Genomic DNA, 434,166 nt, shown 5'->3' with positions numbered 1-434,166 from the left:
GGACTGTATCAAAGGCCTTACAGACATCCAGGTAGATGACATCTGTAGCTCCTCCCTTGCCCACTGATGCAATCACTCCACCAGAGAATGCCGCTAGATTAGTCAGAAACATCTTTCAATTAACTAGTAAATCAGTCTAGTTAACACCTGCTTTTGGAACAGAAAACTCTCAAACTCAGGAAGCAGATGCATTTCACTGGCTGTCAAGTAAAGAGCATGCAGGTCATCTGAGGTAGTGACACAGTCAACAAAAACCAATACAGGATTTGTCCAGTACTACAAAGGTATATATCAGGTAGAATAGACAAAGGGATTGAGAACTGAATAGGGGAATTAACTAGGTTCAGCTAACACCAAACAATTCCTGAGTGCCTAAACTGTGACTATCCACCTTCAGTGCAACATTAGCTCTCAGTTTCTTAAAGGCCTCCTGTACCATATACAGTATGCGAGAAAACGACTCATTTCTGATCCTGGGTGATTAGAAAGATCCAGGCAAGGAGTCCAAGCTGAAGCCTTCTTGTGATTAAAACTTAGCAGTTCAAATTCATGGCTGTAGTAGCAGTTGTACAGTAGTTGATGGATGTTCCCTCATGTACCTTAATAGTCCCTTGAAAAAAATCTGTTACTGCTGTGCTGTCTGATAAGGTTATCCTGCTGACAAAATCTGCAAACACAGAGGAGGTGAAGAAACCAACATAAAACACAGAGTTAATAATCCTTCTTCCTTCCTGTTGACACGATGTCCATTTAAAATACTGGAGCAAAAGTATATCTTCAAAACCCAGTACCAGTTACCCATAACTCAGAGGAGATGCACAGATGGAATAAGTATGTGAGAAAAGAATATCTCATTGCACACCTGAAGGGAATCTGTTGCAGGACTTTCAACACCATATCTACACACACCATCTGAATTATCTACTGGTTATCTCTGGAGATGAGCTGAAGACTGAAATAATGTCATGTAGGTGCCAGAGGCTCTCACCAAATTCTGAAGCATACTTTCTCGCATACTGGAGACAAGTTCAAGTTAAATGTAAAAGTAACACTGCTTTCATTAATCCTACATTTGAGTCAAAGTATGGATCTTTTGCCTCATGGGCACTTTCATGATCTCCAAATATTTAGTCATTACCACTACTTTTGAAAGATCGAAGAGCAAGACTGCTGATAACAAGTTGCCCTTAACAGCAAAGGTATATTCTCAGGCTGGCTGAACATGTGCGAAGAGAAAAATCCTGACAGTTGACAACCACAAACCAAACTTGAAGATTCACCTAGGGAGCTGTGCAGACTAAAGTAATCAACTGAGACTTGAAATGATAGACCAATGCAGGGAACTATCAAAGATCTGGAATACGAGATTCTTATTTTCAGTGAAAAAATTAAGGGATAAGTACTCCCTGCTCCTGTATTCTAAAGATACCTCTCTCCATCATCTCTTATTGGAAGTATTCATGAAAAAGGATGATGAAATGCAATAGGAATTTAATAGAATACACCATTTCTTTAAAATTTCCAGAACTACTTGGTTTACATTGATTTAAATCCAAGGTTCACAGAAGTAGGAGGTAATAGCCAAGACAAAGTGAAATTAGTTTCAAATGATTTTTCAGACTCTTAAAACCAGAAGAGTTCTGATTGCACAGCAACAAAGAAGGGAAAAAAAATATAAATGAAACTAGTTACCCTCTGGTGGAAGGATCACAGCTTTTACTTTCACAGAATTCTCAAACATTAAGTCAGACTTTGTCATCACCACAGCTGTGGCTGCCAGTTGACTGGAAGTAAGTTGGTCACAAAGTTTAGTTTCTCTTGATAACCCTGTTGTAACTGTCCATTAAAGTGTGACTGTGAATAATGGAAAAATACCCTATTTAGAAAAGGAACTAATAAACAAGCAAGTATGCCTAGAGGCTGCAAGATAACTAAATGATATATCCAAATGCAATTGGACTTCTTCAGCTCTTTTTCCTTTTTTTTTTTCCTAAATATTGTATCACAAGGCCTATTTTTTTTCTTCTTGTCTGTTACACACAACCATGATACCAGGAGAATACAAATTTTCATATTCCTTGAAAGAAATAGGTATCACTTCATAGGTCGCATGTCTTTTGCAGGCTCCAATAATCTCTTATTTATCACTGCAGTGATGAAAGGATGTAAGATATCCAGGATTCATGAGATTTCTCCAGGATCTGGGAGATTTCTTCTTTACCTATTCTACTGTCATACCCTTATTCTGTCATATATTTCATTAGACCCCAAAATTGTCTGAAGTCATGAGATATGAACAGTCATTGCTTCACTGAATGAGAAAGAGCTGTGTTATTTCTGCTGGTGTTGCTCTTTCTCAGTTCTGTGCATGTTTCTGAACTAAACTGGCTTCCACCAGTGGAACCTAATGCCAGAAGAGACTTCTCATGCAAACTTGCACAAGTATACCTGTATGTCTCAGGGTTACCATTTTTTCCACTACAAGTTTTAGGTCATCTCCTGTCCCCTCATCCAAGTCATCTTCAATATACTATCCCTTGAGTTAACCAGGTAGAGGTTCCACATGACACCTAGTAGAATGCTTTAGTGAAGGCAGAAATAAAGAATACATCCCTTTTAAAGGCTGAGTCACCCTGTGTGCTGGTTTTGGCTGGGGTAGAACTAATTTTCTTCACAGTGACTGGTATGGGGCTGTGTTTTGGATTTGTGAACACAGGGTTGATAACATACAGATGTTTTTGTTATTGCTGAACAGGGCTTACACAGAGTCAAGGCCTTTTCTCCTTTTCACACTGCCACGCTGGCAAGGAATTTGGAGGTGCTGGGACAGGTGACCCAAACTGAGCAAAGTAATATTCCATACCATTTGACATCATGCTCAGTATATAAAGCTGGGGGAAAGAAGGAGGGAGAAGAGGTTTGGATTGATGGTGTTTGTCTTCCCAAGTCACTGTTAAGTCTGATGGGGCCCTGCTCTCCTGGGGATGGCTGAAGACCTGCCTGCCCATGGGAAGCAGTGAATTGATTCCTTGTCTTGCTTTGCTTGTGTGTGTGGTTTTTGCTTTCCCTATTAAACTGTCTTTATCTCAACCTGTGAGTTTTCTAGCTTTTACCCTTCCAATTCTCTCCCTGATCCTGGTGGGGCAGGAGCGAGCTGCTGTGTGGGGATTGGTTGCTGGCTGGGCTGAAACCACAACTTGTCAGGAATGCCTGTGCTTTTCCTTGTGACTGAGATGGGTGCAAAGATATCCCTTTAATATTGCAATAACTCAGCAAACGATGACTTAGTCACGATCATCACCATCTACAACTGTTTGATGAAAATATGCACCACGGCTATAATCAGATCATATCAAATGCCATCATGCACAGCTCAGATATCAATGTATCCTTCCTTTCAGTATCTGAAACAGACTACCTCAAAAGATCATTTCACAAGATACAACCATGGTCAGGCATCTCTAGCCACTAGAAGCTACTCAGAGAAAGATATGAGTGTTGCTTGGCTCATTATTCACGAGATGGGTCCCAAATAGCTCAGAACAAGACCTTTGTCATAATTAAAAAGTACCAAGGCTTCGCCTTAGGAACAGCCCTTGAACCCTGTACCACTTAGGAGAAAGTCAGAGACAAGTACTTGCCTAATCATCAAATATCTAATCAACAACAACGACCAGTACCTAGGTTAAAACCACAGTAAATATTACTAACAGCAGTGAAGAGTAAAGATGGGCAAGTATGTGCCTTCCTACATACTGCAAAATTTCATAGAATCACTTAGGTAGGAAAAGATCCTTAAGATCATTGAGTGCAACCATTAACCTAATACTGCCAAGTCCACCGGGAAACCCTGTCCCTAAGCTACTACCAGGTATGGTGACTCCACTGCTTTCCTGGGCAGCCTGTTCCAATGCTTTACAACCCTTTCCATCAAGAAATTTTTCCTAAGCCTTCCCTGGTGCAGTCTGAGAGCATTTTTCTGGTCCTGTTGCTTGTTACTTGGGAGAGAGTATTGACCCCCACCTCAATATAACCTCCTTTTAGGTAGTTACAGAAAGTGATAAGGTCTCCCTGAGCCTCCTTTTTTACAGGGGAAAAAAAGCACCCCACCTCCCTCAGCTGCTTCTCATAAGACTTGTGCTCCGTATCCTTCACCAGCCTCATTGTCCTTCTCTGGACACACTCCAGTACACTTTAATGTCTTTCTTGTAGTGAGGGGCCCAAAACTGAACACAATGCTTGAGGTGCAGCCTCACCAGTGCCAAGTATAAGGGGACAATCACTTCCCTCGTCCTGCTGCCAACATTATTTCTAATACCAGACAGGATGCCATTGGCCTTCTTAGCTACCTGGACACACTATCACCTCTGTATTATCTGAGGGACCTCAAGATGTAGCGATGTATCATTATGACATTTAATATATAGGTACCCTGGAGTAGGAATACAAGGACAGTCACAATTTAAAAAATAGTAGGCATTTTTTATATTCACATAGATACCCATATGCCAAGATAAGCAAGAAGTCTAGCTCAGAGAATTCTATATGAAAAATACTTTGAAAATAATTGCTTTCAGTTATGTATAGTCATTGGTGCATAAACAAATACCCACTTTCATTCTATCCATATCAAATACACAAGATCATGTGGTTTTATATACACAGAAGAAACATAAAGTATAGAGCCTAAGCCAAGAAATAAATGCCTTGTGTTGGCTTTCTATATTTTACTATATGAGAGATGAAAAGCACAGAACATTCCTGTAGCATTAGTACTAATACATTAATCTGAGCAAAAAAGGGGCAACATAGAACCTTAGTAGTCCAAGTAGCAGATGCAAGGAACAATATACTCATCTCTAAATTTTGAATGCAACAATATTAATTGTCTTTCAGATGCTAGTCATATAAATTAAATTATTAACCTACAAATTATTCAATTCTAATGCCTATTTTTAAATTATGACTATATGGTAGAATCAGTAATGCCAAATAGTCTTAAATGCTAGTATGCATCTATGTTTTCCCAGAGTCCTATGGAAAGATGAACTGCTAACTGTTGCATAGTATGATCTGCAAAGAAAGCATAAGAACATTATTTAAATTCACTCCATATATATTAAGACAAAATCATTGGGCTGTTTTTAATGATGGAGGCAGCACACTGGTGTACAGGATCATTCCATACAGAAAATATTTAATGATCAATGATGATGGTTATCTGTCACAATGGAAAAAAAAGTATAAACAAAGCTACAACTAGAAAAATTTTTATTAAGACCTGTTACGCACTACCTTACATTTTACATCTTAGTAAATGATGGTAGTCACAAAACATTACTAAAATGACAGTAACTATTTCAAGGTCCTTCAATGGCAGCTTCATTTGCACAGATCTGAAAGACTTCACAGTGAACAAAACAACGGACAGTCAAAGCCATTTATGTGCAGTCCAAGTCAGGAATCTGTCTTGATGAAAATCAAACCCACCAGCTTATAACACCATATCATAACAGTACTATTTTACCATGATATTACACTTTTTTATGATTCCACAGTCTCACTGAATGTTAGATGATCTAAACTGATGCTGCCTCAGTCCTCTCCTTGAATGCATGGCTGCCCCCCACCCACACTCCAGTTTTAGCACTCATGTGACTAGGTAGTCAGCCGAGTTCATGATCTGAGTTGGCCATCACAGCCCTACCACAGGTGGTTTTACATATCATGATTTCTTTTCAAAAAGGAAAGATTACAAAGTTTTTGCTGCAGACTCAGAACAGACCAAGTAGTTTTTTACTACCAAACTAACTATATAAGCAGTACTTAAATAATCAGGTACTTTATACAGAAAAAGAGGATAGTACCTCAAAATGTCTCATGAAACCAGATTGGATGTGGTTTCGGTGCTTTTATAGTAAACTCCAGTGTCTTAATTAATTACTTCAGTTGCTAAGATCAAGGCTTCATGTTAGGGGCCTTGAACTTCCAGAACATAGTGCGTCAAAGACAAAGTCTTCCAGTTACTAAATCTATGAAGGCAGTGCCTGATACAACACTTGGAGGAACAATAAAAAAACAGTGCAAGTTAAAATAATAAAGAATTCCGTGATTGTTTATTTATAATTTCACATTAAATAATGCCACTCTGTATTGTATTTCAATACAAAATTTTTTATAAATTCCTACGGCAAAGGTATTCCATGTATTTTGAATTACATATTTCAATCAGAACCAGTATTTCCAAGACATAGTGTAAATAATGTGAATACTCATATTGCCAACATTTATGCAACTTTAAAGAAATTAGAAAATGCATTCCAGTTCCAGTTCAATGGGATTACTCGCATGCTGAGAGTTAAGCCTTTTCAGGTTGAATTGGATGAGTGACAAGACACTTAAAACCCTAAAAATATTTAGCAGTATATTTCAGTTCTTATTTTCCACTCACAAAACAGCAGCAAGTTTACTTTGGTGGCTTTGTTACTGATAAAAAAAACCTCAAAGAAAGCAAAAGAAAAATGGGTCAGGATTTCAAAGGTTCTTCTGGGAGCTAGATGTCTAAGTTTCATTAAAATTTAATGGGACTTATATGCTTAAAGTTTTTAGGTTTCTTTAAAATCCAAGCCAAAACTGAATAACCTTAAAAGTTTCAGAATTATTACAAGACTAGAGTATAATGTTTGTTTCACTTAAAATGCCAGCAACCTGACAATTTCCCATAACACGAGAAGTTGCTTGACCAGACACAAATACCAGTTAAATTCAATAATCAAAGCTATCTGTATAATGGCAGAAAGGATAAAATTTAATAGTTTCATTTCTTTCCTTTAGAGGTTATTGAATAAGATTAATAATGCTCTTATTTCAAACACTAAGAGGCTGTGGGTTAAGAAATGACCCACCTGCATACTGATAAATTCTAATACAGATTCCATAGCAAAGAATGGTAGGCATTTGTTTTCCTACCCTTCTCATTTTTTTACTAGTTTACTGAAAAATAACTATTATGGGAAGGAGAAGGATGAGAAGAGACTGAAGACTGTATATTCATTATTTGATTTGTACATGCATTATTATTTGTATATGCATTATTTGATTTATTTGAAAAAACAATATATATGTGAGGAGAGGGTTGGACCCAATGACTTCCAATTATTCTGATTCCAAGACATTGCGGAAATGCTTCAAGGAGAAGGGAGATCAGCTGGGACACGTATTCTTTGGGGCGGGGGGAGGGGGTAGAATCCACTGAACTGTAAAGAAAATCTTTGAGAATTAAGATCTGATTTTATATTTTTTTTAAATCTGCGTTTGTAGGAGCTCAACATTGCTATAAAAAACATCTTAAGAAATTTTTGTTTGAAGATTACACTCAGAAGTAGCAGATATACATGTTAATAAGAGCTGCCAGAAGATGCAAGCTATACATCTTACCACATAGAGTGGTAGTCAAAGATATTACATTCATGCTAAAGACGTAGTGTTTTATCATATGCTATTACCTCAAAGCCAGCAGCAAGTGTAAAACCCTAGTTTTAAAGTACAGATAGGTAAGCATAAGAATTAAATTGTAAGTTTTTTAGCAAAGCACTGGTATTCTTTCACTCATACAGTATATGTTAAATACTAGATCTTAAAAACAGTTCATATATTGATTCTCTATAGCAGCAATTATACAATGCTTTTCTTATTTACCTACAAGTCCAATTACCTAAGTAAAGAGATTTTAGAAACATTGCACTGTAAGGAATTGTAGTGGAATGTACAACAGCTACAGATGCAGGAACAATGTTTTGTTCTTAAAAAAAAACATCCAGGAATTACACTACCTATAACCACAACAACACCTTATGAAAATTATATCATAAATGTTCTATTTCATCGTAAAGTACTGTAAAAAACAGCTTCCATTTTAAAATAATGTTTTGACCACTTTGCTTTGTTTCTTGGAACAGCTCTTTATTAAAAAAGTCCCTATAAAAAATGGCATCTTTGGGATCACTTGTTTCTAAAAGAACTCCAAATTGGGTCTGCACTGTAAGTTAAAGAGAAAAAAACAACTCTCAGTACTGATTTTTTTTTGGTAATACATGAACTTTCAGACTTTCACACTGTTGGAAGTAGAAAAATTCAGAAGACTTAATAAAACTAAAGTATGCTAATCTCCCTTAAAATATAATTATTTTGCTTAAAAACCAATAAAAGGAAACTCCATCTTCTACATTTAGGTGCCTGTGTAACAGATGACAGCACCTCTACTGCCATCAGCTGGATATGCAGATATTAGAGCAAGCAGAATTCAGTTGAGTTGTCTAACTGCATATTATCTAGCATCCCTTCATGTGACATAGGTTATCAGACACCTATAAACAACTGGCAGTTATGACTCGCCATTTACAGGAGACTTGCACAGATTTGACATCACTGGCATAAGTGGAACCTGGTGGGATGAGACCTGTGACTGGAGTGCCCTGATGGAGAGTTACAGGCTCTTCAGGAAAGACAGGTAGGGCAGAAGAGGCAGAAGGGTGGCACTGTATATAATGGAAGGGTTAGAATGTATGGAGCTCACAGCTGGCAATGGCACCGTTGAGAGCCTTGGATAAGAATCAAGGGGCAAACAAATAATGCAAGACGGCATTGTGGGAGTCTGCTACAGACCTCCTAGCCAGGACAATGATACCAACAAATTATTCTTTGAGGAACTAAGAGACACTTCCAAGTCAACTTCCCTTGTCCTTATGGGGGACTTCAACTTGCCAGAAATTAACTGGGAGCATCACACAGTTGGTACAACCCGGGCCAGAAGATTCCTAAAAAACCTGAATGACAACTTTATGGAACAGGTCCTAAGGGAGCCAACTTGGAAACATGCCCTCCTTGATCTGCTGCTTGTCAACAGAGTGGATCTTGTGAGCAAAGTGGAGATTGGTGGCTGCCTCGGCCACAGCAACCATGAAAAGATCGAGTTTAAAATCTCTGTTGACAGGAGGAAAAGTGTCAGCAAAATCTCAACTCTCACATGAGGAGAGCAGACTTCAGGCTGCTCAGGGAATTAGTAAGTAAGGTCACCTGGGAAAATGTTTTTCCAGGTGCTGGGGTCCATCAGTGCTGGTCACTTTTCAAACATTACCTCCTAAGGGCACAGGAGCAGGCAATTCCAAAATGTCAGAAGTCAAGCAGGCAAGACAGAGGGCCAGCTTGGCTGAACTGGGATCTTCTCTTGGAAATACGGCAAAAAAGGAAGGTGTATGCCCAGTGGAAGTAAGGTCAAGTGACATGGTAAGAATTCATAGACACTGCTTGCTGCTGTAGGGAAAACATTTGTGCAGCCAAAGCTCAACTGGAGTTGAAGCTGGCATCAGACAAAGCATCACCAGTTGGGGAGGGGATTGTCCCGCTCTGCTCTGCACTGAGGTAGCCTCACCTTGGATATTGTATGCAGTTTTGGCACCACAATATAAGAAAGATATTAAGCTATTAGAGTGTCCAAAGGAGGGCAACAAAGATTGGATCATACTCTAAAGCACATGATGTGACTCTTGGGGATGGTCTTGTGCAGGGCAAAGGGTTGGACTAGATGATCCTTGTGGGTCCCTTCCAACTCAGCATATTCTATGATTCTGTGATTCTGAGCTTTATGAAGCAGCTGAGGCCAAGTCAGATGCCCTGTGGCTTCTTAAGTGGCACTGGGCACTTCTATGAAGCAATTTAATTGATCACAGTGAAAAGTAGAGAGCTATTATGTCCATTGAAAAGTAGATGTCTATAACTGGTCAAGTGAATAGCTGTCTATAAAGCAGATGTCTCTATAGACGCCAATATGTTCAGGTGCTTTAATTTGCAAGCCCCAAGGTAGATGCAGTTTCATATAAATTAAGCTTCTTGGATAGATGTAAGGACAGAAATCTAGAAACAATTATAATGCAGAATATGTTAGCATGGCTTTTGCCATGGTTCAACAGATGTCATGGTAAACTTTTTGATTATACAGAGCTTATTGTACTATATTCTGAATCAATACAAGTAATGACTTTTGGTTCAAAAAAGAATTTACTACAGAAAGATCGCAAACAAATTATGCCAACTCAAAGTCTGACCCATATTAATCTTGAATTTACTTGAAAACTTGAAAAACTAGGATTACTATAACCAAGCATTTTTTTTTCACAATGCCTTTTAACATCTGTCTGCTGTAATTAATCCATACATTTAACTCACTGAAGCTTAAGAATTCTTCTAAAGCAACAGAAAATCAGAAATCAGTCACATCATTTTACCTAGACACTGCATTAAACCGAAAAGATTCACAGTCTGAAATTTTGGCCTCACTTTTTTATTTATGTTTATGGAATCTCTTTCTTTTGATACAAAATTTGGTCAAACCGGAAGACAGGACAGTTGCAGAAAAGAAAACAAGAGAACAGAAATAATTGAAATTGTTAATACTTAAGAACTAGAGTTTACTTACTATTGACATCAGTGTTAGTATGTAGTGCTGTAAATTCTGCCCGTGGTGACGAACCATTTTGACATCAGCTGTAACCATCACTTCTACATATCTTGGATAGGAGAGAAAACGTTTTTTCCTGGAATGTGGATTGCCACCATCCTCTATAGAGAGGTTATTTAAAGCATAATTTAAACCGAGAGACTTCAGTAAAACACTGCTCTCTTCATTTAAACTGCTGAAGGTTGAACGCAATAAAGTGCTCTTCTTCAACTCTTTATCTGCAAAGTAAAAAAGATTTGCTGTTAAATGCAGTTTCTAAACCTAAAGAGGCAAAGGGTTTCCCAAAATAGACAAAGCAAACTTATATTTATGATCTTATTTCCAAGAGAAACAGTGCAAGAACTAAAAAAAAAATATATGAAACACAGAAGACTGTAATAGGAACATCAAATTAGATGTCTTGTACATTTTCATACATCTCTATCATAAATGAATTCTTTGTTAAAAATTAGTTATAAGGTAAGAATATTCTGAAGTTCCTAGAATGCAGTATAATCCAAACAGGCAGGCTGGAAGGAGAAAAGCACTACAACTTAAGCAGTACAATAAAGGAAGCAAGTTGGTTAAACAAAACATATTTTTACACACAAACTTTTGGCACCAATGGAACAAATCAAAACAAACTAGGTCCAATTCCTGAATTCAAGTCCCTACTGACTTTTAAATTTATGTAACACATTTATTTAAATATGGAGTTTACTTCATAAGCAAGTACCCATCAAAAACCTTCAGTGACCTCCTTGACAACTTTGTAAATATTCTTCATGTAGGATCAGGTTCTAAAGGAAATATACAATCTCAGATATCTCCGAACTACGTACTGTAATACTTCCAATAACACTGTATAGTCCAGCCACCAGAGGCTTCTGATGCCTGACACATAAAATCCACGCATTTTTCAGAATCACCTTAGGAACAGCTCACATAAAAATACTTATCTGAGAAGCATACCTGAATTCTCACTACTCTTCAGAAATTACACAGCTAACTAGACACTTCAGCCCCCTCCAAACAAATCTCCACTGTCTTTCTGGAAGCTAGATTTCCTTCTTAAAAAGTAGCTGCCAAAGAACATGTCTCGGTGTCCTGAACAGGCCGAAGTCCTCCCTCTAGAAATCCAAGGTAGAAGTTTTGTTGACTCCATTCCTTACTTCACCAAGAATCAAAAACTCAAATCTCATGGTCGCTATGCCCAAGACAGCCTCTGACCACCACATCTCTCACCAGCCCTTCTTTGTTCATAAACAACAGGTCTAGGAGGACATCACCCCTGGTGGGCTCACTTACCTGCTGTGTCAGGAAGTTATCTTCCACACAATCCAGGAACATCCTAGACTGCCTCCTCTCCACTGTGTTGAGTTTCTCTTTCATGAAATGTCAGCCAGCAGCTTATAGAATACTTTATCTGCCTCTTCATCCTGGTTGGGTGGTCTACAACAGACTTTCACCAGGATTTCTGCCTTGTTAGTCTTCCCCCTGATTCTCTCTCAGGCACTCAACCTTATCATTATTATCCTTGAGCCCTATACAGTCAAAACACTCCCCAATGTACAGAGCCAGCCCACTGCTTCTCCTTCCTCACCTGTCCTTTCTGAACAGCTGGTAGCCATCCATGGCAACACTCCAGTCATGTAAGTCATCCCACCATGTTTCCATGATGGCGACTACATCATAGCTTTCCTGCTGCACAAAGGTCCTCCTATTGGTTTCCCATACTCTGTGCACTGGTGTAGATGCACTTCAGCTGGGCTCTTGATTTCACCCCCAGCACTTGCATGACATCCTCAGGCTAATCTCTAATGAGCCTGGTCTTACTGCCTTCCCCCTTTAGACCTAGTTTAAATCCCTCTCAATCAGGCCTGCCAACTCACAGGCTAGAATCCTTCTCCCCTTTTAGACAAGTGAACCTCATCTGTCTCCAGGCTGGTGCCAGGAAAACCACCCCATGATCAAAAAAGTCAAAATTCCAAGGATAGCACCAGTCTTTGAGCCACTTGTTCATCAGGTGGGTTCTCTCATTCCTTTCAAAGTTCTTCCCTGCCACTGAAGGGAGGGGGGAAAACACCACCTGTGATCCCGTCCCTTCAACTAGTTGTCCCAGTGTCCTGAAGTCCTTTTTGATTGCCCTAGGACTTCTCAACCTCATCACTACCAACCTGGAAACCAGAAGCAGGTAATAATCAGAGGGCCATGATTATGATTAACCTATATACTGTGAATCTGTGAAAGTACAACCATTCACTTGTCACATATCCTAATAATGTGCTTGTAAATTACTCTACTCTATTTCAAATAAAACTAAATATTATTAAAATGTAGTGTTGTAGTGGTTTGAACCAGGTTTTCCCCCTGAAACTAAGAAAGTGGTAACCCCCAGGGGGTGGTGACCCTTGGGGTTTGACCCAATCAGTGCTCCTGCAAAATATAAACATACCACAAGTAGACCAGAAAAGAAGAAGTTGTTCTTGTTGTAAGAGGAAGAGAAGCCATGTTGTGAAAGCCACAAGGAGGAAGGGGCGACAGCCCCTCTGGGGGGCCTCGGCCCCCCAGCCCCCAGCTGGGGTCATAGAAACTCAGAAACAGTGTCAGACTGGACTGAGGTCTGTGACTTGAGAAGCTAAAGGAGTTTTCTCCACCGTGAGTGGGCAGATGGAGCAGCAGCAGAGACACCAGCGTCCGAAGAGCAGTGGCAAAGAGCCAAGCAGATAAGAATAAGCAGCAGAGCTGCTGAGCAGGAAGACACAGAGATCTCTGATGGAGAGAGACAGTGAGAGAGTTTGGGTAAGAACTGGACAACCAAAACTTCCCAAACTCCCTGGAGACTCCTCTGAGAGAGAGGAGGATGATCAGACTCACTTGAAAGAGTCTTGGGGTGCAGTATGCACTGCAGAGAGGAGCAAGAAGCTCAGACCTCCTGAGAGCTAAGCCAGGACGGCCAAAGGAATGTGTGTGTGTGGGGGGTGGCCTTGGGCCCCCCCCCTTGCTGCAGCTTCAGAGAAGCTGGCAGCCATCTTGAGGCAGAGCACAGAAGCTCTGTAAAGGGGCTTGACTCCCCCTGAAGATACCAGACCGTCACAAAGGCTTCTGCACTTCATTGATATGACCATGGTGGAGCAACCTTTGTCTGGGGTAATGCAGCCCACGGAAAGACCCTTCGTTTGCATCGGGGGGCCGAGAGAGACTTGGAGACTCCCTCGTGTGTATTGGCAAGGATTCAGCCAACATCTGCTTCATGAAAGACACAGAGAGAACTGCTGCTCAGAGACTGGAAGGGGTCTTTCCTTCTTCTTCCCTCCTGGACTTTAATTTGGAGGGAGAAGAGATTTGGCCCATTGTAAATATTATTGTCATGGTAGAGAGAGAGTTAAGATTGTATGTAATGTATTATACTTATTTATTTATGCGTACAGTCTTATACTATAATTCCCTTCCCCCCATATTGAGTCTTGTGTTTTTGTCTGGAAAAACCCATCTCACACGGGGTTGAGATGTGGGAGGGGGGGCTAAGAATCAGGAATTGGCTTTTGGGATTTCAAACCATGACAAGCATGAATAAATTATTAAAATACTCATAAGGACAAAAATCTACATTAATGGGTAATATTAATTACTTCCATTATTAAGGAAGACAGATGTCCTGTACTATCTGTTAGACTTACAATAAGTTCATTATCTTCTGTGAATATAAGCAACAACTTCCATGGATCTACTCTTACACCTACATTGTCCCATATGTAAAGACTGAAAAATCAAACCCACAGAGAAGTTCTTGCAATATCATGATTTCTTTTTTTATATGCACACTCTGTCCTACTTTTGAATTAGCCACCGACACAAAACAAAAGGGAGACCTGCCAAGCCCATGTGAAAGAAATGCGCAGGTTCAAATGGAACAATCTGGAGAAATATTACTTATGACATTAAATCTTGCCACTTTTTTAAAAAAAAATCTGACATTTGAAAAAGTATGACTATACCTGAAACTTCACAAGGTTTATGGGATTTCTGGTACTTTTTTTTAAGTTCTTCATGTCTGTATATTAGATGTGGTTTGTTATGTTCATCTTCATGTTCACCTCCATCTGCTTTCATCAGAGGTTCTAAAATGTATTCGCCATCATGTGCCTTAAAGATGCCCGTCTGAAAGTAAGAGAAGTAATTGATTTATTTTCCACTAAAAATACTGATATAAAAATAAATTTCATTGAAATAAAAGTTATTTATGATAATATTTTGAAGTTAATGATAATACATTTACATGTGAGACAGAGGAAACCTTAGTGGGCACTGGAGATAGAAGCTGGAAGGTAAAGCAAGAGAATTTTGCTTTCAGAGACTTGTCCCACCAGGGTAACTCAGACTATCTTGCATATTAACAAAGGATCAAAGGTAATCACTATACAGAGTTAATGAAACAAAGGGGATAACAAAAATAAAGCGAAGCCAGGTATAACCAAGCAGGACCAGTTGGGAACGCTGCAAAGGAGAGCAGAGGCCATCAAGAACTTCAGAATTTGAGTACTGTCCAAATTCTGGACTGATTTGTTGCCTTCTGTCCTTAACATAATTTATATAATATTTTTCTTCTAAAATTGAATTTTCCTCATAGATTAGAAACAATGTTAACCTGATTCTCTTTTTAGAGACTTTGAAATAAGTACCAGGAATTTGAAGATGACAGTGACATTAAAGGGTTTTTCTCCTTGATTCCCCCAACACACATACCCCCCACTCATCTCAGACACACATTAACTATGTAATGGGAACCAAAAGAACTTGATTACTAACAAAAGCATTGGCACATACACAAAGAAAAAGAGCAAAAATTTAGCTTCTTTTCCCCAACCCCCCACCTCATAATCCTTTTAATTATGACATCCTAAAACAGAATCACTTCTTTCTCACTGCACTTCTAACCAAATTTATAGTTTCCTATGGTTTAAGAACTTCACTTCAGGAGACCATGAGGAGGAAAACACATGTAAGAATTTCATCAAATTATTTTCAGATGTTTTAGCAACTTTCTCACTTTAGTCAATTAAGCATCTCGAGTGAGTAGTTGTACTGCATTCTGGCAGATGTTTTGCCAGTTAGGCATGTTGACCAGTAAGATAATAGCAATAATCTACGTAATATGCTTTAAGAGATGAGGTGTTCATGCTAACCTTGAAACTCCAGGTTATAGAGAGAGTGTCAGAGCAGAATAAATGAGAAGAGAAGGGGTTTTTTTTAAACAATCTACTAAGTCTTTTAAAAACTGCTGCAGTCTACCTTAGTGTCCAGGGTACTGTACTGGAATTGTAATATCCCTTGAATTTGGGATCCTTCTAAGAAGTTATCAGTTTTCTTTGTTTAAGAGTCTATTAGGCTTCAGGCATGTGTCAGAATATCTGTAATCTTGCCTGATACATAACATTATTAAAGATACTGTAAACACAGCACAGATGGATCCTCTGCACTACACAGCTAAATAGTATTTTCCTTTCAAGACTTTTTAAATCTAACTCATAGAGTTAGATCTAACCTCTAAATCTAACAGTCCTTCAAGACTGTTTAAATCTAACTCATAGAAGCACTTTTTCTGTTCATCTTTATTTAAATTCTTTGCAAGTAGTCTTCATGCCAGATCCTTTTTACATTCAGTTTAGCCTTCTCACATCCAGTGTTCTCAGGACATGCAATTTGTAGAGGACAGCAGACCGAGTGTACTGAGAACACCATGTGCCTCCTTGGAAAGGGCCTCATGAAAACAGACATGATACAGCTTGTCAGTTAGTCCTAAGGTGCAACCTTTGGGGAAAAATGACAGGGGCAAACAAGAGCATGTCACTCAGGGACAAAGCATCAATTCTTGCTGCTAAGATTCATGCTAGTGTTTATTACATATACTATAAAGTCCCCTTAAACAAAACATCATAAATTTGACCCCATATTATTGGTCAACACTAACAAGCTAATTAATTCTTTTCTCCTGACGTACCATAAACCCTATTTCTAGACAACACATATTTAAAGCACGTTCTTTTAGATTTAAGTAAGAACTTTATTGCTACAGCTTTATTTCACGCATGCATTTTACTTCCATCCTATTCTTTCAAACAGGTTGAGCAGATATTCTGAATTTGTTTCTTCAGTGGCTTTTCCAATAAACAGACTTCTGGATTTTACAAAGAAGGGGTTTCAGCTACAACAAACACAAAGATTATGAGAATAGTAGCCCAGAACTAAAAAGGAAAGAGTTTGTACTACATTTTAAACTAAACTCAACTTCCAGAATAAAATATCAGACTTCCACTGGAAAAGATGAACTGCAAGAACACGGCTATATTATTTTTCTACACTTTCACTCTGGAAAAAAAAAAGGGGGGGGTAAAACCCCCAAACACTAGGACATATGTTTTTGACTGAGTCTCCTCACTTTGAAAATTCACAATAACACACCATAAATTTACAGATCAAAAAGTTAGGACAGATAGCTGGAAGGGAAGAATCCTTTATTATGCTTCATGACCTCACAATTATTCTTAGTGTTTTGTTTTAAATCAAAAGATTAATACAAGACAGGAAAAGAACGTCTTCAAGACTGGAGAGTCCACCCTTACAAATACTTGGGATAGCTATTTTAGAAAAATATAGTCAAGCTTCCTCTCACTTGCTCAGTCAGGCCCACTGATTCTCACACAGTACCCCAGGATCAACTGCCTATTTAAGTATGGAAGAAATAGCTGAGCAAACATCTATAAGGGAACAAGCTTTCATTCTTTCCTCAATGAACTCTCTCCTCTTCAACAACGTACAGGTAAAGAAGTAATTACTACTACTGAGTAGTTAGGAAGGCCTCCCACCAGTAGACCACAACAGACTTTTTGCACATCCCCTATCCAAGTTGAGAAGAACTCAATTATGTTGTATGTGAGTAAGAGCAAAGGTTAAACATAAGGTTAAACATAAGTAGTTCTCTATCTTAAGAAAGGTATTTGGTATTTGTCACTCAAAATCCAAGAAGACATTGAACTTCAAGCCACCAATTCTAATCCTTTACTTTCTCTATGAAAACTAGAAGTGGATTTTGATTAGCTATACATGGTTAGCTCCTCATTTTCCTAACACATGGGTCTACAAAATTTCAGTCACCAGCTACACTGCCTGTTTATAATCTTCCATTCATGAAAGTGATACTTCACGTGGTGACAGACTCTGCTAATACAAATAGAGCTATTACATCTTGGGTGCACAAGGAAAAGGGCTATGACATCCAAATGAAAAATACTTCTAGTAAAACAAAATAAAGAAAAGTCACTTACATGTACTCAGCAACAGAGGCAGAGTGCTGAAACAGGAGCCCAAGCATTTTCAGGAAATTAAATCAGAAATGAACTGGATTTACTTATCGTCTACAGATGTCTCTGTACTGGGTTTGCATGGCCAGGTTTTGGTAGTGGGGGCGCTACAAGGGTGGCTTCTGTGAGAAGCTGCCAGAAGCTTCCCCCATGTCTGGTATATCCAATGCCAGCTGGCTCCAGGACAGACCCACTGCTGGTCAAGGCCAAGCCAATCAGGAATGAGAGTAATGCCTCTGTGGTAACATATTTAAGAACGAGAAATAAGAGTTGTTGGGCAGATGCAAATAGCAGGCTGAGAAGAGCAGAGTGAGAGAACGTGAACAACAATGCAGACACCAAGGTCAGTGGAGAAGGAAGGGGAGGAGGTGCTCCAGCCACTAAAGCTGAGGTTCCTCTGCAGCCTGTGGTGCAGACCATGGTGAGGCAGCTGTGTCCCTGCAGTCCATGGAGGATAACCAGGGCACAGAGACCCATCTGCAGCCTGTGGAGGAGCCCACGCTGGAGGTGGTGGATGCCTGAAGGAGGTTGTGACCCCATGGGAGACCCATGATGGAGCAGGGTCCTGGCAGGGACCTGCTGACCTAGGGGGAGAGGAGCCCACGCTGGAGCAGGTTTTCCTGCTAGGACTTGTGGTCTTGTGGGGGAACCATGCTGGAGCAGCCTGTTTCTGAAGGACTGTACCCCGTGGAAAAGTGACCCACAGTGCAGCAGTTTGTGAAGAACTGTTGCCCATGGGATGGACTCACACTGGAGAAGTTCATGGAGGACTGTCTCCCATGGGAGGGACCCCACAATGGAGCAGGGGAAGGACTCCTCTCCCTGAGCAGCAGCAGGAACAATCTGTGATGAACCAACCATAACCCACATTCCTCATCTCCTTGAGCCACTAGGGGGGAGAAGGTAGAAGTTGGAAGGAGAGAGGGGTGGGGGGAAGGTGTTTTTAAGATTTATTTTACTTCTCATTCTCCTGCTCTGATTCTGTTAGTAATAAATTTAACTAATAACCCCACTTAGAGTCTGTTTTGCCCATGACAGTGATCAGCAAGTGATCTCTCCCAGCCCTTATCTCAACTCATGAACCCTTCGTTATATTTTCTCTCCTCTGTCCAGTTGCAGAGGGGAGCGAGAGTGTGGCTTAAGTGGGTACCTAGTATCTAGCCATGGTCAACCCACTACAGCCTCTCAAACTATCTAACAGGAAATCTATCTGTAACATTCTATTTCTGTTCTCAGATAAAGAGATAAAAGTAAATTTAAAAATCCTCTTCAGCAGAAGTGGAGTACAAAATTGAAAACAGTCTCTTGCACATCATAAATAAGTGGTCCAAAGAAGGAGTGCTACCCAGGACTATGAATATGCATAGATTTGAGGAAATTTATGACAAAACCCACACGAGAATGATAATTTATTTTTTGGATTTAAAATACTACAGATGAGTTAAACACTTTATATTAAATCAAGATTCAGTGGATCAACGCAGCTACTCACTATATATGGTATGACTTAGTGGTTTAAAGTGGCTTAAAACTGTATAGTCTTAATTAGTGTATTTGCTCTATTCCAAGAGCAATAGAAATAAATATTGCAGAAGTTATGGTTAAAGAATGTACGATGCCCATATACAAATTACATCTTTATGTATAATCGTAACTTCATAGAATGCATGGAAAACTAAGAGATATATAGCAGGTTTCAGAAACGAGGAATTAATATGTCCAACAGCACAACCGAAAAGATTTCATAAAAACTCTGAAAGAACAACTGAAGTTCTGGAAAACATGACTCTAAACCGGTAGACTCCCCTCCAGGTAAGCTCTATTCCCATGCTCAAGTATTTTTCACATACTCAAGGTATGGCTTCTCAACTCAACTTAAAAACCTGCAAGTATTTTACAGCAAGAGCACTTTAATGGTCAAAGTAAATTACAAAATCCCTTCTTTTTATATTATTCTCTTCCTTTCTTCCATCCCTCCCCCTTGTGTTTATTCAAAGCTCTTGAATGATGTGAGAAGCCCTTCACCTTTTTCTTCCTGCTTCGCTGTTATGTTTTCTAATTAAAGACTTAAGCAGCATAGCTTAATTAGTTCACTAAAGAAAGAATTATTAGAGGCTATCTGATCATGGTACACTGCCAACATCTGGAAGAAGTATTTCTATTAGAAGATAATTCAGCTAGAAACACAACAAGAGCTAGTGGCTGCAAGCTAATTTCTTAAGACCAGAGCTAACATAAGAGAAATAAGAAAATAGCAATACAATCATAAATAATACACCAGCTAAGCAGCAGGAAGAAATATCTAACACCTTTTCAGAAGCGATTGAAAGCAACATTATGTTTGAAGTTCTTAGAAAGAGAATAAAATGCTAAAAGTTTGTTATAGGCAAAAACACCTTTCCTCGTAAGTTTAACTATGATCTAACTATATCTCTTTACAAATTCTGTGATGTTATGATTTCATAAGCTGACAGTAATCACACCTTTAGCATGCTGAATCACACCTTGAAAAGAATTAATGGGGCATTCACCTAGGCTTGGAAGCATTCAGGTCTGCAAAGGCATCTAATCACTGCTTAAATAAAATTACCTATTTACAGATTGAAATTTAAGTTCCATGTAAATGCCTAAAGAGATCTTACCTATTTTTATGTTTACATCACAGCTTATATAACCATAGCACTGGATCCAGTGTCCTTACTGCTGAGTTACTTTCACTCAGGAACAAATAACACATAGGAGAAAAGATTATTCTTGCAGGAAGTATAAAACCTGGCAATGGGTACCCTGAACATCACTTTGTAAAGCTATTCTATGCAAGAAACTCTGGCTGAAAACTAATGAAAATGGTATTTCAGGAGTTTCTAAATACAATTTGTAACAAAAAGAGACAGGCTAAATAGCAGAGAACTTGAGAGAATGTTACAATAACAATCTCAAAGCCAGCTGGAAAGATCAGAGGTTCATGAAAATTAACAAGATTCATTGGAGTGGAAGGAAGAGAAAGAGGCCACTTATTTATTTTTACCTTTATATGCAATTCACAGTGGACAAGCTAGACAAGTCAATTAAAAATATGCATAACAGTTTTTTTCATAGTTATATGCATGGAGATTCCATTACAGAAAGGCAGCTATTCTGCAATACCTACTGAAACTGGCAAAACAAAATGTACATATACATAAAAGGATATTTTTGTTTGTTTGGGGTTTTCTGGGGAAGGGTAGTTGGCTTTGATTTTCAGTTTTTAGAGGGGTTGGTTTTAACACAAACTATCATGAAGCTAAGTATTCCAATAGACCACAGATCTAGGAAATCCGTACTCTTAATCCTGGAGGAAACTCCATCATATCATCTTGCCTTGACCATCTCAGATAATGTCAAGCAAATTTACAATTGCAACTTAACTCCATTTAAAGAGAACTTCCTAGTTTTGATGTTTTCAAGTACATGCAGAACCACCTTTTCTTCTCACTGGGAGATGAATAGTTCTATATAGTCCCTTCAATCTCACAAGCACCATCAGGCAGTTATCACTCAAGTACACACAAGGTCTGGTTAGATTTTCACCTTAGTCAGCTGCACAAGCTCAAGCTACCTTGAGTACTTCTGTCAATATGTACATTCCCAGAAGGTAAAACCTGTTCTCACAGGGTCTGGCTTTGCTACCATAACCTTGCCATTTTCTACATGAGGCTACATCTGAAACAGAATGAGAACTGAGACTACCACAGATACGTTACCTCATGTGGAAAGCCTATCTATTCCAAGAGTACAAAGTTTCCCAAGATACACGATGGCTAACTATTGACTTGTTGACTGCCACCTGGAGATGGAAGCATTAACTTCAGACAAACAAAAAACCCAAAGAAACCCCAACCAACCAAAAAGTGTTTGCACATCATTTCAGTAATTTAGCTCACCTAGTGACAGCAAAGGGCCACGTGTATTGTCCCTTTGCCCTCCCCTGACACTCCTATCACTCACACTCATGCACAGAACCTTCTGTGTACTTCCTGGAAGTTTAATGAACATGTATATATGTAAATATATATATAAAAGTAAATCAAACTTCCTGTGGATGTCCACAGCTTTCCAGCAAACTCACCTGTGTCAAATAGATCCAAACTATAAAGGCAGTAGTTAAGAACAGGTTGCAGCCATCAGAACCATTTATTTGGCAAACAAAATGTGCCCAAGTAGCCATAGGGAAGGAAGGTCACCAGACACAGGATGTGGGTAAAAGGCAGGCCAGCGATGGTTGAGCACCCTTGACATAAAACATTATATAAGCAGGTCCCAGTCCGTTTAAAGGACAATTCATGCAGAACCGTTGGTGAACAGCAAGACACATACTCAGGTCCTACTGCTTTCAATAACGATGTTTTCTGTGACAGATCTTCAGCTGCACAATCAGCAACTCCATATATTTCCTCCATTAACAATTGCAATCACCAATTGTATTTGGTGATCTGTGCTGGCCCATGTGAGAAGGTATAGCATCTGTGGAAATACTTTCTGGAAAAGTAGAGCCTGGGGAAAACATACTGGAGAGGTTTCAGGTCTTTTATAACAGCTGAAGGGGGGGACCTAAGCTGTCTCACTATTTTATAACAAGTTGTGTGATTAATAGTGATTTTGCCAAGGCAGGCAGGCAGGCAGAAATTGACTCTGGGATACAGGATCACATTCAAGTAAATTCAAGTGTTATGGTCCATTCTCAGATGTATGTGAAATATGTATAGTGTCTATATGTGGGAAAACAAAGCCAAAAAAAGATGAGATAATAGTATAAGATGTATTTCATTCATTCTGTGACCATCAGGGCAACACTGGGAAGACTTGAGACAACTGCAGTCATTAAAATGGACTTTTGTTGAAAAATGCTAGATCAAGTGTCACAGAAGTGGAAATGTTTAAAAACTGGTCCTAATTGTGAGAATACATACTAGGGAAAAAATAATAGGAACACAAACCAAAGTAAATGAGATGAAAATTGCAAAAGAAATTAAGTCAAGAGCAAAAGAATAAACAAACAGAAGAAAGCAGGAAAAAGGAAAATCAAATGAAACAATCAAGGACAAAATTCTTAATCTAGACCTTTTCCAAGTAGTAAAGACAAGAGTTCAGTCTACTTCCTGGTCACTTGTTCCATTTAGATACAAAAACAACAGCCAAAAAGAAAGAACGTTGTATTTTTAACCTGCAAAGTAAAGCCTTTTACTTGAAACCACTACATGCTGATCAGAGACAACGCACAGGATCATAATGGAAGCATGGAAATTTTTCCTGTTTTGCACAGATTCAGGGCTGGAGTCTCATCTTGTATACCTACATGACAAGAGAAACTAGAACTACTAAGTGGAAGTCCTCACATCAGCCAGTCATTAGCATTAAGACTTGGTTTGTTAAAACAAGATTGATTGTCTTGAGTTGACATTTTCATAGGATTTTTTTCCTAGCTTGATGGAATGATGGAATCAGTACTTTAAGACAAAAACCTAAAAACCTAGCTTGTGCTTTATGGATGCTCATAGGTTTATAAATGCGACCTGAATGATAAAATCCTTTTCAGATTTAGAAGGTAACTTCCTTGAACTGACAGCTTTTAAGTTAAAGCATTAAGTTAAGGTAAGCATATCTTTCAGTTACAAGTGTTAAACCTGTCTTGGAAAAAATAGTGTAGTTTGTTCCACTCACTGAAGTTATTAGTACTAAGAAGCACAAAACCAGGGAGCAAGTATCTGGAGTCCGTGACCTCCACTAGATCTTCACAAGAAAATAGATGCTGGCTACCCTAACACTAGCTTCTTGGGCTTTGTTTTTTGGGGTTTTATTTACCAAACACTTAAAAAAAGAATCACATTTCATTAAAAGAAATTCCAGGACTGCCTACTTTTCCTTAAAAGGAACCACTGTACCCATCCATAGTACCAGGCAGAATTGTTTTCAAAACCTCTCAGAAAGGTGATTCACTGACCCTTATTAACAAAAAAATAAACACAACCTCTTTTACTGAAGATTCTGAAGATCCTCACGTAGGTTCATACTCCTGCCATTCTCCAGACAAAAGTAAGTCTGATGTGCAGTAAAGGAGTGTTACACCAAGGGGCTTCCTTGAGCTGCTAAGGAACTTGTCACACAGACCTTGTTACACTTCAAAGCTACATTAGAACAAAGCAGTCCTGCCCTCCCTGACTGCAGAAAGCTGACAGCTAGCAATCCACACAAGAAGAGATTCATGTGTACTTTTCTACTCTTAACTTCCACCAGTCAGTGCGCATGTGAAGTTGCTCTACATACCACAGATGATAAACCCAAAACAATGCATTTTTCCTTCTTTCTTACCTTTCCCTCTCTCACAGTAGTCACCTTTGGCACATCCTCCCAGCTCACAATAACTGATTTTAACTATCCTCAGCAACAGTCAACATATTCCTAACCCCCAAGAAAGAATACCAAGTTACTCAAAGGACTAAACAAACTGTTTTTGTAGCATTCATTCAGGATTTAAAAACAAAAAAAAAGCTCCTTTCTTTAGATGGGGTCCTGCTAGGAATTGAAGGTGCATTCTAGTAATAAATGGTGACAGTTCCCTTATTTTAAGACATTTTATTCACTGGTATTTGCTTTTATTTGTCAACAAACTTGTAAGTCATAATGTTCCCAAAAGTTAAATGATTTTTAAGCTTTTGGGTTTTTATCTCTTTGATTTTGCTGTCTGGCTAACATTTGAGAGCTCTACATGCATCCAGGGACATCCTCAGCACATCTTGTTTCCTGTGTTTGTACAAAGCTATAACTGACTAATGCAGTAAAAGTAAAAAATATACAGAACTTAAGAAAATAAAGTGAAATAAAGCATGAAATCTCAAAAATTACTCTACAGATGCAAGAAATATGCCTGTATATGATCAGATGTTCAACTAGGCACCCAGGCCATCACTCCAAATGACCTTCTGCCTTTGATGGATCCCAAAGTTCCTTAATTACACACTCCCTCCTTGCAATTACTATAGACTCCCTGCTGACCTTCTAACGTCCCTGTGCCATTTGCACCCCTGAACCCAGGGCATGCTCCGAAATGTAACACAACAAAACTGCATACAGGGTGTCAAGAGCCATTAAGCAATGCTCCATGGGTACTCTGGTTCGTCCATGCTCTTAGCACACCAGAAAAAGGCTTTACTGAGGGCGAAAAGGCAAAGCAGAGTGGAGGGGGAGAACACACTCAACATAAGAATGCAAAAACAGAAAAGATGGAACTTGAGAAGCAGGAGTGAAGCAGTTAATGAAGTAGTGCAGAACTTGGGGATAGATGCCTACAGGATAAAATGAACACAAGTACCTGGTTTCACTTCAGATGATTAAGGTGCATCTCCAGAGCAATTTTTAAAATTCCATTGTTACATTTCTTGTATATCTTTATATTTATGTTCGGGTCATTTTTTCCTCCCTAGCTTTTACAGCATTGGTCAATTATAAGCAACTGCCTTATATATGCAAAGCTGGAAGACAAAATTATACCTAATAGTTCAAAGCAATATTTTTTTAACTTCCATTACACTAAGCTCAAGTTCAGCATCAAGGAAAACAGATCTACAAAAAGAAGGGATTTACTTAAAATAAATACAATGCTAGACTATCAAGTCACTGGTTTTCTACTGTCTCGCTCACAATAAATAGTATCTTACCTCAGCAGCAATCCGACTTCAATGTTTGGATGTATTCATGAAGCATGGCACTGTTCAGTAAAAGAGCAGTAACTGACTGGTGTATTTTTGTAGGTACATTTGTTGAATGCACCTATGAAATTTTAAAAACCTTGAGAGTAAAAACACCTTTTTGCTAATTTTTGAGAGTAGCCCCATCTGGGAGTGGGGAATGCATTCAGGGACAATGCATTCAGGGACAATGACAAGATCTCACAGGACAATTCCACTTGGCCTCTATTTCCCTCTTTTCACATCCATTCTTCTCTGAACTCCAAAAAAGTTTTCTCCGTTGGCAATCACACAAGGAGTGTCACATTTGCTTTGAATCCATGAGGATGAGGAAGAACATAAGCTTGAAGATTCTGAGTCAGGTTGGAGGACACTGTGTAGTTATAGGCAACCACCTGGCTATGACCATCTCTTTGTCCCCACACAATCCCTCCCTGCAAAACTATAGGCATGTCCCACAAAAGTGCACCAGCACCCATGCAGGGCTCGGCTTCTTCTGAAAACCTCGCCAGCTTCATTAGTGAGGAGAAAGCAGCCATAATGCTGGTATTCTGCATGCCCTCAAAGGCTGCGCTTGCCTGGGCAAAAGGTGAAACAAGAGGTAAGAGAAGGTCCTGGGAGCATCAGGACAGAAAGGCCTTTGCTGGTGGCTCAGGCTGGGCACTTTGTCAGTCAGGCAATGACTGAGGACACAAAGTCCAACTGGAAGCTGCAGTGAAAGTTCACAAGGCTCATCTAGAAGAGGCAAAGGCTCAGTTTAAAAGCATTCAGGGATTTCTGAGTGGTCACATACATGATGCAGGCTGTAATGTACCAGTGAGGGGCCAGGGAGGGAAGAGAGAGAAAAACGAGAAGTGAGACATTCAAATTGGTACAGAGAAGAAGAGGGTCTTGTGCTGAAGAGTTTGAGAATTGCTAAATAATAGGCAGTTGAGACAGCTTTTAGGTGCAGTAGGTACGTGTTTTTCAGAAAAATTGTTTTCAGTGCACATGGTCCCTTCAAGTAATGAAGAGCAATAGTTTACAGGAATAAAATTCAAACAGGCAAAAAAGGTTAAGAAAAAAGAAAGGTTTGAAACTTCTCGTATTTATTCCATATAAAGTATGATACTATTCTCAATCCAATGGTATTTGAGCAACTATTAAAACATGAAACATGGAAAAAATAAAACAAAACCAACCATATTTGTGATCCCTCATCTTTCCTACTCTGTCTCTTAGTACAACAGTGTGTGTTCAGTATAGGTTTGAACTGGGTTTTGGATAATGCAGTCAAGAACTAATGGCAGTTGTTTGTAAAGCACAATATATAGGCAAAACTCAGATGAATACAGAATTACTGTTTGCAAATGCTCCTTTTTCCAGTAATTTCCAAGGACTAGACAAAGTCTACACACCAACCCAAAGACCAGGTTGTATATACCCAAATATCCAAGAAAAAGCACAAGATAGAGGTGTCTCTCAAGTACAAGTTATGTCTGATTCTCTCTTTCATCATGTGTATCACCTTCTTTTAATACATATTAAATGCTCCTGCACGCATCCAACAAACTCCATTCTGTTTTCTGTAGGCTAGTAGAAAGTGACTAGAATACGAAGCTGGATGTTTTCAGGTTCCAAAAATACACCTTTACTTCCCTGAGTGACTGCAAAAAAATGGAACAACCTCAACTTAAATTCTCAGTAATATTTACAACATCCTATTTTTACAGTGTGCACGCGTCACACAGACTTGCCCTCAGCATTTCAATAAATAGTGACATGGTAAAGCACTAGATATGAGTCCTCATGACTTCCAGGCAAAAAATTATAAAATTCAGCAACACAATACAACTGTTTTGATAGACAGTTATGTGATATTATTTCTCCATTATCAGTTTGGAAGATATAATAAATTTTATGAAGGGATAAGTAAAGAATGTATATCATTGCAGTTTTGATTTGTTTGCTCAATTCAGTTCTTAAGAAGCATTTCATAGACATACTCCCACTGAAGTTAGCAGGAAGCTTCCCACTCCCTTTTATCAGAAACATAATCAGAAAGCACTGCTCACACTTTCTAGAATATCACATACCTCTACAGTGTTGCTGAAAGCAGAGGAAGAAAAAAGATCAACACTAGCTCCTCTCCCATCATCTCAAGCACCATTATTCCTCACTCACAATCACAGTATCTGTTAAGCTACGAACACATAACTGATGCCGACTGACAGCATCATTTTATCAAATCAATAGCTTATTGTGTTTCTAAGTTATGCTTTTTCCTCTGTTATAATGCTCTTGGTGTTAGGAGTTACATCAACCAACTACATTACTGGCCAGCAACAGATCCTTTGAAAGCAGCATTTGTATATCCCACCAAAAAAGTATCATCGTGACTGCACACTGCTGATGCCAAGACATTTCATGACCAACTATTTGGAACGATGCCCAAGAATTTCCAGCTTAGCTCTCCGGCAAAGGCATCCCACTTCATTTCTTTCAGGGAGAAGAATATGAATGGAGACAGGAAACACTGACCAACATGCTTACCAAGCCACCGCAGATGCTGAAGACAGCCATGTGCGTCTCCTGGGCATTGACATGACCGCGGTAGAAACAGTGGCGCAAATCAGGGGAGGACTGCTTCTGCGGGGCGCCGACGTGCACCACCGTGTACTCAGCAGAAACGAAGCCCGCATCAGCACTCAGGTTGAGCTGGAAGACCTGCCCGTATGCACTGAGCTGGTAATGCGTTCGGAAAGCAGCAGGCTCCAGCGGTGCCTCCAAGCTCCTCTTCCTCCTTCTGAAGTGATGCGTGTGCGGGAAAACCTCTCCAAACTCATTCACTCGGACAGGTGTGATGATTTCATAGGAGGAGAGCTGCTTCACTAAGGTCTCTGCAACAGAGCGCAGGACGCTCAGCCTGCCGCCACAGCACAGCAACCCCTCGCTGGCATCCGCACGGCTCCTGGCAGGGCACTCGTGGCGCCAGCCCGGGCTCCGGTGACAGGCGGGAGGCGGGGGGCTGCCGCCAGCACGCCCGGCGAGACCCTGCGGCGGCCGCCTGGCCCCGCCGCCCCAGGGCCGCCCTGCTGCCACCGGGAGGCAGCTCTGCCTCCTCCCGCCCGCCGGCGGCGGGGGAACGGCGGCTGCCCCGCGGGGCACGGCGCACGCCGCAAGGCCAGGACCCCCGGGACGGTCGCCGCCTTTGTTGCCGCTCGCTTACCTTGTCCCGGGTGGAAGCGGACTCCCCATGACGCGGTGAGGAGCAGGGAGAGGAAGCACAGCAGACCCGCCAGCCGCCTCGCCCCCCGCATGGCTCGCTCCGCGGCTGCCGTGCCCGCAGAGCCCCCGGGCCGCCGCTGCCTCAGTGCCTGCCGCCCGCCCGGGCCGGCCCCGCACCGCGCCGCTCCTCCATGCGCCCGCGCCCCGCCTCGTGTCCCACCGCCCCCGCGGTCCCCGCACACGCCCGCGAAAAGCCGCACCGCGCCCGCGCTCCCGTTCTCTCTCCTCCCACCCCTCGCCTCCGCTCCCCCAACTCCCTCTCCGCCGCCGAGGTGGGCGAGGACGGCCCTTCTCTTCCCGTCCGTGCCTCCGCCTCCCGTGCCGCTACCCCCGCGGCCGGCGGGGCGGCGCGGAGGTGCCCGCTACCCTCAGGCGGGGCCATCCCCGCACTCCACCGCGGGCCGGGCCAGGCCCGCCCCCGGGACACGAGCCGCCCAATGGCGGGGTAGCGCCCCCTTCCCGCCCGCCCCGGGGTGGGCAGGGCGGCCCGGGGGGCTCGGCCCCGTCCAGCCGGCTCTGCCCGGCTGGGCAGCCGGCGCTGCCACCTCAGAGAGGTGTCGCTTCAGCAAAAGTGTGGTCTTTTGAGAAGCCCGGCAACGCCGAACTCCCTCCAGGAGCGGCAGAGGCCGCGGGGTGAAATCCAGGAGTGTCAGTGTCCCACAGGATCAGTGTCACCCACGCGCACCCACCGCCCATCACCGTCCCTTGCCCCTCAGCTCTGGGGTGAAGACGTCTCCCCAGGCAGCTACGAAGCAAGGGCATCTCAAGAGAGAGCCTGACATCAGGGTGTCGACAGATGGGACTTGTTTTAACTCCGAGTCCCCCATTTAGGTTGTTTTCTCTGGGCAAAATCTTCATAAAGCTGCTTGTTCCAGCATTCAGGTAGCCTGGCATCCTTTGCATGGAGCTTGTGGATTATCTGCCTTACTGAAAGCAGGTTGTTAGGAGGCCATACTTTTCTCCTGAAGTGAGGGAATGGGCTGATCACGGAGTGAAGCTATGTAGTACTGGAAGAGCCTCCACTACTAAAGTCATACATTCCCTGTCAGAGTCCAGGACTGTAGAAGGGATATCTGGATTGTTCCAATGTATATTGGTATCCAGCATAATCTTGAGAATATTGAGTATTGTTGAGAATACCAAATTGTCTTCTTGACTACGCAGAAAATGGAAGCTCTCTGATGCATATTAAACTGTCTTCTCTGTGCGAGGTCACTGATAAGCACTGTCATATGAAAAGAAACAAATATTTGAAATCTGAAGACTTCTGCAAAGTTAGAGCAAACAGAAAGCCTGTGTGTCCAAATACCATGAATATCAAAGTAATCCAACAGGAGGCTAGCATTCCAAACTATTTATTTTAAACTGTACACACTGGAGAAGACTGATCATGATATGTAAACAAAACTCCAGTTCTGAGAATTGGGTGAGAAAAAGAATAGGAGGTAGGAGGAAAGAGCTCCATCCTTCCCACCACAGAAGCACGAAGATATAAGCCGCATTTTGGTACCTGGAGATGTTGCAGAAAACTAATATATGGGCAGAGTAGAGCAAAAGTAGAGCAAAGTTTAAGGATGAATGCTTTGATTTTACTGACATAAAATATATGAACAATAGGAAGGCATTAAATTGAGAGTAGCAATAGTTGCACATGCCTCAGATTTCTCCAGCAAATGAGAATTTTCCCCTTTCTTGTATCTTACTTGTTGAAGCAGTAATCAGAGTGCAGCAAGTTTTCTCCTTCGTAGTCAACTTGAACGGTTGTCAGTGATGAAGTAAATGAGTTAATTAAACGTAAGCAAATATCCACTCACTGAGATGTGATGTTTCACTTGTTTGTGATTTGCAAAATTACTTGTTCTAAAAATAAACAGAAGCACTAAGCATCAGGAAAGTTAAAACTGTAATGTTCTCGCTTCAAGAACAAAGCTTTGTTGTAGATCACTTCAAAGCAAGTATAAGAACATGACTCAATTTTTTAACAAGGTATTCTTAACAATATATTTTCATTATTTTAGAAAAGGCAATGCTTATTTCAAATGTGACCATTTAAAAAACAATAAAATTACTTTTCTTAAATCTCATTTTAATGTGCTTAATTTTCCCTGTATTTTTCATGAAAATGGAACACCAACTCTTCTATAGTAAACACTGAAGGTCTATTTCTGCCTAAAGATTGACTGTTTAGAGCAAATTAAAACTGACAAAATTTATTTAGATTGCCAGTTGTTCCAGTAGCTCCTGTTAGTGCCATGGACAAAATCCAGTGCCAACTAAGCCATTTTTTTCCCTAACTTTCAACTGAAACAAAAAGTAAACTTCCAAACGTGAATCTTGTGATTCAGGCAATGTCAGGCCAGACAACTGAACACCTTTTTGTACTTAGCACCTTTTTATACTTATGCTTTCAGAAACTACTGAAACTCTACAAATATTAGGCACACATCTGATTTTCAAATACAAGATGGGTCAGCTGTGCAGGAGCAAAGGACGATAAATGGGTTTTTTAAGGCAGTCAGTTCTAGTATTTATGTTACCTGAATGGCTTTGGGCAATAGGCTGTGGTCATTCAACATGACCTCTACCCATATGGCATTAGTTTGAATCCTCTGAGGAGCAAATATAATGCTGCATATCAAAGCGAGGGGTATATTTCTAATACAAAGAAGTATATCAGAAAATTCAGAAACCATGAAAATAATATGTTTGCTACAACTTTAAGAGGTGGAGACAGGCACAAGGATAAAACAAAGATGAAGAATAATGGAAGCTGTTTAAAGGAGCAGAACTGCAAAAAAACCCATAATGTAATATTAAAAATAAAAATTTTTTTAAAAAGGGGTTGAGGACTGGAACAAGGGCACAGAGAGGTTATGCAGCCTCCATCCTTGTAGATACTCAAAACTCAATTGGTTAGGAAGCCCTGAGCAATCTGAACTAACTTTGAAATTAGTCCTGCTTTGGGCAGGAGGTTGACATAGGTGACCTCCAGAGATTCCTTCCAGTCCAGATTATTATGTTTCTACAAAATAAAGAAAAAAGGGTTCCTGGAGAAAGCTGAGAAGACTGAAGTGGAGATGAAGAAGAAAATCATTAGACCTATTAAAAGAACAGAGATGTAGGGGAAAAAAATCAGAAGAAAATAGGTTACAAAGAAACAGAAGAGGAAGAAAGGAGATGAAACTGAAAATGTTTGAAAAGATTTTTCAGAGCTAGAAGTAATAGACTGGTAAAGCTCCACCTAAGGCAGTGGAGCTATACTGGTTTGCATCTACAAATGCAGTCCTCAGCAATGTAATATATTCTGACTTCATTAAATCTGCATTGACATTATTGCTTCCTACTGAATAGTTGCCTTTAAAATGCCTCCTACATTAGTGAAATACATCCATCTATTTACAGTATTTATTCTTTTCACTTACTTCTCTCAGTGGATATGTTTGGAATGAAGTATGTTGCACCAATTACTTTGCAAGTGAATAAAATAGAAGGATATTCTGTGCTCACTGAAACCACTTACCCTCCTTGGGGTTTTGGTAGGATTACAATTATGTCATGATTATTCAAATATTTGTATTGTGCACTTAACATGCTGCAGTAGATAAGACAGTATGATTTTTAAAATGCATACTGAATAGCTAATGAATTTCTTCCTTAGGTCCAGAACAGCCTACCACAGATTAGCTATTAAATCTTTTCACTTGTGTTTGCTTCCGTTTTTTTAAGTGGTCTTTTGTAAGTGATTTTGACTGAAAATCACAAAGTGCAAAGTAGTAGAGTTATAAAAGTCAATTGTTCAGAGAGGCAAAGGCAGCATTTAAATAAGTGAAATTGTTATAAAAAGTAAGACTTATTACAAATTTTATTTCAAAAAGGAGACTATATGAAGTATATCTTTTACTTCCTTATTGTTATATCTTGGCACTTTTCTATCTCTAGGAATACAATTTAAATCAGACCTTCAGGCTCTTATTTTATGTTCTTGTCAAGACACTAAACACATTGCACAAATCTTCCCAGTTTGCAGTCAGTTCTCTTATTCATCAACTTGTCCGATGCTTATCCTGAGGTATTTATACCATAAGTATATACACCATGAAGCCACCTGACCTCTGGCACTGGGTCAAGAGGGGCCTGAGCTCCCATTGCTCAAAGCTGCTGTCTGGAGCAGGCTGGCCTTGTCTAGGTGCTGAGCCTTGCAGTGACCCTGATGCCTGTTGCATGGCCCTTCCCATCTGTGCTCCACCATACCTCCTGCACAACTCCATCTGCCGTCATGACCAGCCACTGTCACTGCGGGTAGCTTTGGCTTTTCTCATGAAATTCAGGGCAAGCAGCAGCATCCTCAAGCCACTATTGGAGACTGCCTTTCTGCAAGGGCTCTGGGCATACTCCAAATAACTTAAAACTGATGTAGGTTTGGTGCTGTTTGCCCTATCCTGAACCCTGGTCTCTCTTCCTTTGACTTACACCACACTATCCTTCTTGGTTCTCAGCTTCCCTCCCAGAGTGCCTGTCCACCCACCAGCCCAGCTACAGCTCCAGGGTTTGGGCAGGAAGGGGAAGATCTAGCCATGAAACCCCCACAGTACTCAAGGACAGCATATACGTTGCAATGAAATACAAATGTATTGTTACTGATGTGAGTAAAATAGAAGTTAAATGACCATAGGGTCCAAATAAAGGGTATTTAAAATAAATTATCACTGGTCAAACATGAAGCAAAAAAACCCAACCCACACTGGATAGCACAGTTCTAAGGTCTTCTCTAGTCCTGAGAGCAGGATGGGAAGGTCTGCAAGCATTGTAGTGCATAAAGAAGGGTGTGAGGACAGGAGGGATACTATGTAAGACACTCTCAGGTGAGCCTGGAAGTTAACCGTGGTAGAGTCTCATCCACCTTCACTGGCTGGAGCTGGAGTGGACTGTCCCTTCAGCCAGTCTGGTCACTCCAGAAAGAGCCCAGGAGCACATCTGTGTGCACAGTGTGGATACTCAGGAGACTAGGGCACAGGGGAGAAATTTAGGGGGACCTTGTAGGTGCACTCATGAACCCACAGCATTTAAAGGCAGTGAAACTAATGAAATTTTACAGAAATCAGTAGAAATCTTTAGGCATTTTTAACCACATTGTAAATTGATTCAACCATTTGATATTGTAATCTTTTTCATTCTTATGTTCACTCGAAAACTCTTCTAGGGAAAAAAAGTGATTTTGATACATACTGTAGAGGGGGAAAAAAAGGGATTTATTTTCCCCTACAGTATGTATACATTTCCACTACTACCTACATTCACACTATAGTAGCTTTTCAACAATGCTGACTTACTCTAAAGTTAATGTCTGCACATTTACTCTTTCCTTAATCAAAGGTAACTGAAGCTTTATTACTTTTATATTATTTAACACAAAGTGGTTAGTTAAGTTTTATCCTGTGAAATACAGGCTTACATAGAGACTGAAAAGCACTGAAAACCATACCATGTAATTACAACTTGCTTCACTTAGTTTTTATTGGGATCCTGAATTATTTTTATATGAATAATTTTGCAGCATTGTCTATGAAATACTAACTTAATGGTAAAAGGTATTATTTGCATGCAAATACATACCAAGCAGGCATAACTACTAACTTAAGAAGCTTATTATTGATTAAAACTATTTCTGTGTATTATAAGTGAAGACAGACACTTTGATGTCATTACAAATCCCCTGGAAATGAAAGTGACGAGGCATATGCCAGCTACAAGGTATGATACCCAACATTGTGCAAGCAAGCACCATGGATGTACTGAGGCTCTGTACATGGATGTACAGAAGCAGACTGATCTGTGCATTCTGCTAACCCTGGGGGAGGAATCCTGCTCTGACCTTCACCCCCCCTTGTGCTCCATCTGCACAGAGCACCTGTTGTATTGGATGAAGGAATTTCAAGGGGAGGCAAATGTAGGTCACCACATACTCTTAGAGAAGTGTGCATCAGAAAAAAATACCTCTAACCTGAGATGTGCAAGTGATCCTGTATAAATAATTCAGAAAAATTAGAAATACCGAAGTGTGAAGACAAAGACATGAGCACTCTGTGAAAAAAGCATGCTTTTTTAATTTTTTTAAATTCAGAAGCAGACTGCAGCTGTTACTCTGGCTGGAGAGAAAGTATTCCTACAGTAAAGAGACATAGGGGCCAATTCATCTCTCATATCAACATTGTTAGTTATGCCAGGGATAGTTTGGCTCACATAGCACTCTCCTAGCTACAAGCCTTTTCCAGAGTCCACTCTGGGTAGTATCCTAAAATTAGACCACAAGAGAACATAAATTTAACATTCCAAGACACAAACAGCAGTCATGAAATTGAGCATCAAATTGTTAATAGCAAGTGAAATGGTTCCTAACTGTGCTAACTCAAATCAGTGTTGGCCCAGTGGTACCCTGTGCCATTTAGAAATGCTGGCATTACCAGAAATTAAAATCCTCAAAACCAGAGATTTGTAATAAAGTACTTCTGTGTGAGTGAACTGCACAAAAACTAGAAGGATCCAGAGGCATCTGAACTTCATTCACTCTGCTATGTGTGGTTCTGTAGCATGATAAAAAGGATTACTTAGGGCACAACATTAGCATCATGGGACATCCTCAAATCCCGGTGTTGTGTTTCAGAGGAGGTGTGAGCTTGTTTTGCACTAATTTCACATTATAGTCATATCATACAAATGTGGGACCATCACAAATTCGTGGATCTTTGTAGTATCTCACTGGGCAAGATAGATTCATTGTTAGAATACCATTCATATGTGAGAATTTGTAACTGACTATGCCATTGCTGAAGACAAAAAGAAAGAGAAATCATGTATAGCATTGACAGGCTATTCCTGGAGAGTCTGTGCTTCATGTCTTGCAAGAATCTTATAGGAAAAGAGTTGTCAGCTCTCTGCCAGCTGATAGTCACTGAATTAGCAAACCAGAATCTAGTCTACTTTCTGGTTTGTTTGTTTGTTTGTTTCAGATACAGGATTTTTAAATCTTCCTTCATACACTTCTTTTCGCAGCCATGAGACTCACAGGAAAAATACCAAACTGACCACCAAGGCAAAGGATGGATGAGGGTTCCCATAGCAAAGTAATACAAAGCTGTCTGTAAAGAATTATTTTGTGTCTCCATCTTTACTCATTCTGAAAGATTGCCTCCTGATAGCCAAATTGAACATGCTGACTTTGCAGAAAGTAGTGGTGCCCTAACTAGGCAAGGAAATTATAGAGAAATTGTTATTCTGATAAATAAATCCACATTCAGGAGATGATTTTGGCTGAATTTGGTTTTAGATTTACAAAACTAATTAAGAAAGAGAAATGTTTTATACTATCCAGCAGTTACAGAATTCATCCAGTAGAAAATCTATGTTTAATTCTGTTTCTTCCAAAGGAAATTTGATCTTGTGTTTCCATTAACTGTTCAATAGAGTAAACTGGGCATGCTTGTTCCTCATTTTCTTGATGATGTTCCTCTGTATATTACACACTTGTTGCATGGTTTCATATTTAATTAAGGCACCAAGAGAAAATGAACACAAGGATCCCACGTCATTCTTGTTGAAGTCTCTAAGTCAGAGTTATTGGGCAAAATTTCTTTCTCACCAGCTTGAAAGAAATGGCATCAATCTGGAAGCTTTTCCAGTTCTTTTACAGTCTCTAGTCCAAAATTTTGAGGAAAAAATATTTAGATGAGGTTTGAACAAAGGAACTAAAACAAAAAATTGGTTCAACCACTGAACAAAAAGGTAATAACTTTATATAGTGACAAGTAGGACCCAAAATATATGCCTTGAGTATTTGTGATCCTGAACAGATTTGAAGTTCAGACTGCTGAATGGATAGGTCACCAAGTGTACCACATTTATAAGTTGTCGGAATTGGGTATAGAAGTACAAGGATACCTCCCTCAGTCCTTCAAAAACTGATTTAATAAGAATTTGCAATATTTTCTTGAGATGCCACTGTTTCACTTCATGTAACTTATAAAGCAACTTCAAGCAAGTGAGAGGTACAAAACTGAGGCATTTGTCTAAAGCCGCATTGAGAGACCATATGTGTGCTTTGTGTAACCTAGGGCACAAACATTAATGTTACTAGCAAAATCCAAATAACTATTATTGACAATCCTAAGACTTTCTTGCCAAGCAAAGGGTGTTGTGTTGTAGACTCTGTTTGTTAAGCACTGAGGCAAAATCATCAAGTCATTGGATTTCAGACCTTGCAGAGTCACAAAATGGACAATATTTGAATAATAGTAATTTGAATAAAATTACTTTGAATTTGAGCAAACTTTCATTCCCTTTTTATCTTCCTAAGACTAATTCCCTCTTCTTTTAAACATTTTCATCTATAAAACTGGGGAAATATTAAGCTTCTGTACTCAATGAATCATTTCCTACCAAAGAATGAGAAATCCTTAGTTCTACTGTAATTTTAACATTACTCTCCCACACATACATAAAGATAAGCTTTCTCATCACACTTTGAGACAAAAATGAGCTCTTTTATTTGATACTTAATAAAATTGTAAGACTGTTCCCTAGGCACAGAATTACTTAGAGGCCTGAAAGGGACTTAAGTGGCTGTCAGCAAAAGTACTTTACTCACATGTACATTTCCTCCTGAAAACTGCTGCTATAAAACATGGAACTGCAGATAAGTGCATACAGTGAGTTACCTGGAAATTGGCCATTCTTTCAAACTGGCTGCATCAAATCAGAGCTCACAGGGAGAAATTACACATGACACTGTCATATTTGCACTCCTGTGAAACTGTTCAGGCAAAAATAGTAGTTACGGTAATTTCTGAATGGCTGCCTCTTTGTAGAAGACATGGACAATCTATATCCTGATTTATACATAATGAGATGTTATTATTACAGATACTATGCCATGCTCCATGGTTTGGCATCTTATTGGCAATTAACCCTATAAAAAACAAATACAAAGTGAGTAAAAAAAAGGTAAAAGATCTAAAGTAAATTCAGTATTTAGATTTAATATGGAACCAAACTAAATTATAAGCAAGAAAAGCATAATTCTTAAAACCCAAGTAATCAGATTTTGAATTTTTTAATTCAAAAATGCAGCAATTTTAACTAACTAAAATTAGCAGAATATTCCAGGGAAAACGCCCAGATTAAAACACAGGCTACAGAAACAGTTACAGTCTTGTCACTAGTATGTCAAAATATCAGCTGAAGTCCATCTCTGTTCTGTACAGCAGGTGGTAGAAGAAAATCATCTGATACAATGACCCCAAGTTAGCAGGTGGTGGCATCAGTCAGGCTTTACATAAAAAGCAAATTGGTTTCATCAGAAAGTTTAACACTAACATAGAAAAACACCATTCCTCCTTAACACGTGTTTTAGTGAGTCATTTCACAAATAATTGAACTAGTTATAGTGGCTCAAAAATATTTAAGTCAGAATTCATAAGGTTCTCACTATGCGTGTCAGTGTTGATTACTTACCTTCCTTAGGCTTTTTATCTAGTACTTAATCTATAATTTGGTCTGTAAAATAAGTGTAAAAACTGTCTAATGTCCATTACCCTGTGTTTGTTATCTCATTGGACTCAGTGTATCTGTGTATGCACACTGTCTGTGTGCAAATTTCTCTGCTCTCAGATTGCCATAAGGGACCATGCTGGCAACTCTCCTCTTCCTACGAGGTAAGTGCATTGCATCGCAACAAGATAATTTTACTTTAAAATATCCAATCATATTTCTTCAATTAAGTAATGTCATATGCTCTGTTATCTTGTTTTTCTAAACAATATTTTTGTATTATTTATTTTCATTATATTTTAGTATTTATATTGATATTATTTATTAATTTGTATTATATTTATATTTATTCATATTTTTTCTGCTTTCTTGCAGTTCATTTACTAAGATATATATTCAGTACATATTCCTACAAATAAACAGATTTTTAAAATGCACTAGATATACCTCTACGAGTTCTTTACTTGTAATGCATTTTCCAAAATATGTAACTTTGTTTTCAATAATGACGTTCCTTTAAACTTCTGTTTCTAAAGCGTTTTGCTGATAAATGTGCTCTTTGTGTGTTTTTTTTTAACAAACACACACACACATTGCTCTCACAGCTGACTCAAGGCTGCACATTATGTTTAGTGTTAGATTTTTTTTTTACTCATAAATTGTGGCTATCAGATATGGTCCTTCTGATCTTGAACATTTTGCATCCAACTTTCTCAAAAGCATGCTATGGAGGACTATCTTCTCTAGTTGCTAAAAGATAATTTTTGATAATATATGGAAACTTTTCCTACAGATTTTAGCAGTCTGCTTGGACACAGGAAGATTGAATTAGTGAATGCACTAACAATATTCTCTTGCCTTCACTCAATAATGCATTATATAATACTTCAGGAGTAGTAAAAGACTCTCAGAAATATGGCAAGCACATTATCTATCTAGAAGTAGAAACTAACCCATGTTGCTTGTATAATACTACTATTATTACTGTATCTTATTCCTTTTTGGAAAATAATTATCTCCTTCCACATTTAGAGGATGCCGAGGACTAAACTGTTCTGGGAATTGCACCATACCTGCCTAGTGAGCTCAGCCACCTTTGTCTGATACCATTGTCATTTACAGACAGATACCTAATACCTTGCAGAGGCACACTTAAAATAATTATCTGTAACTTTATTACAGTGTCTTAGAGGTGAAAACTATTAGCTGCCAAGACTGACTGTGACGGACCATTAGACAATCAGAAATCTACCTTACTTGGGTCATTCCTTCTAGTAAGTGATAAAATAGCTAGAACATGATCTCTGTAACCACAGGAAAAAGCCTACACGGCAGCAAATACATTCTTGCCTGAACCACTGAATCTGGATATATTAGGAAGATCTCTTATGGTATAGCAATTAACAATAAGAACTGTTTATCACACACATAGGAGACAGTCCTATCAGTATAGTATTATGGATCATGTTGCTTCAGCTTATTCCCTGTAGTTCTCCATTTTCTGTTATAAAATCTTCCACTTTCTGAAAATGCCTCTGCCTATACATTGTCCAGTTACATTCACCACAAATAACCATTTATTGTATCTTAATGTTTTTAGATTTGTGTACTGCATCAAAATAAAAAATAAAACACGAAACTTTATGAAATAAAATTAAATTATGTGAAATTTCTTTTTAAACTAGAGCATGTGCTAGGTAACATTATTGTATTAAGTACTCTGGACCTCGTACTTGTTATATAAGTGAATGTCATAAGAATGGAGGTAGCATCAGAAAGCTTCAAATTTTTGAAACAGAAAGGTTCTGAAGTTAGAGAATTAGATAGTGGTATCCTCTTACAAGAGGTTTAAAAGTAAAAGTAGACCAAATGTCATGTATCCTGCATGGGTTCTTGCCAAGAAAATAGCCTGGCAGAAGATTAGAGGGATCAGCAGTTACCCCAGTGACCTGACAAAAGGCTAGTAACGTGGATTCACATCAGGGTGGAGGTGAAAAGCAGGAACAGAGTCACTGATCATCCATGTCAGAGACAAGAGGGCAGGAGATTGGGCAGGATCACAGAATATTCTTCTCATCCTTATTACAAGGCAGAGCAGGCTGAATGCAGCAAACATTTCTTTGCAAATTCTCAGGTATTAGAAATCAATACATGCATTTTTTTCTCATCTGCAACTTACTTGCTGCTGGGAAATATGCAGAAAGGTAAGCTTCTTGTGGTGAAATCCATCATGAAAAGTGAAGGAACAATAAGCATGCATCAAAGAAAATACTCAGAGTTATTTTTGCCCTGAAAAAATCCTGCTGGGCAATTTGAGAGCTCTATCTTTAGACATCAAAATAAGAGTAGTGAAATGTGACTGTTTTCCTCTCAAACATCCTCCTGTATGCACAAAAATGGAGGGGCAAAACATTCATGCTGGGGGACCTCCAGTTTGTTGCCAGAATGATTGCAGTATGGCATATTCTTCTCAAATGGAAAGGCATGATGGACATTAAGGGCCAACTAAAAGCAGCAACAGTGAGCAATAGCCATGAGATCCCTCCAGAAGGGGATATGTTGTTTAATCAGGTCTGTTTTAGGTGGCTCATTGAGTCATGACTCACAGCATGACTAAAAAACATGCCTTACAATTCCCTCAGATACTCTGCAGGCCTTGTACAGTAATGACAGCAGACTTGTCCCAGCATCCTATAGAAGAAATATTGATGAGATGATCTTCATGTAGTGTGAATAAGTAGATTTTCCGACATCATTGCTAGGTTTTTTTAAATTTTAGATTTTCAATTGCTGAAGAGCGCTACACTATGATGCCTTAAACCCTAATGGTTTTTTATTTTTCTAAATTTGTAAGCCTTATAAGTCTTATAGGTAATAGAAATAGATTTTAGAAACAACCCTTTCTCCCTTCTCCCCTAGCACCCCTTAGTTTATACATTCCTTAAGCCTCTTACCCCATTCCATACTCCCCATATCATCCCTACCCCCGTATCCAGTAGAAGATGTTTTGTCTCTTAGTCAAGGCAAGCCTGTCTTGTTTGGGGAACGCTTGTATCTTGGCCTAAACCGCAGGACAGAGTCAAGGAACTGGGTGACTCTGCTTTCTGTACCCCGAAGATGATGAAGGATGATGAAGAGGGGGTCCCAAAAAGCCCCCCGACCCAATTCCGGAGGTGGGCCAGGGGGTGGACCAGAGCAAAAGTCAGAGGGTGGACACACTTGGGATTGGCCAGATATTATTATAAATGTAACATCTTGGGCACAGCCCGGGGCGCTCGCGTCGTTTACCATCTATTGCCTTGGCACAATTAAACCCTTTCTTATCTCACCCCAACTAACGGCTCCTGGATTTTTTTCTAAGCACCAGCTGAGCAGGCATCACTATATAAAATAGAAATGCTGTGGAAACATCTAATTATTTCTGAATGTTGATATTAAACAGCTGCTTTATTAATATCTGCTTTTATCTAGCCTTTTTAGTGCAGGGAGGGAGATTATCTTGATTGCCATAACTTTGGTAGTGGGTTGGCTGTATCAAAGTCTGACCTGCAGGTCAAGACTGCTCCTTTTGGGATATGCCAAAAAGCACTTCAATAAGAGGAAATGAAAGAAATTGAGCATTTTATTGAAAACTGCCATACACTAAGCAATCCAAACGCAAGACTGATTAAATGTGAAACAGCAAGTTACAGTGGGCAGTGGGGGTGGACTTCAAGGAGTCCCCGCCTCATTTCGGGTGGCCTGCTGGATAGAGACTCAGGCCCTTTGTCCCTCTCTCAATAGTCCAGGAGGTCCTCACTTTTTCGTCTCCTCAGAAGGGTTCCTCACCACCAAACCGGACAGATGTATCCCATTTCACTCTCTCCTTGTGCCTCACAGAGCAAGCAGGAGCTATAAATAGGTATTACTGTAAACCTCACCCCTTGCTCTGGGCTTTGAGTAATGGGACAGATTCACACAAGAAGCCAAACTTTATGGGCTTAGTGCTGCTCCTGGCACAGGAGTGGCAGTTCTACAGCTAACACCAAGGACTATGGGATTGAATTAAGTGGGAAAGAATCCTAAAAGTGCTCACATGTTTTTCAGAGTAATAATGTATTTTTGCTTGAACAGAAATAGCATTAAGTTTACCAGTTAACATAAGTAGCTATAGTTTCACTGAAGCAGTAGATTTTGATAATTGTTTAAAAATTAACTCTATTCTTGCTAACTACCCTAAGCTTACTTCTACTATAAGTTTTTTAAATAGAAGTGTTTCAAGCTCTTAAGGTGTTAAGTTGGTTATCAGGATGTAAATGTAATTCTCAAAATTGTACATCAAGAACTCTTTAAAGTTGTATTACTGGTTTAAATATTAAATAGAAAAGAATAGTTTTATTACTTCAAGATTTTTTTTAAGGAACAGAAATTTATATGAATTTCTAAAAATTGGTGTTTTAATATATTTTTAAAATAATACATTTTTAAAAAATTTAAACTTCTTTGAAATAGATACATGGCCTCCTTGAATGCCATTAAACTGACTACAAAGTTAAAAATATTACTGATGAATGTGATTAATTTTAGCCTTATGTAGTTATCTGTGTTGACTGAAATGTAAATTACTTTGTACACATGAAAATATATAAACAATACACAATACATTTCAACTGCAATGATGTGTATAATGTTCTCAGTGACAAAGTTTAGGGTTTTTTTAATGAAAAATATGTCCAGAGGAGAAGTATCTGTGATAAAGTGCATGTTGTGGTAATGAAGAATGTATTTTTGGGAACAAGATCCTACACAGTTATGTTTTTCTATTCTCTTGATCTTGAATATCATTGAAGTGTAAGCTAAGTATTTGAGCACTGTGACTCAAAAGTTCACCAAGTGCACCAGAGTGCATGAGAGAATTACCACAGATTTCCAAGTTCCCAGATATTCCCAGTGCAATTGACCACATCTTCTGAGATGCTGCTTACCTTGAAAGCCACCAATTTCAGCGGGATTTGGGGATGCAACATTTTTCCATGAAAGCTATAGCATCTTTCAGTTCTGAGTGGGAACATTTGTGATGCTGCTCATACATGTCAAAGTCATACAAGAGCTTAAGCTTTTCAGATCTAATTAAACTTTTTTGGGAGGGAGAGCCACCACTATAGCTATTTGTTAAAATGGTGTACAGATGTTGCACAGGGCTTGTACAAACCTGTGCCTATGAACAATGAAAAGCTTTTAAGATCATAGAGGAGTTTTTGAAGTTAAAAATTACCCATGATTACTACACAATAACCTGTCACTTCTTTTACACTTCTGTAAAATAAAACACAGTCAAGAAGAAAGTGTCCTGAAGAAATGCCAGAATATAACTTTACACTTGCTTAAAATGTGCTTCTAAAGCTGCTAGAGCTTGGTTATTGAAGCATATTATTTAAAAAGAGCTATTTGTTGTCATTTTGATTGATTTTTTATGTGTAACATACAAAATTACTTGCAGCACTGTAATAAAGATTAAATTATACAACCTATTTTTTTTAATTGACTGACAAATATACTAAAGCTAGTTTTCATGAACAACTAGTAGTGTTAAAATATATTAAGATAAATGCACAATAGTATTCATTACAACTATTCTGCTTTTTTAAATGTGATTAAGTATTTAATTAGTGGAATATGCTTTATTCTAATACTATTTGTTTATTTATTTTCCTGTTCTGGAACAAAGTCAAAGACAGCTGAAAGCTTTTTATATTTGTGAAGTAAAATTAAATTTTGCTGCCTGAAAAACCAGGAGAAAATTCCCTTGTGTCTTGGGAAATGGCGAAAGAAGAAAAGGAAAGGAGGAAGAACCTCAGAGCAGAGCCAGAGGAAGAGCTACAGAGGGCCAGGACTCCTGCATCAGGCACTGCCAACAGCAAACAGGGACCCCTTCCACGAGGGGATTGCTCCTCTAGCTCCTCAGACCCACTGTCTCCTATGCTCCAATGCCTGGTTTCAGACTCCCTAACACAGTCAGGGTGTATTAGGTTGCTTTTATAATCCCTGGCAGTGCACAGCCTTAGGCACCATTGTTGGTACCTTCAGCTGAGCCTGTAGGAGCTCAGCACTGGATGCTGATGTTTGTGAAGGGCTGTCAAAAACTGCTGTTGGCTTATAAGGCCTCTGAATCATAAGAGAGAGGTGGTAGAAACAGGGATCAGGCAGCATTCCCCATCTGTGTGCCCATGCAAGAGGACTCAATGCTAGGAGAAGCTGTTGATCTCTGTGACAGAGGACAACACTATTTAGCTTGATTGAATCCAGTTTTCTGGATAAATACTTGCTTGATGCAAGGAGAAGATCCAAATGGCCTCACCTCACACGAGCCTGTCTGGAATTTGCACAGCCAAGTGGACCAGAAACCAGGACTAGTGTGGAGAGAATTCCTTACAGCCATTCCAATTCAAAATGATAACTTCTAATAGACCTGGGTTTTTTTCTGCTAAAAAAGAAAAAACAAAAAAACCCTACTTTTTTTGCACTGTTAACAAACCAAGTGCCAGAATGAGTCACCTGGTATCCTTTTAGGAAAAGTGAGGGTGATGTACATGCAATTTGATCAGCATAGAAGCTGCAAAAGTATAAAGCAAATTCTATTTCGTGAAAGTTTATAGAGGATCTAACTTGTATATTGTGGAAGTCTAGTGCAGTCTGAATTTTCAGAGGTTTATAATTTGCCAAAACCTGAGGGAATGCAAAGGCCAATCCACTATGATATAACCCTTTTCTTTCCTCCAAGAAACTTTCTTTTAGGTGAGCAGTACTGTTTCATCAAGTACAGAACAACTTAATGTAATCAAATTATCAGAGATGGCTACAATGTTTCATTTGATTTTTTTAAAATATAATCAGCCCAAAATCTGGTAAAGTTATGAACAATGTGTAGTGGTTTGAACCAGTTTTTCCCCCTGAAACTAGGAAAGTGGTAACCCCCAGGGGGTGGTGACCCTTGGGGTTTGACCCAATCAGTGCTCCTGCAAAATATAAACATATCTCTCCACCGGAAAAGAAGCAGTGGTACTTGTTAGTGAGAAGAAGAGGTGGCCATGTTGTAGAGGCCACGAGGAGAAGGGGCTCGGAGCCCCTTGGGGCTTTGCCCCCCCAGCCCCCGACTGGGGGGCTATGTGGACTTGGAATGGTGTTGAACTGAACTAAGTGCCTGTGGCTGAGAAGTTGGAGGAGTTTTCTCCACTGCGAATGGGCGATGGAGCAGCAGGGACAGCAGCGTCCGAGAGCAGTGGCAAAGAGCCAACTGATAAGAACCAGAAGAAGCAGCAGAAGCCGGTATGCTGCATGGAAGACACAGAGGTGTCTGAGGAAAAGGAAAAGCAGCAGCAGGAAGAGAACCGAGCCAGCAGCAGAGACAGAGTTTGTTGGGGTAAGAACTAAATAACCAAAACCCCCAAACTCCCCTGGAGACTCCTCTGAGAGAGAGGAGGATGATTGGACTCACTTGAAGAGTCTTGGGGTGCAGTATGCACTACAGAGAAGAGCTAAGAAGCTCATGGCCTCCTGAGAGCTAAAGCCAGGACGGCCAAAGGAATGTGTGTGTGGGGTGACCTTGGCCCCCCCTGCCAGGCTTCAGAGAAGCTGGCAGCCATCTTTGAGTCAGAGCATGGGAGCTCTGCACAGGGGCTTGATTTCCCCTGAGGATACCAGACCGTCACGAAGACCCCTGTGTTTCGTGATATGACCGCGGTGATGCAACCTTGTCTGGTGTGAAGCAGCCCACGGAAAGACCCCCTTGTTTGGCGTCGAGGGGCCAAGAGGGGCTTGGAGACCTCCCTCGTGTGTGCTGGCAGGGAGCCAGCAACTGCTTCTGCCTGGAAGAGAAGAAGAGAGCCTGCTGCCTAGAGAGACCTGCTGCTGACAGACTGGAAGGGGTCTTTTCTTCTTCTTCTCTCCTGGACTTTTATTTGGAGGGAGAAGAGATTTGGCCCACTGTAAATATTATTGTCATGGTAGAGATAGAAATAGAGTTAAGATTATATGTAATGTATTATAGTATAAGTATTTATTTATTTGTACAGTCCTGTAATATATTCCTTTCCCCCCATATTGAGTCTTGTGTTTTTGTCTGGAAAACCCATCTCACATGGGGTTGAGATGTGGGAGGGGGGCTAGGAATCAGAATTGGATTTTGGGCCTTCTCAAACCATGACAAATGACAACAGAATCCTGCAGTGGTTGCCTTGTGCAATTTCAATCCTGAGCAACCATAGAAGACCTACCTTCCATAGCTACAAACACTACTAGGAAACAAGTGAATAAGTATTTGATACTCTGAAACTTTAGACTGACAGATACTTTAGGGACAAAAGAAAAAAACCATGGTTGTCAAGTATTCTTTCCTTAAACTTGCGCTAGTTGGTTTTTTTCCACTTCTTATCAGAGGACATAAAAGTCAGACCTATCTCTTTTTTTATCTTCACAAACTAAAGGACTGATATGAACTGTCAAGAGCAAGACACTGAAAAGCTGTATACATCAGCTCAGTGCTCAGTCTGACTGCTGGGACTGACCCTCCTCTGCTAAGGCCTCACCGGAGTAGATGTAGGATGTATGAAAAAAAGACCATGCTAGTGAGCAAACAAATATTTTTATAGCTTGTGATGTGGAGCAACTTGTGAGTACAAGCAAAAAAAAACCCCAAAGAACTCTTGTTTTCTTTTTTTTTTCTTTTCTTTTTCCCCCCCATGGTAAAAATACCCTTATTTGAAAATAACCATACCTTTTGGGTAGAGTTGTCAGTGCCTGCAAAGGCATCATTTAAGGAGGCCAAATCACAGACCTGCTCTAACTGTGCTTCCTTTCCACTTCTAGAAAGTTGAAGCAAAAACAGTATACTGCCAAGACATCCATAGGTTGAGAGATACTCACCCTCTTAGGAAAATCTTAAGGGAGGCAGACAGAGGATGAAGATTTAGAACTTCTGGCTCTTGCAATGTCTGCCATTTGAAAGCCACTGTATAAAAGATTTAACGTCTTATTTGTACCTGACTTACTTCACTATTACCTCTGAGTTTTTAATATACTCCCATAGCAGGTGCCCATGTATTTTTAGTTATTCAAATGTATGTGTGAATTATATTTTCTGCCCTCTTAAGTAAGAAGAATATGCTTCTTCCTTATGAAAAACATTACTGAATTTGGATCCTAAACTATTTTTAACAAAGCAGTAGTTCATGGTGGAAATTACTGCATATGCATACTAGAAGCCAGATGCCAAATACTCCTGCTCAGTTTCTCCAACAGCTGAAAGAATTTTTTTTCTCAAAAAAATATCCTGATAACAGCTGAATGGCTTTCCTTCAAACTTTTATGTTTAGGTAGATAAAGTTTGTAGTCCAAGATAGTCAAGAAAAGCCACTGCAAACAAAGACTTAAGGTATAAAGCAGTATCTAAACTATAACTGTAGTAATCCCCTGAGAATAAATAAATTACCCAGTTACAACAGTAATAATACTGCATATTTATATATCAAGTTCCATCCAGAGGTTCCAAGATGCTTCAGTGAAATTAATCAGCCTGATGAACAGTTGTCATTATCCTCCTTTCTGAGATCAAAACACTGTGACACGTTATGATTTAAATGACTCGCTTAACTTCACTCAAGAAACCCGTAGCAGAGCCATGAAACATGTCCAGATATGAGGACTTCACATCTTAAACTGTCAGTTTAAAGTCTTACACTTTAAATGCAACATGCTTTTGTATTTGATCTTTGTCCAGAACTTCAAACAATTTAAACTCTCAGTTTGAAGCTTTACAATTTGTATCCTATGTGGCCCGTAAGAAAATGCTGTTCACATAGTTGGAGACTTTGTTTGAACATAAGATGAACATACCTTTCCCACAAATGTCTTTAGCTAAATCATCAACACCTTGTTATTATATCACTTACCACAATGTGCACAGATCTCAGAAATGGTGTTAAAGTGAAGAGAGAGTGAAGTATGTGACTTTACATTCTTTAGAGAGCTATACTAGTTTGTACTTCCAGCCTGAGCAAGACCACTTTCACACCCCTCTTTGAATGCGCCAGAGGTTATGTGAGGCATGTGCTATGGAGAGGAATGTGCTTGAGAGAGATCCAAAGCCCTGATTTTAATGATTGTAATTCTGTGCTCCAGTATGATGGGCACAAAGTTAGTTGCATTTTCCATTTTTCTTCCAAATGTGGAAGATAAAAACTGTAGCAAGACAGCTTTTTTAATCCTGAAGTGTTTCTGTTGAAAAATACCCATTACTAGTTTAATTGTCATGCTTGCTAGACACACAGAGGGATCATAGTGTGATTTTTTTTTTTCTTTCCGGAATAACAGTGCACTTCTGTTTGCCTAGAAATAGGCATACGTAAAAGAAGTGTTCTTCAGTTATCAGGCCCTGGGATGTTGTTCTTTATTTAGTGACTTTCAGAATAAATATGGGTTTCCAGTCCTGGAAGATCATTGAATTATGTAATCATAGAATCATAGAATCATAGAAGGCCTTGGGTTGAAAGGGGCCTTGAAGATCATCTTTAAGGTCCCCCTGCCATGGGCAGGAACACCTTTCACTAGTCCAGGTTCCTCAGAGCCCCATCTAACCTGGCCTTGACCACTTCCAGGGATGTGGCACCATAACTTCTCTGGGCAACTTGTTCCACTGCCTCACCACCCTCACAGTAAAGAATTTTCTCCTCATATCTAATCTAAACCTACTCTCAGTTTGAAGCCATTCCCCTTTGTCCTGTCACTGCATGCTCCTGTAAATAGTCTCTCTCCCTCTTTCTTGTAGGCTCCCTTCAGGTACTGGAAGGCTGCAATTACGTGACCCTGAAGCCTCTCTTTCCTGAGTAGCTGTTACTTTACCCAAGTACCCGCTTCCATAAGGAAAGGGAAAACCTTAAGAGGCTCTGAAAAGCTGAGGTCTGAAATGCAGTAGGCTAAAACATTGGGAAAATAGACAAATACTTGGAGTTCTGGTAGAACTTCCACCTTTTTAACAGCAATAGTAAAAACAAACTCATCTCTATAAACATGAGATATCTTGTCCCACCTTTCCTATACCATTATTTTAACTGACTAACAAGACGACACTGGCAGATGCTTATTTTTCCCCTTCTTGTCATGAGGCATCAATATAAAAGACAACTTGACATTGTGGCAGCAGAAAAATCAAATGGAATAGCCACAGAATATTACACTGAATGGAAGTTAATGATCCCACTCCAACAGCACTTAGGAGATATCTTGGCAATATTTGCAGAAGGAACCAGTAACAGCAAATAAAGTCAGGAAGTTGCAATACTGAAAACATTTGCATGCATTTGAGTCACTCGCAATTTTTACGTAAAAAAGTAATTTTTATGTAAAAAAGTCAGCACACGCTGACAACTAATGAGCAATTTTTCTCAGGTGACTATAGAAAACCTGCTTACTATATCCCATTAAAAATATCCCAACTGGAAAAACAGTTTTATGTGTGACTACATACACATGTATATCACAGTTGAAACCAGCCCAGACCCAAAGAATATGGGGACAATAGCCTTCTTCCATAGGACCTTCTTACCAAGATTCTGAAGAATGGCTGCTGGGGATTACACAGTAACATAAACAGATTTGCAAAAATGATTGTCAGAGAATTTCTTTAGTTTACAAGTATTCCTCCCTAGTCTGATTTTGTTTTTTATTAAAAGGCAAGCTCTCTCAAAGTCAACTGACAGAAGAAATGAAGGATTGCCTAGCTGTAATTCTTAGTAGAAGACGGGCCTAGTTCTGCATATGAATTGTACCAAATTTGAGAGTTTTCTGAGATGTGCTCTTTGGATGAATTCCAGCTCTCCAGGAAGGTGACAAACACTTCTGGTTAGAAGTAGCTTCAATACTGACACTAAGCAAGATTGTAAACTGCCTTTGGGATCCCTACACTGTGCAGTACAGTGGAGGCATGGATGGCTGATGCCATCGGATGATTACTCACTGGTAGTAACTGACACATCACCTCTTCCTTTGGGAAGGGAGATTTGCTGTTAGAGATGTATAACACAGAAATATAACACGCCTGCCTGCTACAACTCTCTCTTTAAGCTCAACAGGGTGCTCAGGAGGCCTTTGACACTGTCTCTTGAGGGCATCTCTAAAGAAGTAGCACATATCACTCATTCTAGGCTCAAAACAACAGCCCTGCCACTCTCTGGGGGTCTCCTTAGTTGCATTGATAACATTTGACAATCACTGAACTTCCTTCTTCCCCCTATATGCAAGGAAGGGGAAATCCCAACATCCTGCAACTGAAAGAAAATAGCAAACTAATTCTGATATGCTCATGGGAACCAAAAGGCTCCTTGTCTGCCTGACTCACAGTTCTTGTTATCACCCTTTATGTGGTGGAACTATGGGCTCTCTGTGGGCCCTACTACTTTGAATGAAATTTGTCTACAAGCATAACGCTTTATTGTTATGCACAAAAAATTTCACTATGGCCATACAGAACAGCAGCCCATAACACTGCATGCCCTTTCTGGCTGGCAGTTACTGGCAGAACAAAACTATTTGCAATCTTTTCCACAGCTGCAAAGTAGCCTTTGTGTATTCATTTCTCCAGGATGTAATGCTACTCAAAATGCAGAATTCACTTTTAACTTAAGTGATTGTATCTTTTGGACCATTAATTTGATGGTTCAACTACCCCTTAAGTTACCTAAGCAATAAGTTGTAGCAGGCATAACTGCCATTTCAGGGGCTAATTTTCAGACTGTGTCAATTTATTCTGTATGTGTACTGCTGTAGAAAGCATGCATGACATTTAAGTGATTTCAAGTGGCATTACATTATTTGGCCATAACCTATGGAATTGTGTGCAAGCCAGAAAGGTTGTGATTTATTGAGAGAAAATTGAGGTCAGAAATGTTTCTTGAAGACTGGAACATTTAAGTTTCAGACTAAGATTCTCTGCCTTCCTATTATGCCAGAACTTCAGCATTTGGGAATTCAAAGTGCTTGACGTAGTGTTCAGCACAATGTGGCATACAAATATCCCATGTGAAAAAATCCCTCTAACATCAGCCTCTTTACTGCCATCCAGAGGCATTATAGAACCAATATTACTATTAATATTAATTACTTGTAAACACCATTTTAGAGACAGAAAAATTTTGAAGAATAAATTCAGCCAAGGCTTTTCAGCCAATCAGAAAGCAAATAGAAACGATGGAATATGTTGGACATAGAGAATTTGCATTCCAACAGAAAATGGCTAAAAGGGCAACGATACATTTGAAATAAGATTAAGGTTGGGTGACATTAAGATTTTACCAGTGTAAGCTGGGATTTATACCAGCTCCCATAACTGAAGTAAAAAAGGGCTTCTGAAAGGTATTTCAATCCTGTGCTAATAAGAGCTTCAGGTCATACATACCACATGTATCTTTTTATACCTTTATGTTTAAGTATTGGCATCAGTAATAGCTGCATACTACCCTACGTGTGTTGTTCAGCATCCCTGTCAAAACCTTACCTTGGGGAGAAAGATTCACTGAGTTGAATTCCTGACAAAACTGAAGAAAGTTTTACAAAGTAGTAAGAAAGCAAAAATACAGCTTTGCCTTGGACAGATACTGGAAACCCATGCATTTGCAAGGAACTCAGCTACCACGGCTTGACAAATGTCCATGTCGTCTGAGCAACAACAATACACTGTGTGTGCTCTCTTGGACCATGGCAGATAAAACAGTTATTTTATCAGCTCCTTCACATTGTACTTTTAACCATCTGTTCTGAGAAACAGCAGATTTTCAATTCTCCATACTTACTGTCTCTTCTCACTTAGACTGGAAGTTTGTTTGCACTTTCCAATCATCAATTTTTCCAAGCAAACAAAAGGATAGTAATAGATAGCTTATAATATTTTTGTCTTTCTACTTGTGAAACGAGACTCCCCTTCTGCTATTTAGTAATGTATTTACAGAAACTGCTTCTTCAGCCCCACAATGCACCACTGGCCTCTCCTTGTGCAGTCCAGCCAGCTGTGACACTGGCTTTTTAAATCTTTTCACTCTAAAAGACTGGCCAGCAATTTCTCTGTTCTTCCAGAAGCAGCCCCAACACAGACATAAGTGGAGCTGAAAAGATGAATTTAGCCTTCCACAGGCTTTTTCTACTGGGTCAATTCAGCAATTATTGATTTCACTGGCCTTTCCAAGAATTCAATAAACTTTGCTTCTGCTTCCTAACCTGCAATATAATGTGGCATTAGAGTAGCTTTCTTTGAATAAGTATTTCAAATGCGCTAAACTGACAATAAAAACAAGCAATGATATCATAAACATGGGTTGGGATTAAAGCTAAAACATTCTACATAGAATCATAGAATCAGCCGGGTTGGAAGGGACCTCTGAGATCAAGTCCAACCTTGATCCACTACCGTTGTGGTTACTAAACCATGGCACTAAGTGCCACATCCAGTCTTATTAAATAACTGCTGCTGTTAGCAAGAATGTCAGCCTTTTTATTTGATATTTCTAAGTTATAGGTTAATAATTTGGGTAAAAAATGTACCTTAAAGTTGAAATTATGCTCCATTTTGGTACGATATTTGGCATATTGCCATATCTCAATCCTAGAAGAGCAAAATGCAATTCCAATCAGGGTCATCTAAACCTCAGTTTAAGAGTTCCAGGTCAGATGGGGATTCAGACACCCTGTGAGCATGAACCAGGGGCATGAGGGTTCCTGGGAATGGGCAGATGTGGGGGCCTTTACTCATGCCATCAATGCTCAACAGGTGTGGCACAGTAGTGCTCAGTAGCACTGAGGAGTTGAGGACTGGACTGACATCCCATGCTGGAGGATGCTGGGGACCTTGTAAGCAAAACAAATCTGGAAAGAACATAACCAAACTCCCCAGGGAAATCCACAATGACAGAGGTGTCACACAGTGCCAGGCTCAGTTTTGGCTACTGAGATGAATCTCAGCTGAAGCTGCATTGCTCATAGCACCTAGGACCACAAATTTAAAACTATCATATTCTGTCTAAAAATGTCTCTCCTGCAAGTGCCAAGGAGGTACCCCTTATGTTGTGTAAGGGGCTAATTAAATCACTGAATTTACATGCACTCTTACCTGCTTCGGGGATTGTCGTGCATGATAGTATCTCACTTTTAAAGATGTTGGCATAAGGCATAAGAGCCAGTTGTAAAGTAGTTTGCAAATAAATAGGTAACGAAAATCATATGTACAAAATAAGCATGTAAGAACCTGTTCTGCAAAGCTTCTATGAACATTAGTTTTTCTAGTAGGTTAAAGAAAATATTATGGGCAAATTGAGAATTCCCAACTTAAATGGTTGACAAAATGTTCAATACATATAGTAACACTTTATTTTAAACTACTGATGGTAAAAATGTGAGGGGAAGAGTTTTCCATATTCCTTGTAATAACAACATATAGGAATAGTAAATGCCCACAGCTATGAAAATGACATGGTGTAAACCTCTGAAAACAAAGAAACTAATATTACTGAAAAACTCTTTCAGCACACTCTGTGGAGCCTTAATAGTGGCAAAGACTCTTAAACAAGGGCAATCTTTCTTGTCTGATTACTACAATGCTTAGTCTTTAGGAGATGAGTTAAGGGGTCTTTTATCATGTTAGCCTTCATAATATCTACCTCTCCGAGGTTGAGTAAAACCTTTCTAATTTTCTGAAGACAGTTTTGATGCCTTAATTGCTATCCTTTTTTTCTGGGCTAATTAACATCAGTTTGATAAAAAACTCCTGCAAGACATTGTATAACATCAGTTGTTAAAGAGATTGTGGGGCTTGCTCTTGACAAATCTGAAGTGACATTCTGCCTGTGTCTTTTGTGAGATCATATAAAGGAGCTGGTTCATCTACCAGAAAAAGAAAAAAATCTCACCAGGAACCAGTGAAAAACACAATACTCATCATACAGAGTTGCAGGGCTAAGTAAATGGTTCACACGTCTTGCTCACATGAGATGAAAGGGAATGAAACTAAATTCATTTTACATTTGATCACAGACAAGGAATTCTCCAGATCAAAGTGTGCCATAATAATGAAGACTAACTGAATGCAACTAGATCCAAAAACATCTGTCAGGGGTCTGATGTCTAAAAATGGAAATCCTTTATATTAATGTATTATTACGTAACCACATGAGAACCAAAAGACTCTTGAAGTCTTATTTTTTTTTTGTGTATTGTGGTTAAGAAAATTCAACTACCATAACCCCTCAAACAAATCTAACACATTGAGAGAAAAGAGAGTTAGATAAAACGATTAGTTTTCGACCTCTGTTCTCTTTGTGTCTGATCAGGCACGACTTTTAAAAAGGCTAACTGCAGAAATGCTGGTGACCTGAATAAAATATATCGGCAGCATAGAAAATGAGTTTGATGGTTGTAATCCAATTTTCAGTGAAGAAGGGTGCACATCACACATCACAAAAACCTCCTCCACAATTAACACTAATTGGCAACTTTTTTGGCAGTCTCTTTACAGAGGCCAAAAACTGAATGAACATGGAGATTAAACTGTCCTTTTGCTCCTATAAGTACTCTGTTTCAGCAGTAGATGAAATTTATTGCTACAGCAATGCGGAAAAAAAAATGTAGCATTTCTGATTGTGCTGTACCTGTTCTAAGGATAATCAGAATTCATTCTTCATGGCTGTCAAGGCAACATGTACATGCTAATTAAGTTACAGCAGAAAAGTGAAAATATTTTTTAACCCTTTAGGTGAAAGTGCTTGAAAGGCATAGAATATTTAAAGGTGTAGTGAAAAAAGTATGGAAACAAGCTCTGCAGAAATAAACAAAAATGGGTTTGTCTTTTTTGATAGAAGATGTACGTATGTGTAGAAGGCAGTCCTGTTTCCTTCCCTTTTTCTTCTGTGATCACTCATTCTCTAATGCAATACTTTAATGTAGTAGAGCTGTCTGGATGCTCTGAAACATCGATGCCCTTTCTGAACTGTATCTAGGTTACCAAATCTCAGTCACATAGCTGGACCCACATTGTTCCACAGAGACGGAGGCCTGTTTTTCTGCAGCCAGCCTTGCTCCTGAAAAGCTTTTGGAAGTTGTCAGGCTATAGAGCAGCTCTTGGCTCTGCAGTGGTTGGGACTTGTACTGGCATAAAAGTGACCCTCATGTTTCTGGTTGAGTGAAGCTACAGTGCAGCAGAGACTTTGATCCATTGCAGTTTGCAAAGAAAATCAGGGGACGGAGCAGAGTCCCGTTTCTGATAGGTTACAAAATCTATCCACCCTTGGCTGTAGCTCTCTTTACTGTTGCCATTTCCAAGAAATTGTCCTTCTTATCGCCAGCCTTCACACATCTCTGCAGTTTCTAGGAAGTGCAGGCAGCTCTACTTCTGGTGACATCAGTTTCAGTTCCGCTAGTATTATTTTGATTTATTCTAGAGTCTGGTCTCTTTTTATTGCTGGTCTAAAGTAAGTTAGCTTATTATGTAGTCTAACAGTCCTAATTTATGGAAAGAGCACTTAGTACTTCCTGAGACCAGTTTATTTTCATGGTGCTTACTGAAACACAGTTACTTCACAACTGTCGTGTCATTCAGTTTTGCCAGCTCAATCTTTCACTCCTATGACAGAATTAGATTCTCTTCTGCTCTTATCTGAAATTATTAATCTTTAACAGCATATTTAAAGAAGGCCACGAACACCATTTATGCTTCTTCTGCAAGAGTTTATTGTCTTCAGAAGATACAGAAAAGGTGAGCCAAAAGGATATCACTAGCATTTCTGTTTCTTGCTGTCAATGTTAACATGGCATTTTTGTGGAAGAAACAACCCTTCTGAAATGGATTTTAAAGCACAGGATGTGATGGCATGGCAGAAGCAATTGATTGTCTCTTGCAAGTCAGACGTGCAGCTCTTCTTGAGGTTTTCACTAGTTTCAGTGGTTTGATATTCATGTACATACTGCAAAGAAATACATGTAATATATGTATCATTTGCTAGCAAGTGCTATTGATAACAAGAGATTATATATTGTTAATGTTTGCCAGTGTCCTAAGAGTTTGGTTATGAACCAAAACCTGCATGAGGGATAGGATAACAGAGGGCTTTAACTTGAAAGACAGGAGCTCTCACTGAACAGGACACAGATCTTTTACACGAAGCAAGATGCAACAATGTTTGACCTACCCTGCCAACTTTCCTTTTAACTTTTTTATGCTCTCAGGTTTCTTTTAATTATTGTGTTCTAAGGCCTTATTGTTTTAATGGGAGATAGTCTTCTCTATTTGTATTTTTTACCAAATTTTTCATAGAAAAATAAAAAAGGATATACAGCTGACTACAATAAAATGGCAAAATATGCTGCACACAGTAATAAAAGTTTCCTTACATTTCACCCTAGTCTGCTTTCAGATACTAACTTGATTCTGCTCAAAGCTGTTCACATTCAGCACTCCCTTGCTTCATGTATACTACAGGTAATGTAAATCAGTGCAAATCAGTTTTTCACCCTGAGCAGATCTACTACAGCAAACCAGAGCCAAACTATTAGCAAAGAATGGCATTGCAGATAAAATGCCTGGAACAGTTTTCAAGCTTTAAACTCCAAGTATAACTGAAACGCCGGTTTCTAAAAGTGGTTGCTTGTAGTTACTAGTGACTGAGTGAGCAAGTTTTTTGTATGTACACTGTTCCAATTTGACACAAATTGTTAACTAAATTCTTCATTGTTCCACAGATGAGTATTACATATTCTTAAATTCTAGGCAAATATGAAAAAATACTTTTATAAAGACAACTTTGCATGCTAACAGTTTCTAGACTTCGGATGTTCGTGTCATTCTATGTGACAGTATAGTTTTAGTGTCTTCAGATGGTAAATTATACTATTTATTATTAAAAATTACATGAGTTGTTATTCAAAACAGATTATTTTCTTAAATCAAAATTATCTGGTTTATTAAATTGCCAGATCAGTTAAAAAATGGAAGAACGAAGAAAAAAAAAAAAGAAGAATTTCTATCCCTTTCTTTTATTAATTTTAAATTGTATCACTCTAAGACCTACTCTGAACTTTATGGTAGTAAATTAATTGTCCTTACATAATTCACCCATAAGAGAACATAAGGATGAAAAATTCTGGCTCCATGAATTTACCAGGGATTTTGTCTTTTCAGCAAGGCCAGGATTTGACCTTTACTGGTACACAGATTATTACTTTTTTTTTTTTTAGGGAGGTTACACAGAGGAATGACATGGCTATGCATGTGTTTTGCTCTATGTGCCATTGGTCACCATACTCCACAAGTTCTCCCCTCCTAGATGGGCAATCAAGGCCAGCTGTGAAGAGAAGGCTGAGGAGGACCCAAGGGAGCAGCTCTGACAAGATCACAAAACAAAATATTCTCCTTTTGGATATCTCTGTGCCTAACAGGGCCAGAGGAAACAAATCGAAAGCAATTGCTGTTTTTACCCAGTGTTTTCAAAACCCAAAGGCAGAAATGTCCCAGTGAATTCAAAGGGAACAGACTGGATTTTGACACAAAATGAACAAGAAGGACTCATCCTGAAGATCACTCTGGAACATACCTGTGACCTACAGTCACCTTTCAGGTCAACAATTTGAGGGAGACTTGGTTTGGCTGGAAATCTCCTGGGCCTACCTACTCGTGACCTTCAGGAGGGGCTTTATTGGGACCATCTTATTGAAGGGCTGACTGAAGAACAGTGCCTAGTCTCCCAGTCATTTTCTACTATTCCAACCATCTTACTTCTGGCTTTGCTCTGAGAAATTCCTTCTCCAGTCCTTCTCTCTCTCCTCCATCTCCTTTATTTCGTCCACAGCTGCTGGGTCTGTTTCCCACAGTTTCTTCCCAAACTCCATTACTCCAACACACAAGACTCTGGACCCTTTCTTCTACCATTCAGGTTCAGAAAATCCCTGTTTCCAATTATTTCTGTGTTAATGTTTCTATAAATAGGTGATTAGTGGATATTTTGCCTCCACATTGCTGTAATTTGGCATTTTGAAAACATTGGCTTGGTGAATGAGATGCCAGAATACACAATGTTGCAATTACCAGCGAGCATCCTTGGAAAATTTGGTGGTTACTGCCAGCAAAACACAACATTAGTTCAATATCTGCAGTATTGATGAAGTACATCCTTTCCAAAGACACATAAATAATAACTATTTCAAATATTGAAACAACATGACATTGGGAAATAATTAGGAAGTGTGCTATTAGTGTCACATCACTCACTAATATTCAATTTCCTTTTTTTGCATTAGCAAGCATACAGTTAACCTTTCAAAAAAGCTATACTAACAATAACAATAATAAAGTTCAAATAAATCAAGGAAATTATATATGCTATACTGAACTTGATTTTAATTCAGGGCTTCAAGTTTCTAGATAGCTCCTATGCTTGTTCAATTCATGCAGGTTTTGCCCTCAATATGTTTCATATTACTGTCTGAGCTTGCACTGAAAGTAAAAAATGAGAACAAATTCATGGTGAACTGAAAGAGATATCACACAATATAAACATCAGAATCTACTTTTTTCTGGTTAAGCTTCTGTAGTCAGATGGCAAGTCAGATCTTTATACAAGAGAATTTCAATTTACAGAAATTGCTTAGGCCAGCTCTTTATTCTGGGGTCTTTGAAGGGCTTTGATAGATACTCAGATAGATACTCACCTATTTATCTGCTACAGCACACTTCACAGAGAAAAAGTTCTACTATTTTGTGGCCTTTTTCTTGACTTTCATAATGCAGTTCTCTATGTTTAACTTTTTTTAAAGGTGAACTAAAATTTTTCTATGAGAAAATCTCAACTGGCATCTGTTAATGGCTGAAAATATAAAATGTGATTTCTGCTGTTGACTCAGGCCAAGCAAAGGAGCAATTTGGGTCATGCACTCACAGTTCTTACCAGTCTCCTTAAGCCTCCATTGTATTTTAACTAATTCTCCTATTTTTTTTCCCAGTATGGTCCACAATTGTTGAATACATCATACTGGTTTACATCATACTCCCTGCCATCCTGGACCTCCCTACCTACAGTGTGTCTAGGTTAACCACAAGACTGGGAGCCTTAGAGTGAATTGAAGAGAAGGGAGTGCAGAAGCCTGCAGTTTTAAGCTCTTTCTTTTGCTAAAGCAGAAGAAAAATAAAGATGATCACTTCCCTTTGAAAAGTGTCTCCAGATCTCCTTCAGCGTTTTTTTTTTGGCATTCTGGTGGTTCAGTATTCTGTAGGTGTTACCCTGATGTTCTTTGGCTTTTCTGTGAATAGCAATCTGCATTTCTTTCATCACCTTGGAAGCTACTCTAGAAACCTCTCTAGGAAGCAAAAGAAGAAAATCCACTTTCACTTCAACCACAAAAAAAAAGATGCTGCTAGGTGTGAGGAGAAGGGTCACATTACACTTTGAATCTATGTTATTGTAACTAAGGAGAACAAAGTAAAGCCCATAGAGTTTTCCTTCTTGAGTAGGATCCTCTGCTACTGTGTGAAAATAAGGGATTCAGGTCTAGCTTCTTCAGGCACGTTTTCAGTCAGACTCTAGACCCCCATTACCTTGTATTATAAAAGGAAACACTGGAGCACATTTTAGCTTTATCTTGACATCTCTCTACCCCACAGGCTCTTCTAGCCCTTTCTTAAATCTTTTTAATCGCAGCAGCTACACTTTTTCTTGGCCTCTTTCCTTCTATTGCCAGTGTTAAGAACCTCCCTGTAGCCTAGCAGCTCCATGAGAGACAACGATTTCCTTTATCTGCAGGTCAGATTCTGATCTCAGTCACGACTCTATAAAGGACAACACTAGTTTAATGAAGGTTAAAGTCCACCCCATCATCTTCTCAGACTGTCCTTCCAGAGTTTATGTTCAGTTATTCTGACTCCACTCCTTCAAAGTGAGACTTCCCTCAACTCCAGAGAGAGTTGAAGCCTACCACTACATTGTGGGCATGGGCTCTCAAAATAATTTTTATTTAAATGAAAAAGAGAAACACTCATAAAATTTGACCATATTTTAGCTGTGACAGAATTTAAAAGTGAATATTTTGTAAAAGTTTGTACAGCAAGAAGTTCTATGTATCCTCAGTATAAACAGGATTCAGGAAAAAATCCAGAAGGATTAAGCCTGTTCAGTATTTACCCACTTAGGTATTTTCTTATGGAACATTTGTAGGGATACAGTTGAGTTCTATGGGATGTCAAAAAATAGATCTGACATACTAATATTGCAGAAATATTTGCCAGGGTCAAATGCTTGCTCATGACACTGAAATTTTTGCCGAGTCAAATTGATTCAATCACTGGGAGTGTTCAGAAGTTATTTTTAACATCAAATTATAATTTTTATTACAGCATTATATTTTAATTTAGGCTTTTCACCTTAAAATCTGACTTTGTACACCTTCAGCCTCTATTCAGGTTTGCAGTCTGTCTTTAGTAGCTGTTTCTTCCAGACAGAGTGAAACTGAGGAGAAATGCTGAATGCAATTGCCTGACTGCGTTACAGCCTCCTCATGAGTAGATTTCATGCCTACAGGAAATTGAATTTACTCAGGTAGAATGAGAACAAGAGTGAAAAGATTTAAGGACACAGTAAGGATTAGAAAGTCTTTAATTTAGCTAAAAATTACTTTATCAAAAATCCTCTTTCAGTATAACAAAGCTGCAAACAAGTTTATTTTTAATCTTAAGAAAGATTAGATTCCTAATAACTGTTCAGAGGAAAATAGAGAATTCCCATCATACATGAAATTGCTTCTGACACAAAGTATCTTGTTCTCTAGATAACAATAGAATAAATAAGAATCTACCCATGCCCACAGATGGATTTGTCTACCAACCTCATTTAAAGTATAAATACACAGTCTTTCAGAAAAGGATTTATACACCCTGGTGCCCTGAGATTTTTAAGTACTTCTATTACTAAACATAAGAATAGTTTTTGCCATTTTCCTAATGCTTTCCTTTGTGGTTTTTTTAATAGATGTACTGTAAGATTGAAGATCCTTCACTCAAAGATTTTAGAGTTAATGGATATGATTTGTCATTTTGCTGCAAATAGTCAAATCATCCCTTCAAGCAGGGTCTGGAGAGCAGCTGATTTCATCTTCTCTTACAATAATAGAATCTGACATATTCTAAACAGAATTTTAAATCATCACATTGGAGGTATTAAAGGTGCTTGCCATTGGCAAAGCACTACAGCCCACTAATAAGTGAAATCTGCAACCCCACTTGAAAACTCCACTTTTGAAGTGGAAGAAAAAAGTCTGCTGTGCTTGTTGCCTTTTTTAGTTCCTTTCTTTATAAAATCTTACCTTGTTGTCCAATAAAGTTGCTCTGACAGCTGGCCTTCAAGCCGATGCTGTCCTTCAGAGCTCCAGCTGCAGTTTTGTGGCAATGCTTCAGCATTGTATAAGATAAAAAGAGTCCTCTAGTTCAAGCATGTGGAAAGGACATACACAATGTAAACCCACAACGTATCTACTGTGCACCAAAGGGGGTTGCCACATGATAGCATCAGTCTGCCAAATCCTCTGAACTTTTGGCATCTAATAGTAAACCAAGGAAGGAAATTATTAGGGAGCTGGGAAAAGTGACTTATGTCACTTTTTTTCAGGGTAGTCTCTATCTGACTTAATTAATGCAATGATGATTGGATTGATAAAGGCTTAGCTCAGAGTACATCTGTGGGACAATAGCTGCTCTTTATCCATCTCAGTTCTGTGTATCAAAGAGTATAAAAAGAAGTTTACACTCTTCCTACACTCCAGCCTCTCACTCCAGTCCAAGAGCCTGGAATTTTCTTTCCCACTGTTTTCTTTCAAGGATATGCTCAAGCGTTGCCTTTGTTCCCACTTCAGAGGGATGGTCTCCAGGACCTGCAGCAACCTCCATCAAGAATAACAAATTGAGCACAGGAACCCTCAGGGCACTGTTGATCCCAAAAGAAAAATATGGGAAAAGTACACATGAAAACCTTTTATGAGTAGTATTTTTAAAAAATGTGAAGAAAAAAGTAGCTTATATCTTAAAAGATGAGTGTATGTAACTAGTTGAGTAAGAATTGATTCATAAATGTTTATCTATTAAATGCATATTATATTGCTTTCCCAACATAATTAACAGAAATTGTCAGACTTAGGTTTATTTTTTGTATTTTTATGAGGTTTTTTTAAAATATACCTCTTAGGGTGATGAAAGTAACATCACAAAGTAAGGTTTGAACAAACGTCATGTCTTTATGGGACTAATCCCAAAATAACGTAGCACAGAAAATTATTACTACTGGCATTGACTCAACTTACTTCACTTAATTCTGCTCTCAGTTTATATCGCAGCATACACCATGAATTTCAGGGGAGTCATCTAACTTTTCTGACTTTTTTTAATTTGAAAATTTTTACATGGAAAGCTAATGATGTCAGTGGAATCAGCTCAGACTTAATTAAGTGATGGCAGACTGCATTTTTATAAATAAAAGGTTTCATCATGTTGCATGAAACTATGATCTCTACCTCAGAACATACGATTCACTCTCATTTACTCATTTGTATTTTTATTTTCTATGTCTTCCCTCTGAGAAGCTTTTCAAATATTTGCACAGCAATTTTCATGTCCTGCTCTCTCTTTAGCTCATTCTCTTTGCTCCTTTCCTTTCTATGCCCTGTACTTCTGAACATGAGTGTTAATTTCCCTCCCAGGCTCTTTTTCTCCTAGTCCAATCTCTTGGGTTTGTGTTTTGCTTTTTAAAAAAGCTTATTTCACCTTAACAGGTGGAATGATTTTCTCAGACCTCTTCTTTTGTCAGAATGACTGTTTCTGCATCAGCTGCAACATCAGAAGTAAGCATTTCCTCCCATGGAATTATCATTCCACAGTATTGTATTTTTCGAGAGTGAAGTTTTAGGAGACAAAGGACAGTGTCTGTTGTTGAGAGGAAGGTATATTATCTATCAAACCACACTATCCAACTCAGCATGTTCTCATGCACTAGTACTGCTAAGTACTGGTCTGGACCAGTTAAACTCAGTTCTATAATGGAGGCAAACAGCAGAAGCATGTGAACTTCAGTAGCTTCACTCTTTTAATTGTCTAGAAATACTTCACATAATGCCTTATGTTCTCGCTTAGATGAGAGGAGTCAGATGGAATTAATTTATATAATTTATCCATTTAGGAATAATGTCAAAGAAAACTCATTAACTGTAGTAGTCCACTATCTGTAAGAGAAAATCTAGATAGTAACAGACATATCACTTGGCAGTTGTGAACTATTTAGAAACCACCACGGAGGAAACAAAATAAAACCATTTTGACAAAACTTGTGAAAAATTAAATTTGTTCCAACACTGGAGATTGGAAGCAAAAGTTACACAGATTTATAGGAAGAATTATTAACTAACAGTTGTACAAAACAACCAGAAAGGGATTCAATACATGTGTCATCTTATGGCACATGAGCAAGACCTTAGAAAAGCAAAGTAGCTATTTGTAAATATTTTGCCATGAACAAAGCTCTACCAAAAGGAAAATAATTACTAAATAACTTCACTTACCTATCAGAGGGGGTAGTGTATTTTCAGAGAGCTGGACATGGATTACCTATGGCAAGAGGTAAGCTCATTCCAGGTAATTCGTTCCCATATTTTCAATAATTGCATACTGGAAATCAAAAACCTAATTTCAACAACCACTCTCCAGTGATGCAATCGGTGTTAGGTCAACCTTCTGAGCTCAGTAAACCAAAGTGACAAAGATTTTACTGATGAACTTTTAAGGTTTACAAAGGTTCTTCTCAGCCATCAGGAATGTTTTCTGGAGCATTGTGATCTTTCCTGGTACCCTTTAACAATACTGTGAGTGTCTTTATCGTGCATCATATTTGAGAATGTTATTTCCACTAAAGTTTGAGGCCATGGCTTATTATTTGTATTTTTCAGTAAACAAGAGCCCTGTCTGAATCTGTGTCTCCCCTCCACTCTCCAGCCATGGCAGACACCACAAGTTCACATGAAAAAACATTAATTTTCCCCCCAGAAATATCATATTTGAAAAGAAAAAGCAAAGAAAGAATAGAGAGGTACTATCATAATTTTTACAGATAGAACCAGAGAGATTTTAAGTAGAAGTCTTCACCAAAAGGTTTATTTTTAAAAGCCCAATGCTAAGTAGGGCCCTGTCACCTTGGAGTCCTTCCATGGTTAATGTGAATAAATAAGCACTGTCACAAGGCAACTCAACTGGTCTATTCTAACTGTCTATGTTATGAAAAAATGAATCTATACCTATAAAGAGCACCCAGTTCAGATTAGCAGTCTGACAGTGACTCACTCAGATTTAAAAGTCTATCTTTTGATGCATGTTAGAGCTGATTACTCGTCACCAGTCACTTGACAGGCTGTATAGCACATCTAAGTCAGAGTCACAAACTGAAAACAAATTTCTGTTGTGTCATGCTCAAGGCTCAGCTGTGTGGCAAACTCTGAAAGGTAATTTCTAAAGATAAATATATTCCCTGGGCTAGAGAAAGAAACAGTGAATATCTAAGTAGGCAAGGGTAAGGAATTGCTTCCTGATTTATATCTTTCCATTTCAAAAAGCTCTTTTCCTTTTGTCAGGTTGGCATGTGCATTTCTTCTTTTGTGCCAAGTAAGAATTTTCAGAGAGTTCAGAACATAAATGAAAGGTCACAGAAGTATAGTTTCCTTGCACTAAATCTTCAAAGGAAAGAGGCTGCTAATCACCACAGATGAAGTCTAGCAAGCAGAAAAGCTTGAAACAGCTTCTTCAGAGGATGTTTTAACAATCAGACCCTTTTGTGGAGGGGGAAGGGAAGCAAGCACACAATTGCAACCTTTATCTAATAATTACTAACAGCGGCTGCAACATCACCTTTTCCTCAGAGGCATGATATATCAACAGTTAAAAGCAATATCAGAGGAAAAGAACATTAACATTATTCAAAACCAAATCTATTCTTTGATTTTCAACATTTATAATTTTTTGAAACAATAAATTTTAATTTTTTTATCCTTTCTCTTAAGATAATACAGTTCTTTGTATTTTTTTGTGATGCTTCATATCTGGAACATTTACCAAAAAAGTGAGTTAAACATGGAGATAGTTCAAAAAACTTTAAGGCCAGGCAGCTTCCCCCTCCTCCTCCTTTGCTAAGCAGGATGCAAGAGATACATCAAAGCTTCTGTGGATGAATGTGGTAACTGTTACCCTGCACTCTACATGCTAAGAGAGAGTTAGATCCAAAAAGGAACTCAGGCACTGAACTATGTTCAAACTTCTCTGTTGCTAACTTCACCATCGCTAGGTTTCAGCATCTCTTTCCCAGAGTGTAGACTGGGGGGTGAGTTAGGCCCTTGGCCCTCTCAGAGGCAGTGCAGAGGAGCATCAAAAACCCCAACATGATCCCACATCCCACCACCACTCGCTTTCATGGCCCTTAGCTCTGGCTGCATGATGGACACTCCAGAGCCACCATCCCAGTGCTCCTGATATATTCCTAAAGTACGGGAGGAGAGTTAGTATGTTTTTAAGAATTAAAAAAAAAAAAGCCATAGGGAGGATGTTCATGGCCTTTTGTATGGTATCCTGATGCAAAATCTTTAAAATGATGGTTACAGCCTTTCAAGAAGGACATCAGAAAAGTTAATTTCATTATTGCTGAACTACAGAAAAAAAGTATTCAGGATTTAAAAATTTTTCTTTTATTGTGCATTGTTTTACTGTATTCATTTTTTTTACTTTATGGTGATTATGAAATTTTATTGCAATAAAGTAAAATACATAATTTGAAACAAAGCAAAAGTAAATTATGATATTTTACTGTTGGCAACAGCTGCCTTCCTCTGGAATGGGTGACTGAGATGTAGTTGTAAGTAACAGCTTACTTTCTTTTTTTACTGGTTAGAAAGCAACTAATTATTTCTTACAACAATGATGAATGCCTATGTGAAAAGGCAGGAAAAGGGAGTAGAACTCCTTTCTTCTTAGATATTTAGATGTGCAGCAAATAATAACAGCTAATTTTTGTTTTCCCGATGAATCAAAGTCAATCAAAGACAACTAGCTCTGCTCAGATTAGACTGAAATGAAAAAGGGTCATAGAAGAAAAAAAAAGATCTTCAAAGTTGTTGAACAACTTTCCTATGGGAAACAACCAGGCAGACAAAAACTTTCAGACTGGACATGACCAAGGAGTGATATGGAAGTGGACTACAAAACCTCAAGAGTGAATAGAGAATGACTGTTTACTGCTTTTTCTAGTACAGAACTATGAGGTTTCAAATGAGGGAGAGAGGCTCACAGCAAACAAGAAGGTCACACTGCTCACAGCTCTGTGAAGTTGTAGGACTTGAAGTGACAAGATAAAAGTCTCCAACTGCTCCAGGAAAAGTGAGCAAACAAAACACATCTCGATTGAGACAAATGAAGAAAAAGGTATCTTTCACAAGGGATGTCCTGACCCACAAATTGTTGGTGGGTAGGAAAATATTCTGGGGAGTTATTACAGCATTCTTAGCTTGTTTCTAATCTCCTTGGGCACCTGCTACTGTTGGAGGTAGGCTTTAAGTTTACATGAGAACACAATTTACTAATCTTTAACCTATGTCTACTCCCTCCACTAAATAATGGGTTCACATTAAGTAAATGCCAAAGTGACTTCTAACATCTTTCTGACCAGACAATGATTTATTTTTTAAGTTTATGTTATAAGTTTCCTTTTGCCTTATTTTGTCTCTTTTTAATCATCTTGGATGATAAAACACTCCATTCCCATCATTACTGCTAACCAAGTCATCAAAACAGTGATCTGCCCTTAGTCTGATAGTCCCCATCCCCTTACTTTGTTTCCTACACTGTCCATAAGATAATAAATTCTGCTTGTTATCAAATAATCCCTGAGTGATATCCATAAGCAATCTTTTCAGCAGGTATCCTGTCTTCCAGAGGAATATCTTGTCATTAATCTACAGAACTATGCTCGCTCTTGCTGCCATCTATTACTACAATGAATCATGAATTCTTTATTAGCAGATTGGCCTTGCTTCACAAAGATATAGAAGATAAATCCACCCCAGAGTTACTAACAGATAGGAATTCTGGAATTGAATGTTTTCAAGTTGAGAAGGACAAATATGTCAGGTCATTTGTTGGTCTTCTGCATGTTAAGGAAAGGAATGGCCAATCCATGAGTTTTAAAGAAACCATGTAGGCAGCTGATGGAGGGAGTTACACAGAGTATAGACAATAAATTTCAGCTCAGAATGCCTCTTTACAGCCCCAAATCAGGGATCAAAGTACCAAAGGACATGGATCTTCAAAACACCTCAAGGTTTTGCTTTGCATGGACCTCCCTTTGAGGTAGTTGATTTTCTTTGGGCAGGGCATATGGTGCTCAAGGACTCATTCAGGCACATGGGCTGCATGCTGAGAGCCATGTGTCCTAGCATTCAGATAATCCTAGGTAGACATTACATTGGCTATGCCAGTTATGAAGCCAGGCCTCATTTCTTTGGATTTGCCCTAGATTAATCACATAGACGTGTCTTTTATTGAAACACATTCAAATGTCAGAATAGTCATGTTGTGCAGTCTGACACTTCTCATTATCATCTCTATTACTCTTAATAATTAAAAAATAGAAAATAGGATCAATTTATTATCAAATGAATGCAAGGCTATCCAACACATAAGAAATACTTTGCATTAACAAACTGATTTGTCAAGCACCAGTCAATTCTGATCCTTATCTTCTGAAGTACATACATTAAGATATGCAGCTTATGGTACCATTCACTTTTGAATCAGTTAGCCACCATTTCCTCCTCCTTCAAAAAGTTGAGTGTTGTCTGCAGATCTAACTGCACATGAACTAGAGAACAGACTAAAATAATCATTGACCATCAGGCAAAATTTTGTCTTTTTTCTCTCCTTTTTCTTTCTTTTTACTGGAGACTACTGTTAGTTTGACTTTCCTCTTCAAAATGACCACCTTATGCAAATCAGGGAGTTTGTGGTTTGAGCACTTCTTAATGCTAAATGGAGTGAAGTTTCGTGTTGATTCTATATCCCATTTTTTCCTCATTGTGAAGAGAACAGGCTTTCTCTTACCTCTAAAACACAGAATAAGAGAAGGAAACACAGGTGCTAATGCTGGGCACTGAGAGATATTTAGGAGAGCTGCCAAAGGTCACAGCAGTAATGCTTGGGAACCTGCATCTTCTGAGTCCCAGTCCCAAGCCTTCACTGCAGTTCATCCATTCTGTTTCTCACTGAACAGGATGGGTTTCAAAAAAGGCTACATCAGGGCAACCTGACACTCTGCTGCAGGTTGCATTACTAACCTGATGTCAGACTTCCAGTGGTTCAACCACTTGAAATGATTCCTTTCTGGATATTTCAAAAATCCTTTTGAATGAAAGGTGCTATGTCCCTCAGAAACAGGATACTAGTGCTATGGCTGATTTAAATGAAAAGCATTGTGCTGTCAATGAGTATAGTTACCTGGTTTATTACTTTGAGTTTTAGCCTTTCCTTTCCATTTGTATGAATATCTTTGATCTCAGTTAATACCTTCATTTGAAGATTTAGACAGCTGTAGTGTACATACAAGGGATGGCATTGTTTTCATAATGATGGAGGTTTTCTCACCTGCTCTTTCATTTTATCTTAAAATTCAGTTAAGTCAGGTGTTCTTATTTTCTTGAATCACTTTCTGCTTGACAAAGCCACAATTTGGATCAATAGGGCAAGGGCAGAGTGTTTCTACGTTCAGAATTCTGCATTTAGACCCCATTGCTCCTGTCACTTTCATTCAATTATCTCTCATAATCTAAGCACATCTAAACAGATACTGCAGGCGGCTACAAAATCACAGAACAATGGAAAAATACATAAATTTCAGAGAATTTGTTGGATTTTGTACTCAAATTGGCAGCAAATGAATGTCGCCATCTTATGACTGCATGTTTCTTTGTCTGAGATAATTACTATATACATTCAGAAAAAATTAAACTGTGAACTGAGGGCCTCATCATAGCAGTCAGCTCCATCACCTTTTGAAAATAAATGTGATACTTAACACTGACATCAGTGATGATCAAATCAGGTTCTCAGACTATCTCTGAATAACAAATGCTTGTTCAATGGAAAGAAATTACTCCTTTGGGGCTACTTCTGAAAAGAGATCACATAAGCAAAAGAGTTGCACTATTCAGATGCCTCAGGATCTGTTTAATTTTTATGTTAAGATAGTGAGACTATCAATGCTTATACAAAAGAAGGTGCATCAGAAAACTTAAGGTCAAGCACTCAGTATTAGAAAATGTCACTAAATGCCATTGTGACAATGTGTCAAGAAATAACTTTAATAATATTTTTATATACTGTGTTTCCATGAGTCTGTAGTCTCATCCAAGGCACAGAACAGCCATTAACAGCAGTCATCAGCAACACCAGAAAGTGTCTTTTGACGTTCAGCATTCAGTGCCCAGCTCTAGGCTTCACGAAAGAATTCAAACCCCGCTCTGAAGAGATGTATTGATTTCTTCATGGGCATTTCATTATATTATAGTACCAGCCATGCCTCACAAACAGTAAATAATTTTTCTCAAACACTTCAGAAAATGAAAGAATCATTTATCTCCAAATGGATGAGCAGAAATTAAAGGACACATTCTCTATTCAATTTAGGTGACAAATCTGACCCTTACAGTTGAATTTTCAAAAAAGGAAAGTCAAGGTATTGTTACTTCCAAATTCAGTTCATGACTTACCACTTTGCAGATCAGAAACCATCATCTCAAAAAAACTTCCCTTAAAATTGAGGGCAAATTTGTAAAAAGTCTGAAAGTCTATGGGTAAATGCCTTGACAAATACTATACAGGAATTTTGTACTGGAGGCAAGGACAGAATCGTCCCACAGCACTCAGCTGCTGCAATTCCACATTTTACAATTCTGTATTCAATTGCCTGAAACAAAAGACCATTTTTTCTTTCTCTAATGCACCCCTCCATCAAAAGTACAGATCACAAGACAAAGCCTCTTTCACTACACAATTATTAGTCTTCCTCAGAACTCTATCCATACTTCACATTTTCCTGTGGGAAAAATAATTAATATAAGGGTGTATAATAACAGAGACACAGAAGAAGATTGAATTGAGGTTGCACAGGGAATCTCAGTTTCAATATTTTTCTTCTTACTACCATAATATTCTTTTATTCTTATTACTACCATAATATTCTTTTAGCCAGTAATTTCCTAAGGTTTTAAGGAAAGCAGGCACAGAGCCCAAAAATTCTTTAATGTGGAATTGCAAATTATGTCCACACATAACCTCCTTACATACACAGCAAAATTAAGAGCAGGGTGAAGGCTGGGAAAGCCACGCCTGGTCTGCCTACATTATTGACTGTTGTAGTTTGTCTGAGAACATTAAAACTGCTCAGAAAAAGCCAGCCTCAGGGTATCTGCTAGTAGATAGGGCTGTAAGTGTGCTTGGCTCAGAATATTCCTGACCCATACAAACTGGGTAAAAGAGAGCTTGGCTCCACTCTAAAGCATCTAGAACATCCAAATTTTCTTCTCCTTTGGGAGGTCTCTGCTGCCAGCTTCATGGATAGTTTCAGACAGGCCTGAAATATCAGGAGACAGTTCTGAAATATCAGGAATACCTCAGTTTTTAAAGAGAAATATTGACTTTTTTTTTTCTTGAATTTATCTCTATTCCTCTCAGGTTTCTGCCCTGGAAACTCACCCTTTATCCTTTAAATTATATCATATCTAAGACCCTATAAAATAGTCTTTTGCACATTTCCTGCCAATCTCAATACTAAAATGTGCTACAATAAACTAGTAAATTCTAGTAAATTCTGTTTAATCTATTGTGCATACTAATAGATACAAAAGAAACATCTATGGAATGAAGTAGTGTGATGTACTAATCGTGAACCCCACAAAGAAGCATATTCATTTCAGAGTCTATTAATACAAATTTGATTTTATTTCAACTCTATATAACTCTGTTTTAAAATAGATAATTAAGCCATTAAAAGGGAAACACTGCAGTAAATTGTGCCCATGTTCTGATTCCTGTTAGTACTGTCATGCAAATTGTTATACCCCAGCAGAATAATCTGTCTGTAGTTGAGATAAGCAGTTCCACATGAATGTGGGGGATCCAATGCAGAGGTCTTGCCATGAAGAGCCAACAAAGGGCAACAAAGAACCCTGGAAAAGTTTTTCTGCCTCAGATGTTCCAAGGAACCAGAGATGGATCAGAGAGATTTTCTGAAGTGTACATGTGCATGTGTGTCTCTATGTGTAGTCCCTATTGGAATCTGATTCATATGAATTCTATCAATCTGATGTTCTAGGAATAAGAAATGCATATTGAACTATTTTATAGCAAGCATGTGTCAATGTGCTTTTTAAAACATAGAACACCAGCAACATGTCACTTCACTGTTTTCACAGTTTCTCCTCCATACATGTCTCTGGAAAGCAGCAACTTTTTTGACTGAACACCTTGTTTCAGAGCACTTTTTGCCTACATCGGTCTCTCTGATAACCTTTGTGGTTAGATTCCATGGCAAGTAAAATCAAATGCCCTTTCTACATACATATTTTTTGTGAATTTGTCTGTCTGGCTCTGATTTTACCTCAACATTCCTTCACAGCCACATAATGGTCTTTCAACAAGAACCTCAGCACAATATGCTATTTTATTCTTTACTCGCTTGTTAAAAATATGACAGGCTGGAAATCTCCTATTTAAAGCCTAAAACAGTTTAAATCCTAGAATCAAATTTCTTGTGATGTTTTTACCTTGGATGGACAATTATGCTGATAATGAACTCAATTAAGAATTGTTCTACCTGCACAAATTTCTGTCTGAAAACAAGACTGCTATAAAGAACAGAAAATTGCTCATATATTACAATGGAGAACATAAAAGGGGTTAGTAAATAGCAGTGAAAGTTGAAGTTCTGACAGCAGAAATGCTAATTGGTTCTTTTCATGTATCCTTTCTCAGCATTATAACATTGGAAGAAAATTATGTTAAAAAGTAAACACTGCATGTGACAAAGAAAAGACCTTTGATATAATATTTTTCCAATTATTTCCTGATGTTAGCTTAAGAGACCACAGCATAAAACATAGTTGTCCTACACAGTAAAGGATTTACCTTCTACATCCACATTGCTTTAATATATGTGGCAGGAGGGAGAAGTTTCCAAGGATGAAAAGTTTTCACATTCACCTGATTCTCATTTTTCAATTCATTATAATTTTTTATAGTCTGAACAGAGTGCCATTTTTTTACTGCATTGTAGGAATAGCACTTCATCTGTTTGCTCAACTAAGCCTTAAAGGCACTAAAGACAAACCTGTTCTTTGAAGATAACAAATCACTTCACAGTTCCTGAACAGATTCAGCATCAAAAAAGGTCCTCAGAGAAAAAGTATCAGCTGTAGGCCAGCTGCTTTGCCAAAGACAATATACCAGTCTTCTGCAAGCTTATTTCTCTTATGTTGTGTAAACTCAAGTATGACAAGCTCTGGACTCCACTGGGTCTCTCCTTGCTGTGTCTGACACCCTTGAGCCATATTGGAGAGCTCTGAAGATCTGAAGGGCTGAGCTCTGTAAGAAAATGAGGCAATGACTTTCTGAATCTAAGATGCTACTGTGAAATTGAACCTCTGTCCTGAAGTTTAACTTTACACAGCTCTTTCCATACCAGCAAAATGGGAAAGAAATGCCCATACAGATATGCAAAGCTGAATGGCAGTCTCCAGGGCAGGGGTAGGCAAGGAAGGACAATGCAGGAGCATGGCAGGTCCTCTGATTGGAATGGTTAGCATTGAAAGGTCACAATTCTGGCTTAGTAGCACACAAGTTATTTGCTGGTCCTACGATGAAGATGCTTCTCAGCACCAGAGGGAGGAACGACTTCAAAGAGAAGGTGAAATGAAGAAGTCAGTGTTAAATAAAAGAGCAAAATACCACAAAAATGCATGATGTGGGGAGGAGAGAAGGGGGAATGTTGTGATATAATGTTTTCCTCCTATTTACTGATTTAAAAGTACTAAAAAGCAGCTATAAATTAACAGCAGAACACAACCTTTGGCTTCTTTTGAAAACAAGGGGCATAAAATAAAACTTTAGACCCAATTATCACACTCAGTCTGCACTTGCTGTGAGATAGACCAAAATCATGTTTTTTCTCTATTATATTTTCTTTTATTTTAAACTGACCTTTAATCAGCATGTTCCTTGACAGTCCACACCCCACTGCATTATCTATTCCCTGAAGTATTTCAGCTGGCTCCTGCCAGTCAAGCTGACAAGGATCTCTACCCCAGCTTTTAACAGAACTGCTATTTCAGAAACTGGCTGGTTTCCTTCTCTCAAGTAAATGCAGTAGTGGATGAGTACAAGACACACTCTAAACAGATACACTGAACGCACATTGAGAAATATTGAGTTAAATGGGGCTATGGCAATTTACACAAACAGTCACAATTGCTTATCTCTTACTATCTCCTCCCATATTATTCATTTGCCAATATAATTCTTTTTACAAGCACTGTTACCTTCTCAAACTCTCTCTCTCTCCACTCCCGCATTTCCCAACACCACTCCACAGAGTATCAATCTTAACAATAATCCCTTTTCATATAGCAGTCATCCCAGCCTCCCAAATCATCTCTTCATCACACTTCTCTTAAACCAGTAGTTGAAAGCATTCACCCCAAAAGTTTCTTTTTATCTAGAAAATGATCTTTTGCTCTTTTACATACGCCAAGATGTACTTCCCTAGCTTTGCTGTGAGAGGTTGAGTAAAAGGGAGGTAGAGGACTCTCAACCTTTAAGAGAGCTTTATAATTTGATGGAGTATATTGTTTTTTCCTCTTGGGAAAAAAAATAGACAAGAGTTCAATCACAGTAACATTATATGATATTTATTCTGGGATAATAAGCATCTTATGGCTGCTTGAGGCACTGCTAAAATGTCTGAGTGTGTGTTTATGTGAAAATGTTGTGAAACAGAGAACTCTTTGCCTTGGACTTGCTGGTAGGACATAAGTACTATCTGTATCAGGTGTCTAGCGGAGATTTAGGGCTTATGGGCAGTGTGAGATGGTGAACTCTGCAGTTTTCCAGGATTTTTTAAGTAACTCAGTTTAATAATTTATCAGTCATTTAGCTAACAAGCATTATTTGCAAGATGTAAAAGAAAGAAGTGGCTTTACAAAGGAAGTGTTGGGATTAATTATATGGTCTGTTTGCAGCATGTATCTAAACGTTCCTTGGGGAATGCCAGAGGCAGGACCGGGCGGAGTCTGGCACAGGAAGTGTCAGGGCTAGTCAAGGCCGTAGGTGCCCTCAGGACCCAGAGAAATTCAGTGCTGAATCTGAAGCACGTTGTGACTCCTAGCAGAACCTCCTGCCTGAAACTCCTTTTGCACAGGAAAAATACCATGTGTTTTTAGCTGCCTTCATGGGATAGTTGTCAGCTGGGCTATATGTCCCAGGGAAGATGATATATGACTTGACCAAAATGCCTGGCTTTACGCAGCACCTGTATCCACTAGCAGGTTAGGGTGGAGGTAGGTATTGGCTTCTCCAGTCATTTTAACCTGCGTTGAGGGAGGGTGGAGGGTGTGCACATTGCTATAAGGAGCAATTCCATGTGTTTGGGCATGTTTTATCAGATCTTTAGGTGCAAACTTAAGATTAAAGAAATGCATACTTAACTGATATAGTTAAACCCAAACTTATAGCCTGAACTTTGAAAACTGACATATTGATTTAGGTGCTTAACTTGATTTTCTATGTGATGTTGCTTCTAAGACTTCTGTTATCAGCATTGGTTAGGTATTAATAACATTGCCAAATGTCCCACTTGGCAAATGCAAATCCTTGAGGAGTCTGAATTCCTTCACTAGCTCATTTCTGCTGCTGGGCATATAGGAACTGAAGTAAATATCTCCTCATTTTCCCATCCCAACCAAACCTCTGATGCTTAGAAACAAGATTCTCATTAGGGACAATCTTTCCCATATCTTAGCAGTAGGAACTGAAACACTGAGCATGCAGCTGTGCCAGTCTCTTCTTGCATATAATCTGCTGATTACATACACAGATTTTAAGTCTTTTCCACCTGAATTAGAACTTGACCTTTTGTCTTCTGTATTCAAATTTCAAGAAACTCTCTTACTTCCAGTCAAAGATGTCATACCTTGACATCTCCTTCAGTAACAGTAACTGTTAGAGACTATAACTGTGGTTAACAGGCTAGGATGAAATATGGATTTGAATTTCTGATTTGAACTGAGCTGATCCAAACTAAAATGTTTCAAAACCCATGAGCATTTTAATGAGACTAAAAAGTACTCCATGGTGGCATGTCTTCTTCAGTGTATTTCTCCTATCTTCAACTCAATTTCTGATTACCAGTAACAACAATATTAATTTTCTGCAGTTATTCTATGATATAGTAGATATCTAAGCTATTAAATTACAGAACTGCAAATTATAAAGGAGATGAAAAAAAGAAGAGGAGGTACAAGCCAGAGAACTGCAATGGGCAGATCTATTACAGGATAAAAATAGTGGATACTTGACAAATTGTACCTACTGGGGAAAAGCTGACATGGCTTCTGCAAAGCACTGCCTTACATCCTCCTTGAAGTTCTGTGGTGAAGTCAAGAACTGCATGGAAACACCAGCTTGCAGTGGAGATGGCGCTCCCAGAAGGCACTTGCCAAAATCCATCACCAAGCACCTTTAAGCAGTCAAGCACCTTTAAGCTGGAGGGCTCTGGGTTGAAGATGGGTGCATGCATTAAGAAGTGAGCACAGAGGTGACAGACTGATGATAATACTGAGTTACTCAAGATAACAAAGATAAGGGCAAAGTGTGAAAAACTTCAGAAAATCCTTATGATGCCAGTAACAGGGGAATACAATGGCAGATGAAATTTGGAACATAGACACATGCAAAGTGACTCATAGACAAAACAAATCCCAATTTCATACATAAATTAATGAGGGCAAAATCACCATTCTGGGGTGGAATGTTTGGTTTACAATACCTAGTTCCAAGGATACATTGCTTCAATGCTTGAGGAAGAAGCGCATGTCAAAAACGAAATAACATACTAGAAGAGCTACAGGACAAAACAAACATTACTGTGCCAGTGGGGAAATCCATAGTATAAATATGGACCTGCATGCAGTTCTAGATCCCTCATCTCCAAAACAGTATTTTAAAAAACAGGAAAAGCTAGCAGAAGGACAACGAATATAGTAGGTTTGGAATAGCCTTCATAGGAGCAGAGGCTGCATAGCTGCACAGTTGTGGTAACCACCTCACTTAGGAGATTACATCTGGGAAGCATACAAACGTCTGGGTACCAAGAGGATGGATAGGGGTGAATTCTTTACTATCCCTTAAATTAAAATATAGGAGCCAAGGATCATCAAATGAAGTCAGAAGGAGGCAGTTTAAGAAGAAAAGGAATTGGATCTTTGTACAACAGGTAGTAAACATGTAACCCTTGGAAGAGGTTGAACATATTCAAGGGAAGATGAGAAATACCTGGGAAAGAAATGCACTGAGAGTTATTAAATAACAACACTCAGGATCAGGAAATCACCTGAATTGAAAATAGTTTGAGGTTAAATATCACACATGCTTCCTTTGCTTTGCTCTTTCCTACATGTCCACTTAAAAGAATCATTGGAGGCAAGCTACAGTACAAGACTGAGCCTTGGCCCAAACCACTGCTGTTGTAGAGCACTAAATCTAAGTCTAGTTTAATTCTATGTGTTTGTCTATATAATATCAAAACAAAATCACTAAATGATTCCTGTTGCACTTTCACAAGTGAATGGTTTGGCCATGTATTATTAGAGTACTCTTTAAGCAGAGTTCTGAAACTTCTTTTATTAGCTCAACACAGATATTAAGGAATTTAGTAGAGATGTGAAGGTAAAAAGACAAAGTGCCTTTTGATGGGGATGGGAAAGGATGCCCTGGGTTTTTAAGTGCACGAACATTCTGGAAGACAGAATCAATTTTTTAAGTCAGTCATTTCTAAAGCTAATTAAAAACCTTACTGTTCTAAGCAGGAAGAAGCATTTTTATATAAACTGAAAATGCATTTAAACTGCTGTAATATAAGAGTCTGACTCCTGCTAAGAAGAATAAAGTTACTTCAGATGGTGCAAACATCTGACATCACTTATTCTGCCTTCCTTACAAACACAACAATCCCAGACAATGTCTACATAAGCAAGCTTTTTGGTGTGACAAGAACAGATTAACATACGGGAGCATTGATGGCCCTGTACCTACACAACATTCCATTTGGTGGGTTTACTTTGGGCTAAATGTTGTCCAGGCTCCACAACAGAATGCACCCATGTGTAGGATTTGAGAATCTCCAAATGACCAACCTCTCATTCGGAACCCTGTTTCTCCATTTGGATATGAGTATGCTTGGCCTGCAGCTGGAGCTCACCTTCTGGTTTCATTTCCTCCTGGAGGAATCTAGATCTGACCCAATGGGCTGCAAGGCATGACCTTGGACTGAAGGAAAGGAAAGTGTTAATAGTTTCTCAGCTTGTTACCTTGAGCATGTATTATGGGCAGAAGTTCTGCAAGAGAAAGGAAAAGAGGTTTATCCTCATCACCAGGGTGTAAGAGGTCAAATCACCGGCTGACAGGCACTGGCACTAAGAGAGGAGTTAATGGAGCTTTAATGAGTGAGCTGGGCCAATAATCATACATCTACCTGGCTTCTGAACTGTCTTTATGATAGGAATGTTTTAAGCCATCTCATTCTGAAAGATCTGAAAAATTGTACATTCTCATTGAGGATAATACTAGTTGTCAAATTTGTAGTGAATTAAAAGTAACAGGATTTTAAAGACTAGGAATATTTGTTTTTTCTCCCATTCAAATGCCCAATTATCTATCATCTGTGCTGAAAAAAATCAACTAGCCATTGAACTTTAAAACCCTTTTATTAGGAATAGAATCAGAGACCTGTCTTCATTAGTATTAGCAAAGTGCTTTAAGGCTTATCAGAAAAGGATGGTAGCAATAGAAGTGCTTAGTAAAATGAGAGATGACTAACAAATGAATCTTTTCCTTGAACTCAGATCAGTGCACCACAATAATCTTCTTTTCTAAATGCAGGGGCACAGATGTTTTGCTTATATGAATTATACCTAGGGAGCTCATACAGAACTCTCTGAATTCAGCTGCTTATGTACACAATTCTGCAAAATAGCTGCTAGGACTAAGAGAATGAATTACCAATAAATGCCCACTGAAATAAAAAAGATGTTTACTCTATAAGCACTCTAACAGCTAACCTGACTTTTCCCTGGCAGAACATTTCTGCTATAGGAATTTAACCCGTGGGCACACATAATTAGCTCTTCCACCTTAAAGTTGCTGAAAGAATGATTTGCTTAAGAAAATTAGTCCTTTCAGTGTTCAATAGAAGTACTGACAAATGAGCCTAAAATGATTATGGGTGAACTCTTTTAACACCATCTTCTGATATTTTATTTTAAAATAGTGCACCTTTCAATCAAAAGACCTTTTAGTATAACCTTTTGTGTTTTTCCAAATGAAGGCTCAACTTTTAATACTTCCTGTATTCAAATCTTGTATGTGATGAGATGGTTTTCAAGCCTCTTTTGAGCCACATGGAAGATGACCAGAATAGTCTCTTTAAAGAGAAGTTCAGTGTTACTTTATTTCTTCTGGTCATTGTAACTGCATGCAGCTTTCTGTCTGCACTGGAGCACTTTACCATGTCAGTGCTGACAGGACAACTCTTTTTGAGCTCTGCTGTACCAGCTTTACTTGAGTTAAAAATAATTTTCCAGAAGAGGGGCAGGGTTTAAGGGCAGGTGGAAGACAGAAGAGGTGATACTGAAATGAAAAGACAGGAACAAAGCTGTCTCAGATGGGTTATGGCAGGGAAATGGATTTTTCCATCAGTTTGTCTGCATACCATAAACTTGAGGTAGATTAAGCACTGTAATAGAGCAAGCATTACACTTCACCTACAATGACTCTGCAGCTATTGTTTGCATGGCAGTCTATTTCCCCATATAAAAGATAAGGATCAAAATTTCAATTACTGATAACAGACTTACAGAATAATCACCTTTTTTAAGATATGGAATTATCTGGATCCTTCATTTGCTACACAGTTTTATACAAGCATTGAAATTATGTGAATTATATTTCTATATTTCTATTTTTCCTATTATTATAATTCTCAAGCTTGAGAAATTTATCATACTGAGCTGTTAGCATAAATTGAAAAATGGATGCCATAAACAGAAATCAATTTATATTATTAATTCCTGCTCAGGAAAAATGAGTAGACTTTCCCATTTCAGTTTTAAGTCATGCTGCCATCTACAGGTTGAATAAGCACTTGCAATACTGTGCTTGCGATAGCAGGGCAATCCATGTTGGAAGAGGTCTCTGGTCCCTGCCTCCACAAAACAGGGTTGCCTCTGAGGTCAGCTCTGGTTGCTGTCATGGTTTAAGTCCAGCTAGAAATTCAGCAGTGGAAGCTGCTCACTCACCTTCCCCTTTCTCCTCCCCACCCCAGTGGAATGGAGAGCAGAATCAAAGTAAAACTGGTAGGTTGAGATAAGAACAGTTTAAAAATTGAAAATAAAGTAAAAGACAGTAATAATAGAAAATTATAACAATAATGATAATAAAAAGGGAAAACCTAAGTGATGCAAAATGCAATTGCTGATCACCTGCTGTCCAATGCCAGACACCCCTTCCCAAGCCCAGTTCAGTTTCCCTTCTGGGTAACTCCCACCATTTGTATACTGGGCATGACGTTCTATGGTGTGGAATATCCCTTTGGTCAATTTGGGTCACCTGTCTTAGCTATGCTCCCCCCCTCATTTCTTTTGCATACCTCCTCACAGGCAGTCCATAAGTCAAGAAAAAAGTTCTTAAGATAAATACAATTTAGAAAAAACCCAAACCCAAAACACAGCACTCAACAGCTACTGAGAAGAAATTAATCCCACTCTAGCTGAGACCAGGACAGTTGCGCAGAGATTTGTCCCATTTGGTCTTAAAAGCCTCCTTTAGATGGAGGCTGCACAGCCTCTGGGCAACCTGTTCCACTGCCTGACTGTCCTCCCAGGGAAAAAGTCTTTCCTTTTAACCAATCTGAATCTCATTTCACTTTATGCTTACTGTCTCTTATTCTCCTGTGAGGAACTGTATTTTTGAATTGCCTTAAAACATTGCTGCTGTAGCAAGCTGTGCAAAGAAGGCTCCTGCCAGGAGATTGAAGATAAAGGCTGAGGGGAGGAGACCATAGCCTGCAAACTGTTAACTTTGTGGAGGCCTGGGGGCAAGTCTTTAGGTGTGTCTCTGGGTGTGTGATGCTTATGTCCTACCCCAGAGGAAGCCCCACTTTTAGCAGGGGGTGCCTCTGAAGCACACACACCAGCCTTCTCCAGCCTAAATGACTGTGCAAAAGCCAGCACCTCCAGCCCCTGACTCATTCCTTCAAAGCCAGCATGGCTGTGCAAAAACAGCAGCCCCCCCCACACAGGGAGGTACTAGGAGGGTTTCTGAGGGTATATAAACCCACCAGACTTTATGTTGCACAGGCTTCTTCCCCCATCACTCCCTGATGGACCAAGACACCAGCAACGACCACCAGAGGAGACCTCTGGGCGGTGAATAGGAACTTTTATTCTTTCTCTCTCTCTCTTTTCCCTTACACATTTTTTGGGTGATATCTTTATGCTTTTATATTGCCATATTACTATAGATAATAACAACCCAACATCTACATACCTGTTTTCCTTTGCAATCAAATTGTTCTAAAATAAACCCTCTGTCTCTCTCTCTATATATATATACATATATCTATATCTGTAACCACTGATTATCTGGTTTAGATTTACTTTAATTCACCCCAAGGGATTTATTAGCAGAAAAACAAAAGCTACTTCTGCCTTGTAGAGTGGAACATAACACCTCCTGCCACACTGTGCCTGGCTCCATCTTCTTGCTAACCTCCTCACAGATACTGGAGAGCTATTGTTGGTTCTCCCCCAAGCTGTATCTTCTCCAGGTTGAAGAGGCCTAGTTCCTTTAGCATGTCCTCAATGGCAAGGACTCCAGTCCCGTAATAGCTCAGAGGCCCTCCACTGAGCTTGGTCCAGTTTATTTATCTTTTTCTTGTGCTGGGCACCAAAACTGAATGTAGAGGTTAAATGTGATCCAACAAGTACTGAACAATGAGATGTAATACCTTCCCTTGACCTACTGGTTGTGCCCCTGCTAACACATTCCAGGAGGCTGTTGGTCATTCTTGCTGCCAAGGCACATAGTTGGCTCATGTTCAGCTGCCCACCAGGTTCCTGGGGCCATTCCTGCAGAGCTGCTCACCAGCCTGGGCTGCTGCATGGGTGCTTCCTTACCACAGGCAGCACTTTGCATTTGTTTTTCTTGAATGTCATATGGTTCTGCTGGCCTGTTCCTTCAGCATGTCTCAGTTGCCCTGAACAGCAGCCTGATCCTCCACAATATCCGTCTGATCCCTCAATTTGGTGTCCCCTTCAGAGTCATGAAGGTGAACTCCATTCCCTTGTCCAGGCCACTGACAAAGACATTAAACAGGATGGGGCCCAGAAGATATCCCAGTGACACTCATTCCAGGTAGAGGATGACCTGTTAATCACTACTCCCTGAACCTCATCATCCACGTTTTACCCATCTGGCTGCCCACCCATCCAAACCGATACATCCTAACTTGGTTTCACAATGTAAATATTGTGGGACACTGCCAAACACCTTGCTAAAGTCAAGGTAAATTATGTTTTTTTTGTTCTCCCCTTTTTCACAAATCCATTCATTTTTATCACAGTTAACGGCCTTTTTTTTATTTTTAATCAAGAAAGAAAAGCTTTTTTATCCCACAGTTGGTTCAATTAATTTGTTTTGTGCTACCATAAGGCTTCACAGTAACAGGAATAGACTCTTTATCCTGTAAACAATATAACATAGTTTTGGTTTTATTATAAATGGTTTTTCAATGATGTTAAGTACTCACCTCATCTTGAGGAGCTTACTGGAAAAGGCATTAACAACTATGCATTACTTAATCCTGGAATCCTTAGCATTGACTTAAGTTGGGAGATTCATTGAATGTCTGATAAAGCAACAGATGACTTGTCACTGTTGACTAAGGACTTTTACCTTTTAACATTAAGTGCCTAAATAAAATGAAAATAAAATATATTTAGCGAACCTCAGTACAATAACTTTTCAGTTACATACCTGTAGGCTGCAAACGTCTAACATTATTGCTTGAACAGCATTTAGTATAAAACAGTAAAGAAAAATACTATGAAATACAAGATATATTTGTTTGCTGGAAATACGTTTCCAGGATTTAACTCTGCAAGTCAGATATCTATGCAAAGAGGAAATTCATGCTAGCTGCCCATGGTTTCTTTAAGTTCTGTTAGACCTGCCTGGTATAACATATAGCTTTACTCCAATGCTTTCAAGGCTTTGCATTTAGAGTTTGGAAAGTTTTTTGAGTGTTCCAAAGGATTTGCGTGAGTTTTTTTCCTGATCTGTATGAATCTCAATCTACAAATTTTTCCTGTTCATGACTTGAACCTGTTCTTCTCCCTTATGTTCTTGGCATTACACATAAAATATAAACATTGTACAAAATTCCTGCAATTAAGTGGAATCTTAAAAGTCACATTTCATTATTTCTCTCAGACAGACTGTTGCATAACATGAAGGATCAAGGTCAAATGATATATGAAGAGAGACTTTTAAATCATTCAGATGGTTGTCCTCAATTTTGATCCCTTTTTCACCACCTTCCAAAAAATATGAGAGATTCTGAACATTTTTCAAAATGAGTCGGTAGCATCCAGGTATATTCAGCTGTAATGGTGACACTCTGAATTTGCACATTTCCAGTTCATCCTTAGAAAGTCTTTCATGGTACCACTCTCCAACTTTATTACTGGGATACTTGATACTATGTCCCACCATTGGAAGAACCACCTTCAAAAAAAAAAAAAAACAAAACAACAAACATATTTGAAGTAACACCCATTCTTCTTTAAATACATGTAATAACAATTTCAAATGTTTTTGAATCTTGTGTTTTAGGGCCTGAAATAGTAAACCAGAGCACTGCAGGTATCTCAAATGCAATTCATCATCATCATGGCTAGGCTTCGCGAACGCAGAAAAAAATAATCAATGTATCAGGATTCCTAAAACAAACTAGGAATATATTAAAAATAATTTCCTTGCTTGTTGGGAAAGATACAGCAATAAAGACATTCAGCTGCCACATAAGACCACGCAAGTACGCACTCTGAAACCTTCAAAAATTAGAACGTCAACTATTTTTGAAAGTTTTTGCCAGCAGACTGAAATTTTCTTCAAAGTATTCAGTTTCATGACAAATATTGCCATACTGAAAATGACACTGTACTTAATTCCATTACAAAGTAAATTTGTTATGAGAGTGGAGATTAGTTTATGTGTGTTTTCTTTAATATGCATTCTGGCAGGGAAGAAGACTACACCAGTTAAATTAATCGCATTTTATTTAAAACAAAACATTTTAATGAAATAAAGAGATAACTCAGAATTTTTCATACAGACTTACCTGGTATATAGAATATTTTCTAGCTGACTCTTCTGAAGCAGTGACTACATGAACCTGACAAGACATTTAAGAAGTTAAGAAAAAAGCACCAACTTTTTAAAAAGTAAAAACATATACTTGCTTTTTAGGAATTATACACTGTACTCCCAAACTTGTAAAGGATTCTAAGGTTATTTGACTGCTACAAGGACAAGAAACTCTTTCAGGTATGGAAAAAATCTTAGGATATGCTTAATATAATCAGTTTACTGACAGATGGTATTGCATTAAATATTTACCACTAATATTCTTTGAGTCTGAAGTTAACTAAGTCAATGCAACCTCCTTTTGCATCAGCAAAAGCAAAAATATGAAGAAAAATGTTCTATATTAAGTAGGAATATATCTACATAAAACTCAGTAACTCAATACTGAATTTGATACCTCTGCTTTTAATTTCATTTGATCTACTTTTTTATGAACATTCATTCTCAAAAATATTGTTAAAGAAAAATCTCAGTGGAAACAGTAGCCACTCCATAGGGACTGGAGGTTACCTTCCAAGTGCTCTTGCCTTCAAATTTGTAAGAGGTTCACCCAAAAGAAATTCTTACATTCTGCCTATTCACACACCTGTTAATTTTGCAGTAAAACACTGCACAGTTCTATGATTTATCTGATGATCATTATCTGATGATCAGGAGGAAGATATAATCATAGAATCATCAAAGTTGGAAAAGATTGAGCCTAGTTGTAAACCAAGCACCACCAAGTCCACAACTAAACCCTCATCACATACTTCCAAAGATGGAGTCTCAACCACTTCCCTGTGCAGCCTTTCCAGTGCTTGATAAGCCTTTTGGTGAAGAATTTTTCCTAATACCCAATCTAAACTTCTCTGTCACAACTTGAGGCCATTTCCTCTTGTCCTATCAGTTGCTACTTGGGAGAAGAGACCCAACTGCTTTCACATTAAGAAAAAGGTATGCCAACCCTAAAAGAAGAGAGGGCTTCAGAATGGACTTCAGCATGCCAAAACCTGGGACCAGACACTCCAGTGCTGGATTCTGCTCCTTGGCTCACCCATGGCTCCATGCATGGCTCCCAGGCTGTGTTGTGGGCAAGCAAAAGCATTTCATGGCCCCTTACTATTTTCCCAAGAAGACTGCTACATTTTCTACATAGAATAGCTGCTAATAGTTTAGACCCACTATCAGTGAAATTGTGCTAAACATGCTTTGCCTTTGTAGTTGCAATGAGATTACCAGTTCAATCTGAGGTCACCTTTCACCACTGCTTTACACTCAGCAATATATATAATGGGAAAGCCTGAGTTGGGAGCGAGACTCAGATCTGCACTGACTGGTAATACAGGCACACCCAGAGTCCACTCTGAAGGTTTTCCCCAGTCAGATCCTAAGAGCATAAATTCTCACATGTATCAATTCTGACATTCTGTTCCTTCTTCCCACTTGAATAAAATGAACAGCCAAAACAGATAAAAGCTAATATATGTCTAGCTCCTATGTCTGTTTATGGTACAACAAAAAAAGCTACATTATGTTTTTCAACTTTTTCACTAATATTAAATATTTTAATGAATGAAGCAAAATAAAGGCATTAGCACATGTCTGATTATGCATTCAAGTGTATTAAGTTGGTTGGGGTTTTTTGGTTTTGTTTTGTCTGTAGGGTTTTTTGGGTTTTTTTGTTTGTTTGTTTGTTTTACAAGAAACTACTTTGGGAAGACTCACCTTGTTATTCAGGGAAATGCTTTCATCATTTTCTTCTGAGAGGACAAGATCACCCTCAACCACTTTTAAGCCATAAATCTTCAGCCTATATGATGCTGCTTCATTCCAAATTTTACTGCAATAAGCATGGACATAGAATATGCGCAAGGAATGAGGAATGTTGAGCCATCCTTTGGTACAGCCTTCATGATTTACACCATAGCGATTTAAAGCTCGTAGCAACATCTTCTCTCTTACTTTAAATTCTGGCAGCATCACGAGCGTGCCCTTTGCATCTTCTGACATAAAGAAAAATAACAGTGTAAGTAATCGCTGATTTTTCAAATATTACCTGAGAGAAAAAAATACACTTAAGAAGATGAAATATTCAAGTAGGGGAAAAAAGTGTCAGTCTAACCTCTTTAAGCCATTAGGTTATTATTTCCTTTCCTTCCACATGCCATGTTAGACAAACTTCATCTGATATGGCTATCAACAGTCCCATGAATTTTATTATTTCATGCAGTATAAATTAAAATAGCTGTCATTCAGTTAGTCAGTCTAGTTTGTCTTTTTTTTTTAGAAACTTATTTCATCGCTCCTAAGGTTTTTTTTAGATCAGGTAACAAAGTAAAAACTAAGCTATAAAAGAACATTAAACCACTACTTTGCATCATTTGAGAATATGTATTTCACAGTGGGTAAAAACATGTCTTCGTTTTAAAGGTACAAATTACATTGGTCGCTGGGAAGTCTGAGCCTCAACCAAGATGAAAATACATTTAATCAGATTTGTACTACACTATTTCAATGTTGTATATTTAAAATGTTACGGTTTACATATTTTCTCATTACAAGTGATTACCTGATGAGGCCTTTTGCATAGCCTTTTACCTTTTGCTTTCAGGAAAAGGCAAGCAGCTGCTTTCAGGGTCCACATCAATGTCTTTCCATGCATCATACAGCAATGTACAGAAAAGAATGATTCATCTTATATTTTCTTGTGAAATGAAACATATCTGTGTCATTTGAAGCTATATATCATAGTTGTTCTATCAATCTACAGACAGATAGGTAAGCAGGCTAATAGATGTGGGATATTTGAAAAGAAAAAATATATTTGAAGTTGAGAGCAACTCCAAATTTTTAGTTTTGGACAGAAAGTTCAGTTGAATGACAAAAGCAATAAATATGGGAAACAGAGCACTTAGCATACTTCTGCTTTTGACGTATTTTATTGATTTTAGGTCAAGACAGAAAGAGAGTAGATGTGTTAAGTGCTGAGTATTAGTTGGGTGCCACATTCCTGTATACTTCTCTTATTAGGGAGGATAAGTTTGTAGTCCAAAAGCAGACAGATGGAAGGAGGCCAAAAATCCTCTGATAAAATGATCTTAGTCTTTTCCAGCATTGTGATATACAGCATTTGTTTCTGTACTGCCTTGCACCTGAAGTACACTAATTTTCCACTATTTTGCACATTTAGGGCCTCATTCTCATCTAATTTTTACGTGTGCAACTCTATTGAGCTCCACAGAATAAAGTAAAAGTGGCATAAAGCAGTGGGAAAATAAAAAGTATCTCCTTGTGCAGCAACACCTTACTCTCTCACAATACTGACCCTGAATAAATATGTGGACAAATTAACTGGACATACCAGTTTGAAGAAAGTATCTTTTTGCATTGTTTACAGGATCATCAGTATCTTCAGGTGTGAAGAACAACTTCATAGCTTCCACCTTTAAAGAAGAATATTAATAATTTATACTTTTTTGCAGTTAAACATAACTATTTGTCAACTATACAGATAATCATGCATCCAGTTCTGTCTTAATATATTCTGCAAGGTATCAAAATTGTATCAGTTCTTTAAGGGAAAAGTCAAATTCTCTCTTTCATAGAAAATGCCATGAACTGCAGTTCAATGTGTTGTGTTCCTTCTCAAATTAAAGGCAAGTTTTAGTCATCAAGAAGACACAAGACAGTTTTCAAAGCTCTGTGAAAAATCAGTCACTCTTCTTGATCATCCAGTTAAAACTTCTCCACTTTAAATTGTCATACTTCTATCCTGAACAGGAAGGGCCCTTCTTTCCCTCCTGCGTGCTTCATGCAAAATTTAGACTGAACATTTTCCACAGTCTCATACAGAGGGACAATCATATTTCCTTTTTTTTTCCTTTTTTTTTTAAATACGGATCTATATTAGGTTAGATAACACTGTGACAAGGAAAACACTACCGTAATCTCTGTTACTTGCAACATCAGTGGAGCCACTCAATTTGCTTGCACTTACACTGACCTGTGACATCTGGTTCTTGTCCTCCTCCATACTGGACTGTGCAAACACATAGTGGCACATTTTTAATATAAGTAGTAGTTCCTACCTGTTTTAAATTAAAGTAACTGAGTTAAGACTAGAGATTTAAATCATTACTACCCAGGGATTGGCACCTGGTACCAACTGCCAGCATACCAGAATTCAAAATGTCAGATACATCAACACTAACTTTCATTGACTGCCCTCAAATCTTGATTCTTATATTTGGAAGAGAAGTCTTCCTGACTTTTCTTAGAATCAAAACAAGATTAGAAGTACTCTATCATATACATTGAAAAGTACATTTATCTTATGAATTATTACTTAAGAAATAAGCTCTTAGCTTACATAGGGGTAATCACTCAGAACTGAGTTTGGGAAAGTAGCCAAGGAATAATGGAAAGCAGCAATCTTTTCTATATAGCAGATAAATTACCATGGTATTGAAAAAGCAAATAGTTTCTGATGAACCTATGTGACTTTTTTAAGAAATAAACAGACCCCAAGCAGGATAAAGAGGTCCAGCTCAAAGTTAGGAGGCAATCAGAACCATGAATAAACACTGTATAAAGACTGCTTCATTTCAGTATTGAAACCTTGTATGGAATGCAACCACTTTCCTGCCAAGTGGCATGAAGACAATCATAATCACATTCCAATTACAGACGGAAAAATCACTTCCTGAACTATTTAAATCTGCACCTGCTGTTTAAAAAAAGATTATTTATTTCAGTATGAAGATCTTCATGGTTATGTTATCAAAACTGATCTGGCAATTGCTTCCAGCAGACAGGTGGGTTTATCTCACAAATGAAATTGTTCACTGGGAAGGACAACTCTAGCCCTAGACATTCCAACAGTAATGTGAAATTATCTTGACAGTAACTATTTAAATTACAAAATGGAAATACCATTTTTTCACTCAGTAAAGCCAATCCTATTTGATCTGTCTGAACAATTTGTCCTTGTCCAAATCGCTGAGGTCCGTAGTAATTTACAAAACCTTTTGTCTAGAATGGTAAAGAATAAATTCATTAAAAGCATGAAAGTACCAGGTACCATTAGTAAGACTATGCATACAACACACACATCTATATTTATATCCCAAATGAATACAAACAGGGTTTTTTAATCAGAAATAATACATAACAAAAACATTACTCATGATTCATTACAATATTTTGGAACTTAATTTAGAAACATCTAAAAAGACAATCAAGTTCTACTGTTGTCTTCACATCATTAAAAAAACTCAGCTAAGTGAAACAAAATTATTTCTATATAGTTAATTATAATGAATACAACTACAGGCCAAGTCAAAGTAATCGAGCTTTTTATATGCATTGGATTACGAAATCGCTACTCAGGCAAATGCAGCATAGCACAGGTAATGAACAGTAAACACTGCTGGACATTTTTCTTAAAAATACTATTTTTTTCCACATTATATAATTTCTATAATTATTGTAATCTAAAGGCCAAGAGTGAATACTTTGGCTAATTGGGATTTTAAATCTCCTGATGAGTTCTAGGGCACATGTGAGAAGTAAAACCACAGTCATATGATCCAATGAGAACACCTTTTTCTAGAAAACAGTAAGTATACATGGAGTAGACAAGCAAAAAACATATGGTATTTGTTTTGGAAATGGTTATTCAATTCAAATTATATAATCTTGCTTGGGACATTCATAAGTCCCATATGCAATTTTGCTTTCATGGAAGGTGAAAAATACATAGTTTGGATTAATACACATCCTGCTTTGTCATTCATCACATGACCAGTAAGGTAAATCTAATAAAGTAAGATACACAATTGTAGGAATTTGTTTTCATTTTCCAAATAGCAAAACAAAACAAGTCAGATGGAGCAGAGAGAGAGAAAAGCATTATAGTACTGGCTGAATGCTTTTTTTCAATAATAAAATTAATTTCCAAAATACATGTAATGTATTTTGCTTATGCACACTGGATAGTTTTCATTCAAGACTTTATTCCTGGATTAATCTTCTTAAAGTAAATTGTACTACAGTTATTACTTAGAAAGATAGAGCAAGAAAATTAATGCTGTAAAAAACACCTACAGTTTTTCCTTTCCATTATTTGCTTTTATTTTTCTTAGTGGTTTAAGAGTGTCTGATGATGGAGTTTTCTTCAGGGACTAAGGATAACAGAATCAAAATCCATTGATTTTCAGGGGATCTTCTTTCTCTGATATGGGCATTTTATGTGTGTTCATGCCATGAAAGTTCTTCACCCAAGCCGACCGTGCATGTTTCTCACACGACCAAAGAAGGCAACCAGTTGACATATATATGGCATATATGAGTAACTATATTCTTTCCCCCTTCAGATCCTGCAGTGAAACCCATCACTTTGGCCTCAGGTCTGTGCAGCAATGGCTCATATATCCATACCCATTTGCTACTGAATTCCCCATGTCTTTTGCTGCACCACTCTGCGGTCTGCAGTGCATAACACAGAATGAATTCACTTGTGGTCCCTCCTTGGAAGGCAGTTTTACTTCTGATTCCATAAATAATGCAGGAAAGACATAAAACCACAAGAAGCATCAAAATTACGAAATATTGCCATTATTATGCTATTACAAGCATTTTCCTTAAAAGCATTTTTTTTAACAGCAAAGAATTAAAACTGTTCACGTTATTGGCAACCATGAGGCTTTTCTTACCTCAACATTTTCCATTGCTTCAGATATTCTTTTCTTTAAATCTGCAGAAGAGTCATGACTGTGCTTTTGGAGATCTCTCACAACTATGTCAAAGTGATTGCCTTTCAGCTGACCAAGCCTGAGGTGCTGGTACGTTGAACGTATGTTGTATATTCTCATGCCCTTTTTTTCCATTTTGTTTCCAATTTCTTTCAACCTACATAAATAAGTGGGAGAAATTACAAACCATCCTCTACTAAAGCTATCCAACTTGTAATAAATATCTTCTTCACCTTTGCATTAGAATAAAAAGCTCTTAAAGAATAAAATGGGATGTAAAACAGACTACTGTGAGAAAACCAAAACAAATACAGAGTTGGAAGTCTTAAAATTTAATTATAATCCAGAAATACTTTTTAAATGTTTGCATCATTTGCACTTACATGATATTGACATATATTGGAATGAAGCAATTCATTGAACTTTCTCAAGGTAACTACCCTGAATTTTTAACTTTTTTTTTTTTTTGAAAAACAAGTCATTTATTTACTTTTCAGTTCTAAAAAACTTATTTTCATAAAAAAAAAAAACAACAAACGAAAACCCCTCCAAAACATAATTTCCCTGCACATTGATTCTCTGATATGCTTGCACATGCTTGTAATTGGAAACACAGCTGACAGTTCAAGTATTTGCCTTTTAAAATATCCAATCAACGTCTTTGTTCTTATGTGTAAATAAGAGTCATCCAAATTAAAGGAAACTTTCAGCATAAAATCTTACATTCTAAGCACTATTTTAATAACTTTATAAATTGTTTATTTATAAAATTTATTTATTTCTTCTGTTGCAGTAGTGGTTTGAATGCATTTACCTATTTTGCTTCATCATTTAAGCACTAATGCAAAGTTTTGCTAATTATCTCTTGGACAACTGGCCCTACAGCCCAGTTTGCAGAGGAATTTTACAACTGATATATACTTAGGTTAGTAATAAATCCTGAAACTATAAATTCTATTTTTCTTCATTCCTAAAGTGTACTTTGTTGCTATGAACAAAGCCCACTAGAAAGTTAAAGCTGAGGAAGAAATAAGTTACGGTTTTGACTCGGGAATTTTTTTTTCGTTACTATGGCAAACTTAATATATGTTTTTTTTACTCACTCATTTGGCTACAAAAAGTAACAAAAATGAGGAATGGAAAGGCACGTTTCGTATTACTAACACATTGTTCAGAATGTATTTCCTTCCCTCAGGTTTGGTGATATCTTCTTTATTTAGTCCTATGTTTATAAACTGGACAATATGGCAGAAGTTGATACTTAACACTCAAAGATAGCATCTGTCCAAAGTACATTTGTAATGATTTACTTTAGTTTTGTAGCACTATAATGCATTTAAGCTGTTGTCTGGGGATCACAAGACAATACTTTGACAGTATGTGGAAACCGTTGCATCCTGTAGCATAGGCTTCTTCTCAGTTTCAGGTAGTGGACGGTATTTCAGAAATTGTAAAGTGGATCCCATGAGCATGAATTGCAAGAATACTGTCCCAGACAACACAGTATATTTGCATTATAAAAAATACAGAGAACGGCAACACTTTTCTTCAAGTTCCCCACTGGGGGACTTCACTGCTAAGCTGCATATTCCCTAAAGCCACAAAATATTACAAGCCACTTCCACTGTCCTCCAATACAGGCAAAGGGAAGACACATCAGTAAAAACATTTCAAAACATTGCACCAGACTGATACTTATAAACATATAAAATTATGTGCTAAACTGAATGCACACATATTCTAAGTACCTCTCAGGAGTCACCTTCTTCACAACCATAGGTTGGAAAGTGATAGCCTTCTTATCTTTGATGCCAGTGTAACTGAAGTCTGAAGGAAGAACATCAAGTTCTGCAGCCAACAAGCCGATTGCTTCTAGTGTTTCTACATTTTCTTTCTGAAGGGTGAAAGCTGAAACAATCACCTCAGAATTACTAGGAATTTGCACTTCTAAATCATACAGGTGTTTTGCCATGACAGATGGGCAGGTTCTTCCCCTCAAACTGTAACAGCATGGAAACTGTAAAGAAACAGTCCTCCCACCCCACAAAAATAAAGGAAATGGGACTTTTTCAGCACAGAAAGAGAGAAATAAAGACACAGTACACAAAACTTAGAACAATCAGAAAACGCTGCTGCCTTTAAAAACAGTACCCGAGTAAATGCAACACAATTCAAAAGACATGCATTGATGTATTTCTAGAAACATTCTCTAAATCAGAAACCAACTGCTTGTAGGAATGAGATCATATATCAAATTTGACCTAACTTGTCCAACATCTAGATACACCTCCTAACATCACCCAATTACTTTCAAGGGAAAGTTAACACACTGAGAATACAACCAAAAGAACTGTCTGTAACCATTATCACAGAACAGTTCATTTAAAATCACTGCAGTAACTTGGTTCATCCATGTCATTCTCCAGTAATGTAACTACACCACATTGATAATGATTTATTTCAGCATAAACAATGAGTCAATTGGGCCTACACGTCATAGAAAAATGATTCAGTTTCAGTCTTACTACAGAACAGCATAATACCTGCCATCTTCAGTAAAAATGTAGTATTTACCTGTATAAACATCTTGTTTTTCCTGTGAACCACCAGCAGACCTTTTTCTGGACCCACATTTTTCTCGAAATCGTACTATTATTGACATATTTGGCTGATCATTGACATCTGTCACAGTAAAAGACTTTGTTTCTAAAAGTTTTCCGAATTTTCTATGGAGAAAGTGGTGAACTACTTTTCTGTGCTCTTTGTTTCCATCAGGCTCAAAAGAAAACGTCGAATTTTCTAGCTTTGCATCTAAAAATTTAAAGAAATCACTTGTTTCCTTTTCAGTCACTAACTGACAAAGTTCTTTGTAATCAGCATTTCCTTTTACAATCATTTCATTGTCTTTTGTAACAGTGACTAAAAAGGGGAATTTCTGCCTAACAGCACTGTGTAAATCAGCCCGACTTTTCTTGTCCAGCCTGGCTCCTAGCGAGAGCTCCCTAGTGCCAGCACTCGGACTATTTTCCAAGCCCCACGCTTCCTTCAGATCGCAAGCAAACTTATTGAGCAGTTCGCTCATGGGTTTGCCGAGTAAGGACTCCAGTTTGGTTTCCTCGAGGCCGGATTTCGGCTCAGGTGCTCCCTCACGCTGTTTCTTGCCAGAGGATGCAGCACAGCCGCCCCCTGCCCGGCCCGGGTCGCGCTCCGGGGTCCCGGGCGCAGCCCCCCGGGGACACAGGGGGGCACCCGGGCCGGGGGCCTCCGCTCTTCGCTGCTTGGGCTGCCGCGGGCACGGGGCGCTTTGCTCCGCCAGCGCCTCGCTGGTTTTCTGAGGCAGTTCAGCCCCGCTGTCCCCAAGGAAGCGTTCGGGCACCTCGATTTCTGTCACTACGAAGTCGGCGGGGGAGTTTTTGATGGTGCCGCGGAAGCCGGTGTGTTCGGTCAGGTAACTGAAGGAGGGCAGCATGGCCGGGCCTGCCCTGTCCCCGGCCGGGCACGCCGCGACTGCAACGGGAGCGGATGGGAAACGGGGAGGGAGGGGGGCGGATAGTAACAACTGCTACAGGAAAGGATGCTGCAAGGCTGGGAGGGAGGAAGGAGAGTAGGCAGGCAGGGATGGGGGCCGGGAGACAGGCCGGGAGGCAGGGATGGAGGCCGGGAGGCAGGACGGAGGCAGGGATAAAGGCGAGGAGGCAAGGATGGGGCCAGGGACGGAAGCCGGGAGGCAGGAATGGAGGCCGGGAGGCAGGACAGAGGTAGGGATGGAGGCCGGGAAGCAGGGATGGGGTCAGGGATGGAGGCCGCGGCTCCGGGAGCCTCCGGTAGGGCCGCCAGGGGGCGCCACGACTTCCACCCCCCACGGTAAAAGGGGCCCAAGGACGGTACCAACTCACACAGGTCCGGGGGGAAAGAGAAGAAAGGAAGGAACCCCCCTCCCTATTTCCGGATGTGGTGCGCGCCGAGGGGCGGGGCACCCCAACAGCCTATGGGGAGGCGGCGTGGGAGCAGAGCGCTTCCGCGTTCCCGTCAGCGCCGCCCGGGGATGGCGCCGCCCTCTTAAAGGGGAAGTGGTGCCGGGGGGGTGCCTGGGCGGGGTGTGGGCGCCGCTGCTGGGAACCGACGGGGGCGGTGAGGGAACTCCAGGGGGCTCCTGCTGCCGGCTGTGGGGCGGAGGGGGCTCCTGTCTACTGGGAATGGTGGGCGGGAGCCGCGTCTCGGGGAGTGGCCGCGGGCGGGCCGGGAGGCAACTGTGAAGCCGTGAGGACGGGCCGGGGGCCGGGGGCGGGCGTTGTCGGGGGGGCGCGGGTGTGGCACCCCGGCAGATGACGGCGCCACTCTTGTCCCCAGGAGCTGAGGATGGGCGAGCCCGTGACGGCTTCTACGCTCGTCCGCTGCCTGAGCTACGGGCTCGTGAGGCGGCTGGCGGACTACATCGACCCGCAGGAGGGCTGGAGGAGGCTCGCCATGGATATAACAAATCCGTCCGGTGAAGACAGATACAGCCAGATGCATATAAGGTCCTACATAAAAGTCATGTAACGTAACCTCGTGTGTTACCTGTTTAACATAACTGTCTTGTCCATTCCGTACCGGTGTCCGTCCCGTTTTCCATCCCATTACTGTAACTTGCTGCAATTTGTGTGCTATACAGGTAAGGTACTTGTATCTTACAGTGCTGTTTCCTGAGGGAACTCAAGGTAATTACTCCTAATTGTTCTGCAGCTCAGTTTTTAGACAAGCTCAAGAAAAATTGACCAAGGAAATTTGCCTTAATTAGAGCCACAGACATGTTTTTTTAGCAATACAGCGTTGGCTGTGTAACTGTATCCTACAGACCAGTAAAGATTGACCTTACTGTGCCCAAGAGACTACTGGGCCATAACTCCCAATTCACAGTTCCCAAGAAAATGTCCAACAAATGTTAGTTTTAGGCCTAGGGCTGTCTACAAGTTTAATTAAGAAGTAATGCCTGCAGTATTTTATGAACACCTTGTTGCTTGAAGGGCTTGTGGAATCCCAAAGCTGTTTCAAAGATTGTGAGGTTTTAAATACTGTATCTATCATTTTGGGTTTTCAGTCTTTTCTAGTGACATTAGCATTAAATCTTTGTCTTTCTATAATAGTAGTAAATCAGTCAGAATACTAGATCTCAATTTCTGCTTAATGCCCATCTCAAAACATTCAAAATGGAGTGCGAATGCCAAATGGACAGAAAGCACTGAATTATTTTTCCATTTGATCTGGCTCTGACTTACCCCCTGTCTCTTGCTGACATTCTCTTGTCTGTTAGTCTCATGTGCCAGTATATTATGTGTCCCGGACAAAGATGCTGAAGCCGTGTATACATGCTTTTACCTTAGTTTTTCCTATATTTTGTAATATTTTCCCCTGATTTTGAATGTTTTTTATGGCTTTTAGCTGCGTTTTCAGAAGATTAGTGAATTTGTACAGTACATTCAGAATTTTTTTCTATGTGGGGTTTGGTTTGGGTTTTTTGGGCAGTTTTTGTGTTTGTTTTTTTTTTTTTTTTTGGTAATTTGCCTTTAATCTCTTTCCTTTCTTCAGGTCACTTTTTTTTTTAATGTTGGTCTTAATTTATCTTTAAAGGAGATTTGAGGCATTTGTACAAATGGGAAAGAGTCCTACTTGTGAGTTGCTTTTTGACTGGGGAACAACAAACTGTACAGTTGCTGATCTTGTGGATCTGCTGATTAGAAATCAATTCCTAGCACCAGCAAGCCTGTTGCTTCAAGGTAACTATTACTCTTGTACATTTTTGTACCGTGTTCTCAGTTTTCTAAGATGCTAAAGAGCTTCATAATAACTAGAAAATCAGAAAGGATTGGGTCAAAATAACCCAAAATGGATATATTTTCCACTTTCTATTACTTGTAATAACAGTTTAAATAAGAGTTCCAAATTTCAGTAGGAGTGCTGGAGTTGACATAGGGTGGCAAAATATAACCTTCTCATGATGCTTATGTGTCTCCTAATTTTAAAAAACACTGGCATTAATATTATATTTTTTTTTCTGGTTCCTAATGTAGTTAACACTTTTTCTAAATTCCATTTTCAGAACCTGTAAGGATGCCACAAGAAGTTACATTACCTCTTTCTTCACAGGAAACCTTGCCTATACATGAGAAACAACTACCTGTACAGGAAAAAGAAGCGGCATCTATAAAGCCTGTTTTAGTTCAGGGTACTGAGAAGCAACATTCAGATCCTTCCTACTTAAGTCAAAAAAACAGCAGTTCACAGTCCAGTAACACAGGTAGGCAATTATTTTGGTAGAATTAAGTACTAATTTTTTTTGGTGATCTGTCCTTCACCCCATGTGAAATAAATTATAGCAATGCATGAGAGTGATGACTCTGTTCCTATCATCGTGCATTTATGGGAAACAGCATCTTTCACCTTGCCAACAAGTCACCTAACGTGATGAAAGACTTGACTGTTAGTCACATTGCAATTTATTTTGTGCCACACATATTCCTGTTGCCCTTTTCCAATGCTTATTTTATAGACTATTCAGCATCTTATGTTTTAAAGCTGGATTTTATATGTCAGAAATGACTAAGAATGCTGGAGAACAGATGACTAAAGTAGGCATCTTAGGAGAGTGTATGGTTGATCTATTCCTTCCTAAAGGTCCACTTTTGTGTTACTGCCAGAAACATGATGTGGTCTAGGTGTATTTTTTACATCTAAGGCAGCGTGGCTCTCTCTGTGATCTGCAGCATGTTTAATTCCTATTACCTGTATTACAAGTATGAACAAAAAATAGAATCAGAAGGCTGTTACAGTGCTAGTTGTGAAGAAAATTATGCATAGCTAGTTATTTGTCTGCCTTTTTTTTTTTCTGGTATCTTCATCACGAATCTGGAAGTAGAGCTCCACTGTGTCAGGATTTGTGTGGTATCAAGTTTTTGTTTTAATAGAACCGAAGCAGGAAACCTATTTGATACACTTGTTCCTTAAGTGAAATCAGAGCTTTATGCTAAATGTCAAATATGTTTTTCAGATTTCCATAATTTTTTGTTTCATGACTTGGAAAGCATTACAAATAATTTTGATGCCCGACCAGAATCATCTGGAGGTAATAAACTGGGAGAAGGCGGCTTTGGCGTTGTATTCAAAGGCTACATCAATGGCAGAAATGTGGCTGTCAAGAAGCTCGTTGCTGTGAGTTTCCTGGTTTTTTTTCATTTTAATGACTGTTTACTTTATAGTATAGACTTATTTTGCTTATTGTGGAAAGTGTAGAATGATATAATTCAAAAAGTGTCACCATGTTAAACATTAGTTGGGTTGAGAACCTTATCCTGTAGTCCCATGAATGAGTTGGCACAGTCATGTGAAACAATTCTCGCCTTCTCTGTAGCTCCCTTTGAGTGGCTCGGGCAAATTGTCAGGAAGAGCAGAGTGCTCTCCCTGGTGAGAAGTGGCACAAGGGAAGGGTTGCTAAGAAGGTTTCCATTTCAGATTCATATAGGTAAGATTCACAAGCAAAATAGGTATTGCTACGGAATTTTAGTCTTCATAACCATTGGTTTGTGTGAATAAGTTAATTTTATAATGAGTATGCAGCAAATGGTAAGTTGGTGACTGTGCTGAAACTGGATCCATTTGTCCAATAATGCTGTGTTCCAAGGAATTAAAAGTCATGTTCTGATACTTCATTTTCGAGCTGAGTAAACAGTTAACTAGTTGTTACATATAACACATCTAAAGAAAGGTTTACAGTTCCATTTTTTCTTAAATTAACAACTGTGCATTTCAATATGTCCAGTGATATTAACATCAAAAATTTCCTTTTGTAGATGGTTGATGTTAGTGTTCAGGACTTGAAGCAGCAATTTGAACAAGAAATAAACATGATGGCAAAGTGAGTACAGTCTCATACAATTTCTGTATTTCTAGCATAACTTAGTGATTTTCATGGCAAGTGAGAATGTTTCTTGTATAGCATGACTATGTTTGTTTTCAAGCATCACCACAGAAACCTGGCTGTGTGCAGTAGAGCTGAAACAAGTAATTGGGAATCAAGTTCCCTCTGCTTTGTATTTTCCTCAGATGTTCAGTGTCTTTCAGAACATATATGAACAGATTTTTTTTTTTTATCCTTTGCTTTAGGTGTCAGCATGAAAATCTAGTAGAATTACTTGGTTTCTCAAGTGATGGTGCTCAGCCATGTCTGGTGTATGAATACATGCCCAATGGTTCATTGCTTGACAGACTTGCTTGTCTGGTAAATAAAATCTTTTCTAGCTTCCAGTTGTCCTTCTTTGCTAAAGTATAAGTATCTGTGGAATGTCCCTGAAACAGTACTGAACTGTAATGGCCAAATGATGTTTTGCTACTTGCTCTTGTGTTTTAGAAGAAAATATGATAACAAGTATTCTTCCAATAACATTTTATTCAAATGGTTTAGATAGAGTAAAATCAAATCAGTCTGATAATACAATGTCAGGTACCAGTACCTGAAGCAGCACAGGAGGTTGGACTTGGTGTGCCTGTGTGAAGCAATGCAAAGGGTGCTGCAGTACTGTTCACAGCTCTAACGCTGGCATGTTCTCCACTAGTTCTTGAGATTCTGGATTGTGAAATTTCCCTTTGTTCATTGTCCTAGTGATAGTGGTTATAACACAATGCTCATAGTTTACATACCTCTTTCTAAATAAATGGGAATTACATTTTTTTAAAATTATTATTTTGTGTAAATGCAGTGTTTTATTCTGATTTAATCAAACGGTGTATCTTCTAGCCTTGGCTTTTAATAAATAATAAGTTGCTTTGGTTTGATAAGGCAACTCTGTCTATGAAGGACAGACAGAGTGATACCAATAGTAAGTCAGACTTAAGCTAGTAGATCAGTGTCCATGTTAGTTTGTTGAAGGAGTTCAAAAACTCTGTTTTATACTAAACAGTCCTTTACAAAGAAGAGAGAGATTTATAGTATAAAGAAAAAAATCTAAATCAGAATCTATAAATCAGAAAAAATCTTTTTCTGATAAGGTCAAATAGGTGAGGAATGTGCTTACTGAATGTTCTTGCTGATAACATCATTTTGTGACTTCACTGGATGTGTTTTGGGGCATGGACTCTTGCTTATGTCATGTTCTTGTCTAAATTTTGAGCGGGCAAGGGAGGTGGTGGAATGGTGAGATGTTGTAATCCTCTTCTCTCGGCCACTGACAAGATTAAGAAGTGGTTTTGAAATGTAGGTGTCCTCACTTCTAAGGCCTACTTAGTAACACGAATAAAACTTAAACTCCTGAGAAGCGGTAAATCCAAAAACACTGGAAGATTGACTTCTCATTGTTAGTAAAAGCTGTGGATTCCTTTGAACTGTTTGTTTTGGGTTAAAGGCTCTGGTATCAGTGCCAGTGTGAAGTGGAAGGTGTGGTAGATTCTCTGCAGGGCGGCTGGTCTTGTAGGGTCAGAGTCGAATATTAACCAAGAACATTTTTTGCAACTGGTGAATTAATCTACGGCAAAAGGCAGGGAAAGAACAGAATGTGACAAATGCATGTATATATGCCCAAGTCAATTAAGAAAGGTATGCTAGTGGTATTTTTAATGATTTACTTGAAAACAACAAATGATAGCAAGAAGTCTGTTTTGGGTTATGGGGGGTTTGTAAGTTTTGTTTTGGTTTATGTGACCATATATATCTATATACTTTTCACTTTTTTACTTGCCTTTCTCTTTTCTCAATCAAGAATGACACTCCACCAATTTCTTGGAATACAAGATGTAAAATTGTTCAAGGTACAGCAAATGGCATCAATTTTTTGCATGAAAATAATCATATTCACAGAGATATTAAAAGGTAAAAGCTGCAGACTATTGCTGGCTGCATTTTCACTTTTTTTCTTTTTTTCTTTTCTTTTTTTTTCTTCCTCATTAAAGTAACTTTAGAGAGAACAAACTTCAAAAAGCATTGCTTCAGTCAAGGGCACAATCTTTCTGCAAGTGACATCCATCACCATAATCTTGTCTGTGCCACAAGGACATTACCGGTACAGACTTCTTTAGATAATTATGAGGCTATTAGAACCATAGAGTTGTTTAGGGTGGAAAAGACCTTGCAAATCATCAAGTTCAGCTATTAACACAGCACTGCCATGTTCACCACTACACCATGTCTCAAAGTGCCACACCTACATGTCTTTTAAATACCTCCAGGGATGGTGATTCAACCACTTTCCTGGGCAGCCTGTTCCAATGCTTGACTGCCCTTTTGTTGAAGAAAATTTTCCTAATATCCAGTCTAAATGTCCCATGGCACAACTTGAGGCCATTTTCTCTTGTCCGAATACTTGTTACTTGGCAGAAGAGACCGACCCCCACTGTGCTAAACTTCCTGTCAGGTAGCTGTAGAGTGATAAGGTCTCCCCTGAGCCTCCTTTTCTCCAGGCTAAACAACCCCAGCTCCCTTAGCCACTGGATAGCTTTCCAGCCATGAGATTTTGCATTGTAATTGTAATTTGTATTATAAACATAATTTGTAAAATATAATGTAAATTGTAATTTGTATCGTAATCTGTTACTATCAGATAGTTATTTGAGTGCTGCAAGAACATGCAGAAAGTTCTGTTCATTCACAACTGCTGCTAATGAATAAGCTGCTGTTGAAAAACAATGAATTTTTAAATAGGGAATTTTTCAGATGAAAACCCACACTTTTTTTTCCTTTTCCTAGAATATTTTTTCAGTGTCTCCTTTGATTTACTCCTAGTTTTTATGAAGACAGTAAAATTGCTTCAGTCAGGTTTATGAAGTTCAGAGTTCTTCAATGATAATGTTCACTGTTTGTTATACTAGAATTTTTTTCTAGGGGGTATCAGAGCTCAGAAAAGGGAGGGTTTTGTTGTAGAGTTTGGTTGTGTTTTCTGGTGGGTTTTTTGGTTGGGTTTTTTGGGGAGTTTTTTTTAGGGGGTAAGGGGGTTGTTGTCTGCTTGTTTGTTTCCCCTTTCTTGCTACAGTTCATTGTATTGGTTTTTTTAAAAATTAGTCCAAGTCTTTGAAGAAAAGCCCCAAATGCCTTACTCCTTTTGAGGGTTAAGAAACAGCAGCTGACTGATTGGGTGTCATGGATGAATGTTTCAATAGCTTTCTGGCTTCTGGCACCTCTGCTAAATATAGGCATCTTCAGTTTTGGGACCTTGCAGCTTGTGAGTAACAAGCCTTTTCTTCAGCAACCTCATGTATGTGCTTGCTGCTTTGACAATGTTTCTTCTTTCTTCCCTGCTTAAGCCTCTAGAGAAGTGTAATGACTGGAAGGGGTGCTCTTTTTTACCCTACGCGCTACTTCTGCCCTTCTAACTGCTGTGAGTTGATCATATTACAGAATTGGGTTTTGTTTTGTTTTTTGTTTGGATTCCGTTTTGCAACTTGTAGTGTGAATAGTTCAATAAATTCGATTGGTGTTATTAATAGTGCTGCCACTTCCAGGTAAAACTTAGATGAAGAGACATCTAAGAAGATTAACTTCAGTTTGTATTTTGCTGTGACATGTAGAGACCATTCATAACCACACAGGCACTAGAACAGCTTCTCTAGGCTAGAGGGGTACATGATTGAATGGGTGTTCTCACAGTTGTTCATAGTTCTTTTTCACTTGGTTATGCCAAAGGAATAGTTCATTTCTCTCTTGAAGCTTGACAGTTGCAGTAAAACTTGCTTCTGTTGTGCTCTTTGTGATGTATCCAAAAAATGACCACTCTTGGACTTGACTCAACTTGAAAAGAAGCTCAGATTTCTTCCTTTTAGAAGCTGAGCTTTACATATGAAACCAGTTGGTGGATGATGCCTTGACTAGTGTTTGGCCTTTTGTAGCGGTCTTATATTTAGCATTATTTACAGCAGTTCTAACACCAAGTGATCTGTTCTAGCTTACAGCTGTGTTAATTTTGTTAAGGTTTGGTGAGCAAGGGGAAGTTAGAAATATAAGTTTTTAGTAAGTGTTATGTATTGTATCAGGCTATGTGGTTTTTTTACAGTTCCATTAAGGGGATCAGAAAATGAGGATTACAGAAGTATTAAGTGACTTTAAAATGGTTCCAAGTGCTACAAGTTTAAAACCCAGTAGATTTATGGTGTAATTCATCCCACTGAGTATTTTATGAAAGCGTTAAGGTCTCTGAGGTGAGCCTCGTTTGTCAGGATTGGGGTTTTTTTATGGAAAGTAAACGCTGGAGATCAAGTGGAAACACAACACATATTATTCTAGCAGTAATAAGTGTTCTGGTTTTCTTCCAAGGCAAGAATAAGAGTATCAGTATTCCTCTGGCACATGAATTTGTAATGGTTGACATAGTATTAGATAATAGGTATTAAAAACTGCTTCTGTTAGTTCTGAGCAGAGATTTAGACTATAAGAATCATGCTGTGATCCAGTACAAGTTGATCAGAGCTAAGTGTTCACTATTGTCCTTCTTAAAGCCAAAACATAAGTGCAACATACTGGCCTCTTACAAGAAAGTGGGGGGTTTTATGTGTGAATGCATGCACACACAATAAAAAATATGGATGGATCTTGGCCGTCAGTTCTTGATTTATGTAGAGAAATCGATTTTGAAATTGAGCAATTTCTAACAAAACTAACTCATACATAATTTGCTATATGAATTATGTATAAATAGCTTTCAAGGCAGTCAAAATAGCAGGTTTGCATTTGGTTACTAAAGAGATATTAGTCTGTTACAAAACCTAATTATTGTACTGGTTTGGAAAATTCTTTTTTCTTTTTTTCCCCCTCCTTTCTCCCCCAGTGCAAATATCTTATTAACTGATACATACATACCCAAAATTTCTGACTTTGGCCTTGCAAGAGCATCTGTAACATTCACACAGACAATCATGACTGAAAGAATTGTTGGAACAGCAGCCTATATGGCGCCTGAAGCTCTGCGAGGAGAGATAACACCTAAATCTGATATCTTCAGTTTTGGAGTAGTAAGTAGAATGTGGAAAGCAGTATATGACTTTTTTTGTAAATTATAAAAGCATACTAAATCAAGAATATCTGAAATTAAATAATCTACTCTGGGCTATACTTCTTCTTTTTCCCAATAGATGTTTTCTTAAGATAGTGTTTCTAAACTTTGATTGTCTTAAGATCATAGAGTATGTCGATTTTTCTATGTGAAAGACCAGAGTAAAATAATAGTCCAAGTTCTTGCTAAATGTAGTTTGAAGTGATGTGGAACATTGTGTCTTCTTGCTTAGTATTGCATGAGAGCGTAACTCAGGCTGAAAAAGAAAATCAAGAAAATGGTTCAAAATTAATGTGTTTTACTATATTTCAGCACCAAAAGTACAATGTCCGTGTGGAATTTGCCTTAGACTTGAGTACAGAAAAGACATGAGCTTAATATTTGGCAGAATAATGAATCCATTACATGAATTAATGGATATCCATAAGATAACAAATCCAAGAGATCCAAGACTGTAATGACTCCTGACCACTTCCTTCATGGCATTTAGTTTCATGAGAAGATAGGCCAGACACTGTGTCTGAATACGTTGGAAATCCTTTTGCCTTACTTTAAAGGAACATCATATAGGGTGAGAAAAACTTGCGTTGAAATTCGTAAGCCATACTCCTAATAACAGTTATTGAAAATAAAGGTAGGAACAACAGGAACATCAATTAATTATACAGATGACTGTATCTTTGGACAAACACAGATCCTGGGAGCGTTTGTTTGAAAGTCTGGGGGTCATGGTACTTCTTGCAAATGGTATATGTGCTAAGGATTATTCTATGCTTCATTTTCTCTTCGGCTTTTTTTTCCTCCTAGGTCTTACTGGAAATAATAACGGGTCTTCCTCCAGTAGATGAAAACCGAGAACCACAATTACTGGTATGTTCTTTTTGCCTTCTCCTCCCCTCCCACTGCTCCAGAATTACTTTATATGAAATCATAGTCAGTTAACAGGTTCTGAGACAAATTAGTCATCAAAATATGTAGTTGTGAAAATAGCACTTATGTCAATAAGCTGTTTGTCTTAGAGGCGAGTCTGAAACTTTTATCTCTTGGCTGGTAGATTATTCACCCCTCAAGGCTCTCATCTTCCAATTTGATACTGGAATTCTTTGGTTCAGTACTGGTTCTTATTGTAATACCATTGTGCTTTATTAGCCTACTCCCAGATACTCTGATAATTCCTCATTCCCTGGAACATTTTGAACTATTCACCTCAGTTGTTTCTTTATGGTTCTATATCAGTTTCCATCTTCTTCAATTTTACTAATAATTTGCAAATACCTTGTGTTTTTAACCCTAGTTAGTGAAGTTTGAAATGTAAGGGCTTTTTTGCAGAGTGATGGGTGGGTTGAATTTCCTCTTCTTTTTTACTACTTAGGAAACTAATGTCTCAGCTTACCCTCTTGAATAAAAAATCTTACAAGGTTCTTCATAATTTAGTCTTTCATGTAGTTTAAAATTATGTTCTGAACTCTTTAATCCAAGGTTTTTCTAAAATACATTTTACATAAAGATTAATTTATTTACTAAGTATGAAATAGCAATGAGGTCTGGATTCGTTTTGTTCCATACTGTTTGATACCAGGTCACTTTCTTCCCCAGCTTTAGGAATACCTGTGTATTATTAATAGATTTTTTTTTTGTCCTTCTAAGCTATATCTTTTGGAGTAGCATAATAGTTATCCTGTTGAGCTTGTAAAGACCTTGGAGAACTCAGTGTTTTTGAAGCAGGCTTTTTCAGAGATAGGATCTAAAAAGGAATATGAAGTATGATTTGACTAGTATAGTTTATCTTTGTGAAGTACTTCTGGCAGCATAAAGAGAATGGTCAGTGTAAGATCATATGGCATCCCCAGCTTTGAAAATTTTGAGGTAGTTCAGTGTTGGTCAGCAATTTCAGACTGACCCATAGAGGAAGGCACGACCTCCCTCTACTCATTGCCTCTTATTTCTTACTGTTCAAGGAAACGTAAATGAAGTATGTGTTATGACAGATACCACATTTCAAGTGTGTTGGAACTGGAGACTTTTGGACTAAACCTGTGAGATTTAAAATTTGATTTCGGTCTAGAAGTTTCCTTTTAGAATAGATACAGCAGCCACTGAGACTAGAAACAGAAGGCATTAGAGAAAGAGGCTTTATAAAAGTGACAAAAAAGGAAAAAATATATTAACTTAAGCTTGCATATTTGTGGGTAAACATAAATATGTCAATCATGCTTTGCTTAAAAAACAGCCAATGCTAGGAAACTGAGCCTTGAAGTAGGAGAAAATTAAACCTGTATAATGCAGCTTAAAGAAAATTGCGTTATGATGTTGTGTTAATTAAAATAATGTACAATAAAATAAATTATAAATAAAAATATATAGTTCATTTATATTTTTAAAGGCTGTTCAGATCCTTACAATGTTATCTGCTCATTAGTTCAAACTCTCTTGTAGTTAAGTATAAAAGATGAAATTGAGGATGAGGAAGCAACTATTGAGGATTATGTTGATGAAAAGATGAGTGACTGGGATGTACCTTCAGTTCATAAAATGTATTCAATTGCTGATCGGTGTCTGAACGACAAAAAAACCAGAAGGCCAGACATTAAGGTGGTATGTAGTCTTTCAGATAAATGGCTTTTTTTGAGTGTGTGTGTGTTGTGTGTCCTCATGTGTGGTTACAGTATCAGTTATTTATATTTCTGTCTGTTCTCTTGCAGATCCAACAGCATCTCCAAGAGATTAAAACTTGACATGTGTTTCTTCTGATACACAAATGTTTTTGTAATAGAGTAGACACCAGTAGCAAATATTTAATTAGCAATTAATGTGGCATTATCAGCTTTTCTGCTTTCCAGAACTTTCTGGACACAAGTAAGATTGTGCTGTTGGCCTGTCCTCTTTCTGTTGACTGAGCAGCCCTTTCACATATCCTTAGCCACTGGGCCCTTAACATGAGAACTTCTTCTGTGTTAACAAATTGCATCATCTTCTCCACAGCTTTTTAAATGCACTTCCATATTGGAATCAATTTGATTCTTTTTATTTCCAAGTTTCAAGTATGTCTGCTGCAAAGGGCAGACTTTGTAACAGGGCAGAATGTTTTTTCCTGCAAATTGCTTTCTTAATCAGGTGTACTAGACGTTCTTCTATTGAACACAAAACCATATGATAGCTATAAATGGGACTTAGTGTTGTCTTTTTGGGAAAAGACAATAGCATTACCCATTTAGAACAAACTTCTATTTAGGATTTTAACTTGAGAGTCCATATTAATGTGAATAGTCTGGTAGTGTTAGTGAATGTAACTATATTTCAGAAAGTCTTCTCAGCATTAGTATTTAGTCAAATAAATACTGCAAGACATTTTCTAGGTTGATTTTTGATTTCAGTGATTCCTGAGCAAAATAATAATCTTGCAGTGCAAATGTATTTGCACTTGCAAATGCTTTCTTACAGTGAACAGTTATGACAAACCATTCCATTTTTATTCACAGGAAGACTCTTAGCTACTTTGACTATTTTAGAAGAGGATTGAGTATTTTTGTACTTTAGGAGAGTATTCCCTATGGATTATAAAAACAGTTGATTTCTTTTGTTAAAGTGGTTGGAATTATGCTGTTAGGACCAATTCTGCATTTTCCTTAGTCAAATAATTAAGCTATTTTTAACATACATATCTACACATATTAATTAAATATTAAAATACACTTCTAAAAATGTAACATGGAAAACTTTTTAAAATAGGAACATGGACAGATCAAAGCAGACTAAAAATGGAATGAAAGTGATTAGTAAGATTCCAGATACTTTGGACCAAGTATGAAAATGCTACCATTGAAATAAAAGATATTATTTTATATAAACCCATTTTGCACCTCATGGACTTACTTGACAGCTCAGGGATAGGAAGGTAGTCTGACCTAAAATTAAATTTGAAATTTCATGATTATCAAAGATGTGACTGTATTCAGGGATATATATCTCTTTGTAGAAAGCATTTGATTTCTAATGTATTTATATAATAAGATTTCTGGCTATTAACTCATTTTGTATTGCCTTTTCAAACTGATATCTCAATGTGGAAAAATGGATCCACCTAAACTGCTTCTAGCATTATTGAGTATACATTGTAAAAAGCTGTTAACATAAATAAAAAGTCTGCATTATCCCTGGAGATGATTCTGCTATTAAAACTTTTGAGCCTTGGAAATAATCATCATATTCTGTTGCTTGCATTTCTGTTAATAACATTATGCTAACCTCACTTAATGGAATGAAGCTGTACAGCTCTGAACCAGGGCTTGTGGAGAAAAAAGCTGCTATAAAGCTAAATCACAGTAAAATTTGAAGGCATTTTTCAGTTTTAAACATTTCCAGCTGTTATGTGAAGGTTTCTTATTAGATCACGTCTGCTTTTACTATTCCCTGGAGCTGCAATATCTCTGTAGTGTTGTCCTGAAATGTGTTTGCTGTAATAACTCCCCGGTCAGCTCTGTTCACCTCTGGTGTGGTAGAACATTTTTGTTCGTGCACTAACTGTGATATTCTTAACTATTAGGAAAATCTCAGCTACAAGCATGTGAGTTCCTGTTCCGTCATACTGGACCATGACTATTTGCAGTGCTGCTCTCAGCAGCAAGGTTTTGGCAGTAGTTTTCCTTCCTTCACTGAAAATGAAGCATGTCAGCTACCATTTCATACAATTAAGAAAAAGTTTTCAACTTGTTTAATATTATTCTAGTGAAGAATGAAGAAGTGAGGTGTTAATTAGGTAAAACTAGTTAACGTATGTGGCAACTATATTTTGTTTTAAATACATATGGGGCAAGGAGAAGGAACTTCCCTTTCCCACCCCAGGGGTTTTTTTGAGGTCTTCATACAGTAAAGCCAGCACCTGTAGACACAAACGGGATAACAGTAGTCAACTTCTGTTTCCTTTGTTCCCTGCAAAAACATTAAATTATCCTAGAATCCATAATTCTTTGTGTTAACTACTATAGTAAAGCTTTCTAGGACACAAATCAGTAACTTGAGTCATTCAAGCTATTTGTGAGTAATGGGATGATCTAGTTTCATAGAACTGGAGGTGAGAGAAGTTGGGTACAGTCCCTGGTGGGTGAAGACAGCTCCACATAGGAGGTGTTCTTGGGAGAGAGAGAGAGGGCTAATATGGCTGGCCTATATCCTTTCTCAGTGGGGGAAGTGCCATGGAGGGCACTGGAGGATCACTGTCCTCGGTGAAATAGCCAACCTTTTGCACGTTAAGGATCTGGAGAACAGTAACATAAAATGAGTTGGCCACCTCTAGAAGGAATGAAAAAAAGCAAGACTGATTTACTGGAATTCCAGGTAAGACTTTAGAAAACAACAGCAAGATGAAAGCAAATGCTAAGGATCCAAAGAAAGTTGCCTTTTTTAAATAGAACCTGGTAGGAAGGGCAACAGTTTTCCCCTTAGAGCAAAAGGTAACAGAATGGCTGTTGTGAGCCAGACCAGAGTTGTCTGTGCAGCCCTGGGGCCAGAACATGAGCCATTAGTGGCTGCTGAGGAACAAAAGCAAGGACAGGATACGTATGTAGAGATATTGCATTGGAATATGATGGCTTTATACAATTTGCAGCTCAGCAACTCTGAAAAGGAAGCGAGGTCTTTGTTAGTGAAGACTATTAAATTTTCTTTGATCAGTTTGTCCAGTTGCCTTTTGAGCCAACACACCTTTTACCAGACATAGTGCTTCATATTCATCATCATCATCATGGCTAGGCTTCACGAACGAAGATTTGGGAAGGGCTCTACCCACGTTTGTTACAAGCATGCTGGTGGCTAAAGAGGCCAATATGAGACAGGCATGTCCGGTTGCAAAAGGCACAGCAGAAAGACTCCTTAGGTGGTACATTCTGCAAGGCACGAATCTTTCTGCGTTGTCTTTTCTCCTCGAGAGTGATCCTGTGTGCGTTCTCAAAAGCATCAGTAGTGTTATAGATGGTGTGTCTCCAGGCCTCCCGATTGGAGGCCAGAGTAGACCAGTGATGATGATCAATATGGCCAAGGCTGAGATGTTGTTTCAGGGAGTCCTTGTATCTTCTCTTCGGGGCTCCTCTCATGCGGCAGCCAGTGGCAAGTTACCATAAAGCAAAATCCTAGGGAGGCAGTGATCCTTCGTCCTTGAGATGTGCCCTGCCCAGCGCAGCTGTGTTCTCAGCAACATGGCCTCGATACTTGTGGTTGCTGCTTGTTCTAGAACAGATGTATTAGTCACATAATCTGACCAGTGGATGTTTAGGATTGTACGGAGGCAGTGTTGATGGAAGCGCTGGGTGGGCCAGCTGGGAGTTTATTTACCACCCACTGACCAAAAGGCAAATAAAGCTGCTTCTGTTTCTCCTGGTCACATGGAGGCCTAGCCTCTTCCTTCATCTTGGCTTGTACCTGCTCCTCTTACAGCTCTGGTTCTATATAGCATTTTGCATTAAAATTATCTCTGAAATCCTAGTTCAGCACTTCTTCAAATGTCCTTCTTTCAATTGCAAAATTGCTGTATCACAGATTTCTCCATGGGGATGTGTTGGCAGGATAGTTGAAAGCCAAACCACTAGATGTTCTTTTCAGCTTGAACTTTCAGGACAATAGGAGGTCTTCAAATTATTTTCAGTTTAGACAAAAATTAATGGAATAACATAATTTGAGCAGTTTCATTATAGTAGCTTATGCTGAGCAAGTAACAAGAGATAGAACTGTTAAATCACCGCTTAACTACTTCAGCATTTTAAAAAGACAGAAGAACTTTTTGAAGGGGCTTATTACTGAAAGCACGAAAACCTCAAGTGATGAACACACTTGAATACTGCTGTGGAGCCCTCTGTGCTGCTTCCATAAGGCAACAGGAAAGTAGCTGTTTCTGACTTGGTGATTTTTCTCCAATAGCAGGAATTCTCTTTCTGCTCACCTCCTTTTTTATACCTTGCAATCACTTTCTAGTCCCATAGGAACTGCCTTTTGCACATTCTGATGTTAGAATATAGAGCTTTGTTAAAGACACCATGAAATGATTCAGACAACACCAAACTAAAGCATCAATCTTTATTTATAAAGCAAATTACAAAACAGATAAGGTAAACTTAGTTCATTTTAGCATCTGAAGGTGGTTCTCACTGAATACACAGACACTGTAAATCAAGAGTTTCCTTTATCAATCTGTTTATCTGAGCAGTAGAGCAATTATGACCTTGATTAGTTTAACCTTTGATAGGAGTGTTTTAAAAGATCAAAATCTCATGACCTTGCGACATAAACATTTAAAAAATAATTACCTGTTGTATTAATTAACTGTTTAATAGCTTGTGAGTTAACTGCAAGCAGCTGCATTGCTTTTGGGCTTTCTGAAGGCCAACAACAATTTGAATGGACACTTAAAGGAATAACACTGATTAATGCCCACATTTTATGCTGGCTCTGAACATTCATTAAAAGTAATGGAGGCAACTATGCAGGAGTAAAGTTGATAGATTTTAGGAAAAGATCAGATACTTCTTATTGCTCTGTCAGGAAAACAGGCCTGGAGAGGCAGCCGGCAGTGCAAGACTTCATACAATTCTCTTTTTGGGGAAAGGTGAAGTGGAAACATGCTCAGGACATGACTCTGCTGGTTGGTTAGGGGTTTGTACACCCCCACAGAATATTTTCAAGTAAAATAACTTAGAATGTCTGGTTTGGGCTGAACTCTAAAGCAGTTCACCATAAAGGCCATTGCATAATCACTTAACCAGCTCTCATCATCCTCTAGATTAAGTTTTCCACCTTCTATTCTCATCTACCTAGGGCAGGATTAGGAAAAGAAACCCAAACAAACCCCCCCTCACAACATGCACTGTATAGTGTCAAACTGATCATTATTTAAAACATTTAGTTTTAAAAAGTTGAACTTCTTTACTGGCTAAAGAAAGCATAAAGGTGCACTCTTGCTATGGCTGGCACATGGGCAGGAATACTAAATTCTAACAAAAAACTCTCTAGCAGTAATTTTTAACTGCTTCAATCAAAGGTTTTCCTTAAAACTAAACCAAACAAAAAAACCCAAAGTGAATTAGGTGTGCTGCAAAGATTCAGGAGTTCAACTAAAAATACATTTAATTACAGTGTACAATGAGCTGCACACAGTAACCGTATTTAAAAAACAATTACACTTCCCTGACGTGTAGTACATAGCAGAAACACTTCAAAGACCAGGTCCTTACCCTAGAGGGAGAAGGCAAGAGGCAGGAAAAGAACACAGTGGCTAAGGGCAAGCAGGAGATTAGCTGAGGATCTGTTGAATTGGACTGATGTAGTGTGTAAGACTAATGAAAAAAGCTGAAATGTCAAATTTCTACTGCATATAAAAAAACCACAGTAAAACCAACTATTGCAATCTTTACATTATATAGTGCAATCTCAGATGTCAATAACAAGCTAGTATCTCCAAACAAAATAATAGATGAAACAAATTTTATCAGGAACTAGTAGTGTCAAAGAATTATTTCCCTAAAAAACCTAGGTTAAAAACTGACTTCCACCAGCTAAACACATGATTCAGCTCTATAACGAGTATATCCAGCAGCTATGATAATAAGCAGTGAACCAAGACTGGCAACTCCCATGTAGCTTTAAAAAACCTCAAACTGACAAAACTCAAAAACCACAGAGCTCACATACAAGACACTAAAATGCAAGTCCTCACTGGAGAATATAATCTATCACTAGTATTTGCCTCATCACACAATTTTAAATATTTAAGGTCATCCAATACTTGATTTCCACATCTAATTCTCCCTTAGTCCACTTATTAAAATAATCTATTTTTCCTCTTCCTATTAAACACATTACTTACAGTTCAATCAAGTTTAGACTATTCTAGCTGATTTTAGTATTTTGGAGAAGGGAAGCAGGGAGGGAAAAAACCAGACAAAATCCTAACCAGGTGCTTGCTGCCAGCAGTTATTCAAGACCTAGCTGGATTTCAGTTACTAATAAAGTTCAAACACTTGGAAAAAGTCATTTTCAGTTGATACTGCAAACACAGTAAGATCTCAATGATAACTCACCATTATGAAGCGAGTCTATTTCAATTTTTACTGAATTTACACATTTTTAGATCTGAGTGCACAGATAATTAGATACTTTAGGCATATTGCTTTGAAAGCACCTTCATAATCTACTGAGTATACTAAGTCATGCACTTTTAATCACCTTTTACTTGGTCATTCAGTACCTAATATGTAAGGCTTCGGAGTGATACATAAGACTGGAAAAGATAGTGGTTTTTATGTCAGATTTCCTTAAAAGACAATTCCATGAAATTAGTTATCAATTTGAGATGACCAAGCTTTTGCGTAGGAAAATATCCAGCTATTCCTGAATACTTACATTAATTTACAATAAAAGATTTTTATCTTTTCCATTACAAGAAAAAACCAAAAGGAACAAAAACAAAAAAAACAACAAAAACACCCAACAATGCATCCTGTCAAAATCAGAGGAAAACCTTCTACTGTACTATTGTCCATAAGTGCTACAAGGAAAAATAAAGATTTAATTGGGACAATGCTATGTCATCTTCATCTCTTCTCACATGGAAAGTCTTACATGTTTCAATAGGCTATGCATAAGAATACAGCTGCAACTTGCCCACAGAATACATGCATTTCATAGTCTTATGTCTGTAAAGTTTATGATCACATGTACAGCTATTAAATAATGGATTCTAAATTAAAATAAAGGGGTACTAGCTTAGTTTTACTTTTCTAGCTTTAAAATAATTAGCTTTTCTACATGTCATAAAACATGGTCAACAAATATAATCATGTAACAATATAAAAAAGTGTTGAGGTCAGAAAAGAGAAGAGTAAAAAGAGCCTTTTTCCCCACTAGAATCTATGAATGGAATGATTTCAGTTCATTACCAAAAGCCAGAAATTAGTTTCCTACTGTAATAGTTTAACAAATATAAACAACAGTTTCTAATCACTAGGTGTTTCAGTCTCTGCTGGACCTCTGATCAGTCTTCGTATTCCCCTCTTCCCCGCAGGACCTTTTGGTTTAGCAAAACTCTGTTTGTAAGCATGTTGTTTTGGATGAACCTCTTCATAAAGAAAGTCAGCAGTTAACTCATCACCATTATCTATTTCAATCTGGCAGGAAAAAAAACAACATTTATCATATTCATATTAAAGTCAAACTTAAAAAATATTTTGAAATTTTGCTGAAACTAAATACTATATTAAAACCATATGTGCAATAATGTTCAAAGTCATAGCATGGAAAGTTCTCCAACTTGTGCCAAATGCCCTGAGAAATCCTGGATAGTTTTTCTGAGAATCCCCTTGATTCTTACCAGTATTAAGTGTGACTTAATTATCTTCCTGAAATATAAGCACAACTACACAGTACATCTGCCAAGAAACTGTTTTTGTCTCAAGCTTTAGCACAGTGCACCTGTTAACACTAACTAGGAGAACACATTCCATGTAAAACTAGTGCTTGTTTACTTGTTTTAAGTATTTACACATTTTAAGAATTAAAATTTTTCACCATAACATGCTTTAAACACTAATTGTAAGAGCAATGTGCATACATATTGTTGTCTCTTGAGAAAGAGGAGGAGGAGTATAAACAAGCTTATATTATTAGCTGGCTACTGCCACTCAGCAAGTATTCAAGGCAGGGAAAAGCTAAAATAAGTTTAATGAACCAAATGGAGGGGTGGGTGTTTTAATTTTCAAAATCTAGACATATAAACCCGAATAGAAAGAAAATAGTGTTCCCAAGCCAAACCCCACTGTTTTGAAATGCAGGAATTTAAAATTCAGAGAAATGCTTTGGCCCTAGTCTGCTGAACATTCAGCACTTCATGCCCTGCCAACTATAACACTTGACAGACTTGCCAGCCACAGTTTTGCTGTTACAAGTACATGCCTCAGAAATTTCTGTCTACAGGAATTTTCAAGAGTCACATGGTGCATTTATTTTGTTGTAGAAAGAAAATTTCTGAGAAATAATTAAATATAAAACCACATAGCAATAATCTACATAATTGATGTAATCTCAGTAAAAATGGTTAATATTAACTCTGCTATTTTTTAGATAAACATCATCTCCACAGAAACCAAGCTCTCACACAAATGTTAAGAAAGTAACTGTAGGTCACAACTGGACCATTTCTATGGTCTCTGCTCTGGAGGTGAGAAGCAACTTTTTGCATAGCAGTACAATCCATACAGTGTGAAAAGATCAGCTTACTTGAAAATCCTTGTTTGCCTCATCAAGGACTCCTAAAATAGCAGTTCTAATTTCCAGAACTGCAGCTTGAAATTATTTTGAAAATCCTTACATAACCTTGGCTTTAAGGGAATTTAGTTTTCAACAACAGCAATATGTTGTGCTCCAAAATATGACTCGGCTTTGAGTAAGAAATCATGTTAGTTCTTCAAAGTACACTCAAACACTTCCTTGATGCACAAGGATGTATTTGTTAAAGATCTGAAAGTGCAGAAATTATGAAACAGAGAAAAGCTTCCAGGACTTAAATTTGTATCTGGAGCTTCATCAACAATTATTTCCTGTTCAGGATAAACTTTAATAGTTACAGAACGCTTTCATTGTTTTAGAGAAGGTGGTGACAGAGACAAATTACAGTTTTACATGAAGAAGTGAAGAGAGGGATGGAGAAAATGCCTATACACCCCAATGCACTTACCTTTCTAATTATCTGCATCCACAACTGTGTTTCTACAATTTCTAACAGTGGACTTTTGCAACTAGAGTAGAGCATTCGTTCTCGTATACTACAGGTATATCCTGGCATAGAGTAGATGAAAACTGCAGGGAAAAAAACCAAACAAACCACAAATCAAACCATAACTACACTCCATCAAAGCTTTATCATAAAATCATTTACAGCAGAGAGGCATTGGAAATCAGCTATCCAGTCTGAAAGGGAAAAATGTAACACCATTCTGGATCTTTTTTGCTTCAGCAAGTGTTTCATTTCAAACGGGGGATAAGAGAATGGCCAGTATCTATGTTTTGACATTTATGGGTGTTCATAATCAAAAGGGATAGCTCATTACTTTCCAAACATAAGGACTCTCCTTCACAAGACACTTTCACAACCAAATGACTCTGAAATTTATGACCATGCTGACAGATTACTTCTATGACACATCTTTCTCTCTGCCTCAAAATTCCTAAAGTATTTGAAACAAGCCAATGATGTTTCATATTAGAAATTTTCTCATACTTATGGATTCCAAATAGTCTCCTTCATGTGTGTGCTTATACAGGAAAAAGTGGTAACGCGCAGCATCCTTTGGAACTCTTTTTGGCAAGTCCTTAAGTTCAGTATCAAGTGTGTTGGCCAAAATAATAGTTTCATTTTTCATATCAATTTGCTGTTAACAAAGCAAACATGAATACAGTTAATAGGCAGAAAGCAAACCAGAGAACATAACAGGATGAAAAAAATTTTATTTAATCTAATAAGAGTAATTTATCAGTGTACTACAGCAACACATGTTTAGCGTGCAGGTAATTTATTTTATACTCATTATTAAAAAATAGTTAAAATATTTTATACTTGCCAGCTGTACATAATTGAGTTTCTTATTTTTCAATTTCTCCAAAGCCTGAATAGCGTCTTTAGCAATAGGGAATGCTACTCCTTGCAATGTTTGATGCTTGGTGTCTACACCAACGTCTGCCTGTACCTGGAATGCAAGTCAATTGTGATGTTAATAGAAAGCTTTGCAAGCATTTGTTTGGTTTCATACAATGACTGGCAATGCATTGCATATGGTTACACACAGAGTTAGCAGTAGCTATTCCAAGAGTAAACCACCCCAAAAAAATCATCCCCATATACAAGAGATTTGCATTTTTTAATTTACAGGTCACATTTGTTTGCTAACCTGAGAAGTTTCATATCTCTGAAATGGCTCTGCTTAGCAGAGCAACAAAATCATCAGAGGGAAAACTGGTTCACGTGTCAGTGAAGAAGCCCTAAGTTAAATTCTGGTATAAAGATACAATAATGCAGGAGGAAAAATCTTGATTTTCATATGCTGTTTTATACTTTTGAACTGACAATATTGTTTATAAACTTTGTTGTATAGTGAAGAATTTTAGAGCAAAACATAGATTTGATTTCTAGGGAGTCAAAATTTTTGGAGGAACAGAGAAATTATACTTTATGAGACAAACTGATCTTCTTGAAAGAAAAGAACAACTATTCCCCCTCCTGCTTCAACACACTCCCCCAAAAAGCCTATACCAAAACCAAAGCAAACAAAATAAACAAACAAAATCTTAATTTCTTAAGGATTAGACCTTCTAGAAGGTCTAACACAAAGAAAAATTCAGCACAAGCTAAACAATTATTCATAATCCAGTTACATTAGTCACAAATTATTTGAGAGAAAAGGACAGTTATTTTAAAGCCATTTTTCAAGAATTTATGTTTATTTTAATATTCATGTAGTTTCTCTTAAAATGAGCTCTGGCCTCCAATTTTCTCCAGTCTTAATTTATTGTCTAAGTACTAGCTTTTGAATATATTAACTTTCTTTTATAATTTCACAAATACATTAAACATTGCTTATAAAGGAGCTAAAGTCAGAAAAGTGTACCAAATAGAAAGTGTGGGTCTTAGATCTATCAACTAGATCTATCAACTTATTCAGCTTTAATTAAAAAGAGATGCTCATGAAATATGAAACAAACTGATAAGAAAAATAAAAAACAAAGGTACTTGTGGCAACACTAGATTATACTCCAGATTTTGAAGAACAACTTGTCAGCAACAAGGAAAGAGAAAAGAAAGCAGGTGGAGAGCTTACTTTTGTATAAAGATTGATAAATTTATGAAGAAGGTTATAGAAAAAAATATTTGCAAAATATATCTGCATAAAACCCTGATCAGTAAACGTAAAATTGTCATCACAAAAATAATAAACTGTAATAAAATACCATACTATAGAAACCACATTAAAACACAAGTACAAAAAAAAAATACTTCAAACTTAAAAATGAACTGTGAAGTGTGAGAGATAGGCAGGGGAAGAGAGTAACCCAATATAACTCCAGATACAAGAAAACAAACAAAACCTACTTGTCCATACTGCAACATATTTCAGACCTTTAAAGCAAAACAAAACCGCCTAAGTCGATTATGTATATTTAAATTCACACCGTAAGATTTAGTTAGTGATGGCTGCTGAGTGGTGGATAAAATGCCAGATGAAATTTCCTGTGAATAAATATAAAGTAATGTACGCAGGAGGAAAAAAAACCTCTCTTCTACCTCTATGGTAATGGCGTTGAGCTAGCTACTACCATTCAGGAGCCAGACCTTGCAGGTCATTCTGAATATCTCTGAAAATAACCCCAAGCAAAACAAAAAACAATCCCGAACACTCACAACCCACAAATGAAATGTTACGAATTGTTAGAAAAAAAGAACAGAACACATCATTACGCACTGCAGATATCAGTAACATGCCTGCATCTTGAATACCACATGCAGTTCTGGCTTCCCCATCCCTCCATCTCATAAATTATATAGCAGAACTGGAAAAACTGCAGAGAAAAGCAAAAGGATCATAAGTATGGAGTGCCTTGTTGAGGAGGAGGAACTACCTAGATTAGGACTCTTCAGCCTGGAAGAGATAAATGATAAGGAATACGACAGAGGTCCATGGATATAGAATCATAGGACAGTTTGGGTTGAAGGGACCTTTAAAGGTAATCTAGTCCAACACCCCAGCAGTGAGAAGCAACATCTTCAAACAAACCAGATTGCTCTGAGCCCTCTCTAGTCTGACCTTGAATATTTCCAAGGATGGGGCATCTACCACCTCTCTGGACAACCTGAGCTAGTGCCTCACCACACTCATTGTAAAAAAATTCTTGCTTATATCTAATCTGAACCTACCCTCTTTTAGTTTAAAAGCACTAGCCCTTGTTCAATCGCAACAGGCCCTGCTAAAAAAATCTGTGCCCTTTTTTATAAGCCCCCTTTAAGTGCTCAGTAAGATTTCCTTGGAGCCTTCTCTTCTGCAGGCTGAACGACCACAACTCTCTCAGCCTTTTGTCACAGGAGAGGTGTTCCAGCCCTCTAATCATTTTTGTGCCCCACTCCAACAGGTTCACGCCTTTACTGTGCTGAGGACCCCAGAGCTGGATGCAGTGTTCCAGGTGGGATCTCCCCAGAGCAGAGTAGTGGAGGACGATCACCTCCCTTGACCTGCTGATCACACTACTTTTGGTGCAGCACAGGATACAGTTGGCTTTCTGGGATACAGCTGGCTTTATCTAAGGGGAGGAGGAAACTGAGGATTGACTTAAAGACTTTTCTTTGCCTTCCCCACACAATCTGTAGGGTTAACAGAATAAATTAGTAGATAGCAATCAATGGTTCTTTATTTACATAGTACTCTGTCAAGCTGTAGAATATGCTGCCACAGGATCTACAGCCAACAAAATGTGGATTTCAAGAAATGAGAAGTCTAGATGATGGATGAAAAACCCATTAAGAACAATTATATAGTAACACGTCATCTTTTGTGCAGGAAGATCCCTCCCTGCAAATGTTGAGGCAAAAAAGAGTATTCAAGGTAATTATCATGGCCTTATTGCCCTGCTCTTACATGCTTCCTAGATTTCTGCCGTTGTTCACTCAAGGACTTGACAACAGACTAGGTGATCCGTTGATCCGACCCAGTAAAATATTTCTTAGGGTAATTATGAAAGAATATACATATGGAAAACTTTTTAAAATCAGAAACCTTTTAGTTTTCTAAAGTCCAATTACAGGCTTTGTAATGGTGGAAACAATAAAGAGAAAAATAATGTAAATTAATGTACTGTGAGATGTTTCAAACAAAGCCAAAATGGCAGCAATCTTTATGTGTTTATCAGTTTATGCATCTCTGAAAAGCACAGCTATTGCTGCTAAAGTTTCATAATAACACATGAAGTTTTAGTCTGCATGAATCAGCTGTTAGCCACATTGTATGTAGTGCATAAGAGATAATACTAATACCAGAGGTGATCACCGATCCCACAGAAGTTTTACATTCATTAATTTTATTTTTTAAAAGCTGATCAAGTAAAATGCAGTGTTTGATGATGGTGAATGCATTTCTACATTGAATTAATTAAAACCAGAAATGAAAAATAACAAAAGACACTACTGGAAAAAAAGTCAATAAACAACAAAGCTTCAGCAAAAGCACAGTAGAGTGAAAACAGAAGATACACAGCTGAATTTAACATGATGGTTTCCCGGTATCCAGCTGCAGAAATAAATCATACTTCGAATACATGTACCACAGCTGTAAAATACAAGTTTCAAAAATAAACAAGGTCAGCACATGACCTATTTTAATATGCATCTGAACACAAACAGTGATCAAGTGAAGGAAAAATGTGAGGAAAAGAATCCTCTGAAACTTTTCAGTCACTAGCTAGCTGGCAATCGTCAAATTATTTGGTTAAAGGCACTTGTTAGAGGTTTTTCTAAAAAGTATTCATAGTGTAAGCAAATCAGTCTCTTAAAAAGACTTGGATTGGATTTCTATTTTATTTTTATTGGAATTCACTTCCTCTCAGTCTTCAAGATAAGTGCACTGGTGCTGGAAGCTAGGTATCTCTCCTCTAGGAATAAGGTTGCTGAAATACTCCTGGCAATCATTTGCTGCAATAGTTGCTATTTTGTGTTTTCTCTATAATTTTTGCCACCATGAGAAATGCATGTGGACAATCACAGAATGGCTGAGGTTGGAAGACCTCTCCAGAGGTTATCTGGTCCAACCACCCTGCTCAATCAGGGCCACTTACAGCCAGATGCCCAGTTCTCTGTCCAAACAGCTTTTGAGTATCTCCAAGATGGAGATTCCATAACCTTCCAGGGCAACCCGTGCCAGTACTCTGCCACCCTTCCCAAGGAAGCACATCCAGTGATATTAAAAGCCAATGCTTCAACAATTAAGCTCTGCAGCTGCCAAGCCTCTGATTCAGACACGAGGCCTTTCAAACTCAGCAAGACCATGCCACTCCAACTTGAGCCATCATCATCCTGCAGTTTCAACTCCTTGAGAAATAAATTTATATTCTCATCCACTCACACTTCCTAAAACTTCCCATTTTCCACTCTGCCTTTTTTTTACCGTAGAAAGACATTTCCCTACAACACATTTGGAACTCTGCACCCTGTTTCCCACCCATGCTTGAAGATGTTCTAGGTACCTCGTTAATCTTAATTTGTCGAAGTTCCTCTTCTGCTGCAGTCAAGGGTGCAGGGGAGGATTGTGATATCAAATATTTTTTATATCCATTCAGTGAAACATCATCCTGAAAGCACAATATCAATATTGAACATTTTTTTTTATAATAGATAAATAGTTTTCTTCAAAGATTTTCTATGCAGCATTACAAAAAGCAGTTATTTTCCATACATTTATGATCATTTTATTTCAACAGAATACAAGTGTAGGTGCATTTTCAAATTCAGCTCATCCACAACAGAGTCCTCTGGGCTGTTCTTGTTTTACCATGGGTAGCATTTCCACAATCAGTCCTTAATTACCTTGCTAATTAAAAAATTAGCATTAATGAAGACTGTGTCCATGAAGTTCTTCAGCCATCTTGGACAAAACCTCACAGAATTGCCACAATTCTAATAAATAATTAAAAAACTATTTTCTTATAAAACTTACATGCTCAAACTGGTAGCTTATTGCTAGTTTTCTATCTATGAAATGGGAGACAGAAATGCTACCTTAGGACACGGAGTAAGCACCTGATACTGCAAATAGTTTAAGATGCGACATCACAGGAGCCTTTAATTCTGATAATCACTTTTATTATTACTCAGTGATGGTTGTGTCCCTCTACAAAGGGGTTGATACCACAGGCAAATGCTGTTTTGTTTTTATTATTAAGGTGGCCACTCAGAAAAGGGCAGGACTTCATCAATCATATGAATGTGATTTTATACTGAAGTTCTGAGAAGAGAAAGCTCCTTCTTAGCGTTTCCCCTTCTGAAAGAGACAGACTTTCCCAAATACAATTTCCAGTGCCAATATTCCATCATGCCTTGTTTCAGAAGTCCAGAGGTATTGAGGTTAATACATGCGAATTAGCAGGTGGGACCATAACCAGGTTCCACCAGGATTAAGGACCTGGTTGCAACTAAACCATCCTTATGTTTCACAAAATGAAGACAAAGTAACATGCTGGATGGTGATGATCGAGATTTCTGAGGAACTTAGAGACTTGAATACTTTGAAGAAGCTGTGATTTTTACAGGGATGTACATTAAAGGCCAGCTACAATTAAGAAGCTTATAAAGCACTGAAACCAACAATGCAGAGATATATAAGCTGCAACATAATGAGCTTGGAAAAAGTGAGCTGCATCAATGCCACCCTCTATGTGCTCCAGGCCTATTTGGAAATAACAGTAAGACAAATGTAATGCTCCTTTCTTACAAATGAGATCGAAACTCAGACTTGTAGGGATAGACACAGATTCTACATATTGCATGAAGTGCTAATGGTTTGGTGCAAGTGGTGGTGAGAGATTAGTTGACTGAACAAGCAAGAAAAAAATAACATGACCTCTACCAGTAAACCCTCTTAGCAACTCGGTTATCTACTTCCCTAGAATACAGCCTCTCCAGAGAGGTTTATTTGCATGTTTGTTAGGATAATGAAGCCTCCATGACAGGTTAATGCTAAATATAACAAACTACTCAGTGAGCAGCAGAATTATTAGCCTCATGTCCACCACAACAGCCCATCTCTTTCACAGCCTTTTCCCCACTACAATATCCTCTATTGTTCCCCAAACCTCCAACTCCTTCCATTCCTTCAGCACCAGCTGCCTGTGTCAATAGTGGCAGTGCTTTAGTTCAGATTTTTTCAGATGAACTGATTAACAGGTCAGACAGAAAATAACTGATGCACTCTTTGCTGAAAGAGGAACTGAGTAATTATAATCTGAATTTCTATGTAATCTCAGTTCTTATGAAAACTATGGGAATTCTTTATCTCTGAGAATTCTAACTTGTATTTCTTTTAAAACTGGCAATGGATTAAGAAGTCAGAACTGCCTGACATCTGCCTGACAAACAGGCAGACATCACAACCATGTAAAACTTGTTTCTCACAGAAACTAAGGTAATAGCCCCATATTTCCCTACATGCACAGCACTTGCGGCCTTTGCAACATCCCTTAGACACTTGTTAGATTTCATACATGCACCTTCCAATCATCTTACCATAACTGAACAGTCAACTATTAGTATTTTCATTGAACAAATCAGTAGCTACTAAAAGTCTGTTTCCCAAAGTTAAGATGGCAGCCTTGCATGTGAGGTACATTCTATGGCCAAATCCTAAAGAACTGACAACTTCATAGCCTTAGTTTAAGAGAAAAACATTTGTTTTCAGGTGCTAACAGCTTACAGATCACTGTTCTAGCCCATCCAGAGCCACATATCTAAAGTGGCTTGTGTATACAACTGGCCTGGAAGTTAGTGTTACACCTTTTGGAGGACTCACATACATGCAGTGAGATTAAGAGATGTGCCTATTATGTTTAGATTTAGTTTTCATAACTAACTATTTGAAGCAAGGGCTTCTTAGCCTGAAGATATTAACTATACTTAGTAACTTGTCCAAATGAGATCAAATACACTTGAACGTTGTAATAATACACACAGCTTTTAAGTCTTTTTTTCCTTAATCAAAGAAGAGCAGAAACATCCCAAATTCATACCAGTAACATCAGCTAGTATATTTAGTATTTAAAGTCAATGTCCTGACTTTAAAAAGAAAAACATACCTGTACCGTTCCAAATACTTCATCCTTAATGTGACCACCTCCAAATTCTTTCTTAAGTGTTGCTCGGGTTGCTGCATATAACATTTTTTGACGAACCTAGCATATAATAAAACAGTGGGGGTTTGATTTGGGTACTTTTTTGCTCTTTGGTGTACAAAGAGAATTTAATGTGTTGGTGTACCAAGTCCATTAACTAGTATCTTTCTTGAACAAGTATTTTAAATGTTGGAATCGCACTATAATCTTGTAGAGCTCTGGATCATGATACTCACACGTGCTGTTAAATTCACCAGGTCATGATACTATGCATTATTATCACAGTAATTGCAAAACTGAACTGCAGCTTTAGTAAGAGTATGAACTTTTTTTAAAGTGGGAAAAAAGTCAACATAATCTTTTCTAATTTTAAATGGGAAAACCCACAATTGTATACATCTTTTGTCACTGGTCTGTGTACTAATGGATACAACAGACAGTGAAAGAGCAGACTGGAAATAACTCATTATTATTTTTTATTTGATAGTGACTCCAAATACTGATGGTTCAACTACAGAGTGGAAAAGTTATGTTTGCTCCCTATCAAATTGTGTCTAACACAGTCACTTATTCCTCTCTCAACAGTCTTATCTTCCCACCTTCTTTAACCATCATGACATCCTCTCCATAATACTTCCTTTTCCACAATCTTCTCTACACACTTCAACTTTCAGTGTCTTACTATTTCCTAACTACTAGAGAAAGCAGTAGGAATATTGGAATAGTTTTATTTTCTGTCTTCCCTTATCTCACATTCCCAGAACCTGCACACAGTATCTTAGTTTCTTCTATAAAACCTTAACTCTAAGGAGTTCCTCTCAGCTCCCTCCTATGCTCTCGAACTACTGATTAAGAAGCAGTGTATCCTGTGGCAAGCCAAACAGAATAAACAGCTTGAGCTCACGCTATAATCCTTCTCTCTATGATAACACCCATTAAGATTTCTGTCCTATATCCTTTCATGAATTTTTATGAAATACTGACAGTAAGATAGACAAACAGGGCAAAAAAATTGTACTTAGTGCTCTAGTCAGGCTAAAAATACATTGGATCAGCTGCACTTCATCTAGACCTACTGATTTGCTCTTCAGTCAGCTTCAAGAAACATTTTTCCAGTTTTCTTGTGGGAATGTAGGGGGAAGGCTGGGGAATGCTTCATTCCTTAAATCCTTTTGCTTCATATATAGGATTCAGATCAAATGGCACTGTTGAAAAATCATCAACAACATGAAGCCTCTGATGCCTGTTACTTACAGGAGAGTGATCAGGTGACCATGCAATGAAGATCCATTCATATCCTTGAGCATTCTGAGAATCTAATCTGTATAATATATAACATGGTTGCTTGTCTTCAAGAAGGGGAAGGACAAAGCAATCATAATCCTTTTCCCATGATCCAACTGGCCGTCTAGAGGATCCCACAACAAGCTGCTCTACAACCAATAAAAAGCTACAGGTTAGCAACAATACAGTTAATATTGTTTTTCAAAATTAACAATTAAAATAAGCAGTTAATTGGACACTTTCATAATTATGACCACAAGAATGGGAGTCAAGAACAGTCAACATGAAAGCAAGTGAATTCCTATAAAAGCTGTGTATATTCAAACTCTAACTCACTTTAACCAAAATACAAACAGTTGAAAAGTAATGTGCTGGTTGTTATCAAGTTCTTTGATATGAAGTGATACTATTGATGTTAATTTTTTTAGCAGCACATACACAGAAGGAAAATAAGAACTGTCTTCTGCCAGTTAGTTTATTTTTAAATTGAAATGCCTAAGTAGAAATGAGAGTAACCTTTCAAATTTTATAATTATAATTATTGATGCTCATGCTATAAAATATTAGTGTTTGCACCCATTGTAAGGAGTCAATAACTCAGTTATACAGTGAAAAGATTCTGGAATGGATATGCTTGCATTAATCACTTTAACTTGACTATGTAAGTAGATAAACCTCTTTCTAGCTTCATAGCTATGGTCTTTAAATGACTGAAGTTGTTTATCATGTATAATTGGCTTAAGTCTGTGTAGAATACTTCAAATGGTATTTAATTATGTGAACAGCTGTAGCAACAGATTTTTCTCTTATTTATGCATCATATCTCAGCTTCCAAAAGAAAGTATTAGTATACTGTCTTATAAAACATTTATCAGCTTCCCAATAAGTACTAGCCCCTACAACTGAAATAGAAATACCTTGTTTAAATGGGATCCTACAACAGTTTGAGGACCGTCATAGTAGCTAATATACAAGTTATCTGGTCAGAGTCTGGGACTTAATTTCTAAAACTTCAGACAAAAGTGAAACAGTATAAAAATGCCTCTACAGCAAAATTTCAAACAAAGGACACTTCCACAGTAACTCATAGAACATGAACAGCTCAGGGCAAGGGTATTTGGCCTTCCCCTGAATTAGATGTGAAGTATTTGAAGTTGTACACCTAAACCAGAGTATTCAGAATGTACTTACCAATTCTGAACTCTAGGTGGATTTATACCCACTTGGATTTAAGACACAATCAGGGGAACTCTACTGCCCTGCAGCAAACCTCCTCTCTTATTAACTCCAATTAGCAGAACTCTTATTTGCCTATTATCTGTTGACTAAGGGCAAGGACTAAGGACTATATAATCTGTTGCTGAAAGCTCCTACAGACAGATGAGGCAACTGTCCTTCTTCCAGTATTCTGGGAGTTTTACAGGTTTCTTTTTGAACTGCAGAAAATAGTATCAAAGACTAGATTTTGCTTCTATATAGAGATGAAATTGATATATATATAAAAATATATGTACATGTATACATACACACAGAAATGAAAAAATAGGGAAAGTTTTCCATTTGTATCTTATTTCTAGGCTTCATTTCATATTATAAAGTCGCATATACACAAAAGCATATAGTTTTTCCTTGCTTAATGGGGAAGAAAATTTCAATGGTATGTCAACATTTACTACCTTATGCTACTGAGACTTTACCCCTGAGTCCTGCCTATAATATTACTACTGCCACTTCCTTAAGGAAAGCTATATTAAAATGTCAGAAGATTTCCTAAGTAAAGCAAACCTAAAGAAGGTAACAGTAGGTTATTTGCCTAACAATAAAAGTATGTATATGTATATACATACATGTACCTTTCTCCAGCTAACAGGTATTTCAGTGTACTGTAAATGAAGTCAAGAACAAAAATCTTCAAAGTAGACAAATTACACACTTGAAAAGATGGACTAAACCATGAAACGTCTTATACGACCAATCTGCATTTCTATTAAAGAAAAAAGTAATTATATATTCCATCTTTCAATGTTTGCAGCCTTGATCCCCTGCCAAGAAATTCAAAGATCAAACTCAAGTTCTGACAGAAATTAAGTAATTTTCTATTTATAAAATGTGAGTTTTAATTTTGAAAATGTATGTAAAGTTACAGATTTTTAAAGATATTTTCCATGTAGTCAGATTACTACTTAAATATCTGCTTTAATAGGACTTTCTACATGCAGCTGATCCCAGCATAAAAGGCAGATAAAATTTACAGCACATCTAAGGTGACTAGCTATTGTGTAAGACTAGCTTTCTGTCTCATGGAAGTAACCAGAGTGGTGCCAAAACACCACACAGGTGTAGAAATTTTCTTTCCCTCTACTCTTTCTTTACTAAGAGATAAAAGTAAGCCCATTTATATTATCCAAATGATAAATGGATCCAAGCAGTTACTGGTAAAATATGACATTTGGGAGAAAAATTCAAATGCAAAAACACAGTAGCATTGTAGGGAAAAGCTTAGCATCACTAAAACTTAAATTTTAACTTCTGTATAGGAAAGACCTTAGTAACATTAAGTTTGGCAAAGTTTTGTTTTTAAAACAATTGTACATGTAGGTCATTAAAACAACTAGGAAAATATCTAAAATAATCAGGGAAAAAAGATTAAAATTTTACTAACCATTATCAATGACTATTTTTAAAAGCCTATATTGTCCATTTCTTGCACCAACAAAGATCTCTTTAACACTTCCACTAGCTGAAAAAGAGAAAATAAAAGTAATCAAATTAACACATTTCACTTCCCTTGGACAAAGAACATTCATGAGGGTAAGAACAACACTGGAAAAACGTACAACTGGTCCTTTGCTAGAAAGTTGGACTGAAAAAGGAACACAGGAGTGATGCTCCTCCTATTCTGCATACTGCTCCAGCCATCAGCATGCCACAGAAAGATGAAAGGCAACATTACGAAACAGCTCTGCTTTCTAGCATACCATATGATTTTCAACATTGTGAAAATTAAAGGTGACATATCATCAATCTCAGGTTTCAGAGTTAACACAGCAACACAATAAAAATATGATGCCTCTCAAATTACGATAGCTTCATGAAGTCTGGAGGCTTAGTACAAACTTTCAGACAGAAACTTTATGCCTGCCAGGAAAATGTTAGTTTGTCTGGCAAAAGTGATGATCTTTCCTGAGGACACCTTTCTGAAGAGTACCAGTGAAAGCTTCCACTCATTGCTCATCTTTCATACCACCTTATTTCCCTGTGTGTTTGATGACGTTGTTCAAGCTCCAACCTATTGCAACGGGATAGGTTTATAATGAATTTACAAAGAAGTAACTAAAATATTTTTTAATGTCTGTAAATCACATAGACAAAACACCATAAACATAACAGACTCGCTTTCCTAAGCACAGAGAAGAACTGTGCTTGAGTTGCGTGAAGATCATTCTTATCTCAACTGCTCTGCTATATAATCCGAGTGCAAATCAGTTTAATTATACCATGGGCAGGATGAAGAACATTTATTGCAAGATGGTCCTCTAAGTAATCTCACAGCATAGACCATTGTACCAGCAAAACAAACATCAAACCAGGAAACAAATAAAACGGATTATTTATAGTCAGGTTGAACAGGTGGTATCCAGCAACATTACTGCCCATACTCAAGAGATTTTATATTTATGTCCATCCAAACAATGCCAGGCCCATTCTGAGAGTCCAAAATGGCATGGGAGGGAAATATGATGTTAAGCAAACTGAACTGCATCGGGTTACCAGTTCAACCCCAGTTTCATCCCAGCTAGTATCTTCCCACAAACCAGTGCAGACCCTCCCAGTAATTTGCTGCCAGCTTTTCTAATCATCTCTGCTGGTCCTCACCATTCCATTGAGCAAAAAAACATTGTACCACTTTCCAGACCTTTTGGTTCCCCCGGGACTTTTTTTGTCCTCTTCTTGTCTATTACCTTTTTGTTCCTTATTCTCTCATTTCAACTCTGCACACCAAAACAAGACCAAAATACAGCAGTCCCTACACCAATTTCAGAACTGTGACAGCTCCTCAAAAAAAGATTTTGAGACACCTCTGAAACCATTTTACTGTCAAATTATCTATGAGTTTTTCCTCATAAAGGTTTTTAAATTCATAACAGAATATTATTTTCTACTTAAACTTTTTGCATAGCAGAGGCATACAGAATCAAATTTTGGATTTATTTCACAAATAATTTACAGGGAATGTTATTTTAAAATTATTTAGAAGATTGTGAACATATTCTGTTGTATTTTCCCACAGCTTAATGCATTCTGCAACTTCCTACACTATTTATCTGCACTGGCCTGTTTGAAAGTCCAGTCCTTTTAGCAACTGTCTGGTACATATCACTGTGCCCATGACTTCATTTCTGTTTCCAGAAAAGAGCAGCCCATGCTGCCAAATCTTGTAATTGTTTATGAGTGACAGTAGCCTGTTTGTAGCTAAAGCCAGCAATGGCACAAATAGAGCTATTCCTCTTCCAAATGGCAGAAGCTGATGCTTTGCTGCAAACAGGACTCCTGATTAGTGCCTGCTGAGGCAGGATCCATGCAGGAAAGCTGCAGAGTTCTCTACAACTCTCCTCAGAAGACAAATGATTCTCAAAGACATGAAGGGGAGCAGCAGAAGAGAGAATGAAGAGCCCCTAACACTTTTCTCCGGACTGGAAAAAAAAGCTATTCCAGCTGCACCTCTAGCCTGAGAAGGGTTGAAAAATTTAAAACAAGAAGCTGCAAAAAAGACCAAAGATTGGCATGCAGAGGAAGGAAAAGAAGAGAAGCAAAAGGGTGCAAACTACATACAGCCAATGGACAAAAAAGGGCATAGAAGAACAACTAAGAGCTGTCGTGGCTGGGACAAAAGTCACCTTCAACAATAAATATGGGAGAGCAGGCAAAGTACATGGTACTAGTCACTGAACACACAGATTGCAGAAATCGAGACAGTAAAACCCGATCCCTCCATAATCCTGCAGTATAATCCCTGCTTAGCAATTCTGTGATTCGGGGGACCTGCTAATACTGTGAAACAATACGCTGTCGTCTTCTCCAGGCCTTGGAGAAGAGCAAGTAAACACGGGGAGAAAACGTTCCCACGCACTTTTCTCCTTGGTGGCCTCCAGAGATGGGCTTTTTAGTGGACTCTCCTGCTCCAGGGTTCCTGCTTCTCCTCGGGGCTCCAGGAGGGACCCGTCAGTGATCCCCGGCATTTCCCTTGCCGTCCAACCCATCCCAAACCCGCGGCGGCGACCCCGAGCAGGCGGCAGCCCCTGGCTCGGCGCACACCCCGCCGCAGCAGGAAAACCTGCACCGGGGGAAGTTACCTGAGCCTAGGGTGGCCCTCCCCGCCATTCACGGGGCTCTACAGGGAACACTTTCCGAGGGGGAGGACAGGGGCAGTTCGCCCTGCGGATAAACCCTGCGGGCTTCGCCCGACTGGGGACGGAGCTTTGGGCTCGACCCCGAGGGGCGGCGGCCGCGGGGGCCGAAACCAGCAGCAGTTCCCCCCGCTCGCTCGCCCCCTCCCCCCTCCATCCCGCGGCGCAAAGGACGGGCTCCTATGGCAGCAAACAAAGGGCGCAGCAGTTGGAAAAACCGCACCGGGAACGGCCCGTTAACCGCCCGCCGCGGCCGCCTCCCCCCGCGCCGCGCCCCGACCCGCGGGGAAAGGCGCTCCGCCCGCCTCCCGCCTGGCTGGCGGGGGACAGGAGAGACGGGGGCCGGCTGTCAAGAGGAGCAGCGGGCACCGCGGAGCGGAGGCGGCGGAGAGAGCCGCACAGGTACCTTGTATGCCGGTCTGGTGGGACATGTCGCACCGCCACTCCGGGACACCGCACCCGCCGCCTCCTCCCGCCAGCCCGGCACAGCCCGGCCCGGCCCGGCCAAGCGCACGTGACGCTCCGCCGCCACTCAGCGGCCAGGAGGGAGCGCGGCGCCTTCCGGGCCCCGCCGGCCCGGGCCGGCACGGGGGCTGCGGGCGGAGGGCACCGCGCTGGAGGCCCTGCCCGGCCCTGCCGCGGGGCCCCCCCTGCCTCGCCGCCCCGTGCCCGCTCCTCCTGCCAGCTCCTCTCGGTGCTTTAGAACGGAGATGGGGCGCAGCCCTCCCTTCTGCTGGTGCCTTTCCTCTGCCTCTCCTCTCCTGTCGCCCTCTTCATCTGCCGTCCCAGAGCCTGCGGGACACGGGCATCGCCGGCGCAGCGCCTGCGGTCATCCTGCCTGGCAGGAGGGGACATATGCCCCTCCCCGCCCGGGTTGACCGAAGTACTAAGAAATAACTTAGGTGAATTTAGTTAATCTGTAGGAGTTTGTGGTAGAGACCTCTTGCTCTTGGTTGGGGCAGCAGGGAAGGAGGCATCAGGTGTGACAGCAGGCTGCCTGTGTGTACTGTAAATTTTATATTGAACGGTCCCTGACAAAGAGCACACAAGTCAGGGCACAGAGCCCAGACCCACGGCTCGCTCAGATCAAGCCCTTGCCCCTGACAAGGCAATCTTTCTCTGTTAATTTTGCAGTATTTGGTACATGGTGGCACAGCATCAACAGAAACAGTGGAGATTTCTTATACTTCACTATGGATCTGGCGGGTGAGCCACTCGCCTGCTTAGGCAGGGCATGGATCCAGGCAGAGAAAGAGTACATCTGCTTCTCAGGGCCCTATCCACACAGCCAAAGGCCTTTTCAACCTGTTTGCCTCAGCTTTTTCTTTTAAAGTTTCCAGTGAAGCAGAGTCCTGCCTCGTGATTTTAAGCATGCTCTGAAGGTAGGTTTGCTTTTGCTAGCTCTTTCCCAGGCACATCTGTCTACAGGTTGAGAAGCATCATCCTTTTAACAACAAAAAGATGGGCACTATATCTTCTTTAAAAATTGCTTTAGTGCCATGTAGTCTGCATTTTTAATCTGTGCTGTGGTCTGGATTAGACTCCACAGGAGAAATGTGCATGCTGTAGGCACTTAATGCTGATGATTCTTTCAGATTCCTGGGAGTTAGCAGGTTTTATGGGGTGCTATTCAACCTGAGAACCTAAGTACTGTGAGAGGGTATACCAAATATCCAGCCCAATGGACCAGGCAAGAATTGAAGAGTAAGGCAAACACATGGTAATCCTTCCCAGCCTCCAGAGTGCTGCAGCTCAGGAATTTCTGAAGTCAGCTATGTTGATAAATGTGAGTGCCTGCACTTTGTCAGATCCCCAGTTTAAAGAACATGAGGGATTTAGTGTCCTATTTGGGAAATGTAAAATAGCACTCTTACTATTACACGAACTGTGCCGTGTAATGCTAGTCCAGCAAATGCAAAGTCAGTATGAAGACACATCATCAGCTAATGAATTGGGACTAGCAGCAGCTGGGGAAAAACAGAAGCTGCAGTTTATCTTTCTTCTAGCAAAAAGGATGAAAGAAACAGGGAAAAGACTTCATGTGAAACCAAGAAATGAGAGACGGGTGGTGCCTACCACCTCAGAGATCAGCTCTAGTTCCTCTATTGTAAGCCTCCAGTACCATAGGGATTATAAAAAAAGAAAGCAAGCCTTAGAGAAGAGTTTTTTCAAGAGGAAAGGAGTACTAGAGATCCAAGCAGAGAGGCAACCAAAGATGTGGTTCTATCACAATTACTTTAAATCACTTGACCCCACCCTGCCCCAGATTCTGAGTTCTTAGTTCCTCCTTCTTTTGGTGTCAGTGCTTGTAAAGGATGGAGTTGCCTGAAAATTTACAAGGGAAAAAGAAGTTTTCCTTGATAGACAGATGTCCTGAAAAGATAGATCAGTTCCTCATTCCAGTTAGTCATGTGCTCCCAGGAGCACTACTGGATGTTCATACAGACTGGAGAATGAGATACTGGAAAGCAGTGTCGAGGAAAGGGACCTGGGGGTCCTGGTTGATGGCAAGTTGAATATGAGTCAGCAGTGCCCTGACAGCCAGGAGGACCAACCATGTCCTGGGGAGCATCAGGTAAAGCATCACCAGCCGGTCGAGGGAGGGGATTGTTCCGCTCTGCTCTGCACTGGGGCAGCCTTACCTTGAATATTGTGTGCAGTTTTGGGCACTGCAATATAAGAAAGATATTAAGATCTTAGAGAGTGTCCAAAGGAGGGCAACGAAGATAGTGAAGGGCCTTGAGGGGAAGCTGTATGAAGAGTGGCTGAGGTTACTTGGTCTGTTCAGCCTGGAGCAGAGGAGTCTGAGGGGAGACCTCATTGCAGTCTACAATTTCCTCGTGAAGGGAGGAGGAGGGGCACTGTGGTGACCAGTGACAGGACCTGAGGAATGGCCTGAAGTTGTGTCAGGGGATATTAGAAAAAGGTTCTTCATCGGGAGGGTTTTTGGGCACTGGAACAGGCTCCCCAGGGAAGTGGTCACAGCACCAAGCCTGACAGAGTTCAAGAAGCAATGCTCTCAGGTACATGGTTTGATTCTTGGGGATGGTCCTGTGCAAGGCTAGGAGTTGGACTTGATGATCTTTGTGGGTCCCTTCCAACTCAGCATATTATGTGATTTTATTGTCACAATGTGGTAACAAGGATGTGTAGCTAAGACTGTGGAAGTGTTCTTTCAATGGAAATCCATGCTTGGACTGGAAATATCAGAGTGGTATGAGACTGTATCATCTATCACTGTATTCAGATCATCTTGATTATCTGAGGTCATATCACAACAATTCCTGTCTATCTGAAGGCTCTAAAGTGCAGAAGTGGGATCTTAACATCAGTTTTATATGAATCAAAACTGGTACACATTGGCATTTTGTAGCACCTCTTTGGCATAAAGACAAATGGAAAGTCTAAAGTATTTTCTTTAAAATTTTATTATCACAAGTATTTTCTTATAGTACAGTGTTTGATGTTTGACAAAGAAGACGTTGCGTGGAAACTAGCACAATCAAGTAAGGATTTTATGTCTAATGAAGATTCCTAAACTTCTGAATTTTAGTGTCCTTTAGAGTCTTACTAAAATGTTTTTGATCATTAAACTCCTATCCAAATCATAAAGAGTGGCAGGATAAAAATAAGGAGGTTTATTTGTTAGCATATGTATTAAGTACATTTTTTCTTTTTACTGAGTATATTTTATTCCCTGTATTTGAATTCTTTTTTCCAGTAGATAGAAGATTTTTGTATCTAATTAAGGCTGTGATTGTTTTTGTACAGACAGCATACTGTAGTTTCCCAGATTTTAAAAAAGATTTTTTTAACTGAATAATAAATGACATTTTAAAAAAGGAAAGACTTTTAATAGACTTTGGTGCAATATTTCCTGTGTGACATCTGGGTCTTGTTTTCAGTGTCTTTATTGTCCTTCCCTGTACATTTACTTCTTCATTGATTTAACAATTCTCTATTCACTTATGCTTGTTTATTAAATGCTGTGGTTATAATCTCTGTGGAATCATCAGTTCATTCAGTTCATAGTTTCCTAACGTTGTGTGAGCATTTTCCTCCTGCTGTAATGTTGCCAGGAAGGCCTGTCACAGGTTTGACTATAATTGTCCGCCTGACAATGAAAATGCATGTATTTTTTTACATACAATTCCTATTACTGCATTCTGTGCCTATCTTGAGGTGACACTTAAAACATTAAACTCATTTCCAACAGCAGAGAAGTGAAAACCTTCTTTGTACTGGGCAATATTATAATTTCATTTTCTTGCTGTGGAGCACCATTGCCTGTAGATGTCTATCCTGACACTCTTCAGAACTTCAGCTTAGATTATCTTTTCCCCCATCAGCATGTTCTTCAAAAATAACCATATTTTAAGATAATTAAAGTATTAGAGAGTCCATCAGCAAGATGAACTTCCTTCCGTATAGACTAAAAATTAATATCAACTACTTCCTTCAGAAATATGTGAAAACTTCATTTCTTCAACTCTGTTTGCTTCTAGTAATCTCCATTCCAATGCAATCATAGGTAGTTAAACAAAGAAATTAGAAACCATACCACTCCTAGACTCAGATTTGCTTGTAACTTTGAGAATATGTGGAATGTGTACCTAGCAAATGGGCATTGATTTCTGAGCATACCAGCGTTATCTTTTTGTAAGCCTCAGTATATGTAGATCTAATGAACCAACTCTGTGTTCAAATCAAATAACAAGGTATTACTTTGTGATGACCAGAGCTAATGGATAGTATGCTATTAAGAATTATTGCTGTAAGAACTCATTGCTCTCTTGCCATTAGAGCAAGTGTTTTTCAGTACAGTTTGGACAGCTCTCACTTTATGTTCATCAGTAGGAATATATCTCTTAATTTCTTTGTGCTCTGAGGCATTTCTGTTCATTTCTCATAAATGAGCAAATAAATCATTTAACTCCTGTATCTTACTATCCAAAATCTGAGGGGCTTTTCTTTCTGGCTGCTTAAACAGCTGACACAGTAGGCAATTTCTGTGGGTGGCCAGGAACATGCTAGAGAGACAACTATTTTAAATTGAATTGCAATATAGTAGATAGCCAAGACTCAGATACTGGGGCTCTCCTAGCCATTGCCATTGATGAAAACAGATTTGCAGCAACAGGTTTTGTGATCCTAAAAGTTGTAGAAAATTGATTTTTGTCATGTTTTGGGTATGCTTTGCTAATAAGATGGAAATATCCTGTGAAATAAACTGAACAAAGCACAATTGGTGGGACTTCCCATATTTCTTATATCTTTCTGTTCTGGTAAGTACTTCCAGATATTATTAAGGAGTTGATTCTGATTTTTTTTTTTTAAATATCTGTGTTCATTTCTGGTCCTTATGCTGATCTGGTAAATCTGTTGATAGACACTAGACACAGCATCTCTGCATCCTCTATGCACATCATAATGGACAATATCACAGTCAAATTGTTTCGTGCTCTCAGTGATTTTTAAATTACAAAATTTCTCAAATGTTTCTAGTTCTTTGATATACTTTCCCTAATAATAATGATTAACTAACATGTAAATACCACTGCAAAATCACTGTGCAAAATGATTTGTGATCCAGTCATCCTTTCTGCCACTCTTCAGGTTTTCTGTTCTGCCTCCATGGTGTATTATTTGAATGCATTTCTGAAGTGCATTAAACAGTAAGATTGGTATCTGTGCAGTTCTCTATTCTGCCATTTCTCTTCAGTGGGAAAAATAGTTTTCATTATTTAAAACCTATGTGTGCCTGTTAGTTATTGATGACATATTCCAAGAAGTTTCCTTGTGTAAAGCGCACAACAGCTTTTTAGGACTCTTCTTACATGAGGTTCAAAGTGATTTTCAGGTGACAGAAAGGAAGAAAAGACCTGGACAGCTCCCTCAGGCCTTTTAAAGAGATTTATAAGTCACAATTGAAATTTTAAGCTATCAGGACCAAGCTAGTGCATGTATGCCTTCTTCCCAGACCATTCTATGTCGGACTAAAAATACTAGGATTTTAAATTAGACTGGAATTTAGGGGAAGACTGCACAGGAAACAGGAGCAGGACATGATGTACTCCAGTAGGGCAAGTGGCAAGGTATATTACATTGCTGTAGCTCAGATTGAAGATGATAACAAAACAGTAACTGAAGCCACATTACTGTTTTCATTCAACAGGAATGAAGCCAGTCTTTTGCCACCAAAAAGAAGCTTCACTTAAATAACACATATTAAAAATTGAGACCTTGTATTGGAAAAAACTCCAAGGCAAACATGAAGTGCTGTTTGTATTCGTGTAAAACTTTTCTCTGGATCTCAGTTTAGAAAATTTTTTCTAATATCCGTTTATTTTTTAAGAGACCGGGTATGTTTGATGTCTTCCAGCAGCCTCTTGTTGTATGTTTACATGTCAGTTAGGACTACTCTACCTTCCACTCCATTGGATTTGCTCTTTCTTGATGACAAAGAAAATGTGCTTCTGACTGTTTCAGTTCCATTTGGATGATCATACTGACAGCACAGCACATGGTGACTGTAGAAGAACCCCTTTTAGAAAGCTAGTGAGCCCTGGCAGAGAGCCACCTAACACAATACTGTCTAGATTTAGTGTAGATCTTATGTGTCAAGATTGTTAATTACCTCCTGCAGGAGTGGCTTGTCTGGCCAGTAGTCATGTCTAAACATAGAGCAGTATTAGAAGTTTGCATGATCTAATGAGCTGGTAGGTAGCTTTGAGTACTGTGGAAAGTAGTAATTTTCTCAAAGATTTCTTCTCTCAAATGTTCCTGTTATTACAAACATTTTAAAAATAATACCAAAGCAGACACAATGATTAGGTGAAAATGTATATGACAAAAATTAGAGATTATACTTCTGTTTTTCCTAACATTACATGAAGGATTTCATGACTCTACTGAAATCATTAAGATTTCTCTCACCGACTTTGGTGCAGACAGGACTCTACTAGTAGGGAGTATGTGAACTGCTTCTAATGGGAGATGATCTAGAATGATAAACTGGTGCAACACTAGCATGGATCCAGTAATTTTCCTGGTGAACTCAAAAGAGAGAGGCTGGGCAACATTTCTTTCATACCTATTTCCACTATCTTTTAATTTTTACTTTAGATGAGTTCATTGATTCATTGTAAAATAGTATCAGCTCAAATACCAGCACTATGCTGATTATGTTCTATTGTTTATCTTGTTTTCCATTACTACAGAGATGGCAGTTCCTCTCTTGATGAGGTACAGTTAGTACAAACTAATGCCAGATGAAGCAAACGCAACTCTAGCCAAGGCATTGTTTGCACTTTGTGTTGAAGGCACAAAGTCCTAAGTTACTTCCTTTCTTAATCAGAGTGTTGCAGAGCCTCTGGGCCTGCTGAGACTGTTAACCTTGTAGCCTAGGAATACCAATATTTCAGAATTTTGGTCATTTGTCATATATTTTCTTTGACATTTTGCTTATCCTTTCTGAGATCCTAGCTTCCTGCCTGTTTCTCCATGGCATGTATGGCTGTGATCTAAGAGGTCGTAGAATCATAGAATATTTTGGGTTGTGAGGCACCTTAAAGGTCATCTAGTCCAACCTCCTGCAATGAGCAGAGACATCTTCAGTTAGATCAGGTTGCTCAGAGCCCCATCCAGCCTGACCTTGAGTGTTGCCAGGAACGCAGCATCTCCCCGCCTCTCTGGATAACCTGTTTCAGTGTTTCACCACCCTCATTGTAAAAAATGTCTTTCTTATATCTAGTCTGAATCTACTCTCTTTTAGTTTAAAACCGTTATCCCTTTTCCTATCACTACGTCTCAAAAGACTGTTCTCATCTTTCATTTAAGCACCCTTTTAGTATTGAAAAGCTACAAGAAGCTGTCTTCTCCACAACTCCAACTCTCTCAGTCTTTCCTCATAAGAGAGGTATTCTGTCCTTCTGATTGTTTTTATGGCCCTCCTCTGGACTTGCTTCAACAGTTCCATGTCTTTCCTGTGCTAAGGATTCCAGAGATGATGCAGTGCTTCAGGTAGAATCTCACCAGAGCTAAGCAGAGGAGTAGAATCACCTCCCTTGACCTGCTGGCCATGCTTCTTTTTACATAGCCCAGAGTAGTTTGCTTTCTGGGCTGCAAGCTGTTTCATGACCATTTTTTCCATCCACCAGTATCCCCAGGTCCTTCTCAACAGGGCTGTTTTCAATCCGCTCATCCCCCAGCCTGTATTATGCCAGAGATTGCCCTGACTCAGGTGAAGGACTTTTCACTTGACCTTGCTGAAGCTTATGAGTTTCACATGGGCTCACTTGAGCTTTTCCAGGTCCCTCTGGATGGCATCCCATCCCTCAGGCAAGTCAACCGCACCACTCAGCTTGGTCTTGTCTGCAATCTTGCTGAGGGTGCACTTGATCCCACTGTCTAGGTCACTGATAAAGAATTAAACAGTACTGTCTTAATACAGATCCCTGAAGGACACCACTCATCACTGATCTCCATCCTGACATTGAGACGTTGACCATACTGTCTAGATGCAAGTATCCAACCAATTCCTTATCCACTAAGTATCAGGTTACTTCTAATGGCTCCTTGTATGTTTCTCATTGCTGTTTTGTTTTATGGTCTTATTCAAATTTCCAAAGAAATTAAGAAAATTTAAAAAAAAAAAAAGAAAATTAACTGCTGTTAGATAATTCCACTTTTTGATCTAGGAATCATGACAAAAGCTAAGACCTTCTGAGAGATGTCGGTGGGTGAAAGAATGGGAAGACCTGGGACAAAGGGTTCTTCCTACTCATGGGGTCCTACTTGCTGGAGAGGAGTTCAGTCAGACAGGCTTTTCTCCTGAGTCACCCACAAGTGACACCCAGGTTCAAGCCATAAATTACTTTTTAATAATAATAGCAGGAAAACATAGGAAGTTTTATCCCAAAAGGGCTCCATGAGGCCAGTTAGAGATTTTATTAATAATTGTTTGTAGAAAGCATTCTGAGATGTGGTAGAATAAAATTCTAACATAGACCCTTACTCTGCAGTGCTTACTGTTTAAATAGAAATGTGGAAGAAAGTTAGGAGAAGATTTGTAGTGAAAGCTGAGTAGTTGCATTTTTCCCTTCCAGCATTTAAGACTGCTCTGTTAATGCTCAGCTTCTTGCACTTAATTCCCAGCAGAATAAGACCATCAAAGATATATGCTATGTCTCAGCTTAAGCAGAAGGTCTCCAGTACTTCATTTTAGTTCCAAAAGTTTCTATAGTGCACTCACTGCTCTTACAAATGGAAGGAAATTCAATAAACAAACAAAGGACATTTTGACCGCACTGTACATTCTTACTTGTTCTCTCAGGCATTTATTCAAAGTGCATGTCCATTTTCAACAGATTTCCAGCTGCTAAATAAATTATTATATTTACCATTGTAATTTTTTTTTTTGCATAACTATGCTTTTTCACAGTACATTAGCGTGAGACAAAAATAACAGACATTTGCCACAAGCTATTCCTTGGTCATTGGAAAAAATGTCTATTTGCATAATAGATACTGCATATCCCTATAAATGAAGAGAAGAAGCTTTAAAGAAAGGTCACAAAACTTGGTCTTCTCATAACTTGTTCAAAATTAAAAATCTGACAGCAAAACCTCAACTCTCCAGGCATAGCAGTATATATGATTCTTTTATTAATTATCTTCAGACTGCGATTAGCTTTCTCATGTTTAATATTGGCACGTTTGATTAATTTCAGTGAGATTATAGTTCTGATTCACCAAGTGCTACCATTTGAACAGTCACATTGAAGTTGTTAGCAAGCGTAAGCCACTTGTATTCCTGGGGTTTGATCCACTGCTTGGACAAGCCATGCTTTGCACAAAACACCTGTATGTGCCTGCTTCACAAAGTCAGCTTTTCTCCTCATTTATATTTGTGAAATGTCTGCTTTGTCATAGCCTCTGTTGAGACACCTAATGCAGCAGCCAGTGCCTCACCGTATTCCCTGCCCTGGCTGCATTTCTGTTCCCCCAATTCAATCAGTTATATATGACACTGCATGATCAGCTCTCAGAGTCCTTTTATTGTAATAGATAACATACTCCAATTTCAAGTATGCAGAGATTTGAAAATAAAGTAATATAATTGCTTGAGTTACCACACTGTGCTTGATCTGAAGAGCATATTTCTGCCAAGATGCAAAAACTACTTCTGTCAAAATGCAAAATTTTATGTCATGCCACACCTATTTTTGTTCTAACAGAAATAGGACCAAGATGCAATAGATTAATCTGACAACACGGTAAAGCCTTCAGACTTTTTTTTTTTATAGAGGCAATGTATTGTTATACTGTAGTTTTACTAAGTACAGTTGTTCACTGCACTTTGGAAGAGCATCATGAGATACATTGTGTTGAAAACATGACTTTTTTTTTTGTCCTGTGTTTTTTCATAAGGTTAAGAAATTACTCCTCATTATTTTTTATCAAATTTTTCTTTAGTATTCAATAAATCTCCAGGCTAAACAACCCCAGCTCTCTCAGCCTGGGTTCCAGAGGTGTTCCAGCCCTCTCAGCATCTTCCTGGCCCTCCTCTGGACTCATTCCAAGAGGTCCATGTCCTTCGCATGTTGTGGGCCCCAGAGCTGGATGCAGTACTCCATGTGGCCTCTCATGATAGTGGAGAAGAAGAGGGGAATCACCACCCTTGACCTGCTGGCCACACTGCTTTTGATGCAGCCCAGGACACATTTGGCCTTATGGGCTCCAAGCGTACATTGTCAGGTCATGTTGAGCTTCTTGTCCACCAACACCTGTAAGTCTTTCTTCCCGGGGCTCCTCTCAGTGCATTCTCTGCCAAGCCTGTACCCATGTTTACGATTGTCCTGACCCAGGTGCAGGACCTTGCACTTGGCCTTGTTGAACTTCATGAGGTTCGCACAGGCTTATCTTACCTGTGAATGTCCCTCTGGATGGCATCCCTCCCCTCCAGTGTGTCAACTACAACACACAGGTTGGTATCACTGGCAAACTTGGTGAGGGTGCACTCAATCCCCTGTTGCCGACAAAGATAGTAAACAGTGCCTGTTCCACTACCGACCTCTGAGGGGTCCCTCATCACTGGTCTCACCACTGGACATCAAGCATTGACCGCACCTCTTTGAGTGCCACCATCCGTCCAATGAGTGGTCCATCCATCAAGAGTTCAGCAACATTAGAGCATATTTTCTTTTCTGAAAGACCTTCTGTTGCCATTTATTTTTCTGACCTTTTGTCTTCCAGCTTAGTTCTATTTTTCCAAAATCTTCTTTTATCATTGCAACCAACTTGGACACTGTGGTTAAGCAGTATCTGTCGAAGACTGAACTTAGAGTCCACTTTTTTCTAATTTGTATTTTCTCTAATTCTGTACCTGGAACTATCAGAGTAGCTGCAAGCTGATTATTCCTTTTTTTTTTCCCTAGTGCAGAAGTCATATGTAGTTGTTCTATTAGCTGAAAGGATCCATATGGACAGCAGATGCACTTAAAAGGTATTTAATTAGTGGAAATTCACCTTACTTGAAGTTCTTCTTTAGTTATTTCATCTAAGTTAAGTATGTATTGCCTTTCTTTTTTACATCAGTATGGATTATTTGAAGTAGAATCATGCTTACTTGTAGCAAACTTGGTCTGGATGAACAGGAGTAAGTACTTAATTAAAGTGTAAGGTTTATCATTGGACTTTCATCTTCAAAACTGCCAGTACAGCTTCTGCTTTACCTTGGTAAGCCTTATATCATTTGACTCTAGGACTAAAGTTCTCTTTGACAATATGTAAAAGGTCACATAAAGTTCTGTTTCTCCTACTGCTTTTTTCCCCAAGTTCCGCTGGTATTGCAAAATTAGATATATGTATTAAATCCTGCTCAAAATTATATTTTTGTGATTTAACCAAATATTTTTCTAATAACGCTTCAACCTTATTTAAAAATAAATGTTTAAGTTTAGTTGCTGCTGTTTACTATCCTCTCATATTACTGATTTAATGGAAAAGTATTTCATGTTACATAATGTGAAAACACTATTACTGCCTATGGTTTCCAAATATGTAATAGAAACATTTCTGCTGTTCCACATTCTTTCACACAATTCTATTATCCACATCTAGTAGTAAAGCAGTACTAGTATTTGAAATATCATTGTCTCCGACTAACTTAGCATTCTTACTTTCCATGGGATGTATATATTTGCCTTTTCTTTCTTCCAAGTTCTTAAACTGTTTAACTCTTCAGTTATATACTGTTGCCAGCTTTTATGGTTCCCTCCTTCCCTCCTCTCCCCCCCCCCCAACTTGTGTAATTTATTATTTATTGTGCTGCTTTCTCTTCTTGTAGATGGTGAGAAATGAGTTAAGGATGCAGATAAAGAATAGGTCTGAAGTGGTATAGCTGAGATGGGTTCCTATAGCCATGACTGAAATTTCAAAGGGAGGAGTTTTTTATTCCAAGGATGTTCTTGCAGGTGTACTGGATTTGGCCCAGAAGTAAGTTGACTTTCCTCATAGCAGCAAAATTGTGCTGTGTTTTGGGTTTGTTGCTAAAACAGTGTTGAAAACATGCCAGTGTTTGGGCTGTTGCTCAGCAGTGCTTGCACAGGATCAGGGCTCTCTTTCCCACTCTGTTCACGCTCCCATACCAGCAGGTAGGCAAGAATTTGGGAGAGGACAGAGCTGGGACAGCTGACTCTGTATAATATATAATGTCATGCCCACCAATAAAACTGGGTAGAGGAAAAGGTGACATAGGGGTTAGTTTCAGAGCTGTTTATCAGAGACTGATGGTCTGTCTGCTCGTGGGACTTGGTGAGTGATTGCCTTAGCATATTTATTAAATTTTATAATTCTTACTTTTTTTTTTCTTATTTTTAGTCCGTCTTTCTCTTACTCACTGGTTTTCTCTATTTTTCTCCTATTCTTTCCCCTCTCTTACTGGGGGAGGAGGCAGGGGAAGTGAGCTAGCTGCTGTGTGAGTGCTTACCTGCTGGACGTAGTCAACCCACAATGGCAGGATGGAAGAAAAATACATTAGGAGCACAATCCCTGAGTAATGGGGTTTTGAGGTTTGAGGGAGTGAGGTACTTTTTCCAAGCAGCAAGCCAGGGAAAAGGCAATTGTGCAACCACAGATGAAAGGAGTGAGAGGACAGGCTGAGAGAGCTGGGACTGTTTAACCTTGAGAAGAGGCGGCTCAAGGGAGAGGGTCTTATTGATGTGTCTAAAAGCCTGATAGGAGGAGTAAAGATGAAGCCAGACTCTTCTTAGTGCTATCCAGTGAGAGGACAAGAGGCAATGGGCACTGAAATACAGGAAGTTCCATTCAATTTATGAAAAAACTTTTTACTGTGAAGATAGTTGAAGATTGAAACAGGTTGCCCAGAGGGGTTGTGGAATCTACAACCTTGATTATCCTTGGATACCCAAAATGACACAACCATGCTCTGAGCAGAAAGCTGGACCAAAAGATCTCCAGACGTCCTTTCCAACCTCAGCTATGTTGCAGTACTGTGAAATTTCATGGGTTTTAAGTGACGCACGGTTTTGTGGGTCAAACAGTCAAGCACATAGTCAGCACAGACGTGATATCAGAGAGCTTTCTCAGATGAAGTTGTAGCATATTTTTCCAAGCTCCAGAATTACCTTTCAGTCCTGGGTGCACAGAATTTTATAATTAATTACTTTTTTTTTTAATAGAGCGATTACAGACAAAATTAGCACTTTTACTTTGGCATAGAAAAGCAAAGAGACCTGTCTCTTAGTGCAGCATCGTTATTTTGGAACATACTGTAGCTTTGTGCGTGTTCCTGCACCAGACAGAGTCATCTGAGGCAGCAGAATCTTGTAAGAGAACTTTCCAGTTACAGACTAATGTGCAGAAGGTTGATTCTTCATATTTGAGTGTAAAATGACTCTACAGAAAGTGATACTGTAGCATCAATTAGTAGTATCAATATACGGATAGTTCAATACCCACAGCTCTGCTGGAAACTGAGTGTAAAATGATAGCCTTTACACAAGTGCTATTTTGTAGCAGGAGTGCTGATAGAATAGTTTCATTCACAAGTATCAAAACTAACATTTCATGATAACTCGTGCGGATTCAGCCTGCTTTTTAGGTTCAACTTCCTGGTTTTACTACTGGCTTTTTCATTTGCTGAAAATTTTGTAGGTAAGAGTTTGTTTATATTCTTCTGTTGCTGGCAGTCCCTGGCTTTCAGTGAGTGGGCCTGATTAGTCTTGTCTACTGAGATTATTTGTTAATAGTTGCTATTTGGGTATGTATTTCATCAACTAAATCTTGATTGCTTGATTAAAAAGAAGAAATAGGAGTGCTCCAGCTTTTTTTTATATATGACTGAAACATTACACTTAAATGTTTCAAAAAATATTAGCTTCCTCTAGGATAGCAAATGAAATGAAACATTAAATTTGGGGGAGGTATATGGTGCACTTATGCTTTTTGTTACTTTAATAGAAAAGTAGATTATTTTCATTCGTTTGACTTAGTGACTTCAGATTTATTATCTGAAAAAATGTTCATGAATGCTTTGTAGTTGTAGCATGGGTTTCAGCCTGAGCCAAAGAGAATTTTTTTTAGTGTATAGGTGCATGAAGAGTGTGATCTCTTTTGTGGTGGGTGCTGCCTTCTTTGTGGATTCTCATTTGTTGAATGGAAGGAGACCGAGTTCTGGAAGCGTGGCAGTACACACAGAACTGTTGCATGAAGAGGCAGTGCTGTATGCTGTATTTCTGTACTCTCCCACTGCACATGATAATTTTTCATCTCTGAATATTTGAATTTTCTTTTTACTGTAAAGATAGCTTGGGGTGTGTTAGTGTGAAATACTGAATATTGTATTTTTCTGCATAAAATTGAGGGTCTCATAGGTTATTCCACGAAGGAAGATAATGTGATGATTATGTTAGATACCTTCAATAACAGTTTTTTTACAAAAATACATAAAACTGTGTTGCCAGATGTGCAGAAGGGATTCACAAGTCTTCATCTGCTGCTTGTTTTGGTTCTGCTAGTCTTTTGCAACATGACTTTCCTAAAGACCCATCCACATTCCTCAGTGAATCTCAGTCACACTCCTCTCTACCTTGGCCTGAAGCAGCCAGATGTCTGATGCTGTATTTCAGATACCTGCTCCAATGGAGTCACCTGACTTCTCCCAACAATATATTGAGGCTGTGTCTGGCAACTTCAAGGTTTTTTTATCTGTATTCAGCAATGACCAGAATTAGTACATACTGCATTAAGACCTGGTCATAATGCACCTAAGACCATCCTGTAAACATTTTCCTGGGATGTAAGCAATACCAGCACACAGACACTAGGGACCACATCCCACATAAAAAGGCTTTGGTTGACAATTCGGCTGAAGTGCAATGTCAACAACTCTGCTAGGCTGCACAGAGTTTTGCCTGACACAGTGACCATAAGGACTGTGTGTGTGCACCCCGGAGACTGGCCGTGGCCTCAGCATAGCCCCCTCCCAAGTAAGCAAATTGGGTATAGACCTCCCTCCCCTCCCAAAATTAGGTTTTCCTAATTCGTCCTGAGTGATTTAGCTGTCATTGCCAGCCCTGTGCTTTTGCTTTGGGGTTATACATCTCCAGATTTGACCGCCTATTTCCCGTGTTTGTGATTTTCTACAGCTAATTTGCGTAATACTGAAGTCTGACCGGTGGCAATTGAGTGATGGGGTTTCGGGTTTCGTTCAGCTCCGCCGGCTGGCTAAGCCCCCGTGGGTCCCAGGCCACCATTTTCCAGGGTGAATAGAGACACCCGCGGACACCGCGCACGTTTCGGGTCCTTGCTGGCAGGCTCCGGGGGAGGGGCGGGCACGGGCGCCGGGGGCGCGAGGACCCTGTCGCAGCGGCGCCGCCCGCTGCCGCCGCGGCTGCGGCACTGCCGGGGCCGCTCGCCCGCGCCCGCGCCCGGGAGCGGAGCGGAGCGGAGCAGAGAAGGAGGAGCACAGCCAGCACAGCTACCGCCGCCGCTCCCTCCCCGCGGCGGCCGGGGGGGGCGGGACGCCGCGGCACCGGCGCCGCTGTCAGAGCCGGAGGGACTGGGGGGCCCTGCCGGCCGCGGCAGCTGCGGGGGGCAGCGGAGCGGAGCGGGGCCGTCCGCTGCCGGGAGCCGCACCGCGGCAGGCGCCAAGCAAAGCCGAGCAGAGCCGAGCCGAGCCGAGCTGAGCCGAGCCGCCGCAGCAGCGCCGCGCCCGCGGCGCGGATCCCCCGTGGCGGTGAGTGCGGCGGGCGCGGGGCGGCCCCGGTGCCCCCGCGGGGAAGGTGCGGTGGCGGCCGCAGCGGCGCGGGGTGAGGTGGCCGCGGGTCTGCGCCAGGGGCTGGGGGAGAGGGGTCGATTTAACAGGTTGCGATGGGCGTGTGGTGCGCGGTGCTTTCGGCACCCGCGTTTTTGGCGTTGAGGTGGAAAGGAGCAGGATTTTTATTGGAGATTTAGCACTGCTGCTATGGCTAATATTGGCTTCTGATGCTATAAAACGCTTCCTAGGAAGCCGAGTCTTCATCTGGGTGTCTAATAACTCTCTGGTATCCGGCAGCTGTCAAAAATGCCAGGACATTTAGTTGTTTATCTCCAGCCCCATTCGGGCTTTAAGATGATCCATACACATAAGGAAATACCAAAACTTTTCTTACCGGTAACAGGAAAAAAGGAGAACAAGAAATAGGTTTGGGCAGTTTTATGTCCACAGAGTAGTATTTTCTTAGGCAATAATTCTGGCTTTAAGTAAGTTTTTTTCATAAAGTTTTTGAAGGACTGACATTTCCTTGTGTCAACTTTTTAACTCTGTAATATGGTATTTTTTTCTTTTTCGTATGTAATTTATGCATAATGGGACCTTACTGATTTTTATTATTTACTGACTGCATTGTTTGAATCTGCTGAGAGTTTCTTTTATCCTTTTCATTTAATAGGTACAGGGTTCTTTGTAATTTTAAAAATATAAATTGCATCATAGAATTAAATCATTTTGAAGGGACTAACTAAAGGGAGACATTGAAATTCATGGAATTTCTAAGTTTGCAAAGTGATACTTAAAAATCCAAGAAGGAATGAGTAATTGATTGGGCGATTTAGGTCTTTTGCTGCAATTTGTGGGGGGTTTTTGTTTGTTTTGTTTCTTCCTGAAGGGCATATGACATTTGCAAAAATTTGTCACTGTATCCTTCAAGGATTGTGCTGTAATAAACAAGCAATATTACTAGATGCATTTTTTTTCTCTTCCTACACTCTGTGTCCCTTGAATAATTGTGGTGTTCCACAACACAAAGGCCTTGTATCTTTGTGCATACAAAGTGGTTCAAGAGGATGAAACAACTAATTGGTTGTGAATAAAAGAAAAAAAATCAAATGACAGACAATTGAAATGTTAACCATGCTCAGTTGCATTTTTCCATAGCAGTACTTCATAAGTAGGCAGGTTTCAAAACAGAATTTTTGTATTCATACAGAGCAGTCTGTGCTCAGGGCACTCTCATTTTCTGGTTTTGAAAATATGATTAACTATATATGTACTCCCTGGGAAGTCAATGAAAAGATTTATACAGAGTTGGCTGATCTGCAAGAATTAATTGTAACTTTTCCAACTTTTCCAACATGTTATTCCTTTATATGGACACAAGTTTCTGATGTTTCTGGGGTATATGCTTTTAAGCTTTCAGTGGAAGACATCACTGGACACTGGACGTATGGGCTGGTTTCATCCCCCTCCTATAAGGAGAAGGATTCCGTTTAGGCTTAGCATGAACCTTTGTAAATATGTGTTGTATTTTTTGGAATGTGGCTGGAAAGGCACTCTGAGTTTCATGCAGCCTCCTATGTTCTTATATCCATTCCATGCTTTTCGTACCCCGCTATGAAGTGGGCATGAAAGCAATAATGTATTTGAGACTAAAAATCCTGTGCTATAATGTATATATGTTTGTTTGTTGTTTTTCCATTGGAATGGACAGAAATTTCAGTTTTCTCTTCCTGGATCTAACAGTATCTTTTGATTGAAACTTTCATTGCTAGTCAAGTCTAAAGTGTTAAAATTTACTGATGTCAAGATCACAGTGATTTGATTTTTGTAAATGTGCAGGTCTCTCCTAAGCTCTGAGAATTCTGGATATATGTAATGTTGTGCATTTGTGTCTTTACATACAGGCAAAAACCAGTTCTGCAGTATCCGAGGATGGATAAAGACTTCCGCTACTACTTCCAGCACCCATGGTCTCGCTTAGTTGTGGCTTACTTAGTGATCTTCTTTAACTTCTTAATATTTGCTGAGGACCCAGTATCTCACAGTCAGACAGAAGCCAATGTTATTGTTGTTGGTAATTGTTTCTCCTTTGTAACAAATAAATACCCTGAAGGAGGAGGCTGGAGATTTTTGAAGGTGTTTCTGTGGCTGCTTGCCATTCTCACGGGACTCATAGCTGGGAAATTTCTCTTCCATCAGCGCCTGTTTGGTAAGTTACATGATACACTTGCTGACTTCCTGGTAATGGCTTTCTGCCTTTTCCTTTCAGCTTTCTACTCGTGGCAGTTTTGTAAGCTTTGCTATTAATCGCTTCTTCTGTTTAGAGCTGTATAGAACTCAGTATATCAAAACTTACATCATCATGGAAAATAATGCCATGTCTACTTCTGTGAGAATAATTCTCAATGATTTCAGTCAAACAAGGATAAAAACAGTGAAAGCTGACATGTTTTAAATACTTCAGAGGTCAGTAATTTTCAATTTTTCCATATTACAAAAATACTCCTTTGCGCCTTCAGACCAGTTTTTAAATCTTAGTATGTAGCTTTCTCAACACTTTGAAGAAAAGGCATTGTTCCTTAGGGTGACAACACTGTATGTCTTGTCAAAAGTCACCTAAGTGGAAGCAGGGGCTGTTGTCAGTATTAGCAGAGCTGTGCTGAAAGGTTCCCATATGAAAATGGGAATTCTAGAGAAGCAGGACCTGGCTCTGTCTTAGTTCAGGAGTGAGTCAGTAAAATGGAAAGGCAGAAAATGGAGAAAAACATGACAGTAAATGCTTTCTTATGCAAGATATGACTTCACTGAGGAACATACTGCACATGAACTGACTGAAGGGAATGGAACATCCCTGGATTAAATTCTGAGACTGAGAATTTGGCTGTAAATATATTGAGATACAAAAATATCCAGCATTGTCCTAACTGACATGTAAAGAATGTTGCATCTGAGGGCTCAAGGCTATCTCTATGTTTTAGAGATAAGTAGAAATCACGGAAAAGTTTCCTTCACTCCCAGCAGTTGCACTGTTCTTTGAAACATCTAATGCTGGGTGTGTTGCTGCTGGTCTAGATGGACAACGCCCATATTCTTATGCTGGTAGGACTGCAGGATGGATGGTTACTGGAACACCTCGAAACACATGAGCAATAGGCCATTTCTGTAGTCTGTCTCATTCTATTAAGATTGAGAGAGAGCCACTACTGTTTCAATAAATCAGATGTAAAGCTGTTGTATCAAGGAATGAACAAGCAAAGCCACATTAAGAGACTTCTTTTAATACAGACTTCTCTTGAAGCACTTATTCTGAAAAATACATAAGTGGCATGATGGCTATTTGGCTGTTTTTACCATAGTGTAGTGGTAAATGTAAAATGTTCATATAAAGAGGACATTCTATCTGGAACAAGCACTGTCACAATAATGTTTTCAATTCTGGCTTCCACAGTTGAGAAATTATTGTGTTAAATAGAAGATGAAGCAAAAATAATGAAACCGATGATCAAATAGGAAAATCAGCCCTATAGTGAGAAGATTGAGAGGATAAAGGGAGGATAAAGGGAAGATTAGAGGGTGACTCGCTCAAATTTGATTTGAAGGACAGAACTTTCTGTTCAGCAAATGTATTGCAAGGTCCAGTGCTTGGAAGTGGCAAATAGCCAGAACCTTTTTTTAATCTGAAAGGCTAGACACTCCATGGAACAAGTCACATAGGATGTGACTTCATCATGACGTGAATTTTTCTTTTTGAGAATACATTCGTCTGACTACAGAGTAATTATCTTCTATCTAGTAGGTTATTATGATAATTCCTTCTGGATTCGTAACTGTATATTATAGATAAGATGTACCTAAACATGTATTTTAAAGTGGCTTGATTCAGTATCACTGCCAAAAGGAGAAGGTCTGACCAGCCTTCTGTGTCTGCTGCTTTGTGCATTTTGTGCAGTTGCTCAGTGAAAGAAGATAGGGAACTTACCCACATTAACAGTACCCATCTTTTATTTCTGTAAGGATCACATCTCTGACCATACTGATGTTTGTGCAGCACTAAGATGGGATCAGCATTGAGAGGAAACTAACAGGCAAGAGATTCCTAACCCTGGAGGTAGTGCTGGTTTACAGCTATTTGTGGTTGTGGTCTGGGCAACCAGTATGGGTCTGGGTACAATCTGATCTGAGGCTAGTTCCTGCATGTTGAGTTTTGTGGCAATTTGAGCCAACGTAGATCTGTCCCAGCCCCACCCTCCTAGCCCCAGCCACATCATTTTGGTGCCTCCCTCAAGCCAGCACTGCTGTTAATGAGACGGAGCAGCAGTCTGGCTCAGGCAGCAACTGGAAAACCTGTTGCTTCTGCTGTCCTCTGTGGCAGCTCCTTGAACTGATGTGATGGCTTGAGTGTCAGTGCTGATGAAACAGCCAGGGACTGTGCAGGCAAGATAGCTGGGGGCCATGGCAGCCATACCTTGTGCTGGCTCAAGTGCTGTGGGACTGCACCCACACAGTGTGTCAGTGGAAATGTGCTGTTGCTTGTGATACATTGTGAGCAGATGGCAGTCAGTGTGACTGGAGAGCTGGCTGTATTGCTGACTGATGTGGCCATGCTGGCTGTAAACTAGCTAGTGTGAATAGCAATTGCTTTGATGAGATAATGATGTGGATTTACGGCTTCACTATATCTCTGTGTGTCCAGAAGTTTTGTACAGCCCATGCTGATTTTCTGACAGTTATTTGCTACTATTTCAATGTCTTCACTGCCTAGAAATCCCTCCTTTTGATCTTGTGGCCTGCGTATAACTTTTTCTTGTGGCCTGTGTATAACTTCCTGCAGTCAGGATACCAAATGGCACCAGTCAATCTTCCCCTGTCAGATCTTGGCTCACAGTGCAGGCTGCAAACTGAAATTGAAAAGGATTAGTCTGCACATCTCACTTTAGATGAAGAGGAGTGGAAAGGATTTTCTTTCTCTGTGCCCTACCTGCTCTTTTGTCCCTTGGCTTCTGTATTTCGTGCTGCTGAGTTTGCATATGAACTAGAAAAATAGCATAGCTAGAACTGTGTTATAATACAGTTTTCCATCTGTGACAGTGACTGTCTGATAGCCATGACTGTCATGGACTATAAAAATAAATGAGTGCAAGCATGCTATGTGTCTAAAAGTGGAAGGAGAAGGGTTCTGGAAACGTTATTTAGGCTTCATCACTGAGTTTGCAGAGAGTTAAGGGACTAGTTGAACTATATTGATGAGAAATAGAGGACACAGTGGGATGTTTTTTGTTGGTAATATTCATTGAACAGTAATCTTTGAACAGTAACCTCTTTGGGGAATCCTTCAAGATACTGCTCATGACTTAAAACAAGATTAGAAAACAATTACATTTCTCGTTCTTCAGTCAAGAAATAGCTTACTTCATTTGATAAATGTTTCCCATGATAAATATTTCCAAGGAAAACAGTCCTTATCTAGTACATTCTTTATATCTTTGTGGAATATAGTCAGAAGAAGTGGAATTTTAACATTGTCTTTTGGCTCTTATCCACCATATTATTTTGATTCATCACCAACCATATCTTCTATTTGGTTAGGTATTGTGTTCTGCCATGCTTTTTATTTTGAAATGGAAAATGAAAGGTCATAGATGAATACTGGAAGTTTGGGGAAATGAAAAATAAGGATATATACCCTGGGGTTTTTTTGTTCTGTATAAGAGAGTTACTTGAGGAAGGGGAAAGTGGTAATTACTTTGTGCTCACTTACAGATTTCTTGATTAATTTTCTGCTTTATTAAAAGCAGAAGCTTACAAACTGACCCATTTGATGGCACTATAAATTCAGAAAATGCATTCAAATCCTGACTTAGAAGAAATCCCTGAATAAGCTTTTGCACATTTTTCATATTGCTCTGGGTCATTGTATGGAAAGTAGCACAGTATTTAGTGTATAGAAAGTATGTTTTAGTTGGCACCTGCTCAGCGTATGCACAGTTGCAGTTCTGCACTACAACTTCAGGCCCAAATTCTGAGTTCAGTGGGAGGTATTTTGGCCCAAAGTTCAGGCTGTGTGTTTTGCATCATTGTATATAAACATGATCTATCATGTAGATATAAAATAATCTTTCATTTGAATAGATTTTTTGCAGTATGCACAAATGGGCAGTAGACCTAGAAAAATAATATCTTAATTTTTTAAAGTCCAGGATCTTTGCTTTAACTGTTTTCTATGTCTACTGATCCTTAGCTTATGCTGCATATTAGGTACATCAGTTTTTAAAAATTTCCTTACTACAAAACATTTATGTGTCTACCTGCCCATTTTTCTGATTCTAACTGATTATAAAGATGCATTAAAATCTGATTAAAGCCTGATTACAGAGACTGTATTTTATTCAATTGCCAATGATTGTGCTTAGATTTATAATTGTAAGTTCCTTTCTAAATGATGTGGATGGAAAATAAATATGTAATGTGTTATAAAAAATTGCAGAAACAAAACATAGAGCTAAAGCTGTATCTCTTAAAATGGAGGAATCATCACAATACAGCAAGGAAATTAAAGCTGTTGAATAAATGTTGAATTTAATGGGTTGTTCTCTTACAAATGTTCACAGTATGCAGTTTATTTAAAATTAAATGATAATATGAGCTTCATAGACACTGGGGCAAATAAATAAAGCACTCATTATAGGAATTGCAATGAGCTGTGGATATACACAATTTTTGCAGATTTTTTAATATACAGTACTGCCATGCTGGGAGCAATTTCATGACAGACAGTTTCAAACAAAACACCCACTGAGGACCTGTTGTCTGAAAACATTACTCTTTTTGTCAAACATGTTATCTGGAAGGCTCTAAAAGATGTTGCAAACCACTCAAACCCAGACTCTTCAGTGTCTGCTTTTATGCTGAATTTAAAGTGTGTATCCACTGAAGCAATGAATGTATGCAGATTTCAAGAGGAAATTAGGGAGACTGGGGTTTAGTCAGAATGATGGTGCACTGCATAGGAAATGTGAATCTGTTAGGCAGGTAAGACAATAAATTCATACAACAGTACATATATGATTAATTAGTATATATTAGGGTTCATGTTAGTATAAAATCTGGGCAGTGGTATTGTTGTTAGTGTTGGCATGTCACTTTCATAGTGGTGTTTATGCAATGGTGGATGAACCAAATGTGATCTGTTTTGCAAAAGAACCTTCCCGTAGATGTGATAAGATTTTTGCATGGTTGTTTTTCAGCCAGATTGTTTCCCATTCTTGTTCGAAAGTAGTGATAGGAACAGTTGTACCACCATCTGTAGAAACAAATAATGGTAATACTTGCATAAAATTCTAACCTGACTGATAGAGCATGTTCTTTTCAGTTGTCAGCTCTGTCTTACATTACAGTAAGAACTGTCATTTAATACCCAGCAACTTTGTTCCTGCTTTTCCTTTTCCATTGATGACTTCAGCCTAATAGAAAACAACTAATCTGATAGCTGGTAAAAAATAATGTCTTCAAGAGCCTGTTTAGTATTTCAGTAACAATGATCAAGTTAACACTGTTGAAGGTATTCAAGGTCTACTGTGATTGCTTCACAGTCAATTCACCTCTTTTGTTTCCAGTAAAATTTTGAAGCCATACAATAAAATTATTTTGGTCCTGCCAAGGGGCCAGTCTAACAGTTTGCTAATAATAACGCACAAATGACTGTGAGCAAGCATTTTTGAGAGCCAGAATCTTCAACAAAAAAACCCCAACAAACAACCAAACAAACATAAAAAGAAGAAGCTCGCAGCCAGCCACTGAATGAGTGCAGGCTCATCAGATTCCAGCTCTGGCAAGTTGCCAGTAATTAAGATATCCATTTATTTTAAACTTTACATCATTCATGAGGGAGACCACAAGTGACCTTTCAAATATAAATGAAAAGCATGCAAGTGACCTCCGAATGTCTTCTTTTACTCTTGTATTTTTAGAAGAGCCATAACATCTTGCTGCTTCCTCTCTTCGTGCTCAATGAGAAAACTGCTGTTGTTTGCACTTAGCCTTAGTTGTGGAATTAGTCTCTGGGTAGTAAATTATAGAGTTTAATTGGAGAGATATAGGCAGTAGCTACAAAAAGATTATTCTCTCTCCAGTGAAAGCTTTAATTCTACTGGAGGTACATATCCCATTCCTCAAGCAGCAGTGTGAGAGTGTAAGAAAATCTACGTGTGTCAGATTTTCCATAATGGGAAAGCTCTAGATAATATTTAGCATCCAGTGAAAACTAAAAGTAAGTTCATTGCTACTTCATATTGATGTGTCAAATCTGTGTTTTGATCTTTTTGACATGACTGTCAGATTTTCCTTTCCGATTGAGTCGGGGAATGATTTTGGAATGATGCCTGCCACTTACAGGAGTAATATATCTCCATTCCCCAATTTCCAGAAATAGAAGTGAGCTTTTTCCTAGCAGTCACAGCCTGATGGGCATAGTGCAGGTGCAGCCTAGTCAGGGGCAAATTTCTTCTATCCTTATTCCATACGATGAGGAGATGGAAAGGATGTTAGTGTGGAACATGACCTCACCATGTGCCTGCTGGAGAGCCCCAAGGAAAACATGATTTCCTTGGTCAGAGTGATATGAATCATAGAATCAGCCAGGTTGGAAAGGACCTCTGATATCATCAAGTCCAACCCTTGATCCAACACTGCCATGGTTACAAGACCACGGCACTAAGCGCCACATCCAGTCTCATCTTAAAAACCTCCAGGGCAGCCCATTCCAATGCCTGATTACTCTCTCTGTAAAGAATTTCTTCCTAATATCCAACCTAAACTTCCCCTGGCAGAGCTTAAAACCATACCCTCTTGTCCTACTGCTGGTTACTTGGAGAAGAGACCGGCACCCACTTGGCTACAACCTCCTTTCAGGGAGTTGTAGAGAGTGATGAGGTCTCCCCTGAGCCTCCTCTTCTCCAGGCTAAACAACCCCAGCTCCCTCAGTCTCTCCTCATAGGACTTATGCTCAAGTCCCTTCACCAGCCTTGTTGCTCTTCTCTGGACCTGCTCCAGCAGCTCAATAACCTTCCCGAACTGAGGGGCCCAGAACTGGAGGTCTTTTGCATACAAGACAACATTTCTCTTTGTGTGATTTTGCTGGGACTCCAAGTCAACCTGTGCACCTGCCTTACAAAATTACATTTCTTTGTTTTGTTGTTTTATTTTGTTTGTTTCCAAAATGAAAAAAATCTTCAACATTCTGGCCCTTAAAAAACTTTGAATACATCCTCAGGATTTAAGAACTATTTAGCAATTAGTAAATGTCGTTTATAGAATTTGTAAATGTACTTGCTAACCAATGCGACTTTTGAGGACAGGGGGATCAGTAATTGTTCCCTATGACACAGGTAGGGGGGAAACACAGTATTTCTAAATGTGACTGCTGAGATGTATGAGACACATACTCCAATTTCAGATGCTGGAAAACAGAATTTTCTGCTTTATTCTCTTTTCAACAGAGGAGGCAGTACTCCTTTCCCCACTGAGTGGCTCTTGCTAGGAGATGAAGGAGCAGCAGAGACTTTTCTACTTTGAGGATTCACACTCTCCCTGGTGCCTTCATGTAGGAAAGGAGTCTCCCAAGGGCAGACTGGACGTCTGGGTAGAGGTAGCTGCAGAGCCTTGAATTCATGTTTCGTCTGCAGCACTGGGGTGTGATCTTTCAAAGTCGCCAGCTGCTTAGGGCCTTTCAGGCTCACTTATGCACATGCTAAATAATGTTTTCTATTTCTAGGCCACTGATGCAATGTCTACTAAGAAACACACTTTCATTTAATATTAAAGCAAAGAAGAATCTAAATCTGTACAAGATTTAGCTAAAGTCAGACATGCTAAACAAATAATGAAAATAATAATTAGGGCAGTGAGAGAGTAAAGAGATGAGGCAGGATAAAGGAAAACATTCCTAGAGAGTCACAGCAGCAACAATATTTAATTTTAGCTTACTTAGTAAAAGGCCTACAAATTGAGCGATTACAGTTTTAATTAACAACCCCCCCCAAATATCCTAGCTCTTTTGCTAATCTGTGCTCATGGATATATGTGACAAAAAAACCTAACAGTGTAATGTACTGGAGGTGTAGAAAAGGAAGGAGAAACTGAAAACTAGTATTTTCTGTGGAACTTCTGTGGAGTTCCTGACCTGGGGAATTCAGGACTTAGCACAACATTCAATTTTGTGTCACTTTCATACAGCAAGTAAAAAAGTCTTTGCAAGCAGTTTTCTCCATACCTACCACTTTGCATGATGTTCTCCTTGATGCATATCAGTTTAGATTACTTTGAAGTGATTTGGGGCTTATATTCCACAAGCCTCCTCTCTGTGGCAGCCAAAGGTGGAGCAATTTTTATCTAAATTAGAAGTGACTTCTCTATGACTTATCTAAATTCACAGAGTAAAACAGGAGCGCTACTCTCTTGGGGATGTCTACAGATTTTCATCTCAGGCTGCACATAAAAAAGCAAACTTTTCTTGAGACTATGTTTCTGATTGCCATGCCAGGGCACATACCAGACCAAATGCAAGTGTCAGCGGTCTCTTCAGAGGTAAGGGCTACAGTGCATATGCAAAGAATTTACCAAAACAGTCTGTGTGTACCCAGAGGTTTTCAGAGTGCCATTCTGGCTATCAAGCTAAATTGGAACTTGGTTGAGGCTCATATAAGGTTGTGTATGAAAGATGAGTTATTGGTCCTTGGATTTCTAGATGCAGCTTGATATGCCAATACTGTTGGTGTGAAATTGGTGTAGATTATATGTTTGTGTTTGTATGGTTGTCTTCACTTTCTTTTTTGTGTTGGACTCTCCTTCTGCCTTCAGACAAGTGTGCAAATGTCTGTCTAGGGATGCATTCTGCCTCAAGTTACTCCAGGAATGGGTCTGGTGTGGACTTGACAATGTTAGGTGTATAGTTAGACTCAATGATCATAAAAGTCTTTTCCGACTTAAATTCTGCAATTCTGTGATTTCTAACTTTACAAAACACGTGGCTCTTTACAATGTGTTAGCTCCAGCACAATTTCCATGCCTCACCTTCCAGCAAAACTGAGTGGAGTCCTGCTCAGCTGAGATTTGGGTTTATCAGAAAATGAGTGATAACAGATCACTCGTTATTTTTATGCTGTTATAATGGTTATAGCATACAAGGTCCTGCTATTGTATAGCAGGGGCAGTTGTTGCAATTACAGTCTGTGTAAACAGCTGGCCAGAACCACAGTTATTGGAGGAAAATTAGCTTTTAGCAGCAATTCAGACAAATAATTATCTTTCAGCAGAAGAGCACCTTCTAGTGGTATTGAATGAATATAGCAACTAGTTAAACAGTTCTCTGGATAAGAAGATGTAAATATGCTAGATAAAGAATAATTATGAATATTTCTGTACACTATTTTTATGATTAAATCGATAATTCGTTTAAAAACAAAGGAAAAAACCAAGCCTGAGTAGAGAAAGCATATATTTGGGAAAATGAAAACATTTTTCAATTACAGTATTCCCTGCTCCTCCCTTCTCCCCTGCCAACCTACTAGCTTACTAGCTTTTTATGTATTTACCATGAAATAGTATTTTTGTGTGTTCTAGTTTGAAATCTACCCACCCTTTGGCTTTTTTAGTAATGAAAATTTGGGTTCATTATACGTCTGAAAGGAAATTTCCTATGGAACTGTTATTTTATTCAGTTTCACTGACTGTTAATGCAGTTTCTACAGCCAGTGTATTTCTAGTAGATATGTATTTTGCAATATAATATTTGCTATGGTTACTTTCACAAATAACATGGTATCAAATGATTTAAATTCAATTTTTCCTGGGTTACAGTGGATTAGTTGATAATGTGGACTTCTTTCAATTTGTATGTAGTAGATAATCCTTTTTAGACATGATTCCATAGTGTACATCATACAAATGAATGATATATTATTTCTAGAAAGGTAAATTAAGATTATTAAGCTGTGCTTAATATTATGTCATTGCAGGAGATTTGTGCATTAATGGAAGCTAACTGTATGAAACATATTCGTACTTAAATTTTCATGGTTTTCCTCTGAATTTTGGAATTGTGAAAAAATGTCAGGTACAAAAAGTCTGATTTGTGGGTGTTTAAAACAAGACATAACTATTTGCTTTCTAGCTCTGTAAACATATTCCTGGGTTATCCAAGTAGGAATCTTGACCTTTTTTTTTCTGAAGAAGTTTTTCAGCATTTGGAAGCTTCAGCTCAAAGCTGAAATACGTAGGTCTTGCAAACATTTTAAACCCATGAAGGCTCATTTCATATCAATTATTTTGGTAGTGCTATTATAAAACAGATTTGTTGAAATAGCTAATAGTTTGGCATCCTCCATCCCATGGTCGGAGGGCAGAGGGGTCGTAAGACAACTAGGAACCTGGAGCAAAGTTAGTGAAGTTGCAGAGTTGTCAACTACTTCTATAACTGTGGGCACAGAATTCTGCAAAATATTACCACAGAGTTACTTGTTAGAAGTATGACTGCCTAACGTTAGACTGTTTTGAGTCTGGCAGAATAGTAATCAGCTTTCCTGTATAAGGTCTATACAGCTTGCAGCACATACTAGTTTTGACATAGGACTTGATTAACTGATTGTACCTCTTTTTGGTGCTCAGACAAGTGTTAATCTGGGTGCATGTACAGGTGCTAGTTGAGAAATATATAGCTTATGAAACAACAGTTTTCACCAAGTCTGGACAGGCTCAACTCTTAAGTGCGTACCCCTGTATTTCATTGTAGGCCAGAGAGTGTCTTTTTTTGTCACTGAATTATGCTTCCTCTTGATCCCACAAAACCAATTCTCCACTTGTATTTTGCAATGGAAATGCCGACATGCCCAGTAACCCCTGGGAACCCTGTTTGTCCACTGTGAGGTCTAGTCACAGTGTCCATAACAGAAAGCACAAGTTGCAAATACTTATTAAGACAAAAATAAAACAAACCCCATGATTCATCTGCTTTGTTTTCTGACTCAAAAATGCTTTATAAATGTTTATTTTAAAGGGCTGTGTAGTAGATAGAGTGTAAGCAATTCTGTTTATTATTAAAAATAAGCTTGTGAATCAGTTTCAGGAGAAAAGACCAAACGGTATAGAAAAAACCTCATTATTTTGATAAGTCATTACGCAGTATCATTAAACTGTTATTGAGGAACAGAGTTAGAGTACTGCCCTTCGGAGTTCATAATCAGCATTATACAGCATATAAATGCTGCTAAATTTCTTTTACCTGCTTTGAAATTGGGATTACAATGAATTCAAAGAAGGAAAATGTAATTTCTATAGGCACTACATGTAAGGTGATAAAATATTGTAGTTCCAGAATTAAAAAAATAAGGAGGATCATGAAATTACTTTTATAGGTCTGGCAGTTAAAAGAACCCCCCAGGTTTCTTAAAAATGCTAACAATTCTTGAAGGATAAAGAGTGCAAAATATGATTAATACCTACGTGCCCTCTAACCAACTTGTATTATGTAGTGAGGACATCTAAATAGCATTTTTTTTTTCACAATAATTTTGTAAGCTGGGATACATTCACATAGAATTAAAAATTTACACCTCATCAGCAAATGTGCTGGTATTTTCTATTGCTAACACAGGGTTTTCAGTTACTTCCCCACTAAAAAATGTTCTAAAACATTATAGGAAATCAATATCTATTTTTACAGGTTTCCTTTTATCTGCATCAGCACAATTGTCTAAACCTGCGATAATAACATCAGTAATAGTAAAGTCTGTAATTAAAACTAAATGCTAAATCTGTATAGTGGAAATTAACAGTTGCAGAAAAATTCAGAATTAAGCCTGCTTACACACTATAATTCTGTCATAGCTTTAAGTCTTCCCTCATTACTTGCATTTTACGACTCTTTCAAAACAGCAGCCTGAGGTATTGCTTCTAGGTAATAGTAATGACGTTAATATAAAGCAAAGAGCTAGATGTGATGCCTTCATGAACCACCCTGCAATGTTTGATATGGCAGATGGCATTAACCATCGCCACCCTACTCTTGGCTGCCTTTGGGTAATCCCTTAAGAAGAAAATGTCAGCCCTTTCCTTGCAGCAGCAAAAGCCCATCCTCCTGTTCTTGTTTTGGTATTAAAAGATGAGTGTGTTTTCTTTTGAACTTTTCTATTCCTTTCTTCTTTGCAAAATAGCAAGCAATCTTTAAAGGCTGTTTGGCATTTCTAAATGGCATTTCTTCCTCTAAGGAAGGCAGAGTGCTATACGTTTCACTTGCATACCCTCACCTGTGGTCTCTAGTTCAGATCAGGCCCTTTAGACCACCAAAATCAGGTAAGACAGACTGCACAAGAGCCCAGTGGAAAGACATCTGGCTACTGATATCAGTCTTCTGACCAGTGGTGACTTAACTGGTGGGAAACTGGAGATCCTAAGTTCCCATTGTCCTAGCACATAATGTACTGTTTGAGGATGTCAGCTGCGTCAGTAGCTGAGACCTTGACTGTTACATTTTGTGACATTAGGCTGCATTTTACCTTAGACTGCAAAAGCTGAGAACTGCAATGCTCTGTGATTGAGATTCACCTTTCCCAGCTGGAGGAAGTCCCATCCATGCTGAGTCATATGAAAAGGAAGGGACTGAGCTGGTAAGTGCTAAGTTCAGAGAAGTCCTAAAAAGAGAGCTTGGGAGGGCTATGGATTTGGTAGGTTCCTGCACAAGGCCAGCACATCCCATCATCTCTGACTGCAGGCTCCTGGCAGAATGCAGGGAGACTTGGCTTCTCAGAGTCTTGGATCTTTCTCTAAGGCAGGAGCAGAGAAGCTGCATTTCTTTACAAGGCTGATGGTGAACTCAGCCATATTACCTGCCTCTGCTCTGGTCCCTCCAGCTATAGAATCAGTCTAGGCATATTTTTCTTCTGTCTATGGAGTTTTGGCTTCCACAGATGAAAACAGTGTACAAAGGGGAAGTATTTTAATAGTGTTGTGGTATTGTTTGTTACAGCTTTTTGGCAAGTGAGATATTTCTGAGGCGTGGAAAAGAAAAACTTTACTATCGGAATACATTCACTTACGTGTATTGAAGAAAAACCAAACTTGCAGGAACATTTGAATATTTTTATTTAGAAAAGGTAAACTCCTGTATTAGTAAGTGAACATTTCAGGTAGTTTCTCTGTGAGATGAAAGTATTATAAAGACAAATAGGGAACATAAATATTGTTTTCCTTAGCAGCTTTGGGACATTTGTAGCAAAATTTCTCTCTTCAACTTAGAGATTTTTTGTTTTAACAAGTTTTGCTTACAAAACAATGCTGAATTTACATTAGTAAATGAGAAAGTTGTTCCTCTGACAGTCACTGAGCATGTACATAAAAGGTCAAATCTTTCAGGCCATGGTCTATCTTGTGTTCCTCTAGTACATATTATGAAAATTTTAGAATATCTAGATAAGGTACATGAAAGCTACCTAGACCTTGTAGTCAGTTTTGTAGGCTAATATTATTATTACAACATTCAATAATGTGTTCAAACTCGTAATAGTTAGACGTTTAACTGGATACCATGTTCTCAGATTTAATCCAAACGAAGATCTGTACGAAACCAGTATTGCAACATACTTGTCATAGTAGATGATGTTGACTTTGGCTCTTAGCTACTTAGTTTATTGCTTGCTTATTGTAGCAAAATGGAATAAAATTCTCTAATTTTTATTTGTTTATGCCATTCTATCTGGGTAATATTATAATAAAATATTTTAGGAGCATGTATTTCAAAGTAAAAGCATGACCAAGTAAATATGAACAGATGTCTTGTGCCTTTTAACTCTTATTTAGTAGAAAACTTTTGATTTCAGTCAGAACATTAGCATTAATTCAGCCTAGGTGAACAAAAATGCTTTAAAAAAGTGTCTTTAATTGATTATATAATAATTTACAAACAGAAAAACAAATGTCTAGAACCCTTGTCAGCTTAGGGTATATTCACAGGTGAGTATCATGGGAAAGGGACTAGCTGAGAGTAAGAGAGGGAAAGATTTTTCAAGAGATTTGTGTCCTGAAGATGTTTTTTAAAAGATTACATGGTGTCTTTAGGCTCAGCCCAGGACAAGGCATGTTGTGTCCAGGCTGGCAGAACAGATGACAGAGGCACTGTGACACAGATGAATTTTGTAGCAATGCCCCCATCTGCTTTTTTCCCTTCTGTTCTTCATTATTCAGTGTTGGTTGGAACTAATCTTTTCAGAAACGTTAGGTGATTTCTTCACTTTTCCTTCCCCTTTTTCTCTTATGTGTGTGAGTACTTTGGGACCTCTGTTATAAATGGCTTTATTGACAGATAATTATTGAGCTTTATAGGCCATGTAGGAAACAGACATGGAGGTAAGGATTTACTTATGTAGCACAGTTTATTCCATATTTCTATTTCAGTGGGACACAAGAAGGAGCAATGCAGAAAAACAGATTGTATTAGAATCTGAGAGTCCAAACAGTTTGTCCCTTGTTCTGCCAGCTGAGCCCAGAACAGTGAACTGAGGAGCTAGGATGCCCACCTTACTCAGTCCTACATAAGTGAACTGGAGGAGTCTCCACCGTGCTCCTGCTTGTTCCCAGCGAAGAGGTTGCTGGGGACATGCTGGCTGTATCTCTTGCTCATGTTCTTGGGGGGAGGAAGGATCAAAGGATACACAACAGAAATCAATACTGCCTGGATAAAATCATAGAATCATTTTGTTTGGAAAAGACTTCTAAGATCATCGAGTTCAACCATTAACCCAGCACTGCCAAGTCCACCGTAAAACCATGTCCCTGAGTTCCACATCTGCATGTCTTTTCAATACCTCCAGGGATGGTTACTCAACCACTTTTCTTTGCAGTCTGTTCAAGTGCTTGACAACCTTTTGGTGAAGAAATTTTTCCCAATATCCAATCTAAGCCTCCCCTGATGCAACTTGGGGCTATTTCCACTTGTCCTGTCACTTGTTACATAGGAGAAGAGACTGACCGGACCCACTGCACAACCTTCTGAGAGGTAGTTGTAGAGAGCAATAGGTCACCCCTGAGCTTCCTCCAGGATAAACACCCCCAGCTCCGTCAGCTGCTCCTCCTAAGACGTGTGTTCCAGGCTCTTCACCAGCTTTGTTGCCCTTCTCTGAACACACTCCAGCACCTCAATGTCTTTCTTGAAGTGAGGGGCCCAAAACTGAACACAAAATTTAAGGTGCAGCCGAACAATCACTTCCCTGCTCCAGCTGGTGACACTATTTCTGATACAGGCCAGGATGCCATCGGCCCTCTTGGCCATCTGAGCACACTGCTGGTTCATGTTCAGACAACTGTCGACCAAAACCCCCAGATCCTTTTTGCTGGTCGGCTTTCCAGCCGTTCTGCCCCAAGCCTGTAGCATTGCATGGGGTTGTTGTGACCCAAGTGCAGTACTTGACACTTGGCTTTGTTGAACCTCTTACAATTGGCCTCGGCCTATCAATCCAGCCTGTCCAGATCCCTCTGCAGAGCTTGCAGCAGATCCTAGCTGATCCTATCTCCCAGTCAGCTTGGTGTTGTCTGCTAAATGACTGAGAGTACACTCGATCCCCTCATTCATGTCATTTGTAAAGATAGTAAACAGGACTGGCCCCAGTACTGAGCGGTGAGGAACACCACTGGTGACTGGCTGCCAACTAGATGTCACACTGTTCACCGCCACCCTCTGGGCCTGGCCAGCCAGCCGGTTTTTTTACTCACCAATCCAAGCCATGAGCAACCAGTTTCTCCAGCCGAATGCTGTGGGAAGCAATGTCCAAGGCTTTACAAAAGTCCAAATAGACAAGATCCACAGCATTTCCCTCATCCACCAAACATGTGACCCATAGAAGGAGACCAGGTTAGATACATACTATTTCATGGTAATTTTTATGTTCTGAGTTGGCTGAGGTCTGGATTCACACCTGCGAAAACATATCCCTGCCTGTTTGCTTCCCCAGTCCTTCCTTCCCTGGTTGCTGGCACAGCACTGTGAAGTGCTCCTTGATACTCTCCCAGGCCCACGACGGCAATCACTGGCATAGCTCCATCATGTGTGCCCTGGACCATGTAGCTCTTTGTTGGGGCGATGCAGACAGAGTAGTAAAAAGCATCTTATTTTGCATATTTCTATGTGAGTATATTGCACAGTTCAGCCCCACCGAAAATATAAAGGTCATCCTTGTTTAGTTAAATGCATTTTATGTTCTGATTGCCTGACCAGATTGAAATTTCTCCCTAGTTTTGTTTTTCTTTTGAGTCAGACTCACACTGACTTTAAAGCATTTCCTTATTGTTACCTTAGTTTTTCTTTTTACACCACCAGACTTTGCTTGACAATCTCTACAATCTGCATTTATGCTGCTTGCAAAAGACACTACATAGGAATTGTGGAAGGGTTTTCTGTGAAGCTCTTTGATTACTGTATTTGTCTTGAGCTCACTGGAGGCTTTCAATCCAATATTTAATTAAAATTTTTAATTTTATTCTTTCCAACTTTGAGTATTTTTGAGCACAGTCTGCATTCATATGTGTTGTAAAGGCAGCACTTCAAGAGGAAACAAATCTAATTATTTTCCAAAATCAGGAAGTGAGTTTGATAATATTTTTCACAATTTCTTCTGAGTTGAATGTTTCTTTCCTCTTTAACAACAAATCTTTCTAATGACACTTGCTTAATATGTAATAGTAACATTAACTTCTATATAGTAGATATTACCCAATGAGAGTAAAATTATCTGTCTGAACAGAGAAACAACTGTTATTCTATTAAAAATCTCAAGAAAATTTTGACAAGTTTTTGCTATAAGCCAGTGTTGTCTCTCCCGAAAAAGCTCACATATTAGCACATATTACCTGGCAGGTAAAAGCTGAAAATCCATGAGTCCCAGAGGTGTGAAGTTATCTTTTGTAGCCAGATGTGCACTGAGTTTTCATGTTTAGTTTTGTGTATAGAAAAGCGTATTTTGATCCCACATTGAATTTTACTCAGCCAAAACACAGCCACTAAATTGCTGAAGCAATACTGAGGTGGAGAAAGGAGAATGAAACAGTGTATTTGTGCCTTTAAAGATAAATTGAAACATAAAAGTGGCAAGTGTTCGATTTTGGAAATAGCCTACTGTTTACAAGTTTGGGTGCAATCTGGTGGGAGCAATAAACTCATTGAGTCCAGAACTTCACACTTATCTCTGCTGTTCTATCCTTTTCATGCTGGGAACACCTTTGTCACTAAATGACATTGCCATTGTTTCTTTATCAGTCTGAGATGTAAGTGTATATAGGTAATTGCCCATGGATTCCCATTCGTGAGTTAAAAACTCTGTTTCTTATGGAAGCCAATGCAATGTTAATAACCTTCTCATGTTTCCAATAGACAATTCATGTGTTTTAAAAAAATGTTAATATTTTTAAAATAAGAGAAATTGAAAGATTAAGAAATTATCAAAGGAAAAAAGCAGCACTTAGAATATAGGCATGCAATTATTCTGTGGGATGTTGTGAGTGTGCTAGTACATCCAAACACTTATAAAGTGTCTCAGATTATCAGGACCAGGTTCTTCATTTCATGTCACAGTTAAAGAAAATTAAAAAGAAAAGTTTTTCTAGATTTTATACATACATATATATTTAGTCGATACAATTGAAACATACAACAAGAGAGATTCAGTACCCATGTAAAATAGAGATATTTTCAAATAGAGACATGTGAAGACAAAATTATACTAAAACTAAATAATTAAAGAATTAAGACATTGTACAAAGTATATTAAAATGTACTTTGTCACCGGTACCTTCTGAAAGTAAAGGTAATGTGCTCACTGATACATGGGCTTTTATAATTAACAGGGTAATATGTGGAACTTGGCGAGAAAACAAGTCAGCAGGTGGCTTATCATTGGAACATGATTATTTTGCCAGTACAACATGATGAAAGAACACGTATATAATGACTCTTGAAGGTGGATGTTGTGATGACTATCTGTTGTGCTGGTTTAACGATTAAAGTGCATTGTAGTCTAATTACCTTAGACTGTCCTGAAACTGTGATGCTAAGACACCAAAGGAACAGAAGAAGCACTCCTGTGTAGCAGCATGTCTTACCCTTCTTGTGGCGCAGCCACTTTGTATTTCAGAACACTTTTCCAGTGCGCACTTCTCACTGTTGAGGAAATCAGAGTTCATGGCAGAACACATGCTCCCCTGAAGCAGAACACAAATGACAAACAGCTGTAGTTGCCTGGGATTTGGGGGACACCCCTATCAGGTGGGAAGCCTTGCTGCCTGGGGGAAGGCTTAGCAAAGTTCTTTAATCCATGCCTATTTACTTCGTGAACAGAATCACTGTCTCTGACTATCCGCAGGGACTTTATCTTACTATTTGTTTTTCGTTTGTTTGTTTTTGGAAATCTGCTGAACTTTACTGGGTTAGTGAGGTTCCACTGGCAGTGGAACTGTAGTGCAAGCAGCATTAAAACGAAGTACTTGTAGAAAGCCTCTCTGAAAATGTTCGAGGAGTCCAGCTGTAAGCATCATGGTAGTTATTAATTGCACAATCCAATCACAGCAACCCTTACAAACTGATGAAAAAATAACTAACAGAAACTATAAGGAGGCTCCTCATCACTGTCTGCACTTAATCTTACTGTATTTTTATGTCCAAGAATTAAAGGAGCTACTTAGAACTTTTGGTAGTTTTTCATTACATGCTACGTGTACGGTATATTTATGGCACGAATATTTAAAATGCCAATTCTGTAAATCTAGGAGTTGCTACTGTTTCTTTTCATGTTAAGTTTTACTCTGCATTTATGTGTATTATTGCTTATTCAAGAGATAGCTGTACAATATAGAAGAAATTTTAAATGGGTCTGATGACACAAAGCAGTTGGAGATGCGAATCTTTGTAGACTAGTGTTTACGTCATTGTTCTTGGGGCCAGAGTGATGTCCCTTACTCTTCTTATCAGACAACAACAGCACTGGCATTTGAGATGACATTTTATACTTTTAGTTCTTTGATAGAATGTCTTATTTGCTACCGTAAAAATGATTGGATCAAGACAGCTGTTGATGCTGCAGATGATCTCTGTGACTTTATAAATGGCACTTAATGTGCTTATGTTCCCACATGCTGGTTTATAATTAATTCTGTAAATTAGTATCACCATCATCATGACATGGTAAGGTATGAAAGAAACAGCAAATACAATCATAGCAGCTGAAATCAGCAACAGAGGCCTAACAAGTCTGTTGCTTCTTTGCTGACGTTTACTGAGTTGTAGTAGTGCTTTGAGAGTCAACATATAGCATGTAAAGATGATTGTGGCTGGAATTAGGAATCTCAATACAATCTTGGAGAGCGTGAATGGCAATACAAATTGTAAAGATCTTTCAGCGCCATCCAGGTCATTTATGATGTCAGGCTGTCTTCTAGCTGCAACTGTGTAGTAGATGTCAGGCATCGATGCAAGCACTATGAAGATCCATACCCCAATAGTGCAGAACACAGCCTTTCCTTTGTCCCACCATGTTAATGAAGCGATGGGATGGACAGCACCTATGTATCTGTCAAAACTGATGAGTGTCAGGAAATAGACACTTCCATAGACATTAATACTAAAAAATAGTCCTATGATCTGATAAAATGCTTGACTGAAATATGCAGGTAACTTCTGGATATTATAATATACTGAAAAAGGTGCCATGAGAGTCCAAGTAAAGTCACAAAGTGCCAAATTAAAGAGAAATATGGTATTGGTAGTCCATGTCTTCATGCAGTAAACGTAATGTCGTAGTGCAAGTATATTGCCTAGAAATCCCATTAATAAAGAGAAAAGGCAAACCAGAACCAGCAAATAACAGTACCACTCCAGCTTAGGATTTCTGTTGCAAATTAAAATAGTGCATGTACCATTCGTCATCTGTCCATGGAGTATGCCTGAAGGGAAAAGAGAGACCAACAGCCTTTAAAATAAAAATCAAGTTGGATGTATTAAATTTAAAATTCAGAAATTTTAAATTAAATTCAGTATGTTTGAACTGGCAAAAGAATTCAGAACGTAGTATGATGTACAACCTCTCCTCTATCTGAAAAAAATATAAACTCCAAATATACTTAAAGCTTACTCTACAACACCCACACAAGCAGATCTTCATAAACTTTTATGCAAGGCTTTATATACTTTCGTCTCCGCTATTTAACATTGTGTAGAATGGATGAGAGAAAAAAAGCATGCATTCTCAAGTAACAGCAGCCTTGCTCTCAAGTAAGGCCGACCATTTAGCTCTAATGTATCTGTAAGTATCTTTGGAAAAAGCAGAGGAGATGACAGAAGGACAGTAATTGCCCACGTTCATTCCATCATTGCTTTGATTGCCTTGAGTATCCATACTGGGCCTAGAGGCATGTTTAATGTGGGCAGCTGTGCAGTGGGCTGTGACTGAGATCAAGAAAACAGCATCAAAACAAATCAGGAGGAAATTCTACTTGTGGTAAAGGCCACAGCAACCTTGCCATCTAAAGCACCAGACAAAGTGCCTTTTTTTTTTGTTTTTTTTCTCTGATTTTCTTCTTTAAATAATTTTCCCGTGCTGAAAACATTGTGCTTTTGGTGGGGTTAGAGAATTAATGTTGTCTAGCTCTTTATGGCCCATTTTGTGTCAATTCGTGTTATGGAATGTGTGGAATATAGATCTGCAGTGTATTTTTCAAAGTGAGGTTTTTAAGCTATGTCTTATGCTTAATTTCATTGATTACTTCTAATAAAAGCAAAATAAAGGCTGGAATATTCTATCAGAATGAGCTGTCACCAATTGCCCTTCGTTATGTTTCTATAAACTTTCTGCAGATGATGCAGCAGGTGTCAAACTGTAAGGTCTGTCCAAGTAGAAGCTTTGTATGAGGGTCGTCCAAATAGCTTTATAACTTTATAGGATGACAGGATAAAATTTTCCTCAGTACAGATCACATGTTGAATGAAAGAAAGGACTTTTTCGGAATGATATTGACTCCTTGAAAATTTCAAAACATCTTCAAGCATTAAGTTGGTAATAGTGTTTTTTTCTAATGTAGTGTTTTGCTTTCATGTCAACCTTAGTACAGTAAGTCTTTTCCAAAGTTATGTTCACAGACATGAGTCAAAATATAGCAAACATGAGCTGCAGTGAACACCTGCTAAATAAATGCTGTGTTATTGTGCTTTGCAAATTTATAGTTGACTCAGTGACCTGACAAAAAGCTGGTTCAAACTGTACTCAACGAAGTTAGGAAGGAAAGTTGCTTCTCTAGAAGCTCAGCAACAAAGGCAGTCAAATGACTTTCCAGGTAATGAATATAGATAGAAAGCCATCTGTTCTACTCACAGTGTGGGGAGTGTTTGCTCTATAAATGTATTTTCTTCAGTTTTGAAGTACTGGACTTTAACCTAGGGTAGCTATACTTTCCCTTCTCCATAGCCTTTGTGAATGTAAAAAATTACATAAACTGTGTAACTTTTTTTCTTCAGCTGAACTTTGTAAGATATCCCTGTAAATTCTTTAAAATAGCCATCCTAATAGGTGAAACACAGTTAAGTAACATTTTCTTATGATGTGATAAATTAAAAGGGGTTTGAATATGTATAGGAAAGTTATATTTTCCTAAAATCCCCTTGGCTATAGGTCATGTGTTCTTTGAATCAAATGGTATTTCCTACCTCTCTGCCTTCCTTTTCAATACTTAAGAATGAAGGCATTGAACACTTGATTACAAGTTGTGTTGGCTGTATAAATAAGTCCTAAACTTGCTACAAACAGCACGGCCATAGCTGCATGAGGGAATTGTAATGCCAGGTTCCTGAGCTTATCAAGCTTCTGGACAAAGACTATAGGTAGATCTAAATGGAGGGAGGCAAACAGCTGTTCCACCTGCTCTGCTTTGCTGTAAGTTGTCTGGATAAAGTCTGGGTGTGTAGCCTTATGACTGTGTTAGGGCAGTTACAGAACTGAACTAATAAATCTCCTATCCCCTTCATCACCTTAAGTTTGCTGGGCTGCACTCAGCGTTGAGCTATATGAAGTAAGTTATGTAGTTGGAGGGGGTGGAGCTGCCCACCTGTGTAAGGTGCATTTGGAGCTCAAAGAGTCATTAGAAAGTATGTCCGTATTTGTGTAGGTGTTTCCCAAGCGTCTATGGTGGTATACGTATTTGAATTTTCTAAAATACTTTTACTGTCTCCTGTTAATTCTTTATATTATAGTAGAGCTTAAAGACCATAAACAAGACTTCAAACAGTGTGTTTTGCAGTTGATCAGGGAGTGACTTACAGGGTGGACACAGGGAAACAGGTGCAGAGATAAAAAGAATCTTTCCTGGGGTAACTTAATAAGCAAGAAAAGAACACACGGGATTTGACTCCCAGCTTGCTATAACAAGATCTGGTTTTCTGTCAGAAAAATTTAAAGCCTTATACAATCAAGGACACAGTCTGACTGCATATGGGAAGACAGTCGGCATGTCCTGTTCTATCCTGAGGCCATTGGAGCTACCCCGATGTCCAGTAGATCTGCATATGTGCTGTAATAATTTTCAGAAGTGACTTTTTTTTTATATCAGAAAATAGCAAGTTTTCTGTCTACTGTCTTAGCACCAACGGAATAACTTGAGCTACAGGATGTGACTAGATCGTTGTCACAGTTCAAATCCAAAATTTTGCATCTGTAGTTTAGGAAAACTTTTTTTTTCCTGAACATTACAGTGTTCACTGCTAGATTCATGTCTTCTTAAACAAAGTCAGCCACATGCATACACATAGAGTGGCAGAATGAGCAAGAGCAAAATGACGTTATATTATGCTTATGTTGTTAGTGCTGACTAAGAGCAGACTTGCCAAACTTTGATGAAAGTAGGATTGGTTTTCAAGGTTAAAAAATACTTCCCATTTATTGAGATTAATTTTTCAGCTGAACAGTTTCAGCCATTGATGACCATGAACATTATTAAAAGGACATAAAGAGCAATCACATGATGAGGCATCCAAAATTAAAGGAATACGTCTGATTTGATGAAGAGCTTGGTATTAGAATATTACACATATGCCCAGGAAAGGGTTGGAGTTTATGGTTTCCATCACTCATAATTAAGACAAGAAAGCATGCTAAATTTATGAGTAGGAATGTAATGTTTCTCTTGTTTCTGCTTCTACAGTCTAATAAATCCAACCATCCTATGGGCTGTGGATCTAAAAATGCTAGAAAAGCTTCAGTTTTTTAAAAAAGTGTCCTGTTAGTCTCAGTGTTTTGTATCTGCCTATTGAGTTATCTCTTCTCCTGGACTGAAAATAAATAGCTTAAATCTGTGACTCTCTGACAATATCTACAAGCTCTCTCTCATCATCCCTGGCAGCATTTACATGCTGTTAGAGAAAGTCAAGCAGGTTTCAACTGATGAGCTGATTTACTGCCTGGTTTGTTGCTGAACCCTAAATCCTGAAGTCTCTACTACCCTGTGTTCCCCTTGTACCTGTGATGTGGTCTCCAAAGCCTTGGAACAGATAGAAAACCTGTTTTCAGTAAAAAATTATATTTTGAGGAAACTTCTTTGAAGAAACATTTTATCACTGAAAGGAATCTTGATTTTTGTATATAACTAATTATAGTTCAAAGTTTTATCACTGGTGGTCATTAATATGGCATTTAACTTGCGTTTGAAAAGTTCCATTAGGCTTAGCACATTTATTTGGTTATTTTTAAGTATATAATTTTGTATGTGTAAATATAGCCTAGGAACTATGTTCTCCTCTGTCATACCTGTTGGGGTATTTTTAATAGGGTCATAATAACCAATTAATTTGTCCTGAAGTAACAAAAAAAATATTAAAATGAGTCAACAGCTTATTTTGTGTAATATTATTCCTTATCTACTCTCTTTGGTCTTTGCTACTTTTTGCTTGCTATTCTTTATAGTAAAATCCGTAGTTTCACATGAACTGTTTTGTTGGAATTACTCTATTTTGTGTAGCTCTTTGCAACAGCTAAATTTGTATTTTAATCTAGTACAAATCTGTTCTAGTTACTAGATAGGTTTTCCAAATTTCTGGCCATTCACACACAAAAATATTTCTCTTATGTGTGCTTTCAAAGTGTAACCTTTTAGCTCATTTTATGAAATTAATAAAGCGTTATACAGAGAGTTCTAGATTTTGTTGTAAAAATAACAAGCATTATTGGCAATTATTACTTTAACAACTTACCTGTTAGGTAATCATCTGATGCATTCCATTTTAATTTCAACTGAATTGATATAAAAGGATATATAATGCAATGCAAGTATTAAGTGGAGCATTTAACGTATTCTAGTTCAACTGCATTTAGCACGTTATACATACCGGTATGGTGGGAACAATAAGTAATATCAGTAGTATTTGTATGCAGTTAGGTAAGAAGATTGTGCTAATATCCAATTGCTTTTTTCTTAATGAATTGATTGGTCTTATGATTAAGGTAGTATTTATTTCATTAAATAATTATGTTCACGTTCAACTTACTTGAGAGTTAGTGAAGTCCTATATGACAAACATAAGCTACAGTAGAAGGAAAGTTAAGATGTAAGAATTTCCCTACTGAAGACGGTATTTATGAAAAAGTTCTTTTAAGAATATAAAATTTATACATATGTTTATATATTAATCAGTGTGTAATAACTAAATAGGGAACAAATTATTGCTTTGGAGATTACAGGTACAATGGATATTTATTAAATCTTTCTCTTACCTGTTTTAGAAAGGTTGGAATTATCTGTTTTACAGAAGTCTAGGTTCCAGGCTGTGCTTTTTCTCTCCATTAATCTGGACCTCCTGAAGTCACAACTCTATTTTGCGAGTCCTGTTTATAATCCAAGGTGTCAGTAATATTCATATGCAATGGCAGCTGTTCAGAGAGCAGGTGTCAAACTGCAAGGGAAATATCTTTTGTCATTAAGCCCCTCCTCTCAGTAGGTCAGGATAATATGCTATTGCCATAGCAGCTTCTGTTTGATTTTTAAGAAAGGACAGACTTATTACACATCCTCAGTCTAGCTAGGCCTGGGTTGTCATTGTTTCCAGCAGTGAAAGAGAAGAAGAGTACAGGGGCTTGAGGCCCCTGTGTATATCTATGTGTGTTTGCACTTTCCCTTTCTTCCCCTTTCTTCACTGCCAGAATCCTCGTTATTGCTGCCCTACTACTGGACTGGTCTGTGGACCTGCTCTTGCTCCATCATAGAGCTTGATTCATCCCCCTGTACCTATCTATCACTTCCTGCCTCACAGTTCCCATATCATTCCAAATCTCAGCCTTGTCAGAGAACTCCCATCCTTCAAGATTTTGCTTACTCCAAAGCTCAAATACTACCTACCACTTCAGCCCATAGCCCATGTCTGGTCCAGGTCCTCCAGTCTTCCTGCCCAAGACCTGCATCTTCAGTCTTCAGCAGCAAATGCAGTCCTGGGATTTTCCTGTCTGACTGCCTGAATGAACACTTCAAGTTTTTTGACTAATTTCTCTCATTTTATAGCTTCCCCATGTGTCCAGCCCTAATCAATGCTGAAACTGGACTTGGCAGTTCAGCAAACAGCTCACAGAAATTGCCTCCATCCCAGACTATTCACATCTCAGTCTGCTATCTCGCTTTTCTGACCAGCTCCTCATCTTCCTTCTGTTCTCCCTATTTTGACATCTTCTAGTACCTGACTGCACTATCTCCCCAACAGATGCTGTCCTTCACCTTACTGCTTAAATTATCAGTTGCCTTCCTTAGCCCCGCTTGGCTTCTGCTGTGGCAATCTCAGCCCTGCAAAAGCGAATTCCCATCTCTTGTGCTGGTGAGGTTTTCAATACTCTAAACAATTGAAGAACATGTTACTTGATTTTAGAAAAGAAAAATTCCACCTGGAAAAAGGGTAATCCATCTATGGTAATCCATGATAAAACAACAATACTCTGTTAGTAGTAGGAGCATGCAAGTATGAGAGATGGTGAACTGTACAAACTACCTCCTAAAATCAGTAGAGGCACAAGGAGAGCTGCTAGAGTTGTGAACAAAAAAGTAGGCCAAGAAGAGTATAAACAACTGGATTGACATGCATGACACTCATCCAGATGAGGAAGAACTAGTATGGCTGGGCTTTAAGAAAGTGGTCATTAGAAATTCTGGTAAGAGCAGCTCAAGGAGCTGTACCACATTTGTAGAGGTCCAGGAGTAAAAAACTCCAGACAGTGAATAAACTGTGCACCTGAAGAGTTTAGAGAAGAAAGGCAAAAGGGTGATAGAGTATTCTTGCAGAAGCTAGTAGAGAGGCTATTACAATGGTAAACCCCATTAGATATGTTTGTTTTAGGAAAGGAAAGATGGAGAGATTCAGAATAGGAAAAGAGGGATGAGAGTAGACATAAAGAAAATGTGGAAATTGGATGGAATGAAATTGTATGGGCAGGTGAAAAGGGTAAAGGGCTACAGGAAACAGAGATGTGAAACTCCTTAGTTTATGATAATGGAGAAGGACAAAGAGGAAAAGGTAAGAGAAGACAGAGAAGGAAAGTTAGCCCACGAAAAATATGTTCTCAGCAAAAACATCATAAAAGTTTCACCTATCACCAAGGGTGAGAATAATCAGAGCTTCCTTTCAAGCAACAAGACATACCACTATTCTTTGAAAAAGGTATTCTCTGCAGAATAAAGTATAGCACATCATATGATTAAAGTTCTAAGAAAAACACACAAGATTCTACATAGACTCATAATTTGATTTCCAAATGAAATTAGGGGAGCAAATAATGTATGTCAGTGGACTTACTTCAAATACTTCGCCCAAGAAAAGCTGTCTTAGACATGAAAAGAAAAATTATGTATAAATCAGTAACCTTTTTTTTACATTTGAAATGAATTGTAGTGGCCTGCAGGTTTTTTTTTTTCTGGACTGCAAGTAATTTGTAATTTTGTAGGAATAATATCTGTTCATGCTGAACTACAGAAGAGTAGTTTGACTGCATGATGCTAAATCTGCCCTCCCCACATACAGTGGAATAATTTGGTATAGGAAGAAATACAGTTTAGTACTTTATTTTGGTTTTTAATATTTACCAACTGATTAAAATATGCTTTCTTACAATTTTTGTACCACAGGTCAGTTGCTCCGTCTGAAAATGTTTCGAGAGGATCATGGGTCTTGGATGACGATGTTCTTCAGTACTATCCTCTTCCTCTTCATTTTTTCTCACATTTATAATCTGTTCCTCATTATGGCAGGGAATATGAGGTATGTTCCGAGTTTATTTTTGTCTCTTTTGCTCTAAAATATATTCTGCTGGAAACTTCTTTTATTCCTCTTCTTTCTGAATTTAGATAGAGTAGTAATTTAATTGGTTAATAAGCCAAGAAGATGAAAGTATCAGTTATAAAAAATGGGGTCCTAGACTAATGATAGCAACTCTTATATCAGGGTACTAACGAATGGTATATCTTCTTTTTTTTTTAATTTAAAATTATAGCTAAACAAATTTGATTTGAAGTTAGGGCTGAGTAGTTTACAAGTATAAGCATTACTATTATACCTGAACAGGAAGTTCAGAGTCAAAGATAAAAGAAATTGAAACATCTAAAATTGAGGAAGCTCACAAACATTAAATGGGTAGTTATAGTGCTGTTTTGGTTATGCACAATAATATTTGCTGATCCAGTTTGTTCAGAATTATTCTTAAATTCTTTTTCTTTCCCATAAAGTGCTCTAACAGAGCAAAATTATGGATTACTGAGGGATAAACAGCTATCTATTATATGTAGATTTATTTTAAATTGAGCTTTTTATATTAATTTTCTGTCTTAAGACTTGCTTTCTTCTATTATCTCAAAATTAACACCACTTTCATGTGTTGATTTTCCTGAGAAAACCTACCTACATTATTAATCATCTAATATATACAAAATTAGTTCATTGGACAAAAATATACAGTAATGTTGTTTATGAAAGGCAAGATAGCATCTGAAGACTTTCTAGCAAGGAATAAGAAACTCAAAGTATGTATGAGCTGAAGAACAGCGCAAATAATTAAATTATGTGTTCTTAGCAGAATATCAGAGCCATACCAATAGTCTGATGACGAGTTTTTTAATGGTCCCTGGTGTGGTGTGTTACAGATCTTAAGCATGTCAGCAAAAATGTGCAGTGTATAAAGTCCTGTAAACAATGTGACATAAAGCAAAAGAAGGCAGACTGAGTGTCACTGAATGAACATAAGCACAGACCAGCTCGGATAATCGTGAGATTGTGACATGGAGACTAAATGTATTGATTTAAGCAAAGCAGGTAAAGCAGCAGACTCACTGACTGTTTTATGAAATGATCACAGTAATGACGTGGTAAATATGAATAGGTGCCCAGTAACGGGTGGGATAATTATCCCTGAGATGAGGATGGTGGGAGCATTGCAGGTTTTTCTGGCTTCCCTATTTACATACTTATACTATTATTGGTATTATGTTAAGATTTATGTTTGGTATTTCTAATGCTCTATAAACTATAACCAGCTGTTAGACAAAGCATTAACGATTTTAAAAGCTTGACTCATGTCTAGAAAACACATTTCATTTGTTCTTGTCAACATTCCTGTCCCTATATCTGTTACAAGTTTCCATTAGCTGTGCTGAAGAGATTGCGTGGCCATCACATCCACAGAAATAGGCACAGCCTAGTACTGAAGTAGCTGGTGTCAGTCAGTGGGGTGAAGCCTCTCCTTTCCTGGAGCTTATGCCACAGCTATAGATTTATTGTGATTGTTTTGGGAAGCTGAGCATGTTGTGCTCAAGGAATTGCATGGCTTTTTTCAAAGTGGACTGAGGGCTTGTTACAGATATGTTATGTGTCCATTCCAGGAAAAGGATATTGAAAATAGTTTCAGTCTCAAACAGCAGAACTTAAATCATCAATCAAACAGAGGTCTTGCATCAGTCCTTTTAAAGCTGGGGTAGAACAATGTGTAATAGTTTTGAAAAGAGGGTTTCTACAACAAGCGTCATCAAAGCCAACTGCTTCATGTTGCCGTGTTTCAAGGGGTAGATTTTTTTTTCCTGAGTAAATGTAATCTTTATGAAAGCTATTTGCTTCATGGTTTGTACTTCTGTGCAGAAGAACACCTCTGTCTACAACTTTTGCCACAGTGGCTTACTGAAATGACTGATGCCAGAGACACTGGTTTCCAGGATGAAGGTCAGAGTCTGCCTGTGTGAAGGTTACAGTCTTTGTAGAGAGAAACTGACCTTTGTGCCTGTGGACTCCTGTGAAACACAAGCATCCATATTACACATCTTTCCAATACAAGGGCTACGAAAGCCTTACTCTCTACAAGACTAAGTGAAAAACGTTCTTTCTTTTTTCATTTCATGTGTTTGGTCCTTGCCCTGTCTCTGATTCACCTTTCCTGGGTGCTGGTAGGAGAAGGATTCTGACAAGTTTCTTTATGTCAGATTTTTGGTCTCATCTTTCTGGCACAAAAGTAGAAAATCATACATCTTGCATCATGCCAGCATGATGATCACAGCAGAAGCAATATCCTTTTGAAGGCTTGAGAAACCTGGATTTAATGCTCTGTCATATAACCATATCTAAAAAAGATATATTTTACAGTTGACAAGATTTGGGGTTATTTTTTTTAATGTATTTTTAAAGACACTTCACGTGTGTCTTAGTGCGACAAAACTAAAAAGTGTGAATATATCCCTTAAAAAAGGGTAGCAGTAGGTCGCAGGGAAGAGCAAAAGCTGAATATTGTGTTCAGTTTTGGGCCCCTCACTACAAGAAAGGTGTTGAGGTGCTGGAGCGTGTCCAGAGAAGGGCAGTGAAGCTGATGAAGCATCTAGAGAGTAAGTCACAGGAGGAGTGGCCAAGTGAGCTGAGGTTATTAGCCTGGAGAAAAGAGGACTCACAGGGGACATTATCACTCTCTACAACTACCTGAGAGGTAGGGTTTGGTCTCTTCTCCCAGGTAACAAGTTACAGGATGAGAGGAAATGGCCTCAAGTTGCACCAGGGGTGGTTTATATTGGATATTAGGAAAAAGTACTTCACAGAAAGGGTTGCTGAGCTTTGGAACAGGCTGTCCAGGAAAGTGGTGGAATCACCATCTCTGGAATGTTCAAAAGCCATGTGGCTCTTGGGGATATAGTTTAGTGGTGAACAAGCTGGTTCTAAGTTAACATGTGGACTTGATGATCTTGGGGGTCTTTTCCAACCTTAGTGGTTCTATGATTCTATGAAGAATTTGCTGGTACTTGAATATATATTATACAGCTTTTTGCTGGGTGAATGTGTGACTGAAATAAAAAAATTGTGACAGATGGAATATGTCTTTTTTTTTTTATTCTTTTTTCAGTGATGTTTCCTTTTAGGTACTTCACAGTTTATGACACTGACCCACCCAATGTACATTAGGTCACTGCACTTGTAGTCAGAGCTGAACATCTGGTGACTATGTCTGTTATCAAAGTACCATTGAATACTTTTTTAAAACAGTGAGGGACTTGTGATTTTATTTGTTGCCTTAGGTCATTTAGATTCTTGAACTTAAGCAGTGATTTTGAGCTGTGTAACACCTAACAGATAAACAACATGGCTTATTTATTTAAGGCTGTATTTGAAACATAAATGAAAGGAGGAAACTTTTATTTTTCTAAATCAAAAAGTGTCTTGCGGCAAGACCACGTGGGGGCAGCAAAGGGCGCAGTTTAGCAAGCTAAACCGATGGATGTATACGGGGATCCATGCTATCAAACTTTTTTGTCTGGATTTTTCTGTGCTACAAGCAAATTCAGAGCCCTTAATTTATTGTATCTTTCTTTAAAGTAATTCTTGGTCTTGAGCTGTCCAGGGACTGTCCCATATTTTGGTCATTTATATATGTAGAATATATTGCCTAAAGGAAATTCGTTCTCTACTTTGGGAGCCTGTGTCAGTAAACAATGCTTTGATATTTAACATTACAACATAGTGATGTATTTTTCATATGACATCCAAAAATTAGAGTTGTGACTGCTTGTCTTACAAATGTCAGCTGTCTTGTCTTAAATGAAGAGGTGTTCAATTGACCAAAGTATGTTCAGGTGCACCATTATTCAACACTGTAAAGTGTCATTGAAACAATAAACACAAAACCAATTTATCTTTTGCTGTTTAATTGTCACATTACTGTAACAATAATACAAGTTGTTGGCATAGTCTTTGAATGCTGAATGTGTCGGGAGAGGGTTTGACTTGAATTTATTACCTCTGCTGACAAAATTCTTAGTAAGCACTAGGAGAGAGTCTTCTCTAACCGCTCATTTCTTTCACAGAAAAAGTGTGAAATTATAATAGAGTTTACATTACTTGCAGAAATTTCTTAGGAATAAAAATATTACTATAATTAATTTTAGTTAAGGTTTGAGTGATTTAGTGAATTGCGACCCAATTACAATCTGCAGTTGACAAATGCATATAAAGAGGGTTTGCATTTCATTTAACAAGCTGAAACAAGGAAATAGCTATATATACATATTTAAAAGCCACAATAATAGCTTCCTATTTATCCAAATTAGTTACTGCTCCTTTTCCTTTTTCCACAAGATACAGATTGTTATGTCCCTGGAAATGTTTTTTTACTGAAGGCTTTATGCCACATCTTATTCAGGATTCTGTGCTTTAGTTTGTTTGATTGCTCTTTAGAGTCAAGGATTAGTCATCATTGGCATAATTTTTAGAGCAAGACTTGGGGACAGCTAATCACGGTTAGTGTTCTACAGAGCTACAAGGCCCACAGTGGATCTGTATTAGCCCTGTATCTACCTGTGTAGCTGTATCTACTTAGCCATACGTTTAATAATATTTATGTTGATGTATAGTTTGTATATATCTGGTTTAGTTATTTGTTTATACTGTAGTCATGCTTAATATTTGGCAAAGGTGATAATGGTATTCTGTGAGCTTCAGAAAGTTCAAGCTGCTGGAAGGAAAGGTTCCAAATCCCTAAGCCCTCTATGCCATTCTCAGAGACTAATCCTTTGGGGCAATCGTGAGTCTTCCTCAAACAATGTGTCGAAAACAGGGACTCGCTTAAAATACTTGTAGGTTCTAAACAGCATAGGCTGTGACAGGCTTACACTATGTAAATGTATATAGAGGGAGGAAGTTTAATATGTTATACAAATTATGGATGTAAAATATTGCTCTAAGAATGCAGAAGGCTACAGTCTGTAAGTGGTTTTCAAGTTAGCCTTTTTATTGCAAGTTGTTGTCCCAGCTGGGATCATAAAGCACAGGTGTCTAAAGAGATCATAGTAAAATAAATTATATTTTTCCAGTCACTCTGATTGAAAAGTGTCTTGAACCAGGATTAGTACTTGAAAACTAAAGTAACTGAAAATTCCAAACTAGTTCAAGGTGTTTCAACCTTTATAACTAAACTTACTTGCAGTCGTATCACCTGGTCAAAAAGTACCTCTTGGTTCCATGTGCTAAATCTGCCAATTACTTCTGTCTTCTTGAGGTAGACTTCATCAAGTTTTACCTTCTCCTAAGGTAGGAGATAGCAAAGAACAGAAAATGCTTAGTTTGGGTGCAGTTGCAACATGATGATTCTGAAATCCCAAACCCTTTAAAGACTAAGAAACTCATTCCTTAAACCACACTCTCTCTGCAGAGAGAGGACAAAGGAGATCTTACACATCACAAAACAACTGGCATAGAATCATCATAGATCCCAGGGAGGATGGATGTAGACAGGATACTAAAGACCTCCCTTATCCATAAAGATATCCCAGGAGTACCCCATGGTCATCAGGATCAAAGGCTACCAAAAAATCCTGTGGCACAGTTGGTGCTTTGTTATCATGAAGTATCCATAATACAGGTTGATCAGGTCAAGAGCAATGTTAATCACTTTGTTAGAATGACTGAAATTAATAGGAGTTTGTGAAGAAAACTGAACAGTGAGAAAAAAAAGTTATCAAAGCAAAATTATTTTCCTGTGAACTCTTTTAGGTAGCTTAGGAGCAAAGTCCAAACCACAGAGATTCAGGTGACACATCTCAGTTCTGAAAGGAGTTTTTTGTCAAGACGTAGGTAGAAGACCCAGATCAGGAATTAGGTACTTCTCATGTGTGCTGCCTGAATTAGTCTTAGGTACTTGTAAGTGTTTAGGTAAGAATTACAGTAGTAGCACTGTTGTAAGACCCCCTTTTGCCAAAATCAATGAAGTTTTTAGGAGGTTGTCGCTGATAAGAGGTGCCAGAGGGAAGAACTGAAAGTGCTGAGCCCAGTCAGGCGTGTTAGCTGGGAACAGCAGGTACAAAGGATGCTGGATGCTGTGGTGGAAGAAACATGAGAGAGACAAAGGCATGTCCAGCACCAAAGGGGTCTTGCTCAAGCCGAAGACAGAGGGACAGGTAGCCCTGTGGCTGTGTCATAGCTGTCCTGTTGTGTTGCCATGGTGAGACTGATGTGACTGTGGGAATGTCTTAGGGCTTTATAGACTGATTCCCCTTTCCTCTTTTCAAATAAATATCCTTTCTAATGCTAGGGTTAACTGACTAGATAAACTGATCACAGCACAATGTAGTTAAGCCTTATGCAAAATTAATTGATGGTGCTGTTACATATTTTGTATTTCCTTTTTATTCTTTTTAAAAAAATAAATACTATGCTTGCTTAAAATGAAAAAAAAATCCGCAACTTAAAATATGCAAAAGGTCAGTTAATGTTTGTATTAATATGAAACTGTAAATGTAAGAGTTAATGAAGAAACTAATTCATTTTCTGATGGTATAGTAAAGTTGGCCATTTTTGAAGTATTTCTGTTCATATCAGAGATAGAATAACAAGGCAGATTTCCTCTGCCTGTCATTTGGGCACTCACTGACATATTATTTCTTTTTTTAAAGGCACAGGTAGTGGCTACGACATTACTTTTCTTATTTTATACCACTCTGGATTGAATTGACGCATAGACACTGGGAGTGTTTTCCCTTAATCAGACTATGACATTGTTGCTGTGGCGTTTTCTGGTAGGATTATGTGAAAATGCTCTGCTCTGTCAGCCCTATTACCAGTTCAGGAACTACAGCATTGCTGCTACCTATGTGTCTGGTGTTCTTTGGCCATGACAAACACAAGCTGAGTCTCCTGAAGACTGAAAAGTACTTTTCCCTAACCCGGGTGAGGCCATGTGTCTGTGGGTAATATGTCTATGTAGGAGGCTGTAAGTCCAAAGATACCTCCTGAGGCCTGTTAGGATGTAGGCCTTTTGGAATGGTCAGAGTAAGAACATAGTGTTTTATATAGGAAATCAGGTCCTCAGGTCATCTCTTCTCACCATGAACTAGGAACTCTGCAAAACTGTAATCTGTACTACTAAAAGGTTTTTTTTGTTGCCAGGGAAAAGTAGAGTTGGGGTTTATCTTCTGAAACTACTGCCAGTTTCCATTAGCTGAGGAGCTGGTCCATTACTGTCTTTATTTCTCCAGTTTGCTTTTATGTTATAGGAGGACACTGAGATAAACAGTGTTTTTGAAAAATAGAAATTTAATAATGAACACTTGCATAAAAAACAGGGGTTTTAAGAAGGAAAGGCTTCCTGAGACTTTCCATCCTTCTTCATTATGGCTGAAAACCCTGAAGATATGAAGTACTTTGAATGGAAAAATATGTAGCCCAGCTGCCACCCTAGTGAGACATTTGCTTGCACTAAGTATTGCTGCTGTATTCTCTTTTTTGTCATTCTAACAGAACTGAGGAGAAAGAGAGCCCACCTGTCCCTAGCATCCCAGCCAGCAGCGAGGTAGGTGGTAGCAGCAGATGGGTAGGCAGTCTGTTTCCCAGCCCTGTTAGGCTGTTCGAGGGGAGGGTGCAGTTGTGCTGGAGGCTGCTGAACATGAAAGTCATGGCAGGGAAGAGAAAGAATTGGACAGTGCAGGAAGAAATTTTGCAGGCATTTGCTTTCCCCTGGCAGCGGCAGTAGCAGCAGCTGATGTGATTCAGACAAATTTGGCCCACATTGTGCTTTCAGCTCCCACAGGGTAACATAGGGTAATGGTCTCTTGTAGTGCCCTTCTGATGGCTCTGGGTGCATCAAATGCCTTGTGTTTGAATGTGACTGCTTATGTGGACTAAATTGAGCACTTGAGGTAATCCTTGCCAAGATTATGGCCTTAATGCCAGTGGTTAACCTGCTCTTGCTAGAGAGGGCAATTTAAAGTATCCGTTTTCTTCACCATTTAGCAGTACAGGAGAAGATGGAAGAAAATGGAAAACCAGGTTTACTTTCCAAGGACATATGACTTGAGTTTCTTTATGCATTTCTGATTGCAGTCCCTCCCAGAAGTACATGCATTTGTATGACACATTTTATTGTCATCTTGAAAAATCACTCGGCACAGACTTATTTATAGAAATGAATGAGTTTAGCAAGTGATAATGCTCCACATTGCTTTATCCAGTGGTATAACCATCAATCACCCTAAAACTACAACAAAAATAAGTTGTCAATTTAAAGAATATTTACCTGCATTTTTCAGCAATTACATGTTTTCTAAGTTGGCTTAAAGAGAATCTCACAGTGTGATGTAAATAAAACTGTGCTTTAGTGATTAACCTCCAGGGTTAATGCAGTCTTTTTAAAAACAGGGTATCACTTGTAGTTGACACCTCTTCATTAATATGTTCATACCTCTACAGATTAGCAGACTAAAAGATATACTTATTCATGTGAAGTTTTAAATGTTTGATTCAATTTAAAAATAGACTATATTTTTCCAATCTAGAAATTATATATTTTTAATCAAAATTTTATGATTTTTTCACCCAGACTAGAGAGTTCTAACATTCTGGCTATGAAATGGAAGATGTGAACAATTTTTGAGTTTTTAGAAAAAATCCAGGTATATTCCAGTAAAGGAAAAATGGTTGAAAATATACTTGTTTGATACCCATTTTAACCTCCATGGATGTAATGGAGAGACTAGAAATATTTACCAGATAGCAAAGGGCCCATATTTAGATGGTAGAGCGATGCTGCATCTCATTCCTGTTACTTCTATTATTTTAATTGATATTTACCTAGGTTAATCTAAAATGAAAGTAGTAGTATTTTCACTATGAAATTAGACTTGAATCCTTAGTCTTCTCTTAGCAATACTCATAGTGTGGAGAAGCCTTCGTCCTAGGCCCTAAACAGGAAAAAAGACAGGAAATTTGGGGATGGGGGAGAAATTTTTAAAATTTGATAAAGAAAATTTAGTCTACAAAAATACTGAGGAGCTTAAAGGCTTTCTTCCTTTATTTTGTTTTTTTCCCCCAGTTGATTACTAGATTGCTATTTTTTCTCTCAGTGTGTCTTTGTGCCAAATCTTGAGTTCCTTAGTTGGAATACCCACTGGATGATCCAGGATTTTTTGTTTGGTGATAGCTGCAGGACTTACTTTCTTTTCCTGGTTAACAACAAATAGTGTCTTAGAATGTCTTCAGCCTTTTTCACTGCAATACACGTTTTAAACTTTTCCCTGCTACACTTATCTACAGCTTTTGAAGTGAATGTTTTTATTTGCTGTGCAGTAACAGTGTACAAAGTTTTGAGACAGGACTTACTCCCATTCTTTTATTTTTCTGTATTTGTGCCCAAACTGTGTATTATGTAGTTTCAGCACCCAAAGGAACTTCATATTAAAATAAGTGGCCAAAGCCTCAATTACAGCAAATTGAAGCAGTTATTTTGAATAAAACATTGAATGCTTGCTGTTAAAAAGGTAACAAGCAATCTAAAATTCTTCAAGAATTCAAAGATTGCTTTGAATCATGTACAAATAACTACTTATGGTGGTACCAGATGGCAGAAAAATTTGCTAAATTAATGAAAAGAACTTCTTTATAATTAATGTACCCAAAGCTTTCTCCATGTTATTATTGTTCAATTAAATTTAGGGCTAAAGCTTTTTAATAAACATGACAGTTTCAGTATTATTCAGACAAAATGCAGTTATATCCACTGAGATATTTACCTTGTCCATTCTACAGGAATATTCTGTGAAAGGAGGAATACACAGCATATTTTAGTGTTTTGGTTGAGTTTGTTATGGAATTGGTACCTATATATATATATATATGTATGTATGTAGAGTCAGAGGAATTGTGATATATGGCGGTTTCTGAAAAAATGAAAAGACACTTTTTTTTTAGTTCTATGGGTTTGTATACCTTTCCTTAAGTACATTCCTAGGAGTCAATAATGTAAAGATTTTTTCTCGTCTTTTTTTTGCAAAAACTTCTAATGCAATACACCAGTTTAGAAATGAAAGAACTTGAAAATAGCTGAGTACAAAAATTCCAAAGTTGCATGCTGAAATTGTATTTATATACACATTCAAAAAGATTAATGTGGGTTAGTATACAAACATTTTCCAATCAAAAAATTTTCCATGCAAAGACTTCTTACAGAAAAGCCCTAAGAATAGGTTAGAAATATTTTGCCACTTACCAGTGCTCACCTAGGAAAGCATAGGTTGGGAATTTATTTTTAGAGACATTTTTACTGTAAAAGAATCAGCATGACTGTGATGGAGAGCACTGCTGGCTGTAAAAGTTGAAACCTGAGTATAATGAAGCATTGAAAATGACACAGTTAAAACCTATCTAAATGGAAGTAACCTGTAAAATGAATTGTGATAAAATGGCTTTCAGTGACACATGCTCTGAAAAATAAAGATGCACAATAGGTTCTGCTTCTTTCAGGTGACCCATTGTAATACCTCCAGTGTACCTAACACTAATGGTAACTGAGAACATAAACTAATGCTATGTAACAGCAGCATTTGACAGGTACAATTAGTCCTGCAGAGATGAATAAATGATAATAGAATCAAAAGAACCTTATTCTGGCCTTAAAATTCTTGTGAGGCTAAGAAAGGGAATATTCCTTTAGTTCTCTGCAGTACCAGGAGAATGACACCCTGCTCTGTATAAAGTACAGTGAGGGAACTTGCAGAGGACTTTTGTTCTTGGCTTAGAGGAGTGAAGGCCAGTCCAGTGTTCACTCCCTGGGGCCACCCTGTATGGCAAGTCCAGTCTTGAGCAGTGTGAGCAAGGGCAGAAACCTCAGCATTGGTTCTGTGACACCGCTGTTAGCAACCTGCATGTTCTCTGCTTCTTGGGCTTAATATTGAGGCTTGCAAGACTGGCTCAGGGACAAAAAAAAAAAAAAAAAAAAAAAGAAAAAATAAACTTCACATTAGAGACTTTGGAAACATAGCACAAAAGCCTGGAACTTTCCAGGGCTGAAAATATTCCTCTTAACCTCTGGTCATATGTAGCAACAAGTAGCGCTTGGGGTTACACAAATATCTTTTAGTCTTTTTCAGAGTAATATTGTTGATAATTTAAATGGCTTTTTCACATTTACCCACTATAAGCATTCTATGCTGAAGCAATTTCTATATATGCATACAAAAAGGTCAATGTAAGCTAGAATAGGGAAAAAAGAATCCTGCCAGTAAGGTGAAACCAAAATTCCATAAACTGGAGCATAACATCACCACAAACCATCTACATACGGTTCTTGTGACTCAGAAACACTGATCTTTTTAGATATTTCAGTTTTGGATTTTTTCAAGTAAGAATTGTCTATCTTCTCCAGGAATAAATGCTTAGTTCTCATATTGGCAGGGTTGAGGAAAACCTTGGTTTTATTCTGTTGCTGAAAGCATCCTGTGTCCAGGAGACAGGCCATACCCCAGAGTATTTCCACACAGTGGATATTAAGATTCAGTTCTGCTTTGCCTTATGCTGCCGCTGCATAAATGGAGTGAATCACAAGCAGTAAATAAGTAAATAAGAGTGCATGCAGTGTCAGAGAGATGTCTTGCTATGAGATTCTGTAGATATGAACACTGCAAAGAACTGTATGTGTTACTAGTTCCTGCTGGTTTTCATTTTAAAATGAGAACAGAGTGAAAATGCCTGTAAATATATAAAATATTTTGTTTACCACAAACTTATGCTCAGGATTTATGCATTAAAAATTACAGTAGGCTGGGATAGAGAATTTAAAATGTCGTTAAGACCTCTGTGATTCTTAACCTAGGTTTTTTTAATTTCACCACTTCTGCTCACTTTTTCTGGAAAAAGAAGGCGAGGGAAGGAACTTTGCCTTGTCCAAAGCACTGGACAAACTTCAGGCTTACAGAGGGACTGGGGGCACATTGCTGAAGATAATTCATTACAGAATAGTTTAAACAGATCTTTATTTTGTGAAGATCTGCAATTGCCTGGTGTTTTTTGGAAACAAAAGTGATTGTGGTTAAAAAAAATCCTGAATGTAAGTCATCTTGTCCATTAAAGGTTAGAAAAGAATCCAAATGCATCTTGTTACAGAGAATGCCATTGTGAAGGAGTATTTTTGTGCTGATATAAAGCTGGTGGTTCATCCAGGAATTTTTTGCTACCAGTATGAAAAACTACATTGAAATTCTAAAATCGGAATTAAGGCAGCTAGAGGGCACTGTTGCTAAACATTTGTAATCTGCTTCTTAACAAGACCTGATTTACTTGCCAGACATAAATTGTAATTCGGAATTAACAATAGCTTTAAAGTTACCCCACGTGTCTTTTGTCATATTTAGAATGCATCAAAATTACTGTAAAAAAAGCATTTGAAAGATATGCTGTTTCTGTCTTTCATGAGCTTTTGAACAAAGAGACAAAAATATAGAGAAGAGTATTATTGAAGCCCCAGAAAAGAATACACTGACTATAAACTATACAGTGCCATCTGTACATTTTCAGATGCTGAAATCTTCTGTCTGTTACTCACATTTGTCTAATTGATAAATAATTATTAAGGGAAGTTGGTATCAATATGTTGTACCACAATTTTATGTATGTAAATAAGTGACAGATTAGATATTCCAGTATATGTCCAAAGTTGCTTCCCTGATCAGAGATTCAGTGCAGTGCATAAAATATTGCTTTCTGAGTTTGTTTGGTCTTTACTCTGAATGTTTGGGAAACTGAGTAAAACAAAAATCATTTTCTGTAACCTGATCAGTTCCTTCACACATAAATAGCAGTATTTTATCTGTGAAATGTATCTCTTGAAAATTTTAACAAAGAAAGATTCCAGACTTTGACTTACTGAGAATGGCAACTTTTGAATACACAAGGCTGGAGTTAAAGTTCAGATTTTGTTGTATTGATTTACTCAAGGAATGCCTTAGCCCTCCTGTGACCTCATTTAAACCAGCAGAACACCCTACTGTGAATTGATTCTCATGTGAGCAAAGTACACCAAGTCTGTTCATAGCTAAACTGCTATGAATTAATCAGTCAGGTGCCAGATAATCCACTCTAAATCACAAGGTAATCTTTGCTGCATAACGGATACAGGCACAACTAATGGAGAAAATACATAGGCTTTACAAAATCTAGTTTTAAATATATACAGAAAAGTATACTGAGATACTTAGGGCAGTGATGAAATTTAAAATAAGTGATTCATAGTGCTAGGTTTTGTTTCCTATATAAAAATGTTGACAATCAAAGGATGTATTACACTATTTTTCACAACTCCAGAGTTCTTGGCTTATTAGTTCATCAGCATGCAACATGGCTATGTATAAGGTTTGTTAATGTGAAGTTTACATCTGTCATGTCTGAATGCTTTTATCTACATAAATCACATAACAGTTAACTGCTGTTATTTAATTACACCATCTTTTTGATGGAATCATTTATTAATCCCACCTAATTTGGTGTGTGCTGGTAACTGCTCACAATTGTGCAGTTCAGCTGGGATTAGTTTCATGCTGGGTGTTGCAGCTGCACCATGACTCAACTCCTCTCTTTTGTCTCTGTTTTATTCAGGAAGATGACAATATAGGTAACAGCTGAGCCAGTTAGCTGTCTTGAGTTTATTAGTGGCTTGAATGCATGCTCAAGGCAAAGATAAAATGATTTCTGTCCTTAGTGAGTAAGATTTTTCCTTTTCAGGCTGCTTATGATTGAACCTATTCCTGATTTTTGGACTTGGTATTTTCCAGTGTCATTGAAAAATATGTGTCTTCACCTTTGCAGCAGTACTAAGTATATCCTGTAGAACATCTGAATTTGCACTAGGCTTGCAAACAGTAAATATAGGTATTGAATTTTTTCACCCTACCAATAGCTATTCTACTTCTGTGACTATTGAAGAAAGTATACTTTTAAAACTGTTAATTGGAACCCACTATGGTGCCTTAAACAAATGGTTGCACTAACTGTATTGAATTCATGATTTTTAAGGTTTGTTACCATCTTAACCTTCAGTAGTTTTAATTAAAGCTGTCTAATTTTTATCAGTTTGGTTGTTCTTTACTTTCAATGAGAGAACTGTATAATAAACCATGAAAAGAGAATGAAAGTTTATTGGGTATGAAAGGGTCAAATTGACTTGCTCAAATCCCTGGATTACAGGTAAACTACCCAGGATAATTGATTCCTCTCATAAAATTCAGAGTCTCAATGTAAAAATAAATTCTGTATTAATACTTTGTCCATTCTGAGGTATGTTTGTGACAATCTAACATACAATGGATTGTTTCTCTCTTTTGCTTTCCGCTGTCCAACAGGAGACTTGTTTGGCTCCCCTCTGTCTTGTGGTATAAAGATCAAAACTAGAGTAACTCAGGGATTCGGTACAGTGCATGTCTTAAATAGAAGTAATCCCAGCATTTCATTCTGCAAGACACCTATTTCATAAATGTAATTTTGTATAATCCCAGAAGTCCACAAAGACCTGTTTTTTCTTTATTATTTAGGGAAGTAAATGTGAACCGGGAAAATTATCTCTCTGCAACAATGTTTTGTGACTACTTAAACTGTGATTTCAGGTACATGTAATGAAACCTGAAAACTGCTTTTATTCAGATTATTTGATAATCCTTTAACCCAGTGAGCAGTTTTGGTTCCTGTAATAATGCTCTGACATTGTTGATAATGTACTTTATATCTAAGTATTATAAGACCAAACATAGAGAAATACCTTCTCACGCATCTGTTTTTTCCGTGTTCGTGTATCACAGTCAGATAGATGGTTTGAAAGGCAGGATGGATTCAAGTCTGAATTATACTGATAAAAGTCTTTCCCAGATAAATGAAGAAAGACGGGGATTGATTGTCAGGCAGTATTTTTACTAATAAATGTTAGAAGAGAATTGTGTATATCCAGTTTCCCGTCTTGTGTGTAGGTGGCATTTATGGGGGTACTAGAGCCTAGTCACAGAGCTCTCACTATATTGCGACCTGTGATTCGTTTGAAAGTCCTCCCTTAACCCGCTCTTAGGGATGAGATTTGCTTCTCAGTCCACTGAGCTTTCTCTATGAAGATGTTATTTACCCTTTATCTAGTCTGACTGCCTGTGTATTGGGGTCCATTAAATATCACCTAGTTCTGAACGTTAATGACTTGACGGTGCTCAAATATCCTACACCAGGGGCTCTTGTCCTCTGTTGATAATATGCCCTGGGACTGAAAGATGTACAGAAAGAAAAGGCATCTGGGGCACCTGGCCACTTTAGTGTTTTGATTGCTTCCGTCAGTGCTCATCTAACAGTTGAAAACAGGATACACCTCATGCTGCCCAACTTTACTCCTTTCTTCTGTTTTTTCTATGGCCAAAAGGACTTCTAGTTTAAACCTCTTCTGGCCTCTGTAACAAAGGTGTCTGTTTTTTGTAGGAGAATGAGTGTCCTGTGTCTACTGCTATTGCATGGTATGAGCTAGTCCTGGTGCTATGGGAAAGCGTTGGGAGATGGGAGAATGATGAACCTGCAGGCTTCATAGATGAGCGCCTTGGAGGCAGAGCATAGTAGTTGGCTTGTTGTAACTTCCTTTAATATATGTTAGAACAAATACTGGAATTAGTGCATTGCAAGTCAAATGCTCTCAGTGCCCAGCAGATGACTGTCTTGCAGGAGCAATGTGTGACATGGGAAGGAGATAGTAAGATTTGTGTAGGAGTGGCATGAAGCCCAGGTGGGATGTTTGAATCCCCTGTACTGGTACTCCTCATGTTAGTAAGGAAATGTAGAGGTAGCAGTCACTTTTTGGATTAAAAGTATTCCTATTATGATGGGGTTTTCACATATAATCGTGCTTCCATCATCCTTGAGTTTTTCATAGTGTTTACTAAGGCCTTTTGAAGCTGTTTACAGTTATGGGAGATTGCCTTGTTCCCTGCTGAAGGTATTTATTGTTCAACAGGAGCTCTTTGTTAGTTTTGGGTTTTTTTCCCCCTGGTTTACAGTAGACAGTACTTTTTTTTCTGATTGCTGTGTTAATAACTAAAAGAGGCTATTAGTAAACTCATTAAAAATTCAGTATTCTAACAGGTTCCAGGTAGTCCTAAAATATACTTACTGTTAACAGGTTATTGATTTTAGTATCCAGTATTTATGCACATTCCTCCAAGTATTTTCAGAAGATCTGTAGTGGTCTTACTTACTGCTCTGGAATTCTATGGAACTGTGCTGCCACGGTGAAACAGGGCAGCCAGGGTGGTGTTGTTTAAGCATTCTTGGATGTTAATAATAAAAATCTGTAAGTAAAGTAAGAAACAAATAAGAACATAAGGCATATAGTTCGTTTCTAGATGAGGTAGTGGAAACAATACAAAAGACAGACCTTCAGAAGAAGTATGTAAAATTTCATCTGTAGCATCACACTCGACAGGCTGACAGATTCACAGGTGAAATATACTTTGAAAGAACAGTAAATGATACTAAAATGCATTGTAGCACTTTCCAAAACTTCTGAAAAGGTTCTGTAGAGTTGAGGTGTGCAGTTCCTGGATTTTTGTCCATTTTACCAAGCATGCTTTGGAAAGGGAAAGTGTTGCTATAGTTGAAAAAGTTTTGTGATGCATAGTTTGAAAGACAAACTAACTCAAAATCTCAAAACCAGTGGAAACTTTATGACACTTTTGCAGTTACTCCTTTATAATGCACTTGGGGGCAACAGGGAAGCCACTGATTGAGAAGTCTGATATTCCTACTGGACAAGCTGGTAGGACCAATGGATGTAAATTTTGTAAACAAACATGCTGTATTAAAGATGACTCCAATAGAATCCTTCTGCAAGAGGAGGTCATGCCTTAAAACAGTCTGTTAGAGTTCTTAAGTCATCACTGAATATATGGGCTAAAAAATCCAATGATATAGATCAATTCAGGTATAAATTACTTGAATTTCCAAGTTTTTCAAGAAGTCTCTTACCAAAGTCTTTCAAGACTCTTAGTCAGGATTAGAGGGAAGGTGTATTCAGAGAAAAACAGCTTGTTACAAACCAAGAGATAAAGGGTAATAATAAATGGTCAGTTTTAAGAATGAAAAAATATTATTAGGAGCGTATTAAAGGGTTCTGTGCTGATGTCCTACTGCTAAGTATCTGCAGAAGTACACTGGAAAGGAGGATAAGGAGCAGAATGGCAAAGGTTTTGGTAGTACTGAGTTCAGCGTAGCAAAAATGAAAACTCACTGCAAAGAGATACAGAAGGATTTCACAACACTAAATTAGTAGATGACAAAATGGCACGTGACAAGCTATTCCCTCGCAGGAAATGGGGCTTGGAGTTAATATAGGTAGTTGTATAAAAACTGTCAGTGCAAAGGTAAGCAGAGGCCAAGAAAAAGAATATAAAGAATTACAGGGAAAAGAGCAGAGAACAAGGAATTGAGTTTAGAACAAGAAACAGAAATCATTGGGCCGCTGCTCATACCAGCAATGCTCCTGCATCTTGAATAATGTACACGGTCCTGCTCCCCCTTCAGAAAACAATATGAGGAACTCAAGAATGCATAAAGAAGGGCAACAAGGATGATCAAAGGAACACCTTCCATATAACAAGCTGTTAAGTAGACTGAAATCTATGAAAAGGTCTATAAAATCGTGGATGGAACAGAGAGAATTAACTAAGAACCATTCTCACTGTTTATCCAGCTATCAAATTTAGATTATATCAAATAATATCAAAAACACATGCTATGGAACTCATTGCCACACACAAAAGAGTAAATATCTGTGTAGATACAAAAGCATTTCATAAACTCATGGAACAAAAGTATATTGGAGTGTTACGTGCAATGATAACACCTTTGTCTGAGAAAGTCCTTGAGCCTCAGGTTGCTGACAGCTGAGAATCTGTGATGGGGAGGTATCAACTATAGGGTTTCTCTATTCTAATACTTTCTGTGATCATCTGACAGAGGTGAAATATTGGGACAGATGTTTGATCTGGCAAAGTAGAACCATTATTGTATCCTATTGTTCTGGTTGTGTCTCTTAAATGTTAGATCATAATAAAAGAGATATTTCAAAAAGTGTCATGTTCACATTACACTGTATGAAATACATACTGAAGAACATTAGAGATCACATCCCCAACATGCCCTTTCTACTATTCTCTAAATAGAAAATTCATGCTTTCTGAGGCTTCCTCTAAATAATCTCATGAAAGATAAGAATTATCTTCCAGATACCTGAACTGCTGATAAGGTCATGAGTGAAGACCTTAGAAATCTGGAAATGCTTTGGCGCTGAAAGGAAGCTTAGTAAAAAAGTGGGGAAAAAAAGTGAAGTTTCCTCTTTGATGACTCACATATATAGACTTACAAATAGGAATATTGATTGGAAATGCTGGCCTGTGTTTATTTACCCATCTGAGATCTGAGATTCTGGTCTTGTGTCTAATTCTCTTTGGGATTCTGTTTCTGTGTTATTCTGATTGGAATAGTAGCTTTTGATTCAGTATATATTATTTAAGAGTTGCAGCAAGTACAGGGCCTTTGTATCAAACTTAACTAAGTCTCCATCAGAGAATGAATATTTTCTCATTCTCACAATGCTGCTAAACAGACAGGAAGTATCACATGCAGAGTCTAACAAAGTTGCAAAAGAGTGAGATAGTAAATTACTAAAGTGTTATATGAGAAGTAGATGAAAGATTGGTGAATGCTTCATGGAGATGTTTCAGTTTCATCAGTGAGTTTATGAATTGACTTCTGTCAGATTATTTTATTATAAAATCTTGTTCTTTCATTTAAAAGAGACTGCTGATGAAAGATCCATGCAAAACATGGACATAAGAAAATGAAAACAGGAAGGTGTTTTGAAAACTTTTTGTGGTACAGCAGAGATAACATTGTAAATTCCTCGGGGTACACTAGTTCTGTCCAAATCCTCCCATTTGTTAACAAATCTATATTAAAGACAAAGTGCCTGTTTCATTCAGTCAGTCTCCAGTTCATTCACTCACTCATACAGCACCTAACAGACACTGGACTGAATATATTCCATGAAATGTTTTCCCTACAGTCCTAAAATATTAGTTAAATAAGCCATCGGTACCCTGACCCTAAAGAGTGACATCTTGTTATAAATACCCAAAGAAGGAAACGTTTGAAAGCTTGACAGGATGAATCGACTCCTCTCAGTTTCTCTGACACCCACACATGCACATGCTCATGTGTCATGGAACATGTTAAACATTCAAACCCTTAAATTAGTGCAGTGTCTGTCCTTCTGTTTGCAATTTTCATAGTGTTTATCACCACAAGTGTACACATATTATGGTTCCTTTTTTCCAAATCATGTAGGTAACACATTTTTGTTGCATGTCATTAGTATAATTTTGGCTTTGTTGTCAGACTGCTAAATGACAGTGAAGTGTCTGCAGTGTGCGTAAAGCAGCATCTTGTAATAGACTGCAGGTTCTATGTGAAAACTGAAGATGAATACATTTAAAGTTGCAGGGGTATAGCCTGAAAAATTGTCAGCAATAATTCGATTGTGATGGGTTTATGTATTTCTTTTTGACGTGCGTGTATGCATGTCGATATTAATCTTCCATGAAGATCAGTTACAGTATTATGACCAACAATTAGTGGCCCATCCTTCTGCTTAACTAAAGGATATTAGTTCACAGAAAGAATATCAACAGTTCTGCTTCTTCTGTAGAACATGCAGAAACCCAGATGGCCTCAAAAGGCAGTATTTCAGTATTGCTACTAGTGTGTACAAGTGTTTTCAGAAACACATGCCTGAGTCTCAAGGATTACCTGTTCAGGAATAGGATGCAGGACAATAGATTAAATTTTAGCTACACTTGTATAATATAAACACAGGGGATTAATAAAATATGACAGCAGTGCAGATGAAATGAATGTGTTCTTGGTTTTTGTTCACTTATATCGGAATGTTAGGAAGCTTTCTGACTGAAACTGTTCTTAAAAAATTGCAAGTTTAAGAACTGAGGTATATTGGAGGCATCTCTCTTTGCCATGGTAAATTCTACTGGTTTATGTCATAGACTTTTTGTCATAGACTTTTGGAGTGGAGGGCATTTCCAAGGTTAATGATTTTAACAGTTAAACATTTCTACTTTGTTTCTACTTTGTTTTGTTTAGCTTAATCTTTGCACCATTTAATGATGTTACTTGCTTTTTCGCTGGATTAAAGAGCTCTCTACTATCAATAATCTCCCATGTAAGTACTTGTATAGTGTAATCAAGTCCCCTCTTAATCTTTGCTTTGATCAGATAGACACAAATTCTTGTCTGTCATCGTAAGACAGGATTTACAGCCCTCTGATTATCAAGTGGTTCCTGTATAAATATTTTTACCTTTTTTTCCTGGTGTTTTCCTTCAGAGCATCAGAACCCAAAACAGCACTCTGACAATACACTTGCTGTCCAAAAATACCTCCATATGGAGGAGGAATACCGTCATTACCATCTTGATAGGTATCCCTCTGCTGATATTCCCAGGGATGTTGCTATCCATCAGCTATAGTACTGCATTGGGACCTTGTGTTTTTTTAGCTGTAATGATGCTCACAGTCTCATAGTGTGCTTTTCCAGATGATATCCCTCTTATTTTACAGACTAGGATTATTTTATAGAGTATTAAGATGTTACTTGAATGAACACAATGTAATGATTTTCACTATAGCTCTGTGTCGTCAGCAATTTTATTAACAATAAACTTGTAGTATTTTCAGGTCAATGACAACTGATCTTGTAGAATCCCAGGACAATATGTACAGGACTGCATCTTATAATGTAAAATAATTCACTGCCTGTTCTTTTAGATATCAATTGTGAAAAATTGATTTGATTTTGCATTCAGACATATCATTTAGAAGCGTTCTAGTATGTTGCTGCTACATGTGGTGTTTGAAAGGTAGCCTCTAGTTGGTGGGGCTCTTAAATCAGAATTTTTGAGACAATTCACCTACATGAGTATTTTGAGAATACTTATATACTTGAAGTCTATCATATACTGAAATGGTTCTTTTCAGGTTGTTTGTGATAATCCATGGAGTGAAATAGTGATAAGTAAAAAGTCATTTTCTGCCATTTCAAAATATGGTTCCTGGTTTGTTGGTTGGTTGGTTTTTTTTTGTTAAAACTTTTACCCAGCTGTTTATGCATAAAGTAACTTTTTAAAAGGGAATCAAATCCATAGGCAGTATTGTTGTGAAGGGTGCTGTCTTTCTTGGCTCCTCAAAAGCTCACTTCTCCTGTTACTGAAATCAATGGAGCTAAATAAATTTTTATCAGCTAAGGATCTGGCTCAGCTTCTGTAATAAATTTTGCATTCATTGGGTAGGTTGACAATCAGATGTTCTAAAATCAGTCTTTTGAAATAAAAAAGAAAAGTTGCTCTGGAGATATCTGCTTTGCTTTATCCTTCTTCCTCCCACTACCTCCAGAAATACTCCACTTGCTTTCCCAGAGCGGGTGGAGTTTCACAGAACACGAGGAGGAAAACAGAGCTGTCCTCTCCTAGGCGCCGCACTGGTGAAGATATGCTCCATTTCTCTAAGCTCTCTTCTCTCAGTCTGTTTTTTTCAAACTCAGATCCCTTATTGCAAAGAATATTTTCTGCCCTGAACAACCATTAAACTTGTTTTCAGACATATTGTAGCAATTTGGAGTTAGGTACCTGTCAGTCCGTTGCTAGGGATGAAGTTCTGCGTGATATCAGGCCGAACTCACAGTGACAATTAAATGATTTGACTGATACTGTGGTACAGGAAAAGCTGTATTGGGAATTTTGTTTTCTTTTCAGTGGAACACCAGTGATTTCTAAAGACTGTAGGCATGAAATACTCGTCTTGTAAGAGTGTTTTCTTCTTGCTACCATCTGTGAAAATTTGAGGCTTTAAACATTTGTCTCATGCATTTCTGTGTGGGAGGTGTGATACTTTCAGTTTAATAAATGAGGCTTAGCTTGTTTACAATATATCAGAATTGACTATAATTTGGACAGTGTGCACCTGTTCTGGAAAATGTCTAGTGTACTTACTTTATAATGGAGTGTGATTATATTTAACTTGATTTCTCCTGCAAAATGAAGCATAATTAATATTTAATTTGTAATCCTTCAATAATACAGTATGAAGCTGCTGTCAGTTAATTGGAAGCAATTAATTCATTAACTAGAGATGATAGTACTGCAGGAACAATGAGCATAGATAGCTGGGCGATGAGAATATCTGTGGGAGACCAACAAGTATAGTTCAAGTCTCCAGGCCACAGATTTTCTTCAATAGTAAACCATCCAGTATTAGTAAACTATTTGCTACCAAAATATACACCTGTACCTGTTTTAAAATCTGTTTTTGCTTTGTAAACTCCTCCTTGGAGTCTGACTTCATTTTTAATTGCTGTTTTGTATTGGAAATCTCCTTCAGACTGTTGAATATTTGATTTCAGGAAGCAAGTGCTTGAGAGAAGGTTCAAGGAAGGAGCAGGGACAGGCATGCCACTGAGGGTTACTTGATATCTTGGTTAATACAGGAAATCTTTTTTTTAATTCCTGGATAGATGTGAGCCTTCCCACATGGAAAATGGAAAAAGAGGAAGTAGAGCCTGAGAAACAGAGCCCTCTGCCACCACCTGCAAACAGTTAGGCAGGAAATTTGAATGGAAGTAGCCAGGTTACAGAGCTGCATGCAGACCATTACAAAGCACAAAGTCTTCAGACAGATCAATTTGCTCACCACTTCAAGAGAAGAAGGGATTTAAGATGTTTCTTATGTACTTAAATAGTTAAAGAACTTCATATGACTCTCCCAGCTCATTAAATCTAGCTAAATTATTAAATACAGACATGATGGACTCTCTTCCCATGGTCTGACTTCTCTTCTGGGGCCACATAAGGGCCCACCAGTTAGAGTCTCTTCTCCTTGTTGTCAGTATTGCAGCAAAAAAGAAACATCTGTTATCATCTATAGGTCTTTCACATGAATAGCCTAACTGGTGTGCTGTGGCCTGGGTTGTCTTCATGGGACCACTTTAATTGGCACAATCAAGAAGTACTGTTATAAGTCTTGTTCCTTATTTGATGGAGGCTCTATTTCTGCTTCCCCAAATCTGTTTGCATCTCCCAGAAGACCAGATCTTGGGCTGGTTCCCTGTCCTGCTATGCTTATACATCATGGACTCAACATTGAAGATGAGATCTGCAACTCCTGAAGAACTGTCTCTTATTGTGAAAACTTATCTTCTGATATAGTATAGATTTTGTAAGCTTGAATATTGAAACATTTTTCTAGAGAATCTACATCTCTTCCAAAATAGTTTTGCCCAGGTCATCTTGACAAAATTTACCCTCACTTGGAAAAGGAAAAGGCATGAAAAGTAACCTCTTTCACAGTTAGATAGTCAAAGTGGTAAGAACATACTATGTGCTAAGCTAGGACCGACTGCTAGCCTTCTCAAAAGGATAAGAATAAACACAGACTCATCTTGCTTCCAGTTAGGCAAGAGGAACCTGTGCAGCCTAAATCTGTGTTAACGAGTTGCATAGCAAACCAGGAGTAGATCTGTAAAAAAAAATAAAAAGAGGTGCTGAGGGCTGAGCATCCTTGCTATGTGCAATTTAGGGTGTGGGGGGTGTGTGAGGGAGTTCAGCCTGTGTCTAGTCTGGTCCTGGAGTGAGCACCAGTGCCACTGCAGGAACACAGAAGGTTGGAGCTGAGTAAAAGGCTGGGACCCCACTAGTGGTCAGCCTTCTTTTTCAGTTTCAATTTTTTCCTTTCACTTTTTATATTCCTCACCACTAGGATGTCGCAGGGTATCTTGTCTTGAGGCCTGGTCCGGTGGGGGAAGAAAGACGCACAAGACACACAAGACACACAAGGATAGTGAGACGAGATGTCTGCCTGCTCAGTGCAGCAGGCAGCCTTTATTGAGTTTGCCAACTTCACACACAACACAAACATATTCCCACAACAACATCCAGGAATCCAGCACCTGCACATTATCAAACCGTCTTAACCTTGTACTCCCTGCAACCCAAGGCCGTGTCCATGGAAACCATCTAACCAGCTCCACTGCTCCCATGGAACATGGCCTCACTTTTGCACTACCTCAAACTTTAATTGTGGGGCTTCCCCCCACACTAGGAGACAGCTACATCTGGGATTCATAACAGCGCTATTCTGCAGTGCAGCCTTGAAAATGGTTTGTGTTGTGGGCAAACAGCTGCTCTGTAGAAAGATGTGGAACACCTTTGATCACATCCAATGAAAGCTCCAGTTTTGTTCTGTCTCAGGATAAGTGAGGATGCACATTGCTTCCAGGCCATTAGGCTGGTTGTAATAATTTCCTTTTGTGTCATTTCTCTGAAGTTCTGTGGATCACTAAAATGAGACATCTGAAAAACAGTGCTCTGGATGCAATACTGTGGAGGAGAAATGTGGGCTAAAATGAGATAACCAAATTTTGATTCATGTCTACTTGCAGTGTGTATTTTTTGTCAAAGTATCTTTTGTTTAACAGATGCACCAAGTTGTGATTACCTGTTGGTATTGTATGCCAAAGACCATTACAACATCAGTGGGACTGTCTTGTTCTGCTGTTCTTTTGAGGGGAAAAACTTATTTAGAAAGGAGAGTTATTGGTATAATTTGCTATGGTTAAAATATGCACAATGATACTACAGAATGTTAAAATAATCATAGAATCAACTGGACCTCCGAGATCATCAAGTCCAACCCTTGATCCAACACTGCCATAGTTAGTAGACCATGGGCACTAAGTGCCACATCCAGTCTCATCTTAAAAACCTTGAGGGACAGTGAATCCACCACCTCCCTGGGCAGCCCATTCTAATGTCTGATTACCCCCTCTGTAAAAAATTTCTTCCTAATATTCAACCTAAACCTCCCCTGGCACAGCTTAAGACCATGCCCTCTTGTCCTACTGCTGGTTTACTGGGAGAAGAGACCGACACCCACCTGGCTACAACCTCCTTTCAGGTAGTTGTAGAGAGTGATGAGGTCTCCCCTGAAGCCTCCTCTTCTCCAGGCTAAACAAGCCCAGCTCCCTCAGCCTCTCCTCATAGGACTTGTGCTCCAGACCTTTCACCAGCCTTGTCGCTCTTCTCTGGACCTGCTCCAGTACCTCAATATCCTTCCTGAACTGAGGGGCCCAGAACTGGACACAGTACTCCAGGTGTGGCCTCACCAGCACTGAGTACAGGGGAAGAATCACTTCCCTGGACCTGTTGGCCACACTGTTCCTGATCCAGGCCAGGATGCCATTGGCCTTCTTGGCCACCTGGGCACACTGCTGGCTCATGTTCAGCTTCCTGTCAATCCAAACTCCCAGGTCCCTTTGTGCCTGGCTGCTCTCCAGCCACTCTGTCCCCAGCCTGTAGCGCTGCATGGGGTTGTTGTGGCCAAAGTGCAGGACCCGGCACTTGGCCTTGTTGAACCTCATCCCATTGGAATCAGACCATCTCTCCAGCTTGTCCCGGTCCCTCTGCAGAGCCCTCCTGCCTTCCAGCAGATCAACACTCCTCCTCAACTTGGTGTCATCAGCAAATTTGCTAATGGTACACTCGATCCCCTCATCCAGATCATCAGTAAAGATATTAAACAGAACTGGGCCCAACACTGATCCCTGGGGGACACCACCAGTGACCGGCTGCCAACTGGATGCAGCACCGTTCACCACCAGTCTCTGGGCTCGGCCCTCCAACCAGTTCCTAACCCAGCACAGGGTGCCCCTGTCCAAGCCGTGGGCTGCCAGCTTTTTCAGGAGTATGCTATGGGAGACGGTGTCAAAGGCTTTGCTGAAGTCCAGGTAGACCACATCCACAGCCTTCCCCTCATCCATCAGGCGGGTCACCTGATCATAAAAGGAGATCAGGTTGGTCAAAAAGGACTTGCCCTTCCTAAACCTGTGCTGGCTGGGTGTGATCCCTTGTCCATCCTGTAGGCACTGTGTGATTGCACTTAGGATGATCTGCTCCATAACCTTGCCAGGCACTGAGGTCAGGCTGACAGGCCTGTTCTGGAACTGTCTGCACTTCAGACAAACGGTGGTTAGTTGCTCTGTAAAGTTTTCCCAAGTGTCCTTAGATGAAATTGTGTTGTACCACGAGGAACAGTAATACATAAATAAAATATTTGTTAGTGTTGTTCCCAGCATACACATAAATAAAACACTGTTGCTGTATGTTTGTTTTCACTGGGACCCAGCAACAACAAAAAAACTTCTGTGGTGATACTACTTTTTTCCACTCCAGTTTGAACCTGTGTAAGTAACCTTCTGAAAGTACCATGCCAGTGCATTTCTCACAGCTGTTTACATACATCATATAAGTTATTTTGTTTAGTTTTATTACCTGCAAATATCTACCATCTTGTAAGAATATATAAAAGGCTGTAACATATTGGACCATTTGTCTAACTTTTAGAAACATTCTATTCCTGACAGTGGTCAGACATCTGATAAAGGATACAGTGATGCTTCTTCCAGTGTACCCTCAAATCTTTCACCAGTGCAGTGCTTAGAAGCTTTAAGACCTATATGGTGTACCTATATAGTAGTACTTAATACTCTTACATGAATCTATAATAGCAATTTTTTCAAATTATCTACATTTTTGGCTGCTGTAGTACCCAGCAAGAAGAACTCTAGGCTTACACTATGCACTCTGGAAAATACTTGCTTTTTTAAAGTTCCAATTTCATTGGCTGCTTGCTAGTTTTTTCTCTTAGACGACAGAATGAATAATACCCTCTGTTCATATTGTTTCTCCTTTTATAATTTTGTTATTATAACCCTGTGTATGTCTTCTGCTGCTGTTTACTTTCTTTTCTCTTAAATGTCCAAATTAATCCTCAAAACTGGCATTATCTTCAATGGTAGCCAGCAAACAGAAGTGGAGACTAATTTGTTTTTAAAAAAAAACACCACAGAAGGAGGACAGGGAGGACAAAGGCCATCTTGAATTAATGACATTATGGTACATGGAGGGTCATCACCAGGTGAAATTTCAGTTTACAGCGAAGGAAGGAACACATCATAAAATGTAGATAAAATGGAATTTACTTTCTGAGAGATACAAAATAAAAAAAAAACACCATAAAGGGAAATTCATACGCTGTAGGTAGATGAATTCCCTAAGTCGTCACAATCTGCATTTTTCTTCCCTTTATTACATCTGCATGCGGGTAACTCCCTTAGAATTTCTTATTGCTCCTTATGTATTAGTGCAGCAATTTAGCTGGCACCAGACACCTTGCAAGAGAAAGCTAAAATTCTGCTTACTGCCATTGAAAAAAAGATTGTTATTATACCCAGAGAGTAGAGAAGTGGACCAGAGCAGAGGGAATGATTTTTTTGCATATTTCCTCTATTGTATAATACCTCCTATATATCCCTTGTTTCATCATGAATAAAAGGGCGTTATTCAATCTGCTGGACTACAGTGCTGTTTTGGCTCAGGAAGGAATGCTCCTATTGAAAACAGCACTTCAAAGAATATTTTCATCTATCGTACTGGTATTTCCAACTCTTACTTTGCAAAAGACAATCCAACACTACTTGGGATTGTTGCTTCTTTTCGAAATAGTTAAAAACATTTTGTCAATCTATTTGTCAATAGAAAGGATGTTATTAAGGCTGTGAGACCAAAAAAAATGACCTATTTCTTTTGGTTTGCATAGTAGGGATATCTGTGCCAAAAGCTTTTCCCCACCAGTATACCATCACAGAATATTTATTAATTTAAATAATTTGATCTTGATGCCTGCAGGTAAAACCAGTTAAGGCAACAAGAAACTTTGATGAACAAACGACTTGAACACAGTACAAGGCAGCGAAATTCAGAAGTAATGCTGTGCTGGTGTTGCCATTTCAAAATTGAAATAAACTGAAATAGTTTAGAGTGTGATGGAGTAAAAATACACTTATCTTCTATGAAGTTGGTATGAGTTCTTCTTAGCCCATTGGTTACTCTGTGCAAGAACATTGGATGACTGAGTTTCAGAACAAAGCATTAATTTTGCAAGGTATGTCCTCTCTTCAGAAGTTTTGCAATGAGACTTTAAGAGCTTTATTCTATCTACTGCTCAGTAGTGAAAGCTTTGAAAGGGACAGTCTGATTGAAAATGCTGCCATTCCAGGGATGTCTTCCAGCTTGTGGACCACTGAGAAAGAGAAAAGAAACAGCATCTGTCAGTCGATCTATATATTCAGGAGCAGGAACAGGAGAAGGGAAGGTACATTTATTTCCAGTTGTGGACATTGTTGAGAATCTTACTCGTGCTTTATGTGCATACATACATGTTTTGGCATCAGCAGTTGCAAAACTGGAGTGAAGGTAGAAAGATTCTTGAGGAAACATTTCAGACGCTGAGAACTAGGACCAAAGAGAAATGGAAACATCAAAGTATAAATATTTATAAATTGGGTTTCATGTCATAGAACTTCCTCAAATGTCCTTCTAGATAGACGTGGAAGTCCATGTTCAAAATATCTCATTTTCTTATTTAATGTGTTCCATTTTGACCACAAAAACCCCCTGGTTAGCTCTGCTTGTGGTTTCTTACTGATACCTTAATAATGAACCCTTACAGTATCTTAATGTAATTCTAACCCCTTGATAAATAAATTTTGTTGTAATAACAGTAATGCTCTTTAGCAGTTATGTAATTTCTTTAATCTACCAGGATATTTGCATTCATCATGTAGATATATCTTCTATCAGCCTCTAAATCTACTGGACAAAGTATGGCAGAGAACTTGGGTGACATGTCTGTATGTACAGAAGTTGCGGGTTTGAACAGTGGGTTGAAACTCTTGAACTACTGGTTTTCAGCACTCCTGCAGTATGTCATTAAAACTGTTTGCACACTGCCATTCCTGAAGTCTTTCCTAAGTTTTGCTCTGCATATGTGTCTGATTTCCCTGCAGCAGATTTTTCTTGACATCTGCTGTCAAGATAACTGTACCTAGATTGAGGTGGAAAATGCACTGGCTCTTCAAGTGTCCTGTTTGACCAAAAACTGGTACTACAGGCAGACCCAGCAGGGCAATAAAAAGCAACCGACCAACCCTCATAAATTTGTATTACAACTGGATAAAACTTTTAATTAAGAATTTTCTACAGAAACTGAGTTTTCTGCCAAATTAAAATTTTCAACAGGGCAATGTTTACTTTTTTAACTTTTAAGGAGAGGTAGTTTAAAAATGTTGGCTTTTAAAAGAGTTTTCCATTACTCCTTCCATGAATCTAAGTAATTGTGCTGGTTTATTATACTATAGGAGGTATGATTTGGGTAACTCATGTCTTCATGTTTCCGTGTCACCAATGTTCAACAGGCAGACTGTACCTCTCACGACGTACTGTATCTTCTCTGGTAGAGGGATAGATAGCCCAAAACACAGCATAGAAGACATTTTTCAAAACTACAATATGGAACTGAAAGTTTTTAGAATTCATCTTCCCTCAGAAAGTCTTCCTGTATCAACTTTTTGCCCCAGTTTCAGGGAAAAATGCGTATTGAAATAATTAATTTATTCAAAAATATAAAGTTAATTTTTTTGCCAACTTAAACTTGCATATAAAGTTATCAACTAATTCAGAATTTTTTCAGGATTTTTTTTCTTCATTTAAATAAAAGAAAAAAACATCCCTGGGAACCTTGGAATAAAGTACAGAGTATTTTACATATTTGGCCTTTAAAATATGGACTGAGAGTCATGGAATCATGCAATAACATGATGTAGCACCTTTAACAACTTATGCACAAAATACATGCTTTATGTCTACCGTACTTGGCAGCAACACAGGCTTAATATTCTTAGCCAGCTGCAAGCAATGCAGACAGTTCATTAACACTGTTGCTTGTATGAAGCATGTCTGTATTTTGTTCTTTATTACAGTTTTTGCTGTCAGCGACTCTGAAGACAGACTTTTTTTGTAAATAAAAATGTGGGAAAGATCTCTGGGGTCATTTTGGAAAGACCTTTCTTGCATTACCAAAAGAATTGAACATGACCTGGCAATTTGCACTTGCAGCCCAGAAAGCCAGTCTTATCCTTGGCTCCATCAAAAGAAGTGTGCCCATCAGGTCAAGGGAGATGCTTCTGCCCCTTTACTCTTATTCTCTTGTCATCCCACCTGGAGTACTGTGTCCAGCTCTGGGGCTCCAGTACAAGACAGACATGGACCTATTAGAGCAGGTCCAGTGCAGAGTTACTAAGGTGATCGGTGGGCTGAAGCACTTCTCCTATGAGGACAGGCTGAGAAAGTTGGGATTGTTCAGTCTAAAGAAGAGAAGACTCCAGGGAGACCTTTTGGAAGCCTTTCAGTATTTGTGCCTATTACATGTGTGAACTGGCTCTGCCGAAACAGCACCATCAGCAAAGTACTGATAAGGGCTCATAAGAAAGATGGAGAGAGACTTTTTACCAAGGCCTGTAATGACAGGAGAAAGGTCAACAGTTTTAAACTGAAAGCAATTGGATATAAGGAAGAAATGTTTTATGACAAGGGCTGAGAGACACTGGAACAGGTTGCCCAGAGAAGTTGTGGATACCCCACTATTGGAAGAGTTCAAGGCTAGGTTGGATAAAGGTTTCAGCAACCCAGTCTAGTGAAAAGTGTCCCTACCCGTGGCATGTGTTTGGAATTAGATGATCTTTAATGTCCCTTTCAACCCAAATAATTTCTTAATTCTGTGATTCTCTGGAGGAATGTTCCCAAATGCCCAATTGCATCTGAACTTTGGTTTAGTTTTGCTCCTTTCATTGGATGAAGAAACCCAGCCTGTCATTTATTGGAAGTTAAAGAAGGTATTATCCGAAAGATACATAAATTCTTTTCTGTTATCAGAATTAGTTTGGAATTGATAGAAACGTAAACAGCAACCTGAACTGTTCTGCCATAAACACACCCAATTCTATATCCCATTCCAATGTAGAATTTAATTAGAACTGTGCCTTTATGCTAATCTGTATGGACCTAACTTCTTTTTTTTTTTTCTGTAACTTTTGGATTCAATTGAAATAGCTTCTGTTAAATTGCTCAACTACATTCAGTGCTTTTGTGAGAGTCTACAAGGAGACTTTCATCTCTATATGTTTGGAACCTTGAAATTTTAGTGGGAATGTCAGCCTTTCTGATTTTGGCATTCTCTAGAGCAAGGCAAGTGATTTTAGCAACATAATCATATTTATCTCTTGTCAGCTACATGTGGTTTCCTTGGTCTGTATCTGGGATATTAATTTTTAACAGAATTATTTCATCCTCAGCCAGGGAGATTTGCAGTGTCAGCATCTCCTAGTTCACACTCCAGTACTGTAATTCACAATCTAAGCAGGCAAGATGAATGGTGGCATAAGGACAAATAATAGAAAACCAAAAGACTGAGATAACAGAAATAAGCATGTAAATAAAAGATGTAGATAATGACTCAGGAATGAGAATGTGAATAAGGGAATCAGATAATTTCCCCCAGACTTGCATTAATAACAGGCAGAGATTCATATACAGTGCCAATTGCTGTAAAATGCAAGAGGGGAAATTCAGTAAGATGACTGTTGCTTTCAGGTCTGAGTCAAAAAAGCTCAGAAGTATAAGTGTTTATTTCTTAACTAAGGAATTACTATAAGTTAAAAGTGCCCTTGAATACTTTGCTGATGAGCAAACTCCAATGTATAATGGTCCTAAATTTGTAGATATTTCGTTCTTCATCTTACAGCAGTTTTCTTAAGTATTATTATTTGAGCCTTCTATTATGTGTTAAAGCTAGTATTTGTTGAAATCAGTCTCTGTGCAATTTAACAACAAGGTAATATACACAGTTAATGACCATCTTCTATCTCATACTGAAATTCTTTATTTCTTTACTGGATAATCTCTGTAATTAATGCAGCTTAATGAAATGAAATAAATATGAAAGGTGTGGTCAGTTCATCAGTGAATGTAAATCAGAGCAGTCCACTTTACCTGTGAGCTCATGCCTATTTACAGCATTCCACGATCTTCTGCAGAGGTTCTGTACTACATACTTGAATGTTAAATTCTGGATATTCTTTTTGCTCTCATTTGACTCATAAAGCTAACACGTAGCTGTAGTTCAATTAATACGTTCAAAATACATTGTATATCAATTAAGTGAAGTTTTCTTTTGAAACTGACAATTCCAAATAGAACTACACTCAAATAGAGCTATACCCAGCTATTTATTTAGTATTTTATGTGACAACTACTTTTAGTAATGAATCAGTCAGAAATAGATGCTGTTTCGTTGTGATCTCTTGCTTTTGGTTACTTGTCTACTTCATTAATTAATTTTAAAAGTAATTACTGAAAAATTATGATCAACTTGCAATGATGCTCTAAATTTTGCAATTTTAAAAAATTTTACTCTTTGTGATGGTCCAGAAATAGGTAGTTTAGTATTGGGTTGATTAGGTGTAAGCTTTTAGAGTGGCACTTATGAATTTAGAAGCCTGTATTCAGCCTTAGCCTGTTTTGATCAAATTGGATTTGCTGTTTATTTTCAACTTACATGACCCTGAAAATGTAAGGAGTTCACTTAAAGGAGGGCCAGCTGAGATGAAACCATGAGTTGTTTAAATTTGGAACTGTGCTGCTCTCCTTAGCTGACTGTCTGATCCAGTGTTTGTGGCTTCTAGTTACATTTGTCTTTTTATAAAGCAAGTCTGTATATGGAAGTCTTGACATGAATACGTTTTGCTTTGTTCCAATTAATTAAATCTACTTATAAATTATTTCTGATTTTATATGTTCCTAACATGATTATATATTGTGACTTGGTTTTACCTTGTATCGTTTAGCTATGTGTATAAGGAATTTTTATCCAGTTTCCTAATAGTAGTCCAGTCATCTGTCAATGGAAATGTCTTTATATTCACTTTTTGTGAAATCCTGCATAAATGACAGTAGACCTGTAATGTGTGTTTGTTGTAATGCCCGTAACAATTGTTTTAAAATCTTTTTGATTGATTGTTTATTCAATTTTGGTTTTATTCACTTTTCCTATGTGAATGCTGAGGACACTCTGCAGTCTGTATCACCTAAGTCAGCTGAAAAACTTCTGCTCTGTAGTGACTGATAAGAAAAGGTCACTGTTTTCCCAAAAGTATTAGGTTGCTTCCAAAGAACTTGGTTGTACCAGGATACTGTGGTTCAGCAAACCGCGCTTAATTTAAGTATACACTTTAAGTATACACTTTCTCATACCAGTAGGTTTAATGATACACCTGAAAGTAAGTGTTCTGCTGTAACAGGCTACAGCAGCCAGCATGCAGCACAATTTATTTCCAAAACAAAAAAGTTATTTCAGTACCTAATTGCTAGTTTTTCCTTTTTTTCTCTGGGATCCACATGAATGTAGGGGCCAGTCATGCATTTCACTACTCTTTACGTACTGCATCTTGTACTTGGACATATCCTTTCGTTGGCTCCCTGCTGCATCATTTTGTCTCAATACTTGTTCTTAATTGTAATTAATAAACCCATGGAAATACTGTAGTTCCTGGGGTGTTGTTTACTTCAGGCATGTTATGGTTTTGTTAAGATACTGAGTGTAGGTTTCTAAAATAGAAGGGTTAGAACACAGTTAAAAGGATAGTTAGCTGAAAATTTCAAAACATTGTAAAAATTATTGCATCTTAAACTTTGAACTTATTTGTAAGATTGCATTGACTTGAAGCTGTTCAACTGAGCTTCTAGAATTATTGACTATTACCAGTTTGAAAGTAAATTATTCCCAATGGGACCTATTTCAAGACTGGAATGGATCCAAGATGAAGCCCTCTAACATTGTATACACATAAATCCTTAATCTCGTTGAGCAGGTTATTTTAGGGAAGCCTACCAGATTAGTAATGGGATGCCTTGCAATTCCATTAATGAAATCCTGTCAGAATAAATTGATGAGTAACATACTGGTATTTTAGGCTTTTTTATGGCAGTGTAATGCAGTTAAGAACTCATTGCACAAACCATTTTAAGTGTTGTTGATGTTAAATAGTAACCCATACAGTTACTATGTTACTTCACCTTTCATTTTAACAGTAGTATTGCTTGGGTGAAAAGCAGAATTTACAAAGCTATTTTCTGATAAAGTTGCCTGTATATGACCAAAGCTGATGTCCTACTAACACAAGAACTGTGTAAGTTCTGTACAAGATTGGCTTAAAGGAACTTGTGTTTTGAGATTTTGATAAATATTAATTTTGATTTGTAATTGACTTACTGTCCAAAATGTTATAGCAAAAGCCTATTTGGACTATATCAGTCTGAAATGAGCTTAAATACCTCATGCAGAAGTGCAACATTTATGTATCTACCTATACTACTTTGTATTTATTAATATAATTTAATATTTAGTCTTGTAAAAGGAACAAAAATGCACTGTAGTCAATATCATTAAAGAAGATTGTGAAAAATATTGTCAGGAAGAGAGGAGGGAGCAATGCTATGGAACAGAGGGGACTTGTTCCATAAAGAACTTTAAAATCAGGCTCAGAATGCCTCACATACACTAATGTTTGAATGTAAGTATGAACATTATTCAGGTATTTAAATGTGTGTGTGTTCTATTTTTGGTTTAACTTTACAAATATATCTTTGTTGTGGATCCTCATTAGATTACCATGTGAGTTGTCCTCTTTATATTGCTCAAGACTGTGAGAATGCTAATTAAGACAGAAAGAGTTGGACCCACAGAGAGGAGTTAATGAACAACAAAGCATGTTTGTTTCTAGAACCTTTAAACAAAGTAAAAAGTCAAGGCTCTGAAAAACAGTGATAATAGTATCTTTTATTACTATTTCCATTTGCAGTTCAGACTCTGGTAAATCTATTTTATGCTGCTTTAAATATTATTTTCAATCAATTTTTTTTGTGAGTTCCTCCTCTGTTTTGTTGTTGTTGTTGGGTTTTTTTTTGTTTTATTTTGGTTTGGGTTTTTTTGGTTGGGTTTTTTTTTTTTTTGGTTGGGTTTTTTGTGAGTTTCTCCTCATCCTTCTTCAATATGAGTTTCTCCTTCAGTCAGAGGAACTTTTTTCTAGGAAGCACTTCCCCGGTTGGAACATGAATCCTCATCTGCTTTAGTAAGAAACATTTGTTTTAAACCAAAGCATGTCAGCTTATACCACCTACATTCTCAGAGGCATCTTCACTTTGCTACTTCACACTTTTGCCTTCAGGATCTTAGTCTTTCAAAAGTTTAGCCTGGAGAAGAGGAGGCTCAGGGGAGACCTCATCACTCTCTACAACTCCCTGAAAGGAGGTTGTAGCTGGGGGGTGTCGGTTTCTTCTCCCAGGCAACTATCAGTAAGACAAGAGGGCATGGTCTTAAACTTGCCAGGGGAGGCTTAGGTTAGATATTAGGTTAGATATTAGATATTAGGTTAGATATTAGATTACCCTCTCTTTACAGAGAGGGTAATCAGACATTGGAATGGGCTGCCCAGGGAAGTGGTGGATTCTCCGTCCCTGGAGGTTTTTAAGATGAGACTGGATGTGACACTCAGTGCCATGGTCTACTAACCATGGCAGTGTTGGATCAAGGGTTGGATGTGATGATCTCAGAGGTTTTTTCCAACTTGGCTGATTCTATGATTCTGTGATTCTATGATTCTGTGATGGAGGTTATAAGAGTAGCAGACTGAATTTTCATTGTACTGAAAGTATTGTCCCCACCTATAAAGTTCATATTCCTCCTCTTGAAATGGCAGATTGATCTGGAAAATTAACAAGCTGTTGTGCTAACCTTTTTAGTTTTTGTCTATTATCCCAGCACTGACCTTTGAGAAATTTTTTCACTTTGTTTCCCAAAACTTCAGTTTTTCAAGTTCTCAGGCCCCACTTCCTGTTTAATGAGTTCATTGAGAGATCTTTTTAACCGTAAACCAAAATTGAGCTGAGTCAGGGTATTTGAGGTTTCTGGTTGCAGAAAGGAGAGAAATATACACATTATGTTTTTCTTAAAAAAAAAAAAAATCAGTCTCTAAAAATCAGTGCAAAAAGGGGTGAAAATTCTTTGATAACATTTGTTAGGCATACATGTGTATTGTACTTCTAGAGGTTTTAGGAAGAACTAGTGATCCCAGATCATTCTGCAGCTTTGATCTTTCCTTGCTCCTTGTTTCCATTGTAAGGTTTGATTTTGTTCAGGGACTAAGTTTGCAAGGGTTGTAGAACTGTTTTTTTTCAGGGAAGTCAGGTGACTTCTTAATGTTTTCATTAAAATGAAATGGCAGAAACAAATTTGTTGGGATCAAGGTCAGCTGTAATAACTTTTCTTTCTTTTTTGACTTTGAAGAAGGAAGAAAGTAGACAAAATGGAAAGAGAGAAGAGCTTCATTTTCTTCACAGTTTTAGAAGAGTCATAGGTAACAGTTTTTTCCCTCAGAAGAAAATTAAGTGATACGTACATTCTCTGTATATGTGTTTAAAGTATGAAATAGAGGCTTTCTACTGGACTTAACCTCATCTAGAAGGAGTCCATTTCTGCTAAGAATTACTGTATAGAATTTTATGACCTGTATTATGCAGATGAGGTGGATTATTGTGTTTTACACTTTACAGCCTTTAATTCTGTGAACTGATATGTAACTACACTGTTAATCTTCATATGCCTTATTTTTAAATTGGAACTCAAATGTTACAGTCAAAACATTGTTAAAAAGTAGTTTAAAACTTGAAATGTGAAAGAAATTCACCTCAGATGGACAACACTGAGGTAAGGACAAAGCTATGTGGGCAGCATCTGTAAGGAAGTAGTAGTCAGAGCCTGAAACTCATACTACAAAACTCAAGGTGCATGAACATTCCTTTTTCTCCAGTTATAAACTGATCAACTATGAGTAGGTTCACTCCATTAATAAAAGACTGATGATTGAGACTAGAGGCTACACAAAATCTGAAATTACAAATATACAAGAGTTCCTCTCTTTCAGTATCACTTCTCTTTTTGTCACTTGCCATACTATTGTTTCATGGCTCTCTTTCCAGTAAACAGTAGACACTCACTTTGCCTGCCTTAAACATAAATTTCTTTCTGCAGCCATAGGCATCAGCTCTTGAAAGAACTACCTATTTATAAGAAAGGCCTCTGTTGCAGCAAAAGTCTCTTTGCAGTAAGGAAGCTCACCGTTCTGCTTCCATTGCCCAAGAGAAGAGAGACTGATGGCAAAGTTTTTTATTGCCAATTTTTTCTTATAGCTGATCTCTTCAGTATCCAGTCAGATTCTTTTGCTTTATTGCAGCCCTGCCCAGAAATACTTCAGAATGAAGTATGTTGGATATGGACCTTATTTTTACCTTATACTTAGTATATATTTTATTCAAGCTGACCATGGTCCTTATAATTATTTGAAAATCTCTCAGAAAAAGTATTCAAAAATTCTTAACAAATGTACGACAACAGTATCTTACAACAGTAAGAATGCAAAGTGTCAGCATTCCAAATTTGACCTGTCAAACGTGTTTCATTGTATATTACTTCTCTTTCTCATCTTTTGGGGAATTTGTCCCCAGACTATCTGTGGGAACAAATGTTCCCAGTAACATGGAATCCATTCCACTTCCAACTCTTTCTCTGCTATGGAGGTCATCTGGAAGTGTTGTAAGCTAATATTTGTTCCGAACTGGCACTGTTGGTGGCATCAAGAAAACTCTACACTCTTGATTACTTTCTCTCTTGAAGGACTTAAAACACCGAGTGTCTCTACAATCTATTCAACTTTTAAAGAAATAGGATCAACTTATCGGTCCCATTCCAAAAACAATCTTTTCTGTCTTTATTGTTTTGAAGTAAACTGCTTCCTTTTGTTTACTGAGGAGATACTTCTACCACGAAATTTCCATAAGGGAAATATGATCTTTCTTAATGAAAACAAATTCCTGATAAGGGAGTGCATCTGAAGCATTACTGTTTTGTACTTTGCCTGTCTGGCCAAATCATTTGGGATTTCTTTACTTCCATGTTGACTCAAAGAACAATCATCTATTTTGGAACTAGATAAAATCTTGCTACCATTTACCTAATTAAATGTCATTTCTGTAAAGTAAATAATAATGCAATAGTAATTTCAATTGAAAAATATTTTCTCCTCATGTTAAGTAGACAAAAAGGCTTTAAAACTGGATTCTATATACCTGGAAGTGTCAGCAAATAAAAAGAAAAAAAAAAAAAAGAAAAACCTGTACATTGGTTTAATGATCATCTGTTTTGTGGACAAAAGGCTCTATTTCTATATTTTCTATAAATAAATTTTCATTTGAGGTTTCAGTTTTATCTCATGGTAGTCATATAACATTTTGGGAGAAATGGAAGCACTGACAACTGAATCTTATCTGAGAGACATACGGAGAGATGCATGTAACAATAGGACTGCAATAAACAAAGGGCAATAAAAAAAGTGGTATAAAATCCTCAGAAAACTTCTGTTGGATGTTTCTTTTGCAAACTGAAGGCACAATACCATTAGAGTTCATATACTTATTTTCCAAACACTAACTTATTCTGCTGTCTGGAAAAAGTCATATGGCTTGTGCTGTCTTCCCACAGGTACCTTTACATAGAAAGGCAGCACTGTACTTACTGTTATAGCCAGCCATACTAATTACAGGATGGATATGGGGCTGTGCCAGACTTTGTCAAGCCTGCAGCACATTAGAGACAACACAAGGTGAAACAGTGTGTTGGAAAAGTCAATGAAAATGTATCATATCCACAGCACATTAAGAATCCAACTGTCCTGCGGAGAACACCCATGCACTCCTCATTGATGGCAGGGTTTCTTTCACTCCTGAAAGGTCTCTTCATAACAAAGAGTTCTCTCAGCCTTAGAAGAGCTTCCTGAAAATGTGATGATCTAATGCCAAAGTCTTTTTTCCTTTAAAGAAATTAAGAAAAATGAATATTAAAAAAATTATAATTGCTCTCAATTTCAGCTAAAGACGAGTTATAGTTAACCATAGCTGTTTCTTTGTCATTCTGTTATTAAATCCTTGTTTAACAAGAAACCTTGTAGCCTTCTGTGTCCAAAACCAGTTGACACGTTTGGTTTTACTTTGAACTGTATTTTTCATTGTCCAACAACATGATGACTTCCAAGATGAATGTATTTCCTCTGAAATTTTCATAAATTGAGTGCACTTTTTCATCAGTTCAGAATGCATATCTTGAAAAAAACCCCAAAACTTAGCAAACTGATACATTTATGACCCCAAAAAAAAAAAGAATAAAAAGGGGAGATAACTTTCACTTCAGATTTAGATGAACAGTGTTTGTCTTTGTCGTTACAAATCTGATCAGTTGAAATATATTTAAAGTAATCAGATCAGCAGAATATGGAGTAAACTTTCCTTTTGGAGTTCTTGCTGCTGTTGATCTTCCTGAAATTGGTCATCCAAGCTGCAAAAGATAGCAGGGATATTTGTACTATTATTTAATGAAAGCTTAAACAGTTTTTCAAGTGGCATCTTTGGCACAGAAGTGACTATCCTTTGTGCTGCTCCTCACCTCCGACTGCAGAAGCTGTGGAGGTCTGAAACTTCAACAACAGTCTGGGTTATGCTCTGTTTTTGAGGGAAAATCTCAACTTCCATCAACCTGATCAAGTTGTCATCAGCCCTGATTTGAGCAGGAGTTTGGATCAGGTGATCTCCAGAGTTTCCTTCCAACCTAAATTATTTTCTGTGTTCATGAGTATAGAAGTATATGTTTATAAGTATAAAAAAATATGTAAAAGTCATTCTTTTGCATTGTTAATTGTCTGAGTTTTTATTTGGAATAAAGAATCAATAAAGAACAGTTGAATTCTGGTCAGTACAGAAAAGAGTAAAAATGCATCAGATTTAAGTGCTGGCAAATGACCTCTTCTCCAGTACAATAGGAATTGTGAAAACTGGATGTGAAAAAGTGGAACTGGATTCCTACAAAAGGCAGATGTCCTGCCAGTTCTGAGATAAAATCTTTAGAGAAATTAAAGAGATGACTCAGTGTAATGCACAGTGTGCCTGTACAACCAGTAAATCAAAAGAGACAATGTCACAATCCATTCTTTTTTCTCTTATCTAGCAGAGGATTTTGTTTTCATTTGCAGTACAGAACAAGAAATGGAATTCAGTTCACAAAATGTGACAAACTACTGACTGAGCAGGCTTCAAACAAAGACAAGAAAATGTTCTTTAAATATTGCAGGAGATAAATCACAGACATGGTGATACTTATTTTTAGGGGTTTTGTAGATCATCTGCATTATCCTGGTAATGTTGAGATTTCTCACTAGGTTGATATATTTATCATAATTATATGCATTGTGAAGGTTTCTGGTTCATAAATTTTGAACTGAAGACATAAATGTTGTAAATATCCCAGTATTACAGTACTTCTACCTAGATTAAGGGGAATTGAACAAAATGTGAAAATAGAATTTCATAGACCTGTTGGTATTGGTTTCGTAAATAAGTAATGTTAGCAGATGAAGATTACATATTTTTTTGAAATCTCTAATCTTATTTGTTTTAACAGTATATTATGGAGAGAGAAATATGATCAATGTAGGTGCTGGGGGTCTCTGAAAAATCCTACCAGAAGTTTTGCATTATGTTTCGCATTTAAGATGTTGCTTCAGTAATATTTAAATTAAAATGAAATCACAGTACTGCTTTATCGGCTGTGGACCCTTTTTGTTACTAGAAAGTCAACATGAACAGAATACATTGTGGAGGGCTGATCTTAGCTGGCTGCCAGACCCCCACCCAGTCATTCTCTCACTCTCCAGCTTCAGGAGGACAGAGAAGAAAATAAGATGGACAAGCTCACAAGTTGAGGTAAGGACAGTTTAACAAGGAGAGCAAAAGCCACATGTGGAAGGGAAGGAAAAAAGATGAAAGTTCTGCTTCATGCCAGCAGAAAGATGTCCGATGACTTCTTGGGAAGCAGGGTATCAGTACACATGGCAGTTGCTTTAGAAGGCAAATGACATAACCATGAATGTCTCTCCCTACTCCTTCTCACCCTCCCTTTTATGGCTGAGTGCGATGCATGTGGTATGGAATATCTTTTTGGTCAGTCCAGATCAGGTGTCCTGGCTGTCTCCTCTCCCAGCCTCTTGTCCATCTACAGTGGTAGGTTGGAGAGACAGCCCTGATGCTGAGCGAGCACTGCTCAACAACAGCCAAAACATCAGTGTGTTATCAACACCACTGAAGATACAAAGCACAGCACTATATGGGCTGCTTTAATGAAAATTGAGTCCATCCCAGCCTGACTCAATGCATATACCAAAAGGAGATGTGCAATACTATGTCTGATCTAAAGCTATGACCTGTATTTAGATATGCATATCTTTTTTGTTCACATGAAAGCATGTGAAAAGGACATTTCAAAAACACAAAGTGGGCAATATATCTGACATATAGCTAGCAAAATATTTATTTTGAAAAATAATGAAAGTTTAAAGGAAGATATTTATAAATGTTAATGACAAATGGGATTTTAAAGTCCTGCAATTTAATCATACTCTGCCTCTAGCCACTGGTTTCTATTGATTAGGTGTCACAGTACTTTACTGCCTTGTACCTTCATAGTGGTGTGTCCATTACTACTTGAAACTGAGCTGTTCACTGTCTCTATCTTCTCCTTTAAAAGACAAAATATTGTTGTACAAGGCTTAAAATACTTGTTTTTACCTGAAGAATTACATTCTGTCTTATCTGCTTCCAACCAGGCACTTCTAACCATTCCCATGTCCTCAGCTGGTTTCAGAATGCAGGGAGAATTTTTGTAGTGGCTTTTCCTGAGCAGAGAGAAGGATTTAGAATTGCTCTGCCAATCCATTCAGCAACCTTCTATTTCTTCCATTCATCAGTGTAGAATATCAGTTTAATAATAAAATCTCCTACCTAATCAGTAAGTAAACCCAGAAAATACCATAAAATACATTGGTGATGTTCCCAAAGCTTGGGTGCATCCAAGGTAGATCTCAAGGTACCCTTATTAAGGACACTATTTGCTTCAGCTAGTAACATGGAGATGATAACTTTCAGGCAGTATAAAACCATTCTGGATCAGATTATAATTGAACAGTAGCATTTTGAAATATTTTCCACAATGAGCATCAGACAAAGATAGAATATTTACTCCACAGTTTATTTAATTCTGGTTATATCTGTCCTGCTAACCATCTGTTCAACTTCCAATTTCCAACTTACTATTTTAATGAAATCTTAATTGCAGTTTACTCATTCTTGTAAAGGTTTCTTACTGACAAAGTTCTGTGATGTAATCTTTTACACTATTTGGAAATGTCTTTTTCAATCTTATGTCTAAGTAGAAGGTAAAGTTTTTCCGTTAGAATGTTTTTTTCCAAACTACATATTTCAACTTAAGTATGTTACTAGTTTTAGTTGCAGTTTGAGGTGCATGTAGGCTTGCAAGGACGTGTTATAAATGTTAGACCTTCACTCTAGTAATCTCAACTGTGCCAGTCTTAAAATATAAAACTCCATATTTTGCTATATCTCATAGTTTAAGAATCCAATAAAAGTGAGCTTAAAGTTAACCAAGTACTTTTACATTTAACTAAACTGAAATCCCTAGAAGGTGGTTCAGCTCATTCAGATGTGTTCTTGCACATTTACAAGGTAAACTAACAGGTAGGCAGCATCAGTGTGTTGATAACCACAGTTATCAACACTGTTTTGGTAACAAATGTAAAAGACACCATCATAGGAGATGTTATTAACAAAACTGACTCCATCTCAGTCAGACCCAGTGCAGATGTTTAAGATAAATCAGATGAATTATGTCTGTAAAGTGCTTATTCTTCTCCATTGCCTGTGGAGAGAAATGGACTCTTCTAGGGAATTCTAGAACTACTAGCTGAAATTGAGACTTTTTTTTTAAGTCTGTAGTTGAGATGAAACATAGTATTTGTAACTAACTGACCTTAGAAATATAGCCAAAACCATCAAAACTTAGTGTCTGACTATCAAAAATGCGTATCTCTCTCTCCATTGTTTGATGATGTCCTAGTCCTTTACTTGGGAGAAATTAGGAGGATGGTCTTTTCAATGAAGTTCAGACCACAAATTGTGGTAGTGTAAGGATCAGAAAAGACAGCAGTCAGTACAATACAGAGCAAAGTTAGATCAAGTGTTGGACTGATATCAGCCATTGGATGGTTAAGAAGTCACAATAAAACTATTTGCTTTGTCAACCAAGGAGTGGCAGAACAGGCGGTCTTCTTGTTTGCTGTGTGAAATTCTTTGCTGCTCTTATATGCCAGCTCTTGTCAAATGACTGCCCTATTCCCAGGTGTTCTTTATATATAGTTTTCAAGTAATTCTCTAAAGAAACAATCTCCTCGATTTATTAATTTGTACATTGCTTGAAGTCTAATTCTTTTCCATCTGCTCTGCAATCTGCTGCTGATAGCACATTATGAGTGAAGCCAACCAAATCCTTAGACCAGCTCCTGAGTTGTCAAGCCTCATCTTCCTTCTATTTCTTCTTAAAAATACCTGTGAGCATAATAGATCATTTTACTTAACAACTCTAGCAGTTTCTATGTCTGAGTCTGATTTTGTAGACTGCAGCAAGACTGATATACACCAGTCATCTTCAGCTGATTCAAAACCAAACATACATAACAGAATCACAGAATCATAGAACGGTTTGCGTTGGAAGGAACTTTATGGATCATCTAGTTCCAATCCCACTGTCACGGACCCACTAGACCAGCTTGCTTACAGACCCATCCATCCTGAAAGATATTTTCTGTTCTTTGGACCTGTAAGTAGTTTTAAATATTGATATTTTCTCCCATGACAGTTTCCTTATTAATTTTGATTTATCCATAGAATATTGGTTGTGTGTGCAGGCTGTAGAACTTGGATAATGGTTTAGAACAAAGCATTTGCAGAGGAAGTGCTTCAGAAGATTCTTATTTAGGGCTCATTTGTGGCTGTATCAAATTGTAGTATCCATTCTCCATCTAAGTAAACTCTTGGCTTATTTGGCCTGAATTATTGTTTCTGCTGACACGATTCTTGGAAAAGCCTTTGTGGATGAGAGGCTGGACATGAGCCAGCAATGTGCACTTGTAGCCCAGAAAGCCAAATGTGGCCTGGGCTGCATTAAAAGCAGTGTGGCCAGCAGGGCAAGGGAGTGATTCTGCCTCTCTACTCCACTCTGGTGAGACCACCTGGAGTATTGCATCCAGATCTGGGGTCCTCAGCACAAGGAAGACGTGCAATGAGTGAGTTCAGTGAGTCCACCAAGATGACTCCAAGGGGGATGGAGGAGCTCTCCTACAAGGAAAGGCTGAGAGAATTGTTTTTGTTCAGCCTGGAAAAGAGAAGACTTCAGGGTGACTTAATTGCTGCCTTCCAGTATCTGAAGGGAGCCTACAAGAAAGATGGAGAGGGGCTTTTCACAAGTGCATGTAGTGACAGGACAAGGGGGAATGGATTCAGACTAAAAGAGAGTAGGTTTACATTAGATATTAGGAGGAAGTTTGCTGAGAGGGTACTGAGGAACTGGAACAAGTTGCCCAGAGAAGTTGTGAATGCCCCATCCCTGAAGGTGCTCAAGGCCAGGTTGGATGGAGCTCTGAACAACATGATCTAGTGAAAGGTGTCCCTGCCATCAGCAGGGCGGTTGAAACTTGATGATCTTTAAGGTCGCTCCCAACCCAAACCATTCTGTGATTCTGTGATTCTGATGTTCTAGGCTGGTATGAACTCTCAATTCCTTGAACAAACTGCACTTTCAGTCTCCTTTTATATGCACACGCCTTAATACAGCAAAGGATCTGTAGGCAACTATAAACACTAAAATGACATTTTAGAAAGCTTGGATGTATTCTCTTGTTTGAAATTAAGATTTTAGCTGAGTGCTTTTCAAGGAAGGAAGCAACTCTGTTTTTCCTCTTGCGGTGAGAGTTGCTGTACAGTGCTGACATTGTAGCCTGTTCAGTCTTTAGAAAAGGAGTAGCAAAATACAGCTGAATCTAAATATTTCTCTTAAAAACATTTGAAGACTGTGATCACATCTGTTCCATTTTGGGCTATGATCTTTATTCTTTTTCATATATTTTGTACTTTGAATATATTTCTGCATTTCTGTGTAGACCTATCTTGTCATTTCCCTTCCATAAAAATTGTTAGTCCAGTTTCCCAGTTCTCCTACACTTTTTCCTTCTTCTAAATATGTTTTTAATATTCCTTTTCCCCTATTGCATATGATTTTCTCTGGTCTTGGCTGATTGATGGTCTCCTTGTTGTCCTTGACAAATTCATCATTCAGTAACTTGGCATGCTGAGAGATCCCAGCACCTACTGGTGGAATCCATGGAGCAGGTGTGTGTACCATTAGTATTCATGAAGAAGCGACTGAGCAGGGATTATCCAAGGACTTTTGCTACACTTATTTTTAGGCTTTGCCTGTATACAGCAGGAAGATCCTAGAGTAAGCAGAGTTTGTATTTTAATTTATTCTTAGTATTTTGACTTGTTCTGTCTCTCAATATCAAAAAAATTAACTTATATCCTGCATAAGCAATAAATGCATGTGAATATGGCCAACTTTTGTATTATTTATATTAATACAAAATACTTATATTTTGTGGAGGACGTTTTACAAATACTAAACTATTTAATAATGTGGAGTTAAAAATGAAGTTCTGTCTTCTTTCTTCTAACTGTTTGGAGTGATGTATAGCAGTATATACTTTAATTTATTGGATTCTAGTGACATGAAGAGAAAAATCTTGGCTATTTGCACGGAAGTGTCTTATGCCAAATCCTTAACTGTGTTAAATGGATGAGGTCTTGGCATAATCATAAGAGACAACTTGAACTAAAAATCTGGAGCAATCAGTTGTAAAGTGCACTTGTTCCCTAGTGCCCTTTCAGATTTTATTCAGAGTTTTGAATAATGTTAACTTTACTTTTGATAATGGATTTAGGTTTAAATAAGTAAGTTTAAATAAATGTGGCTTAAAAAGACCAATCTGTAAGTATAAACAGGGGTTGGGTGAGTTCATCCCTTGAGTTTCCTTCTGACCTAATTTTTTTCTGTGATTTTACCTGCTTTATTTAATTATTACTAATTGCTTATTTGATTGATCTGTCAGTGATCTAATACTTAAAGAATATTCATCTTGTCCTCAAACTACCATAAAGTCCTATGTCCTTTCTACTCATTGAGCAAATATCCCACCAGGCAGGTTTTACTTAGCCTTTCTTTCTTAGTAAATTTTTACTTCTGCAATGCAAAATAGCAGAACTCTGCCCCATCATCCATCCATTCAGTCTCAGATATTTTCACTGACTGATCTTGTTTCTGACTGACTCATTCATTTCAATATTACTTCTGTTATAGAAAATAATCAAAGAAACACTTACTTTTAAAAGATCAGTTTAGTTGAATCACCTGTTGTACAGACTTGACACTTCTGTAGGTTTGTTTTACAATTTGAGCAGTCATGATACAAAGCTCCAGATTGGTGTAGATAACTTATAATAGTCGTTACAGGACCTCTGCAGTCACTGTCTCACAACTTTGGTTATATTCTGTCGACTTGGTTCATAAGAAAACATAAAAGTTTCTATTTAAATAATATTTTAAAAATATTTACATAGAAAATTAAAAACTGATAAATCAATTTTAATACCATTCAGATGTAATTAAGCATTAAATAACCTTACTTTTGGAAGATGAGCATATTCATATCTGTAGTTAATCTTTGAATTCTCTAAAAGAATATCTGGCCTTATTCTGTATCATAGGTAGGAATAAATTTTTCTGAAAGAAGAAAATTGCACAATAAATGCTAATCAAAAGTGATTTGGATATGAAGCAATTTGTCCCAAGAATTTTTCAGATTAGAGGGACTTCCTGTTCCTAACCAGCAAAAGAAATTAAAATAATGAAAAATCCTATGATATGCAGATTTGGAAAGAAAGCTGGAATTACCATAGAAACAGGTAAAAAAAATGAAGCTAAATATTTCTAAGTAACTGAATTTTAAAATCAAACCACAAGATTATTTTCAATTTGAGAGATGGCAAGTTTTTTCCGTTTTGTAAATATTTTCAGATTTATAATTCCCCCCGTCTATTAAAATCAGTACATTTCTTCAAGCGATTGCAGGCTCTGCATGACCTACAATTTTATAGTAATAGCAAAATACTCCTGACTATTTTTTACTCCTGATAACTTTGAAGAAAGAGTCAGAGGTTCCATCAGCACTGGCAGTACAAGCACACAAGCCAAATCAAATATCTTCATATCTTATGTAAAAGGTAATATGAATAGATTTGAAATTGTCATTTAAAGCCTATGTGTCAGTTAAATCACCCTGTAACCTATAAAGTATGTATTCTCTTCCAATACCCTGATATATCTCTGCAGCAAAACTCTGGAAACAAAAATGTCAAAATTAAAACTTATCACTCTGTACTGCTGTAGTAAAAAAAAAAACCATCCAAACAAACAAACCAACCAAATAATTCTAGTCTATTTAACAGCAATTATACTCTCTCACCACGTTTACATACTTTAATGCAAATTGTAGGGTGAGTCATATGTCAGACACCACTGCTTTAAAAGTGGGCATCCATATGCAGGTTGCATGCATCCGTATTTCCTATTACTTATCATATTCAGGCTCTGTCTAAGAGGTTCAAATACTGGTCCAGCATGCGCTTTAGTGAAGCATCTCACCTTGTTCCAGTCACAAATACATAGGCTCTTTCAATGACTTCCAGTGTTTAGTAAAACCTTAGAAGTCCTCTGGTCCATGTTGAAAGGACAATCCTTTGGCCACTTGTCATTCAGCTGCAGGGTATCAGTGGTTCCTGAAAATAGAGCGTTGAAAGGAGGCACATGGTCTTTGCTTCATTGAACCACTACGGCAGACCCTTGAAATCAAACTAATATTGGTCTTTGTAAAGTCTTAGAACAATGCCATTAAATAAAGAAAAAAAAATCTGCTTTATTTTAATAAATTATTTAAAAAATAAAATCAAGACATTTTCCCTATTTTATTTTACATTTTGGACTTACAGTTTTTTTCAGAGCCAACTCAAATTCTTTTCAGTTATGAGCACTGAGAATCCGTCAGCGGAGATTCTGTGCCAGCATTTCTGCATTCCTTCAGTTCCAGTTCATTAACTTATGACGTACTGTTTGTAGTTTTCTGGCATTTCATTATTTTAATTAAAAAAAAATTAATCTATTTATCAATATTTCAGGGAAGTTTAATAAGTTAAAGAAAGATTAATATACAAAGTTGCATTATCTGCTAATACTTACAAGTTTTTACTAAAATTTACTAAAATATTTTTCTGCTTTTGCTTTCCTGGTTGGGCTACTGGTTACAAGCAGACTCATGTTTTAACATCTGCAAATTGTCCTAATTTCTCCTTTCTGAATAGCAATAATAGTGCAGTTACTAGTACATTCAGCATTGTAGTAATGTGTTTAAACTTCTCTGCCATCCCTACAACTGAAATGGATAGAAAGTACAAAGTTTTTGCTGAAATTCACTGAAGTTTTAATGTTATCAAAGCACTTGGTTAAAGTGATAGAGTTCCAGATATATTATTTAATTTTGTTAATATCTATTGATGATATGAAAGGTTGTCTTTTTTTTTAAAGTGAATAATTTTTTGTCTTTGAATTGCCAGTTCTGAGAATATTGCTACACATCTGTCCTTATCCCTTCTTAGCTATACTGAAACGTCAATAATGGGCATGGATGTGTGTAAGCCATGTCCCATTCTGAAGAGTTCAGCCAGTGCAGCATTAATCAAAGCCATTCTTACTAATATCTCGCCGGGTTTAAAAACAGAGCAATTATTTATTTAAAAGAAAATGTTTCAATGCATTTCTCTTTCTGAATTACCAACTCACATTTCTAAATGCGTTGCCTGTTATATTCTTTAGTTTCTGTTAATGTTGCTTTCAAATTTGTTAATGCTATTTTCAAATCTGTTATTTTCAAATTTCAGTATCTATTTCTGAAATATCACCCAACAAACAAATTATCCGCATTTTAAGATAAACATATCTACAACATTTTACAAAATCTTGACTGTAACCCCCCCAAAAAAACCCCAAGTTTACATTTTTCTAAATTTCAGAAACTCCAAGCATACATTTTTCTTCAATGTGCATGTGTATAATTTAGCTTACTGTTTAGCATCTTGTTGAAAATTACCTCTTGCTATCCTTCTCAGGATTCATATGGCAAGGGCCGAGACTGCAAACTTCTATGTCTGCAGAATGTGTTACAGTATGAGGAGTCAAGATCCTCTTTAAACCCTCAAAATTGGTATGCCCGAGGCCACTTGTCTTATTTGTGTCCCTGGGCACCTGTTTTATCTAGCATTTTGGAACTTTTTACTGTAAAACTATTTTGATATCATAGTATATAGGCAAATGGAGTGAATCAAATAAGGCATTTAATGTACCAGCACATACTACAGTGTTGTGGATTAGTCACAGGATTTCACTGGCTTATTAAAAGGGATGCTTAACAGTGTGACATGCTTCCCCTTAATGTGTCACAGTTCTCTTAACTTGTTTTTCATTGTCCACTAAAATAATGTTCAGTAAGAAATTCACTTAGCAGTAAGAAAATACCTTAATCCTATCCTGTAGAGTCAAACTGGCATGTAACAGACAACTCTGTGTTTCATTGCTTCAGTAAAAACAACATATGCAGTGGTCATAGAGTTTAAGTGGAAGCATAAATAACTACGTATAAACAGCTGCAGTGCTTGTGTCTGTGTGAGTGTGTGGTGGGGGCAGGTAAGGCTGTGTTATGGATATTTAGGTGAGCATTCATCTGTTAGCACAGTAGCATTAGAAGTGTTTCTGCAGTCTATCCTTGCCTGAGTATTTTAGCCTTTGCTGCAGAAAGATGCTAAATGTACTCCTCAGCCTTTTGTTTTCCTTTTTACTGACTACACAGAATATACATTTTTTATGATACACATTGCACATGAATAGCAAAAAAATCTTGGAAAATTTATAAAAGATGTCTCATGGACATAATAAATTTGAAAAATCAATTTGTTTTATTCTTTTGTCACGCACCTTTTATGCTTTTTCCCAGACTATCCTGTCCATCATAAATGCCTTGTAGTGGAATCTGTAGGGGTAGTAGATCATTTTCATCACAGCACTTACATAACAACGGAGAAAGGTGCTTATCTGAGGGAAGAAATCTGGGTTCAATTCCCAACTTATCCACTGGTTGTCTCTGATTTTATTTATGTCATTTAGGGTTTGACACACACACAAAAAATGTAGGTGTAGCAAATCCCATCATTTAAACTTGCTGGAAGTATGTGCCAGCGCTCACTGAAGTTTACCCAGGGAGGGTACATTCCTTGTATAGTGGAGTCCTTAACACTTTTGAATTTGCACATCCCTAAGGTTTTCCCAGTAGAGATGCAGACTCTCACAGCCTCTGGGAGTAGGCCTGTCATTAAGTTACTTTTTGCAACTCCTTTAGAAGTAAGCTGTTGGCCATTTTCATGTATGGCATCACTAAGCCATAAAAGAAAATCATCTAAATGAACATCCTTCTTTGAATTGCTGTAAACCCCACTGATTATGGAGACAGCCTAGGAAGACTAGCATCATTAGGTGAAAGTTAATCTGTATAAGTACCACCTGATCCTTATGGAGAAGTCTGGACTCTGTTATGCACCAAGTGCTTGAGGGTTTGTTGGAATAGGATCCACAAAAACCCATACAGGAAACTACTATAATTTGCAATTAGAAAAAGCTACATTAGGGACAGAAATATGTTTTAAATCCTGTCCTAATTTGCTTAAACACCTTAATTAGGACTGTACTTGTGATCTAATCCAAACAGCTATTCTGAGCAGTGGCATTCACCTCCACTTCTCTAAAAGTGAAGGAAAGGGAATGTTTCTCTTATATGTGAAAGATGATACTTTTACAAGACATGGAATATACAGCTTCATTTATATCTCACCTAACAGAGTCTGAAAAACACATTTCTCATCCTCTTGGAGAGTGCCATATATAAAAACCCCTACCTTCCTAATAGAAGTTGTCACCACCTTTTCTTTTCTTATTGAGCATGACAATGAGGCACAATTCTCTAACTTTGAAGGACGTTGAACCAGTGTTCCTTAGAATAGGGACTGGATCTCATGTGTTCCCTATCATTTATGTGCATACACCTAGTCTACATTAACAGACAGAATTGCAATTGCTGCATTTTTCAATGGGCCTTGGTAGGCTTTCAAAACTAGAAACCAATTGGCCTATTATCATGGAGAGTGGGAAGCTCCTGTATATCCTTGCAGCAGAACTTAAAATGACTTGGGAGCTTTAAAAGCAAAGTTCCCAGAGTAAGTTAGACAGCCTGTAGACTGATGAGCAGAGGTTTTCAGAATCACAGTTCTGTTGCCTGATTTCAAAAAACTGTATGAATAAGTTACCCACCAGTGATGCTCAGTTATAGCATCAGTCCATCAGTCTCAGGTGTGCTGAACTGTGCTGTGGATCTGCCTCGCTGTAGCCGAGCTGGTTTTGCATCCTGATTTTTTTGTGTCTTGGACATCAACCTACTGAGCCTCTTGTGCCTGTTACCTCTTTGATGTCTTGTCAAGCAAAATCCCTGGTTCAGTGCCTCTTAATTCTCTCTGTTCTGGTGTCATATAAGAAGTTTTATCTGTAGCTACAGAGAATGCATGGGGAGGTGGTGTAGGTGCTCTCTGTACTGTTTGTTGGCAGCTATGCATTATGCCATCCTCATTATGATTTGCCAGTTTATAAGATGGCAGGTCTTGCTGTCTGTGTGTACCTTCCAGTACCTTCCCTGTGGCTCTGATTCAATTCCTACTGGTAGAGGAATAGCTTTTCATCTGAGCAAAGTGCTACCAAGTGTCTCATTTGCCATTCTGTCATTTTAGAGTGACAAATACAGATCAGGAACTGTATCTGCAGTCTTTTATGTATGTTTTCAGCTGTTCTGATACTCTCCGCCTCTGCTAAATTAGGAGTAATGGAAGCTTGTGGTGCCATGTCTAAACACATGCTTCTTTGCAGCCTGTGTTGAACTCCCATGCTGTCACTTTTTTGCCAATGTCAAAGCATTTCACTTTGTCAGATGCACTAGGGAAGATGAGTTCCATATAGATAATCAACTATTTAGGGGGAATGGCAGATTATAAAACCACCTCAGAAAAGCACATATCAGACTGCAGAACATGTACAGATTTTTTGTAACTCAACATAAAAGATATCTAGGCCTCTCCTCCTTTTTGAAGAGGATTGTTACCACTCTCTGTGGGTGCAGTTATTGTTGGCTTTGTACAGAACATGCCCTGTGTGTTATGTGCCAGCCCGGTGCCTTCAGTGCTCTAGAGTGTATAAAGAGCCAGCTGAAGTTTAGTTAAGATCCATCAAGATCGCTAAAATGGCTTTAAAGTCAACTAAAACCTCCCCAAAGTGTCTATGCTCTCATTGCTGTCCATGGAGACCCAGGGTTCAGTTCAGATATGTTTGGTTTTCAGTTGTGTCGCAGGCCTCACAAGAGATGAAGATTTCTTTGGATTATCATTTGGAGACCAGGTTATGTCACAGCACTGGGAATTATTTAGTCACATAGGTTTAACAATGCCTTTTGATGTGTGAACGTGTTGTTTTGACATGCTAGCCATCAAGCAGTAATGTAAGGCATAAATTATTGACCCAGAATGTAGACAGTAGTATAAGGATGAATCATGCTCTGATCTGCATTTACTATGACTAATCTGCATTTAGTATGACTAAACTCCATTCAGAGTTTGACTTCCTGGTTTAAACTTAAATATAAGTGTATAAATTCAAGCTATAGCCCATTTTCAGATCCTGTGATGGTCAAGAAAACACCATCTCAGCACTGAGTCTCAGTCACAACTTTTATTTCAGTGCCTGCAACAGTGTCAATAGCACCACAACGACTTGTGCATCTTTATCCAATGTAAGATTAAAAACCTTCCATTTGCTTTCAGACTGTTCGTCATTTTAGCAGCTGGTAAAGTGTCATCCTTTGAAAAAATGCTCTGATATCTTCCTTTGAACAATTTCTCTGGGCTAATGCTGTTGTTTTCCTCGCTGTCCGTTCTGTGAAAACTCTTAACTACAGAAAAGTGATCAATATGTCAAGCTCCTATGTCTTTTTACTGACTCATGATTATTACCATACCTTTTGCATCAACATGAATGTAGACAGTACCCTATGTTTTTCATATATATATTTTTTTTATTTGTTTTCAAACTGTGTTTGTCAAGTCTCTTTTGGTTCCCCTTTTTGTCCTATTCTGTCAAAATTTTGGTCAACCTTCCTTAGACTTTGTCCTGCTAAGGACAGTTGCCCTAGAGCTGCAGCTTCCAGTCTTACTGACAAAGATCAATACAGTCTTACTGTCAAAGGCTTTCAAATCCCAATTACAAACTTGTCCTTTATCTATAATATTCACAAATATTGGCTCCTCAGCCTTCAATTATTTACACTTATCCTGTCTGTTTCTGAAGAGCTTTTTTACTCTGAGCTTTAGCTGTTGTGTTTTTTTCACTTAGTGTTTCCTTATATTTTTTGCTCAGTATTTCCTTATATTGTGTTCATGCAGTATGAGTGTGCCTTGCTGCAAAAACACGTATGGAAAATTAAACAGAAGCCTTTTGACAAGTTACAGAAAATCTGGGCTGACCATGATAGTTAACTGGAACCCAACAGCTACTAGCCCTTCTGCAAGGTGCTGACATGGGTCCTAACCGAGAAGCAGGCTAGACAATTAAAGAAAACTCTCTAATCACTAGCTAAAGATAGAAAAAAAAGTGGATATTTTTTCACAATAAAATTAATTTTACTTTTGGTACTGTTATAATATACATCCTGATAACATCACCACGAAAGCATGGCTTTCTTTGAAAATGTCAACTGTTCTCATTTATATTTAAACTAAAACCTGAAAATTAAAACTGAGTGGCTTGGTTTCTTTTTATTTTTTAATTTTTTTTAATTGATTTTCTTCAAATTGTTAACAACCTCAAATCCATATTTTAAAGTAATCAGTTTCTGTTTGAGTTTTGAAACGAAAATAATACTGCAGAGAGCATAAAAGACATGGGGTGTAATGCTAACAGTTAATAAAATAATAGTGTATTTAATTGCTATTTCTAATAAGATGACAATGCTAAAAATGTTCTCCCTGTTTGTAAAAGGTTGTAGCTGTATTTTAATCACTAAATGCACTTAAAACATGCACAGATTATGTTCCTAAGAGTTTTGTTATAATAATATGCTACTTTAAATGAAGGTCTGTCAGTTTGCATATTTAATTTAGGCAGTACTTACAGACTATGATACACAATTCATGGTAGGCTTCTTGGATGGTTTCGTGTTTCAAATTACAAAAAGAACTGTTAGAATGATGTGAGGCTTTCAAGGCCTTTCTGTGTATTTAAGTATTCTATCCAGCTCATCTTATTGTAAGCCTTCTGGTCCTTTTAACATTTGTAAAAACAAGTGATTGCACTGAGAATTTCAATTGCCATTAAAAAAAAATGGCTTATGTCTAGTTTGATATCTCTTCTACTAGGGAATACCCATATTCAGTGCTCAGTGACCTCTCAGCCTTTTTGGATAACCTGTCTTATGTCCAGCAGCCTGCCAGGGGTGGCTGTGGCAGGCCCCCTATATGTGACTGGGTTATAGGAGTCACCCAAGTGACGTGTTTTATGGGAGTGTTGTGCAAGTGTTTTCTTACTGTACACCTGTAATCAGGTATAACACATAAGACAATGTGTAATGCATATGAGAAAAGGTGAGAACCCTGGGGTATGTGTTTCCCATAGATGGAAAAGATTAAGATATGGTTTGCATTTGAGGGCCCGTCCTTACAAATGACACTTATTGTCGTGCCTTCTTTGTGAATAAGACACCTTCTTAAGGAATGCAGACTTGATAATTTTGTGCCTTCACAGGTGCTACATGAACAGCATATCCAAGATGCAGGAAAAAAGGAATTCCAAATATTTTCCAGTTATAAAGCATCTGGGAGAATGTATCTGTGAGGGGTGTACTTGCTGTTCTCAGTCTTCCTTGGTTTCTGCTGTTGCCCTCTCCCTAGAACATGTTAAAGTGTGTCTAAGAAATTATACTCTGCTGTGCATGAATTTGTGCTAGCAAGACCTTCTGTCCTCATCAGATATTCAGATTTTAATAGAACTGGCCCAGAAAGTGGGATCACTTTGCACTGATCCTGTTGCAGGGGTGTGATCTGTTAGCTCCTAGACATTTCAACATTTGGCATATAATAATGGTAGAATTTGAATAGTGGATAGCACAATGTTCCAGGACATTTTTACATATAGCTATGTCACTTGTGCACACCCCTAAATGGGCATAACATTACATAAGCAATATTTACAAGCATCTTGAAAACAGAGATATCACTTGTAAAGTTAAAACACAATTGCCATCATTATTCAATGTGTTAGCTCTTGAGGAGAGTCACCTCTTCTTGAACACTATAAAAGTCTTTTAGTAAAGGATATGACTATATTAAAAGATATATTTTTTTTCAGAAAGGTTTTAATCCAACATGAGTAACTTTTGCTTCTTGATTGTCCTTATAGCATCTTAATGAATTTGAAGTTAAAGGTCAAATTATCATGTGAGGTTTTGAATCCTATCTGTTGCATTATTTAAGCAGAATGGAAATGCTTCTTTTGGATTTAAGTAAAATGCATCTGTGAAAATACAGTGTATAAATCTACAAACAGTGACATCTCACTGAAATTCTGCAAGGCTTGCTTGCACTGTGTTAAAAAAAACATGGTTGTATAACTAGTGGAATGAAAAGTCAAGTGGCTCAATTATCTTTTTTAAGAGACCTTAAAGGTTTTTGTTTTTATTCATAAAGTTTTTGCAAAGTCATTGATTCTGAGAATGTTGCAATTCCGTTTGTTCAAAGGAAGAGTTAAAAAGTGTAAAACAGTTTCTACTTCCAGAAGCCTTAGATAATCCTAAAGTCTTTGCCAACTGTTATTTTAACACCTTCAAAAGAGACATGGACTTCAAAATCAGATTCACATTACATTTCTAATTGGAATTGACCCATACGAGTTCAGTTCTATGTCAAGACTCAGATCTAGCAGAAAAAGTTATTATAAAAGAAATGGGAAATCTTTCACAGCTAATCATAAATTTTGTCACTAATGCAAGTTCTTTATAGCTGCATTAAGCAAATGTGTATAGCTTATAGACTGTGTTCTTGTTTCCACAGTGCATACATTATAACAGACTTCATGGGCATCAGGAATGAAAATTTTATGAAGATGGCTGCAGTTGGGACTTGGATGGGAGATTTTGTCACAGCGTGGATGGTAAGAAACATAATTACATTTTAAAGGAAAGGAATAAGTTTGTTGCTTTTAAGGGAAAGAGGAGAGGAGAAACTCAATTTCTTGAAGTATTCAAGTATTTCAACACAGAAAAGTAAAAAATTAACAAAGGCATAGTGTCAGGGTATTTAATTAGCTAGCGGTCCAGAAGAGTTTCAGTTAAAATTTATCAGGGCAATATGTAATTTTTTTGTTTTGTGAATGGTAATTTTGCCATTGAGTGCTATTGGGACAGCACGGTTAGGCCCTCCTTTGCTACGAAATAACATCATGACTTGCTATCTGGTAAAACAGTGAGTAACAGCTAAAGATAAACAAGTCTAATGAGAAGGATTAAGAAGAGAAGCAAAATTAAACTGAAAGATGTGACAAAGAGCAATGGAGATGAGAGAAAGAAAGAAAGCCAGTTACATGCCAGCATTTAAAGGTAGGCTGTTTGATGTGAAACTATCAGATTAAGTTTGTATGTAATTTAGGATTTAGAAAAATTAGGTTTTCACTTGGATTATACTTGTTACAAAAGTTTTCTTCTGAAATATGTGCAAGCCAAAGATCAGCTTAGTGGAAGAGAACCAGAAAATGACAGCTAATTGAGAGCAAAATAAAGCATGTGCATGTTTTAATTGTTCGGGAAAGGCATTTCTTAAAGTGATAAAAGGGGAATATAATTTTTTTTTAGATTGCTTTTTTTTGTACCTACACTAATGTGTAGGTAAGAATTTTAGCAGTTGCATTTTAACGTCTTCTATCCTCCACATATTTGGAACATACTATACAACAGAGAGAAGGGAAAAAAAGGCATCAAGGATTTTTTCAACGTGCTATTCAATATGTGTCAGTGGTTTGTCCAAGACAAATTATGCTCTATGAAATGGTGGCCATGAAAAGCAAGTGCAGAGCAAATGATTTGTACGTGCTTTACAGTAAGGACATTGTAGAATTGGTGCATTGACCAATGTTGACAATAATGTGGATTTCTTGTGAATCGATAATAAAATTCATGGGTACTTCTGAATACTTTTAGCTTGACCCTTTTTTTTATGGGCTTCCACAGCTTTATTCCACTATTGAAGAAGAGATGATGCATAAACTAAGCAGAATTGAGGAGGTCATGTTCATCATACATATGTGACTTAGAGCGCCAGTTATAGATTACATACAAGTTTCACTATGTTAGGTAATGTGGATTTTTTTCAGTCCCTCTTTTCTCATTTCCATGAAAAACCCCCTTGTTACGTGCACCCTGTATAAAGCATGGAAATGGTTGATTCAAGAGGCATGAAAATCCTGATCCTTTTCTCTGTACTCAAAGCTGTCTCAGTTTTTTCAGCAGCGGAGGCAAAAGTAGATTGTGCCACAGCAGATTCCAGGGGTGGATGAAGTTATCAATGAAGAACAAGAGAGACTGGGAGAGATTATAGAGGCAGTTTGGATAGAGGAGACTGTTTAAATTAGGCTGGCTCTATTAGCTTTCCAGAAGAGCAGAGGACATGGGATTAGAGGGTCAGTGTGTTTTAGGACATGCTTTGATTGCACGGGGAGAGTTAAGAGATGTAATTATTGGTGTTTAGATCTTCAGAGCAAAAGGGAATAGTGATATTGCTTCTGCAACGCCGATCTCTAGGCAGAGTATATGAACCAGTCAATGGAAACTACAGTGTTTAAGGGCAGCTAAGCCTAGGAACATCAAAGAAAGCTACAATGTCAGATAGAGAGGTATTAGTAAGAGAAGATATTGGACATGTATGTTGTTGCATGGGCATGTACATTGGTGCAAATCTCCCACACGGTCTAACTTAAGCAATCTATCTTATGCTATGGGAACAGAAATTGTCATGTTGATTATATTTGAATTTGCTTGACTTTCTGTGTGTAAAGCCCAGCATGGAATTGATGTCAAAGTAATATGAGTCTTCTGAGGTATTATTTTATTTTGCAAAGTTTCCCCATCCTATTTTGAAACAGGAAAGAAAACAACAAACCTGTAAAGGGACCTGTGCACATCTTCCCATTCACAGCAGTGCTTATATTTTCTAATGTTTAAGAATTTTCTTTGAAGGAACTACCCATCCATAGACTCCAAAGCAGAAAATAAAAATGAAGATGTAGCCTTCTCTTCACTGTGTTTGAGCCATACTGGAATTAAGATCTTCCCTGTTTAATTGGAAACTTTGGGAATAAGCAGAAATAAGGCAGAACAGATGGGATTCCATTTTAAAAATGAGCAATCAATAAACAATAATATTATTCTAGTACAATGAGGAGTGGCTTGTTAAATCAGGAAAGTGATTGAAATGGGAAAATATGTTGTTGATTGGTGTTTGCTTTGGATTGAAAAGGCATAAATAAGCCTTTCTCCTCAACACTTCCTAGCTCACTGGTTAGTTTGGTGACAGGATCTGACTGAATTCCAAATAAAACCAGCAATATTCTTTTCATTGTATTTAAGGAGAATGGGGCCATACTATGGATGCACAGGAGATTGTCCTTTGTACCTCTGGACAGGAATGTCTGCTACTAATAAACATCTTCACTGAAATCTGTAGTAAGTGTTAGATGTTCTAAATAAGCCTGTGATGAAGGGAATGGGTTCAGTACACTAAATGCTGCTTCACTTTTCCCTCTGAAAGGAAGTGTATCTTGCACCTGCTTTGACATGCCCTCCTACTCCCATAAAAAGTGCATTCTGTTCTCACAGAGAGTGTTTTTGAGGCAGACACCACAGGGTTTGGCACAGTAGGAAACCTCTGACCCACCCAGACAAGCCATTGTCGCAATTCCTGACTATTCTTTTTGGCACTTTCATTTGACTTCAGTTTGATTCCTCCCTTGCTTGGGACCATGAAGACTCCCAGGGCTGTTTTCATCTTTCATGATCTTAGCAGAGGAATTAGTAAGAAGTTAGGAAATAGTACTTTCATCACAGTCTGGATAGCAGGGTGATAGATCACCACTTGTTCCCTGATGTAGACACATTGTATCCACTTGGATGGTAGGTAGATGATATGAAGGTAGAGACCTTCTACCTTAGACTTCTTGTCAGGACATAAAATTGAGATTTCAAAAGGTCATTACTAAGTGGTGAATCTATACCTGACTTTCCTCATTAGTGGAACTGGATAATGACACCCATATACACAAATTCCCTAGGCTTCTGTGAAGTCACTTCATTAGGTGATCATGCCTACACATCCTGAAACATAACTTGTGGTGGAATGCTGCTCCTCTTGATAAAGCTTATCTGTTCTTCTGCAAGAAGGATTTTCTGTTCTCTGAGATTTTCAGCATTAACTGTAAAAGCTCCAGGAAATGTACTTATCTGGCCAAATGGAAGGGTTTTTAGTCTTATAATTCCAGAGGACAAATCTCACATCATTTTGTGTTCTGGCTTTGCTAGTTGTGAAAGAAATAGGTTTTGTCATTTTTTTTTCTCATTCACTTCCTCTATTGAACACCTTTTGTCTTCATCCTCTGATGAAGAAGGTTTCTGTATCTTCCCATTTTATGTGACTAAAATGTCTTACATGGATGGTCACAGCGTAGCCACTAGAGGGGCCTGTGGCTGGTTCATAAAGAACACTCAAGAGGACTGAAACCTGTCCATAGGGTCCTTGATGCTATTGACATCCATAGCTGACAGGTTTGAGTTAATGATTATTGCCATGCAAGCACACAGTAACTCTGCAGAGTCCTAAACCAGAAGGTATTTCTGTCATGTAGACCATGTTAGAACTTAGGTTACATCTGTAAGAACATAACAGTTGAACCCGGTCAGACCAAAAGTCCATCCTAACTAGTATCCTACCTCAAACCGTGACTATGAGCAGAAGCCAACCAGGAGAGTAAGAACAAGCCAATGATATGTGGTAGGGTCCTCTAATACTGTCTCAAAATGCATGCAGTTTTGTGTATGTAATAACTCTTGATCCTAGAATTGTTTTGCCCTCTGTGCATCACTGTGCATTCAACTACAAAGAATTTCATCTGCCATTTTATTGCCTAGGGGCTTTTTTCCATAAGCATCTTTCCTGATTCTTCACAGTCAGCAAGCCATCATCCTTTTCTCTGTGCATAAGTTAATATCATTATAAAGCTTTCTCACCTCACTGCTCACCAATTTTACCAGGTTGCTTAGGAATATGATGAATAACTGCTTCCCTTTTACAAATCCCTGTGGAATTCTGCTAATGACCTCCCTCCATTGCTAGAGCTGTCTGACTAACCTACTTACCTTCTGTTCCCTGTCTTTTAACCAGTTATTTATCAACATAAAGACCTTCCCTAAAGCTTTGAATGTTGAGTTTCCATAGAAGCCTTTGATGAGAAATTTCTCAAAAGCTTATTAGAAAATTCAGGTTAGCCTATTTCAACCACATCTCCTTTATCTATGAGCTTTGTTGACCTCATTCAGTAATTCTGTTATGAAATATCCCCATTCCTGATATTTACAGATCCAGGCACTTAGGACTCCTTCCACAATCTCAGACATTCCTGATGCCATTAAAGAGGTATTCTGACAATGTTGGGTGGCTGTGAAAGTGCTGTTTGCAGGAAAGACAAAGTCACAGCTCAGGAGCTGTGAATGGGTGAAACAGCATGGAGCCATCTTGATGTGGCTTATCATTGAAAGACAGTGAGCTCATTTCCTCATGTTCATCTTAACCTCATTATCAGTAATTTTCTCTGTCCTTGTCCCTCAACACCCCACTGTCTTATGGCCTGGGCATTATTTTGCAGGTGAACAAAAGTTAAGGCAGCAATATGTTGGTTTGTATGTTCTTGCATATAGCAGAAGGGTCAATGGAGCCTGAACATGGCTGTTGGTTTTATCCTGAAGACAGAAATGCCACTGCTTGCGGTAAGACCTATATTCTCAGTATGGGCATGGATTACATGTTTCAGAGAACATTGGGTATAGATACATAACCTCCCTTTCCTGAAACCTTACATAGTCTATGGATCTCTTATGTTTAACAAGGGAGGGTCTTAACAAGTTTCTGATATTTTCATAGGTAGAACTTTTGAATCATAATTTTGGACACAGGAATATGTGTCTGCTAAAGTAATTCTTTGAATATGCTCTGTGTAGTACAAGTACCTTGGATTTTGTATATAACTTTTAAACTAAAATAATAGCCACAAATGTTCACTATTAAATTTATGTGCGTCTTAAAAAGTAATTCTTCTATCGAGGAAATTCTGTTTAGCAAAGAATAATGTATAGGTTTATTTGCAAGCAGTGAAGAATCCACCATTCTGATGCACATTACGGGGTAGTTTGGAGAGTCAGGAGTCTTAAATGACTGACACCTTTTTTAAATTATGCCTCTGTCAAGGATTGGGCATGCCAATTCAGATTATGATCAGTGTCAATCTTCTTGATTGTTTCTATTCCGCTGACATATCAAATGACAAAATAAAACTGTAATTGAATTTGCAGCAGCATCTGAAGTACCGTACAGCTAACAACTCTGCTGTACTTCAGTAGTGGAACTGAAATTAAACTATAAAACAGGAACTGGAAGAAGCAAAGTGGATGACACGTGTTACTAAATTCACTTGCCAGAATTGCACAGGTATGTGACTAATAGCATTATTAATGGCAACATGTTTCTTTCCATTCAGAGAAGAATGAACAATGCAAGTTGCCCTTTTTGTTCATCTGTGTTCCTTGTTTTGTTTTTCATTCCTCTTCTTAAAGGCCAGTCCGGTTGCAGAGATATTCTGTAACTAGTGGTTTTATCTCCAGGTGATAACCCACATATAAATTCATCATCACAATAGCAGTTCAAATATATCCAGTCATATAAGACCTGCTAATTTTGTATTTTCAATTTTGTAGGGTGTGAATGTGCTCACATCCTGCTCTGCTTCATGACTGCTGCTTAGTTAGTTATATCAGGTGGAATGTGCCTGGTGTCATCTGAGTTCATCCAATTGTCCCATCAAGTCAGATTGCACTATTATTTATTCATTGATTGATGGTGTTGCCATCTGTTCGTATGCTCTAGATTATAATTATCTGCCTTTTCAAGCTTGATCTTTTTTTGTATTCCCCTGTTACCTTGTCATTTCAATTCTGACCGGGCACTGCCAGAGGTGTTACTTCACCCCTGTCTGTTTCCCAGCCAGCAAGTTCTTTCAACTCATTGTCACAGCAGGTATCCCAGTTGATAACCATTTTCTGGGCTTTAAAACATGTGCTTAGTATATCTAGCAGTAAAAGCCTCAGGATTTTCTTTTGAAGAAGGCCACAGCGAGCTCTACCTCAGAACTCAAGAGTAAGAAATGGAAGCCCCAAAGTATCCTAGTGTTTCTCCAAAGCAGCTGCTAACGTCTTTCAATGACAAGCAAAAGTAGTTCTGGAAGTTCTTTCAAATAGGTGGGAAATTTTCCCCACTATTTTTTTTAATTTCAAGGTTTATGAACTCATACACATATTTTTGTGCTTGTACACACATTTCTGTTCTGTCTAGATCCCTATCTAAAAATGTATGAAAGATCATGTGAAATATTAATGGGAGCTATTCTGTTCTCCACATATTGTAGATGAAACATGTAGCTGCATCTTTTACAAAATACAAGTTGTAAAGTAGAGGATATGTTTTCCTGCAACTCAAGTCTTGTCCAATTGATTTGTATTGTAGCTTCAATTAGCCGTACAGCTATAAATGAGACTCAGAGTCCTCTATTTTATTTTCCTCATTATCACAAACTCCTTTGCTCTTTTTAATGTAGAACTGTATTTGCTTCTTGACAATATTTATGGAGCAGATTTTCATATATCCTGGTTGCATGTATTTAGAAACTGAAGTCAGTGTACCATATAAATTAAAGTAACTATGCAGCAATTCTGCATTCTGACATGATGTACTCCTTAAAAATGGTGTGAATGAGTGGGTGTCAGAAGTGCTGCAGAAGTGGGACTCTAGAAATAACATGTTCTTACTGAAGATCTTTGAGTACAGATGGCAAATGTGTAAACTGTTGGAGTCTCTAAGATGGACACTTCCTCTCTGGAACAGTCTGGTTCTGTATGAGATTGCAAGCACAAACCTTTTTCACTGATTGGTGGAAGAAAAGAATTTTCTTGCTGAAACTGAAATTCACAAAATGACAGAATATGCCGAGTTGGAAAGGACCCAAAAGGATCATCGAGTCCAACTCTTAGCCCTGCACAGGACCATCCCCAAGAGTCACACCATATGCCCAAGAGTATTATACAAATACTTCTTGAACTCTCTCAGGTTTGATGCTGTGACAACTTCCTGGGGAGCCTGTTCCAGCACCCAACTACCCTCTAGGGGAAGAACCTTTTTCTAATATCCAACCTAAACCTCCCCTGACACAACTTCAGGGGACCTTCTGTATCCACAGAGGGAGATTAGCAGCAGATGGCAGTGGTACACAGCGATGCATGTATTTAATTCTGAATTCCTTTAGGGTCTGTGGGATGAACTATTAGACACTCTATGAAGGGAAAAAAGGAAAGAAGGATGTTCTGTTGTGAAAAAACATATCACAGCAGTCTTGCCTATGTTGTACATAATCCATTCTTCTCTACAAGGAAATGTGTGGTTGAAAGTGGTAAACTAAGGAAGAGACTATTGCTAGTATTAATTTGCATTATTTTGAGGGGTAGGTGTTCACTTGAGAAACCTTGATGTTGTTTTGTAGAGAAAATTTATTTAGAATATGGCCAGAAAGTAATGATGTAAACACTCAAGTTAACAGAATATGATTAATTTTGTCTTGAATTCTGCCTAAAAATGAAAGATTATTCTCACAACAGCTACAATACCTTAAAAATTGTATTCCATGTTACCGTAACATGGTACCATAACTCAACCCAGAATATACTGGGAGAGCAACTAAGCAAGTGCTTGTTGCAGTGTGGAATTAATTTTTCTGTGCAGTGCTGCATAATATATGAATTTGTGGTGAATATATGGTGTGAGAAATCTTCTCTTAAACAGCCCTGCTATGAACCCTGAATTGATTTGATTGAGGATTCCTGAATTGCAAGTGACATCACTAACTCTACCTTGCGTGTTTGGAAGATAATGGTAAAGCTGAGCCTAAATTGCAGAAGTCTTAATGTGGGAATTGATATGCACACAGGTAACCCCAGGCACCAGGCTACAGCTAAGGTTTTAAGGAAAGGTTTATTTTTGTAGTCAGAGACCCTAATACACTGCAATACATCACTGAATACTCATGCAGCGGGTGAAAAAAGCAAAGCAGGATACCCGTTTTGGTGCTTTTATAACACCATCTTTCACATGCGCATAACTTTTTCAAGGCTGTATTCTCCCCTGTGTTTTATGGCCTGACTGATTCCCAGCAAGGGCCCCTAGACATGTTTGAAAATCATCTGTCTCCCTGAAGGAGGGGAGTTACTTCTATGCAGAGAGAACATACACAACCCCTTTGTGGGAAAGAGCTCTTTCCCATGCTAGGTCTTCCCCAACCGCAGACACTTCCCTGAGCGAATACTCCTACCTTTCCCTTCTCACCAAAATCATGCGTTTTTCTTCTTCTACACTTAGGAACTGTCAAACTTAGACTTATGATACCCTAGCTAGAAGGTAATTTTTTCTATATCCGTAGTTGTGACTGTGCTCAATAAACATTGAAAATTCAATGTGTTCAAACGCAGTTTCTGCTGAAAAAAATTCAGATAGGTCAGCTTCCAAAATCTCTTGCCAAAACCCAAGTCTAACTTCAATGCAATTCTGCTGACTGTATCAGACTTAAAATACACAATTGGTTCTTAAAAGATGAGATATTAAAAAAATTCAATGGATTTGAATTAAAATTAATTATAGAACTTCATTTAATAGAAGGCACTCTGTAAGATGAGTCTAATCTCTTCTTGGTCTCTTTTTATTGTTCTTTTACATTACTTGAAGTAGGAACTTGAAGTACTTTTTTTAATGGATAGAAAGATTGTCAAGTTTCACTTAAACTTTTGTAAGTACTTTTAAAACCTACATTAAAAAGCTATTTTTGTAATTTCTTACAGTATTACACTTCTCTAAATCACAAAAGAAATCACTGCCTCCTACACTTGCAGTAATAAAAAAGGCTTTGCATTTCACAGACACTCGGGATTGATCTTTATAGCAACTCATGGAGATACGTATGCTAATATGTCCCTGTTTTACAATAGAGAACTGAAACAAAGGAAAAGGGAAGAGAAAAAAGGAATTGGTTATGGAGCTGAGACAAGAGCCTGGTCTAGCTTTATGTTCATTCCATCCCTGTTCTCCTCAAATCTTTAAGGGAAATTGTTTTCCCTATCCCCGTTAATGACAGCATTCCAATGTATCTAAAAGGTATCTGTCTCTGCAAAGTAACCGAATAACTTCTTCAGTGGAAAATTGAAATGGCCAGTATGTGCCCTAGAGATCCTTCCAAATGGTGAATGCCCTGGACTTTGCTTCCCTTTTTTCTGGCTTCAGCTGTGTAAGAACTACAGAGTACATGTCTTTTTCTATGACAGTTTGTTCTGTGCTAATTTCTGAGCCTGTCTTCTCTACTGCTTTGCATTCCTTTTATGCTTGTGTAACTCTACTTAAGGGATGGAGTTTATACTAAAGTCTTGTTGCAGGGAATCAAGGCGCATATTCCATTTCTCTTAACTTGAAATTAGGTGGTTTCCTTAAATTTTTGCTTCATCATGTGATGCCACAAACTTAGTTTTATCACCCAACACCCCAATTTTATAGTAAAGAAACAACCTAAATAGAGTTTTTAGACAACATAATCTCCTTCATTATGGATAGGATCCTGTAAAAAGGATTATCAGAATAAAGACAAAGCATGCAAGTATGTTTTCATCAGTATATCACTGGCAGAGGTTCACCATTAGTGCGAGGCACAGCTCAACTTATGACACTTAAGTGTTGTATCAGGCAGACCCATACTTTTTAGACTGCAGAGGTATTTTGCATGCACTTCTTTTTATATCTCATAGACCTCCAGAATATCCATGACAGATGAGGAACAGGCTTTATACCTGTATGGCTTTACACTGCCTAACAATAAAAAGCTATCCATTTGCCACATGGTCTTCACTATGGGAGAAATGGGAAGTGGGGATATTTGATTTTTGTTTCAGTTAATACTTGACCCAGAGAATGAAGGTAGGATTTTTGCAACCTATGGTTGTTTGGTCACAGAATTGGTAAGATTTATGTTTGGGCAGCTACAGATTTTGATATTTTAATCTGAGCTGATTTGCTGGGCTTTCTTAGCAATCGACGGAGAGAAAAAGGCCTACTAAGTCATTGGAGCATAGCTGACATCTGAAATGAATCACATTATAAAACCACTTATTTCTCTCCACTGGTAATATAGGAATTATAGGGTGACTCAGATTTAGATATTTACATTTCAAGGTGTAAGTTTTTGTGTCTGGATACAGGGGGTATAGAGATGCCAGAAGTTGTCGCACAAGCTATCGGAGTTAAAATATGGCATGGTTTGCTGTCAAACATCTCTTGGGAACTAAGGAAGGTAAAGGAATACTTCCAGAGTTTCAAGGCTTTCCTGATGAAACATTAAAAGATCTCTACATAAAGGCAGAGGCTAATGCAGAGGTGAATAAATTCAACCATAATACAAATAAAACAGAAAAATCCGCATACAACAGCACTGGTAAATCAAGGATTGTATTTATGATAATGAGAACGAGCATGACAGTACTTCCTCTGGAACTTTAAATTGTGCATTGAAGTTAGCAAAACTGTTAAGAAGAAATGTTACTTAAGTTATCTAAGTTTCAAGACTCATTTCAAAGAGGGTCTCTGGGAATTAATAGATAAAAACTTTTGTGCGTGTGTGCGCACACATTTGGCACTGTTCTTGAGAGGCAGCCTTTTTTTGTGTTCTTTCATTACTGATACAAAATAAGCTTAATCTTTATAATACAACTAAGGGCAAACATTTATTGCTAAGCTGATCTATGGCACAGAAAGCTTTGCCTTACTGATTTTCCCTGAATTTCTTGTCCTGTGGTAATTTCCAGGCATTTTCTTATTGGCATGACCAAAGCCAGACTGGGCCTATAGCATCTACAATGTTTCTTCATGCTTTGCTAACCTACCGTTTTTATTGATTTAGCCTATTTACAAGGTTATCTTATGCTACTTAGTAGATTAAGTAATATTAAATGGGTTGAGGTAGCATGAAAGGCCTGAATCAGCCACATGACACTCAAAACCAGATGATTGGCAATGATTTCAGAACAGAGGCCAACACTGGTTGGCTATTCCTTGTGAGGACGTATCTCTGGCTTCTTGTCAGGTGAGGTGTACACCTTCTTTCTCCTTTAGAAAGGCACAGAGATTTGGGAGCTGAAGATATGGTACAGTGAGACCTGCAATCCACTCTAACTTACATGCTGCTTGTCTGCTGGGTTGCTGAAGGCTTGTTTGGCACTGAGTAGAATGAAGCCATGTATTGCAAGAATGAAATCTGAATTACTAACAAGTATTACAAAAATCCAGTTATTTGGCAAGAAGGGATAAGAAGGAATCACATAATCACAGAATATGCTGAGTTGGAAAGAACCCAAAAGGATCATCGAGTCCAACTCTTAGCCCTGCACAGGACCATCCCCAAGAGTCACACCATGTGCCCAAGAGTATTATACAAATACTTCTTGAACTCTCTCAGGTTTGGTGCTGTGACTACTTCCCTGGGGAGCCTGTTTCAGCACCCAACCACCCTCTAGGGGAAGAACCTTTTTTTAATATCCAACCTAAACCTCCCCTGACACAACTTCAAGACTTTCCTTCGTGTTCTGTCCCTCTTCACCGCAGAGAAGAGATCAGTGCCTGCCCCTCCTCTTCCCCTCACAAGGAAGTTGTAGACTGCAATGAGGTCTCCCCTCAGTCTCCTCCAGGCTGAACAGACCAAGTGACCTCAGCACCTCCTCGTATGACTTCCCCTCAAGGCCCTTCACCATCTTTGTTGCCCTTCTTTGGACACTAACAGCTTAATATCTTTCTTATATTGTGGTGCCCAAAACTGCACACAATATTCAAGGTGAGGCTGCCCCAGTGCAGAGTAGAGCAGGAAGGATATATTTTATTTCTAGGTCTGCCTGTCTCTCTTCTTGCTGTCATCCTTTCTGTGCAACACACAACATCTTAAACTCCTCATATTTCCTTGTGCCTTTGTCATTTGTCCATTCCGAGCCCCTTGCCCAGTATTTTCAGACTGAACAGCCTCTCACTACACATTAAGCTTCAGTTCTTTCACATGGAATTAAAATTCTGCCCACCTAAAAAATGATTTCGTCTATCTATTTATCTGTTGTACCTCTATCTTCTGTGTTTCATTTTTTGACACTTCTGTGCACTGAGTGTCTTTCACTGGCTGTTTGTGTGGGTTTTTTGCAAGCTGTGTGATGCCAAGGGTATGCTGTAATAACAAACATCAGTGCTGATTGAATTTTTTAACATTAGCACAATTACTTCCCTTTCCTCTTGTATTGTGGGGAATCATAGAATCATAGAATCAACCAGGTTGAAAAGACCTCCGAGATCATTGAATCCAACTCTTGATCCACTACAACTGTGGTTACTAGACCATGGCACTAAGTGCCACTTCCAGTCTCATCTTAAAAACCTCCAGGGATGGTGAATCTACCACCTCCCTGAGTTGCCCATTACAATGTCTGGTTACTCTCCCCGTAAAAAATCTCTTCCTAATATCCCACCTAAACCTCACCTGGCACAGCTTAAGACCGTGCTCTCTTGTCCTGCCTGGAGAAGAGACCAACACCCACATGGCTACAACCTCCTTTCAGGTAGTTGTAGAGAGTGATGAGGTCTCCCCTGAGCCTCCTCTTCTCCAGGCTGAACAACTTGAGCTCCCTCAGCCTCTCCTCATAGGACTTGTGCTCCAGACCCTTCACCAGCCTTGTTGCTCTTCTCTGGACCTGCTCCAGCACCTCAATATCTCAACTTCTTGAGCTGAGGGGCCCAGAACTGGACACAGTACTCCAGGTGTGACCTCACCTGGGCTGAGTAAAGGGAAAGAATCACTTCCCTGGACCTGCTGGCCGCACTGTTCCTGATACAATGGAGTAAGTCCTGCACGCCCACCATGCATGCTGTTTTCTCATTGCAATGATGTAGTTTGTTTTGATGCTCAGAGGGGACAGCTCTCACTTGTACCAAGGACCATGCTTACTGTGCAGTACTGATGCATATTTTCTGATATCTACATGCTCCTTTTCAGCCCAGGAGAGACATCTCTGTCAAATGTGTCAATATTATGTAAAAGGTTGAATAGCTTTTATTGAGGTTTTAATCAAAGTGACCCATCATACTATATCATGGCTAGGCTTCGCGAACGAAGATTTGGGAAGGGCTCTACCCATTTTTCATGCAAGCGCGTTGGTGGCTAAAAAGGCCAATACGAGAAAGGCAAGTCCAGTTGCAAAAGACACAGCAGAAAGACTCCTTAGATGGTATATTCTGCAAGGCTCGATTCTTTCTGCGTTGTCTTTTCTCCTCAAGAGTGATCCTGCGTGCCTTCTCAAAAGCATCAGCAGCGTTATAAATGGTCTGTCTCCAGGCCTCCCGATTAGAGGCCAGAGTGGACCAGTTATGGTGATCAATATGCCCGAGGCTGAGTTGTTGCTTCAGGGAGTCCTTGTATCTTTTCTTTGGAGCTCCTCTCTTGCGGCAGCCAGTGGCAAGTTCACCATAGAGCAGGATCTTAGGGAGGCGGTGGTCCTTCATCCTAGAGATGTGCCCTGCCCATCGCAGTTGCGTTCTCAGGAGCATGGCCTCAATACTCGTAATTGCTGCCTGTTCGAGAACAGATGTATTGGTCACATAGTCTGACCAATGGATGTTAAGGATTGTATGGAGGCAGCGTTGATGGAAGCGTTCTAGGAGACGCAGGTGGTGGCGGTAGATGACCCATGATTCGGAACCATATAAAAGAGTAGACAGCACTATGGCTCTGTAAACACTGATCTTGGTGCTTTTCTTCAAGTGTTTATTACGCCAAACTCGTTTATGGAGTTTTCCAAAAGCACTGTATGCCTTCGCTAACCTATTGTCTATCTCCCCATCAATCTTACCATCTGAGGAGATGAGGCTGCCTAGGTAATTAAACTGTTGGACTGAATTGAGTTCTGACTGGCCGATGGTGATGTGGGGACGGTGGGGGACTTCCTGAGGTGCAGGCTGATGGAGAACTTCTGTCTTCTTTAAGCTGACTTCCAGCCCAAAGAGCTCAGCAGCCTCTGCAAAGCAGGATGTTAAATGCTGCAGAGCTGCTTCTGTGTGGGCAACAAGGGCGGCGTCATCAGCATAGAGCAGCTCCCGGACAAGATGGTTTAGGGTCTTAGTATGGGCCTTCAGTCGCCTTAGGTTGAATAGGCTTCCATCAGTACGATATCGAATGTAGATACCGTCCTGATCATCGAGGTCTGCCGAGGCCCTTTGAAGCATCATACTGAAAAAGACTGTGAATAGGGTAGGAGCGAGAACGCAGCCTTGTTTCACACCATTCTTTATTAGAAAGGGCTCAGAAAGTGTGTTGCCATATCTGACTTGGCCGTGCTGATCCTCATGAAGTGAGATGACCATTTTAAGGAACTTGGGGGGACAACCTAAACGTTCCAAAATCTGCCAAAGACCTTTTCTGCTCACAGTATCAAAAGCCTTGGTGAGGTCGACAAAGGTTACATAGAGACCTTTGTTCTGTTCCCTACACTTCTCTTGCAGTTGTCTGAGAACAAATATCATGTCTGTGGTGCTCCTGTTGGCTCTGAAGCCACACTGACTTTCAGGTAGAATTTCTTCTGCTATAGCGGGTATTAGTCTGTTCAGGAGTATTCTTGCCAAGATTTTGCCAGCAATGGAGAGCAGAGTAATACCACGGTAATTTGAACAGTCTGATTTAGTACCTTTCTTCTTATACAAGGTGATGATGACTGCATCACGAAGGTCTGATGGTAGTTCGCCTAGTTCCCAACAGCGCACCACAAGCTCATGAAATTTAGCATGGAGTGCAAGGCCCCCATGTTTCCAGACTTCAGGTGGGATTCCATCAACCCCAGCTGCCTTGCCGATTTTCACCTGCTGTATGGCCTTGAGGGTTTCTCCTAGAGTGGGGGCAGTATCCAATTCGTATTTCACTGGTTGTTGTGTGATGGACTGAATTGCTGAGTCTTGTACTACACGGTTGGTACTGAAAAGAGTCTGAAAGTGTTCAGACCATCTATACAGAATGGAGGTTTGATCTGTCAGAAGCGTTTGACCATCTGCACTGAGTAGTGGGCTTTGGACTTGGTATGTAGGCCCGTATGCTGTTTTCAGGGCCTCATAGAATCCTTTGTGATCCCCTGTATCTGCACATAGTTGAGTTTTTGCAGCTAGATCGGTCCACCATTTGTTCTGGATGTCACGGAGTTTCTGTTGGAGCTTGCTGCAAGCAAGACGAAAGGCTGTTTTTCTAGCGTGACAGGAAGGCAGTGCAAGGTGTGCTTGGTGGGCGGTTCTCTTCTTCCTCAACAATTCCTGGATTTCTTGATTATTTTCATCAAACCAGTCCTTGTTCTTCTTGAGGGAGAACCCTAAGGATTCTTCAGAGGATTGCAGGATGCTACTTTTAATATGCTGCCAAATTGTTTCGGGAGAGGAAACTGCAGAATCTGTGGAATGGTTATCAAGCTTAGTTTGAAGGTTTGCCTGGAATCTTTCTCTTACTGTGGCTGATTGGAGATCGTTAACTTGGAGTCTTCTCCTTGGGATACTGCCCCTCTTGGGTTTGAATTTGAGATAAAGGTTGAGTTTACAGCGCACAAGCCGATGGTCTGTTTGACATTCTGCGCTGGGCATCACGCGGGTATGGAGGACATCGCGGACATCTCTCTGTCGCACCAAGACATAATCAATGAGGTGCCAATGCTTAGACCTGGGGTGCATCCAGGTTGTCTTCAGACTATTTTTCTGCTGAAAGATAGTATTGGTGATGGTGAACTGTTGCTCCGCACAGAATTCTAGCAGAAGTCGACCATTATCGTTGCAGTTTCCAACACCATGCTTGCCTAATACTCCTTTCCAGGCTTCAAAATTCTTACCTACTCTGGCGTTGAAATCACCAAGGATAATGATCTTATCATCTGCGGGCACCTTTTGGGTAAGACAGCGCAGGTCAGTGTAAAATTTATCTTTTTCAGCAGGGTCAGCTTGGAGAGTTGGGGCATATATACTGAAGATGACAACGTGTTGCTTGTTGTTTAGTGGAAGGCGTAGGGAGATAATGCGGTCAGAGTGACCTGTCGGCAGATTTTCGAGTTTAGGGACAATGGAGTTTTTGATCATGAAGCCGACACCTGAGAGATGTTTTTCGGTTCTGGGCTTACCTGACCAGAAGAGTGTGTAACCGGCACCATGTTCTCTGAGGCTGCCTTCCTCGTGAAGGCGAACTTCACTGAGAGCAGCAATGTCGATGTTGAGACGAGCGAGTTCATGGGCAATTAGGGCAGAACGTCGCTCAGGACGTCCACTATTGGCAGAATCGAGCATGGTTCTGATGTTCCAACATGCTAGAGTTAATTTGAGTACACCTTTGGAGGCAGGTGCATGCCTTTGTCTTTTGCTCTTTGTGCGACCGCATTGGAAGAAGATGCCCGTCGGTCTGCGGTTAACCAACCGGGTGAAGGTGGAGATGAGCTTTGTTTAGGCCACCTTTTCTAGGCCCCTCTCCGAGTGGAGCAAGCAGTGCTGTCCTTGAAAAGGCTGCTTGGTCGTTCAGGGTGCTGCCCCAAGAGACTCTCATCTCCGTCAGTCTCAAATGACCAATATCCTGAACCGCCTGCATGCAGGGTTGAGTCTGCGGCTCCCAGTGCATCTTTCACCTACCGTTTCGACCCTCGCCCATCGCTACAGGACTTTTTGCATGTGGGTAAAGCCTTCAAGCCTGCGCAATGGATTTTTTAGGTGAGATGCAGTATGCGCGGAACTGAACCCACCCTTTAATCCTGAGGTTCATCTGCCAGGGCCGAGCAAGCTTGGACGGTGGCAGCGAGGTCCTCAGGACGTAGGTTTGATTAGAGTGACCTTCTCTGAGATGGATGGCCTTCCAGGGCTAAGCGAGCTCCATCTGCCCGGGTTTGGGATGAGAGTTGTCCTTCTCCTAGGATGACTGCCAGAAGGCTAATGAGCTCATCCTGCCCAGGGATGTAGTTTATCTGGTCCTATGGTTTTGACCTGTCTGGTATGGGCGACCCTACCGAAGGCATGAACCCTCGCCAGCATAGCTCGCAACCACACAGGGGTACATAGGCTACGTTCCTGTTAGAACGATTTGGGCAAGTCTTTTATTTCCAGTAACAACCCTTTGTCCTGCCCACTCTTTCAGGTTGTAACAGAGCAAAGCAAATATATCCAGAACATGCCAAACCTGGGCAGTAGCCGCAGGAGAGCCAAAACGAAAGAAATAAATAGACAAACAAACAAACCAACCGACCAACCGTTCTGGCCCCCGTACCTGTCCAAGGCTGAGGTACCTTACAAGGCCCCAGCCTGGCCGGGACCCCCATCAATCAAAAGAACCCTCTGTCCACCCAGACCTTATCCTTCCCCCACTGTGTTACCACAAATTCCAGGTGCACTGCTCACATGTGATGTGATGTTTCATACGGGACAGCCCTGCTCTCCCACCCGCCAGTCGAAGGACCCCCATGGCCAGCTCAACACCCATCCCTCTGCTCCGTCCCCCTCCCCCTCTCCCTCCCTCCCCAAACCTGGAACGGCAAACCTCTGTGTGCTCCGAAGCTGTGCTCTCATCTTCCACGGGGGTGCAGTGCTCGCTGGCAAGGCTCCCCCTCTCTCTCCTTTCTCCTGCCGCGGCCTTGCCTGGGGTCCAAAACCGCGCGCGCGGAGCGCGCGCGGCGCGAAGCCCCCGGGACGGCGCGGTGTCCTGCACAGCGCCTGCAGCAGCCCCCGAGCCTAGCGGGGTCCCGCATGGCGTGTTCAGGGCCACCGGCCAGGCGCGGAGCTCCGTGCGCGCAGCGCGGAAGTTTCCCGCCCGCGCGAAGCCCCCGGGCCGGCGCGGTGTCCTGCACAGCGCCTGCAGCAGCCCCCGAGCCTAGCGGGGTCCCGCATGGCGTGTTCAGGGCCACCGGCCAGGCGCGGAGCTCCGTGCGCGCAGCGCGGAAGTTTCCCGCCCGCGCGAAGCCCCCCCATACTATATAAAAGAAACTGAAATTAGGAGATTGACAGGAATACAGCAGGGGCATGCCCACAGCCATGCACTAGCTGGTTTTAATGGCTATAATTTCATAACACTATTAAAGGAGGTTACAGAAGACACAATGGGCTGAATTAACCCTAGCTGTACCTGTTATCTTTTACAGAGTTCTACGAAGTGGGACTTGGTGAATGTGGTACTTTCTCTGCAGTTAAATTACATCTTTACGCCTGCTCTTGGTAATGAAGCACAGGTGCTAACTGAAATATATTGACTGTAACACTGGAATGTAGGGCTGACTTGTCAGAGAAAACTCAGATTGGCATTAGATACTGTGATTAATTAAATAAAATTAATTGCTAAAAACATGATGCATTTCAGAATTGTGTACAATTGTAGCAAATGATTGGTTCATTTTTGGAAGAGGAGCAGATTGAATCACTTGTATTTAAATAAAAAGAAATTCTAAAACTTAGTAGTAGCACAGAAAAAAAGTACTTACTTCCATGCATTAACTTCTGTACAATTCATTAATGAACATTACCAGGCAGCAAAACAACATGGCTCCCTTAACGTAAGCACTCAATGTGCCATCCACATGGCTATAGCTTGTGAACACCTGTGCAAAGTGTTCTAACTATCAGCATTACAGAATCACAGAACCAACTAGGTTGGAAAAGACCTTTGAGACGTCAATATAGTACTGATAAAGTCAGAAAACTCTTTTATTCCTGATGAAGTTAGAACCAGGATCTTTTTCAAAGAAAAGGCTGATTCAACACACATGTTTATAGTAATATAAATGCACCCTTTTCAAAACTGATTTGACAACATGAGAATGATCATCCCACAACCAATATAGCAATATTTGTGTAAAAAACAGTGTATAGATCAAACCTGCACACCAGGGAATGAGGGGGAGACCTTTAAAAGTTTTAAGAGAGCTCCCACTCCTCCTAGGCTGTAGCACTACTAGATGCTGCTCCAGTTTCAGTTCACTTATAATGTTGAATCCAGTCCCCAGCATCATTTCACTGAGGTCACTTGAGAGAAAAACTGAATTATTCATTGTGTTTTTAAAAGTTTCTGAACTTCAAATGTTGAAGAGTTCATGGTCTATTCTATGTAAAATATTGAATGACTTCAGAGAGCAGTGTTGATTTTGCTCTTGGGGCTCTGCTGCTGTCCATAAAGCATTCAGGCAGTGTTCTTGTAGTTTATGATGTCAGAAATGTAATCCCCTGAGTGAATTACATACATTTTTATTCATGCCAGGTAATCTTATTGCCCTAAGGTTTATAGTCAGTCCTGTTTCTTCTACCAGCTGGCACATTTTTTAAGTCTGTGCAGCACTTTTCTTCAGTAACACCCATATCTCAGGTAAGGATAAAGTCCCGTGACTTAAGTGTGACATCATGATAGTATGAGGAGAGTGTTAAAAATTCAGGCTCATTTCTTTTAATCCTAATAAATGTTTATGACAGGCTGTGCTATTTTTCTTTCAGATGCTAACCACTCTTGTTAAACTGAGTAAAATTTTTCTGAGACTGAATGTTCCTGTTCTCTTACAAAAATACTCAATAGGAAATTTTTCTGCCCATCTCAAGCACTGTGCTGTTAAAAATATAGAACTTTTAAGAAGACTACTTTGAATTTCCTATCATTTTTGAGTAGTTCCCCAATGTAAAAGTAAAAGCACTTTATGGGAGAAGGAAAGAGAAGTGTTTTTGCTAGTGGTAAGGACTATTGTCTTTCTAGGGAAAGAACTTTAATTGTAATTACTACTAATTCTAATTCAAAGAACACAGAATTGGGAAGAATGACTTGCAGCTCAGTTTTCAGTGGTTTTCATTGACCTCAATATAAGATATGTTTGAGTCAGAGTAGATAGGCAGTCATCTAGGCTTTTTTTTTTCTAGTCTAGGAACCACGCAAGAGCAATTATGGAAGTAAATTACTCCTCTCACTATGTATGTCTGTTTTGCATTTACATCTGGCAATGATCATACGCCGAAGACTGATATACAATCCATCCATCCATTTCGCAGGTTTGGTTGGGTGTGGAGAAAACTTATTGAGGATGGCAAGCAAAAGGTCTGAGGATTTCAGCTGGTGAGATTTAGTCGTTCACTTCTTCTGAATGGTAGCATTCTCATCAAGATTTAGCTTCTGTAAGGTTAGGTCTCCTGCATTGCTGAGCTTCTTCCCTTGGCTGACAGTTTCATTGTTCCAAGGGAACACATCTGTCAGAAGAGGTCATCACTGCAGAGGGGTGACAGTCTCTCAAGGACCTAAGGCCAGCCCCACAGAGAATTTTGAGGACTGTGCCAATGACCTCCACCTGGGCTCTGAAATCATGGGGGAGTTTGCACAGAGACCAGCGTGCCAGAATGATGTGTTCACAGTGGCTTGTGTTGCTAAGCAGACTAGCAGCTGCTTTTTGTAGCAGTGGGAGTTTTTTTCCCAGTATATATTTTTCATTCTTGAATGCAATGAGATGCAGCAATCAGTCTGGAGGTTGTACGTGTGTGGATCCCTGCTGCCAAGTCTCTGTCTGATAGATTCTGAAGAGAAGTATGTTTTTCAGTACTTCATTAAAAAATAAGTTGACATTTAGTAAGGTGATGTTGTCTTAATTTCGTTGTGATCTTCATTGTGGGTGAAGAGGAAGAAGCAGTTGTTTGACAGGATTTAGGAGTAGTTCTTGCACCATGTGCATCCCATACAGCCTCAGGATACAGTCTCCATGGGTACATAGTGAGGTTTATGTATTCTCCACTTTGCTCATAAGATGGCAGTTGTTGACTGGATGATAAAGAATTTCCTGTTAAGAACTGTAGTTCAAATTTATCTCTGTGGTCATGTCTATGTAACTAAGGAACAACAGCCTGTCTGTAATCTCATTGTTTTCTATGCTTCTCCAGTGTTTTCTTTAGCTTTTAATTTGCTTGAAAATAACAACTAAAAAGTATTTCCATTGAAGTAATCAGTGCTTTAAGAAAAACGTGTGTATCCTTTTTCTATATGTAAAAAGAGGAGATTCACAAGCATGTCTGACAGCTAGACTCACTACTCTGTGCAAACAGTTTTCATGTCATACTCTTGAAATATTGAAGGATTATTCAAAATTGTTTTCTGCAGAGAATGTATTGCCACACACAGACACAGAATAAAAGGAAGAGAACACACTACTGTCACCTCTGACATTACTGTAGTACTTTATGGGTGTTCCTGCACTGGCTTCTATTGGTAGCAACAAGCAAATGACTTATTTTCAAGTATTTGTGCACCTTACTGACTTCATAGGCAGCCTCGCAACCCTTCATTCATCATAAATGTTAAAAACAAGAAGAAAGAACATTTTGTGAAGAATGCTGATCAGAAAGGATGTGGAAATTGAGAATAAGGAATTTGTCTCCTGGTGTTATGTTCAGCAAGCCAACTTGCTAACTCAAGTGCTTAACTGCAGCACCTATGTGCAAAGTGTGAACAGATTTGTGTTTCTCTCTAGATAGTGGAGAGAGACTGCAACTGGTCTCAGTTCAGAGGGCAGTTCAGTCTGTCCAAGACCTGACTGTCCTCTGACATTGGCTGTCTTGGTTATAGAGTCATCAAACACAGCAGTTAAACTTCTAAAATTATGTGAGAGAAAAGAAGACTCTTGTATGCATTATTTTAAGAAGAATACACCAAGGGGAAATCATGCTTGGTCAATCTGATGGTCTTCTATGTGGAATGACTAGTTGGGTAGAGGAGGGGAGAGGAGTGAATGTAAATGCATGTACTGAAGAGAAACATTACTCTTTTTTACATAATATATTCCTTGTGCTTATACTGGTTGTAATTAAATTATTTGAGAGCTTAAATCCCCATTATGCTGTACAGATGTTGCTGTTTATTAGGACATCTACACGTGTTGGTAGAATTCAGGAATTCTCAGTGTTCGCATGCTGGTTTTCTACACTAATCAGACCCAGCTTATAAAAAAAGTCTTTCATCTTTGATCCAAATAGTTCTTTCATCCTTTCTACTGAGTGTCAACAATGTTGTCATCCCTTCCATAATTATAACTTATTTTGTTATACCAGAGCAGTTCCAGTTAAGTAATTAGCCTTGAGGTGACAAAGGAAAACCCTGGCTGTTTGAGAGTAAATACATGCCTGTTCTGATAGTAGGTATCTGCCTTTCTTCTTCCTGCCCTCCCTTCTTCCAGAACTAGTAGAAGGAATCATATAGGCTACTTGTCTCTTCACTTGTAGCAGCATAGTTCCAAGCAAGTCTGAGTCCCATAACTCTCCCATAGACTACTGAGACGAGAATAGGCAACCAGCTACCAGAAGTGATGCAAAGCCGAGGGGAGTGCTCTGGTTCCACGGGGGCCATCAGACTGGCAAATTGGACCCATGATTAATTATTTCTGTAAGATGAAAAAAAGCCTGTTGTTCTGATTGTGGAGTGAGGTCATCCAGAGCCAGTCTGTTAGTTTCCTGGTAGTACAGAATAATACCAAGCATTTTTATTTCCTTGTTCTCTAAGTTCCATTGCAGGTTTTTATTTTAAGATAAGTGGAAACTTAGAAATGAGTCTAAGATTTGGCTTGTGATGATAAGATGAACATAATTATTGTAGATACAATTTTACTAAATTTACAGATTTGTATGGTTAACCTTTTCAGAAAAAGTATTTCTAGATGAGGTCTAGCAGAGGTTATCTATGTTAAAATAAATAAATAAATAAATTTATCTTAAAATAGATAAATGCACAACATTTTGAGTGTTTTAAAAATGTCTGGAAAAACAGTTATTCTGACAGAGTAATTTCTGCAGCAGCTCCCAGGCCTAATATAGTCCAAGAATGTAATAATTTTGAGGGAAAAATCTATTTAAAAAAAACTAGAATAAAAATTTCATATTTATCTGTTAGAAATTATTAATATTTGTTTATAGAACATTGAGATGCACTGCTTATTAGTATAGAAGAAACAGAGAGCTGGTAGAGTTTTTTCATCGTTCAACAGTGAAACACTAAAGATAAAACCAAGTCTGAGATGTGAACCAAAACTTTATTTTAATACTACTAATAATTGCTGCCTGTGTTAATAACTAAAAGATGTTACAAGTAATGCAGGTAACACTTGAACTTTAATCTGGTAATATGTCAGAAGTATATTTTGAAAAACAGGAACATGGGAATAAGAAAACCTAGCAAGAAAACAACCATGTTTGTTGAATGAGAGTTACCAAAGCCACCTCATCACATCTTGGTATTATGTTATATTTCTGCTGCATTTTCTTACCTTGTTTAGGAAAGTAAGACTTGGAGGCAATTAATTGCAACTACTGAGGAATTTAGTAATAAGCCCAGAAGAATAATAAAACTGTGTTTAAGTCAGTAGCTTAAAGGAAACAGGTGTACAAGAACAATGACTTTTGAGATGGTTTATCTTGACAGAAGCTCAGATCCCATGTATTTCAGCCTTGTTCATTTGTCAACATAAAGGCAAGATAAAGCCTTGTGGGATTAAGTAAACTCCATAGCTAAAAATACAGTTTGACATTACTTGTAGACACATGACAAGTCTACACAAAGAATATATTGGTAGTCTTTTCATCTAGAAAAGAATATGTTTTTAAGGAGGGTGAATACTTCTATTGCATTTAGATTCAAACAGTGTAGCATTAGTACCTTCAAATAATTTTAACCAGATGTTGTTACATTTTGTTCTTCTCAGGCTTTACAAATACAGATGGTAAGGAAATCATGTGTGAAATATTTCTAAATAGAACCTTTAATATTTAGAAACTATTTTGCAGTTGGTATAATTTCTAAAATTATTTATCTAAATTTTTAAACAGTCACATGTTTAGAATTGAACAATTTTCTTCATTTTGTTTAGTTAATGCAGATTTTTTGTCATTTTAAGTTCTGTATTTCATTTCCAGCAACTTTATAGCATACCTGTTCCTAAATTAAGCATACCGTTCCCATCGATGCTAATTGTGCTATATGCATTACATATTGCACACGAGGAACAAGTGACAGACACCAAGAATGTCAGATCTGTAATTTATGTTAAACAATTCTGATGAGAGTGTAATAAATTGTCACAGGAAAGTCTGACTGCCTTGTGAAGGATGTTACCATAAGAGACCGCAGAAAACAGGACTCCAGACCAATTTAGTGTAGGGGATAAGATAAAGAGAGTAGGTCCTTTAATCTCAGGCCTGAGACCCAGGGAATACACATGATGCATGCTCATGTGTCCAGGGGGTTCCACAATTTAAGGTATTATCCCAACCAATCTCAGATCTATTTGCCCCCTTGGATCCTCCCCCCGGCACACCCCTCTGGAAATTGAGTTAGGGGTCCTGGGACCCCCTCTTCCCCATCTTCCTCTTCGTGAAAGCACATACAGTCCTTGTAGCTCCTCCAAAGTTCTGGGCTTGAAGGTCACTTTGACTATGATGTGTCTTGTTGTTCAAGCCAGGGTGCAAGTGTTCTTAAACAGAAAGAAGGCCTACCTTGAGGGAAGTCTAAACAAGCTAGAGGAATTTAGAAAGTTCGATATGAAATGGGGAAAAGAGTTGGGTAAATGTGTAAACTACTGTGCTAAAAGGTGGCATATTATACAGCTACATTAAAATCTATATTTACTACACAACTACTTCTAAAATCTACAGAAGTTAAAAAACCCAAAAAGTTCTGAGGCATCAAGAACAAAAATGCAGGAAGAATGGTAAAGTCTTTAGCTGAACTCTGCTCTCATTTAGGTGGGTATAAAATAATCTTCCTTCTTGCCATACATTCCCTTTGACGGGCTTGCCCTGAAGTTTACAGTTGTGTAATGGAGAGCAGAATTTAGCCCTTTCATCCTTTTTCATAGTAACTTTCCACTGATTTTGGCAAGATGCATATCCTGAATTAGAACTGCTGTTAACCTTCAAAATGAGCAGAGGGTGTTTTGGGATTCCAAGTGAATTGTAAACTCCTCCATTTTTGTTTTGGTTTGGCAAACCCATTTCTATTGCCACGTGTGGAACAGCTGAGGTTTTTCTTCCGCGTCAAACATCACAAGGTTAATGTTGCAAAATTAACTGCAAGGGCGGTTCCACAGAAATATATTATACTTTTCATGCATATGCAGCATCCTGAATTTTTCCAGGAAGATTCTCACGCCAGTTCACCACCTGGTAGATGTCTGGATGGTCTCAAGCCATACTTTTCGGAGCAGGGTTCTGGGCAAAGAAGTACTGTTATCTTAGAAGATTATTTAAAATGCAGGTCCCATTGAACTGTTTTTCACAGAGAAGACAAATATTATGTCTGCAAAGACAACTCCACAAAAAATAAAACATGTCCAAAATGTGCCCATAATTTGATATTTCCTGTGATGAAAAAGTGGTGAAATCTACAGTATGGCAAATTGGCTGAGCTGTCTGATAAAGTCCCTTTGAATTCAAATAGCTGAAGGTAAATGGGTTTTGTATATTTGCCTTCTTTAACATTTCTGTGTGGTTGGTACTGCTTGTCTGGTTTTTTTTTTTGTATCCTCCAGGAGCTATAAAGCAACATGTTCTTATTACTATGATGATGTGGGGATCAGACAAAAGTGTGGAAATTAAGATGGTCATGGCCGTGCAGAACTCTCTTAAGTGTCTTCTTCAGTGTTTTTCTACCATCCACCAGTTTCAGACATTATGGCCACACACGAGTCAGCAGAACGGCTCATATGAATCCTCTTCATCAGCTTCAGCGCAAAGTCAGAGGGCTTAAAATGCAGCCAAAAGCATTGTTTTTTTGATCTCAGAAAGCTAACTACAGATTTTAAAGTCCCCAATTTTATTCATAAGTGGAAAAGGTCACAAAACAATGTAATCCATAGAAATGTGCTGCTAGTCATGTTCCAACTGACAACTTAATCTGTTCCTAATCATAGTACCATAATATTTATTGTTGGATTTCTAATTTATGGTGCAGTTAATGATAAAGGAGTGTGGTCAGAAACCACTGGAATTATTTTCAAGATGGAATTTTGTTGCTATCACACTACTGAAAGGCAAGAAAAAAATGTTTCAAATTCCCTATAAAATTTCTAAAAAATGCTAAAATAATTATGATTAATGGATTTTCTCTGAAGGGTTACACATTTGCACAATGTGTGCTAATAAAAATAGTGCAAAAATTAAAAAGCCAGAAACTTCTTGGAGCAGAAAAATATAAGACACTAGAATGTGAAAGAAGACAGTCAAACTAATCAAATAGTCAGGCGACAGTTACAAAAACAAGAATGAGCAGAGGCAAAATATATTTTAGCTCTATTTCAGTGTCTTCCTACAGCAGAATGAGTACTGTAAAATAATTTAGTAAGAGCAACCTACATATGCTGTCTGTGCTGATTGGGCATTCTGCTATAAAATAGTATAGATGTGTATATACCATATATTTAAGATGTCATATAAGAATTTTGGCACAGAAATGCCCTTTATAAATATCACCCTTCAGAAATATCTTTCCCAGTGCTCAAATGAGGACTTTTGTGATGCTATAGCTAAAACAACATATGTAAATATGCCTTGTTTTGCTTGTTCATGCACTTAAACCTGATAGTCTTCCATTTGAAGCAGTTCATTCTTTGCTTCTTTAACACTTCTGCAGCAACAAAGTATCTTCAGCTCTGCTTCTCTTCCATTCTAGAAGCACTTTCTCACTGCCCATTTTTGTTTCCTAGCATTTTGAATTTTTTTGTAACTAATAATTGCAGTGGAGTTGGGACAGTGTAGAGGTAATGCAGATTGCCAGGTTGACATACATTAAGCTTTCCCATTGACTCCCAAAGAATGTTTTTAGATCATTTCGTGTAACCAGAAGAATCAATGGAGAAAAACCCACAGGGAACAAAATTAATCTCTGAGCTTGAATAAAAAAAGTCTTCAGCTTTGAGATAATTAGTTTATTTATTAGGTAACATTATGTCATTATAGGAATGGGAAATTATGCAGTGACAGCAGTTTGAGGATGGCATACTCTTGGGAGGCAGGTGGACAGCAGGAGGGTCATTCAGTAAGAGAGTGGTAGTCATCCAGTGTAATAGACTTCCCTGCCTTAGAGACTGGGGCAAGAGCTTGAACCTGGGATAGTTGACTGCATTTGACTTTGCAGTCTGTAATATGCTGCTCATACAAAATTCTTCATGGAACTGGAACCTAAGATAATTTTTCAGGCTGTTACTCTCTATCAGTCAGATCTTCAGAGCACTCTGTTTGGACCAGAAAGATGTTTGTGTATGAAATATTTAATCCTATGTTTATGCACAGGATACACACATAAACAAAAGTGAAAAACAAGAAATGTCCTTTATATATAAACTTATACTTGCATATGTAGTCACTAAAAAGTAACTATCACCTTTTAGTGTACTATTAAAAAATTCACCATTAAAAATAAACTAATCATTAATGTAATTTAAAAAACTTTAATCCATCAAGTAATTTATTTTTCTAAAAGCCTACATCCCCCTTTTTCTACTTGTAAGAGGGCTTAATATAAGTATCTGGCAGAGGAAGTATGCGTCTATTTATATATTTTATATATATAATATAAGGATATGACATAGGAAATCAAACACTCATTTGCTGGTTTTATGCTACATTGGTTGTTACAGTGAAACAGCTAGCAAATAGTCTTTTTTCTGATTATTTTCATCAATTGTATGCACCAGATTGCAAGTAACTTCTCTGAATGTGTCCTGTTTACTGTCACTGGTAATTGCCAGCTTTTTTTTTTTTTTGGTAATTGTTTCAGAAATGAAAGAAGCAATTTTAGTAAAAATGGCAGAAATATTGCTTTCTAATGCTGACTGTGAGTGTTGTGCTGTGGTTAAAGAACTGAGACTGAACAATGAGATTCTGCAGTCAGTCCTTCCATTGCTTGATCCCTAACTTGCCCTCAAATTCTGTGTATAAATTGTTCGTAGGATTGTCCCAGGTATTTCATGGATTTATTTTTGTAATGAAAGTGGTTCTTAGTAGGCACAATTATGTGAAAAGCCAGGGATAGGTAGCTTTACAACACAGGATTGAAGAGCTGTTCAAGTTTATGTCCAACATTATTGGAACTCAAAAGTTTCATGGTTGCTGGGATGGGTGAAGATACATCATCAGAGATATCTGGCACAGAGAAGCTTCATTCAACAGTGCTAGTCACCCTTCAGTTTGTACAGTAGTACAGAAGAAGCCCCAACGAATCAACAGTTGATAGAACATCAATCAGAGGAAAGAAAAAACTCTGGAGTTGTGTCATGCTAAACTAAATTTAATTGCTGTCTGCTGAATACAGGATTATGGCACGTTCGTCTATTAACTGTACTGAAAAATTCACATCATGAATCAGTTTCCCTTCATTACATTTCATTTGTCATTTGGGAAAAAAAAATCAAATCCATATGTGCAAACCCAAGCATAAGAAGCACAAGGGTGCACAATAGATGTCAGGCCTGGGTCATAAAAATGAAAGCTGTGTTTTGTGGTCCTTCATCAAACTTAATCTGCCTGCCTTTCAGGAGGCCAAAGCATTTTAGATCAGCTGCCTGTGAACTAAATTTAAGTACATGCAGATGACATTGCAGTCCACTGAGAAGACACCCTGGCTTGTATTGATGCCAGTTTAGAGATTTCTTTGCTGTGTTGTAGCATTGCTGCGTAGTGGACCAAAGGTCCTCAAAGACTCAAATAAAATCTCTTGACATATTTATTCAATGATATAGTAAAGCTTACAAATTACTAACCAATTATGCATTGTTTCTCTATGATTCTTCCATGATTCACATGACAGCTCTGGATCCTGTGTATTTTGAAGATATCTTAATTACTCATGAAAGTGAAATCTACAGAATACTCAAATTAGGAGTATTTTATAATTAATAACTTCAGGTGGTATCTAATTTCTACCTGTCTCTCAAACATATGATAACATTGGGGTCTTAAACCTGAACTTTCTGCTCCCAGAAGTTGTGTCTTTAGTCTGGCTTGGCTTGGTTCTTGTGCTGTGGGTTGACCCCTTGTCTTACTTGAACAGATGTTTGGATTCTCTTTCAAGCAATTCAGGAAGGAATGGTCAACCTGAGATTCCCTATGAAATATTCTAGTATGTAGCTTAAAGCTATAGTTTTCTCTAATCTAGAGATAATCTACCTGTCAGTGTACTTTTAAGCCCCGAATTGGATTTCCATTCTTTTGCAACTATGCATTTATATGTCAATTTACTGAGCTTATTTCAACCTCATACTCTCATTTTTAGTATTTTGTAATTTCCACACTTCTGTCTCCCATAGAGTTCACTCTCTTTGTAGAACCTGTTTCAGTCATCTTTGACTGTCTATTTTCTTGGCTCATTTTTCCGTCAAAAAATGAACAGATTTTTCAAAGCTGATAAGGGCCTTTATTAAAATTTGGGTTTGCATAGGATTCAGGAAGTCCTATTACAGAGTGAAAATGCCTGTATATACTGTATTTTTACATGAGAAATACTTCATACTTGACCTAAAGTCATACCAATTTTAGCTAATCTAGAACTGTAATCATATGTCATTCTTCATCTGTCATGAAACAGTTTTGCCAATATACACAGAGGAACTTCAATTTTAATAAAAGTGTTTACAGATATTACTAGTTTTCAAGCATATTTAGATAACGCATATATGCTTGTATAAATAAATCTTGAAAATTTTGTTCCAATTTTTCAGCAAACTGACATGAACATTTTCATGAGATTCCTGTTTATGTGACAAGAGAAATCAGGGAATCTGTATTTCAGCTTTATGCATTATACCTATACTGATCATCATCACCTATATTTGTCATTTATGCTTAAAGTGTTACCACATTAATTCAGTTAGGTAGTAGTTAAACCAGCAGTATGGCTCCTAGGTTGATATGTACCTAGGTTAAAATGCAAGTGCATCAGCACTAGCTTAGCTTTCAACAGACTGTCTTTCAAACTGGAATTGGAATGAAGTTGTCAGGTACAATGTCACAGCGTTCTCATACAAACAGGCTACTCAGTCCTGGGCTGAGTAATTTTAAAATATATTTTATAAGCAAGGACTTATGATTAACAGTGAGAATTCAGAGGCACTGAAGATGGGATCTAAAGACTGGTTCAATGTGACCTATTGTAGTCAATGCAGAGAGGATGAGATTTTAGTAAATTAGAAGTTTGTATTTGATATAGAGGGGATATAGTGTAAATTTAAAGCAAATCAGCTGTAAATATATACTTTGGCTATTGTAGTCGTGGATATCCAGTAAATATAGTGTCTTCATCTTTTCCCACATGAAGTGAATTTTTTGTCTCATACACCTTGAGAATATGTAGTTATTCTTGGAGAACACTAATAATCTAACTGAATCTTTGCCTTCTCTTCACAGTTATAAGGCAAAAATATAATTTTTTTAAGTCCTTCTGCTTATGCTTATTCATTGGAGAGCTTTTGTTTCTCATTTATCAATAAAAATTTCTAGAAGGTACTAAGACAATGTGATGTGTGCTCTGGATATCACACTTATATTTTCCCAAAATATGGTGTTTCCCTCCTTGTGCTAAGAAAGCCAGGCAGAAAGCTGGAGCTCAGCCAAATGGTCTAGTTAGAAATGCCCAACTGATAACGCTCCTGGGTTATGTTAATATCATAAGGGAGACCTATATGGACATAGACAGGATGAATAGAATAAAGGTGATTTTAAATTGTACATTGAAGCTAACTAAAGCATGTAAATATAATCTGCATTTAATTTCCTGAGAACTCTGGGAGAAAAAGCAGAATTACTTTGTCCAAAAAAATGCTTCAAACACCTGATCTGGCTGAATAAAAGGGATGATTTGACAAAACAGTCAGAAGATAAGGAATAAATATATTACTAAACCCAGTATTTTTTTTTAGAGGCAGAAAGGTCAAAGCTTAAGGCAAAAATGAGGCAGTCTTGTTATATATTCTTCATGGCATTATGCTAAATGTAAAACAGCTTAGCAGCTTCATTGGAAGGTGCTTACCAATATTATTAGTACAGAATTTTGCAGTTGTTGGAGAACATTTATTATTGTTTGGTAGGAAAGAAAGAATTTAAGATACTGATTATAAACCCTTCAAAAATTATGGAATGAGCAATGGCCAAAGTCTAAGATGTTAAGAAGTCAACTGGTTTTCAACTAAACACTAGCCAGATAATTTTCAACAGAAGGTACACAGTCTTACGCAAAGCACTGATTAAAATGCTTAATCAAGTAAGCCGAGGTGACAAACAAGACCAGCTGTAGAGGAAAGATTGTACCATATCAGCTGTGCACACAGTATGGCTCAGCCTTGAGAAATTTCCACATGGGAAGTAGTAATTGACCAAAAATTGTTGTTCAGAAGACAATCTGATAAAAAAATCTGCTTTACACCATGTTGATAAAGCAGCATATTTAATTTGCAACATCTGAACTTTTAAGAAAATCAACTTTCCTGTAAAGTTGGCCTCTTTGAGTTTTTTCTCCTTTGTTCTTTTTTGAAAGAATATATTGGTTTTCACTACAGTGTGTCTTATGAATATTTAAAAGGCAAAAGTATTTTTTAATGAGTGACCATTAGCTGACTTCATATGATTTTGTGTGTAGACGGTAGATAAAGAATAAACATGTCAAACAAATGGCAAATAACTGTGCAACCATGATCTAATGTTATTTGCTTTCTTCTAAGTGATATCAATCCTGCTTCCCCATGGGATAAAAGTTTGCAGATGCACTGATATATATATGAAGCCAGGAAAGAAAAAATGAAAAAAATCTTGATTCTTTGTTTATATAATGATGCCTGCTGAGCTGGTGCTACGAAAAAAATCTAGGAGCCGTAAGCTGGGGAAGCACCCCAGACCCAATTCCAAGAGGCGGGCCAGGGGGTGGACCAGGCCAAAAGGTATAGGGTGGACACACTTAGGATTGGCCAAATATTGTTATAAATGTAACATCCCGGGCACAGCCCGGGGCGCGCCGTGTAACATCTCTTTGCCTTGGCATAATTAAACCCTTTCCTTATCTCACCCCAGCTTACGGCTCCTAGATTTTTTTCGTAGCACCAGCTCAGCAGGCATCAATAAGAAAGACTCAATTTCAAATGAGAGTATATTAGGAGCTGAAAAACAACTGTATATTAAGGATTGTGTTCTCAGGTGTTTTTAAAAGTGAAAAAAATTTCCTTCCGTTCTCTTAGATTGTTCTCTTTGCCCAGAGGTCTTAGCATTCTTGCACTCCTTATTGAAAAAAACCAACAAAAATACAAAGTTCTGCCTCTGCTCAGTAACTAAGCATTTTGGATAAAGACTACAGCCAAGGGCATGTGCGGAAGCAATGTTACTACCAATCATTTCTAGCAATCCTTAACTTCCCAGTCTGCAACACCTGTTATCTATTTACCGTCAAATTAGCTGTGGAACATCTTTCAGCACAAGTCTAGAAGGGAGTGTAAAATCCTTCCCGTGGAGATAGTGCAGTTTCTCTCAGCTCTCATCTTACTGTACCTCCTTTTCCGAAATACCCTCTAGCAACCCAACAAGTACTTAAGAATTCTTCACAAACCATTATCCCCTGTGTGTCTTCAATATTCTTCCCAGACAAGGATCAGTTTGAAACATTTTCAGTCGTATCCATTAATGTTTAATAACCAACTTTCCCTTTGGTGTTTACTGTACAAAAACATATCAGTATTTGGAATTGTTAAAATTTGTAATATTTTTTCTTGACTCTGCAGTAGCAGGAATTTTATCTGAAAGCCAAAGTGGAGTTTTGTGTGACTATAAGAGTGTCGTATACTCCACTTTATTTCAAGGCATCACATTTGGTGTGAAATCTTTGAAAACATGAAACTTAAAACCTGAATGAAAATAAAAGGAAACTTAATACCTTTCTTAATTTGCTATATCTGAGCTGAGCAAATCACACCGTTTTAAGGGAAAGGCAATATCAGTTAAAACCCTAAAGGCCTCCAATATTATGATTCTTTAATAGAGACAATTTTAGTGATGATCTCAATTTTTTGAATATTTAATCCCAAAAGTTCCCTATTGAGTGAATAGGTACATAACTTCATTTTGTGTTCTTCTTTCGGCACTGAGAATACCTTGAATAATCCCAACACAGTTTAAGAGTAAACATTATTTCTCAGCTTTCTAAAAAGATACTTCATCCTTTTGTGAATTTTGATGGGTATTTTTACATTTTAATTATAGTCTGAAGTGTTTTAAAATTGCCGGAATGTAAAGAACATAATCCAACAGAAAAAATAGTTGACTGACTTTTCAAAACAAAATATTTGTTATTCAGAATAGCAAATGATTTTGCAACAGAGTCTGGAGATTTTCCTCTGTTGAAGTGAAACTGGTAGTAATTACCTTCCACTGAGTACCTTCCATGAGAACTCTTTATTCTGGAAGTAAGACCAAAGTAATTTTTTTAAAGAGAATGGGTCTATAGGAACTATGACCATGCTTGCACCTCAAGTGCAGAATTGCACAGGAAATGTGGATAAATAGAAGGATTTATAACTTGTTGATAGATTGTGTGCTCAATGTGATTGTAGCTTCAGTATAAAAGGGTAATTTAAAACCATTAATGATGCTGCCCATAAACGTGGCAAAGGACCAGCAGCTGCACATAAACATTTTAGTTCTATAATCTCTTAGAGCATGATAAAGAAAATACTGGAAAGAGTCATGGGAAGGTTTTTCACAAATGCTTCATGAATTTTTGCAGTTTGTTTTCTGGTGTGAGTTTTCATGAGAAGCTTGTTTTGTGCAGAATTGTTCTCATTTGCTATTGGAGTGCGTTTGCTATGAGAGCAGAACAGAAAAGGCCATGTAAAGGAAGTTTCGAGTTCCCCTATACTTATTCTAAAGTAAAGGCTTCTCGTAAAGAAGTGAAATGGATTGAAACCACTCTGAGCTGTGAGTACACTGCAGCTTTGAATCAACTGGAAAAGCAGCATGATGTCAGCAGCATGGAGATGGATTTTCATTTAATTAGGCTCTTTGTTCTGGCAAGAGGAAGCAGGGGAGTGTCTCAGCAGTGTGTGGCTACTGCCTGTCGCTCAGGGCATCCCAGTGTTCAGATGGATCTCCTGTGGCTTATGTGCCTGGATGTGAGACAGTGGTGAAAGACAGACAGTAAACATCAGAGCTTGAAATCATATTTGTGATTCGAACTGATTGATTCATTTTTACTAGGTTCTGCATTATGTAGACATCAAGAGAGATTTTTGAAAGATGTGCTTATGTTACTTATATTTACTCTAGTTAATGGTTTGCTGTTCATCTAGAACACACTCTGTAAAGTGAAATCAATTCCCAACAATCGTCAAAAACACACGTTGTATCTCACATTCACTCAGCCTTCTCTACTAGAAGATACTCCTTTAGTAGTCACTAAGTAGAAGTTAAATGCGGAAGAAAACAGCACAGTCCCAAATAATTAATTAGAAATATGTTGTTGTCACAAATTATTGTCACAAATATTTCTTTTTTTTACTCCCTCACCTGTCACAGAATCACCTTAACACTGTGCCCTCATTGCAAGTGTTGTCTATTCATTTGTTGGTCTTCTGTCATCCCTTAACTCACCAAATATAATTAAAATATTTGTGGAAAAGGGAAAAGCAGGAGAGAGGCACCAAGTCACTTTTTTTCTGAAGAACCAGTGTCAGAACAGCAAATGATGACCTTCTGGAACATCACAACATAGACTACACAGAAGTTGCATTGACAATATACAGCTCTAACTGTAAGTCTCTGAGGGCATCATGATACAAATAAAAATGATGCCACTACCTGAGAGCAAGCTAATGGCCCATGCAGAAAGCTGTCTGCCTCTGTTACAGCACATGAGTATGTGCAGGTCTTACTGAGAAAATTGTTAGATGGAGATGTTGAAAGAGGAAATTAAATTTGATCAGTAGAAACCTTTGTTCTTGTGAATCTGTCTGGCATGGCACTCCTTCATGCCTTGGGAATTGACATTTATTCACATGCCTAAGCTGGTAGTGTACTCTACAGCAGGTACTCTGGTAAGTTCCCTGTTTGCAAAGTCCAGAAGAACTGTCTTTAGAGACATAAATACTCCTTGTCAGTATATCCAGAACTGCTGGCAACCCAGCCAGAATAGCTCAGCATCTGTGTTGTATTAAGCCAAATCAAACCAAAATTTGTTCCCAGTTTTTCATTGCTGTGGATAGTGACCTTCCTGAGCTCTATGTCTTTTATGAGACCAGGTAGTTGAACTTGTCTGTGACTTGCTGGCACATTGAGACATCAAAAATTTTGCTTAGGTTAAGACAATCTTAAAGGCTGAATCATATCTTAATTACAATGTGCCACCATTTGGTGTATAGTTTCATATATCCTAAACCAAAACTTCTGTGTTTATGTGATGTGACTATACAACTCAGAGTCTGGAACCTGTAGTTGCTGTAGTTTGGAGGCAAAGGGTGAAATGCTTGCATTCCTCCAATATTCCAAGACATTATATATTCCACCCTAATTTTAAAAATACTACTTGCATTTTGCATAAAAATTCCCTTTCAGCATGAACTCCTTTTTTAACCTTCTATCATTTCCATCAGTGTAACATAGACTGCCTCCATGCTAATCACATGCTGGCTCAATTTTTAATTCAGTGCTTGGGTTCGTAGATAGGTGTTTTAAGATTCACAGGATTAAAGAAAGGATAAGTTGTCTGATTCTGTAACTACAGAAGATGGGAAGACCTGAAGGCTGACTCTTAGCCTAGGTATGCCTTTTGAATTAAAGTCAATGGATAATGCCTATAATTTTAGTTAAGGTGTACTCTTGGTAGATCCAAGAGTAAAAATGGGTACACTGATTTGATTGCTTTAAGCAACAATCTACTGCACAGAAGTAAACCAATGCACCTTTGGCATTGTTCCCTAGAGAACCAAAGTTTTAATATCAAAAGGACCGAAGCACATCCTGTGGAAACCTGAGTCAAGCGCTTAAGCAAGTACCTCCATAAACTGGTATTTGCATAGCCTGACTCTGCTCACTGGATTGGGTTATCCTTTTGTGATATGACTTGTTCTCTCTCTACAATCTTTGCTTGCTCCCCTCCAGGACCTGCCCAAGCAACTCTAAGGATTCTCTAAGTTTCTCTTTCTTTACAACAGAACCCATTTTGAAATGAATTTCATCCCAGAAATGCTTTTTTCTTTTCACTGACTATAAAAAGAATTTACATTGGTCTAGATGCATGTGGCAAATGTGCACCAAATGTGGCATGACTTCTGTCTCTGACCGTTTACCAAAACCACCAAGTTCCCCAAATGAGTAAAGCAAGCTCTCCTGCCATGACAACCTAAGATGGAACTGAGTTAAATGCCTTAAATAAAAATCATGGTGTGGCTTTATGACTCACACTTTGTCTGCAATACGTGATATTACCCAGACCTCTGGTTGTGCATTTGTAACACTAATAAGGAAGCTGTAAAGCAAGAAAAAAGTCTTCTGAAATGTGCTGTCAATGGTTATATAAACAGTAAGTGCTTGCCACATGGCAGCCAGTATATTTTGTTGCACACATATAGTGATTGATGTGCACAGTAGGGACTTGAAACATGGTGGGAAATGAGATGGCACAGCTCAGAGTTTTTCTGCAGAAGCTCTGCTTCAATTGTACAGTTGTTCCTGAACAGTTATTTATATTTACGAACTGTCAAGGAATTGCCCGTTAAAAGAAAATTCTTCCTCTTTTTTTTTTTTGGTTTATTTTATATATGGTTTTCAAAAAACTCAAAATTTATTTAGGAATTATTTCTTCTGGTATTGAAATACAAAGTATAATTTCCAGAATAACTTGGATAGACCTAAAATAAATTTCTCCCTAATCCACCTTTTGATATCTAAAGTTTTTTTACCAGAAATTCATTGTGGGCTAGACATTGCCTCTGTGGAGCATTCTGTCCTAATTCAATTTGGAAATGGAAAGGAAGTGCTAGCAAAAGTGACTTTTCTAAACTTGAGTCTAAAACATATATATTTTTAGTTGTTCTCACCATCTTGTTGAGTTGTTATCCATGGATTGTGCAGAAACTACTATGATAGTACTCAAAACCAAATCAAGATCTGCTGGCTAAAAAAAAAAGAGGCTTGCTACTTCCTCAATGGGTAAAGAAATAAATTTGCACGAATTAGCAAAGATGGCAATAATTAATATAAGCCTCCACTCTGTTGGTACAAAAAAAGTTCTTTAACTGGTTTTGGTGGAAATTCCAATGTAAGACAGCGCACATGTGCAAATGTTGTGGATTGGGAGAATAACATTTCACAAGAGCAAAACTTAGGAGACATTTTATTGGTAGGAAATATGAAAGTGCACAAAGTCACATTGGGGACTGTTGCAGGAGCAACAAAAGTGAACCATAATATTCTTAATTGTTCATATTGATCACTGAATTGCAACAGCAGTTTAATGTTCTTGTCTATTGTTAAAACAGTATGTGTTGGTAAGACAAGAACAATGTGCTGGCTCTGATTAAAATGAGAAAACAGAGTAGATTGAGGGGGCCATTTTGTCTCTGTGTTTTCTGTCGCTTTGAAAATGTAAATGTAAAAAGAATTTCTTGCTATTAAATTGGAGAAGTACCCTAAAAGAGGTTTTGTTGTTTCCATGATAGAAATCAAACCAAATTAGGAATGTTCCAAAATGTAGAAAGCAGACAAAATTTCTTTAAAATGTAACACTGTATTTACAGCTGACTATTAATATTTAACCTGAAAAATATCATCCCGCTTATAGATCTGTAAGTCTAATTACAAATATTTGTTATATTTGTTTTCAAACATTTACGCGTTGCGTATATTCCAAAATGCAGCAGAGGGGATTGAAATAAATTAACAGTTGTTTCTGAAGTGTGTGTAACAAAGTTTTTGACACTTCTGCTCAACTGCCAAAAAAATTTCAGAAATAAAAAAGGAATTTCATATTATCATGTGTAAGCTATGGAAATGTTGAGGTGTGATCACAGAATCACAGAATAGTTAGGATAGGAAGGGACCTCTGGAGAGCACCCAGTCCAACCACCCTGCAAAGGCAGGATCACCTAGAGCAGGTGACACAGGAACACATCCAGATGGGTTTTGAATGTCTCCAGAGGGAGGGGCTCCGCAACCTCCCTGGGCAGCCTGTTCCAGTGCTCTGTTGTTCTCAATCTAAAGTTCTTTCTCACATTGAGGTCAAACTTCTTGTGTTTTAATTTATGTCCATTGCTCCTCATCCTGTCACAGGGCACCACTGAGAAGCGTCTGGCACCATTCTCTTGGCACCTGATTTTGAGATATTTATATGCATTAATGAGATCCCTCCTCAGTCTTTTCTCTAAACTAAACAAGCCCAGCTCCTGCAGCCTCTCCTCATAAAAGAGATGCTCCAGATCCCTAATCTTTGTGGCCCTCCTCTGGACTGTCTCCAATAGCTCCTTGTCTTTTTTGAACTGTGGAGACCAGAATGGATGCAGTACTCCAGATGTGGCATCACTAGGGGCAAATAGAAGGGGAAGATCAGCTCCCTCAACCTGCTGGCCACACTCTTACCGATGTACCCCAGGATAATATTGGCCCTCGTGGTTGCAAGGGCACACTGCCAGCTCCTGGTCAACTTGTCATCCACCAAGACTCCCAAGCCTTTCTCCCCAGAGCTGCTCTCTAGTAGGTCAGACCCCAACCTGTACTGGTACATAATTCTACTCTGCTGATCATGACTTTCTAAGCTCTGCTATTCAGGCAGTCTTGATCCACCTCACTGTCCATTCCTCTAAGCCACACTTCCTGACTTACTTATGAGGATATTATGGCAAACAGTGTCAAAAGCCTTGCTGAAGTCAAGGTCAACAACATCCAATGCTCTCTCCTTGCTGACCCATCACAAAAGGCTGTCAGATTGGTTGTCATCCACGGGAGACAATTTTCTCCCTGACATCCAGATGAAAAAAGCATAAAAGTATTTTCCATATAGGTTACTTTTGTACATCAAGTGAACAGCAGTGCAGTTTTTAAATATCTTAAAGAAGAAAAAGAGAAAAGTGATGGATAGAAGATTTTAATGACTGAGTACTAAATGTTTCTCTAGTTTGGTATATGATTGCTATGATGTAGTATAGACTGAGATATGATAAAGAATTGATGTGTAGTTAGTGGGACACCTATATATAGCTCTTACCTAAAAGCACATAACAGCAAAGCAAAGGGAGCATGTGCCCTCAGCGGTATGCATTAGCTGTCATTGACTTCACACTTTGACTTCAGGAGACATAATTACTTTAACTTGACTCTGGAGAAAAATCCGCATACTTTTCAGAAACACTGAGTCTTTGCAAAAATATCAATGGGTTCTTTTGATGAGGCTTGCAGTGTTCATGCTCTTGCCTGGGACACTGCTGTCAGACCTGTCCTGACACTATGGCATCTTTACAATTTCTGAAAGCTCTTAGAATGTGTGATATTCACTCTTATTGAAAGAATTAAAACTTATAATACTTGACTCATGTACGACAGTGGTAGATAGACATATTTTGCCAAATGCAGTTATTCAGGCTACTCCATTTTCCAGCAATAACACCGTGATGTCATGTCCTCCTGGCTGAAGAGTTGCATACAAACAGCTTTTTTACTGTTATTAGATGTTGCAGTCCTACTGTCCGTTAGACCTTTCACTGCTCATTGCTGTATCAAAATAAAAAAAATATTTCAGGTTTCACCATTTGGTTTGTGTTTCCAGGCTTTTCTTGTAGATTCTGGCTTCTTCTACCTTCTGTTGAATTCTGGAGGGATGCTCTTACTCTGTTTTGATGATTTATTCAAGTATGAATAAAGCAATAAAAGTCCTCTGCTTAGGGTTGGTCTCCACGTAATGAATATTGCAGCATAGAATTCATCATGTCCTAGAGTCCAGAGTCCATTTCTCTTTCAAGAAACAGTTTCTGCAGCTGCTTATGTGAAGAAGTGCTATTATGAAACCATCTAATGTACTTTTATACTACTAGATTTCAGCAATACAATTTGCCAGATGAAAACAGCTCGGCCAGCAGCCGATGCTGCATTAGTGTTACATGGGTCATCTGTTTGTGCTCTGAAGATGATAGCATAATTCTTGCTAGTGAAGTAGCTGAAAGATACTTTGAAGGCAGACCAAAGTATTAGGTAATTTTTTTCTTTTTTTTTGAAAAGAAGTTTCACTTGCTGTTAACTTATTAATAGAGGAGATAGTTTGCCTTACCTGAAACTCCCAGTGCAGACTTTACCTGTGCTGGGAAGACAACGTAGCATCATTTGACATGAGTGTCTAAGAAGGAGAGATCTAAAGTATGTGTAGACCATCCTGATCAATAAACGATCCTTAAGGTGTTTCAGTGTTCCACTTAGTTTATCTCAGGTATCTTAGGTATCTTAATCCTTTGCTGGTTTTTTGAGGTTTTTTTGAAGCTTTTATGATTTTGCTTTTTGCGCTTCTTGTCTAAGTTACTTGTTCTGAATATAACTTTGAATCACAGGTTCTTTCTTCTATGTGATATGACATCATTTTTCAAATTATTGTATTATATGTTGTTTAGCAGTATATATTGTAGGCCAGGTTACATGGGGCTTTGAACAACTTAGTCTAGTGCAAGGTGTCCCTGCCCATGGCAGGATGGGGTTGGAACTGGATGATCTTTAAGGTCCCTTCCAACCCAAGCCTTTCTGTGATTTTATGATTGTATCAAACATCAAAAGGATCATATCAAAAGGAACAGTTTATTTTTCTGTAACAACAAAATCGGAATCGTAACATTTTGCTATTAATTTAATGGTAGTAATATACCTTTTTTAAAGCCTTATGGATTAGCTTAATAGTTAATATAAAGTGAATAATATGAATAGCTGATAAAGTCATTTTTTGTAGAGCAAAGTGAAATTTAAGATTTCATCATATATACAAGACATATTAATTGGTAATGGAAATTTTTTTTGAGGCATTTGTGTAACTTAAACAGTCAGGCAATGTGTGTGATGCAGCTTTGGTTCTGCAATTTAGTACAGTGTAACCGTTTCTCTCATGAGACACTAAAAAAAATGAAAGAGTACACAGTGACTGTATGTAGGAGTCATTCCTTTCTGAATTGAATCAGTGTAATTATTGATTAAAGTATATTGCATCTCCTAGTTAAAAAAAAAATACATTACTTAATTATATTGTAAGTGGCTTTCCCTATTTTATCTTGATTATGTAAGATGTGTACAGACAATTACAGAAATGATCAATTATTTTTTATTTCCACGTATCAGCAATGTTTTCAAATGTAGTCCAGTAAAAAAGAGATGAATGTTTGATGTCCAGCAATTGCATTGTGAAATACAGAGAAAAAACCCATAGTCACACATTCCTTTACGCTAAATTCTGCAAATTGAATTAAAATTTATATTTTTGCTTTTCTAAAAACATCATTCTAATAGCAGCGATGAGGTTTTTATGTTTCTATCTAAAACTTGTTTGCTCTATGACAATGTTCAGTGCTTTTCTCCTGTGAGCTGTTTGCCACACTGACTGTCCTTGACCAAACCAGAAAATGAATTTGATTTCTCTAATGTAAAAGGTAATTGGATTTCTCTTTATGGAATGCATCCCTTTAATGACTGTCTCTGCTTCAGCCAATTTAGCTGCAACTGACCTTACACTGATCTGGTGATATGACTTAAAATAAATGCCAAAGCTGGGAGATAAAATAGCAACTGTTTGATATCAGAAAGAACATTTCCTACTTCATCTCGCCATTTTCTTCAGAAAGTGTGTCCATCTTGCATGCCATTCTCATGAAACATGCTACTCTAATAATTGGTCATAGAGCTGCAAATTGCATCCTTCTACCAAATATAATAACCATTTCCCAGAAAGCATCTGGAGAAAATACCTTGAAACATGAATAAAAACTCTTGAAATATCTGTTCTTCTTTGTAAATATTCATTACTATGTAGACTCTTCCTAAGAGGAAAAAAGGTGTTACTGAAGTAGTGAATTAAATCTTTACAGAGGTCTCGTTCAGCATTAAATATATATTGAAATTTAGATAATAGGGATCTTATATAAAAGTATCATAGCTTGCTGATCTGAGAAAATATTTACCCACATAAAACAGTTAGTAAAGGTGGTATTTTGGTATATTATCTGTTCATTGTAAAGGTTAGGATTAATGGAGTCATAAAATCCTAGAATAGGTATTTCTATTTAAAATGTTCATTATCCTTTGAACCCAGCCCTTCAGGCTAATATGCTGAGTACTTTTAACCCCAAATTGTCTTGAAGCCAAAATTTAGCACTTGAATGCAGTTTTATTAATTTATTTGTGGGCCACATATACTTTTTGATAAACACTGCTAATGCCATTGATTAAAAGTGGTAGCTCACATTCTGGATGGTAAACTGGATTTTAAAACCTTAGTGTGGAAAGTAAAAACAAGAAATTTTTTCTTCAGTTTGAAATTATTTCTTCCCAAAACCTTGTTAAGAGTTAATTTCATACTGATCAAAACAGATAGCAATTTTCCAGTGAGTACTGATACCAATGGCAGATAGAATTTGTTTTACTTCTCTGAATTTTGAAGCAGGTGGTCACCCTCATTTCCTTTATCTGTTCAATTATTTCTTAGTCTTTACATATGGATTGGTTTCACACTCCTCTGGACGTTTTGCACAACAGAATTGATGAGTTTATTGTAATTGTAATGTAACTTTTGGTGCTTTTTAGTAGAGTTAATTTGAAGTAAATGGATATGAAAACACAGCTTCCCAAAAGTGCAGGTGCCTGAGGGGTATTCACCCTTCTCATTGAGCTGAAAGTAATTTTTAATACTTTCATGTACCACCCGGAAGTACCACATACATATGAGTCTCTGGACAGAGAAACAGATGGTTTCTTTAGGTAGGAATTATGAAAATGAGGGTAAATATTTAATACTTTAAAAACTTTGTGGAAGTGTTGAGGGTTTTTTTGTGTTGCTAGTCCCAGGTGCACTTTTTTTACTGATTCCAGGAAGTGAAAGGAGATTATAAATGGCATATAGTGCTTAATTCACGGGCTTGCACTCCCTGGCTGCAGTTCTGCTTTCAAGAGTGAAAATTCTGCTGATGCTGCTCTCAGGGAAGCGTATTGCCTCTCCCAGGTTGAGCCAGAAAGCTTTTCAGCCACAGGGGAATGTAACTTACGTACTGTAGGTTGCTTTAACTTTTAGACTGGTTACTCTTTTGTTCTTATCTTCGGATCTCTACAGGTTTCATTTTTTCTTAAGGAGTTGCATGCACTTCTAGGGGCAGAATATGGAGGCCAATATACTTTATTTTGATTGCAAGTAACACTGGACATACTATTATTCTATTTTCTAACTGTTAACATTATCAGAACTGAAGCAGGTGTGCCATATATAAAATAAAAGTGTTCTTAAAGTCCTTTGTAGTGCTGTCTTTTGTGACACCAGTGTAACTATTTACTATTTCTTCTTTCCCTATAGGTCACAGATATGATGCTTCAGGACAAACCCTACCCAGACTGGGGAAAGTCTGCCAGAGCTTTCTGGAAGAAAGGAAATGTTCGGATCGTTTTATTCTGGTAGGAAAGTAGTAAAATCACATTATTGTAACTGAACCTTTTATAGAATTTACAAAACCATATTTTCTTATTCTCAGTGGCAGAAAGAGATATAAACAGAGTACATGGTTGAAAAAAAAGTTAAACCTGGTCTAACAAAAAATTAAACATTGCAAAAACTGCATAGGTGAACAATTGCTAATCATAGTAGTTGGTGTAAAAATGTAATTTAAAAATTGATTTATACAGTTTCTTTTATTATATTTTGACACTGTTTATAATTGAGTTGCAAAATTTTTGCTATATGTAATAATATTTAGATGTCCCATTGTCATTCCTTGTACTTAGGGTAAGTAGATATGTGATTTCCTTTTGTGACCATGAAATTAATTAAAGCAATTCTTTGAGTTAAATCATTACTAGGATTTAAAATGGCAAGTCAGCCTCAGATAATTAAGAAAAATATTAAAAAATCAATGCATAACATTTTAAGGGTTAAGAGTTTATTTTACCCCAAATGTGGCCTCTTCCAAATGAATTCAGGCCAAGCGTAACTACTGAAACAGAACACAAATTATGGCAGGAAAAATGGAAGTTGGAAAATTCAGAAGCAATCTGAAGACCTTGTAGCTGAAGATCAAAAAAATAGCAAAGATTTTTTGAACTACATCAGGAAAAGAAAAACTCACGAAAATATCATCAGACCTGCTGCTTTTAAAGAGCAGATTTCCAAACAATTCTTACAGAGAAGCTGAAATATCTATTTATATGGGTTCTCCTACAGAAAATAAAATTAAGTAGCCTACACTTGTAAAGTAGTAGAAATATGCTATTATATTAAATTGAGGCATTTAAAGGAAATAATAAGAGAAATTTAAAGATTAAAAATAAAGCAGAATCAGATGGCAGATTGTCTACACACAGGGTTTTTAAGAAACTGAAGGGAGCCGAGCTGATGCATGTTTTATTAGCACTTAATTGCCTATTGAAAAATTAAATGTTAAAATTTGAATATTGTTTTGCTTTTGCTACCTTTTTTTTTTTAAATACAGAATTATCCTACTGGCCTGTAAGTCTGAGTTCAGTCTTAGCTAAATGGATTGAATATATCATCAATAATGGAATTATGAGCAAAGCTCTAGATTAACGTAACTGAAAGAAGCCAGGGAAGCTTTGCTGAAAGAAAACCTTCTCTGATCTGTTAGAACTCTTTGAACTTGTCATCAAAATAATGGGTGAGGAGGAAATGCTCTATCTAATTTATGTGGACTTTCCCAAGCGTTTTGACAAAGTTCTTTACTGAAGGCAATTAAGAAAACTATTAAGCCTAAGTGTGCTAACATTTAGAAATTGTCTCAGAAACGTGCACTGGAAGTTAATTTTCAGCTACCTTGATAAGGCAGGAGAAGCCATCTTGGCCATGGTGACCATGAAACGATAGAGTTTAAACTCTCTGTTGACAGGAGGAAAAGTGCCAGCTAAACCTCGACTCTGGACATAAGGAGAGCAGACTTCAGCCTGCTCAGGCAATTAGTAAGTAAGGTCCCCTGGGAAGATGTTTTTGTAGGTGCTGGGGTCCATCAGTGCTGGACTTTTCAAACATCACCTCCTAAGGGCACAGGAGCAGGCAATTCCCAAGTGTTGGAAGTCAAGCAGTCAAGGCAGAAGGCCAGCTTGGCTGAGCGGGGATTTTCTCTTGGAAATAAGGCAAAAAAGGAAGCTGTGGAGAATCAAGCAATGTAGTTGGAATAAAATTGCCAGGACATCTCTGCGATGTGCATGCAGTTTGGTTAGTAGAGGCAAGACCTGAAAAACTGTTCCAATATTAATTGTCCTGGAAACTTTCCTAACAGCGGATGGGGGTTTATAATGAGCAAGGCACGAAGAGTTCTTCACATGAACTTTTAGCTATAGGAAAAAACAGGACACCAACAAAAAGAAACAAGTTTACTGGAAGAGAGAAAAACAGCTGCTGAGGTCTGTGTAACCAGGTAACAGAAAATTGATATTCAAAGGTAGATTATCAAAATTGGGTATTGTAGAAATAATAGGGGATTATGCAGCTGAATCTTGATTGCAGGCAGGGTGACAGAAAAATATATACAAGCTGAACATTTGAATATGGACATAGCAGGCTGGAACCCATATCTCTAGTGTCATTGGCTAGACTTTCATTGTGTGTGTATACAATGATCAGACTTCATTGCAATAACATGTCTTTGACACAGACTCCTGTCTGATATTATACAAAACAAACACCAACACGGAGAAGAAATAAAGTAATACGTATAATTGTAAATTTATGATTCTTTATGTTTGCTGTGTTTGACTTCTCAAACTAAATAATCTTCTTTTAGTATGTATCTCCATAAGCTCTCACTAGCTTTCTTTAATAAAAAATAAAACTACACATGCTCAGAAATGTGTGTTAGCAATCACAGGATATTAATTCAGCAAATTGACCTAGTAATATAGGTTTGAAAGCTTTTATTCAAAATAACTGCACAGAATTGCTACAGAGTACTAATTCATAAACATATGTTATGTTTATAGTGGATTGTGTCAAACATAGGTTAGTTTAGTATTCCTAATTGAACATTTCGTACCCTGGAAGTAGAGAAAACTTCCTTCTGAGATAGATAACCGCATGTCCCACATAGAAATAAAACATTTTCTATAAGAGATTTCCTATTATGAACCTATTCGAGGTTTTGGGTTTATAAGCTACATTTCCATATTCTATGTTTTTATAGTCAAGATGATAAATTAATATTGTACAATTATGTTCTTTTCACATATATGAATGTAGTTCATAAATTGGTTTCAAAAGACAGCTTCTTAAAACATCCGTTCTTTTCCTTATAGGCTGCACTGAGAAAAACTAGTTAGACATTATAGCTTTCTCAATCTAAATTATGTACTGACCCAAAAAAACAACCTTTCATTAAGTTTGAGTAAAAGCTTTTGTGATACAGTCCGCAACAAAATAATTGTATTGTGCATTTAGATTCACAATACCTCCCTGTGTTGGAGGTTTTTAAGTTTATCTATTCATTCTTTCATATTTAAGTAATTTATCTTTGGATAAGGTACTGACTACTGAACAGAAACCTGGAATCATCTAGAAGATAAGGCAGATTTCCTGGTAAATAGCATAAATAGTATAAAAGAATGTAAAAATATTTTCCAATATTATTACTCAGAGTAAATCTTTTATTCTTATGCTATAACCAAAGTGAATGACTTCGGTTTGGATTAGCAAGACAATAAAAAGGTTTGTTACTATTTCCTTGTTGTCGCAATATGGTTTATATTGAGTAATCTGACTACCAATCTGAACAGGCATTGTGAAATATATTGTCAGGATAAAACCATCCATGAATAGTAATTGTTACCTTTAGTCTAGCAGTCAGGAAGTATGATTATAATTTTTCAAGAGATTACTAAAATATTTTTGAGAGCATTTCTTTAATTTCTGTATTATGGGTAATACAGAAATACCCATCTGGGTATTATTGGTAAGTTGTACTGTGAAATGACAATTTGTTAACATGAAAAAATATTGAAAATAGTTCATCATAGTACAGACCACTGAACTTTCTTTTCTATAAAGGGTAGTTGTTTAAGGTTTCTGCCTATTTTTAGTTTTCATTATTTATTATTTTCAATATTTGAAAATATTTTATAAATATGAAAATATCATATTATTGAAAATATTTGCACAAAACTTTTTGTTCAAATCTATGTCTGGTACAGTGCAAACTCTCTGGTTCATGTCCTAAGGAGAATTTTTCCATCTGGATAGCAAAGTGCTTTTACAGTGCCTAGTATGGAACAGTAAAAGTGCTCAAAACTCACTAGAATGGTTGAAGCTTGACAACCACATGAGTTAGACAAATTTTTGAGACCTTGTTCTCAGTTGTCACTACTCCTTGGTGCATGAAGACTATTGTGTCAGTAATTTAGGCTTCTCCCACAAATCTGCTCTCCCCAGCGAGCACTGTTTTCAGCTAGAAGTGTTACTCAGTCCCTAGCTGAACATGTCTGTCCTTTTCCTTCTTCCCTTCCTCCCTTCCTCCAGCACAGCAATAGCCCGAAATGCTGCCAGTGTTGGCAGAAGCAAGAGAGAAAGGGCAAGGATGACCTGGGGCCCTAGGTCAGCTGTGGGGTGATTGGCTTCCAAGATAGCATTTGGTGTTCTAACACTGTCTCAGCTTTTCCCTGGCTTTTCTAGGAGTGTCTTAGGAAATGCAGTCAATCCACAGGCCTCCCGTGTGGCCACATGGACCATGTTATTCATAGACTACTAATGCATTGCATGAGAGGTAGATGCTTTATATGACATTACTTATATATGAGCAAAGAGAAGGTATGCATATGGGAGGGAGTGCAGGTGAAAGTCTCCCATCTGTCTCAACTATCAAGGAAGAAATTGTAGCTTGCCTATGCTCGTCTATATTTAGAAAGGCTGTACCATACGTTTTTTCCGCAATTTAGCTGTGATAGGAAGCATAGTGAATCATTCCTCATCTCACTTTTCTTCTCAGAAGGCAAAACATTTGAGGGAGTCACAGTTTAAATTTAGGAGCTCTGAGATCTGGGATTCAAAAAAAAAACCCCAATACAGCCAACTTTAATTGTGAGATCACTTTAGTTTGAGCATTAGGTTTGTTATTTGTCTTGTTCAAGTTACATAAAGTGGTCTCATCCTGTTTATTTTTTTTCTGATGGAGCCTCCTACAGATCAAACAAAAAATATGTTGTTTCTTACTTGTATTTGCATGAATAAGAGGAGGGTTAGCAGACGAGGAGAGTGAGGATAGCGTGGCAGCTTTCCTCTCACATAAAGTAGAACACACCCATACGCATCTGCTTCCACACACGCAACCACACACTCAAGACAGCAACAGAGGGGAGGAAGGAAACTTCTAACACCCCTGCACAAACACCATTCCCCTGGTAAGTCCAGTGGTGGAAACCTTTAATGTCCTGAAGTTTAAAAAAATATTCACAGAATAATCTGGCGGAAAGATAGTTATGTGGAAGAGAGAAAAGCATCATCCTTTAGCTACAATGGGGTTTTGGACTGGGCCCATGGACAGTTTCAGCTTTATTTGGCTTTAAATTCTTTGAACTGCTGTAGTACATATGTATTTTATACCATATCTTTTCAATTCCTCAGCCTGTTTAAGCTTTTTGAGTTATATTTGGTAGCTACTTGCAATTCAATAGTTGATAGCCTGTTAGAAAAAAAGGCTAGTTTTTCTTCCTACATAATTGCTAGATTCCCAAGTATAGCCTTCATAATTGGATGGATATGGCAACCCATCTTCACCTCTTTTTAAAAGTATATTTTATTCTATCTCTGTTATTGAGCAAGAGGTATATCACGAACAATTACTAAAAATATTTTATCCAACATGTAGCTTTAATAAAATAAAACTTCTTAAAGTGCTGTATCTCCAATGTTTCAGTAATAACAGTACTCCCAAATGACAATACTTTCACAAAATCACATTCTATGCCAAAAACTGAAAAGCTCTAATTCTCAGATGAAAATTCTCCTTGGCAAATTTCAAAAAGCTCTTTTTTCTGAATAGGCAGCTGCAATCCTCAGTTCAGTCACAGTCTTCTTGTAGCAAGTCCTCTTTTAGCACCTTTTCTGTACTTTCTGCAAAGTTCTTGTTGAGCAGGAGACACCTCTGCCTCCACTTAAGCCCTGGAAGATTTTCCAGAAGAGCAGAATCACTGATGTGGTTGTTGCTCTCTCAGTTCTGTCTTTCTGCTTAAGTGCTTTACCTTCCTTCCTCTTCCACAGAATAAATCTGTTTACTATTAGAAAAAACATTTTCTTCTAACTTTAGTATTTACAGCTAGCCTAGGCCTCATTCCAGGTACAGTCTAAAGTCAAGATGAGTGTAGCTGTGAGATAATATGCATTATTTGATCATGTAGGGAGAAAAAAAGTGCTGAAAGATAAATATATAATATAAATACGTAGTCAGATAATTTTGATAGGCACCCCAAGATGGAAGTTGTAACTATTACAGTTAGTTCAGCGTGCACATTGTGGACTATTATTCATACAGCAGAAGGATGCATTTCAGATTATTAAAGTAGAAATTCAGTCTTGCATCCTTGCTTCAGTGTACAGAGGCCTGGCAAAATAATAGCCCAAAATGTGGTCAGTTCAACTCAAACTTATTTCTTTGGGGAAGGTGTACGGAAACCACCACATAAAGACATGGTGCATGGAGAAGATGCAGCCTCAGCCAGAGGTTTTGTGCAAGATGTGATCTCTGAAAGGCTACAGAGTTCAGTGGAGATCAGAAAGTGAGTGCTTCAGCTGCTTGTGCTCACAGCCAGAGTTCATAGACTTCATCATGGCTGGATTCCAAAAATCAATTGACTCTTGTAAAATAAATGTGATGATTAAGGTAATTAAATTATTTTCCTTCCTGGAATGCTGGAGTACTTTTTTAAATTGTATTTTTCCTTAATGACATGTTAAAATTTGTGCCTTAGAATTTGCTAATGTACTTGTCTGAACTCCTGACTCATCTTTCTCATAGAATGGCATAGGTTGGAGGGGAATTTAAAGATCATCTAATTCCAGCCCCTGTGCTATGGGCAGGGACACCTTCCTCTAGACCAGGTTGCTCAAAGCCCCTTCCAAACTGGCCTTGAACAATCCCAGGGATAGTGCATCCACAACTGCTCTGGACAACATCTTCCTGGACCTCACTACCCTCACAGAAAAGAATTTCTTCATATATCTAGTCTAAATCTTTCAGTTTAAAGCTATTCTCCCTTGTCCTAGCACAACATGCCACTGTGGAAAGTCCTCTTCGGCTCTCTTGTCAGCCCCTTTAAGTGCTGGAAGGCTGCAAATAAGTCTCCCTGGGGCCTTTGCTTCTCTATTTTGAACAACTGCAGCTCTCTCAGCCTGTCTTCATAGGAGAGGTGCTCCAGCACTTTGTGGTCCTCCTGTGCAGTTGCTCCAACAGGTGCACACTCTTCTTTTGAGGGCTCCAAAGTTGAACACAGTACTCCAGGTGGGGTCTGACAAGAACAGAGTAGATGGGCAGAATCATTTTCCTGGACCTGCTGGCCATGATGCTTTTGATGCAGCCCAGGACATATTTGGCTTTCTGGGCTGCATGTGCATATTGCTGGGTCATGTGACTTCTTGTCCACCAACACCTGCAAGTTGTTCTCCCCAGACCTCCTCTGTCCAAGGGAGAAATTAATCCCATGTACCCAGCCTGTATTTCTGCTTGGGATTATGCTGATCCAGGTGCTGAACTTTGCACTTGGCTTTGTTGAACTTCATGAGGTTCACACAGACCCACCTCTCAAGCCTGTCCAGATGCCTCTGGATGGCATCCCTTCCCTCCAGCGTGTCAGCCACACCACACAGCTTGGTGTCGGCGACCTTGCTGAGGGTGCACTCGATGGCACTGTCTGTGTTCCTGACAAAGATGTTAAACAGCGCCCCGGCCCCAGTACCAAACCCTGAGGAACACTAGTCATCATGAGCCATTGATCACAACTCTTTGAGTGTTGCCATCAAGCCAATTCCTTAGTCACCCAGTCTGTCTTCCAAATCCATGTCTCTCCAGTTTAGAGGCAAGGTTGTCATACGGGACAATGTTAAATGCTTTGCACAATTCCAGGTAGATGATGGCAGTTGCTCTTCCCTTATCTGCCAATACTGTAAGCCCAGCATAGAAGACCACAGAAATTGTCAGGCACCGATCTTCCCTTAATGAAGACAAATGAGTGTTCCCATATTTTCTGTAAATATTGACTATTTACAAATTCTGGACTGTGAAGTCTACAGGAATACACAAAATTACAAACTTCTTTTCATAGCAAAGGTTGCAAGAAATGGTGATCAGGTCAAGTGTTGTTTGGCTTTCATGTCCATCTGAAGAAGCCCTTCTGAAACTCATTTGTGCCCAGTGAAAATCAGCTTGGAAACTGTTTTAAAGACCTGGGTATTTTAGTATAACTGGATGCACTAACACAGTGAAACTGTTCCACTGACATTAACGGAATTGTTTAACAGTGGGGCCTGAGATCACTCTCCCTGGGGACACTGTAGATGACATTATTAGTCTTCTGCAGGTTTCAGGAGGATAAAGCAGTTGTCATCCTTTGAGTGGCTAATTAAAAAAGTCTGATTTGTCTTGATTTCCTGATAGTTCTTAATGATGTGATTTCTGCTCTGTTTTGGGCATTAATTTTTCAAATACCATTTAGCAAAACTCTCCACCATATCCACCTGTTTTCTGTTGGAAACAGCCAAACAAATAGCAAGAAAGAAATAATGATTCCAGAAAAATCACAGCTTGAGATTGGAAGTGCTGCACAGGACTAGAATGTGGCTGTATGTTCTAACCTGTGATACTTTAAAAGAAGGAAAAAATAGCTTCGTGTATCCAAATTCAGTTATTTAGGCTTAACAAAAAAATGATGGGACTCTCTCTTTTGCAAAGACTGGACTTAAATGTGGAGCAGGGAAACTATTATTTAAATACTGCCAGACTTCATCTCCCCATCCCATTCTGTCCCCTTCACATTCTTATACCCCATGATCACTTTCAGAATAGAGCCATTTCAATAAAAATTAAAGCTTAATTGCAATGTGCTTAACACAACTATAAATATGAATGTACATAAGCTTATTTAGTCTTTGTATAAAACCTCAGTTTAGATGTAAGGAGCAGATCTTTTGTTTCTTACTTGCTTTTCTACATTTAAAATATTTGTAGAGCTGTAAAATTAAATGCATTTGCTGACAGATATCTTAATCAAGGCATTCAATTTATAATATCTTATTTAGGCTGGATAGCATAATGAGAATACTGTGGCTATATTTATTTATTATATATATTTATTATATATATTTATTTCAGATAATTGCATGTTATCTGTTTGTAATTGTGACTGTAGAAAAAGCAAGGCCTAAAACAAAGGGTAGATTAAATTGTCAATGAAATCACAACAAAAGGTTGTTAACAAAAGGTGCCCTGCAGGTCTCTTGGTTTCATAATGTATGTTTTGATACTTTAGCATCTTTTTTTTTTTTAATTGTGTTAGCAGTTAAGTCCTTACAAAGCCAGATGCCAGTTATGTTTCAGATTATGCATATTTGAGGTACTTTGTCTAGCAGGAAGTTATACCAATGAACATAATGAATTTACGATACTAACTGATCAAAGTAAAGAGCTCCAATGAACAGTGTATAAATAAAGATATGTTAATACAGTACTAGACATTTTCCATCTTTGCAGATTCTTTACCTATGGAAGTAATCTATTCCTGGAATCAAAACCACCTTGACTTCAGTTTACTGTTCTCATTGTATTACTGATTGTGTTGGTAGATGGCCGAGCACAGTGCTGCTTCTCATGCAGACAAGGAATAAATCTTTCTGGATTTCAATGGCAAGGGCGTCAGCCCTTGTCTGTGATGGCTGAGGGGGTAAAGCAAAGCCAGTGAAAACAACTGGAAAAAAATTACTCAGTCTTGAGAATAATCTAGGCTATGAGAATAATCCAATTTCTTTGAGAAAGGCTCATATTTTTTGAAGCTTTTTTACTGCATTTTGCTGTTTGCATACTCCTGTTTTCTGCTTCCCCATTTGTTTTTTACACACCTTATCAGAGTCCATTAGTTCTGCCATAAAGCAATTTGAATTTAATTTAATTTACAACAAAATATCTTACAATTGGCAAGGTAAAGGACAAAGGCCAAGAAACAGTCCAATTATTACATTAAAATGAAGGAGGTTTTAATTTCAGTTTAATGACTTGTAATGGCAGTTTTAGGTTATTCAAAGTTATGCTGAAAATAAAAAAAAATTATTTCTTATTTTAAATATACTAGATACGGCATTCTCCCAGTGCTGAATAAATGTTCTGTTTGAGATTGTGTGACTGTGTTAACTTGAGTGCAAGCTCCTAAGCTATTCTGCTTTTTAATATATGGTACTTTTAATTTAGATGCATTGGTTTTGATTTTTATTTGCATTGATATATAACTATTGGAATTTTGCTGGAGATTGGCTGGAGCACTTCTCCTGTGAAGATAGGCCGAGATAGCTGGAGTTGTTCAGCCTGAAGACGAGAAAGTTCCAGGGAGACCTTACAGCAGCCTTCCAGTGACAAAAGGATCTGACAAAAAAATGGAGAGGGACTTTTTGTAAAGGCATGTCTTGACAGGTCAAGGGGAATGATTTTAAACTGAAAGAGGACAGGTTTAGACTACATATAAGGAGGAAATTCTTTCCTGTGAGGGTGGTGAGGCACTGGAAGGGGTTGCCCAGAGAAGCTGTGGATGCCCCATCCCTGGAAGCTTTCAAGGCCAGGTTGAATGGGGCTCTGAGCCACTTGGTCTAGTGGAAGGTGTTGGAGGGAATTGGAACGAAATGATCTCTAAACTCCCTTCCAACCCAAACCATTCTGATTCTGTGATATCTACTATAATCTCTGCTATGGTCTCTGCTATACTCTACTATAATACTATTAATATGGATTAATAAATTTAAAATTTCTAGTAAATTAATTTTCTATAAACAACCAACCCATGACCATGGTTTCAAAACAAACCACTGTCAAAAATGTTCTCACTTGTGCCAGCATTGCACATCCCAAGAGAAGTGAACTCTCTGTTCCAGGGAGATTACTATCTGGAATTCCAGTTTTAAAAAGGAACATGACACAAAGATGTGGTAAATCCCTCATCTGCAAATCCATATTTGCTGCTCACATAAGTATTGTGTCAGTAAAAAATAGCCTTTGACACATGCTCAGCATCTACTTATTTGCATACTTTGACTTGACCTCATTTATGGAAATATTCGGGGCCAGTTGGCATAGCACAGGAAGCATCGGTCTTGGGAAGAAAACAGAGTGAGGCATGTTTTCAATGACAGTAAACAAGCTGGAAATATCTTATTTGACTTTTAAATGATATACTGAGTTGAAAGAGCTGGAATTTAAGTGGGAAACAATAAGTTTTAAATTGAATAAATTTTACATGGAGGATCTGGAGGAAGACAGCACATGTAATGGCAATGTCATTTTTAGTGCATTAGCTTTCAGGATAAAACTTGTCTCAAAGGCAGGTCCAGATTTCTTATCTAAGCTTCTTTCCAGTATTCTGTTACATGTAGTCTAACATACTCATGTTTGTAAACTTTGTAAATAAAGTATAATATGAATATAAATGTTTCCAAGGGATTCTTTCAATATTCAATACAAGCTTGATCAAGCTGCCTAAGCATACCTCTGTTATAAGGAAATTTTTCATTCAAACTGTGATACAACTGATTTTAATGTCTTAAAGACTAAGGTTTTAAGACTGTCTGTAGCTTTCAGGTTGATCATAGAATTGCTTAGGTTGAAAAAGACCTTTAAGTTCATCAAGTCCAACTATTAACCCAACACCTAATCCACCACTAAACCATGTCTCTAAGTGCCATGTCTACATGTCTTTTAAATACCTCCAACCACTTCCCTGGGCACCCTGTTCCAATGCTTGACAACCCTTTCAGTGAAGAAATTTATTCTGATAGCCAATCTAAACCTCTCCTGGTGCAACCTGGGGTTGTTTTCTCTTCTGTCACTTGTTTCCTCAGAGTGGCTTACTCAAAATTTGAGCTGATGGACTTTAATCATACTTATCTTTAATAATTTGAAGAGGAAAACTTTTAGTTCATATTAGAAAAAATTACAGTTTAAAACATTATCTTGGTTTTAATTATTTTAAAAACATGCAGCTTTTCCCCTTGTGTACCTCTGAATTGGTAAAATTATCTAAACTTTTGAAGTTTTATTTTTATGGAAAGTAAAAAATTTTACTTTCTCCCAAAACAAATTAATTTACAAGATGCAAGCACAGACAAATGCATAATTGTATTTCAAAGAATGATTTTGTTATGTTTCAGAAAGATGGGACTTTAAATTAAGCTTCTGTTTAAAGTTATCTCGTATTGGCCTCATAAACCACCAGCGTGCTTGTAAAAAACGTGGATAAAGCCTTCCTAAATCTTCGTGCACAAAACCTAGCCATGATGATGATGATGTTTAAAGTGTAGTTTAGCAGAGTTTTTAAACCCTTATAATTTCCATTTCTTCCTACCTGAAACATTTATGTGAAGCCATAAACTGATGTCTACAGTTAGGAGTACCACTTTCTTCTTGTACCATAAGATCTTTATTGTGAGTACGATGTATTTTGGCTGGTTTCAGAAAGCATACACTCTCTTTTAATCTATACACAACCTCAATTGGTGTTCAGGTCAGTAAGTGGGAAGACATTTATAGAATCAATCATTTTGGGTTAAGGAGTACACATACTGCAAGCGTACTAATGGAATGGAAATAATGCCTGGAACATCTCCAGAACAGTCACAGTCTCAATGGAGCAATTAAATATGCATGAGGAATGTTTGCAGTGAAGTTCAAACACATCAGCCTGAGGCTTATTTTTTGGTTTAATTTATTCACTGCCTTTCTGTGTACTGCTTGTTGATGGTTCAAAAACACTTCTGCACACCGCTCCTGCATCATCTATGTATGCACTGACTGACAGATACAGTCACAGTTGCTATTTTTAATCACTATCTCAGGAACAAGGAGTAGACTGTAGTAGAAAAATGCAGGGTTAGTATTCAGGTTAACAGGTTTTATTCATTAATAAATTTGACATAATTCACAGTATGGAAAATAGTCTTCAGAATTAATTCAAGAAGTGTTTGAATATTTAGTAAAACTTCTTAGTCTGAATCTGCTGGCATTATTAGGTCTTCAAATTAGAGTATTTCATGATATGGCCTGTATTCTGTATCTTCATATTACTGCTTTTATCCTTCATGAAGGAGATGCTTGTACTGTCATTAAAGGCTGATTTTTATATAATTGTGAATGCCATCACTCTTTAAAATGTTGGTGGTTGTATTTCCTGATAATCGTTGTTATTTGCAAAATGTACAAAAGAACATATACTATTTCCAGGTTCAGCAATTCCATGCTTTCTCTGCTGTTTTCAGTAAGAAATAAAACCAAACTATTTGAGGCTTTGTAATGAAAGTTTGTTTCCTTTGATGGGCCTAAGTGCTATGATTTGTGACTGATCAGAGAGCACCAGTGTATTAGCTGGTTCATCTGTTATCAATTCATGTGCTATGAGTAAGTGGGATTGTCATATAACCAAGCTTAGAGCTACTGGCAAAGCAACTGAGCAAAGACAACCTCTTAAAAGGATTACTGATAATGTAATTACTTGTGGAAGATGTATGGATATCTCCTGTATGAAAACACCAGCATCCTAATATGTTCTTTAGGCAATAACATTAGTGGAATCAGAGCTTGTGTTCCAGTTATGATATACTCTGCTGGTGGATAATGGCACAGTGAAGCAGAGGCACTTGTGTGAAGTAAACACTTAACTAAAGCCAGAAGTGTGCTTTTGTTTCTTTATATAATTTCAAGGCTGTTATTGAAGCAAAATTTACTTTCTAGTGACACTATAGTTATTTTATTAAATGCAATGGAGTTTTGAGGCCTCAAAGCTCCCAGAAGACTTTCTTCAGGTCTGGAGAAAAGTCTTTATATGTCTCTATTAATATATATTAGTATATATTATATTATATATTATAATAATATCAATAATTTTAATAAAAAATATGCTTTTAATATATACCTATTATTAGAGATGTCAGCAATATGTCATGTCATAAAATTTTCTAGAGAAGCAGAATTAACTTAGGACCTTCAGTTCAGGCAAAGGGTAAGCACTCTTGGTGATGTTCCAAAATGAAGAAAACTTCATTCAAAAAATTGTTCACAGTTGTGAACAATTTTGGTCAATGGCTTTTGATATTGACTTTAACCCTCATTAGATGATTGACATTTCTCAGTGAAAAGGAACACTTGTCTAAGTATTTTGAAATGAGCACCTGACCTTCATCTTTTGAAAATTGATGGTATAAGCCCAGTAGTCTTCAGTGAAAGTTTAATCCTCTTTTTTCTTCAGTTATTTGTAGGGACCTTTTTCCTTCCAGTAGTTAATAAGCTCCACGGTATCCATAAAAATAGAAGCTTACAATGACAGCTATGCTGTTCGATTAGTTTAGTCTTAAGCTCTTTTCTCACCTTTGATAGTACTTTCCTCTTGCAACTCCTGTATTTCTTTCATCACAGTTTTGTTTCATATTTTCTCATTATTCAATAAGCAAAATTCTGATGCTTGGTCTATGTTTCTTTCTGTGGTTTTTTGTTTCCACTTAATCAGGCTCCATTTTACATTCATGTATTGAATTTTGCTATTTGCTTGTTTTTTTCTTGAAGACTTATTTTCTGATCTTGAGTAATAATATTATTCTTAAGATGTATATCCTTATGATTCTTGTATAAGAAACCTGATTGGGTTTTTGATTGTGATATGTGGGCAAATAATCTGGCTTCATCTGTGTCAGAAGTTGCATGCTTACTTTGTGTAGTAAGGTTCTAAACTGTAATGTATCTTGTGACAGCAGGTTATGCCTCACAATAGCAAGAACAGATTAATAAAGAAAGCTGACGCTAATGTCTAGGTATATATATATTCAGAAAGTGATGCATAGGAAAAATGCTTTACCCTTCCAGGAAAACAAGTCATAGCCAAAATATTCATACCTTAACTATCTGAACTTACTATCCTATATTATTATTGTATCTAAATGTATAAAAATTTCCCTTGAATTTGACATACATCAGATTTTTGGGGCTTGTGGTACTCCAGAAAATCAGGCCATTTAAATATAATTCCCTAGCTATGAATTTAGATCCTAGCTTCAGACACAAAGTTGTGTCATAAGGTCTTCCCACAGACCTTGTGAAAATTTCACATACTTTAGCTATCCATCCGTCTTGCTAAGCCATCTTATTATGTTCATTTTTGCATTTTCTGATCACTTTGAAAATAGAGATAGGTTAAAAAATTTTAGGAGAGAGGAATCACTACTTTGTAATGCCATTATTCCTTTTACTTCCTCACTTTTATTATTTTAGTTTTTAAGATCATTCATGCTATATGGATTTCTGCAGTGATGTGAGCTGCTGTGTTTGTGGTAATGCCCAATACAAGGACAAAAGCAGAGCTCCTTGAACTGAGAGAGGAAGGATTCAACTTCCTTGTCTCTCCCTAAATAAGCAGAAAGAGAAAGAAGGTATTATTATCCCATTTGCAAATATCATCTAACATCTGGGCCTTGGATTGTTCCAGGAACCTTTTGGCCTTGTGACACAGCTGTGCTCATTAGGACAGTGGGTGTTAGGGCTCAGTTTTATCATTCTCTTTGCAACATGAGCAAACTGAATGAGCATTAATAAGACTAATTGGCAGCAGGTGTGTCTATGTTATAAGACAAGCCAAAATTAAAGACTCATTTTAATTTGCTACATATTAGTAAGTTTTTTTGTAATGAAAGAAAACTGAACAATCATTAGCATGCCTTGGGTTACAAAGAGAATGGGCTTAACAAATCACTGCAGTGTATATTAATGTAAGTAGAAAGTTCTTGGAGATGTTTTTAAACAATTCATTTTTAAAGAGCACCTAGGTCAGAGCTATTTTGAATGCCATTGATGGCAAGGTCTAAGGTGTCAGCACAGCAGGCACATGTTGTCAGCTTAGTATGTAAAGCAGGAGCTGAGATTTTAAGTACTTTTCACAGATGTTAAGATATCAATTTGTTCCAAACTTCTTGACTTTGTGAGCTGTTCTGTTATCATAGTAGATATCTCTAGTAGAGATTTGAGGACATTTTTCCACATGATCAATCCAGATAGAGAGTAGTCTTTGTTCTTCAAACTGAATTATGAAAACTTTTTTTTGTTTTTTACTTAAGAAAGAGATTATCTATACACTCTCTTGTAAACAAAACCTTTCATATGCTTAGTTCTTCCCATTTGAGTAAAGCAGCAGAGCCTTTGCTAGTGTCATTCATTACAGAGCCACACATCCCATCTTTTAAACAAATTTGATGCAAATGTAATTCTAGAATTCTAAATGGAACTAAAGATCTGTTTTCCTGGCATTTAGATCTATGCAAATTCAGGGAAAGTATCATTTGATTGGAAGATAAATTGGTGACAGCATTAGTCACTGGAAGCATTGTTTAAATTTATTCTATGATACGTCATTTTCTCAAGAACTCATGGGCTATAGAATATTCTGTATGCAGTTAAAGTACATGCAGTACTTTACGGGCAGCCGCCTTCAGGGAAGATGTTATGCCATGCTACAGTTACTGTTCATAACACAACTGGTGGTTACCACAGTCCTGTATATTCCATATCTGAAGCCACCTTTAAATGTAGAATGACATGACTATCTAGTGTAGTATTTAACAATATTTGTGGAGTTTTAAAGGTAAAGTCCCTTTCTCCCTATTAGAATATCAAAATACTGCCACTGCATAGAGAAAACCTGTTTTAACTTAGTGAAAGTGGCCAGTGCCTCAGATGAAAGAGATTTCCTTTTCTTTTTTTTTTAGTAGACATTGATGGGGTTATCAACTCAGAAATCTCTGTGATAGATTGCCAACAATGGTTGGAAAGGCCCAGGCATGCTTGTAAGTCACATTCATCTTTCAAGGCCTCTTCACTACAGATGACAGTTATTTTCAAGACTTCCAGTAAGAATATAAACAAAAAAAAACTTGGTGAAGAACTTGACAAATCAATGTAATGTCAACTCTGTCAAAGTGTCATCAACAATACAAAGGTCCCCTCTTTGAGAGAAAGTGAGATGCTGCAAAATATAGTGCTCCCAAAAGTATTCTTCTAGCTGCTCACTGTAGGTGCTTGCTGGAGACCGATCGAGCAATCACAGAAGTGGTGGGGAGAGAGACTTAAGCTTTTATGCTTGTCAAACACGTGTTGAAGTATTTTACAGGAAGAAAAGGATGTTTAACGCAATTTGGTCAGTGCCATCTCTATAAAACTCAGGGTCTCTTCAGCACTACCTAAATTATTTTGAGATCATTATAATAATGGAGGTAAAGCAAAATTTGTTGTAGAATTTGAGTCTCTGGGAGATAAACTGGGTGGATACGAAACCTAACCTGGATGTGACCCCTTGTTTTGACAGCTCATCTATTCCTTGGTCAGGAGAAAAGGGCTGTCCGCAGTTTGTAGGCTGGCTCTGGCGAAAGAACTGCCTTGTTGGATAGATGTAAGAGGTGCGACGTTGATCATCTACTGTTTAAGTCTTTCTGCAAAATGATTATAACCCCAGTGGAGATCCACAAAAGAAGACTGTGGGAGAAGCAACAAGTGTCACTGATTAGACCCCATAAGAACTGAAAATTTATTCCTTTTATCACTTCCTGTCAATCCCTACTTCAGGAACTCTGTCAGAACACTGTCAGATTTTAGGGCCAGGGAGGCCATGTTACAGATTACAAACCACACAGAAATTCATGCAGAACTAGGTCAGGTCAAATGGACAGGTCAGGAGGAAGAAGCAGGTCTAAGACCAAACAGGGAAGAGACAGAAAATGATAGCAAATTGGAAGAGTACTAACTGCCAGGAGTGAATATCAGCTGAAAGCAAATGATAGGAGAGTTGCTTTTTTTTCAATATGTAACTGAGGTGGCAAATTCTGAGCATCTTAACATTAAGTCTTACTTGTTAGGGCATTAGAAGGTGAAGAGACCAAGGCTGAAAGGTAAAGGGTGACAAATTGTTTCAGGAGGAAAGAGATCTTTGTTTACACCTTGTTGGGAGTCCTGCAATAAAACTTTGGATTGCTATTTTTTGAGAAAACCAAAACATTCAGATAAGCATTATTTTTAATTGAACTTTCATTGAAACTGCTTCTCATCCATGGAAAGGAATTTCTGATCAAAACTAGTGAGAGCCTCAGTCTCCTCAGAAGAACCAGTAGCGTGGTGATCAAATCCACATGGATGAGTGCTGATCTGAGGCCCTACATTTCTCACTGCAGGGAGGTGAAAAGCATCAGCCTGGGTTTACTGAATCTTTACTGAGTTCCCTGAATATTGCTATTTTTTTCAGGATTTATCTGGTTTCTGTTTACTGTAACAATTTGGAAAAGAGTGCAGATTAGACTAAGGATAGAACATGGAACTTTTTCTGAAATACTGAAAAGTTTCTGCTTGAGAAGGATAACTCTTTCCTGGAAAACTCAAAATTTAACCAAATATTTGTCTGGGCATCTTAGTGAATTTAGCCGTAACAATTCCCAAGTTCTTTTGTGCACCTTCTTCTTGGAAATTCCTTATGTTCATCTTTCAGTGGAAAAGTGACAATATTCATATTGTCACAGAACTGGGCATGTAATTATCGGAGTAGCACTGGCTGTTAGGATGTATTCTAGTGAGTCTCTTTATTAACTTCTTTTTCCTCAATCTTCTTTCTAACATTTCTAAGAATGTTCTATTCTTAGAAAGGTTAACTATCCAGGAGGTCAAAATCACAGTAATTTGGATGTTATTTTTAAGAAGACATGTGTCAACCTTATAATGGAATTGGCTCAGCTTGTGTAAAAACATGCATATTAACTTTTATTTTCTAGGCAACTTTTGAGTTGCTATCAATTCTTCTTGAATTATCCACAAAAAGTATTACATGTTGCAATTACTATAAATGCAAAGTGAAGATTTGAGTGCTTGCATTTGTATCATCTTAGTTGGAGCAACAATGTCAGCTGAAATTCATAAATCCTGTGCACAAAAAAACCCCTTCAGTATTGCTTGTATAAATTTTTTTCCGGAGGAATTGTAATACTTTTCTGGTTTGAGGCTAGTGCCATTGCTGCTCATGTTTTTTTTCTATAGGCAAATAGGATTGCTTGTTAGATGATTAAGATCATGTTTCTTTCAAAAATGTTATGCGTAACTTACATGCTTGTCTAGTAGGATTCTTTTTTTTGGAGGAAAAAATTCATAGGAGTGTAGGATCACAGGATAATTCAGACTGGAATCCAGGATCTGAGGAGGTCTCTAGTCTCCTACTCAAAGCAGGGTCATCTCTGAAGTGACTCAGAGGTTGCTCAGAGCTTTATCCATCCAGTTGGGTCTCAAAAACTTTGTAGGGATGGAGATTGCACAGCCTCTCCAGGCAGCATGGAGGACCTCATCAGAAATTGTTTTCCCTTATAGGCAATTTGAATCTCTCTTGTTTCAACGTGTACATTGTCTCTTATCGTCCTGTCATTGACTTTCTTTGAAGAAAACTACTAACCTACTCAGAGGCACTTGGTGGGGGGCAGCTGTTGGGCTCTCCCGCTCCCCAAACTCTCTTCACAGTACAGGTGCTTCAGCCCCCAAACAGTGAAGCTTTAAAAAACTCCACTTTAGTTTACTGGTGCTTTTTATGTATGGTTGGCCAAAATCTGGATGTGATATTCTGGTTATGATTTAACAAGTGTGAAATGGAGTGAAGTGATTTTCCTTGATCTACTGGTCATGCCTCTGTTATTATAGCCCTGGACACTGTTGGGGCTTCTTTGCTGTCAGCACACATGCCCAGCACACACTCAGCTTGCTGTCTACTTAATGTTCTTTTCTTACTAGGGTAAAATTGATATTATTTGAAAGGGTTTTGACATAAAAATGCATTGGTCAGGAAGCAAGATTAAAGCTTTTGGGATTTTTTTTTGTGTTGGAGTTGTTTTGGAAATACATTTAGTAAAAATATAATCAAATTGTTAGATGAAAGACCCTGTATTTATTTAAAATGCCTTGGGAAAAAAAATTGAAGAGCACTTCAAAACAGTTGTAATTATATTTTACTTTGATAGGGTTTGCAGACATATAATTGTAAAAGGCACAACATCTTGACGAATGAGAAACTATATCCCATAGATATCATGGTATGAAACCTAAAATAATGAGAAATTTCTTATTGCATCAAACTACTGTATAGGTAAGTTATACAGCTAATCTATTCCAGAACATAAAAAGCTCTTAAACTGTTATATTTAGCTTATTCTAAATTTGAACTGTATTTTTTAATTTTAGTTGTGGATATAATACATTGTCTGAGAAGCCCTGAGAATTTAATAGCTCTCCCAGCCACTGTTACCAAAACCTTTTTTTTAAGAGTAACAAGATCAGACTCTGCTCTTATCCTTAACGCTTCATAGAATCATAGAAACATTTTGGTTGCAAAAGACCTTTAAGATCACTGAAGTGGTATTGAGGCAACGCATAGGCTGACTTAACCTTGGCCACGCCTCTGTGCTGAATGAACTGTTGTCCTCATCATTGCTGGGTTCCACTTGCAGAGCCTCACACCTGTTATGCCGTGGGTCCTGGGGAGGTGGGGCAGTCACAGAGGAGATGCACCTGCTGCATCAGGAACGGACTTGTCACCATTGCCCCCTGTGCCCTAAGTCAAGCTCTGTCTGGACAGCTGTGTCAGTCATGGTGGTTCAGAGCTCAGAGAGGCGATGACTTTCTGTGGGGTGGTTGCCATCACTCCCTGATTGAGCTGGCAGGGCTTCAGAGCCCTTTCTGCACATCCTTCCATGAGAAGTGTTGCCAGAACTGACCCCCTACACTCTGTGTGCCTGCCCTGCTGGCATCACTCCTGGTGGCTGGTGCTTCTAAGGGCTTCTTTACCTGTGGGGAGCCTGGATGCTGTTACTTTTGGCCCTGCCTGGGTCCCATCAGCAGCTGTAACGATATCTTAGGGCTCCTGGCAGCTCCCTTGTCTCCCCCAAGGTTCCTCCCATTTCAGAATTTTGCCAGCACCAGAGCTGTTTGCCATGATGACTGAGTGCTAGTTTGGTTGTCACAAAAAAAATGGAAATTTTATGGGGTTTATTCTCGTTTTTTTCCCAAAAACCTGGAAGGATAATTTTAAGCTCTGCAACATCAAAATTTTTTGCAAAGTCATTTCAGTTTTCTAAAATGTGTTTTAAAAAGCAAGCAAACTCCAACTTTTCAGTGACACCTTTTTCATTTGACAGTTTCTGAATATAATTTTCCATTATTTTATTCAAATATGAGTTTTGATAGTTCCTAAATAAAAGGTATTTGTTTTTCAATTCAAGCAGGCTTTTCATTGTTTTCTTTAAAGAAATTAAAACCTCAAAAACTGACCAGTTTTGAGATTCAGTTCTGGATTCAGGTGTCTAGTGTTTATGCCTTGATTATGGCTATCAACATGCCAGCTCCTAAGACGGAGCTGATGGAGCTCTGACCAATGCAGCTAATGGTCATTCAGATCACCTCAAGTAGAAATTTGCATTTAGTCACCTAAATAATTTTCCAGATTTCATCAATTGAAGATGCCTAAACATAAGCATTGAATACAATTTGAAATGCTGTCTGGTATTGAAACAGTGCGCAGACTTGGCAGACATGATAGGACTCAGAGGAGACCTTCTTCTTCAAGGTCTGGAGACCAACCAAGGTACTCTGCAGTGGCCCAAATCACATTAAACTAGATTTGGTTTAGGCAAGCAGATCTCACACTGCATCTCTGTTAACTGTAATGAGAGATTAGATATGTTAACTCATGTAGATTTCTGCAAAAACCCCATCTTTGGTTAAATTTCCGCGTTCCTTATGAACTGTTTTAATATCACTGAACTAACCCCTATGTAAAAAATTCTGTGTTAAAAAAATTAATGATCAGTTTTTCACTTGGCTCTAGACTTCAGATGGGATTTGAGAAAAAAATTTGAAAAATTTAAGTAAGTAAAAGAAATATGAATCTATAATGTCCTGAAGAAAACATTCAGAGTGTTGTATCTGTAGTAAACATTGGTCAGGACTAAAGTTTCATTGATTATGAAATAAAGTGTGAACACAAGCAATTCTTGTACTTTCAGTATTTAGGAAATAAGTAATGAAGTTATTTATTAATGAAAGAATTGGCTTATTAATTAATTGATTTTTACTGCTTTTCTGACTTACATGTTGTTAATTGTGTCTTCTGAAAATCAATCGGTTTGTCTTAAATCAACAATCTAAAAATCCAAATAACACAGATCATAGAAAGGCTTGAAAATGTGGTGTTAAATGCACACTTATGCTCTTCCTTGTTTCTAAAGCTAGAATTTAGTAACATGTTTCAACTCAGGAAAATCAAGGAGATGTTGGGATATACTTCTAGATCCTGCTGTAGGTCTTAAAAGCTTAAGTTTAGGCTCTTAGAGTAGCATTTCAGTTACCATCTAAATGCATTTGAAATGAGATTTTCCTTCTAAATGTAAAGATATATATTTTTTTCCATTTTAAAAGCTTTTTCCTGTTCTACATTGCAATGAATTTAAGACTTTACTGAGTATTTCATGATAACTGAGAAAAGGAGGCCAATAATGTTTTCTTCTCATAACCAGTTTCTAGCAGTTACTAGGGATGCTGGAAGCATGAAAAGCCATAGTCTCTGTTTGGTATGTTTTGACATATGATCCTGTGTCTTTTCACTACGATGAACAATCTTTACCTCACTCTTACCAGAGACTAATAATAACTAAGCACTAAGTGTAAGCATGGGTGTAGGAAATCTGTGTCCAGAGTGTTGTACTACTGTTGACTTGTGTATACGAAGTAGAGCAGCTCCAACCAGAGAGTCTGAACAAATAGTACCCTGTAGCATGCAAAAAACTGCTTGTCATTGCATCCAGCTGGTGTCATTAACACTAATATTCAAATACCTGGTCTTATTCATGCAGAACAGGCATTGGTCCCTGCACTATTTGCTTCATCTTGTGCAGCTGAGATGACTCAGCTTCCCTCATGTTACAGAAATTATCCCTTTTACAGGTAAATTCTGTGCATTGATGAATTGTCCTTGTCTGAATATAAACCATTTTCACTGAAAAATTGCCAGGCAGGTGTATCCTAAGGCACATTTGATGCTCTGAAAATATTTTTTAAAATCTTGTTTCTGTTGTTTCTTGAGCAGCTGTCTTCCACTGCCCATTCTGTTGATAGAATAAGTGATGTATCTATCTGAAAGTAAACCAGAAGATTGACTTCTCTTTACCTTATATAGAATTGTTTGGGTTTTTCTTTCAAAAAGCTTTCTACTGAAGTTAAGCAATTAACTTCTAACTTTGGAAGCTGAACATGGAGTATACTTCCTTGGATATAACTTGTGTGAGTCCTGTATTACCTTACATATGATAGATGGTGATTGAAAATGTCTTTTATAAGTGAGACTGTGAACCTTCTTAAGCTGTTTTTGCTTTTCTGTTTCACAGATAGGAAATGGCATTTGAAACTTAAAGCTAATGGTGATGAGTTTAATTTAAATGAGATGCTATTTGGAATAGGTAACACTTTCATTTTACTAAATTAATGGTGTGACAAAAGGAAATTCAAAGATGCTTCTATCTGTAATAAAAAAATTATGCTCTCTAGAATTCTAATATTTCACCATGTGATTACATTACCTAATCTTATTCATTTTATTACATAAAACATAGCAAAATGTTTCCTCTATGCATTACCATAAATGTAATTTCAGGCTTTATACAAATCTTTGTGCAAAAATCCCAAATAGCTCTGGAGTAGTCATATTGATACACTCTAATAAAACTGCAACTGTTACAGTCAAAGGATAGAAGTAAAGCTATGTTTGTAGGAAAGGTAATGTCCTTTCTTTGACAAACTGATATAGCTGGAAAAAATAAACTAATGTTGTTTACTTTCTTCTTCATTTTTTTAAGTAAAATGAATTTATAAAAATGCAGAATAAACAATTCCAGTTTTGCCAAACTCAGAGCATCCTTTATACTTTGCAGTGTCCAGTTTCTTCAGCTCACCAGGCAGAATGACCACAAGCATAGCTCAGAAGACTTAACTGGGAATGCAAGGTTCTTAAAATGCGAAGTATCTGCTATTGATAAGTATTTATGAGCCAGTCACAACACTGGGAGTATTTCAGAACTTGCAGTTTCAGGACAGGCAATTTCAGAACTGTTAGTTACTGGCAAATACTGAATTGCTTACCTATTACTTCCCACTGTAGGACAGAAGTCAGACATACACTATTGTGGTGCCAAGGTTTTTGAAAAGATAATGCAATTCAAAGTTTGAATTATTATCCATTTTCTTCTAATTGATGTTTAACTTCAGAAAATTAGGTCTTTTTGATGGGAATCTGCATTGATGTAATTTCTCCCACTTTTTCACGCCTGCAGAGCATGTTTTGGGGAGTGAGGTGCTCTGAAATCTACCAGTAGTATCATTTCATATCTCTACCGCACGTTTGTCCCTATCAGGGGAACAAGCACCTTATTTTAACAAAAGAGATCCACTGTATTTAACTTTCTGAATATTCCTGTATTTCTAGGCTGTGTATGCATTACCAGTGCCTCACTTCTCAAGTGGATTTGCCATTTGTCTCTCCACCTGCCCTTTGGTTCACAGTATGGATTGATTGCTCTGGGGTGCACAAGTGGGATTTCTTCTGGGTGCATCTGAAGTGGAAGATGTTTTCTGGGATCTTAGCTAGTATGCTGCAGTTATGGATGGGTGCTCAGTTTAGCCCACAGTATGCGAACACTGAATATGGGATCCTCAGCACCAACTGTGTCGTTCTATGGCACTGCAATTGCTGCTGATAAAGGCAGAACTCTCAAGTCCCTGCTCTCTCTACTTTCAGAGCACTGCCCTGTGGGGGCAGAAGAGCAGTGGCCAGCTGGAGGATTGAAGCTATGCTGCTTCAGAAAACCCAGATGCTTTTCACCAGCAGAGCATCTGTCCCTTACACTTGCTTAATTGCTGAAGCAATGCTGACGCCAAGCAACAGGCAGACTAAATATTTTATTTTAAGTGGGTTTAGAGTTGCTATTTTTGACAGATTAAATAACAGAACACTTCCTAATTAAGGCAAGTGAAATAAAAAGTGTTGGCATTTGCATATGGATATCTGCAGTAGCATTGTTCTTTATAGTTACTGTACACTGTGGGACTGTATGTTTGGCCAGTGCTGATTCTGAGATGAAAAATTATGTAAAGTATTTAACTCGATGGATGATCTTTCTTTCCTGAGGTCTGGAAAGCATTTTTACATATCAAGAGTGGTAAAATTTATTCCTCCCCTTTATGTAAGTGTTTTCACAGGGTGTTTGCAAGTATTTGGGTACATTCATGAAAAACATTACATTATAAACAGCTGGTGCCAAGACAATCAGCAACAGTGCAGGTTCATTCCGCAGCAGAGCAAGGGATTGCAGCATATGGGGGGTTTCCTGAGCTGGGAAAGCCCCAGAGGAGTGCAGAGATCCACCAGGAACTGGCAGTGTGGTGTGGGTGGGGACAGTTGTAACAGCAGACACTCTACTCCCACAAAGGGCAGCCCTGAGGATTGCAACCAGCTTCTTTGGTCCTGTCTTATATGTACTGTCTCAAACAGACATTGTATTAGGCAATACTTGGAATGCTTATTAGCTATGCTTAATGGTTTTTAAATAACCTAGCTTAGTGGCAATTATGTGTGAAATTATGATGAAAAGTTCTCAAAATGCTGTGTCATACAAATTGAAGAGCTACTTTTGCCAAAGCACAGTTACGTGTTTTTTTCTGGAAAAGGTGTAGTCAAAGGGCAAGATACTGTTTTTTGTCTCTTGAAAAAGACAAAAAGAAGATGAAGAAAATAGCCAAAGTTTGTCTTTCATTTCTTCAGTTGGTTTTAGAAGAACTCTTGCTATCTGATCATCAAAGCTGTAGCATCGTAAAAAATTTGGCAGAGAGTCGTGCTAGAGAAAAAAATTCTGAATACCTCTAACCATGAGCTGCTCAAAGTTGTGTATTATTTCCCCCTTATATATGGTTGTGAAAAGAATTGTATTTAACATTCGAATGAAAAATTTCACTTTTGCTATTGACAAACGAGGTTCCATCACAGACCAGAATTTGGTTTTTGTACACTTTGCCCTGCTGATTTAGACGTGAAGAACCAGGAGACTCGAATTGGAAACAGTTCTTGTTTGTAAACTTGTATACATTACTTAGCTTGTCTTTGTCTTTCTAGGGACAAATTCTGGTTTATTCAGTTTCGAACTCAGTACAGGCAAGTAACACAGACTGTTTCCTGAAGGTGTGGTTGGAAGGAGTCAAAGGTACTTCTCATATAGATCTGGAGGGGATGTGCTTTGAATGCTTTTGTGGTACTGCATTGGGGCTGCAATAGGATCAGGGCCTCATGGGCACTACCTAGGGAATTCCTGATGTGGGAGGTAGGACATGCAAGACAGCAGAAGTGGATGTCTCCAAGCATCCAGGACATAAGATCGCTGCAGTACCTTGTGTCTTATCTCTACAAGGTTGAGGTCATGACCCTCTCTGCCATGAGAGATTGTTTGCAGCGACTACTAATGACTAAAACCAGCTCAGGCTTCTGTTCCATGTTGTGTGTAACCTCTCATAATGTTTAGTATGCTGGGGAATAGATTTTAAGAGGTTGGTCATTTTGGTCAAAGCATTTAGTACAATAAAGTGTTATGGACAGGTGCAGAAGGAGAGATGTATTTGGTTTGGACCCTGCCAAGATTTTGAGGACTAAACTAATTTTCTGTTGGCAAATGAGGCCCAGTAGTATGGACTCAGTTTTGCATGAATGACTTAGTTTGACAAATTCAGTCCTGGCAATCAAAGATTATAGAGATACAGTCTAAAAAATTATGTTTCTTGAGAGGTTTCTGGCAGTAAAAATTCCTCTCTTTAAGCTTCCCCTCAGTTCAGTGTGGCACTGGGAGTTTTAGATCATCACTGGCAGTGATAAGCACAGACTTTTGTGGACCCACCTAATAATTTTAACTCTTCACTATGCAATTGGCCTGGACAGTGTTTATTTGCAGACTCTTGAGAAGTATGGGCTAAGTTGTAAAATGTGTATTATTGCAACTGAATAGGTGCCAAGGGCACATAATCATCAATACAACAAGCCAGAGTTAGGAGTGAAATATAAAAGTGTATTTCCTTTGTGAAGTAGAGACAGAAGTTGCATTTCCTATCGCCTGGGACAGAGAAGAGTCAATCCTCTTTTGTCTTTCCCCTTACACCCCTTCTGTAATGAGAAGGAGAGGTCCTGCCAGCAATGCTGTGGATAGTTTGATGGCGTAGCTCTTTCTTGGTAATGTGCATTGCAGAATATTCGGCAAACTACATGTTGCCCAAAATATTGCAGGGTAGCTCACATTGGTTCATCTGATACAAGTTATGTCAAGTTAAATGAAATCCTCATGTTTTTTCCATAATCTCCAGGACACTGTACTTTCACAAGAAGTGAACTAAACTGTAACCCAAATAAACTCGGTTTATAATAAATCCAAAAGCATGTACTGAATATCTTGCTGTGTTCCAGTATCATAGGTCAAAAATACAACTGAGTGCTAATTATGCTGTTTAATGCAACTATTTGAAAGTCTGTCTCCAACCTTTTTTATTGGTCTCACATTTTCTTATTCTATTAGCAGCCCATTTTCTGTTCCTTTCCCTCCCTATTTGACATTTCAGAATGAATAACAAAGCAGTTTTTTTAAGTGCATATGCATTTCCTCAAGGAAATCAGAGTTTGAGCACACACATTAGTCTTTGCATGCATGCCGATGAAGCATGAATAAAAATATGTCTGCCTTTGCTTGCCTACGTGCCAAAACTTGACCTTCCATACTTTGAACTCTTGCTCCAAAATGCAAATGCATAATTCAAGAGGACTGAGGCAGAATAGTGTTGAGAATAACTTCTGGGTATATGGTTTCCATAGCAAAATACTCAGATTTGAATTACAGTTCTAAACTGTTCCACAAAAGAGGTCGAGGAAAACCAGGGCACCCAGTGGTCAGGGCAGTGTGGCCTGGCCAGCAGACAAGTCCTGAGGACTGTTTTCTTTCTGGAGAACTTCTCAGCAAAAGTAAGAACATTACCCTCCGTGTGAGTTTCAGATATGAAAAAAACCACCTATGTGTGTCTCAAGAAACTATATGCAAGAGAGAGGTACCATCACGAATTGTCTTTCCAAAGTAAACTCTTCTGGGTATGTACCAAAGTGTAGCTTGTAGGAAAGTCAGTCAGCTTCAAGTACTGACAGGTGAAATGGTAGCTAAGCAAATATTTTGGAATAACAGGGATTGACTATTGCTTAGGTCTAATGTGCTTCACTTTTTTTTTTTTTTGTCCTTTCCCACATGCTGGTAATACTCTCAAAAGAAAATTGTTATGGTGCCAAGCATAGTGTTGCATATAACTGAATTAATTTATTAACAATAAAAATAGATGATGAAGGTAATGGTGGTAGCAATCAAGTAATTTTTTTGTCTCGTTATATCCTGAAGAAGCGCAGCCCATCGTGTCACAGAAGAATGATGTTTAAGAGTCCAAATGGGTACACTATTGCTTATGTGCATATTTGTTTTCCCTTCCTGCACAGACACAGCCAAGGATGCTGTATAAAAGGAAATGAGTACAGACTGGTAGCCTGTGACCCCTGGTACACAGATTTTTCTTTTCCTCTGCTGAGGACTTGTCCTGTTTGGAAGTGTCACGGGACATATTCTTCACTTTGTTTTACAACCCTCGGTAGCTGAAGAAAATGAGATGTTATTGCTGTAGAAAAAAATTCACCCACCCTGCCACAATTATTTACCCATGTGTGTGCATTCAGATGTTGATATGCCCCTGTTATAGCACAGACTTACTGGAAACTATGTGTACTGGGAGAAGCCTTGTTCGCCCTCAAATTACCAGCTCAGTTTTCCTCCTTTCATGGAACCAGGAATTCAATCAGTCATTGCTGCCAACTCTGTAGGATATCACCAAAGTACTGATGGAAATGATGTAGAGTTATCTTGCAGGGATAATTTAGAAAGATATTTTCTTAAATGCTGTGTTCCAGAATTGTATTGATTAGTCAAATGTGTCTTCTGGAATTCTTGTAGCATTTAGATGGAGGCTTTATTACTTTTATAATAATGCATTCCTTCTCAGACTTCTCAGAAATGTCATAAAGTTGAAAACTTGTACAAAAAGCATCTTAGAAGACACAAAGCAAAATCTTTCTACACTCCCCAGGATTTTTTTAAAAATTAATGTAGTGCAATTAATTTCTTTTATTCAGACATGTTTCTGTATAAAAATTAGACTTCAGAGATAGTGTTCTATAGCTCCTACAGCTTAGAAAAGATTTTCAAAGGTTCTAATGTCTTTAGTGCCTTAGACAATGTTCTCTCAATTTGTTCATTTGAATTTGGCATAATCATACAAGCCTTGGCACATTTTACTTCTTTCTTATTTTACTTAATTCATTTGTATCTTCAGTGAAAAATATGGAATGAAGAACAGCAGTGATATACTCCAGCCAAATTTTGCAACATGCTTAGTACTAGCTACTAAATTTCTTTTCACTAAGGATACTGACTGCTTTCCTATTTTGAATTAAAAGATTTGTTTGTTCACTTAATTTTCTTCAATCTCTTTTCATCAGTGGAAAATCACTGAAAAAGCACCAGCTGACCATTAGAAGACAGATAAAATGGAATGATGCATCTTCATTACTATCGTATTCTCTCTGAACTATTTTTTTTCTCCCTTCCAGGACGGTTCTATTTACTCTGACCTCTGTAGTTGTGCTTGTCATCACTACTGACTGGATCAGCTGGGACAAGCTGAATCGTGGATTTCTGCCAAGTGATGAGGTCTCAAGAGCCTTCTTGGCTTCTTTCATCTTGGTGTTTGACCTTCTTATTGTCATGCAGGTACACTCTCCTAATGTTTCATTCAAGCTGCTGAGGCTGCCTGGTCACTCTGTTTCATCTAGAGCAAATGGTGTTTAGCTAAGGCTACATGAAAGTAAATAAATGCTTAGTTTGCAATCACTATTAGTAGGGGCATATTGTAACATCAGTCTCAGTGACTTTGCAAAAAGGCCGCTGGCCTTTTACTGTGAAAACATTGCTGATTTCTCTCCTTAGACTACCAGGTAAGAACTACATGACTTTCCCAATTAGTAAGTGTTTTCTGCAAAAATTATATCAGAAAAAGAAACATAAGCTGTTTTGTAAATCCAGAGCTTCTCTTAGGAAGAAGAGATAAATTCAGCCAAACAAAAAAGAAATACTTCTGTATTTCAAGCTTTTACAGTAATAGGCATACACACATTAAAGCAATTCAATAGATGAAAATTTGCTATTAAGCTTCAACTTTCCACTTTTACATGAAGATTTCCTTACTTTGATGACAGATTCTTGTACTGTCTTCTGCCAGCAAGGTTAACTGGGGATATGATTGCCTGTAGTCTGCCTGATGTCTGCGCCTTTGAATCTAGCTGTTAGGAAAGGAATCTGGGTCACAAGGATGTGGCCAAAAATCTCCTTCATGTGGTGCTGTACTTTCCCCTTTACATTTGTCTGTGGTTTGAGCCCTTTGTGAATAATTTACCCAAAGCTCTGTAAAAAATTGGGTCATTTGGACTGAGGCACTGAAGATGAGTATTGAAGGCCCGAATGAATTTTGCTCCTAGTCCTAGATGTGTTAGACTGATGGTCATCAAAGAATTTGAGAAGAACCAATGTGTCCTTTGTTTCCAATAAATTACTAAGTCTGCTAGCAAAGACCATTTCTTAGACACTTAGTTCTCCTTAATGAGCTATCTATTTCTTGAGTAATTGTCACAGAGGTGACACTGGTGATACTCAGGTTTTATCACTGCTGTACTAGGACTTTAAAGCTGCATAAAGTCCTATAGTTCAGTTTTGCTTTCCAATGTCCACCAATCATCAGTGCTCACTTTGGTTCATGGTTAGAACTAGGAGGATAAGAAAGGAAATACTGTTTTTCTGGTAAGATTTCTGGTGCTTTGTTTTCTCTCCCTTTGAATTTCACATTTTGTTTGATGCTTCAAATAGATTCAAGAGAATTTATAATAAATGATTTTACTTTGCAGGACTGTAATGAAAGTGTGAATGAAAATACAGGATGTATCAAGCTATACTGAATTTGATATTGAGTGCAGGGTAGAGAAACAGAGCTGTCTTCATACCAAGTAATTAATAAACCATCCTTTTGACTTTGAAAAATGAAATTCCAACCTTAGAGTTGCTGAATATAGAGAAGAAATGTATGTGAAACAACTTGTCCTGAGTAGTCATTCATATTTTTACAACACAAAGCAAGAGGGTCTTTTAAATTGCATTTCTAACAGATATTTGTGTGATGGAATTATTTATTTATTTAAAGTTATTTATTTGGACTATGAAACTGTATTTTATTTGCAATGCAGTTCTACCATCATTGCATTGCTACTACAATAAACTCATGTTGAGAGAGCAAAGTATTAAATCACACAGAATCACAGAATGGGTGAGGTTGGAAGGCACCACAGTGGGTCATCTGGTCCAACCTCCCTGCTCAAGCAAGGTCATCCTAGAGCACGTGGCACAGGATTGCATCCATATAGTTCTTGAATATCTCCAGTGATGAAGAGTCCACAACCTCTCTGGGCAATCTGTTCCAGTGCTTGGTCACAGTGAGGAAGTTCTTCCGCATGTTTAGGTGGAACTTTCTGGGCATCAGTTTCTGCCTACTGTCTCTTACCCTGTTGCTGGGCACCACTGAAAGGAGCCTGGCTCCATCCTTTTGACAGCCTCCCTTCAGATACTTATTGGCATTGATAAGGTCCCCTCTCAGTTGTCTCTCCTCAAGGGCTGAACAGGCCCATCTCCCTCAGCCTTTCCTCATATAAGAGATGCTCCAGTCCCCTAATCATCTTTGTTGCCCACCACAACATAACTGTTGTGGAGGATCATGATTATTTGACTCAAGCATGCTTTAGAATTACATATCTCTAGAAATTCTTTCTAGGAGTGTTTGTTTCACAGATTTTTTTTTTTATTTACCAACCTTTAGGAACAAACTGGAAAAAAAAACCCAAAAATGAATGCTTAGTGTTAAGCAATTTTTGTTTGAGGCTGATATTAATTAAGAACACAGATTACTTCTCATCTACTTTTTGAGTACAGGCATTTTCTGTCCCTCTGAATGGTAGCATCCAGACTGCAATTGTGACTGTGTTCAGCAAGAACAAGTTTCAAGTTTTCAAGAGAAAACCACTTGAGTTTGGAAAACCATTCTCAAAGCTGTGAAAAATATTCACATAATTGTAAAGGTTGGCTCTGCCTTCTTAGTGTTATTATAATTTAGTATTTAACTAAGCCTTATGTCAGGCAAAGAAAGAAATAAAGGCCTAAGCAATCTTTACACTGAAGAGCTGCCTTTTTTTCAATTAAACATAATCCAGGCAGGCAGGTAAAGAGGAGAACCTTATACAGACAGTTATACTTGAGTGATGCTTAAGGCTATGTGCATTTTTTACCTTTGGTTTCCATCCTGCAACAAACTCTGTCTGCCTCCCAGCCCCACTTTCCTTCTAGTGCAAAGTCTCTTCTAGTCCAAGCACTCCACTGGATATTCTAGGGATGTATCAGGGAGACAAGCACAGATGAGAAACAGACTAGAAGGCAGAGACATGTGACTGACATGTCAATGTGAAAGTTATAATGACAAAAATATTAAGGCAATCCAAGAAAACAGAACATGGAGAAGGTTGCAGGATAACAACAACTGTCCAGGACCTCCTGGATAGTGTGGCTGGCTTCTGGCTCCGGCTGTGCTCCTGCTAACCTTGCTGGGACACATCCTTTCGCATCTGCCATCCCTAGAATAAAGAAAAGGGACCCTGAGTGCTTGTTTTAGATGGCTGCTGTGTATTCATCTCCATGTGCTTTTAATTGCTCTATCTTTAAAGTCAATGAAGAGATCAAGGTATAGTTGGAGTGCCCATCCCCTAAGTCAGAACAGAAAAAGGGTTATAAGGACGGCATAGCTCGAGTCCAGAGCTGCAGCCCTGCAAGGATGCTGCTCAGCTGTTTCTACACCTGGTAAGAGCCAAAGTAGCATTTCTCTGCAAGTATTTTATCACAGATGCATCTTTGGACCATGTCTGACTCTGGCAGGCAGGTTGATCTCCACTTCTCCCTCTGCTATCTGGCCATGTTTTGGAAGGAATTTAAGTTTCACTGGGTCTAGGACAGTGTATCAGAGTTAACACCCATTTTAGGCTGTTTGAGAGGCAACACAGTCTTGATTATCAGGACATTATCCAGTGTAAATAAAAACACTGATTTTTTTTTTCTAAGTATAAAAATTGCATATTTAAATATAGAGATTGCATATTTTCTCTTTGAAAAACAACAGATCAAATTCAGTCCAAACGTAGATGAGCATTAGTTAATTTTAAAGGACATATGTTGCTTATAGTAAGGGAGTAAAAACCCTGCACATTTGTTGTTTTTTTCACAGTATGGAAGTGAGGTAGTCAAGTCATTTTCACAGTGTGTTAAATTATGCTGTCCTCATAATTGAGATGGCAAGATGCCAACATATGTATATTTCTGGCACTCATAGCATTCACTGCTGTACATGGGCCTCATTATATTTTTAGCATTAGTTTCAGACTGAGTGCAAGACCACATATATTAATGCAGAATATGTAGTAATGCTATTATCATGTAATAGAACTTTTTAATTCACATAATTCGTTCTCTTTCTCAAAGATGTAAAGAAAAAGCTTAATGGAGTAAATATGAAAAATTGAACTATAATCCCACATTCCAAATATCTGTATTTGAACAAGTAGACAATAAGTGATGCATTAGTCTATATACTGCTTTTTATATATATATTTATGTATGTATGTGTGCATTTATTTATTTATTTATTTTAATTTTTATGATGTGATGTTCTTAGTGACTTTGCTAATGGATAGGAGATGGTTGTGGCTGGATTATTAAACCTTGTGTGTCCAAGGTAGATGAATCATTTCAACTCAATAGTGTCTTTTGTGAGCCGTTATAGGTTTCTCCGGATTTTTGAAAGTCCATGGAGTATTTCAGGATCATGTGGATTTACATGCTATAGCTCACTTGCTGAGCACTTTGAAAGTCCTGTGGCATAAATTCTTGCAACTCTTAAGACTTACTGCAACTTTTTATCCGACAGTACAATCGGATACAATGTCTAAGTGATTTAAAAGCTGCCTGAAAATAGTATTTGTTACCAAAACTAGAATTTATTCTTCAACAAACTGAAGAAATTCAGTAGCTGATGAGTGGAATAGACAGAAGCCAGGCAGCCTTTATGTATTGCAGAGATTCTTTGAGAAGGCTCTTGTAAGTGAATCTTTACCCAAACTAGCAAAATAATACCATTAATATCAAATGGGAGTACACTTGTAAATAAAGAGAATAGAATTTTGTCCTTTCAGGTAACTTTAAAGAGATGAAGGTCAAAGAGAGTTTGATAATTAACAACATTACTTTATGACTAGTGCTGGATCTCTGTATATGTAGATATTAGAATATCAGCAGGTGGATTTTTTTTAATAATAACCATTTTTCAAATTTTGCATGAATACTTAAAGATTGAGTAGAAATATGGTCTTGTCCACACAAAGTGGACAAGTTGTGTCTTTTTTAGAAAATCAGTTTAACTCTGGAAATGTAATTTAATTTTACTATTAACTGGATTTACACTCAGTAATCTGATAGAATTAATTTACACACATGCAAACGAGGAGAATATTGATTTACACTTGAAACAAAATACACAGGTATAGTAGTTTTCCTTTGAAACAGATAAGGAAGAAATGATTTTGTGTTCATAGACAAGCAGGATATACAAAATAATTTGTCATTCCTGTCAAGTAGACTCTGTCATGTGTACATTTGATTCAAGGATGGTATGTAATTTTTTTTGTTTTCTATCAAGCAACAGCGGTAAGTTGTTGTAAGTAGCTGATGTATAGTTTGTACCTGAGGAATTTGCCAAACTTTGAATGAAAATGTTCTTCTAAAAACCTTCCGTTCAGCACAAAAACTTCTGAAGATGGGAGCATGTGAATGTCAAGGTACTCCCCATCATACCTTTGCCAAGCTTTGTAACATTTTGAAAGCAATATAACAAAGGACAAATCAAAACCCATAAGAAATGTCTATGTTTAGCAAATAGCTTTTCCATCATCTCTGACATTCAGCATTTCTGTATGTGAGAAGTTACTATGGGTTTTTAATCATGTACTATTTGTCCTTTCAAGATGTGAACCTAGCCATAAGGGCAGGTGACCAGTGACAGGTTTTTCAGATGAGTCAGGATAGATGGGAATTCACCTTCAGTAAAGCTGATGGCTTATTCAGCTCCATTACTGGTGTCCCCAGCTGTTACCATATGGCAAGGTTGTATAGGGAGGAGCCATATACCCTGGACTACTTCTGTCAGATATTATGTGGAGTGTTTCATTTCACACAGAGTACATTGCTCTTCACTAGCAGATTTTAGACATACCTGTCAAACAGCATTACAGAAAGGGATAACCATTTTGAAGACATACTTGTAATCAGCTGATTGTGCAACGTTTGCCAAGAAATCCTGCTGTGAGGGCTGGCTTTGTGGTGCTGTATCTCCTATGTCCTGCAGATCTCTGAAGGAGAAGGGACAAGTTCAAGTGAGGTAACTTTGGGAGAAACCTTTCTGTAGCAAGTAATAGATTTTTCTTCCAGCAAAGTCTCTTATATTGTAAAGACTTTTCCCTTTTCTTTTGTCCTTTCTACATCCTTATCCTTCTATGGAATGTGGAAGTGTTCCTTATCAGCACCGATGTAAAACATTCAAAAATAATCCTGAAAATAAAAGTGAATTAAGAGGACCAGAAAGGAACAATCTTGATGTAAAGCTTCACTTTATTTGTACTTATATGAAATTCAAGTGACATACCTGAGTACATTCCTAAACACTGTTTAGCCAACAAAATGATAAAAGTTTCTCATGCCATTATTGGCACCATGGCATTTCTTTCTAGTGGATCAGATCCAGGTTTTTCTTGCCTATCCTAGACTTGTTCCTTTTCTTGAATCTGCCTTCACAGATGCAACTCATGGATTTATATCTGCATTGAATTTCTCGGTCCCAAACTGCTTTGTTTTATTTCCTTGAAAGTTACTGTTTTGAGTGATATCAAGTCTTTCTCCTTTCAATTTTGAACATAGGACAGTAGCTCTCCTGAGCTCCACTTTCATCTATCAGAGATCTGTTTTCTCTTAACTTTCCTCTGTGACTGATAGCAAGGGAGTGGGTTATTTCCTCGCTGTCATGTACTGAGAGGGACAAGTTAGTGTGCTCCCAGAAATGGCCAGCTCAGGAATGAGCAGGTGGAAATGGAGACAGAGTAAAATTTCCTTGACCATCTCCTGACACGGAAGTGAGGCTCTGAGGAACCAGTGCATGGACCCTCCACACCTCTTTCATGTTGTTGTTTTCTGAGGACAAGGCAAAGAAAACGGAAATGTACTATACTTACAGATCAGAGAATGAAAGAATGCATTTGTAATCCAATGCTTTTGTTTTGGAGGAAAACACTTTTGAGTTTGATGGAAGTGTACACAGTGTTTATGTAAAAGGATGATGAGGGCGGAAAAGTACAGCATTGATATGTGTAATTAAAACCCAGAAGTTTCTGTTGAAATATTTTCAAGATCCAAATTCCTTCTGAAAATCCTTGAAACATTCCCTCGCCCCCTTGCCAGAACCCACTATAAAGTACAGTTTATTTCTTCAAGTCTTTCAGTTACTTTGGGACTAAAATAATTATAAGCAAAATAATTTTCTGCTGAGAAAAGGTGGGTGTATCTTGTCCCTTATTGCACATTATATACCTTACCTTTTTAATGAGCTGTTTTTTTCTTGCAGTGTTATCATTGTCTAGTTTTATAATCAACACCATCGTTTTATGCTGTGGATTTTTGTGAAACAAGGCAAGTACAGTATTTTTAAGTACACTTCAGCCTTTATACTGGTTGCAGATGGTTCAATCTTGCTTGGGTGCATTATGTTTTTCTCTGGCATTATAAATTCGACTCCAGTGTTTTCTTCAGCTGCTGTAACTTGGTGTATTTGTGCTGACCAGAATCCTCTCATGCCAATTTATACTGGCTGAGGGCTGAGCCCTTTTTTTAGCCCTATCACTTAGTTCCTCATTTGCAGAAAAGGAACAACTGTAGTTCTTTTCTTTCACTAGTTGTGTGATTGTCTGCTTAGACCCCGAGGTGCTTAGAGAAGGAGGCTGTCTGACTTGGTACAGCTTCTAGTGTAATCAGGCACCAGTACCAGCTGGAGCATCTTGACTCCGAGATGACTACACAAAAAATGAATTAGCTGAAAGAGCTTCTCATTTGTCACAGTTGTTCCCTTTTACCCTGGCAGTGGGTATATGCCATATATGTGACACTGAGACCCTTCACTGGCAGTGCAGGTATTTGCCTGACATAATGAAGCAGCTTTCAAAAGCAGACCTAGCATTTTCACATACTGCCCCTTGAAAACAACATATCCAGCCCAAATACACAAAAAACCGTGGAATTCTAGGAACAAGAAAATCTGGAAATTTTTTGCAAGTCTTTCACAGGACTATTTTCATTTTATTTGCAAGGAGAGTCTTTTCACATATTCTGCTATAATCAGTGTGTGATAGGCTTTGTTATTGTGGGATGTACGTCTGAGAAGTGTTGTATTGCTTAAGACTGTATTGGAGTGATTTATGTCGATATAACAGTAATGGTGACATTCAGATAATTTCAACTCTCCACAGCATTGCTCTGGAATATATTATTTGATTGTAGAAATCTGTTACATGGGTTTCTGTCTAAAAGTGAAAAACCTGAGATAAGATTGAACTGGTTCAATTGCTTTCTACGTGAGAGAATTGCTTGTATGTGAGTTAAAAAGAAAAAGATAAACCTCAGTTTGCCATAATTAGGCAGAGCGTTGCCTTATCTCAAGTTTTATGCCATCCATAGCTTACATTTAGCTACAAGGCATACTGAAATTACAGGACTTGGGACAGGTTGTACAGGGTGTATAGATCTGCCTGTCAACAATACTGAGTTCAAGTAAGGAGAAGGAACAAAAGCAACTTGGGAACTGAAACAAGAACATGCTTGATATTGTTGGTCTAGCTGCATTATTTCTGCAAAGCTGATTGAATGACAGATGTTTATACTTCCTTGAAAAGTTTGAAGCCTTTTATATGAGACATTAACAAAAACACATGCTTACTTTTATTGCCTTTGACTTTTTCTAATGGGCTAAAAAGCTGCTGCATTTCTTTGTATAACAAAAGGGACATATGTAATCACTGGATGTCTTGAGATATTGAATACGTTACGTATTTATGCATCTGTTAGAATCAGAATTTATTGAAACCCTCAGTAAGTAATTTGTTCTCACATGTATAGAGAAGGGCAAGTATTCCCTAGTGCTTTTAGTGATTTGAAATTATAGTTGCAATGGTTTCTGATTTTGAACTAATATTTAATTACTTAGCTGTATTGTGTTTGGCATCATGTCCCTGTGGGTCATAGGTGTTGTGTAAGTCTGTCCTTAAGTGGAACAAGTTTCTAGTTTCCTCCTGTTCAGAAGTTAAGAAGTTTCCCTCTTCTGGGAATGTTTGCCTGCCTGTCCTGTAATGCTTATTAGGGAAGGAGATTCCCCAGCATAACACTTGCCAGATCTGAGAGGTAGATTGGGAACCAGCATTGCCTAACAGTGTAGCAGAAAAGCAGCTAAATCAACATGCCTCTAGAGTCTCCCAAATGGTCTCACCTGACTTTGGACTGTGCTATGTCTCGGTTGGTCCCCAAATAATTAACCTCTTCTCTATCTCTTCCTAGTGGTTAGGCAGTATTTGCAATATAATTCTTCATTAAGATTCCTTAGAGCCCTGCCTGAGCCAACAGGTGCTGTAGGCACATCAACACATTGTCACTATTGTTGAAATGGTACAAACAGAGACAAAGGTGATGTTAATCAAACTGGGAAAGAGCTACAGTTTTCACCTCAGTCTCCCCAACACTTGTTCGATTGCTGCAGTGCCAGTAAAGTTGAAGTTGTCTTGATACTTCTGATGCCAGAATGACACAGCCTCAGGTAGTATGGGATGGTACTGTGTGCCTTCATCTCTCACTTCATTAGCAGGGAGGGCAGCCACAGGCATGGAGGGAGCCACCCATTATCAACCAATGCAAGGTGGAGCTGTAAGAACCTCTGAACTCAGTCAGAGCAGGCATGGAGTCCGTTTCTCCCTGGATGAAGGTAGGTGAATTAAAGAGCTCCTTTCAGGACTGGCTCTGGGGAAGGCAGTGCATGTCCTAAGGCAGCCCAGTGCTGGGAGTGGTTTGAAGCACTCGTGAGGGCCATACCTGGCCACCTCCAGCTCATAGCAGATGTTTGCAAGCAGTACCTCTCTCTGAAGAAAGATCATCAGTGGAAGCCAGATGGTCCTGCTGTGCAGGGTAGCACGGCAGCCAAGAGAATTGCTTGAAACTGGCTTAATCCCCTGAAATAGTCTCCCTCCATCCAGTAGCACCATACAGTGCACCAGTGGCACAGAGGGAGGCACAAAGCCAGGGTAGATACTGGTGTTGGTGCTCCACACCCAGGGAAGTACTCACATGGTTTCAGTGACCCAAGCCTTGCAGAGCTGCTTTTCTGCTGTGGTCAGCCAAATTTGGCTTGCACCTTCAAGAAGCTTTTATTCTGTTCTGACCAACTCTGTTTCCATCTCTTTCTCAACAACCATAGAAGCCTGTGGAGCACTACACTTCTCAGTTCATTCATGACTTGCACCCCTGCCGGCATTAATTTAGTGATACAGTAATTCAGAAGACTGCACTGTAGTTGCTGTGGCTGGTACTGGTCATTTTGGGCTGTGGTTTGATTTCGTCTTTCAGGGGAGACATTGAAGCTCTCCCTTTCATATAAAACCAGCTTTGATTTCACTCCCTGTCAGTTCTGACTGAGCTCTGCTATAATGTTGTTTCCCGTATCAGGTACCACACGAGGAAGTAAATTATGGAAATTTGTGGGTAGGTAATCCGTTTCATCGCCTGTAGATGAAAATGAGAAAACATCTCTTTCTAGTGTATCTCACTATGGATTTAAGGATATAATCCCATAATCCTTCTTGGATGGCTCTTTACTTTGAGTTTTTCTCAGGTGGTTTTTGGGCTTGACTATATACAGTGTGCAGCACACATTGGATCTATAATGAAATTTCATTCCACTTCAGAACTGTGTGCCCAAAGTGGAGAAACAAATAGTCCTCAACAGCAACACTGATCCCAAGTATAGCACACAATCTATCTAGGAGTAAGTGGGGAAAAAAGAAGTGATTAAGTGATCTGCTTTATCAGACAGCCAGAGTTAGATGAAGCTAAAAGAATTGTTGTCCCATCTTGAGAGCACAAGTGTATTTTTTGATGGCTCTGATTTGGCCCAGTTTCTGCAGACTGTGTGTTGGAGAAAGCTGCTAAGAGTGCCCAGACTGTGCCTGGTGATATTTCCGAAGGCAACTGCTTGGTGGTGCCCCAGCCACCTGCAACTGCCACCGCTCAGACAAGAGCTGCAGTGCATTCTCTTGGCTGTAAGTTGTACTTTTGTCCTGACCTTTAGTTGCAAAGTAGCAGCTACATCTTCTGCATGCATGTTAAATACCCTTGGGGATGTTTCTGGCATTTGGGCCAAACAATTACTGCACTAATCTAAATTATACAAAGTCTTACTATTCCTCAAGGTCAGACTGCAAAGATTTTTGTATCTGGACAAAGTGTTCTAAATACAGGGATGAGAGAAAGAAAAGCATCACAGTAACAAGCCCAATATCAGAAATGAGCAGATGATCATTTAAGCAACACAAATACAGTTACACATAAAAAATGGTGTTAAAAATGAGATGACACTAGGGAGGCTGCAGAGTCATGCATTCAGAAGTTAGGAGATGCCAAAATTAAGTCACCAGTATAAACTTTTCACCCCTATTTGGTGTATGCATTATGATAAAATCTGTAATTATCCATTCACATCCGATTTCTCCATAGGACCTCTGTCTCACTTGCTGCACTAGATGAATGGTGTTCACTTAATGAGAAGCTATTCAATATTTTGGTTTACCTTTTCTGTTCAGCCTGTGGCCTCAGGCCTTACTTACTGCACGTGATTGGAACCTTGATATGAAGATGAAATTATTCATTTCCTCATGGACTTTTTTTGTGACACTCATCACTGTACTTCCTAAGGGCTTCTCAAACATTAATATATTTGTCTTCGCAATAGCCTTCATAATAGGAGTATTATGAGTATTATTGTCCATTATTGTCCACATTTTATACTCAGGCACAAAGAAATTAAAGTCAAAGGGCCCCTAATTTGAGATGTCTGAGGATATTATTATGAAAATGTGTATTATTACCCATCTTTTATCTGAGTAGTTACCTAATTGAGGGAGGAGGGACTAGCATATTATTTCATTAGGAGCAGACACAGCCACATATTTACTTGATGTAATCTTATATATTATTATAGTGACAGCCCTGTTTCTCTTGTAGAATTCAAATGGTTTTAAAAGCAGTTTCTTTGTTTGTTTTGAATGATGGCTATAACTGTGCCATATATCTAGCTCCATAAAAAAGGTCTAGTTACTTTTTACACTGATCTTAAAAGAGTACAGTGTAGTCCTATCTAGATAGTGTTCTGCACTACAGGACTCTTGCTATCCCTATGAATATTTTGTCAACTCTTCCTCTTCTTCCCCAGTGACCATATATTCAGGTCCAGTTCTCACTGAGTTCATTACCAGCCTTGGGCACTTGTCACTTGAACAAATCTAAGCTTAAGTGGGATGTGGAGGCAATCACACAGAAAAAAAAATAAGGCAAACAAGTTATAACTGCTTGCAAATAGTTTAGTTTCAGAAATTCACTTAGTATCTCAGACATGTCATAGCAGAGTTGGTTGAATTCAGTTTCTCCTAGCAACAGTGACCCCTGTAACAAGAGGCAAATGTCCACCAAAAAGCCATGTCCCTAAGGACCACATCTACATGGTTTTTAAGTACCTCCAAGGATGGTGACTCAACCGCTTCCCTGGGCAGCCTGTCCCAGTGCATATAACACAAAGTTGTGCTCTGGCTATATGCAACAGCAAAACGTTTAAATACCTTTACTTTGATTCCACATACTGCTATGTTGTACTGCGTGCAAAATAAAAACCAGAAAGTAAAATTAATTTAAAATAATTGTCCCTTCTAGGCTCAGTCTCAGACCTAGAGCCAAGAGCCCTTCTGCTTCCATCTTCCCTCAGCTCCAGATGCCTAGCTCCAGCTGCATGCAGAGTCCTTGGGATTAGTAATTACAGGAAAGATAGTTCTCCATCCCTTGGCTGCTATGCAGGGCCAGCTCAGTCCCTGTTGGAGAGCAGTTCGGAGTCCTACCAGCAGCAGCAATGGGGGTGGGAGGCAAAGGGGGAATGGAGGATGCTCTGTCTCTTTTCTGAGAGTGGCAGTCTCACATTCTGGTGAGCTCTGGCACCTGAGAGATTCTTTGGCCTGCTGAGTGATGAACAGTTTGGAAGATACTTGCGTCTGAACCTTTAGCGAAATTCTTGCAAGTACAAAAATTATTGACTTTTCAAAGGTTCCTTAAACTCTTCCAGTTTGGGGCAGGTATTTACAGGGGAGCAAAAGGCACATCTCTGACACAAAATTACTCCCTTGCTAAACTGTATTTCTCCACTTCAAAGCATGAGACATTTCTACAAAGTAAACCAGCTTATTTTCTCTTTGGTCTCACTCTCAGAAGTGATTGAATAGTGCTAGTTGGAAATGTCAAAACCCTAAAACAGAAACATAGAACCAAATAGAAAAAAAAACAGCCTGAGGCAGACACCAGGCATGGGCAGTGTCCAACCCAAGCAGTTAAATTTGGAAAATTTATAAGCAAATAAGACCAGTATACTGTGCACAGGCACACTTGCACGATAAGCAACAGTGCTGTGATTTCTGTCTGTTCTATATGGCACTTGCCACAGTAGTAGTGGGTGCCCTTGTAGTGTGGATTGTATGAATTCCACTAGTGCCATTTCGTAACAAAATGAACCCCAAAAGGCCCTTTACTCATAGTGCAAAGAGTTTGCTGCATTTCTTTTGCATTTATAAAACTATGCTAAGAACTGAAAAGGGCAAAACCCACCAGGTTTCCAATATCAAGTTTTCTCACCCTATTGCTTTGTGGGAGGGGTCTGGATGGAAGAACAGCCCCTATCCCCTTGATGTGCTGAATTTCAGATCAACAGAGTTGAGACTTTTTCTCTACAGGGCTGTGTTCCAGCATCCTGGCTCCATTTTTAGTGTTCACTCAGACAGTGACTCCAACTTGACACAAGTTTGTTAATTTGCAGATAAAATGCCTAATTCATATTGGTGATGCTCAGAGTCTCAGCAAAGTTGTTATGTAGCCACTTCCATGTAACCTTTCTCAACCTCATTTTTGTGTTCATTTTTTAGCCATATACTCTCACTTCTCCTTTAGATAGTGCTTGTAGGTATAAGCAACTTTGAACTCTCAAAAGATCTGAAAAATGAAGTTTTCATTCCCAAGACAGAGCAGGTAAATAAATTTGCAGTGTCCCCCTGTGCAAATATACACAGTTTTGTTGCTTCTTGTGTGAAGAGAGCTTCAGTGAATACTGCTGAAGGGACTGACTGTCAGGACAGTATTATCTCGCAAATGCATTTTATCTACTCTATGAGTATTCTTTGTTTATAAGACATAGATATCTATTGGAAATGCAGAAAAGTAGTGAGAGTCTTAAAAGATAATAGCTAAACTACAGGTTCCATTGGGGATAGAATAATCATGTCTGTATAGCCACATAGAACCATACTGGCATACAGGCTAGATGGGCCTCCAGGTTGTATAAGAAAATTAAATCATTACTGTATTTTATATTGAAATTATAGATTTGTATAACATTAAAGTTAGAATAAGAACATGCACTTAGTTTTCCTTAGTGATTTAGTTCTGAAAGGTAACACGTTCTGGTAGAAATCCTTGTGCAGAATCATACTCACAAAAAGAGAAATTCAGACATCAGTTATGTGATTGGTAATTGCCTTTATATCATAGAAATCAGTGAAAGCTTTCAGGGGTTTTTCAGGGAAGTGGAATGTTGTCATTAGAGCCAATTAAGTAGCGAGCTTGAAATAACTGTTTTCTGTCAAAGAATCTGTTTCGTGGGGCTTTACTCTTTCTTTATTAACATAAGGACTTCCGCGTATCTGGTAGAAATTCATAGGAAACGATTAGGGCTTTAGAATTAGGTATAAGGCAGTATAGACTGGAATATCATGTTTCTCAAGAAGGAAATAGTACTACATGCTTCTTAAATGGTTGCTACAAATTATACAAGAGTTAAGCAAGAGATATTTTGCTTGTATTTTGACTCAGCTTTTAAAGTAAGAAGTTTGTCAGCTGACCGCAGGAAAATTCAGAAGACAATTGGGAATGAGAGAAGAAAAATTCTTTAATATTTCAGGAAGGAGCAGTTAATTTCTACTACTACTTTCATGAACTTATTTTGAGTTTCTAGCAAAAGGCTTGGTCATTCTAAATGATTGTTAAGGATTAGTCAAGACTTTTATCAGCCTTTATATTGATCAAGAATACAAGAAGACAGGGAAATGTTACAATGAACGTTGTGTCCTCAAGCATCATGGATCTCCCATGCTGTGTTAATATAGGAGTTTCTAATCTTCTATGGCTCACTTGAGCCATAATTTAAAAAAAAAATCTGTTCTTTTTAGTGTTTTTTTAGCATAGATCAGGAAAGTCTGTTTTTTGTGGATATGATTTGCAGTAGAAAGACTACAAGATGGAGCATTCAGACCTTTTCAGCATCTGCAAAGTCTAGCAGGGTCTTTGCTAAAGTACATTAGAAATGTTATTTTATTAATAACTAACCTTTGGAATTTTTGCTTGTAGAATCCAATGAAATCGCATTTTGGGTACACCAGAACGTTTGGTTAACCTCTGCTGATGGCCAGCCTCAGGCATGCTTATGCAGACCAATAGCCCAGTGGTCTTCAATGTCTAGATAGTACATTCCTGTGATGTGGTTCAAAATTGTTTTCCTGCATTATACCTCTCCACTTCTGATTATAGATTCTTTGAAATTGCAGTAATGCTAGTTATAATCTGGTTGGCTCATATTCCTTTCATACTATCTGCATACTTTGCGGACATGCTTTGTACATGCAAACTGGATAAACGTCAGTAAAAATGTACTGTTTCTGAGGAGACATCAAAGCGATGGTCTTTGTTTTCATTTAAAAACATGGCAGAAAGCATATTGTTCTCTGGGCTCTAAGTGCATTTACATAATTAACAGCAGAAGTACACGGACAAGTCATCACATGGTGGGTAGCATTGCTACAGACCAGCACATCCCTAAATATATTCTGTAGTGCATTTCTCATATACCTAAACTGCTACATTTAAGTGTGCAGTTTTTATCTATTCATTATATTAGTAAATGTAGATTGCCCAGGGCCCTCTGATGTATAATTATGTGTTTGAATGAGCACAGCAACTTCAGTAGCAGACAGTTGTTCTGTAGACGTGTTAGGAGAATTATAATTGATGCCTTTTTTATCACTGAATGAAAAAAGATAAAAGTGCTACTATAAGCTGAAACTTGAATTAAGTTATGTGAAATACATAATTCACATAATGACTGTCCCTTTATAAATGTTCATATTAAGTAACCATATCATTCGGGATAATTCCTCCTTGAGGAATGCTGTAAAAGAATAGCTCATTCATTATCTTGACTTTGTGAATTGCTCTAATAGCAGCTCCTCTGATGAGAAAAATGATTTAGCATCACTTTAAACTATTGAAAATAATACTGGAATTTGTTATTTTTCTGTCCAGAAAGTTTCAGTAAATGTGTCCACTATATGGCTTTGACTAATTAAACTGGAACTCCCCTCAAAACCACACACCTCTCCTCTGCATGCATGTACACATGCAGAACCTTGCTTTAAAACACCACCTGGTCTATTAATCACACTGACAGAGTAATCACTCAGCTGCTGTAATGCAGGTCCCTTGATTCATTGATGGCAGTAATTAAAAGTTTTGGAGTTATACTTGTAAGTCTGGAAACCATGCATTTATCTGCAGACAGGATACTACGTCTGTGTTACTGTCCTCCTAACAGTGTCTCTGAGAAAAGGCAACATGTCATTTCCCAAAATTTTTGTCAGGAAAGTTCTTAAAATCAAAAATATGACCCTCTGAATTAAATCTATCACTTGTAGATGTTTAGGAGAAAGTTATGGAAGAAAAGACAGTAAAGGAAAAAGCACATAAGTACAATTGTTGGTGGCAAAGGTTACAGAGATGTAAGGTTATGTGAATAGATAAGAGAGCCAAATTTCTGAAGCAAGAGGTAGTATAAGAGACCATCTTCCCCTCCAAAATGAGGGCTCATGAGGGACTTAGAGATTTCCTAAAGAGAATTCTCTGTGGATGGAAATTAGCACGCTGTCTTCCAAAAGTAGCATCAGCAGCAGACCAAAAGTAAAGACTAAATAGAACAATTGCAGGAGGGCATCCTTCAGAAGCATCTGTTATATTGGATAAGCTTCTGCCAAGTGCTGTACATATGGTTTTTTATCTACTCTGAATTTTCAAATTTTTTGAGGTTGTCCACCCTGTCTCATCAGTGTTTTTTATTTAATTGTAATTCAACCTTTCCATGTGATCAGCGTAGTTGCTATATTTAGATTCAAATCTCACTAGGAGAACACTAATTCATTGCATACCACCAGCCTCTGATTTCGTCTTTGAGATTCAAAAAGACACCTTAATAACATTCTCTTTTCTTCCAAGGATTTTAAGGGGAAAAATTTTGAAATTCAGACCAAACTGTTGTGTTTGTCAAGACCAGGGTGAGTTTGTGCGATTAGAACTTGGTTCGCTGTGTTTTTGACAAGTTCTCCCAGGAGGTTTCTAAACATTGAAAACCTTTCAGGATGACGTTCATGTTTTCTGCATGTGCTTGGCAAAAGCAGATATATTGCTCTAATATAAAAAGCTGAAATTGCATTTTTCCCTCTCTCGTGCTCAGGAAGTGAGCTTTTGCATTGGGGTCAGAGAGCAGGCTGTAAGAAGAGTTATCTTCCCTAATTTTTATTCACATTGAAGGCTATATTTTTGGGTTATGATTTTATTCATTCTGTAAGGGATGTAATTTATGTATGTGTAACATACAGAGAGTACTAGCATAATTTCCTCAAGGGATAAGAAAATGAATGGATTTTTGGAGAGGGAAGGGCAGGTTGGAAGGGAACAGCTTAAGCAAATAATTTCTGCAACTATTAAGTGACATACTCTCTCTAATAAGAGGATATTTCATGTCACTGAACTGCAGTGAATGACTGATGTAATGCTGTGTACTGTATGGAAGACACAGTATAATAATGCCAGCAACACAGTAGTTTTATGTAGCCTTTTATTATTACTGAAAATAAGGAAACTAGCAGACCTGTACTTACATAGGGAGACTATTGTTTTCTTCTTTTTCTCAATGTACCTTTAGTCGAACAATGTACAATACAATGAAATAAGGGTATCTTATGACAAAGATCTTATAGCAGTTCATAGCAAATGGATTTTCCTATAATTCTTGTGAGTTGGTAAAGATGAGTGTGTTTGGTGTCTGATTTAGTAAATTGATTTGTAATTAATATCTTCTTTTAGAAATTGGGAAACTACTTAATATAATAAATAATAAAGTTAGAATTTAATACATTTATAAAAACACACTGCACATCACTTTGGGGCCTTGATCCAGTGCTGAGTTCTGTAGTCACCAGAAATCATCTAACATGATACCACTGCTGGTGTGAGAACCTCTCATTTTATCTTTCATGGTCTCTTGTATTAAACTGGGGGTGGCACCTTTGTTTCATATCCCTTTTTCCATATCTAGATGGCTGGTGAAGACCCCGTTGCTGTTCAGCATCTTGGTCTCTTCTTTAAGGCAGAAAGCCCCTTGGGCACCACAAGCTGCTAAGGATGTAGAGCTGGCATTTTTAGTTCTGTGGTCAAACATAGTTTCCTGTGTCCATTGTTCCTGAATTTGGCAGTAACATCTGTTGTTCATCTGTATTTCATGCACCAGACTGAGTCTGTCGTTCACACCAGCACAGTTAAGAAGGTTCCTTCCTTTTGTTTTCATGGATTTCTACTTTCCTAGAACGTTTCCAGTCCATTTCTGTGAGAAGAGTGGGCCATTCCATACAAATTCTGTTGAACTAGGTAATGGTTTGTACTAAATTTTAATTTCAGGGGACAAAGAGACATGCTCTGATTTGATGAGGATGCACTTCACCAGAGCAGCTTGGGGAGTGTTCTGCTTTTTAGCTTCTTGGCCTGGTGAAAGGGTCAAAGGAAACTGCCTCATATAATTATTAAAATTATTATGATTCATGCAAAAAGAATAGGTAGATCATGATGACTACGGGATATTCAGAGGATATTAGACCAGACATTGTTGCCAGTTAGGGCTTTTGAAGAACTTTGCTGTGAGAAAGGACATCTGCTTTGTAGCATGTACTGACAAGGTGTGAGTGGCTCATCAGGCTTGTGGAGTGGGACACAACTGAATCACGCAAAGTGTGATTCAGCTTGAAGCTCGAGACCCATAAATGTAGGTGGCTACAAGGGAGCTAGCTGTATACTTGTTCCCAGACTGGTGAACGGCAACCTGATCCACACAATAAATGTTAAAGACTGATTTGGCAGCATTTATAGTGTCAATAAGTGTGGGCAAAATAAATGCCCATATAGCCTATATCTGTTTCCTCATGTAGTCTACATTGTTGATAAGTTTAAAAATACATTCCAGAATACTAATATGCCAACAGAGATGATTTTATTTTTACATGCGTGCTCCTAAGCTTTATGTATTTCCTCAATTGCTACCCAGATGCGTTTATGTGAACATGATGTATGCATTTTCTACTGCCAACCCAGCTTATACCAAATAAGCTGCTCTACTTCTAGATCAGATGTGTCTAATGGCCACACCAGAGCTTTTGAAGATAAAACTGGAGGTAGAGGGTGACCATGGAGATGGGATTCAGGAATGAGATAAGTTGCCTTCAGGAAATGAAGTTTTGTTCGCAAACAGTATGCTCCCACTGCTAATCTTGCTAGCAGACTAAAACTCATGACACAGAAAATTATTTAAACTTCGACTAAAAAATTGAAACAGGAAGCTGGGAAGACCAAGTATATTCCACATTATTCTCGTCCCTGAAACAAAAAATCAAGTGCAGATAGCCATGTTTTGCAAAGTCAGCCTTTCTTCTTCCAATATTTGCACTTTCCTTTATCTTTCCTTGTATATTAAAACTGGTATATTAATTAGCACAAGATATGAAGAGGAAAATAATTTTGGAAATAATTATTACATTTTTTTAGGGGAAAGGGAATTTCCACTGACTTGTTTGCAAACCCCACATTTAAGTTCATGAGACACATTTCTCCCTGTGTTCCATATGCATTCAGTATCTTTACTTTATGCAATCTTCTTAAGCTCTATTGATTTTCTCAGTATCAGTCACATGCAGCATATAATCCTGTTTTTTCTTCAAAAGAAAATTAATATTACTGTTTGACTACCTTAATCACAGCAAGTTGAACAGTGCCCAAGCATATTTCTAATTTACAGTTACAGGTGAACCAAAATAAATGGATGAAAGTGTCAAACTGAGACTTTTGGTCTAAATCTGCCACTTCAGATTGTGCTTAATACCAAAGGGCAAGTTTATAGTTTTGAGAATTCAAAACAGGTGATGGTATAACTCTTCAGAGCACTTATGATCTGAAGGAATTTTGTCCAGAACAGTATGGCTCCTCAGTCAGCCAATTCTAACATTGAGGCAGCTGATTTACTTTCCATCTACAGTGAGCAACATACAGTAATCCCCTTGCTCCAGATAGCCTTTATTTCTATAACACCATTTTTATTATGTTGCAAAGCTTATAGCAAGGAAATGTCTGCTCAGGTATTTTACTGCAAATCTCTCTTCTTAGGTTTAGGCAACACTAAAAAACACTGTTAGGATTTGAATATCAGACAACAAGGAAATTCATGTGTGTGGGTATTTGGAAAGAGAGGGGACAATATACATTTTAATTCAGCTTCAATTAGCTGGAGACAGTTGTCTTAATGCAAAATGACTCCATAACTCTAAGTAGAGCTTACTGTTCTCAAATAGGTACAAATGGAATTAGCAGTGTTTACAAATCCTGAAATGCTCCAGGTGTCATATTACTGTTCAAATGCAATGTGTGTATTATTGCATGTACTCATGAAATGTACTCATACTGTTGAAGATGATTATATAGCAATATATTTTAAATTTATTTTTATTCTCCACATCATAGTCATATATTTGGGTTTATAAGGTACCAGAAAGACTGGCTCTTCTGTTGTGATTTTCCTTGACAGCAGGCTGTAGTCACAGTAAATCTGTAAATATAAGTATTGTGTATTATTAGTGAATGTTCGTGTCTCCTATTCACCACAGAAATGGCTTCCATAAAACCTGTCACTGAGGTAGTCAGAAAAACCATTACAACTGATTTGCTGGTGGTTTAGGGAAATTTCAAGTGGGGAACAAGTTGCTCTGCTTATCTTTTACAGATACACAATATTGTAATATTACCACTTTACTGAGCAGCATAACAGACTCAAGAATTAACTGGAAAAGTTCTCAGTGGTGCTTCTCATACAGATAAGTTACCTGATAGCTGTTTAACTCAAATGAGGTCAGACATGAGTGAGACAATAAAAAAAGAGTAAAAGCTTACAAAAATTGGAGAAACTCAGAGGCAAAATGAAAGAACACTTCCTTTTGAGCAGGTTTTTGGTTTTTATTTAATCAGCATTTTCAGCAGTTGTGAATAGCTATTCATCAGGTGAGAATGAGTTACAATGAAGAGGAACCTCAGTGTCGCTTAGATATATAAGATCTCACATTTGCCTGATGGAAAAGCTGGTGGACTTGCTCCTAAGACATCCTGGGAATGCACAGAGGCTGTGCTCTAATAATATCTGCCACTCCTTGGGAATGGATAAAGTGGTTTCACCTTGCTCCTGTTTGACACATAAGTAGTTAAAGGGTAGCTGTAAAACAGAGCGGTCCATTCCCTCAGCAGGAAATAGTGATCACTGTTGTTCCTGGTCACTCAAGTCTCAAGATATTAGATCTTCTAGTGTCCATCCTTCCTTGCGCACTGGCTTGTTTTCATTTGTTCCTAATGAAAGAGAAGAAATGGATAGCCATTAATTCTTCACACTGCTCGCAATATTTGTCCTATCAAAGAGCTATCAATGGTCACTAAGGACTGGAGCAGTACTGTGCTAGATGATGCTCAAAGACAGACAAAATACAACCCCAGTCCTAAAGAATTTCATTGCAAAAGAAAATCCAAGAGTTATGACTGGTTAGACAGGTGGGTACAAACAATAGGGCCTTAATAAGTCAGGATTACGGGTAATCCAGGGTACCTATTGCATGACATCCTAATGTTTTCTCATAGCAAAAGAAAATTATAAAGAAGAAAGAAAGGATAGAGTTCTGCAGCTGATAGGGAACTGCTCAGGGAAAAAATTCTTTAAATAGAGAAAAAATTTGTAGACTGAATTTATAGACTGATTGAAGGAGCAGCTGTCATATAGACAGTCTGTAGCTAAGGTATTGAAAGATCTGAAAGAATTTCAATATGAAAGGAAGTGGCCTATATTTTATCGGATGACAGAGAAGAATGTCGTGGTCAAAGAAACAGACTAGGAGAATGGTCTTTGAAGCAGCATTTCTGTATTGCTGGAGAACAACTGCACTTGTGAAAGCCAGAGGGAAAGAGGCTGATGTAACTGAACAGGAGATGATGAGAGCCTTGATAAACATTTTAGCTGTGGGGTTTGGTAGGAATTTTCATATCTGTGATATGTTATGCAGAGCAGATCTGCAGTATCAAGACACTACGAGGTTGGAGGAGTGAATAAAAGATGATACCCAAGCTATAGTCACAGGGGAGAGAGAGAGCAGTGCCATCTATCATGAATCAGGCATCTGCCAGTAAGTGGCATGGATACGGGACTTTCAGAGTAATGCAAGCAGTTCTTATTTTAGGTGGACTGAAATTTTGAGATTACTTTGAGCTTCCTGTAGAAAGGCTAAATACCAATTCAGACAGTTCAGTGATAAGGGGCACTGTTTTGAGGACGTGTGTACACAGTTTTGTCTACACTCAAAATGCATTAATGTCTAAATTCAAATTGCAGAGAACGCAGAGTGCAAAAAGGTTGTTTGGGTCCTGGGAATTGTTGCCTTTAAATAAGCAGAAATGGATAATAGACTGAAGAATTCTGTAATGATTTTTTAGTGGAAACGGTAATTAAAGGCCAAGCATGCATTGCTGCTTTAACTTTCTAGGAGAGAGTTATTGCTGTCTTATTATCATTTTTTTCAAATAAGGGAGAAATGAACAAGACTTGCAGTGGTCTTTCTTGAGAAAAGCCAGGAGCCTGAAGAAACTAAGCAAAGGCTGAGGAATGAAGAGCACTAAGGTGTCAGAGAACGACAGTAGTCTTGTATTTTCCTGCCTTACATTGCCATATAGTACAGGGATAGCCTTTCTATACCCATGTCTGATCCTGCAAGCTGTCTTCAGTCTTCTGTCAGCAGGTTGGAGTTCAACTGAAACAGTTATTCCACCTGATTTTTCCATAATTTGAATTCTTTAAATCAAGACTAAGCAATAAAAGGTAAAGCAGCGTCTGCAGTCAGGGAATTGGTGCCACAGTTCCTGACGGAGTTTTGCGATTGTTATTGCTGGTAACAATCCAGACAGGTGAAGAAAAAACAGATGAACAGATCAAATAAAATTTTCTGGACTTGAAAACTATGAATAGATTAGCACTGATAGTACCAACATGAAGAAGGAGGTCTTTTGAAGAATAATGCGTCATCTTTCACTGTAGGACCTATATAGCTCCACTGAAGCCATTCAAGTCTGCAGGTGGTAATACTAAGAGTAAATGTATATTTTTCATTTAACGAGGGCAAAACCCAGCAACGTCTATCACATTTTCTTCATCTTTAAATAAGGTATTGGCAAAGAACAAAAGGCTGGAAGCTGAGCAGTAAGTTTGATCTCACAGGCATGAAAGTGAGTTCTACTCGTGGCTGCTGACTTCCCATCTTATGTATGTTTGAATGAAACGTTATAATTATGTTTGCACTTTAGCAGCTCCCAGCTGCAGAGATCTCAGCTGTAGAGATCACTGCAAGTTGCAGCACTGCAATGAAGTTAGAGATAACCATGGAGGAGTTGGCCTTTGTCTCTGAATTCCAGCTGTTCATTTTTTACTTCAAACACTTGCAAAAATATAAAACCATTGCCTCTTCTTAAACTTCCTCTAGCTGTCTGTCTGTCGTGTTCTGAGATGCAAAGATATCTGAAAACAGTCTTCACCTCAAAAAGTTTTTAATAAGTAAATAAAAAACACTATAGGCAGTTTCTGAAAAACACATACACATTCATATGTGCGTTTTCTCAGTTCTTGACCTCAGTTTTTGTTTATTATTCTGAGACATTTAAAGTACAAACGTATTCCTAGCATTAAATATAGCATATATCATAACTACTTAAAGCAGAAATATTCAGTGTGCATTTTTCCTCTTTCCTAATTATATCTAAACAGTGTTTATATTACTTTTAGTGTTATTTCATATTTGCTGTGTACCAAACACCCTATGAGCTACATTCAAACAGGAGGAGAAATGAAAGTGTTGCATATTTGTTCACCATCAGTAGTTAGTGTTTTTTAGTCATGGTCCCACCTTCTCTGTGGCAGTTTTCCCTGGGTGGAAAGGGGCTGGTGGCTAAGCGATGTGGGACTGTGTGTGCATGAAGCATGGGATGTGGTTTGCTGAGGGCTAGCATCCCTCTCCTGGACACGTAAGGATCCTGCTGGCTTTTGGTCCTCATCCTCTGAGCTTGGGAGACACAGTCCAGAACCTGCAACAAAAACCACCAAGGAGCAATCCTGCAGCCAGCCAGGGCACTGGGCATTGCCAACATGCCCCTGTGCAGCTGTGTGTCCTGGCTTGGAGTCAGGACAGGGCTGCCCAGGAAATGCCTTCTCTTTTCCTCAGATGATGGCAGAAAGGGCCAGATCACATCAGAAAGTCTGGCTTTGATGCTCAGTTAGCATTACTAAAAATATCTTTATTTGAAGAGATACCAAATTGGTGCTGTCAGCTCCATTGTAGGGTCTTAAACCAGCACTTGGCATTGCAACAGAGAGTATGTGCATTTGCTTGGCATGGGTATTGTGGTGGTTTACTTTGGCTGAACGCCAGATGTCCACTGAGGCTGCACAGATCTCCCCCCCACCCCACCCCCCGAGGGAAAAGGGGAGACGAAAAAAATGTAAAAACCTGGGATTTACCAAGAAAGGCAGTTTTATATTTACACAGAAAACAGGAAAAAAACCTAACACTACAAACACATAGGCAAAGGAAACTAACAGTAAAATTCTACTTCCCCCAATAAGCGAAGTGCTCTTTCTCTCTCCTCCAAGGAGCAGCTGTCCCACCAGATAGCTGTCACAGAAGAGAGTGAGCTACTTCCTTCTCCCCTCTTTATGTCTGAGCTGACGTAACATGGTATGGAATATCTTCCGAGTCAATATGAATCAGGTGACTTATCCTGGAAGCAAAGGGAAGAGAATCAAATACCATGATGTCCTCAGGTTTTTTTCTGTGCTTCTGCATTTAATGAGGTAGCTGATGGAAATCAGCGGTGCTCCCTTTGCCCACTGCAACACTAGGATGAACCCCCTCAATGCCCTTCAGTTCATTCCCTGGCTACCTTTTCCTCATGACTAGAGTGAAATGAGGCAATAACCTAATTTGATTCGCACATGCTGCAAAGCTTACTGGTGAGGTTAGAGACCTCATTGCAGCTGATTTAAGCCTTCCGGTTCTGGGTTAGCTTCTTCTTCATAGCATAGATGTATGCTGCAGTCCCATCACCCACCCAAGGTTGGTAACCACTGAAGTAGATGAATATTAGAAATCTGATACTGATATATTTAAAGGAGAAACAATCATATACATATATGAGCTAAAGTATTGTTGTACAGCTTTTAAAATTCTGCAAGTAGAAATAAATTCTGGATATGGTATTTTGGCCCAGTTTCTAATGAGATCCAAAAATGGCAGAGTACAGGCACCTCAGCAATAAGGACTAAAGCTGATCAAGTGAACTTTGCATAAATTATGAGCTGAGAACCTAAAGAACATAGAAAATGGCACTCATGTTCCAGAGATGAGACTGACATTAGAGACCACAGAGAGAAAATACCATGTAGGGAAGCATGATTGCAAGCCTTCAGCTATGTTCCAGATTGGGAAATGTTTGGATTTATGGGCTTGTACATTTGCACTATTACTGTACCTGTTAACAAGTGAGGTGGATCATACCTACTAGGCACCTAGAATTTCTTAGAAAAATGGTTTTCTGGATATTGCTGAAATTAAGTTTTTTCCTCTTCAGTAAGGAACAAAACCAATGATAACAGAATCTGAAGATTTTAACACTTTCTTACAACCTAGATAGCAAAATGGCCACTTTGTTATGTTTGGATTTGACAACCTGATATTGGCATTAGCCTGAAAAGATAATAGTCATCTACTTTTCTCCAGCACAGTAATAATACTGCTGCCATGTGTCTCCAGGTGATAATATCTCTACATGGGCAGTAAGCACTCACACTTACCAGAGCTGTGAGTCAAATGAAGCTCAAAGGCTATTTAGTCACCTAACTTGAAGCTTCATTTTCCCAAGTGCTGCGACTGTAGTGACTTCCATGGAAGTCAGTAGGCTTAACTCACTATTTCAGTTTCTTTTTTTTGAAAATTTCTTTCAATTACTTTTTTGTGTGTTTTGTTGTTTTCTTTTTTTATTTTATTTCTTTAATTTCAGTGGTACTGTTCTTAAGGAACAGATTTTATAATCATACTAATAAATGTGTTACACTCAAAAAGTTATTTATGGGTGAGAAAGGAACACCTTTATTTATATTTATTTATTTATTTATATAAAGGAACACTAATATATTGTTAGTATTAAATTTTAACAGTGTAATCCAAGAATCATTATTAGTTGAGATCTAATTATTACAGAAAATAATACTTTTGTGCAGAAAAATGTTTCAGTAATGATAATAATCATAATTATAATGTCAACACTGTTATACACACACTTCTTAGCTTCTACCACTTTTCCTGATGCTTCATTCACCCTCCCTCTGCTCCCTAGGGCCCTGAAACAGGCAGTCTCAGTGTGATGGGGTTCAGTGGGGGCATTATGCCATGTTCTTGTCATCTGGAGTCCTTTGCTCTGAAGGATATGATGTTCATCACAATGGTTTCCTACTTGGGGCCATTTTTATGTTTGATAACACACTTTTAGACCTTGCTGTTTCTTCCTTAATCTGAATCTCCACATTACAGACAGGTTTACTATACAGAGTGCCTTTCATATATGTTAGATATTTCTTTGTTGTTTTGTTACCCTGAAAAGCAGTTTTGCTCAGCCCAGATCTACATTTCTCTGGCCGAGAAACGCCAGTGAGCTACTTATAGCTGTGAAATCTCCAGCACCAGCCTGTACCCATCTCTCTAGCTATGGTAACACCATATTACAGTGCTGCAGAGTAATAGGGGTCATGATACAATTCAGGTGTGCTTCATATAGTATGGGGCTTATATGCAGAAAATGTTATCATCAGGTAAAATTCATCCAGATAAGAAAAAGCTTGTTTATAAAAAAATGAAATGCAAAGACACAGTTCAATACAAAATTCTGCATGGTGGAATTTTATCAGCAATGTAAATCAGCAAAATGCACAGTAGGAACCTTGGGGCAAGGCAGGAGCTGGAGGCCAGATTTGCAGTCCCATGTTTGCTTATTTCTAATGCAGAGTCCACAGCTCTCCATTAATTTACCTTCAGGAATATATAATGTATTTCTTTCTGTTTATTTCTGGGTGAGATTACGTATGACTTAACATGAAACCCCAGTCCAGAGAGTTATATTAGATACTGTGAATTGAAAACGTACATGCGTAAAATTTTTATCTTTGGGAATTTTTTGAATGCCTGCCACCTGCAAGAGTGTGTCTGCAGATGGAGGGTAAGGGACTGTGCAGGTGGGCAGATATTACCATATGTCATGACCAGGACTGCATGTGTTGCGTTAGTGATAAGGCAAAAGGAGAGCATCCTTATTTCTCCTATTTTCTACATCTGTAAATTGGCACTTTCTGCATTGCTGTGAACATTAAGAACCAGGTAAAAAGTATCAGTTTTTTCCTTGCTTGCACTCCTGTTAATCCCTTTTACTCAGTATCACAAAGAGTTAGCACAAATCAGCTGCTTTTAGTGTTTGGGCCATGCTATTCCCTGTGATAAAACTCTTCCATTTCCTTTCCATTGTAGAAAATGTTAAAGAGTTTAGCAATTCTTGGAAGTTATATATAGTGATTTATCTTTCAGAGATAGATAAATATAATTATATTCTATATTATTCTATATAATTATAGACTATTGTGAGTTGGAAGGGATCCACAAGAATCATCAAAGTCCAACTCCTGCCCCTGCACAGTAAAGCCCCAAGAATCACACTATGTGCCTGAGAGGATCACCCAAACACTTCCTAAACTCTGTCAGGCTTGGTGTTGTGACCACTTCCCTCCAGAGCCTGTTCCAGTGCCCAACCAGCTTCTGGGTGAAAAACCTTTTTCTAATATCCAACCTAAACCTCCCCTGACACAACTTCAAGTCCTGTCACTGGTCCCCACAGAGAAGAGATCAGTGCCTGCCCCTCCTCTTCTCCTCACGAGGAAGCTGTATAGACTGTGATGAGGTCTCCCCTCAGTCTCCTATTCTCCACGCTGAACAAGCCAAGTGACCTCAGCTACTCCTCATACGCTTCCTCTGAAGGCCCTTCACCATCTTTGTAGCCCTCCTTTGGACATTCTGTAATAGATTTATATCTTTCTTATATTGTGGTGCCCAAAACTGCACACATATTCAAGGTGAGGTTGCCCCAGTGCAGAGCAGAGTGGGACAATTGCCTCCCTTGACTGGCTGGTGATGCTTCTGCTGATGGCCCCCAGGACACACTTGGCCCTCCTGGCTGCCAGGGCACTGCTGACTCATATTCAACTTGCCATCAACCAGGACTCCCAGGTTTCTTTCTGCGGTGCTGCTCTCCAGTGTTTCAGTCTGTATGAACGTCCAGGGTTGCCCCATCTCAGGTGCAGAATCCAGCACTTGTCTTTGTTGAACTTCGTGGTCATTGCCCAGCCCTCTGATTTATCGAGGTCTCTCTGCCGGGCTTCTCTGCCTTTGAGGGAGTCAACAGCTCCTCCCACTTTAGTAGATGATTCTTAGTTTTGACTATTTTTTTTTCCGTTACTCTAGAAGAAAACTTTCCATTTCTACAAAACTGAAAAGTAAAAAGATGGAACTTGTTCTTATGCGGAGATGGCTGTGTTGGGATGGTTTTCTGACCTCTTCACATTCCATATTCCTTTATTTTTTTTTTTAGTAAATCAGGTGCTTGTTTCACTAGCTTGTTGGATACAAATCCGGCGATATGCATGGGAACAGGGGCAGCGTGTTTTTAACAGCAGGTCACCAACAGTCTGCAGTGCAGAGTAATGACACTGGCAGTAATTGTACTGATTCTAGCACTATTGCTAGACTTTCAGTTTGGACTCTAATGAGCCATGCTGTCATACCCATTTTCAAGTGACTGATGGTGGGTGCAGATAACCAATTGAAAAATTCCTTTACATGCAGCTCTTCCTCAGCGGGGTTACCACATGCTACCAAAATATGCATAATGATACGTAAGAGCTTCCACATTTTCAACATTACCGTGTCAGCTGAAGCACAGCAGTGGAGAAAACTGTGCTTGGATTGATTCATGCTAAAGGGCCTACACTTACAGAGAGTGTTTATTTAAATGTATTAAGGCCAAATACAGGAAACACCCTATAAGCTGAACAAGTAGAATACAAATATATGCAATGTTTGAAAGGTTCTGTCCTTTTTTGTCAATTTCTTACCTGTAAACTGTTCATCAAATTATGGAAGTTGTAACTAGTAAAGCAAGGGTTTTGTATAGGTATTCTTAGTTTTGCAAGGTTTTAAATGTCTTATATCTTTTAAATATTTATGTTTAATATCATCTATTTAGTAACCTATTAAATAGGTTAAATATTATCCTTAGACTATTTTGTACTGTCAGCTGATACAATGGGTTCAATATTGTCATTCTGAAGTGAACTTTTAAACACATAATTACATGAAGCTGAGGTAAAAATGATAGTGGACTATCTAATATAAATAAGGTATTCTATTTCAAGTGAGTCAGTCAAACTTAAAGTAAGAAAATCCAATAACGGGAGGGTTAAAAATAGAACCTTTTCTTTTTATTAATTTAAGACATTTTAACCGGCAAAAGTATACTGTGAAAGCTTGTATTTAGTCTCTTATTTTTCTTTTTTAACAGGACTGGGAGTTTCCACATTTTATGGGTGATGTTGAAGTGAATCTTCCAGGCTTACCCTCTGCACACATGCAGTTCAAAGTACCATATTTCCAAAAGATATTGAAAGAGGAATATCACATACATATAACAGGTATGTAATCTTACAGACTGTGACACAGTCACACAGTAAACTGCTTCTGTGTGCTACCATGTGCTTAACCATATACTTTTGTGTGTGTCCCAGATTTTTTTTTCTATCTCTTCATCTGTCCATATCCATATCATCCATATATAAACATTTCAAGGAAATGAGGAATCTGTATCTTATGAATCAAAGAGACCTACTGTTTCATGGATGTCGCGGTTTGAGAGCCCCAAAAATCCAATTTCCAATTTCCAAGCCTCCCCCCAATTTACCTCAACACCGAAGAGAAGTTTTCAGACAGGCACACCTCAGTATGGGGGAAGGGAATTATATACAATTTATTACTATACAGAATAAATACTATACAAACTAAAAAGCAGTTATATACACAATATTAACACAGCTTCTACCACCCCTTGGACCCTCCCACATCAGTTCAGGAGAAGTCTTCAGAGCGATAGTGAAATGTCTCTCTCATTGGAGTGAAGGGTTGAAACCGCCACCGGCCCTTAGCTTCATGCTGAGGTCCTATCCTGAGCTGCAAGGGAAACAGCTTGCGCCATCAGGATCTTCATCAGGAAAGGTCCAGGGAGTCAGCTCTGAGTTTCGTGAAGGTTTCCTCCCAGGGGTAAAGTGTTCTGTTCTCACCCTCCAGGTTGCAGGTTCTGGGTCTCTGCTCAGTTCTTTTTACCCCAAATAGTTTTACAGCCCTTACCCAGAAAACACCTGCTTGTTTGGCTCTCTCACTCTTCTTTAGCTGCTGCAGCTTCCAGTTTTGGTAGTCTATGTCCAAACCCAACGCAGAGCACCTCTAAGCCCTCTCTGACCCGTCTCTAATTTCTGCCTGGAGTTCTTGCAACTGTTGCAACGAATCGCAACTCTTTCTCCTGGCAACCGAGCCTCTCTGGCCTGTCTCTTGGCTCGGCTCCAGTGCCTCACCTGCCTTAAATCCACACCACTGCCTTCCCAAGCAGTGGGGGAAGAAAAAGAAAGTCCCCTTGCCTTGGCTACAGAGTACTCAGTCCAGTTATAACTGTCCCAAGCCCTGCAGTCTAGCCTGGAGGGGGGGAGGGAAAGAGGGCTTGGTCCCCTCGCGAGGGGCCTACCTCTCTCCCTCTTACCTCGTGATTGTGAGTCTATCTCTCTCCCTCACAACACTTCACGCTGCCTTCAGCCCTGGCTTAGCCAGGGCTGTGGGACCCAGGCCCCCCCCCGAGTTCGGGGGGGGGCGTCTGCCACCCCTCAGCTCTCTCACACTGTGACGCACACTGCGACACTCTGCCAGCAACCTCCAGCTGTTGTTGATATCTAATTTTCACAGGAGCAAAAAAGAACAGCTCCAATTGGTCCCTCAGAGGGAACTCTCCTGGGACCAATCACCTCTAGGCCCCCCGGCTCCAGGGGAGGGCAGCTCAAACTAAGACAATGGATTTCAGCGACTAAGTAATACCTAATATAGCTTCAGAGATCTTTTTTATCTAAAATTGCTCTCTGGGGGAATTAGCAGCTTATTTCATCTTCAAATCTCTTATGCTTTCAGATGCCTTTGCTGTGATTTATGCTAATATCTTTTCTTTGGACATTCTCATCTGGCACAGGCCACTCATAACCATACTTCCATCAGTCATCTAACCAGAAGCAGACAGTTCAATAACCTCAAATAAAATAGAATTGCAGTTATTCAGATGGATGATATGTATAGATAAAAAGTACTTGATCCTTGCATACTGTGAGCCAGTTTTTTAATAAAAATAGTGAATGAAAAAGAGAAGAAGGTTAAAAAGGGATAAATATTTTGGTTTACCCTCAGGCTATATAGAAGGAGTATAGCTTCTCTCTGCATTGAGAAGAGATGGATAATAATGGATACCAGAAGAATGCAGGTGTGAATTGGCAGGGGTCTTTAACTGCTAATATAAACAGTCACAGCACATGACACCACACAGGAATAAAATAGATGAGGGCATCCAAGGACAGAGCCATATGAAAATCCTGTGGATCAGGGACAAAAGGAGCATTCAGAGATGATAGAAAGATAAGGCCAAGAGCTAGCAGCTGAGTCACAAGCTCACCAGACTGCAAAAGCCAAGGGAAAAAGATGTGCTGAGAAGGAAAGAATGATGAACCCAGCCCTGAGTCGAGATAGACTGAATGAGGTTTCAGAAGAGATATTTTCAGCAGAGAAGGCAGAAATGAGATTAAAAAACAGAAAAGAAGATAAAATTAGTGCAGAAGTTACCTGTTGGCTATTGAATGAGGGGAGGCAAATGAGCCAGTAGGAAACACAGATGGAGGGATGCAAGATTTTTCAAAATTGAATGTGGGTGCCCTGCTGGAATGCTGAGAGAGAGCAGCTGGGACATGTCGAAGTGACACTGTTTGAGCCACTAGTGGTTTATGGAATAGGATGAAGTAAATGATCTCCTGATCAGTGACTAGAAGGTATAGGGTGAGAGGAGATGGAATGTGTATATGAGAGACACATTTTTCTCTCCCAAGTGAGCAAAAAGGGAAAGGAGAGGGGAAAAAAAGAGTTTAAGCATCAAATATATTATGTGAATTATAGGTATGATATTCAGGGAAAGCAAAAAAGATTTTTTCCTTTTTCTCAAGACTAGAGCATGAATTTGGAGGGGCTCCCACAAGGTTCACAAATGTCCTACAGTTCTTTCACTGTATAAGGAGAAGTAATGGAATGGATGCACAGAGGAGCAGGAACAATGACTGAGGCATGGTAGGTTGGGTGGTGCCATCAGATACAGAAACTCAGGATATAATTAATGGGTGGTAAAAAAGGGATTGAAGAACAAAGAACAGTTTTCCATTGTAGAAGAGACAGAGACATTGATGATAATCAGGGAAGAGCAAATAAAAAACAGCAAAGAACATAAACTGGGGATCAGAAATGCAACTGCTAGCAGTGCTGCTGTTTGAAAGCAGGCCAACCAAGAGAAACCAATATTTATGCATTGTAGAATCTTCTGGACTGGAGTCCTTTCTGATTTTCTGGTAAGAAGGCATTCTTTTCATCAGGATGAGATAATGAATGGAAGGCTGAGAAAAATTTTTCCCTGCTCAGCATTAACAAGATCCATTTATTAGATTCACTAGACAAATCAATCCATTTGACTGCACGTCACGTACCCCGTCTACTGAGTGCCTGTTTTATCTCAGTGCCACACCACCCTTTAGGAGATCTAATAAACAGTCGTAACACATGGCACAAGAACCTCCCTTTGGGTAAGTTTTGCTTGAACCATCTGTTCTTGCCATCAGTTCTTGTCTTAGGTTAGGGCACCATCTTGGATCATTTTCAAGCTCTAGTTACTGTGTGGATGTGCAGATACTTGTAATATTCTACTCAAATCAAGGAGCTAATAAAAGAAAGAACTGTTTCAATACATATATAAAAATATGAATATAATCCAGTCTAAAATGAGAGTAGAGAGTGATGCACATGAATTCAACAGCAGGAGATGACATGCTGGTAGGACAGTGATAACAGCAGGAAGCCCCCTCTATTTAAGCCCTGTTTAATACACGGGATCCAGAATTTAACCATGAGACTTCTTTTAAGTGACAATCAGGAAAGGAATACTAAGGCCTGAATGATGTTTCTTTTAGTACCATCTATATAGATAAAGCCAGGCTGTAAATCTATGACCTATGTTCTGATTTTTAGAAACTGGAAGCCATTTTCTCCCAAATAGCAAGGAGAAAGAAAGTATGGCTGAAATAACATTTGCCATCTTTTTCCTGATAAATTTTACTCTTCTTTAGTTCTTTTACAGTCTGTTTTAGTCACTGTTGATTGTTACAAATAAGAGCAGCCCTGTTCAAAACTGGTTGTTCTAATAAGGAAGGGTCCCTCAAAAAAGCAGTTCCAAGGAAAGGGACATTCAGAGGAGTGAAGGACTTCAAGCCACCTTTCTGTTGTTTTGTGCTTAATGGCTTTGTGCAAGTTCTGTACAGAACAAGGATTTCACAGTTACATGCACTATGTTGCCAACTCTCCTGATTTTATCACGAGTCGAAAGGCAGTTGCTTTTTTTTTTTCTTTTTTTCCCTTTTTTCTGTTTTGTCTTAAAGTCTTATCTCTTGAATTCGGTGACTTCATGGGAATTTCAGCTGTCAGAAAATAAAGATCATGATAACAGAGCAAAAAAATTAAAGGTTGTTTCTGCATAATTCAATGTCTAAAAAGGTAGATAAATACAACAGTGCAAAGTATATTATTTTAACCTATCTTGCTACTTCAAACTAATAACATGCTTTCTTAGGTCTGACGTGATTTCTGAATGTTTTAAGTTGGCATTAATATTGAATTAACATCTCTAGCCTGTAGCTGATATGCTTCACTGTAATTTTAAATCTACCTTGTTTTTACTGGTAACTGAGTATCTCATTTTACTCACATATCTTTGCATCTAGGAACTCCCAACAAGCATCTACTGAGTATTAAATATTTTCATCCTGTTTTGATAGCTGCTTTTTTTCAAGAACATCAAAAATATCTTTAATTCCTGCATCTGCCTAGCTCATCTGGATTTCCCTTGACAGAGGGTTCATTGCAAAGTATGTGTTTTCCTTTTCAGGCTGATGTTTATGAAAATACATATTCTATCCTAGTTTCTAAAATACCTAGGGAAATTTGTAAAACTTAAAAGTAAATTTTGCTGCTTCATGGTTAAAAGGCACTATGGGGCCTGGCTTGTACCCTTTAATAGCAGCACTGGAAATCCAAGAGCATCTGATGTCAAGTGTGTGGGTAACTTTCAAATAGGAAATGTTAAGGTTTGGGTGTCAGAACAGATGGGAGATTTTTCTGGCTGTTTATAACGTGCTTCTGAGTGCTAATCTAGCCGAAGTGCCTTTCCACCCAAAGGAGAAATCATCACCTTCGTAACTGGTGAGTGCCTAGCATGGCAGCCTTGTGGAGTTAAACCAACAGTGTGTCTAGATTCAGCCCAAACATTGCCTACATAGAGTAGCCTGATGGAGCCTGTGGGCAAAAATAGAAAGGTTAGAGATAAAAACAAGCTGTCTATGCACACAAATGTGAAAAAAACTCAGAGGATTTTCATCTTAGATCAGCTGTGAGTGGTCTGTCTGTGTGCATGTGTCTAGTTAATAACACTAATGTGACAGAAGATATGAAGAATATTTCAAATGTTTTACAGAGGTATCTGAATGGGTTTAGACACCAAATTACAATTGAGATAAGAGTCTAAAGTCAACATTTCCTACATGCGGCTGCTTGCATCTAGCCTTATTAAGTGGAATTTTTGCATTCCTTCTTGACCTCAGGAAGAATGCTGAGGACTGGATTCTATAGGAGATCCTTTTTTTTTAGGAAATGAACGGTCTGTTCCAGAGTGGACATAAAAAAATGAAACTGCTCTAGAATCAGCAGCTAGTCTGGAATATTGGGATATATTCCAAATGCTGCATGTGGGATTGTCCAAAAATCTCATTCAGATGGTGAAAACATGAATTTCTGGAAAAAGGAAAAAGAAAAATCCATACCTCTTTCAACACAAGAAGGCCCCTGGCATTCATGTGCGTTGCACAGTTGTTCAATTTCAGCAGGGAGGGGAGACTGTTTCTAAGCAGAGTTCTGTATAGGCTGGTGTTCAGAGCATGGACCTATGATGCATGTACACACTGCCATAAGTGGAGGTTGTTCTAGGGTCAGGATTCCCTTCTGGTGAATGTCCTAGCCAGGAGAATACAACACTAGCCAGGAGAATACATGCTTTCTCAGAAAACCAGGAATGAATTTTCATCCCCAAATGCTGGTTGTTAGGCTATAATGCCTATAAAAACATTTCACATTTTGCATCACAGCCTGACAAGGACACCCACACTCCAATTTTTCTTTTGGGGGATCTTTATTTCACCAAATTTCAGTTTTCACCGAACCAGATTTCTGTCTCTCCAAATGTTGTGTATCATGTAAGAATGTCAGTGCTGTGAAAGCTGGTTATTAACCAGGTCTGTTTTTTAGGTAGTGCATGGCTGAATGACACAACATATTTTCCCACATGATTTTCTTCGTTGGTAACTTCATTGAAGACTGGATGTTATATTCTTTTCAGTTTGCTGGCTAGTCTTCCAGTCTTGAGAGCTTATCTTACTGCATGCTTCCGTTTCAAATTCTGTGTGTGAAAAATCCACCTTCCATCTAAGAACAGCTGACTGGGGCCAGGTATATACCAGTATTCTTGGCCACACAGATTTCACAGGAGTAGAGCCAATTCTAAAGCAATAGTGATAATGATCCTACAGAAACTGGTAAAGAGACAAGTTAAATGACTTCATAGTGTGGGGCTGCATTTTCCCTTGTCGCTTTTCATCTGGAATGAAACTTCAAATCTTTTTAAATAAAATTAATATCTGTAGCTTCATCATGTATTTATTCTGACCCTTTGCAAAACTACAAACTTGAGCTTGTTTCTGTGCAAGGTGAAAGGTCATAATTGGCTTCTACCTTACCAAACTTATTAGCTTATTTCCTATATAAGCTTGATATATGACTTAAAATTTGCTATAAAAAGCATTATGCTAAAATTAAGTTGTAATAGACAATAATTTCATATACATAGATTATTGACATATAATGTTAAAGGTTGGTCAACATATTAGGTCTCAAAAATTACTTGTCATGGGAATTTTCATCAGATAAAAGTTTGTGAATGGAGACCATCAGACCTCTTATTTCAGTCTGCTTTAATACATCACTGATTTAGAAAGATTACTTGGTTGACTGGATTTACTTGGCTACCATGCCTGCTCATCATCATCATGGCTAGGCTTTGCGAAGGAAGATTTGGGAAGGGCTCTACCCACATTAGTTACAAGCGCGCTGGTGGCTAAAAAGGCCGATACGAGATAGGCATGTCCGGTTGCAAAAGGCACAGCAGAAAGACTCCTTAGGTGGTATATTCTGCAGGGCACGATTCTTTCTGCGTTGTCTTGTCTCCTCAAGGGTGATCCTGCGTGCTTTCTCAAAAGCATCAGCAGCGTTATAGATAGTGTGTCTCCAGACCTCCCGATTGGAGGCCAGAGTAGACCAGTGATGTTGATCAATATGACCAAGGCTGAGATGTTGTTTCAGGGAGTCCTTGTATCTTCTCTTCGGGGCTCCTCTCATGTGGCAACCAGTGGCAAGTTCACCATAAAGCACGATCTTAGGGAGGCGGTGGTCCTTCATCCTTGAGACGTGACCATGCCTGCTAGTACAGCAGTAAAGTACATGTCTTAAAGAGGGATAGATGGCAGAGGACACTGTATTGTAGAAAAGAGGAAAACATTTTCTGTAAGTATCGAAGACAGCACTAACTCACAGTCATTTTGTGTTTGAGAGGATTAATTCAGCCCTTGGGTGCAGCGATTACTGAGTAGGAGCAGAAAGATTTTATTGCTTTCATATATGGTGATAGTGAGAGTGTTACTCATACACAGCCTTTGGTTCTGGTGACAACATTATTCAAAAGAAAAGGAAAGGTCATAGAGCTCGTCAAGCATGATGCTGTGAAATCCACTGGGTGTCTTAAGGCCTAAAGAGGATCTATGTCACAACTCAGCATTGCAATGTCTAGGTTTCCTTTGTCAGTCATACCTGAAAACAGACAATCAAGAAAACCATAACAGTGTATTTTGGCCTTTATAAACACCATCTCAATACTGTCTCCATTTCATTATGCTTCATATTTTGATCTTTCTCCCTGAAAATCTTCACTCCTGTCATGTCTAGCTGAAGGGAAAGAGCAATCCTGATCCTACATGAGTTTTTCCCCTTCCTGTTATCCCTGATGTCTAGCGTATCTCTCTGGAAATTTATCCATCTTGGCTCTGCAGAAACACAAAGTGCCACATATAATATTTTGGTGAAACCAATAACAAAAGAACTGGATGTTTGTTTTTTTTAATGGGCATAGCTTAAGGAATGAATTTTGGGACAATGCAGGAAGGGTTTCCTTTCGGATTGAAACATAGAGTAATATTTCATTCCAAATTATTGTTTCAAGGAGTGTCCAAGTGAGCAACAATAACAGAGAAAGGAAGTTTAGAATGCAACAGGTCATGTTTTCTTGCAAACTGGACATAGACAAAAAAAATAATGGTTCTAATATTTTTTCATTGTAATTTCTGTTTAGCCTATTTTTCCTAAGGAAATCAGAATTATGTGATTGTGTTCTCTGTGTGGATTGCTCTCACTCTCTGTATCAGCCACTCAGCATCAAATATGTTTTGAACCCATGACCATTTTCAAAACATTTTCAGACAGTGGGAATCTGAAAAGTAGTGACACTATCATTGTGTCCTAAGAAATGCTGGTTAGGTAAAGGAGTATCATATAATTTAGTGCCCAGCTGAGGAAAAAGCAAGGAGAAGTCAGCCATTATATTCTGCTTGACACCAGGCACTGATCAGTGAATATGTGTCCCAGCAGCCCATCTATGCAAGATGTATCTTGCGTCTCTCTGTTGAAAGACAGACATGATGGAGAAACTAGAGTTATTCTGATGGAGAGAAACATGAAATACAACACAAAAATCTGCAGGAAACCTCAAGTTCCATTTTTCTCTTTATTATTTTATTTCATACTTCAGTGTCACTTGCAGTGTCTTGGTGTTGATTTAAGAAACTTAGGTATTATAAAATACAGTGATAATCTTCTAAAATGATAACAGATCAATGATAAAATTGACAAAATCCTGGGGAAATTCATAGAATGGTTTCGGTTGGAAGGAACCTTAAAGATCATTTGTTTCCAACCCATCTGCCATGAGCAGGGATAGCTTCCACTAGATCAATTTGCTCAAAGCCCCATCCAATTTGACTTCGCTAGAGGAGTTATTCAGAAAATATGGGATTGACTGCAAGGTCTTTTCAGTGCAGTTTGTTTTCCGGACAGTGACAATAACACAAGATAATGAACATTCTTGTTAATTTTCAATCTATTTAATCTAAACTGAAAGAGCTGTTAAACATAATTGTTGAAAGAAGTTGCTCTCCTTATGCTCCTGGAGAATTCTGGTTATACAGTTTGAACACACAGACTTTCAGGAAGAAACAGACTTTCCTGCAATCCATTTATTCCTTGCAAGTCAATAGCCTAAGTAATTTAATAGATCCTCTGATACATTCATTTGCTTTTTCACTTGAAACATACTTAAATATGATTCCAGCATAAACCAATATCATTCATCAACAGCAAGAACATTCCTCTGTGAATGTCTTTTCACGTAATGCTGACATGTAGATTTCCCAGGTTCTTGGGTGGTGGGCAGTTGTCACTGAACAGGTAAGATCTTAACATATGTCCAGCCAGAATGTTAGACATGCTTTGACTATGAGAATAGTATAATTTGTTTTGTGTATTCACAGAAAAATGTGGGTTGGAAGGGAAACCTTGTGTTCCTCTCTTCCAGAAACCGTACTCAAAGCAGGGCCAACTTTGCAATTGCATAAAGTTACCTTTAATGTCTTTTGGATGCCTGGAGGAAGCATACAAAAGAGCAATTTTAAATAATAAAAGGAGAGAGGTTTCCTCCTCCAGTATTACAGAAGCTTAATGTTAGGCTATGAGTCCCTCTTTGGAGGCGTTTATCATCACACAGATTATAAGAAAAGCTAAGCTGACTAGACTCTGAATTCTACAATCAGCTTTTGCTATTTCTCAAGGGTGTGATATCTATAAGTCACAGTTTATCTGAATTCTCCCACCTGAATATGTCTGCACACCATGGTTGGTATATCAAATAACATAAGTACATAGACAATGTAAGTATATAAAATTTGCATAATTACCGACCTCAAAAATCCGAGTCATTTCTGGAATATAGAGAGTCCTATCAAATATGGCCTTTTTGTGGAAAATTTCCCCATGAATATTTTTTAAGCCCTGGAATTCCTGCTTTTTTAGGTTTATTGATCTATACCACATCACCTAGTGGTCTGATCAACTGATCACCTGCAAACTATAATGTTAATTGAATTGATATACTGCTGTGGTTATGTTACAACATTATTTTATTATGTGTCCAAACCTAATTGAGAAATACTAAGGGATATTCAGCATAAATCTGATTGTGGTGGAAATTTATTTACAACTTTGCTTTACAGACTAATAAAAAAAGGACGCTTTTTTCGTCTGGATAGCTTTTACATATGACTGTGTTTGTACTGCCTCTAAAATGGATATATCTGATGACAAAACTTTCTTTTTCCAAACAGGCAAATGGTTTAACTATGGAATTATCTTCCTTGTTTTAATCTTGGATCTGAATATGTGGAAAAACCAAATATTTTACAAACCTCATGAGTATGGTCAATATATTGGTCCTGGACAGAAGATCTACACAGTGAAGGACTCAGAAAGCTTGAAAGACCTCAATAGAACTAAGTTATCTTGGGAGTGGAGATCCAATAACACTAACCCATTGACAAACCGGACCTATGCTGAAGGGGACATGTTCTTGCACAGCAGATTTACAGGCTCTAGCCTTGATGTCAAATGCCTGGCTTTTATTCCAAGTTTGCTGGCTTTTGCTTTGTTTGGTTTCTTCATCTGGTTCTTTGGGCGATTTCAGAAAACTGATCAAGGCATGGAGAATTTAGACAAATCATACACAAGAATGAAACGAAAGTCACCATCAGATATGGGAATGACACGAGAAAATACACAGGTGTTAGAAGAACCATTAAGTTTTCAAGAACCACATCTGGTATCCATAAAATCAGACTTAAGTGAAATAGTTTTTAATTCTTCTCTCCTAACTTCTGAAAACCTGAACGCACAACTGAATGAACAAGATAGCCCCTTACAGCCAGTACCAGAGTCCTCTGTCCCTAAAAATAATCCTGTGACATAGAAGCAAATACCCAGGAAAATCAGTTTAAATAAGCAGTTACCATAAGATTTCAGTTTTACCTTTTGTAAGTTAAGATTTACATAGTGTTTAGAATAAGAAACTCAGCCTATACCAAGAGGTGCTCAGCATGCTTTTTCTAGGAATTTTGTTTTTTATTTGTATTATAGTACGTGCCTATTGTATATCTAACATTCCTTTATAGATCGCTTCCCAAAATTGCACAAGCTATTTATTAATACATTACCTTAACTGTATGATAGTGTACTAGATGATTACTTGCAGGTATAAAATTCTACCGTGGTGGTGCCTTGAGACATTAAACTGTTTTTTAACTCAACACCAGGTGTATAGCACAGTTCTTCTCATCTGTTTTGCAAAGCTTTTTGTGTATAGTTATTTCAAGTATCATTTGATGTCTTGACAGAGGAGATAAATATAGTTATTCCCAAAGAAAGCTTTCTGTTAGGACATCACAACTTGACTTTGTTATTTACTCATCTTTGAAGCCAGAGGCTTTGATGACCAGACTGCAGAGAAACACGTTGATTACCTTTTAATTTTGCTGGCTAGCTGCCAAACACAAATACAGATTTATTATGCGGTAAACAGCAAAGACATAATACAGCATGGGTCACTACTTGTGAAAATATGAGTTTCTCCATCAGTAATAGCAATTAGGTGATAATGCCTAATTATGTTTTTCCTAATTAAAGATAAACTGGTCCTTGATTAAAAGTTTTGCCCTTCACCTTTTAGAAACAGAGGTGAAAATACATAGTTGAAGCAACTCTTTCCATCATCACTGCAAATGCATGCAACATCAAAGAGCCAATGAAGTGATTACAGTAAAGGACACAAAGCCCATTAAATCCAGTATTTTTGCTATTTGGTGCAGATATGGTTTGGGTATATGTGAAACATACATAGATATACACTGCATATAGGCAGTCTAACGTGTCCAAATACTAAAGAAATGTTTAAAGTTTTTAATTAAAATAGATTAATTGTTGATTTTTATTGTATTCTTTTTTTTCTTCTTCATTCATTATCTATGAATATTTGTAGTCTGGAATCAGAAATGGAGAGAAACTGGGGGTTTTGCTGTTTTGAAGGGGACATCATAATGTGAATTTCTCTGCTGTTTGATCAAACTATATACACTAGAGAAATTGCATATCTAAAACATCAGAAAGACTCTGATTTGCCTCTAATTTAATTCTGTAAATTGTTGTTACAAGTTACTAAATAATAAGTCATTTTTAAGTCTGAATTATTTCCCTGTCATTTCCTGGTGTTGCTGTATTTTGTCTTTGTGACTTTTTTATCTCTGTTGTTTTTGATCAATCTGCTTTTAAGTTTTCAGAATGCTGAATTTAGCATGCATAAAAGAACTATGCATTTATTAACTGTCACTTGAGAGCCAGTTTTAATAAACATCATTCAACAATTGTTTATTATGAGGCAGGAACACATTCTGTTAGTTTTGCAATTTTTTAAAACATTTTACCCATGCATTGCCCTGTTTAAATAATAAATATTTCTGACACTAAAAAAGACACAGAGCATCACAGTAATGTCAAAATAAAATATTTTGTTTATGAAACATATAATATTTCATTGGGAGAAATTTCACTTTATAAGCACACTAAAGTTTTATCCATTAAAAATTATGACTAAAAATAAACCAATTAACCTTTGCCTACTGCAGCCTGTAAACTTGTTTAATTGATGTATGATATAGTCAAAAACAAGCCATTAATTACTAATGATAAAACAGTGTGAGATCCTGCTTGTACTGTATAAGAGGTAATACATTGATGTTTGACATTCAAACGGCATTTGATCTCTTAAGTAGTTACAGAAATAGCTGTTCAATTTCATAGATACATGCTTCTTTGTATGTTTTGCACACTGTAAACCCAAGTACTGAAAATCTCTTATTAACTCATTTTTCCTTTTTGTGCACAGTAGTGGTTAAATACATTAATATGTAGGCAGAAAAATGAAAGAATTATTTGAGCCTTACTGCTGGCAGGATTACATGACTGAGGAAACTGTTATTAAGCAACTGATTCACAGCTAAAATAATTCTGTGACCTCATACTGAGTTAATGCTTTTAAGGTCATTATAAGCCTTCATGAAAGAGAGAAAAGCATCAAGTAATCCTAGATTTTGCATGAATATTTAAATTAATGGTCAAGCAAAGAGACCACTTACATGATAAATTCATAAGAAGTTGAAAGATTCAGTGCAGCCACTCAACATGGTCAACTCATCAAATTAACTAAAGGCGGAAGGACTCCTCACTTGTGTGGGAGTCTCATTTGTAAGCACAGATGGGAGAAGAGAGGAGTATTTCTACTCTCCACTTCCAGTGTTAAGTTTGAGAAGCCTGAGTTCGGTGGGTAGGCTTACCCCAAGCTCCTTCTGAAACAGGCAGAGACTTGGGAGCTGAACACCCTAAAGGTGACTCAGTACCTAACTCAGTCATTTGTCTCTGCGTTACTGAGTAGTGCAACTGAGGAGGAGTAGGTTTGTGGAGTGAAACAAGTTGGTGCTGAGGACCCAGTGGCCACAGTTTGTGCATTTCAGGATTTTACATCAGTTTAGCTCTTGTCTGGTCCTAATAGAGTGAATGAATGATAGTGGCTGGCATACATACAGAGACCATGTGATCTGAGTTAGGGAAGAGTAAGTGGGCACAATCAAGACTGCATTCCTGAGCACAACTACTAAAGCGGAGTCATCCTCGATCTTCTTCCCAGAATGGAAATATTCCTTTTCCAAGCTTGTTGCCAACTGTTGTTCATTTTTAATATTCTGAAACATTTCACTAATACAAAACAGTCTGAAATGCTTTCCATTCTAGTACCTGTAACTGGGACCTCAATATGGATGTTTGACCGTCTCCTGAAAGCCTAAGTATTACAGAATTTTTTTAGGTTTTTATTTCTTTTTCCAAGGAAGTTGAAGAATCCATAGATAGGGAGAAACCTGAGGAAGTGTCAGTTTTTTCACAAACTGTACGTCTCCATTCTGCCCTCTATAATGAACCTGCTGCTGCCAGGGCTGGCCTGTGTCTGCTTTCTCAGAGATCGGATTTGGTACAATAGCTCTTTTTTTTACCATAGATACATGGTGATGGATGATATCAACTGCCTTAAATAGCATACAGAGAAGACACATCTCTAGGATAAGCACATAAGATTTATGAGCCAACAGGTGCCTATAGCATCCTCAACAATTACCTTTACTGAGATGGAAATGACATGGAGCAAATAGAATGTAAGAATTTTGGTAGAAAGTACCTTAAATATAATATTCATGCTCAGGGAAATGTATAGATATCTCTAAAATCCACATGTATAACATTCATAAGTGTATATGCTAGGAGCCTAGGTATTAGTTGATTCTGTTGGGGAAACTGCTGAGTCTCTCAAGCAGACAATTTACTACTGCCCTTTTCTATGCCACATTGTTCCATGAGTTACTTATTCCAGGTTGTTTCATCTCCTCTACCTTCACTTTGTTTGCCGAGAAAATATAAAACCAAAGAAAGAGTATTTAATTGCACTATCTGCTTCCCCAAATTATGTCTTTGTCTAATTCACTCAGAAAGTAAATTTGATCTGTTTCAAAAGATTTCTGTTCTCTCCAACTAGTATCATCATATTTTGGGATACTGCACTGTATTGCATGTGCAAAATTATTGCTTTTCTTGTGGTGAATAGCATCCATCATGACAACCACCTGGAAACAAAGTGCAAATGCCTCTCAAAAAACTGGAAAGGCAGAAATTCAGTTCCTTACCAGACTGGCAAGCTCATTTTCCCACAAGTGAACAGGTTATGACTCATTTTTTAAAGACGTAACAGATTTTTAAAACACGGATCCTAATTTTATCAACCTCCTAGGAGAGGCTTTTTATCTCAGGCTATAAAGTTGAAGTAGTTACGGTTCTGCAAGCAGAGTGTTTCAACTTTTAGGTTGCATTAAAAGTAACCTGCTTAAACTTTGAGCAGATTACAAGAACCATAAAAATTAGACCACACTATGAATAAGAACATGAAGCTGATTCACTTCTTGCGACCCGGTGCAGGATGGAGAGAAAACACATTTATCAGATGTTTGAGTGACCCTATGCTTGGGATTATGGACAGTGACATGCAAAGATTCAAACTGTATTTAACAAACAGTTGCAGTCCTTTTATCAACAGAGATGCCACTGCCAGCACTAGACAGACAAGATCTTCTGCCCTATGGTCTCTCTCCTGTCCATCCATTCCAAGTCACAAAAGATAAATGAGTTTTTCCTTTACCTGTGCACTCAAAACTGTCCTATGGGGAGCCTGGGCTCCCTGAGCATGATGTGGCATCTCATTGTGATGCCTAATATACAATTCCAAATAGGACAACCAAGAACAGGCAAAAGAGAGAAGTCTGGTCTTTGAGTTTCACAGCCTTGAGGTGAAGAAGAATGGCTTATATGATCATTTCAGAGGCAAATCAATATAAATGGAAGTTCTGTTTCATAGGAACACAAAGGGACAAGTGGAGAGACAGCAAATCACTAGAAATCCTTTCCATCCCCTTCAGATATTCAAACAGAGGCAGTAAGTACCTGTTCCCAAATGCTTACACACAATTCTCAGCTTCCAGATGACTTCTGGGTGAGTAGCTCTTCTGGGTGACTAGGTTTTAACACCATCTTAGTTCCTCCTAACACTTCCTCTGCATGGGGGATGTCAGCAGCTTTTCACTGTTTGGGGGAAAGGAGTAGTTTTCTGAATAGGAAGGAGGATAGAAATCAGGAGGGAGAAGCTCCATGGGGCTGGTACTCTCCACAGCAAACTCCGTATTGGAGAGAAGAAAAAACATAAAACCAGCTGCTTTACAAAGCGGAGTGAAGTAGCGAAATCAAATCCTTTCAGAAATGTATCTTACATCAGCAGCACAGTCACAGAGATACTTCTAATCTCGTGCTTTTCCTTTGATGTATAGCAATTGGGGTCTGTAGAAGAGCAGCTTATCTGATTCCTGCAGGCCGGGTATAGTCCTAGGTCTCATGCAGTTTGTGATATCTGGAGGACTTCTCTTCATTTTGAATTCCTTCTTCTCTTCCTTTTTCTGTCTTTTTTTCCCCCCTAAAGTGCATTTCATTCTTCTGTTTTTATTTCCAATACATAAACTGCAAATCATCCTCCAAAGGCCCATAAATGCTGTTACCGATGCAGTACCATCTGTATCTCTCTCTCCCTCCCTTTTAATAGGTATGAACATTGATGATGACTACTTCTGAGACACTGCATCTCTCACTGACCTTTCCTTTGAGAGATTTGGGGAGACATAAAAGCTGTTGATGTGCTGGTGGCTACTAGGTCTTTTGGACAACAAAGCACATACTCAGACATGGTTACAGTTTCAGTTTAATTGATCACAAAATCACTTGCTGAAAGCAGGTATATCTTGAGCCAACAGCAGCTAGAGTTAATATTTTCCAGAACTGCAGTGACTCCAGCTACTCCAGATGTTTGAGGACCTCTGTGAGGTTCATTGCCTGTCAGCTGTGGCAGCATTGCACTGCTGAGGATGCACGTGTGGCTTAACTTATGTGTCATCCAATGATAACACAAGCCTGATCCCACAAGTACAGATAATTTCAGATAATCATTATTTCTATGTTTCCATGGTTACTGGAAAATTTTCTATTTTTGCTTCATGAAACTAAAAAACAGAACGTCTTCCAAAATCTTTGCAAGGTTAGAATTAAATTGTAAGTAGACAAAATAGCTGTTTATGCTTTTGCTGTGCCATCTCTCAACTCTCTTTTCACCCTTACTATCACTTTTGACCTGCTTATCCACAGCAAAGCTACTCTTCGGAAATAATCTCGAAGGGGACAGAGATGAAACTCTTTCCTGTGGAGTCCTGGAGAGACTTCAGACATCATTCATTCAAAAAAATATTAATTCCAAGGTCTAAAGGGTTTTTTATTTTTATAAAAGCAGCTGGAGCAGATACAGCAGAAGTTGACAGTCACCTCCTGTTCCATTTTAGCAGCAAGTCAGCCTACAAGGAACAATATAATTATTTGTTGAACCTGTCAACTACAGGTAGGCTTAGTGTGTAGTATTTAATGAAACCTCCATGGAAATGTGTGTTGTTGCACCTAAAAGAGTGGGTGGGGTTTTTTCAAGCCCAAGTGATACCTTTATCATGTAAGAGAGCACAGTGATGGGTCCTTAATTGGCAACCAGTTTGAGCCAACAGATTCTTGAAATTCATGTAGGACCATCCAAAGATAGAAGCTCAGGTCTGTGTGATCTATATGGCTATTTTAGGTCACCTGAACATTAAGGTCTGTTCCTTTAAAGAATGTTACAAAGACACAGTGTAATACCAGTCTGACTAGACTTCGAAGTTGTCTGGTTTGTTTGGATGTGTTTTAGTGCCTTTCAAAACACACATGAAGGAATAAATACAGATAGCCCAAATGTCCCTCTAGGTGTTTCAAAGGCTCCAACTTTACATCACAAAAATATCCACCAACTATTTGGAGAAGTGAACCAGGCAGTTTACAAGACCTTTCCTAGAGATCTCTCTGCCCCATCTTCTGTGCTGACCCATTGTCTCATGCCATGAAACTGCCTGCAGGGTAACTACTGTCAGAAGTGGAAATACCACACTTCTTCCTCAATAGCTTTTTGGAGTTTCTTTGGGAAGAAACCAGTCTGGTTTCAGATACTGTGAGTCGGGAAAACAGATTTCAACAGTGCTTCCAATCACAGCAAGTAACATGCAAGGAAGTTACAAAGCTGTTCTTTTCTTCCCTCAAATGGTGACATGCTATTCTTCCTTTGCAAATGATATTTTGCAAAAAGCAAGTAGTTAAATTCCTTTTCATAGTAAATGCAAGGGCTGCCAATGTTTATATGATAGAAACTTCAGAATTTATACCAGACTTTCCTTCAGCTCTATCAAGTGTCACTGAGAAGCAATGCTGTAAGTTCAGAAGACAAGCAGTGAGATATATTCATCTGACATGTTCCTGCCATGTATGCTGTGAGTGCATTCATTTTTGCTTGAACCATGGAACAGAGAGACTTGTAAAACAACAATCTATTTGTAGTGGGATTCTGCACCTAGAGTCCTGATACATAGTCTCATCTGAGATGTGGAAGGACCCTGCCAGCGCCAGAGTGGTAAATACTGGTTTTAGGGACAAGATGAGGGACAACATTAGCCCAGAGTGCATGTGAGCAGCAGAAAATGACAAGTACTGTGCTCCGTCTCAGACAGGATGGGGTGTTTTGCCAATCAAGATCAATCTGTGCACACAGAGGAAATGGTGAAAGGCACGTGGTGGGAAAAACACTGCGCTCCCTTGATGTGTAGCACTGGCCATGTGCTTGGGCAGCTATGGAGATAGCTCTGGATATGCAAAACCCTGGACTGGGGCTGCCTGGTAATTTGCTGCTGAAAGCATATGAGTAATACGAGAGTGGGTAGTTCTAGTAAAGTACGTTTTTCCCGTGACCACTTGTGTCCTTACCATCTGGTATTACACACAAAATGCCATGAAGGCATGGTATGGGGTGGACTGTGCACTGCCTCTGCAGGTCAGTTGCTGAATGCATGGACCCCTACCAGTCAGCACACATGAGAACTGCCAATCTGCCTCATTTTAACACAAGGTCAGTAAGCCTGCAGCTCCTCGCAAACTGTTTAGGATTTTCACTCATCAAAAACAAGTGCTTTTCACAGTACAAATCAACATTCAGAGGCTTTTAGGAAGCAAGGTGGTGTAAAACTCTCACTGCTCTTTTATCATTGTCTACAAGACCTGTGAATATGATCTGCAATTTTTGCATCACCTGTACAAAGGTGATTCATATTCATTATAAAAATAATACTTGACACCTTCTCTGCACAACTGCAAGACAGGAAAGTTACGTTCCACTCTTTCTAATACCTTTGCTTCTGCCACTTCCTCTTAACCAGATTCAGTTTTGTGTGGACTGAGGTCCCACTAGCTGTAATGAAAGACTGTCCCACCTATGCAGGGATATGTTTGGCCCCTTCTGGTTAGATAAGACCAGCTCTTGACTCTTTTCTTCATCCAAGACTTGTTTGTTTTAAACATATATATCTGCTGGCAGCTTTATCATCCAGACTTAAGCTTTCCTTCCTCCTAGTAGATCATGCCAAAACTTTACTTTGAACAATATTAGGGGATGTGAGACTGATAGAATTTTTCCTGCTGATTGAATACTTTTGGAGATGAGATCAATGATGTCTTAAGTTTTAGTAAGCTAAACTGGATATTCTTGTTGATGGAAGAGCCTGGATATGGTTTCCTCACAGCATGGGAGATTTACCAGATAGCATAACAGCATTTTCAATCAGAGTTGTAACTCAGAAGAAAAAAATTGCCTAAAATAATCTAAAAGGGAGGAAATTAAAATTAATAACCTCTTAGATAACTGTAATGTAAGAAAATCATGTTCTCTATTCTGACAGTTTGTAGGAACCTGAGGATGTTACCTCACATGACACTGTCTTTTAGGTAGAAGGAAGGACTTTAAACTGTGAGCAGATTCACAATCTGATCTTGAAAGAAATCACTGTTCCCCTCCCAGAATGATCTGCAGTTGGGACTGGTGTAAGTGGTCTGGTTTGCAGCCCCAGCACAGTGTGGGGATTTACAGAAAAAGTTAAAATTTCTCAGTCCTTCCTGCAGATATGGCCTGAGAACATGGCTTTGTGTGCAGAGTTGGAAGTAAGTCCTGTGGTGGAAAAGGACTCTATTCTATGTACAGCTTTGATCCCACTTTCTCTGGCTGGTTTTGTATCATTTCTAAAGAAACATCTTTGAATTGTACCTGCTTTCTAACCTGTGATTAACTTTTCACACAGACCCTCAGACTCAAGAGAATGGTGGTCTTAAGCAATGTCACTGAATTCACCCTTCACCCTGGAAGCAAATGTGCACTTGCTTTCCCTGGCTCCCTGTGACTGCTGGAAATGAGCCCCATTGCAGAGGAGCGCTGCCCTCTACATGGGCTCCAAAAACCTTATTCACCTGAAATGATGCAACAGAATTAATTCCACCACAGAAAGTTTCTGAGCAGCTGCATGGTTTAGAGAGTGCTCCCAAGAGTTAACTCCCAGGAGGCACCCAGGGATACCGTGTGCTTGGTTTTCCGCAGAACCTGGGAACTTCAGCCGCATCAGGAAAACTAAGTCAATTCCAGATAATTTATTGTGTTATCTAATTCAAAAAATGTTGCATCTTGCATTTCCCAGCAAGAGAGATGATGTCTGCAGCCCTGGGGAAAGTGCAAAGTTAGGAGTGATTTGAGTGACAACCTTTCTGTAAAGGACACAGAGGATTTCCTGGAGTGTCACTGAAGCTGCACAGCAGTGCTTGAAGAGTTTCAAAACTGAAGAGTTGAAGAGTTTAAAGAATTTCAAACTGCAGTGACCATACTGAATTTCTTGTACAGTGTTAGGGCTTACCAGGATTAAAAAGTTATACGTCAGCAGGTACCTGGATCCAAGTATATACACTTCTTACAGAGACATCAGATATGACCCAAATAGGGCATGTAGTAGGATCAAATACCAGACAGTAACATGCTACCAAGAAGATATTAGCAGCTGAGTGTCAGAAGGCAGCAATTTGTTCAAATAGCAGTGAGGGACACAGAGAATTTGGGGTAGGAAGGGTCAGGTCTGTAACTTCTTTAATGTTTTAAAATGGCTTTCTTTGACTTGTTAGAGCACTTCTACAGAGATGTAAGATGTAATCAATGCTGGAAATGGAGGAAAAAGACTGAGTTACAATAGTAAAAATCCATTATAAAAGCATACTGCATTGACAAGTTTTGATGGATGTTGGTGCTCAACTCTTTTAAGAACAGAAATATATATGTAAGTGGCAAAATAGAGATTCAAGTGTGTCTTTAAGCAACACAGATTTGAACTTTAGCTGAAAAGATCCTGAACTGAGGTGCTTTACAGGTACTTTTTCTTCTAATCACAAAAGTAATTTTCCCAACACTCAGCCTTTCTCCCTCTTTTCTGTCAGGACTATAACATCTCGTAGCCAACAGGAAACATTAGTATGATGCAGTTCATAAGGGCTAAGATTCTAATGCATATGTAAGGGAAAAATGACCTTTGGATGAGGTAGAGCCTCCAAGTTGGAGAAGAAATGAAGCCTGACCACTGCGGTTTGTAGCTCAAAAGCACAGTTTTCACTAGTCTAGGGCAGTGATCACCTATGGTCTGTAAACAAAATTTCAAGATTCCCAACAGATTCTATGTTATGCCCCAGTCTGTTTGACAGGTTTTAGGGAAAGTTGTTTCATTCAGTCTGGGTAGTGTGTGGGACCAACAACAAAATTGTCAGGAAGTTCAATAACAAAGTTTTACTTGCAAGCTTTAGAGCATTAAGGTAGAATAAGGTACTTGGCACATTTTAAAACAGCATCCAGATAAAGCAAGGCATTTCACAAATTTTAACTTAGTAAACTTAAACCTTAATTTATCCAGATACATCAAGGCATTTACTAAGGCATTGACTGGATTTTTTTTTCTGCCTTACAATGTCATAGAATCATAGAATCAGATGAGTTGGAAAAGACCTCTGAGATCATCAAGTCCAACCCTTGATCCACTACCACCGCAGTTACTAGACCATGGCACTGAGTGCCACATCCAGTCTCATCTTAAAAACCTCCAGGGATGGAGAATCCACCACCTCCCTGGGTAGCCCATTCCAGTGCCTGATTACCCTCTCTGTAAAGAATTTCTTCCTAATATCTAACCTAAACCTCCCCTGGCACAGCTTAAGACCATGCCCTCTTGTCTTACTGATAGTTGCCTGGGAGAAGAGACCAACACCCACCTGGCTACAACCTCCTTTCAGGGAGTTGTAGAGAGTGATGAGATCCCCCCTGAGCCTCCTCTTCTCCAGGCTAAACAAGCCCAGCTCCCTCAGCCTCCCCTCATAGGACTTGTGCTCAAGTCCCTTCACCAGCCTTGTTGCTCTCCTCTGGACCTGGTCCAGCACCTCAATATCCTACCTGAACTGAGAGGTCCAGAACTGGACACAGTACTCCAGGTGTGGCCTCACCAGCACTGAGGACAGGGGAAGAATCACTTCCCTGGACCTGTTGGTCACACTGTTCCTGATCCAGGCCAGGATGCCATTGGCCTTCTTGGCCACCTGGGCACACTGCTGGCTCATGTTCAGCTTCCTGTCAATCCAAACTCCCAGGTCCCTTTGTGCCTGGCTGCTCTCCAGCCACTCTATCCCCAGCCTGTAGCGCTGCATGCGGTTGCTGTGACCAAAGTGCAGGACCCAGCACTTGACCTTGTTGAACCTCATCCTGTTGTAATCAGCCCAACTCTCCAGTCTGTCCAGGTCCCTCTGCAGAGCCCTCCTGCCTTCCAGCAGATCAACATTCCCTTCCAGTTGGTGTCATCTGCAAATTTGCTAATGGTACACTCGATCCCCTCATCCAGATCATCAGTAAAGATATTAAACAGAACTGGGCCCAACACTGATCCTGAGGGACACCACCAGTGACCGGCTGCCAACTGGATGTAGCACCGTTCACCACCACTCTCTGGGCCCGGCCCTCCAGCCAGTTCCTAATCCAGCACAGAGTGCCCCTGTCCAAGCCGTGGGCTGCCAGCTATTCCAGGAGAATGCTATGGGAAACGGTGTCAAAGGCTTTGCTAAAGTCCAGGTAGACCACATCCACAGCCTTCCCCTCATCCACCAGGCAGGTCACCTGATCATAAAAGGAGATCAGGTTGGTCAGACAGGACCTGCCCCTCCTAAACCTGTGCTGCTGGGTCTGAGTTTTGAGTAGAAGAAGTTAGAAAAGAAAGAGAGAAAGAAAGAGAAAGAAAGGATAAGAGAACAAAGATATCACCACCCATGGATCTAGTGACAAGACTTGACTGTTGCAAATTCAATGTCTGTTGTTTAAAGCGATGGTCACAGTCTTGATCCGTTAGGGGTGGCGGAAGCTTGCGAAACACAAATTTCAATACACTTAGGTTTACATGGGAATGCCCATGTACCTCCGCTGGTGAGGGAGTTGCATCACTATGGATCACATGCAGTCCTCTGGTGGAAGGCCCCAGAAATGAGTCTGGAGGCACTTCGAGGGTCTTTGATGGTTTATGACACCTTCGAAGACATGGCAGCTGCCTCTCACATACCCGTAGTTGAGCCATTTATGCCCCATCAGAAGGGACAAATGCCTTCAGCCTTACACATAAATATCCTGATACTTTCCCTGGGTGGGGTGGGGCAGGAGTTTTCACACCTGAGCCAGTTGTGTAAGGGAGCACATTGGCACAATAAAAAGCACTATCCCATCTTGAAGGATCTGCTTCTTATCTGGCTGTTCTTATCTCTTCCTTATCTGGTTCAAAACCCAGCTTCTTACTAAACAAAGGTTGGTTTGTAATGGTCATCCTCTGGTGCTCATGCCCTCTGCACCAGCTGCTTTTGCAAATCGCTTGTTTGAGCCATTAACCATTAACACTTCAGTCTCTCATATCCTAAGAAAGAGGATCTGAGAAAATGGAGTATACTTCCTAGGAGGCTTCCATTTGCTTCAAACATTTCCTGGAATAATTCACTGTCTCACACTCCACTGGTGGTTACATCCCACTGACTTCACTCTTTTTAATAGATATGTCCATTTTCATAGTTAGCTCTGCATTTATATGCATGCATGCTGGGTTGTATAGTATCTGAAGGGAAGGTGCAATGATGAAAGAACTAGGCTCTTTTCAATGATAAGAGACATCAAGCACAAACTGAACACAGGAGGTTCCCTCTGAACATCAGGAAACAGTTTTTCACTGTGAAACAGGTTGTTCAGGAAGGATGTGAAATCTGCGTCCTTTGAGAAATTTATAAGCCCTCTGGATATGGTCCCAGGAAACAGGTTTTAGGTGGCCCTTCTTGAGTGGGGGCATCGGACTAGAAGAGCTCCAGAGTCCTCTTCCAACCTCAACCATTCTGTGATTCTGCAATTCAGTGAAATTATCACGCTTTTACAGGTATTTTGAATGTTTGTCTCACATTTTTCTTGTCTCTCAGTAAAGACACGAAGTAATTCTAATAATGCCTTTACTATAGTTGCAAATAAAACAAAGCCTTCACACCCAGTGGATACTTACTGACATGTAAGTCAAGAGCACTGAGGACAAACATTTTAGATGACCAAAGAATGCTCCAGTGATATGCTTGTGGCTAGAAGTTTCATACCTGCTGCTAGAAAGGTTGTGATAGATTTCTGTGCAAAAAATGTACACTTCACACATACCACCAGCAGCTCTTGGGGAACTATTCACACTCTCAAATACTGCTTTCTGTGTAACACAACTAATCATTGGAAGCCCAGGTTGCCATATGATGTAGTTAAAGAGCATGGGATAGAAACAGAACACATGGACATCGGCAAAGGAAGACTTCCTCCCCACTGGAAAAAGCCTGACCCCACCTCCCCTAGTCCAACGCAAAGATGCTGCTCAGTTAGTCAATGGCTCATTCCAGTGTTTTACTCTGTATGTGGACAGTCTTAGCTTTGGAGAAGTAGGCAGCCAGTGCAAGTCATACTGTTGTCATAGTCCAGTTCAGGATTACCCTTCTCTAGCCACTTCAGGAAAGCTCTTCCCTGTGAACTCCAGCTTCATGACTGAGTCCACCAGGGTACTCAGGAGGTTCAGAACCAGTTGAACATCTATGCTGGAGGTTGCCAAATGCACCTCAATCTTAGGCAGCACCAGGTTAGTTGCTCTCATGGTCAGCTTAAAGGAAGAGTGGAAGCTGGGTGCTGCTGGGGTCCTAAGGTTGGATTGCAAGGTCATCTTCTGCAACCCCAGTCCGTGACTCCAGGGATTGTGAGGTAACAGTATGGGAGACAGTGCAGGGTGTCCCACAGGGAGAATGTTCAGATCTCCAAGACATGTCAGAAGGGATAGAAGACAATCACTTGATTATTAGCAGCATCTAAGAACTGGCAAGCGCTCAAATACACATTTAGGATTGGTATCAGCAACACAACAGATAAACCACAATTCAAGGCACTTAGCAAATGTTAAGAAACACATGAAAATTTCTATGCGTCCTTTCATGACTAATCCCCCAAACTTCTAAGTATGTACACACACACACACACACCCCCCCACACACCCACACACACGCACATGGTTAGGTGCACCGCCCTCCTCTGGGGTGCTGGTTCACCAACACATCCACCTTTGGGAAATGTGAGTGCTCTACATGCACACTACCCACTAATCCACCTACAGATGAGAAAAATGCCCCACAAGCCCCACCACACCCCACAGTCCCCATTGACATCAGCATGCTGGCTGCACACAGTTGGCTCACACCGTCTGGCGGCACTGGACTACTGCTGGCAGCGTTGGTGTCACTCACCAATGCAGGATGATTGGCAAGATTTTATTGCAACGTAGGAGGCTTTGGTGAACATGGCTGAAGGCGAGTGACTGAGAGGAAGCTCAGTTCATTTTGTCTCCTGAGTTCCTCTTTGTCGTGTCAGAGTGATTCCAGCTGGCTGGAGCTGCTGCAGCTCAATCATGATGTTGAGAAGAAAGACATGTTGCTTCCAGAAAACCCACCCTCAAACACTGTAAGGATGACTTAAGATAGACCTCAAATGCTCTTGGACATCTGTACAGAATAAGTGTGTCATACTCTGATTCATATAGATGTGGGCAATGAAGAAACAGGGTGCAGCATAAGAGATCAGAAAGACATCTTCAGTCAGGGGAGCAGGGGTGAAGAGTGCTACAGCAAGAGCTGCAGTGAGGATCATGTCTGCAGCTTATGCCAGCTGACACTTGTGAAGTTGATGAGTTGTGAGCCCAGAGTAAAAGCACTGGCACATTCCCTGCAGAACCCAATTCCAGAGGCAATGTTCTCAGCTGCAGGTTGAGGATGAGGGCACATGCTGAGAAATACTGAAAATTAACTGATCAAGACAACCAACAGTTTAGGAAACAAGTTACAGCAGCACATTGAACTTGTAGTCTTTCCTCTCCTCCATACTAATCAGTCACTTGTTCCAAGGCTGTCAGGGTTCTCTCTCAGAACCTCTGTACCCCATCCTTGCTTACAGAGTTTTCAGGTGTTCTTTTTTTAAGGAAAAAGAAGAATTGAATTAACATGCTGAATGGAAACTGTCACTCAGTCTCAATTCTTGGCTGTTGCATCTTGTTCTCTGAACCTCTGCTTGCCTTGCCTTGTTAAAGAATAAACTCTTCGGGAAAAGAACTGTTCAAACCCTTGGGTTGTAGTGAGAAGGATCAGTTTCTCAACTGGGCACAGAATTACTAATAACAAAAATATCCTTTTTCTGATTTACACTTGACAGTTTTCAGAAGTCATCGTCTTGTGCACAAGTTATGTGGTTATGGGTGAAAAAAATAGCTTATATCTATTTACATGAGTGATGATACATTGTCAAGTAAAAAAATGTAATTAGTGATAATGTATGAATTGAATAGTATTCCATGCTTTGGTGTTCAGACACTGATTTATGATTTACAAAAATAGCTTATAGCTATGATCTCCATGCTGCTGTTATACCAAACCAATATTTCATCTCAATCTGTACATCCCCTGGGAATTTAAGAGCCATCTGAGCATGCAATCATCCAGAAAAGGAGAAAGCATTGCTTTTATGTCATGGTTTATTTTCCTTCCTTAACTCCAATTTCTGCCTTGAAGTTAGACCAGCTAAAAATGAGTTGTGCAAATGTTGTTTCTTTGCACTTTGTGATGTCTCTGACAAAATGATCTTTAAATTCCATTTCCAGAGGAATAGTACAGGTTATGCTTAACAAAAGTAAGTTTCAAAAAGTACAGTAGGAAACATTATATTCTGTCTGATATCAGTTGAAAGCTTAAAATCAATGACACCTTGCATCAACATTGGCAAAGACAAAGCAGAGCTTTTTGTCTGAATCAGCTACACTTCAGAAGTTAAAATTGAAAGGAAAATGTATTCATACCTCACTATATTTAATTTTGCAAACCTAAACCTGGCTCCCATAACTTTCAGTCATTTAGGAAGCTTTATGCACACCCACTATGTTTCATAGTTTTGTGTAGGCATTAGAGAATACTGTGGCATTGTTTGCTCCTGGTTCCATTCTCTGAGGGTTGCAGGAACAATGCCTTAGGTTTGAGCCTCCAGGTCGCAGTTCAAAATTTTGGACCTAAAAACTCAAGGGGAAATGAAGGGCCAAGCCCTTGATGTTTCAGAGTTGCACTGTGATAAAACACAGCAGTGTAGGGTTGTATTGACAAGGCCTCAGAGTAACCAAGCTCAGCCCACGGGGGCTATTGTCACTCTGGATCCCCACATGGCTGGCTTCTGCAGAGATCTCTGAGCCTGAAGGAACTGGATGTGACAAAGCAGAGGGAAGGCCCAGACTGACGTTCTGGGCTCATCATAAACCTTGGACTGGTCGGCATTTTAAGAGGATGAACATGAAAATAGGTCTCATTTGTATTCTGCTGTTTTCCAGTAGTATATGAAGAGTCTGCATTTGCACACAAATTCCCTTTGGGAGTTGAACTGCTTCTGTAGTTCTCCTGAGGATGATGTGGAAAATGGAATAACTGCATTTGAATTTTAAATTTCTTGTATTACATGGGAATTAGGCTTTACTGATAGTGCTTTAGATGCCCTAAATGCTGGCACTAGCTTTCTTAAAGCACACTTCACAACCACTTCATATGCAGGTATATCAGCTATCACATATGATATGACATATGAAGAAACTGTCATGGAGGACTTTTCATACATTCAGCCCCTGTTAATGCAGAGGGTAAATCAATTCGGGTTTTTTGTTGTGGTTTTGGGGGTTTTTTGACAGTCAGTGTCTTTCTGTGGAAAAAATAATATGCAATAAGCACTGTGAGTGGGATGACCAACCAGACCTAAATGGATAATTCTTATTTGATATTCCCATCTAATGCGTGGTTCACTTGGCAATCACAAGGTCTGGGTATCTTTTAATACTGTTTCTTGGATGTGATTATGATATATTGTGCATACAAGTAAAAATTAAATGCTTTCACTAATAATGTTTTTAATTCAGTTATATCTTTTTTCATCTCTCTTCTAATTTTGAAGATACTTGTTATATGAATATTAGTATTCTTCCTAATCCTGGTATTAAAAAATACTTGTTATTTTAATGTGCACAATGACATCCACAGAACAGAAAAAACACACTTTTTCTACTGCCAGTTGGTTCTTCACCAGCTTGTTTTGCAACAGATATAAAGAGCTCTGCCATACAGCCATGCAGGGAAACTAATTTCATCAGTAGGCATGGAAGTGTAGTTGCCAGGTTTTTGCAAGCCAAAATCTCATGACACCTCTTTTTTGGGAGGATCAGCACAAGTCAGAACATCTCCTTTATTCCTTGGCTAATCTCAACATTTAGTGAGAACACGCAAAAGTAAGAACCACCCTAAGAATTTATAACTTTACTTGGCAAGTGAAGAGGTATAAGAAATACAGCCGAGCCAGCAAGACTTCTAAGTTCTACTGTGATAGATCTTACCAAGAGAAAGTACTGCAAAGCTGTCAATATCTGCTTGTAAACAGTAGAGCTTGAAATAGGGAAAATATGGGTTTTGCCCTGTCAGAATGGCACGAAGACTTGGCTGAAGCCCTTGACTGGCCTATCCATCTGGCTGATGTGAGAAATGAGATATCGATTTTTCTGATACTGTACAATCAGAAACTTAGAGAAGCCACAAAGCTAGCAAACAACACAGTTTATTACACTCTAAATGAAATGTTGGAAAACTTTTGCAATACACATCTTTCTATTTACCAAATACAACTGAATTCACATTATTAACCAAAGAAATGTAGAACACACACTGCTAGATTTGTTTCTGGTGAGAATTGACGTAGGCAGGAACTGGCTTATGTGCTACAGCTTCCCATGTTACAGATTATTTGTTCCCTGAAAGGAAATAATTCCTTTGTTAAAACTAAGCTGTAAATCTGCAATTTTTCAGAATCACTCAATTAAATTAGAAACACAGTTGCTGCTCATTTCAAGGAAATGAGTGCATCCAAATCCCTTCTGTATCCTTGAAATTATCAATCTAAGCATCAATCTAAGAATGGTCTGTTATGTAGAAAATAATGCACAAGAGAAAATCAGAGTGGAAAATATAATTTATTATATATTGTATTACATTACATTACATTATATTATTTTATGAAATCACAAGGTAAAGTCAAGAGTACCTTTAGGTACTTGCAAGAAATTAAGATCTCAATATAAATATCAATAAATTAAGATACTTCATTCTTTCTACTCAAAGTCACTAACCTACAAGAGTCAAAACAGAGTAGTCTGAAGATCAAGAAACATTAGTGGGAACAAGAACAACATGCTGCTGGCTACAATATTTGGCACCAGTAATGAGTTTGCATTATATTATCTCTGCTAGAGAGACATGGTGGCTCTAAACTTTCTTAATAAGCCAAAAAGTCCCAGAGGGCTGTAGTTTCCCATAGGAAAAATATCCTTTAATCATAGACCATAACTTCTAATGATAGACCAGCACTCATATCCTAAGCATCTGTTCTGCTGACTGCCATTACTTTAAATAGCGACAACATTAGCCTGTCTGCATTTAAATAAGCAAGAGGATAAATACGCCTTTTTTCAGTTTCCAAAACTGTTACCAGTGAGATGGACAAAACACCAATGGGACGGCCACAGTGAAAGGCATGATCCCAGGAGGAACTGCCTGCCCCTGGCCCCCACAGGCTGCAGGCAGTGAGCCGTTCTTCTTGGAGCACAGTGGAGAACATGATGCTGTTCCTGACGAGTGGCTTTCTGGGAGTTGTTTCAGAGCAAGCCAGTTCAAAAGTGGGAACGCTACTCAATATTCCCCCAGAAAACCCCAAACATAAATGCAGAGTGATCCTGACCCTGCAATCATATGAGAGAAGATAAAACAAGCAAAACCCAAGCCCAGCAACTCACATAAATAACCCTCACAATGAAGGCACAAGAAACAAGCTTCATCATCTCTACATGCATCTAATGTGAAGAAAACGTGAGAGATGGAATCCAATATTGACCAGCACTAACCTGAGAATGTGTGCAACCCCCTTCTCTGTGTCTTAGAGGTTTTCGGTCAGGGCTGTGTACCCCATCCTGAGGCTTATGCTGCCTAACCAGGGTCTGTGGGTACATCCTGGGCACATCATGCACATTCCCTGTAATGAAGTTAGAAAATGCACAATCCCTTCAAACCTCGTTTGCAGGTCCCCTGCAGGTCCAGATTGTGTCTGTGCCCCATGAAGGCAGGTGGAGACTTCCAGTGCCCATACCACCCTAGGAATGTCCACCAACTCAGCAGTGGTTTGTCAACAGGCATTAGGGCTGAGATTTCTTCTTCTTCGCTGGATTGTACAGTTGGGTTTCCTTTTCTTGTAGGTAGGTCCTGTCAAAACCAAGAAAGAGTGAGGGCTTTCCCAGGAAGAGGAAATAGATATGCATCTTTTTTTTACCTGAAATACTGTGTCCAAAACACTCACTGCCTTGATGAATAGCCCTTACTCTGTTTTGTTGTTCAGAAGAGTGCAACTCTTTAGCTACAACCTGTTCTGTCCTGAAAAGCTTCACTTGACACTCGCTTCCTTCTACTGAAGCATTTCCATTTTTCTTTAAAAAATCTGTATATCAATGAGAGGTTCATAAGAACATCTTCTCTGGCTCATTTTCAGTGACATTTTTTGTCAATACAGAGTTCACTATAGTTGACTTCTGATGAGAGCTTATAGCCACAATAACCATGTAAGATCCAACACGAAGTCCTTCTTAGCCAAAAGTCATTTAGTGCAGTCTTGGATAGCAGAGGGTAGGGAGTGTGGGGTTACATGACAAAAGCTGCTCACACACCCTCAAAGAACACCACAGCTTGGGGAGCCCCCATAACTCCCTGATCAGCACCTCTTGGGATGTCACAGGGGCCACTGGCCCATGAAAGTCTCATCTCTGCAGACCCAAAGTCACGATGGCTGAGCGACAGGGGTGGACCATGGTGCGCCCATGGTGCTAACGCAGGTCACAGTGAGGGTGTGTTTTCAGTGCTTGTGCCTGGTCAGCACCAAGCTAGACCAGCTGGTAAGTGAGGCACCTGGCCTGGGGGCCAAGGAGGAATGTCTCTGGGAGTGAGGCACGTGGATTCATGATCTGGAGGTAGGGAGCTGTGGCACGTTCCTCACTCTGGGGCTGTCGGATTCATCACTCCTCAACAGGAGTGGCTTACTTCAGCCCTTGCTTTTGAGACGGTCAAAGGCATCTTCCAAGTATATAGATCAGGTCAGACGTAACTGATAAGATGCTTGTTTTGGCTCCCATCAAGGCTTCAGCAGGAGCTAGGTGCTGAGCTGTCTAGCACATCTAGTCTGATATGTTAAACCCAGTCTATTTGTTTGGAAGGTATGCGTGTGTTTGAATGTGTCTCAGCTGTACTTCCAAATAGAATATTAAACAATATATCAGGATGGCATAGTTTCAAATGAACACTTCCAACAGTGTAAAGAAAGTCAGATGCCTTATGTTCCTTATGACTTATTGTCCAGCAAAGATATGCCAGGAGGATTTCTCTCTATTTTCCAGTCTGGTGTTGCTCACTTCTATTGAGTTGTGATGCCATTTTTTCCCCTCTAGCTTTCAGATTCAGGCCTAAAAATGTATTTGTTCTACTAGGTTTGGAGTCATAAATAATTGAAATGCTGCAAGATATGGAAGTTTTGATTGGTTGATTTCTACAGCGAGGAGAGTGAAGTGGTTGTGACCTTCTGGCTCTATCTGTGACAAGCATATAAGTGGGAGGTAAGAAGGAGGCTCAAAAGCATGCCACTACATGGAAAATGAGCCACTCCTCTCATTCTTGCAATGTATAGTCTCTACCAAAAGCCCTGTTGGCTTTTCCAAATATTCCTGACAGACTTGTTTGGTTAGGTTTGGTTTTAGTGGTCAGAGAACATGAAAGCAATGCAAGACTAATGAGTAAAAACATTGTGCATACAGTGCCAGGAAACTCAACGGATAAACACCTGCAACACAGAAAAACAAGACCAGGGAAAGGAAAATGGAGGACGAAAAGTGCCCAAGCTGAGCCTTTGGTTTGTTCTTCTGTCCCACCAATGGCCCTCAAAGAAAGATGAGCAGTTCTTCAGATAGAAGTGAAGAGAATAAGTCCTTTGGTTTAATTGTGGTGCAGAATCAGCTCCCTTCTTGGTCACTTGTGCTGCCTGTGTAAGTTCATGCCCTCTACAGGGTTCACTGGCTTTAAATCTTCGAGTCAAAGTAAATCACTTTTGATCAGAAAGGGAGGACCAGGTTCCTTACCTTCCTGTTATCACCTAAACATGGGAGAGACTATTATAATAACAGCCACCATGATGCCATTGTTTCTGCTCATCTGCACTGATCAAATGCTTTCAAATGATTTATTAATTATGAAGACAATTTTAAGCCTAGTGTCAAGTATGTTGTTCTTTTTGAAAAATCAAACCACACTATATTAAGCATGAATTGTATAGAATTTTTTACATTGTTAGCTCTTGATGCATACTAGGAAATGCACTTTGCAATAAGTCCTTAGTGTCAATTTTTTATTAATGCTTCCCCTGTAATTCTGCATTTGTTTCTAGTGTAGATTGGAAGTAAAATGAGAGTTCTTCAGTGACTGATACAACATTTTTCAACCTTCACAGATGTTAACGAAAGACTCTGTGGCCCAGTGAATAAAAGCTACTTAGTAAGTTAAAAATGACACTAAGATTATATCCCATGCAGATTTTTTTAAATTAAAAATTATTTATTAAAATGTTGCTATCTTCCTGTAAGACAATATTTAAAAAAATATTTAGCAGTCCATGAATGAAATAGGCAAGTGCACGATCAGTTGCCGTTCTGTTATTTGATTAGCTCTAAAGCTGTGTGGGTTGGGAGCGCTGACAACCTGTTGTCACTGGGCCCTTGGTCTGTGGCATTCAGCTTTCTGTCTCCTCAGAGGCATCCACTAAAGGACATTTGAAAGTCCTAACCACAGCACTCGGGGGCACGTTTATGGTAGGTCCTTCCTCTTGTCTACCACATACCTTATGGTAACTGGACATCCAAGAATGCAAGTGTCCTGGGCAAAAAAGAAACCAAGCTGAAGACAGCATGGCTAGGCTCTAGGCACTCAGCGAGAAGGAGAGAGGTCTTTTTTTAATCAGATTAAAAAAGAAGCATAGGGAAAAAGAAAAAGGGGAAAAAAAGGAAATTCTGCACACAGAAATGTGCAGGGGGTAATGGATGGGCACTTGCTTCCTGGGCAAGTGAAGAAGGAAACGGAGAAGGGTCTTATACTCCAGGCTCCTCTATCCCAGAAGAGCACTGAGACATGCCACTGCAACACAGCTTGGCTGAATACAACTTCTATTTAGTCAGGTAATTCTAGCGTGTCCCAAGCAGCCCTTGAAATCAAACATTCATCTTATTCATTATTATCATACTGCTTTCTGAAAATGTACAATGTTGATGCAAGCATTTCAGCAAAAAAATTCTCAAGTTCTATTCATTTCTTCAGGATAAACAATGTCTGATATATACCTTACAAATTCAGGTCATGATAAATGACTTTGTTTTAACATAATATGTCGCCATCCCACATCAAAAACATTGCTAATTCTAATAATACACATTATCCAGTGAGCTTATGTATCTATTTCTATTAAATACATTGAAAAAATGTTTGCTGCTTTAATGGGGTACGTATGTAAAACTACAGCATGGGCCAAGTAGGAAAGCAATATAGATTTGAGGAACTACTACTGTGCAGAGCTAAAGGTGCAAGTGATGAAGAAATTGGACTCAGAGTTAAAAAGCAGTTTTATCCCAGAATAAATGTAAATGAGTTTTCTTCTGCCTCAGGTGCTTTGGATATTTTTTTCTGGGTTTGAAGCTATAATTCTGACCATAAAGGAGGGAAATTATATGCAGCGCATAAAGAGGATAAAAAATTTGTTCCATTTGAACTTTTGCCTATGAACTAAATGGGACATGGATCAGCTCAGGCTGCATAACGAAGTGCAGTTAGGAAATGTTAGCTATGTTAATGGGCAAGCAGACATTTATCAGGGAACCTCTGGGAAAGTAACCTTCTTGCTAAGCCATTGAAGATACCCCAACAGTAACTGGGGGCACCAAGGCATACAATCGGACCAACTGGACCCCTCTTTTCACATCCATGGTGTTTCAGCTACATGTCTCTGAGTCTTTCTTGTTCTTTGTGTCAGTAATTTTTTACATAGTTGCCCCTAATTGTGCACTCTTTGAAAATCTGCCCCCTATCAAATGGATCCTTTCCTTTGGGACATTTCAAAGGACACGGCCAGGGCCTTCCTGACACTACCAACCCAAGCTCCCTCTCAGAAACCAGACCACCTTTAAAACAGATTTGACTTCTTTTCTTTTTGCCTCAGTCAAACAGACTAACTTTATTTCTAGTTGACATAATTTTCAGGTTTATATATATTTATAGCTTCTTTGAACATCATCCCTGTGGAGAAAGTGATGGAAGAGCATGTCTGCACTGTGCCAGATATGATGTGTAAGTGCTCCAACCATGCTAAAAAAACATGGGTTAATAGCACTTCTTCATTTAGCATGTGAGTAAATATTTCAGGTCCCTGGTCCTAAGATGAGGAAAATGTCTCCACAGACTTCTCTGGGTCTTGGATCCACTCCCTGATGTCTGTTTGGTATCTCCTTGGCTGAAGGTCACAGCCCCTCAAGACAGCAAGCTACCAGTTGGCAGCATCTGTGGCAGCTCTCCTACTGCTGCCAGGCCTCCATGGCAGGGGGATTTTATCAGAAGTAGGTGCATTTAACCCACACCAGTACTGAGGGTGTGGCTAGACAGCCACAGACAGTGACCATGTGAAGACCTTGAACCACAGTGCAGTAGCTGCCCCCTAACCCACTGTAAGGAAGCCTACAGAGAAGACAGCTGTACTAGAGCAAAGAAGAGGTCAGCAGCCTCCCTAAACTGCTCTGCACCATCATCTGAAAATATGTTTAGTTGCCTTTAATCAGTTGTGCAACGTCTAAAGCTCAGCACCAGAAGTTTTTCAGTGAAGGATACTTTTTCATCCTGAGGAAGTTTTTTAACAGCTGACCAATATCCACACTATTCAGTCAGTGCCTTCTCAGAATTTTCTGGTGTAGATCAGTACAGCACTTGGTAAACATAGTATAAATTCACTTCTATGTTTTCCCCTGATCTTGCTTTCACTAAATCTAGGGAAAAATTTATTACCTAATTCACTTGAAACCATTCTGTATATTTATCTTTGAACATGAGAAGCATTTTGGTTACAGTGAAATTTCTGGTTCTCTATTTTCTTACAAATGTCCATGTGTCCAAAATGTGCTTTGATTCACACTATGTAGGTAATGGGTGCAGTTGACCTTGTACTGATTGATTTTTCAGAATCCAGGTTTATACTTATGAAGTAGATTAATGCAAAACTGCTGGAACACAGCTGCAGAACACAATAAAACACAGAAACTATTAAAAATACTAAATCAAACATAACTTTGTATTCTCTAGTATTTATACTGGGCCAAAGCTCTCTGTAGGATTTTCTTCTGCTGACCAGGTGTGTATGGAAGGATATATTTCATATGTGAACCTTAAATACTAATAGCTAAAAAAATTCAAATCCAAAAGCTGAGAAGCTTTATGTGCAAGTGGATACTACCCACAAGAAGCAATTCAAATACATGAAGCATGCACAAATCACTTGAAAGCTATACAAATGACAAAAACTTGCTATATAAGAAATAAAAAGATCAAGTAAATGGGCTGTATAAATGTCTGAATATCTACAGCTTTGCTGGGAACTGATGACACATTTTAAATTTTGGTGTAAGAAGATTCAAGAAATTAGATCTGTGAGCATGAGGGTGCAAACTGGCAGATTTTGGAGGATGCTTCTGTTAAAAAAATCCCACAACTGGATTCTTGGTTTAGTTTAATCCTCATTCAAAAGGAAAACTAAGATAATTAGAATTTCAGCAACCACTTACTCAGATTGGTTCAATTCCCAGAACAGTGGAAAACGCAGAGAGTCTGAACTGTAAAAACTTGAACTAAAGTAAGAATTTGGCTACAAATTTATCCAAATTCAATGAAATTAATTCCAGTTTGTTAGGAACATATAAAATGCACAGTGGGAATATATATAATTTATTTTTTGTAAAGGGATGGTTAACACTGGCTAAAACCCCTAAAGCAACATGAGTGACCTCTAGCCTAAGGAGTGAAAAATTCCATGTAAGAAAGTTTGATGACATGGGAGAATAAAATCACCAGTGCTGTGCTGAGACAGGTCAACACAGTAATCTGCCAGGTACTGATACTGGCGCCCATGGATGAGATTCATGCGGGAGCAGCACATCATTCCCCTCATTGTAACAGGGATGTTAAAAGAAAGTGCTTTTGCTGCTGAGGATGGAGGCTGCCCAGAGTAGGCAGGGACTGTGGTCATTGTGCAATGTGTTTTTCTGATGTGTTGTACTGGTTGTGGTAGGATCACAGGCTGGTTTTGGGTTGCATTTCTCTTTCCTTTGAAGACAACAGGACCTGAGCAGCCTCTCAAGTTTACCAAGCGAGGAAAGAATAATTTCTTCCTCACCTGCTGTGTTCTTCAAAGGAGCATCAGGGCCCATCAAATGTAATTATTACCAAATGGAAACTTAAAACGGAAAAGCAGCCTAATTTAAAAAAGATCATTTAAGTAATATCAGTATTACTCACTCAGCTGGCCACTGGCAATGTCTGCAAGGCAAAATTTTCACACTGTCTTCCTTAACTGGCATTTGATATCCATTTCTCACCAGCCCAACCCAGCTGGGCAGGAGAAGAGGAGCTGCTCAGTCCAGGCCATGTAGGTGCCAGCTGCAAAGCTGAGTCCACAGGCATCTCCCCAAAGAAGTCCCACAGAGGGAAAGCTGGCCATGGGATGGGGCTTGGTCTCAGCTGACTTGGGTAACTTCTGCAGAGCCATGTGATCATGAAACACAAAAGCTGTGAGAGAACTGCATTTTGAGGTGTGTTTGTGAGCGCTCACATTTTGTTCATGGCAAGTGGGAATGAGGCAAACAAGATTTTTGCCTTGGAAAGCTGGGTCATTCTGTCACAGCTTATGGAGGACCCAACTATACATAGCTAATAAAATAGCAGCACTGCACATTTAGGATTACACCTTTAGGTAGATGGTGCTCCCCCCACCTCTGCTAGACTGGTGCCTGCAAGCTTGCCTTGGGAAGGAGGCTCCAGCTGTGGTACAGTGCCTGCTTCAAAGGGGGCCAGTCCCAACCTGCTTTGTGATGGTCCCAGGCATTTTTTACATTTTCACCAAAGGCACTAAGGAAACTAAACAGGAAACAGCTGTGGTTCACTCAGATGAAATATCCAAAAGCAGCAACAGATGAGGAGCTTCTTGTGAAAACTAAGGTAACCATGCAAAGGCTGCAACCCTCTTCTTGTTCAGATCAGCAGGCATTAAAAGAGGGGCAGGACCGAGTTAGCATGAGTGGGTTTGCTGTTTTTGTTTTCTATTTTGTCCCCTCTCCTCTCCATGAAATTGTCTTCCCTCCCCAACACAAAATTGTACTTAAGGCTTTACTTTTTTCTGTTGTTCCATTTAAACAGATGCTCTACCTGTGGTGATGCAGTTCTAGTTATTCTGGTTTTCAGGTATGACTCAGTCATAAAATAAGCCCTTAAAGAGTTTTATTTTATGGTTCCAAGCAATACTGCTGATACATAAATGACATACTGGGAGTTACATTTGAAGCCTAAAATGAGATTACTGAAAAAACAAATTTTAGGATGAAGCATAGTTATTGAGTTTGGCTCTCTTATACCTGAAATATATGAGATCAATAGATTGTTATGGTTTGTAGTAGTTAAAGTTTCAAGTTACATAAATTATCTGTGAACAAGTTAGTACAACATAGGGTTGCATATCTCCTGCTATTGTAAACAATACCTGTTTGGTATTTTCCAGACTATGTAAACACTGGCAATAAGAAAATACTGATTAGTGCAGATCTAGGTGAATAAGTGATTTCAACAACTGATTTTTTGTTTTCATCATTTTGCATTAGCATCTTACTGACAAAAGGAAAAAAGTGAAATACAGTAACATGCTAGTGGCCCTTCACACAGCTGTTAAACAGCCACAGAGATCTGAGAAACAGCTTTTAACATTTTCTTTTCAGGCCCTCTCTAAAATGCTTCTCCTTAATAAAAAATCCAGTGATACACTTTGTCTTTTCCCCCAGGACAGAGATTTGACGACTATGCTAAAGCAACAAGACATTTTTAATTTTTAATTAGAAATCAAAACAGCAACAGGAGAGACAGCCAGGATTGTGACTTAGTGAATACAACGGTGACTTGGGTGGAAGACATGACTGCAGTGGGCTTTTTACCAGTACACTGAAAAAGAGACACAGGCTACCCACTCAGGAGATGCCAGAGTTGCTCTAGTCTTCTTACTCATGTTACTCTGAAACATTTTCTTCATAGAGTTGGCAAAAGCTAGCTAGTGAATTTTAGCTTAAATTATTAACAGGTTTGGGAACAAGTTAAACTGCATTTGCCTGTAAGTAAGTTACACTATTAAAAAATAACTAGCAGGGCCCTACTTTAAAGCTACTGCTATTTTTATCTGAGAAATCAAGGGACTTCCCTACTGTTGAGAGGCCGTGTGAGTTGAGCACTGCCATTTGCTGCAGCGGCATTCTCGTTCACTTTGGGGAATCTGTGGAGGAGGAGATCCTACCCCATACACATCCTGCAGTTGAAGTCAGCAGAATCTGGGCTCTGTGGCTCATGAGATTGCTCTTCTCTGAGGTGACCGAGGGTGAACCTGCTATAGGCCAATGGAGTTAATGGTAAGACCCTATGCTGGAAATTAAGGAGGGCACTTTTACAGCCCTCCATAAACACACACAGCCCTGCACAAACACACATTTTTAGGCATCCTATAAAAATGCAATGGCTACTATTGACCTGGTAAATTTGTGAGTACCAAAAATTTGCAGGTGCCCAGTTAGGTCCCTTTTCAATGGCTGCTGCATTTTGTCAACCTGTTTCACCATAGCATTGAATTCAGCATTGTAACTGAAGATATCTCTGCTGTTTTATCTGTAGGTCTATTAACTTAGGGCAATTACTCTGCAGAGAGGTGACAATTCCTTTATGGAAGTTATTGAATTCTGGTACTGCAAACAGTGCATCAATAATGAAAGGCCAGTAAGAGAGCACAATGTACCTGCATCATTCAGAAATGTATTTTTTTATGCACTATATTGTCTGACAGATAATTTAGGCCTGGAAATTAGACATCAATTTTTAATAATATTTAAATTTACTTTTCAAGGAAAATTAAAAACATGAGCTACTAATTACTGGCTTGGCTGAACAGGAGGCAGATGGGGAAGAAGGGGTGAAAGGGAATGAAAATGAGGGTCACTGACATGTCTCCCAACTGATTAGTAACCTTGAACACTGATAAATTAAACAATATTCACTGAACCCATTCTCATTTTTTATTTAGCAGAGACTTCCAGCTTTGTTCAGAAGTATGACTTCTGCTCTTTACATACATGTAACGCTGAGTGTCTCTCCAAGGATTTGATTCAAGTTTTGATTATTACCTTGTGTCTCAGTTTTTTGCGTCTCAGTTTTTTGCTTCTTAGCCTTTTAGTGTACTGTGCTTTACAAACCTACAATAGCAGAAAGATCCTCCAACACTCAGGTCAGGGTAGGTAACAATAGAAAAGTGGTGTTTGTTTTCCATCTATACACGATTTTAGTTTTGATTAAAAGCTGGGATTAAACACCAGTATTATTCTGCCTTTGAGAAAGGATTGAGAAAATAAATTTGGAGATAATTTTCCTTCCAGTTCTCACATTTGTTACAGGTCTAAAACCGATGTCGGAAGATGCACTGAACCAGATTAGGGCAGAGACACTTGTCTCACCCGTAACTTTTCTATCCACTGACCCAAAATAGGAATGCTCACAACTCTTCTGTAGATATCTGCCTCTACCAGCTCCACTGCTTTTCTTCAGAGCTTTCTGCAGCCTTTGCCAGAGCCCAAGGATTCTGTTTCTCTTTTCAAAAAAAGAACTCTGGTCTTCATTCATTCTCTATGTCTATCTTGTACCTATTCTTGAATGAAATTGCAGTGCAGTTCTTAAATGGTAACAACTTCTGCTAAACTTTCTCTCAGAAACAGGTATCTAGCTGCTGCTGAAATCCACTGGAGATGTGTCTCAGCATCTGAGGGGAAAACATGACCTCCTGACAATTACTAGCGAGCAAGAAAACATGGTAGAGAAAGCAGCTTGTTTTTCAGGGAGCTAACTCTCTTCTTTAAAAACTGTGATTGCAGCTTGCCAGGAATGGGACAAAACACTAAAAACTCTTGAATACCTGTTATTTATGGAATAAGTGAAGAAAAGAGTTTACTTGGTCTAAGAATCTTTGTAACTTTAATGGTTAAATGTAAACTACCCATTTGGCTCTTCTTGCATTTTTCTTTTTTTAGATTTTTAGTTTCTTTGGTTTGTTTATATTATTTGCATTCAGTGGCCTAGCATCTCTTGCATTCCCTAAATCAAAAACATCCAGTACTCAGTAGACACTACGGTTCAAGGGAATATCTACCAGATACATGGGGTTTCATGGGATTACTTTGATCTCTTGCTGTATGTAAAACACTGTGAAGTAGCACCTGTTCGCAGGAAATTGTTCTGTTTTGTAAAACCACATACATGGACTTGCATTGTAACTTAATAATACACAGGGGTAATATTAATGGAAGTTTTGCCTGTCCAGGTTGCATGGCAGCCTACTGAACTGGTCAGGGAGATGCTGAAGAGCAGCAAGGCACTTTGAAAAGAACGTGACCACTAAAGCAGTTTTTAAACAATGCTGTTATCTTGGGCAGTTTCCTTCTCTCTTCTTTGCCTCCACTGTTCATGATGCGTTCCTTACAAATTCAGCCTTTTCAGGCAATTTGTAAGCATTGTTTTATTTTTATTTCTCTTTGAGAATAACATAGCTTTGGTCACATAACCTCTTTTATTTATTGCCCCAACAGAACACCAGTGAAAATCAGGTTTGCATATTGAAGTAATCCCCATGCATTAAGATACTTCACACAAACAATAAAAACAGCTGCAGAGCTTACAGAAAACAAACCAACCCATGGCAGCTGGAGAGAGGAGGAATTTGGAGAAGATCCCCTGTAAATCTGAACAGATGTAAGTCACATGTGAATGGTCTGTACCGACTGTGGGTGACAACATCCTGCTGGCACACAGGGTCTGATCTTTAAGTACATGAATTTGCTGTTCAATCCACTGTAATGACTCAGATGCATGAACTTGCTTATGCATGTCTTAACAAAGATAAGACAGAATAGGCATAAGCCTGTGCTGGGCATAAGATCCCATATGTAGAGGAGCTAGACAGGCAATACATCACCTGTATTGTCCAGATGCCCTGGAATGCTTGCAAAGGAGACGAATTAACAGCACACATGAAAATTATATCCTTGAAAAGGTAAGATGGCACAAACAGAAACTTAAGGTAAGAGAAATATTTATTTAAATTTGCACAATAACGAGCTTATACTGAACAAAGTCAATCAAGAAATAATAGTAAGTGCAGTAAAACAAGGAAATATTGATGACTTTTCCCATCAGAAAACATTAAGAAGCCATGCCTGTGCATCACGGGTTTTCTTTTTTGTTGGGTTTTTTTTTTTGTTCTTTTTTTTTTAACAATAACTTCTATCTTTTTTTTTCCAGCGCACATACTGTACATATCACATCTTAGCTGCTAGGTTCTTTATTCCTGAAGGCTTCATCCTTTTAGTCGAACATCTGCTAAGTTCTGTAGTAAGCAATCAAACACATTTGTGCAGTTCCAAATATGATTAGGTAAAACTGCTGCGTTCTGGTCAAGTGTTGGACTCTCAAAGCTTCAGAAGACCCTGTAAGAGCTCCTAGTTGATTTTGGATCTTGACATCATTATGTACAGCATTACAATGTGTCACTTTACACTAACGTAAACATTCTGCACAAGGATGCCAGACAGACAAATAGCCAGAAGATTTGGGCCTAACTTCAAACAAGGGTTTACACATCTGAGCTTGTCTTGAGTCCTAAAGATTTCACTCTGATTCAGGTAACTGAGTTCATCACATATCTGCACTTCAGATAGACAAAACCAACCTAATTTTAGTTTTAATTTTGAACAATTTTTGGTCTAAAGGTCTACTTCTGTGAAGGAAAATTCTTTAACCAGAAACTGCTTGTGAGAGATGGTTGTTGGTGTCACAGTTCCTGAAGGCACTGTGGATCCACTGAGCAACAGACGTGGCCATTCTAAAGAACAGAAAAACAGAAAGAAGAATTGAAACTATTTGCATTTTGTACAAAACAAGTAAATTTAACAATCTCGGCTGTTTGCAAATACCCATCAGATTTGAACATACAGACTTGGATCAGATCCATGACATTGTCATCATGTCCTTACTTTGCCCAGGGGAACAGGCTATTATGATTCCTCTAGTTGCTTGGTTTGCCATGGTCTGTGTCCCAGAGCTACAACAGTCAAACTGAAAGAAGTTGGGATCAGGGGAAGAAAAGCTCCCAGCATAAAGGTATCAGGCATCTGCTCAAGTACATAAAGCTGTTGAACAAGACAGGGCACTTGGGAGTTTTATTCAGATCAGGCAGAAGTGACTCCGGGCTTTATTTAGCCTGGAATGTTTCAAGTCAATACATCCTGGCTGTAACACCAGCAAACATTAATCCATAAACTTTTTCCTGATAGTCCAGACATTCTTCTGAGAATATTAGCAATTAAGGGAACAGATTGCCCAGGGACATCATTAAAGTACTGGAGAAATAATTTTCTGCACCTCCAATACTTCTTTTCTTCAGTCTGACTCTCACAATACAAATAAAAGCTGAGTATTATTTATAAATTACTCCAAGTACATTTAATTGACTAAACTTTGGAGGTTACAATCCTACTCTCCACCTTCTTTACTTGTGATTAGAAATGTTTTTGTAGCTAAGTCTACTTTAGCTGACACCCAGTTTTCTGAATTCTTAAAGGATTTGTGTAAACCTATTTTGCTATAGCTTGCTTAGAGAGGCTTAGACTGGAGCTTTGACCTTCCATGTGGTGCTCTGCAAGCAAAACGTAGAGTGACATAACATGAATGAGGAGCACTATACAAACGGGACACACCATTAACCTGATCTGGAGGGAGCAGGCTGCTTGCATGCAGAACTGCAATATTAAAATGCCAGCAATACGAGCAGATAGTGTATTTCAAAATGAAGACTGTTCTGTAAAGAGAATTGAGTGAGATTCGGTTTGCTTAGGGACAAAGTAGTACACCTTCACTGTTACGTAGATTCACATCTGAGTCATTAAAACTATGGAGTTTGGCAGAGTATCTGTTTTAATCTTAACTATGTTCACAATGCAGCACTGTATTTTATTAGTCTGTTTATGTGTTTACACTAAATACCAATTAGTCAATGCTTAGGGTTCAGTCTTTGCTTAACACAAAAGGGAAGACTGTAGCAGCAGGGAGGTGGCCATCATCAGAACTGATACATGCCTTCTGCATTGCCATTGATTAGCAGTACAACGAGAACACATTTCCCATCACTGAATCTAAAAAGTGATTTAGGAAAGAATCACACACCATTATTTGTTCTACAGGTGGGGAAACAGATGCAAAAGAACCTCAGCAACTTGCCCGAGCAAAAAGTAACTTCTAGCATTGCAGCTGGAGTATACCACCAGCTACAGACCCCAAAAGTACAGGTTTGTGTGTGTAAGCCTGTTTCAATATCCTTCAGGCAGCTGCTGGCTTTCTAACCATTAGCCATTCTGTCAGATTACAGCATTTTCTTCTCACCACTGACCCGTTCTGCCATCAAGACAAATGCTGACACCTACCTGGTGCATACCACTGCCCTTGAGAAAGGACTATGCCTTGATGGCAGCAGCTGCTATTGCACATAGCATGAATCAGGCTAAATGGAGAATGAAGGTGATACTTGACTGCTTCTGCTCCCTGATCACACAGAATTCTCACAGAAGGAGGTGTTGAAATTAGATTGTTTTATGAGCACCTTTTCAAAGCAGTTAATTGTACCACGTATTAGAGTTTGGGAGGCATTTTGCTTGGGAAGGACACAGAATAAAGCCCAAAATAAACTGTGAATTTCAGTAATAATTAAATAACTATGGATGAATCCTGCTGTCTCTCTCTCCTTGGCTACTGTGGAAACACATATTGTTATTCTTCAGTTGGATGGCAGAAAACAAAATTTAACTTATAGGCTTACTCTGAATGGAAACATTTATTTTAAGCTCCTTTTCTTTTGTATCCTTAAAAAGAGATGCCAGAATTCACATATGCCCATAGCCATTAATTTTTCTCCTTGGACAATGAAGTCCTTTGACTATAAAAATAGTAAATGTTCTAAACATGCTGATTATGCTATTAATTTTAAAGCATGAAAGCTATGTAGCCATATAACTAGTCTTTTTATTCTCAAAATCAATTCAATCAGTTCCAATAACACTACAGTATCACACTAAACAAGTTTCTTGTGCAAAGTCTAGGCTTAAATACCTATATTTGCATGTTTCCAAGATAGCATGGAGCTTGGAGCTCTATGATCAAACTTGAATATACTGGTGGAAAAGCAAAGACCACTACTGTCTCCATAGCACTCTGCTGTTGTCCTGCTTCTGACCTCCTAGCAATTAAATCATCCTTCTAGCACATGCAAAAGTACAATTAACTAAGCTGAACACTTTTACTGTCATCTCTGCTGCTTTAAAACAAGTGTGGACACCAACTGTTCACTGACCGGACTCAGTGCATTAATATTGATGTGCCACAGAACAAGACAGGAGAGAAGTATCTCAGCTTTATCTTTATACACTTTACCTTGCACTGGCAGAGGGTGCACTCTGTGCCATGCTTAATCCACGAAGATCCAGTGAAGCGAATGACATTGGTTTCATCCAGACATGTTTTAGTGATGTCATTGCGAATGGTGTCTGCTTGACAGGGGTCAGTAACACAGTGTGGGCAGCACTCATTCTCAGGGAGGACACTGAATTCACAGTCCACCTCTGGGCATGGCAGAGGCCAGCAGTCAACTTCTCCTTGCTGTTTTCAGAGAGAACAAAATATGATTATTAGCTCTTATTTTGTTTCATCACCCATTCCTCTGGATCAGCACTGTATTTCTAGCTAGCTAATTTTTCCCATCTGGTCCTGTTCTGAATTCAGCACAGAGAACACTGACTGTGGGAGACATAGCAGGTCAGGTGCATTTTTCTGCATGCTATTCAGGAAGTATATTAACTTACTTCCAAACACTCTGCATCAAACTGCAGCTGAAAATTCTCCATACAAGTTATGCAATACCAGATATGGGTCTGTCCTTATGAGACTCTCGTGCAAGTGACAGAAGCTATAACATGACTGCACTGCAAAAGTCCTCTGAAATCTCCAGTTTCACCTAGTTCCACTTCTATTCAGACTGTTGGTTTGCCATAGAAAGCCCTCAAATTTATTTTTGCCATGGTTACAAGTGCATTGGCTAGATTAAGGGTGTCAAGCTACCAGCAGCCCAATATAATGGGGAACACCAGTGTGTTTTCAGTGAGAGGACCTCTACCCACTTACCATCCATTTAGAATATTGTGATCGGAATAACCAAACTTCCAAGTGTAATCACACTTTCTGCATGGTGGGTTTAGTACAGCCAGGGTAAGAAAAGCTCAAAGCAGAGATTTGTGTTGAGCCAGAATATCCTGAGGTGAAATTACTGTATGCCTGATCACAAATCTAAAGACGTTTAATTATTCACATCAGTTATTGGAAGCTGGAATCAACTTCCCTTCACTCTGGACAAGGGCCAAAGCTGCAGATCAAAGAAAAGATTTCACAGAAGTCATTAATGCACATTTTTTTGGGGTAGCAGGTCCATCTCTGACCTCCAAGTTATTCAGGTAATTTGAGCACAGATTGAGTAGTCTGGATTTAAGGGGGGCAAAGAGAACAGCATGTGGCCCTAGGAAATCAGGATATTCACAAAAACTGTATCTAAGACTTTGAGCATGAGGAGTTCACTATCTCCAGAGCAGAGGCTGAAAAAAAATTCAGACACTCGTCATGGCTCCAAATCTACCTCTCTTGTTGCAGAAAGTATTGTGAAGTTAGTCTTTTACAAAATTCTCATCTGGGTCAATTTTCTTCTTCTTGAACTACATGGTGGTAAGAATGAAAGCAATCTTTGAAACCAGCCACTGCTCTTGATACTTCAATCTGTTTTTTTGCAGTGATGGACATTACAAGGACTAGACAATACACTGTCACCCCAAAAAATCCATGACTACTGAAAGAAAGCAGGCTTTAGCTATAGAAGTAGCATCTTGAAAAAAAAGAAACATCTATTGAGATACTAAACTGTAGGTTGTTTTGTTTCATTTTTAAGACACTTAATGAAGCACATGGGAATCTATTTAATTGGATTTTAGCAGTGGTAGCACTGAAAGCACAGTCTACAGAATTGGTTTCTGGCTGTTATTCATGATATCCTGACAAGCCAAAGCTGCTACATGGACTTTACATTAGCAGATAACCTGTGACAAAAGCTAGATGTTTTTTTCTTGCGATTTTTTCTGTCATAGAAACTTCCCGAGCAGCATTATGTAGAACAGTTTGTATGGAATACATGCCCAGAAAAAGGATGACAAGCTTTAATAGATGTTTTTTTTCAAAACTCATTTCACTGTTTTGAAAAATATATAGTGTATTTTTACTTTTCTGTTACTCAAAATGTCTGAATGAAAAAACAAGTTTAGTCTACCAGCATCCTTGAAATTATCAATTGGGATAATAAATACATATTTAGAATTTCCTTATACTGCTTGATCAGTCTCTGAATGTGAACACATTAATGTTGCTGTGTAGGTGCCACATCCAAATGACCTTCACTCTTTGCTAAAACAATCTTTATGATTAAATAATTTATATTATGTGTATTGTGTCAAAATGCATTTTTAACAGGAACTTGACAATACTGACAAAAATCCACGCAAACCACATTTTGATTATATACGTACTTCAGGGGAAATTAAGTGGATGCTAATGCATGAAAATTAAACTATTCACAGATCAGAATATCTCATATACTTTTTCCCTCCTGTCTCTGCTGCTGTAATCAGAAGCCTTACCAAACAGCGGCACTGCTGACAATTCTGTATCCAGGAGTCACCACTGTTATAGGAAAGCTCCCCACTCTGATGTAAACACTGACTGCTGAGCCTCGGGTCACACTCAGGACAGCAAAAGAGGTCAACGGTGGGATTTTGGCAGTCACAGACCATTCGCCGGCACATCACATATCCATTCTGTTTTTAGAAGACAGACATACAGTGATGGTAGAAATTTGCACAACTCAGCCATACTTGGGCCAAAACTTGATTTTTTGCCATGATTCTAAGACAGTAGCTCAAAAGTTTTTTCGCAGTATCTTTGTCAAAATACAATTCAAAACAAGTTAGAAACCCCAATAAACACTCATCAACTACCATAAAGTTCCCCTGTTGCCTGTTACATCCTTCATACAACCAATCTTCAGGCAGCTCTCCTCTAAGGTGGTGAAACCCAAGGGTGTCTTTCCCAAGGGTCAAATTCTAAAAGACTGTACTAAATTTGTCATTTTCATATGAAGGCTGGATGAATCTTGTTTAAACTTCAGACTATAGAGTATCATAGTATCATAGAATACCAGCGTAGAAGAGGGTACCAAGGAAGATCAATCCCTCTCTTCTGTAATTATTCACATAAGGAAAGTGATAGGTGATCTGAAATTCAACCCATATCAATGGAAGTTGAACTGCTGAAATGCTCGGGACATAGGTACCAGTGTATTGGGCCTTCATTCTCCATCAGCATTTAGCTTGGGACCAAAGTTCCCACAGCAAACAGCTGAAAAGGTGAATTACTCTGCAGATACAGAACTTACTTCTATTTATAGCCATCTGCTAGAGATACTGGTGTCAGCCTCCAACCCCAATATGTATCTAGACAGTTTCTTTGCAAGAAAATGCTGTTACTCCCACCAAGAAAACACAGATGGCATCTCTGCTAACAAAACAGTACTATTGTCTTTCTCCCGGTATCATATAATAAACTTCCCGTGGATGTTCTGCTTGTGCAGGTTAGAGAAGCTCTCCTCCATACCCTATGTAAGACACAATTTTATTTTTCTGTAGCACCACACATGCACCCGAGAAGGCAGCTACACCAGGAATTCCACTTGAATCATGATGCTCTTTCCTCGATCCCTACCACCACCTCACAGAAGCAGCTAACTCCATTTGTACTGACCTGGCATGAGCAGACAGAGCATCTGTCATTCTCCAGCACCCAAATCTGACCATTGTGCTTGATTTTTTCTTCATGGATACAGTCTCCTGTGCAGTTCTTGCCATGGGGACATCGACAGTCATACCCACCATCCAAGTTAAAGCAAACAGTGTCGTTGGCACAGCTATGCCTTCCAGTTCCACATTCATCAATATCTGCAAAAACATGCCATGCAATGCTCTTAGACCACATTCAATTAACAAAAATGTTCTTGTGGTAGTCAATATAAATGATTCTTAGCCATTAAAGCCTTCAGCTGAAAATTAATTTGTACTTCACCAGAATGGGGAGGAATAACTTACAAGTTCACAAAAAAATATTTTACAAGTCACATCAGCTTTTAAAACGTGATATTGTGAGTTTTCCTACACATCTTTCTAAGTGAATGCTACTGAGTAAGGTAGATAGAATGAAGAAATCATAAGAAGTATGCAAAAAAAATAATTCTCTGCTCCCTGAAGAGCTTTGGTTTGTGGCAACCATTCATGAGCCATGTTCAGTGAAACAAGGACAGCTTCAGAATCCTGTTTTCAAAACCTTTTGCTAGTTCTGTGTTCTGTCTAGCACATTTGAGTTTACTTGCTGAGAAGCTAATGTGAAAGATGACATATGACCTGTAAGCTCATTTAAGCAAGTACACCATGTTTTAAGTTGCATCATCTATTAGAGACCATACTTAAAGTTGCATCATTTATCAGTGTGAAAACTAGAATACTTTAATTATTCAAGTTGCAGTGATATCTATAGCTCTTGTGTCTAGAATAGAAAATAAAGAAAAAAAAATCGTGTCTCCAGTGAATAAAAATAAATTACTTCAAAACAATCATATCTCAAAGAATTCAAGAGTACCTTTAAAGATCTATTTCATCAAGGTACACACAATTACTTTGCAAGAGCCAATTCGCAGCACAAACTACCTTCTACTCAAATAGTCTTTATTTAGCTTTTTCCAGCTGTCCAAATGGAGAAAAATTATCTGGGAAAAAAGGTTCAAAAGGTCATGAAGTAAACAGATATATGCAATCGAAAGTGGAAAACAGAGCAAAGATTAGAACTATGATGACTGTAAATATCGATACACTGAGTTCAACTCTAAATACAATTTCAGAACAGTATGGCCCAAGTTCTTAATTATTAAAAAGTATTGTTATAATTAAATGTCCAACAGAGGAATATGAGACAAAATAAGCAATACGGTCATGCATGTATCTTTCACCATCAGCATAAAAACCTAATAGAACACTCAGCTTTGGGTTCAACAATGGAAATGAAACCTCCAATTCACCTCAAGCACATTCAGTTTAAAGCAAAATAACTCCATTATCATTTCAATTCCAAGTGTGGCTGCAGTGAAAAAAAAAAAAAGTAAACAAGTTGCTAACATGAATATGAATTGGAATGAAAAACAGCAAGGAAATTATTAGAATCCCATTGTACAAATAAGGAGCATTGTGGGTTTCTTTCAAATATTGTGTGCAATTACAGTGGTACCATCTTTAAAAAATTGCAAAATGACTAGGCTTATGGGAAGAATGAGAAAATTGTCATTTGAGAAAAACTGAAAAGAAATGAATTGCCCATCTCTAAAAGAACATAACAAAAAAAAATACTCCAGAGAAGATATGTTGACAGCTTTTTTTCTCCATATTGCCTAACACGCAAGACAAGGGACAGTGAATGGAACTGGAAGACAACAAATTTAAGCCTGATAAAAGGACAATATACAATTGTATATACAATTTAGTATATACAATGCATATACTAAATATGACACTCACTGCCACACTAAGAGGTGAAAAAGAATCGTATAGCCAAAAGGGTATACAGGTAGCAAGAACATTCAATTTGCAATAATAATAAATTCTGGGAGACAGACTACATTTCATGCATTAGGGCACACTTGGTACACTTATTTATATATCAGATAATCCAGAACAGGCAAGTCATCTCAGATCTCCACACCTTCTACCTCATTACCTTCTGAAGCATCTGGAGGCAGTCACTGTTGCAGTAGGGCAGAAGATAACTAGGACCGTGAACCTAATTCCATGTGGCTGTTCACATGGACCTGAATAGCTGACACATCACAGGCACGTCAGACAGGGAAACCCAGCCGAACAGTAAGGATACATTATCAGTGGAACAGACAGCCCTGCAGAGGCTGTCTAAACTCCAGACTTGAAGGTTTTTAGAAAAGTAGCTAACAGGAATGATTTGAGTGATGCTGGTCTGGGCAGAGCAGAGGGATGGAAGAGCTGCTCTCTTCATCCTCTATTTTCTCTTAAATTCATCCTGAAAGTAATATAATCTTGCAATTTAAAATTAGGATCTCTGCATACTCAGTCTAACTATTTTTAGGTTATGCAAGAAAGAGAACAGAAACATTCTATATAATATAATGATTCAGATTAACAGCAGGATTCTCTTTATCATTAAAGTATTTTTTAATAAATTACTTTCTGAAACTTGTGTTCATTTCTTTAGAACACTGTTTTGTACAAAGCTTTCACACAGTTAGTGTCATAAGCGAATAATGATACTTCTCAAAAACCTAGACACTTAACAGAATGCAGCCATATTTAATGAGATAACTGGACAAAGTTCAGATATCATGTAAAAAAGAAGAGTTTCCTTTAAACAAAAAATGCTGACCTTATAAACATTAAGTCTGCATTTGGCACTCGTATAAGTGTATTTCACAATTTTCCCGTGAGAAAAAGACTTCCGAAGTTTGTGTTTCAACACAGTAACAGTAACTGAAAATAATGGAGGTTATCATTGACTGTAGTATCAAGCTGAGCTTATCTGGCACTGAGAACTTACGAAAAATCTCAACTTTGTTTTTTTCAGTAGTTTGATTCATGAAAATAAGTGTTCTGGATAGGGCAATTTAAATATCCCTAGTCAGGATAGGGATAGCAGGAGCTATTTACATATTGATTCTAACCTAATCAGAAACAGCAGTGTGTTTATGATGCAGCAAGAGAAACACCAACTTTTCATGCATGAAACTCTCATTTGCATTATTCATCCACATCAAACTTCGAGCATTATCAGCAAAGAACTTGCACACAAATCACCCACACCAAGCAAAACTTTGTTCAGTTTCTTTACTTTGGAGTTTTAATGGATGGTGAATTATGTTACTGACAGTTTGGTTTACAGTCATAACCAGCTATGGTCAAGGTACACTGGCCCCTGCATCTTTTGTATCTGAAAAGGGAAGAGGTAGGATTACAGGTTGCATATTTCCAGCATATCTAGCCACAGAGGCATATTATTATTGCTTCCATATTGTTTCAAAACAAACCCAAAACCAAACCAAAAAACAACAACAAAAAACCCAAACAAAAATCAAACCAGCCAAACAAAAAAAAAAAACCAAACAAATAATTCACTTCAGGCTATTTACAACACATTGCTTAGGAACCAAGCAGCTTGAATGTTATGACATTAAAACATTAGGTCTCAAAGGACTTGGAGGTTTGCCTCAATAAAAAAACAGAAACGAAATGTAAGTAGTTATCTAATGCTAAATAAGGATAAGTTCTTTTTTATCTAACCTACACTAAAAATTACAGCAGCTTTGATCTGGCACATTTTGAAGGCTTTTCTATTTCTTACCATCATCTCTTGGGACAACTTAACATTGCAACAACAAAGGAGTACCATGGGGAAGAAACAGTGATACATTCTGTGTTACAGAAAGCTAGGAGTTAATTGTATCACAAATAATTTCATGTCTATGCAGGAAAAATACTGGCCTAAAGCCATACAATATGGTGACAGTACTTGGAATTACTAAACTCCATTTGCAATATTTGTGAGACTGCAGAGGCAGAAATCTCCATAAAAATGGGCATTTTAATTGCTCCACCAGGTTGTGACCCAAGGCTGTATTTAACAGATTTACTGACTGATTCTTGGAACAGATAGTCAAAGAATCCCAAAGGGAGAAAGCACTGTTTGACTTGGCCCTGAGCAGTGAGCAGGCTCAGACTCTGAATGTCTCTACTGAGCAACTACTCTGTATTGATGATGAGCAGTGACCAATGTGTGCAAGTTCAATATCCTTCAAAGAATTTAAAAGGCTATTAAAAAAATATCTCTGTGGTAGTGCTTAGATTCAAAGACAGTATTATGTTAAAATAATGAAGTTTTAAATATGAATTAAAACTAGTGACTAAAAAGATAACATTTTCAGATAGAAAGAAGATTGTTTAAAGATACCATATCATGGATACAGAGTAAATGTATGCTATACTAATTAAAAACACTTTAAAGAGGGAATACATTTCATATAGCGTAATACTTTTATTGAAAACCTTCATGACTTCCCTTGCATAACACATGCTCTTAAAGGAACTACGTGCCATGGAATAAAAGAGGTCATTGGCTCACATATTAATAGCAGGATAATTATCGAGTAATAAAAGGCAGCAACAATTGGTCAGGTTGTCACAATGGAGAGTTGTCCCAGGGAAGTTTCCCAAGAATCTGTGCCAGAATGCGTGCTGCCCAATATACTTAGTCATCATGGGAAATGGATGAACAGTGAGATGAATAAGACTGTTGATAAGAAAGAATTAAAACCAAATATTAACAGTGAAATATAGAAGTACTTTGTGATATTGACTGAGTAAACAATAATATGTCAGATTAGATTCACTTGGAAGGTGCATGGAGAAATACCCATTCAAAAATCAAATCAGTCTTTTAGATCTATTCTGGAAAGAGATCTTGGAGCTAAAATGTACAGCTCTAAAAAAGACAGCTCAATAATATTATAGACAAATCCCCCACAAACACAATATTGACAATGGCAGAGGCAAAAAATCACAATAAACTCAAAAGGAACATGAATAAGGCACAATTAGAAAGAAAAAGAACTGTGTACACCTTACTAGGAAGTGGCAAAAGGCTCAGAGACCCATTCTGATATAGCTGATGGAAAGTTGCAGCTTTCCCTCCTCTGATGAGCTATCCAGACTTCTGTGCAGGACATTCACATTACAAAACATCTCCCTCAGACATATTTCTTACCAGAATCATTCTGATATCAGTTAGACTGTCATCTATGTAAAGAAAAGATGAACATTTGTATCACTAGAAATATGCTGTTGGAAGGATGGTTAGGGAGGGTGGAGTGTGGACAGTTCTTTTTCTCTGAAGCAACTGAAGTTTCTCAGTCATCTTTGTTCTGAGGAGTAGCATTAGCTCAGCAAGGTCACAGTACCAGGACCTCTGAGTACTTTTTACTTAAGGAAAAAAAGGAAGAAGTGCATTTGCTAGGGCGCCCAAGCTCATCCTAGGAGAAAGTTTGATTTCTGTTTTTTTCTGTCCTAAGTAAATCTGTTCAAAGATCAAATGAATTGTGAATAATTTATTCATGACTTCATGGAAGCCAGGTGTCAGAGTGCTTACCAAATGTGGTAGATGAAGATGTGGACACTTCATATGCTGGTAACCCCAGCTTGAGAGAAATGTTGTTTCCTGACTAAATGTATCCAAATTGCTGTTTTATAAAATGTAATGGTCAAGTTTCTGTTTTATCAGTCCTTTTGTAAAAGATGAGAAACTTTGACAATTTTGTCCCCTTCCCACACTCCAGAATCTTTAAATACTAATGTGTCTCCTCATCTGCCTTCTGTTTGGTGATGCTTAAGTTGGGTTTCCAAATTTAGTAATGAAGCCTTAATGCCTACAGCTCTATTTGGGATGGATGGAAAAAAAAGAAGTCACTTTATTTGCTGAACTTTTATGATCATGAATAAAAGCTAAAGGATTTTAATGGAGCTTTGTGAATGCTAGTAAGATTTCCTGCTGAAGAGTAGTGATTCTTTATTTCCTGTCTCCCTTAAGTGCTATCAATAAGAAAGGTTCTGTTAAACCTAAGTGTAGGACTCCAAACTGACAGTGGCTTTCAGCTACAAGAAATTTCATGTACTAGTTAAAATACTGGATGTAATGTGAGATAAACTGAGACATCCTGACAGCTAGGAATTCCTCTGCCATGCAGATCCAGAGACATGGATGCTGGAGTGACCATTTCGGACTTTGCTCATTCATTAAGGCTGAGGAGCATACTGAGGCTTGTAATATGCCTCCATCCCTCATTATCCTGAACTGTGGAACATAGTGTTCAAGTAGAGATCCAGCCTCTGTGTTGTCAGGCAGGCTGCTCTGTCACACAGAGAAGGAAATTATTCTAATTCTGGAATCAGGATGGCAGAAGAAAAACATAAGATATTTCAGAACAGAAAACCCAAACTGTGAGTTCACACAGAGATAAACCCTTACAACCAAAAAAGATCCCTTTATGAATTGGGCATTCTGGAATGATGCTTTCCAATCCTTTCATTTGCACCTGTCTCATTTAAAGAATGTGGTACCTGCTGAGAGCGAAGATATGTTGACCTCATATTCTATATAAACAACAGCTGGTACCTGACAGATACTCTTGGTTAGTCCTAATGGGCTGCCTTAATTAGGTGAGCTATTCTTTGAATGTGGATGTATGCAAAATGTCCAACAACTGCTGAGGTATAACTTGCACTATTCTGGTACAAACCAAGACAGTTTCTCTCTTCAACTGATTTGGGAAGCTTTTAGACATCGCAGAGGACAAATTCAAAGGAATCAGGGTGTTACACAGAACTGCAGGGCAAACATTAACAGGGCCCAAACTTTCTTATTTTAGGATTTTGCTCTCAGTTGTTCCAGTTTTTTTACTGCAATGAAGCCTGAGGATGCAATATCTACTCCTTTAGCCCAGCTCTCTTTAAGAAATAGTACATGAGAGACAACCTTCAGAGCACCAATAAGACTGTTCAAAGAAACTATAAAGAAAAGCTGTCAGGGGGCAAAGAGGAAGATACCAGCTAATATACCATGCTGAATGCTATATTTACATATATATAAAATTTAAGACATCCCAAAGCCATACAGTTCTCAAATCTATACGGCTGACATTTCACTTTTCTGGAAATACAATGATGCATAACAATTTTATTTCCAAGGGAAAAACAGTAAGTGCTGGTAAGAGGTTGAAGCCCTACAGCTGCATTTCCCATAATTTCTCTTGGTAATTGTTAAAGACACCATAGGTCTGCCTAGGAGTATAATGTGAATCAGAACTATTAGCAAAGGAATCTCTAGGTCTTCCATTGCCTGCAGATACAATAAAATGTGATTATGAATTTCTGCGTCCAAGTACATTAGTCAAAATACTCAATATTCTGAGTTTTGCCAAAGAAGCAGCAGTAGCCAAGGTCAATATATGTGTAATATAGGCAATTCAGCAACTATTATTTCATTATCAAGCACTGAAAAAGTCTAATGCTACCAAGAAGCCCATGTCTAGCTAGGAATATTTAGTACGATGTCCTAAAAGGACATTTCCTGCAAAACAGGTAGGTGCAGTTTTGGTATTCTGTTAAAATAAGGTTTTTAAGGAAATGCTTGTGTACCTGTGTGATTTTAATAGAGGTGTTTCTACACGAATTTTTAAAATAAGAGGCTTTGCTGAAGGAAACAAGGAGCTGATTACGCTGACCACCAAAATGCTCTCTGTAGTACTATTGGCACATGTCCAGGGGACACAAACAGACCTAGATTTGAGGCATACCATGTAGAACAATCGAGAAAGAAAATATTTAAATCCACACTTCCTTGGCTTTTATAAGTTTTCTCCACTAAAACAGAGAACTTTCTCCAATGCAACTAAAACTTATAAAAGATGAGTCAAAATCAAGCCTATTATGCACTTTATATAAAACACTACTTTGAAGTAGTTTGCACTGTTCCTTCTACAGCTCTTGCAAGCTGAAGCACTGGCACGAGCCAGAAAGTTTCAGAGGATGCTGGTCCTGGATACAGTTGAAGGTGAGAATTGGAAGACTGAGATTTGAAATTTGAGATTAGTACGGCCTGGAATTTGCTGCCCCATTAAAGTGACTATCTAAAAGATTATCCACCAACAGCTCAATCTAATCACGTCTAACTAGGGGTTACAAAAGAAGTGACAAAAGAAAACCGTTTTCTTTGGTCTTTAAACCCAGCAGGGAAATCTCTTGCAGTGGAAAGATCTGACAGCAAAGATGAATGCTTCTGCATTACTGTGTTGTGCTACTGCAAGTTCAACTTTCCATGCTGTAATGGATTTTAGGCTGTCTCTTCATACCTTTTAGGTTTTATTTTTGTCTGAGACAACATATCACAGGCTTTAATACAACAACAAGTGATGTAATAAGACTAATCAAATATCTAATTTTCTTCGCAACCAAGGCCAGGTTGGATGGGACCCTGAGCAACCTGGTCTAGTGGAAGGTGTCCCTGCCCATAGCAGAAGGGTTGGAACTAGATGATCTCTAAGGTCCCTTCCAACCGAAGGCATTCTATAATTCTATGATCTCAAGTTGCTAAGCATTCCAATATTTGGAGCCGCAATCAATCAAACTGAAAGTGTTCCACTGTTAGTGACTAGGGTTATCAGCCATGGAGATAGTTTCCTGGCATCTCTGATTTAACTCTAATTACTTGTTGTCCTCTGGTTATGTTTAATAAAGAGCTGCTGGTGCTTTGTAGAAAAGGTCAAAGCATTCTAATAATTGCCACTTCTGTATACACATAGCGATCCCCATATTTCTTTTCCCTTGGCTTTTCATTTGCTTGGAAATTGCGGCTTGTTACTAGTTTGCTCACATCTTAACATAGTAATTTTGTATCATGTATATCTCTTGAGACAGCATGTGCCAAGGCACTATCTTCAACCCATGAGACAAGTGTTATGCTGACACTGAAGACAAAACTTGGGACATTGAGAATATTTCCATAAATGCCTGGCTGAAGTTTTTATTACCTGTGCCAGGAGCGACAGAAGTGCAATGTTATAATCAGAAGGATCACAACTTCTTCTTTGCACCTTCCTAACACCTGGACAGCTAACACTGACATTTAGTTAGTTCTTGAAAAAGTAAGCTCAACTTATGAAAGCAGTGGTTGACTCAAATTGCTGATTCCTCCTGGGATTACAGGCTTTCAGCTGTAGTGAAAATGTGTTGAAATAAAGTATTGATGATGGGCATACCAAAAAGGTCATTCTCACTCCTGGAGAACGGTCTGTGTGTCTGCCTTAGTGAAATTAATTCAACTGCTTCCCTTTGGGACAGAGGCAGCCCATCAATGTGAGTTTAAACAGCAATAAGAAAGATTACACTGTGAGCACTGAATATTTCAGACTCAAAGACAGATAGGAGAAAGGGTCATAATTTTGCCCTAAGTAGTCCATGGCAAAACTAGACTGGTTTGTTCTGTTATTTAAGAGCAGCAGCATGAAATATTTTAAGAGCTGAACAACATTCCATACTAAAATATTTGCATCTAAAAATAACTGTGTTCTTATTAACCTGCTGTTCCCTCTAACATCATTCATAAACAAGAAAACCTTCCCATCTCTTTGTGCGCCCTGTCACTCTCTTGTCCCCTATATCTTGCCCCAGCCCTAAGTCCAGTGAGCTTCCCAGTTTGTAATGTAGTTCTTCAAATTGCAGCTTTCTAGAAGCAGTCAGCCTCTGCACAGGAGAAGCACTACAGTGGTAACCAAGGTGTAGATAAGGGTCTCAGGGATGCATAATCATTTTTTGCAATGGGAAATGTTTTTATCACAGACTATTCCAGTGTACAAAGAACAAAGTGGAGGAACTGTGGTCTGGATTGAGGCCCATTTTTACATACAAAGAATGTGACATATAAACAGATTACTGTGGAGTGACAGATCACAGTGCATGCTATCAGCCCACGGGAAATCACTTATGCAAGGGACATGCACAGAAGCAGATGTAGAGCCAGAGAAACTGCATTTTAATCACCGTGTCTGACTTTACATATTATTTTAATGAATCACAGAAATGGCCACTAATGTTTCACTGCATAAGAATATTCATACTTTATATTCTTTTGCCTTTGTTGATGATGCTTATTTAGACTACAGTTGTTTTGAGTCAAGGTTTAACTTTCACTGATGCAGTGTCCAAGACCATACTTGACCAATACAATCTGAGACACTAGACATTTCTGTAATGTGAGCCATAACACTAGCCCGTGTTTTTTAGACACTAACCTTCACAGGATTCTCCACTTGGCGAAAACATCCCATTGTCATGGTAGCCATCTCTGCATTCACAGTGGTACCAACCAGGCAGGTTAATGCAATTAGCACGGCTGTCGCACTGAACAAAGCCATCTGAGCATTCATCAATATCTAAACAACAAAATAGAAGAAAATTCACACATACTGCAATATTCATCTGATGAAAGAAAAATGTCTCTGCTATTTCTGGGTTTCACAGAAGTATTTCCATTAGTAACACTTGAATTTGCAGAATTACTTGCAGTGAAATTTTGAATTGTTTCCATAAAAGGACTTGGCTAAATGTTTTGGGCCTAAAAGCAGTGGAAGTTCTGCTAATCCCAATTTACTGTTGACATATTAACAAGTCTTGTGGTCACAACACATGACAGGTAATTTGACATCTGTGTAAACTGTCCACAATATGAAGAAAGGACTTAGGTCCCAGTTCAGATAATATGTTAACCCTTTGAGTAGTGCAGGCTGCCTGATAAATAAAGATTTTTTTCTAAGGGCATACCAAAACATTAAATACTCACTTTGGTCCTTGCTTATGCTCTTGGTGACACCAATTTTAGTTACTGGGGCTTCCCTATCTTGTGGAGTTCCTGTTAACTTATACCAACTTAATACCTCTGACTCTCAACATAACTGACTGCAGACTTCTCTTCCACCATCAAAGAAAACAGCTGGGTTTCCAAACAAATGCTTTAACCGTGAGGATGAAATACAATACATTCTCCCTCTCCTGAAAATTCCTTTGGGATGTGTGTATCTTAAAAGATCAACTTTCACTGACTAAACTTTATAATAAAAATTTAGCATAGAATGTATTTTTTAATGCATCCACTAGACCCAAAATCCACCAAAGCATGTCCTAAAGACACCTGAACTCATGGACTTAGCAAAGACGTGGAGAACTCTGTGACATATTCATTTCCAGTGCTTTCAGGTACACAGTAAGCTGTACTAAAGAATAAGTGCCAGAGTATGAGTGCTGTTAACAGTTAGGGAATACCAGAAGTATGGAGTCTAACAGGGATAAAAATGAGTTGTTCCCTACCAGATTCATTGCCTTATCATTGTGTTTTATACCATAGCTAGAGCATTAAGCTGACTGAAAGGTGCCTATAGAACTGGCACAAAGAGAGACATACCATGTGCAAACTGCCTTCAGAAACAAAAAAGCTTTAATCTCCCTTCACCATGAGTTTGAACAATGAATAAACCCTCAATGTACTGGACACTCTGGCCAAAGCAAGGATTCAACCTTTCTTAAAAGGTTGAATCTTTAAAACTAAGAACTAAAGTAACAAATTAAGACTCAAACTGCTAAAGTACCTCAGCAGTTGATCTAATATCCTCTGGGATGCACATATGAAGGAGAGGTGTGATATGACCACTGAGATATATGTGAAATATGCCAAAATTCTGTCCACAGCCTCTGTTACTTCCCATTTATATCATCTGTTATTTTCATAGGAGGAAGTGTAAACTGGCTAAGAAAATAAATCGTGAGCTGCAATAAGGTAACAAATCTCTTTTCTGAGAATAATAAAGACATTATCTAGTCTTTTATGAAATTCATTCAAACACAAACAGGACTTCCTCATTTATCTAAAACATTTTGTTCCACATTAGAGGAAAATAAAATTATTGGTAGGTGGGGGACACCTGCATAAACTACAAGGTATAGCACAGTGTCTCAGTCTGAAAAGACTGGGAGGTTTGCTAAAGAGGATGAGTTATGGGACAAAACAAAACTCCTCTCTCTCAGCAATTGTGGATTTAAAATTTACGGGGCTTTACTCGAGGAAGTGTGGAAAAACAAGAGATAACAACCCTTTATTAAAAAAATATGTGTATGTTAGCAAAACAGTTAAGAACAGTAACAGAACACAACAAAACTATACAGTGGTCCTAGAAAAGCAAAGTCTGGTAAGTACTTCTCTGTCCTATTAGCGCAGTCCTAATCGTGGCCTGCAGGGGCGCTGTTGGGTCGCAGAGGCGCAGAGCCTGCAGTTCGCTGGTGTGGTCGGCAGGGGGCGCTGCCGGGTCACTGAAGGTGCAGTGCCTGCAGTTCGCTGGTGTGGTCGGCAGAGGGCGCTGCCGGGTCACCAGCAGCCACCACGGGGAAAAGGGGCCTGGGGCCGGTCTCAGACCACGGGAGGAGCCGACAGGAGGATGGGGAACCCCCCTCCACCCCTCAAGATGGAGGGAAAAAAGGTAGGAAGGCAGTCTGCCCCTAGGGACTCACTGTGGTTCCCAGGTGGTGTCGTCTCAAGAAGCTCCCTTTCCCTCCTAGCGAGCACAGAGGCTCTCCAATGAAACACAGCAGATTCGGGCCGGGGCCAAGAGGCAACTCTCAGGCCAAGCTGGAATCAGCAGTCCACGCTGGCCAGGGCAGGCAGTCAGGCAACAGGCTTCCAGGCCTTCTCTCCAGCCAAAACTCTGCACACAGACCCTGTCTCCGTCCTCCCGAGAGGGTCCAGCAGAACTGCCTCCCTCCCCTCCGAGCAGGGCCAGCTTTCCAATCGGCCATTAGCCAGGAATGTAGCCAGGCTGCCTAAATCTAATGTTATGCTAATCGCCTTCCCTCCCCCTTCCCTGTTTCGTGCTCCTGTTTCTCTTACAGGGGAGCAGGGAAGGAAAAATTCCCCTCTCTCAGATTATAATCTATAACACACAGTCACCGACATTTGCTTTTGAGTTGTTTTTTTCTTATACATGCCAGGGTGTAGGTGGGACGTGCTCTGGGTATTTTATTTACAAGCCAAATAACATTTCTTTGCAATTTCTTTGGAATAATTGTACAACTGTATCATGAGCATATTGGTTTTTAAAACCTTTACAGATACTTGATAAAATTTTACTAAAAATTTTCACTATGATGTCCCAGTCTGATTTACTATCAACAGTCTCTCTGTAACCAGGCACGCCTGATGTACATTATCAGTATTTATGATCATGAAAATTACCAGTACTCCTGCTGGAATATTGCAGCAACAATATATTTTGCTTGCTTTGTGCACCACAAATTAAGTCATAAGTCTCTATTGGTTTAAAATAGAATTTTCAACTCCACTAGGAATTCCAAGATAATCATCTAAGTAGTCCTGCTGCAGGACTGAGAAATGCCAAACCTTTACAATCTTCCACTGCTCAGCATGTTTCTTTCTAAATCAGTATAAACTCTGGCCTTTTTCTTGTGAGCAGCCAGGAGCCAGTGGGACCTCAGAGGTGTTTGAGAGATCAGAGGAAGATCAATGAAAATTATGTTACAGTAGTGAGAAAAGGTTGGCTTGCAGCCTGTGTCTTATCTACTGCTATTCGCTCACAAACCCACAGAGTACTTAAGAAAAAGGAAAGGAAAAGAAGAAAGGACTGCTGTCTAGAAGTTCCCTTACCACTGGGAATATGCTGCCTGGCAGACAGCTTGCCTGGCAGAACAGAAGTGACGGTGCTAAATGCTTGGGATCACCTGGTCAGTACAAGATAACTTATTGGGGTTGCCCAAAGCTACAAGCCTCAGAGAACCAACAAAGCATGTAAACTCAGAGTCTGAAAGAGAAGAGCTGTTGTTAAGACTCAATAATAATCTTCATCCTGGCTACTTAATAACATGCATTAAGACATTGGATGGCATATATTTCTTCTTTGGGAAAGTGGAATGTATTTATTGTTGATGAGCTGGAGAAAAGTGTGTTATTTAGGTCAAAGTAATAGATAGGAATTAAAGAAAGCCTGTGTTCCTCTCCTTGGAACAATTTATATGTGAACCTGAATCTTAAAATTGTATGTGCAGTATCACAGGCACAAGCAGAATGCATTCTGATGAACTCACCGATTATTCAGGAAAAACAAGCTGAGAATGTCACATCAGTATTGGTAAACTGAAAACAAAAGCAGCTTTTTTGTATTTATTTGCAAACTAGCTGAAAAACCTGTATCACAAGAAATATTACTTGGGATGAAATACTTTTACAGGTGTCAATAAACAAAGAAATACATTATCTGTTTTTGTTATGGCTGCATGCAAAGTTGAGTGGAGTTATGCAAGAAAGCCTACCATCACAAGTATGCATGGAAGCACTGCTGCAAATCTTCAAGAAATGTCTTATTCCCTACAGATTGCTTGCCATTTTATTGGAACCATTGCTGCATTGATGCTGAATAATCCATTACTCCTTACAGGACTTTGCAGCAAAGAAAAGAAATCCAAAACAATTCTCCTCACTAATAACTTTTTAGGCAAACAATATCTTAAGCATATGCCAGTGGGTTTCAGAATATAGATGTTTCTTATGCACAGAATTTTGTTCAAATTCTCTGAGCTAATGATGATCATAAATTCTAGTAAAGATGTGTTCTGTAATGGGACAAAATATGACTGTCGCAACTCTGTTAAACAAGAAAATACAGCAGAAATGTGTCTTGTAGAGCCATAGCACTTATTTCATGGAAAATTTTCTCGACATTTGGATAAAAGGATTTCTATTTTCAAATGGGCATAGCATGGCTCAGGAAGTGCTGCAAAAGTATCTACAATTGAAATTACCTTATTAGTATGGGAAAAGCAGACAGAAATAATCTTCCTCTGTCCTATTGTGAAACCTTCTATGATGAATCACCTTGTAGCTGCTCAGTCAGAGGTGTGAGGTGACAAGAGAAGAAAAACTGATTGAAGTTTTGCTTGGCCAGTGGCTATGGTATATCAGTGGGCTATATTTAACATTAACAGCACTATTGAAGTCCTGTTTGATGCTGTACTAGAAAGGCATGAAAAATGAAATATTACTTTATAGAAGGAAGTTACCAAAAGGTTTTATATTTTCAAGTATGAAAAAAATTAAATAAAATGTTTAAGTACAGGAAAAGGAAGAATGTATGTTTTTCAATAGCAGATGATGACATTTTTAAGCAGAACAAAATACACATCTTATACTGAATATGCAAGTTCTGGACTTTAACTGGATACAAAGAAGGGTGGAAGAGCGAGGGGATAAAAATTCAAATAAATAAATAATAAAAAAGGGAAACGTCTCCATTTTCCACAGGAAGTAAAATGAAGGTGTATATTATGTGTGATGGGCCAGAGCAAATGGTCTCATCCTGGTCCTGTTCCAACTTATGGCAGAACTCCCATTGACTGTCATGGAGGTAGTGCTTTTCTCTATTTTTCTCTTTCCTATTCAAAGAAAGAGTGCAATTGCACATAGCAAATATGCTACCCCAGTGATGCAAGTGGACAGGTTTGGAACAGAAATCGCTGGAAGTAATCTTCATCTCAAACTGGAGAGTAGCTACACAGCTGTACCATAGCACCTCAGCACCACCTACTCTGGTTGTGCTTTCACCCTATGGCATTTGCACAGCAGAAGATACGTGATTCTGGCTCTTGAAACACTGTGGCTGGAGAACGCACACACCTGTGAGACTGGTGAGCCCACAAAACACCAGGAAAATGTGAACTCTCTCTACCCGACATAATTCATACACACACTCATGGCAATGCTGCACATACACTATTGCCTCAAAACAGGGTAACTGACTATTACATACTTATGTTGCACGTGATATGGTTTTCAAATACCCAGGTCTTCTTCTGTGCATTTGTCTTAAACTTAAGTCAGCCTGCTTATTTCCATATTTTGTTACTGATTTTTCAACTCAAAAATGACTGGGTTTTTTGTGGAGGCCCCACTCTAATAAAGCAGACACACAGTCAGAGACATTTCCAAAGTAAAAACTGCACTTAGCTCCCCTTGACAGGAAAAAATTTTGCTCTCCCAAATCACCTTCTTTATACCTCAGAATCACTCATTTCCTGAACTGTGGTAACAGTTTTAGCTAGTACACCCCCTTCTTTTGGGAACACTGAGAAAACTCTGCTCCCTGAAGAGTAAAATAAGATCATTAGCAAATTATCCACTGATACAGTAAGAAAAAAGGAAAACTAGCTGTCTGATGAATATTATTAGAGAATTTCTGTAGGATAAGACCTTTTGAAGATTGAAAGTGGTATAAAATTGCCAATTTGAAAGACAGTAGTGCTCTTTTATTCAGCATAGGACTAAACTCTCTAATGCGGTCAAGTTGCACTCAACAAAGAACTGTGGTGTAGGGGAAGGGGTGAAGTTTCTAACACTTTACATTACTCGCTTCAAGACTTACGTATTAATCACCAAATCCTCCTCTTAAAAAAGCCTGCTTGCCACCATCAAGCACAAACTTACAGAGACAGAAAACACAATGTAGTCCAAAAATCTTTTCTTTCATTAACTGCTTTATACAGGTCAATACAACCCAAAGTTCTTCTTGCTTGTCAAGAAGTCAACACCAAAGACTGGTAGCTGTGAATAATTAGAATTTAGTTATCTCCACACTGAAGTTTTTCTGCAACAGTATAATACATGGCACTTAGCTAAGACTGTAAATTAATAGAGACTCCCAATTGCAGTAATCTGTCCCAGTGCTAACTGGGTTTCATCACTGGATATAATTATAAAGATTAATAAGCAATCAACATCTTCCTTAATGTTCATTCACTACTGACTCAGGCTAAATTTGAGATCTCATTTCAAAGGCAACAGCCTTTGCAGCCTAATGCTAACATCCAGGGACACCCACATCCCAGCCCCCATAGTCAGCATAAATAAAGTGAAAATAACTGAAAGAAAAATAATTTCAGAAACAGATAACTGAATAAATGGCTTAGGAGACTATGAAGCTGTTTAAAAAGATAAATCTTCTTTTTTTTTTTATGGGTACATTTGGAACAGTCAGACTCTGATACGTCTTTGCACATGTCAACACATTTTCAAGGATATTATGTCTGACTTGGATATAAAAGACCATGTTTCAACTATTCAGACTTAGCTCAGTTAACAGAGTACCCAGTAGGATTAAGAGGATGTCTGGGTTATCTAATTTTAGTAAATACGGACGGAAGGAGGAAAAGGTCTTATTCAGTAGGACAAAATGACAGATCACTGTACTGTACAAAGTATTTGCTATTGTAACTCAGTTTTCTGGAATAGCTTTGAAAAGGGTTCATTATCTCTACTGCAAGTTCTAGAGTCACATCTCTTGCACTTAAGAACTGAAAAGTGGTTGTGTTGGTTTTCATGTGACAAGAGATTTCTCACATGATGATACTTGAGAAGACCCTCCTGTTCTATCAGACCTTTGATTTGAGATCTCATGCAAGAAATAGGTCCCAGAGAAGAAATACAAGAGCTTGAAACTATTTCAATATACTGGAGCTATTTTGTTGTTAAAACAAAATATCAGCTTTTGGGATTTCCATCCCACTACATTCCCATATACCACATGCACATAAATATCACACAGAGGAATAAAAACCCCAAGAATGTAGAACCTGAGAATACTGACATAATTCAGAAAACCAAAGTTGCTTGGGATGATTTTTAAATCTATTTTGTAACGTTTGATCAGCTTCTTTTTTTCTAACACTGCTGCTGACTACAAAAAGAACTTCCTTCCTTGGTCAAAAAGACCCTGATTTGGTTCACAATCTCACTCTGATTTGTTCAGCTTCCAGTAACTCTTTAAAGATACAATATCATATTTTGATTACTAGGACATGTTTTTCACTGTATGGGTTCTCACTTCAAAGCCCTCATTAAATTATAAAACATCCTTGATTTTAACTGCAATGTCATACCAAATTTTTATTCAGTTACAAGTTTAAATCATGAAAGGCAAGATTACAGCTGGCCTGTGGAGCACAGCAAAGAGAGAAGTCACCCACAATTTTATCATACCATAACATAGTTCCACAAGCAAAAGAGCTTTCTCTACACAGCACTAGAGACATCAGTTATCTCAGATACAGCCTTCAGAGACAAGCAAAGACTATGGCCCTTCTTCTTCCTGCTCCCCTGAATAATGAATTAGGCCCGCCTTGGAAAAAAATGCATTTGCAATGTCTTTAGAGTTGCTGCTTCTTGACACCTCCCAGATCTAGTAAAACTTCTGGCTAAGTCACCTGAAAACCACAATCTGGTCCAAGGGCAGGAAACTACAGCTGAAGCTATAAATGTCATCTAAAAAATTGCTTCAACAGGTTGAGTCAGTGCTGTAGATGATAATTCTTCACAAAAAATTTCCAACTCTCATGTTGCATGGAAAAAATAACTACTGTTATAACAGGTCTTTTTTTTTCTTTCCTCATTTTTTTCAAAAATCCTAGCAAGACCATGATTGCATTTTTTAAAGTACTCTGTCCATGAAAAACTAATTTAGTTACATTAATGAAAAGGAAGCAAAATGTGATTGAGGATGTAATATGGAATTACAGTTCATTAATTCTTCAAGTATGCAATTTTCCAGACTCCTGATCCCCCATTGATTTCTGCACACCCCTATAGGTCCTGCTAAATGCCAGCAAAAATAAATTCAATTGTGTTGGTATTTCATGTGTGGCAGTGGTGGCACCAAAATTAGATAGAAACATTATGAAAGGGAATTTTCCACTGACTGTTCACCATGCAGTTAACAATTCTTTGCTGTCAAAAATTGATCAATCACAGACCACACCAATAATTGAAACTATGGCAGTCTTTCATTACACATCCAATATCATCACAGGAATTGGTATTCATAACAACTGAAATTCAGAACAACTAATTAGCCATGATGAACTAGGTGCATCCATTAAGACTGTAAAATAAAAATAATATATTTTTCAGCCACATTGCGTGACACTGATTGTGTCAATTCTCATTAGAAAGACTAATTGAGAGGTATTGGGCCCCTGTTTCTAGCTGTTGACAAAGAGGTGATTTTGTTTCACTTTGTTCACCATTCTCAGTACAGCATCTCAACTGTAACAATTGCTTCTGCTTCCTCTTTTGCCCTACCTTGAAAAGGAAAAGTACTTATCTTCTTCAAGATAGCAAAAGCACTTTTATACCTTCAAATACTCTGACAATACCCATTTTAGATACTTCCTAGCATCTGAAAGTTATTAGCTGCATTTGTACACTAGAAATAGGACTAGCACACTAGTGCTAGCTGCTAAAGATGGGCAAGAATAGTTGGCTTCTAAACAAAAGAGAACTATTTGTCTGAAAAGAGAAGAGTTAGTTTGGCCAGATATTACCTCTTTTCCAATGGGTGTGAAGGAAGGCTTTACTTGCATAGTGTAATGATGAAAGATCTTGGGTTTCCTCAAGTGAGGAGTTAAGTCAGCCATAACCATGAGTTACGATGTTTACACACATATGAACCAATGATGCAAACAGCATGTTCTCAGCTTTGCAAAGGTTGTTTCGGAACAGTTTGTTAAAAATTACAGTAAAATTCCAAGTACTTAATTCAAAGGCAATTTAGGGAAAACAAACAAAAGAGCCAACAAAGCAACTAAAACAAAGTTTTGGCTAGGAATTGTTTTGACAACCTGATTTGAACTTGGTCTCCTGCTATAGTCCAGGGTATTGTACATACTTTACATGTGCTGAAGTTTAAAACATTCTTACCTACATTTTCCTACCCATGGCTTCTTACCATGACTCTTAGTCCATATACCGTAATTTGCATTGCAACTCCTGAATACCAAATCATGTAGAGATTGTACAAAATTGCTGAAGCACAAAAAAGGAAAAAAACCCACACTATTCCTTTGCTTGGGCTATAACCATATCATTGGCATATATCTGCAGAAACTGCAAACTCCCTCATGTTGAGAGCAAAAGGAAGGACTCCAAGGGGATACAGGGCAATGACTGGCAGTATTGTAGATTTTAATTTCACTAATAATTGAATGGCTCATAATTCATGAGATAGCTTACAGTGAGGGATGAAGGTCATTCCTATCTCCCTTATATAACAGAAGAAAATTCTATTATAATGCTGCCAAGCTGCACTATTCACATTCTATTTATAGCTGACTGTATTTTAAGAATGTAGATGAAATTTTAGTTTTCATGTTTAATAAAGAACTTTTTTCCCCATAGTAAATATCCACTAACAAGTGGATGCTTTTAAATGTTTTCAGTGCATAACAAGAAAATCCCATCTCCTCAAAGCTTTTTTGTAGAGTTCTTTCTTCCCTGGTTTCTTTTTTTTTTCTTTTAAGCTGCTACATATAGGATTGTAATGTTGCAACAAACTAAATAAAGATATAAAGAGAAAAAGATAAGTACTAGTATGTGACTCTTCAGCAAAGAAAAAATCTTTTGTTATTTAAAACTGACAACTCTGAAGGAGGAAAGGAATTATATGCACCCAAAAAACTGTGTCAGGCAAGGAAAATAAAGGGAGAAAAAGACACAGAAGGATGAAGCAGCAAAGCATCTTAAGCTATAAAACAGAAAGGATGAGCTAAGTAGGGTTCATGCCTAAATTGAGAACACACATTAAACTCAATATGGGCGTTTTTTGCTTAAATTCTATCAAATATTTACTTCGTGAATTATTATAAGTAAAAATGTAAAGCAAAGTAAAGCAAGTAAGCATTCCAAGCTTCTAAAGTCACCAGCCCTTGTTTCACTGCTCATTTTTGAGCTTGTTTTTCATATCTAAGAAAAATTCAGGTGGTAATGGGAAGGGTGACCTCCCTTTAAAACACTGCAGCCAAGCAAAAAGCATCTCATCTGCAGAACCCTGGCTTTCCTCTTTGCTTGCTGCAGATCTCATTTGTTTACTCTCACAAACATTTAAACCTTTTTCTCCTATATAATGAGATAGTCATTTTAGAATATGTCCTTTTTGAAAGTCAAAGGGTTTTTTTAGGTTTCACAAATTATTTGTACTTCCCACTCCCAGAAAATATGCTATAAACCCCACCATGTCTTCTCTCAGCTGTTGACATCTTTGAACAGAGTAGCAAGGGGGGCAGAAATGAGATGACCCATGTCTTATCTGGACTTTTGCTACTACCTTTTTATGCAACTATGCCACCTACCTAGACTTCCTCATCTGGCTTGATTTCCACATCTGTAAAATGAGGAAAAAGTGCTTCTACCATCTTTTTTTTTGCACATGAACCACTCTGGGTGAAAAAAATTAAGTAACAGTGCTGATTTGGTAAATACCACATGTGCTGATGCCAAGGATCAAGGAACAGTAACAGATTGGGAAACTGGAACTACAAAAGAGGCCAACATGTTTCTGGAAGAGATGAGAGGAAGAACAATGAGCTGTAGAGATAGATGCTGCACCCCTTGTCCTTTCTACCCCACCTGCTTTATTTGGTAGCACAGGCAGATCGTAGAAGTCACAAGGACACAGTGACAGCAATTGTTCATATTGGGACCAGTGTTATTTAATGTCTTCATTAATGACATAGATGAAGGGACTGAGTGCACCCTCTGCAAATTTGCAGATGACACCAAGCTTAGCGGTGCTGTTGACACACCAGCTAGGTATAGTTGGATATAGCACCAGCACATGTAATTATATTCATATTATACATTCTTAGAGAAAATATTTGGAGAAAGAGAAGAACAGGAAGCTGGTTTGTACACCAGCATCATGAATTTCAGAATCTCACTTACAAACAGCTTATCTATACCATGTACATCAAGTTTGCAACCAATCCATTGGCTGCACGTCTATTTTTCTGCAGCCTGAATTAGCACTTGGAGCATTGCTAAAGTAGAGCATTCCTTGCATGAAGGGCTTTTTCTCCAGGGGTTAGCTGAACACCACTCTACTACAGTTTCTTAGACTGCCAATCATGTTTTCTTTTTGTTTTGAACTTCCTTGTAATAGTAAATATGAAGACTTTTACTGGAACACAGTTAGCTGAAGTTTGCTGAAATTATTAATTATAATAACAATTCAAATGACAATAACTATTAGCTAGATTTTTTTATTGCTATTGTAGGATATGCAGTATTATATCTCTTCTCAGCAACAGTCCTTTCAGAATCTAAGCTCATTCTTGGACTGTAAACATCAGCACTCAAGGTTTCTATGCTTACTTCTGACTAAAAACTTTAAAATCTGTTAAATTTTTCCCTGAGGGGGGGAAAAAACCCTCATGCAGAGGTTTTTGGAGAAAAGTTCCAGCACTCTGAAACTGAAACACTGTGCTGGAGTTTCTTGCTCTCTCTGTAAAGGATCTTCCAAATTCTTTTGAGCTGGGGGAGGACAAATGAGCTTTAGCCACTTTATGCCCTTTATACAAATGAATAGAGAATTCTTAGGCAACACAAAGGGGACAGAGATGTTGTATTGAGGGGAAGCTTCTGTGAGAAGCAGCCAGAGCTTCCCCCACTTCTGACAGAGCCAGTGCCAGCTGGCTCCAAGATGGACCTGCTGCTGGCCAAAGCCGAGCCCACCAACAACAGTGACAGTGCCTCTGGGATAATGTATTTAAGAAGGGGGAAAAGTTACTGCACGGTAACTACTAGAAAGCTTATCAACAGAAGCTGTGAAGATGATGGTACCTAACCTCATGATTTATGTAAGGCTTCCAACAGGAGTGCAGGAACAAAAACACAAGAAGCAAAAGTTAATTTGCAGTTTCTGCTCTAAAGCAGACAAACAAGATTTTTCAGAAACTTTCTAGGAATTTCAGATTTGAGAGTACAAATTAGGCCTGTTTGACCCTCTACCAGTGAGGCTATTTCTCCCTATTAATCACCTGTCAGGAGTAGATACAATATATTGTGGCCTACGCATCAGGAAACTATATTAACCAGAAGCATGTAAAGAGTGTGGAAGTCCAAATTCCTGGAATTACTGTTTTCAAAAATTATTTATTTGAAATTGTGCAAGCAAAAAAAAAAATAAAAAATTCCAACTTATGAATGGAAATTACTGTGTTGATTTTAGCCTACTCCTTACTGGTATTTGCTCAAATCTCAAAAGTCACTTTATATTCTGAAAGCATTAAAAAGTTTTGCAACCACAAGAGAAGCAGAAATGTTGCCAGTCAGATAACTGATACACTGGTATGGCTTTGTAAGGAAATAACTCATAAAGTCATATCCTGCTAATCTCTCCTGAAGTCACCAAAAAATATTCTCTGTGAAGATGCACGTTTCACATTGCATAACTGTAGTTCAGTGATAGGACTGCAAAACACAAATTATGTATTCAAAATTTGTTATTAGGGTTCTGTATCAACTTATTTGAAATTTATCATAGTGACATATTAGAACTAGCTGTTATATTTAAAGAAGACATAGAAGTTGATGTTATCGGATTCTTCCCATAAGTTTGCCCATGGTTCTACTACCTGCTTTTCCTACAGGCATCACTAAACACACTAGTTATGTGCATTACCTCAATAACCCAAGGGTGGCTCAAAAACTGTTCTTCTCTCTGAAATCTGTAATTGACATACAAAATAACCATCTTTGAGAAGGGCAAGATCCTAATGCAGACTGAGTAATGACTTTATACAGCAAAGATGCAAGTGATAAAGAGAGATGTTTCAGCATCCTCAGCAAAACCATTACGTTATTTTTAGCAGCTGGGTCCTGTCTCTTTCTGCTGAAAGGGGGACCACAGAAGATATTAATTAAATGCAGGTGCGTGCAGTAATTCAGAAGTGTTTTCATTTCAGAGATTCAGCTCCCAAGAACAGAAAGTACAGTTAGATATAGATATTTACTGTGAAAAATCTTAAGTTAAACCTTTTTAAACAGGATACTGACAGTCACCACTTACATTCAAGATATGGCTGGAAAGGCCAATCTTCTGAACTCAACACACCACATATCCAAATTTCAACAGGGCAGGAACCCAGAAGACTTGCCAAAGAAATGGAGAGCACTTGGAAGGACTCAGGGAGGAAAAACGGTAGTGATTCCCCACTGTTCTGGTAGCAAAGCCCAGTAATGAGCTGGGCACATCAGTTCCAGCATCTCTCCTTGCTCACCTTTTCCCACAGCTGGGGCTCTGGGTTACGCAGACCTGACACCACGGTTTCAGCACTGGTACAGGGCAATAGCAGCATACAGCTCAGCACCCAAGCTGTATCTCAACTGCTTCCAAAGCACAATTTAGCTTCTTTGGACTTTGCCCTAGGCAATTTTGGTTTGGTTTGGTTTGGGTTTTTTTGCCTGCACCAAGTGGAAAGTTTATAATAGCTTACAAGCTTTGAAAATTTTTGTTCTTGAAATGCCAGACTCCAAAGACCTGACTTTCAGAATATGATGAATTCCTACTGCACACTGGGATCTATTAAAATGTTTTATGCTGCAAATCACTCCTAAGAAATCTTTCTTTGCAAAATTTTATCCAGATTCTATAGACTAACTCAACTTCCTTTTTTTCTGTGTACTGAAGTCAGTCCTTTAACGTAAATAAAGCATCCCCTGACAAAAATATCCTCTAACTTCTAAGCCTCAAACTTGGGAGCCTCCCCAAAAACAGAAGCCTGAATACTCAGGACACCAAGATCCTAACAAGTCAAGTGGACTATGAAAACTAATGAACTAGGGGAGGCACCCCTTCTTCCTACAGCTTTTGCTCTGGACAGTTCATGCCTGTGCTGCCTTCATGTTCTTTCCACTTTCCTCTTCCTCCCTTCTTTTGTTTCCTCCTTCACTAAAAACCCCAGCAATGCCTTAAGGATTTCAGAGAAAAAAAATATTAATCCTAATATGCTTTCTGCTCAAGGAGTTTGTGTGTTATACTCATTTATACCAGCATAAAACCAGCTTCTCCTGTTAGACTATGAAGGGCACACCTCTTATTCTGGCTTTGTGAAGGACCTTGCATATTTGTACCACAAATTTGAGCCTTTTGGTATTACTGTTATAAATCCCAACCTGGCTATCAGTAATTTAATTCTTCATTGTAACAATAAAACTGAGCAAATGGGAGATCCCTGAGCTGCTCAGAAAATTTTGACTGTGATACTCTCATAGCTTACGGAGAGTCTTCATTTGACTGTGGCCAAGAATTCTTAAAGAGTTCTGCCAAAAGCAATTTCAGTTCTTAAAGCATTGGTCCAATACTCTACGGGCTTCAAATGCCACTTGTGTCACAGCTTCAGCTTCAGAGCCAACCTGGCCACAAGATGATTGTGGTTGTTTTAACTGAACACAAGGGATCAAATAGTTCTCTTCTGATGCTCTTCATTTTTACAAAATCAGCAACGTTAACAAGCTTTCTGGTTACTTTGATAAAGCCTTCTATTAAAATACTAGTAAAATACTTTTCCTAAAAACTGGGGAATCATAATTAAAATATTTTCACAAGCTTTCTTTGGAATAGGAATAATAATAGTCTATAATAATCTGAAGTCTGCTATTATTATGGTCAGTGCATCTGAAAAAGTTAATTTGGATTTGTTAAAAAGAGCAATAGTCATGCATGTTAATTATTTAGCTTATGTAGAAAGTAGTAGAAAACTCTGATGAGATCTGGTCTATAACAATTATTTATCCAAATCCCTTGTCTGAGTTGTATTTCAGTATTTTGCACTACAAATGCTAAGTACAAAGTTGCAGAATTTGTTTTAGCAATATCAATTTTTTTTTCTTTCCCTGTGAAGGGATAGCTTTCCACACATGGAAAAGAAAAAGGGGAAAAAATGCAGGAAAGAGACAAATAATATATATTCCTTGGATTTGGCTATTTCTGGTATAGGATCAGGTAAGAGAGGGTCACCTGACATATCCAATGCTAACCATTTTTTTTCATAAATTCAGTTACACATTTAAATAAGCCAACTGTTAGTAATAATGTATGGCTGAACTAATGTAGAATCTGTAAATTAAAAACTGTCCAGGGGAATGGTCAAAGCACAAAACGGGTGTGGAAACTCAAAAAATGAAGCTGACAAGCAGCAAAAATGCTGTAATCTTGTATATGTAGACTAGCAGATATACATATAGACCAGGAGAACAAATCCTTTCTTAAAGCTCTATGACCAAATTAAAGGGGGAATTGCAGTAACAGCAACCAAGTCTAACAAAGTAATCCTGTTCTGAATTCTAAAATATAACACTTTTCAAATAATTTTACACAGCATTTAAAAATGTCAATTGAAGAATTCATAATTTTGCAATCAAACAAGAATGTATTAAATCAGGTGTTTTGAAGAAGTTTAACAGGCACAAATATATTTAGATTTGCTTGGTGGTCTCATCTCTACACTGTAGAAGGCTGCTCTACAGGGTACTACTGTGCTTTTTAAGACTTCAAAATCTTTTAACATATAAACTCCACCTCCCTAAGCCAATGATGCATCCTCAACACTAATAATGCCTCAATCCATATCCTTTGGGAAGAGACAAAGAAATTCCTCCACTCATTTTTATGACTTAATGACTTTTGGTCTCATTATTATGGCTTAATACCAATTTTAAAAAAAAGGTGGTGGAGGTTGTTATATCTGCACATGATTCTTCCATTTGTTGCCTCATTCCACTGGTCCATTTCCACATGGCACAGGTCATGATTAATCTAAAAGGCTCCCAACAGATCATTGGAAGGTGTTGTAACAGCTCTGTTAACTGTGAGACACTGCACAATGAATACATCTTCTCACTGAAATACCTGATTAGCAGTAACAGTTGATTCTCCTTAGGTTTCTGACAGAGATGTGGCTCCTACTGCCATCCCAGAAGCACCATTCTGAAAGCAAAAAATTTTACAAAACCATCCTTACCTACACAGGGCTTCACTTCGCTTTGCAAAAGCTGCGTTGAATTTAGGCTCCATAGACAGAACCTAAGCATGGACAGCATTGTCCTTCTCAGGCTTTGGGAGAAATATAGACACTGATTGAGTATGCAAGGATGGGTTTTGGGAAGGACACAGAAAACAGTGAGATACTCAATGCCTTCTTTGCCTTCGTCTTTATGGGTTAACTTTGCCTTCAGGTGTCCCTGGTCCCAAGATTAGTGTCTAAGTCTGAAGCAAGAAAAATCTACCCTTGTTGGAGGAGGATCAATAGCTAAACAAAAGCACAGGTCAATCAAACCTGATTGGATGCACCCAGGAGCGCTGAGGGAGGTGGCTGATGTCACTGCAAGGCCAATTTCAACTGTCTTTGAAGGGTCATGGTGACTGAAAAGCTCCTGAGAAATGGGAGAAAGCAAATTTCGCTCCCATCTTTGAGAAAGGCAAGGATCCAGGGAACTGTGGATTAGTCAGCCTCACCTCCACTGCTCAGAAGCTGATGGTATCCTCCAAACATATTAAGAACAAGGAGGTGATTTGGAACAGTCAGCAATGATTTATGAAGAAGAAAGCATGCCTGACCAACCTGATAGCCCTCTAAAGTAAGATGACTAGGTTGGTGAATGGGAGAAGAGCAGTGAACATTGTTTATCTTAGCAAGGTTTTTGATGCTCTCGTAAAATCCTCAGACAAGCTTGTAAGTGCAGGCTAAATAAATAGACAGTGAGGTGGATTGAAAACCTGCTGAATGCCTGGAGTCAGAGAGCTCTGATCAACCATACAATACCCAGTTGCCCGCTAGTCATTTAGCAATGTAAATTACACCCAGGTAACTACTGGATACTGGGCCAGCACTGTTCAACATCTGGACAATAAGGCAGAATGCAACTCAGCACATTTTCAATTAAACAAAATTTGGAGGAGGGGTTGCTACACCAGGTAGTTGTGCTGACATTCAGAGGGTCCTCAGCAGGCTGGAGAAATGGGCGACTGGGAATGTCATCAAGTTCAGAGGGAAATACAAAGTCCTAAAGCTATTAAGAAACAACCCCAGGTACCAGTACAGGTTGGGGACTGGGCAGTTGAAAAGCAACTTTACTGAAAACGGTCTGGAGATCCTGGTGGACATCACAATGAATATAAGGCAGCATAGCAAAAGCGGTCAACAGCTTCCTGGGTTGCATTAGGAACCATATTGCCAGCAGGTCAAGGGAAGTGATCATGTCCCTCTATTTTATGCTGTTGGGATCCTATCTGGAGTGCTAGATCTTGCATTGTATTCCCCAGTATCAAGAGAGATGTGAAGCAAATCCAGCGCAGTGCTCTGAAGATGATTAATGGACCAAAGAATTTGTCAGATAAGGAGAGGCTAATAGAGCTGAGATGTTCAGCCTGGAAATGAAAAGGCTGAGGGGGAACTTATCAATGAGTATAAATACCTGACAGTGTTGGGGGAAGCTAGACACTCTCAGTCATGTCCAGGAAAGGGAGTAGGGGCATGGGAAATTTCATTTGAACGTAATGAAAAGAATTATTTTTTTTTACTTTGAGGGTGATTGAACACCAGAATTGGTTGCCCAGAGAGCTTGTGGAGTCTCCAACCTTGAAAACATTCCAAATCCAACTGGGCACAGTCCTGAGAAACCAGCTCTATTTCACCCTGCTCTGAGCAGCGGATTAGACAAGATGATCTCCAGAGGTCACTTCCAACCTAATCGTTTTTACGATTCTGAGAAATTATTTAAACAGAATTATTAAACTACCTTTTACAGACAGAAACAGTGAGAACTGGTGATTACATTTTCTAGGTTATTGCTGGGGTGTGGATTCAACCTCCTGTTAATTAATTCATAGGTTCAGCAGCTGCTGACAATGTCTACATAACTGTATGTTTTAAGTTAAAAATGCCAGGATTCTTCAATAAGCAGTTTTTAAATATGTGTAGCATAAACAGAAATAAGTAATATGCGTTTTAAAATGGATTTGGCATCTTTACATCAATCCCCCTCTTCCTCTGTATGTGATCGCAATGGAAGATGTCTGCCTAGAAAAGATTCATCACCTTTGTAGATATAGAGACTGTTCAAAGGGAAACTTCCAGCATAAATTATTTGTAGTATGAACACCTTGAATCACTTCAAGCCTAATGAGAAGTACCTTCAGGAAACTCTTCTGCATTCACTTCTAGTGAATATGTACTGTTTGAAGCTCCACTTTTCTTTTATGGCTGTATACAGCATCATTTTCCTGACAGCCCAGTTGCAGAACATGTCAGCTTTTCCTTTTTATTGACTGGATAGCTCTTCCATTTGCCATTTTGACAGTATTTCAAACTGTGTGTTTCAAAGCCACGTGCAAGTAGATTACAATCCTATTCCGCACATTAGTATCCAAATGAAGTGATGTGTACCCTTGTGGCTGACCTCTAGCATTACTTATTTCTACAGTAGGAAAAAATAAAATGTCCAAAGGAGGTTAAACAGGACGGGGGGCTTCTCCTTACAAAGCTGACCTATGAAACTGGTTTGGGGATGGCAAATTGGCTCCAAATCACAACAATAGTATCACTAGCTATGTGATATCAGGTTACTACCATACTAACCTTATGTTAAATATTGAGATCAGGTATTCAGAAAGACATCAGATGTGGTCCAAGACTCTGCCTGCCACCCTATATGTTTCCTGAAGGGCAGGAAGGGTGGGTAGCTAGGCCAGCAGTTCCGATGCTTCTGAAGGACATTTGGGACTGAATGCAGTTAATCTAACTTAAGTTAGTTTAAGGTACCTGAACTTTCTGAACTAGGGACAGAGTGTCCTTGGGTTGTCCTCTAAAGAAGGGAGCAGAAATAGGACTTCCAGGGGCATTTCAGAAAAGCCAGTAAGATCTCTCTCTTTGATAGCAGCTATTAATTGTGACTCTACGAGGAGACTAAAGCAAATATGTTTCTAGTCTACACACTTCAGATAGGAGTATAAAGCTGCAAAAGACAATTATGAACTTTGAAACTATACATGTTTTATTTAGTTGAGAACATGCAATATGTTATGTATATTTATATATATTTATATATTATATATTTATATATATTTATATATTTATATGCAATAAGGAGCATATAAAACAACTATTACTACACCAAAGTAACTGTTTTAATACTTGAGCATTACCTTAGCGTAGAATTTGTTCCAAGCAGAAACAGTGTTATGATTAAGACACCTGCACCATGCTATTTGCAGTCTATGAAACACTGAGCAATACTTGAAAACTTGCTCTTTTGAAATTTTCTAGAAATACATGAGCAATCAGGATGCTGCTTTTCACATGGCATCCGCCTTGTGCAGTGTGGTAATATCTGCTCAAATACAGAAGAATGAAAACAAACACATTTCTCACCTCTCAAATGGACCAGATAATACAGAATTCAGACCAGTCTGTGTTTTTCATTAAATTGGATATCTTTACAAGTCAGATGAAAGCAATACTTGCTAAAATTACCTTCTTTCCATTGTTTGGAAGATTTATTGAAGGCAATATAGAACAGCAACAGTAGTCAATCACAGGTGGCAGACTGCCCTTTTATTAGGCATATTGAAGCCAATTAATCTAAGCAAGCTTTCTCCCTTTACCTCCTGCAGGCATGTATCCTTAGAATGCATTTAAAAATTCTGCAGCAATAAATAAAGGTGCTGAAACTATTCATTTGAACTTTGAAAAATTATTTACAAGCACTTGAGATGCTAAGCATTAACATTCTACATACTCTGCTGGGCAATATAATTTGGTTAGATCTAAGACTTAGAAAATAAAGTTCTAAAACAAAGGCCTGGTGCTAGTGCCATTCTCAGGGGTAGCAGGAAGATAAAGGAATGCTTGTAAAAGGAGGTAAAAGCAGTATGAACACTGAAACCTCCCCTAACACCGAGTAAAGAAAGTCTGAGTTAATCACAAATCTTCAAATAAGGTTGCAAGGGAAGGTGGCTTACTGAACCAGTAACACAGAAGTTATCGGTTATTGGAATTTATTTCTACATGTCAGATTATCTGTTATTTATACGAGACACTCAAGGCCATTTGAGGTGAAAAGCAAGTCTATCATAATCTTATTAATTATGAAACATCAAAACCCAAGATGTCTTAATTTATGTTCTAATTTTTGCAGTCCATGTGCTTCTAATTAGAGCTGCTGTAATATATTCTCTTGGGAAGCATATAAGAAAAGTGAGTAACATTTTAGTTGCAGCTTCCTCTTTTCAGGGCACACACTTTAATACTCCTTTATTCTTGGATTATGTCAAACATCCTCCTTGGATTAGCTTCATTGTAAATGAAGTTATAATCTTACCAGTTTCACAGCTGGGCCCAGTGAAGCCTTGTGGGCAGGCACACACATTGGAAGCAATACAAGCTCCTCCATTCCTACATCCATCCTTGCAAAATGCTGCAAAATGCAAAATTACAATATATGGGTAACAGAACTACACTCAGCAATCACACAGGTGGACGTGGTCTGCTGGCTGGCTGGCTGGCTGGAATGCTGTCTGTGCGTCACTGAAGGCAGAGACTGCCTTCTCCTAAGGATAGAGGTCACAAAGAGATGGTTTATGGCCCCCCTGCCTCACTGGCCAGATGGGCTGACAAGCTACAGAAGGAGATTAGAGTAAATCATCTGAAGACAACAGCTCCCATATGTGCTCCTTCACATGCACTGGGAAGCAGTGAAAGGCAGCATCTTCCCTAGGAACAGACTCTTCCTAGAGCAGTACTTGTCTTCTCTTCTGCCTAAATAAAGGCCTGAGCATAATAGGCACAATTAAATACTAAGCTGTCTGGCTACCTCAGTCCTTTATTAAACCATTTGATAGAAAAAATAAAAATAGTAATTTTGTTTCAAGGGACTCTGAAGAACTTCAAAACTTTTACCATTTACAGCTTAAAGTCAATCCCTGGATTTGCTCTTTGGCACACTGCAATCTGAGAAGCTCTGCTTACATAATTTGGTGCAGAATTGTCCAGTTGTGTATGCTTCAGAGTCTCTTCTGCAGAACCAGAAATGCAACCAGCTCTGATTGAAAACACCGCAGCTGTTAATTGCTCGGTTGCATCTGCAGTATGGAATCAGAAATGCTCCAGTCATAAGAAACCATTGGTGAAACTAGGCAGATGGAGGTTGCCACCAACACAAAGATTGCTTTGGGGCATTTTTAACCAGCCACTTGTAACTAGCCACTGGAGATGCCAGGCTTCGGTTTGCAGCTACTCTGCGTAACAGCATCACTGATGCTCATCTGACATAAAACTGTTACCAGTTTGAGCTATCCAGCTCTCAGATTCGAGGCAGCAGCCTTGCGGTGAGACCTTTGGCCTGAGTGAGACACCTCAGGAGTACATGGTGCACAGGAGTACTGCTGGCAGTGCAGTGCATGAAAAGCTGCCAAAGGCATGGGGGTATCCAGGTCTCTCTGAAGGATGCTGGCATCCAAGTCAGGGCTGTAGAGAAGTACATTTCTCAGATTTTGATACACAGGCTCAGAGCCTTCTCCTGCATACTGCCTTCTCAGTATTGAAGACAGAGAGAGGGAGGGAGGGAGGTGATGTACTTTTCTTTCACTGTGGGGCTAGGTGCCCTCTGAAATGTCAGAGCTCTTATTCAGGGGACAGAAGAGCCAAATGCAGTGCCATAGGGTTATGTGCCTTCTCTTTGATCCAAAGAAATCTCAATCACCTTTTTGTAAGCTGACTCACCTCCAGTAGAAGAAAAGGGGAATACTCCCAAGCACAGTACAGGAGTGTGCAGACAGAGCTCTCTTCTGAGAGGAGTTGCTTTGAGCTTGAACCTCCTCAGGCTAAGACTTTCTTCTCATTCCCCAGAGGAGAGAGTCCAGCATAAAAAGATTTATTTGTTGACATGTCTCCCTCTACCCATGTGTTTGACTGGAAGTGAACCAGGCTTCCATGCTTTATAGAGAGCTCGTTTGTCTTTGGAATATACAGCAAAATTGTACTGTTACTCAGGAATAACTAGTGCTAAGATCTTAATCAGACTTAGCAATGAAAGAAATTCCAGGTTGCTTAGGTTTGCTAATACACAGCAGCAGAACGTATCTATAGGACATTCCAGTGTTAACTCTGGCCCCTTAGATTCTGACATCAAGAGATCAAGATGACTGAGGCACAACTTCATGGAACACTGGGTATGCTATTGCTGCATCTGGCCCACATCTCCCATCTGAGCCCATTCCTCTACAGCTATACTACTTTTATTTTCAAGCATTCTCTAAATCCTATGCTCAGAGGCTGAGAACTTCCAAGGGTTTGGGCCCAACTACCAAGTATCATTTCTTCTGATTTGAAATGCAGCAGAAATAAAAGCAGCATTGTATCTCTGGGAAAGCATCTTTCTAAGAATAGAAGTATAACTTCTAATGTTTACAAGTGAATGAGAATAGTAGAAAACATGATACTACCTCACATGTAGTAAAGGCTTTGTGTGTCCATGTCTACTGCTTTTCTCATTTACAGTAAAAAGACACAACATACCAAACAACTTTCAGTTGATCCAAGCAAAATAGCAAGTCATTAAACATGGGTAATATAGATCTGACAATGTTTTCACAGCTGTAACTGTTGATAACTGTGGACTGTCTTGAATGGTGTAGCACCTATAGAAACTGTTAACTTGACACAGAAATGAAACATAACTACTTCAAATTTTATAGCCTACTATCATCCTCAAATTACTGTAAACTCTGCCAAATGCAGTGTATATCCACCTGTGAAGATCTTATAGGTATAGGACCTAAGTGTCTAGCTTGGGATTTTCTCTGTCTTGTTCAAGGCATGTGACCAGAATTGCATCAACTATGACAAAGCATCTCATCCAGTTAAAGACTGACAAACTCTCAGGTTTCCAGCAGCCTACCTTTGCAAACGGTACCATTTCCCGTGTAACCCGGCTTGCAGACGCAGTTGTGCCCACCCACAGTGTTGAAACAGAGCGCATTTTCATCACAGTTGTGCTGGTTTGTTATACATTCATCATGCTCTGAAAAAAGAAACAAGAATGGGATGGTCCTGAATTTTTAAAAACACAGTAAAAGCTTCATAGAGGTTTCCATGTTAAAAAGAGATAAACACAGTAGTAGTTACTGACAATATGGTTATGTGAACATGTAACTATGGGATAGCCAGGGTATCCCTTTTTAGCACATACCAGTATGAGATAACTGCACTGCAGCATAATTCCACTTTCATTACCAGGGAGTCACCATCATTACACTTTCTATGGGGGTTCCAGTGTTCTTGTAAGCATTTGCCAAAAAGCCAGCTAGCATACTGAAAATCCATATGCTATTTCTACTGTATAATTTATTCATGCCGGTTTATCTTATGCAGGGTTCTTAGGGTTTCCTTCAGAAAGCTGACTAATGGTGCAAGATGTACGCTCCAAACTGCAAAAGAACAGGTTAGCAGAAGGCAAGTCTTCAAAGTGTAGCCTGTGTTTTTCCTCCCTTCAGTCCATACACAGCACTTTATTTAGATAAAATAAATAACCAAAAAAAAAAAGGTCTGCCTGCATTTCAAGGGACTTTTAGCTGGCATGTCCTAGCATCAGAGAGTGATGAGACTGCTCAAACTGGTGACTAGACATAGACATAGTGAGAAGTGCCCCTCTTGGGAATAAACTAAAAATCTGGACCATATGATTTTGTGTTAATTTGCAATGCACTGCTTAATCTAAACAAAAAAAAGTTCTACATAAGTGTTTAGGTTACAGAATATTTTAATGTTTAATTTGTGATTTTTAAGAAATGGTAAATGCAATCTCAAAATAAGATGCTCTAAAGTGTCATTTCAAAATGATACATGAAAAACTCTATTACTTTCAAAATGCGGTATCTTAGTCTGTAGGCATCCAAATAAAATGCTTCCATCTTCTGGAAATATTCCTTGCATTTTTGTTAAATCAACAGTATTCATCTATCCATAAATAATTTCAGGCCCCTGAAATTTTAATTTCAGGGAAACCAGGTGTTTAGGAACATAAAGGCACCCAATTTTAATCAGCGCACATGGACTAACTTGCATCTGTTTTCATATGTGAGGTTTTCATAGCCATAATTCTGCACAGATTTTAGCAAATTTTATTAGGGCAGCTTATGCCAGTTCTGGCTATTTGACACAAGTATTAAATCTGGAATCAGATGCTCTTTCTTCCCCCATTTTGTGGGGTAAGACTGTTCTGAATCTTCCTCTTTATAAATAATGAGCTAAAATCTGCACATACCCTACAGAGTTGTCAGGAAAATTAATTTCTTAACATTTGCAAATCACTGTGGAAATGTTCCACTTGCTATTTCAATAGTGGCCATAAACTGTAGGAGTATAAAACTGGCAGAATGGCACATCTCCAACCCATCAGTAGATGTAAATTTTCCTCTAGGCAAGTACCTGTTATTTAAAAGGGGGAAACATTCACCTCAATATAACTAATAAATTTTAAATGCTACACAGATTTAGTTTTATTTCGGTGGGTTTGTTGTTGTTGAGTTTTCATTTGTTTGTTTTTTAATAACACTAACCTAATATCCATCTTCTAAACAAGAACTTACGTGTCTCTCATATCACCAATCATGCTCTCCTCAACTGGATGCAGTGGAGCACAGGGTGCAGGCCTCTGCCCTAGAGCATGAGATTTAATTACTTCGCTCTCAGCATGAATAATTAAAATTGTTATTGTTCACCAAATGATCCAGGCCCTCTAAAATCCACTTATGATATTTGACTCTGACCTCATAACATAGTGAAATCTCTCATGCTGGCTGAAACAGTATTTATGCTAAAGCACTTCATAAAATAAAAGAGAAATAAAGTAATGAACACATAAATTAGGTAAAAAGTATTATCAGTATTGTAACAGTATCCTGGCTGTCTTAATTTGTGTTAATATGACATTATTTAAATACAGTTTGCTATTTAAAATATTAATTATATATTATTTTCTCATTATTCCATATGGTTAGCTTAACAGAAACGCTACTTCAGAAGACTATCTAGGAAGAGAGACTGCTGGCATAAACTGATCAGGACCCACTAGATGCTGTGATGTATGTCAATGTAATGACAGCTGAGGATCTGTCTTACCAAATTTATTACCTTTGCAGATATTCTTGCTGAACTTGGTAAAATTTAACATGTTGTCCACAAGGTGTGGCACCCGCCTCCTCATCAGCACTATTCAACATAAGCCTCCATCCTTCCTATTGTGTATTTCATTATTAAAAATAAATAAAAGTCTGTATAGCATTTCCTACTTGCATACTGCAAGACTTCCCAGTAGTTGCCTTGTGCATCCAAATTCTGCAAATATCTAAGGAAAATATAGAAAATAAACATAATCCAATCCAACAGCAAATAGGAATGATGACTAAATCGAATCACTTACTTAGGGGTAAAGAATATTATGCTGGCAGTTTTCCTGAACCATCCATTACCAACACCAGAAAATAAGAGCTGAGATGATGTTTATGATGCAGAAATGCACAAAAATTCCCAAAAATATAAATAAAACACATCCCTGCAATTTTAATCTAGGAACATGATGCAACAGATATTCATTGCTGAGTGAGGAACATGTGGACCAGGATTAAATTAAAATAATTTAAATAAAGAGAATATATTAGTTATTTTATCCTTTTGATACCTCTGCATTCCTGAACTCAAATTACTTTCAGCCTCCTGTCTCTTTCCCATTGATTTGATATAGATTCATAGAACCATGGTGACTAGCTGGCCATCTGATGTGACAGGGACAACAGATAAGAGTTACTTGAATTATCAATAGCCAACACACTTTAATGCCCACTTACAGTTAATCTTAATTACAAGGGTTTTTTTCCTCCACCTATAGCTCATGTACAAGACAAAAATTAGTAGCAATTATAGGTGTAGTATGGAAAACTTATTCCATTAAGACCATTTGGGAAGTGACAAAAGGTTAATTTCTTTAGGACTTCATATTAAGTCAGTTAAACTCTAATTGGTAGGGTTACTTAAAGTCTCAGTATAAGCACACTATTTTCAAGGAGTAAATGCTGTAATTTTATGGAATTACATTATTTGCTGGAGAGTGTCCAAAGAAGGTCATTGAAACTGGTGAAGGGACCAGAGAACAAGTCTTACGAGGAGTGTCTGAGGGAATTATGGTTGTTTAGCCTGGAGAAAAGTAGGCTCAGGGGGGACCTTCTCTACAATTATCTCACTAGAGGTTGTAGACAGGTAGGGTTCAGTCTCAGCTCCCAAGTAACAGGCGATAGGAAAAAGGAAATGGCCTCAAGTTGCCCCATGGGAGGCTTAGAATAGATATTAGGAGAAAATTCTTCATTGTAAGCATTGCCAAGCACTGGAACTGACTGCTCATTGAAGTGTTTGAGTAACCATCCCTGGAGATATTTAAATGACTTGTAGATGTGGCACTTAGCGACATGGTTCAGTGGTGGACTTCACAGTCCTGGGTTAGACTTGATGATCTTAAAGGCTTTTTCCAACCTAAAGGAGTCTATGATTTTATATTTTCCATATCTGTAGAAGCATACATGTATGTTAAATTTTTGGATTGATATTCCCCAGTTTACTTTTCTATAGATATTCCTTAATTCAAATGCAAAATGGAACCCATGTTTTAATTACTCATAGAATTACCGTCACACAGTTTACCCTTAGTTAATGCTGGAGTCAGCATTAATCATTAATGACCAGAAGCAGCTGTCCTCAGTTCAAAGCTGGAGAGTCCAAAAGCTAGGTCTCCTCTGTTCCCTGCTAATCCTGTTGATTGATCTTTATCTTCATCCATTCCCATATATCCATGCTGCTCCTTTTCCCCATTTTCTAATTCTTTTTTCAGTGCAGCCAGGAGCAACAATTTCTGTATATCTATGTTCAGAATTTTCCTACTTTTTTCTTTAAATTATATAGATAACAAAAATAGTTCTGGTATGTGCTTGTTCTATTTTTAACATCTGTTTAGAGACCATCCTGCTTTCTGAGATTCTGTTTCTGTCTGTAATTATTTAGTTCATTGTTGTTCTTCAGGGAGAACAGCTGTCACCATCCCATCCAGATGTCTATTTCTCTCTTTCATCTATTAGTTTATTTACTTATTCTATATTTGGTGTTAATACAGTAAAAAAGGAAAAATAAGGCAACTGTAATGAAACCTTAGGAAAAAAATCCACTTGAGGATATGTCCAAAATTCAGCATTCCTTTTTCTATCCATATGAGAAAGCTCCAGAATTGCATCTTAGTTATACTACCAGGAAGATATAACGGGGAGACTCTATTACTGGCAATTAAGGATGTAGGATTAAAACAACTGAAAAAACACTTGACCAAGAGAAGGAACAAGCACTCATTCTCCTTGCATCTGCCTGTGAGGCTAGGAGAGCTTTGGAGAAACTTCCAAGGTGGTTGTAACTGAGGAGACTCGAGACAAGGTATAGACTGAGCTATACTTTTGGAACTGGTATAACTTTTTTCACAAAAAAGCAAATCCCGACACTGAATGTGATGATGAAATTGATCCCTAAAATACCTCATGTTTCCAATCACGAAGTTCTTTTCTCTCTAGGAGAACCAAAACTCTTAACATGTGCACTGTTCTTTACCAAGGTAGATAACACAAGAAAGATACTAGGAACAAAAATATGCAGAGAAATACTGCATATTTACATGCAAATATAACTTTAAAAAATATGAGACATTCTAATTCTAGTTAGCACTAGTTTTTCAAAAACTTCCTCTGAGAAGATTTTCAATTTTACGTTTTATTTCACAGCAGACTTTCATCTAAAAAAACCCTATTTCACACACCAAAGCCTAGAAGAGGCATGTACTCTTTTCCCTACCTTTTTACTTTGACTTTAAGACTTTTTTCTTTGCACAAAATCTCTTTTCTTTATTTTTTTGTTATTCATGTTCTTGATGTTCCTCTTAGACTGATGGAATACATAACTCTCACCTCCAAGACCCTTTGAATTTTCCAATAAAAATATCAAATTCTATAGCTCTAATATTGGATTTTATGGCTCTAAACAGGGTATGCTCTCCTCTAGGACTCAACTTGAAAAGCCTAACACATGACTTGAATGTTGACCAGTTCACCTTTCCTGTTATATCTGCACACCAAGAAGTCCATGCCAAGATCTCTTGGAACACTGGGAAGACGAAGATATACTAAGTCAGCCACAAGTTGATTGGTAAAATACATATTTTGAGGCAGGTCTATCATTACTCCCTCCATGTTCCTCCACAGCTCTTAATCAAAGCATTTAAACTTTCTTAAGCCCACCTAAGTTTCATCATCCTCAAAATGTGTTTTGTAACTGTGATTTCCTATTTAATGGAAAAATACATATTTTTGCAAAATACACTCTTCTCATTGAGGTTTCTTTTGTAATATTAATCAGTGTTACTTCACGTAACATCATGTGCATTTTTATACTTTTCAACCAGTTAGGCAATGTAAGTATATTGAAAAATATTTCACCTGACAGCTTAAGTTAAAAAAGCTTTAATTTATCTCCACTTTCCTTCAGGTCTGCCATTTTTTATATTCCCTCTTGAACAGAAAAGTTTAAGGGTAGGATTTACTAAAGCACTTAGCAGAGATCTAACTGTTTCCCCTAAAGGAACATCTGTAACTCCCACTGATTACAGTGGCAGGACTGTAATGCAAATGCAAAATGATTTTGAAAATCCCACCTTAAGAGATTCCAGTCTAGACATAAGGTCTGTGACCTTGTCACCCACTTCTTTTTTGTCTTAATTCAAACTGATCTCTTAATATCTTGCCTCTTTTACCAGTGACATTTTAAAATGAGGTTTCTATCTTTTAGAAGGTATTTCTTCATAAATTCATCTTTTTTTATAATGCGTCTAGCCAGATGCATTATTTTTTCCAAGGTAAACCTTATTTAATTCCAACTTGTATTGTACATGAAACCTCCCAGGTACTTACGATAAACTGATGCTTTCAAAATCTTCTTTTATGTTGTCCAAAGTGACAATGATAGCAAATTCTACATCTATAGTAATGCTCCCTACTTTATTGCTAGTAGAATAGCCAGACTAGAGCTGCAAATACAATTTCATCAGCCAACTGAATTTATTTTACTTCTTCTCCTAATTTCAACCCTTTTTATTTATTTACTGTTTCCTTACTAAAAGGCTCCATATTATAACAAGTCTGCCACCAGCAATAGATATCCATTGTATACTTGGTCTCCAATCTACACTCGTTTCTGTTGCACAAATAAAGCTGTGAAGTAATCTGACTGCTGTTGAGGCTCATAACTTGCTGCCTGTTCTCATATTTCACTAGTAACATCCACATGACTTGAGGGCTCCACAAAACCACCTTTGAATCGTTTTTCAGCACAGAGTTAACAGAAGGTTGGATATACACAGTGGGACAAAGGAAAGATGTCTCAATCAAGTACTGGCCAAAGTTGGTTTGATAAAATATAAAGGTACTTAAAGCTCTCTAGAAACAGCTGGTGCTTTTCTTCCATTCTTTTTGGGATGGCATTGTGACTAGGGTTTGTCAACACATTCCAGGGGCTTGCAGAAAATCAGTTAGAACATTACAACATCATTATCAAGGTCAATGCTTGAAAACAAGAGGCACCACAGTGGCGGATGAAATGCTGCTGTTGCTTTGATCCTGCTCTTATCTGCAGGAATCTGGAGCAACTTACCTAACCATAAATATTATAAAACAAATGTTTTTTTCTGTCCTCTCATGCAGCAGGGAGATTTCTTAATGCATGAGATGTTTATTCTCATTTCCCTGGCAGTGCTGTGACTCAGATCACTCACTGGATATTAAGGACAGTACTATTTTTGACAAGACAAGAGGGAGAGGAGGCTTTCCTTAAATATTGCTCCTCTTATTTTAAAGAGGGTTCTCTACCTGAAAACATTATGCTTCAGTGATGGTAAGGTAGAGCAATATTGATGCTTTTGCCCTTTGGTCAGCCTTGATGTCATCTCTAGTGATGCACCAATTTTCCCTAGGGTACATCCTCCCTGACAGTTTACGAAGGTACACCAATACAGCACAGTAAATGTATCCTTCACAAACACTGCACATCAGCTGCCTTCCCTGGAAACAAAAGCACCTGGGGAGAATGGTACACCACAGCACAGTTTTAGGGAAGAGCTAACACACATATCCAGCCTACAAGCCATGAAGTTCTCCTGGCTTCTGCAGTTCAGGACATAACCTGCAGAGCCTTCTGGTCTGCTTCTAACAAAAACCAGCATAACATAGTAATGAAGATGCAATGAAACTTGCTTTCATCCTCCCTCCACCACCCCTGCAATGGTATGAAACTTGACACTGGCTAATGTGTTTCCTGGGTAGATTTTCCAGACCACACCATGTTTTTGTTGCCACAGTTCAACTATTAGTGTCTATTGAGCTTACAAGTAATCATTTCTGTACTTAACTGTATCATAGAATCATTAAGGTTGGAAAATACCTTTAAGATAGTTATGTGCATTTTATATTGATAAATAAATATTTGCATAAGCACATCTTAGCAAAATTTATATATCTGAAAAATTCTGCCATCAAATTTGCTGTCCTTCTTAAGGATACCACGAATCGTTCTAATAACCAGAACCATAAATTATATATAGTATACAGTATTGCTCACGTCTCAAAAATCTGAGTTTAGAATCAAATCACAGAGTTAAGAAAAAAGTAAACTTTGACCTGATATTCCATTTTGCTACTATTACTATCATCACAGGACAACTTCACCTTTATAATCCTACTTCCTTCACATGGCTGCTCTTTGGAAAAGGTAGGATTTAAGCTGAGATGCTGTGAACAGCTTTGGAGGACTTCAAACTAAGATGAAGCCCACCCCATGGAAGGTGTACAAACTGAATAAACACAGGGTATTCAAAGCAGACTGGAATATCTGTTCACACTGCCATCAACCACAAACTCTATTTACTTCTCAAACATTAAAATTATGCAAACAGAAGTACATCCAATTCCACCTTCTGAAGGGCTAGGAGCAAGGTAATAAATTTTTCTTACTAACTATTTGCACACTCCAAATTTATTAAAAACACACAAAAAATGAAAACAGATTACTCTTGATGAACCTTCACCTTTCCAGAAATCAATCTTATCTTGAATAGGACTGGCCATTTAATACCACTTTGAACAGTGTGAAACCTTATCTTTGTTTTTTTTAAATGCACTGTCATTAAAAGATTCTATGACAGGATTTCAAACCCTAAACATCAAAGTTAACACTGTGTGACAGCTGGTGTGTTTCAAACTCATCACATTTACTGGTCTGTAACAGGGTAAATGACAAATTACCTGCTGTAATTACTGTTGCTGACAATATATTTTCTCTGGTGATTGGTCTGTGTGACTCAGAGCTACTTATCTTTGTCAGTCCAGTCCAAATCTCCATTTCAATGGGACTTGGACATTAACTTCGGAAGTATTTATAAATTAGTCCCAATATCTGCCAAGACAGATATTTGGGACAGTATAAATTCATCTTTTATTATAGGTTAAGCAGTCTACCACTCTAATATTATTTTGTATTATCAAATAAGTATTCATGATGAAATTCTGTGCCCCAATTAAATGCGCGTTTCTTTTATACGTATAGTGGGAGACACTACAATAGGTGATTACAATGACAGAATAAAATGCAAATAAATAAGGACATTGACATTTTCATAAAATGTTCATTCACAAAGCAAGACATGAATTTTAAAAAAATAAAGGATAAAACATTAAAACTTAATTCTCATTGCTTTCTTGTGAAAATTTTAAAGAACACCTAGAGAAGACAACAGTGACTTTTGATTTTGAGCAACATGACTTACAGGCTAATCAGTATAGCTCAGTAGAAGCATTTCCCTGGAATAATGGCCAGTCTTCGCGAACGAAGATTTTGGGAAAGGTCTTTTACCTTTCAAGCCTGCGCAATGGATTTTTTAGGTGAGACACAGCCTGCGCTGAACTGAGCCCACCCTTTAATCCTAAGGTTCATCTGCCGGGGCCAAGCAAGCTTGGACAATGGCAGTGAGGTCCTCAGGACGTAGGTTTGTTTAGAGTGACCTTCTCATAGATGGATGGCCTCACAGGGCTAACGAGCTCCATCTGCCCAGGGGACTAGGAATCGAACCTGGGTCGCAGCGGTGAGAGTCCTGCATGCTAACCAGTAGGCCACCAGGGGTCCCAATTCCCTGGAATACCTTTAACTTTTAAAATATAAAATAGATACAATTCCTTGCACCATTTCTCCTAAGAAAATACTTGGAGGATATGAAAAGATTGCAGCATATAACAACAGTAAGAAACAGATACAATCTTTTTGAGATGATTTGGAAGCTTGTCAGAATGAAAAAAATACTCCTACAAAAACTCCTACAAACCATTTAGGTAGAGCAGTTTCCTATTTTATTGCTAAGTTTGTTGACAGAGCTCTTGGTTCTTGAGAGAAACATTGAGATTTTCAGTTCTTTTCTTATTTAATGGAGGAGACCTCAACTTTTGCACAACTGACTACATAAATTGTAAAGGGGACTGGTTTCAAGAAAGTTAATTGATTAGCATTTCTGAAATAATTTCTATTTTCAGTTTTCTAGTTCAGTTTTGAAGATTCCACAAGACTAGCATTTTCTTAAAAAAAAAGAGAAAAAAGAAAAAAGAGAAAAAAAAATTAAAAAAAAAGACTAGATAGAGCAGTTCTGTGTATTGAGAATGTCCTCAGGAAAAATATCAAGTAACTTTCACAGACACAGTACTTTCAGAAACATTGCCTCACAAAATGCAGCTTCACTAACAAAAGTGAAATTTCACCCAAAACCCTTAAGATTATATTGTACAGCAGCAGAACACAGACTCTAATACTTCCCTTTGTATCAATGTGACTTTTCAAATTATTGATGATGATTTTGCAAGTGTTCCTTGGGGCATCCACAGAACACAACCCTGAAGATGAGTTCTAACATATTTTCCTCAGTGGTATTTGTTACTTCTTGTTGACCCACTCTTTCTGACTGCTGTAGAGGGATCTTGCCAATCATTCTATCACCTTTATTCATTTAGATGAGCTGGCAAACACTGACAGAGCAAGTTTGGGAACGGAAACCAGTTTTAGACAAAACTATAAGGGCAGAAGAAGCGTCAGTTTAGCTTCAACACTACGCATTCATGCATGACCAGCCACAGCCTGGCTGCAGAATCATCAGCACATTTCAGTGTGAATCAGAAGTTATATGCAGAACCAAAAATATAAGTCTTTCTGTGTTCATAGGACACTGGATGAGTCAGTGAAGTGGATAAGTTCACTATGTTTACTTTGCACACCAACACATTTCAGTGTAGATTTCACCATTATTCTATATGCAAAGGAGGACTAGCAAGGATGCCACTCCAGTTGTGGTCAAAGGGTCTGTACTATATGAAAGCAGTTTGACACAGTAAAGTACGTGGTTTTGTAAGTTGAGAATCATCAGTCCAAAAGACTGACAAAAGGGAGCAATATTGACAAAGATGTATTGCAGAAACAACATAGAAAGGATTTGTCAAAGATGACGACATACTAAATTATAATGATTGACAGTATAAAACATGAGTTAAAGAAAGTCTTCCATTTAGCATAAAGTAGAATAATCTATTCTAAACATTTCATGAAAAACAAAGGACACTTCTAAGTTATTTCTGGAGTCAGTGATTACCAGACATGCCATGTGTTATGCAGTAGGAATCAAATCATAAAAAATTACAGGTTTCCATGCTCACAGATTGTGTGAACAGAAATAATTCAGGGATTCTTATCTATCCGAACAGGAAACTTCCATATTCATTCAAAGAAAAAAATTGCAACTATAATATTAAAAGAAAAGACTTCTGAAGCCCTGGACAATATTAAAAAATATTATGTCTCCTTTTATGAGTCTTGACAGACAGCTTTCTTACCCTCTGCCTTCTGTTACAACTGTGTTAACTTAGACTGGAAATATTTTTCAACAGTAGAATGCCAAAAGACAGACAGACATGATATCCATATACTGCCAGCTGTATACTACCCTTAAAACCTAGCTAATATGTATTATGGCTATAGACACCTTTGTTTTACTGTGAATGTGTAGAAAACCACTGACTTCAATACAGCATGGCTACATAACCTTAAATAACTGTTCCCTTTTAAAAAACTGTCTTGCTTCATACAGTAGCTCCAGTCTCTCACTGACCTTGGCTGGAGTCCCTCTGAGAACAGGCAACACTCTCCCAGCATAAAGCAATCACCAGCTGGCTCAGACATGATAGATGTGAGCCATCCAACTTTCCTCACTTCTGGCTCGCTCAACGAGACAGCAGCAGATTCCCCATCTCCTTAGCCAGAAAGATCCTTATGACTTCAAACAAACTGTCCTCAAGGCTGCCTACTGTTTTTCCTGATCTTTGCAGTCTGTCACAGAAGGACGGGCCAGGGGACATCCAGCTCTGAAAGGATGTCATGTTGCAGTTAGTTAATACTAACCATCCTCTTGCTGCCATCATCATAATTCCCACAGACCACAACCACCATCTAGTACTGGGACGAATAGATGAAGTTTCAACCAGACAACATCCCCTTGTGTTCCGTCTCTTGGACTTAAACTCTTTAAAGAAAAATGCAGCTGCTTAGTTGGTGGTAATTCTGGATGCAGTTCAGTTCCAGATTGAAGTACCTAATATCTATGTGTGTCTTTCTGGGCAGGATTCCACTGCATAAACACACACCTAGCTAACAGGTCAGATCCAGCCTGGTGCCACATGGATATCCAAGACACTAGCAAAGGCTGTAATCCAAGGGTCTACAGGAGGACTGTAAAAGCACTTGGAGAACAAATAGGACACACCACAGCATCTAAAAAGTTACTAGACCTGTAACTGGGCAACCAGAACTTTGCTATAGACATCTAAATTCACATTTCAGTCAGTGTCACCTCCAGAACTCAATAATACAAAATAGACATTTAACACAGGGTTGAGTTTCCCCCAGATAAGTGGCTCAAGCCCATGGAAAGAGGTAATTTATTCTGCTTGTATCCAGCAGAACTCAAAAATGCAAGACCTACAAGGTAGGTCTTAAATCGGATCTGCTAATCCTGTCTTATGGATTGCCTAGAACCTGTAAACAGACAACTGAGTTGGATCCAGCTGAATCCTTGACCTCTGCCGATTATAACGTGAGCTTAGATGAAGAGATGTACATTGGGGTGTCTTAATTGCAAACTGAATTCCATCTTCTGTGTCAATGTCAGTAAAATTCTAACATAAAGAGTCAATGTAATTAGCTATGGAATGAATAATTCATTCAGTGCTGTATGATTTGTCAGATTTTCTATTTTTACAATATACTGTGTTAATTTTGCTATACCCTTACAACTCTAGCTTCCAATCATATTGTACTGACACAGCACATAATTGCACTGTAGAAGCTGCCAAGGGACACAGGGTGATTTAAAGCTGCAGAGGGGTTCAGAACACCAAGAAACAGGAGGTACACTGCATGTCTGTTGTAATACTGTGATATAAATATTGAGCAATGTTAATGTTTGGAAATATTGTAATTTTAGAATTTTTACATAAAAGAAAGATCTCACTCTTTTCTGAGTTAGTTTCAAACTGAGTATATTCTCGAGTTGGTATCTGTACCTCCTTTTATACATTGAAAAATTCCTCATCACACTAAGAATGCAAAATATTCCTCGTAGAACAAAACAATCAATTCTGATGTCTGCTTCTGCAGAAAGACAGATTTTAAACAGTATACAGAAACTGTAGAAATGCAAAATAGACCCTTGCTTTGGATATAATACCTTTTACCATCCTCTGTTCCTAGGGCTAATGGGGAATAGAGCTCTATGATGCATTGATAGATATATAGATATGCACACATACACCATACATATACATTTGCTAAAAGAATTATTTCTCTAAAAGAATTAAGCATTCAACACTGAAGATCAAACATTTGTGTCTTTGTCAAGGGAATCCAGTTTCTGTTTAACAAGTCAAATCATGTTCTACCAATGACTCTTTAAAAATGTGTTGGATTTTGATCAGCTGAGAAATCCATCCTGCTATAACTGCATAGCCAGATGAACAGTTATCATGAACTGGGTCAGTAACCAAGGAGAAAATGGGATCTAAAAACTACCCTCTAGGAAAAAAAAGTTCTCATTCCAAGCTGAAACAGCCTCTAAACTAAGTTGTGAAGGATAACCTGATTCAATCCAAATAAAGTATAAATGAGTTCAGTTGTATAAGATAGAGCAGATATATAAAAATGGTTTGCCTTGTTATCTTAGTAATGCAGTTGCATAGCAACAAGCTCAGTCTCAGTGATCATTCCTTTATTAGCTTTGTGAATTATCATACAGCTAGAAAGTGGATATTGGAGAGAATTTATCCTGAAAGAAGATTGAGAGCTTCATGTATACTGACATACTATAAAGCAGAATGGAAACTGGGCCAAGTAATAGAAACCCAAATCAAATAAGCTTTGAGTGAAAAATGTTCTATGCACAGAAGCTGACTTGTTTATTACTAATAGCAACACTAGCAGTATAGCTGGACACCATTGCCCCTGTGGAGTTTGGATTGCATGGTGTGATAATGCATGTGCATGCATGTTACTTCTACCATAATTGGGCAGGGGAGTGGGGGGTGTATCAACAATTAGAGATGGAGAGACAGATGGCTCATCTTGCCCACATCATTATATTCTCTGGTGCTTTGCTGACAAAAACATTTCCTTACTCAAGCTGTGTATCATGGCATCACTATAGTGATGTTACAACCAGCCCCTGTCAGTATGCTTGTTTATTGCTCTGTCCCTTGCACCATACCGCATAATCATTCTGTCTTTTTTAAGCACAGTCAATAAGCTCAGCTGTTCTACAAGCTGCAGAACTTGAGGAAAACTTGAAATGTTGCTGAATTAATAAAAAAATAAGTCAAGGGAAATAAACGGAGGAAATTAGCTTTTTTATTGTCATCATGTCTCATATTACAGTATTTTCAAGTAACCAAGCTGGGACACTATAAGCATATGACTACTCTGAGGTCACAGACTAATTTTGTAACTTCTTTGCAGCAGTGCTGAATAAAGTTGCATATTGAGGCCATATTTAGTCACTTATTAAAATGTGGTCTCATTTACCAATGCACTGAGTACTATCAGCTCTTCAGGATGTCTTCTGGATGCACTTGTGTGTCTGAAAAAGCAGGCCTGAAAAACCAGGCCAATTTTATACTTTAATTAACTGGGGACAAGCATACAGCTTTAAACATAGAAGTTGGATGACTTCATTCAGTTCTGGATTACATCAGTTTTACAGTAGCTTTTGTCCATGGAAACTCAGATAACCACATCACTCTTAGAGGAGATTGGTGTAGGTGCTAAAACATAGCCCACATGCCTCCCATGCCAGTTAGATTTTATTTATCACTTTAAATACAGAGAGGCATTCCTCTTCAGTTCTCAGAACTAATTTGTGGGAACTGAAATGTACAGCTGAAATAAAAATAGCTAGCAATACATGATATTGTAAAATACCCACACTTCACATCTAGCTGAAATCCTACCAATGTACACTGATGCAAAACCATTTTCCACGCCATGTCAGAACCCACCAATGAACTTGTCCTGAACATCTGAATAGATCTGTGCTCTAGGGAATAAAGATGGATTTTACCTTCAGCAAGCTCACAAGAAATTCAACAAAACTTTTTCTCAAATATCCCTGCCATTAAGCATCACTTCTGCTGCACAGTATAGGAAAAAAACAGGAGATTTTTCAACTGTTTATGTCCCAAACAATTGATGGATTTACAAGTCAAAAATAAATCAATGAAATCCGAACAGGAGCCCACAGGCAGATGCACTTTTATGAACTTGAGTTTCTAGATGCCAAGAGGAATCATTCATCCAAAGTGTGTCAGAGTACTATGTTAACAAAAACCCCCATGTGACAGAGAGTTTATTCCCACTCAAAAATAAATGTAGCTTGCAAGAACCAGAGGATAACAACTAAGCAGCCAACAAAACTCCTCATAATCTGGGGATCTGAATCATAATCAATATGATCTGTTATTTCAACAAAATTGCAGGTCCCTGTAACCGGCATTTCAAGTCCATCCAGATACCAGACTGGTGGTTCCCAAAGTGGAGGCATCTACAGTTTGGGGATAAGAATGGGCTGCACTTGCACTGCAAAGACGGTGCTGATATTTCCTCATAAGCATCCTCACAAGACAAGACTTACACTGTAAGCAAAGCATTAATGAAGGAAAAGAAGGCAAGATCCACACTATACCATAAACCCCCAGATATTAGTTTATTACTTGGTTTATGGGATAGTGAAAACTGGGGGGAGGAGAGGGTCGGAGAGGGTCGCAGAGGAGAGGGTCAGAGAGGGTCGGAGAGGGTCAGAGAGGGTCGGGGAGGGGAGGGGAGGGGAGGGGAGGGGAGGGGCGGAGAGGAGAGGAGAGGAGAGGAGAGGAGA

The 434,166-nt window shown here is 38.5% G+C and overlaps 7 protein-coding genes across 17 annotated transcripts in view; 2 read left to right on the top strand and 5 right to left on the bottom strand.

The window, feature by feature from the left end:
- ADAMTS20 (ADAM metallopeptidase with thrombospondin type 1 motif 20) overlaps window positions 1-28,917 on the bottom strand; it is a 100,772-nt gene extending 71,855 nt beyond the window's left edge. For all 4 annotated transcript variants that reach the window (XM_027682237.1, XM_027682239.1, XM_027682238.1 and 1 more), the window contains exons 1-4: window positions 28,789-28,917; window positions 28,113-28,459; window positions 14,494-14,656; window positions 10,475-10,734 (exon numbers count right to left, since the gene is read on the bottom strand). In XM_027682237.1, coding sequence (XP_027538038.1) covers window positions 10,475-10,734; window positions 14,494-14,656; window positions 28,113-28,459; window positions 28,789-28,879 — 861 coding nt within the window. In that variant the 5' untranslated portion in view covers window positions 28,880-28,917. The remainder of the gene's footprint in view (window positions 1-10,474; window positions 10,735-14,493; window positions 14,657-28,112; window positions 28,460-28,788) is intronic.
- A 52,474-nt stretch (window positions 28,918-81,391) lies between these two features.
- Window positions 81,392-94,743, bottom strand: PUS7L (pseudouridine synthase 7 like). 3 transcript variants are annotated; one of them, XM_027682284.1, is made up of 9 exons: window positions 94,321-94,393; window positions 93,519-93,755; window positions 92,693-92,852; window positions 90,906-91,101; window positions 89,125-89,223; window positions 87,554-87,635; window positions 85,918-86,195; window positions 84,185-84,238; window positions 81,392-83,568 (listed from the first exon to the last, which is right to left on the bottom strand). In XM_027682284.1, exons 2-9 carry the CDS (start codon window positions 93,604-93,606, stop codon window positions 83,245-83,247), a joined length of 1,281 nt encoding a protein of 426 aa, XP_027538085.1. In that variant the 5' UTR covers window positions 93,607-93,755; window positions 94,321-94,393; the 3' UTR covers window positions 81,392-83,244. The 3 variants fall into 3 exon arrangements, with proteins under 3 accessions (XP_027538085.1, XP_027538084.1, XP_027538086.1); XM_027682283.1 differs by having other exon boundaries at window positions 93,519-94,743; XM_027682285.1 differs by lacking the exon at window positions 94,321-94,393 and having other exon boundaries at window positions 92,693-92,838; window positions 93,519-93,647.
- Window positions 94,348-108,149, top strand: IRAK4 (interleukin 1 receptor associated kinase 4). 2 transcript variants are annotated; one of them, XM_027682287.1, is made up of 12 exons: window positions 94,348-94,392; window positions 95,295-95,464; window positions 96,555-96,700; window positions 97,024-97,221; window positions 97,972-98,132; window positions 98,771-98,835; window positions 99,084-99,198; window positions 100,673-100,782; window positions 103,727-103,910; window positions 104,759-104,821; window positions 106,388-106,546; window positions 106,654-108,149. In XM_027682287.1, the coding sequence occupies exons 2-12, from the start codon at window positions 95,304-95,306 to the stop codon at window positions 106,684-106,686; spliced, it is 1,395 nt and encodes a 464-aa protein (XP_027538088.1). In that variant the 5' UTR covers window positions 94,348-94,392; window positions 95,295-95,303; the 3' UTR covers window positions 106,687-108,149. The 2 variants fall into 2 exon arrangements, with proteins under 2 accessions (XP_027538088.1, XP_027538087.1); XM_027682286.1 differs by lacking the exon at window positions 94,348-94,392 and adding an exon at window positions 94,978-95,075.
- A 2,853-nt stretch (window positions 108,150-111,002) lies between these two features.
- Window positions 111,003-131,037, bottom strand: TWF1 (twinfilin actin binding protein 1). 4 transcript variants are annotated; one of them, XM_027682289.1, is made up of 9 exons: window positions 130,949-131,037; window positions 127,797-127,874; window positions 125,105-125,283; window positions 123,815-123,910; window positions 121,214-121,318; window positions 116,551-116,676; window positions 116,211-116,361; window positions 115,668-115,789; window positions 111,003-114,102 (listed from the first exon to the last, which is right to left on the bottom strand). In XM_027682289.1, exons 1-9 carry the CDS (start codon window positions 130,971-130,973, stop codon window positions 113,932-113,934), a joined length of 1,053 nt encoding a protein of 350 aa, XP_027538090.1. In that variant the 5' UTR covers window positions 130,974-131,037; the 3' UTR covers window positions 111,003-113,931. The 4 variants fall into 4 exon arrangements, with proteins under 4 accessions (XP_027538090.1, XP_027538092.1, XP_027538091.1 ...); XM_027682291.1 differs by having other exon boundaries at window positions 125,105-125,278; window positions 130,949-130,965; XM_027682290.1 differs by lacking the exon at window positions 130,949-131,037 and adding an exon at window positions 130,489-130,639 and having other exon boundaries at window positions 111,003-111,344.
- Window positions 131,038-146,698: 15,661 nt separating this feature from the next.
- Window positions 146,699-348,587, top strand: TMEM117 (transmembrane protein 117). 2 transcript variants are annotated; one of them, XM_027682172.1, is made up of 8 exons: window positions 146,699-146,803; window positions 148,729-149,033; window positions 175,997-176,129; window positions 232,543-232,642; window positions 276,461-276,558; window positions 306,115-306,274; window positions 336,134-336,263; window positions 346,500-348,587. In XM_027682172.1, the coding sequence occupies exons 2-8, from the start codon at window positions 148,757-148,759 to the stop codon at window positions 347,135-347,137; spliced, it is 1,536 nt and encodes a 511-aa protein (XP_027537973.1). In that variant the 5' UTR covers window positions 146,699-146,803; window positions 148,729-148,756; the 3' UTR covers window positions 347,138-348,587. The 2 variants fall into 2 exon arrangements, with proteins under 2 accessions (XP_027537973.1, XP_027537974.1); XM_027682173.1 differs by lacking the exons at window positions 146,699-146,803; window positions 148,729-149,033 and adding an exon at window positions 161,513-161,642.
- LOC113966971 (P2Y purinoceptor 1-like) lies at window positions 167,545-173,665 on the bottom strand. The gene is made up of 2 exons (XM_027682174.1): window positions 173,608-173,665; window positions 167,545-168,796 (listed from the first exon to the last, which is right to left on the bottom strand). The coding sequence occupies exon 2, from the start codon at window positions 168,777-168,779 to the stop codon at window positions 167,775-167,777; it is 1,005 nt and encodes a 334-aa protein (XP_027537975.1). The 5' UTR covers window positions 168,780-168,796; window positions 173,608-173,665; the 3' UTR covers window positions 167,545-167,774.
- A 29,331-nt stretch (window positions 348,588-377,918) lies between the features above and the next one.
- NELL2 (neural EGFL like 2) overlaps window positions 377,919-434,166 on the bottom strand; it is a 152,252-nt gene continuing 96,004 nt past the window's right edge. The window contains exons 14-20 of the mRNA XM_027682182.1: window positions 418,486-418,608; window positions 415,909-416,004; window positions 394,943-395,083; window positions 384,784-384,977; window positions 383,625-383,801; window positions 381,325-381,549; window positions 377,919-378,724 (exon numbers count right to left, since the gene is read on the bottom strand). Coding sequence (XP_027537983.1) covers window positions 378,674-378,724; window positions 381,325-381,549; window positions 383,625-383,801; window positions 384,784-384,977; window positions 394,943-395,083; window positions 415,909-416,004; window positions 418,486-418,608 — 1,007 coding nt within the window. The 3' untranslated portion in view covers window positions 377,919-378,673. The remainder of the gene's footprint in view (window positions 378,725-381,324; window positions 381,550-383,624; window positions 383,802-384,783; window positions 384,978-394,942; window positions 395,084-415,908; window positions 416,005-418,485; window positions 418,609-434,166) is intronic.

The sequence above is a fragment of the Neopelma chrysocephalum genome, unplaced genomic scaffold, assembly GCF_003984885.1.
Source record: "Neopelma chrysocephalum unplaced genomic scaffold, ASM398488v2 Primary Assembly neopelma1_62, whole genome shotgun sequence".
Lineage (NCBI taxonomy): Eukaryota > Metazoa > Chordata > Aves > Passeriformes > Pipridae > Neopelma > Neopelma chrysocephalum.
Note: the sequence above shows the minus strand (reverse complement) of the source record. Positions and strands in the feature narration are given on the sequence as shown.

Coding starts and splice junctions, on each gene's coding strand:
- LOC113966971 (XM_027682174.1), bottom strand. CDS start 168,779: ATGACGAATGGTACATGCACTATTTTAATTTGCAACAGAAATCCTAAG.
- PUS7L (XM_027682283.1), bottom strand. CDS start 94,413: ATGCTGCCCTCCTTCAGTTACCTGACCGAACACACCGGCTTCCGCGGC. Junction 91,102..92,692: donor AAGAAGGTGACTCCTGAGAG/GTACTTAGAATA, acceptor TTATTTATGTAG/GTTGAAAGAAATTGGAAACA. Junction 86,196..87,553: donor AAGATACTTTCTTCAAACTG/GTATGTCCAGTT, acceptor TCTTTATGTCAG/AAGATGCAAAGGGCACGCTC.
- TMEM117 (XM_027682172.1), top strand. CDS start 148,757: ATGGATAAAGACTTCCGCTACTACTTCCAGCACCCATGGTCTCGCTTA. Junction 176,130..232,542: donor ATTATGGCAGGGAATATGAG/GTATGTTCCGAG, acceptor TTGTTTCCACAG/TGCATACATTATAACAGACT. Junction 306,275..336,133: donor ACCTTCTTATTGTCATGCAG/GTACACTCTCCT, acceptor CTTTTTTAACAG/GACTGGGAGTTTCCACATTT.
- TWF1 (XM_027682288.1), bottom strand. CDS start 130,516: ATGGCGGGGAGGGCCACCCTAGGCTCAG. Junction 121,319..123,814: donor AAGTATTTGGAACGGTACAG/GTATGTTTTTCT, acceptor TTGTGCTTTCAG/GATGATGTTTCACTGAATGG. Junction 116,362..116,550: donor AACTCAATTATGTACAGCTG/GCAAGTATAAAA, acceptor CTTTGTTAACAG/CAAATTGATATGAAAAATGA.
- IRAK4 (XM_027682287.1), top strand. CDS start 95,304: ATGGGCGAGCCCGTGACGGCTTCTACGCTCGTCCGCTGCCTGAGCTAC. Junction 97,222..97,971: donor TTCACAGTCCAGTAACACAG/GTAGGCAATTAT, acceptor TATGTTTTTCAG/ATTTCCATAATTTTTTGTTT. Junction 100,783..103,726: donor ATTCACAGAGATATTAAAAG/GTAAAAGCTGCA, acceptor TTTCTCCCCCAG/TGCAAATATCTTATTAACTG.